This window comes from Anabrus simplex, chromosome 3 (genome assembly GCF_040414725.1).
Source record: "Anabrus simplex isolate iqAnaSimp1 chromosome 3, ASM4041472v1, whole genome shotgun sequence".
Taxonomy (NCBI): domain Eukaryota; kingdom Metazoa; phylum Arthropoda; class Insecta; order Orthoptera; family Tettigoniidae; genus Anabrus; species Anabrus simplex.
The window spans coordinates 130,733,698-131,310,413 of NC_090267.1; the positions used below are offsets into that span (position 1 = coordinate 130,733,698).

The 576,716-nt window shown below is 41.6% G+C and overlaps 1 protein-coding gene across 1 annotated transcript; it reads right to left on the reverse strand.

The window, feature by feature from the left end:
• Positions 1–53,552: 53,552 nt before the first annotated feature.
• On the reverse strand, positions 53,553–475,876 carry LOC136867102 (uncharacterized). Its single transcript, XM_067144205.2, has 5 exons — positions 475,620–475,876; positions 204,866–205,076; positions 135,419–135,451; positions 64,444–64,603; positions 53,553–54,259 (listed from the first exon to the last, which is right to left on the reverse strand). Exons 1-5 carry the CDS (start codon positions 475,851–475,853, stop codon positions 54,199–54,201), a joined length of 699 nt encoding a protein of 232 aa, XP_067000306.1. The 5' UTR covers positions 475,854–475,876; the 3' UTR covers positions 53,553–54,198.
• Positions 475,877–576,716: the final 100,840 nt, after the last annotated feature.

Sequence of the window (576,716 nt, forward strand, 5' to 3'; positions counted from 1 at the left end):
TCCTCTAGAAGAGAAAGTTCACACTTCTTACTTCAAGCTAAACAAAAACACATCAATCCACGTGGTGACATCTTCTGAGAAAGTAGAGAATTAATAGAATAGATAAAGTTCAACCTTCCTCCAGAAGAGGAGTTTCAACTGGCGCAACTTTTAAATAAACGGTGTAGAGGTGTACCGCCCGGTACAGACCTCCCCCCCCAAAAGTTCCTCCAGGGGTGACACATGAAATCAGTTTGAAACAAAGTCCAAGTAATGATGTTGATACGAAGATAGATAGCAGAAGCATTTACAAGATTTCTTAATTCAGTTTCAAAATGTTGTTGTTGCAGGTGAATGAAAGTCTTTATGTTTGTAGAATTTGAATTTCTGAAGATAAACTTTTAATACTTAAAGGTGAAGAAAAATTTTGCAATGTCCACCAAATATTGTTGTTGAATTCCCAAGTGTAGTTATTGCTTATGGTGACTGTCCATGTAGTTGATGTAGATTGAGTCGGATGGCCAGACCGGCCGTTGCAGCTTGCGTCCAACGGAGGCCGCTCGGACCCCTCAAGTACCCTGAGATACCGCTCGCCCGCACTATGAGGGGAGCAGAGGTGTTGAAGTACGCCGCGCCCGCGGTGAACAGATACAGGCTGCGGGCATGTAGCAGGTCGTGCGCCGCACATCAGCCTTGGCCGGGAAGAGAGCTCCGGCTCGCCGTTCACATATCGTCCTCGCTGGAGAGGAGGGGGCCCATCCCCCTCCCCAGTCGCTGCACGGCGCTGCGCGGCTGCGGGGGCGCTGAAACATTAAAGCTAGGCGGCAGAATTGTGTTGGACTATCATCTTCTTTGAGGGTACAGGCTTGTGGAGAGGTTGAGGGGCCAGCGGCGTGTAGATATCCATGGCATTTACTATAATGAAGCCACAGTGTAAGGTGGAGCAGGAGACGGGAGCGTGGTAATGGCCGTGGCAAGAACAGGATGGCAGTTTAACGGGTCGGGGCAGGTTTTACACAAGGCTTACATCTAAAACCAAAATATTACAGAAGGGGCAGAATGCCTTAAAAGTGAAACTCAAAAAAATATAACCTTCATATCCTTTCAAAATAATATGAAGCAATTTAACACAGAAATTACACCGGTTTCACCTGGGACAGGTGAACTCTAAATATCCTCTCGGTGGCTGGATTACTTAGCAATAAGGTAACCGGCGTAAGAAAATCGAGAATGATACAAGGCCCATGAAATCTGGGGGCAAGCTTGCTCGCGGGAACAAAATTTTTGACCATAACCTGGTCACCTACCTTCAAAGTGGTGGGTCTCCGTCCACGATCATACCTTTCCCTAACCTTTTCATGAGACACTTTAAGATTGGCTTTAGCCTTCTTCCAAAGATCTTTAATGTTATCCGGATCTATTGTCTCGGGTAGAATGTCATTCAAAGACCAGAGGTTAGAGAGCGGCGAGTTGGGAACAAACTTGAACATCAAAGAAGCTGGAGTAAATTTGTGTGATTCATGGACCGCCGAATTCAAAGCAAAAGCTAACCAATGCAGGGACGTGTCCCACCTAGAATGATCTTCATGATGATAGGCAATAAGTGCGGACCTGAGATTACGGTTAACCCGTTCAGCCAGAGATGGTTGAGGGTAATAAGCGGAAGTAGTTACATGAGAGATGGACAAGTCAAAACAGAATTTACGAAATAAATTAGATGTAAAAGCCTTAGCATTATCAGATACAATGTATTGGCACGGATCAAAAGAAGCGAAAATAGAATTTAAGCAAGTAATGGTTGACTGAGCGGTAGCCAGCTTAGTCGGAAATAACCAGGAAAATCTTGTAAAACCATCTACACACACAAAGATGAACTTGTTGGCATTACCCTTTGACTGGGGGAAGGGTCCCACATAATCAATATACAGGCGTTCCATGGGGCGCGACGCTTGATGAGAAGACAAAAGGCCTACTTTAGTGGACATGGTGGGTTTACTGATCAAACAAGATTTACAAGCTTTTACAAGTTCCCGAATTTCACCGTCCATACCTTTCCAGATGAACATTTCACGAATCTTTTCACGAGTTTTAAAGATTCCAAGATGCCCCCCCAATGGGGTCTCATGATAGTATTTGAAGATCATAGGTACAAGAACCGCTGGAACAACAACTTTCATCAACTTATCATGCCTCGAAGGGCAACATAAAACACCATTCCTCAGAACATAAGGGACGACATGTTCCCCAGAAGAAAGGGTTTCCATTATCGGAGCCAGCGTAGGATCTTCACGTTGGTATTTCTCAATATCCCTAAAAAGCATGGGAGCATCTGTTAAGATGGCATTAACACCAGATAGTATGGACTCAGAAGGTGATGAACTGTCGACCGGTTCGTGGGTCTCTACGTCGTTATGAAACATACGGCTGAGTCCATCAGCAACAACATTTTCGGTACCTCTGATATGTCTAACATCAAACTGGAAGGCGGAAATACGAATAGCCCAGCGGGCTATACGACCAGTACGACGCGGCCTACCTAAGACCCAGCTTAAGGCTTGATTATCTGTCTCCAGGTCGAATTTAACGTGTTCCAGATAGAGACGGAACTTTTCTAAGGCAAATAAGACTGCCAAACCTTCGAGCTCATAGATGGAATACTTGGCTTCTTGAGCCGACAATGTCCTAGACGCATAGGCGATGGGTCGCCTCCCTAGTTCAGTCTCTTGAAGAAGGACTGCAGCTACAGCTGACGACGACGCATCCGTTTGGACGATGAATTTCTTCGAGAAATCAGGCATAGCAAGTACAGGGGCATTACAGAGAGCTAATTTAAGATCTTCGAAAGCGGCTTGTTGAGAAGGTCCCCACTCGAATTTGATGCCTTTCCTACGAAGAAGGTTTAAGGGCGCCGCTCTATTAGCGAAGTTAGGAATAAACTTCCTGAAGAAATTCACCATACCAATGAATCTAGCGATACCTTTGATGTCCTTAGGAGGTTTAAAATCACGGATGGCCTGTGTTCTAGAATGATCGACAGCTACCCCATCGGGTGACACAATATGCCCTAGGAATGACATAGAGGGCTTAGCAAAGGCAACCTTGGACAACTTGACAGTTAACCCAGCCTTACGAAGGCGATTCAGAACTTCTCGCAGATGATCTAGATGTTCTTCAAAAGTCTCGGAAAATACGACGACATCATCCAAGTAGTGATATAAGTACTCAAATTTGATGTCGGAAAAGACCCTATCTAGTAGCCTAGTGAGCACAGCTGCCCCCGTGGGGAGCCCGAAAGGCACGCGGTTGTATTCGTATAAATTCCAGTCCGTGGCAAACGCTGTAAGATGTTTAGACTCTTCGGCAAGGGGAATTTGGTTGTAGGCCTGATTCAAATCCAAGATCGTGAAGAACTTGGCCTTACGAAACCATGAAAAACAAGAATGAAGGTCGGGAAGGGGCACAGATTGTAACACCACCTTCCGATTGAGAGCCCTGTAATCAATGACAGGCCTGAAGCCTCCTTGGGGTTTCGGGACTAGAAAAATAGGCGAAGAATACGCTGACTTAGAGGGCCTAATAATACCATCCTTCAACATCTGATCGATGATTTCTTTCAGAGCCTTCATTTTAGGTGGAGATAGCCTATACGGTGTAAAACGGACAGGAATCGAATCCGTGACCTCAATTTTGTATTCAATAAGGTCAGTAACACCAAGAGTATCAGAGAACACCTCGGGAAACGACTGACACAGTTTCCGAATACTATCAGCCTGCTCCTCAGGTAGATGTCTAAGGTCTAACAACATCTCATCCTGGGTAGGCGAAATAGATGAACATGATACAGAATTACACTTTAACAAGGGAATTCTACAATTGGACGCAAATTTGAATGTGCACGACCTACTCTGGAGATCGAGCACCAGACCAGTGTGAGAAATGAAGTCCGCTCCCAATATGATGGGGCAAGACAAGTGCTTAGCCACAAACAGTTTGATTTTCCATGTAAATTTAAAAATACGAATTTTGACCAGTACGGAACCTAGAATTTCTAATGGCGATGAATTAGCCGAAACATATTGAATAAGAGCTGAGACATGGTCAGGTAGTTTACAAACAGATTTCAATTTAGAATACCATTCAGCCGAAATAATCGAACAAACACTGCCTGAATCTAAAAGAGCTGTTATAGGCTCGTTATTTAACTCAATCTTAAGAAAAGGAACAGGTGCGGGGGTATCCGCCGCAATCCTAAGACATTCTTTAGGGCATTCAAAAGATGAATTTGAAGGCTGATTGTTCTCTGCATTTACAACCTGTTTACTAGGGGCTGAGTCTCGGGAAGATGGATTAGTCGACTCAACCGATGCCACTAGTCACTTTTTATTATTGGCATAGGTGGAATTGGCACCAGAAGTTGAGCAGGAGGGGGTGCTATTTGAGTTTGGGCAATTTTTGGCGATATGTGAGAAGGCCCCACACTTAAAACAGCCTTGTGATGAACCAGCTCCATTATTTGCCCTACTAGACTTGATCAGAGGACACTTATTGCGCAGATGGTCAGGCGACCCGCAAGCATAACATTTACGAGGGGTGACTGATCGGCGAGGTGGAAGCCGAGTATTACTAAAAGAAGGCGGGGGTTCTTTTGCCACACGCAAGGAATCGGCATACCTAACTCCTTCCGCAGAGACGGCTAATGCTTCCAGTTCAGAGAAGGTTTGCGGGCACGCCGCGAAACACAAATATGACCTGTAGGGTGGTGAAATCCCTTCGATAATAGCTTGCACGATCTGATCCTCAGGGAAGTGGAGAGCAAACACCCTAGTATAAAACTTAATATCTTGGATGAAGTCTGCCAGGTTTTCATCCAAGCGCTGTACCCGATAATAGTATTTCTGAATAAGAGATGACCTCGCGCGGGCAGGAATAAAATTTGCAAGCAGATGTGCATGGAAATCTTCGATAGATGACTGTTCAGCTATGGCTCTTACTATTTTATCTGAGAGAACCCCAATAGCATAAGGATAGATAATTTGCAAAATTTGACATGGGGAAAGAGAAAACACAAGGGCATGATCCTGAAATTCCACTAGAAATCTTAAAAATGAAATTACGTCACTGGTGGTATTAACGGAAAACTTGGATATACCTCTGAGCAACATTGCCAATGGATGAGGCAAGCTGCTAAACCCGGGCGACATAGTAGGTAAAGGTTTCAATGGCAAGGAAGTTAATTCAGCACGTACATTGTTCAACGATGTGCGGCGTTCAGACTCGTTGTCCAATGGGGCAGAGATAGTTTGAGCAGCAACGGTTATCCTATTGCCTTCTCCCTTAGCAGGTTCTTCCTCACTACTTACATTCACTATGGTGGGCTGATCAGATTTGGGAGGAACTTCCCCAGTTAACAATTGAGTGACTTTACTAGACAATTCAGAGATAGTTTCAAGAAGCGTATTAGCTTGCTTCCTCTGAACGTCATTCACCTTCAGAGACAACAGATCATTAACTCTATTTGAAAAGTGATATAATCTGCCTTGCACACGCTTAATTTGGTTAGGAGACGGATCATTTTCATCAAAAAAACTAACTACGGAAGCTAGCCCAGTAATATTCTCCGTGATCGTGGAAAGAGAGTCGTCAATTTCTTTCTCTCCCAAATTGGGGATGGAAATGGGCAAATCAAGGGACTCTCTAAGCTTGTTAGTGTCTATTGCAACCGTGCCTCCAGATTGAACGTTTCTGATAGTTAACTCGTATATCAACTCCTCTTTGCGCAAATAGTTAAGGAGGAGAACATCGCGAGGGCCGGACATGATGACAGAACAATTTTAAAAAAAACTCAAAAAATTCCAGCAACTGAGAAAATTGTTAGAGTTCGAATTAAAGCAATGTTTAGCCGTCAAAAGGGGCTAAATTGAGACCCATTCAACCACGCTCTGCTACCACTTGTTACGGAGATATCCGTGGTAGGTAGAGGTGAAAGAAGGTGCGGGTGTGAATGGGTTTCAAGCTACGAATTTAACGTGCAATGTAAAATTAATTTAAAATTTAACTAGGTTATATTTTCTTTTCAAAAACAAGAGATAACAATCATAACAGGTACAGAGTAGCAAAAATGTAGGTACAATATTACTGGATTCGGGCTCAGTGCCCTTACTTCATAACTCTTGGGCCATCAGCCCCGCCTTACTCCAAAAAAATTTTAGCCAAGGGGCAGAAAGCCCCATTCATGCCCAGGAGCACTGGCTCCAAACATTACACATAAAGCCTGCACGAGGCATACAGAAACAAATTTCAAAGAGCGATCCGCTCTCAAAATTGTAAGCCTATCACAAGGCCACACCAAACTCTACCTTCAAGCTGTCCTCTAAGGACGTATTCACAGGGGTAAAATACCCAACCTACTGAGGTCTATTACATGAAAAGAAGGTTGATTACATGACCTCTAAAATAACAATTTGAGAGGAGGCGAACTTGCACTCCTAATACACTTTGTTTTTAAAACCTAATCTGGCTCTGGGCCACTAACGCAAGGGCTAATCCCATACTACAGAGGTGACTTAGAGAAGAACACTTTACATTACATAAACGAAGAATAGTTTGAGAAAATAAGTTCACCTCAAAACAAATGTGAGTGGGAGCTCGAGAGGGTAGCACTCTCTATCCCAATATGTAGCTTTACAAGAAAAAGATGAAAAGAGTAATTACATTTAAGGAAAAGGTTACATGATGGAAATGCTTCGAACCCGCCGCGAGTGTCAAACTGCCAACCTAGCAAGAAAAGAAGTTATTAATAGGCCATTACCTGGTGTTGAACGGCTGAAGAAGAAAGAGGCGCTTCCCGCCTCCTGCTATGTACTTAATACACTGAAAGATGGAACAGAAGTGGCCCGGAGACCCTAAAATCAGCAGTTTATATACTCTCGCGGAAGTTTCTAGGCGTTAGGGGAATGAAAACACCCGCCCACAATGTTTTTATTGGATAGGACCCCGCAATCGATTCAAGTTGGGGGAAGATACATCTGATTGGATAGAAATTAATTTAAGAAATTCGGGATTGGCTACATGCAAAACAAGGGGAAAGAGAGGGGTATACAGACAACTTAAACAATAACAGAAAGAAATTTAGCAAAGAACAAACATTTGAAATAAAAATTTCTTCAACAAAATAGTTCTTTGACTCCGCACTAGGTTGCACTATTGTTGATCTTCAGTAGTGTCCTCTAGAAGAGAAAGTTCACACTTCTTACTTCAAGCTAAACAAAAACACATCAAAAGTGACACAGTTCAAAAACTCAAAATTTTCCACGTGGTGACATCTTCTGAGAAAGTAGAGAATTAATAGAATAGATAAAGTTCAACCTTCCTCCAGAAGAGGAGTTTCAACTGGCGCAACTTTTAAATAAACAGAGTAGAGGTGTACCGCCCGGTACAATTATTATAATAATAATGAAGCCCAAAACCTGTAAATATTGTAACTCCCCTTGTTTTGCTACATTGTACCTGCCATGTCTGTTATTGCTTTGTTTTTGAAAAGAAAATATAACCTTGTTAAATTTTAAATTAATTTTACATGCACTATAATTTCGTAGCTTGAAACCCATTCACTCCCGCACCTTCTTTTACGCATAACTACCGCTAAAACACGGTAACAAGTGGTAGCAGAGCGTGGTTGAATGGGTCTCAATTTAGCCCCTTTTGACGGCTAAACATTGCTTTGATTCGAACTCTAACAATTGTCTCAGTTGCTGGAATTTTTTGAGTTTTTCAAAATTGTTCTGTCATCATGCCCGGCCCTCGCGATGTTCTCCTCCTTAACTATTTGCGCAAAGAGGAGTTGATATACGAGTTAACTATCAGAAATGTACAATCTGGAGGCACGGTTGCAATCGACACCAACAAGCTTAGAGAGTCCCTTGATTTGCCCATTTCCATCCCCAATTTGGGAGAGAAAGAAATTGATGATTCTCTTTCCACGATCGTCGAGAATATTACTGGGCTAGCATCTGTAGTCAGCTTTTTTGATGAAAACGATCCGTCTCCTAATCAAATTAAGCGTGTGCAAGGCAGGCTGTATCACTTTGCAAATAGAGTTAATGATCTGTTGTCTCTAAAGGTGAATGACGTTCAGAGGAAGGACGCTAATACGCTCCTTGAAACTATTTCTGAATTGTCTAATAAGGTTACTCAATTGCTAACCGGCGAAGTTCCTCCCAAAACTGATCAACCCGCCACAGTGAACGTAGGTAGTGATGAAGAGCCTCCTCAGGGAGAAGTCAATAGGATAACCGTTGCTGCTCAAACTATCTCTGCCCCATCGAACAACGAATCTGAACGCCGTGCGTCATTGGGTAACATCCGCTCTGAATTAACTTCTTTGCCATTGAAACCTTTAACGACTATGTCACCTGGGTTCAGTAGCTTGCCTCATCCATTGGCAATGTTGCTTAGAGGTATCTCTAAGTTTTCCGTCAACACCACCAGTGATGTAATTTCATTTTTAAGATTTCTAGTGGAATTTCAGGATCATGCTCTTGTTTTTTCTCTTTCGCCATGTCAAATTTTGCAAATTATCTATCCGTATGCTATTGGTATTCTCTCTGATAAAATCGTAAGAGCCATTGCCGAGCAATCATCTATTGAGGATTTCCATGCCCATTTGCTAGCTAACTTCATCCCGGCTATGGCCAGGTCCTCCCTGATTCAGAAGTACTATTACCGTGTACAGCGCTTGGATGAAAACTTGGCTGATTTCATACAAGATATCAAATTCTACACTAGGGTGTTTGCTCTGCACTTTCCTGAAGATCAGATTGTGCAGGCTATTGTAGAAGGTATTTCACCATCCTACAGGTCATATTTGTGTTTCGCGGCGTGTCCGCAAACCTTCTCTGAACTTGAAGCATTGGTCGTCTCAGCGGAAGGAGTTAGATACGCCGATTCTTTGCGTGTCGCGAAAGAACCCCCGCCTTCCTTTAGTAACACTCGGCCTCCACCTCGCCGACCAGTCAATCTCCGTAAATGTTATGCTTGCGGGTCGCCTGACCATCTGCGCAACAAGTGTCCACTGATCAAGCCAAGTGGGACTAGGAATGGAGCTGGTTCATCACAAGGCTGCTTTAAATGTGGGGCTTTCTCACATATCGCCAAGAATTGCCCAAACTCAAATAGCACCCCCTCCTGCTCTGGTGCAAATTCCACCCATGCCAATAATAAAAAGTGACTAGCGGCTTCGGCTGAGTCGACTAATTCTGCTTTCCAAGGCTCAGCCCCGGGCAAAAGGGTCGAGAATTCAGGGAATGAGCAATCTTCAAATTCCTTTTTTGAATGCCCCAGAGAGTGTCTTAGGATTGCGGCGGATACCCCCGCACCTGTTCCTTTTCTTAGGATTGAGTTGAATAACGAGCCTATAACAGTTCTCTTAGATTCAGGCAGCGTTTGTTCCATTATTTCGGCTGATTGGTATTCTAAATTGAAATCTGTTTGTAAACTCCCTGACTATGACTCATCTCCTGTTAAATATGTTTCGGCTAATTCATCTCCATTAGAAATTCTAGGTTCCTTACATGTCAAAATTCGTGTTTTTAAATTTACATGGAAAATCAAATTGTTTGTGGCCAAGCATTTGTCTTGCCCCATCATACTGGGAGCGGACTTCATGTCTCACACTGGTCTGGTGCTCGATCTTCAGAGTAAGTCGTGCACATTCAAATTTGCCTCTAATTGTAAAATCCCTCTATTAAAGTGTAATTCTGCATCATGTTCATCTATTTCGCCTACCCAGGATGAGATGTTGTTAGACCTTAGACATCTACCTGAGGAGCAGGCTGATAGTATTCGCAAATTGTGTCAGTCGTTTCCCGAGGTGTTCTCTGATACTCTTGGTGTTACTGACCTTATTGAATACAAAATTGAGGTCACGGATTCGATTCCTGTTCGCTTTCCACCGTATAGGCTATCTCCACCTAAAATGAAGGCTCTGAAAGAAATCATCGATCAGATGTTGAAGGACGGTATTATTAGGCCCTCTAAGTCAGCGTATTCTTCGCCTATTTTTCTAGTACCGAAACCTCAAGGAGGTTTCAGGCCTGTCATTGATTACAGGGCTCTCAATCGGAAGGTGGTGTTACAATCTGTGCCCCTTCCCGACCTTCATTCTTGTTTTTCATGGTTTCGTAAGGCCAAGTTCTTCACCATCTTGGACTTAAATCAGGCCTATAATCAAATTCCCCTTGCCGAAGAGTCTAAACACCTTACAGCGTTTGCCACGGACTGGAATTTATACGAATACAACCGCGTGCCTTTCGGGCTCCCCACGGGGGCAGCTGTGCTCACTAGGCTACTAGATAGGGTCTTTTCCGACATCAAATTTGAGTACTTATATCACTACTTAGATGATGTCGTCGTATTTTCAGAGACCTTTGAAGAACATCTAGATCATCTGCGAGAAGTTCTCGATCGCCTTCGTAAGGCTGGGTTAACTGTTAAGTTGTCCAAGGTTGCCTTTGCTAAGCCCTCTATGTCATTCCTAGGGCATATTGTGTCACCCGATGGAGTAGCAGTCGATCATTCTAGAACACAGGCCATCCGTGATTTTAAACCTCCCAAGGACATCAAAGGTATCGCCAGGTTCATTGGTATGGTGAATTTCTTCAGGAAGTTCATTCCTAACTTCGCTAATAGAGCGGCGCCCTTAAACCTTCTTCGTAGGAAAGGCATCAAATTCGAGTGGGGACCTTCTCAACAAGCCGCTTTCGAAGACCTTAAATTAGCTCTCTGTAATGCCCCTGTACTTGCTATGCCGGATTTCTCGAAGAAATTCATCGTCCAAACCGACGCGTCGTCGTCGGCGGTAGCTGCAGTCCTTCTTCAAGAGACTGAACTAGGGAGGCGCCCCATCGCCTATGCGTCTAGGACATTGTCAGCTCAAGAAGCAAAGTACTCCATATATGAGCTTGAAGGTTTGGCAGTCTTATTCGCCTTAGAAAAGTTCCGTCTCTATCTGGAACACGTCAAATTCGACTTGGAGACAGATAATCAAGCCTTAAGCTGGATCTTAGGTAGGCCGCGTCGTACTGGTCGTATAGCCCGTTGGGCCATCCGTATTTCTGCCTTCCAATTCGATGTACGGCATATCAGAGGTACTGAAAATGTTGTTGCCGATGGACTCAGCCGTATGTTTCATAACGACGTAGAGACCCACGAACCGGTCGACAGTTCATCACCTTCCGAGTCCATACTATCTGGTGTTAATGCCATCTTAACAGATGCTCCCATGCTTTTTAGGGATATTGAGAAATACCAACGTGAAGATCCGACGCTGGCTCCGATAATGGAAACCCTTTCTTCTGGGGAACATGCTGTCCCTTATATTCTGAGGAATGGTGTTCTATGTTGCCCTTCGAGGCATGATAAGTTGATGAAAGTTGTTGTTCCAGCGGTTCTTGTACCTATGATCTTCAAATACTGTCATGAGACCCCATTGGGGGGGCACCTGGGTATCTTTAAAACTCGTGAAAAGATTCGTGAAATGTTCATCTGGAAAGGTATGGACGGTGAAATTCGGGAACTTGTAAAAGCTTGTAAATCTTGTTTGATCAGTAAACCCACCATGTCCACTAAAGTAGGCCTTTTGTCTTCTCATCAAGCGTCGCGCCCCATGGAACGCCTGTATATTGATTATGTAGGACCCTTCCCCCAGTCAAAGGGAAATGCCAACAAATTCATCTTTGTATGTGTAGATGGTTTTACCAGATTTTCTTGGTTATTTCCGACTAAGCTAGCTACCGCTCAGACCACCATTATTGCCTAAATTCTATTTTCGCTTCTTTTGGTCCGTGCCAATACATTGTATCTGATAATGCTAAGGCTTTTACATCTAATTTATTTCGTAAATTCTGTTTTGACTTGTCCATCTCTCATGTAACTACTTCCGCTTATTACCCTCAACCATCTCTGGCTGAACGGGTTAACCGTAATCTCAGGTCCGCACTTATTGCCTATCATCATGAAGATCATTCTAGGTGGGACACGTCCCTGCATTGGTTAGCTTTTGCTTTGAATTCGGCGGTCCATGAATCACACAAATTTACTCCAGCTTCTTTGATGTTCAAGTTTGTTCCCAACTCGCCGCTCTCTAACCTCTGGTCTCTGAATGACATTATACCCGAGATAATAGATCCGGACAACATTAAAGATCTTTGGAAGAAGGCTAAAGCCAATCTTAAAGTGTCTCATGAAAAGGTTAGGGAAAGGTATGATCGTGGACGGAGACCCACCCCTTTGAAGGTAGGCGACCAGGTTATGGTCAAAAATTTTGTTCCCGCGGGCAAGCTTGCCCCCAGATTTCATGGGCCTTGTATCATTCTCGATTTTCTTACGCCGGTTACCTTATTGCTAAGTAATCCAGCCACCGAGAGGATATTTAGAGTTCACCTGTCCCAGGTGAAACCGGTGTAATTTCTGTGTTAACTTGCTTCATATTATTTTGAAAGGATATGAAGGTTATATTTTTTTGAGTTTCACTTTTAAGGCATTCTGCCCCTTCTGTAATATTTTGGTTTTAGATGTAAGCCTTGTGTAAAACCTGCCCCGACCCGTTAAACTGCCATCCTGTTCTTGCCACGGCCATTACCACGCTCCCGTCTCCTGCTCCACCTTACACTGTGGCTTCATAATAGTAAATGCCATGGATATCTACACGCCGCTGGCCCCTCAACCTCTCCACAAGCCTGTACCCTCAAAGAAGATGATAGTCCAACACAATTCTGCCGCCTAGCTTTAATGTTCCAGCGCCCCCGCAGCCGCGCAGCGCTGTGCAGCGACTGGGGAGGGGGATGGGCCCCCTCCTCTCCAGCGAGGACGACATGTGCACGGCGAGCCGGAGCTCTCCTCCCGGCCAAGGCTGATGTGCGGCGCACGACCTGCTACATGCCCGCAGCCTGTATCTGTTCACCGCGGGCGCGGCGTACTTCAACATCTCTGCTCCCCTCATAGTGCGGGCGAGCGGTATCTCAGGGTACTTGAGGGGTCCGAGCGGCCTCCGTTGGACGCAAGCTGCAACGGCCGGTCTGGCCATCCGACTCAATCTACATCAACTACATGGACAGTCACCATAAGTAATGATTACACTTGGGAATTCAACACCATATTTGGTGGACATTGCCAAATTTTTCATCACCTTCAAGTATTAAAAGTTTATCTTCAGAAATTCAACTTCTAAAAACAGAAAGACTTTACTTCACCTGCAACAACAAATTGTGAAACTGAATCACACAACATTCTGAAAATCTTGTAATCTATTTTCATATTCACTTTATAACTTGGAACTTGTTTCAAACTGATTTCATGTGTCACCCCTGGAGGAACTTTTGGGGGGGGAGGTCTGTACCGGGCGGTACACCTCTACTCTGTTTATTTAAAAGTTGCGCCAGTTGAAACTCCTCTTCTGGAGGAAGTCTGAACTTTATCTACACTATTAATCTACTAATTTCTCAGAAGATGTCACTACCTGGAAATTTTTGAGTTTGTGAACTGTGTCATTTTTGATGTGTTTTTGTTTCGCTTGAAGTAAGAAGTGTGAACTTTCTCTTCTAGAGGACACTACTGAAGATCAACAATAGTGCGACCTAGTGCGGAGTCAAAGAACTATTTTGTTGGAGAAATTTTTATTTCAAGAGTTTGTTCTTGGTTAAATTTCTTTTTGTCATTGTTTAAGTTGGCTGTATACCCCTCTTTTTCCCCTTATTTTGGATCTAGCCAATCCCGAATTTCTTTAATTAATTTTCCACCAATAATGTGTTTCTTCTTCCTCTATGTAGGGTTTTCTTTTCCCTAGCCAATAAAATTTTTGTGGGAGGGTGTTTTCTTTCCCCTAACGCCTAGAATCTTCCGTGAGAGGATATAAACTGCTGATTTTGGGGTCTCCGGGCCACTTCTGTTCCATCTTTCAGTGTATTAAGTACATAGCAGGAGGCGGGGAGCGCCTCTTTCCTCGGCGGCGGTCAACAATAAGGTAATGGCCGATTAATAAATTCTTTCTTTTCTTGCTCAGCAGTTTAACTTTCGGGGCGGGTTCTAAGCGTTCAACCATGTAACCTTTTCCTAAAATGTAAAAACAACCGGTATCTATTCTATTTTAAAACGACATATCGGGATAGAGAGTGCTTAACCCTCTCGAGCTCCCACTCACATCGTCTTAAGGTGAACTTATTTTCTCAACCAATTCTTCCGTAATGTAATGTAAATTGCTATTAAGTCACCTCTGTAGTATGGGATTAGCCCTTGTAATAACGGCCTAGTGCCAAAGTAGGTTTTAAAAAATCAAAGTGTATCAGGAGTGCGGTTAGCCTCCTCTCAAATTGTTATTTTAGAGGTCATGTAATCAACCTCCTTTTCATGTAATAGACCTCAGTAGGTTGGGTATTTTACCCCTGTGAATACGTCCTTAGAGGACAGCTTGAAGGTAGAGTTTGGTGTGGCCTTTGAGAGGCTTAAATTTTAAGAGCGGATCGCTCTTTTGAAAATGGAGTGTCATATGCCTCGTGGAGGCTTTTCTGTGTAATTCGGAGCCAGGGGCTCCTAGGGATGAATGGGGTTTTCTGCCCCTCTGTTAAAACTTGTGTTTGTGGTAAAACTGAGCTGATCGCTGAAGTCAGGGCGTGAAGCCCAAAACCTGTAAATATTGTAACTCCCCTTGTTTTGCTACATTGTACCTGCCATGTCTGTTATTGCTTTGTTTTTGAAAAGAAAATATAACCTTGTTAAATTTTAAATTAATTTTACATGCACTATAATTTCGTAGCTTGAAACCCATTCACTCCCGCACCTTCTTTTACGCATAACTACCGCTAAAACACGGTAACAATAATAATAATAATAATAATAATAATAATAATAATAATAATAATTGTTACGGAGATGCCCGTGGAGCAGAAGAGGTGAAAGAAGGTGCCGGCATGAATGGGTCTAGCTACAATGTCAAGAAAAGAATTTAAAACTTAAACTGAAGGTTATATTTTCTTAAATAACAAAATTTTCATAACAATGAAATGCCAGATACACTAACAAATTCTAGACAAGACAAGAAATCCAAAATTTAGTGACTGTTTAAAAAAAAAAACTGGGCTTCAAGCCCCTCGCTTTACATTCTCGAGCTCCTAGCACAAATTTACAAAAAACACAAATTTACTCAAGGGCAGAAATCCCTTAATACATGGAACACTTGCTCCCAATTTACAACATCAAGTCTGCCAGAGGCATTTTTACAGCACTTGAAAAGAGCTGACGTGTTCTCAGTTTTCCAAGCCTATTCAAGGCAATATCAGAAAATTACGATCACTCGCCACCAAGGCACAATTTACAAATTTGAAACAGGGGTATCTAGTACCCAACCTATTGGGCCGTTGCCTAAAAAATCAGGTTAAGTAAATGGCCCGAAACACAAATTGAATGGAGGCGTGTACTTGCACTCCTAGAATTGAATTATTAAACCCCAAAGGGCACGAGGCCGATGAAACAGGGGCTATTCCCAAACTATGGAGGTGACTCGTATAAGAATAAATTAAGACATTACAGAAAGGAAGAAAACCCGTTACAAAACGTAGTCACCTCAAATCAATATGAAGGGGAGCTCGAGAGGGTACATTACTCTCTATCCCCGATTTACAGTTAAAGATTTTATGAAGTTTTTACATTAGCCGGCAGAAAGTTACATTTTTAGAAAAGTAGTTTATATAGTTAATGAGTCGGAGCTTTCCCTCGGGTTAAACTGCGGAGCTAGCAAGGAAGTAAGATGTTAGGTGGCCATTACCTTGCCGAAGAACTGCTGCCTGATAAAAGAGGCGCCGCTCGCCTCCTGCTTGACACACACACTTAGTTAGATTACGATCAAATGGCTAAGAGAAGAGAAAATCCGCAGTTTATAAACCCTCGGGGAAAGTTCGAGATCATTAATGAATAATATAGACACACCCACAGAATTTTATTGGTTAAATTCAAAAATGACACTCAGAATCGAGGAAGAAGCCTGTGATAGGCGGAAAATTAATTACAGAAATTAGGGATTAGCTAGATTCAAAACTGGTGGAAAGAAAAGATAAATATTGCCAACCCAAAAATAAATTAACATCAATCAATAAAAAAACTTATGAATACAAAACTTCATTAAATCAAGCGTTCATTCACTTCGCACCAGGGTGCATGATCATAGTTTTTTGGTAGTGTCATCTATGAGAGAAAGTCCAAAATTCTTGATAAATGTCAAACAAAACAAGTAGAATTACAGTCAGTTCAGGAAACTTCACAATAACAAAATTATATCAGATTTTAGTGGTGACATCTTCAGAGTAAAGTTTTAAGTTCACGGTATCTCCAGTAGAAGAGTTCTTTTAGGATCTAGATTTAAATGCGCGGCGTTGGGGTGTACCTCCCGGTATAATAATAATAATAATAATAATAATAATAATAATAATAATAATAATAATAATAATAATAATAATAATAATAATTGTACCGGGCGGTACACCTCTACCTACCACGGATATCTCCGTAACAAGTGGTAGCAGAGCGTGGTTGAATGGGTCTCAATTTAGCCCCTTTTGACGGCTAAACATTGCTTTGATTCGAACTCTAACAATTTTCTCAGTTGCTGGAATTTTTTGAGTTTTTCAAAATTGTTCTGTCATCATGCCCGGCCCTCGCGATGTTCTCCATCTTAACTATTTGCGCAAGGAGGAGTTGATCTATGAGTTAACTATTAGAAATGTGCAATCTGGAGGCACGGTTGCGGTAGACACAAACAAGCTTAGAGAGTCCCTTGATTTGCCCATTTCCATCCCCACTTTGGGAGAGAAAGAAATTGACGACTCTCTTTCCACGATCATCGAGAATACTACTGGGCTAGCATCTGTAGTTAGTTTTTTTTGACGAAAATGATCCTTCTCCTAATCAAATTAAGCGTGTGCAAGCCAGGCTATTTCATTTTTCAAATAGAGTTAACGATCTGTTGTCTCTGATGTTGAATAACGTTCAGAGGAAGCAAGCTAATACGCTCCTTGAAACTATTTCTGAATTGTCTAATAAGGTCACTCAATTGCTAACCGGCGAAGCTCCTCCCAAAACTGATCAACCCGCCACGGTGAATGTAGGTAACGAGGAAGAGCCTCCTAAGGGAGAAGTCAATAGGATAACCGTTGCTGCTCAAACTATCTCTGCCCCATCGAACAACGAACCTGAACGCCGTGCGTCATTGAGTAACATACGTTCTGAACTAACTTCTTTGCCACTGAAACCTTTACCTACTATGTCACCTGGGTTCAGCAGCTTGCCTCATCCATTAGCAATGTTGCTCAGAGGTATCTCTAAGTTTTCTGTTAATACCAGCAGTGAAGTTATTTCATTCTTAAGGTTTTTAGTTGTATTTCAAGATCATGCCCTTGTTTTTTCTCTTTCTCCGTATCAAAATTTACAGATAATTTATCCTTATGCAATTGGTATTCTCTCAGATAAAATAGTAAGAGCCATTGCCGAACAGTCATCTATTGAAGATTTTCATGCACATCTGCTTGCAAATTTTATTCCTGCTCGCGCGAGGTCATCTCTGATTCAGAAGTACTATTATCGAGTACAGAGATTGGATGAAAATCTAGCTGATTTCATACAAGACATTAAGTTCTATACTAGGGTGTTTGCTCTTCACTTCCCTGAGGATCAGATTGTACAGGCTATTGTGGAAGGCATTTCACCATCTTATAGGTCATATTTGTGTTTCGCGGCGTGCCCGCAAACCTTCTCTGAACTTGAAGCATTGGCCGTCTCAGCGGAAGGAGTTAAATACGCCGATTCCTTGCGTGTCGCTAAAGAACCCCCTCCTTCGTTTAGTAATACTCGGCCTCCACCTCGCCGACCAGTCACACCCCGTAAATGTTATGCTTGAGGGTCGCCTGACCATCTTCGCAATAAATGTCCATTGGTCAAAACTAGTAGGGCAAATAATGGAGCTGGTTCATCACAAGGCTGTTTTAAATGTGGGGCTTTCTCACATATCGCCAAGAATTGCCCAAATTCAAATAGCACCCCCTCCTGCTCAACCTCTGGTGCAAATTCCACCAATGCCAATAATAAAAAGTGACTAGTGGCTTCGGCTGAGTCGACTAATCCATCTTTCCGAGGCTCAGCCCCTGGTAAACAGATCGAAAATTCAGGGAACGTTCAATCTGCAAATCCATCTTTTGAATGCCCCAAAGAGTGTCTTAGGATTGCGGCGGATACCCCCGCACCGGTCCCCTTTCTCAAAATTGAGTTAAATAATGAGCCTATAACAGCTCTATTAGATTCAGGCAGTGTTTGTTCTATTATTTCGGCTGATTGGTATTCTAAATTGAAATCTGTTTGTAAACTCCCTGACTATGTCTCTTCTCCTGTTCAATACGTTTCGGCTAAATCATCTCCATTAGAAATTCTAGGTTCCTTACTGGTCAAAATTCGTGTTTTTAAGTTTACATGGAAAGTTAAATTGTTTGTGGCCAAGCAATTGTCTTGCCCCATTATATTGGGAGCTGACTTTATTTCTCACACTGGTCTTGTGCTCGATCTCCGGTCTAGGTCGTGCACATTCAAATTTGCTTCTAGTTATAAAATCCCACTATTAAAGTGTAATTCTGTATCATGTTCATCTATTTCGCCTACCCAGGATGAGATGTTGTTAGACCTTAGACATCTACCTGAGGAGCAGGCTGATAGTATTCGCAAACTGTGTCAGTCGTTTCCCGAGGTGTTCTCTGATACTCTTGGTGTTACTGACCTTATTGAATACAAAATTGATGTTACGGATTCGATTCCTGTCCGTTTTCCACCGTATAGGCTATCTCCACCTAAAATGAAGGCTCTGAAAGAAATCATCGATCAGATGTTGAAGGATGGTATTATTAGGCCCTCTAAGTCGGCGTATTCTTCGCCTATTTTTCTAGTCCCGAAACCCCAAGGGGGCTTCAGGGCTGTCATTGATTATAGGGCTCTCAATCGGAAGGTGGTGTTACAATCTGTGCCCCTTCCTGACCTTCATTCTTGTTTTTCATGGTTTCGTAAGGCCAAGTTCTTTACTATCTTGGACTTGAATCAGGCCTATAATCAAATTCCCCTAGCGGAAGAGTCTAAATTTCTTACAGCGTTTGCCACGGATTGGAATTTGTATGAATACAACCGCGTGCCTTTCGTGCTCCCCACGGGAGCAGCTGTACTCACTAGGCTGCTAGATAGGGTCTTCTCCGACATCAAATTTGAGTACTTGTATCACTACCTGGATGATGTCGTCGTATTTTCGGAAACCTTTGAAGAACATCTAGATCATCTGCGAGAAGTTCTCAATCGCCTTCGTAAGGCTGGGTTAACTGTCAAGTTGTTCAGGGTTGCCTTTGCTAAGCCCTCTATGTCATTCCTAGGGCATATTGTGTCACCTGATGGTGTTGCCGTCGATCATTCTAGAACACAGGCCATCCGTGATTTTAAACCTCCTAAGGACATCAAAGGTATCGCTAGATTCATTGGTATGGTGAATTTCTTCAGGAAGTTTATTCCTAACTTCGCTAATAGAGCGGCGCCCTTAAACCTTCTTCGTAGGAAAGGCATCAAATTCGAGTGGGGACCTTCTCAACAAGCCGCTTTCGAAGATCTTAAATTAGCTCTCTGTAATGCCCCTGTACTTGCTATGCCTGATTTCTCGAAGAAATTCATCGTCCAAACGGACGCGTCGTCGTCAGCTGTAGCTGCAGTCCTTCTTCAAGAGACTGAACTAGGGAGGCGTCCCATCGCCTATGCATCTAGGACTCTATCGGTTCAAGAAGCCAAGTATTCCATCTATGAGCTCGAAGGGTTGGCAGTCTTATTCGCCTTAGAAAAGTTCCGTCTCTATCTGGAACATGTCAAATTCGACCTGGAGACAGATAATCAAGCCTTAAGCTGGGTCTTAGGTAGGCCGCGTCGTACTGGTCGTATAGCCCGTTGGGCCATCCGTATTTCTGCTTTCCAATTTGATGTACGACATATCAGAGGTACCGAAAATGTTGTTGCTGATGGACTCAGCCGTATGTTTCATAACGACGTCGAAACCCATGAACCGGTCGACAGTTCATCACCTTCCGAGTCCATACTATCCGAGGTTAATGCCATCCTAACCGATGCTCCCATGCTCTTTAGGGATATCGAGAAATACCAACGTGAAGATCCTACGCTGGCTCCGATAATGGAAACCCTTTCTTCTGGGGAACATGCTGTCCCTTATGTTCTGAGGAATGGTGTTCTATGTTGCCCTTCGAGGCATGATAAGTTGATGAAAGTTGTTGTTCCAGCGGTTCTTGTACCTATGATCTTCAAATACTATCATGAGACCCCATTGGGGGGGCATCTTGGAATCTTTAAAACTCGTGAAAAGATTCGTGAAAGGTTCATCTGGAAGGGGATGGACGGTGAAATCCGTGAACTAGTAAAGGCTTGTAAATCCTGTTTGCTTAGTAAACCAACCATGTCCACCAAGGTAGGCCTTTTGTCTTCTCATCAAGCGTCGCGCCCCATGGAACGCCTGTATATTGATTATGTAGGACCCTTCCCCCAGTCAAAGGGAAACGCCAACAAGTTCATCTTTGTATGTGTAGATGGTTTTACAAGATTTTCCTGGTTATTTCCGACTAAGCTGGCTACCGCTCAGTCCACCATTACTTGCCTAAATTCTGTTTTTGCTTCTTTTAGTCCGTGCCAATATATTGTGTCTGATAATGCTAAGGCGTTCACATCAAATCTTTTTCGTAAATTCTGTTTTGACTTGTCCATCTCTCATGTGACGACTTCTGCTTATTACCCTCAACCACCTCTGGCTGAACGAGTTAATCGTAATCTCAGGTCCGCGCTTATTGCCTATCATCATGAAGATCATTCTAGGTGGGACACGTCCCTGCATTGGATAGCTTTTGCTTTGAATTCGGCGGTTCATGAATCTCACAAGTTTACTCCAGCTTCCTTGATGTTCAAGTTTGTTCCCAACTCGCCGCTCTCTAACCTCTGGTCTTTGAATGACATTCTACCCGAGACAATAGATCCGGATAACATTAAAGATCTTTGGAAGAAGGCTAAAGCCAATCTTAAAGTGTCTCATGAAAAGGTTAGGGAAAGGTATGATCGTGGACGGAGACCCACCACTTTGAAGGTAGGTGACCAGGTTATGGTCAAAAATTTTGTTCCCGCGGGCAAGCTTGCCCCCAGATTTCATGGGCCTTGTATCATTCTCGATTTTCTTACGCCGGTTTCCTTATTGCTAAGTAATCCAGCCACCGAGAGGATATTTAGAGTTCACCTGTCCCAGGTGAAACCGGTGTAATTTCTGTGTTAACTTGCTTCATATTATTTTGAAAGGATATGAAGGTTATATTTTTTTTGAGTTTCACTTTTAAGGCATTCTGCCCCTTCTGTAATATTTTGGTTTTAGATGTAAGCCTTGTGTAAAACCTGCCCCGACCCGTCAAACTGCCATCCTGTTCTTGCCACGGCCATTACCACGCTCCTGCCTCCTGCTCCACCTTACACTGTGGCTTCATAATAGTAAATGCCATGGATATCTACACGCCGCTGGCCCCTCAACCTCTCCACAAGCCTGTACCCTCAAAGAAGATGATAGTCCAACACAATTCTGCCGCCTAGCTTTAATGTTTCAGCGCCCCCGCAGCCGCGCAGCACCGTGCAGCGACTGGGGAGGGGGATGGGCCCCCTCCTCTCCAGCGAGGACGACATGTGCACGGCGAGCCGGAGCTCTCCTCCCGGCCAAGGCTGATGTGCGGCGCACGACCTACTACATGCCCGCAGCCTGTATCTGTTCACCGCGGGCGCGGCGTACTTCAACACCTCTGCTCCCCTCATAGTGCGGGCGAGCGGTATCTCAGGGTACTTGAGGGGTCCGAGCGGCCTCCGTTGGACGCAAGCTGCAACGGCCGGTCTGGCCATCCGACTCAATCTACATCAACTACATGGACAGTCACCATAAGCAATAATTACACTTGGGAATTCAACAACAATATTTGGTGGACATTGCAAAACTTTTCTTCACTTTTAAGCATTAAAGGTTTATCTTCAGAAATTCAACTACTACAACAGAAAAACTTTACTGCACCTGCAACAACAAAATTTTGAAATTGCAACCAACCAAATTACTAAAATCTTATAAATGCTTCCGCAATTAATCTTAATATCAACATCAAAACTTGGACCTTATTTTGGAAACAAAGCTTATGTTCTTCTGTGTTACCCCTTGGAGGAACTTTTGGGGGGGGAGGTCTGTACCGGGCGGTACACCTCTACCTACCACGGATATCTCCGTAACAATAATAATAATAATAATAATAATAATAATAATAATAATAATAATAATAATTGCACCGGGCGGTACCCCTACGCCGCAGTTTTAAATCTTGCGCCTATAAATCCTCCTCTACAGGAGAAACCATGAACTTTAAAAACAGGATCAACTCATAAGTGTCTTAGAAGATGTCACTACCATAAATTTTGTGATTAGGAAGTTGTCAATACTGTGTGGATATCAACTTGTTTTGTTTTCCATTGATCAAGAAGTGTGGACATTCTCTTATAGATGTCTCTACAAAAAACCATGATCATGCACCCTGGTGCGAAGTGAAGGAAATTTTTTTGAAGAAATTTTGTATTCATTTTTCTTATTACTAAATTTCGTTCTTTTATTTGTGGGTTGGCAATATTAATCTTTTCTTTCTGCCAGCTTTGAAGTTAGCCAGTCAATTATTTCTGTAATTAATTTTTGACCAATCGTGTCTTTCTTCTTCGATTTTGATGTGTAACTTTTAGGTAGCCAATAAAAGCCTGTGGGTGTGACTGTTTTATTCATGAAAAGTCTCGAATTTTCCTAGAGGAAAAACTGCTGATTTTCTTGTCTCTTGGCCACATCATCAACATTTAATTTAGTGTATGGACGTGTAGCAGGAGGCGGGAAGCGCCTCTTTCTTCAGGCAGCAGTTCTTCAACAAGGTAATGGCAGCCTAACATCTTTATTTCTTGCTAGCTCAGCAGTTTAACCCGCGGGGAAGGTCCGACACCTTTACTATGTAACCTGTCTTCAACCATGTAATTTGCCGTCGCTTTTGTAAAACTTCATATATCTTTAATTGTAAATCGGGGATAGAGAGTGCTTTACCCTCTCGAGCTCCCCTTCATTTTTGATTTCAGGTGACTACGTTTTCGTAACCGATTTTCTACTCTTCTTTAATGTGTTAAATTGATTCTGTATACGAGTCGCCCACATAGTTTGGGAATAGCCCCTGTTCCATAGGCCTTGGGCCTCCTAGGTTTTAAGAAGTGTCAGTCAGGAATGCAAGTATACCCCTCCATTCATTTAGTATTTTGGGCCATTTACTTAACCTATTCTTTTCCTGCTAAGGCCGAGTAGATTGGGTACAAGATACACCCGTTTCTGTGGTGTAATTTGTGCCTTGATGGCAAGTGATTGTAAGGTATGTCTTTAATAGGCTGGGCAAACTGAGAGCGGGTCAGCTCTTTTATGTATTGGAGATGTGCCTCTAGGGGGCTTGACGTTGCTAGGTGGGAGCAACTACTCCATGTAATTAGGGGATTTCTGCCCTTTGGTAAAATGTGTTCGTGAGCTGAGAGCTCAGGAAATGTAAAACTTGGGGCTTGAAGCCCAGCTTGTTAAATTGTCTCTAAATCTTGGATTTTCTGGTCTTGTACCTGAGTGTCGGTTACTTGTTCACTTGTTGTTACTTCTTAAATTTTCAAATTCTATGTGAAAATTGTTAAGTTTTGCTATTTTCGAAAATATAACCTTTAGTGAAATTTTAATTCATATCTAGGCTTTATGGATAGACCCATTCCAGCCCGCACCTTCTTTCACCTCTGCATTCCAAGGGTATCCCCGTAATCAAAATAATAATAATAATAATAATAATAATAATAATAATAATAATAATAATAATAATAATAATAATAATAATAATAATAATAATAATAATAATAATAATAATAATCATAGTGCATGGCATCGGAGTAGGGTTGGTAGTGTCCTAATGAGGGTAAAATGAATGGCGAAGATGTCATAAATGCCCAGTCCCTAAGCCAGGGAAATTAACAGTATGAGGAGGTTGATTCTAAAAATTGATTCGGGACCATCAGACCAAAGGCAAGCATACAATCTATTTAGCCACGAACCTGGACTTTAATTTCCTAAGCCTTCGGCTACCATCTCCACTGATCAGGGGTTGAGCATTGGCAGCATCACAACACAGCAGGCTTCTCCGTTGGCTATTGGCTGTAGCTCAAAACGCTGAAGGCTTGACGTTCACTAAACCTACCATCGAAAAGGGTAACCTAAGTCTACTGGTAATCCATCCATCCATCCATCCATCCATCCATCCATCCATCCATCCATCCATCCATCCATCCATCCATCCATCCATCCATCCATCCATCCATCCATCCATCCATCCATCCATCCATCCATCCATCCATCCATCCATCCATCCATCCATCCATCCATCCATCCATCCATCCATCCATCCATCCATCCATCCATCCATCCATCCATCCATCCATCCATCCATCCATCCATCCATCCATCCATCCATCCATCCATCCATCCATCCATCCATCCATCCATCCATCCATCCATCCATCCATCCATCCATCCATCCATCCATCCATCCATCCATCCATCCATCCATCCATCCATCCATCCATCCATCCATCCATCCATCCATCCATCCATCCATCCATCCATCCATCCATCCATCCATCCATCCATCCATCCATCCATCCATCCATCCATCCATCCATCCATCCATCCATCCATCCATCCATCCATCCATCCATCCATCCATCCATCCATCCATCCATCCATCCATCCATCCATCCATCCATCCATCCATCCATCCATCCATCCATCCATCCATCCATCCATCCATCCATCCATCCATCCATCCATCCATCCATCCATCCATCCATCCATCCATCCATCCATCCATCCATCCATCCATCCATCCATCCATCCATCCATCCATCCATCCATCCATCCATCCATCCATCCATCCATCCATCCATCCATCCATCCATCCATCCATCCATCCATCCATCCATCCATCCATCCATCCATCCATCCATCCATCCATCCATCCATCCATCCATCCATCCATCCATCCATCCATCCATCCATCCATCCATCCATCCATCCATCCATCCATCCATCCATCCATCCATCCATCCATCCATCCATCCATCCATCCATCCATCCATCCATCCATCCATCCATCCATCCATCCATCCATCCATCCATCCATCCATCCATCCATCCATCCATCCATCCATCCATCCATCCATCCATCCATCCATCCATCCATCCATCCATCCATCCATCCATCCATCCATCCATCCATCCATCCATCCATCCATCCATCCATCCATCCATCCATCCATCCATCCATCCATCCATCCATCCATCCATCCATCCATCCATCCATCCATCCATCCATCCATCCATCCATCCATCCATCCATCCATCCATCCATCCATCCATCCATCCATCCATCCATCCATCCATCCATCCATCCATCCATCCATCCATCCATCCATCCATCCATCCATCCATCCATCCATCCATCCATCCATCCATCCATCCATCCATCCATCCATCCATCCATCCATCCATCCATCCATCCATCCATCCATCCATCCATCCATCCATCCATCCATCCATCCATCCATCCATCCATCCATCCATCCATCCATCCATCCATCCATCCATCCATCCATCCATCCATCCATCCATCCATCCATCCATCCATCCATCCATCCATCCATCCATCCATCCATCCATCCATCCATCCATCCATCCATCCATCCATCCATCCATCCATCCATCCATCCATCCATCCATCCATCCATCCATCCATCCATCCATCCATCCATCCATCCATCCATCCATCCATCCATCCATCCATCCATCCATCCATCCATCCATCCATCCATCCATCCATCCATCCATCCATCCATCCATCCATCCATCCATCCATCCATCCATCCATCCATCCATCCATCCATCCATCCATCCATCCATCCATCCATCCATCCATCCATCCATCCATCCATCCATCCATCCATCCATCCATCCATCCATCCATCCATCCATCCATCCATCCATCCATCCATCCATCCATCCATCCATCCATCCATCCATCCATCCATCCATCCATCCATCCATCCATCCATCCATCCATCCATCCATCCATCCATCCATCCATCCATCCATCCATCCATCCATCCATCCATCCATCCATCCATCCATCCATCCATCCATCCATCCATCCATCCATCCATCCATCCATCCATCCATCCATCCATCCATCCATCCATCCATCCATCCATCCATCCATCCATCCATCCATCCATCCATCCATCCATCCATCCATCCATCCATCCATCCATCCATCCATCCATCCATCCATCCATCCATCCATCCATCCATCCATCCATCCATCCATCCATCCATCCATCCATCCATCCATCCATCCATCCATCCATCCATCCATCCATCCATCCATCCATCCATCCATCCATCCATCCATCCATCCATCCATCCATCCATCCATCCATCCATCCATCCATCCATCCATCCATCCATCCATCCATCCATCCATCCATCCATCCATCCATCCATCCATCCATCCATCCATCCATCCATCCATCCATCCATCCATCCATCCATCCATCCATCCATCCATCCATCCATCCATCCATCCATCCATCCATCCATCCATCCATCCATCCATCCATCCATCCATCCATCCATCCATCCATCCATCCATCCATCCATCCATCCATCCATCCATCCATCCATCCATCCATCCATCCATCCATCCATCCATCCATCCATCCATCCATCCATCCATCCATCCATCCATCCATCCATCCATCCATCCATCCATCCATCCATCCATCCATCCATCCATCCATCCATCCATCCATCCATCCATCCATCCATCCATCCATCCATCCATCCATCCATCCATCCATCCATCCATCCATCCATCCATCCATCCATCCATCCATCCATCCATCCATCCATCCATCCATCCATCCATCCATCCATCCATCCATCCATCCATCCATCCATCCATCCATCCATCCATCCATCCATCCATCCATCCATCCATCCATCCATCCATCCATCCATCCATCCATCCATCCATCCATCCATCCATCCATCCATCCATCCATCCATCCATCCATCCATCCATCCATCCATCCATCCATCCATCCATCCATCCATCCATCCATCCATCCATCCATCCATCCATCCATCCATCCATCCATCCATCCATCCATCCATCCATCCATCCATCCATCCATCCATCCATCCATCCATCCATCCATCCATCCATCCATCCATCCATCCATCCATCCATCCATCCATCCATCCATCCATCCATCCATCCATCCATCCATCCATCCATCCATCCATCCATCCATCCATCCATCCATCCATCCATCCATCCATCCATCCATCCATCCATCCATCCATCCATCCATCCATCCATCCATCCATCCATCCATCCATCCATCCATCCATCCATCCATCCATCCATCCATCCATCCATCCATCCATCCATCCATCCATCCATCCATCCATCCATCCATCCATCCATCCATCCATCCATCCATCCATCCATCCATCCATCCATCCATCCATCCATCCATCCATCCATCCATCCATCCATCCATCCATCCATCCATCCATCCATCCATCCATCCATCCATCCATCCATCCATCCATCCATCCATCCATCCATCCATCCATCCATCCATCCATCCATCCATCCATCCATCCATCCATCCATCCATCCATCCATCCATCCATCCATCCATCCATCCATCCATCCATCCATCCATCCATCCATCCATCCATCCATCCATCCATCCATCCATCCATCCATCCATCCATCCATCCATCCATCCATCCATCCATCCATCCATCCATCCATCCATCCATCCATCCATCCATCCATCCATCCATCCATCCATCCATCCATCCATCCATCCATCCATCCATCCATCCATCCATCCATCCATCCATCCATCCATCCATCCATCCATCCATCCATCCATCCATCCATCCATCCATCCATCCATCCATCCATCCATCCATCCATCCATCCATCCATCCATCCATCCATCCATCCATCCATCCATCCATCCATCCATCCATCCATCCATCCATCCATCCATCCATCCATCCATCCATCCATCCAGGTGTCACATCCCCATGTCTTTTCTTAAATAATTGCAAATAATTTGGAGATCTATTGAACATCTCCCTTGGTAAATTTTTCCAGTCCCTAACACCTCTTCGTATAAACGAATATAAACGAATTTTTCCTCTTGAATTCCAACTTTATCTTTATACTTCTTTCCTACTTTTATTCGTCTGCTTATATCATTCGAGGCCATCTCTGTACTGACAGCTCGAAACATACCACATAGTCGAGCATCTCGTCTCCTTACCTCCAAGCATTCCCAGCCAAAGTTTGTAACAGGTTCGTAACACTACTCCTTTGTCGGAAAACACTCAGAACAAATCGTGCTGCTTTCCTTTGAATCATTTCCAGTTCTCGTATCAAGTAGTCCCGGTGAGGATCCCATACACTGGAGTCTTTCCAGAGACTTACACGCCCTCTCCTTATATCCTTACTACACCCCCTAAATACTCTCATAACTAGACCTTGGATTTTAGGCAAAAACCTGTTTTGTTCCTTAAGAGATAACTTTAAATTAAGTTGTATTTACATGTTTCATGTATTTATTAGGTTAGGAACGGTGGTCCTATAATGCCTAAAAATTCCTAAATTGGCTTTAGAACCTATATTTGCCTATATTCCTATAATTATAATTATATATTATAATTGTTATAAATTGACCCTAAATCGATTAAAACGCTTTTAATTTAATCGGAGAAACTTAAATATTTGCCGACACGTTTTCAGTATCTTGACTAGTAGTTTCTTGAAATTATTTTCAGACAAAATGTGAAGCTGTAAACCAATTGCCACTCCTGGGAAGTCCTTAAGAACCTCCCGCTGTGAATACTCCCTTCGTCCCTTAGTCTGTGTGTCACGAGGTGGGGGACAGTGTCCATTGACCTGCTGGAAACTGAACTCTTCATTCCATTCTGTGAGAAACTTTCAGTGCGTCCGTTTGCTCAGTGTGTGCATTATGCCGAAAGTGGCAGCTTCCAAGACATCCTTAATTAAACAGTGGTTGTAGGCGTTTCCCTATTTCACGTCGGATGGAAAAATTATATTCTGTGACGTTTGCAGCGAAGAGGTACGTGGAATTTTTTATAATATTTCACTCTGAAGTACGTACTTTGGTGTGAGAGTCGTACTTAATACGTAGGCGTTCTATCTCTCTGTTGTATTACGTTTTATACATTTTATACATCAATTCAGCGTACATACACTTAACGAAGTATAACAGTAAATATGAATTGGGGATTGTAGCACATCCCGAACCCTCAATTTTTTGTTTATAGAATCGTCAAAAACTGGCCATGTTTGTGTGGTACTGTAAGGTCTATTCATTTCGGAGGAAGGCAAATTTTCAAGCAGGTTTTAGAAGAGGAATAATAGTACCATCGTACTGAAAATTAAAAATATCATGCTGCCGTAGGGAACCTAAAAATACGAGGTGGAAATTGTAAGAAAATTAGATATGCACTTTTATCAATTATAGGAATTGTATGACAGATTATACACATTGTAAATATATACGGCAATGATTTTTTGATAAGCATACAGTAAATGTAGGGAGGAAAAAACACGGAATTCAGCCATGCGCGGGCATCGGTAACAAAAATGTTGGCCAACATAATCTAACCGAACATAACAAAACAGAAAAAGAAATTAATTAAATTCACCTCTACTGTGTTCGGCTCCTTGGTTGAATGGTCAGCATAGTCGCCTTCGGTTCAGAGGGCCCCGGGTTCGATCCCCGGCCGGATCGGATATTTAAACCTTAAATGGTTATTTCCCCTGGCTCGGGGACTGTGTTTGTCCTGTCCGAAACATTCCTGAAACTCACACGCAATACTATCGTCCACTACAAAGGCACGCAGTTTAATGTACACGGCAGATGCCGCCCACCCTCGTTGGAGGGTCTGTCTTACAAAGGCTGGACCAGGATAGGAATAGTCACATGGAATTATTACCTCTACTGCGTCCAGGATGCATGTCTACTGGAGGGATCGGGAAGCGCTACAAGGCCCAATGAATTTCAATAGTCTTCTGTGCATATTTTCATCTGCCCTATATACGTACGGTTTACACAATATTTGCGACTATTTATAGTTGTCGTTGTTTCTAGGTGTTCAGTGAAAGGCGATCACATCTTGGTCAACATGTCCAGGGAATTAAACATCATGAAAATCTGCAAAGAAAATCAAATCTTAAACAAACATTATTAACAACGGAATCGCTAAATAAGGGGAGCAAAGACGAATTCCATGCGGACTTATGCAGAGCTCTTGTGTCGGCAAATATTCCCTTCAACTCACTTGAAAATCCTTCCTTCAAAAGTTTTTTTACAAAAATATTGTCATCGGAACATTCCATCCGATTGAACTTTAAGAAAAAACTACCTGGACACTCTTTACGAAGACACAGTCAGACGGATAAGGGAAGATGTAGGAGACTCATACATCTGGATCTCTGTCGATGAGACTGCTGACACTCTAGGTCGTTATATTGTCCACTTGATAGTCGGAAAATTAGATCCCGACACGCCGTGTTCGCCATATTTGATCTGCAGCAGACAGTTAACTAAAACCAAGCAGGAGACAGTTGCACAGTTTGTAAATAAAGGTTTCAAGGTGCTTTTCCCCAACAACATGGACGAAAATAAGGTGCTTCTTACATTTACTGATGCAGCCGCCTACATGATTGCTGCTGTTAAGTTGCTGAAAGTATTTTACCCTGTTTTGATTCAAGTCACTTCTCTTGCTCATGCTATGAATCGCGTGGCTGAGCAGATACGTGCCGAATTTCCTCGAGTCAACAAGATGATCTCCTCCATTAAGAATTTTTTTGTAAAGGATCCCATACGAATCAAGTTGCTGGGCAATGAATTACCTGATCTTCCATTGCCACCAGAACCCATCCTTACGCGCTGGGAAACGTGGCTTCAGGCCGTTGTATACTACAGCGAGCATTTTGATGCAATCAGAAGTTTTGTTTTCGCTCTAAATGAAGATGCCATGTGCATCACTTCGGCCAAAAATGTTCTAAAAAATGTAACCATTTCTCGAGAAATTGCCTAAATCAGGTCCCATTATTTTTTGGTCGCTGTTATTTCTGCACTTGAGTCTTCCGGGAAACCTGCTTACGAACAATTGGATTTGTTAGAAGAACGTAAGGGTGTATTCTGCCCGAAGGCAGGTCCGAAATTCCGCAGAGGTATGCCTGAGCCGGAGTTTACGTACGGTAGGGTGGCCAGTTCCTTTCCGCTCCTCCATTCCCTTATCCCCCACCAACAGCGCGTGGCAACCCATCCAAATCTTGACCACGCCCAATGTTGCTTAACTTCGGAGATCCGGTGTTTCAACACGGCTACGGCCGTTGGCTGTTAAAAGAGGTGAAAGAAAAAAATCAGCTTAGCTCCAGGCCCCGCTGGGGATAGAATTCGGGGCAAGCTTTATAAAGTACTACAAAAGAACCCAGGACTGTCAACGCTTCGTGCTGTGGCTGATGTTTTGATTATCAAAACTAACGTTGAATGTGACATCTCCCCACGTTTTGTACCAACATTCAAATACAGCCCTGTAACCTCTGTTGACATTGAGCGTACTTTCTCAGCCTACAAGCTACTGTTGTCAGATAAGCGGTGTAGGTTCACAACAGAAAATCTAGAAAAAGTGCTAGTGATTTACTGTGCATGAAATTATGGGCAGCAACGTGCTTGTAATTCAATGTTTTAGTTATTTAGAGATAAAAACGCCGCCTCTGTGGTGTAGTGGTTAGTGTGATTAGCTGCCACCCCCCGAGGCCCGGGTTCGATTACCGGCTCTGCCACGAAATTTGAACAGTGGTACGAGGGCTGGAACGGGGTCCACTCAGCCTCGGGAGGTCAACTGAGTAGAGGAGGGTTCGATTCCCACTTCAGCCATCCTGGAAGTGGTTTTCTGTGGTTTACCACTTCTCCTCCAGGCAAATGCCGGGGTGGTACCTAACTCAAGGCCACGGCCGCTTCCTTCCCTCTTCCTTGTCTATCCCTTCCAATCTTCCCCCGCCCCCCGCAAGGTCCCTGTTCAGCATAGCAGGTGAGGCCGCCTGGGAGAGATACTGGTCATCCTCCCCAGTTGTATCCCCCGACCCAATGTCTGAAGCTCCAGGACACTGCCCTTGAGGCGGTAGAGGTGGGATCCCTCGCTGAGTCCGAGGGAAAAACCGACCCTGGAGGGTAAGCAGATTAAGAAGAAGAAGAAGAAGAAGAAGAGCTAAAAACTCAAAAAATGTGGTGAACCATTGTGTATGTGAAATATTGTATTAAAATGTTATTGTCTTATTACTTCTATGCATTTAGAGTTATTATCAATTGAGAAAAATAAAAATGATATTTTAATTGATAAGTGCTTATTAAAATAACGTAAAATTGAAGCTGCCTAAAACATATTTTTTGAACCTATTTTTACATATTTGAGAGCCTATTTTAGGCACCTAAAATACAAATTTCAACGCCCAAAAATCCGAGGTGTACTCATAACCATATGGAGAGATCTGTAACCTTTCGTGACAACCTCCTTAATATGATTTCCGCAATATTGCTCTGTACTATTCCTTAGTATCTAGTCAAACAATCAGCAGTAACAACGTTAATGTTACGGGGAATTACCTCCAGAAGACCAGAGATGAATGCTAGTCCAGATGTGATGCTCGCCATGTCAGTTATTTCTCTTCTACCAGACGTAAAGTTTGTAGGAGCTTTAATATACTTTAACTTGCCTTGTGGATGAGGGCAGTTGAATAACACCCATGATATCTCCTGCCTTTCGCAAAAGGCGACTAAAAGGGGTTCCATGGACTCGCAACTTGGGAGCGTAGGTTGGCGACCACGGGGTCTTTAGCTTAACCCTGGCATTGCTTGCGCCAGGCTCCTCACTTTCATCTGTCCTCCCCGACCTCAGTTGATCAACTCTTGTTCATATCAGACCCCCGACGGTATTAGGTCACGAGGCCTAGGGAGTCTTTCATTTTCATGCCCGTAGAGGACTTTGTCTTTCTTTGAGCGATACCTTCCACTTTCTAATTCTCGGATCCCTTCTACTCCCCCCCGCTTCACATTAGTGTTGTCGGAGGATGACTGCCCAGTTGTACGTTCTCTTAAAGCAACATTCACCACCACCGCGGTGACAACAATGGTGCGGCACCACATTCTCTATGCGGTCCGTACTTAATGTTATAAATTGCGGTTGCAATAATATCCTACTTTGAAGGAGGTATGGTAAGTAGCTCCTTTGGGAAGAGTTTTCGCGTTACTGGCCATCCGCATGGGTGTTTGCAAGACTACTTTTTATTTCTTTATTTTCTCTCGAGCGCGCGTCAAAATCTCTTTTTTATATTATTATCTTCTCCATTTTCTACCTTGAAAGCCTTGCAGGCGGCCATGTACCGGGGGTGACAGTGGCTCTTGAGCGACCGTGGTCTAGTGCCGGGGATGTCTTGGTACGATCGCGACAGGGTAACCACTGCTGAAAGGAGATATGGGATTGCCTGGTGGGTTTAGGGAGGTTTCTCATAACTTCTCCTTTACGGAGGGGTGGAAGTAGCTGGCAGAAGACTAGCCTTTGCACCTCAAGTTATTCTGTACTCTTGTACTAGGCTATGTTCCTGCGTTAGTACTCGCTTGTCGGTCATTTGTACAAACAGGTAGGTCACCATGGGCTGTGAGGCGGGACGGAGCCTCACGCCCTCCCCCCCCCCCCCCCCTCCGAAAAGACATGTGGGGAACATTACACTTACTGACTTGCCAGCTACAGTAAACACACCATTTGAATAGAACTGCTTATTTATTCTGTACGGAACTTTACATTGTCGTTTCCTACAATGCCGTTCATAGATAACAACATGTAGAAAGGCACTTGATGTATTTGTTTACTGTATCTTGTTTCAATAATGCTGCAATGGAAATCATAAAGAAGACGGGTAGTCTACACAATTTCACCGGCGTTACCTAGTATGACGAGGTCCAGCTGCTGCCCTCTAAGTTCCTGTGGCGGAGGGATGACGTAGTTTTGCCACACCAGCCCCCCACGGAGTCGACGTAGTCACAGCTGAAAGTAGTCCCTGAACCTAACTCTTCGGTCGGAGCGAGTTGTAGGTGCTAAGTCGCGGGATAGTGGAACACTTTTAGGTGCCGGTGATGCTGCGGCTGTGTCATTGTGGAGAGTGTTCTCAGGGCTGATGCAATGATCCTGAGTGGTATTTTGTCCAGGTAATGGTGTGTTATCAGCCAGGAGGAAAGCTGGTTTTATGCGATCAATGCTGACGCGGACAGGCTTGCCTCTTATCTGCACAGTCAGTGTCCTGTCACTTCGATCTAACATTCGATGTGGGCCAGTGTATGGCGGTTGTAGCGCGCCGCGGACCGTGTCATCACGTAGGTAGACATGAGTACAAGTGTTCAAGTCCCTGAAGATGAAGGTGGAATGTTGATCATGCCGTGATGCTGGCAAAGGACGTTGTCGACTCATTTGTTGGCGGAGTCTGACTACGAAGCTTGAAGTGTCTTAATGGTGGTTGTCTGTCGTGGCACAAAACATTTCTCCTGGAAGTCGAATAGGTTCTCCGTAGACTAGCTCCGAGCACTTTGGATACCAAGTAAGGCAATTGGTAGGGCTTGTAGCCAAGACATATCAGGATGGCACATGATGGCTGCCTTGAGTTGACGGTGGAAACGTTCAACTATTCCATTGGCACAAAGATGCCAGCTGGTTGTTCTGGAGCGTGAGGTTCCGGTGAGAATCCCCAGGTTTCGGAACATCTGAGATTCGAACTGTCTGCCTTGGTCGGTCTTGATACGGTGTGTTGATCCAAAGTGAGAGCAGACGCAGGGATAAAGTTGCCAATTGGAGCGTTGTTATCGCGTGTGACCTGCAAGAAACTCTCAGTAGTAGGCTGGCCATTCAGTTTGCTTCGGAGGCAGTTTCCTAGAGAAGAAGGCTAGAGGCTGCCAGGCATCGTCCACGTATTGCTGGAGGCTAGCTCCAATAGCGCTGTTGGATGCATCCGTGAACAATCCCAGTGGTGCCTGCGGATCGGGATGCGCTAGGAGGGTAGCTTGAGCGAGGCTTTCCTTACAAGCGGCAAAGATGCGTTCCATTTCTGGTGTCCAGGGTACCTGTTGACAGCCGCGTAAACTGGATACAGCTGCGTGGAGTGGAGCCTGGTACTGGGATGCCGAGGGAAGGAATCGGCGATAGAAAATGATTATTCCCAGGAAACGTCTGAGATCACGTGCAGTTTTCGGGAGAGGAAAATTCTGCAGAGCTGTGATGCGTTCCGGCAATGGTCGTGTCCCTGCGGCGGAGACTACGTATCCGAGAAAGGTGACTCTTGTGGAGATCCTAGGACACTCTTGGTACCATTGATGAGGATGCCATACTCAGAGAGGCGGTGGAAGAGAGCTCGCAGGTGGCACCTGTGTTCTTCAGAACTCTTAGAGAAGACCAAGATGTCGTCGACATACGCAATACTCAGAGAGGCGGTGGAAGAGAGCTCGCAGGTGGCACCTGTGTTCTTCAGAACTCTTAGAGAAGACCAAGATGTCGTCGACATACGCAAACGTGAAATCCAGACCTGATAGTACTTCGTCTATGAATCTTTGAAAGGTTTGACCAGCATTGTGTAGTCCGAAGGTCATGAAAGGAAACTCAAACAGTCCGAAGGACGTTATGATTGCGGTCTTTGGAATGCCACTTGGGTTCACGGGAATCTGGGCGTAGGTCTTCACTAGGTCGATAACGGAGAAAATAGTGCATCCGCGAAGCTGATGGCTGAAATCATGGAGATGGCGAGGTGGATATTTTTCAGGGACGGTCCGGCACGATAATCACCGCAGGGCTGCCAGCCTTCGTCCTTCTTCGGTACCAAATGGAACGGTGACGACCAAGGACCCTCATAGCGTCGTGCTGTACCTTCCAGGAGCATAGCATGAAACTCCTTAGCGATCTGGAGACGATCGTGAGCGAGACGACGAGCTCGGCAAGAGACAGGTGGTCATGGTGTAGTGCGGGTGAAATGTACCGTAGAATGGCGTACTTCTCGCGGGGGTCCAGATGGACGAGTGAGGTAAGGAAATTCTTTTAAAATTTCATGAAACGTAGTCGGTACGGTGAGAGCCTTCACACTGGGTTGTAGAGAGCAGTTTGGACGTTCACTGATACGCCTGTGATGCCGTTAAACAAGCGTTTGTTACGACAGTCTGGCAGAAGATGGTAATAGGCGAGGAAGTCTGATCGTATGATGGGAAGTGTGACGTCGGCAACAAAAAATTTCCATGAAAGTTCTCGTGGAGTCCGAGGTTCAGTTTCATGTGCATAGTCCCGTATGTGTGGATTGTGGAATTATTGGCAGTTGCGAGTTCATAACTGGTTTGATGGCGACGCCACTTCAGGAATTTATGCAGGAAGCAACACAAATCCGACCCAGTATCGATCAGAAATTGATGTTTACTGCTCTTGTCCGTAATAAAGAGGCGCTTTCCATCTGTTGGAAAACCATTTACTGCCGTCACTGGTTGCCGTTGGAGTTTGACGGGAAGCTACAAGGTGATTCGCACTTCTGTGCCTTTTCGCGGAAGCAGCGATGGTACCAGCAGATACGTCGTGCACCGGCTGTAGGAGAAGACCTGCGGCTGTTGCTAGGACGGCTTGGCCGATCCCGGGAATGAGAGCTTGCGCAGAAGGAAGTTTGCAGTGCTGCCATCTGGTGTGAAAGTTCATCTATCCTCTTCGCGAGCTGGCTCACCTCACTGACTGGTGCTGTACTCACGGCATAAACAGTGGTGGGAAGTGACACGGGTGAAACCTCAATAATTTTGTCGGCCAAGAAGGCAACCTTATCTAGCGGCATCTCACTCTGTGTTTGTAATATGGCCTGTACTTGTGACGACAGGCGCTGTATCCATAATTGTCTTAAGAAGTTATCTTGTACTTGTGTGCTGCCCGCGAGAGACCTAAGGTCTGTAGTAAGAACTGGGATGGCTTTCGGTCACCGAGCTCCTCCTCCATGAGCAGTTGACGAACGCGTTGCTTTTCTGATAGGGAAAGACGTCGAATGAGTTCGGTACGCAGATACGCGTATGCATTTTGCGCCGGAGGGTTGGTAATAATATCTTCAACTTCCGCGGCATAGCGACTGTCCAGCTGGGAAACAATGTACGCGTATTTTGTTGTGTTCTGCGTGATACCGGATACATTGAACTGCGCTTCTGCCTGAGCGAACCATAGCGCCGCTTGTCTGGCCAGAAAACAGGTAATTTAAGTCCAACACGACCAACTACAGTACTAACCTCTGAGGATGGTGATTGCGGCGTTTGCTGTTGAAGTTGCTGTTGTAGGAAGCAATTTTGCTCTTGTAATTGCTGTAGCTGCTGTTGTAATTGCTCCCATACCGACGGCGGTAACTAGCGTGTGAATAGCACTGACTTTATGTAGATAACTGTATCACACTATATTGATCACGTCGGGGTCACCAAATGTGGGGAACATTACACTACTGACTTGCCAGCTACAGTAAACACAACATTTGAATGGAACTGCTTATTTATTCTGTACATTGTCATTTCCTACAATGCTGCCCATAGATAATATGTAGAAAGGCACTTGATGTATTTGTTTACTGTAACTTGTTTCAATAATGCTACCATGGATATCATAAAGAAGACTGGGCAGTCTACACGATTGCACCGGCGTTGCCTAGCGTGACGAGGTCCAGCTGCTGCTCTCTAGGTTCCTGTGGTGGAGGGATGACGTAGTTTCGCCACAGACACATACTAACACAGCTCTATTCTCTTTATCTCATCTAGAAAAAGGCAAACCTTGTCGATCTGGGCTGAGCGATGTCTGTCTGACCAGGCTTCCAGTGATTTCCATCTCTTCGGATCGTTGATGAAGCACGAGGATGAACGTCATGACGTGGCTTCAGAAACTGGAAGCAGATTTCTGTCTTGCCAATAATAATAATAATAATAATAATAATAATAATAATAATAATAATAATAATAATAATAATAATAATAATAATAATAATAATAATAATAATAATAATAATAATAATAATAATAATAATACACTGACTGACAGAGCAAATGCAACACCAAGAAGGAGTGGTCAGAACTTTATGCCAATTGCAGGGTAGACTGACGTCACTGAGGTATGCTCATGATGTGAAATGCGCCGCTGTGCTGTGCACGTAGCGAACGATAAATGGGACACGGCGTTGGTGAATGGCCCACTTCGTACCGTGATTTCTCAGCCGACAGTCATTGTAGAACGTGTTGTCGTGTGCCACAGGACACGTGTATAGCTAAGAATGCCAGGCCGCCGTCAACGGAGGCATTTCCAGCAGACAGACGACTTTACGAGGGGTATGGTGATCGGGCTGAGAAGGGCAGGTTGGTCGCTTCGTCAAATCGTAGCCGATACCCATAGGGATGTGTCCACGGTGCAGCGCCTGTGGCGAAGATGGTTGGCGCAGGGACATGTGGCACGTACGAGGGGTCCAGGCGCAGCCCGAGTGACGTCAGCACGCGAGGATCGGCGCATCCGCCGCCAAGCGGTGGCAGCCCCGCACGCCACGTCAACCGCCATTCTTCAGCATGTGCAAGACACCCTGGCTGTTCCAATATCGACCAGAACAATTTCCCGTCGATTGGTTGAAGGAGGCCTGCACTCCCGGCGTTCGCTCAGAAGACTACCATTGACTCCACAGCATAGACGTGCACGCCTGGCATGGTGCCGGGCTAGAGCGACTTGGATGAGGGAATGGCGGAACGTCGTGTTCTCCGATGAGTCACGCTTCTGTTCTGTCAGTGATAGTCACCGCAGACGAGTGTGGCGTCGGCGTGGAGAAAGGTCAAATCCGGCAGTAACTGTGGAGCGCTCTACTGCTAGACAACGCGGCATCATGGTTTGGGGCGCTATTGCGTATGATTCCACGTCACCTCTAGTGCGTATTCAAGGCACGTTAAATGCCCACCGCTACGTGCAGCATGTGCTGCGGCCGGTGGCACTCCCGTACCTTCAGGGGCTACCCAATGCTCTGTTTCAGCAGGATAATGCCCGCCCACACACTGCTCGCATCTCCCAACAGGCTCTACGAGGTGTACAGATGCTTCCGTGGCCAGCGTACTCTCCGGATCTCTCACCAATCGAACACGTGTGGGATCTCATTGGACGCCGTTTGCAAACTTTGCCCCAGCCTCGTACGGACGACCAACTGTGGCAAATGGTTGACAGAGAATGGAGAACCATCCCTCAGGACACCATCCGCACTCTTATTGACTCTGTACCTCGACGTGTTTCTGCGTGCATCGCCGCTCGCGGTGGTCCTACATCCTACTGAGTCGATGCCGTGCGCATTATGTAACCTGCATATCGGTTTGAAATAAACATCAATTATTAGTCCGTGCCGTCTCTGTTTTTCCCCAACTTTCATCCCTTTCGAACCACTCCTCCTTGGTGTTGCATTGTCACTGTCAGTCAGTGTAATAATAATAATAATAATAATAATAATAATAATAATAATAATAATAATAATAGGTATACACCTTCCCTTCAGGTTTGTTTTGGGCGCCTTTCCTATCATGGACAACTCCGAAAGCTACTCAGAACTTTTGAACTATTGTCAAAGTTTTTCTGTCGGTCGTTAGATGGCTCTAACGTACATTTTGGACTGAACTCTGGAGTGACATGCCCAAACTAATTTGTGAGAAAGTTTTTATGTTGAAGTTGGTAAACCTATCGTTATGCTGATGTTACATTTTGTGTTTTCAAAGTTATCTACTATATCCCTGACACCTCCTCTAATTCTATCAGCCAATCACAAGCTAGAAAGATTAATTATTCATCAACCACGGACCTATTTTGTAACTTGCGATCGACCAAATATATCCTTGGATTTTAAAACTCCAGATGTTTCTCCCTTTCTCCCTTTATGAGGGGAGAGTTCTTCTCTACATGTGCGGCACTGTGTGCATTTTGAATAGGATAGGGAGCAGCTCCCTTTGGAGCCAAAGAGACGTGGGTCACGTCCTGAAGGAGGTCCAAACTAAACAGGTACGGCAGAATAAATTTAATTAAGTGATTGTTCCGGCGGGTGAAGTGCGGGGAAGACTTCAGCGGGTTTTTATGTAGAATGTGCTAGTTAGGCTTTCCGTTTCCTAGTAATGTAGAACCTCATGCACAGTTTTCGGACTTAAAACTGTATTCCCTACTGGGAAATTAATCAAATGTAAGGGAGCACGTGTTACCCTCGGAATCCTTCCCCTCTATTCAAATTGGTGAATAACATTTCTTAACTTCTAAATTTTGAAATTCGTTCTCAGCCTTAAATGTTTTACCTTTTAGTTACCCTGTAGCATGGGGTTATCCTCTGTTTCTTTGGGCCTTGAGCCCGCTTAGGTTTTTCTTCCTAGTATATTTGTCGCAGTGCTTGTTTTCCGTCTCCATTTTTTGTTTGAATCCGTCCTTTAGTAAACATTTCCTTTCTCGAATTTAGTGGCCGCGTAGTATGGGTCATATGACTCTGCACGTACTTGTCTGTTGAGGGTAACCATGGCTTTAAATAACTTGTGATATTTTCCTAGGTAAAATTTATATTGCCCATGGGCATACTTCGTTCGTATGTAGCACCGGGTGATGACTGTTCAATTAATGGTGTACCAAGAGATTGTATATCCTTTTTCTACTAACATTCCATTGAAATGATGGTTAACCTATTTCTAAATATGAATTGTATATTGTTGATTGTCCTGGTAAAGAGCTAAGAGGCTCCTCTAGTATGTTGTTAGAGAAGAGATAGGACTCCTTCCCTGATTGTTGTACATATTTGTAGCTATACGCTTATGATTGTATCTGTTTGAAACTATACGCTAATTATTTTACCTGTTCAAAGCTTACGGGCTCTTTTTCCTGTATTCAGAGCTAACAAGTTCCAGTTGCATTGTTAACTATAATTTTGTTGAGCACCTATGCTCTTTGTTTATTAATGTTTACAGTTAAAACATTTTAAAATCAATCAGAAAGGAAAGAAATAAAATTTATCGAGTCTTATTAGGATAACTTGTACTCTAATATGTGCACTGTCCAGCCATTCACGCCACACGCTCCCTTACCTCTGCTGACCCCGGATATCCCCGGAAGAATTATTACCGGTATTATTATTAGTATTATTATTATTAGGGCTCGAAAAATATTCTTCTGACCTAGACGCCAATTCTGAAAACAAGACACCTCAATAATAAACATACAGTGTGATGCACAGGCCCGCATTTTTTAGCCTTAACTTGTTTAGTTACTAGTTATAACAAGTAAAAACTTAATGTACAGGCTATTCCTCGAAAATTATAGAAAGTGAAGTTTTACAAAGCAGCAGCGTGTATTCTTTCCATGCACCTATCTTTGTCTGCAAGACTAACATGGTCCATTAAATCGAAATGGGTTAGTCTTTTCAGCTCGGAGTGAGGAGTATAACTCACCCTGTAGAGTAATTTGCTAAAAGAGCTCGCTCTTGGTCGTTACATACATAACTGGTGTCGCTTTGGAAAGAATCGTCTCCGCTTTAATTTCATTATCGGTTAGTAAACAACAATAATTTGATAAATCTTTGGTGCTACCAGATGTTTCTACAACTTCCAGAATATGGACGTGACCGGCAGAATCAAAATCTCGGCACATCGAGAAAGACAAAGACTAATGTTTATTATTTTGGCTTCTGGATATCGGAAGGCAACCATTGATTAAGGACGCATGTATGCGAGTGCTTGACATGCTAATAAACTCTGTTTGGTGAGTATCTATCTCTCGTAAATCAATATAGGAGTGAAGTTTGGCGTCGTAAATCCTTTCTATTAAACTTCGGATGACAAAATAAATTACAGTTGGCCTCCACTTCTTCCAGTCATTTACATTATACCCTTTATCCAGTAAGTTTATATGAGCTGACTGTATTACTTTAGGAACATGACTAAAATTAAGCACGGATTTCATAAGATGTGTAAGGTATTTTATCACTTTTAGGCGCCACAATACACTTTTCTTCTTCTTCTTCTTCTTTTCTCTGACGACTAAGCGGTAAGTTCCGAGCTGCCAGCCGTGTGATGGCGTGGAATGGCAGTAGACTAATAAACTTGAGCGGAGTTTTCAAAAGTAGGAAAGAACACAATATGAATGTAAAGTTTGAATTCAAGGGGATAAACTGGTGCAAATATTTGTTTTTAAGAGGAGGAAATAGAATAATTCACGTTGAAAGAACGATAAATTTCAAACTTCTCTGAAATCGTTTAAGAATAGACCTGGACGACAGCCCTAAATGCAGGTAATTCTCTCCACAAATAGGGATGTTTGGTTGACTTCAGCAGGCTGTGGTTGAAGGGCCACACTCCAACCATTCCGCAAGTGGTCACTGTCCTCGATACCGGGCGAGTTACCCGTACGGTTCAAGTGGGTTCGAGTCCCAATGTCGGCAGTCCTGAAGATGGTTTTCCGTGATTTCCCATTTTCACACCAGGTAAATACTGGGGCTGTGCCTTAATTAAGGCCACGGCCGCTTCCTTCCCACTCCCAGCCCTTTCTTATGCCATCTCCGCTATAAGACCTACCTGTGTCGGTGCGACGTAAAGCAAATTCTAAAAAAATTCTAAACAAAAGACCTGTCCTCGACAAGCTGTCCACGGCTCCTCAATGGATATCCATGACGCAACAGAAATTTGTTTTCTTCATTTCCTTCGTACATCATATAATAAACAAATAAATAGACATCTTAACACCGCCGAAGAAGTATGTACAACAATAATGACACCACACATTAATTTAATATAATTATATTTCAAAATACACATATTTACATAGAGGTACAAATTACAAGCAACTTCAACGTTACTTTGACACACGAACTTACAGTATAAATACATTGACCACAAGTTCTATACCTTATAATTATAAATAATATAAATAGATCACATACGGCCAAATATATGGTTGACATTCTGTCATTTGATGGTATAAGATTTGAGTCCTGTTGAACCGTGGATTAGTAGAATGAGAAAATAAGATTAATTTCTAGCGGATTCCTAATAAGTCGCTCGATTACCTTAAGATACTGGTAGTGATATTTTATATATTCTTTAATTTTGAAAATATTATACTTCCAGGTCACAGCATATTTTAGGATTCATTTTAGGAGCACGTTAGCATTGTCTATTGAATGTTGAACAGCTGGTTACTGTATAAGTTAATCATTATTGATTATGTTTTATAATCTGAAGCATATATAGTACATTCCTGAGTCAAGGATGAGTAATAATTACATTAAAAAACATCATGTGAAGTACATTTGAAGATTTTGTTCGAAAACAAGTCATCTTCAAAGTCTATTTATTTATTTATTTATTTACTTATGTATTTATTTATTTTTACGACAAAGTATTGTTATCATAACATAGTGATGACATCTTTAGTAATTAGGGATAATCTGATGTAAAAAATGAAAAAGCCCTGCATGTCGCATGGGTATTGAAATCATTAGTATTTGTATCTTCTGTAAAATTAGTTTCAATGGAGATGACTGATTTTCGAACTCATCGATTCATTTTTATATTAACATCTTAGTCGTGTTATTTGACTTCTATGGCTAACGAGTCACGAATTTAATAATATTGTTATTGGTTTGACGTACCACTAACGGCTTTCACTGTTTTCGGAGACGCCGAGATACCGGAATTTTGGCCAACAGTAGTTCTTTTACATGCCAGTAAATCTACCGACACGAAGCTGGCGGATGTGAACACCTTCAAATACCACCGGACTGACCCAGGATCAAACGTGCCAAGTTGGAATCAAGAAGGCCAGCTGTCTACTGTCTGAGTTACTCAGCCTGGCAGAATTAGAATATCTCTGTCAGAATGATATTGTCAAGCAGTGGTCACCATATTTTCAAATCAAGTCCGAAGGTACTTTGAAGTATTTTTCTTCTCTAAAATTAGCACACAGTTTTAAGCTTCATATTTTCTTTGTATGTAAACGTAGACTATATTTCGGATAATTTTCAATTTTACGTCATTTCCTCACAATTCTTTGAGATAAATTTATTATACTGTACAACTCTATCATATGACTTTCTATTAAACATATTAGATTACTGCAAACTTCCCCTATAATAATAATAATAATAATAATAATAATAATAATAATAATAATAATAATAATAATAATAATAATAATCTAGAAAACATTTTAAAAGAAGAAAGAAGAATCCTGAGGAAAATTCTCGGCCCCCCCCCCAAAACAGAAGATGGATATAGACTGAGGTCACGCAAATTGACACAAGAGCTTTCCAACATTGCAGCAGACATCCGCAAAAGACGTCTGAAATTTTATGGGCACGTTCGCAGACTGCCGGCAAGTAGACTGACACACAAGATTCTCACCTACATAGAACATCTAATAATATTCCATGGGTATTGGAAGTGAAGAAGGATCTGGAAAAAGCCCATATGGACTCAACTGACACCGCGGATAGAAACCTCTACAGGAAAAAAAAATTAATGGATGGAAAGTGCAACCAGAGAACGAAGTGAAAAAGAAGACTGGAGCAAAGTGGACAGAAGAACGAAAAAGGATCCACGGAGAAAGAATGAGAGCTGTTTGGCAACTCAGAAAACAGAATCGTTAGAGCTTTGCGTGATCCATTAGGTCCATACGCACATAATAATAATAATAATAATAATAATAATAATAATAATAATAATAATAATACATCAAATTATTATTTGTATATCAAACTTGGAACTTAAGGAAATTATATATAATCGTAATATACTACATTTAAACCAGATATTTGCAATTCGATAATCAATAATGATCTACTCATAATACAATAAGAACGTAATTACGAAGTTTGCAAGCGAATTAGTTGAAGAGTACAATCAATCAATCAATCAATCAATCAATCAATCAATCAATCAATCAATCAATCAATCAATCAATCAATCAATCAATCAATCAATCAATCAATCAATCAATCAATCAATCAATCAATCAATCAATCAATCAATCAATCAATCAATCAATCAATCAATCAATCAATCAATCAATCAATCAATCAATCAATCAATCAATCAATCAATCAATCAATCAATCAATCAATCAATCAATCAATCAATCAATCAATCAATCAATCAATCAATCAATCAATCAATCAATCAATCAATCAATCAATCAATCAATCAATCAATCAATCAATCAATCAATCAATCAATCAATCAATCAATCAATCAATCAATCAATCAATCAATCAATCAATCAATCAATCAATCAATCAATCAATCAATCAATCAATCAATCAATCAATCAATCAATCAATCAATCAATCAATCAATCAATCAATCAATCAATCATGATTGTTCTGCATTTGGGGCTGTCGCCCAGATGACAGATTCCCTAATATAAAATATCATACGTAGTATAATTCGTAACACGCCGCGCTAAGCCTCGCCTCGGTTTGTTCTTTCCCGTAAGAAGCTATAGCATGTTACCTACAGTACCTGTACGAGTGCGACACACAGGAGATGGCGCTTGCACCTTGGAGCACATTACCATGCTAACGTCGGAATAAACATTCATCGTACATAATAAACACAATATTTGTCTCTCTTATTTATTGCTGTCACGTACTTCACAGCGAAACAAAGGTACAGTACCTACGAGCGTATGTTCCAAAATAAGATTACGTCACCGCCACACCTACAGTACATGGAATACCTCAGTCAGAAGAAATACCAACTGATCTCACAGCATCAGCGCTTATACAACTTCGTTCACGAAATAATGATAACACCGTGAGCAGGCATTTTTATTTGGCGCCATTTTAGGCTGTCTCCGTGTGCATTTCGAAGATCCATTTTTCTCCACCAGATGACAGAGAAAGCAGAGGTTTAATTCATCTTAATTTTTAAATAATTTTTGCTCAGGCAAACACAGAACGTATAACCAAAGATCTTTCTTTCACACCGATATCGTATTCTACCCGAGGGTAGTTTTTCGTTGTTTCCTATGTTCACACCAGGAAAACGCCGGAGATATGCCTTCATTAAGGTCAATACCACTATCTTCAGGATCACTGAAAATCTGTCTGAGTCAGCACGACGTTAAAGTGGGTAAAAAAGAAAACTAGCGTTAAAATATTCATTTATAGATCTTATAGAATAGGTTTATGGCATGTAAACTATATTCAGACTAATTGTAGTATAGTTTATGTCACATGGGAAGCAGTTTCCGTTACGAAGCAGTGTTCGATATTACAGTAGGAGAAGAATTAACGAAAACTAAGAAAATAATGTGTATGCAGAAATGAATGGCACGCAGGTTTTAATTAGAATCATCTGTTTTATTATTAGTGGAATTAGAAGATCCTCAATAATACACAGTGTGTATTAGGGTATAAAGATAAAATTTTGAAAAGTTTTATTATTAGTGGAATTAGAAGATCCTCAATAATACACAATGTGTATTAGGGTATAAAGAGAAAATTTTGAAAAGTTTTATTATTAGTGGAATTAGAAGATCCTCAATAATACACAATGTGTATTAGGGTATAAAGAGAAAATTTTGAAAAGTTTCCAAGCACGGTAGTTTTTACTTAAGAGGCTACATGCTGTTTGCTTCCCATGTGACATGAACTATAGTAGTTTGTGTGTTTAATTTTCACAAACTACTATAGTTTCCGTTGCGGTCATTTCTATGAAGTAAAAATATTTGGGTCTGGCCTAAAGCCGAATTTACACGGGGACAATATGCAGGACAGGACAATATTCTACTGTCCTCTGTTCCGTGAACAGCTTACTTGCGCAAGACAAGACAAGACAAGACAAGACAATGCCCATATATCATCAAAACAGATGCAAGGAAACAAAAGATGACTTATCTTGTACGAAGCAGTGTTAGATATTATAGTAGGAGAAGAATTAGAAGATCCTCAATAATACACAATGTGTATTAGGGTATAAGGAGAAAAAAAAGAAGAGGCTACATGCTGTTTGCGCCAGCGCATGGCCAAATAAGAATCCTGTATTCTTGGTTACTTGTGTCAAGTACGTCGATATTAAGCTTTTGAACCCCTCTTCACTTCCTTTCAATGTAAATCTAATAGCAATGCCATCCGCATTCTTTCCGAACGTGTTGTTGCGACATTGTTTATTCCTATATTCTCCACAGGCACTCGTGTTGTCTACAAACACTAATGTACTTTGAATTTAAGTCGGAATCCTACTCTGATGAACACTCGTGTTCCTGATCCCGCGTTTATTTCCTTACTGGTTTGTCCCGAGCACGTTCACACCAGGACAGGGCAGTACGTAAGAGCGATGGTGGGGGTGAAGACATTTAGGCTGTTACTGTAATATAACAAGCATACGAAAAGTATATTCGCAATAACACCAGTTTTCTTGAGTAAACAAAGATCTCCACCGCAGAAAATCAACATTGTAAAGTTTTCTTTCAAATACATCGGCAATGCTTCCCCACCTTCTTTTACGTTGCACACAACCGTGACGTGTCATTGCCAGTTCCGTGAAATTCCATCAGTGTTAGTGATGAGTAATATAATTTCTTTAAATTTGACTGACACATCCATATGTGTCAGGTGTAGTACCGTATCAGTATCAATGGAGTAACCGCCCCGTGACAATTTGTGCCTTTGCCAAGGATATTTTGGCTGTTTCACGAACGTACTATGAGTAGCGTATGTGCGCGTTATGTACAAAAATGAATGACGAACAAAATATTGATCTGTTTCATAATTTTCTTGTTATTTGTGATTTATCGCAACCCAAGTATATGGACAGTAATTTCGAAACTGAAGTTTGGAATGCGATACGGAGAGGAATGTAAACAAATTGCCCTGCAACACACTTTGCTGGCTAGAGTGCAAAAGGAACAGATTTATCTTCACTACTTTGGTTTTGACAATACGATGTGAATTTTATCCATTTTATTTTGCCCTTTCGAGTCCTGAGGTAAAATTGCACACATGATAAGGTCTAACATTGAGTTTTAAGCATTACATTCAGTTTAACTGTGTAATAACTTGTTTATCCTCTTCGTCTCCTCAAAATGAATTAATTAGGGTAAACACACCTTCAACCGAAGCATTAGTCCCGACGAGACAAAGAACAAATTCAACTAGCCTACATACACTGACTGGCCAAAAGTCACGGGAAGGTGTGTCCCATTAGAAATTGTGCCGAGTAGGACCCCTGAGCGCTGGGGCTAGCTGCGGCGTAGCTGAGCAGTCTGTCACAGACACCAGTGTCGTGAAGATGGCAACACGTCGCGAGTTAACAAACTTTAAACGTGGGATGATGATCGGCGCACGGCGTATGGGTCGTAGCATTGCAGAGATTACACGCGAATTCGGGTTTCCGAGGTCAACAGTGTCGAGGGGGGATCTTCAGTAACGCAGAGAGAATGTTACCACCAGCGTAAACCGCCGCACGGGAAGACCACAGGTGTTTAACGAACGGACATCACGCCACCTCCGCAGGACCATACTGGGCGCTCGGCGGGCTACTGAGAGTCATATCACCTCCCAGTTGAATGTTGGGAGTCAGAAATCCATTTCTACCAGGACTGTAAGGAGGCAACTGCAACGCATAGGCTTCATCAGCCAACGACCAACTCGTGCCCCTTTGATGACACCACGACGCAGAGCTCAACGATGTGCATGGGCCCGCGAACATCGGCAATGGACCATGGAACAATGGTGGCGTGTGGTATGGTCCAATGAAATCTGGTTCCAGTCGTATCGAGCTGATGGGCGCGTGAGAGTGTGGCTATGCCCCATGAAGCTATGGATTCTGCGTGTCAACAAGGTTGTGTCCAGGCGGTAGGTGGCTCAGTTCTGGTCTGGGCGGCGTTCTCATGGTCGCAATTAGGCCCCATTGTCCATCTGCAGGGCGCGCTGAACTTTTTTTTGCTATTTGCTTTACGTCGCACCGACACTGATAGGTGTTATGGCGACGATGGGGTAGGGAAGGGCTAGGAGTGGGACGGAAGCGGCCGTACAGCCCCAGCATTTGCCTGGTGTAAAAATGAGAAACCACGGAAAACCATCTTCAGGGCTGCCGATAGTGGTGTTTTTGAACCCGCTATCTCCAGGATGCAAGCTCACGATGCGCACCCCTAACTGCACGGCCAACTCACCCGGTGGGGAGCGCTGACAGGCGCACGTAATGTGGATATTCTTTCAGACCATCTCCACCCCTTTCTAGTAATAATAATAATGTTATTGTTTTACGTCCCACTAACTACTTTTTTGGTTTTGGGAGACGCCAAGGTGCCGGAATTTTGTTCCTCGAGAGTTCTTTTACGTTCCAGTAAATCTACCGACACAAGGCCGACGTATTTGAGCACCTTCAAATACCACCGGACTGAGCCACGGTCGAACCTGCCAAGTTGGGGTCAGAAGGCCAGCGCCTCAACAGTCTGAGCCATTCAGCCTGGCTGCATCTCTTCCTCGCCCAAGAGTACCCTGATGGAGATGCCCTGTTTCAACAGGACAATGCGCCATGTCACCGCTCTGTGGTGACACGCAGGTGGTTGGAGGAGCACTCCAGTGAAGTTACGACCATGGATTGGCCCTCCAGATCCCCCGATCTTAATCCAATCGAGCATTTATGGGATGCTGTCGATGCTAGTGTACGCTTCATGAACCCCGCACCAACTACACAAGACAAATAGTGAGTAGCAGTCCAAGATGCGTGGGTCCAGATCCCTCCTGAACGATTCTAACACCTTGTAGAGTCGACGCTTCCCCATATTGCTGCCGTTTTGGGGGCTCGCGGAGGAGTAACTCGTTATTAACATCACATTCAGTGTCTTTTCAGTAATACATTTCATACAACAGCCATATGCATAAATGCATGGTAACTTTATTAACGATCCATTGCATGTAGCATAAACTGGTATTTATTTTCAATTTTTGTCGTACCGGGGACATTTACAGTATATGTTCCGAAAAGCACTCCCAAGGCACCGGGACATGTGACTAATCCGGTACTGTCCCGGAAAATTAGGGACGAATGGCAATAGCAGTCACTGAGATGCGACGGATGCCACTGAAACTAAACAAAACAGACGAACGCTGATTTTGTTCCCTTGGTTCCAGGTAGGTTTGGAGAGAGGAGATTAGTGCAAATGTGAGAAAGAAGGATAGTTTGAGTGAAGAAAAGAGTAGAGTGACGGAGAAGGGAAGTACACTACAGGAGCCACAACTTTCTGTGGAGATCTCTACATTTATTTCAAAGCACGTTTTGCTTGCTCTCTCAGCACTTGTTCCCCGCCTAGGGCTATTTAAAAAGCTTCTGGTGGTTCGCTCAGTAAAATGAACATCACTTATGTTCTAACAGAATAACCAGCAATATCCTCCGTGATTATACCGTTATGTATGTTCAGTCCTTAGCCCAAAGGCTGGTTGCATCCTCAACAGCTCCATCATTGGCTGTCATAGATGGCCTAGACATCACTGAAGAGGCGTATTAGAGAAATGAGGAATTACCTAGTTTCTTGTTGTTTTCATGACTGAGCCAGAAGTTGCTATTACATATCAGACTGCCAAGCCCACTGAAATGCATGCGCCAACCGACCATATGGCTAATATTTTCACACCATTCATAGGGGGGACTGGCTGCATAAGGAATGGCATTACACGTAATAGCATCGCTCAAACCTGTCACTTTCATATCGTCAAAGCCAAGGATAAGAGCGAGACAGATCAATGAAAGTAACAAACTTTCTCTAGCCCACACCAGAAGACATAGTACACTGTAATCACTAGATCTCGCTAGCAAAGGCATGAATATACCATTAGGAAAATAATAATCAAGAAAGTAAGTGGTGGGGGTTTCAGTGAGCCATTTAACCTAACGAGAAGCCGCGTCTGGGTATAAGTTATATTTAACATAAATAAAGTCGTACTTGAACATACCGTGCATACCGAAGTAAATTCTACTTAAATACTGTAGAATGTCTTGACATTGTGGCTTTCATTTCGCTTTGAAACTTTACGTAGTTTTGAAAGTTGTGGGATTATTTGAAGGGTAACTTTTCATACATTGCTATGTTGACAGATGAGGGAAGAGTGGTGCAGGATTGGGGGAAGGGGTAACGGCGAAGATAATGGAGATAATTCAACATTTTGATCTTGAAGACCGGTAGTTTTCAATAAACCTCTTTGGAAAATGTATTTTTTCAACTTACTCTAGCTAGTTCTAAACATTTGTTCCCTGCCTAGGGCTGTTTTAGAAGCCTCTGCTGCTTCACTCAGCAGAATGAACCACCCGGCTCGGCTAGAGCTCATTTATGCGGTAAGTGAAGAAAGCCAAATATCCACAAATATCTTCAGTGATTTTCTCCTTAGGAGAATAATAATCAGCAGCCACCCAGGCTCATTCTGGGGCTTGGAGTCGAATGCTCTTTCTGATACCAAGCAATTTTTCGGTAAAAATTCCACTTCAGGATTCATCATGATTCAAACTCAGCCGTCTGGGTGGAAACCTAGCATCTGATTTCTAAGATACTGCAGCAATCACACCCTTCACTGAAGCTAAAAATCGATAAAAAGGAATTTATTCTGTGTAAATGGAGAGACATTAGTGATAGACAGCAAACTCCAATAAGAGATTCGAATTAATAATATCAATTTCCCCCCCCCCCAAACTACCTTCGTACTTCTTAGTACTTCAGTTAGGAATACGCAGCTAAATGTTATTTTATATTACACTATCCATAATGGAATCTTCTCCAATTAATAGTATCGATTTCATATAAGGTAAACTTTCACAGACATTTGATAACGAAATTATAGGTACTGATATTATTTGTGAAGCACGTTCAATCGAGTGACATTTCAAAATATGATAGACCTTTAAGATCTCACCGGAATAAAATAATGATAACTGCGTACTTCTACGCATTCCTTTCAAGTTTGTCCGACTGATTTATTAACTGACCTCCACCAGGTTTCCAAAGCTATGTATTTATGTTGTGAGAGAATATTCAAATCTTTCTGTATTTTTTGATGATTACAATACAACATATTGAAACAGAGAAGTATACATTAGTTTTAGGAATGTCATTTGTTGTTAAAAATGTAGAGCTTCCGTGGCTCAGGCTGCAGCGCGTAGGCCACTCACCGCTTGGTTCCGTGGTTCAAATCCCGGTCACTCCATGTGAGATTTCATTCCAGCAACACTCTCCTATATCATTTCATCTGTCATTCATTAATCATTGCCCCAGAGGAGTGCGACAGGCTTCGGCAGCCGGCACAATTCCTATCCTCGCCGCTAGATAGGGCTTCATTCATTCCATTCCTGACCCAGTCGAATGACAGGAAACAAGATGTGGATTTTCATGTTTCATTTGTTGTTTAACATATTTTTTAAAGTGAAATTATTGTCGCTGAACTTGGTTAGACTAGAAGAGTTGATATTTTAGCTAACGGAGAGTAGTCTTGAAGCTAAAGGTTTATGAATCGTTTATTCTGCTAAGGTAAGGTCTATAAATGTCTTTAGTGGTGTATCATTGTGAAAACTAGCTTGAAGCTCACCTGCTCCTATGTATCAGTTGAAAATAGTGTCCGGCTCCATGGCTAAATGGTTAGCGTGCTGGCCTTTGGTCACAGGGGTCCCGCGTTCGATTCCCGGCAGGGTTGGGAATTTTAACCATCATTGGTTAATTTCGCTGGCACGGGGGCTGGGTGTACGTGTCGTCTTCATCATCATTTCATCCTCATCACGACGCGCAGGTCGCCTACGGGTGTCAAATCGAAAGACCTGCATCTGGCGAGCCGAACATGTCCTCGGACACTCCCGGCACTAAAATCAATCAATCAATACTGATCTGCATTTAGGGCAGTCGCCCAGGTGGCAGATTCCCTATCTGTTGCTTTCCTAGCCTTTTCCGAAATGATTTCAAAGAAATTGGAAATTTATTGAACATCTCCCTTGGTAAGTTATTCCAATCCCTAACTCCCCTTCCTATAAATGAATATTTGCCCCAGTTTGTCCTCTTGAATACGCCATTTCATTTCAGTTGAAAATAGTAATATTCAAAACTACATAATTTACTAAAATACTACCTATCGTTGAGTAGTCTGTTTTAATATAATGTCGCGAACTAATCTTGTTGCCATCGGTGAAAGAAAAGCTACATAAGTACTTTGTTAAAAATTTGTAAATTACCGTTACATTTCCAGGACGTTTGAAATTCTTAACTTCGCAATAATAACTCTCAAAAATATTTATAATTCAAGATCAATTTTCAGTTTTCAGAGTTGATTACATTGGTTTGGAAGACAGAAAGCTTGAAAGAAATGTATCGTTAAGAGAACATGGCTGATATTTGACATCCGTAATAGGAGCATAATTATACGAAGTCATTAAAATTGTTTAAGGAACTCATAGATGGGTATAAATACGAATGATGACTTAATTTGAAGTAGACGAGTAAGACTTCCATTTGCACTGGCAGACTTCTTGTGAAACATTTTACTCAAAGGGGCCATTTCAAACGTAAACGAAACGATTAAAGGAGATGCACATTTCTAAAGAAAAATATTTATATATCTTAGGATTATTTTTATCATTAGATTATCTACAACTGTCTTATATTTAATCGTAACACTTCTATATTATATCTATGTTGTGTTTTGAAGTCTTGCCGATGACAGATGTCATATTGTCTTTTCCTCTGAAAAATTTGTTTGCATATTCCGATGCATGTGGTTGTTTTCCATTAGTCTTGTAGAAACAATGTACATTCTTCTTCCATCACATTAACTTCCTCGTAGCGTGGTACGCGTATGCTCACGGAGGAACTCAGTCCTTCGCTGGTGGTTTCCGACTGACTTCGCAGTAGACTCCGCCCTTCTCACAAAAGCTGAAAAGAAAAGAAAAATAAAGCTATAAACTTCCAAAACAATACATTGAATGGAAGGGAAACACAGTAGGTCGTTGGATAATAATGAATGTGGAAGTTTTCGGGAGGATTTCGTCAGCAGGTCTGTGTACTTAGTGATTATAATATCTGTCTGATCTATTCTAATAAATGGATGACAAAGAGTAGCGAGGTAAAGGTAGTATTAAATATGAATTAATGAGCCACTTCTTGAAATTCTAGAAACTTAGTTACAGGGAACCTTACATCTCTAAGATACCTAGAAAAATAGAAAATTCTCAAAATTACCGGAGGGGATGGAGCTGAGGTGTTTTAAATTAGGGTTCAGAAATAAAATAACGCAAAAGAAAATATTTCTTTCACTCTGTGGGAAATGCTATTTTTAAAAAGCCAGTGCTCAGCAGTTTTCAGAACGTCCTAACTATTTTTAACAAAAAACCCTGAGAACGTGTTGAGGCACATTTTCGAAATACTAAGGAGGTTGAGCAGACATGTTGGAAGTGGAAGCATAATGATGTATAAAGGTAAGTATAAAATAAGTAGAAATGAATTATTAATGAGGCATTCTCAGACACTCTAGAAACTGAAAACTACGTACCAGGGAACCTGACACTCCTACGATCCTTAGAAAAATCGGAAATTCCCAAAACTCTCTGATGCGTGGGCTTGAAATCCGGCTCAAAAGCAAAACTGCATACTGTAAGAGTGAAATATAGCAGTACTTTCCACCCGATGGGACACTCCATTTCCAAAGCCAAGGCCTGTAAGTTATTGACTTCCAAATTATTTTTAACAACAAACCCTGAGAAAGTGTTGAGGATGATTTTCGATATATTAAAGAGGCAAGGAGACATGGTTACGCGTTTACTGAAAGTCCAAATTAATTTTTTCACCATACCGCGAAAAAGTGTTGATGTATTTTTAAAATATTGAAGAGGTCAGGATTTCTTGTTTATCAGTAAAGGAAGTTCCACTGAAGTAACTCCGTGGTTGGTAGTAGTCGAGGAGGCATGCCAAAAATAACAGTATGCAGAAAAAATTAATTCGAATTAACTGTACGTTGTAACCGTTTGGATAAATTCAAGTCAGGACTAATTTCAATAACTTAGGTACATGGCATAAGGTAAATTAAAATATGTTCTTAGGAACAAAACATGCAACTGATTCTTACAAAGTTAAATAAGGTATCTGTGCTAAATAATGCCCGGTTCCATATAAGGCCCACCCTACCATACCATACCCTACCATAAATGCAACTACAACGAAACTTCCCCGCGATTCCGTTAGCTCCTGACACCTTGTGAGAAGGGCAGGAACTACTTTCAAGACCCCTCGTCCGCCGGTCATTTCCTCGGCAGTTTTGTTATGTATTACAAGTTGTTTTACGTCGTCCCGACACAGATAGGTCTTACGGCGACGATGGAACAGGAGAGGACTAGGAGTGGGAAGGAAGCGGCCTTAACCTTAATTAAGGTACAGCCCCAGCATTTTGCTGGTGTGAAAATGGGAAACCACGGAAAACCATCTTCAGGGCTGCCGACAGTGGGGTTCGAACCCACTATCTCCCAGCAGTTTTGTAACAACCCTCAACAAAGGTGAGCGCTGTTCTTGTTTGCAAAGTGTATGTATATACTTCATAACACACTCTTTCAGTTAAATGGTGCCTTGTAATTATGTCTAGCAGTAGAGTAAGTTATGCCCTTTAGGACTGTGGAGTTAGTTATTGAAATAAGTTTTTATTTAAAATTTACCAAGAGTATATGTGTTGCAACTACACTCATACTTGGTGGCGCCCAATAAGGCCCACACCTAGTACTCCAAATAAGGCCCGGGTGGGCCTTATAATGTATATATAGTCTTTTCACGCATTAAACAATATTCTGATGTTTTAACTCACGCTATTAGAGTAAAAGGGAATAATCAACTAATTTTTTGGTCGGGGAGTAGTTTAGATTGGGGATTAAACAAAATTTGAAAACGGGTAATTTAGCATAATTTTTTAATCGTAAAATTTATTAAATAACCGTTACCATTTGAGAATTTGCACGTTCCTTCTTATTTCAGATTAATTCACTCAAGAAAATGCGTACATGTTTGAATGAAGATGATTTGAAGAGGGCTATGATGGCTGTTGCAGAAGGAATGTCTGTCAGGACAGCATCAAAGAATTTTGATATCCCCAGGCGAACATTACACAATCATGTTCATTCTGGAGATGCCGTTAAGAAACTAGGACAGAAAGCTTGTTTGGATGACGCACAGGAAAAATAACTTTGCCAGAGGATTTGTCGTCTTGCAGAAGTAGGTTATCCAGTTACAGCCGGAGTCCGTCTGTCGTCAACCTTCAACGCCGCAAAACCAGAATGAGAAGACTATCTCACTCCAGGAACTCAGGTAGAAATAACAGATAAGGATTAGGTCAACACTGCAACCTTTATAAAACGGCTGCGTCATGTTGCAAAGTAAAAGCCTGCAGGTAAATTGCTATTGATTTTCGATGGAACGTCATCGCATTTAGATCCAGATATTCGCGATGCTGGTCATGAACAGTACATCAAACTCTATTGCTTGCCCAGAAACACTACTCACCTATGGAAAAATCAGTGTTCAAACCATTTGACTCACACTGGAATGACGAAATTCATCTCTACTAGTCCAAAAATAGCAAAGCAGATGAAAATAAAGCAATCGGCAAGATATTCAGTAAAGTGTGGCCGAAAGCAACGTCCCCAGCAAATGTTATCTCCGGTTTCCGTGCAACAGGTATTTATCCATTTGACCCAAACATAATTCCTGAAAGTGCCTTCGCTCCAGTGCATCCTACGCAGGAGCGTGTTCAACCAGAAGCCTTACCAACTGAACCTCAGCCGGAAGAAAACTCGCGAAATCAAGAACCATCAGTTGCATCCAGCAAAAGGAGACGTCCTGCTGACAAGTGAAACGATTCCAGCTCAAGCGTTAGTGAGCAGTTTTTAGTTCTCGACAGTTCGAATGAGGATGAGGAGCAGGAGGAAGAGGAAGAACTCGAATCTTCTTTGCAAGATATTTCGGAAATGCCTGAATTTAAGAGGAAAACTCACACTTACAAGGCTCAAGTTGTCACAAAGGCGTTGTTTAGTGATAAAATCCTAAAGCGCCATGCAAATACCGGTGACAAAACAAGACATAATTCTGGAATTCTGGTGAAAGTGATCTTGAGATAAATTCTAAGAACATTAGTTCCAAGAATAAATTGACTACTTCTAGAAAAGGGAAAGGTCTGAAGAAAACTGAGCACCAGGGAGAACTTCGTAAGGCTGCACCTAACACCCATCAAGGAGAGTTTAGTCAGTTCAGGAATGGGGTGAATGGTTTTTACAAATGTATTGTGGAGACACAGTATCTGACAGAGTACCTGTAAAACCTGCAAAAAAATATGTTTATGAAGAATGGATGGGAATAGCAGGGAAGGGCACAATTCAAAATTTCATGTGTTTCTCGAGTGATAGCTGCGCGCCCCTAATAATAATAATAATAATAATAATAATAATAATAATAATAATTGCACCAGGGTACTGCACGCCCTCTCTAAGGCCATCTATGCTAGCAGACATGAACTTTTAAAAACTTTCAAAACTTTATTCTTCAATGGTTAGATGGCTCTACCATCTATTTGTTAGCGACATCTTATAGCTAGACACAAAAATTTCATGCTTATATTTAATGTCACAAACACCGGAGTATATTTTACTGCTTTATCAGAAATGTCGTCTCCCTTAGAAGAGGAGTAACATTTATTAATGTACCGAAGTTGTCAACACTTCAGCTGGTTCCTCCTCTATTTTAATCTACCTATCATATGCTTGTAATTACTGTATGTTCTCTAGCCAATCAAACACGGGGAGTGTTTATGGAAATTCAATCTACCAGCACATTGTATTTTAATTTAATCTCGAACTTTCCCCTACGGACCTATATAAGGAGGGCACTTTAGGGTCGTTTTGTCTGAATTGCTCCAGTTCTTGAGAGTGCGACTTGACGGAGGCCACAGTGGGGTAGGGAGGTAGGGGCGCGGTCGGCTGGAAGAAGATCCAGTGCTACAAGTTAAACGTGTGATCCTGCCTGCGGGTAGTTCGAGGGGAAGGTTTCAGCCGTTTTCTTAATGTAATTTTTGTCTTTTGGTAGAGACAGCTGAGAGTCACCACTCGTGCTCCTTTACATTAACTATTTCCCAGTAGGGAATATAAATCGAGTCCGAAGACTGCGCAGAAGGTCCTACATTATGTAGGAAATAGTTAATGTAAAGGAGCACGAGTGGTGACCCTCAGCTGTCTCCTCTTCAACTTTTCAGTTGGGTGACTAAAGTTTTCAACCTTTAAGTTTTGAAAATCTTGTGTCGGATTTAAATTTTCCACCTTTTGTCATCGTTTTTAGTATGGGATCAGCCTCTGTGTCATTGGGCGTTAAGCATACTTAGGTTCCCGCCTTTCCTGAAATTTCTCGAAGGAGTGCTGGTGTTTTGCCTCCTTGCCTTTTGTTAATGACCTGTTATGTGTAACCTGTTTATTCCTTAGGCCTGGTACGTGGTGTCAGGGAGGGCATCCGAAACGCCTGCCAAAACCCAGCATGAGTCAGGATGCCTCTAGTGATCACAGGAACAGTACTGATAAGCTGAGCAAGGTTTATTTGGAAGATATAATATCTCAGGTAACATAACATTAGAGCAAGTCGGATGGCCAAGAGTGAGATTTTTACGCAGTTCCCTGTTCACCTGTGTTTGCAGAGCATGTGTGTACGCCGTTCCGCACCAACAAATCAGTCTTAATTTTCATATTCAGAACACTGCAATGTCAAAGGAACAGTTCATCAAGATTCTTTAACAACAATTAAAATATTGCAGTTTTATGTTAACAGTAGATATCGTGATCTTAGCCGAAGGCACACCAAGTTTTGTAAGGAATGCGAACCACATGGAACGTGACGATTAATTTTAATAATCCCACATGTATTAATTGGGATTAAAACTACAAGATTAGCTTTTTTTAAACTTCCTCTCATATGCACAGTATGTTACTGGACGCGCGAAGTTGGTTTTGCGGGAAAATGGTGACAGAGGAGAGAGAACAGCGCCCCTCCATTTCCGCAGTACTGCCAACCAAAGAGAGTGATATAAATAGGAAAACTAGTTAATGGAGCTATCCGAACAGGAGCATAACACGTGTGATACGGGCCCGCATGCCAAAATAAAATTCAGGCCCGTCAAATACATGAAAAACCTATAAATAACTTAATATAATTACATAAGGTAGTAGTAATGCAATATATTGTCAAGTTATATGAACAAAGGGACTATTCGTTATTGTAAGATTATTAAAAATGATGTTTAAAAGGTTTTATTTGACTGCCTCGTGGTTTAATGACTAATCTGCTGAACTGCCAACCATGCACCACTTAGATGTTAATACTTAACTTTAATTGATTTCATTTTTCGGTAACTCAAGAAGTATATATGTAACAGATACCGAAATCTCAGCTAAAGTAATTTATTCGATTAAAATACAGAAAAATATACGAACAAAATTAAACGAAAAACTGTTAAGAAAATTAAAAAAAAATAAGTTCGTGCATGTGGTAAGACTATTATTAACTTCGCACAAAGAGAGCTTGATAACCGGCTATCAATTAAGTAATACCTGGTTGCCAGCCATTAAGAATTTACGTAGGTAGTTTCCTTCCCTGCCCCATCACTATCGTTATTCGTCTCGGTGTTTTTCCAAATTCGTACGTTCCTCGTCGCCAAATGTTTCATTCCAGGCTTATGTCTATGTCTTACACCTGTCATATGTTATGTGAACCCCTTAGTCTGATTCGGTCAGCTTCCGCTTCGAACGCTAGCGTTGTGCCACGTCCTGGAGTCCATCTGGTGGTGAATGAACGTACCATTTCCACTTCTACTTCTATTATAACGTTCCAAATTCAAAAGTGTCATTGTTTAAGAAGCCTTTCTCTTGGACAGTTGACAGTTTTCTACGAAACCTTAAGAATTTCAGCTTATTTTCTTGACACGGCAAAAGCCCAAAAGCCTATACAATATCATGTCTAACAGTAAAATATTCTGCAAAATTTGTGCATAATACTATCTCAGGTACATTTCACATCAATAAAGTGTCATATCCTAGCTAATATATAATATTTTGATATAAATTTCCATTGCTGTAATTATTTTTAAATAATTTGGCGCAGGTCTGTTCTGAGGAACTGTGTAGCGGTGTTACACTCAATGCAATAAACTGCTGCTAGATGCAACCAAGTGGCATTTCCTCTATGTAAAATTGTAAAAATAAAACAAATTACCATATTTTTACTGATTATACAAAACCGCCCAGACCATTTCCATTGCAAAGTGACATCAGACTAGGGTATATTTATTTATTTTTGTAAGAAGTCTGCGGGGCCTATTATTATTATTATTATTATTATTATTATTATTATTATTATTATTATTATTATTATTATTATTATTATTATTATTATTATTGTGCCGGCCCCGTGGTGTAGGGGTAGCGTGCCTGCCTCTTACCCAGAGGCCCCGGGTTCGATTCCCGGCCAGGTCAGGGATTTTTACCTAAACCTGAGGGCTGGTTCGAGGTCCACTCAGCCTACGTGATTAGAATTGAGGAGCTGTCTGACGGTGATATAGCGGCCCCGGTCTAGAAAGCCAAGAATAACGGCCGGGAGGATTCGTCGTGCTGACCACACGACACCTCGTAATCTGCAGGCCTTCGTGCTGAGCAGTGGTCGCTAGGTAGGCCAAGGCCCTCCAAGGGATGTAGTGCCATGGGGTATTATTATTATTATTATTTTTATTATTATTATTATTATTATTATTATTATTATTATTATTATTATTGTTTGCTTTATATCGCACCGACACAGATAGGTCTTATGGCGACGATGGGATACGAGAGGCCTAGGAGTGGGAAGGAAGCGGCCGTGGCTTTAATTAAGGTACAGCCTCAACATTTGCCTGGTGTGAAAGTAGGAAACCACGGAAAACCATCTTTATGGCTGCCGATAGTGGGGTTCGAACCCACTATCTCCCGGGTGCAAGCTCAAGGATGCGCGCCCCTAACCGCACGGCCAACTCGCCCGGTAACGGTGCCCCTTAAAGACCCGGGCATACCTGTATTGTAGGCCCTAACGTAACGCTCCTGTATTTGAACAATGTTTACATCAATGTATATAAACTTACATGTATAACTGAAAAATAGAAATTAAAACAAATAGAATTGAAAATTGAAAAAAATGCAGTGCTGAAAATATATATGTCTGTTTTGCATACACTTTGCTGTCCTGAGAAACATTTGCAGTAACGTACAAAAATGTACGTAAGCGTTCATAATTATGCGCCGTAATGTTTCGTTTCCATGTTAAATGTAAAGTCCTTATAATTTTTAACAAATCAAGATATTAGGTATAGACCTCTGCTAAATGATGTCATGTTAGATCCTATGTTAACGAAAACGACGCGTTTGTATCAACATGACAATCTCGCACCTGATGATGTCGCATCGGCTAGTGATTATCAATAGTAGTTCACTTAATCACTTCAAAAGAACTACCAAAAGCATCACTAAAATATACCGCACTAGCATAGCAAGCCGGTAAGCTTTGTAGTAAAACCATGAGGTGTCGGAACAGTCAAGCCACATTCTACATTAGTGTTGCAAGCTCCGCATATCAAAGTGACCGAAACCTTCCCAGTGAGAGGACTAGTGAGCCAAGCATTAAAAATAAAACTTGTGGGCATGGTATTCTGACGCTCTGAGCCTGCTCCGTATACTAGCCCGCTAAACACTCGCTCAGCGCTCACGCGAGATGGTCGAGAGCTGCACGTTCTTTGACTAGGACTTTCTTTCTTAATCTGCTTACCCTCCAGGGTTGGTTTTTCCGTCGGACTCAGCGAGGGATCCCACCTCTACCGCCTCAAGGCAGTGTCCTGAAACGTGAGACAATGGGTCAGGGGATACAACTGGGGAGGATGACCAGTACTTCGCCCAGGCGGCCTCACCTGCTATGCTGAACAGGGGCCTTGGTGGGGGATGGGGAGATTGGAAGGGATAGACTAGGAAGAGGGAAGGAAGCGGCCGTGGCCTTAAGTTAGGTACCATCCCGGCATTTACCTGGAGGAGAAGCGGGAAACCACGGAAAACTACTTGGAGGATGGCTGAGGTGGGAATCGAACCCACCTCTACTCAGTTGACTTCCCGAGGCTGAGTGGACCTCGTTCCAGCCCTCGTACCACTTTTCAAACTTCGCGGCAGAAGCCGCGAATCGAACCCGGGCCTCCGGGGGGTGGCAGCTAATCACGCTAACCAATACACCACAGAGGTAGACTTTGACTAGGACTGCTGCTAGAAAATGTACTGTTGAATTATTTCAGAAAGTATAGTGCACAACATATTGACTGATGGATCTTACTTGGCAACTGTGACATGGTTTTGATTAACATTTTCTGAGACCAGGGTTAAAAAAACTTGATGAAGTAGTTGGAAATTAATTAATTAGTTAAGCAAATCATCCACGTTATTGGTTTTACGTCCCACAATCTACCTACTTCTATGGTTTCCGGAGACGTTGCGGTGCCAGAGTTTAGTCCAGTAGTTCTTTTACTTGTCAGCAAATCTACCGAAACGAGGCTGACATATTTGAGCACTTTCCAATACCATAGGACTGAGCCAGTATTGAGCTCAGAGGTACAGCGATCTACCGCCTGACCTATTCAGCACAGCAGGATGGAGATGATCAGAAAAATACTTACGCAGAGAGAAGTCATAATAATTAGAGGCGATCTGGACGTCGGCGATTCAACGAAACAAATGCTGTGTGTTTTGGTAAAATGTTCTTTCTCAACGGAAAAGCACATGTCGTACACGAACGAGATGCGCGTCGTGCAGCTGTTAAGCTTTCATTCAGGGGACAGTAATGCAGATTCGAACCATAAGTACACTGAAAATGGTTTTCATGGTTTTCCATTTCCACACCAGGCAAATGCTGGGGCTGTACAACAGGCTTCTTCATAACTCTCTCAGTTTTAGCTCTTAACCCACCCAATGCCACCGAAAATATGAATGAATTAGTGCGACATTGGACCACTTCAAAACATAAACAATAGAAAATATTAGTATTCACCGTATGGTGCTGGATATTGGATTGACGCCTGCTCCTAATGGTCGAAATGATTGTTTTAAGGTGAAGTACAACTAGATAGGCATCTCCTCTTCACTCCAGTATGAGAAAAGGGGTGAAATAGTTTGAAGAAGGATGGTATCGGCAAAAGAAAGGGAAGGGCCACGAATGGCGCGAAAAAGAAAGCCATTAATTATCCATGTGTTACGATATTTTTCGAAAGAAATGCTCTTTTCGTAGTTCTACGCTCCACAATTTCCTTAAATATTCATCATTTGATTTACTACTGTCGTCGCAGATGACTTTGCTTCTTTGTTTTCCTTTGTATACTTGTAAGAACTAAGACGAATCAAATGACACCTCACACGCCGGAGTCTAGAGCAACACGAACTGTTGGTCGCGCGATTTTGGTACCTCAAAATGGCGGCGCTTCTTTATCACCAGATGATGTCATACCGAAGTGAAACTCTTGCTGCTAAGTACAATGGTCCTTCCTATTTTCACTACGATACTCAAGCTGTCTTCACTCGTATTCCTTAGAAATTATTTCGATTTGTAAACTTTCATGCTTTTGTAACCTTAACTGGACGAAGTAGACTACGGTTTCGAAATTATAGACGTATTTTACGTCAAACTGTACACACAGTGTGAACGGGTTAATAAGTATTCACCGAGCTGGATAGCTGCAGTCGTTTAAGTGCGGCCAGTATCCAGTATTCGGGAGACAGTGGGTTCGAACCCCACTGTCGGCAGCCCTGAAGATGGTTTTCCGTGGTTTCCCATTATCACACCAGGCAAATGCTGAGGCTGTACCTTAATTAAGGCCACGGCTGCTTCCTTCCCATTCCTAGGCCTTTCCTAGCCATTCGTCGCCATAAGACCTATCTGTGTCGGTGCGACGTAAAGCAAAAAAAAAAAAAAAAAAAAAAAAATCAGAAATCCAGCTGGGTGGAGAAGGAGAAACATTCCTAGAGGACACGTATTAATATTATACTTACCACCTGTTGATGTTCTCGTTCTTGCTAAAACCAGCGAGTTCCTTGAATTGTTTCAAGGTAAGGACACACCCTCCCGTCATTGTGACCATCTGTGGTGCCTGGAAGACGTGCTGTGGGGCTGTCTTAGTCTGGAGAGATGGATCCCGACTAACTGTATCGTCTGAAACAGGTAATAACTCATTCACTTTCGAAGTTAATATCTCTTACAAGCATACTAAATGAAACCCTGCAAAAGAAACCAATAATTATATCATAATTTTAGATTTTCTCAATTTCTGTGTTTAATTCTCAACAGACTGAGAGTTAAGTAATTAATAGTGGTGGTGGTGGTGATTATTGTTTTAAGAGGAAGTACAACTAGGCAACCATCCTCTATATAACACTAATCAGAGAGAAAATATGGAAGGGGTCCGACATTTCGAAAAATGAAGATATCGGCCAAAGAAAGACAAGGGCCACGAAGGGCGTGAAAATGAAAGACTCCCTAGCCCTCGCAAACCTAATAGCATCGGTGTCGGAAAAGAACAAGAGTTGACCAAGAGAGGTCGGATAGGATAGATGAAAGTGAGGAGCCTGGCACAAGTAAGTGGAAGCAATGCCAGGACTCAGCTGAGGGCCCCGTGGTCGCCAACCCACGCTCCAAAGTTCAGAGCCCCTGAGGCCCCTTTTAGTCGCCTCTTACGACAGGCAGGGGATACCGTGGGTGTTATTCTACCGCCCCCACCCACAGGGGGATAAGTAATTAATAACTTAAGAATAATTAATTCCAACAGTAGATTCTTATAGCTATCGAAGCCCAGTTCGCAAATCTCTAAGAATGATCTGGAGACCTCCATGATCCTCTCAACTATGTTAGGACTCTGACCTTTCCTTATTATACAGCAGGGCCTCTCAAACGCCCAAAATCTCACGCGTGCAAACTGGTGCGCAGAGTTCCTGTGCACAGTTCATCGGTCCCGCTCAGCTCGGCTCGGACCAACGCTTCGTCTCTGGGCTACTCGGCTAAGCTCGGCTCAACTCGGCTCGGATTTGGAGCGCTACGGAGCAAATGAGGAAGAGGGAGACAGGGGGAGCGAGCGAGACAGGCATGGGGAAAGAGAGAGACAGCGCTATTGCTCCAAATCGAGGAGTGGGGGTCTGCACTCTGGTCAACCAAGCGAAGTCGTCTTTTGCACCGCGGACAGTCACTCTGAGAGGCCCTTCTCTACACCATGTATGGACAAAACCCCAAACCACTTGATAAGTGACCCGCAAAGCCAGCAAACACCACGTAGTTCGAAATTAACCGGTTGTGGAGAGACAAATGGACAATGAGTGCTGTAGTGGTTGCTGATTGTTAGATAAATACTTATTATAACGTTTTGTTTACTTTTTTTTGCTAGGGGCTTTACGTCGCACCGACACAGATAGGTCTTATGGCGACGATGGGATAGGAAAGGCCTAGGAGTTGGAAGGAAGCGGCCGTGGCCTTAATTAAGGTACAGCCCCAGCATTTGCCTGGTGTGAAAATGGGAAACTACGGAAAACCATTTTCAGGGCTGCCGATAGTGGGATTCGTACCTACTATCTCCCGGATGCAAGCTCACAGCCGCGCGCCTCTACACGCACGGCCAACTCGCCCGGTTTTGTTTACTTTAGGCTATACTAAAAAGAATCAGTTACAAGGTTTTACTTTTAATTACCGTTTTCATGCACAATTATCACTAAAATCAGAGTTTATTCCAGTTAAAAATATTTTCATCTATGTCAACAGATGCTCATCAGTCAACCAGGATCTATATTTGGACTTGTCATAGCTCATTTGTGGAAAGAGTTGTACTAAACTTAAACGCGTTGTTCTCAGTGTTTCCGCTAAAGTTGAAATAATAGAGGGATTGAGGAATGTGCTAGTCGGTCGTATTAGCTCGGGAATATGGAGTTGGAAATGCACGAATGTCGGACATTAAAAAAAACAATGATGCTATTACAAACTTTACGAGTGTACTTGACAGTAAAAATGGAAGCTTACCATCCAGTGAGGAAGATTTTCGCTGTCTTGAGACGTCTACGAAACGGTTACACAAGAAGAATGTGATATTTGTCTTTAAAATGTTTACGAGATACAGGAGCAAAGAACGACTCTCAGCTCTGAAGAAAAATAATATTTTGGACTTCTTTTCCAAAAACTGTAGACCTGCTTCAGTGTATTACTTTATATAAGGTCATTTGTAATACGCTTAATACAAAATATATACACTTTTGTGTTTAACATATTTTGTTTCGCAAATGATCGGTTATTCGAAAAAAAAATATCTAAACATCTCCAGTCCATAGTTGTTCCGGATAATCGATGCTCTACTGTATATCAAATTCTATTCTCCAACTGTCATTCACATATCTTCATCCAGCATATTTATTCCTCATTTTAGGTCAATATTTTCATTACAAATACCTTCTTCTTCTCCTGTTATGGGACGACAGTTTCTGATAACATTAAGGCCGCGTGCACACCGAGCGCGCTTCGCATAGTGTGTCGCGTGTAGCGTGAAATGCTATTCATAGCGCAAGGCGTGCTTGCAGTTCACACCGAAAACTCTACGCCGTGCTCTCAGCTTAGGTTGGTGCGAGGCATTTTAGGGTGGTCACAAACTAATGCCGTTATCCAAGTACACTAGAAACAGTTTACTGATGGATAACAGTTACCTAAAATTGAAAATTAGGAAAAAGAATCGAACGTGGGTTCATGAATTTAATGAAGAACGAATTACTTTCAGAGAATTCCATCGTTTGCACAGAGATGCAAGACTTTATCGCGATAAATTTTATGATTACTTAAGAATGACAAAAAATACCTTTGACCTTCCAAACCCTGCAACTGAAATGTGGCGTCAAGTAGCAGAGAAGTATTGGGAGAAATTCAATTTTCCGAATTATCTAGGAGCACCGTGCAGCAAACACGTGGAAATTAAATTTCCAACTAAATCACGCTCTTTATATAATGATTATAAATAGTATTTTGCAATATTGTTACAATTAGCATACACAATTAATCATCGTAACAAAAGTGGAGTAAATGTGTGACAAATACAATTAATAAACAGAAATATTTACTTCCAAGCCCACTACTAGCCTGCAGAGTGATATTCTTCATGTTACCACCCTCCATTGGCAAAATTATAAACCGGTATGACAGAGTCTGGGAGATTCTATGACTTTGTCACAAAGTGTCCGGCTACATGGCTAATGGTTACCGCACTGGCCTTTGGTCACAGAGTCCCGGGTTCGATTCCCGGCAGAGTCGGGAATTGTAATCATAATTAGTAAATTGCATTGGCACGGGAGCTGGGTGTATGTGTGTTTTTATAATCATTTCGTCCTCATCATGATTCAGGTCATCTACGGGCGTCAATTCAAAAGACCTGCACCTGGCAAGCCGAACTTCTCCTCGGACACTTCCGACACTAAAATCTATACCCAATGTCATCCTGTCACAATGTTAAGCCCAGTAAAGTGTGACAGTAGAAGTAATATTACTGAATATGTTTACTGTAGGAATGCGATACAATTGTTGTAGATACTTAAGTCCACTTATTTCGCAAAACAGTTACATTTTTATAGCTTTTGTGTCTTGGGTTCCATATTTCTTCTCTTTGAAACACTGCATGAATAATTTCTTCTTCCATAGATTCAGAACCAGCTAGGTAACGCTAAGCAATTAACCAACACTGCGCGTTGTCTGGCGCTTCGCTTAGCTGTAAGATAGGCGTTCAGTGCAGCAGAGCGCGGACGGTGTGAACACCTGGATTACGAACAAAGCACTGGTTATGCTTAGCGTGACGCGTAGCGTTGAGCAACACGCGACACACTATGCGAAGCGCGCTCGGTGTGCACGCGGCCTTACTCTGCTCTTACATTGCGTTTTGCAGGTAGGTCTGAACATGGAGTGATAAGGTTAATTTAATTTGATTTCCAAGCTCATTTATTTCTCACAAATTCATTAGAGGATAACGTACTCGAAACCTTCACTCGATTTATGTCATTGTATTCTGTATTATCAACGCAAGCAAGCAAGCAAGCAATCAAGCATTTCTGCTATAAGTGGCTTACAACCGGTGGCAGCATAAAATGCACAATACAAAAAAAGCACACAATAATCTGAAATGAATAAACAACACTATACTTATTCTGGATGTCAAACGAAGATAAAAGTAATAATGGTGATGTAATTTCCGTTAAAGATATTTCCAATAATACATATTCAAACGATAAATGAGAAAACTAACTATACCTATTAACTTAGTAAATTCAGAATTAATTTTGTTTGCTATGTGCTTTACGTCGCACCGACACAGATAGGTCTTATGGCGAAAATGGGATAGGGAAGGCCTAGGTGTGGGAAGGAAGCGGCCGTGGTCTTAATTAACGTACAGCCCCAGCATTTGCCTGGTGTGAAAATAGGAAACTACGGAAAACCATATTCAGGGCTGCCGACAGTGGGATTCGAACCCACTATCTCCCGTATGTATGCAAGCTCACAACTGCACGTCTCTAACCTCACGGCCAACTCGCCCGGTCAGAATTAAATTAAACCACCGTATTTCCGTAATAATAATAATAATAATAATAATAATAATAATAATAATAATAATAATAATAATAATAATAATAATAATAATAATAATAATAATAATAATAATAAATGCCTCAATATTAATAATAATAGTAATAATAATTTGATATCAATAAAATAACAATACTATTGTTGAGACAAAACTGTACACATTCGATCGAATATGTCAGTGGTGTGTCTAGAGTAGCAATGCATGTAACTCCATCGTCACATAATTAAAATATTATATAATATCATTTTATATCACGGCCTTTGTGTAATAGGAACAGGTGAAAAACAGTCAGACATTGACAAATGTGTAGGTAATCACAAATTCAGTGTCTGTTATTTACGAACTTTTACTTTTAACTAGCACTAATGATCTTGAACGTTTTGATACCGGAAGGAAATCTATTAACGACTGCTGCTGATAATTTATTCCAATCGCTTATGGTTCTGTTTACAAAGGAAAACTTCCCCACATTCGTATGCTGGTTTCTGTCCCTAATTTTATGCTTGTGATCATTTCTGGATAGGCACAAGGCATGTTCCAACCTATTCCTTGGGACGATGCACAGAATAAATACTTGAAATGATTTACCTATAACAGTTTGGTATCTCCTATATAGCACATACTACATAGTACATACATTTCTTAAGTCTCTCGTTCACATATACACTGACTGACAGTGACAATGCAACACCAAGGAGGAGTGGTTCGAAAGGGATGAAAGTTGGGGAAAAAACAGAGTCGGCACGGAAGAATAATTGATGTTTATTTCAAACCGATATGCAGGTTACACAATGCGCACGGCATCGACTCAGTAGGATGTAGGACCACCGCGAGCGGCGATGCACGCAGAAACACGTCGAGGTACAGAGTCAATAAGAGTGCGGATGGTGTCCTGAGGGATGGTTCTCCATTCTCTGTCAACCATTTGCCACAGTTGGTCGTCCGTACGAGGCTGGGGCAGAGTTTGCAAACGGCGTCCAATGAGATCCCACACGTGTTCGATTGGTGAGAGATCCGGAGAGTACGCTGGCCACGGAAGCATCTGTACACCTCGTAGAGCCTGTTGGGAGATGCGAGCAGTGGGTGGGCGGGCATTATCCTGCTGAAACAGAGCATTGGGCAGCCCCTGAAGGTACGGGAGTGCCACCGGCCGCAGCACATGCTGCACGTAGCGGTGGGCATTTAACGTGCCTTGAATACGCACTAGAGGTGACGTGGAATTATACGCAATAGCACCCCAAACCATGATGCCGCGTTGTCTAGCGGTAGGGCGCTCCACAGTTACTGCCGGATTTGACCTTTCTCCACGCCGACGCCACACTCGTCTGCGGTGACTATCACTGACAGAACAGAAGCGTGACTCATCGGAGAACACGACGTTCCGCCATTCCCTCATCCAAGTCGCTCTAGCCCGGCACCATGCCAGGCGTGCACGTCTATGCTGTGGAGTCAATGGTAGTCTTCTGAGCGGACGCCGGGAGTGCAGGCCTCCTTCAACCAATCGACGGGAAATTGTTCTGGTCGATATTGGAACAGCCAGGGTGACTTGCACATGCTGAAGAATGGCGGTTGACGTGGCGTGCGGGGCTGCCACCGCTTGGCGGCGGATGCGCCGATCCTCGCGTGCTGACGTCACTCGGGCTGCGCCTGGACCCCTCGCACGTGCCACATGTCCCTGCGCCAACCATCTTCGCCACAGGCGCTGCACCGTGGACACATCCCTATGGGTATCGGCTGCGATTTGACGAAGCGACCAACCTGCCCTTCTCAGCCCGATCACCATACCCCTCGTAAAGTCGTCTGTCTGCGGGAAATGCCTCCGTTGACGGCGGCCTGGCATTCTTAGCTATACACGTGTCCTGTGGCACACGACAACACGTTCTACAATGACTGTCGGCTGAGAAATCACGGGACGAAGTGGGCCATTCGCCAACGCCGTGTCCCATTTATCGTTCGCTACGTGCGCAGCACAGCGGCGCATTTCACATCATGAGCATACCTCAGTGACGTCAGTCTACCCTGCAATTGGCATAAAGTTCTGACCACTCCTTCTTGGTGTTGCATTTGCTCTGTCAGTCAGTGTAAAATTTTCGTCTATAAAGACTTGATTTTAGTAGCATTCTCCAAGATCGATCGATTGTACAGTATATACCAGGTGGCCCTCTAGCCCTGTAATTTCTACTTAAAAGTGTCTCACATGCACTAATGATGAATGGGATGCCTGATCGCTGGTTTACAAAGGAGCTCTACAACGTGCTGTATTTCGGATAAGAAACAAATAACAGTCATTTTCCCTACACACGTTCTGTAACAGGGTGCATTTGGAAATGCGCCAAAGGTGCGGAAAGTAATGTAAAATAACTGATTAAAATTATGCCTGTGTATTCGTCGTTGCTGAACACAGCAGCCATGCTCTATATGTTGACAGCAACTGCAGTGCTACTGTACCAAATAATAGTCTACTACTCTGCATTCGAAAACGAAGCTTACTGACGCAAGGGGGTGCATTACACGGGTAACGCTGAGGAACATGCAGCCAGCGGCCGTCCGGTTATCTCTTCATATTCTAACGTTATCCACCTGTAGGCAGTAGTATCCCTGTGAAAATCAGTTATTAGACAGCACAGGTTGCCCAGGTGTCTCCCCAGCCACGTACACTCTACTTATACAGTAGGTGCCCCGTACGCACCAATGATGAATGGGAAGCCTGATCGCTGGTTTACAAAGGAGCGCCACAAGGAGCTGCATTTCGGATGTGAGACGAATAGCAGTCATTTTACTACGCACTTTCTGTAACAGGGTGCATTTGTAAACATGGCAAAGATCCAGAAAATAAAGTTTTATAACTCATTAAATTTATACATGTGTAGGCATTCCACTTTACCAAAACGTTCCTTGCATGTGGTATGTGCCTTGAACGATCCATTAGCTCTTAATTGCAACATTGTTCGGCGAAATACATGTATAGAATGCAGGCGGCGATTTGGAACTCCTGCGCATACCGCCTGCGCCTTTCGGCTGCGTTCCGACCAGATTCCCTATAGATTAAAATTATATTCATTGACGAGCACACCAGCTATTGTCGATATGTTGTCAGCAACTGTAGTACCGTACCAAATACTAGTCTACTACTCAGCGCTCAAAAACGTGGATTCTTAACGCCAGGAGTGCATTTGACGGGTGGCGCTGAGGAACATACAGCGAGTGGCTGTCCGGTTGTTCTCTGTTCATATTCTGAAGTAAATAACCTGCAGGCTGTAATACCCCTGTAGAAATAAAATGTTAGACTTCCCATTCATTATTAGTACATGCGGGACACACTTTAAGTTGCGCTGGTGGGCCACTTGGTATATAAGACTGCAAGATTTCTTACTGTGTGTGCTATTGCAAATGAATCGTCAATATAATTTGAAAGGTGGGAGGGTTTCTTCTCGGACATTTCCACACTTGACAGATATTAACTACATTTCATGAAAGAATCGCTTATAAGGTAGTTTTGTCTGCGCACGCGCGCATAACTTTTTAAATTCTATGTCAAGGATACTTTACGTATATGTAAATTCTGTCGACGTTCTGCTACGACTTGATAGTATCAGCGCTACCCCATGCTATCAGTGGTCCATAAAGTACTCTATTGCTATCCAAGTATATTTCACAGACAACATTGCCTGAATCGATTCTGGATGTGAGTCGTGTAGTCGAAACTACATCGAGACTACATTCAGTATTACATTGCTTAAATATTTGATACCAAGGACACCAAGTTAAGAAAATTACTCCAGAATATTTTGCAGTGACTTAAATAGATCGAGCCATGAAATACTTTATTATTAGAGTTTATTAGATACTTCCTGTTGACGAGTTAGGTTTTGTAATTATAGCAGTAATGCCATCTCACGAAGCTAAGTGATTGTGCAGATGAGACGAAGCAGACCTCAACTAACAATAGTCAGTCATGTTATTGTTGATAAGTTTTAGGAGCTTAGAACTTCGTAGGCCGTCGTATTCTGTTTTCTTCCGGCTCGGTGATCACACTTTTCTTCTGATTTCGATAATCGTCTTTCATTATTATCCTGCTGATCATGCTGTTTTACCGTTTTCTAAAAAATAATCGCGCCGGGCTGAGTGGCTCAGACGGTTAAGGCGCTGGCCTTCTGACCCCAACTTGGCAGGTTCGATCCTGGCTCAGTCCGGTGGTATTTGAAGGTGCTCAAATACGTCAGCCTCGTGTCGGTAGATTTACTGGCACGTAAAAGAACTCTTGCGGGACTAAATTCCGGCACCTCGGCGTCTCCGAAAACCGTAAAAGAGTAGTTAGTGGGACGTAAAAACAAATAGCATTATTATTATTATTAAAAATAATCGCAAGAACATCCACCAATGCGAATTAGTTCGTTATCATAAGGACTGAACAACATTCCTACGTCTGCGAGGCTCACCGTTGATACGCTAAATTCTAAATTCTAAATTCTAAAATCTAAATTCGAGAATATCTCCATTACTGTAGCTTGTATGCGGTGACGGTTCCGGTATATGAGCCTAGACCCACCCAAAAATTTGAAATTTTTCAAGTACCGAAAACATGCAACTTTAGAAAAGATTAATGGATTAACGACTGTAGAAACCAGGAAAAAAAGACAAACACGACAAGAAAGTAACAATACAATTTCACATGTTTTCGAGATAAAAACGAAATATTCTGAAGAAAGAGCTAAGAACTTTCGCTAGAATATAGATAATTATCACAACGTTTCTGCTGCTGATCCTTCCTCATATTTATTCATGGTTTCATAAATCCTCTGTACCTTTGCTAAACTATGTAATCGAGGTGAGGAAGCTATTACTTGTATAAATAGTGCTCTCTCGTCAAAATGATGCAGATGCAAAAGGATTGTGACAGTGCACTTCAAATTTCCTCAAAAATTAACTAAATGGTGGTTCCAAGAAGATGAAATACACTTATGTTAAGAAAAACAGAATACCTTGAAAGACGAGAGATAGGAAGTTCATATTCACCGGACGTGTGCATTAGCTAGGGATGGGCTGCGAACGGAGTCGCGAAGAGTCTAAACTGCTACCTCTGGAACCGACACTCTCGACTCGAGTGTCGACTCCACTGATGCACTAACGCTATCTAACAACTATTGTCGTAACTGATTGGAATTATAGTTCCACGTTTCTCGTTTGGTAACTTGTGATACGATGAATAGAAGATGATTATTGGCCAGCAAACATTAAATATTGTTTCGAGATTTTATTATCGTTAGTGTTAATGTTGTAGGTCTATTTTGGCGACGATGATGATAATGATGACAATAATAGTAGTGGTAATAATAATCTGACAATATACTTCTACATAATCGCCAATATTAACTTCAATGAGTTCAGCCTCGCGGTGTAGGGGGCACACGCACACATCACACATCACACAACACGGCTGCTCTCCTCTGCTTCAACGCAACGCATAATTTTTTCTTCGGCCGGGTGACTGCTGACCTTTACTTATCACCCCGCCGAGACAACAAAGCATATAGGCTGGCACCACGTAGGAGGTCGGCCTTCCCACAATGCTCTACACCTGCCTTGCCCGCAACGTTCCCCTCGTCTTCTAAGACCAAGATGTCCTCACTGCTCTTCGTCCCGCGGGTGCCTATGGTGCCTGCCGGCTAGTCGACGACGGGGCTCAACCAATATCCGATGTACTTCTCTATTTATCCACTCCAGCTGACGTCTCTACCATCATCAAGAATGGCGCACGCATCCACAACCATCTCTATGCAGTTGAACATACTCCAGAAGATCTTTTGTCTGAGCTACCGGACACCGACGACCCTCCGCCTGGAACCATCGATCTGCCCGCTGCGACCACACCACCTTCCTACTGCTCACACCCGCCCCCTTTGTCCTTCACTCCTTTTACCTCTGTCACTGCTCTAACCACTGCTACCACCACCATTACCACCTCAGTTCACACCTCCTCTTCCCTTCCTATCACTACTACTATTACCACTCATCCTTCCCCTCTCATGACATTTCCTTTCCCTTACCTCCCTCCACTGACCCCACACACCCCCAGCGCTCATCACTTCAGTCATCTGAAGAGGGATATTCCCATCAAGATACTCCTGGCAACTTGGCACAGCCACCATTGGTCCATCCGCCTTCCACCAGCACTACCACCTTTAGCTGTGTCGCCTGCGGTGTGGAGCCCAGTCTTCCATCAGCATATATCATCCAGACAGGGATACCAGTGCGCCGAGCCTTTCGGATCTATAACTCCGCTGGACCCACCTTTCTCGTCCGACTTCATCTCCCGACTGCTGAAGACGTTGAACGCCTCATCGCCACCGGGATCCACCTCAACGGCCGTCATCATCGCATAGAACCATCTCGCTCACCTTTACAACCTTCATCTCATCCCTCCACACCTCGAAGTAGTCCCCGGCCGGCCCCACCTCCCCAACCACCTCATCCATCATTTCATCCTTACCTCTTCCCGCCCCCACCTCCCTCTTTTGATATCTTTCGCCTTCTTCTAACTTCTCTTGTTAGCTTCTCCTCCTTTTATAACACCCTTGCCCTTCATTTAATTCCCTCTCACCTTGTATAACCCCTCTCCTCTTTGCATCATTGTTCATAGCTCATTTTGACATAATCACAACTGTATTCTAATTTCAATAAAGAATAAATACTTAGGCATAGACACAATTCCCCTCCCATCTCCTACATATTCACATCCTTTACCCACCTCCTTCTTCCGTCACATCTCCCCAACCTGCCCGCATCTCTTGGCCAGAGCGAGGGCGTTACCCTCTAGGTGGCCCGCCCCACCCCTTCAGGGTGGGGAATGAAAGCATTGTTAGTAGTAGTAGTAGTAGGAGGCAACGCGTCCGCCTGTCACCCGGAGGCCCCGGGTTAGGCTCTTTTAATTGTACATGATTAATACCCCTGACCTGGGGCATAAAACAGAAAAAAAGAAGCGAGTGTTTAGAGTATGATTTTACAACAAACGTTGTGCATCATAATAGACGCCTCCGCAGTCTAGGGAGGCCCCGGGATCGATTCCGGCCAGGTCAGGGATTTTTACCTGTATCTCAGGTTTCGTGATGACGGTGAGGTAGAGACCGGATCTAGAAAGCCAAGAATAACGGTCGAGAGGATTCGTCGTGCTGAACACACGTCACCTCGTAATTTACTGGCCTTCGAGCTGGGCAGAGGTCACTTGGTAGACTAAGGGCTACCAGGGCTGTCGCGAAAAGGGCTTTTGTGTATAATAATAATAATAATAATAATAATAATAATAATAATAATAATAATAATAATAATAATAATAATAATAATAATAATAATAATGGACTATCCCCACTACTATTCAATTTAGTTTTGGAAAAAGTGATTCGTGAATGGAGAAAAGAAACTAAAGGTATAAACATTGGCAGACTTCTTAAAGACAAAATTCACCTTGACTGCTTAGCTTTCGCAGATGACCTTGCGATCCTTTCAAACAACAGACAAGAAGCAATCCAATCCATAGAAAAGTTGAATGAAATAGCCGCAAAAACCGGACTTCAAATTTCATTTGAAAAGACGCAGTTTATGGAAGGAACTAAAAAAGATTCGACAATCAACCATTAATCACCAACTGTGGAATAATTTCCCAAGTAGACAAATTCAAATATCTAGGTGAAATTATTCAGCCAGCAGGGTTAAATCAGGAAGCTAACAAAGAAAGAACTGCTAAACTGCAAAGGGCTTACAAAATCACATGGAACAGATACAACAAAAGATGTATATCAAAAAATGCAAAATTACGACACTACAATACAGTCATCAAACCAGAGGCACTTTATGCATCTGAAACACTGATCATTGGCGGCAGGTCACAAATGAAAAGCATTGAGAAACAAGAGAGGAAAATTCTCAGAAAAATCCTAGGACCAAAGTTCGAAAATGGAAATTGGATGAAAAAGAAACCACACGAAATTTTTCAATTCACAGAAAAAATCACAGATACCATCAGAAAGAGACGACTAAAATTCTACGGACACCTACACAGAATGGATAACAACAGGCTGACAAAGAAAATTCTAAATCTAGCTCTAACCCTGAAAATCCGCAACAATTGGTTAGCAGAAATTCATGAAGATCTACAAGAAATGGGTATTGAGGACGAAACCATTCAAGATAGAATGAAATTTAGAAGCTTAGTAAACAAACATAAATTTGCAGAGAAACCAACAAGAAAAAATACAGGCTGGACAGAAACACGCAGAAAGGAACACAGTGAAAAAATGAAGAAATATTGGGAAGAAAAGAAGAAGAAACATTGTGCAAAATAAGTTCAAACGCGCTCCACAGCTGGGCACAACGAATAAAAATAATAATAATAATAATAATAATAATAATAATAATAATAATAATAATAATAATAATAATAATAATAATAATAATAATAATAATAATAATATATTCTGACAGAACAATCTTCAACAATCGCCAACGCAAACTTGAAGTACATAGTACAAACACATTTCATGTACTAATGGAATATTACAACAAATGTCTCACCAATCGTTTATAATGTTAATAACGTCTTATGACAGAATCGTAAGTAATCGCCAATATTAAATTCAATTACATAATAACAAAACACCGGCGAGCATATAATATATGAAACAATTTCTTATCAGTTATTGCTTATAATAATAATAATAATAATAATAATAATAATAATAATAATAATAATAATAATAATAATAATAATAATAATAATAATAATAATAATAATACAAGACTTAACGTGGTTCTTGAATTATAATGAAAACCTACAACCTGTTTTCCAGTCAGTGATCGGGTCAGGAATGGAATGAATGAAGCCCCCATCCTACGGCGAGGATAGGAATTGTACCGGCTGCCAAGGCCTGTCGCACTCCTCTGGTGCAATGATGAATGACTGACAGATGAAATGAAATGATGTTGGAGTGTGTTGACAGAATGAAAGATGACAGGGAAAACCGGAGTACCCAGAGAAAAAATCTCACGTGGTTTGACCAGGATTTGAACCACGGAATCCAGCGGTGAGAGACTAACGGGCTGGCGCCTGAGCCACGGAGGCTTTTAATGGTTTAACGTTTCGAATTATGTTAGTGGATTTACCCATATTAGATTTGTTTTCATCGTCCATGTGCAATTCATAATGATTTACCATTGATATCTGTTTATCAATTTCCTGATCACGACAAATAAAGACGTAAAATTAAATGCCCATGGTCTGCTATGCCGATACTTTCTGACTTGACACGTTTAATTTTATTTCAACTACATCATTACGCTCGTTGTCTTCGTTAACGATACCGTACTTCACTCTACAATACTCTTAAAAAAACAATGGACAAATGAGAAGCAACATGCAAGATATTTCATGTTATTTTCCGCGCACCGAGCTCGATAGCTGCAGTCGCTTAAGTGCGGCCAGTATTCAGTATTCGGGAGATAGTAGGTTCGAACCCCGCTGTCGGCAGTCCTGAAAATGGTTTTCCGTGGTTTCCCATTTTCACACCTGGCAAATGTTGGGGCTGTACCTTAATTTAGACCACGGCCGCTTCCTTCCCAGTCCCAGATTTTCTCTGTCCCATCGTCGCCATAAGACCTATCTGTGTCGGCGCGACGTAAAGCAACTAGGAAAAATAAACTTTTCCGCGCCTCGACAAGCTAGCGGCCCCGCAACGAGAGTCAAGTTCGCTTGGAGTCGCGAGGCTTCATGCGAAGTGACTGTGCGGCCCCGCAATGGGCATCAGGTTACCTTGGAGTCTCAAGGCTTCATGCGAACCGAGACCGGTGTTAGGAGTCGAAGGAGTCGACGCTCTCGATTCCAGGCTTCAGTCGCGCCCATTCCTAGCATTAGCATGTTCTGAAGAAATGATAAGCATATGAACCATGTCGGCCCTCAGGTTCAAGGTCCACATCGATATATCGGCGCACCACCACCGACTGGTAAATGTACCTGCAGCTCTCGTCGCTATAAACCGAAGGTAATGGATCAGTGTGACATGAGCAGACGAGAAGGATGCCTCGCAGACGTTGCAAGAACCGTACCGTCAAATGAGTGAGTTTCAAAGAGGGCGCATTATTGGCACGAGAGAACGTGATCCATCCATCCGGAAACATGCTGCTTGCGTGGGACAGAGTGTGTCTGTAGTGCAACGGGTATGTACAGAATGGTTCACAGAAGACCGCGGAACACGATGAGATGAGTCGGGTTGCACCACCCAGACCACCCCCGAGAAGATCGACACCTCATCCGAATGACATTTCAGGACATATCTACGTCCTCCTCGGCTCTGGCGCAAGAGTGGAACAGTGTAACACAATTACACTATCAGGAGAGACAGTTTATTACGGTCTGGGTTACCGGCGCGTCGTCCACTTCTCAACCTACCTTTGACTAATGTGTATAAACATGCTAGACTGCAATGGTGTATGGAACGTCGTCACTGGTTCGTTTTCGAACGAATCCAGGTTCTGTTTGTTTGAAAATGATGGCTGCATTTTGGTTCGCTGCAGACAGGGGGAGAGACATCACACTGGCTGCATTCGCGCAAGACATACAGCGCCAACTCAAGACCTCATGGTGTGGGGTGCTATTGGGTACAATCACAAATCACATTTGGTGCGTGTCCAGGGCACTGTGCCCAGTTTGATTTACGTGAATGCCATCCTGCGACAAGCAGCCATACCCTTTCTGCACGGCAGCCCAGACCCAATATTTCAGCAGGCCAATAGGCGACCGCATGTTGCTGCAAGAACACGTGCCTTCCTGTTGTCACAGGACGTCAGACTGTTGCCCTGGACCGCCGGATCACCGGACTTGTTGCCATTCGCAACTGTGTGGGATATGGTGAAACGACGGGTGCGGCGCTGTGACCCACTGCCAACCACCAAAGATGAACTGTGGAACCAGGTGAATCCAGCATGGATGGCTAAACCCCAGGACGCCATTCGCACCTTATACGCGTCGATGCTATCAACGCATGGAACAAGTTACCAGTGCCCATAGAGGATACAGTGCCTACTAGACAACAAGACACATGCTGAACCTAGGTGACTGAAATGCTAACCGTTTCTGTAGAACATACTAATGAACATGTCCTGTGAATATGAACTTCTTATCTCTAATCCTTCAAGATGTTTGTTTTTTATGAACATGAGTGTATTCATTAACATTTCGTTAGTTGTTCCTGTGACTTCCATAATAGCAGAGTGTGGTTCTGATCAATGAAACTTATCAAAACATACCCGAAAACGACTATGACCGTGGAACGCCTCAGTAATCTGGCAGCAATTTCAACTGACAAAGAGAAATCATCATAGAAGAGTTCGCCTCAGAGAAAACAGACCGATTACAATTCACCAAATGACAAGAGGATGTGAGTAATATATGTATTGCATTCATATTTTGAATGTTTATAATACACGACGTGTTCATATTTTTATATATTTTCTAACACACATTAGACAGTGCATTGTTCAGAGACAGTGTGAATAATTTTGTTAAATATTCTGACAACGTGTACGCCAAAATTAAATTTTTATTATTATGCTCTTTTTAAATTTGAGGAAAATGAGCATGCAAGTAACAACACTAGTGTCCAAACGTTAAGCGTAATCACTAAAAGAGGCCATACCGCCTGATGGGAATGTCAGACGGATTGCTGAACAAACGGAAGCTGAATCACATACCATATATCACATAACTTGTCCAAAAAACAGTGCCAGAAACGTTCTGATAGCTAAGTCACACCTTTGACAACAACTAACTAAACTTGGCAATGTCTTCCACAACAGAATATGCTGTTAATAGGGAGTATGGTTACCGCTAACGGCCACACATGCTTCGCAGCGACGTGGCATGATCTCTATCAGATGGTCCAAGAGCTCTTGTGGCAGTCGATACCATTCCTCCGAAAGGGCAATGCGAAGGTCTTGAAGGGTCCTTGGTGGAGGCTGACGGGATGTAATTCCTCTCTCTAATGCATACCAGGTATTTTCTATAGGATTCAGATCCACAGACCTCGCTGGCCAGTCCATGCGATGAATGTCTTCCCCAGCCAGAAATTCATCCAGCAGAGCAGCGCGGTGCGGTCGGTCATTATCGTCTATTAAGAGGAAGTCTGACCAATCGTACCTCTCAAGAGTCAAACATGTGGTCTCAGTATCTCATCCCTGTATCTCCGAGCGTTAACAGTGTTCCTCGGACCACCCATGAAGATATCCAGGCCCGTATGGCCATTCAACATGATGCCGTTCCACACCATGACGCCACCACCACCATACTGGTCCCCCATTCCACTATGTTACTGTGATTGTATCGGCTACCCGGTTCTCTCCAGATTAATGTGCGACGGGAATCGTTCTGCAAACTGAAGCGGGATTTATCTGTGAAGAGCACATGCTTCCATTAATTCATGGTCCAGTTTCGATGTTGACGGCTTCACAGTAAACGGGCCCGTCTCTGTGCTGGAGTGAGCGGGACGCACACCGCTGGACATCGGGCAAACAACCCTGCTCTTCTGAGCCTCCCGTACACAGTTTGCCGGGAACGGCAACCCCTCATGCGACTGCAAGTTCCGCCGACAATTGTCTTGCAGGTGCACTCCGATTTTGTCGGGCGGTTAAGGCCAGATATCGGTCCTGCTGTGGGGTAGTTACCCTTGGTTGACCTGGTACTGGCCTGCGACTAACATCTCCTGTGTCTCGAAATTGTCTCCAAAGCCTGGAAATAACACTTTGTGGCACATTCAAGGATACGGCGACGTCGGCCTGTGTCTGGCCTGCTTCCAGGCGGCCAAGTATTCTACCCTGCAAAACGGGGTCCAAAATGGCGTCGTTGTGCCATTATGTTGTCACGTTTACCGCTTCACTCCGCTCACTATAACAGGGCAAACACGACTGAGGGAATATGGCGTGCAGACACTGGTTGTGTTTACCTTGCGGTTACGCCGCTAGTCAAAGCAGGGAACACTCCTTTCCTATACAGAGCGAACACATATGGTTGGTAGGTGCATACTGTATGTCGTGCGATTTGCGGTCTATTTCCTATTGCCCTGCTTACTAATACTTAACTTTTGGACACTCGTGTACATTTGAGCTCGCTCAAACAATTAATTCTAGAACAGCCACTGCTCGTATGGTAAAAAAAAAAAAAAAAAAAAAAACGGTTACATATAAATTATTTAAAATTACAGTTTCTTATGATTATATTCACTTCTTAGAAATAATATTATCGGAGAAATTTGAGTTTGTGAAAAATATATTAATCCAGAATATCTTCGTTATTATTTTTCTGGCAGTAAAACGCATGAAACAAAATAATAGAAATTTTAGTCTACACACCTTTTACTATATTCACTTTCTGATACAGCTTTTAAGGGAAGAAATACATCTGTTTTGGTCCCCTTAATATTGCTACGCCACTGTACAGTAATGAAATAATATACAGCCTAGAGCACACCCCGGCTATCCCTGAACCTAAATATCGTGTTTCGAGGAATTGTGATGAGCCGTTTTTCCGTGATGTCGGGACAAACAAACAAACAAACAAACAAACAAACAAACAAACACAAACAAACAAATGTGCAACCGAACCTACTTTCGACCTAGATAAATATGAAGTATGAAACAACAAACTGAAGCGCACAGAAAATATTTTAATGTTATTCATACAGATACACAAAATTATGTCAGTATTAAGTGAAGTTTCAAACGCATGTAGTCAACTCGTGGATGTATCTATAAAATGATAAGATTATATTTGATATTTGTACCTAATACGACAATTGATCGTTGGAATTATTTCGAGTTCCTTGGACTTAAATCCAAAATCTTTCAATTAACTTTCCCTCTCCGCTTAAATTTATCTCACTTATCAGTATCCTCTGCTGATTAGAGACCGTATGTTGTGTGACATTTTGGGGAGTATCAACACCACAAGCATTCTCCTACAACTTCACACCTTCTGTCGGCGTGGTTTCTGTAGATACAATAATAAGAAGACATGTCTGGGAGAAATCAAAACAAAGTGAGTGCTGATAGGCTAATTGGCAGGCAGAAAGTGCAAGCCTCGTCTAGCCTCCGTATTAAGTGACTATCAAAGCAATCAGCTGTGTCATGCACATTCGCCGCCAGATATATTTATGTCGCATTCTTTATGTTTCAGTTCTCTGAATCTCCATTCATAACTCTCAATAATGTAAACTGTAAAGAGAGTGACCTCTATACGACTCAATAGGCTGTATCGGAGAGACAGAAACTATGTATCTCGCAGTGGGATGTTAACCGATGCATCTCAAATGTCCCCTGGAAGGTTCAGTCGCGATCTTCCAATGTGTATCAAAATCCGATGATCTCTTGAGTTGTACTTCTGAGAGTCTATTGTATCGGCGCAAGGGCGCGCCGTAGTCGACAGCTACGCCATTTCGAGTTTTTTTCCTCTTTGTACCTTCTACACTCCCTCAGCATTGGTAGAATTTGATGCAAATAACTGTGCCGCACACAGAAACCTAAAAATCGTACTTCCCCACCAAGGGGCAAACTTTATAGACATCCCCAGTTAAGAAGGTCTTAGTTGCAATATTTCATTCTCATGACTGCGGACGCAGTCAACATGTCGTTAAACTTGTCCAATAAGAGAAGGGTTCTGACAGATGCGACCGTGACGAGAACTACTGCGAAAACAATGGCAAACTGCGTTGCGAGATATGCACGGTTGAATTGTCATTGATCTCCAAATGGCATTTCTGAATCAGTTTTTGTAAAAAAAACCCTCTGTTTTTTTGCTTCCCTAAGATACGAAGTTTACATATTTAATCAACCGAAAGCATGCATTCTTAAATATTGTTACCCGTACTGTAATGATACTGCCATAAAATACAATTATAGGCAGGGGCGTAACGAATGTTATAGGGTCCGCCTGCAAAAATTAAAATTCGGGCCCCCTAAAATCAAATGTAAAACCTATGAATAGTACCAAACTCCACGTCGCAACAGCTCGAAAGGGCCATGGCCTACCAAGCGACCGCAAACCTATGAATAACTAATACAAATTCAATCACAGCAGGAAGAATTACTGTAAGACGGGTCTTATAAGTGCATGCGAGCTTAGAGTTGATGCCATCCTCGTTTGAATATCCAAATGTTGTCATCAACACATCAATAACATCACAGGGAAATTAAATTAAAATTACCAGTTGCCATTCCCTGACAGGCTTACAAGACGTGTGTGCGCGGGACGATCGGTCTCAGATAAGCCTTCCAAATTTAACATGAACTCATGCTCCGCATGTGTGAGATAGTTATCACTTAAAGGGCGTTATTACACAGGGCAACCTGGCTTGAGCCGAGCGACTGGTGGAGCAGCCAGACAGTTCCATGTTGCTCTGCAGTGATGAAGACACGAGTGTTCGTGAGTTCGATTATTGAGTTACTTTATTAATTGACTAGTTGAGATGAGTGATTAGTATATGCTTCTCCTTGCACTATTGATGAAGAAGAGGAGGAGAAGGAAAAGAAAGATGCATGTGCATCCTATTCTATCTTTAAGACAATCTAAAGGGTCGTACTATACTATTTTTGATGAGCTTTGTGCAGACGACAACACTTGCCGTCAATAAAACAGTGCACAGTAGCACGTGGCTATACATAACTAAACTGCGGCTGCCTGTCTCTGGCTCCCTTGTGTAATAAGCCCCATATACTGTATTTCAACGCCCGGCCACCACCAGTGGTCGCCAGATTGGTTGCCGGGTAGGGAAACCTCAAGGTCAACAAAGTGTGGTCGCGCGACTGGCTGCCCTCGTGTAATAATATCCATAACAGTCCATGCCCGATGAGTGGCTGCGCGACCTGGCTGCCCTGTGTAATAAGAGCCTAGGAAATGCATAGATTATTAGTATATTGCATCACGCGCCCACGCGATTACGCGAAGCGCAATGCTAGTGTATACTTGACTCATCTAATTCATCAAATCATAAATTAAAATGCACCAACATTATATATTATTTTATGTAATTTATACATAATTTATTTTTTGCAAGGAGTCCGCGGGGCCCCTAAAAGGCCCGGGCCCGCCTGCATTGCAGGCCCTAATGTTACACCCCTGATTATAGGAGGGCGCATAATATAAACAAAAACAACTCCATCTGTCATAACTGCATAACGCATGAAGAAAACAGGCACTCAGCAAAGCAATTATAATGAAGCAATAACATTCCTGCAATACATACAAGCTATAATAGATATGTAGGCCTCTGCATGGACTGACGCTGTAAATAATCACATGTATTAGCCTAGGTAATTCTAAGGGCCGTTTTCCCCAAATGAGTTTAAACTAAGTTTATTTTAATCTGGTTTAAGTCGGAGTTTAAACTAACATTCATTTTCCCCATATCGGTTTAAACTTTGTTTGAAGTTTAAACTTGGTTCAAAGTTAAACCTTCTATATTGTAGGTTTAAACTGCTGTTTATGTTCAACCTTCTTGACATTTTATTAACGTATCTGTGATTTTCCTAGTAGAAGGGTTAGTTTTGACTACCAGTATTGCAACACTTTAATAGAAAACGTACTAAAATTAGAACATAGTATTAGCATTAGAAAAGTGGAAGAATTTATTGAAGTCTTTGGTTAAATAGGAAATAGGAAATAATTCTGATATTCAAGTGAGGTTAAGAAGCCGCATTCCATCAAAAGTCTACCATCTTGGAAAATCAGATGTAACGGAGTATTTTCATGGATTTATAATTCATAAGCGAACAGCAAGGATTGTCTAGTATCAAAGAAGGATTCATTTAAAACGTCAACTGCACGAAATAATGCTATTTCGCTAGAAGCAAGTGTCAGAAATTGGTGGAGAAAATGGACGCAAGTATAAACTAGGTTCTAAAGTTAAAGTTAAACGTGTTTAATTTATACCAAGTTTAACTCGATTTGGAGAAAATGGCCCTAAGCGAATGAATCACGTGGAAATGCGCGGGTAAATAACAGCTGGCTGAGGGATCGCAGCGCTTAGATGTCAGAACCCTTCTCTTACTGCCCAGGTTTCAGTATGGTACACCTATCTCGAGAGGTAGGTGTTAGTGTTGTGCCGATACCGGTGTCTCTTCGAGACTCCTCTGTCGGCCTTTAATGTTAATTTTGCAGTTGTGTGAAAGCTCGTATGTTTGATTTATTTGGTGTGTGTTAAGTTTCAGTAAATTGGTATTATTAATGTATGTAGGTAGTAACGTGTTTTGTTAAATGTATGTGTGAGTATACATGCTGTGGACACCCATCCAGTGGGTGACCATTCCCTATGTTGCTTAACTGTTTGTGCAAGTAGTGTTTATGTGTGTTGGTACCTAAGGAAAATCTACATTCAGTAATCATGGCTAGCACAGCTGTTTTTGTGGACGATGTGGCTCACCCTGTTGGAGCAGGGTTTGCCTAGCATATGTTACGTTTGGAAGTCTGTAACGCTTCATCGTGTCAACAGTTCGCAACTTACACTTTTACTTTAAAAGTGCAAGTATCTGCGGATGTTAAGTAATAATTTTACAGCATCTATTGGTGTTAAGTTGGAAAGTACAGCATTGTTAATTAGCAGCATTTAAGTAGTGCTCCCGCCTCGGATTCCGTGAGTTCCAGTGCTTTAAGGAAGTGAGGAGTGAGGTCTTTGCTTGTTACTGGGCGGGGGCGGTATTCAGGGCGGGATTTAATTTAATTGAGGATCAGTTGCTTGGCAGGCATGGGAAGTAGAGGCTGATCCGGAGTTGATATTAACTTGGTAAGAAGACTGATCAGGGCATGGGAAGCTTGGCAGGGCTGGGTCGTATGGGCGTTGGTAGAAGGTCCTGGGTTCAGGTTGCTGGGTTGATGGATGTAGGGTCCAGGGTTCGAGTGAGGTAGGGTATAGGTGGCTGTGTGTGCTGTAGGTTTAGTGGTTGAGTGTAAGTGTTTGGCGTGTTTATAGTGTTCCTTCACCGCCTTCTTGATAAAGGGGCAACCAGGGAATGAGGCGGCATGACTGCCTTGGCAGTTTGCACACCTCGGCTGGTCCCGCGGTACCGTACAATCAGTGTGGCGGTGTGAGCCGCCACATCTGTTGCAGCGGGTAGCTGCAGAGCAAGTAGCTGCAGAGTGATGTAGTAGAAGGCAGTTGAAGCATTGTGTAACAAGGGAGGGGCGGGTTGGGTCATGGGTTCGAGTCTCTGTTTTGGTGGGTGTATGTGTTGGCTGTCTGGCAGGCCTAGGGGCGGGTTTTTTACGTCCGCGCCTGGTCTGCGTGTATTTGTTTGCTGTGTCCGTGCCCGGTTGTGAGACTAATGAGATCTCAGTCCCGGGCTCGGTTACTGGTGGGGGGAAGGGGGGAGGTGAGAGGTGCATCATCTACAGTGTCATCTGTTTGTGTTTCTGTGTGCTGAATGTCAGGTTCTGTTTGTGCGGATGTTTCCATGCCTGTGGTGAGTTGTGAGCAGACTCTGTATTGGATGTTCACAGTTCTTAGGTGTGCAAAGATTGCATTGTGACTTAGTTCTCTGTCAAGAGAGAAAATGATGATACATCCATTACAGAGCTCTTGTGCCATTTGTACATGTTGGATGACGGGTTTTATGGCTGTATATGTGTTTTTACGGTGATGGTACAACTGTTTTGGTGAGATATCCCTGTATGGGTCATATGGAACAGGGAAGATGAAGGGATAGGAGCTGGAATAGCGTTCCTTGGTTCTGATTACAAATGGTTCGTTGAAGTTGGGTGGATCCATGGTTTGTAGTGGGAAGGTCGGTGTCTCGGCTACTCAATCCACCGAGGTGGTCCCGACAGGGCTAGGTTAGGGCTGGGGAGACTTGGGTGTTTATTATAAAACACTGGAACGGTCAAACTCAAATAAGAGGACCGGCGCGCTGTTAGGTGCTCGCTCAGTGGGCACGGTCGGAACAAGTGTAGTTTTACCGTGTCGCAACGGGACGAGTTCCGAACCAGTGACCACACTGAGGGCTCTGACAAATTGCTCTGTACTGGGTAGCTTGGTTCTGCCTATTCTTGACTGGCAGTTGGTGATTGTTGGTTCGAACAGGCTGTATGGCAGGTGGCCTGTTCTCAGCGAGCTAGGGGCTCTCTGGTGGCTGGGCTTCGTAGCTTGGTTGGTACTGGGTACCGTAGTTATCGCAGTAAATGGGAGAGGGCTAGCTTTCAGGGTGCTAGTCTCTCTGGAGCTTGGTGCTGGGAGCGTCTGCACAGTGCGAGCGCTGGACTGCGAATGTGTGTGTTGTGTTGTTGTGTTGTGTGTTGCCTTCTCTTACTGGACAACTGTTGAAGCAAGGGGTGCGGTTAAGCTCGCTCGAGGACATGACACATATCTGACATCCTCACTGGTCAGGGAAGAAACAAGTGACAAAAGAAAGTGCAGCAAAGTGAAGCACGGATCATAACAGGCCGTTCTTAGCACTCTGCTCGTTAATGATGTTATATATAATGTCGACGTTACGAATTTATTGTGGTAGCAGCTCCGATGACGACATTGTGTTCTACTGACGTTCTCTGCCATCTATTGGATTATTTATGAACAATATTTTGGTTAGATGCTTGCTACATTATTCTCCTTGGATAGCAACGACCTAATTTCTTTTTAAACTGTTTCTTCGTCAATGGAACCGTCCATTCGCGCCGACCGTCATGTTCAATCATGTTGTTATTATTGAAGGGCAGTGCGTATTTTACTTCATATATTCTTGCTATGCTTTAGCCCCGATAAGTATGGAGACGAAACAACAGGTGTATGTAGAAGTACACAAAACATTGCACAGGAAGGAACAACGTATCAGTGTCTGTTCAGAGAGGTCGCTGCAAGCGGACATGTGTGCAATTGCAGTCCAATGTCCACAGTCACTTAGTGCATCCCTAATCATCCAATTTTCTTTTTTACATGGTCTGTTCTGTCATCATCTTTGAATTTTCTTTTCCATAAGAGTTAAACCAGCTCTTAACAATGCCCTTTGCAGCTGCACTCGTTGCATTGTACGACAAAATGCGGTAAACGTTATGTTACTTTTACCTGAATCCCATTCCATCAGCAAAATAATTTTTTTTACATACATACAGTATGTCTTTTGGCTGCGGGTCATCCGCAAATTTGTGTAACGTCACGCGACAAAATGTGTGACGGAAGTGTAATCATAGTAACCGTGCTTCACTTTGCTGCACTTTCTTTTGTCACTTGTTTCTTTCCAGTGAGGATGTCAGATATGTGTCAAGCCCTCGAGAGAGCTAAACCGCACCCCTTGCTTCAACAGTTGTCCAGTAAGAGAAGGGTTCTGACATCTAAGCGCTGCGATCGCTCAGCCAGCTGTTATTTACCCGCGCATTTCCACGTGATTCAGTCGCTTAGAATTACCTAGGCTAATACATGTGATTATTTACAGCGTCAGTCCATGCAGAGGCCTACATCTATTATAGCTTGTATGTATCGCAGGAATGTTATTGCTTCATCCAATCCTCGCTCACAAGTTGAAAGCCGCTAGTGGTCTCCAATGTTTGACGGAGTGATCAAGTATAGGGGGCCTAGTTGTAAAAAAAAAAAAAAAAAAAAAAAGCGACGAAGAAGTCCATTATTAAAAATTGTTTTTATTTTAGAGAGTGACCATAAAAGTTTCTTTCAGGGATGAATGGCCTAATGACAAACTACAGGCAATGATTTAAATCCTGGCTCGGACAGGTACGAATACCGACATTCACACCAGTTATTCTACATTGACAGACAGGCCAGGATTCAAATACATTTACTAGCCTTCGTGTAGTGCCACATTTCGCCATCACAATCTAAACAAAATTAGTTATGTTATTTTCTTTACGTCCCACTAACTACTTTTACGGTCTTCGGAGACGCCGAGGTGCCGGAATTTAGTCTCGCAAGAGTTCTTTTACGTGCCAGTAAATCTACCAACACGAGGCTGATGAACACCTCCAAATACCACCGGACTGAGCCAGAATGGAACCTGCCAAGTTGGGGTCAGAAGGCCAGCAAATTAACCGTCTGAGCCACTCAGCCCGGCTAAACAAAATTAATGTAAAACGTAGCAGATTAGGATCAAAAGTGGGAGGTTCACTCTTTTAAAAATACCACTTCTGCTAGAAAGAAAAACGAAAAGGAAACCACGCAGAATTCTCGCTACTGCCCAGTATAGGAAAACCTTGTAGGAAATGCGACTGTATCTAACAAACACAGCAAAAAATAACCGTGCAGGCTATGTCTTGAAATTAGCAGCCGTTGATGGATGGCCATGACCTGGGGACATATTTGTGATCACTTGCAAAACGAAATTGGTTTCTTTTCTAATTCTCTCCTACCAGTCTATGTTTACCAGATCAAAAATGACCCACAGTATGAAAATGACATACACTAGACCACAGATTCATTCCGAAATGGCCTTTATTTTCACATCAAAGTAGCAAATATCAGAACGGTATCGCATGAGATTACTGAGATTATTATTATTATTATTATTATTATTATTATTATTATTATTATTATTATTATTATTATTATTATTATTATGGGAATATACTGGTTGTAGGGGTTGTGAGCTGTACTCTGACGAAAGACGACTAATTCTATGTCCAGTTCCTCAATCGGTGAGCCAATGACGAATTCTTCCTGCCAGTATGTTAATGCATTTCCAGGGTTGCAGACACGACACAGAGATATCTCACAAGGCAATAGGGAGGGTCGTGGGTCACAGTGCCATCCAATTACTATGTATCGAAGAGGAGCTACCGCCTTGCCAAGGCCCGATAGATAAATCAGCCTGTTAACTTGTTAACACCCGCTGCATACCGCACACTCAGCAGGCCATGGCTCTCTGGATCGCTCTGGACAGCTTCTGGCACACTTCACACTTCTTTTTTGCCTCAAACTTAATGGTAATCGTCCATCAACATCAATTAAATAACGCATGGTCTTTCGGCATTCTTTTCGTCACTTTCACATTACAAATAGTGGCGATGAAAATTAGACAAGTTTGCTGGACGTAAAAACAGAAAATGTTATCTCTAGGAATTACACTGCAGATCGTACAGTATCTGAACATCAGGAAGGAACCATGCAAGCCTCTGAGTTACATAAGACAGCTTTACCGATGAAGTGATTAGCACTGTGTTGCTCTTGCCGCTGCTCTTGCTGTAGTGCCTCTAGGCCCTGACAATGTTTTGTGGGTGAAAATGACTTAAATATGAAGCGTTTGTGCGTCAAACTGGCAGTGCTAGTTTACCAGGGGCTTGCTGAAGCTCTTAGGATACTTTGTTAACGCACATTTGAATGTAACTTGCGTGAATCATCAACTAGCATATTCTACATTTAATGGTAATAATCACCTCCCTGTAAAATCAAAGGTAGTATAATAATTAATTGCTGTAAAATAGTTGGGCGGCTTGGAGGAATTAGCTGATGATAACGTAGGATGACATGGCGTAGGAACTGTAGAAAATATACGCCTCTCTCTATTTCTTTAACTTGATGATACCGAGCTCGATAGCTGCAGTCGCTTAAGTGCGGCCAGTATCCAGTAATCGGGAGATAGTGGGTTCGAGTCCCACTGTCGGCAGCCCTGAAGATGGTTTTCCGTGGTTTCCCATTTTCACACCAGGCAAATGCCGGGGCTGTACCTTAATCAAGGCCACGGCTGCTTCCTTCTACTTCCTAGGCCTTTTCTATCCCATCGTCGCCATAAGACATATCTGTGTCGGTGCGACGTAAAACAACTAGCAAACAAATAACTTGATGATGATGATGCTTGTTGTTTAAAGGAGCCTAACATCTAGGTCATCAGCCCTAAATGTACGATATAAAATTAAATGTAATACTAAGCAAAATTTAAAAGTTACCCACTGACTAGGTTTTAAAAGATGTTGATGAAGAAAATGATTATGAATTTAAAATAATCAGTGGATCCAATTCGCAATTTCGTATAAAATGATCTAAACATACCGGTAGATTACAATGTAATAAGACATTGCCTTTGAAACGAAAACCATAATTTCATTACAATTAAAAGTGTAAAAACACATTAAAGTACACAAAGACAGACTAAAACAGAACTAATAGAATCAAAAAGCAGTTAACAAACATATAAAAATTAGAAAATTGACTTTTAAACACGATTAAACAGGCAACTAACCCTCATAAAACGGATGACAAGGTCTACTGGCTGTTCCTCATCTCGTAGAATGAGGGAGATAGTACTCGGAAGTTTTAGACTGCGGCGCAGATCGGCCAGGTCCGAGCACTCCGTAAAGGCGCGTACACACTTGCGAGCATCTTGTGAGCCGCTCACACTACCATGCTCGCAAGCGTAAAGCGAGCATCTTGCGAGCCGAGCGGCTCATGAGCTCGCAAGTGTGTACGGGGTACTGAGCGTAAAGCGAGCATGTTGTGAGCCGCTCGCTGCGAGCCGACTGGAGTCGGTTTTCTAGGCGAGCACGAAGGGATGCTCGCGCTCAGTGTGGACGGCCAACGAACGTGCTAGCAAGTGTGTACGGCTACAGTGAGCATCCCGCGAGCATGGCGGCCTGGTCGGATGAAGCTGTGCTTTCGCTAATAGACACTTATCGGACACATTCTGTTTTATGGGACCCGAAAAATGGCGGTCACTTGACAAAGAATGTGAAAGAGGATGTATGGCGGGATATTGGTACAAGAATTGGACGACCCGCGGATGAATGTAAGAAGAAAATCATTTCTTTGTTGGGATCACACCGGAGGGAAAGGAGCAAAGAGAACAGCAGTCGCACTACTGGAAAAGGTAAGTTCTCGTGTTTAAATAAAATGAAGCTTCAACTTCCTTTTTGTATCTGATGTATTCATTTATTATCTTTTTAAAGCAACACTTGTTGTAAACAAGTAATGATATAATAACCAATAAATATCAAAAGTGAACACATGTTGCAATTCAATAGGTAGTACTTATACAATACCGTATTCAATCATACATATTTTGCACGATTTTTGTTTTTTTAAGGAGGTACGGAAATTTACAAAAGCCGATGGTTTGCGTATGAAGCTGTGGTTCCTCAATGAAAGATATAAACCAAGATAGACGCAAAACACAGGGAGTATTTTTCCTTTTCTTTATCTTTTTCAAGCGTACGTATTTTGCCATGGCAGAGCTACATCTTCCGTGCAATAGTCAGCTATTTTATCTCTAATTTTGTTTCCGTAAGAAGATCTCCATTGTCATAAGGCAGCAGGAATAGATGAAATTAGACCTGAAATGGTGAAGTACAGTGGGAAGGCAGGGATGAAATGGCTTCATAGAGTAGTAAAATTAGCATGGAGTGTTGGTAAGGTACCTTCAGATTGGACAAAAGCAGTAATTGCCCCTATCTATAAGCAAGGGAACAGGAAGGATTGCAACAACTATCGAGGTATCTCATTGATTAGTATACCAGGCAAAGTATTCACTGGCATCCTGGAAGGGAGGGTGCGATCAGTTGTTGAGAGAAAGTTGGATGAAAACCAGTGTGGTTTCAGACCACAGAGAGGCTGTCAGGATCAGATTTTCAGTATGCGCCAGGTAATTGAAAAATGCTACGAGAAGAATAGGCAGTTGTGTTTATGTTTCGTAGATCTAGAGAAAGCATATGACAGCGTACCGAGGGAAAATATGTTCGCCATACTGGGGGACTATGGAATTAAAGGGAGATTATTAGAATCAATCAAAGGCATTTATGTTGACAATTGGGCTTCAGTGAGAATTGATGGTAGAATGAGTTCTTGGTTCAGGGTACTTACAGGAGTTAGACAAGGCTGTAATCTTTCACCTTTGCTGTTCGTAGTTTACATGGATCATCTGCTGAAAGGTATAAAATGGCAGGGAGGGATTCAGTTACGTGGAAATGTAGTAAGCAGTTTGGCCTATGCTGACGACTTGGTCTTAATGGCAGACTGTGCCGAAAGTCTGCAGTCTAATATCTTGAAACTTGAAAATAGGTGCAATGAGTATGGTATGAAAATTAGCCTCTCGAAGACTAAATTGATGTCAGTAGGTAAGAAATTCAACAGAATTGAATGTCAGATTGGTAATACAAACTAGAACAGGTCGATAATTTCAAGTATTTAGGTTGTGTGTTCTCCCAGGATGGTAATATAGTAAGTGAGATAGAATCAAGGTGTAGTAAAGCTAATGCAGTGAGCTCGCAGTTGCGATCAGCAGTATTCTGTAAGAAGGAAGTCAGCTCCCAGACGAAACTATCTTTACATCGGTCTGTTTTCAGACCAACTTTGCTTTACGGGAGCGAAAGCTGGGTGGACTCAGGATATCTTATTCATAAGTTAGAAGTAACAGACATGAAAGTAGCGAGAATGATTGCTGGTACAAACAGGTGGGAACAATGGCAGGATGGTACTCGGAATGAGGAGATAAAGGCTAATTTAGGAATGAACTCGATGGATGAAGCTGTGCGCATAAACCGGCTTCGGTTGTGGGGTCATGTGAGGCGAATGGGGGAGGATAGGTTACCTAGGAGAATAATGGACTCTGTTATGGAGGGTAAGAGAAGTAGAGGGAGACCAAGACGACGATGGTTAGACTCGGTTTCTAACGATTTAAAGATAAGAGGTATAGAACTAAATGAGGCCACAACACTAGTTGCAAATCGAGGATTGTGGCGACGTTTAGTAAATTCTCAGAGGCTTGCAGACTGAACGCTGAAAGGTATAACAGTCTATAATGATAATGTATGTATGTATGTATGTATGTATGTATGTATGTATGTATGTATGTATGTATGTATGCAAGAAAATCTCCTAGGAACATTTCGTAGGTGTCTCATGGAAGTCATCTCTTCATTGCATCTCCATATTCCGTCAATAATCTCTCCGTTCGCTTCATGGTCTTGTGATCCGGGTGTTGTGTATAAGTTAGGGGAATGAATCCTCAGGTAATTATGCAAAACTACTACAGACATAACAATAATTTCGGCTTTAGGGGGCTCCAAAAGCATTCGTTTTCTTAAAACTCGAAACACTGAACTTGATATACAAAGGCTATTTTCCACTACTCGTCGAGCTCTGCTCAATCGATAGTTGAAGATTCTCTTGTAAGTTCCAGAGGCATGATCTCCCGGGTATGGCTTCATAACATTTTCGCTGAATGCAAATGCACTGTCACCTACGAAAAAGTATGGCAACTTCATTTGACGACCCGGAAGTTCTTCTGGTAATGGCAGACATCTTTGCATGGAATTCACAGACTGATGCTGCGAGGAAATGGCGAGCAAATGGCTCAAGAAGTGCTCGCGAGCCGCTCGGACATTTAATGTTTAATGATGCTCGCTAGTGTGTACGCGCCTTAAGGATGTTTACTACCGTCAGATGACAACCAACCGAAAGTACACGCCACGGGGAGGGGGGGCAGGAGTCTCCCTCCGGTAAGTAGGAGTGCGTTGCTATACTATGGCCGATTCGAAGACGACATAATACCACTGTTTATTTTCGAGAAACCCGAACGGAAGTCTTCCACACCTTCATAGTTCCTGTAATCACTCTTAGTTCATTTGAAAGAGGGGTAGCCTGTATAACGTGTTCCTATTTTTTCTACTATTCTACGTGATTCTACGTCTGCTACGGCTCGACATGCTGCTACTAACCTCTGTGTGTGTGCTCTCTTCGCCCGTCCAGCTGGTACTGTTCGCACTGCTGCCCTCCCTCCTTTCCTCCCCTATCACCTCGCTGCGCAATGTGTACCTTCTGCTCTTGTCTTTTCTGGACGTTTCCATCGTAATATAAATAAGGCCTGCTCTGGTCTCTATCGGCGAGTTGGATGAAGAAGACGACTTGTGTGGAGGGGGGACTTTCTTTTATTTGCGCTAGCGGCTGGTCCGTGTGCAATGTTTTTAAAATGGTGTTTGTTGTTCATGATTGAAGCTCAAGGACTGCTGGACGGGTGAGCGAACTTTAAATCTATATTCTCTTCCCATACTTAATTTTCTCTTTAAAGCTGTATTCCCCTATTTCATCATGCCGAACTGGCTGCTAAAGACTGTTCACGCTACCAAATATCACTAGTCTGAGCTGTGGATATTGGTGTTTGTCATGGAACTACACTACGGTTTTTTCCAAATTTCGCTTTCTACAACGTGTAAATCACAGTGATATGAACCATTGGATACTAAAAGACTTGGTGAACAAACGCAAGAATAGGACTAACTGTATTGATATTAACGCCCAGCTTCTGTTCGAGTTTCAGGATTATATTAAAACTTGTAGGTTCTATCTTACCTAATCCCTGTTGCCAGCCCTAGGTACTGTTCTCTTCCTCGTCCTTCTTTTTTTCCCACGTTCCTGTCCCGGGGTTCTCTTTTCTTTTTCTTTTGCGATTGTACAGTGGCCTATATGCCTGTTCAAAATTCTTTTAAAATTTTGTATTAATGGGTAATATCTGTTTAGCATTTGTAGGATACTCCTAATGAAAACTATTGTAAAATTCATCTCTTGTTTTGATTCTAGCTGTTTTGGATAGAAAATTGTGTTATTTAATGGTCGTCCCATTTATTTTAAAAATCCGAAGTATCTAATTTTGAAAATATTGTTGCTCTCTTTATTCATCTTTTCACTTTCTTTGGCATGTAAAAATCGTTTTTGGTATTTGTTGTAATACATTATTATTATGAAAAAGCAGTTTCTTCTCTTTCCCTGATTTCTGTCACACGTATTTTCATGCCCTTTATTATCTGTACTTACCTCGGGTCCCTTTGGAAAATGGACATAGTAAAATGCTTCCTTGTGCGCTCTGCAAAAACGGTTCACTTTGAAACTGAAATCTGAGTACTTGTATACGCATAGATTTTGTGGAGAGCTGCAATCCTTCGTGGCATGCCATACTTTGGTGGGCTGCTGTTTGTTTATGTTACCACGTTAGTCGGACTAGTGTCCAAGTTCATAACTTGGTTGTGTTCTCTAATGATCCGTGATTATTTGTGAATGCACTATAATTTCATTATTGGTATATTCTTTTGCCATTTCCGTACTGCTATATTTCGATTATTCTGAGTGTACATGATTACCCAGACACGACACCACACCCAAAGTATAACGTTTCAAATGGTAGAAGACTATCCCTTTTTTCTCTCATTATTACATTTCTTGTAGTAATTTTTCTATTATGGCATGCTTTTCAGATAATTTCCCTTTGGGTGAAGATAATTCTTCTCCACCTCCTACTTATCATAATCTTTCTTTTTCTAACCCTCCCGTGAGTGACTTTTCTTTTTCTACCTCTACTCCTCCGAGTTCCTTTTCTTATCCTTCTACTCCTACATCCCATAACCAGTTTTCTGATCGCAAATATTTCCCATTTTTTCACCACCACAACATGGCTCCGGATCTAGGCCCCCATTCTTCTCCATCCATACCCCAACTTAATGTTGTTGACAGTTCTCTGAATGTTCATATTGTGAAACAATCTTTACTTCAGGTTCCCCAGTTACTAGCTACTGATCCCCGTAACCTTACTATGTGGCTTTTCTCTGTTCGTAAATTTCTGAATCTCAATTTAGCCTCCTTTCCTCAAATGCTTGGTTTGTTATCCGCTAAGACTACGGGTTTTTCCTAAATTTTACTCTCCCCCATCAATCATTTTCCCCTTATGGGTTTGTTTTTCTTTATGGGACACCATGTTTATAATTAGATCTCTTGTCAATGTAAATTCATTTATTTATTTAAATTTCCTAGTTATGTTTAATCTTTTTCAAGGCCACTTATATTTTATAATCATTGTAATTTATATTGTAATTTTTTTTGTATTTCCTCCCCTCTTTTTCTTCCTCTTATACCCCTTTTTGATCCGGATCGTTCTTCCTACTCTATCCCCCCCTCTGTATTTTTTCTCCTCTTTCTTGTAACTTATGCCTGTTCTTGCTTTTTGTTTTCGCCTTCTCGACGACGACTCTCTCCATGTTCCTGAGTTTGGCGCCCCTCTGGAGCATCGATGGACTTTCATCGCCTCAACACCCCCATCCTTCGGATTTCTCCGGCTGCTGGGAGTATATAACGTGCTCCTATTTTTTCTACTATTCTACGTGATTCTACGTCTGCTACGGCTCGACATGCTGCTACTAACCTCTGTGTGTGTGCTCTCTTCGCCCGTCCAGCTGGTACTGTTCGCACTGCTGCCCTCCCTCCTTTCCTCCCCTATCACCTCGCTGCGCAATGTGTACCTTCTGCTCTTGTCTTTTCTGGACGTTTCCATCGTAATATAAATAAGGCCTGCTCTGGGCTCTATCGGCGAGTTGGATGAAGAAGACGACTTGTGTGGAGGGAGGACTTTCTTTTATTTGCGCTAGCGGCTGGTCCGTGTGCAATGTTTTTAAAATGGTGTTTGTTGTTCATGATTGAAGCTCAAGGACTGCTGGACGGGTGAGCGAACTTTAAATCTATATTCTCTTCCCATACTTAATTTTCTCTTTAAAGCTGTATTCCCCTATTTCATCATGCCGAACTGGCTGCTAAAGACTGTTCACGCTACCAAATATCACTAGTCTGAGCTGTGGACATTGGTGTTTGTCATGGAACTACACTACGGTTTTTTTTTCCAAATTTCGCTTTCTACAACGTGTAAATCACAGTGATATGAACCATTGGATACTAAAAGACTTGGTGAACAAACGCAAGAATAGGACTAACTGTATTGATATTAACGCCCAGCTTCTGTTCGAGTTTCAGGATTATATTAAAACTTGTAGGTTCTATCTTACCTAATCCCTGTTGCCAGCCCTAGGTACTGTTCTCTTCCTCGTCCTTCTTTTTTTCCCCACGTTCCTGTCCCGGGGTTCTCTTTTATTTTTCTTTTGCGATTGTACAGTGGCCTATATGCCTGTTCAAAATTCTTTTAAAATTTTGTATTAATGGGTAATATCTGTTTAGCATTTGTAGGATACTCCTAATGAAAACTATTGTAAAATTCATCTCTTGTTTTGATTCTAGCTGTTTTGGATAGAAAATTGTGTTATTTAATGGTCGTCCCATTTATTTTAAAAATCCGAAGTATCTAATTTTGAAAATATTGTTGCTCTCTTTATTCATCTTTTCACTTTCTTTGGCATGTAAAAATCGTTTTTGGTATTTGTTGTAATACATTATTATTGTGAAAAAGCAGTTTCTTCTCTTTCCCTGATTTCTGTCACACGTATTTCCATGCCCTTTATTATCTGTACTTACCTCGGGTCCCTTTGGAAAATGGACACAGTGAAATGCTTCCTTGTGCGCTCTGCAAAAACGGTTCACTTTGAAACTGAAATCTGAGTACTTGTATACGCATAGATTTTGTGGAGAGCTGCAATCCTTCGTGGCATGCCATACTTTGGTGGGCTGCTGTTTGTTTATGTTACCACGTTAGTCGGACTAGTGTCCAAGTTCATAACTTGGTTGTGTTCTCTAATGATCCGTGATTATTTGTGAATGCACTATAATTTCATTATTGGTATATTCTTTTGCCATTTCCGTAGTGCTATATTTCGATTATTCTGAGTGTACATGATTACCCAGACACGACACCACACCCAAAGTATGACGTTTCACCTGTCACTTCATCTCCCAATGAGACATCACCAAATGGCTCATCTGAGAACGAATATCGATAGCTGGAACCTAGTAAGGCAACGGGGGCAATGTGACCGGCTCCTTGGTAGCCTTATCAGCTAATTCGTTTCCCGCTACACCCATGGGACTCGGGAACCACTAAAACGTGATTCTGGTGCTTTCCCTCTAGCTATCATCTTACACAGTGGCGGGGTCGTCTTTACTGTAGAAATATACTGATTGTTTTATTTAAAGTTACATCAGTTCAGTTTTTACCTAACTGAGATTTTGACAACACGAGCTGAATTTCATGCTCTACAAACCTACGTTACTAACACGCATAATTTTATGAATATCAAATATTAGTGTTTATATGGTTCTGAATCCTTATAATGGAGGGTAAAATGATATGCTGTGTGAAATGTTGATCATCTACGTATAAACGTGCATGCAATTAATATAAACTTTTATTAGCACAAGAGCCTGGCTGAGTAGCTCGGACGGTTGAGGCACTGGCCTTCTGACCCCAGCTTGGCAGGTTCGATCCTGTCTCAGTCCGGTGGAATTTGAAGGTGCTCAAATACGTCAGCCTCGTGTCGGTAGATGTACTGGTACGTAAAAGAATTCCTGTGGGACTAAATTCCGGCACCTCGGCGTCTCCGAAAACCGTAGAAGTAGTTAGTGGGAGATAGAGCAAATGACATTATTATTACACAAGACAGGAAATGGCCGATTCCAGTTCAGAATCATTCATTCCTATGTAACAACGACAGGAATGCAGCGATGTTCAGATATGGACAGATGAATTACCATGCAACAACAGAGGAGAAAACACTTTCTTTGCAAGTGGTTTAACGTCGCACTAACACGTAGAATTCGGCGACGCAAGGATGGGAAAGTAGCGGCCTTGGCCTTAATTAAGGTACAGCCCCGGCACTTGCCTGGTGTGAAAATGAAAAACCTCGGAAAACCATCTTGAACGCTGCCGACGGTGGGATTCGAACCCACCATCTCCCGAATGCAAGCTCACAGCTACGGGACCCAAAAAGCACGGCCAGCTCGCTCGGTAGGAAAAACACTAAGTAGCAATAATTCAACCCAACATACCAATAAGGCCCTGATTTACCAGCTATAAATTGGCTAGAAGACATCTAAATGTAACAATATGAACGAGGCTCGGTCATCTACATCGAATTCGAGTAATATGCTCTAGCGAGTGTCCATCAGATGCACATAACAGCAGATTTGAATCTATATAAATAAAATCGTAACCACCGTGTGTCTGTGCATTGGCTATTTTTGGCGAATTTTTCGTACAGCTATCCGTTTAAGTTGTAATAATGACCATCTGTATTTTTTTAGCTACAGTATACTTACCTAAAAGTCCTAAATTTTACTCCTCTCGCCCAAAATCAAGATTGCGGCACAATCTGCTAGACGAGCTAGAAAATTGAAATTAGGCAAAATTATACGTTTTAGCCTGTAACCGACGGAAAAGTTCCAAGATCTTTAAATTTTTAACTTTTTATCCCCGAAGAATATCGAAATATGGAGGCAAATTTAATAACGGTGCAGACCTTCGATTCGAGGCATTTCGCAGCTAAACGGTAAGTCGTATCACAAAACGGGTAGCACAATCTCAGTTTAATTTGGAGTGATCTACAACTTTGGTCCTATGACTTTTTGTCGTCTCTCTCTCCCTTATACGTAAGATTTGGCTGTATTTCTCGATTGTTTGTAAATTTTTCTCTTTGCACACGTATAATTCGTAGTTAGAATCACTTATACGAAGGTTAGAATCATCTAATTCTACACGAATAATGGCCCACCCAGTATCCATACGTGTCATATGCTTTTAGCTGTCATATTAGTACCCAAAAGTAATACACTGTGAGAAATCCTTACCCAAATTTCACCCAATTACCCAAATTTCACCCAATTCAACGTTTCTAACTCAATTTTACCCATAAATAGAAAAGACAGGAGAAAATATCTTAAGACCAGCCATTTAGACTGCTAAATGAGACGTCTTATGGTACAATCCGTTTGTCGATATGATGTATCGTTTAGCAACAGTTAATCTGTAAATGAAGGTTTGCAATATTGTAAACATGCATATACTTCGTATGTCGATATATATGTATTCATTGAAGTCGATTTGTAGCGATGTAGAAAGGGTGTGTTTGCCATTATAATTAATATTTTACATCGGTAGTGACTCTCAGTAGGAGGGCGTCTGCTATTGTAATCATTACTCTCCACGTCGACTTTGACTGGCAGTAGGAATGGGATTCATCTCATCTCCAACTCCTCTGTAACTAGCATTGATAAGGAGGGACTCCCATTGCATTTAATAATTCCCTTCTAGATTTTACTGGCAGAAGTCAAGGGAGCATGCAATTTTGTTCAAAACTCCCCTAACCGATTGTGTTTGGGAGTAGGCAAGTGTGCTCGCCATTATAAACAAATTTACCCATCTAAAATGTGACTGGCATTAGGTATAGTGGCCTTGCGATTATAATGGAATCTCACCAACTCGGTGTGACTGTCATTAACATAAGGGGCCTGTCATTATATTGATAACAGCACAACTCAATTTTGACTAGCAGTAGGGAAGATGCCAGCTATTATAATAACTCTCCTCAACTGTAATCTGTCCGGAAGTAGGAAAGGGCGCCTGCCATTGTAACGAAAACTTCCCAAAATCGATTGTAACCACGCAGTAGGTAATGGGGCCTCCCATTATAATGAAAACTTACCTACACGATAGTGAATGATAGTAGGCAAGTGAGCCTGACGTTATCATCACAACTCCGCAACTCACACTTTACATTGAAAGCAAAGTATGGGAACCTCCCCTTGCTGTTTCTGGATGACGCTAAGAGACATGCAATTTAAACAAATCTTATTCACTGCATGTACAGTAATTTGCTTCGATATCCGTAAACAATGTAGAATACCGCAGCGAAGCACGGGTACACTTGCTAGTCATTTAATATTTTAATATTTCAGATACCAACAACAGCAGCTTTCACTCTACAGATTGCTGCAGGAACTCTCCACACCTTTTCCCGTGCATATAATCGGTATTTAATAAGAAAAACACACACTTTATTCCACCCTTATTTAGTCCCAATGCGATGCAAATATTAAGATATCATTTTTTGCTGTGTTTGTTAGATACAGTCGTATTTCCTACAAGGTTTTCCTATACTGGGCAGTAGCGAGAATTCTGCGTGGTTTCCTTTTCGTTTTTCTTTCTAACAGCAGTGGTATTTTTAAAAGAGTGAACCTCTCACTTTTGATCCTAATCTGCTACGTTTTTCATTAATTTTGTTTAGCCGGGCTGAGTGGCTCAGACGGTTAATGTGCTGGCCTTCTGACCCCAACTTGGCAGGTTCCATTCTGGCTCAGCCCGGTGGTATTTGGAGGTGTTCATCAGCCTCGTGTTGGTAGATTTACTGGCACGTAAAAGAACTCTTGCGAGACTAAATTCCGGCACCTCGGCGTCTCCGAAGACCGTAAAAGTAGTTAGTGGGACGTAAAGAAAATAACATAACTAATTTTGTTTAGATTGTGATGGCGAAATGTGGCACTACACGAAGGCTAGTAAATGTATTTGAATCCTGGCCTGTCTGTCTATTTGGAATAACTGGTGTGAATGTCGGTATTCGTACCTGTCCGAGCCAGGATTTAAATAATCAATCAATCAATCAATCAATCAATCAATCAATCAATCAATCAATCAATCAATCAATCAATCAATCAATCAATCAATCAATCAATCAATCAATCAATCAATCAATCAATCAATCAATCAATCAATCAATCAATCAATACTGATCTGCATTTAGGGCAGTCGCCCAGGTGGCAGATTCCCTATCTGTTGCTTTCCTAGCTTTTTCCTAAATGATTTCAAAGAAATTGGAAATTTATTGAACATCTCCCTTGGTAAGTTATTACAATCCCTAACTCCCCTTCCTATAAATGAATATTTGCCCCAGTTTGTCCTTTTGAATTCCAACTTTATCTTCATATTGTGATCTTTCCTACTTTTATAAACGCCATTTAAACTTATTCGTCTACTAATGTCATTCCACGCCATCTCTCCGCTGACAGCTCGGAACATACCACTTAGTCGAGCAGCTCTTCTTCTTTCTCTCAGTCCTTACCAACCCAAACATTGCAACATTTTTGTAACGCTACTCTGTTGTCGGAAATCACTCAGAACAAATCGAGCTGCTTTTCTTTGGATTTTTTCCAGTTCTTGAATCAGGTAATCCTGGTGAGGGTCCCATACACTGGAACCATACTCTAGTTGGGGTCTTACCAGAGACTTATATGCACTCTCCTTTACATCCTTACTACAACCCCTAAACACCCTCATAACCATGTGCAGAGATCTGTACCCTTTATTTACAATCCCATTTATGTGATTACCCCAATGAAGATCTTTCCTTATATTAACACCTAGATACTTACAATGATCCCCAAAAGGAACTTTCACCCCATCAACGCAGTAATTAAAACTGAGAGGACTTTTCCTATTTGTGAAACTCACAACCTGACTTTTAACCCAGTTTATCAACATACCATTGCCTGCTGTCCATCTCACAACATTTTCGAGGTCACGTTGCAGTTGCTCACAATCTTGTAACTTATCACTCTATAGAGAATAACATCATCCGCAAAAAGCCTTACCTCCGATTCCACTCCTTTACTCATATCATTTATATATATAAGAAAACATAAAGTTCCGATAACACTGCCCTGAGGAACTCCCCTCTCAACTATTACAGGGTCAGACAAAGCTCCACCCACTCTAACTCTCTGAGATCTATTTTCTAGAAATATAGCAACCCATTCAGTCACTCTTTTGTCTAGTCAAATTGCACTCATTTTTGCCAGTAGTCGCCCATGATCTACCCTATCAAATGCTTTAGACAGGTCAATCGCGATACAGTCCATTTGACCTCCAGAATCCAAGATATCTGCTATATCTTGCTGGAATCCTACAAGTTGAGCTTCAGTGGAATAACCTTTCCTAAAACCGAATTGCCTTCTATCGAACCAGTTATTAATTTCACAAACATGTCTAATATAATCAGAAAGAATGCCTTCCCAAAGCTTACATACAATGCATGTCAAACTTACTGGCCTGTAATTTTCAGCTTTATGTCTATCACTCTTTTACTTTATACACAGGGGCTACTATAGCAACTTTCCATTCATCTGGTATAGCTCCTCCGACCAAACAATAATCAAATAAGTACTTCAGATATGGTACTATATCCCGACCCATTTTCTTTAGTATATCCCCAGAAATCTGATCAATTCCAGCCGCTTTTCTAGTTTTCAACTTTTGTATCTTATTGTAAATGTCATTGTTATCATACGTAAATTTTATAACTTCTTTGGCCTTAGTCTCCTCCTCTACCTGGACATTATCTTAGTAACCAACAATCTTTACATACTGCTGACTGAATAATTCTGCCTTTTGAAGATCCTCACATACACACTCCCCTTGTTCATTAATTATTCCTGGAATGTCCTTCTTGGGACCTGTTTCTGCCTTAAAATACCTATACATACCCTTCCATTTTTCACTAAAATTTGTATGAATGCCAGTTATGCTTGCCATCATGTTATCCTTAGCTGCCTTCTTTGCTGGATTCAGTTTTCTAGTAAGTTCCTTCAATTTCTCCTTACTTCCACAGCCATTTCTAACTCTATTTCTTTCCAGTCCACACCTCCGTCTTAGTCTCTTTATTTCTCTATTATAATAAGGTGGGTCTTTACCATTCCTTATCACCCTTAAAGGTACAAACCTGTTTTCGCATTCCTCAACAATTTCTTTAAACGCATTCCAGAGTCTGTTTACATTTGTATTTACCGTTTTCCACCGACCATAGTTACATTTTAGAAACTGCCTCATGCCTGCTTTATCAGCCATATGGTACTGCCGATTAGTCCTACTTTTAAGACCTTCCTTTCTATCACATTTATTTTTAACTACCACAAAAACAGCTTCATGATCACTAATACCATCTACTACTACAGTTTCCCTATAGAGCTCATCTGGTTTTATCAGCACGACATCCAGGATATTTTTCCCTCTGGTTGGTTCCATCACTTTCTGAATCAGCTGTAGTTTGTCATTGGGCCATTCAACCCTGAAAGAAACTTTTATGGTCACCCTCTAAAATAAAAACAATTTTTAATAATGGACTTCTTCGTCGCTTTTTAATTTTTTTTTTACAACTAGGCCCCCTATACTTGATCACTCCGTCAATCATTGGAGACCACTAGCGGCTTTCAACTTGTGAGCGAGGATTGGTGTTTATGGAGGTATTTAGCTCAGCCAAGTATTATTTTCCTTTTCGACCTTTCTTGGTCAAATTTAGTTCCCTTTCTGCACCGAAAATATTTTCTTGAGGTCTACGATATCTTTTATATTCATGACTTATATGTCCTCCTCCCTTTTATCTGATACGAACATTATATTCATCCCTCCTATAAGTGTTAAGAGATGATAATTATTACATTTTCCCCTTCAAGACAGTAACCCCCCACCATACTCATAAGATAGGAGGTTATGGGGGAAACATAAATGAAAAAAAAAAAGGTGTGTCTACGGCCGAGCGTTGTCAGTGCCTAGAAACGGAGATCTAGCGCTATTTCTGTTTCCAAATTGTACCGCGAGGTACACGCGCTCCGTTCATTCAAATGAAGCGCCTTAAAGAATGCCCGTCTGATATATGAAGGTTACAGCAACTAGTGCATAAAGTTTAGACTTTTCTCTACAGATGCATCTACAAAAAACTGATATTATGCCCTCTAGTGTGAAGAAGAATTATTAAAATTGTTTGAGGTTTCCTAAACTGGACTGATTATGCTTTGTTTTTGGTGTATTACAGTTTGCAACAGTTCTATCTCTGTCCGCCAACTTCAAATATCGACCAATAGAAATTGTATATTTATTGTTTAGCCAATAGGATCCGTCTTATAACATTTTGATTATCCAATAAAATTTGGTAGTGTGTCGGGTCTTAGCCCAGAGCTCTCTAGAACCTTCCTCTCGGGTATAAAAGCTGGTACCTTTTCGAGCCACCATGTCTTATTGATCGTCGGTCTACTGAGTGTGTGTTAATAGAGGAGGCGGGGGCGTCTCGCCCTTCATCGAGTATTCGAGCATATTAAGGTAATGGCAGCCATTTAATGACAATGTGATAGCCTCCGAAAGCTAGCTCGAGGGGAAAGTTTTCTATCTTTAATAATGCAACCTTAAATTTCCAATCTTCTAAAATGTAAATTTCTATTTCTAATGTAAATTTCAAACAAGCCGAAAAGCACTTAGCTAAAAATTCGGGAATAGAGAGTGTGACACCCTCTCGAGTTCCTTATCAAACTTGATTTCGAGATGACTATGACTTTATACTGTCTGTAGCTTTTGTAACTTAAATTTTCTCCATCTAGACACCTCTGTAGCATAGAATTAGTCTCCGTAACGCCGGACCATGAGCCCAATTAGGGTTTCAAGCTTCTAAGTGTAAATTTCAAGGAGTGCAATTGTCCGCCTCCGCATAATTTTGATTTTTGGGCCAGTAACTCTAACCTGTGTTTCGTTTCCCTCAAAGGCCCGGTAGAATGAGTATTCCATATCCCAGTAAAATTCAATTTTCATTCTTTTATGTTAAGAGGTTAGACTGTTGAGTGTCTAAGACGGTGAATACTGTTTGAATTGTAAGATGTAGGTTGTGCCTTTTGATAGGCCTGGACCTTTCTAGAACTAGATTTCCTTGTGATGGTTAAATAGTGCCTTTTGGAAGGCAGTAACGTCGTGGGCTTGGAAGATTGTACATTGCAAATACTCTATAAAAGAAATTGGGAAATCTGTCCCCTTGACTATTGAGTGGATGGAGCAATAGTGCTCAAGTGACATTTGTAAAATTGGGAGCTTTAAGCTCTTATTGTTAACTAACTGTAGTACCCGGCGTTGCCCGGATAGTTTCTGAATATTTACCTTTAAGATTTGCATTACCAGTTAGTTATGTGTGATGTGAATTTTTATAGAATTCCTTTTTGACTTGCAGATTGATATGTTATGATCTATTATGTAGTTTTAAAATTATTTATATGTGTTTGATTTCAAGTTTTAGATTATTTAATTTTCGAGTAAAACTTCGTCCTTATGGAAGCTCGAATCGACTGGGAAGTATTTGATCCTGTCAAAAATTAATAAGTGATAACTATAAGTATTTAGCCGTCGCACTATAGATACGATGTACAGGATTTCAACTGTCAATGAGACTGCCCCCTCCCGCCCTCCGCCACTAAGAGATATAAAATCTGGATTGTCACCATTAATCTCAGTGACCCAGAAAACTGTAGATTCGACACTGTTTTCGATTATTTTTATATCTCACTCCCTTGCACCCACACCCCAAAGGGGGCTGAACATGAATTTAAAAAAATTCGGAGTGTCACTAATTATTTCAGCTACCACGAAAACTATGGATTCGATAATATTCTAGATTATTTTTATACCACCCCCCTCGCCCCCTGCCCATAAGGGTGCTAGGGGTGTCTTACCCTCACGCGGTTTGTCTCCTGTTACTAATTGATAAGTGTACCAAGTTTGGTGAAATTGCTCCAGTGGTTTAGGAGGAGATTTGTCATTTACACACCCACACCCACACCCACACCCACACACCCACGCACACACATACATCAATTTTTACATATAGTAAGAAGAAGAAGATAATATTTTTATATGTAGTTTTTCGATTAATTTTATATCTCACCCCCCTTCGCTCCCCTCTTGGACTTGCAAAAAATCCGGAGTAATACTATTCATCTCAGAGACCCTGAAATCTATGGATTCGAAACTGTTTTTAATTATTTCTATATCTCCCCCCCCCTTTGCTCCCCACCTAAAAGGGGGCTGGACTTTAAAAAATTCTAGAGTATTACTTTTCAACTCAGCGACCCCGAAAACTATGAATTCAACACTATTCTCGATTATTATTGTAACTACCCCCCTGACCCTCTCCCTTAAGTGCGCTAGGGATGGCTTACCCCCCACAGTACTCGTCTCCCGATAGTAAGTAATACGTGTACCAAGTTTGGTTGAAATTGCTCCAGTGGTTTAGGAGGAGATGTGTCATTTACACACACACTTCCATTTCTATATATAGTAAGATTTGTATACTCGTACTTCACCCCCTTTCCATCCCCGCCCAAAGGAGTCCTATGAGTGCCTTACACAACAGTATATTTTTTCCATATATTAAGTCTTATTTGTACCAATTTTGGTTGGCAGCTATGCCCAAACGTACATACATAATCTCACTGCTCTAGAATCCTGGAGCTGACGTTGCCATGGTTATGGCAGTTCATTTCTTTATCCGATTCCTAGAGCAGGGGTAGTGTGGTGCCAATATCTCCGTAACGGTTGGTTTTAGGGCCCGAGTTTTGTTCTTTGCGTCAAGAGGATTAAATTGAGCTTTGTCTCGTCCTTATACGACAAATTCGATATTTTGCCTATAAGAGTATAAGAGAAAAACGTTTTTCCTATAAAACCCCCGTCTTTTCAAAGATTTTAAAATGATATACATATCGAAACCTTCCCCGGGGTGAGTATACTCTAAATATGAAGTTTGGTTGGGATATATCCAGCCGTTTCGACGTGATGGTGGAACAAACAAACAGACAGACACGAACAACTTTATAAGATTGACAATTTTGTTGATTTTCTGATTTCTCCCAGCTTTTATCTAAGCTAACGAGCTAGTTATGTACCTGAAATCTTGTTCCGTCGCTGAGCGACTTGTTTAGTTAAAATTTAGCATAAAAAGGATAAAAAGTAAATATAACTCTAATTTAAAGCTTTTAAATACTCTGATTGTAGTAGATAGATCCATTCATGCCCGCACCTACTTTCACCTCTGTCCACCACGGTATCCCCGTAACACAAATGATTCTACGATTGAGTCACGGTCACTAGATGTTGGAGAAGCAAATGCACAGATCGGGACACATTATCGTACCGTGCTACAACCGTAGCGCGGCAGTAAGTTGGCAGTGTCACGGCTCGTCCCTCTAGAACACAACATACTTTTCAGCAGCTCGTCTGTGTTGCTGTAGTGTGCGCACTGGCGTAGACATGTTGGAAGGATATGCCAGTCTTCATTAACAATTTGACGCGGTCAGTTGTCGAAAAAATGTTCAGCTATTTACTCTAAAGAGTGAGTTGGGAGTTATGGCAAGCGCATTAGAGGAAAAAGACGAGAATTAAAGACGACATGCAAGATGGATGATGACACATTCTTTTTTGACAGTTTGCTTTACGTCGCACCGACACAGATATGTCTTTCGGCGACGATGGGATAGGAAAGGACTATACTGCTAATAATAAGAGTTGGTGTGTGACATTTCTTAGAGGGAGGTCCGTTTACTGCCTGCCGAGGTGGTATAAAGGGAGTGGCTGTGTGGTTGCCATGGAAACGAGGGTGGGGTGACTGCGGTTGCCATGGAGATAAAACTTCAGGGCAGCTCGTCTTGCTGGGAGATGCCAAACCTGTCACTGTCACTGATAAGAACCTGATTGTTTGTATAAGAGTGATCGCAAATGGGACGACATCGCCTGGCCAGGTAGTCTACAACAGATCACAGCGGTCAGAATGAAGGAGGGAACAAGTGAACCGGAAGCGAAGGGTAAGAGCATGTAGAAAGGAATGCTGGTATGTGGCAACATCGTGAAATGGCACGTGCAGTGCTCCTCCCTCCAACCTTACCTGTCAGACGCCAACTTTAGTTAAGTCTAGTATAGAGTTTGTCACCCTAGGTGAGGATGCAGTGATGTTTGAACTACTGTATTGCATAACATCATGCAATTCTTCTGTCAGGTGATGGCCGACACTGTTCAAATAGTCACATTTACAAAAAATATCAACATATTTGTGCATCAAAATTCTTAACATTACCAGTTCTCTCAAAATGAGTATCTTCTATACGAAGTGCAGGTTTTAAATGAAGTCCGGCTCGCTGGTTCAATGGCTAGTATAGTGGTCACCGGTTCAGCCGTGCCCGGTTGATTCCTCTGAATACGGAGCTGGGTGTTCGGTATTTGTCTTTATACATCATTTTCATCCAAACACCATACTACCAACAACCATAAGAAAACGCTGAAGTGAATACGTTCCTCTACATAGGATTGGCGTCAGCAAAGGCATCCGCCAGTAAAACTCGGCTTAGCCCACTTGTGACTTCCCAGAAAAATATAGTAACGTATTTATTTGGATGTAAACCAGTAACATTATATTATTATTATTATTATTATTATTATTATTATTAGTACTAGTATTACACAAGAACCTCGTTTATCCGGCCCTCATTAATCCAGATCTCCGATTTATCCGGATCGAAAATTATAAAAATGTAATGTTACTTTACAGTACAGTATTTCTTTTACGGGGTCGACTCTTATTGAATGTCTTCTCCGCCAAGGATAGTTAAGGGCAGGAATTGGAAGTAATTCGGCCACGGCCTATCAAAGGTACCGTCCCGGCATTCGCCTGAAATTGAGAATGAGAAACCTTGGAAAACCATTCCCAGGACGGCCGATGTGGGATTCGAACCCACGCTCTTCTGAATGCAACGCACTACTAATTCACTGATGGTGAATTCGAAAATGAAACCAGCGCTCCATCAGAAGAAACAATGACTCATGGAGAGGCAACAATGCAGCTGGACAAACTGATGGCCTATTTAGAATGCTAGACTGAAACCATACCCGCAGAACTGTTGTTAGTAAAACGTCTTCGTGATCGTGCTGCGCACAAACGCTATACATATGTAAAAAAGAATAAAAAACTCGCACATTATTTTAGTGCATAAAACAGAGTCGTGAATGTAAGAAAAGTGTTCTTATATTTTCTTTACAATTGGAAAAAGGGTATTACTGTACAACTTATGTTAGTAGGTTATATAACATGTTCTGTATTTGTTTTTAGTTTTTCCGGTTTATCCGAATTTTCGATCATCCGGATCAGTTCCGGTCCCACTTAATCCGGATAAAGGAGGTTCTTGTGTATTATTATTATAACAACGCTTTGTTTCCGATTTTAGGCACTGACAGCGCTCGGCCATGGACACACCATTTTTTTCATTTATGATTCCCGAATAACCTCCTATCATATGAGTATGATGGGGGTTACTCTCTTAACACTTATCATATGAGGGAGGAAGATAATGTTTGTATTAGCTAAAAGGGAGGAGTACATAAAAGTAATGAATATAAAAGATATCCTAGACCTCACGAAAATATCGTCGGTGCAGGAAGGGAACGAAATTTGACCAAGAAAGGTCGAACAGGAAACTAATACTTGACTGAGCTAAATATACTCTATACACCAAGTTGAAAGTCGCTAGTGGTCTCCAATGAGTGGCGGAGTGATCAAGTATAGGGGCCGAGTTGTAAAAACTTTCCAAAAACAAGCCCATTATTATTTTTTTTTAGAGAGTTTTATAAACGCTTCTTTCAGGAATGAATAATAATAATGAATATTATAATGACCCCATTGAAATCTATGCACTTTCGATGAAGTGCTTTACGGCTCGCTGGACAGAATTGTACTTTCTGTAATACATTCTCGAATTGAATGGGTGCTCGCAAAAACGGGCTAACCAACATTTTATCAGAACAGAGATAAATCAACTTTTGCAAATGTCAAAAAACAAAAATTATACCATAAAAATAATATTTGTTTCATTATTTTATCTTGATGTAGTACCTTTAAATGGTCAATACCATATATTGGAACTGTATTAAAAATGAAAAGTGCTTGAAAAAATATGAATATAAGAAATGGAAGAAAATTGACTTCTGCGTTGACCTAGCTATAGTTAATAGTTTACCTTAGATTCGTTACCCAAGTTTATTTTATGATCATACGATACAAAAAAGGTGTTTTACACAGCAAACTAGACATAAAGATGCCAGCCCCCGTGGTGTAGGGGTAGCATGCCTGCCTCTCGCCCGGAGGCCCCGGGTTCGATTTCCGGCCAGGTCAGGGATTTTTCTCTCGACCTGAGGGCTGATTCGAGGTCCACTCAGCCTAGGTGATTAGAATTTAGGAGCTATCTGACGGTGATATGGGGGCCCCGGTCTCGAAAACCCAGAATAACGGCCGAGAGGATGCGTCGTGCTGACCACACGACCCCTCGTAATCTGCAGGCCTTCGGGCTGAGTAGCGGTCGGTGGGCAGGCCAGAGCCCTTCCAAGGGCATAAATGCCATGGTTTTTTTAGACATAAAGATGCTTCAGACTTATTTTGAAATTTGACATAACTTTCCCTCATGGGACAATCATCAGTCATATGGGTCATATTCTAATGCATTGGAAAATGATTCCTCAGTTATCTCTTGGCCATTGCCAGCTGTCAATTCTCTGTAATACTGGTGATATATTGCAGGGACATATTCAAGTAGCTCAAGCAAGTTCTTAGGTTTGATGGCTTTATTGGCCTTGTAACACTATACTTTGGTGACAGCTGAACACTAGCAAGTGATGGCCGACCACCATTACTGTTCTTTTTGTAAAGGTCAACAAAATCATATTCCTCAACCAATACTATATAAATATTTTTAAAATACTTAAATGGTACATCTTTCATAAATAGTATGCCTGAAACTTTACTAACTAGTACTCTTTGCTTATTTACAGACACCATTCTCTTGGTTAACTTTTCTAGCAAAGGTTGAGTGCTCACAAACTTATCACTTATCATTTTTACTACTTGAAATGGCTTTCTTACTCTAGCTCTTTTTACTAAATCCTTCAATTAATCTGGCACAAAAACACAAACACCCTTAGCCTCTAGTAAACATGGGGATAAGGTTTGCTAACCTACATATACAGCAACGCCATCTTTACGGCCTCCTCCGTAAACGCCTGTTAGCCCGATTTTGCAATAACAAAATTGGCCTAAATAAAATGGCATAAAATTCAACGCGTTGTATCTCATCACACAGGATTGCCTCATGTTAGCCCAACTCACAGAAGATACTTTGAACCTTCCGCAATTGATGGCAGCACATAACTCATTTTTTCCAAATTTGTTGGTTAGCCCGTTTTTGCGAGCACCCATTCAATTGCTCGAACTTGCAACTGCCAGAGAAGGATTCTGTAACACTGTAACTGTTCCACCTCGTCATAACCACTTGAGGAGATGAAAGTTATTATCTTGGGACACATGAATATTAAATAAACTATTTGTGGCTTGCCCGCAAATTGCCACGCAAATAGAAACAATCAACATTCCATGGTTCCCCATTTCTCTATGTAATGTTTGGGCGCCATGGTTACAGTTTTAAATAAAACTGTAAACCAAAATTTATATTTACTAGCATAGAGACTTATACTTAAATCACAGGGGTAGGATTTTAAATAATTAACCATTAAGTATCGCTTAAGAAAGAAAATTAACGCAATATAAGATACAAATGAATTTATTATACAAAAAAAATGAGATGAATCGGAAAAGTTTCCTTAAAGCGTGGAGGAATTTAGAATTTAATTTACTGAATTTACTTATTGCTTGCTTTATCTAATTGAAGCTCACCAATTGCAGCTTCCGTTGAAGTCATCTGGTTTCCGTGGTTACTCGTTCTCTTCTTCTCGATGTAGAATTTGTTCCATGGACATCCTTCCTTCCTTCCTTCCTTCTCTGATATGGTACGGGCTATCTGGACTAGCACTCCCTGCTTGCCTAGTCCTTAAATTAGACATTGGCCCTATACTTGTAAAAACTGATCAGCGTTGATCGTATGAGGAGAAAATTCAGAGATATGAATTTTTCCATATTAGTAGAAATCTCAATCCAACGGTACAGAATTGTACCAAAATTCCGTAGACTTGAACTAAACATAGTTCTTCGTCCACAATATTTACTGAAAATAACACAAGCCGTAAGCTTGTTTCGTTTCACGTAGATCCGATAACATTACCGCAGCTGAGTATATTATCGAAGCGATAACACATTGTACAAAAATAGCTATGTCGCAGAGCGACCACACACTGTTTCAAAAATCAAATCACGTCGTTCAAAGTAGATGTTCACAGTAGAAGTAGTAGTGATGGAGTATCCGTAGTTAGGTTGTAAGGTTTTAAGGTCGTCAGGTCGTAAGGTTGGAAGGTCCCGTTCTCGTGTTGAGAATCAGTATATATCCGGGCTCACCCCCACTCTTGGTAACAGTTCAATCTCAAAACTGATATACAACGAGGTATCTGATTCGATGGATCGAAGCATCAACTCCCCTTTTCTTCTTCCTCGACAAGTCCAGAAGGCGTGGCGATGATATAGCTGACCAGCTGGCAAGCCTCGCGCACGGGTCGCTGTTTACTAGCCTTGGTCATAAAATAAACCCATGACTCACGCAAAATCCCAAGCTTCAAGAATAACCCTCCGTATACACAAATATGAGATGAAATGAAAACAACTATGTCTCAACATATTGACCGTATTTACAACATAATGAATTCTTATCCTACATAATATAATAATTTAAATAATAAAACGATGTTATCATATATACAATATGATTCCAAAAAGCCTTGATTACAAATGATTGACGTTGAATAAATATGTTATTACAAATAATTGCCGATGGCGGATAAACTTGATATCAAATGATATCGCGTAAAATGATATTATATTAAATTAGTAGGGCTGGAGTAGCCTGGACGGTTACAACACTGCTTCTGGTTTATATTATGAATCCTAATTTCTAGAAAGAATATAGATAATTCTGTATCGATTTGTGCATATTTTATATGTTTTTAAATATGTGCAAGGTATTTTAAGTATCTTAGAGTTTCTAGCATGGCAAGTTTATTAAAATCCGCATACATATTATCACTTATAAGAATACATTATCTAGTATATCCTTCATAACTTTGTTTGAGTGTTTGCTTTAAAGAGATTAATGAATATAAACGAAAATGAAAGGCACATGCTTCCAATTATGATCTGTTCGATTACCTGTTGATTAAAAAAATTATAATTATATGGTATCCACATTAATATTGAACCCTTTGGTCCACTATGAAGGATAACTACCTTCCTTACCTATCAGCAATTTTCATGGTATCTGTCTCGGGTCGTTTCGGGTTCTTCGTCACTTGCTGAGGTAAAGGTAGGGTTCAGTAATCCTAATCTATCTACTCAAATGAAAGGTCTATTCATAAAATATTTGTATTTTATTTTGGGAAAATTTACTGAAGAAACTAATAATTTGTAATCCATGTATAATTCGGACTCTATCTTGTCCACTTAACACCACAACCATTTTACACAGAGGGGCTGAACGCTGGTTTGAATCTTTGACTTAACTGCCTGATGGGCATCCTTCTAGAAACCATTGTCTCAATTATTAAATGTATGTATGTATGTATGTATGTATGTATGTATGTATGTATGTATGTATGTATGTATTGAACCCTTTAGGTCCATATTGAGGGATACCTACCTTCCTTACCAATCAGCAAAGTTCATGAGATCTGTCTCTTGGATCGTATCGGGTTCTTCGTCACTTGCTGAGGTAAAGGTAGGGTTCAGTAATTCTAATCTATCTACTGGAATGAAAGGTCTATTTAAAAGATTCCTATTTATTCAGGAAAATTATGAAGCAATCTGATATGTCAATGGTATCATAGAAGTCAACTGTGTCCACTGGACACCACAATCATTTTAACATAATGGTCAGAACACTGGTGTGAGACTTTAACGTAACTGCCTGATGGGCATTCTTACTAGAAACCATTGTCTCAATTATTAATCATTTAAGAAAGGAAGGTCTGGAAATCCTTAAATTCGGCTTCCATGTGAGACCACATGTACCATCATAGTGATTCGTTATGGTCCAGCCCTCGTAACACGAACTCTGGACTCTGGGTATAATTAAGGCCGTCCAATCGGTGTGTGCCACACAGTGGTTCTACGGCATGGACCCTTAATTGAATCGATGTGACCTGCGTCTATGTCATGAACCGACATCTAATCTTCTAAGTTACTTTAAAGTCATTGTGGATGATGACCGCAAGGAAATGATGCTACAACGGCATATGGCCCTAATCTAAGTCACTGAGGTTGATGACCCCCTGACCATCCAAGTTTCTAGGCTGAAGGCTAAACACAATTAAGTTACATCGGTTGATGACCAAAGTTCCACTTTACTATCCCCAGCACATTCACTGCTCAATCAATCAAAGTTCAATAATTACAACAATAGCAATGCTCACAAACTTTGTGGCAGTAAAATCCATTTCCTTCGGATATGTCCCTTTAATCGTTACTTTATTTTTTAATATTCCACAGAAAACAAACTAAAATTTCCAGAATGCATCTCCAAGTTATTCGCTTGATTAAAGTTATTTCAAAATGCGGTTTCACTGAATTTAATACTTAAATAAATTTAAATGATTTGACGAAATGTTAACGAACAACAAATTTTATCTCCGCGGACTCTGGTTTCTTCACAAATTCCTACGCAGCTGTGATGTGAATTCAATCTTGTGATATTTATCTGGCTGGAAAAGAATTGTTACATAATTCATGTCCAGTTATATATCTTGTCTCATGATTTCACACTTTAAAATCTAATCTAGTCCTAACCGTTATTAACACTTGGATATCCTATGAATCTACGTACAAACCAAACAACTCGCCATATAATTACGATGTCATCTCTCGTCATACCATTATGAATTTTGCACACCCCTCACAGACAAACCGATCATCAAAACCATCGCTCTATGTTTTGGACAACCCTGAATTTGGTTACTCTGTTCCTTATACTCGAAGTTCGTGATTTCAAATGTTCATTACGTCCCCAATTATAGTATTTCACAATACTCAGATCATTACCGGCTATGAATTTCAACTAAATCCAGCATTTTAACGTTTTCCCCGGCCGAGAATACAGTACAATCTCAATTCCACGCCTGTCCTGTTATCACAGCTGAGGCCTCTCATCCCCCAAGTTCGCTTGGCAGTAACGTGAAACACCTGGTTTATTCACAGTTGACTGGCTTCTCAAAATGCTCTCTTTAAACTCTGCCGACAAAATTAAACAAATACGATATTCTAACCAACAAAATGCACAGATTATGCTTCAAGATGTCCACACTAATTATACGCGTCGCCAATTAATACCGCTATGGATTTCTATGAATTTCTTTCCATTCCCAACATTATAAAATATACCTCGGGCTATCGTGTCGCGGCTTCAATGACAGGACTCTAACCTGATTCGCACATCTCATCTCAACTCATATAAAACATTCCTCGGGCTTCCATGTCCCGGCTTCAATGGCAGGTCCAACCTGATTCACAAATCTCATAACAACAAAACTAACCCCTGTTTCCCAGCTCCACAATTATCATCGACAAAGAACTGGAATAAAATCCTTACTAGAAATCTCGACGTCTAATATGGCACAATGCATTACTCATGAATAACTTCGCATAAATGAGATCGTATTTAATAACTTGATTTTTACGAACAAAATGACTGAAACATTCTACTAGATCTTTTTATTGTCAGTCAGACACAGTTTAAAATGAGCCTAGAAAATCGTTTCTCTCCGTGACCAAATTCATCACCCTAGGTTCTCACCCGACAGCGCGCTTCCACTCGATTGAAAATGAGTAACCATGGATTATTATTATTAACGTCAAATTGCAGACAGAAAATTTTTACGTCGAATGAACATCTTAATTTGGCATCACAAAATATAGGCAGTGCACTCACACGGATGACGGTCTACATTGGACGTGATATCACTTCGAAACCCTATTCAATAACTTTTTACAACATTATACGGCACTCGCAAGACTTCAAAAATTTATCCAAGTGGGAAATAAAACAAATGACTCTTTAGTCGTACTCTCACATTTACAAAACTTAGTAAGGGTGACCACTGCGTCGTATATCCCCATTCAAATACACTTTTAGAGATCATGAGACAAGATATAAGAGGTAGTAAGATGGAAAGTCACCTACCTCATGTAGTCACGCCAGTGTTCGTCATAGGGCTCACCTGCGGCCCTGGCATTTTATTTAGCCATTTTTACATTCATGGCTTTACAAACCATTATGTTTCTTCAGGTTTCCTGGAATAAAGCATAAAAAAACAGAAAATACCCTTCACTTGTTTGCTGAGCCCACACGATGGACAATAATTATTTCCGCACACGGATTACTTAATCACATTAGAATTTATTCAGTACTTTGACCGTCCTATCTGATACAATTATTTCACTCAAGAAAACTATCTCCTCATGGAGACAAGACCCAGCCACACTGGCTGAAATCTGCAGTTGAACTCAGTCTACTTTCGTTGTTTGATTTCGCAGAGCAGCTCAACAATTTTTCGTCCGCTTTGTATCACAAATGCCGGAGAAGGAGACTTCGTCATGGCGTCCCTTCATATTTATAGCATCCCTCTCTTCGGATATCTCCCTTTGCCGCCAAGAAAATTTCTATAAATTTTCTGACTTACCTAAACTGTAATTTCAAGAGTTTTGAAAGTGACTACATGCTTGCTACATTTCTGGCGGTAGTGTTCATGGACATTTAAAACTTTTACGGGTTCGATTTGTGAGATGATTGAACCCCTTTGATAGGCACTATATTTTTTTGACTTGGCTTGGTTCACGCCATGTACACGCGCTTTGAAATAGTTCACAAAAATGACTTGAGATTCTTCCGCCGTTGACACGTGTGGCTGACGTCACGTACCCCAGAGCGTGGGACCGAAGGTAATCACACCCTCGTCACGTGTCAAATCCATGATATCAAGAATCCAACTTTTAAATGATTGTCGATTTATGCATAATGTTCTTAGGGCACAAAGGTCATGGGTTCAGTATGTATGTATGTTTAGTCCTCAGCCCGACGGCTGGTTGGATCCTCAACAGCTCCGCCATCAGCTGTCATAGATGGCCTAGGCATCACTGAAGAGGCGTACTAGGGAAATGCGGAGTGAGGTAGTTTCCCGTTGCTTTCCTCACCGAGCCAGAAGTTGCTATTACATATCAGTCTGCCAAGCCCACTGAAATGCATGCACCAACCGACCCTATGAGCAATATTTTCACACCATTCATAGCAGGAACTGGCTGTAGAAGGAATGGCATTACTAGCATCGCTCATACCTCAGTCACTTTCATTTTGTCAAAGCCAAGAATAAAGCTGAGACAGATCAATGAAAGTAACAAGATTGCTCTAGCCCATACCAGAAGACATAGTGTACTGTAAACACTAGGTCCCACCAGCAAAGGCATAAATTATTAAATAAAGAAAGGAAAGTCAGGAAATCCTTAAATTCGGCTTCCATGTGAGACTACATGTACCATCATAATGATTCTTGATGGTCCAGCCCTCGTAACATGAATTCTGGACTCTGGGTATAATTAAGGCAGTCCAATCGGTGTGTGCGAGTGGTTATACGGCAGGGACCCTTAATTAAATCGATGTGACCTGCGACTATGTCATGGACCGACCTCTAAACTTCTAAGTTACTTCTAAGTTACTAAGTCATTGTGGATGATGACCGCAAGGAAAATGATGCTAATCTAAGGTCCTGAGGTTGATGACCCCATGACCATACAAGTTCTAAGCTGAAGGCTAAACACAATCAAGTTACATCGGTTGATGACCAAAGTTTCCACTTTACTAACCCCAGCACATTTACTGCTCAATCAATCAAAGTCAAATAATACAACAACAACGCTCACAATACTTTGTGGCAGTAAAATCCATTACCTTCGGATATGTCCCCTTAATCGTTACGTTAACATTTAAATATTCCCAGAAAAATAAACTAAGATTTCCAGAATGCATCTTCAAGTTATTCGCTTGGTTTGAAGTTATTTCATAAATACGGTTTCTACTGAATTTAATCATTAAATAAATTTAAATGATTTAATGAAATCTTAATGAACAACAAATTCTACCTCCGCGGACGAGTGGTTTCTTTCACAAGTCCCTACACAAATTCTGACGCAGTTATTTTCAGTTCATGTTTAATGTTTATCTATTGTTATCGTGCAGCTGGAAAAAACCTACATCATTTATTTCCAGTATTATATCTTGTTCCATGACATCACACTTTAATATAATCTAATACTAACCGTTATTAATACTTGGATAACCCTAATAATTAAGTACAAAACGATAAATAACTCGCCGTACAATGTAAGCCGATTACGGTGTCATATCTTGTCATAACATTCCATAAAGCTTTGTGCACCCCTGAAACACAAACAATCATCACTACCACCACTCTATATTTTTGACAACCCTGAAATTGGCTAACCTCGCTCATTATACTCTAACTTCGTGGCTTCAAATATACATTACGATCTCAATTAAACAAATTCACAGTATCTAATAACCCACACGTTATTTCCGGATGATATTTTCAACTAGTTCTCGCAAGATCTCCGTTGCCAAGAATGCAGTTTCATTTTTAACACGTAGTAAGCGCACATCCCCGTTACCTTCGAGCGGCGAACTCCGATCAGCTGTCGGCATTGGACACAAACGACCCTCGCTCTGTTAGTTTTAATATGAAACACATGTCTATCGTCATACATGACTGACCTATAAGAATGAACCCCTCTGACTTCGCAAAATAAAACAAAATACGATATTCTGACCAAACAAATATGCACATGGATTTTACTTTTAAATGTCCTCCAATAATTGTACTCGTCGCAAATTAATACCGGCGTGGATTCTCGCACTCTACTTTCCATCCCAAGCATTATACAATCTTCCTCGGGCTCCCACAAAAGTCCCGGGTTCACTACAGGCTTCCAATCACCTGATTCACAAATCCTATCTCAACTCATACGGCAAATCTAACTCTTGCCTTCAACTCGACGACTCTCACTGACAAAAGAACTGGAATAAAAATCCTTACTAGAATCCACGCACCAGAATAACGCACAATACTTTAATAATGAACAACTTCGCATAAAATTATCTCGTATTTTAAAACTTGGATTTTCACAAAAAATGACTGACAAATTTACTGTTATTTATTGTCACATAGACCCACTTTAAACGGACATAAATAACGTTACACTTCGTTACAAAATTCAGCGATCTACATTACTCAACACTACATACAGCGCTTCCACCCGATTGAAAATGGGTAACAACGGATCCTTTTTGCACCAATTCAATCAAAATTCTAACAGAAAATTTTACGTCGAATAAAAATCTTAATTTGACATCACAAAATATAGGCAATAAATGCACGGAAATGACGATCTACTTTGGACGTGATATCATTTCGAAACCCTCATTAATAACTTTATACATCATTACACGGTGCTCGCAATACTTTAAAAAATTATCCAAGCAGAAAATAAAACAAATGACCTTTCGCCATATTTCTAACATTTGCAAAAAACAAATGGGTGACCAACTGCGTCATAAATACCCATTTCAAATACATATAAGTTGACATCATAAAACAAGATATTGTAGGCGGTAAGATGGCATGTCACCTACCTTATTTTACGTAAGCGTCCATCTTTGGGCTCACCTCTGACCCTCTGTCATTTATTTAACCTTTTTTACATTTCTGGCTGTGCATAGAATTTTCTTCATGTTTCCTGGAAATAAAGCATAAAAAAAGAAATGCCCTTTCACTCGGCGTCTTCGTTGATCGCACTCGATAATTGTATTTATTACCCGCACACGAATTACTTTCTTTACAACACAAAACAACTTTATAAATACTTCTTCGGTATCTTGACCGTCTTAAAAAAATATAAATTACTTATGCTCAAAAGCTATCTCCACATGGAGTCTAGACCCAGCAACATCGGCAGAATCTAGGTTTATAGTACCTAGTTTTCTTTTGACGAACGATTTACTTGCACAGTTCAACCCTCTCTCTTACGCTTCGATGATACAAATGCAGGGTTTTCAGCATGGCGTCCCTTCTTAGTTATAGACACTACCCCCTCTCTCCAGGCATTTTGCCTTTGCCGCCAAGAGAATTTGCGTAACTTTTCCGACTTTAATGAACTGTATTTAAAAGAGTTTTTGATGTACCCACATACTTGCTACATTGCTAGCTGTAGTGTTCATGAACATTTGCAATTTATTCTCATTAAATTTACCGGATAAATGACCTCATTAGATAGGCGCTATTTTCTGTCGACTTAGCGTGGGTAAGCTAGGCACGCGCATCCTTCTGAAATAATCCACTGAAATAGCTTAGCAGTCTCAAATCCGTCTTACTATCCCTCATTATACTGCATTCCCCACTAATGCTTCTATTTAAATATATTAATTCAACCTAAACTTTCTTCTGTGTCCTTCCACATTCGACAAGTGCGGATGACGTCACATCTCATAGCGTGGGACTGAAGGTAGCCACCCCTCTTTGCCACGTGTCGCCTCGTACATATATATAAAATTTCGAGCTTCCTATTACAATGGTCATGGGCCTCCTGTACTATTTTTAATAATTAAAATTCTTAGGGAACAAAGGTCATGGGTTCAATATAAATGAACGACTGGTTTGCTGTACAGTGCTCAAAAATAGTTTGCATATTCTGGTTTAGTGCTCTTTTCATTTAGCTACATGTATGTACGAACATTATGCATTACGAAGTGTATATATAAAGGAACACAACATGCAGTCCGATATTCAAAAGCAACATAAACGCTATAAAGGATGGTAAAGTAGGGCCTTTGACGTGCTGAAAAAACGAATACCGCTCCTCCCTGCGAGTTGTTTTGCGTGGGCGTCCGGTGTTCATCAGCGATAGTGTTGTCTCTCCCTGAATGTCACAATTCGAATGTGGTCAGTAGCAGAAATGGGTAATTTTGCCAAGTTTACCTCAGCCTTATAAGTGCTTTATATAAACCACTGTCCTTACACGAGATGATGTTAAACTGACCGACGCTACAAATGCCTCTTATCAGACAACTATGGAACCAGTTTAGTGTCACAATGTGTCACAGACATTGCATAATGTAAAAATGTTTGAGTCCGCCTCTGTGGTGTAGTGGTTAGTGTGATTAGCTGCCACCCCCGGAGGCCCGGGTTCGATTCCCAGCTCTGCCACGAAATTTGAAAAGTGGTACGAGGGCTGGAACGGGGTCCACTCAGCCTCGGGAGGTCAACTGAGTAGAGGTGGGTTCGATTCGCACCTCAGCCATCCTGGAAGTGGTTTTCCGTGGTTTCCCACTTCTCCTCCAGGCAAATGCCGGGATGGTACCTAACTTAAGGCCGCGGCCGCTTTCTTCCCTTTTCCTGGTCTATCCTTTCCAATCTTCCCATCCCCCACTAAGGCCCCTGTTCAGCATAGCAGGTAAGGCCGCCTGGACGAGGTACTGGTCATCCTTCCCAGTTGTATCCCCGACCCAGAGTCTGAAGCTCCAGGGCACTGCCCTTGAGGCGGTAGAGGTGGGATCCCTCGCTGAGTCCGAAGGAAAAACCAATCCTGGAGGGTAAGCAGATAAAGAAAGAAAGAAAGAAAGAAAGAAAGAAATAAAGAAATAAAGAAAGAAAGAAAGAAAGAAAGAAAGAAAGAAAGAAAGAAAGAAAGAAAGAAACATGTCTGAGCTATCGTAACAGATACCGTTTGGCTATTACTAGCCTGGTGCACTCTTTGTAAGGCAAACTCGCCGGAGAGGGTGGGTGGCATCTAAAGTTGATGGGAAACTCAGTGTTATTGTAGTGAAGGATAGTGTTGTGTGTGGTGTATGGGTTGCTTTTATTATAAGTTCCGAAATCTTTTCAGCGTTGTTACAAAAAATGTGAGCCGCCCCCTTCCATTTTTGGTTTCCAGCAACAATAGAAGGTTTAAGATAAAAGAACTGTTTTATTTTAATAATCTGACAAAAATTTGCCATTTAAGGTTAAAATCTCCGACCTGACCGGGAATGGAACCCGGGGCCCTCTGAACCGAAGACGACTACGCCGACCATTCAGCCAAGGAGCCGGACATACACCGTGTGAAATCTCAATATGCAAAACTTCTTTCAACGCTGTGTTATAGGTATGTACACTTACAAGACTGTAAAGAATCAGGTTTTGATCATACAGTAATAGGGAAATCTTGGATACGAGTATATGACAGTAAAATATCATCACTCAGAAGTAGGTAATAAACCAAACCAAACCAAACCTCATGACGCAACAGCCCCGAAGGGCCATGGCCTACCAGGCGATCGCTGCTCAGTCCGAAGACCTGCAGAATACGATGGGTCGTGTGGTCAGCACGACGAATCCTCTCGGGCGTTATTCTTGGCTTTCTTGACCGGGACATGTATGTAATACGAAGGGTTAAATGTGCTTCGTTGCTTTCCGGTTCTTTAAAGAACTTTTGAGAGATAAATGTACAATCTCTGGCACTTTTTCAAATCTATACCAATGGATATGTTGCGGGAGAGTAAAATCACGATTTTGGTCTTCCTGTAAGCGAATTGAAAGTCATTATTTAATTAAATTATTGTTTTATTTCCTAACTGTCCGGCTCAGTGGCTAAATGGTTAGTGCGCTGACATTTGGTCCAATGGGTCCCGGGTTCAATTGTCGGACGGGTCGGGGAGTTAAACCTCCTTTGGCGAATTCCGATGTTTCGGGGACTCTCTCTGTGTGTGTGTGTGTGTGTGTGCGCGCGCCGTTTTCAACATTAGAATTCATCATAGGAAGGGCCTCATTCTCACAGACAAGCACGTCGCCAATCAGACGTCAACTCGAAAGACCTGCACTAGGCCTCTCCGGAGGCCACACGCCGTTCGTTCACTTCCTAACTTATAGTTGAGCTTGAAACGGTAGATCGTTGGCTTTCTGAGTCCAAGTTGGCGATTTCGATCCCACTTTAGTTCTGTAGTTCAAAGACGAATCCGCCTCTGTGGTGTAGTGGTTAGTGTGATTAGCTGCCATCCCCGGAGGCCCAGCTCTGCCACGAAATTTGAAAAGTGGTACGAGGGCTGGAACGGGGTCCACTCAGTTTCGGGAGGTCAACTGAGTAGAGGTGGGTTCGATTCCCACCTCAGCCATCCTGGAAGTGGTTTTTCGTGGTTTCCCACTTCTCCTCCAGACAAATGCCGGAATGGTACCTAACTTAAGGCCACGGCCGCTTCCTTCCCTCTTCCTTGTCTATCCCTTCCAATCTTCCCATCCCCCCGCAAGGCCCCTGTTCAGCATAGCAGGTGAGGCCGCCTGGGCGAGGTACTGGTCATCCTCCCCAGTTGTATCCCCGACTCAGAGTCTAAAGCTCCAGGACACTGCCCTTGAAGCGGTAGAGGTGGGGTCCCTCGCTGAGTCCGAGGGAAAAACCAACCCTGGAGGGTAAGCAGATTAAGAAAGAAAGAAAGTTCAAAGACGTCAGCTTCGTGACAGGAGATTTACCCGCACATTAAAGAACTCCCGCGGGACAAAATACCAGCACATCGGTGTCTCCGAAAACCGTAAAAGTAGTTGGTGGAATATTAAACAAATAACATTAACTACCTCTCGAGGTCGAGCCCGCGTGCCTGCCTCTTACCTGGAGGCCCCGGGTTCGATTCCCGGCCAAGTCAGGTATTTTTACCTGGATCCGAGGGCTGGTTCGAGGTACTCTCACCTACATGATTACAATTGAGGAGCTATCTGAAGGCGACATGGCGGTCCCGGTCTAGAAAGCCAAGAGAGGATTCGTCGTGCTGACCAGACGACACCTTATGATCTGCAGGTCTTCGGACTGAGCAGCGGTCGCTTGGTAGACCAATGGCCCTTCGGGGCTGTTGCGCCATGGGATTCCGTTTGGTAACTACCTGTCGAGGAAATTTCAAACTTCTGTGCAAATATGATGAGGTGAGCTAATTTTCGGAACCACCTGGTGACGTACAAGAGTTCATCAATAGAGTAACGGTATTATTAGAATAGTCATTATAGGTCGAGGTTCACTTCTCATGAAACAGAGTAAGATCGTCGCGGAACTTAAAATTTCGCTACATTTTGTCTAGTTTCACACAGCATAAATCCAAAAGAGCATGACCATTATTGTTATCTGTCAAGCTGTGAAGTACGCAAGGATAAATTGATTTGGAACTGGTATGTTTTGCCTGATCCACTTTAAATTTGAGGTAATCAGTTATTCTCCCAATACACCGCACTCTTCTTCCTGGTCTTATCCCAATTACTTGGGGTCGGCAGCACGTGCTGACTAAGCTCAGTTTCATGGCCAGACGACTTTCCTGCTGCCAACCCTACGTCTAGGGAACTATTCGCTATTGCGTCTTTCTGTGATGGTTGGTAGTGTGTTAAGTTGTGTTGTATTGTATGTGAATTAGGACGTATATTAAGATGATCGCAAATAACTAGCCCTCGAGCTAGAGGAATTAACCAGACGTGGTTAAAATCCTCGGCTCACTCGGGAATCGAACCCGCACTCTTCTGAGCAGAAAGCCAGAGCCGGACTCTTTCATGCATCTTACTGTAAAATTCGAATTATTTCTTTGCACAGCGTCGCGAATGATAAAACCTTCTGGTCGGTTTCCTGAGCAAATACAACACCACATGATTAGTACATACATTAACCAAGTATTCTAAATCTTTCAAACTAGGTAAGATTAATTAGTGAAACTTTCTTGGATATACTACATTCGCTTAAAATATCGAGGTGCCTATAAGTCAGCAAATAAAAGAAAATATACCGTAGTTCCCTTTGTTTGAAAACAGATTTCTTACTTTTCGTATAATTAACGATATTCAAACTAACTCCTCATCAGCATAGTTCTTTGCTGCTAAAGAATAATTGCAAATTTAATCTCCGCAGTAATATTTTCAATTAATCACAAATAAGCTATTTTAAATGTATTTTTTGCTCAGGTAAATTATAATCGTTTAGGTGTGTATTTAGATTTCTTTCTTTCTTTCTTTCTTTCTTTCTTTCTTTCATTCGTTCTCGTTCTTTCTTTCTTCTTTCTTTCTTAATTCGTTTACCCTCCAGGGTTGGTCTTTCCCTCGGACTCAGCAAGGGATCCAACCTCTACCGCCTCACGGGCATTGTCCTGGAGCGTCAGACTTTTGGGTCGGGGTGATACAACAGGGAAGGAGGACCAGTAGCTCGTTCAGATGCCCTCATATACTATGCTGAACAGGAGCCTTGTGAGGGGATGCGAAGATCGTAAAGGATAGACAAGGAACAGGGAAGGAAGCGGCTGTGGCCTTAAGTTAGCTACCATCCCGGCACATGCCTGGAGGAGAAGTGGGAAACCACGGAAAACTACTTCGACGATGGCTGAGGTAGGAATCGACCCCTTTCCCCTCCCATCTCAACTTAGTTGACCTCCCGAGGCTGAGTGGATCCTGTTCCAGCCCTAGTAACACTTTTTGTTGCAGAGCCTGGAATCGAACCCGGGCCTCCGGGGATGGTAGCTAATCACACTAACCACTACATCACAAAGGTTGCCATTTAGAATTCTAATTGTTATATTAATGTTCTTGTATTAAGGGGACTCTATATTTATCTTCATTTTACCATTGCTAATTTAGTCCGATTACCAAATTTGATAAGATTGTTAATATAGTATCAATAAATAAAAATTTGGTTTATAGTGAGCAATTAGTAATGGAATTAAAGCTCTTTTCTTCGAAAAAGTAGTCGCTTTACAAAATGCTCTATATGCATGCATATTTTGTTTTCTGGTTTTAAATTTGGTTGTTAAGCTAAAGGAGGCCAGATAATTAATTTGTAGTATTATATTTCTCATTAATTAAAAGTTTAAATTTTTACCGACATTTCTGTTTATTCACTTCTTAAAATAGCTGTGATTTTCCATGTGTTAACTAAAGGTATTTCTGAAATTGTTCAGCTATTTAAAGACGGATAATACATATTATGAGCAACGTATGGGTGCAAGTACGGTCTGTGCGAAGTTTGAAGCTAATACGGCTAGAACTGATTTGCCTGGAGAATTCTAGGGGGGAAAAATGTTGTTATGAGGAAAAGCGAAGTTGGAGTGGGTGTGCCGTGTTAAAGAGATGCGTTAATGTTATTAAAATGTCGCCATAGGACCTTTAAAAGTGACCGCACATGTGATAAAAAATAAAGAAAGGGGAGTGTAACACCATGTGCCCCAAACTCTGGAGTGTCCACTAGTACCACAATCTTATATTTGTTGTTTGGCTATTTTTGGTCCAAATCTCGGTAGGGTCTTACTTCACTTAGTGATGATTACACATATTTTCAGGAATACTGGAAAAGGGTATATGTATCAACTTGAGACAGAGGACCCCGTTTTAGAAGCGTCTTAGCCACACCTTACACACCAAAGCCGTTTATCGTAGATTACAGATTCGTCACTGAATGTGGGTGCAACCAAATGGGTTCCCGCCCACTTTTCTCATTATCACCTTAATCAGACGTTCCTGACAAGTGGATACTAAGAGGAAATTCTCTTGCGTGGACACCTCGTTCGCCTGATTTCACCCTACTGGATTTATTCTTGTAGGGTCATGTGAAAAGTCTTGTGTAGAGACACTGAAATGGAGCTGTTAGCAAGAATCCTTTTTCCCTGTGACGTCGTTAGAACGGCGCCGAAGTTGTTCGATCCGATACACCAGAACTTACTCCGACGTTGTCATGTTTATATCGAAGCTTGGGTGGCCATTTTGAACAGCCGTTATAAATGGCTTCGTAGCGTGAGCATGTAGTATAGGTAAATAATTTATTACATCTTCAGACAAATATTTCCCACGTTCATAAGTATCCCAAAACAAATTTGGCTTATACCCCGGTGACTAAGCCATTTCTGGACCGGGACTCCCTATCTCAAATTGATACACGTGTCTTTCTCCACCATGCCTGAAAGTCTGCATCACCATGGGCAGACTTCGTGTTAAGTTTCTCTTTCACTTTGCTTTGAATTAGTTGTACATTGTATTCAATTCAGACGCTGCATAAAGGGGCTAACTAGCATTAGTGGCAAATTGTTACAAATAAATTGAATTCAATTTAATAATAATCTTCTATATATATAAAATGAAGTGTTTGTCTGTCTGTGCGCGATGCCCAGCAAAATCTACAGCACGTAGAGATCTGAAATTTTGAACATAGGTAGATGGAAAGGGGTCCGAATGCACCTCGAAGCCGGAATTTTCATTTTCGCTTTCGTTGGTGAGTTATGAACGGAAAACCATCGGAAAACGTGCATTGGAATATGACAATCCAGCGTGCTGTCACCAAGATTAAATGCATAGTTTCGCTGTCGCTGGGCAACGTACATAAGATAGGCAGAGAACACAATATTCACAAGGAGCCATTTTAAGTCCAGGGCGTAGGAAACCGGTTTTGGTCTTACATAGTGTGAGGGCATATGACGGTGTTGATGATTCGTCCGTCGGACCGGTACGTTAAGTCTTGAGCTATTCGAGAGGAGTGGCATATGTGCCGGCCGGGTTTCATCCTCTTCATTCTTGCTATCATATATCATGTCATTCATTTCTTTCAACAAGCAACTTTTACAAGAATTACCCGATGTTCTACACAGTTACAAGTCTATCGACCACACGGCAGAGCTTCGAAAGACTTGGAGTCACCTGGAGAACCCTAGAACATCTTAGAGCGGACGATTGTGGCACCAATGATCCTTCTTAAGAATAAGAATCCTGCCCGCTGCAATGAACACGACTCTGAAACTGATGACTAATATTATTGAAGCCATTCTTATGATTGGGCATGCCGCGAGCGAAGTAATATTCATTCCTCGGATTCGAATAATTTCTTCGGATATACAGTTTAAGTTTAGATCTCTGCAGTGTTCAAAATAAAATTTCTCTATGTAATAATAAAGCAAGCATAATCTTCTTCTTCTTACTATATATAAAAATGGATGTATGCATGTATGTGTGTATGTAAATGACACATCTCCTCCTAAACCACTGGAGCAATTTCATCCAAACTTGGTACACTTATGACTTACTATCTGGAGACGAGCACTGTGGGGGTAAGCCATCCGTAGCTCCTTTAGGGGTGGGGGATCAGGGGGGTCAAGGTATAAAAATAATCGAAAAAAGTGCCGAATCCACAGTTTTTGGGGTCGCTGAGATGAACAGTGACACTCCCCATTTTTCAAATGTCAAAGTTCAGCTCTCTTTTGCATGGGGGCGAGGGGGTAGTGATATATAAAATTAAACGAAAATAATGTCGAATACATAGTTTTCGGGGGTCGCCGAAGTGAATTGTATACTCTGGATTTTTAGTATCAGGAGACAAACAACGTGACGGTAAGAAAGCCCAGAAAACCTTAGGGGCGGGGGGGGGTGCAAGGGGGTCAGATAAACAAATTAACAAAAATACTGTCGAATACATACTTTTTGGGATCGCTGAGATGAATAGTGACACTCCGGATTTTTAAAAAAGTTGAAGTTGAGCCCCCTTTGGGGTGGGGGAGGGGGAGTGAAATATAAAATTAAACGAAAATAGTGTCGAATACATAGTTTTCGGGGTCGCCGAGGTGAATTGTACACTCCGGATTTTTAGTATCAGGAGACAAACAACGTGGGGGTAAGAAAGCCCAGAAACCCTTAGGGGGGGGGGCGAGGGTGTCAGATAAACAAATTAACGAAAATAGTGTCGAATACATACTTTTTGGGATCGCTGAGATGAATAGTGACACTCCGGATTTTTTTAAAAGTTGAAGTTGAACCCCCTTTGGGGTGGGGGGAGGGGGAGTGATATATAAAATTAAACGAAAATAGTGTCGAATACATAGTTTTCGGGGTCGCCGAGGTAAATTGTACACTCCGGATTTTTAGTATCAGGAGACAAACCCCGTGGGCGTAAGACAGCCCAGGAACCCTTAGGGGCAGGAGGGGGCGAGGGGGCTGAGATATAAAAAATCAAAAATAGTGTCGAGTCCGTACTTTCGGGGTCGCTGAGATGAACAGTGACACTCCGGAATTTTTTAAAGTCCAAATTCAGCCCCCTTCGTGGTGGGGGGGCGATGGGAGAGTGATATATAGAAATAATAATGATATATAGAAATAACAGTGTCGAATACATAGTCGCTGAGGTGAATAGTGACACTCCGAATTTTATAGTATCAGGAGACAAACCACATGGGGGTAAAACACCCCAGGAACCCATAGGGGCGGGAGGGGGGGCAAGGGGACTGAGATATACAAATCATCGAAAGTAGTGTCGAATCCATACTTTTCGGGGTCGCTGAGATGAATAGTAACATTCCGATCTTTTAAAACTCAAAGTTTAGCCCCCTTTAGGGTGGGGGAAGGGGGAGTGAGATATAATAGTAATCTAATATACTGCCGAATCCATAGTTTTCCGGGTCGCTGAAATGAATAGTAACATTCTGGATGTTTAAAGTCTAACTTCAGCCCCCTTTTGCATAGGGGATGAGAAAGGGTGAAAAAATAAATGGTCACAAATGACCGAGATAATGGACGTGTGTATGTTCCAGTATAACTTTCAAGTATGACTTACTACCTGGAAAACGTACTGTGGGAGTAAGACGCCCCTAGAACCACTAGGGAAGCAGGTAAAATATTATCCACACTAATAAATGGAAGTCTGTTTGGCGCGATCTATATATACTGTACTATATATATATAAATTAAGGCATACAATGAAAACAGACGCAAATTAGTGAGACCATTCTAGGCATCTTAGAAATTTAAAACTTGGTACCAGACAACGTGATGACTTCAGGATCCCTAGAAAAATCTCAAATTTTCATAATTCTCTGAGGGGTACATGCTGGGAGTTTCAAACCTGCATAAGAACACAGTCGGTGATATTTATCCAGAACCTACAGGTTTTATGGGCTTAAAAGTTTCCTTAAAGTCCTGATTTTAAACCCACTCCCCCATATCAAGATCGGAGCACAAGCTCCCAGACAAGTTAGAAAATTGAAATTTTGCAAATTTATAGCTTTTAGCATGTAACCGACGGAAAATTTACGAGATGTTTAAAAATTTTATTTTTTTACCCCCGAAAAATATCGAAATATGGAGGCAATTTTAATGACGGTGCAGTCCTTCCTTTCGATGTATTTCGTGGCTAAACGGTAAGTCGTATCACTAAACGGATGGCACAATCTCCGTTCAATTTGGAGTGATCTACAACTTCGGTCCTATGACCTTTTGTCGTATCTCTATCCCTTATACATTAAATTTTTCTCTATTTCTGGATTTACCTCAATTTTGCACTTTGTACACGTACAATTGATGGTTTGATTCACTTATAGGAACGATGGGATCATCAAATTCTACACGAATATTGGCCCACCCAGTAGCCATATGTGAGCTAAATTCTATGTTTGAAGCTGTCGCATAAGTATCTGAAACGTAATGCAGTGTGCGAAAATCTTACACAAATTTCACCCCATTCAACGTTTCTAAAACATAATGAATTGTGGTAGACAAGTGCACCTGTCGTTATCATCACAACTCCCAACTCCACAACTCGCACTTAACATTGGAAACATCGTCTGCGGACCTCCCTATGCTTTTTCTCGGATAACGCCAATTTACATGCAATTTAAAAATTATTATTAACTTCATGTACAGTAATTTACTTCGATATCCGTATACAATCTGGAATACCGTAGCGAAGCACGGGTACAATTGCTAGTGTATTATAATAATTGCTTACACTTTCTGCAGTTTGTGATATCCATAGCAATGAGGGAGAGTATTCAAATCTAAGCACTTTTATACATTGGTTATTAAGTCATCGTGTTCTATTCAATTTTAAAATAGATAGCACAAGCATTGTGATATGTTTTGTGACTGAATATGTTAAAATGGTTCATCCATTTTACTCAGCGGTGAAGTGTTAATTTTCAGTTACACATTCATGCCTTCTGGTCAAAATATTTATAAAGGAGTGTGCTAATACGCATCTATATGTAATTAACAGCTACATTCTTGCTGGATATAGAACAAGTTTCCTCTTATGGATGAATATTCATGAGCTTGTTCTATTATGTGTGCTATAATTTCATAAGCACGATCAAAGTGACAAGAACCATAAACTACACCTCAACATATAACTTGTCAGGAGTTAAACTAAGATAATTTATTACCTCAGCTCCGGGCCATTGACTGACTAATTATATCAGTAGACCAGGGGCGTCAACAACTGACAAAAAGTCGATTAGCTCATTAAAATGCAAAATGCTTAGTTCACTTCTTCTCATGCGATACAGAAAGCGTACACGATTTCTAAAATATAGGCTGAATCGAATGGGAGATATAATAACTAATATGAGATCAGAAATTTAAATCTGCATTTCAATGAAGTCGACCATTTCGCTGTCGCTATCATGTCACTTCCACGCAGGTCATTAATTATTTCATCATTCAACAACGGGATTTTTAATTTCATCTTCTACCTACAAGTGCATAAATTAATTTACTGCACGCCTTTCAAAAAGTTTCTTTGAGGAAAATAAACAGTCATTAAAACCGCATGTCTACAAAAGGCAAGGATGGTTTATATTAAACGCGTAAGTCGATCAATGTACAAACTTAGGTGTGAAAATGCACATGCATTTCATGCGTCCTAGAAACTTATTACTTGGAACTAGGGAACCAGATACCTCCACCATCCCTAGAAAATTAGAACTGTCCCACGCGGTTCAACAAAGTTCAGAAGCAAAATAATAGACGTACACAAACTTAAGCAGTTTTTGGCCACTGGGAATCATTTTTTTTTCCCGAAGAGCTCATCTATAGTTTTCGTGGAATTTTAACTTCCATAAAAGGCCAAATTCATTTTCAACGGTAAATACAGAGAAAGTGTTGAGGGAAATTTTCGAGATATTAAGGAAGGTGACAAATTCTACTCATCAATGGAAGTTGTGTGTGTAGCATTGTATAAAGGTAGCTGTAAGAGTGAAAATAGACGTGAATTAATGAAGGTACCCTAGAAACTTAACAAAAATTGTACTGGGCGAGTTGGCCGTGTGGTTAGGTGGGTTCGAATCCCACTGTCGGCAGCCGTGTAGATGGTTTTCCGTGGTTTCCCATTTTCACACCAGGCAAATGCTGGGGCTGTACCTTAATTAAGGCCACGGCCGCTTCCTTCCTATTCCTAGGGCTTTCCTGTCCCATCGTCGCCGTAAGACCTATCTGTGTTGGTGCGACGTAAAGCAAATAGAAACAAAAATTAAAAAAATTGGAACAGTGAAGCTGTTAACACCAATATCCCCAGAAAAATCCCAAAACTCCCTGAGAGGGATGGGGATGGGGAGGCGAAATGAAGTTTCGATACTGGGGCTCCCCCCGCCGCAAAACAGCATAAATACGCAAGCGTACGCATCTTTCCAACAAGTGGATATCTGATGGATATTTGCAATGCATGTAACCCTGAGCATTCCACCAAGCACAGAGTATAAACATATTTTGATGCAGTGATAGTTTTTTGGTTGTTTTAGATCCGATTCATAGTGGGTTAACCAATTATGGTCGCATTGAGAAATATCGCACAGAACCCACTTTCCATCAAGCAATAAAACCATCTCTGTTTGCGGAAGGATCCCTCGCATGGCGAGACAGCAAATAAACTTTTACTAATATCGTTTTCTGGGCTCCAGTCATCAAATGTGGGTCCCGTGGTCCCAAGCTGACGGAGGTGTTGGCTTTTTTACATTATGAAAATCCGAAACATCTTTAGTTATCGCATTCGTATAAAATATATCATATATTTTTGATGCAGGTATACTCACATATTGAGGATGTTCGGTCCACCCAGTCAATTTCTGTAACAAAAGAAAATATATCGTTAGAGTTTATTAATCAAGAGTTCTGGGAGCATGTAAAGTGATTTATCTAGGGTGACACACTACAAAACACCAACTGACAAGAACTTAAGCAACGCTATGACGCTATGCCGCTACAAAGCAAGAGAAAGTACGTAGTGTGTCACGTGCCGAGTCGCATTTCGACATTCTGACACCCGGGGTAGTAGTTAGTTTGAGGCCCCCGTTCCTTATGCAATGCAGATACTAAGAAATATGGTTTCGGGAGGAAAGAAAATGTCACTGTCATTAAGAGTGCCCTTCACTGTAGTTGTATATTTTGAATCGAAAATATTATCACTTGGGCTAATAACAACATGGTTTTGCTGCTTACAAAAAAGACGTGGTAGCCTGTACCAGGCACAGCGTACAGCAGCTAGAGCCACTTACATAAAACGTATTATCCGCACACTTTATCTTGGTGCATTTGTGTACGGGGATGAGGAGTAAGGAAGGAGCTGTCCCGGTATCGACAGTGCTGCCAACTGAATGAAAATGAAATCTGAATTGAATCGAGAATATGATCGATAGATATGAAATTTCTAAACCGTTATCATCTTAAGCCAACAACTATGTCACATACACATTATATAACATTATAAAACATTTCTCGATGCGAATCTTGTTCCTAGCATTAATTCTATACTTTAGCTTTATTGTGTAAACAACAACAGTACTAGTACGTAAAGTGTACGCCAGATGTCGCACAAGGATGCTTAAGCGATTCATAGTTTGTGTTTCAAAGGTTGCCAGTACGACTCTCGAAGATAGCCGAGGTCGACTGATTCAGCACTAGGGTGTAAATGCACCAAGATAAAGTGTGCGGATAAAATATATAGATTGCAGGATAATGTGCACATTATCAGCGAATGTCCAAAAAAGAAAGTGCAGTGGCGATATCAGTGACTTTGCTCATGCGCTTCCAGAGACAGTTAGCTATATAAATAACCTGGATATAAATATATAGTTTGTTCTTCAAATTCATTGTGTGTTGTATCTGTAAAGCCATACGCTAAAAATAAGTAAATAAATAAATTAATAACTGTAATTAGAAATAAAAAGCAAGGTAACATTTTTTTCAACATGATTTATTTATTCGTTTTAATTTGGATACTACTAGGTAAACAACTGATAGGAAATCTCCCACCTGGGTGTCAGCCCTAACTACAGAATTTTGAATATGTTTGAATGATTGACTGATTTATTTATTTATTTATTTATTTATTTATTTATTTATTTATTTATTTATTTATTTATTTATTTATTTATTTATTGGTACATAAATATATATTTATGGAAGATTTATAGGATATGGAAAAAACACAACCATCTATGAAGAGGCCATGAGGCTCCGCAGAAGTGGAGGTTCTTATTTCTATATTAGAGGACCTGTCGAAAATGAATCCCGTGAACCGAGCACTACGACTAGGTAGCTCACACGGGGTATACATTTTAAATATCCTTTGTAAGGGGCTGCTTAGTCGAGGTGGTACAGGCGAACTCTGTTCACCCAGAAGGACGTGGGTTCAATTCGCCGTCAGGGAGACTAAGATTAAGAAACGAGATTTCAACATTTCGAGTGGCACATGGCCCTGAGGTTCACTCAGCCTGCTGACAAAGTGAGTGTCAGGTTAATTTATGGGGGCAAAGGGGGATAGGCATAGAGTTTACCAATCACTTTTTCAAGGACCTTCATTGTCTGTAAGGAGATGGTTTTGCTAATATCCGTTATAATTAACCTGAGGATATCTCCTGAAGTGACTATTTGTACCTGTAACTGCTAAAATACAGAAAAAATATTAAAAATACGTTTAGGATCCAATTACGACGAAGAAAATGCATTTGTTGGTGCCCATGAGTGTCTATTTTCACCGTTACGGATCTACGTTTTCGTTAAATGTCTATTTGAACACCTAACACTTTATTTTTCAATTTTTTGCTTTAGTAGACCTACATATCGTTGGTCGACGGAGAGTAACAGGCAACGTGTGATTGATGGAACATACAGCAGGCTGGCTGATAAAAACTGGCCTGGATAGAATTCCAGGTGATACATGCAAAGCCTAGGGCCAACTTTAGGAAGATACCGCAATAAAAAAAAAATCCTGGTTGAGAAAGAGTAAGCAAAGCAAAGTCATCTCCGTACAGGCCATGAAGGCCCCAGGAGGAGTGGAAGGTAAAGGCTTCCACTATCCATAACCTCGGCACTTGATGGGGTAGAGTGGTTAGCTCTACGCCCGGCCGCCTTTGCCCCCAGGAATTAACCTGGTACTCATTTTTGGTGTAAGCTGAGTGAATCTCAGGGCCATATACACCTCCGGAAGTGGAAATCTCATTTCTTAAATTTTACGATTTCCTGACGGGGATTCGAACCCACGTCCTTCAGGGCGAACCGAGCACGCCTTTACCGCCTCGGCCAGGCAGCCCCTGGTTGAGAAAGGGTAATAAAAATAAATTATGCCTTCCACGACGTAAAGCAAATATATAAAAAGAAGACATATCCTAACTGAAACGAGGCATAAATTTACACCATAAAACCTTGAAAGGTACACAGATATTATCTGTAATGTAGCTGGAGAGTAATTTGTTTCACTAGTTTCAGTACAGTTTCACAAATGAAGATCAATGACAAGGGGCTCTCTCATATACAGCAAAACCCCTATTTAACATTGTTCACGAGACAAGTGATATTTTAAATATTTAATACAAGTGTTTATAATGCCTATTTAGGCAGCATAAACAGAATTTTATACCTAAATGTTATCAGCTTAATTATTACATTTTAATTTGTTTCGAATATCAGTTTTTGAATAAGTCGTAAAAGGAACATGGGAAAGGAACAAAATGACCAGTCAGTGCAGACAGAGGGAACAATGGACTAGGACAGTCTCCACATCTCCATACACTGCCCTCAACAAACAGATAGGCTCTCCCCTCGTCAATCCCAGTTCTTCAACACAGTAGCGTACCCAGGGGTGGGGGGTGGGGGGGTATAGTTTTACAAAATGGTGATAGAACACAATAAAGGTGCTCAGATTGCAGTACACTACAAAATTTTAAACTAAAATACAGAACAAGAACAATATGATCAAAGTGAATAGTTTTACGGCGAATTGTATGTTCAGATTACAATCTAAAATCCAACTTTCGGGGCTTCTTTGAAAATAGTTTCAGAAATCTGTTGGTTTTTTTAATTATGTCTCTGTAAATGTTTAAAAGAATCAACCCCTTGAATCGACTTTCACGTGTTTATTGTCAGTTCCTGTTTATTTTAATTTGTAAAAATTCCATTGGGGAGGGGGGCGTTATAACGCCCAGTAATCCTCCTCCCCCTCTGGCTACGCCCCTGCTTCAGCATCTATTTCTTCTCAACCCCCGACGAACTCTTTTCTCCTTCCCAACCTCAACAGGACGGCGAGCATCAACACTCACTGAGAAGGCCATCTTATTATATCTTCATGCTTGACGCGGGATGTGTAGGATAAGAGGAAAGGTAGATGAATACAGGAAGTGGGAAGAAACATAAGAAAGATGAATACAGGTGGTAAAATATTAGGAACACCGGGTAATATATATTTTTTTGGAATTAAGTGTAACTCACTACATGTAACGGTAAGAGGGGTATTCTTTCCTCTCTATCAATACTTAGCAGGTTCGATCCCACAGGTAGGTGAATAAACTGCATGTGTCCCAGCTGTGCCTGGTGTTGCCGGCAATACCCTATAATACGTGCAGCCGCAGGATGGAAGCAGTAGAATGTTTTCGCGGAAATGCAGCACAATGCTAGACAAAAAACAGGCAGACATCTACAATCTACACCAACAATTCCTAGTAACCTGAATGCCTGCATTATTTATATACCGATTTTCTTTATACTAGTTATTGAGATACCCTTCGTGTTCACACTGTCTCGAGGAAAATGGTGCTTTTTAGTGTTCTCACTTTGTTTTTAACATAAATGGTTTTAAATTATATCAGACAGTCATGCAGTTCAGATTCGAAGGAAATTTCATAAGGATGATAATATCAAATGCGCTTTCAGGACTAATCACCAAAGTAGCAGCACTGTTCGTCCCAAACATAAATGTTATCAGTGGATATTTGGGTGGATTTTTGGAGAATGATTCGGGCATTTTAAAATGTCATTCTAGAATGCATGACTGTATATGATACAATTTAAAACTAATCCAATGATGATAGAGACAATGAGGGAAGACACAAATATAGCATCCCCCTAAAGACAGAGCATGGCCAGAGTATATCTCAAGAACTAGGAACTCATTTAAGCGTTTTTATTCTTCAAATCAAGACAGCAGCGCATCATCATAAAAAGTGCTAAGAATATTACAGAATATTGTCAGCGTAGAGAGAATATTTTCCATTCGACCGATAGAAAAACAACGAAACGAAATTTATTACAGTAAAAAAACCGTTGCTACATTAATACGTGTCAAGTAGGATATGTGTGACCAAAATAAATGATGCTCTCACTATCCTGTTACAGAAAATACGTTAAAATTGCTCAGTGATAACACGTACATTAAGGTAAGGATAAACGGACAACGATCCATCTTCAGGCAGAAGTAGAGGAGACTGACGACTTTGATAATAATAATGGCGTGTGGCCTCCGAAGAGGCCTGGTGCAGATCTTTTGAATTGACGCCTGATAGGCGACCTACGTGAATATGAGGATGGGGCCGTATCTAATGTTGAAGACAGCACATATATCCAGCTCCCGAGCCATCAGAATTAACCAGTGAACGTTAAAATCCCGACCCGACGGGAATCGAACCCGGGACCCTCTGGATCAAACGCCAGCACGCTACCCATTTAGTAGCCATGGAGATGGACACGATGATTTTCAATAAATAATTTTTTAAATGTGATTGTAAACAATAAATATAGGTATTTCGCAACTCATATGACTAATATTCATGATTTTTAAATATTGTATAATAATAATAATAATAATAATAATAATAATAATAATAATAATATAATTATTATAAAACAACTTTAGTACCGATCTCAGTACAGACAGACCATCATACAGAGGGTCTTCCCACTGCCCCTCACAAATAAAAAGGGTACAGGCACACAGCCATAAAATGAAAGCATACTGGGCCAAAAAACAAACAAACAGAATACATTAGCTAAGTGTTAAGACAAGCCCCATGGTCCCTCGTAGGCCAAAACGAACCAAAAAATCTTCAGTACATTGAAGGAGGGATACTTTTACTGTACGAGTGATTTTCCGAGGTTTTGAAACGGAGTTTCCTTTTCTATGACCATGAAACACTTTCATCATTATAGCTGAGCTGCGTCAAGTAGGCCTATGTGTGTGTTAATACTACGTTATTTGGTTAGAGATGGGATACATCAGCGAAAGAATTGAGTCGTAATGTTCAGAGTAATCGGAAAATAATGTCTCAGAGTAATCGGAAAATAATGTCTGCAGATGGCCTAATATTAACCACTACAACAGGAAATAATTCGATTTAATGCTGAATGCTACGCTAAAAAAATCATAAAGAAGCACGTAATCCATGAATGGAATAACTTCTTCCACTAGAGGCCAAGTCACCAGAGAAATATTCTTCCCTGCCGCCTGCAAAGTAACGTGTTGGTACCAAGCTTTGAAATTACTCGGTTTTTGACTGGTCATGGCAAATTTGGTTATTATTTTCATCGATTTGCAATCAATCGTCCTGATGGCTACGTATTGCACCCATAAGCGAATGTGCATAATTAATGCATAAATTAAATGTTTAATAATTCGCATATGGGAATACAGCAGTAGGCTGGGAAAAGATTGCTGTCTCACAAAGCAACAGCCAGGCGCCGTTCAGACTGAAAATATATCCACAGAATACGTCTTAAGGCACGAACAGGAAGTAGCTAGCCTGAGTGGCACGTCCAATTATGTTTTATGATGCCGACGAGAAATGGAAACTTTCTATCCAGTTCCCACGTGAATCCGCACGTCCGAATTTGCCCTGCCTAAGAAGTGCGAGAGAGACACGAATAATACCCGTCATCCCTTGGCAGAAAGTGGAAGAATCCAAACTACTAAGAGCGCGAACGTCTCAGCCAATCACAAAATTGCAAATTTTAATGTCTTGTCATAGCGGGAATCTACAGCTAGTATTTCGCGATTTGGTGCCCGAAGTAGCTGTGAAAATATTGCGTCCTGACTTCCAAACAATATTTGAGGATTTATCAGTGCAAAAGTGTGGTTAATCAGTGGTTAAATAAGAAATTTTCAATTTTACATGGAAGAGTGGTATCGCCCAGGAAATGAACAGTCATGGCGGGAAGGCGCCATATTCTCATAGAAAATAGAGCCAGTGACGCGCGCCGTTGTATAAATCAACCTGTGGTCGTTTCTCATAACGCAATGTAACACGTAAATCGGACCAGAATTAGGAAGGTTTTGAACACATTTTCTAAAATTCTAACCTACGGACGTATGATAAATCGGTCCCAAGTGCAGAATTATTACGCCACATCCCTTCCACAGAACTATTTTCGAAGTGGGGTGGGGGGAGGACTGTTTACAAAAAGGAAGACACCAGTGTGGTGAACTTCAGTCTCGTAGGAAATCTCAGTCTCGAATGAAATCTTCAGTCTCGTCAGAATTCTCAGTCTTGGAGAATTTCAGTCTCGTACAGTTGTTGGCATCCGAGCGAGTAATGTATTTATTTGTGTGAGTAATATCTTAGCCGAAATGAACACTTTGACAAACTTTTATTCAACTTTAGTTTATGCAGAGATAATCAGGCAATTAAATTAACAAATGACAATGGTAGTTATATTCTCAACACTTGCCATGAATGAACTTAAAGTGCTAGGACCGAGATGAACAATGAATTTCTTCGTAACACGTAGCAGCATAGCATTTTCCCTAGTTCACGTGTAGCTTGTATTTTTCGTGGAAAGGTCATATGTTGGAGGACGATTATTATAAAATTCTCCACATCATTGGGAACATTACATTTAAATTTTTCCACACTCTCATAGAACTATTATTGCAATTGAGATATTTGGGGCCAGAATTAGTCAAGCCAGTTACAGGGAGAAAAACTTTGTTTCGCTTGTGGAATGTTGCCGCACTAAGACCTTGAGTCCAGTGTTATGGTCAGAAAAGGTGAATAACCAATAATCCTTTACACAAACAAACTGAGAGGGCTGAGAGAGAGACGACAGCAGGCAGGTAGCGGAGTCCAGACTTTCGACTTCACGTCAGGTGCTCAGTGCAGTGCCATTGAATATTTTTCGTAGGAGTGTTAAAAATGCGAGTGCTAATATAAATATGGACGTGTGCAACGCTATTGTAAAAATGCATCAAGTTTGCGTGTGTGACCTCTTGGATAACCCCATCAGCTTGAAGATGAAGTGCTAAATCCATCATGACGGGGTCCGGAGGATGATCTGACCTGCCTCCAGCACAAATAAGGTAAATGAGCAACATGTAAATATGTAGGGCTATGAATAGTCGATGATCAAAAATGTAGTTTAGAATTTTAGATAGGATTGTAAATAATTCACGGATCGGATGGTAATTATAAAAATTAGGATCATAATAATAATACTACTACTAATAATAATGATAATAATACATAAGTGTTAGCGAGTGTTATTTGCGCAGTTTCCTTAAGTTAATGTTTTCATATTATTTCTGGATCATTTTGAAATAAGTCATTTGACATATGAGAATCCTATTTTACTAATAGAAATTTACATACGGTGTAGTGCAGATTTTAAAGTGATGATAATAATAATAATCGTGGTAATGAGCGGTATTTTTGTTGACGTTTTGATTTGTAAATGCTGCCATGTTAGTTTAAATGTTTATTTTGCTATTAGCGCATTCAGTTTATTATGTTATTTTATGTTATATTATGTAATCATTATTCAGGTGACCGTTTCCGGTAGCTCTCATATTTTGTATTTCGAGACGATATGGTTGATACGCAAGATTTAATTTCTTTATGTAACGTGGTTACACATTTCGATAGCCGTGTTTTTGAGAGGCAATCTCGTTATTTCAGTTATGTAATTAGTGACAGGAAGCCATTGATAAGTTAGCTCTGATATTTCATAATATGTGAAACGGTGGATGATCAAAATAACGAGTAAAGTAATAGTAATATCCCTGATGTTCTGCGTTGAGAAATGGAAAATGTGACATTTGGACCATGTCATGAATAATGTCGTAAAATGGATGTGTGAACGACACTGTTATTTCGCCCGTCGGATATGAGCGAGGCCGTACTATGAGTTACTACGTCGAGAATATTGATGAATAAATAGAATTGAGAGATGAATAATTTAACCGAGAGTGTTAAATATGCGACGACATGTGTTATGGTTGTAGGCGGAAAGCCTGTATTGTTTTAAATAGTTTCCAGGGAAAATGAAAGCTCGGAAAATATGCAGTTGAGAGTCCGAGATAAATTGTGAACAGAGCGACTGATCAATGTGTGTTTCGACAGTCAAGTATAATCATTGATGACATGTAATACCAATAATTATTGTACATAAAGATTGAATAAGGTCATGTCAAGACATTTTCGTCTGAGGTTAGAAGATTGCCATCAAATTCACGTAATTTTGCTACTTGGATCAGGGTAATATTTTTTACTGCGATATTGTGCATTTTAATTTTAATTTTATTAGGCAGCGATTTTTGGGGTCTAGATTTTTATTATGATATTATTTCTTTGTATATATTTTGTCACCGTATTATTTTAAAATCTGATACGTGAATTGTGTTTGATTTAATGTCTGTAGATAAAATAAAATAGGTGTAGTCAGGTTATTTTAATTTCAGTATTTCTTGGGAGCAGTGTTTCTCCATTGACATGTTCATTTATGTAAATAAGATTTCATGTGTTAGGGTAAGAGATCATCAATTAGTTCATAGTCAAAACCATAGTAGTAGTATGCTCATACCAAAAGACAGTCAGTAATCACCAAGTCTTAGAAATCCACTACGTTTCAGTTAGGCAAATGAAGCGATCTTTAGTAAGCAGTTGTATCACAAGTGCCGCAGATGACTTACATAAATACGATGAAATCTGCCTCCATCTAGAGTTGGTACCACAAAATTATGCATTCGCAATGAAAATGCAGGTAGCGGCAAACTAGGTAAAGTTAACGATGTAAAGGGATCGCTTTCATTTGAGATGTAAACTTGAGGCACTTGGCCTAATTAATTTAAGTATTTTAAGCGTCCAGATTATCACAGTTGAGTAAATAAGGTTTAACAAAATAAATGAGTGGTGGTAGCACTCGGGTTTTTGGTTCAATAATTTTCTTGTTTTCAGCCACGAGTAGTTTAAATATGTGGCAAAGGTTATATAACGGATAAAGTACCATGTTCATGGTTGTTTTTTTATTGTTAGGGTATTCTCCTATTATTTTAGAATTAGGTGCTTCCCAAATGAATTTGAATATGAGTTAAATAGTTGATAGACACCTCAAGTCAAAGTCAATTGGATGAATTAATAAATTAATTAATTAATAACTGAATTTATTTGGAGAGGATATTTTTCCAAGGTATTGTAAATCGTTTATTCAAATGAGGCTGTATTTCTGACCAGTGTTTAAATGTGGTCACGTCATCGTCATGGAGACAGTGGTTCGATGTAATCCAGAACACTAAAATTTAATCGACATTCAGTCGAAATTTTATTAAGGCAGATAGTTAATTTATTGTAATGCAGATCTTTAATTGTTTAAAATTTTAATTTCATTTCACATTATTTTATTTTACACCATTTTACTTTCGTTTTACACTTTACAAATTTTGTTAAATAAACCATTTTATTTATTTAAATTTTAATTCAGTCTTTGGGTACCGTCATTTAATAGTTTAGTTTACCCCATCTTTCATTTCCTCACCCCCCGATCGACGTGTGGCCCATCAACCCGAGGGATCCACGGACGCATCACGCCTGAGGAGAAGAGTCTACATGAGGCGGTAGGTATTTTTAAATGCCATTATTTGCAGGAGCAGCCGGCGCACATCTCAAGAAAGAAGACCACCGCATCTGGTACCTTTAAAAGGGCACAGTATGTATCTGTGGATCCTCACAAACAGCGGACCACCTACTGTTTGAATGTGCTGCATTTGAAAGAAGGCATGACTTGATCTCTCATTTGCATTATTGCGACATTGCATTATCAAAACCCCTGTATCATTTGTTTAAGAAGCCATGCTGTTACAAATATTTCATTAACTTCATTCACTTCATTTTCCGCCGATTAGACACATGAATTCATTTTCATTTTAAAACTGAATATGTATTTTAACTATAACCCTAGTATACTATGTAAAAATAGGTTTCCAAACTTCTTTGGATATTCAATAATAATAAGAAGTAGGAAGAAAACAAAACCATAAATATACAGGTTGAAAAATAACGAGAAAAGGGGTACTTTTCAAACACGCTCACCATTTCGCTTATATAAGAGCGGAATTAGCTCTCATGGAGGAGAGGATGAGGAGATAAGAAGAATAAGCAGCGCGTGGATTGGAGGAAAAAGAACCGTCGCTACCATGTATGATTCAAAGATCACCTGTAAATTGTACACCACTTGTGTCAATCTTCGCCTCCATTAAGCCGTTACTAGAGTTGAAGAGAAGAAAATGAAGGTAGCAGAAAACATTTTAAGAAGTATGATCAGAAAGAAGATAACAAAGAGTCAGAATTGGGTTACCGGATGCTTTTAGTGGAATGTAGGATTTAATGTTCGAAAAATGTAGGACAGCGGGAAATAATACACTGAAAGCGGAAAATATGGAAATGAACAATAGTTAATGCATGTTATTCTCAAATGAAATATACTAAGAACAAAGTCAGTTCTACTTCTCCAGTAATAGATCATTTATATGTAAGAGACATAATGATTTGTTGTAAAACATTTAAGCCGTTTAAAACAACCATAAAACTCACAGCAGTTGAACTGTTTGATGTTTTTTTTTTTTTTGCTAGGGGCTTTACGTCGCACCGACACAGATAGGTCTTATGGCGACGATGGGATGGGAAAGGCCTAGGAGTTGGAAGGAAGCGGCCGTGGCCTTAATTAAGGTACAGCCCCAGCATTTGCCTGGTGTGAAAATGGGAAACCACGGAAAACCATCTTCAGGGCTGCCGATAGTGGGATTCGAACCTACTATCTCCCGGATGCAAGCTCACAGCCGCGCGCCTCTACGCGCACGACCAACTCGCCCGGTGTGTTTGATGTTATATTTAACTAAAGATATAGGGCATACACTTCACAGAGTCTATCTCATCTGTCCATTGAACGGCAATTAATGGGAAACAATCTATCTACCAATTTCATTACGTCCAGGAATAGCCGAAAACAAACTACTCTTCAATTATGAACAACTCAGAATGACCAGTTTCATACTTATGAACTCTAAACATCTCACTCATTTATCATTAGATTATTTCTAAGACTGAATCGTTTGGTTCAAGAAATTTGTTTAAGTCACAGTTGGTCATACAATGATGAGCTATTGAGTTAGAGATACCTTGTTAGTAGAGTGCAGTGTCTCCGTTCGCCCTGATGACAGCGGTGATTCTGCATAATATGGACTCCGCAAGACACCGGAGCTCCCTATAATGCACGAAGATTGGTCGAATATGGTCCAGGAAGCGCACAGCCTTCTCAACAGCATCCCAAATGTGCTCGATAGGATTGAGTTCGGGTGATCTTGGGGGCCAGACAAGTATACTAATATCCATGGATTGTACGTCGAACCAATCTACTTTAACTCGCAAGTGATTGGCCGTTGCATTGACTTCAGGTCTTCTGATGGGTACTGGAGGCGAACAAATGGCTGGATATTATCTGACAGCCTGTATTGTTTGCCGGTGAGGGATGTTGACAGATTTACTAGTGGCCCCATTTCATTCCACATGAACAGTCCCTCTGCGAAGATAACACCACCACCACTGGCATGAATTGTACTCAAGGGGAATTGATTGCCGCATCTGCTTGACGACGAACTCGTACCCTGCCATCGACGTGTACCACCTTATACCTCGACTCAGCTATTCAGGCGACCTTCTTCCATGATTCGATGGTCCAAGAGCAGTGTTCGCTTGCTTATACCGGTCTTTATGTCTTGTGACTTGCCGTGAGCAGAGGTACTGAGTAGAGATGAGAAAAATGCAAGAATGAGGAATGTGGCCTGCAAGCACGAACTTCCTGTTCTGCCCAGACAGATCGGCTTTTATCTGCTACACGAAAACATTAACTCACACTTTGCAGTTTGCTGGATTACAACTGACAAGAGCGAAGAGTTGCCAGTAGAAGATAATATAAAGTCGCCTGGGTAGTAGCGGAGTTGCTATGGTAACCATTGCGTCACTGGCTCTGCTGGTGAAAACCCTTTCGCCCCGTCCCTCACCGGGAATGTGCATTCTTCTGATCTCACAACAATAATACCGTAGCGGGACGGTGGCTTCTCTACCGCATTACGAGGAGGTAAATCTAGAATGTTATAACTGGTCACACTTCGTTGTTGTCCAACACCGAATTCACGTATGATCTGCTGAACTCTGGCCCATCTGTCAGCTCTTACCATTCGAGTTATCCTACGGCCGTCAACACGTTGTTCATCACGACAGTTGACCCGGCGATAGTGTCTTTGCCTGAATCTCCGTACTCACGATACACTCTTCACACGGTTACCAGTGAAAAGCCCTGTGCCAGCACGACTTCGGAGATGGAATGGCCCATACGTCCGGCACCGACAAACTGGCCACGATATCATGCACTGAGACATCATGTCTTACTGAACCTACGCCCAACACGTGGTCAGTGTGAAGTCTGACTACATCGTGGTAATTTGTCCCATCGTATTTTTTACATTCACCGGATTGACCATAGCACCATTTCGGCACAATGCATCTGTCTCTAATTTAATTGCTCGTCAGTGTAACTTTAGTAACTGCAACCACAATAACAATCTGGTAAAATACAGCTTTTAAACAATTGAATGATATGAATTTCAGAAAGAAAAGGAGTATGTTTAGGAATATTGTAAGAAATTCCTCCAAGATGCCGGTCAGAAGGTTGAACTGTAGGGCATGTCTTCTAGGATTTCCGGACATCTGGTAACCCTAGATCAGACTGAATGGTTCAAGTAGTTGGTTCAAAACAATTAAAAATGTAAGTAAGCATTTGACAACGTTTAGACTGTAGTTTAAATAGATCAAAAACGATTTCCATTGAGTGGAGCAGAGAAGAAGAAGAAGAAAAAAGAAACGAGCGGAAAACTTAAAACTAGATGGGAAAATGTGCTCATCAGATGTCTGGGTCCGATCAAAGTCCCAAAAGAACAGATGGTGTTTGCAATGAACAGGAGACCAAGGTGGTGATGACGGCGATAAGTACATCTAGGCATCGGAACCCTGATCCTACAAAACGTGGGCTAATAATAATGATGATGAAACAGGAAAAAAGTGGCCTTAAAGCAATGGAAATGTGGATGTGACGCAAAATCCATTATTCTGTATTTATTTTTGTGTAGCCGTGCTCAGTCTCCTTTTATGCCGTCTATTTATTTTTAAAAACAGCTTATCTTAGATGAATAATATATTTAGTAAAAGGGTAAGGAAAGGTCGAATTCGTTATCGTTCATTGTTCTGTTGAATTATCGTTATTTATGTCTTCTTGTTCTTATTTGTCCCAGAAGTTTGCCATTCTATCACAGCAGGCAATATTATTTTACTATTTCGTCTACTACATTTATTCGAATAAAAACTCTCGGTTCTAAACACCAGCTGCAAATGTTTACACGTAATAAATAATTATGTCAAGTGCAGCATGCGTACCAGCGTCCTTCATGTCCAGGAGGCCTGGAGTCATAGGACCCTTGTCACTCAGATATGGTATAGTTCAGGTCAGGTACTCATACCTTAGTTTAAAAAAAATGCTGAATGAATACCAGAAGTTTCCATACATGTTGGAAAGTGGTAGTACGCTCCAATACTCACGAACATCCTATTGATAAATACCTGGACCTTTCTCAGTTACTGGTTCAGATTTTTGTCTTTACAGTCCCGGACAATTCTGTCACTTTATAATTTCCTCGTAAGTAGTATTCGGTTCGTTAATAATACCCAATTGTGCAGAAATCTGGTAGCCGATTTGGAAGTGAGACTGCGGACAACACTGTCATCTCATAGAAATCTGAATTCTAACAATTTAAAGAAAGACAGCTATGATATTCTTACTAATCACTTAAGTGTGCTGTATCTTTCTGAATGGCCAGAAACCTCTTGTGAATTGTATGGAGAGGAAAGTGTCAGGTATTTGTGTGACCAACTTAACATTCAAGATTTAAGTAAAATAACTAGCTGATGTACCCGTGTTTCGCTACGGGATTCTCAGAAAGACTGACTTGTTGGTTTTCCTAATTAAATTCAACAAAGGTCATTGCAAAAACGTCAGAAGAAATGTAGCGATTGAAAGTAATGTTATCATATAAAATACTCGATCAAATGAAAAATCGCACACTTACTCACTTTCAACGAACAGTCCTACGGTGCCGATCTAACAGTCCAAAGTTCCAGAGCTGGAATAACCAGGTCGCAGACTGCCGTGATCACTCCTCTGTCATTATTCCGTTAAATATGCACACTACACATTCCAATCAGTGCCTCAGAGTAGGGATTGAGTAGCTCGAATGCTATGATGAACCAGTGTGTCACGTACCGGTAATATCAGAAAATGTTTGAACCAGAGAAATGTCATGCTAAAGAAGAAAGTTATCTAACTCCCCAGCTACTTCCCACCAATATACAGGCAGGCTGTTACACTCGGTACGACCAGGCGAGTTGGCCGTGTGGTTAGAGGCGCGCAGCTGTGAGCTTGCATCCGGGAGATAGTGGATTCGAACCCCACTGCCGGCATCCCTGAAGATGGTATTCCGTGGTTTCCCATTTCACACCAGTCACACCAGTCACACCAGGCTGTACATTAATTGAAGCCTAGGCCGTTTCCTTCACACCCCTATTCCTTTCCTATCCCATCATCGCCATAAGACCTACCTGTGTAGGTGCGACGTAAGGCAAATTTTAAAAAACCGCGGTACGCTGCAGTAATTCTATCTATCGGGGATGAGTGGAAACAGAAGACAAAAAACACATCACAACAAACAATGGTCAATGTAATGTTATTGTTGATAAAGTTTATGAGCTTTCTATATTACAGGGCTTCACATTAGTTTTCTTTCGACTCTGTAATATTAGGGCGTCTTACAAAATTATTTATATCGTAGACTGTAGTTCCTTATTCTCAGACTTTACATACCTATTTTAACAAAATTCTGTTTACCCATCTTCTCGTGACTCGGCGCTGATATGGACTTATTAATAAAAATTCAAATTCACGAATATCTCTGTAATAATATGCGGTACGGTAACAATGTATAAGACTCAAGTGATCGGAAATTTAATAACTTCTTACATAACTAATACTAACTTAAGACATAACTAAAGTTATGTTAGTTAAGTAGCATTTATCGATACGACCACAAATAACATAAATAATTTATTTGAGAATTACATTTCAGGCCTTCCCCTAAATTACCATTTCACTCAGTGTTAATAAAATAATTTATAGCCTCGATTGTAGTGGTTCATCACCCGACTTTACATTCCGATTTTCATTAAATTCTCTTCAGCCGTTTTCTCGTGATGTGTGTACATATATACAGACAGATAGACAGACAGACAGAAATTACGGAACAGTAAAAAATGCATTTCCTTGTTACTGTGGAGATGACCGATACAAAAATACCATTTTCAAATTCTTAGCAATGTACAGACAAAACTCTTATATATATTGATTACATTTCAAGCCTTCCCCTAAACTACCGTTTCACTCAGTGTGAATAAAATTATTGATGGCCTAGATTATAGCAACTTATTCCCTGACTTTGCGTACCAATTTTCGTGAAGATATGACCACTAATATAATAAATATTTGAGAATTAAATTTTAGGCCTTCCCCATAACTACCATTTTTCTCAGCGTGAATACAATTATGTATAGCCTATACCGTATTGTAGCGACTTATTTCCCATCTTTGTCTACTGATCTCCATTAAGATACAACGACTAATAAAATAAATATTTGAAAATTAAATTTTAGGCATTCCCCTAAACTGCCATTTCACTCAGCGCGAATACAATTATTTATGGCCTATATTATATCGACCTATTATCCTGACTTTGCATACCGATTTTCATTAAGACACGATCACTAATAACATAAATATTTGAGAATTAAATTTCAGGCCTTCCCCTAAACTACCATTTCACTCAGCGTGATTAAAATAATTTATAGCCTAGATTGTAGCGGTTCATCACCCGACTTTACATTCCGATTTTTATTAAATTCTCTTCATCCGTTTTCTCGTGATGCGTGTACATACAGACAGACAGACAGACAGACAGACAGACAGACAGCCAGACAGACAGACAGACAGACAGACAGACAGACAGACAGACATTACGGAAAAGTAAAAAATGCATTTTCTTGTTACTGTGGACATGACCGATACAGAAATACCATTCTTTTCAAATTCTGAGCAATGTACAGACAAAACTCTTATTTTATATATATATATATATATATTGCACCCATAAGCGAATTTGCCTAATTTAAGTCACAATTAAATTGAATATTTCGCATATGAGATACCACAGTGAGGCTGTGAATCTAGCAGTCACAAAGGAACTTTCTGGCGCCAGCCTGACGGCAAGTAAAATCCATGAAACTCTTCTCTAAGCACGACCAACTTGTAAACCATCCTTCCAATAAATTTTATGACACCGCATAGGAGCGGCGACTTGCTGTCCGTTCTCACGAGAAAAGCACGCGTTGAAGCCTGACCTACTTGGCTCGGACAATAGAGGACAACGACCATAACCGCCAATTCTTGGGAGGAAGCGGATGCACCCACGTTTGGAAGGGCGCGAAAGTCTCAGCCAATCAGAAAATTCTAAATTTGAATGAGCTGTCATGCCGGGAAATCTACAGTCAGTATCTCGCGATCTGAAGCCCGGTGTGGTAGTGAAAAACAGTGTCCTGACTTCTTTATAATATTTGGTGAATTATCTGTGCCAATCTGTGGTTAATTAGTGCCTAATTGATAAAATTTAACTTCACACGGAGGGGTAATAGGACTCAGAAGATGGAGCTATCATGGCGGAATGAGGCCATCCACCGGAAGAAAATAACACCAGTGACGCGCGACGTCGTGTGGATTATCCTGTGATCATTTCCCGCGGCGCAATATCACATGTGAGTCAGACAAAATTTAGGAAGTTTTGCACATAAATTTTGAAAACTATAACCTACGGATGTACGAGAAAGCGCTCCCGAGGACCAGATCATTACGCCACATCCCTTCCACGGAACTATTTTCCAGGTGGTGGGAGAACTCTTTACAAAAACCCAGCGACCAGAGGGTTGAATTCTCAGTCATTCCAAATTCTCAGTGTCTCAGTGTCTTCAGAGTTCTCAGTTGTTTTGTTGAGTCTTGGCAGTGATTCTGTAAGTCTCAGTGTTTTGAGTATTCTCAGAGTTTCTTGAGTTTTCGCAGTGATTCAGTAATAATCTCAGTGTATCTACGTTTGACAAAGTGACAGAGTGTGTCAGCAAATGCATTCAGTCAGCTTTATTTTGGCTGGTAAGAAAGCGATTAGACACTTGTAGGCATTTTAGAAAGCCTTGTATTATTTACTTGGGAGAATAGCATTTCAGAAAATGAACACTTTCACAGACTTTTACTGTAAATTCAGGGAGAGTAGGCAAGAGCTACACTTTCAACTTAAATGAACTCACATTGCTAGTCGAGGGAAACAAGTCCATGTTTTCAGCATATTTACATACAAACATTTCTAACCAGCGGGGAGTGTTACATGTGAGATCAGTATAAAATTTTCTCCACAACATAAACTGTGTTTTAGCTTGTTTCTACCATTCTATAAACTGTTTTGGCAAGCGAGATGTTTATGGGCAGAAACTAGTAAAGACAGACAGGAAGGAGATTGACTTTCTTCAATGAAGGCCGCAGTAGCAAACCTTGAGGAAACAGTTATGTCCCAGTAGGGTTAATGTACTGTAAGCTGTAGTGTAAACAAAGCTGAGGGATCGGCGAGCAGGCCAGCAGGTGTTTCCAGGTAAATAGCGAGGCGATCGTCCATCTACACAACAGGCAGGAGTCTGCAGTGGCATCTTCTAACTTTCACTGGAGTGAAAGAAAAATGCGAGTGTTTTATGCTAAAGTAAACGTGTGTCACGGCATGGCAAGAATGTGTCAAATTTGCGTGTGTAAAAATCTGGAATACCACATCAGCTTGAAGATGGCATTCTAATTTCCACCATGACCGGGGCCGGTGGGTGAACTGACCTGCCTCCATCACCACAGGTATGAGCATCATTAAAATATGTAAATAAAAATGTAGGACCGTGGCAAAATCGATGATCAATGTAGTTTAGAGTACTAGGTAGGGTGGTAAATAATTCACAGTTTTATTATACTGATTATAAATATAATAATAATAATAATAATTATAATAATAATAATATAATAATAATGTTTATGTTGCACTCTCAGCTAGGATCATTTGTGCATTTTGTTAGATAGATGTTTGTTTGCGTGTTGTTTTATGGTTGATTTTCTGTAGCATGTCATTTTGACAGTTAGGCAGCTTTGATTTTGATCTACGAGTGTAATGCCGTTTTATTATTATTTTTCATCATGTTCTTTAGATCGATGGTTTTTGAGTCATATTTTTGTTGGAGTTATGATGTTGTAGACGCCACCGCGATGATTTCAATGTTTATTTCACTATTTTGCGCATTTCAGCTTGTTTTATGTTGCGGAATCATCTTTCAGATGACCGGTTTTGATTGTACCGATCCCGCGTGTGTTTTGCGACGATTTTTGGTAGACGCGTATATTTATTCTGCGTAGTTGCGGTTACACATGTTTCAACATCTGTGTTTTGAGAGGCAATCTCGTCATTTTTATTATTTTAGAAACAGTGAGCGCCATTGACGAGTCAGCTCTGAGATTTTTGTGATATGTTCAGCAGTGAATGATCGAGAGATCGAGATAGATGATTAATATCCCTGATGATCTACGTTGATGATGGAAATATGATTTGGACCATGTCATGGTATTGTCGTAAGAAGCCGTAATGTGCACGACAGATATTTTTGCCCGCCGGATACGAGCGAGGCTGTATTGTGAGAATAATGAATAATAATGACGTCGAGAATTAATGAGTAAATAGAGTTCTGAAATGAAGAATTTAGCCACGAGGGTTAAATGTGTTACGACATGGGTTATGATACTACAGGCAGGAGCCTGTGTTTGTTTAAGTAATTCCAGGGAGAGTAGATGCTCGAAAGATAATGCTAGCCAGTGTACAATGTGAACAGAGCGACGAGTCAATGTGTTTGAATAATTATGTAGAGTCACGGATGACGTGAAGTAACAGTAATTTGTCCATCAAGGTTAAATTATATCATGTCCAGACATTTACCGTCTGAAATTTGAGATTGCCGTCAAATTCGCAATATTTTGCTACTCGCAGCGGGGTATATACTTTCTGGAGACTCCGAGTTTGTTTTGCGCATTCTATCCTTATTAATTTCCAGTAGGCCGAGATGGTGGGATCCAGTTTTGCTTATTTGTCCTTCTTTCTGTTTGTACCTTTTACCGTGTTATTTGTAGGACGTATGCGTATGTGAATTATTTATATTTGTTGTTGTTGTAAATAGATAGGCAGATAGGCTAGTTCTTTTGATTTCTGTATTCTCTTTGTCGGAGCAGTGTTTCTCCGTTAATTAATGTAATGATGTAAATAGGATTTCAGATGTTAGGTTTATGGATCGTCGATTATGTCACAGTCGAAATAGTAGTGGTATGCTCATACCAGGCATTTAAGTAATTACCAAACTTTCTTTTAAAATCCACTACATTTTATTTTGAAATGAAGCGATCTTTAAATAAACCAATTGTATAAAACTGCCGCAATGAATGGTAAATAAGATGGCATCTGCCTCCATCTAGTGGTAGTACCACAAAATCTATGAATTGATAATGAAATGCAGTTAGCGGCAAAGTCAATAGAAATTTTAATGTACAAGGATCACTATCATTCGATAATGTTAACATCAGGCACTTGGCCTAAATTTTGGTTTATTCTTAAGAAGTCCAGTCTATCACAGACATGCAAATGAAGTTTAACATTTAGATGAGTGGTTGGATGCACTCAGAGTGATGTTTCAATAATTTATTTTGTTTAATCAGGAGGTATTTGAATAAGACAACAGTTATGTAGGAATGAAGTGTGATGTTCATGGTTGTTCTGTTTTTCTTCGAATTATTCCTTAAGTGATACACTTGCTTCGTACAGTTCATGATTATTTAAATTTGGGTACTTTACCAAATGAACTACATGTGCTTAAACATTTAATAACTCTTATAAGTCAGTGGATTGATTGACGTAACAGAATTTAATTTACTTTATTGTGAGTCAACTGTTTTAAATTTATTTTGAGAGATAGTTTCTCCGTAATATATATTCTGTAATCCAAGAAGGTGGTCTTTCTGACCAGAGTCTTAAACTGAGTCATTTTATTAACTTGAGGCCAATGTCAAGAGAGTCTGGTATATTTTAATTAAGGTGTTTTGACCTTCGGTCAGTTTATTAGGCAGATTATGATTGTTTTGTAAAGCAGATCTTCAATCTTTTATGTATTTTATTAGTCACATTTATTTCATTTGTTTACATTTCTCACTAGTTCAGTTTACGTTCATTTTTTTAGCATTTTTTTTGCATTTTATTTTAATAAATTAGTCTTTTATTTTAAATTTTAATTCAGTCTTGGGTACCGTCATTTTTTTAAAGTTAGTTTACCCCCTTCTTTTCATTCCCTCACTCCTTGATCAGCGGGTGGCCTCTCCGGGGATAACGGACGGGCACGACTGAGGAACAAGAGTCTACATGCAGCGGTGAGTATGATTTATATGTCATTTATTACAGGAGCAGCCGGCGCACAGAAGATAGAAGAGATCACCGCAGTTGTTGCCTTTAAAAGGGCACAATATATATATAGATTACATTTCAGGCCTTCCCCTAAACTACCATTTCACTCAGTGCGAATAAAATTATTGATAGCCTAGATTATAGCGACTTATTCCCCGACTTTGCATACCAACTTTCGTGAAGATATGACCACTAATAAAATATTTGACAATTACATTTTAGGCCTTCCCCTAAACTACCATTTTTCTCGGCGTGTATCGCCTATATTGTAGCGAATTATTTCCCATCCTTGTCTAGCGATTTTCATTAAGACACGACCACTAATAACATAAATATTTGAGAATTAAATTTCAGGCCTTCCCCTAAACTACCATTTCACTCAGCGTGATTAAAATAATTTATAGCCTAGATTGTAGCGATTCATCACCCGACTTTACATTCCGATTTTCATTAAATTCTCTTCAGCCGTTTTCTCGTGATGCGTGTACATACATACATACAGACAGACAGACAGATAGACAGACAGACAGACAGAAATTACGGAAAAGTAAAAAATGCATTTTCTTGTTACTGTGGACATGACCGATACAGAAATACCATTCTTTTCAAATTCTGAGCAATGTACAGACAAAACTCTTATTTTATATATATATATATATATATATATATATATATATATATATATATATATATAGATTAGAGCTTACCGACAGTACAAAGAGGGCGAGAACGAATAGAAAAAGAAAACATATTGTCTCCTCTTTTGTCAGCAGTTAAAAATATTGCAGAATCCACGAACCTTCAGTTCAATGAACGACATTATGACACATTCGAAGGGCTTCTTTAGTGAAACACATAGCAGATGGGACCTAAATTCCAGGAGTTTGATATACCACCTAACGTGAAGACTTAGTTTTCATCTAGAAGACGTGCTTCAGATGACTCCCAACCTACCGGAGAAGAACAAGTACAACAAAACGTCACCCCTGTGAATGTATGAGGAAACGTTAGTCGAATACCGGTAGTCCTTACTTTCCGACTAAAGCCCTGGTATAAATGCCACTTTATTCGTCTGCAATTGGTTCTGGATGTGTTAGTAGCTTTCGGTCTAGCTTTAAAATAGTAAATCAGCCTTTGACAGGCGCTCGTAAATGGGTAAGGTAGGGATACAATAATAATACTAGAATTACTTGACATAAAATTAATCACGGTTGTCTGAAATACGCCTGGAGCCATCAAAGTTTCTTGCAACTTTAAGATGTCTGGAGCTAAATAAAAACTTGTAACAGAGTTTGAGAATGTTAGCAATTCAAGTTTTTTTAACAAACGAACATAAAATATATTACAACATTATACTGAAGTTACTTTCAACGTTATTATCTTCGTGTTTTAACACTTAACTTGTCTTTTATAGCACCAGAGCAGCTGCCGACATTGTCTCATAACTCATGAGCACTGGACCAGGTGCTTCTACTCAGGGCCCCCTTCTGGAAAATAAAATTTCTTGCATCCGCGTTTACTCTTAATTACTTCACACTAAATATACTCTGCATACAAAACTGACTTCCAGTATTTTCGATGGCTAGTTTCTATTTACTACTACTACAACAACAACAACAACTACTACTACTACTACCACTAGTAATAATAAAGTAAGTACTCCTCATTATAGACTGCAATGACTTTCAGCATTCAGTATTCAAGTCTCTGTGAATTAACTATGCGCTCCACAATAATCTATTTGGAACTAACTCTATGGCCTCTTTTACAGTAGTCCCATACCTCTTATCCTTAAATCATTAAAAATCTACACTAATCAACATCGTCTTGGTCTCCCTCTGCTTATGTTACCCTCCATGACCGAAACCATTATTATCCTTAGGCAGCCTATCCTCCTCCATTCGCCTAATATGATTTCACCGCCGAAGTTTGTTAATACACAGAGCTTCATCCAGCGAGTTCATTCCTAAATGTAACATTTATCTTCGCATTCCGAGTACGCTTCTACCATTGTTCCCACCTGTTTGTACCAGCAATCATTCTCGCTACCTTCATGTCTGTTACTTCAGACTTATGAATAAGATATCCAGAGTCCATCCAGCTTTCACTCCCGTACATCAAAGACTGTCTGGAAACTGATCGGTGCGAACATAATTTCATCCGAAAGCTGAATTCTTTCTTGCAGAATGCCGTGAATCCCTGCTGGGAGTTTTGCAATACGCAAAAACGGTTGGCTGGATACCCCTGTTATGCTGAGGGATGAAAAGATGGGGTGAAAACCAGTCTAGAAGACAGCAAGGCGCGACCTTCGCACCAGTTGTTACCAAGCAGTGGGATTGAAAGCAAATTAAGATGTCAGTGTGGTCTAAAGGTGAATATCGCGCAATTATCCGCTACAATTTTGCTCGTGGATTAACTGTTGACTAGTGCCTGGAGGAAATGACTCCTGTGCTTGGGGAAATACTGTCCACACCGGACAACAATAATCCGCTGATACAAAGAGTTCCAGAGGGGAATTTTTTGGGTTGAAGACGATCCTCTTTCTGGGCGACCGTCTGAATCAGTGACTGAGGAAAACATTGGAGCTGCGAGGAAAATGTTGCAGCAAGAGAGGCGGTTGACATATCGGCAGGTAGAAGAGACCCTCCACATCCCTGCACCAGCTATTCACTCAATTCTCCACGACCATCTTCATGTTAGAAAGGTTTGTTCCCTTTGGATGTCCCATTCACTTTCAGAGGAACAAAGGGCAACATCGAGTGAAATGGTGCCGAAAAATGCTAAAACAGTTTGAAAATGGGACTTTGTGTAACGTCAATAGCATCGTGTCCGACTCGTTGGCTGAATGGTCAGCGTACTGGCCTTCGGTTCAGAGGGTCCTAGGTTCGATTCCCGGCCGGGCCGGGGATTTTAACCTTCATTGGTTAATTCCAATGGCCCGGGGGCTGGGTGTTTGTGCTGTCCCCAACATCCCTGCAACTCACAAACCACACCTAACATCCACCACAATAACACGCAGTTACCTACACACGGCAGATGCCGTCCACCCACATCGGAGGGTCTGCCTTACAAGGGCTGCACTCGGCTAGAAATAGCCACACGAAATTAATTAATTATTAGCATCGTTACAGGTGACGAAACCTGGCTTTATTCTTACGATGACCGAACAAAATTCCAGAACAAGGTGTGGCTGTTTGAAGATGAGGGTACTCCTGTGACTGTGCGAAAGTCAAGGTCAGTAAAGAAAAGGATGATTGTAGTATTCTTCACTAAACGGTGCATCCTGACTCGGGTTGTGCTAGAAACACAAAGGACAGTTACTGCGAAGTGGTACAGAGAGACTTGTCTGCCTCAGGTCATCCAGGCTCTCAAGCAGCTCCGTCCAAGGTCACGGCTCAACACTTGGCTCTTACATCACGCCAATTCTCCAGCACATCGTGCTAATGTAACAATGGATTTTCTTGCCAGGTCAGGGTTGACTGTGCTTGATCACCCTCCATACAGTCCTGATCTTGCCCCATGTACTTCGCACTCTTCCCACAAGTGAAGATGAAGCTGAAAGGGCGGCGTTTTGCATCCGACGAGGAGCTTCTGGCAGCATGGGATCAAGAGTGTGAAAATGTAACCGAAGAAAAGTGGCAGAGTGTGTTCAGTGACTGCTTTCGACGTATGGAGAAGTGTATTGAGTGTAGCGGAAATTATTTTGAAAACGTTTAAAGGGGCCCATAGACGTGCAATATTATTGCGCAAAATGGATTGTACAATATATTGTTAGCTGCCTATAGACCTACAATATTATTGCACAAAAATCGAGTTTGTACAATAAATAGAATCGTGTGGAGATAATATTGATAGTTGTGCAATATATTGTGCAAAGCGGTCATAGACGTACAATATGCGTTGCAATATATAGTCAGTCTATGCCTGTATTTTATTTGGTGATTATACTGAGTGACACTGATCTTTGCTGCGTTTTTATCGCCGTGGGCGTAAGTGCCAAAAAGAAGCAGAAACGGAAAAGAAGCACAAGGGCCAAACAGTGGTTTCTAGACAGAGAAAAATACACTCATGAAAATTTACTCAATGAACTGAGAAAATGGGAACCAAATGATTTTCGAAACTTTCTGCGCATGAATGGTGAATTGTATGATGAATTCCTCGCTTTGCTCTTGACGTCCCACAGAGCCGGAAGGCCATGGTACACTTCGATAAACTCCAAAATAAACTTTTCTTCTCCTTTTTGCCTGCCATCACGATACCTTCTCCAACGCTTGTTGATACCAACTGGCGGGAGGACGGGATATTGCACAACCCTTCAATAGTAAATACACAGTATCAATTTTATTGCACAAACCCCGATATTGTGCAATAATATTGCACGTCTATGGGCCCCTTAAAGCGTTCACTCACTTTGCAAAGCTTTGTTAGTGCCCTTTGTAAATGGACGTGTTTTGAAGAATTAAGAGATATCTACATTTTCTCAATTTGCTTGACGTCGCACAGTCACAGATAGGTCTTATTGCGACTATGGGATAGGAAAAGCCTAGGTAAACCATCTTCAGGGCTGCTAACAGTGGGGTTCGAACCCACTATCTCCCGAATGCAAGCTGATATCTACGTGACTTAAACCACGCGGCCACTTGGTAGATATCAACTTATTTGGACGAAACACGCAATTAATAATTCTTGTTCTGTTTTTGTATCTTAGGTAGTGGTTCCTGCGGCTTCGCCCGGTTGAAATAGGAATTAGATTTGAACGCTGTTGGCAACAATAGTTAACACTCCAGTAAGTTACCTCTGGTTATCTCTCTGCCACGTTTCATCTCTCTCCTGTCAAGACTTGTAGTTTTAACAGAATAGGGAGTGCGTTCTCTTTGAAGGGTCCCGGATTACAATTCCTCCTTTGGCTTGGTCCACATTTTCTTTCACTGCCCCAGTCTTCCGCCTTAAGCAATCATTCTCATAGAAAAAGGGTATAACGACTATTCGATCTCCATCACTCGTCTTCTCCCTGGCCTTTCCTCAATTTACTCGGGTTGGCAAGTAATGAGCATTTGACCCAGTTTTACGGGCGGATGCCTTTCCTGACGCCAACTCTTTATTGAGGAATGTATTCACTATTGCGTGTTTCTGTGGCGTTTTTTATTTTGGTATGATGTGTGTAGATTAAGAGAAGCGAATTAAGACAAACACGAGTACCCAGAACCGAAGTCAGAGGAATTAACGATACGCAGTTAAAATCCCCTGTTCTGCGCACGCTGACCATTCAACCAAGGAGCCAGACCAAGACTTCCCCAGCCATACAGGCTCATTTTGGTTTTGGCGGGGTTTTAAGATCAGATGGCTTTCATGGCACTATGTGTTTATTTCAGAGGAATTGACCTGAATTCGAACTTAGGCCGTCCGAGAGGAAAGCTACCAGCTGAGACACTGCACTAATCATCGCCCCCATCCTCGGACCTGCACCACTAATGGATATACATTATGATTTTCACCCTTAACAACTCGATGTGCAAGCGCCCTGGACCGAATGCTTGAAACGCTCATTCAAGATGTACAATTTTCAGACAAACTGTTAGAATTATGAAGAAAATGATGATGCATCTTTTTATAGAAAATTTAATGATAATAATAATAATAATAATAATAATAATAATAATAATAATAATAATAATAATAATAATAATAATAATAATAATAATAATAATAATGGCTTTACGGTTTTCGGAGAAGTCGAGGTGCAGGAATCTTGTCCCGCAGGAGTTATTTTACGTGCCAGTAAATCTACCAACACGAGGCTGACGTATTTGAGCATCTTCATATACCACCGGACTGAGCCAGGATCGAACCTGCCAAGCTGGGGTCAGAAGGCCAGCGCCTCAATCGTCTGAGCCACTCAGTCCGGCTATAGCAAATTTAATTCTAAATCCTGCATGTAAACTCCGTTTTTTATAAGACTAACAATTTACAGGTTATTTTGGTTTTATAAATAAAGCATGCGCTAAAACAGAAAAGCATTGTTCCTGGAAAACTTAGAATTATGAAGAAAATGCATATACGTTTTTTATAAAAAATGAATTCTAAATACATCTTATGACTTTCAATTTAATAGGAATAATAGTTCACACAACGTGATCACTTTTAAGGATCCCAGATGAACAATTTTTCCGACTTGCTGTACTTTTCAAAAAAAACCTGCTTCCTTGATAAGCTACTGTAGAGTCATTATACACGATCTATAGTAAGATGTACAATATTATAGGGAAGGATCCACCTTTCAATACTCCGTAGTAAAAAGTAGTTACAACCTGTTTAATGGGACCGGTTTCAACACATTTAGAGTGTCATCATCAGCCAATTAGCGAAGATCTTAACAATAACTAACATATTAAACATAGGCAAAATATTAACATTGTATCACATCGTGGCAATTCAGTTAATGTTCAAAACACAATAATCACAGTCAAGAGAGTAAACAGAACATCACTATCTTGCGCCGAAAACAAATATATTTGAAGTTCATAAGCAGATCAAGTATGCACTTATGTAAAGTCGTTGCTAGGCAGGTCTTGTAGGCATTTGTTTTCCGGCCGAAGGGTAAAAGGTGACGTGAATGAAGTCTTAGGGAAACAGTGTAGGATTTAATTTCGTCAAAATCAAAGTGGATATATAGGTTTTAAAATAATTTAAAACGTTAAAAAAGAATAAAGCCAAATAAAAATATATTAAAAATGGGAAGAAATAATGAAAGAAATACGAGGTTCAACTCGAAACAACTTGCCGTAGTAATTGATAAAGAAATGATAAATAGAGAAAGGGGGTGGGGGACGTTTATTAGAGGGTGGTGATGGTGGTTATTGTTATTAGAGGAAAACAAATGCCTACAAGACCTGCCTAGCAACGACTTTACATAAGTGCATACTTGATCTGCTTATGAACTTCAAATATATTTGTTTTCGGCGCAAGATAGTGATGTTCTGTTTACTCTCTTGACTGTGATTATTGTGTTTTGAACATTAACTGAATTGCCACGATGTGATACAATGTTAATATTTTGCCTATGTTTAATATGTTAGTTATTGTTAAGATCTTCGCTAATTGGCTGATGATGACACTCTAAATGTGTTGAAACCGGTCCCATTAAACAGGTTGTAACTACTTTTTACTACGGAGTATTGAAAGGTGGATCCTTCCCTATAATATTGTACATCTTATTTTCTCTATTCAATACGGAACAATCATGAAGTTTTTAACTTTAAACGATCTATAGTAATTTGGAAGCTTTCTAATGGTGAAGGAAGTACTGAAATCCGTTGAGTGGTTGCCGAGATTACCTTCCACATACAACTTATCTCTTTATAGATTTGTGTTCATACACTCTGTATTCGACCGACTAAGAATTCTCACATTCTCAAAGTTAGCACGAGAACACTGCAAAAGTAAACGGCTTTTATCCTATAAACACACCGGGGAATGAAAGTGCAAGAAAAGAGAGGAAAGTTATAGTCCTTCTCCCTGAGTCCTAAAACTAGAGTTGAAAGGAAAGAAATATTGGAAGAAATCTGGTAGAAGCAAGTTGAAGCAATGCTGGACTCAGCTATGAGCCTCAAGATTTTTTTTTGCTGGTGGCTTTACGTCGCACCGATACAGGCAGGTCTTATGGCGACGATGGGATAGGAAAGGGTTAGGAGTGGGAAGGAAGCGGCCGTGGCCGTAATTGGTACAGACCCATCATTTGCCTGGTGTGAAAATGGGAAACCACGGAAAACCATGTTCAGGGCTGCTGACAGTGCGATTCGAAGCCACTATCTCCCGGATGTAAGCTCACAGCTGCGCGGCCCTAACCGCACGGCCAACTCTCCCGGTAAGGCACGTTTTTACAAGGTGTAATGGACATTTAACAGGCAGTAACGTAAGGCTCTTTGACCTCTTAAACAGAGACATCCAGTGCGGTAGGTTGTGATCACATACAGTAGTATTAGTTATGTTCAATGCGAGAGGTGTATACGCCACTTCTTTCATCTCAAATGGATGTTTACATTCGCCTCGGAAGTGCCAAGTCAGCTATAAGCCTATCATTTTTACGGTGATTCCCGTTTATAGACTAGGTAAGGAAACTGCAACTTGTGGGGCAATGGAAAATAGACAAGTAGGAAGTAACAGATTAAGAAATCTGTGGTACCGGTAAGCCAAACTCCACTGTAGGTCTAAGAAGTTGTACAATCAAGAGCTCCATTCTTCGAAGCTAGATGTAGTCATTGACGATTCCGTAAATGGTTTCTACCAAGCCTTTTCACAAATCCATTTCTACAGGGTGTATATAAATTCCTACTGCACACTTTGAGGGCTTGTATGGGCGACCGAGTAGATTTTGAATAGGAACCATGTACGGAAACGTATCGTTTCCTTGCAACAAGCAACTAGTTGCGCCACTGGTCGCCCTCGGCTAATAGCACCCTTATGTACGTTGTCTAGCGACAGTTAATCTATACATTGACAGCACGCTGGATTGTCATATTACAATACCAGTTTTCCGCCGGATTTTCGTTCATAACTCACCAACGGACGCAAAAAAGAAAAATCCGGCATCGAGGTGCATTTGGACCGCCTTTCACCCACCTATGTTAAAAAATTCAGATCTCTGCGCGCCGTAGATTTGACTGGCATCTGTCTCTCTCACTTTGTCGGTGTGGCGTAAAGCAACTTGTAAAAAGAGTTAAATAAATGACAATGAGTATTTTTTCATAAAGCCAAACGTTCACATTCTCCTCTGATACTAGTTACAGCTCTTCGAAAGTAGCACTATATGCACTATTGCAAAATTTTATATCAATATGCGCATATTTACAAACATTTGAGAAATATTCATGAATTAAGGAACAGTTTATGTCCAAAATTTCTGTAGTTATATTCACACTCTACACGAAATTTAGTAACTCTGAGACGTTTTACTAAAAAGACATTTACATTTTTATTAAGAAGCTGGTATTCAGAATTTTAAGGTGCCTGGGTATGAGAAGTAATTAAAAAATAAGCTTTCTTTTTAATTTATTTGTGTTTATTTAATTTATTTATTATTTTCTGGATCCAAAAATATATAATATATATTCCAATAACAAAAGCATATTTTAAATTGTTATTTAAATATAGTGGCACGTTACATTTACGAAAGTCACATAATGTTTAGATACACTTTCTTCAGAAACCATAGAAACTAGGGCAATAAAACGCAGTACAATTTTTTAATTGCCTAGAAGATACAAGAAAGACTTGTAAAATGCACAAAGGCGCTTCAAAGGTTAAGTTAAAAAGAGCTCTTACGGAGAACTTTATTTTTCAGTCAGGTCTAAAGATAGACAGTACTTGAGCACGGATACGCGTTACTATATTGACTCCGGCCGTGAAAGCCTTCATACTTTTGTTATTTAAGATTCATCATTCTTGTTCAAGCACTTGTTCCAACGCCATCGATGGCGACGTGGAAGAAATTTGCGTCAGACCATGAAGCCATGTCATGACAGCGTGCTGGACGGTCGTATCGTCTTTGAATCGCTGACCATTTAGGTGCTTCTTCAAGGGTGTGAAGGGATGGAATTCAGTGGACGCCAGGTTGGGGCTGGTTTCTTTTTTTTTCTTTTTTTTGCTAGTGGTTTAACGTCGCACTAACACATTGAAGGTTTTTGGCGACGCAAGGATGAGAAAGGGCTAGGATTGGGAAGAAAGTGGCCGTGGCCTCAAATTAAGGTACAGCCCCGGCGTTTGCCTGGTGTGAAAATGGAAAACCACTGAAAGCCATCTTCAGGACAGCTGTCGGTGGGAATCGAACCCACCATCTCTCGAAAGCAATCTCACAGATGGTCAGGGCTGTAGAGTGGATGGCCCATATGTTTGATTTCTTCACACACACTGGAGAGTTTTACGGGTACCAGTTCTCAGAAAACGTTCTCTCAATAGGCGTCGTGTTTCTGTACAACACCAGACCACGCGTAGCCAACAGAATATGTCACGATGCTTCGCGGGGAAGGTGCTGGACCATCCTCCCTATAGCCTCGACATAACGCCCAGCGATTTCCACCTCCTCGGACCGGGGTGCGATATCAGAAAGAAATGTGGGGGGGGGGAGAAGGAACATAGGGCTTAACTACTAGTGTTTATTTCAGGTAGTATCCGGCGGGGAGGGGGGATTAAAATTCCCCTGTAATTAAATTACCCCTCCCCACAAAAATGTACTTTTTTAGTTTTTTTTTGTTTGAATTTTGTTGTTATAACGAGAATGATAAATATTACAAAGTTTTTCCAATCAGCTGAAAAGTTTGAGAGACTGTCGCTTTCTTAAGAAAGGCCAGACGAGGCGCGATTTGTCCTGATTTACTGCTTTATTAGCGGAAAGTTCCTCAACAGGGCTAAGTACTGACTGAACAAATTTGTCTGGTTGTACACTGCTTAAGTGAATATTGTCCTATTGGCTACCTATCGGAAACACACCCTCTCCTTGAAGCACAGGAGTGGTGTAAGCTCGAGCTACTTAGCGCAATGACAAGGGAGGAGAGCTACAAGTAAGTTATATTTTTGCCCGGGTTTCAGATGGACTTGCCAGAGTGAAACATGAACAATAGGCTGCAGGTCTGGATTGCCACTGCTGCGTTGTTTTATTACTCAAAGTCTGGCAGTCATTTGAAATATTGCTGATTTTTCTACGAAAATATGCACAGTAAAGAAATCAATAATTTCAGTAATAAATTATGTGTGTTCTACATTTTCCTCGTTATTTTATAATGAAAGAATTCCCCCGGGGAATTTTAGTGGGTGGGGAGAGGCCTTTGAGATAAAATCGTCGGTGGGGGTGGGGGGATGGGAGAAATCCCTCCCTTCTCCCCTGCGATTTTGCACCTTGCCTCGGACCGTCGAAGAACCACCTCGGTGCTAAGTGATTCAAATAGGATACGGCCCAGGGACGTAACGAACGTGATACAGGCGCGCCTGCCAAACAGAAAAAATGCGGGCCCCCTCAAAATATTAAACCTATGAATCTATATATATAAAATAAGAGTTTTGTCTGTACATTGCTTAGAATTAGAAAAGAATGATATTTCTATATCGGTCATGTCCATAGTAACAAGGAAATTCACTTTTTACTTTTCCGTAATTTCTGTCTGTCTGTCTACCTGTCGTCTGTATGTATGTATGTATGTATGTACACGCATCACGAAAATACGGCTGAAGAGAATTTAATGAAAATAGGTATGTGAAGTCGGGGAATGAGTCACTACAATCTAGGCTGTAAATAATTTTAATCACGCTGAGTGAAATGGTAGTTTAGGGGAAGGTCTAAAATTTAATTCTCAAATATTTATATTATTAGTGGTCCTATCGATAAATACTACATAACGAAAGTTATATAGAATTAAATTTCCGATCATTTATGTCTGTTACCGTACAGGCTTTGATAACACAGATATTCATGAATTTGTATTTTTGTTGCCAAGTCCATATCAACACCAAGCTACCAGAAAATGGGTTAACAGAATTTAATGAAAGTCGGTATATAGAGTCGGGCAAGAAGAAACTACAGTCTAAGTTATAAACAATTTTATTCACCCTGAATGAAATTGTAGATTAGAGGAAGGCGCCTAAATTTTAATTTTTAAATACCTATGTTATTAGTCCTATAGAAATGTAGTACATAACAAAAGTTGTAGAGAATACATTTTCCGACCACTTATATTTTATTCAGTTTTGCAGTACCGACTATGATAAGAGTGGTATTTGAGAGTCGGAAGAAAACTAAATGTGAAGACCTACACTACAATATTGAAAGCTGGTAACATTGATCAATAATAACATTACAATGTCCATTGTTTGTTTTGATGTTCTTTGTCTCTTATGCTGCCGCTCAATTCAGATAGATGAGATTATTGCTGCGTACCGGGTGGAACAACCTGACTGAATATTGGCGGGAAATAGCTGGAGGGTTAGAAAACTTTCTTCTCTAGCATGCCATTCCTCTGATTCATACATTTTCTGATACTGCCGGTACGTAACAGACTGGTTCATCATAGTATTCCAGCTATTCGATCCCTACTCTGACATGCTGTTTTGAATGAGCAGTGTGCACATTTAAGGCAGAGGCTCACTTAATAGTAGTAGTAGTAGTATGACCTGGTCTAGAATTACAATTTAGACCTATTCCAAATTATAGCACCCCAATTCACTAAATAACTCAAAATTCAACCCTGAGAAGAGCCGTTTCTTAAGAAAAGCTTCTTCCTCTTCACTTTTATTAAATTCTACATTCATTTTACTCCAAATTAGCAGTGAAGAAGGGGTTTCTCCTCTGGCTTGGAGGAAAAATTTGCCTCCAAGTCAGATAGATTTTTCCGCCGCCTGTGTTGTGAACTGAGATTTTCAGACTCATCGGGTACTCCTAGGAAGCAGATTAGTAAAATGGCATAGTTTTTGCACTGGGAGTCTCCACTATTAGACACACCACCCACCCGGCTGAAGTAAGACGAGGAGTGTTCACAGATCATGGTTGTCTGCGGCTTGGTCATTCCAGCTCTGGAACTTTGGACTGTTAGATCGGCAGCGTTACAAGTGAGAAAATGTGTGGTTTTTCATTTGTTCGAGTATTTCATCTGAAAGCATTGCTTTAAATCGCGCCATTCCTACTGACATCATTGCAATGACCTATGTTAATTTCAGTTGGGAAAACTACTAAGTCTTTCTGAGGATGTAAAAAGGCAAGTGGAGAGTGAGTGTCTGTCATTATAATGAAAGCTCCCTAACCTGTTTGTGACTGATGGTAGGCAAGAGGGCCCACCATTACAATGAAAATTCCCTAACACAGTCTTCATATGATAAAAGACGTTTGGTGACTTCCCTGTCGCGTTTCTAGGGTAATGTTAAGTGCTATGCAATCTATGTAAATAAAGTTGTAGGGGGTCCGCTGTCTGTAATTTCTTTTGTTTTTCAGATATTTATCCGTTTTAGGTCAACTGAAGACCGAGTCGGTGGTTTTTATTTTTCGTGTCTGTTCCACCATCACGGCGAAACGGCGAGATAGATCTCAACTAAACTTCATATTTAGAGTATACTCATCCCGAGGAAGGTTTCGATATGCACGTCATTTTTAAATCTTTGAACAGACGGGGATTTATAGGAAAACCAGAATGGTTTCTCTTATACTATTTGATAAGAATATACAAAATTGGTCATGACACTTGCAGGATGTCCTTAAGTTTGCAGAAATTCTATCATTTTCCCCTCAATAACATATGATGTAGAGCCATGATCACTATAAAAATACATTATTTCAATGCTGTACTTTGCTCAATGAGGGATCTCCGAACGCATGAATACTTATACGACACTGTGGACTGTGCTTTAAATATTTACTCTTCAGGTTTCCCAGTGAAATTTCTTAGGGTCAAAGGACATTACGGAATTTTTGGCATTGAAAATGCTGATGTACTCTCCAAACGTCGAGCATCTGCTGGCATGTTTACAGTGTTGCAACTCGCATGGATGGACTTTACCTCAACATCCAACAAAAAATTGTTGCAAGTGGTCTACGGAATGGGAAACTTCTCTGCTTCACAAACATAGAGCTTATGTTATGGTAAAATCCAACATCCTTTCCAAACCATGGTTTTCCAGGCTTCATCGATCAAAAGTCTGTTTCACTCATTTGAATGAGGTTACATTATTGTTCATTCCCTTTACATCTTCATCTTATAGGAGTTTTGGATTCATTCTTTTTCTGAATTGAAACATACTAGTGTTACAAGGACAAAACAATTCAGTACTTATAGACATGATGCTGTATAGGCTTTTGGGCTTATGCCGTGTCAAGAAAATAAGGTGAATTTTCTTTACGTTTCGCAGAGAACTGTGCTCTGCGTCATCAAAAGAAAATCTCGACTGTCCATGAGAAAGGCTTCTTAAACAATGACTTTTTGAAATTTAGAACTTTATAATAGAAGTGAAAATGGTACGTTCATTCGTCACAAGATGGCTCACTGGACGTAGCACAGCGCTAGCGTTCGAAGCGGAAGCTGACCGAACAATCAGAATGTCTAAGAAGGTCACATAACATGTGTACGTAACATATGACATAGACAGGCGTATGTCACCCTGTCCCTTCACTATTGTTATTTCGTGTCGGTCTTTTCCAAATTCGTACATTCCTCATCGCCAGATGTTTCATTCCAGGCTTGTGTCAATGTCATACACCTATTGTTCAAAGAAAGGTCAATAACAAATTTAAAAAAGTACTTTCTAAAATTAAAATAAAAGTAACTTAAAGGCTCTTCAGTTTATCGAACACACAAAATAAATATAAATATTACACTATAACATACCTGTAAAAACAGATTCGTACCTGTAAAAGACACATTATATTTACAGGTTTGCTATATTTAACTTGTGTATTCGACAGAATGAAACGCTTTTAAGTTAGTTTTAACTGAGTCGACAGTGGAAAGTACGGTTTCCGTCTTAACAAATTAAAATAATTAACATTGGTGGCAACACAGTGGACAGCCTGTTTGATTTGAAGAGGAATGACCCTGTAAGAATTGTGCTAACTGAAATGAAGACATCGATAGTCATTAGAACCTGTACTGTAGTTATCCGATACCTGGCAAGTAACCTATGTAAGACGAACAATTTATCGAACCTCATACAGAAACAAAATTATACGTAATTACGCAAAAAAAGTTGAAAAGAAAATTAAATATGAGTGAATTAAGCATGAATAGTTACTAGTACCAATATCTGGTAGCCTTAGGCTAACGTGTTGGAGTTGCTCCAATTACCACCACTTTAATGGTGCACTTGAGGTGAAAATTATATGTAATGGTAAAATAATATACATCAATACAACACCACACCGCCTGAAGCAACTGGTGCGGTTTCTCCAACACCTGTCTACTCCGTTTTGAGCCGCGTAGTGATGAAGAATCGAGGGACAATATATCATAAATATTTCTGGGAGTAAAAAAAAAAAAAAAAAAAAAAAAAAAATCCATTCTTCAGCCTACTTTATGCCTATGTATTACTTAAACAGTCCGCCTCTGTGGTGTAGTGGTTAGCGTGATTAGCTGCCACCCCCGGAGGCCCGGGTTCGATTCCCGGCTCTGCCACGAAATTTGAAAAGTGGTATGAGGGCTGGAACGGGGTCCACTCAGCCTCGGGAGGTCAACTGAGTAGAGGTGGGTTCGATTCCCACCTCAGCCATCCTGGAAGTGGTTTTCCGTGGTTTCCCACTTCTCCTCCAGGCGAATGCCGGGATGGTACCTAACATAAGGCCACGGCCGCTTCCTTCCCTCTTCCTTGCCTATCCCTTCCAATCTTCCCATCCCTCCACAAGGCCCCTGTTCAGCATAGCAGGTGAGGCCGCCTGGGCGAGGTACTGGTCATTCTCCCCAGTTGTATCCCCGACCAAGAGTCTGAAGCTCCAGGACACTGCCCTTGAGGTGGTAGAGGTGGGATCCCTCGCTGTGTCCGAGGGAAAAGCCGACCCTGGAGGGTAAACAGCTGATGATGATGATGATTACTTAAACAGCGTGTTTCAAGACGCATACTACTGTGTACACAGAATAATCGAAATCGGTCGAGCAAACTCACCATGATGCAAAGCGACAAACCAGCTTGCAGTTTATGTGACTGCTAATTTCATGACCTCAACCGCGGTAGGCCTACCATCAGTTTTATACAGAATCAAAAATTTCACAGGCATTGGCGTGGGCTCAAACTGTGGTCGCTTTGAGAAAAGCCGATCACTCCCCTCACAATGGAGAAGACTGCATCAAAGTGAGCATAATCAGCGTGAGGAACACATGGGTCTCCGTTAGCTGTGAGTAGTTCATTACCTGTGATTAGTACCACTATGTGAGAACCACGACGGACCTAGCCGGCGCCCGTGATTAGTCCCAGTAAGTGAGGAACACCGTGGGTCTGCATCGCTTGTGAGTCGTACCCTTATGTGTGGAACACCATGGTCTCTGTTACCTATGAGTGGTGTCATTATGTGTGACATATCACGGGTCTACATTACCTGTGATTAGTACCGCAATGCGAGGAACACCGTGGTTCTGCCTTACCAGTGATTAGTACTGTTATGAGGGGCCATTGACCTGGATTTTGGACTCCCTTTGGACAACAAGCATCATCTCAGAAAATACGGCATCGTGAATTATATCCACTGATTTTTTTGGATTCATGGTCATTTTTTCATCATCATTCGTTTTAGTTTCTAGTCAGTAGATACATTTTGAAGTTTTAATATCGTTTAATTTCGTTGCAGCTCGTAACATTAGGGACCGATGACCTAGCTGTTAGGCCCCTTTAAACAACAAATATCACCATATTATGCATTTTCAGTGTTTAAAAACTACTTGCACATTGCACATTTTCATAAAAGCTCCATATCTACTCCCCACTTCCCTCTGGATATCTTGCTCATTCATCTCTTTATTACCGGACAAGTTGGCCATGCGGTTAGGGGCGCGCAGCTGTGAGCTTGCATCCGGGAGATAGTGGGTTCGAACCCCACTCTCGGCAGCCCTGAAAATGGTTTTCCGTGGTTTCCCATTTTTCACACCAGGCTGTACCTTAATTAAGGCCACGGCCGGTTCCTTCCCACTCCTACCCTTTTCCTATTCCATCGTCGCCATAAGACCTATCTGTATCGGTGCAACGTAAAGCAACTAGCATCTCTTTATTTCTAGCAATGGGGAATTCACGTCGACACTCCATTTGGACGAGGAGGAAAGTGTTTGGGATAGCGTGCAGTTTACCGTTTTTTTCGTATCTACAGATTTGATGCACGCAATTGTGTCTTGGTAAGTTTGCTCAGTTGACTCCAATAATCTTACATGTATGAATATGCGCGTTTATGTGATTTTATTGTGTGTCATACCAGCACTTATTGGTTTTTAGCAATGATGATATAGGAAAGAGCAGGAAGTGGTAAAGAGGTAGCCGTGACCTTATGGTACAGCTTAAGCAATTGCCGATGTGAACATGGGAAACCTCGGAAAACCATCCTCAGGGTTTGCCGATGGTGTGATTCGAACCCAGTATTTCCCGAGTGCAATGTATATATTAGGTCGGTGGAGAAACAAGTCTTAATTTTGCGCCTAGATCAGGGTTTGTTACGGCCGTATGCCCTCCTTCCACCAAGTTTAACATAGGAAACTCTTGCTTGTTGCTTGTTGTTTTAAGGGGCCTAACATCGAAGGTCATCGGCCCCATAGGAAACTCTACTCGGATTGGTGCCTAGGTAGCTAGATCACTGTGCCACCGCCTGAACCTTCCCCCCTCCTCCAATGGTATACAAAATGGACAACTTTCTTTAAAAAATCCATTTAATCACGGATCGTAAACACAATGTCTTGCATTTAAGTAGGTAATCGTCTTACGTGAAATGAAGTTCAGAGCTTTCATATTCAATGATGTGGTCTGTCTGTCTCTGTCTCTCGGCTCATTGTTCTTGTGTTGTTAGTTGTGCAACATCCGCAGAGTGACACGTATAAGACTGTCATTCATACATAAGCATTTGTCAACAGCTTGCAGGTAATCCAGATGCAATCCTCGTCCCCAGCCGGGAGATTAAATATGCTCTTAAGCTTGACACGTCTCGCCATTTAGTATCGGGAACTTTTAAGCGGGATTCTGCAAAGCCACTTTAGAAACCCACTTCCATTAAAAACGGTTTTCCTTTTGCATCGCATGAAATCACAAAGGGTTGTCGCATGTTTCCATGGTAAAATGTACGTGATCCGCTGGACTATGTCTTGTAGACTACAGTAGTTCAGAGTCGTGACATCCGTGTTAAAACATCAACCGTTAATGGGCATAGGGATTAAGAAAACGGACAGATATGTGTCTGGGGCAAAACACTTTTTCAGTCACGAATCGAGTTGCAATGTGGTTTGCATTCGGGGGATAGCATGTTCAATTCCCTCTTTAGGCTGCTCTGAAGGTGGTTTTCCATGGTTTCCAATATTGACAACAGACAAATGCCGGGGCTGTACATTAATTAAGGCCATGGTCGCTTCTTTCACACTCCTGGCGCCTTCCTATCCCATCGGCCCCATAAGACGTACCTGTACCGGTGCGACGAAAAGCAAATAGTGAGGAAAAAAAAAAAACACCACCTCAATATACAGAAAAGAACAGCACGTGGGCTTAAACAGCGAAACAGTGTACGGACAAATGTAATTGAAAGAAAGATCAAACGTTCCATCTAAGGCTCAACGAGGAGTTGTATGAAAATATAAAAGAGGCTCGTGTAAGCAGTACGCGTGTGTTATTCTATGTAGGGTAAACAAAGAGTCAAACTGAACCGCATTTTCCACACTGTTTTCTGGTGTATTTTAGCAAACGATCTCTGGTAATTTACGCCCCAAAATATCCATTATTCCAGATAACATCGTAAAAGCTATTCAGCGAATATCAGACACTAGACCATATATCTCATGTTCGTCAAACCGCTCAGTTTTCAGACTTCTACTAGGGTATGGCCTTATATGACAGATTCAAATACCACATTAGCAGCGTGTAATACAATTGTACAGTCGACTTAATGACACGGAAAAGAGGCCACATTGTTGGCATGCGAGAGTGTAATGCGTCGTTCCAGGAAATTGGAGGATTGATAGGGTGCAGTGTCCTGTTGTGCAAAGATTATGCAGAGAGTGGTTTGAATAAGGATGTATCATATGGAAATGTATGTTCCGGACGTATTAGCAAATAAAAGCATGTTATACAGTGTTTTCTACAACGATTCGTCGCCGTCGCTGCCGTAGGCTAATAATAATAATTATATAATAATAATAATAATAATAATAATAATAATAATAATAATAATAATATGAAAAAAATGAAAACCTACAACCTGTTTTCCATTCATTGACCGGGTCAGGGATGGAATGAATGAAGCAGATATAGGCTATTAGTACGATGGGGTCGCCACTCCCAAAGTTATTTATTAATGACTGATAGATGCTATGAAATGAGAATGGAGAGTGTTGCTGGAATGAAAGATGACAGGGAAAACCGGAGTACCCGGAGAAAAACCTGCCCCGCCTCCGCTTTGTCCAGCACAAATCTCCCATGGAACGACCGGGATTTGAACCACGGTATCCAGCGGTGAGAGGCCGACGCGTTGCCGTCTGATTCACGGAGGCCCTAATAATAATAATAATAATAATAATAATAATAATAATAATAATAATAATAATAATAATAATAATAATAATATATCTTATTATTTATCTGTATTATTAAATTATTATTATTATTATTATTATTATTATTATTATTATTATTATTATTATTATTATTATAAATGCTGGGGCTGTACATTAATTAAGGCCATGGTCGCTTCCTTCACACTCATAGCGCCTTCCTACCCCATCGTCTCCATGAAACGTAATAATAATAATAATAATAATAATAATAATAATAATAATAATAATAATAATAATAATTCCGTGGCTCACAGAGGAATAGGAAGCACCTGAGTTGAATGGCTGGGCAGGGGATCACTTACAGTAAAATTTACTTAAACAAAAATGGGAAATTTTATTTCCTTCCTTTTTTAAAATTCGGCTAGAGAAATTTAATCATGATAACAAGAAACAGTTGACATATTACTTGGGGTTGTTCATATTAACGAGTTCGTCAGCTCCAACAATACATTGGATTTAGAAGTCCTTATTCAGGTACAAGATTAATTGGGAGGAACTCCCAGTCGTTAACTTACATATGAGAGAGCATAATTGCTGCTGAGAGGTACAATATTATAGAGTCTGTGCTCCAATATACGCCTACATTGAGACTAGTCTTAGACAAGCAATCAGTTGCTATTTACAATCTCCCCACTTCACTTCTTCCCCACTTCATACACAGGTTGCCCCATGGTGGGCTTATCTATTACAACGTTTCACAATCAGGATAAGTACTGTTCCTTACGGGAATCTAAACGTAGACACGGTTACCTGAAGATCCACACAGAAAATACAGGGGCATAATTAACATACTACAAGACCTTAAGAAGGAAAAGAAAAGGTTACATAAAACAAGCCAGTAACAAAAGGCAAGGGGGCAAAACACCAGCACTCCTTAACGAACATTCAAGAAAAGACAAGAACCTACGTGGGATTAAGGTCCAATGGCACATATGCTAATCCCATACAAAAAAAGGGTGACTAAAGGGAGAAATTTAAATGCTGAGACAAGATTTCCAAAATTTAGAGATTATAAACTTTAGTCACCCAGCTCAAAAGTAGAACGGGGGAGTTCTGAGGGTGACCACTCGTGCTCTCTTAAATTAAAATTTTCCCAGTAGGGATTATAAATAGAATCCGAAGACTGCGTAGAAGGTCCTCCATTTCAGCCCCCAAAATATTCCTTTTACAATTTACTTTACGTCGCGCCGACAGGTCTTATGGCAACGCGGGGATGGGCACGGCCTAGGAGTGGTAAGGAAGCAGCCGTGACCTTAATTAAGGTACAGCCCCAGCATTTGCCTGATGTGAAAATGGGAAACCACAGGAAACCATCTTCAGGGCTGCCGACAGCGGGGTTCGAACCCGCTATCTCCCGGATGCAAGCTCACAGCTGCGCGACCCTAACCGCACGGTCAACTCACCCGGTGCAAGAAAAAAGGAAATATTACATATTAGATTTTAAGAAAACTGCTGAAATCTTCCCCTCGAAGACAAACGCCGGCACAGTCACATTTTAAGGTAAATTCTGCCAGTACCTTTTAGCGCTGGATCTTCTTCAAGCCGGCCCCACCCTGCCTCCTGGCCCTTTCTAACCTCCGTCAAGTCGCACTCTTAGGGTACGAACATACCGAAGATGCATCGCAGCTGGCGGTCGTGGTCGAGGTTTATGTCGCGGTTTACGTCGCGGTCGATGGAGGGTGAACATACCGGGGAGGTTTACCTTTCAGTGTTCTGAGATGTGTTTACAGTGAGTGGACGTAATGTTTAGATCTCCACGTTCAAGTTAAAGATAATTTATCCTCTATTGCTGAGCTTTTACAAGTATAGAGTATGTATTCAAGTGACAGTGGAGATAGTGATTCATTGTGCATAAGCACACGATGGTGGTTACTTTCAAATCAGTCAGCCCGCCAGTGGAATGCTCATCCTATAAATCAAAGAAGGCAGGCGCTGGGGGAATATCACAACTTATTTGAAGAACTGAAACACCACGCGGACAGATTTCATTCATACATGGGAATGTTCCTTGAGACGTTCCAATACATATACAACAATGTGGAATCAAAAATTGACACTGTGAAGTACAATAACTACCACACGAATACACACGCGGGCTCTGTGAACACCTGGATAAAGGGCACAGTAGATCGGGGGGATATATCACGTGATCTCAATCCGGACAAGCCAATCAGGAGCAAGCTACATCGATGCCTCCCGTTCTACAGCGATGGGAACACAAACTTTCTTGTCATCGCGTTAGACCTCCTGGTAAATCGCGATGCTAAATGGTAGCGAGCATCTTTGACATGAACTGTTCCATTTAAAACTGTGTGTTTGTGTTACCAGGAGGTGACATCGAGGCATCGACCGCGATGTAAACCGCGACCGCGAGCTGCGATGCATCTTCGGTATGTTCGTACCCTTAGTAACCGGAGAAAATCAGACTAGACGACCCTAAAGTGTTTTCCTTAAATAGCACCGGAGGGGAAAGCTCCAGATTAAATTAAATCCCAGAGAGCTGATAGGCTAAATTTCCATACACTCCCCCGGGTTTGATTGGGTAGAGGAATTAGTTACAGGCATTTGATAGGCAGGTTACCTTAGAGGAGGAAGCAGGTGAAGTACTGACAACTTAGGTACATAAAAATCATAAAAAAAAGGTTTACCAACTATAACAAATTAAGTTTCTCTGGCGCTTCACTGGGACTTAGCCCACCAGTGATCGCAGGAAATAGATGCTACAGCCATCTAACCGATGGGGAAGAAAGTTTTAGAAATTTTTCAAGTTCATGTTCACTAACATACATGGCCATAGAGAAGGCGCGGAATTTAAATAGCCGAAAAGGTGTTTTTTTTTCGATTTGCTTTACGTCGCACCAACACAGATAGGTTTTATGGCGACGATGGGATAAGAAAGGCCTAGGAATGGAAAGGAAGCGGCCGTGGCCTTAATTAAGGTACAGCCCCAGGATTTGTCTGGTGTGAAAATGGGGAAACCACGGAAAACCATCTTCAGGGCTGCCGACAGTGGTGTTCGACCCCACTATCTCCCGGATGCAAGCTCATAGCTGCGCGCACCTAACCGCACGGCCAACTCGCCCGGTAAAGGGAAGGTGTACCGCTTGTACAATAATAATTGTATGACCTAAGTTACCGTGTGCAAACATATAAATCTGATGTCATCTGGCTACCTGGTTGTCAATTTCAACGTTCCGTTTTACTCTAGGCATACTTGGGCGACTGTAGCTGACCATCTGAGCTTATATGAACTTTGTCGCGTTAACACCAAATGTGTCATCAGAGGTCTTTTACATGCCGACATTCTACGGCATGGAGTATCGAAGGGATCTTTCTTCCACCCTTTGAATATCCGACTACATCTGTCGGGTTTGAACCCGCGATCTTGTAATCCAGAGGCCGACACTCTACCACTGATCTGCAGCGGCAGCTACGGCTACTGTTGAGGAACGATCACAAAACTACTAGGCTGCAGTGGAACACCGAACGGTGTGACTGAAGGAGAGAATGGCAAAATAATGTGTTTTGCAATGAATCATGATTCTCTTCAGATTAACGTGATCTCCGTGCACCCTTCTCAAACTATGAACTCGTGAGTAGCGTCATCAAGGCAGAGAAAAACAATCTAGTCTTGGATACTATAGGATATAACAGTGAGAATCCGTACCAGCTTTAAGGAGTGCCCATAAATTCAGTGACTTGTCGCCAGTAGGGTGGCCGTTGCTGAAGGCTATGAGGTCAAACTTTAAGAAGACAATGCCAGACCGCATGTAGCAGTGATCACGCGTGCATGTACAGCGGTATACCTCTGCACTTCAGTGTACGCACATGTGCAATATAAAGAAAGTTCAATAATAATTTCATGCTGATTATTGTACAACTAGGCAACCATCCTCCATTACCACTAATCGAAGATAAAATATGGAAGAGGTCCGACACATCGAAAAATAAAGGTATCGGCCAAAGAAAGACAAAGGCCATGAAAGGTGTGAAAATGAAAGACTCCCTAGCACTCGGAACCTAATAGAGGCGGGGTTGGAAAAGAACAAGAATTGACCAAGGAAGATCGGATAGGATAGATGAAAGTGAGAAGCCTGGCACAAGTAAGCCTGCGTTCCCAAGTTGAAAGCTCCTGGGTCCCCTTTCAGTTGCCTCTTACGACAGGTATGGGATACCGTGGGTGTTATTCTATCACCCCCCCCACTCACAGGGGGAATTCATCTAATGGCCCAAGGAGACGTCAAGAGGGGTTTACGTTCCGTCTTAGATCCAACAAGGAGTTTTACCGTGTGATTTTGCCGCCCCTTCCAGTGTAGTTTTATGCAACCCGCAAATATTAATTCCGACCTGAAAACATCTGCCCGGCCGGTATTCTCAGGCAACACAATCGGATATCTTGGTTTTTACCGCCTCACCATGATAGGATACCGTAATATTATACTCGTATTAAACACTGGAAGGCATGCGAGTGCCTTCTAGATCATATGAACTTGACACGCCGGCGAAACACTAAATTGATATTGTGACCGCAGTAACCATAACACATATTATAAGCTGCACAGCGTGCCCAACGGAACTGTAGCGTAGTTGGTAAAGACGCGGGGGAGAGGGCTTACGTAGAAGGTGGGAGGTTCGAGTCCGGGGCGAAGATTCCATATTCTTGAAATATTTGTTTAATACGTGCCGCACGTAATGTAAGTTAAATACCCGCTTTTGTGCAAATTGTGTGTGAATGAATGTGTTTGTGGCCCTAAGAAGGGCCGATTAGTTAACAGACTGGGCACATACGGACCGGAAATAATGGGAACACAAGTGCCCTAACAATGTTTTATCGCAGCAAATGTTCGATGTGATGACTGTTTTGGTTTACGCACGTTCGTGCCCGGTGACCAACATATCGTCTTGCGCGCTGAAGCATTCCAGGTCGTCCGTGATCAGTTGTCCGAGCTGGTCGGGGTTTTCCGGAGCTTCATTGTAAACGATGTTCTTCAAATGCCCCCGCAAGAAGAAATCTAATGGCGTTAAATCTGGGTGGGCCAAGAAACAGGACCTCCTCATCCTCTGGCAGTTCCTCGTTCAGATGGTTACGAACGGGTAAAGTCAAATGTGGCGGGACTCCACCCTCTTGCAATCACATCTTCCAGCAGCAGTGGGAGTTCCTGGCGCAGAAAGTGCAGGTAGCGTGGGCCCGTCCAATGATCCTCAGAGAAATAAGGTCCAATCACACCAAACATTCACTTCCATCGTACTTGATGGGCCACCTGTCGCACCCAGTGAGGATTGTCCGGACTGCAATAGTGCATGTTGTGGCGATTGACGTTCCCATTATTGTGGAAGCGCAATTCGTCCGAGAATAAGATGTGCGATACGAATGCTGCATAGTCGCCCAGCGTGCCTAATAGCCACCGACAGAACTCCATTGGAGCTTCGAAATCCCGCCCTGGAGCTCTTGGTGTAGCTCAAGATGGTAAGGGTACAATTTATGTTCATGCAGTATTCGCCAGACGGACGGCTGACTGGTGTTCACCTGTTGTGCAGTCGCCCTTGTACTGATGTGTGGATTATTACCAGGTTCCTCTAGAACGGCCTCTCCTGCTTCACCTGGTGTAACGGGCCTATCGCGGACGGGTGGATGGTTGGATATGACGCCTGTGGTCCTTAGGCGCCTTTCAATACGGTAGCCGGGTGTCGCCTATCGGGATACCGTTCCTGGTACAGACGTAGTGCCTCGCACGCGTTTTGTCTTGCTTCGCCATAAATGAGGAACATGGCAACGTATTCCTCTGTGGCAAACATGTCGAATGACAGCAGAGGTTACATTTAGTCCCTAACCAGCGGAGTATGCGCAGAACACAAGATGAATAACCGCGTAGTTCTGCTGTTTGAATGTGGCCAACGTAGGCCTATGTTTACGTATTCAAACATCATACCGATGCAAACATATTTGAACGATGCAGGATTCGAACCGCCGGTGGAACATTCCGTCGATTGCTAGGCTAACGCCTAACCACATCCGCTACGCTACACTGCTGGGAACATGCTGGTAGTACGACAAGAGTAAAGTACATACGCCATCTCGTTCGGTATTTACGACATTAATTACTGCACTATTACCTAGTTTTATGCATTGATTCCCTTCTTCGTTACACCCGGGCACGAGGAATGACACATTAACATAGTTATATGGTCAAAGGACGTCGCTAGATTATTTCAAGGCGTCATGTTTTGCGAGTCGACGATGTAACCTGTTGGTTGGGTTCAGAATCGTTTGCAAAATGCGCTCACTGGATGTCAGTACCATACAGTACGCCTGCAGGGGATTAACCATCTTTTAACCATGTCGAACGTTAGTTGGGTTGCATAAAACTACATTGGAAGGGGCGGCTTAATCACATGGTACAGTATATGAAAAAAAATAACCGAGCAGGGTGGCCGCGCGTGTTGACACGCTACGGTTATGGAGTCAAGCCCTGCATTCGGGAAATGCGTGGGTTCGAACCTTACAGTCGGCTGTCCTGAGAATGTATTTTTGTAGTTTCCCATTTTCACTTCCGTGCAAATATCGGGACAGTACCTATTCATAGACCACAGCTGATTCGTTCTATCTCCTTAGCCCAATTCCATTCCACTTAACGGAGGTTGGCGTCAGGAAGGTTATCCGGCCGTAAAAATCATGTCATATAATTTCATCTCACTTCATTACCGACGCCGCATCAAGAAGAGGAAAGGCCATTAAAGGGGTAGGCATACATTCTTCAGTTCTCGTGTTCTTATTCCCATGAACGTTTGTAAGCTATATTTCGCTCTATCTCTTTCTCTACTAGATGGTATCTCCAGTCAGCGGAAAGGACATCTGAGGCTACCCAGTAATCACATTTGAGCAGTAAAATCAGCCTGGAGACTGAGCATTGTGGAGACATGCTCTACGACTGTACTTTCTTGGGCGCAAATGAAGAAGCATATGATGGAGACTTTCTTTCTTTCTTTTTCTTTTTCTTTCCTAAGCTGTTTATCCTCCAGGGTTGTTTTTTCTTCGGACTCAGAGAGGGATCCCCCCTCTACCGCCTCAAGGGTAGTGTCTTGGAACGTGGGAATTTGGTTCGGGGGACACAACTGGGGTAGAGGACTGGTACCTCGCCCCGGAGGCCGTACCTACTATGCCGAGCGGGGGCCTTTTGGGGTATGGGAGGATCGGAAGGGATAGGCAAGGAAGAGGGAAGCAAGCGGCCGTGGCCTTAAGTTAGGTACCATCCAGCCATTTGGCTGGAGGAGAAGTAGGATACCACGGGAAACCACTTTGAGGATGGTTGAGGTGGGAATCGAAACCCCCCCTCTCCACTCACTTGACATCCCGAGGCTGAGTAGACCCCGTTGCGCCATCGTACAACTTTTCAAATTTCGTGGCAGAGCCGGGAATCGCACCCGGGCCTTTAGGGGTGGCAGGTAATCACACTTAACAATGGAGATAATTAATACAATAGTTTTCTATAGCTTCTCTTATCGGGTTACCAGCATGTCGGTCTACCAAGCTCGCTGAGATGTTACATTAAACGTCCTTACCAGCGACACACCATTAATAACAAGGACTGGACGATTTAGGAATGGTGTTACCAGAGGCGATCATATTTCTTCTACTTTCATATTGCCTCAGCGAGCTGCAGATATTAAAATGATCAACTCATTTGAGAAATTATGCTGGAGAAGAATGCTTCTCATTGCTTCCAACCGAGCTCGATAGCTGCATTCGCTTAAGTGCGGCCAGTATCCAGTAATCGGGATATAGTGGGTTCGAGCCCCACTGTCGGTAGCCCTGAAGATGGTTTTTCGTGGTTTCGCATTTTCACACCAGGCAAATGCTGGGGCTGTACCTTAATTAAGGCCATGTCCGCTTGCTTTCAATTCTTAGGCCTTTCCTATCCCATCGTCGCCATAAGACCTATCTGTGTCGGCGCGACGTAAAGCAAATAGCACACACACATTGCTTCCCATTCCTTGGGCAGCACTTCGTACCAATGAGTCTATTCTGAAGGAGCTGAGCATTATCAGGTTTTCATCAGTGTGCCAGCAAAGACTTCTCCAATTCTTTGGTCACATCATCTGACGCAGACAAGGGAGCCTTGAAAAACACATCATTTTAGGAAATGTGCCTCGAAAGAGTGAGCGTGGCCGAGCTCCTACACGCTGGACAGATTGCATAAAATATGCCACCAAGACATCCATCATACTGTACAAGCAACCAGTTTGGCAGAAGATCACGAAGGGTGGAAATGAGTACAAAGAAATATCTTCAAAAATCGCGATCCTCAGGATCGAGGGAACGATAATAATAATAATAATAATAATAATAATAATAATAATAATAATAATAATAATAATAATAAGACAGACGGACAGATCAAAGCAAGTTCGTAGCTTATTAACGTGACTGAATGAGTTGACTAAGCGGTTCGGGTCATGTAGCTCTGAGCTTGGATTCGGTAGAGGATGGGTTCGAACCCCACCATCGGCAGCCCTGAGGTTAGTTCTCCATGGTTTCCCATTTTCACACCAGGCAAATGCTAGGGGATTTACCTTTGTTAAGGTCACAGCAGGTACCGCCCCAATCCTAGCACTCTCCCAATCTTGCGTCGCCAGAAACCTGGAATGTCTTAATGCGACGTTAAAGAACTAGGAAGAAAACCCAACAAGGTTTTACGTGACTGTCAATTTCGTGATCATAGCCATGGGGGGTCCAGTTTTGTGGAGAATCCGTACCTTAAGGACGCGACGTTGCACTTCAAAAATCCCACATGCACCGGCCTATATTTGAACCACGGCCGGCTTGATGAGAAATCAGTGACCACAAAAGAAACCAAGCCAGTGACCCGAGGTGATGCAGCTCACCAACAGTGGAGGTACTCCCTGTGGGGGAGGGCGGTATAATACAGCCACGGTGTCCCTGCCCATCGTAAAAAGCGACTGAAAGGGGGTGGGGACCAGGGGCTCTGAACTTTGGAGTGTCGGTTGGCGACCACGGTTCCCCTAGCTGAGTCTGGCATTGCTTCTCCTCACTTGTGCCAGGCTCCTCGCTTTCATCTTTCCTATCCGACCTCCCTTATTCAGCTCTTGTTCTTTTCCGACCCCGACAGTATTAAGGTTTCTGAGGCCTCGGGAGTCTCATATTCTCGCCCTTCGAGGCCCTGGTCTTCCTCTTTCCGATACTTCCATTTTGCCAAGCGTCGGACCCCTTTCATTTTGTCCCTTCTGATTAATTTTAATAGAGGATGGTTGCCCAGTTGTGCTTCCTGTTAAAGCAATAATCACCACCCCCAGAGGAGATGAGCTACATGTAGCTTCCATAACTACATAACAGCTCTCTCGTCAATCTTAAATTTTGGCAGTACTAGTAATCGAACCCGAGTGTCGGAGGATGGCAGCAAATAGCGCTAATCCTTACACTAAGGAGGCGGACTAGAGACGATGTCACGTGACGATATTCGGGTCCGAAGCAGACATTCCACCAATGAATCACAGAAGTAGCTATACACTGTAATTACTTCCAACTATAGCCGAAATTTGCAATTATTAGTCCTTAGAAATGTTTGCGAAATATGACTACCAATTCCCGCCGGACTGAGAGGCTCGGAGCTGGCTTTGAGCTCAAGATGGCAGGTTCGATACCGGCTCAGTCTAGTGGTGTTTAGAGGTGTTCAAGTACGCCAGCCAGGCAAGTAAAAGAAATCATGCGAGTCAACATTTCGGGGACCGCGACATCTCCGAAAACAGTTCAGTAGTTAGTGAGGCGAAAGACCAATGCCATTATTATTTCCTTCTTTTCCTACTTAAAATAATAATTACTGCAGAACAACCCTCACAAGAGTGGTCAGCTCTCTTCCTGGCCACCTTTACCCCCCAGAAATTCATCTTGAACTCATGTCTTTTGAAGACTGAATGAACCGCAGTGAGCAGCTAATAACATCAAAATAAATGAAATATATTACCTACATGTTGTTGATAAGCCTGTCTTGTAGTAAGCTGGGCTGACATGAGCTTGGAAAGGCCATGCTGTCCAACACGCATATTAAAGCCTCCTCCATATTCATGATATTTCAGAATGTTAACGTACTGCTTATTATAATGTGTTTGTCCGCCCTTTCACATCGCAGTATGGACTGAGAAATTGTGTCACCATTAGCATTCTTCAGGATAATGACAGGTTCGAGAAACAAAAGCTGCGAGACTTTCCAAGTGCTGCGAGCGGTGTGATGAAACTGTCACACGACGGCAGGGTTTGATTTCATGAACCGGAACGCCTATTCCGTCTCTACACAGAACGATATGCAGCATAATAGGCTTAATGCTTATTTTCTCTATAGAGCTAAAATAAAAGTAGTTATATACCTTTACGTTTGATGCAGAATACGTCTATTGTTTCGTTTTGGTACTGGGTCCCTCGCTAATAAGAATAATCGTATGGCCTCAGCTACCGTGTGCAGACATTTCTCAGTTTGACTCTATCCGGCCGTCCACTCGTCAATTTCGACGTTTCGTTTTACTCTAAGCCCATTAGATGGCATTATATACCGAATCTCTCGTGGACGTCTGTACTGACTTTAAATTAATTTTGTCGGGTAAACACCAAATGACCCGGCGAATAGCCGTACAGTTAGGGACGTGCAGCTGTGAGCTTACATCCGGGAGATAGTGGGTTCGAAGCTACTGTCGGCAGCCCTGAAGATGGTTTTCCGTGGATTCCTATTTACACACCAGTTAAATGCTGGGGATGAACCTAATTAAGTCTACGGCCGATTCCTTCCCACTGCTAGGCCTTTCCTCTCGCATCGCCGCCATAAGACTTATTTGTGTCGATACGACCGACAACAAATTGTTAAACACCAAATGTGTGACCAAATATATTTTACATGCCGACATAGTACGACATGGAGTGTGGAATGGATTTTTTTCTGTCCTTCAAAAATCAGACTACCTCTGCCGGATATGAACCTGTTATCTTGGGATCCGGAGACCGACACTGCCATTGATCTACAGAGGTAAAAATCAGTATGTCCTAAAAAGTTTAAGGATACCAGTCTTTCTAAAATAGACTCCGAGCTATAAAACCTAGCAAAAATACAATAACTGACTTGAAAATAGGAAGGTGCAAAGAGTCTCCTCAAATAGCTTTCAAGGTAAGATGGTGCAATAGCGAACGGGGCGTGCATCCACCAGTTTGAGGTGAAATCGGAGCTTGTAATAAAATTAGCAGATCTCCGGACCGAGAACTGGGAAAGTTCCAAAGGAAAGCAGGGCGATTTGTTCAGGGTGATTTACGGCCCCAAAAAAGGTAGTGTTACGAAAATATTGCAAACTTTGGGCTGGGAAGACTTGGGGACGAACAGCTCCACTAAGCGATGTGTTTCGAGCTGTCAGTGGAGAAGTGGCATTGAATGACAATAGTAGACGAATAAGTTTGATGGGATAGGTCATAACAATCAAGTTACCTTTGGCGTTCAAGAGGGCGGACTGAGTGGCTCAGACGGTTCAGGCGCTGGCCTTTTCACCCCAACTTGGCAGGTTCGATCCTGGCTCAGACCGGTGGTATTTGAAGATGCTCGAATACGGCAGCCTCGTGTCGGTAGATTTATTGGCACGTTAAAGAACTCCCGCGGGACTAATTTCCGGCACCTCGACGACTCCGAAAACCGTAAAAATAGTAGTTAGAGGGACGTAAAGCCAATAATATTAAATTAGTATTGTTAATTCAAGAAGATAACTTGAGGCAAATATTCATTTATAGGAAGAGGAATTAGGGAATGCAATAATTTATCAAGGGAAATGTTCAGTAAATTTCCAAGTTTTTTGAAATCTTTTTCAAAAGGCTAGGTAAACAACTGATAGGGAATCTGCCACCTGGTCGACATCAGGGATAATTGGTTGACGATGATGATTGATTGACCACGACATGATAACACGTACTACAGGTATTGTTCGTTTTGTTTGCTTTTATCGGTATCTGTAATAATATTAATGAGAAAACTAGACTATGTGCTTGAAAAATTGTGAAATACTTGATTATTTTTTTAACAAATTCCGAAATGTCTGATTATCTTAATTTAAAGAAGGCTCATGCTTACTACAATTCATAATAAGTAGAAAAAATGAGTTAAAGAGAATCAAACAAGTACTACATGTCCGAGACTGGGCATAAGAGAGCTTACGTTGAACGTAAGAAAGTCGAGACACCGAGCGTCACGAACCACAATCCAGTAGGTCTTAACTTATGCTTCCGTGTGGCCTATGGAGATTGATAAGCCCCAAAACAGCCAGAAAATGTAATAGAGTCTATGGGGATTGGAAATACTGTGATGAGAGCCCCGTCAGAACAAAAACATTTCTGTAAACTTTAATTCATCGAGCTCGATAGCTGCGGTCGCTTAAGTGCGGCCAGTATCCAGTATTCGGGAGATAGTACAGGTTTGAACCCCACTGTCGGCAGCACTGAAGATGGTTTTCCGTGGTTTCCCATTTTCACACCAGGCAAATGCTGGAGCTGTACCTTACTTAAGGCCACGGCCGCTTCCTTCCCACTCCTAGCCCTTTCCTGTCCCATCGTCGCCGCAAGACCTATCTGTGTCGGTGCGACCTGAAGCAACTTGCAAAAAAAAAAAAAAACAAAAAAAAAAAACCACTTTAATTCTGCGAGTTCACTTATTTCTGACGCCCGCCCAACACGCACGCAACGTATTCTGTATCCAAAACATGGCCGTGATTTCGACAGTGCCTACGCACATAATAATCTTTTGCTAAGATATTGAGAATTCTGTTTCTGTCAACTAGATCAAAGTCTTTCTTAAATTCGACAAATGATATGTCAGTTTTCAAGTTGAATTTCCTGCATCGTAATATTGTAAAAAAAATTACCATACTTTGCGTATCAAATCGCATTATGTCAAAAATGTTTTTTTTTTCGTTCATTGTAAAATCCAATTCTGAAATGATTTAATTTTCTGCGGTTCCTAGCTCGATACGCAACGCAGAACAACTACACTTTGCAACAATATTTCTCATATATTGTTATAATAAACAGTATTTATGACCAGACTAGGTTTTTATGAAGTAAACGCTGGTGTTGAAATGTACTCAGATCCAACATTTATAGTGTTTTACGTTGCAGCTTGGCTAATGGCCAGAAGTGGCGACTGGGAATTACAAGTGAGGGGCACGGAAACGTATAGGAAACAAAATAGTACGGGGGGACTGGGGAGTATTGTGGGAGGCGGGGGGGGGGGGGTTGACAACAAAATGAAATTGAAACAGAATCGCTACAAAACGGTAAGTTTTTGGTGCTTTCTGAGCGAATTTCGACAGCCCAGCTTAACTGCGGTAATAGTAGATATTACCGGGCGAGTTGGCCGTGCGCGTAGAGGCGCGCGGCTGTGAGCTTGCATCCGGGAGATAGTAGGTTCGAATCCCACTATCGGCAGCCCTGAAGATGGTTTTCCGTGGTTTCCCATTTTCACACCAGGCAAATGCTGGGGCTGTACCTCAATTAAGGCCACGGCCGCTTCCTTCCAACTCCTAGGCCTTTCCTATCCCATCGTCGCCATAAGACCTATCTGTGTCGGTGCGACTTAAAGCCCCTAGCAAAAAAAAAATAGTAGATATTTGAAATTTTGATTCAATACTAAACAATAAAACCTTTAACAAACGAACAATTACACATGTGTGCAACTAAGGTTTTGTGCCATCAAATACTAATCGCGCTTCTGCACGCTGCTGCGCGAGTCTCCACTACTTGTTGTGGCGGTGAGAAGTCTGTTAGCTGTCTAGAAAGACATTTTGTGAGTATTTAGACTAAATTCTTTTAATCTTTAAAGAAATTAATTGAAAGATTAGGTAATAGGTAGCATAACTAATTCCATGGCACTACAGCCCTTAAGGGCCTTGGAGTACCAAGCAACCGTTGCTCAGCCCGAAGGCCTGCAGATTACGAGGTGTCGTGTGGTCAAGACGATGAGTCCTCTCGGCCGTTATTCTTGGCTTTCTAGACGAAGGCGGCTATCTCAGCGTCATACAGCTCCTCATTTCTAATGACGTAGGCTGAGTTGACCTCGAACCAGCTCTCAGATCCAGGTAAAATTCCCTGGCCTGGCCGGGAATTAAACCCGGGGCTTCCGGGTAAGAGGCAGGCACACGGCTCCTACACCACGGGGCCGGCAATATATAACATGGTTTGGATTAATTGTTCTTTTTTAAATAATTCCTAGCTTTAGGTCGCCAAAGAGGTCGCTCTCTGCAGAAAAAAGCAGCAAAAGCCCAGTGCTACGTGCTCCTCTCACTACACATGTTCACCTGAAATGCACAAGAACTGCTTCTGAGTGCGCTTCATTGTTGAGCGCACAAGGGAGCTCGAATACTTCACAAAGGTAATGTAAACTCATATTAACATGGATATGGTTTTTGGACTGGGAATCTGTGTGGAATTAGCGTCATCAATAATAATAATAATTTCGTGTGGCTATTTCTAGCCGAGTGCAGCCCTTGTAAGGCAGACCCTCCGGTGAGGGTGGGCGGCATCTGCCATGTGTAGGGAACTGCGTGTTATTGTGGTGGAGGATAGTGTTATGTGTGGTGTGTGAGTTGCAGGGATGTTGGGAACAGCACAAACACCCAGCCCCCGAGCCATTGGAATTAACCAATGAAGGTTAAAATCCCCGACCCGGCCGGGAATCGAACCCGGGACCCTCTGAACCGAAGGCCAGTACGCTGACCGTTCAGCCAACGAGTCGGACGTCATCAATAATAATATACGAACATACAGTATCGATAATGGAAGGTTGCTATGGTCCTGAAGTTAACTTGTTGGCCAGGGTTTGGTACCCACTCTTCCACGAATTTAATAAGTTATATGTTTGAAGGAATGGAACAGGGTTTATTTAGACTAGGGTGACCAGATGTCTGGAATTGTTCCTGACAGATTATTTTTCACATGGTGCGTCTGGGAGTCCGGTTGACATACAATCCAGATGCATAATAGTCCAGACTTTTTGCATACTACTATAAAAACATACCTTTTGATATTTTAAAATACAAGTATGAAGCTATTCTTACGACAGTGAGTTTCTCTCATCAGTTGGCCGGCAGGCGCGCTCAACCTCCCGTTGACTCATCACTGCCCGCTACGCGGCATAGCAACAAGGGCAGCATTTCGCTCACTTCATCCGGCATGGCATGAGATGAAAATTAAAATTAAGAAAATAGGAATGTGAAAATTAGTAATTAAGCTCGTATCTTTTGACAGGAGATGATGGAAATGTTCTCCTCCTGCATCCACACATTTCTGGCATCGTCTCAGGAAACTCCGATTCACACGCATAAGTTCGTCTTCCGTAACTGAGGCTATTTCTTTCCGGATATGTTCTTTCAGTTCGTTTGAATTTAAACATTTTAACATTCTGAGCTCTTCGAAATCCCGGCTTCTTGTTCAAGTCGTCTTAAGGATTTTGTAGACGAATGTTTCTTTCTGTGATTTTATTTACTTTCCTCGTTAAGTACACGTTTTTTAACACTTCACCTCTTATCGAGTAAAGAACCAGTTCCTCTCAATTAGTTTACGAGTTTCCGCACGGTCTCTCTATTTGGAGGGCGTACACTTGGAAATTGTGTTACAAATCGCAAGACTCTGTTTTCATATAATTATCGTACATAAATACCCTTTGCTCTAAAGTGTAGACATGTGGAGGCATTGTGAGAATTATATCCTGAAGTAACACTGCACAACTCGAGAACAGTTGGAGCGACAGAACAACACTTAATACACGTTCTAAGCATGGACTTGAACTGCGTAGTGCTGTCCATACGCTGTCTAACGGGAAGCGATGAGTCAACGGGAGGCAGATACGCTGGCGGCCAACCGATGAGAGAAACCCACTGTGTTTCATTTCTCCATAATCTTCTTCTTATTCTTATTTGCGTAATTTACGTCTAGATTTAAAAATAAATTCCATGTATGACTTGAAAAATGAGACTTGCTCATTGTTGGCGCGTAGAGTTGGACATAACTGCACCGAACATAATAACTTCTTTCTTTTTACAATTTGTTTTACGTCGCACCGACACAGATAGGTCTTATGGCGACGATGGGATAGGAAAGGCCTAGAACTGGGAAGGAACCGGCCGTGGCCTTAATTAAGGTACAGCCTCAGCATTTGCCTGGTGTGAATATGGGAAACTACAGAAAACCATCTTCAGGGCTGCCGACAGTGGTGTTCGAACGCACTATCCTCCGGATGCAAGCTCACAGCTGCACGCCCTTAACCGCACGGTCAACTCGCCCGGTAACTTCTTTCTTATCCTGCTCTTTGTGGGACATACTGCGATATGATAAACAATTAAAATTATGGATGAATAGATACAGAAAATTTAATTAAGTAACATGTTATGATATTGTCAGTGTCCGTTCAGTTCTCAATAATACTTTCTAATTGCGAACGCCACATACAATATAGGCCTACAGGTCGTAGTGAGTACATTTCCGATGTAAGTACTTTTGAATGATTTCGTATTCATTTTAAATACGTATGTCCTATAGTATACAAGTTTTTATCACCTCAGAAATTACATCAAGATAACTTCCAGTCCATTAAAATGTCAATATTCTGTTTTCATATTCTTAACCTTTAAAAATATACTGTACTCAATAAAAGTATTACGGGGCTCGTAAAACATTAAGCTTCGTTATTTCCATCTGATTATCAATAAAGGAGATATGGACACAAACTTTGTTTTTAAAGTAAAAACTATGAATATTTCTTCAGATAGCATAAAAGTTTAAACTGTTAGAAATTCAGACATGTAATTTATTTATACATCGGGCAATATACTTTTGAAGTATTAACTTCAACTTGAGGCTTTTGAGGCGGAGAGTAAGCGCTAGTCTTGTTGTATCAGACAGATCGAAGGTCTTATTGACACAGAAGCTGCTTCCTCTTTTTGTGACCTGAGTCACTAACTGGTGATGTACAATCAACCGCAGAAAAATGGACGGGCAAAGAAATATTTAATTTAATACATTCTGGAAACGCAAAGAAAATCGTAAAATATGGATAGCCGGTGACCGAACAGATGATACTTGGAATCGTACCACCTGTACAATATGCTCATCCTATTCCAAACAAGAGGGTTTTGAAAGAGTCATCTCCTGCGACGCCTATGTTTTGTGCAGTTGGGTGTACCTAATTGATGTACAGTACAAGCATATAAATACACAGTTCAAAAAATTAGGGGAGCATGTTTTGAACGTATGTCATGCTCCACAAAACAATACCCCACACCCAGGTATATTACCAACTAAACCTTTATTCTTTACTGTTGAAGTATACAAAAGAACATCGATGGATTCGCGTTCATTTTCAGAACAAAACGAAAATATCCAAATAGCAGCAAAAACAGAGTGATAACAGTCCTCCAGGGTGGATTTTTATCACAGTTGGAGAGCTTCAGTATGGTGTATGTCCTCCATGAGCATTTATCACAGCTTGGAACATACGCGGCATACTCCGAATACGTCGACGGAGGTCACGTTCAATTATCAGGTCCCGTTCTTCAATGAGAGCCAGTTCGAGGTCTTGGACAGTCTGTGGTGGAACAGAACACCAATGAACACTTCTTCCAAGCCTATCCCACACATGCTCGATGGGATTAAGGTCTGGACTCACTACTGGCCATTCCATCTCTTGAATGTCCAGTTCTCCCCAGACAGCTCTGGTGATGCGCGCTACATGAACCCTGGCATTGTCGTACATGAGTACGAATTCAGGGCCAACACCGAATGAAGCAACCAACACATACTGTAGCAGTATCTGCTCGATGTACCCCGCAGCGATAAGATTACCACGGACGACGACAAGATCCGTACGGCCATCAATACTGATGCCACCCCACACTATCACAGATCCTTATCCGAATCGGTTGCCTTTCTCGACATTAGGCATGTTCTGCTCACCACGGCGTCTCCATACACGTTTTCGTCCATCACGCTGTGTCAGGGGAAATCTGGACTCGTCTGTGAACAACACAAGTCTCCACTGGCAAAGTTGCCAGTTGACGTGGGTACGGGCAAACAGAAGGCGAGCTGCGTGATGTTGCTGCGTTAAACCGGGCACTCGAACAGGACGTCTGGGTAAGGACACTTCTCTTAACTTGTTCCTTACTGTGTGGTCAGACACCGTGACTCCAGTGACCTTCCTGAGGTCTTGTTGCAGTTCTCTGGCAGTTGCTAAACGACGCCGCAACGCACTGATGGTGGTCAGATATCGGTCATCCTGTGGCGTTGACCTTGTCCAACCCTCCTTGTGAACTGGCCTGTCTCATTGTAGCGATTCCACAAGCGTTGAATAACTGACGGAGAGACATTGAGATCCACGGCAACACGACGAGAAGTCCATCCTTCCTGGATCAAAGTGACGGCTCTTGAGTCTTGAACCTCGTTAAGATGTCTCATGGGATGTGCTGTGTACCTCACAACAACTCACGGACGCGTCCCTATTCACTTTGTTTTGAGGGGTCACCTGACATTTTAATGCATGGCTACGCCTACAGATGGAGTATAATTTCGATTTGACATACCCTGAGTAGCTAAGGTCTCAAGGTACCCCATGTACCAAATCAACGTTCACATACCAGACGTTACAAAACATGTCCCCCTAATTGTTTTGAATTGTGTACAATGTTATATATTCCTTGGGTCTGCAACATTTTTATGACATGCGAACTAAAGACTGGAAATGGAACTTTATGTCTTTAAAATAAAATAATAGTGTTCGTTATAGAGAATGCAGCTAATTATTATCTCTGTTTTGAGATTACAGTGGGCCTACATGTGAGAATGATAAATTAGAATGCACCGCTGGGCATTTCCCTTACCAGTCACGTCAGGGTGGGCATGCCCCTGACGGTACGGCCACGTCCATCGTGCAGCATCTGGTACAGTTGCCAACGCAATCCTCCATTTCGACGCCGAAGGCCAAAGCCCCAGGAGATGACTGAAACAATGCTGGAAAGATACAATAATTCACCGAACGAGTTGGCCGTGCAGTAAGGGGCGCGCAGCTGTGAGCTTTGAATCCCGCTATCGGCAGCTCTCAAGATTGTAATCCGTAGTTTCCCATTTTCACACCAGGAAAATGCTGGGGCTGTACTTTAATCAAGGCCACGGCCACATCCTTCTCACTCCTAGCCCTTTCCTATCCCATCATCACGATAAGACCTATCTGTGTCGATGGGACGTAAAGCAACTTGTAACAACAACAAAAGAAATAAAATAAAAAATGCAATAATTTAAGACATACTGACCATCGATATGAAGCCCAAAGACGCATAATACAGCACACAATTGAGTTCATTGACCGCATGATCCGACCCTTCAGCAGCGGGACAACGCTAGGAGGAGAAGAAGAAGAAGTAGAAGAAGAAGAAGAAGAAGAAGAAGAAGAAGAAGAAGAAGAAGAAGAGCGGGGAATTGAGCCATGGTTGACTGGACGGGAATCCAACAGCTGGATCATGTAAGCATGTTTATTCCGACGGAAAGATCACTATCATGGTCGTTGGAACGTACAGCTGTCATTGACCATGCGTCTCGTCAATCTTGAAGATAAGCCTCTTTCGATATGTGGCCGGGTTGTATAATGTGAAGTGCTACTAAAGGATTAGGACATTCAGACGCAGCTTTATCGTGTTTTAAAATCTGATTCATAAGTTATGTGCTACCGCAAAGAATCTATGAGCCTTCTTTCATGCAGGTTTGTCCGTGATCGGTTTACGGGAAAGTTATATCTTCTCAGTATGAGATCTTCGCGTTGTCAGTTTGTAAGTCAACTTGCACATACTGAATGCAAATGCAGGCGCCACGAAGATCATCCGGAAATTGTAGACAAGCCCGCAGAACCCTATACTGCACACACATTCAGGCTTCGGTTGTTCCCAAACAGAACGCTCGTTCCCCGTCATACGGGTAAGGACAGATTAAACAAAACTATGAAATAAAGTAGTGAGTTAGTAGTGAGTTAGTACTTTCTTTCAATTATCAGGACACACATCCAAATCTCCTAAATAATTACACTAACACGCAGTACTGTATTACAGACCCAACAAGAATACATGTTATATGAGAAGTTCTCGTGTCGGGATGAGTGCTCAGACAGTAGAGCTGGGTCCAAACTGGCGGGGTAGATCTCGGCTTAGTTGCGTGGTACTTACGCTACATTCGCTGACAAGACCCTCGTGTCGGTAGGTTTATTAGCAATTAAAACAACTCCTACAGGATAAAATAGGGCCTTGGCGCCTCAGAAAACTGTAAAAGGAGTTTATTTTTTTACAATTTGCTTTACGTCGCACCGACACAGATAGGTCTTCTGGCGACGATGGGATAGAAAAGGCCTAGGAGCGGAAAGGAAGCGGCCGAAGTCTTAATTAAGGCACAGCCCCGGCATTTTCCTGGTGTGAAAATGAGAAACCATGAAAAACCATCTTCAGGGCTGCCGACAGTGGGCTTCGAACTCCACCTTAATTAAGGCCACGGCCGCTTCCTTCCCATTCCTAGGTCTTTCCCATCCCATCGTCGCCATAAGACCTATCTGTGTCCGTGCGACGTAAAACAAATAGCAAAAAAACCCTGGTTGTTTTGAATTTCTTTTTTAAGCGTGTCGCTTTTGGATGTCCTTGTATGTGACCCCATTTCCTTCAAATCTTTTTCAACTTCAGCGAATCAGGCCGCCTTGATTTTCTTGTCCTGAAAGAACGTTAAACGTCTTATTGGTCAGTCGTGCTGGTCTCATTCGTGCCACATGTCTTTAAAAGTCAGTACTTCTTTTCCGAACTATATCACTAATACTATACACGCACGTGTGTGTATAGTTCGCGTTTGTTTCGTCTTAGACATTCACCATTACCGATCAATAGACCTAAAAAATTGTCTCAAAATCGTTCTTTCTTTAGCCTCTAGATTTTCGGTCAGACGTTTCATGATCATAGCGAGACATTCCACAATAATTATTGATGAAAATGAAAACCTAAACCTGTTTTCCAGTCAGTGAGCGGGTCAGGGATGGAATGAAAATGAAGACCTAAACCTGTTTTCCAGTCAGTGAGCGGGTCAGGGATGGAATGAAAATGAAAACCTAAACCTGTTTTCCAGTCAGTGAGCGGGTCAGGGATGGAATGAAAATGAAAACCTAAACCTGTTTTCCAGTCAGTGAGCGGGTCAGGGATGGAGTGAAAATGAAAACCTAAACCTGTTTTCCAATCTTTGACCGGGTAGGGATGGAATGAATGAAGCCCCCATCTTGCGGCGAGGATAGGAATTGTGTCGGCTGCCGAGCCCTGTTGCACACCCCTGGGGCAATGATTAATGACTGACAGATGAAATGAAATGATATTGGAGAGTGTTCCTGCAATGAAAGATGACTGGGGAAAACCGGAGTACCCGGAGAAAAACCTGCCCCGCCTCCGCTTTGTCCAACACAAATCTCACATGGAGCGACCGGGATTTGAACCACGGAACCCAGCGGTGAGAAGCCGGCGCGCTGCCGCCTGAACCACGGAGGCTCAATCTCCGGCACTAAATATTATTATTAGTATAGGCCTATATCTTTTATTAACGATCTATGTTCAAAAGCAGAACGAGAGATGTCGTTGATTTATGGCATTATTGAGAAGCAAAACCTCTTAAACTGTACTGTAGCAGTATGTTCGTAGAGCATCTTAGAACAGCTAACGTATCGATACGGGCGTAGTAATCAGAAGATTAGGATGGGCTTCTGGCATTTCCTCATTCTTCAACTTCTTCGAAATTCCTTAGGCTGCCAGAGAACCTGCTCGGTAGTTCTCTAATAATGTCATTAATGTGTTGATATGCATATAAAGTGGGCAGTGAGCTGTACGTAAGTGGAGTCATTTGGTTAATTCACATTCAGGGCTCATACTGATGGACACGGTCAATGCTGCGGCCCACCCGCAGGGTCTCAGGTCCTTCATCGGGACCTCTCGATGATTTATTCCAGAGAAGTTGTAGTTTAAGTTTGGTCATAGCCATGTCATAGGTGAGTATATTGCTATTGAAGAGGTGGATTCCTTCTTTTTTTTTTTTTGCTATTTTGTTTTACATCGCACTGACACAGATAGGTCTTATGGCGCAGATGGGAGAGGAAAGGCCTAGGAAGTGGAAGGAAGCGGCCGTGGCCTTAATTAAGGTACAGCCCCGGCATTTGCCTGGTGTGAAAATGGGAAACCACGGAAAACCATTTTCAGGGCTGCCGACAGTGGGGCTCGAACCCACTATCTCCCGATTACTGGATACTGGCCGCACTTAAGCGACTGCAGCTATGGTGGATTCCAAATGTAACTGAGGAACCTTCACGATATCGGAAATATGGTCACGCATGACATCACTCCGAAGAGACCGAAGCCGAAGCTTCCTTTACTTTCGGCCAATTAATCTCAACAAGGAAGCAACGCGGGTAGGACTGAGTTTTTATTTTTCTCTTAACTGGTTCATTTGATCAAATCTGAAGATATTCACTGAAAGGAAGCCAGGAAGAGCTCATTTCATGTAAACGAGCTCTATGGGTCGTCAATAATAGCCTGGTACCGTAACGTACCGAAAGAGCAAGGTTTTTTTTTTTGCTATTTTGCTTTACGTCGCACTGACACAGATAGGTCTTATGGCGACGATGGGAGAGGAAAGGCCTAGGAAGTGGAAGGAAGCGGCCGTGGCCTTAATTAAGGTACAGCCCCGGCATTTGCCTGGTGTGAAAATGGGAAACCACGGAAAACCATCTTCAGGGCTGCCGACAGTGGGTCTCGAACCCACTATCTCCCGATTACTGGATACTGGCCGCACTTAAGCGACTGCAGCTATCGAGCTCGGTACAGCAAGTTTTGCGAAGTTCGGTAGGCTAATACACTTAAGTTACATGATTATTGAAGTGGTATTTTATCTGGATAAAAAATAACTTGGAAATATATTTACAGAAAAATATAGGTACATATAATTTAAAAAAGAAAGTGTTTTTTTGATTAGTATTATGTACAACTGTTCATAACATTGGGCTGCATTTGGTTTACTGTTATTACGAGGAACCAAGCAGAAGATTGTTTCAACACATTACACAGGTCTGTTCTGTAGAATTAACTTCAACAACTCATTTCTTGTTCCATTCATGGGATTTTACTCTTTGTCAAAGACGCACTATAATATTTCATTCAGTTCCTGACTTATCCCGCAATTAGGAGTAGTCCGTACCGGGAAACTGTAAGGATTTAGTGTGGAGATCATCCTGGGTCCATGATGAGAGAACTAGGGGCATTCTTTTAGGCCTTTCATTTGGCAAGAAATCCTCTTCAAGGCGAAGATCGTATTGTTTATCACGTTCGTGGCTGAAGATTATTTCGGTTAGTGTGCGTAATTGCCGTCCTGCTTGTGGTGGTGGTGATAATTATTTTAAGAGGAAGCACGTCTAGGCAACCATCCTCTATATTACACTAATCAGAAAGAAAAGAATGGAAGGGATCCGGCACTTCGAAAAATGAAGGTATCGGCCAAAGAAAGAGAAGGACCACAAGGGAGTGAACATGAAAGACTCCTTAGGCTTCAAATGCTCTAATACTGTCGCGGTCGGAACAGAACAAGAGTTGACCACGGGAGGTCGGATAGGATAGATGAAAGTGAGGATCCTGGCACAAGTAAGTGGAAGCAATGCCAGGAATCAGCTAAGGGCCCCTTGGTCACCAACCCACGCTTCAAAGTTCCGAGACCCTGAGGCCCCTTTTAGTCACCTATTATGAGAGACAGGAGATACCGCGGGTGTTATTCTACCGCCCCTACTCACAGGGAAGAAATCGATTGTACTACGCGCTGGTACCGTAAGGTATCGTAAGCCCTTGACGGGTTTAGGAACTCTGATCTGACGTACGTGACTTTTCTTAGGCTGCCGTTAATTAAGAAATATTAACATGCAGATTTCAGCATGAAATTTTCTCGTTCCGACACGAACTCTGCTTGAAAAACAATAGCAAAATGTATAGAATCAAAGTACGTGTTGGTTCCCTCTCCCACTCGGTTCCTTTCGCACTAACTACTCATTGGACCAGCCACCTATGACGCCGTCTGAGCCAATAATAATAATAATAATAATAATAATAATAATAATAATAATAATAATAATAATAATAATAATAATAATAATCTATGACCTCAGCCCATATCCTCGGCTGAATGGTCAGCGTGGTGGCGTCAGGGAAGGCACCAGGCGCCTGGGCTTAATCCACAGATAGAGCGACCCCACCAAGAAGATGCAGAACAATAAGAATTAGGAGTACCATCTCATCCACTGTGTAGAGGAATTTTGATTCGATGCCATTTATGTTGCCTGCATGTCACTTCGGACATTCCGTTTTACTGCACCGGAAACTAAAACTCTAATGGACGACGAATGACTGAATTTTGTTACTTTTGTCGAGTTACGGCCAAATAAGTCACCAGAGATCGTTTTCATGCCGAGATCGTACGATATGGTGTGCCGAATGGACTTTTCTCAGCCCTTCGAGAATCTGAATATTTTTGCGGGCTTTGAACCCAAGATCTTGGGGGTACCGAACAGACACTGTACAACTGACCCACAGAGCGAACTCATGACTGCGCTGAGACACGGACGTACAAATTTCAGCACAGAAGACGAGCGCTACTCCGGCAGTTGGCATTCTTTGTAACTCAGCCCCCCAAAGAGTACAACGCTGGCCACCCCTGTCGTAAATGCATGATCTCATTGCACTACCTTTCTTACTTTTTTAAATATGGCCAATGAAGGTGAGCTGACCTTCTCTTGGTGCAGTTGGCCTTCAGCCCATCAACTTCCGGTGTTTCCAGAGGGCAATGCATCTTCAGCGACGAGCCATTGTTTTTAGAGTTTCATTGCCATTTCAGTTTATTTACTGTCAGTATGACATCATACTCCCTCGCAGCCAGCCCGCCCTTCTTAAACAAAGACACAGACAAGCGGCGGGCTTGCCCATAATGTTCTGCACCGCAGTCATTCAACTTTTCATTTTTTACTAGCATTCTCTTTGGCAACCCTTTTCCTAACTCATATAAGCAAAATATTTTTGCTGCTGATATTTCAAATGGGGCTGCCTAGCCGAAGCAGCAAAGCCGTGTTCGGTCAATCGGGAACGATATGGGTTCGATTCCCTGTCAGGAAGTCAAAAAATTCAGAAACGAGGTGTCCACTTCCTCGGAGAGAATCATGGTCCTAAGGGTAACTCAGCCTACACCAAAAATGAGTAACAGGTTAATTCCTGGTGGCAAAGACGATAAGGAATGGAATTAACCACTCTGTCCCACCAAGTGGAGAGTGGAAGCTCCTCCAAGAGACCTTAGGCCTGTGTAGACATGGCTTGACTTGCTTTGCTGATATTATACACTGACTGACAGAGCAAATGCAACACCAAGAAGGAGTGGTTGGAAAGGGATGAAAGTTGGGGGAAAAAAAAAGACGGCACGGACGAATAATTGATGTTTATTTCAAACCGATATGCAGGTTACACAATGCGATCGGCATCGACTCAATAGGATGTAGGACCACCGCGAGCGGCGATGCACGCAGAAACACGTCGAGGTACAGAGTCAATAAGGGTGCGGATGGTGTCCTGAGGGATGGTTCTCCATTCTCTGTCAACCATTTGCCACAGTTGGTCGTCCGTACGAGGCTGGGGCAGAGTTTGCAAACGGCGTCCAATGAGATCCCACACGTGTTCTATTGGTGAGAGATCCGGAGAGTACGCTGACCACGGAAGCACCTGTACACCTCGTAGAGCCTGTTGGGAGATGCGAGCAGTGTGTGGACGGGCATTATCCTGCTGAAACAGAGCATTGGGTAGCCCTTGAAGGTACGGGAGTGCCACCGGCCGCAGCACATGCTGCACGTAGCGGTGGGCATTTAACGTGCCTTGAATACGCACTAGAGGTGACGTCGAATCATACGCAATAGCGCCCCAAACCATGATGCCGCGCTGTCTAGCGGTAGGGCGCTCCACAGTTACTGCCGGAATTGACCTTTCTCCACGCCGACGCCACACTCGTCTGCGGTGACTATCACTGACAGAACAGAAGCGTGACTCATCGGAGAACACGACGTTCCGCCATTCCCTCATCCAAGTCGCTCTAGCCCGGCACCATGCCAGGCGTGCACGTCTATGCTGTGGAGTCAATGGTAGTCTTCTGAGCGGACGCCGGGAGTGCAGGCCTCCTTCAACCAATCGACGGGAAATTGTTCTGGTCGATATTGGAACAGCCAGGGTGTCTTGCACATGCTGAAGAATGGCGGTTGACGTGGCGTGCGGGGCTGCCACCGCTTGGCGGCGGATGCGCCGATCCTCGCGTGCTGACGTCACTCGGGCTGCGCCTGGACCCCTCGCACGTGCCACATGTCCCTGCGCCAACCATCTTCGCCACAGGCGCTGCACCGTGGACACATCCCTATGGGTATCGGTTGCGATTTGACGAAGCGACCAACCTGCCCTTCTCAGCCCGATCACCATACCCCTCGTAAAGTCGTCTGTCTGCTGGAAATGCCTCCGTTGACGGCGGCCTGGCATTCTTAGCTATACACGTGTCCTGTGGCACACGACAACACGTTCTACAATGACTGTCGGCTGAGAAATCACGGTACGAAGTGGGCCATTCGCCAAAGCCGTGTCCCATTTATCGTTCGCTACGTGCGCAGCACAGCGGCGCATTTCACATCATGAGCATACCTCAGTGACGTCAGTCTACCCTGCAATTGGCATAAAGTTCTGACCACTCCTTCTTGGTGTTGCATTTGCTCTGTCAGTCAGTGTATATGAATATGTTTAAAAATAAAACTATACCCTAGGGCTACCAGCCCCGGTGGGTTTTTGGCCTACCAAGCGACTGCTGCTCAGCCCGAAGACCTGAAGATTATGACGTGACCCCTGGTCGGTACGTCGAAACGTCTTGTGTGTTTTCTTGGCTATCTAGGCCAAGGCCATCATTTCACCGTCAGATAGCTCCTAAATTGTAATCACGTAGCCTTATCGCAAATAATAATAATAATAATAATAATAATAATAATAATAATAATAATAATAATACTAATAATAATAATAATAATCATAATAGTGCCGGGCTGAGCGACTCGGACGGATGAAGCGTTGACTTTTCTAAGACCATTTTGGCGGGCTCGATCCCGGCTTCGTCCGGTGTTCGAAGGTGTATTGGTAGATTTACCAGCACATGAACAAAATTCAGGCTAAAATTCCGTCAACGACTCGGCATCTCCACGAACTGTAAAAGTAGTTAGTGAGCTGTGATCTCGCATCCGGAAGATAGTAGGTTCGAATCCCACTGTCGGCAGTCCCTGAAGATGGTTTTCCGTGGTTTCCCATTTTCACACCAGGCAAATGCTGGCGCTGGACCTTAATTAAGGTCACGGCCGCTTCCTTCCCATTCCTAGGCCTTTCCTGTCCCATCGTCGCCATAAGACCTATAGTATATGTGTCGGTGCGACGTAAAGCAAATAGCAAAAAAAAAAAAAAAATGCAGATCAGCAGTGATTGATTGAACTTACAATCGGGCGAGATGGCCGTGCGGTTATGGGCGCGCAGCTGTGATCTTGCATCCGAGAGATAGTGGGTTTGAACCCCACTATCGGCAGCCCTGAGGATGGTTTTCCGTGGTTTACCATTTTCACACCAGGCGAATGTTGGGGCTGCACCTTACTTAAGGCGACGGCTGCTTCCTTCTCGCTCCTACCCCTTTCCTACCCCATCGACGCCATAAGAGCCTATCTGTGTCGGTGCGACGTAAAGCAAATTGTAAAAAACGAGTAACTTACAAATAATATTCCCCACTTTGAAACTCCACTATGCATGGCATATTTTAGGCTATATTACTTTTGCCAGTCATCATTACTATAATTACTTCAATAGCGATTACTCATAAAATCATGTTACGTCTTTAGATTAAAATCCATGGATTCTTTTTACACTTGTTAGACAGTCAACAAGGGTGCTGAGATAATGCGTGTGGTTATTATTATTCTTTATTCAAATAGTTATTTAATTCCTGCCCGGTAAGGGGCAGGCGGGCCACCAGCTAAACATGTTGCTCTTTGGCCGGTGAGTGAGTACATAAAAGTAGAATTTTGGAACACATACATAGAAGTATGTCTCGTACACACTGAAAACAAAACATAATCAAATACAGATTGAAACAGAGAAAATGTAAAACATACGCAAGTATATAACAAGGAAATATTATGTGATTTCTTCCATGTCAGTCTATTTTTCATTGATTTCGGTTGGCACACAAAGTATAAACGCACTACACATCGTACTGAGAGAGAAATGTCTTCAGTTCAACTTGACGTACGATACGAAAAACACTATGGTGGAAGCAGAAAGAAATGGACGAACACTAGTGAAACAATGAGGACGCGAAAAACACAGAATGATGGAAAATGAACACGGATAGAGATGACACTGGTAGTGTCGTAAAGCACTCAGACACAGATATTGGAGGCCGGTACCACTGCCGCGAGGAGCATCATAATATCCAGTAAAAGAAAAGTTAGAATAAAAAGGCAGTGGGACAGAGGGGAAAGTTACGTGATAGGGGTGGGGAAAAGGTAAGAGATAGCAGGAGAGCGGTCATTATTAAGGATAGCGGTGGCAAGAGGAGAAAGGTTGAGGGCTTCTTTAATCGCAGAATGATTGATGGCGAGGGCAGAGCGTGTGGTTAGAGTCAGACTAGACACATCGGATGTCCGTTGTGAACAACAAAAGCGCGCGAATAAAACAATTAGCACTTTTTCGATGATAAAGAAATTAATTTGTGTATTTTTCCAAATATTATTTTAAAATAAATTAAATGATTTTAATGCCTGTTGGGAAAATTTCACTTTAAAAAAGTCGTCGGCTATTCATTCCACACAAAACACAAATAAAGAATTACAGTGCTGGATCGGACCTACCTATGGGTGGAGGAGCTGGTTCAGCACATGTCCGCACACATCCGTTGTGGCAGCACATTTTCTTGGGCCCTGTACCCTGGCAGTCACTGTCTGAGGTGCAGACCGGAGCCCCGCAGTTGCTGCCGACCGCCGCTGGGGGCGGGCATCGTGGTTCGTACTCCTCAGAGGGGTCGTAGCGTGGAGCCCATGGAGAGTGCAGCACAATGTCCGCCTGTCAAATAATAATAATAATAATAATAATAATAATAATAATAATAATAATAATAATAATAATAATAATAATAATAATGAAATTGTGAGAAGGGAAATATAGTTTAATTTCACCGATTGTGAATAACTAATATACAAGCTCTGTAGGCTTTTCAATCGTGAAATTACCAGTGTATCATCCCAGTGTAACATCGGGATTATCAGTTGCATTATAACGCCTCTTCAAAATGATGGCGACTAATACGCCGTTGTAACAGCATTCCGAACCTCATTTAAAGCACATGCAGTGACAGTGCGCTAGGGGAGATTATTGAAGTATTAGCAACCGGCTGTATGGTGGGTCTGCGTGATGCTGGATGGTGGCGCAGGAGAGATATCTTCCCTAGTGTTTTTTCCTTAAATCAGCTTTATGTCGCACCGTCACAAATAGGTCTTATAATGACGATGGGATAGGATGGGAAGGAAGCCGCCGTAGCCTTAATTAAGGTACAGCCCCAGCATTTGCCTCGTGTGAAAATGATAAGCCACGAAAACACATCTTCAAGACTGCCGACAGTGGGGTTCGAAGCCACTATCCCCCGAATCGAAGCTCACAGTTGCGCGCCCCTAACCGCAGGCCAACTCGCTCTGTCTTCCTGGCACTTCGTCATATGTCCGCCTCCGTAGGGTAACGGTTAGTGCTATCACTCTCCCGTCCTCGGGGGGCCGGGGTCGATTCCCCGTACTGCCAGAAATTTAAGAATGGCAGCAGGGCTGGTATGTGGTTAAAATGGCACATGCAGCTCACCTCCAACTGGGGTGTGCCTGAAAAGAACTGCACCACCTCAGGACTAGGACACGAGTTTACTATACTTTATACTTTTTTGTGCGAAAAAAAATGTGTCATGCTCATTATCTGTTTGCTAAATTGCAACCTTACCTTGTTTTCTTTTAAACATATTTCACATTTCAGTCTGTTCGTAATATTCGTTCTTTTTTTACTCTAAAGCAGTGGTCCTTAAAGTGGTGGTGGTGGTGGTGGTGGTGGTGGTGGTGGTGGTGGTGGTGGTGGTTGCGCCCCCGACAAGGGGGTGCCGAGAATAATGCAAGTGGACGCGGCTATGATTTGATTCTTAATTCACATTAAAATGTTGTTAATTAATGTATTTTATATTGCATATGCCCGTTCGTGTTTTGACAACTTTATTAACATTCATAAGCTTTCAGATGATTAAAAAAACATCCTAATTGAACTAAGCAACATAGATGTGAACTAGTGCAGAACTAATTAGTGACAAAGTCTTTGAAGCGTAGTGAACAATTTTTTCATCCCCAGATTATTGTGCACCAAGCTCCATAGCTGCAGTCACTTAAGTGCGGCCAGTATCTAGTATTCGGGAGATAATGGGTTCGAACTCCACTGTCGGCAGCCATGAAGATGGTTTTCCGTGGTTTCCCCATTTTCACACCAGGCAAATGCTAGGGCTGTACCTTAATTAAGGCCACGGCCGCTTCCTTTCCATTCCTAGCCCTTTCTTGTCCCATCGTCGCCATAAGACCTATCTGTGTCGGTGCGACGTAAAGCAACTTGCAAAATAATAATAATAATAATAATAATAATAATAATTATGCATGCAACTGACAATTTTCGAGTTATCTCTAGAGTCAGCCGGGGAGAGAAGGCGGGGATTTTTTAATGATCGTGCAGCAAGTCTTCGCCAAGATTTCGTGTTGTAAACAAGGTTGGGTTTACAAAAACACAACTTCTTTATTTACTTCACATGTAAAATTACAATATTTATACTAACAAAACTGAAAGTTATGTCGAAGCAAATTGAACTATGAATTTGGAGAAAAGAGTCTGTCTTTGTACACTGTATACATGTTGGAGTATTCACGTTCACTACTATTTCGGAAAAATAGTCCTTGTGACATGAAAAGTTCTTGATAGTCGAAAACTATCAGAAGCACTGACGTAAATATCTCAGAGAGTCCTTCCTTGTTGAAGTGTCTGAGTTCATTAACGTAAGTTGAATGACTGAAGAGTTCCTACTTAGCGAAACTAAGTCGATAATGGGAGCTTGCATTAGCTAGGGAATGATAGTGGCATATAATGGTAAGACTGGGCATGGACAGCGGTGACCCGAGGTGAGACCTCTTACTGCCAGAAATTCAGTCCACCTGGCCGAAGCACATTTTCAAGAGGAGTAGCCTCCGTGCTCGACGTAGGGTGTATTCTGGAGCTGGACACCGGGGTCAGTGGGCGTCTGGACAGACTAGGAGCTCCTTTTTATAGCACACACGACGTTCCAGGCACGCGCACTGAGAGCTGCGCGTCGAGGCTCGAAGAATAACACACTGGCACGCGTGTAGCTGGCTGGCGGATCGAGAAGGGAGCGACGGACATACAACATTATGCTAAACGTCACTGTTTGTATCTCTCTTCACTGCCTTATGAAGGAAATGGTCTTAATGTAAGCAGATTACTGATTTGATTGAAGGTGTGTCACTTGCGCCATCTGCCCCTAGTTTTCGGCTGAGATGATTTTATGTGCTTGATTTGCTAAGGAGGGCTGTAATTTTGAAGTAAACTATGATAACAGCTATAACAGATTTATTTACCTTATTTACATTCACTTGTCTGTAATACATTGGTCATTAATGAAACAATTTTTATTAACCTAGAAAATTCACCCCTCAGTCATTTTTGGATATATTCTGCCTTACTCTCTCTCTCGTCCACAATCATTACATATATTCTTATGGATACAATACGATCCATGCAGCCACTTGCTGCAGTCGGTGCACTTAATCCAATCGTCCTTTGTGTGTGCGTGTGCGCGCGCGTGTGTGTGTGTCAAATAATAGTTCTCCCAACACTACACACACTTGTTGCACATTATTTTGCCCATCTTGAATCATTTTAGCGGCTTCTTTTCATGAGGTTTTCCTTCCTTCCTGCTCTTTCCCGTTGTGACAGTGGTTGCAACTTTTCATTGCACTTTGTTCTTTTTGCTCATTGAGATTTATCTTTTGTTGGAAATATTCTTAAGTTTAGTTATATTGTATAAAAGGCATTTACCACAAACTTCGGTTAGGCTATAGCAGCTGTCTCTTCTCTATAATTAGTATAATTTGTCATAGAATTAAACAAAATACATATAGGCTATTTATATATTATTAACAAACTGATCAGAGAATTAAAACACATTTAAGTCACAAATGGTAATTCAAAGAATACCGCGCCATCTCTTCCAGAAATGTAGCGCGCTATCTCACCCGATGTTTGGGGAGAGATGGCGCACTCCTGCTCCAGAAACTGTGTTGGTATAACATGATGCATATCACACCAGCATAGTCGTTGGCTAACCTAGTCACCCGTCTGTGGCAATGCAAAATTAATTTAGCTTGAACAACCCAGTCAGCGGGCTTTTATATCAAGCATGGGCGCCCGCAAGGGGGGGGGGGGCAAAGGGGGGCGCTTGCCCCCCCCTGGAATTCTAAAAAGTTGATGTTCAATTGTTTAATATCATACCAGATTATTTCATAAACTGAACTTACTGACAGTCATCTAGCATCTGTTATATTCGCAAATTTCTGTAAACAATTTAATGTTGCTGACGTTATATTGGTATTTATGTTCAAGAAAATTGTTAATGTGCCCCCCCTTGGAAAAGATCCTGCGGGCGCCCATGATATCAAGTATATGCAAAACTTTGAAGTTAGAGAAGACGTACGCATCAGAAATATCCACGTTTTCAAGCGAAATCACTGCACTATGTGACATCCAACAAATGGCTTTAATTCGTACGTACGCATTGTACACACGGGACCAGTGGTTTTCATTGAATCAATCAATCAATACTGATCTGCATTTAGGGCAGTCGCCCAGGTAGCAGATTCCTTATCTGTTGTTTTCCTAGCCTTTCTTAAATGATTTCAAAGAAATTGGATATTTATTGAACATCTCCTTGGTAAGTTATTCCAATCCCCTTCCTATAAATGAATATTGGCCCAATTTGTCCTCTTGAATTCAAACTTTTTCTTTTTTTGCTATTTTGTTTTACGTCGCACAGACACAGATAGGTCTTATGGCGACGATGGAATAGGAAATGCCTAGGAATGGGAAGGAAGCGGCCGTGGCCTTAATTAAGGTACAGCCCCAGCATTTGCCTGGTGTGAAAACGGGAAACCACGGAAAACCATCTTCAGGGCTGCCGACAGTGGGCTTCAAACCCACTATCTCCCGGATGCGATCTCACAGCTGCGCGCCCCTAACCGCACTACCAACTCGCCCTGTAATTCCAATTTTATCTTCATATTGTGATCTTTCCTACTTTTAAAGACGCCACCTCGGCACTTTGTGGTATAGAGTGGTTAACTCTATGCTCGGCCACCCCAGAAATGAACCTGGTAATCATTTTTGATGGAGGCTGAGTGAACCTCAGGTCCATGTGCACCTCCCGACTGGAAATCTCATTTCTTAAATCTTGCGACTTCCTGTCGGGAATCGAAGCCACGTGCTTCCGGGTGAACCGAGCACGACTTTACCGCCTCGGCCAGGCAGCCCTCACACTTCAAATATTTTGAAAACGAAACAAAATATAAAACATCTAGTTGCACAGAAACATACCAATGTCAGGGGCTCACACAATGGGAAATAAGCACAATCCAGAAAATTAAACAAATAACTTTTAACACAAAGTTACATTTTAAAACTTGAACATGTTTTTGTCTAGCGAACTGAAAACTATAGAACTATAGGTACAATTAGTGATGACAGCCTCGGTTTTACTTTCCAAAACATAATAACTAGTGCCCTATATCCCAGAGCCAACGGCCGTAGCCGTGTTGAAACACCGGATCCCGTGAGATCTCCGAAGTTAAGCAACATTGGGCGTGGTCAAGTGTTGGATGGGTTGCCACGCGCTGTTGGTGGGGGGTAAAGGAATGGAGGAGCGAAAAGGCCACCCTACCGCATGTAAACTCCGGCTCAGGAACACCTCTGCGGAGGTTCGGACCTGCCTTCGGGCAGAATAACCCTTACCTACCTATATCCCTGAAACTTCATGTTTCTACACTACAGTGGAACCTCGATATATCGAATGCCCTCGGGAGCTAAATTTTATTTCGATTTATCGAAATTTCGAGATAAAGAGAACACCGTTTTTGAGCATGTGTAGCACATAATTGAATAATATGTATATACGGGCTTATACTGAGCACATTATTTTGAACAGTATTCAAAAGTTCGATTTTACGGCGTCACTTTAATTATAACCCTTATTATAGTAACTTTTAAGGGTACAGCACTTACAGTTGTGAAACAAGAAACATTCGTCGGTTAACACCTTTGGAAAAAATCCGTTAATCTCTCCTATTTGTTACTGTTAACCTTTCCTCCCTTCACGAATACTTTGTAACTCTCTGTATAATTGTATCTATTCCGATTTGCGCGCCCGATATCCATCAATATGTCAATAAATTTCTCGTCCCTCTTCCCATGGTGTTTGTGGGGGTTTGCCTGCGCGGGGTGCTTTGCGGGTCTTCCCTGGGTCCCGGCTTCTTGTGATGGTGCCCTTACGCCAGATTCATTCACTATTTTCCCCCTCTGGTGTGTACGACACCCCCCCCCCCAACAATTTATCTTCTTCACTCATTATTTCCTCTAAACGGCCGAAGAGCTCCTTTGTTGAGCTGATGGCCCGCCCCTCCTCGTTTGAGGAGAGGAATGAAATAACTTGTTTTCGCTTCGCTTTCGCTTCGCTTTCGCTTCGCTTCCTCCCTTCACGTTGAAACTTGTCGTCAATACCACGCAGCCGAGTTTCGTAAATGGAGCTTGTCATCCGCGACGTCGGGGATTGCTTTCGTACATGACCGGTAATTAATTGACACCCGAGAAACAGCGAGGTTCGCCAATTTTCCGATCATTAGAAGTTTTAGTTTTTCGGTTCCCGTCATATTAGTTCCCAGCATCACTGTAAATCTTTCTTTACTTGTTAACTGTTCCTCGCAAATCACAAATGTCGTATTGCACAGCTGATGTTGCACAAAATTCGAGTTACAGAGTATTTTTTGCTTTAAGGGAGGAAATATACGCGAAGAATAGACAAACGGTCGGGAAATTTAAGTTACTTCGAGATACTGAAAATTTGAGTAATGGAGGTTCGACTGTATATCTAGCACGGAAAACGCACTCACAAATAACCTGTAACGTCTTATCTGATGGCGAACGGCCGTAGCCGTGTTGAAACACCGTGAGATCTCCGAAGTTAAGCAACATTGGACGTGGCCAACATTTGGATGGATTGCCACGCGCTGTTGGTGGGGAGGAGCGGAAAGGAACTGGCCATCCTACCGTACGTGTACTCCGGCTCAGGCATACCTATGCGGAGGTTCGGACCTGCCTTCGGGCAGAATACACCCTTACCTTACCTATCTTATCTGATGAAACTGTGTCACTTCAGCTGATGTTCAAAGTGATCAGACTGATCAAGAGAGCGTTGCACAGATTGTGGTGTGTCTGCAGGTATTGCCGCGCTTGCCGCAATAATACGTTGTTTCATGTTCTCTAGTGTTGTTTGGGGGGTTCCGATACACACTGTCTTTCACTGCGCCCTACAGAAAGGAGTCCTAAAGGCGTCAGGTCAGGTCGAGGTAACTATCTCATACGAGCACCCCACCCTATCCACCGATTTCGAAACTTTGCATCCGCAATTTCCCTGAAAACATGTGCGAAGTGTGCGGGGCCCCCCATCATGCTGGAACCACATTGATAGAAGAGTTTCCAATCCCACGTCCTCCATGAGAAGTGTTAGAATGTCTTGAAGAAATGATGCGTATCGCTGTCCTTTTAATGTTCCCTGGTAGAAGTTCGATTCGGTTGCCAACGACACCGCACCAAACATCAATACTCCACTGTCATTGATGAGTAACAGCGAGAAATAAGTGGGGATTTTACACCGACCAGCTGTACGTTCACCACAGCTCCCAACCAAACTTGGTATACATATGACTTACTGAAAATGAAAACCTACCACCTATTTTCCAGTCATTGACCGGGTCAGGGATGTAATGAATGAAGTAGATATAGACTGTTAGTACGATGGGTGTCGCCACTCCCAAAGTGATTTATTAATGAATGATAGATGCTATGAAATAAGAATGGAGAGTGTTGCTGGAATGAAAGATGACAGGGAAAACCGGAGTACCCGGAGAAAAACCTGTCCCGCCTCCGCTTTGTCCAGCACAAATCTCACATGGATTGACCGGGATTTGAACCACGGTATCCAGCGGTGAGAGGCCGACGCGCTGCCGTCTGAGCCACGGAGGCTACATATGACTTACTATCTGAAAAAAATAAAGTGCGGTTGGGCGTAAGACGCCAGTAGCACTCCTAGGGGAGGGAGTGACGTGAACAAATTAATCAAAACGGTTGATATTAGTGTCGAGTCCATAGTTTTTGGGGTCACTAATATGTGAAGGAAAACGAACATTAAATCCTGTAGGAGTGCGTAAGTGCATCATACAAACATACATTCATACAGCGCGGTACGGAAAGATTCAATTTCCTTTACGGGCAACCATAGGAAAATGAACACAATGAACGTTGTTCTTTTTTTTTTTGCTAGGGGCGTTACGTCGCACCGACACAGATAGGTCTTATGGCGACGATGGGATGGGAAAGGCCTAGGAGTTGGAAGGAAGCGGCCGTGGCCTTAATTAAGGTACAGCCCCAGCATTTGCCTGGTGTGAAAATGGGAAACCACGGAAAACCATCTTCAGGGCTGCCGATAGTGGGATTCGAACCTACTATCTCCCGGATGCAAGCTCACAGCCGCGCGCCTCTACACGCACGGCTAACTCGCCCTTGTTCTGATGGACTACATATCATATGTGGCTGGAAGGCGTGACCAGTCTTAAAGAGATTATGGATTGGAAGAGCATTGGGATATAGGGGTTTTTGCTGTAACAACGACGATATCTATAGCACTACGCGTAAATCATAGTTATAACTAGAGCCCGGATTTCCATGCAAATGCGTATTTTTAAATAACCTGGTTACACTTCTCAAACTTTGCAAATATTCGTTTCATGACTTAACGATTCCAAATAACCGTTCTTTTTCCGTGCATGTTTGCATGTTTTGGTCTTTTTAGGAGAAAAGTCATGCATAATGCATATTTTGAAGATTTTGGATATAATAGCCAATATTTGGACGTTTATATTGCACAATACGGCTTTTCTTCTGACTTTGGCGCATATATAATGTTAAGTTACTTGATAGTATCTTTTATTAATGCAGATTTACAAAATTTGGGACCGTTTTTTTCAACGTTACATGTCTATTATTGAGATACGAAGTGAAATAGAATGTAATCATGACATCCTACCTGACAACCGAAGTTAGTACATGCCTTACAGGTCCTATAATCCAATTTACCATCAATGAACTTAATACCACTGATTAGGTGTAATATCACTTAGTTGAACTTTTTTTTTTCGGTTTCAGGTCATAGACAGTTTTCCAGTAGATGCGCAAGTGGAATCCAGCAAAAGGAATGAGCAGCAAGACTTAATGTATATAAAATAAAATTTTGGGAAATTGCCTGCTGCGATAACAAAGTTGGAAGCTACAGGTCTACCCCTTGTCGAATATTTAGCTGTTATTGAAGACATTCAAACGTGTCTGCAATCATCGCACGGAGAAGTAGCTGCGTCAGCTTAACAAAGTGATTCGTCAAATTCAGATTTGGATTTCACCAGGCTTAAAAACACATTTTGTGTGGTGAAAATGCAAAAGATGTACAATTTGACCTCACATTGTCCCAAATGTCTCCATTTAAGTATGCACTTGTGACGCAGAAAGATAATTTTTTCTGTGTTTGAGAATGTACTGACAGATACACAGATGAGCTTAAGTCAAGACAATTTGGAAAAATGAGTTGTTGTACAATGTTTTCAAGAGGAACTGAAAATGTAAGCATGTTGAACTGAATTTTGATAGTGTATATTTTCTACGTTATTGTGCATGTTTTGCTGTATGATAGTGCATGAATGCATGCATATTTCGAGTTTTGATAGTGTATGGAAGTCTGGGCTCTAGTTATAACTTACTTTTAATCGAAAGGAGCAACTACTTCCCGGACAATATGGGTCAATGCGAAACTAAATAATCTCGCACTTTAACTTAAAATTGAACACATAACAATAACTGTATGTCTAGGCCTACAATAAAAGAATTCGTTAACCATCAATCAACGTCACAATAAAAAATATTAAAAAATCATTTCAAACAGTTAATACAAATCCTAAAAGCATTCATAAAAGTACCCGAGCAGAGCCGGGAACTACAGCTAGTCCGTATTGTATGTTGGGTATTCAGCCCGAAGGCTGGTTTGATCCTCTGCAGCTCCGCCAACAGCTGTCATAAATAGCCTAGGCGTCACTGAAGAGGCGTACTATGGAAATGAGGAGTGAGGTAGTTTCCCGTTGCTTTCCTCACCGAGCCAGCCGTTGCTATTACATATCAGTCTGCCAAGCCCACTGAAATGTATGCACCAACCGACCCTATGAGCGATATTTTCACACCATCCATAACAGGGACTGGCTGCATAAGGAATGGTATTACTAGCATCACTCATACCTCAGTCACTTTCATACTGTCAAAGCCAAGGATGAGACTGAGACAAGTCAATCTTTCTTCTTTCTTTCTTTATTCGTGTCAGAAGTATCAACTTATAGATATTTAACAAAAAGCAACATCTACATTTCTACTATACAAATATACAAGTCTATTATACAATCACAGATAGAGCAACAATATTCAAGAGCTAGATGATGCTTGCCCAGTATTGGGCGACGTCAATAGCGTTGGGGGAGGCTGCAATCAAGTCTTTCATAGTGCACATTGAAGGACATAAGACACACTGACATAGATGTTGGATCGTCTGCTGTTCTCCGCAATCACAAAGTGATGAATCACTTGAGAAGCCCCACTTCCGCAAGTTTACTTTGGTTCTGCCGACTTCTGTACGGAGTCTGTTAAGGGCTTTCCATACTGTCCACTTCTCCTGGTGTCCACATGGAAGACTTTCCTTTGGCTCTATCCAGTTGGAAAGGTGGTGGATTCTTTCTTTCCACATTGTGACTCTAGCATTCTCTGCTTTCCCCTCAAGGTTGACTGATGTGCGGAGAAAACTTTTCCTAGATTTTAGCCTCTGTGTGGCTGGTTGGTATCCATAGAGAGGATGTGCTTCTGAAGAAGATGCCTGGAGCCTTTCTTTGTTAGCTGCTACCTCCCTACGAATCTCACCGGGAGCAATACCAGCTAAAAGTTGGACCTTCTCAATGGGTGTAGGTTTCAAACATCCAGTGATGATCCTGCAGCTTTCGTTTAAAGCTATGTCAACCTGCTTCGTATGAGCTGACCTGTACCAAACTGGGGAGGCATATTCTCCTGCAGAATAGCATAGAGCTAGAGCTGATGTTCTAATTGTTTGTGGTTGTGTTCCCCAACTTGTTCCTGATAACTTTCGTAGAATGTTGTTTCTGGCAGCTATCTTTTGTTTCAGGTTTTGGCAATGTTTCTTATATGTTAATGTGCGATCCAGCATAACTCCCAGGTACTTTGGCGTAAAGCAGTGTTCCAGTAAGTTCCCCTTCCATAGTACTTTGAGTTTCTGAGAGGCCTGCGCATGCCGCAGATGGAACGCACAGATTTGAGTCTTAGCTGGATTTGGTTTGAGTTGGTTTTTCTCATAATAGTTACCTAGCTCTTCTAATGCAGCAGTTAAAGAGATCTCTGCTTCATCAAAGGTATCAGTTTGAGTAGTAAGTGCAAGGTCATCGGCATAGATAAAGCTTTTAGTATTTTCTGGTAATGGCTGGTCATTAGTGTAGATGTTGAAAAGAACAGGAGCCAGTACACTGCCTTGAGGTAGTCCATTCCTTTGATTCCTCCATCTGCTTCGGCGTCCTTGGAATTCGACAAAAAAGCGACGATTTTCCAGGAGAGTAGCTATCATCTTGGTTACCTTGATGTCTGTAATCATTCTATAAAGTTTGTGTAATAATATCCTGTGATTTACTGTATCGTAGGCGGCCTAGAGGTCCACAAAAGCCACACCAGTAATCTTCTTCATTTCAAACCCGTCCTCGATATGCTGGGTTAGATGTAAAACCTGTGCTGTGCAACTCTTTCCTGGGCGGAAGCCACATTGCTGAGGGATTAGGACTTGGTCTACTACTCCCATTAAGCGATTGAGCAACATTCTTTCCATTATTTTGTATAGGTGGCAGAGTAAGGAGATTGGTCTGAAATTTTTAGGGTTCGAAGGTTCCTTTCCAGGTTTCAGAAATGCGATCACCTTGGATTTTCTCCATATTTTTGGAATTTTTAGGGAAGTAAAGCAGTTGTTGAAGAATTTTAAAAGCCATGCCTGTGTGGTTGAACTGAAGTGTTTTATTTGTTCTATTGTGATATCATCTAATCCTGCCGCTTTTCCATTTTTGGCGCATTGAATCGCTTTCTGTAATTCCGTTATTTCAAATGGCCGGGATAGGTTACTGGACTTCATTGCCTCGCTTTTTAGGATATTATGTTCCATCTTCCTTATTGGGTGATTTGTTTTCCCATTGATGGCAAGCTGATTTGCGATTTGGTTTGCCGTAACATTTGCATGGACTGGTCCCTTTGTTGGATCGTTGCTAAGTCGTTTGAGAAGCTTCCAAGCCTTTCGGCTATCCCTTGACATGTCAGTTTCCTCCATAAGTTTGATCCAAGCATCTTTCTTTGCCTCTGCAATTGAGGAAAGCAGTTTCCTTCCAGCTGAGATAGTGTCTTCACTTAGTGGATCTTCCTGAAACAGTGAAATATATGTGTTCATTTGGGCAGCTGTGTCTGAAGTTAGACCTTGTATATAGTTAACTCTGCATCCTCGTGGTATGGAAGCGCGGGAAGCTTTCTTCACAGCTTCAACAAACTGATCATAAAACTCTGGTGTTGGGTGGATATCTGATATTATTTTATCAAGGGTTGAGCTGAACTTCTCCCAGTCTGCTTTTTTGAAATTATATCTCCTTCGAAACGGAACCTTTATTGGTTGAATTGCAGAGAAAAGTTGACACATTACGGGCCGATGCTGGGTATTTGGAATAGGATTGCACATTGATTTCACACATTGCTGTGCCACGTGTTCACTCACAAATATCAGGTCTGGGTTGAAGCCTCGTCGCCATCTACTGCTGTTAAAGGATGGAGGTAGTTTGGGGTCATGAATAAGTTGTAATTGGTAATCATCAGCCCATTCTAATACAGCTTCTCCATTATTATCATCATCTGTATATCCCCATGCACTGTTATGGCTGTTGAAGTCTCCAACCACAAAGTTTGTCTTTTGCTTGAAGTAGTTATCTGGAATTTTAAAGGAGAAATCTACATTTGGTGGTTTGTAGATGCCCGAAACGGTGCAGTTACTGAGTTCCACAGTTATTATCTCGATTTGATTTTCATTGGTGGTTGCAACAGACAAAATTTGTAAATTTGGTTTGGCAAAAACAGCGCTGCCATACTGTCTGTGGGGAATCTCGGCCACAAGTCTCATTCCCGCTATTTTTGGTCGCCGTAGTTGCTCATCCCTGTGAGTTTCCTGAAGGCATAATATATCACATTTGTAAGTTTGACAAAGCTGGTGTAATATTCCTTCTTTAGATGGAGATAAACCTTCAATATTTACAGATATAATGGTTAGTGTTGGTCTTGATAAAGACCGTTCTGAATATAGCGATTGGGTCATATTGACTGGTAGATACTTCTGGAATGCTGACGTTCAGTTCAGTACTGGAATTTTAATCCAGGTACCTATGCAGGGGCACCACGAGCAGGAATCAGCTTCACCCCCGACAAGTCAATGAAAGTAACAAATTTGATACAGCCCATGCCGGAAGACATAGTGCACTGTAAACACTACATCTTGCCAGCAAAGGCATAGTCCGTATTATGAAAATGAAAATCCACAGTCTGTTTCCAGTTTCAACCGGGCGAGGATAGGATTCTATCGGCGAGGATAGGAACTGTGTCGGCTGCCGAAGACTGTCGCACTCCTCTGGGGCAATGATTAATGACTGACAGATGAAATTATATTGGAGAGTGTTGCTGGAATGAAAGATGACAGGGGAAAAAACCGGAATACCCGGAGAAAGCCCTGTCTTGCCTCCGCTTTGTCCAGCACAAATCTCACACGGAATTTGAACCACGGAACCCACCGGTGAGAGACCGACGCGCTACACCCTGAGTCACGGATGCTCTTAGTTCCGTATATAATTCCTTAATTGGTAGGCAGTCCACACCGATGGTTGAAGAATCGGGAAGGGCACCACGCTGCCGAAGAACCAAGATGCCTTGAGAGTTCGGAAGGAGTAAACGAAGAGAAGAACCGAGCCTGACAATGACCTTGTCACTGTTCCTTTTTGTGATGTCGCTGTCTCGCAGAAAGAATGAACGCATTCACACTGTTGACGAGTAGGCGTCCTATCAAAACAAGAGAAGACAGTTGCTAGGCGAGCCCCTTATTAGGATGCTAAGTACAGTCTGGACGTATCATATTTGTGAGGCATTACGTCAACAGCGATGGTAATAGATTCACACAGGAGATGATCGGCACCTCCCTCCTTTCTTTCCGAGCTTACAGCTCGTCAGACTTGTTTTGATGATCACGACACAAGCGCTCAGTCTGGGATTACGTCGACTTACATGTACCGGCTTTTCTCTTTCATCTGTCCTGTCAACTTCTTTTGGTCATACTGAGCAATGAGAAAGAAACCCGTGGCTCTCTCCTGGATAATTAAAATAAAACAATTATTTTACCCAACCATGATATCTTATTTTTTCCTTGTGTGTAGAGGCGGTAGAATAACATCCACGGTATACCCTGGCTGTAGTAAGAGGCGACTAAAAGGGGCTGTTAACTAAGGAGCGTGGGTTGGCAATCGTGCGGCCCTTACCTGATTCCTGGCACTTACCGACCCCGACGGCATTAGAACATTCGAGGCCTAGGGAATCGTTCTTTCTCACGCCCTTCGTGGCCCGTGTCTTTCTTTGGCCGATATCTTCATTTTTCGAAGTGTCGGGTTCCTTCCATTTCCCCCCCTCTTATTATGGTAGAGGATGATTTCCAAGTTCTACTTCCTCTTAAAACAACAATCACAACCTCTACAAACAACACTTCGTCTTTATTCTTGAACAGCATCTTGATATTCCTTATGGAAGTGCTATGATTTTTTTGTTTTTTTGTTTGTTGTTTTTTTTGGCTAGGGGCTTTACGTCGCACCGACACAGATAGGTCTTATGGCGACGATGGGATAGGAAAGGCCTAGGAGTTAGAAGGAAGCGGCCGTGGCCTTAATTAAGGCACAGCCCCAGCATTAGCCTGGTGTGAAAATGGGAAACCACGGAAAACCATTTTCAGGGCTGCCGATAGTGGGATTCGAACCTACTATCTCCCGGATGCAAGCTCACAGCCGCGCGCCTCTACACGCACGGCCAACTCGCCCGGTCTATGTTGTTCTCTCAACTTATTATTATTATTATTATTATTATTATTATTTGCTAGTTGTTTTACGTCGCACCGACACAGATAGGTCTTATGGCGACGATGGGACAGGAAAGGGCTAGGAGTGGGAAGGAAGCGGCCGTGGCCTTAATTAATGTACAGCCCCAGCATTTGCCTGGTGTGAAAATGGGGAAACCACGGAAAACCATTTTCAGGGCTGCCGACAGTGGGGTTCGAACCTACTATCTCCCGAATACTGGATACTGGCCGCACTTAAACGACTGCAGCTATCGAGCTCGGTATTATTATTATTATTATTATTATTATTATTATTATTATTATTATTATTATTATTATTATTAATGTAGTAGGAGTAACTGCTATTGCTGTTTAGTTCCTCTGCGGAATGATCAGCGTAATTACTTCCAGTTTCCAATTCATAAGACCCGGCTGGACCGCGGATTTGAGGCGCATGTAGCTGATTACCCTGGCTAATTCACATACAGCACATTGAAGTGTCTACGGCCCCAGAGACACAGAAAAGTGAATTATCCCTCGATATAGGCTTGGCGTCAAGAAATTATGGTCATAAAGTAAGTTATTATTATTATTATTATTATTATTATTATTATTATTATTATTATTATTATTATTAACAGACACGTTTTAAGGAATATCTGTGTGTCCAAATCTTTTGCCGTTTCTCTACGGGGTCTGGAATGAATTGAGATGAACCTTCGTAGCGAGTTTTTACGATCGGATGCCCTTCCTGATATCCACCTCATGAGAGGATTTAATGAAATGAAACGAATGAATGACGTGATAATGATAGTAAGAAGGAAGAGGGACAAATCGAGGGTCGGCATACAGATTTCTCCGGTCTGCTCGAGTCTTAACGTCCCCATCAGACGGACGAATCACCAAGCGTCGTATGCCCTCAATCCATATGGCCACTGCAGACAGTAGCGGCGATTGGGAATTAGAAGTGGGGTGGGGGGAGGGGCACAGAAATGTATAGAAAACAAACATGTACAGGGGGCCTGGGGGTAGAAAACTAAATTCAAACAAGGTAGCTACAAAATAGTACGTTTTTTATGAGGTCCGATCGAATTTCGACGGAACAGTAAATGTTGACAGTTTACCAACTTAAGTTTGGCAGTAATCGTTTTTGAGATATTTATTCAGTACTAAAATATACAACTTTCACCAAAGGAACAAATTGAGGAGTGTGTGTGTTCAAAATTTGCTCTTTCCACTTCCAGAAAATAAATCAGTATTTCGTCCAGATTCATTACAGTGGTTGTACACTATCGAATGCCATGATCAATCCAGACCAGGGAGATGTAATTCCTTAAAACTAGTACCATACCGGATCATAGGTACGTTCCATGTGCCTTTTATTTTACGTTTCATGCGCTCTTCGCACAACTTTCTTAAGGTGGAAATGGCATATTTTGAATAGACACTCTTCAATTACTCATGTGCGCAACTAAGATTTTGTGCCATCAGATACTAGTCGCGCTGCTGCGAGAGTCTCCACTACTTGCTGTGGCGCTGAAAAATCGGTTAGCTGCGTCGAATGATATTTTGTGCGAATTGCCGCTAAGTATTCTTTTAATTTTTAAAGACATTAAAGGAACGAATTAGGTAGTAAATAACGTTTGTATAAATTGTTGTCCGCCTCTGTGGTGTCGTGATTAGCTGCCACCCCCGGAGGCCCGGGTTCGATTCCCGGCTCTGGCACGAAATTTGAAAAGTGGTACGAGGGCTGAAACGGGGTCCACTCAGCCTCGGGAGGTCAACTGAGTAGAGGTGGGTTCGATTCCCACCTCAGCCATCCTGGAAGTGGTTTTCCGTGGTTTCCCACTTCTCCTCCAGGCGAATGCCGGGATGGTACCTAACTTAAGGCCACGGCCGCTTCCTTCCCTCTTTCTTGCCTATCCCTTCCAATCTTCCCATCCCTCCACAAGGCCCCTGTTCAGCATAGCAGGTGAGGCCGCCTGGGCGAGGTACTGGTCATACTCCCCAGTTGTATCCCCCGACCAAGAGTCTGAAGCTCCAGGACACTGCCCTTGAGGCGGTAGAGGTGGGATCCCTCGCTAAGTCCGAGGGAAAAACCGAACCTAGAGGGTAAACAGATGATGATGATGATGATGATGATAAATTGTTCATTTTTTAATAATTCCTAGATTTAGGTGGCTAAAATGGAATAAATATTTATTTTTTCTCCACAAAGCGGGGGGGGGACTGCCTCCCCTCGCCGTCCCCCTCTTAATCGTCGCTACTGAGTCTGCAGAGGGGCTTGAAATTGAATCGAGACATTTGCTGGTGTGAAAACGGGAAAACATGGAAAATCATATTCAGGGCTGCCAACAGCGGGGTTCGAACCCACTATCTCCCGAATACAACCTCACCGGCCGGCCATCATTCTGATAGTGGAATTATTTTTCTCCATCCTCAAACCAGCTAACTACGGTGTCAGACCATAGAGATATAGCACCTTAACGATCATGACTACCAGGCAATCATCTTCTTCCTCTTCATTTTTTTTGGATACATTGGTATAGCAAGACAACTGTTGCCCAGTCAGCTTGCCTACAAAATTGAAGTGTCTTGCGATCAGAGTGATGACCGAATTCTCTGCTTCTCATATCAGTTTTTCAGTTTAACGCGAGAGACCGCATAAACCACATTCCAACTCTCAGCCCAAGCTTAATTCGTAAGCCTGTTGGACACCATCAATTTTTCTTTCAATTCAATACTTAACAAGAAAAATATTCAAATCTTGTCCAAGATTGTTCAACATTCCTGAAGGTTTGGCAAGGTTTGTTAGCATTTTGTTTTAACATGGAAGAATGGCAAACAGCAGTTGTGGTTCTTGAACTAGCAGTGGGATATATTCTTAGAGAGAAGAGAAACGCGCAATAAACCATAATTTATGTGGGGAAAAAATATAATGTTGAGGATAACCTAATTTTTAAAATATGCTGTATGCACTGCGATAACATCATTTGAAGAGATTATGCTATATTGCTTTTACTCACGTTAACTGATTAAAAAAATAATTGCATTGCAACGGAAATTCATATTGTATTACACGAAAACATGTTAGGAATTCAATAATAATAATAATAATAATAATAATAATAATAATAATAATAATAATAATAATAATAATAATAATAATAATAATAATAATAATCGTTCCATCAGGAAGGCCTTCCGCTAGTGGTAGGCAACACCTTAAACGCCTGAGGGCGGTGAAAGCTCGCGGAAATATGCTGAACTTTCTGAAGTGCATTTGATTTTTCGAGTTTATTAACAGATGTCACTACTTTGGGTTTGGAGGGTCACCTAGGGGCTTGGTATGAACATTCTTTAGTAAAGAATTGTAACTGTTGGGGGGTTGGCACTCGACAGCTTATTTAATCTGTTTTTAAGTGGCCATTGCTGTGATTTCAAATTAAATCAACCTATCAACACCCAAATCACCGCTATAAATAGGAGCAATCTTAGACCTTAGATATCTATCTTGATCAGTGTTACGGACGGTAAGGTTCTCCTCATACAAGGCTACATACTAGCTGGGACAGCTTCTAAGACATCCGGCTAAATAATTCACTCTATCAGGTGAAATTATTTGCGTGTGGCGACGGGAAGATATCAGCGTTCCCCTCTAGCATGTAACGGTTAGGGTCGAGCCGTGTTTACGTAATATAAATTTAGGTTTTCTCTTAATTTAACTTACCTGTAAAATGTAGATTTCTAGGCCTTCTTGCTACGAAGTATAACCACCCGAGCCGATGCTATGTATGAAGAATGTACGAAGGTGGACCCTCGTTTTCATAACCCACTTTTGTATTTTTGTGACTAAGCTTTACAAAATTTAAACTCCTTCCTTCTCGCTTTTTGGATCTTTAATTTTCTTTTTCCGTCTTAGTCACAAATGTAGTACGGCTTATCCTCTGTGTCACCGGTCCTTCTACCCCATTTCGTTTTATCGTCATATCTCGGAATTGCTTGAGTGGGTTCAGTATTCCATTCTATTTTTTGTTTTCGTCCTTTTCTATTAACCTTATTTTTACGCCATTCCTTGACCGTGTAGTATGAGCTACTGCTCCTGTTTCTTTTGGATCACTCTGATCCGTATGTTGTGTTGTTGCTTCCATCTGAACTGAGGGCAGCGAGTGTCAAACAGGTGTAAAAGCTGATACGCTTTTAAGTGTACTAAAAGGTACCTTCATGTGAGATCTATGTCCGTTCGGCCATTGATAGTGAAGTTTGGGAGTTCGATCTCCCTTTGGATTGTAAGACTTATCTATTGGACACAGGTCGATCTTACGGCGACATTGAGGCAGGAAAGGGCTATGAGTGGGAAGGAAGCTTCCGTGGCCTTAATTAAGGTACATCTCCAGCGATTGCCTTGTGTGAAAATGGAAAACCATGGAGAAGCATCTTCAGGGCTGCCGACAGTGCGGTTCGAACCCGCTATCTCTCGAATTCTGGATACTGGCCGCACTTAAGCGGCTGCATCTACCGACCTCGGCATAGTAAATCTATCGACATGAGACTAAAGTATTTGAGCATCTTCAAATACCACCGGATTGAGCCAGGATCGAATCTGCCAGAGTTGGGGTCAGAATGCCAGTACCTCAACCGTCTGAGCCACTCAGCCTGGCTTTTATACATTTGGATTTGTGTTCAACAGAGGGAAGTACTTACAGGTTATTTTAAAACTAAATAGTCAGTCAAAATATGGACTTCCATTTTTCACTCACTAAAGCTGTTTTTACGACCAGTTGCCTCTCCTTACGTCAACCACATCAGAGGAGTTAACCAGATGAAATGAATAATGTGCTATATGATAGTAGGAAGGGAGAGGGTGAGAACGAGTGCCGGCACATAGCCTACTACTATCGAATAGACCCAAGGGAGATCTTCTCGAGATTTAACGTCCCCATCCGACGGACGAATCACCTCATCAACAGCGTCATATTCCATCATTCCATATGAACACTGCGAGAGGTTTGGAATTGAACCCATGCTTTTGGCGCGCTATCTAGTGATTAGAAATTGTACACTACCACCTTTCTCACTCCGCCGACCGACATTCTGATGCGCCTTTCCTTTTCGAACCGGCTGACCACGGAGTCAGACCTTATAGACTTGACGCCTTAATGACCACTGCCACCAAAAAAAAAAAAAAAAAAAAGCAAAGTCACCCCCGTACAGGCCATTAAGGCCCTTGGAGGAGTGGAAGGTAAAGGCTTCAACTATTGTTAACCTCGGCACGTGATGGAGTAGAGTGGTTAGCTCTACGCCCGGCCGCCTTTGCCCCCAGAAATTAACCTGGTACTCATTTTTGGTGAAGGCTGAGTGAACCTCAGGGCCATATGCACCTCCGGAAGTGGAAATATCGTTTCTTAAATTTTACGACTTCCTGACGGGCATTCGAACCCACGTCCTTCCGGGCGAACCGAGCACGCCTTTACCGCATCGGCCAGGCAGCCCCTACCACTGCCGCCAAGCGGACTAAATATTATTATTATTATTATTATTATTATTATTATAATTATTATTATTATTATTATATGGCCTCATCTTCCGCGTGCAAGCATTTCGATTTGACGCCATTAAGGTTGCCTGCGTGTCAATTTCGACGTTCCTCTTTACTCCACAAGATGGCAGGAAAAGGAATCTCTGTGGGCGAATTATTGCGTAGCTTTATTTAATTTAATTGTTGCGTAAACACCAAAACACCAGAAAAATTATACTTGTAGACATTGTATGACACCGAGTGCGGAATGGACTTCATTCTGCCTTTGAAATATCCAAACCGGGCGAGTTGGCCGTGCGGTTAGCGGCGCGCAGCTGTGAACTTGCATCCGGGAGACAGTGGATTCGAACCCCACTGTTGGCAGCCCTGAAGATGGTTTTCCGTGGTTTTCCATTTTCACACCAGGCAAATGCTGTGGCTGTACCTTAATGAAGGCAACGGACGCTTCTCTTCCACTCCTAGGCCTTTCCTATCCCATCGTCGCCATAAGGCCTATCTGTGTCGGTGCGACGTTAAGCAAATAGCAAAAAAAAAAAAAAAAAAAAAAAAAGTCCAACTATCTCTGCTGGATTTCAATCTGCGATGTTGCGATCAGGAGACTGGCACTCTTCCATAAATCCGCAGAATGAGCTGAAATTTCGCTTGAAGCTATATTTTTCTATGGCCTATGCCCAGGGACAGACATAAAAATAATGCATCTATCAAGAAATAACCACAGGGACCATCTGGCAGGAGTAAGTGGAAGTTATGTCGGACACTTTCGGTTTACGTGCCCCTAAACGTATGGATTGTTATGAACTTATGAATGAGTCAGATTCGCAACAGATAAACAAGGTTTTGTTATAAGATATATTTACTTGTATGATTTATGCTAGACTTGATGTATGACGTGTGGATTTTCCTCTACTAGCCGTTAGCTGGTATGTGTTGATACACTCCAAGATCAGCTGCTGCGAAGGTCGAGTTTTTCTTGGCGACATTAGCAGCTGTGTGGGCGTGCCTGCTGGTGGCTCGACGGGGAATTTATGGAGCAGAGTCCAAACGGGACTACACCCTTGTTACAAGGAGAGCGTACAATGAGCTGTTAAAAGCACTCTTCAAGTTCGGAGCACACAGTTGTCCTTCTAATGGGGCAACAGATCGTGCAAACCTTTTAGATATTAATTTTGTTCCGTTGACACGACATACAGTGACATTACATTGTAATGCAGGATGTCCGAACCAACGCATAATCCTTCGAGGCTCGAAGTAAGGAAGTGCAGTAGATTTCAGAGTTCTTTTTAGCTAGCGATTTACCAAACGATTAGGGGTGCGCGCTATGAGCTTGCATTCGGGAGGCAGTGGGTTCGAACCCCATTGTCGGCAGCCCTTAAATGCTTTTCCGTGGCTTTCCATTTTAACACCATGCAAATACTGGGGCTGTAAAGGTCATGACCGCTCCTATCAACTCCTAGACCATCGTACTCCATCATCGCCATAAGACCTATCTGTGTCGGTGCGACGAAGAGAATATTGACAAAAGCTATCGTTTTAACGTCTGATTTCGAAGACACTGGTATGGTAAAGGACCAAGCTACGAAGGCAGTGCCAGCGGCCGTAATTAAGGTACTTGCCCCATGCAAAAATGGTAAAACAACGGGAAACCATGTTCAGGGCTTCAGGCAGTGTAGTTCGAACCTACCATCCTTCGAATGCAAACTTCAGCAATACGATTGCGCCATGTAGGGAATTCGCTCGGAGACGGCCGATTAACCGAAATTCACGGGACCAGAGTAGGGGCGGAATACAAAACTGTATAACTGAGAACGGTTTTTATTGAAAAAAAAAAGAAACACTGGTAAAAACATGACACACTGTATTCGTTTTTTGTACCCCTCGAATGAGAAGTTTAAAAAATATTAGTATTTGCCTAATTATTAAGTTAGTTTTAAGTGATTGAAATTAAATGGCGTATGGCTTTTAGTGCCGGGAGATCCCAGGACGGGTTTGGCTCACCAGGTGCAGGTCTTTTGATTTGACTCCCGTAAGCGACCTTCGCGTCGTGATGAGGATGAAATGATGATGAAGACAACACATACACCCAGCCCCCGTGCCAGGGTAATTAACCAATGAAAGTTAAAATTCCCGACCCTGCCGGGAATCGAACCCGGGACCCCTGTAACCAAAGGCCAGCACGTTAACCATTTAGCCATTGAGCTGAAAGCCGTTATTTTAAATACGCGCCATAAATAAGAAAAGATCGTGAAATGAAATGCAAATTTTATAACACATGACAAGAAATTTAAGAGTTTGTGTCTGTATAAAGTATTATGCAATGATGATAAAATAACTCAGCATTTCCTGTTTGAAGAAAATTTTCACAAAACACTAGATATTATCTTCAATATCAAAGTATCGGTAATAAATAAAAATGGATTATTTTCCATCTTATTGCTAGAATTCAGAGAAACGGACTATCAATATTTCAGTAAGATGGGTGTGTTTGCATGGCGTGACACATTTCTCTGATGTGTGGTAGTTCGGTGAAATTTTCAAGCGAGGTATGGCTCCAATCGTAGCTGTCTTTGGCACGATACTTATATTTAGGTACACCGTGCTTAGAAAAACCGCTCTTGCATAGGTATGTTATTTAAAAATCGGACCATAAACTTGATGGCACAGTTAGCTATATGACGATATTTTGAAGTGAATATATTTAACTTTCATCGTATTTCTTTCCAAAAATTGAAAATTCCCGTGAAGGCTGCTCGTGTACACCACCAAAAGTCTCAGGCGAACCCTAACGCAAGTGCGATAACAGGTATAACTTGAAAACAACGTTCTCTCCCCCATGGGTAACTAATGCAGATATCGAGCTCGTATTATTATTATTATTATTATTATTATTATTATTATTATTATTATTATTATTATTATTATTATTATTATTATTATTATTATTACTTGTATGTATGGCTGTGAAGTGTTACATCCATTTAGTATCAGTATTATTATTATTATTTACGTAGTCGAATGATCGTATTGTGTGTGAGGTTATGTCATGAAACATGTGGTGTACATAGATATTGATATCAGTTCAGTTAATGCAAACACCTGCAAATTAATATTATAATCCATTCTTACCTGTATATATAAATTGTAATCCATAATTGTGAATACACTGTAGCTTCCAGAATGGTAACAGGCACGAGAACGATTGAGAATATTCTTTACATTATAACCGATGTATTAGACACTCTAGAATTTTCACGAAGATGTGTTTTGTAATGCAACTTTCTAGAAGGCTGGTCAGGCACATGTATATAAGGAGACGATGTTGACGGGGAAAAAATGTTAGTTTTTGGGAAGAGTTTTGGTTACGACGAGTTATTGTTTGACGAGGTGTTGTTCAGTAGTGACATGCCGTAGTTGCAGTGTCCACATTGAAGTGACATGCTTGATGCAGTCATCTGTCTTCAACTGTGCTTCAAAGTTGTAATCTCCACGTGCAGCGATTGGTAGTTGTTTTTAATAAAGGTGGCTTTGTTGATAATCTCGAAGTGAAGTGTTTTGTTGTGATACTGTGATTAAGGTTATGAGAGTGTTAATTTGTGAATATATGTCAATAAAATTATTTATACACGCGCGCACAGAAATGGTGTCCCTACATAAACCATCAACACTGCCCCACTCTAGAACTGAAAAGGAGGGAAAGGAGTGAAGGGGTAGTGTTGAAGTCCACTCCAGCACCGAAAAAGAGGGGAAGGGATTGAAGGGGTAGTGCTGAAGGCGCAGTGTGTGTATTGCTGTACATCGCCACTGTGCCTATTTCAATCATAACAAAGTCTTGTAGCGAGCTGTTTAGCTGCAGCACTGCGTTAAGGAAGGTGATGGGGGGATGCCATGCTTTGTTTATATCGGGACACCATTTGTGTGCACGCGTGTACCAACTGACAGCATCTCGTGTGCGTCTATGTGGATACGTTAACCCTAGGGGTACGAATACCATACCATACCACTCTTCTACAGTACACAGGATGGTCGGAAGCAACGCGAACAGGGTCTATGGGCGTTGAAGTGTTAGTCATACAGATAAATAATTTGAAAAAAATAATTCCATATCACTTGGTGTTCGTCATCTTATCAGCTGCCGAAATTAGCTAATCAAATCGCTTCGCGGGCAAACTCAAGCGGGCTTTGCGAACCGGTGTTGTTAAACCTGCACGTAGCTTAAGACTGACTTGAGAGCCACGCCGAGATATCAGCATCAAATACAAACACGCCGTGGGTTTCAGCCGGTGTACTTGCTATGGCGCACACACCTCCACTAGCGAAAGTTTTCTTCTTCGATTGGTGATCCCAAAGCTGGCCTTAAACCACGTGCGTATTTAGCAACACCGCCTCGCAAAGCTTAGAATTCATCCTCTAAGTGATCAGAAGCTCATAAAATGTCAACGCCGCGAAATATCAAATTATTTATCGGTATGAGCAACCCTCTTACGGTCAAATACCCGGTTCACATTGTTTCCGACCACCCTGTATAGGGGTGCCTAATCGAGGCAGTAAAGGCGTACTCGGTCCACCCGAAATAACACGGGTTGCATTCCCCGACAGGAAGTTGAAAAGTTTAGAAACGCGATTTCCACTTCTGAAAGGGCACATGGCCCCAAGGTTTCCCAGGGCTACACCAAAAATAAGTAAACAGTTAACTCCTAGGGACAAAAGGAACGTGCCACAGAGTTAATCACTCTTTCACGATAATGATGTATAGTGGACTTCATCGCTTGTACGGAGATGACTTTGGCTCTTTCTCATCAACAAGGGTTGTCAATTGACTGTTGTCTAGAAACTTACACAATATGTTTTGGACACCATACACTATATCAAAAACACAGCATACTGATAATAGTTTGACAGAGTCTGAAGTTACTCACCTCCGTCATGCAGGCACCTGTATCAAAGTTGAACACATTTCTACAATGAGGGACTTTGGTTACTGGTTGAATAAATTTTCCACAGCAGCAGATCGATAGTGGAACGCTTACCCTTCAGGGCTTTCTTCAGCAGATCAAAGACGTGACCTTCGCAAGGGCATTTTCCCCCTACTTAGCGGAGACGTGTTTCAGACTGACTCCCCGTATGTTCTGAGCTTGCTACAAACACAATGTTTTCATTGAACAATCGCTATAATATACAGTACTATCTACTGTACTTATTTATATCATTCTTTGACTTCCTATGACTGCTGGCAAGCCAGATGACCTACAGATTTTACAGCTACGACATCTTCAACTGTAGTGACTGGTTTTCACGACCAGACTCACTGCTTCTCATACGAGACACTAGTTCAGTTGGTCCGACGACAGAACGCTGTCCTTCTGAACACAATATGGAGGGTTCGATCCTGTCTCAGTCCGGCGGTATTTGAAGGTGCTCAAAAACATCAGCCTCGGGTCAATAGAATTTTTGACAAGTAAAAATACGCCTTAGGGATAAAATTCCGGCATCGGAGTGTCCTAAAACTATTAAAAGTAATTAGCGGGACGTAAAACTATTATTATAACTATATTATTATTATTATTATTATTATTATTATTATTATTATTATTATTATTATTATTATTATTATTATTATTATTATTACCTCACAAGACTGAGTAAACTGATATATTTGGTAAAACCGGGGCTTCCGTATAAGAGACAGGCATGCGACTCCTACACCACGAGCCTGGCTTAAAAAATGATTTTGTTTATGTATTTATTAATTAATGCATGTATGGATAACATAATGGTGAAACCAGATCAGAAGTTTAACCCAGGGAAAGGGGGTATTTACAACTGAACTAAAATGGAAACGCTCTTTTTAAGTGTCGTTTACAAATGAATACTCTACATAGCTCTCATGATAACACAATTAAAGCAGGTCTTATTTCAATTAAAGACTGATAATAAAGAAACATACTTCAGATGTATGTAAATCAGGATTAGAGACCAATTCCTAAATTGAAAGCGAAAAAATATCTGGTATAAACCGATGAACAAATATTTAAAGGGGTACTATTAACACCATTCCCAGTATTCCTAAGTAGTATTTTATAGCACTCTATTAAACAAGCCTTATTTTATATTGAGGAAATGTACTGATCAATAATTCCTTTATTTATACACGAGAAAAGAATGGTTCTTTCGAAACTGATTTCTTAATAAGCTTAAAATATTAAAATAAGCAAAATTATACAAATAAAAGTGCGCCATTCATCACCGATCATAGCAAGCAGTTATAGAATAGACATAACCAGTGGCACAGTTCGTTCCAAAATAGCAGGTTTGATCCCTGGCTTAGGTCGGTCGCATTTGCGGGGATTTAAATGCAGCATCTCACTGACATCCGTCCAGTTAAAAATCTCCTATAGGATTAAGTAACAAAATCCTGGGTTTTCTATGGGGCTTGAAACACGTAGTAGTAGTAGTAGTTTAAGTGTAAAGGCTCCTTTACTAATAATTACAATTCATGTGTCTATGACCTAAAGACTATGGAAGTATCCATGAACTTATGCCCTACAAGGTACCAAAACATGACATTAAATTTGATAATATGACGCAAAACAACTAAAACATTGTCCAAAAATGGCTATGAGAGATTTTTCATTCATCATTCTAAAAATAAATTAAGAAAGCTAATACTACTCTTATTGGCCACAAGAGACTCCCTTAAAAATAGACAATTGATTTTTGCTCGAGAAATCAAGAAAATGTGTAACTGAACACACAATTCATTGTAAAAAGGACAAGATAATTCGGAGAAGAAAAGTGGGGGAAATGTTGAACTTCTGTACTCCGCATAACTAATATTTCACAGCTATGTTAACAGAGCCACTGACTACTCAAAATTACTATCCGACAACAGAGGAATTTGAACCACTTAACAGGGAATGTTTTGGAGGAGTGAAGGGGATATGGACGAGGAAGACCTGCAGCAAGCTGGTAACATTTTAAACAGAATTTTGTCTTTTCTATTTTGACAAATTACTTTTCGTGTAACCCGTTGCCTTCAAACTTCTTTTAATCATAAACTATTTCTAAGGAAAAGAAATGCATAATAACCGAACATAAACAAAATGATTTGGAATTATCGGCACAAAACCTGTGAATATGCATTCGCTTGACCCATAAAACCCGCGTTATCATATTCGCAAAAGCAATAAATGTGTTCAGTTTGTAAAAGGAGGCCAGAATAATAATATTAAATTTTATTGGAATCCGAATCATATAAATAACGAATAGAATAACACGAACGACAGAACTAATTCTGATGCTGAACGCTGATGAGAATATCATGGTAAAACATTATTACAGTTCGAATGAAACATAGGTTTGCAGATAAATACAGAAATAGAGGGAAACGAAGTGAATGGCATTGCCACGTCAGATAGGCCGATCCACTTGTCAGCAGAACTATTCAAGCTGTATCCGTAAAAGGGTGCCCTACAAAAGGGCCAAGTAAGATTGATCATGGCCACCTTGGCCAGAAGCCACAACAGTAGTCGTGTGGGCCGCCCACCTTTCATGGCCACCTGAGTCACCGTCCGCATTGTCCTGTCTGTCGAGCCGCTAGACTCGGTCTGCGGTGACAGACCAGCTACGCATGCTAATGACCCACAAACCACTTCATCACTGCCACTGTGGGTGCGTGGAACGTGAATTGCCTCGGCAGAGCTGCAGTGAAGTACTTCATCGAAATTAGGACGAAAACATGGATGTCGATTTTGGCAAAATGGTGCACATAATGTACTAGTTGTCGGCATCTGTTCCTAGTAAAAATGAAATGGCGTATGGCTTTCAGTGCCGGGAGTGTTCGAGGACATATTCGGCTCGCCAGGTGCAGGTCTTTCGATTTGACGCCCGTAGGCGACCTTCGCGTCGTGATGAGGATGACATGATGATGAAGACGACAAAAACACCCAGCCCCATTGCCAGCGGAACTAACCAATGGTGGTTAAAATTCCCGGCTCTGCCGGGAATCGAACCCGGGACTCCTGTGACCAAAGGCCAGCACGCTAACCATTTAGCCATGGAGCCGGACATCTGTTCCTAGTTCATGAGTACGACAGGAATTCCACTTAGTAATAGGTTCTAATTGAAAGGAGTAAAAAGCGCCAGAACATCACATCAATTCGGAAAAATTAATTTCTTCGAAAAATGTTGAATACTAACTCTTCTCGACCACAGAAGACTTTTCTCCCTTTAAAAAATAAACTGCATTTTTCTTGCGAAACCAAGAAAATGTATTTAAGTGAATTAGGCCCACACACTTCACTCTAGAGAAGACAGAATTCTTATCCTCTCTACGATTGTGTAAGGAAAGTTGCCTTAATCGTACGTGTTGTTAACAGGTCCTATCACAAAGATCTAACTAAACGTCAAATTAAAACTTTGTGAATGGCGAATTTCCTCCAGATAGCGCGTTTTTATTGTTTTTACATCTGTTTCTAGTAAATGAAATGTAAATCTTAACTTTCCCCAGTCACCTGTTCCTAATACTTGAAATACACAGACTTTGTGATCGGCAAATTTGATGAAGATGACGCGTATTCTTGATTTGCACCATCCAACTGCTCCTAGTACATGGCATATATGATCGAGACGGTGAGTTTTACTGATTTTTTACAGTTATCTGTCCTTAATAAACGACATATAAATTAAATATTGTTGCATTCTTCGTCATCTACATCCGACTCCCAGTCCACAGGTTCCACAAGTGCGGTGAAGTGCTGTGCTGTACGTTCCGCTGCGCGGACGCCTTCAATTTCTTGCGCTGACGGTATTCCTTAGCTCGTTCTACTGCAGACTTCTTCGGTTTACTCGGTTCCTCACTTTTCCCTCTATTTACCTTAACGCGTTTACAACAGTTTTTCATCCATTTAGAGCGACGATGTTTAAATATTTTGCAAAGTTAGCTCAATTTTCAAGTGATCTGGTCACAAAGTTACGGAGATTAATATGACCAATGGTAGGCAATATGATAAGATTTCTACGAGAAGAAACAGCAACGATAACGCAAGACTCTCGCCATGACGTTACCAATTATTGAAACCGATTTCAAAGATATTTCAACCTTTTATTCTTCTTCTTATTTATCTTTTTACCCTCCAGGGTCGTTTTTTCCCTCGGACTCAGCGAGGGATCCCACCTCTAGCGCCTCAAGGGCAGTGTCCTGGAGCTTCAGACTCTGGGTCGGGGTATACAACTGGGGGGATGACCAGTACCTCGCCCAGGCGGCCTCACCTGCTATGCTGAACAGTGGCCTTGCGGGGGATGGGAGGATTGGAAGGGGGAAGAGGGAAGGAAGCGTCCGTTAGGTACCATCCCGGCATTTGCCTGGAGGAAAAGTGGAAAACCCACGGAAAACCACTTCCAGGATGGCCGAGGTGGGAATCGAACCCACCTCTACTCAGTTGACCTCCCGAAGCTGAGTGGACCCCGTTCCAGCCCTCGTACCACTTTTCAAATTTCGTGGCAGAGTCAGGAATCGAACCCGGGCCTCCGGGGGTGGCAGCTAATCACACTAACCATTACACCACGGAGGCGGACAACCGTATATTCAATAGTTAGATATAATTTGTAGTTGCAAGGTTATGAAGCCGAACATACTATACATTTCCGTATGACGCGCGAAATTCTACGCATGTGAATTTCAAAAAAGACGTGTATTATTGATTTGTTCCGGTCAGCTTTTTCTAGTACATGAAAATTAAATATCACAATTAATGTAGCCGTGTTAGCTACCAGACTAACTGAAGATCGCCGATCGTGTAGTGTTGTGATAGAGGTAACTATTTTGCCCCAAAGCATCAATTTAATAAATGCTCAACGTTTCATTATCCTCTGATGTCGAAGTAATCAACGTTATTGCAGAGCACCCGATATCTTTTAAGAGCCTCGTGTATAGGCAACACACGTTACGTGCAAGCACAACGGACAAAAGGTTTTATTGGAAAGAACGAATGTAATGTCCCCCAATGAAGAGAAGGTCCGTTGAGTACGGCCTCCTGGTACTAAAGAGCGCCTGTGTGCATGTTCCAGTCATTGTATTCTCTATAAATAAACGTTCAGTCAACGCAAGTGGGGCTGTTAGTACGACAAAAGTTGATGAAAAGTTCGCAAATTAACCGTTCAAGATTTATGAAATCTTCATCCCTCCACATAGGGTTGACATCAGGGAGAGCATCCACTCATAAAATTGGGCCTAACCACATCACGTACCGATCACAATAAATAGGAAATTGGTTAAAAGGTCCGGCATATGATTCGTAAGAATTGTGCAATAGCCTGCTATAAGTAAATTAATGTAAATCAAAACAAGAAACACTGAGGGCTTTGACATACGAAGCGAGCGATGTTCAGCCCAAACGCCTGCAGATTACGAGCTGGCGCATGGTGAGTGCGACCAATCCTCTCAGCAGTTATTATTGTTTTTATACACCGGGATCGGCATCTCACCATCACATGGCACCTCGATTGTAATCATGTAGGTCCAGGTAAAAATTCCTGACCTGGCCGGAAATCGAACCCGGGGCCTCCGGGTGAGAGGCAGGCACGCTACCCGTCGACCGTGAATTAATGTAAAGTATGTGCATTTAATACGTAAGCTACAGTATGTTCAGCTGAAAACACTCTGGTATGCCTATTGCGAACACAGTCCGGCAGTTTTAAGTCATGACGACATGAAAACAAGACAAATGATATAAATGTATAGAAAAATTACGTTCTGCTTTCTCTCAGATCCATTTTTTGCTTGCGAACGACTCTAGGAGTGAATAATAATAATAATAATAATAATAATAATAATAATAATAATAATAATAATAATAATAATAATAATAATAATAATAATTCCCACTAACATCATCTACAGTTTTTGGAGATGTCGAGGTGTCGGACCCTCATGAAATCATTTACATGCCAGTAAATCTATCGACACGATGCTGATTCATTTTAGTACCTTCAAATACCACCGGGCTGATCCAGGATCGAAACAGCCAACCTGAGCTCAAAACATCAGCGCTTTACCGTCTGAGGTACTCAGCCCTGCTATAGGATAGAACAAAATCTTGTAGTCGTGCAAAAATGACAACCGTTATCTGATGGATCTTGATGTTTCAGGTCCGTTAGGCACCGAAGAGGTGGGTTTCACATTTCTGTGATTTAAGGCTTCGCTGGGCTCCTGTTGACACGCATTTCAAGGGGTAGCCGATTTTTTTCTGTTGGGTACTGTACTTTCATTAAAGTGTATTTCCTAGTCCGCCTCTGTGCTGTAGTGGTTAGTATGATTAGATGCCACCCCCGGAGGCTCGAGTTCGATTCCCGTCTCTGCCACGAAATTTGGAAACCGATACGAGGACTGGAACGGGGTCGACACAGCGTCGGTAACTGACTAGAGGGGCGTCGATTCCCACCTCAGTAATCCTCGAAGCGATGTTCTGTACTTCGCCCCCCCCCCCACTTCTTCTTCAGGCGAATACTGGGATTGTACCGCAAGGGCCCCTGTTCATCATAGCAGGTGAGGCCACCTGGCGAGCTACTGGTCCTCCCTACGAGTTGTATCCCAGACCAAGTGACTCAGCTCTTGGACACTGCCCTTGAGGCGGTAGAGGTGGAGTCCCTGGCTGAGTCCTAGAGAGAAATCAACCCTGGGCGATAAACGGGCTACGTAAGAAAGAAAGAAAGAAAGAAAGAAAGAAAGAAAGAAAGAAAGAAAGAAAGAAATAACTATTTCCAAAATATTTGTTGATTTTCTGTAATCTTTTGCACTGGATGGTAATATTTCCGTAATTTCCTTCGAATATTTTAGTGCGTATAATTTTTCTTATAATTACTCTATTTCAAGCTTTATATTTATTAGGGTGACTTGTGTTCACAACTGTACGAGTTTCCATCAAGCATTTCTTGAGATAATTGTACGTGAATTATAAAAAAAATGTGAAATTCAGAAAATGAAGGGTAACATTTTCATAATATTTTCTCTCCTGACCGTCTTTAACCGCACCTCTCTTCTTTGTTAACATTATCTGATGCTCTCTGTCTCCTCTTGTCAGCAAGGAAGGAATATATGGCCTTCTATAAATCATTGCCGGTAGTTCCACTGACAGAACTGTGTAAAAATGCATTTCAATACGATGAAGGCTAAATAATGGGCGTGGAATACTGCAATGCACGATTACTTAATTTTTAAATGTCTTTTGTAGTTGGAATTTCAATGCAAAATTTTGGGATTATGTCCTTCTTATATATTTGGTGAAATTTGACCAGAAGAAGTGATAGAATGATAGGATATATCTTAAGACACCCAAGACCTACTCAGTTAGTTGTTGAGGGAAGTGTAGGCGGTAAATACGGCTGGGGTAGACCAAGGTATGAATACGACAAACAGATTGGAGTTGATGTAGGACGTAGTAGTTACATAGAAATTAAAACTTTAGCACAGGATAGGGTGACATGGATGGCTGCATCAAAAAGTCTATGGACTGATGACCTAATCAACACATACCTTCAAGAAAACCAATAAAAAGAAATTGCGATTTTTAATGCTTTCTGCCTACGTCTCCCCTTAAATTAAAAACTATTTCCATTGCTTTACTGAACTCTTTCCTCTCAGGAAGCTTTTCAAATTTGAAAACTGATCAGGTAGAAGAGATTCCTGAATAATAATACAACCCTTTCAGCATTTAAATGCTGCCTATGAGATGAGTTAGATAACCATGGCTCGCTGTTGGTAATTACACTGACTTTGCCTGCAGTGTTTTGATTGGCTAACGTTCCTCCTTTAGCTCTACTGTGTATTTCTTTCATGCTAATTTCTTGTTCTTATTCTTCTTTCCTGGCTGTATACGTACCCATAAAACGGCCACTCCCGAGCTCACCCAGGTCGGCTCGTCCGACTCGGAGAAAGTATATCCGACGTTCTTGTAGCAGATCTAATGGCACTTCGCTTTTCCTTAAAGCAGCCTCAGCAGTTTGTTTCCATGTTGCCTTAGAACACCCTCTTCCTCTCTACGGCTCTTCGATGGCAAGAGCTTTCTGTACTGAATGGTGTTCCTTTCTTCTTCTGACGTGTCCATACCAGCGGAGCTATTTCTCCTCCATCTTGTCGCTGACGGCCACAACTTTAAAGGACCCTCGCACATGTTCATTCTTTTATGTTAATTAGTTCTTAGTTAATATATTTGGGTAAGAAAAGAGTATCGAAGTGAACCATATTGTAAAAAGAGAGCACAAAAGTGGACACTCCAATAAAGAGTGCATGTTCTCTTGAAAGAGTACATCTCCAAGTTTTCCGCATAAAATGAGTTGACTAAGGAAAGACTCAGAAGCAGTCTGTGATTGATCCACACGTGAGCTCTTCGAGGGTGCTAAGTGAAGAAGAGGAAAGCATATATAAAGCAGCTACGAATTAGCCAGGAGTCTCGCTTAGTTTATCCAGCTGTTATCAGTTGCAGCTAGGAATTACCCAGGAGTCTCGCTTAGTTTATCCAGCTGTTATCAGTTGCAGCTAGGAATTACCCAGGAGTCTCGCTTAGTTTATCCAGCTGTTATCAGTTGCAGCTAGGAATTACCCAGGAGTCTCGCTTAGTTTATCCAGCTGTTATCAGTTGCAGTTAGGAATTAGCCAGGAGTATCGCTTAGTTTATCCAGCTGTTATCAGTTGCAGCTAGGAATTACCCAGGAGTCTCGCTTAGTTTATCCAGCTGTTATCAGTTGCAGCTAGGAATTACCCAGGAGTCTCGCTTAGTTTATCCAGCTGTTATCAGTTGCAGCTAGGAATTACCCAGGAGTCTCGCTTAGTTTATCCAGCTGTTATCAGTTGCAGTTAGGAATTAGCCAGGAGTATCGCTTAGTTTATCCAGCTGTTATCAGTTGCAGCTAGGAATTACCCAGGAGTATCGCTTAGTTTATCCAGCTGTTATCAGTTGCAGCTAGGAATTACCCAGGAGTATCGCTTAGTTTATCCAGCTGTTATCAGTTGCAGCTAGGAATTACCCAGGAGTCTCGCTTAGTTTATCCAGCTGTTATCAGTTGCAGCTAGGAATTAGCCAGGAGTCTCGCTTAGTTTATCCAGCTGTTATCAGTTGCAGCTAGGAATTAGCCAGGAGTCTCGCTTAGTTTATCCAGCTGATATCAGTTGCAGCTAGGAATTAGCCAGGAGTCTCGCTTAGTTTATCCAGCTGTTATCAGTTGCAGCTAGGAATTAGCCAGGAGTCTCGCTTAGTTTATCCAGCTGTTATCAGTTGCAGCTAGGAATTAGCCAGGAGTCTCGCTTAGTTTATCCATCTGTTATCAGTTGCAGCTAGGAATTAGCCAGGAGTCTCGCTTAGTTTATCCAGCTGTTATCAGTTGCAGCTAGGAATTACCCAGGAGTATCGCTTAGTTTATCCAGCTGTTATCAGTTGCAGCTAGGAATTAGCCAGGAGTCTTGCTTAGTTTATCCAGCTGTTATCAGTTGCAGCTAGGAATTAGCCAGGAGTCTCGCTTAGTTTATCCAGCTGTTATCAGTTGCAGCTAGGAATTAGCCAGGAGTCTCGCTTAGTTTATCCAGCTGTTATCAGTTGCAGCTAGGAATTAGCCAGGAGTCTCGCTTAGTTTATCCATCTGTTATCAGTTGCAGCTAGGAATTAGCCAGGAGTCTCGCTTAGTTTATCCAGCTGTTATCAGTTGCAGCTAGGAATTAGCCAGGAGTCTCGCTTAGTTTATCCAGCTGTTATCAGTTGCAGCTAGGAATTAGCCAGGAGTCTCGCTTAGTTTATCCAGCTGTTATCAGTTGCAGCTAGGAATTACCCAGGAGTATCGCTTAGTTTATCCAGCTGTTATCAGTTGCAGCTAGGAATTAGCCAGGAGTCTCGCTTTATCCATCTGTTATCAGTTGCAGCTAGGAATTAGCCAGGAGTCTCGCTTAGTTTATCCATCTGTTATCAGTTGCAGCTAGGAATTAGCCAGGAGTATCGCTTAGTTTATCCAGCTGTTATCAGTTGCTTTAGGTTATGGACCAGCAGCTGCTAAGTGTGGAACTGTTCGTCACTGCCTGGACCTGCGCCGCTGCAGAGCGAGCTTGTGATCGCTCACGACTACCAACAGCACGAGTAGCTAATTATCGTCCCACTGCTCCATTTCTGACACATTCTTGGCGTCTCGTTACATCATTCCCTCGTCATGCACCTGTTGCGTTCACAAGGGCCTTGTTCTTCACTTCGCTGTGCCAGATGCATATACGCTGCTGGTCTCTAGGTTCGCCAATACCCTCCCGTAATCGAATTCAGTCTCCCGAAAGAAATATTCGATTGTTAAATTAGTATTTTCAATAATAATAATAATAATAATAATAATAATAATAATAATAATAATAATAATAATAATAATAATAATAATAATAATAATAATAATAATAATAATAATAATAATAATTTCGTGTGGCTATTTCTAGCCGGGTGCAGCTTTTGTAAGTCAGACCCTCCGATGAGGGTGGGCGGCATCAGCCATGTATAGGTAACTGCGTGTTATTGTGGTGGAGGATAGTGTAATGTGTGGTGTGTGAGTTGCGGAGATGTTGGGGACAGCAAAAACGCCCAGCCCCCGAGCCATTGGAATTAACCAACGAAGGTTAAAACCCTGACCCGGCCGAGAATCGAACCTGGGAACCTCTGAACCGAAGGCCAGTACGCTTACCATTCAGCCAACGAATATAATGAATATAAATTTTCGTTCAATTCTTTAAGGGTGGTTCCGACACGTAGCACAGGAGAAATCAAAATTCCTTCTGAAATAGTTGCAGAGGTCTACAGTAGTTCTGAGCTAAATGATTCACAGTACTTCACTGCTTGCTTCCTGCTCGCCATCCTCAACAGGTAGTAAATTCCGATCCAAGAACATGCGTCACGTTAACTGCCAAGGGCGGTGTGCTGCAAGCTGGAGGTCACGCATTCGATTCCGTGACTAGCCATGCGCGATGTTTATCAACATTGGTTCTCAATGACTGTACGTGGGATGGGAATAACCGGGTCTTTGTGTTGCAGTGACTCACGAGGGAGATAACTGCAGCTAGAGGACTGAAGCAGATCTACAGCATCTCGGACAAGGGCTGGAGAAAATAGGCTGAATGAGATGCACTTGGCTAATGTCGTATTAACTCACACAGATATTCGGCGACAAGGACATAGGACATAGGATGTCGTGGCATGACTAATTACGGTACAACCCCGGTACTCTGAGAATGGTAAACCTCGGAAATTGATATTTTGGGTTGTGGACGGTGGGAATCAAACCCACAATCTCCGGAATGCAAGGTTACAGATACACGACACGTACCATGAACTCAAATCCCTTGATCTTAAAACCTCAAATTAATAGTATCGTTTCATTATAATTTTGAACGTGCGGGTGCCACGTTCATGTTATTAGTAATTGAACAATATAAACTGTCCGTGTTTTAAAACATAAGTAGGGCAATTGCATAGCCTCAACTTTGCCACAACAACCCATTTAAGGCCAAATTATTTTAGTATATATTTAAGTTTTATCTCAATACAACAATTTAATCTATTGTCCGGCTCCATGGCTAAATGGTTAGCGTGCTGGCCTTTGGTCACAGGGTACCGGGTTTGATTCCCGGCAGCGTCTGGAATTTTAACCATAATTGGTTAATTCTCCTGGCATAGGGACAGGGTGTATGTGCCGTCTATATCACCATTTCACCCTCATCACGACACGCAGGTTGTCTACGGGAGTCAAATCAAAAGACCTGCACCAGGCCTCTCCGGAGGCCACAGGCCATTTCATTTCAATTTAATCTATTTTGTTAAGTGAAATAATTAGTTACGTAGGGGAGGAGGATATGGGCCGTCCCCAAATTAGACTCAACCTCAAAAGGTTAACATAGAAAACTGCAATTTCTACCAATAAGAGAACGTATCTTTTGAGGACATTATTATTCAAGTTAGGAGGAAAAACATTGTATTCATGAAACTATTTATACTATAACTTAAAAGGGAAACTAAAAAGTGTGTGTGAAAACATCATCTGAATTTGTGTAACTGAAAGTTCGGAAGATGTAGCAACATACTGTAAAGGCACTAACCTGTTGATGAGTAGACGAATACATTATGGAATCCATCCATTTTTCTTTTTGAAAAGCACTTTTTTAGCCAAAATATGACCAAAACATCTTTCTTCAAACCATTCAACAATAAACTTGCTAATCAATCCGGTGATATTCGAAGGCTCCAGTAGGAGGCAGGACTAAACAAACGAAGGAAGAAAGGTCCTGTAAGGTCCTGTAAACACTGGTTGCAAATCCAGTATCTTCGGAGTTATGGTCCGCTATCACTAGCATGTCTTCGACCTACTCTTCACAAAATGTGCTCGATATAACCGTCATCCATCGCAATGCAGCCTTACCCCCCTACGTCGCATGGAAACACGCATTCATTACCGAGCTCGATAGCTGCAGTCGCTTAAGTGCGGCCAGTATCCAGTATTCGGAAGATAGTGGGTTCGAGCTCCACTCTCGGCAGCCCTGAAGATGGTTTTCCGTGGTTTCCCATTTTCACACCAGGAAAATGCTGGGGCTGTACTTTAAATAAGACCACTACCGCTTTCTTCCCACTTCTAGCCCTTTCCTGTCCCATCGTCGCCGTAAGACCTATCTGTGTCGGTGCGACGCGTAAAGCAACTTGCGAAAAAAAACCCGCATTCATTAGAACACTTCTGGCTGTTGCCGGATTGTATCACAGGCATTGAATACGCTTTCCCGTAATGTATCCATATCATTTAAGGGTCTGGCCTTTACATGTCCCCAAAGTCAAAAATCTAAAATGTTAAGTTCGGGCGAACGGGCAGGCCAAGGTATTGGTCCTACCCGACCAGTCCATCGTTCATGGAAGACCCGCGTTAGCTGTTGTGTAACACAACGATGGCACTGGGCCGGTGCTCCATCATTCATGTACCACATTTGAGTCGTTTATGACTAATGATGAGGTAGGAACGTATTACCGTCTTTTGTTGCATACGATTATCCGTAAATTATTGAAACATCCTGATCATTGATGGTAGTGGTAGCGAACCACAACTCCGAAGATACTGGGTCTGAGACCAATGTTTACAGGACCTATTTCCTTCGTTTGTTGCGTGCTGCCTCCTGTGTAAATATTGGAATCTGTTTCGAGGACAACTTGTATACATAATTCTATTCATAGAATAAGCTATTTTATTTCTGTTGACATTTCATTTTATTTCACATTTCTTTGAAGAGATAAAAGAATGGATGAGTAAGGCAGGTACAAGGAATGTGGGTGTGAGTGGGAGCTAACATGATGAAGGAAGAGATAGCGAGTTTGAGGATGATATTTAGACTTGTAATCGATGACCGTAATCAATATAGGTCTCCCTCAATCAGTTTACTGGATACAGTAGGTCGGTAAGAGGGAAAGGAAGGGGAGTTGTGGAAGACAGGTGGGCTAATATTTTAAAGTCAAGGAAAACTAGGGCTAAGGGTTTTTCCCAGGAAGTGGGCCCAGGGGAGGTATCGGTGAAGAATCTGTATGAGTCACTGCAGGCAGAGAGAAGGTGGAGATCAGGAACATAACAGAGGAGGGGCGAGGCAAGAGGAAGGGGACCAGTAGGAAAGACAACTGTAGAGTAGAAGACAGGAAGTGGGAGGTGAGACAGGGTAGTGAGAGGGAGAAAATGGAGGAGGAAATGGGTTCTGCAGGCGTCAGGGAAACCAGGAGAGGAGGGTGGAGTTAAGTCTCTGGACATGGGCGATTCAGTTGTCAGGCATGTGGAGAAAATGTGTGGAGGCAAGGGAACCAGGGTAGGGTGTTATCAAGGAATTAGGTTAAAGCAGATGTTGAAGAAAATGGAAGGGAGGGAGGAGAGTAAGGAGAAGAAGGTAATTTTCCACGTTTGTACCAATAACGTATGGCAAACAGGAATAGATACTAACATACTCTAACTGGGGATGTGTAGGAACTGTTTACGGGAGCACGGAAGCAGATTAAGGAAGCAGAGGTTAATGGGATAATGTTTAGGAGAGATACTGAATGGAGAGTAATTGGAGTTTTTAAATGAGAGTATGGAATGGGTATCTGGGAAACCGGGAGCGAGATTTGTAGATCCTAACGGATGGGTAGGAGATAGGGATCTACGCTCAGGTGGCCTTCACTTGAACCACAATCGTACATATAAGTTAGGGGGTTCTTCAGAAGAATTATTGGGTGGTACATTCAAGGAAACGGGGTGGACTAGGGAGCGGTGATGACAGTATAGGAAGCATGAAGTCAAGTAAGGATGACATAAAATTGTTAGTATTAAATTGTAGAAGTACTATAAATAAAAGTACAGAATTAAATAATTTGATATACTTTATATTTACCAAATATTGTAATAGGAATTGAGTCATAGCTGAAAAGTGATGTTATTGATGCGGAAATTTTCTCAGGGAACTGGAGTGTTTATCGTAGAGACAGGTTAGGATCGATTGGAGGGGAAGTATTCATACTGGGGAAAGAAGAATTTGTAAGCTACGAAAACGTTAAGGTTGAGGAACATTAAATTGTAGGTGTAAGACTTATCTGTAAAAACAATAGGCACGTTGATGTTTTTGGGGTATAAACGTAGCAATGATAGCGCTGACGCTGAAGCGGAAATACTTGACAAGATAATCAGCTATGTGGGGAAGGACACAGAAAGGAACGTTATTATAACGGATGATCTGAACTTACCAAATGTTAACGGGGAAGGGAATGCGAATGGCATAAAAATGACTAACAAGTGGTGAATAAGTTAGTATGGGAAGTACAGTTGAATCAGAAAGTGAACCAGCTAGAGGGAAAAGCATTTTAGACGTGGTGCTGATAAAACCAGGTAAGATCTATAGAGTAACTGAGGTAACAGATGGTATACTGTAAGTGGTAATGAAATGATTTTTGTCTTAGTTAAAAATAAGTGCGGTAGAATGGCTTGTCGTAAAAGTAGGACTATTAGGCAATACCATATGGTTGATAGAGCAGCAATGGAAATGTAAAAAGAAAAGCGATTATGATCAATGTAAAATGGTAAATAAAAATGTAAACAGCCTATGGGATGTGCTTAAAGCAATTGTTGAGGATTGTGAAAACATACGCGCCTTTAATAGTGGTAGGAAATGATTAGGAACCATTATATTACAGCAGGGAAATAAGAGAGAGTAAGGAGGTGCAGGTTAGAAAGAAAGAGTTAGGAATGTTTACGGGAGTAGGGAGAGATTGTAGGTACTTACTAGGAAATTGTAGTGAAAAATTCAGCTCAGGATAATATGATTGCAAACATCATTGGCAGCCATGTGAATTTTAGGGAGCAGTGGAAGGATATGTATAGATAATTTAAGGTAGGAACAGATTCCAGGAAGGACATTCCAGGAATCATTAGGGAACAAGCGGATGTATATGTGGACTTACAGATGGCAGAAGTATTCAGTCAGCAGTATGTAAATGTAGTTGGATATGATGTTCAGATAGAAGAGGCGACTAATACTGGCGAAGTACTGAAATTTACCTATGATAATATAGACATTGCTGGGGCTGTACCTTAATTAAGGCCACGGCCGCTTCCTTCCCAGTCCTAGCCCTTTTCTATCCCATCGTCGCCATCAGACCTATCTGTGTCGGTGCGACGTAAAGCCAATAGCAAAAAAAAATATAGACATTAAAAAAAAGCTGAAAGCTAGAAAGGCAGCTGGGATTAATAATATTTCCGAGGGTATTATTAAAGGCTATGGATTGGGATATAGTGCCATATCTGAAATAGCCTACTTATATGCTTACTGTTTGCATGAAGGAGTGATACCAAATGAATGGAGAGATGCAATGGCAACCCTAGTGAACAAGGGGAAGGGGAAGGGTGATAATTACAGGCCAGTCAGCTTAACATGTTTAGTTTGCAAGCTCTGGGAAAGCATTCTTTATGATTATATTAGACACGTTTGCGAAATTACTAACTGGTTTGTATGAAGGCAGTTCGTGTTTAGGAAAGGTTATTGCAGTGAAGATCAACTTAAAGGATTCCAGCAAGATATAGGATACATTTTAGATTCAGGAGGTCAGATGGACTGTATCGCTGTTGACCAATCCAACGCTTTTGATAGGGCAGATCATGGGAGATAACTGAAGAAAATGAGGTCTATTGGGCTAGACAAAATAGTGGTTGAATGGGTGAAATAGAACTCAGAGATTTAGAGTAGGTGAAATGTTATCTGATTCTGTAATAATTAAGAGAGGGATCCCGTAGGGCATATTTTTGGACCTTTATGTTTTCTTATATACATAAATGATATGCGACCGAGCTCGATAGCTGCAGTCGCTCAAGTGCGGCCAGTATCCTGTATTCGGGAGATAGTAGGTTCGAACCCCACTGTCGGCAGCCCTGAGAATGGTTTTCCGTGGTTTCCCATTTTCACACCAGGCAAATGCTGGGGCTGTACCTTAATTAACGCCACGGCCGCCTCCTACCCACTCCTAGCCCTTCCCTATCCCATCGTCGCCATAAGACCTATCTGTGTCGGTGCGACGTAAAGCAACTAGCAAAAAAAAAAAAAAAAAAATGATATGCGTAAAGAACTGAAATTACAGATAAGGATATTTGCGGATGTTGTTATGCTGTCTTCTTCTTCTTTTACCGCATTTTCCCACACCTGTGGAGTAGCGGGTGCGAACTGCGTCACACACACACATACACACATATATGTATGTATGTATGTATGTATGTATGTATGTATGTATGGATGGATGGATGGATGGATGGATGGATGGATGGATGGGATTTGGCCCTGTTTTACGGCCGGATGCCCTTCCTGACGCAAATCCTATATGGAGGGATGTAAACACTATTGCGTGTTTCTGTGGTGGTTGTCAGTGTAATATGTTGTCTGAATATGATAAGGAGAGTGTTGGGACGGACACATACACCAGTCCCCGAGCCAGAAGAATTAATCAGAAGCGATTAAAATCCCAGACCCGGGCGGAAATCGAACCCGTGACCCTCTGAACCGAAGACCAATACGCTGACCATTCAGCCAGGATGTTGTTATGCTGTATAGAGTAGTAAATGAGTTGCACGCTTGTGAACGACTGCATGGGGACTTGGACAATGTTGTGAGGTGGACAGCAGACCATGGCATGAATGTAAAGGGGATGAAAAGTCAAGTTGTATGTTTCACCAAGAGGTACAGTCCTCTCAGTGTTAGTACCTCATGGGGAACACTGTAAGTGGCTATGTGTTAAGATAAGGAATTATCCTCATTGGGGTAATGATATAAACGAGGGTGTTAATAAAGGTTACCGATCTTTTCACATGGTTACGAGAGTATTTATGGGATGTAGTAAGGATGAAAAGGGGGTGGGGGTGTATAAGTCTCTGGTAAGACCCCAATTTGAGTATGGTTCTAGTGTATGGGAAACACACCATGACTATTTGATACGAAGATCCAAAGGAAAGCAGCATGATTTATTCTGGCTGACTTCTGACAAAATAGTAGCGTGACGAAAATGTTGCAAAGTTCGGGCTGGGAAGACTTGGGAGAAAGGAGACGAGCTGTTCGACTATGTGTTATGTTTCGAGCTGTCAGTGAAGAGATAGCGTGGACTGACCTTAGAAGACGAATACACTTGAGTAGTGTCTTTAAAAGTAGGAAAGATCATAATATGAAGAAAAAAGTTGGAATTCAAGAGGAAAAACTGGGGCAAATATTAATTTATAGCACAAGGAGTTTTCCAACTTATTTGAAAACCTATAAGGAAAAGCTAGGTAGACAATTGATAGGGAATCTGCCACCTGGGCGATAGCCCTAAATGCAGATGATTGATTGATTGATTGATTGATTGATTGATTGATTGATTGATTGATTGATTGATACGCCAGGCGTCCGCCTCTGTGGTGTAGTGGTTAGTGTGATTATCTGCTACCCCCGGAGGTCCGGGTTCGATTCCCGGCTCTGCCACGAAAATTTGAAAAGTGGTACGAGGGCTGGAACGGGGTCCACTCAACCTCGGGAGGTCAACTGAGTAGAGGTGGGTTCGATTCCCACCTCAGCCATCCTCGAAGTGGTTTTCCGTGGTTTCCCACTTCTCCTCCAGGCGAATGCCGGGATGGTACCTAACTTAAGGCCACGGCCGCTTCCTTCCCTCTTCCTTGTCTATCCCTTCCAATCTTCCCATCCCTCCACAAGGCCCCTGTTCAGCATAGCAGGTGAGGCCGCCTGGGCGAGGTACTGGTCATTCTCCCCAGTTGTATCCCCCGACCAAGAGTCTGAAGCTCCAGGACACTGCCCTTGAGGCGGTAGAGGTGGGATCCCTCACTAAGTCCGAGGGAAAAGCCGAACCTGGAGGGTAAACAGATGATGATGATACGCCAGGCTCGTGTCGATAGATTTTCCGCATGTAACGGAACTCCTGCAAGACCAAATTCCAGCACCTTGGCGTCTCAGAAAATTGTGAAAGCATTTAATGGAACATTAAATCGGTAACGTTATTATTAATGCACTAAATGAGAACTTGATTCTTTTTCTTCTTGTGCTGCTGTTTCCAAACTCTGATGGGGTCGCGAACTGTGTTCGCACATATGGTCTGTTTTTGGATGGATGCCCTTCCTGACGCCAATTCTACGTGGAGGGATATATTCACTGTTACGTGGTTGGTAGTGCCGTGTGTACAGGGGTGTGCTGGAACAATCACAAATTCCCAGCTTCCGAGTCAGAGGAATTAACCAGACGCAATTAGATCCCTTACCCAACCGGGAATCAAAATCGGACCCTCTAAACTGAAGAGGGATTTTGGAAGACTTATGTGATACCATCACCGGGCGAGTTGGCCGTGCGGTTAGGAGTGCGCAGCTGTGAGCTCGCATCCGGGAGATAGTGGGTTCGAACCCCACTGTCGGCAGCCCTGAAGATGGTTTTCCGTGTTTTCCCATATTCACACCAGGCAAATGCTGGGGCTGTACCTTAATTAAGGCCACGGCCGCTACCGTCCCATTCCATGGTCTTTCCTATCCCATCGTCGCCACAAGACCTATCTGTATCGGTGCGACGTAAAGCAACTAGCAAAACAAAAAAATGTGATAACATCTTCTCGCACAGCGGGAAAAGCGACAAACAACCTCTCTCCTCATTTGCTAAGAACTCCTCTTCAGCGACTCCCAGTTCATATGACAGCTGATGGTTTAGACTGTGGGGGTTCCAACCAGCTTTCGTGCTGAAGACTAAATATGCATATTTTAATATGATGTGAGTTGACAAATCTGAAGATGTCCACTTCATTGGACGGAACATTCATTCATCTGAGTAGGAACGTTCTAATTTCAGCCTTTATGTCTTAACTTTTCGAATGTGGTCGAGTATAAGTGAATATTTCTTTCATAGTGTTGCTGTTAACAGACATTGAAAAGCATGACTTTAACAAATCATACCGACTAGGAAATTCAATGTAAAATTGTGATAATCGGATCAAAATCTCCGTTGTTTGATGAGGACTAATTATTAATAACGTTTGTACACTTGTGCTGTTCCAGTGAAGGGACCTCACACCGATGTTCTCCCTTGCTGGAAGATCTCCCCTGTGCTTTCTGTAAACACAGTTACTATAAACACCTGCCTGAAGGAAACGTCTACGTTTGTATTTATTTGTTGGTCTTGTAGCGGGCTTCCTGAGAAGACCCAGCACCCCGTTTCCAAAAATAGACAGACATTTGGGGATGTGATCAAAAAAGATTGGTTGCTTGATAATCTGGTGGAAGAGATACGGTACAGGGCGACTCTATAAATAAAACTTGTTAATTGCTGATGTCGATCTGATCGGAAGTCTGCCAGAAGTCTCCACGGTGTGTCGCAAGAATGAAGAGGCAGGATAAGTGGAGGAGTCGGCCACTGAATGGGGGAGCGATCTAATGGCTAGAAACGTACATTATTGTTTAATAATAATAATAATAATAATAATAATAATAATAATAATAATAATAATAATAATAAGAAGAAGAAGAAGAAGAAGAATAGGCGGAAAGTTTGGTGCAAATACTGCAACGTCAGCAGTATGAGCCTAAGTTGAGGAGTTCGGCCCCACCTCCAAGTCCAGTGGTATTTTGGTTCAAAACCGACAGCTTCATGTCACTACCATTATCGGTGGGCAAAATAATTCCTGCATGGAAAAAGTATCCGGTATATCGGTGTCTTCGAAAACCGTAAATGTACCGGTAGTTTGTGGGACGTAAAACTATTCTTCTTCTTATTATTATTATTATTATGAACGAAAAGCAGACGAATAGGAGATGGGTAACGAGTCAATATATCAGACGGGCATTAGAAGTAGAAAAAATGGTAGAAGAAAGAAAAATGATGGGGATATGGTATTGTACATAAATGTTGAAATGAGAAAACTTGTGGCCTGCTGTAGGTATTTCGAGTTGAACGTCTATGGGCGACCTGTGTCTATATGAGGATGGGGTCAACTTAAGATGGAATCTAATGTTGAATACTAACTCGCAGTTCACGAGTTAGAGCAAAATAACCAATAACAGTTAAAATCCTCGACCCAACAGGAAATAGAACCTACATCTCCTTGGGCGAAAGACCAGCAGCCCAACGAGTTAACCACGGAGCCGGTCATGATGAAAGGATGTCGCTTGATCTTCTACGACAAAAACTATTTTATTATGCGAGGAGGAGATCAGATATACTAGCACGTCTTGAAGGCCAAGGAAAAACTTTCTAGGACCAACTTCGAGCCCCTCGGGGAGTTTTAGGATTTTTCTAGCGATCTTGGGGTTATAAGGTTCTCTGCTGACAAGTTTTAATTTTTTAAGGTGCCTCCAAGTTCCTCATTAATTCTTATCCATTTTCCATTTGATACCATTATAGATCGCTGTGGAAAAGAGAAAAAGAGAAGCCAAGTGAACATAAACGGAGAACGTTTAGAGAATGTAGAACAGTTTACATATCTGGGTAGCATTGCTAATGGAAGAAATGAAATCAACCCTGAAATTAATAACGGACTAAGTAAAGGTGCAACATTTTATAATCAAGTCAGAGAGCTTTAATGGGATGACAAAGTACCCAAGAGAACGAAATTAACATTATATAAACAGTATTTCATACCAATTGTAACATATGGACTTGAAACGCTGGTAACTAATAAGAGACAAGATAGTAAGATCCAAGCAGTAGAAATGAAATTTTTAAGAAAATCGGTTAAAAGTACAAGAAGAGATGGACTTCAAAATATTAAAATAAGAGAAGAGCTAAACATAGAACCGTTAGTACAGAAGATACAGAAAGCAAGACTGAGATGGTTCGGACATGTAAAAAGAATGGAAAAGGAACGGGTAGCAAGTAGGAAATTGGAAAGAGAAGTTAAGGGAAGGAAGCCAGTTGGAAGACCGAGAAGAAGGTGGATGGATCAGATTTGAAAGGACATTACAGAAACTAGATTGGATGCGGCGGATGTAATGGAACAGGTAAAGTGGAAGGACAGAAAGGAGTGGAGGAGGCTTGTTAACCACAACCGGGGCGATTGGAGTGGGACATTGATAATGATTATGATGATGATGATGATGATGATGATAGATCGCTAACTTCACGACTACCATTTATTAATATAGATTACCTCTTTAATATCTGGAAAATTTCCCTCACACTTTCTCTGGTTTTGACATTTAAAATAATTTTGATTTTTAGATTTATTTAACCCTATGGCATTGTAAGTCATCGCTCTGGTGGGGAAATTGTTTCTCACTGGCTGAAAAAGTACTTCCGGACTTACGGTGTTCCACATCTAAGGTTTAATTTCTAACCCCTCCAGCTCTCTAAAGTGGTTTTGGGATTTTTCTAGGGATCTTATGGGTATCACGTCCTGTGGTATTAATTTTTAACTTTCTAAGTTACATGGAAGTGCCTCATTAAACTTCATAGGCCCATAAAGCTAGACATCGCCTTCCATTTATTAGTATTTAGGCAGTAATAGGTTAGAATGCAAAATAATGTGACTAGTGTAAGTGTCGTTACATAACTTCCAGGGGTTTTAATAGGCCGGTCCCCTAATGTTTATGCAAGTCCCATAGCAGACCTGTTATCCGGGCTAGGCTATACTTGTTATTCACTGAATTAAGTTCGCATTATAATCTAATCTAATATATAAATGCCTAAACATCCGGGCTCTATTATTAGTATTGTTCATTCCATCTTACAAGATGACATTCAGTAGCCCACGGCACCTCAACTACAAAGGTGCAGCAGAGCCTGGCAGCATCCTGTCTGCTCGTCAGAAACACCTCGCAACTCAACACGAAATGTCGAGGTAATAACTCTTGTTTTTCACACTTGTGATTTAGTTAGGAGTGTTCATGGTTGCGAATGAGTTTTACGACAGGACGTAGGCTCCGGAAACAACCTCCTCCTTTCCGCGAACGGCTTCTTCAAAGCCACATAACCTTGAAGTGGAGTATCTGACAAATACCGTCGTAACCAAGTGAGGAGTTGGATACAACTCACTCTGGGCGTGCTAGCAGATGGCTACTTCATCGCTAAGCCATTGCGATATTTAAATCCTCCTCCTTATTATTATTATTATTATTATTATTATTATTATTATTATTATTGGTCTGCCCCTTAGCTCAAGGTGTCAGGTTTGGTTCCCGGCCAGGTCAGCTATTTTTATCTGCATCTGAGGGCTGGTTCGAGATCCACACGGTATAAGTGATTATAATAGTTGAGGAGCTATCTTTGGTCACGGTGAGATAGCATCCTCGGTCTAGAAAGTCGAGAATAGCGACCGAGAGGATTCATCGCACTGACCACACAGAAATTGTACTTTCCTTATTCGATTTTGAGGTTAATGCACCAGAGAGACATACATTACTCAGTAAAGGACGACAGTACCACCCTCCCCCCATCATGGTTACTGCACGACGATTGAACTGTCAAGTGCTGAGAATATATTGAACGACTTTCTCTTCATCTCGACATCTTTATGACAGCCACGCAACTAGCATGCGGGTTTCAATGACAGCTTACCTCAATGGGAATGTTTTCTCTACTTTTATTGAACTCACGTTAGGATATTTCATAATTTTATGCAGAAAAACATGTACGTAAACCATGACTTTAACGACTTTGTATGAATCACAATCATTCCATAATAACTTTTATATATTATGGTATAAAATACTTCTTGTTCTTCTTGACGTATTTAAGCCATGCACACCTTCTATCATACTAAACCCAGGTTGACAAATACTAACATGAAATTTATTTATCTTACAGTTACATTATATCTGCTAAGGACAAGTCTGTTCGCATTGTAATCCATACTACAAGAATGTTCAGCCTGGGGAGGCCACAACCCGCTGTACAGCAGTGATAACACAGGTGTCCTTGCCCTGGACTGGCCAGGAATTAACCCGGCAGCTTGTCTGTCCGTACCGTTAAATGGCTATGCATACCTTCCAGCCGTTTGAAATGGCGATACGAATGGAAATTTGAGACGGTAGAGCGCTGGCCTTCTGAGCCCAAATTAGCAGTCCGGTGGCAATTGAAGGTGCTCAAGCACGTCAGCCTCGTGTCGGTAGATTTATTGGCACTTAAAAGAAATCCTACAGAGACAAAATTTCGGCACCTTGGCGTCTCCGAAAATCCGTAAAAGTAGTTAATTGGATATAAAAACAATATTTCTTTCTTGCCATTAGGGTCTACTATCGACCACGTTAAGCATAATTCATTTCTTCTTCTTCTGCTACTGCTTTTCCCACACCTGTGGGGTTACGGGAGCGAACTGTGGCGCATATGTGGATTTGGCCCTGTTTTACAGCCGGATGCCCTTCCTGATACCAACCCTGTGTGGAGATACGTAATCACTATTATGTGTTTATCTGGTAGTTGGTAGTGTGGTGTGTTGTTTCAGTATGAAGAGGACAGTGTTGGAACAAACACTAACAGGAAGTTCCCGAGACAGAAGAATTAATCAGACGCGATTAAAATCGCTGACCCGCCCGGGAATCGTACCCGGAACCCTCTGAACCGAAGGCCTCAACGGTGACCATTCATTCCAGGAGGGCTTAATAATAATAATAATAATAATAATAATAATAATAATAATAATAATAATAATAATAATAATTTACATGCATCATTTACTAAAAGTGACAGGAAGGTATTCAGTTAGTAAGCAGTTTGGCCTATGGCGACGAGTTGATCTTTATGGCAGATTGTGCAGAAAGCCTACATACAGTCTAATATGTTGGCACTTGAAAATAGGTGCGTGTGTATGATATAAAAAACAGCTTTAAGAAGTCTAAAATGATGTCAGCTGATAAGAAACCTAAGATAATTGAATGTCAGGTTGGGAATACAAAGCTGGAGCAGGTATATCACTTGAAGTATTTAGGATATGTGTTCTCACAGGGTGGTAGTATAGTAAGTTAGATTAAATCAAGGTGCACAAAAGCTAATGCAGTGAGGTCGCAGTTGCGATCAACAGTATTCTGTAAGAACGAAGTCAGCTGCCGGTCGAAACTAATTTTACAACAGTCTGTTAAACTTTGCTTTACGGAAGTGAAAGCTGAGTGTTCTCACAATATCTTATTCTTAACTTAGAAGTAACAGACATGAAGAAAGCGAAAATGATCGTCGGTACAAAGAGGTGGGAACAATGGCAGGCCGATCGAGGAGATAAAGGCTAAGTTAGGAATGAACTCAATGGATGAAGGGTTACGCACAAAGCAACCTGGTGGTGTATCGTATGAGGCGTATGAAGGAGGACACGTTACCCAGGGGAGCAATGAACTCAGTCATGGAGGGTAAGAGAAGTAGAGGGAGACTTTTTTTACAAGTTGCTTTAGGTCGCACCGACATACAGAGGTCCTATGGCGACGATGGGATAGGAAAGGGCTAGTTGGACGGACGTGGCCTTAATTAAGGTACAGCCCCAGCATTTGCCTGGTATGAAAATGGGAAGCCACGGAAAATCATTTTCAGGTCTGCCGACAGTGGGGTTCGAACCCACTATCTCCCGAATACTGGATACTGGCCGCACTTAAGCGACTGCAGCTATCGAACTCGGTACTAGAGTGAGATGAAGACGACGATGCTTATACTCAGTTTCTGATGATTCAAAGACAAGGGTTATCGAACTAAACGAGGCCACAGAGCTAGTTGCAAATAGTCCGACTCGTTGGCTGAATGGTCAGCGTACTGGCTTTCAGTTCTGAGGGTCCCGGGTTCGATTCCCGGCCGGGTCGGGGATTTTAACCTTCATTGGTTAATTCCAATGGCTCGGGGCTGGGTCTTTGTGCTGTCCCCAACATCTCTGCAACTCACACACCACATATAACACTATCCCCCACCACAATAACAGGCAGTTACCTCCGCATGGCAGATGCCGCCGACCCTCATCGGAGGGTCTGCCTTACAAGGGCTGCACTCGTCTTGAAATAGCCACATGAAATTAAAGTTAAAAAGAGAGAATTGCGGAGCCGTTTAGTAAATTCTTAGAGTTTTGCTGACTGAGTGATGAAAGGCACACAGTAGTCTATATTGAAAACATTTTTGCTACTGGTCTACGCAACCCTAACCGCACGGCAAACTCACTCAGTTAATAAAGACGATGTATCTATGTAGATAAAGTTGTAGGGAGTCCGCTGTTTGTAAGTTCGCTTATTTTGAATTTTTTAAAAGATATTTATCCGATTTAGGTCAACTCAAGACCGTATCAGTGGTTTTCAACTTTAGTGTCTATTTGTCTGTTTGTCCGTCTGTTCCACCATCACGGCGAAACGGCTGGATATATCTCAACTAAACTTTATATATAAGCGTATACTCATCCACGGGAAGGTTGGTTTAGGTATGCATATGATTTGAAAACCAATGAATACAATAGGTGTTTATAGGGAAACCACAACAGTTTACTTCCATTTTCTCATATACTATTGATTTTCTGTAAAGCCCATGCACTATATGTGAAATGGCGCTTCACATTAAACAACTTTTGTCATGTAAATTTCGCTTGGTCACTGGACACTCTTTCATTTGAGAGAAATTTCCAGCTGTTCAAATGTATTACTTTTAGACCCGGAAAATATAGATATATAAAGGCAATTTCAATGATTTTCAGTCCTTCGTTTGGTGGTAACTACTTTCTAAGCGGTAAGCGATTTCACAAAGCAGATTGCACAACGTTGCTCAATTTGGAGAGATCTTCAACTTTGGTCCTATGCCTTACTGTCGTACTTCCATTCTTTATGCTTTAATAGCGCAGCATTTCTCGATTATAATCAAAACCCTCCAGACCGATTGTGACTGGCATTAGGAAATGGGGCCTGCATTTTCATCAAAATTTCCCCAACGTGCAATTTACATCGGAAATAACGTTTGTGGTTCTCCCCGTTTAGTTTCTCGGATAGCGCAAAGAGACATGCAGTTTAATATAATCTTACTCACTCACGAACAGTAACTTATATAAGGTAGAATACCGGAGCGAAGCACGGGTACATTTGCTAGTATATAATAAACTCGAAAAACGGAACATTTCAGGGTCTATGTTTACAGGACATTTTTTTCATTCTATTGGTGTAAGGAACCCCCACCGTTTGTGCAAGTATTTCTGTTACACCCTGTATACATTAATCAAAAGAGCACACGGAAAAATCTTCGATAATACATTTGACCACAGACCGCACAATCAACAGGACGTAACTGTGTTATTCTGACGACGCCGCCAACAGACATATTGGGAGACTGCGGCTCAAAATGCGAATATAGAACAGTAGACTATACTTCCCTGCTCAAAGTTTTGGTCTCTGTACTGGCCACGAATGGGCTAGAGATTTTATATTTATGCACTTGTATTATCATTAGTCATTTAATGTTATATGTTTCACTAAATGGGCAAAATGAATACAGCTGGAGCTTCAGATTCTCTCTGGATAAATTCAAGAATTCTTGTTATATGACTAAAAATGCTCCTCACTGTCGGACTACTTGTACTCGGGGATTTAAAAAGAACTGAGAACTTTTGCGTAAAAACGCTTATCAATTAATTAATTTCCAATCCAGATTAGTTGAAATTAACACTTAGTTCCACAATAACGTTTCAAGCCATACGGCATAGGAGTATCGTTTCTACCCATTTCCCGATTGTGAACAAGCGTGGTAGAATAACTACGGAATCTCCTGCCTGTCGTAAGAGGAGATAAAAAGGGAAACCCCAGGGGCTCTCAACTTGAGAGCGTTGGTTGGTAACCACGGTGTCCCGAGCTGAGTCGGGAAATGCATCCACTTGTGTTAGGCTTCTCACTTTCATCTTTTCTATCCGCTCTAGCATGATCAACTCCTGTTCTCTTCCGACCGTGGACCTCTTCCGTTTTTTCCTCTGATTAATGTTAAGAGAGGATGGATGCCCAGTTGTAGGAGCTACTTCCTTTTAAAGCAATGAACACTATAACCACCACCATCTGACTATTTTCGGAGGTTCCGGGCTCAATTTCTGGCTCGTTCAAGGGTTTTAATTCATGATTTAGTGTCGTAAAACGAACAGAAGAATGATCTCATATGAGAGGCAATGATCGCAGTCAACAAAGCTGAGCAATACGATTAAGCAATACTCCTACCAGGATTACTTGATTCAAGAACGGGAAAACAATATCCAAAGAAAAGCAGCTCGATTTGTTCTGGATGATTTCCGACAAAAGAGTAGCGTTACAAAAGTTTGCACCGGCCAAGTTGGCCGTGCGGTTAGGGGCGCGCGGCTGTGAGCTTGCATCCGGGAGATGGTGAGTTCGAATCCCACTGTCGGCACCCCTGAAGATGGTTTTCCGCGGTTTCCCATTTTCACACCAGGAAAATGCTGGGGCTGTACCTTAATTAAGGCCATGGCCGCTTCTTTCCAACTCCTAGGCATTCCCTATCGCATCGTTGCCATAATTCCTATCTGTGTCGGTGCGACGCATTTTCTTTTTTTTTTGTTTTACGCCAAACCGACACAGATAGGTCTTATGGCGATGTTGGGATACGAGAGGGCTAGGATAGGGAAGGTAACGGCCGTGGCCTTAATTAAGGGACAACCACACATTTGCCCGATGTGAAAATGAGAAACCACGGAACACATTCTTCAGGGCTGCCGACAGTGGGGTTCGAACCCACTATCTTCCGGATGCAAGCTCACAGCTGCGCGCCCCTAACCGCACGGCCAACTCGCTAGGTCTCGAAAGCGTGTTAATTTGATTGCCGAAGCTCTATGTGGGTCGAATAAGTATGTCGATATAATCATCTCAATTGACAGACTAACATATTTCAATCGGAGCCGGGATAGTTCTCAATTGATGCAAAATAAGCAATTCGCATATGGCCTATTTTTAATACTTAAATGTTATTCGTAAAAACTGGAGGTAAAATTTTTGCTCGAAAACAATTAGATTGTACAGATAGATAACGAATACTGGTTGCCAGGTTACCACGGTGCGTGTTTTCTGTCCACGCAGAATTATCTACTCTAAACTAATGACACCACCTCCAGATAGACTCTAACCCCAAAACATATCCACCGAGTTCGATAGCTGCAGTCGCTTAATTGCGGCCAGTATCCAGTATTTGGGAGATAATGGGTTCCAACCCAACTGTCAGCTGCCCTGAAGATGGTTTTCGGTGGTTTCCCATTTTCACAACAGGCAAATGCTAGGGCTTGACCTTAATAAAGGCCATGGTCACTTCCTTCCCACTCCTAGGCCTTTCCTCTCCCATCGTCGCCTTAACGACCTATCTTCGTCGGTGCGACGTATACCAACTCACTTGTAAAAACATAACTATGTTATCCCTTTCAGACCGAGTACGCACAATTGTGCGGGTTCGTATTTTAGTTATCCCTGACCGTATTTGATGTTTTTTCGGCGCTACACCGGACTGCAGTGATTGTGCAGGACACGTGGCGTGTATTTCAATTGATTTTAGTATGCGCTTGACCGCCAGGGCGAAGGAAGAAGAGTTTAAAAAGCACAGTTGATCGGCGAGATGGCAGGAAGCAGTAGTGCCGAAAGTAAGTATTTATTTACTGCGTTTATATTAATCTAGAAGCTTTACTGAATACCGGAATATATTCAATGAATTGTGTACATTGGTTAGTGAACGTAAATTTTGAAGCTACACCATCGTACGTGATACAACGAGATTTTGAATTTTGATACGCACAATTGTGTGGGTCCTGCTTTCCGGATGTTAGTTTTTATTTTGTAAAATAAACTATTAATATGTGTATTGAGGAGCATTTTAGTCAGTTCTTGACGTACAAACAAAAATTCACACCTCCAGTTTTCTTTCAGGTCTGAAAGGGTTAAAAACGTGGTAGTCTGTACTAAGTACAGCCACTCCAGTTATGTACGTTAAATATCACTTGTGTATTGCAATTAGAAATTATATCATCATCAGTGTTCTCTGTTCTCAGCTTCTCGTTTCGTTTCATAGTAGGAGCCATAATGATGATTCCTGAAAGAATGTTCTCCTCGATCATGCTCGGGCTTTCTTCCCCGTGATTTTCCATGTCAGAAGATTTGTAAGAAAGGTATTATGTCGCAAGATGTGGCCTGTGAATCAGAAATTAGAATTGACAAACAACTTGAAATTCTCACATCGCTTTATTCATTCATTATATTTTCATGTCCACGATTTTTAGAAATTATCAAAATTTTATTCAACAATGATTAATGCGAGAAGTATAATATGTATTATTTACAATATCGTTTGATTTCTTATCTGTGTTTGGAGGCCACCACTGCAGGCAAAGTTTTATTAACCGCAAGACCCTCTGAATGAAAACCATTTTGGAAATGTTGTTGAAGACTCCCTCGTTCCAGAAATTAAGACACATGTAGACATCTAACCAAAGAAATAACAGCCGAACAGCAAACATATCGGGATATTTCTAGACTCCAGAACTCGCCACGTGCTTCTTTGTGAATTCCAAGGTACTTGCGACTACTGGAACGCGTTCAAAGAAAACAACTCAACATATCTCCCAAATGAGGCGGGCTTGAGCAGGCAAACACCAAAACAGTTGTAATTCAAACGAGTACAATAAGATTTAACTGAAATATTATGAACTAATTTATCACATTCCGTATATACACTCCAGTGACCAAGCATTCAGATATACAATAGTGATGGGACATTCGATTCATTTTACTGAATCGATTCATTTGATTCCGTTCACGTTACTGAATCGATACAGTGATCCGATTCACGGCACATTAGTCACCGCTCCTACTGCATGTGTGTAGTATGTACTGATGAGACAGCAGCAACAGCATTCAGTGCTCGCAGCTGCCATCTGGTCCTCATACTATGAACTCCTATCTTAGAAAAAAATGCTAGTCACTCTAATACATCGAAGGTTTCCGGCGACGCAGGATGGGAAAGGTCTAGGATTAGGAAGGTAGCAGCCATGGCCTTAATTAAGGTACAGTCCCAGCATTTCCTTGTGTGACAATGGGGGAACTGCCGAAAACCATCTTAACGGTTGCCGACGGTGGGATTCGAACCCACCATCCCCCGAATGCAAGCGCATAGCTACGCGATACTAACCGCACGTCCAACTCGCTCAGTCATTTTTGAAAATATGTATTTTGCTATCAGCTGAGGATTTTTTTAAGTCGCCATATTTTGTATAGGCTACCCGAGATGTACAGTAGCCCACTGGTTTTCTGATTCAACATACTGGTGGTTAAGTTATTGCGACAGTCGGCTCACTTACTGTCCGCATATGATTGAAGTCTTGTGCAACGATGTGACATATGAACTGAGAGAATACTGAGCCGTTCTTCCCAATATAAAACCGGCCCTTTTGAGTGGTCATGAGGGCAGGCTAGAGTTGAGTTCAATTGTCAAATGTCAACTAAGTTATCATACTAAGATTCATTAAACTAGTAAATAGTATAACCTAATAGCCTACCTACTTACTAGCTACTTCAAAATTACGTTTCGACTACCTTTCTAACACTGCAAATAAATCCATGTATTATTTAAACCTCCCTGCAGTAAGAGGACAGTGAATGCAAGTGGGTATTATTTTCAAATGAGCTGAACTCGAGAGTCCATTATAGCATACAATTCTTCAGTGTACATGGCTCTGTCTGTATTGTTTCAGAGGAAGTTCGGCTCCCCACCAATGTCCAGTGTACCGATAATGAACCGTGTGTGTGTCTCACTGATCCGCGACTGCGTACGATTCTTTCGGTGTGCCATGGCTCACTGTATGTCTCGCTGCAGCGGAAGCTCGGCTCTCTGCCAGTGTCCAGTTGTGCCGATAAGGAGCCGTGTGTATCTTGTGTCTCACTGAGCCGTGCTCGTTCACGATTCTTTTGATGTGCCATGATTCACTGTCTCGCTGCAACGGAAGCTCGGATCGCCGTCAAGGTCCAGTGGGTGCGCCACTCAGCACTGTCCGCTGCGAGTAAGCTGAATCGTGTGCCGTGAGCTCGCCGTTCCTATGAATCAATTCACTCGGACACTTGAATGAATCGATACACTGCTTCGAATCATGCATTCAGTAGCCAACACTACTATACAGGGGGCACGGTGAGAGCGTTCGCCACACATCGCCATAGACAGATACAGTGACAGAGCACCATTAGTAGATAAAGGAGGCAACCTTGTGGAGTTCCTTAACTCATCAGTTCGAAGACTTCCTATGCATAAGTTGTGCATAAACGTGGGTTGTATTATTATTATTATTATTATTATTATTATTATACATCGGTACAAACCTTGCAAAGGCACTCACTTTGAAGCCCTCCAAGGAAGTTACCTTATTAACAGGCTGCGGGAAAGATGAGTTAGTTTTTTATTCTCTGGACAACGACAACAACAACAACAACAACAACTACTACTACTACTACTACTACTACTACTACTACTACTACTACTACTACTACTACTACTACTACTACTACTACTACTACTCCTAAACACGTTTTCATTCCCCTCCTGAAGGGGGAGGCGGGCCTCTTAGACGGTAACGCCGTCTCTTAGGCCAGGAGATTTGTTACGGAGAAGGAGATGCGCGGAGAAGGCGAGGAGGTCGGCGGCCGTGGCCTGTACTAGGGACTGTCACAGCATTCGCCTTAGTGCAGGAGAATGGGAAACCACGGAAAACCATTCTCAGGACAGCCGACGGTTAGGGCCAGCCGTGAGGTCCAGCCCTTTCTCACGTCCCAAATGCATAGGCGTAGAGCCACGGTAGTGTCCATCCCTCCTCTGTTCGGTTGGCCGGTCAGAATGCAGAGCTGTTGGAGCACGGATCAGACGTGGCCACTTGTGGGCTGAGAATCACTCTGCATCTACCGACGTCTCTAGCAAATTATCAGTTCGAATTTAAACGTTTGCACTTCGCAATTACGATAAATGTCACAAGGAGAGACATTGAAGATTGCAGGTGTACTATAAATTTTCGATCGAGTTGCTTAAACACATGAGCATGTATATGTCACCTGTTCCCATTCCAGTAGCTCCTCTTAATTTATTCCCGATATCATGGTAGAACAAACAACTTTGTCTACCAGGAAGCGTTGAGTTTAGATGACTTGAAGTATACGTACTGTACAGAAGTTATGTCGATTATCCTTCACAACAAAGTTGCACAGCTTTTTCTTGTTTTTTAATCAGGGCCAGGATTTTAATTACCTACAATGTTTAAAAATATTCTACAAAATGAGAAGCAAAAATTCAGGTCGACATTTATATTCTAGACATTATAATAAGCTTTTACCGCGTCAAGGAAACAATTCTTCACGTTTTGCAGAGAACTGTACTCCATGTCTTCAGAAGAAAATCTCGACTGTTCACGAGGAAGACTTCTCCAATTGGAGGTGTCTCTCCTGAGTAAGTGGTGAACAAGGTTTCTTTAGTCCCCAGATTGACAAAGCGTTGTGAAGATTGTCAAGTCTCCGTAGTCATCTTCACTTAAATAATATCAAATACGACACGCATAAATGCTTCAACATCCTCAAACTTGCAAGAAAATTACTCTAAAAGTATAAACTAGCTTAATAAATTCCACAAAATGACCAAATGAGGACATGTTCGGCTCGCCCGATGCAGGTCTTTTGATTTGACCCCAGTAGGCGCCCTGCGCGCCATCATGAGGATGAAATGATGATGAAGACGACACACACACCCAGCCCCCGTGTCAGCGAAAATAACCAATTGTGGTTAAAATTACCGACCCCACTGGGAATTGAACCCAGGAATCCTGTGACCAAAGGCCAGCACGCTACTATTTAGCCATGGAGCCGGATAATGACCAAATAATGAGGTATAATTATAGAAAGTTACCTATAAGTACAAAATGACAAAAATGACCTAATAAATTAGCATTTCTACAATGTATGAAGTATGATCAGGTTTTCTGTACAAGTTAGCAATGGGTACGTACGTACAACTAGTAACAAATACATACTAAATCTGCAGCCACTAGTCCTTTGCGAAGCCACACGGGGTAGAAGGAAACGAATTAGCTGATAAGGCTGCCAAGGAGGCAGTTACACTGACCCCGTTGCCTTACAAAGTTCCACCCAGAGATATTCGTTCTCAGCTGAGCCATTTGGTCATACCCCATTGGGAGATGGAGTGGCAGGCCACACCTCTCTCAAATAACCTGAGAGCGATAAAAGGAACTACGAAAGTATGGAAGACATAGCTTCGGGCTTCTCGGAGGGAAGCAGTGGTATTATGTCGTCTTCGAATCGGTCATGGAATAGCAACGCACTCCTACTTGCTGAAGGGCGAAACCCCTCCCACCGGTGTGTTCTTGCGGCGGTCATCTTACCATACAGTAGTACACATCCTTACGGAGTGCGCGGACCTGGCCGATCTGCGCTGTACTCTAAAACTTTCCAGTACCATCTCCCTCATCCTACGAGATGACGAGCAGGCACCAAACCTTGTCATCCGTTTTATGAGGGATAGTGGCCTGTTTTATCGTGTATAAAAGTATATTTTCTGTTAACTACGCTTTTATTCCATTGACAATTTTATTTTGTGTTTGTGTATTTTAATGTGTTATTTTAATTTCTAATTATATGTATATCACTGTAGTTCAATGCAATGCCTTATTCCATTGTAATATACATTTTCTATCATTTTATCAGAAAATAAGGAATTGCGAATTAGATCCACTGATTATATTAATTTCATATTCATTCTTCATCGGGGCCGATGACCTTCGATGTTAGCCCCTTAAAACAACAAGCATCATCATCATCATTCTTCACCTTCTTCCTTTTTAAATTCTAGTCAGTGGATACATTTTAAAATTTTAATTATCACGCCATTTCGTTCCATCTCGTACCATTAGTCATTTGCGGCTTGGAGAGAAAAGTACTATATTCTATTCTAAGAGTAATTAAAGGGAAGTTTGAATATATGGAGTGCGGACTGTGTCGCACATGTGTTACTTGGCCCTATTTCACGGCCGGATGCTCTTCCCGTCGCCAACCTTGCTATATGTACGGAATTCACTATTGCATGTTTGTGTGGTGGTGGTTGTTGGTAATGCGGTGTGTTGTGTATACCAGTATATGAAGAGGTGTGTATTGGAACAAACACTGCGTCCTCGAGCCAGAGGAATCAACCACCTGGCCGGGAATCGTACTTGCGTCCCTCCGAACTGAAGCCCTGGACGCTGATCATTCAGCCAAGGAATCAAACTGTCGTGGGATTTTAATGAGTTCGTCAAATGATATTTTCCCAGGAGTGTGAAGAAATTCATGCAAATCTATTCACTTTGTGTGTTGTTGTGTGTTTAGTCATCAGCCCGAAGGCTGGTTGGATCCTCAACAGCTTCGCAATCAGCTGTAATAGATGAAGAGGAGTACCAGGGAAATGAGGAGTGAGGTAGTTTCCCGTTGCTTTCCTCACCGACCCAGAAGTTGCTATTACATATCAGTCTGCCAAGCCCACTGAAATGCATACACCAACCGACCCTATGAGCAACAGTTTCACACCATTCATAGCAGGGACTGGCTACATAAGGAATGGCATTACTAGCATCGCTCATACCTCAGTCACTTTCATATTGTCAAAGCCAAGAAAGAAACGAAATTGCTCTAGCCCATACCAGGAGACATAGTGCACTGTAAACACTAGGTCCCACTAGCAAAGGCACCTAATCAGTAAAAAATTTCACCGTAACTCAAAGTCGACCAAAACCCCCACAAGATGCATATCTTACCGCATACAGCAGCTCGCACATTTCCTGATCAGTGCTTGAACTCATTACCTCCAGCTGCCGGAGGCCAACAAGTAGACACTCTGACACCTGCTGGCTGATCAAAGATACCGCTAGAACGAGCTAAACGAAGCGGGACAGAGTGCAATGTCGAGATGTCAAGTTCATATTGCAGTTTGCGTCATTCAGTAACTCAACCATTCAGGAGCTCTTTTCTAGCACTACAATTATAAGAGGTTATTTCGAAAATAATCTCTTCTAATGAAGTCTGATGGTCTGGAATTAACTTAAAAGGAGATCAAACACAATCAGTGGATTCCAGTTCTTGAAAATTTCATACTTCTGTCGGAACCTTAACTTGATGGTAATAATAATAATAATAATAATAATAATAATAATAATAATAATAATAATAATAATAATAATAATAATAATAATAATAATAATACAGACTTGGGAGCAACTTAGAAATATACATCCATATTGAAAATATATCTAGCGTAATCCGGAAAAGAAGGACACATTTTTACGCTCAGCTCTTCATATGCCAGCTAAAAGAATCTGTAAACGTTTCTTATCCTACTTCAGAAGTCTCAAAACGATTCCTCCTTGATTGGTGGGGATCGATAAAGATCTTTTAAAGTATGGAATCTCAGAAACAGACATTCAACTCAGAGAACCACTCAAACACGAACTTCATCAAGAAGTCTCAACTCGACTGAAGCATGTCCATTCTGATGCGTGGAAGAAAGCACACACCGAAAGGATGCAAACCTGGTGGGCCCGCAAGAAGACAAAGAGTTCAGATCTCGTGGTCCTTATTGACCCTAACGATAATAATAATAATAATAATAATAATAATAATAATAATAATAATAATAATAATAATAATACAAAATTAATTTTACGTTCCACTGACTACTTTCACGATTTTCAGAGTCGCTCAGATACCGGAATTTTCTCCTGCGGGATTTCTTTAACGTGCCAGGAAATCTATCGGCAAGAAGCTGGCGTATTGATCACCACCAGTTTCAGAACCAAACTGAAAATTGAAATTTGCTGTTAATGCTAGGGATCAGCCTTAGGGATAAGATCCGTTCAGAGGACATCAGGAGAAGAACCAATGCGAAAGACATCCTAGAGAGAGTAGCAAGACTAAAATGGCAATGGGTAGGACACGTAGCTCGACAAGACTACAACAGGTGAACCTCTAGGATTGTTCACTGGAGACCATGGGAACACAAAAGAGGCATTGGAAGACCCCAGAAGAGATGGCTCGACGACATAAAGCTGTTGGCTGGAACACGCTGGTTCTAAGTGGCTCAAGACCGAGGACGATGGAAGCACATGGAAGATGCCTATATCCAGCAGTGGATTGAAATAGGCTAGAAAATAATAATAATAATAATAATAATAATAATAATAATAATAATAATAATAATAATAATAATAATAACAATAACAATAATAAGCTATTTTAGGTAAAACATGTGAACATAGTAGATAATTATGTATATAATTTCGAATTCTAGTAGGGTATTCGTGAAATTAAATAATCCCAATTTACCGGGCGAGTTGGCCGTGCGGTTAGGGGCGCTCAGCTGTGAGCTTGAATCCGGGAAATAGTGGGTTCGAATCCCACTGTCGGCAGCCCTGAAGAAGGTTTTCTGTGGTTTCCCATTTTCACACCAGGCAAATGCTTTTTTGCTATTGGCTTTACGTCGCACCGACACAGATAGATCTTATGGCGACGATGGGACAGGAAAGAGCTAGGACTGGGAAGGAAGCGGCCGTGGCCTTAGTTAAGGTACATTTGCCTGGTGTGAAAATGGGAAACCACGGAAAACCATTTTCAGGGCTGCCGGCAGTGGGGTTCGAACACACTATCTCCCGAATACTGCATACTGGCCGTACTTAAGCGACTGCAGCTATTGAGCTCGGTCCAGGCAAATGCTGAAGCTGTACTTTAATTATGGCCACGGCCGCTTCCTTCCAACTCCTAGGCCTTTCCTATCCCATCGTCGCCATAAGACCTATCTGTGTCGGTGCGACGTCAAGCCACTAGCAAAAAATAAAAATAATCCCAGTTTATCATTTTAAATGTTTAAGGAAAATGTCGGTTGCCTGGTAGTAGACATGTGCAAGTAAGTGCAAAACGTTTGAGAGAAGGGTTGGTATAGGAACCCTGGAAGTACGAACAAAGCATTTTACTGGAGTACAGGTGAAAAGAGTAATTTCACACCTCACCGGTTGTGAACTCCTGCGAGTATTTTTCGTACACAAGAATATTAAGATACGCAATGAGGCCAGATAAGCCAGAATTTCATCATCATCATCATCATCATCATCATCATCATCATCATCATCATCATCTTCATCATCATCATCATCATCATCATCTGTTTACCCTCCAGGTTCGGTTTTTCCCTCGGACTCAGCGAGGGATACCACCTCTACCGCCTCAAGGGCAGTGTCCTGGAGCTTCAGACTCTTGGTCGGGGGATACAACTGGGGAGAATGACCAGTACCTCGCCCAGGCGGCCTCACCTGCTATGCTGAACAGGAGCCTTGCGGGGGATGGGGAAGATTGGAAGGGATAGACAAGGAAGAGGGAAGGAAGCGGCCGTGGCCTTAAGTTAGGTACCATCCCGGCATTTGCCTGGAGAAGAAGTGGGAAACCACGGAAAACCACTTCCAGGATGGCAGAGCCGGGAATCGAACCCGGACCTCCGGGGGTGGCAGCTAATCACGCTAACCACTACACCACAGAGGCGGCCGAGCCAGAATTTCAGATTAATGGAATTGATATGAACGGGGTTTCACTGTACTTCGTATCTTAAATAAATGGCGTACAACGAAGTGGCGCACCTTCGACTGCTGCCAATAAAGGAGACGCGGCAGTCTTGAGACAGAAGCTAGCTAATGCGAGAAGCAGATGTGCCTTCCTACAGAGAGCGGTAACCATCTGAAGGAGATGATTAAACTGTAAAGGTATTTAGCCACATTTCTTGCCGGCACTCGCTGTTCTTCCTCAAAATAAAAGAAAGTGAGACACTATGATTGTTACAGGCTCCCAGCTGAGTAGAATATCGTCTCCATTTCGTTGAGTTAAACCCTATTTGCTAGGCCTTCTCAACGCCCATTCGTGCAACAATGATTGTATTAATTAGATTCTCAGAGGTCAAGTCCTAATTCCTCGAGAACTCGTGGTCCATTCTCTAGCTCGTCCAAACTCTTCCTTTCTGCAAGAATTTTTTACGCCCATTTTTCCAACAATGATGGTATTGATTAGGTCCTCAGCGATCTAAAAATAATAATAACAATAATAGCTTTACGTCGCACTAACTACTGTTTAATATTTTCGGAGACGCCGAGGTGTCGGAATGTAGTCCCGCAGAAGTTCTTTTACGAGCCAGTAAATCTACCGAAACGAGGGTGTCGTATTTGATCACCTTCAAATACCACCGCACTGAGCCAGGTTCGAACTTGCAAAGTTGGGGTCAGAAGGCCAGCGTCTCAACCGTCTGAGCCACTCAGCCCGGCTCTCAATGGCCTACCGGAAGTCCTAATTCCTCGAAAACTCGGGATCCATCCTCTCGCTTGAACAAACTCTTCCTTTCTGTGAGACCACTTCAAAACCCTCTCTTGCAACAATGACTGTATTAATCAGCTTCTCAGGTGTCTCCCCGAGGTCCTTTTTGTTAGTAGTTTAACGCCGCACTAACAAATGGAAGGTTTTCGGCGAGCAAAGGTGAGAAAAGGCTAGGATTCGGAATGTAGCGGCCGTGGCCTTAATGAAGGTACAGCACCAGCATTTGCTTGATGTGAAAATGGGAAATTAGAAAATCATCTTCAGGGTTACCGATGGCGGATTTCGAATCCGCCATCTCCCGAATGCAATTTCACAACTACACGGCTCATACAGCTCTGCCAACTCGCTCGATCAGGAAAGGAGACAATAATGAAATAATAGAGAATGGACGCTCGTAGAATGGCATGTACAGTCACTCAAAGAATGAGCGGCATGGTAGCCTACAGCTTCCTCGCAGGTGAACGTTTCTTAGAAACAATTGAACCTATAATGTTTATTGTTATTACCTGCAGAGTTTGTATCCTACATAGGAGGGGAATTATGTTTTGATCATTGAAATGTGTGACTCCATGACCAAATGGTTAGCATGCTGGCCTTGGTCCTAGGAGTCCAGGGTTCGATTCCTGGTTGGGTTGGGGATTTTAACTTTCATTAGCTAATTCCTATGGCTCCATACTCACGGACGCTCAGGTAGACTATAGGGCCTCAACTCGAAAGACCTGCGCCAGGATTCTCCGGAAGCCATCTATTATTATTATTATTATTATTATTATTATTATTATTATTATTATTATTATTATTATGAATCTGATAAAATATTAAATGCTAAGAACATGCAATACCACGCGCGCGTCGACTATGCAAAGGCTTACCGACTGAACGCTGAAAGGCATGACTCTATAATGAATATGTTGTTGGCTTTACTTTGCGCCAACACAGCGACGACTGGACAGGAAAGGCCTAGGAGTGGGAAGGAAGGAGTCGTAGTCTTAATTAAGGTACAACCGTCAGTACATATTTGCGTGGTGTGAAAATAGGAAACCACGGAAAACCATCTTCAGGGTTGCCGACAGTGGGATCCGAACCCAACGTATGTGAGCGTTAGAGGGTTGGCCATCCTGATAAAACATTTGAAAAATTATTTGATATCTCGGGTCGTTTTCATTCTATCACCTGCTGAAGTCAGCCCATCAGATCTCGTCGCGGGCGAATTTAAAAGGGCTTTGCGAGGCAGCGTTGCCAAATTTCCACATGGCTTATGGTTGAGAACAGCAATCTAAGAAAACAACTTCGCCACGGGAGGGATTTGAACACGGACCTCGCTACGGTGACATCGGTTGAAACTTACGATGCGCTTGTGTTCGATGCTGATTTCTCGGTACTCAGGCCGGTCATAAACCACGAGCAGATTTAGCAACAACGCCCCTCAAAGCCTATTTGAATTCGACCCCGAAGTTCAACAACTGACAAATGACACCGGCGCGAGATATCGAAACTTTTTAAAAAATACATTTTCACGATTAACTGAAGCTTTGGGACAAGTACATTTACCGAAGGAAAATACAATTTATGTCATAATTTCGTATGGCTATTTCTAGCCGAGTGCAGCCCTTGTAAGGCAGACCCTCCGATGAGGGTGGGCGGCATCTGCCATTTGTAGGTAACTGCGTGTTTCTGTGGTGGCGGATAGTGTTATGTGTGAGTTGCAGGGATGTTGGGGACAGCACAAACACCCAGCCCCCGAGCCATTGGAATTAACCAATGAAGGTTAAAATCCCCGACCCGGCCGGGAATCGAACCCGGGACCCTCTGAACCGAAGGCCAGTACGCTAACCATTCAGCCAACGAGTCGGTCACAATTTATGTGATTTGTATATATTCTTTGTACTCTCATTAACACACATTTCAAAATTTGTATGGCGTTTATGATTATGACAACAAATGAAACACACGAACTGGTGTACTCCTTCACGGGTCCTTTGGGCTCGTTTAGATAGTATTGTATCAATGTTTGGTACTATCGTTTGCGTACTGGCAAGTCGCAAAACACATTTCAAGTTTTCATCGGTGAGCCTACTTCTGTGTCTAGATTTACAAATCTTCATTAATGAAAACATATGTTCACATAAATAAGTTGATCCGAATATACTTACAATATGAGCATTAAATGTGTTCACTCTATGAAATCTCTCCCATGAAAAACGAACATAAAATTCAGTCATATTGTTTGTGTTTGCAAACCTATCTTTCATTTCAGTATCGCACTGTAAGTCAATCTGTTTTAGCTGCAGTTCTGGTCTAACAGTTTTCACATCCACTGAGAAGGGCGTAGCGAGCGACTGCAGATCCTTTTATAATGCCTGAATGTCCTGAAACCTACTCTCATGGTGATATTAAACCTCTTTATATTCTTCTAATGTTTTTAAATGCAATTCCATATTTTATTACATATTACACATTTTTCTGTGTTATTTTCTTGAAGTATTTAATACTCTTCTTATCAAGAAGGTTTGAAACATGTTGGCGTCGATGGCCTACACTGTGCTGAAATCTCTTCCATAGTAAATCCAACATTAACCGAATAGATTTGAACGTCGTGTGGTGTGAGGATAAAGTCGGAAAGAGACTAGTGTCACCGCTCATGAGTTCACGCGTATCGTGTCGCAATCTAACCTCTCCAGAAAAATTTGCCATACTTTTGCATCACTGGCCTGCAGTACGTTATACGTCATGCACTTCCCCTACGTGCTCGCTAAGCTGCTCTCGTTCCTCGAGAGCGGGGAGCAAACCGGCTCCGAAGGCATTTCGCTCTCGATTGACGATGCCTGCCCTAAACTAGCCTAGAATGTCAAACAGCGGAAATACAATTATTTATAGCCTAGATTGTAGTTCCTTATTCCTCGACTTTATATACCGACTTTCATTGCATTCTGATCAGGAATTTTCTCGTGATGCGTGGACATACAGTACATGACGGATAATTAAAATTGCATTGTCTTCTTATTGAGGACACGGCCGATGCAGAAATCTCATTAATTTTTAATTCTGAGCAATGCACAGACAATGTGTAAATATACACAAACTATTTACAGGCAACAACTACTGTTGATTCATCAGGTGCAGTCATACAGTGGGTGTTACATTTCCAAGAAATTCCATACAATGTGACAGGTGGCTAATATGATTGCCTTACAGCTGAAGAGATGCAGATGGAGAATTGTTGGACTATTATTTAAAAGCCTTAGAATTATATATTGAACCCTTTGGTCCAATACATATTTAGAATTTTGCTTTACGTCGCACCGACACAGATAGCTCTTATGGCGACGATGGCATAGAAAAGGGTTGGGAGTGGGAAGGAAGCGGTCGTGGCCTTAATTAAGGTACAACCCCAGCATTTGCCTGGTGTGAAAATGAGAAACCACGGAACATGATCTTCAAGGCTGCCGACAGTGTGGCCCGAATCCACTATCTCCCGGATGCAAGATCACAGCCCCGCGCCCCTAACCGCACGGCCAACTCGCCCTAAATCCTTTGAATAAGACCATTGGATGGTATGATTGCTAGCTCTATGATGCCGTCATTCTTCTTCTTCTTTTATTATTATTATTATTATTATTATTATTATTATTCACATTCCTAGGGTGGATAAACTAAACGTGTGTTGGAATAATCGATTGTTATCCATTGTATTTAAAGTTCAGCTATAAAACGTCAGTCACAGCCACTACGAAGTGAACACCAAGCTATCAAGGTCTCCTGAGAGGCCAAATATCAGGTGAGAATTCAAAGCCGGTAGCGAATTTTAATCTTTGTTCAATGACACCGTCCTTACTTGGCACCAGTCCCAAATCAAGATCCGGCACGTGTCAACTTTGAGCTAAAAAGGAGAGAGTCATATTCTTAGTCGAATATATAACCTGACTTGAAATGAATATTGGACACAGCCTTCCTGTTAACACAAGGTTTTTGAATGTGTCTGATTTCTGATAATTGACTGCAGCGCTGTAGTTCCAAAATTCTCTAAGACAGGCATGACAAATTCCGAATGCAAGACAACCCTGGCATTTCAAATTAGTGGGTTACAACTAGTTACAACAAACTTCCCTCAGTTTGGCATAAATCAGGCATTTAGATGATATTTTACGATGAAAAAGAAGAAATTCATATTTGAATGCACTAATTTGAAAACCTCAATTTTCTCACGCAGTAGTTTTCTACTGGAACTACTTCCAGCTATTTATTAAAAATCAATCCAAGATGCCCCTTTTAATTTGCGATCACACTTTCCACTGGAACAAGTCTTTGAATTGGTGTAAAGTATGTTACAGTACCGTGGGTTTGTAGCCACGTCTTCATAAATTTCTCGGACTTAAATCGGTCAACTGGTGAGGCATTTGAATGTATACACATAAGGCTGGAGACGTAAGCAACAAACAGTGGTTACCTTAAATAAGTGATGGCTGACAATGTTATTCATCAAGCTGAACTTTGAATGTTCATGATTACGAGCGTGACTGACAGAATGGCGAAATTAAAAAGAAAAGCCAATGTACAAGGCATACGCAAGAAATCAGGAGGCATACTCTAATGAGTGGAGTTAACCAGAGGGCATATGGCGTATACCCGCGTAGACCTATACCCTCGACTACAGGCCTGCTTGATTGTAATACTGTCCGCACAGTAAATTAGCTCTCGGAATATCTCCGTTCACGACCTTCGATATGAGAAAATGACAACCATTGAGAGGATTATTATTATTATTATTATTATTATTATTATTATTATTATTATTATTATTATTATTATTACCGAGCTCGATAGCTACAGTCGCTTAATTGTGGCCAGTATCCAGTATTCGGGAGATAGTGGGTTCGAACCCCATTGTCGGCAGTCCTGAAGATGGTTTTCCGTGGTTTTCCATTTTCACACCAGACAAATGCTGGGGCTGTAGCTTAAATAAGGCCTCGTACGCTTCCTTTCCACTCCTAGCCCTTTCCTGTCCGTCGTAGTGTCGGTGCGACGTAAAACAACTTCTAAAAAGTATTATTATTATTATTATTATTATTATTATTATTATTATTATTATTATTATTATTATTATTATTATTATTATTATTATTATTAAGTTTTACGTCCCACTAACTACTTTTACGATTTTCACAGACGCCTAGGTGCCAGGCATTTTCCAGCAGAAGTACTTTTACGAGCCAACAAATCTACTTACACGAGGCTGGCGAATATGACGATCTTCATTACCACCGAAATGAGGTGACTTGAGCTCAGAAGGCTGAGCCACTGAGTGTCAGCGACAAACTTTGTTGAATGAAATTTAACAGGATCAAAGAGGTGACACTTTTTGGTGAAAATGGTTAAAAGGGCACAATTATAAACACTGAATGGCAGAGATAAATAATTTCGTGCCGGTACTGCCAGTCTGGATCAGCCCTTGTAAGGCAAACCTTCCAGCGAAGGTCTGCGGTATCTGCAGTGTATGAGAAACTTCAAGTTAGTGTGGTAGAAGATAGTGTTGTGTGAGGTGTATGAGTTGCGGGAATGTTGGTGACAACATGAACTGCTCCTCCGTTATACTGACTGGTTTAGCTGTCAAATACTTTGTCATAAGGAGAGCGTCTTCTTTATGGAATTTTAAGAGACTAATTTCTTATTTCTTTCTCGTGTTCGGTCTTGAACTTATCTCATTTGGCATAGTAATACCAGTAGGTATTCGTTCATTATCTTAAGACTTTTCTTTATTGATACACGTAGTTTTACACTTTTCTGAAAAGGTACACATAAAACACAAGTTCTGTGTTTGACTTCAAATTCTGTGAAGCCTAATAACTTTATGTTTACTCCTACTCTTGTCTACCTTTTCTGTTAAACTATTTTGTAACTCTTCGTTCGAATTTATCTTTTTCCCCCTTTCAATGTGTTTGCAAATTTTAATCAAACTTTGTTAGGCGTGTCCCGATGGGCTTCTTATTTGATGTATCCCTTTTTTTCTCTTTGAATTAATATTTTTCAAATTTACGTTCGCTGTATTGCACCGATTTATTGTTATCTTTATACCCAATTTTCACTGGTCGCATTAAATAAATTAAATAAATAAATAAATAAATAAATAAATAAATAAATAAATAAATAAATAAATAAATAAATAAATAAATAAATAAATAAATACTGGAAGAAAAGGAAAGAACAACTAAGGAGGAAGAATTAAAATTGTAACGTGGTCCTTAGAAGCCCGGAACGCAAGAAGAATAAATAAATAAATAAATAAATAAATAAATAAATAAATAAATAAATAAATAAATAAATAAATAAATTGGCTAGCTGTTTAACGGTCGCACCAACATATAGGTATTCGGTGACGTAAGGATGGGAAAGGTCTAGGAGTGGGAAGGAAGCGGCTATGGCCTTAATTAAGGTACAGACCGGCAGTTGCCTGGTGAGAAAAAGGGAAATCACGGAAACCATATTTAGAGCTACCGACAGTGGGATTCGAACCCAGTATCTCCCGAATGCAAGCTTATAGCTGCGTGACCTTTACCGCACGACCAACTCCCTCGGTGTTCAATATATTTATAAATATGTCAGACCCTTTGGAGTTTCTTTCAGCCTACCAAGTTCGATCCCATTGGCCCCCCTAATAATCAAATGTGAGCTTATTTTGATGGGATGGTGATTCCTCTTTCTTAGGTCTAAAATTATATGCTCAGAGGATTCAACTTTAGGAGTATGAATTGTACGGTTGACCACTGAACTAATACGTATCGACGGCTTTCTTTTAAAGCCTCGCATGTCTCAACGCTCTTCCTTAACATTATATTCCTAAGACTGGTCACGCCTCCTAACCACGATGCTTCATCTTCTTCTTTATCTCTTTACCCTCCAGGGTCGGTTTTTCCCTCGGACTCGGCGAGGGATCCCACCTCTACCGCCTCAAGGGCGGTGCCCTGGAGCTTCAGATTCTGGGTCGGGGATACAACTGGGGAGGATGATCACTACCTCGCCCAGGCGGCCTCACCTGCTATGCTGAACAGGGGCCTTGCGGGGGGATGGAAAGATTGGATGGGATAGACAAGGAAGAGGGAAGGAAGCAGCCGTGGCCTTAAGTTAGGTACTGTGACCGTTGACAACGTCACCTATGGTATGTCATGATATCCAGGAGATGGAATATGCCGTTTTCCGCGTCATTCTACGATAAAAACTGCCCAAGTTAGAATTTTTCTGCCCGCTCCAGGACTCGATTTGCAGTATCCAGAGTCGCGCGACCCAGCTCTAGTTGCTGGTAAATAGCAGCAAGGCGGTGCAAGAGCGCTTGTGCTCGAAGTTTTCTCACTCCAACTGCAAGCGAGATGAAAAGAGACGCGTTATCACGTGACATAGAATCTAGGTCACTAGCTGAGCCCAGAGAGTATATCCAACGTGAAAACTAACATTATACCCTGTTTTCCTCGCTCATTCACCACTGCCAACTTATCGCATTCAGCTGTTTTATTTCTGTTAATTTTTATAAATCGCAAAATACCCAATGGATAATTAAGCGCAAACATTCATTTGAATCAGGGAATTTTACGCATAATTATGAGACCGAGAAGTGCTCTACTTAACTGACAGAGCGGTAACTACGCTGTAAACAAGGGCGCGTCTTAATGACTAACAGATGTTGGACCCTAACCGTGACAGCGAACACAAGGAATCCCCTGTGCTCGTCATCATTCACCGCCAGAGACAAAAGGACGCTTTTGAGATTGCTTGAGAATCTACGAAGCTATTTCAAAAACATTCACTCAGTGGAAATGAGAATGCAAGAGCTACAATTTGATATTTTGTTCGTCACTATACGTTGCGTATTAACGGACCAACGTGTGAGAAAGGGTTGCATTTTTCCCCCACCCACAGCATTCGGGTCTCTAGCGTAGCTCGCCTATATATTCAAGAGCTGAGAGGGAGACACTATCCAGTGCATTTCAGTGCAACGCCAGTACGGTAGTATTTCGTCGTGGTTTGTGTGTGAGTCGTTTGTGAAGAAATAATCTTGTAATTTGAGCAGTGTAATGCAGTGATTTATTAAAGTCTGTGAATATATGTGGAAATAATCACCCTCTGAGTGAGATGTTAGCGTGTACAGTGTGCCGCTAATTAATAAAATAGGAACGGTGCGAAACCGCAATAACCGATGTCCGTGTGTAGAAGAGGTCGTACATCGAGCCTCCTATGTATCTAAGCTAATACGGCTCAGTTAACATATATAGGGACGTACTTAGCGAAGTGGGTGGAGCGAGCGGGCTTGATATAAATGTGAATTACCAAGAAAGTCAGTGAACGGCTCATTGTCGACCCAATTGAGGACAGTGCCACGTTAAAGTAATCCGTAGTGCAGTTGAGAGCTCGACTTACGGCTAAGTGCAATAGAACAGGCCTGAACTAGTATCATGAAATACGAGAATGCTAATACATTAGTGGCCTAACCACTGTCGTTTCTAGGGAAACTAGTGAAATTTCTGGGCCTATAATAGCTGCCTACAAGAAGATTAGATAAATGAGAAGGGATTAATGTCGGGTTTCTGGGACATTACCGACATCGTGTTGGAATGCTCGTGCTAATGAGTATATCCAACCATATATTCAAATTGTGATGTGTAATAAACTAACGCATTCCATGAGATAACTTCCCCTCATTTACATGTCTGTGAGAACGTCGACATCCAGCTGAATGCCAGAGTTTTGCCTGTGTACCGGAGAGAACGAGACATCTAGCTGCGTGCCGGAATTTCGCCTGGTAGCCGAGAACGTCTGGAACGTCGCTGTCATGTGTGTGACCTGCCAGGAAGTCATCATGGGTCTTCGCATCGCTGATGACGTGATGGAAGTCGAGTAAACCATGGTTGCCTCCCTGTAAAGCTGTGAACGTGGTATCCAGAAGGCTGAGTACATTTCCAAGTATTTATATCTTTGAAGGTCGTGTCCCATTGTAAATATGATTTTCCACTTAGATGTAACGTAGACTGCAAGCACGCCATTTCAGAGGGATAATAATAATAATTTCATTTTTATTTGGGTCTTTTATAGAATACTTTCATCATGGTTTTGGGACGACCATATTTTACTTCCATCCTTGTATAAGGGTTCGATAATACATGACGTAATTATAAGGACCTCGGTTTAATTAAGTGTGAAGCGTTGTCAAGTAGAGAGGGCTTAAATATTCTGTAAAAGTGACTCCAGTTATCATCTTTCCATAGCATATACGAGTCATCAAGATTTTTCAGTAATTCATTTTTTTGTGCGCTTCACCTGGTAAAGATCCCTCCTAATTAGTAACTAAGGCACCTGGAACAAGGCATCGAGACAGTGGGTATCTTACATCGTTAATTAATTAGTTCGCGAATGCGCAAGTTAATTTGGACCCTGGTGGCAGGAGATCATCATTAAATCTGCATCGTGGTCAATGTACCGAGAGGAAATGAAATGGCTGAACAGGCTGTAGCCATAATATATAGTGTGAAATGAAAATGTGAAGTTCCGTTGGAATCTGTCATTAAGATACGCGAGGTGCATATCGCGATGTGAATATGTTGAGTACGCCCGGATATAGGGCCGAGATTTGTTGTGATGCCATTGTGGGCAGTATTGAAAGAAGTGAATAGATTATTTGCCGTGAAATAACTGTCTGGGAAGTGCTTGGCAGGCCGCCCCTTGAAAGTGTGTCACGGGCAGCTAACAGCTGGAGTTTTATGAGCCCCTTTAAACGGGGGAGTGAAGGCGTTTTCTTCAGTGAAATAGAACAGATACAAGTGGCGAGTTTCTTTCCTTTCGGCACAGAGATTACGTGTGTTAATTTAAATAGAGCCAACGTCGCAGAGATCCAACATGAGCATTAAAGGAAGGATCCCTCCAATTTATTTTCTTAATTATAGCGTACAGGGAATTCCAGATTTGATATACCCCGTCTCAGAAGATCTCGGGTTCGTTCCAGGAGACAGTGAAAGTTTATGTTCACTGTTACCAACAGCGGGTGGCTTGTACCATCTGTGACTCATTGTGTGTGTGTGAAATGTATATATTCTTGTCCATTTATTTGTTTATGATGTCTGGTATTGAAGCCGCTAAGTGCTTGTCCATAGGTAGCAACGTTGTGTAAATAATGTCCTGATATATGTGTTGATAAAAATCCTAATGAAATGAGCGTGTTTATTATACTGCATATTTGGCAACGTTTAACTTAAGGAAGTGTTGTAACGCGACTTTCAAAGGATTGGGAGTGTAAATTGCCTATTTCAGTTCATCCGATTCTAGCAAACTTATATCATAATTTGATGCAAATTGAATATATTAATTCTTGGCTAGTAAACAGGTTTACAGCGGGGTGTGCCCATACTGATTAAATATGTGTGTGATTTAATGTAAGTGTAGAGTGAAATAATTCGAGAGGAAGCGCCCCTCTAAATCTGAGATAGTGTAAATAACCCAAGAGGGAACGCCTTCTTAAGTTTGAATATTTAAACGTATAATGAAGTGTAGAAAAAGACTACTGAACATTTAAACGTCAAGATCACCCAAATTACTGTATGTAAGGTGTTTGTATGGCATAACCATGTAAATAACGTGTTTCACTAGTATAAGTAAAAATTTGTTATACAAGATATAGTTTCTTCTCATTAGTAATGAAATAGTATTCCTCTCATAATTAACTTTTCCCCTACTATAGAGACTATTACTAAAGAACTTACCGCCCCATTGGACATTCCACAGACCCGAAAATGCGATATCGACTCGGCTAGCGAATTATTCTAGTAGGGGAGGGTGAGGCTTCGACAACCGGGCTGAGTTCGAGGCTCACCGATGGTGCTCCATTCTAACGTCATATTTGTGAACAGTGGTAACTGGTTCATGTACTGATGCCTTGGAACGGTACAGTACCATCCCGGCATTTTCCTGGAAGAGAAGTGGGAAACCACGGGAAACTACTTCCAGGATGGCTGAAGTGGGAATGGAACCCACTTCTACTCAGTTGACCTCCCGGGGATGAGTGGACACCGTTCCAGCCCTCGTACGACTTTTCAAATTTCGTGGCAGAGCCGGGAATCGAACCCGGGCCTCTGGGGGTGGCAGCTAATCACACTAACCACTACACCACAGGGGCAGACGTATTTATATGCAGTCCTCAGAATAATTTTCGTTGTGTTCATTTTCCTATGTTAATGTGTAAGTGAAAATTGATCTTATCAAACCGTATTGTAGGGATGTTGATTGCATACTCTTACAGTATAATGTATTTAAGGTTACTTTTCCTTGACACATTAGCATAGGAAAGTTAACACAATGAAAATTATTCTGATGGACTGCATATAAGTATGTGGCTGGGAGGCGTGGCCAGTCTCAAGGTATATAATGGGTAGGATGAGCATTGGGACATACGAGGTATTAAAGGAAAGCCGTCGATATATAATTAGTTTAAAAATGAATCTCTCTCTTTTGCCTTCGACTCTTGTTACTTTCCCCCTTCCCTTTGTTTACCATTACTCAAAGTTCTTCTCTGATGTTGCACGCTATTACTGACTGCCTGACATTGCCTGCTATCTTATTGCGTAATGTAATAAACTACAGTATACTGTGGCAGTGCCTTGAAAATTTGACTCCAAGTAAAATTCTTCTGTGTCGCCCAGCGAACGGCGCAACTCTGCTTAAACTGTATACGTCGTGTGGATGTTGGGTATTTATCCTCAGCCAAAATCTTGAGTAAGATTATCCTATCTGGGTTGTGATTGACCAACCACTTGTAATCTTCAAATGAAGTGGGTCGCTACGATCCCCAATTATTGGGTCTTAACCTCCCTTCTACTTGTAATCGTGCGCATATAAACAACAAAGCCTTGGCACAACTTAGTGGCAGTATATTTAAAGACTACTGCCTGCTGACTTAAAATTTCATGCCCTGTTCTAGATCAAGTCTGCACCCTCCAGGAAGAAAGAAAGAAAAAGGAAGAAAGGGTATCTATTAACCAAACGCCAGTCACGTGGAACCCAGAGCTCACCATTTACGAGCACTGCTGAGAGACATTCATCTTCTGTACTCATCAGGAGTAATTGGTTTCCTCTGTTAACGCCGCTAGGCCCTTTTGGGCTACTAATGTACTACAGCACAGGAATGGAAGGAGTCAAGAGTATTTTGTAAATCGTGTTTCACAAATCTGCTGGCTCATGAGGATAAATCATTTGAGGTCACGCCGGTGGTCCTGACCACATTCTTTATGAAGGTACTGTGGATCCTAAAGGCCTCCCTCAGCTATTCATACTTCCCTGCTACAGTAGGTGCCAGCAAAAACGTTTCCTCAAGATCGATTAGGGGAGCTATCAATGAAAAAATAGTGATGTCTGGATTCCCTGAATGCATACATAAAACAAAGTTATTATCCAGCGTTATTAATAAATTTAATTTTCAATTTAATTTAATTTGTTATCATGTCATTTAGTTGAAGACGTTAAATGTCCTCTTTCGTTGTTACCTTGATGACAACCTCACCTCTATACTGGATGGTTCTTGCGAGGTGTTTTTACACTGTCGCCAGCAGCAGCACAATAGTATATCCCACCCTGTTTTGGTAATTCTACGTGCTAAAACCCGTCTTTTGCCAATTCTTGATGGATTCGATACTTTTGCATGTGCCTCTTGGCACAGGCCACAGAAAAATGTAGCTTCCACAGAAGTTTATGGCTGTGACAGTACGAAAGCTGCAGAAGTATGAGTGGTGTTGTGATTTGTCATTCGTAACACGAATTTCTTTTCTGATCCGCCTCCCAACTCTCTAACACTATTAATAAAAGACAAGAGCTTGGTATAGCATCAAGTGAAAGTATATCTCAGAGGGGTGTAAACAATATCTTAAGAAAAAGTTGATATGGTAGTAATTATACTGCCACCCGGACCCACGACAACTTGGCTATGAACATGGAATTCTCATGGTTTTCGATTTGGACAGTTATTAGTAGACTGTGTACCTGATACTATTACTCACTTGTTATGTTTGTTATATTTTATTATGAAAGTTTACATATGTTAATTAGTATGGTGATAGTACAAGTGAAATGCGTCCATTATAGCTGTACCTTGTGCTTTGTAAATAAATAAATAAATAAATAAATAAATAAATAAATAAATAAATAAATAAATAAATAAATAAATGTGATCCTCAAAGGGCTGATCGAGCTGCAATACCACTTTCTGGTCGTGTGAGGAAAGCAATGGCAAACTTCCTTACTCCTCATCCTGCCTAGTACGCCTCATTTTGGCACCACCATCGGTTTTTACGACTTCCCTATAACCAAATAACCTCTGGTGGTGCTGTCTGATGAAGCAACCAGTTCCTGGGCTGATGACCTAACAGATAAACCTATAACAATTTGCTTTACGTCGCACCGACACAGATAGGTCTTTTGTTTTCTTTGCTAGTTGTTTTACGTCGCACCGACACAGATAGTTCTTACGGCGACGATGGGACAGGAAAGGGCTAGGAGTGGGAAGGAAGCTATTTTTTTGCTAGTTGCTTTACGTCGCACCGACACAGATATGTCTTATGGCGACGATGGGATGGGAAAGGCCTAGGAGTTGGAAGGAAGCGGCCGTGGCCTTAAGGTACAGCCCCAGCATTTGCCTGGTGTGAAAATGGGAAACCACGGAAAACCATTTTCAGGGCTGCCGACAGTGGGGTTCGAACCTACTATCTCCCGAATACTGGATACTGGCCGCACTTAAGCGACTGCAGCTATCGAGCTCGGTAAAGGTCTTATTGCGACGATGGGATAGAAAAGGGCTAGGTGTGAGAAAAAAGTTTCCGTGCTCTTAAGGTACAGCCCCAGTATTTGCCTGCTGTGAAAATGGAAAACCATGGAAAAGCATTTTCAGGACTCTCGGCAGTGGGGTTCGAACCCACTATCTCCCGAATGCAAGCTCACAGCTGTGAGCCGAACCGTGCAGCCACTCGATCGGGAAGCGTATAACAAATGTCTTCTCAAGAATTTTAATTGGAACACATTTTCTGCTTATATTTCTATTTAAAAAATCTAAAAAGTTCCTAAAGGAACCTGTGCCTATTTCACAATGATAGCTTCAGATTTAGTTATTTTAGATCTAAGATTTCTGGCAGTCCTTACACGAACAAACATTTTTGTCAATTTGTAAGGAATATGCCGAAGCATTTGCTTCGGAAGGACCTACGTATTTTATATTTTAACATAATATAATTTTTTTTCAAGATATCGTTTGTTTGTTCAAGCCTTGTCCCGTTTCCCTACGAGGTCGGTCTTGAGGTGAGATGAACCTGTCGTGGCGAGTTTTTATGACCGTATGCCCTTCCTGACGTCAATCTCATCAGAAGAGTTAATGAGACTAAATGAATGACGTAATATATGATAGTACGAAGGGAGAGGGTGAAACACGGTGCCGGCACATAGCCTACTCCTGTCGAATAGCACAAGGGGTTTGCTCAAGACTTAACGTCCTCATCCGAAGGACGAATGCCCTCAGTCCATATGAGCACTGTGGAGAGGTTTCGAATTTAATCCAGGCTTTTGGCACGCAATCTAGTGATTATAAATTGTATACCACCACCTCCCCTACCCTGCCGCCCAACATTCTGATGGGACTCGAACTGGCTAACCTCGGTGTCAGACCGTTTAGACTTCAACGCCTTAACGATCATGGCCACGAGGCGGGCTTTGTTCAAGATATTGTGCTTACTATAAATTACACCAGTGTCTTATGCATAAGTAGACTACCGTTTGTGACAAAGAATGTCCCTTCCGATTTCCATGACGGTTTCGTGTTCTGCGTTAGTATTTCTTTTCGCTGTGGCAAAATTATCGATAAAAGTCAACGAATTCTGTACATCACATCACAGTCCTAACAGATTTTTGAAAATGTTCTTTAGACGAGCGGACCCCTTTTGCACAGGACACCTCTTAAACGTTCGTTGTCTTGATGACTAATGCAAGCTGTAAGTCAGGGATGAACACAACTTTTATTGAATAATTCTGTGAACATTGTATTGTTATTTATTTATTTATTTATTTATTTATTAATTTATCTATTTATTTCCTTGTTATGATTAGCGTAGTTAAGGCTATAAAACCTTCTCTTACACTAAACCAAGGTTAACTACATAATAATAATAATAATAATAATAATAATAATCGTATGGCCTCAGCTACCGTGTGCAGACATTTCAATTTGACGCCATCTGGCTGTCTGCTCGTCAATTTCGACGTCCCGTTTTACTCTAGGCCCCCACTAGATGGCAGGCCGAGTAAACCGAAAACTCTCTTTGGCGTCTATGGCTGAGATTTAATTAATTTTGTCGGGTAAACACCAAATGTGTCACCAGAGATCTTTTACATGCCGACATCGTACGACATGGAGTGTCGAATGGACTTTTTTCCGCCCTTAAAAAATCCGACTACCTCTGCCGGGTTTGAACCCACTATCTTGGGATCCGGAGGCCGACACTCTACCGCTGATCTACAGAGGCAGCTAACTACTACATGAAACTTATACAATTAAAGTAACTAGGAAATAATGTGAGAATGAGAACTAACCTATAACATAGAGGTACTGTAACTATATTACGAATTTGATGATCATAACAGAGGTATATCATAATTCACAGTAATAATAGTCACAATTAAATGGGGAGTAAATATTTTGTATACCGGCTTGTGAATGACGATCCCGACGACAGGCTCTGTAGCTCGTCTGCTATGGAGTTCCAGACCTGCGCAGCACCTACTGTGGAGGAATGGAAGTACCGCTTGATGGTGTGTGAGAGGATCGACAAGATGTTCCTGTTGTGGGAGCGGGTGTTGAATTTATGAGTCTCCGAGACCTTGGTAAACCTGAATACTAGGTACTGAGGTGCAGTTGTACTTAAAGAGTGTTGTGTCATAGCCACTGGGAATGAAGTTACCTTCCTGTTTGCAGGTTTAGCATCGGTAGTTTCATAAGGTATGTTGACGCAGTTTCACACTGAAGGTGATAGTGAAATACAGTATAAATGGTTTCTTCCGTACTGAGTAATAAACATATCTACTAAAACTCAGACGGCTAGCTCAACTGCGACGGTGTATTTTGTAACATCCAAATACAAACCAAGAATTGATTATCCCATAGGAACTCACAACTTGTGAAATGGGTTATGGCGAGTCCGAGACCCCAGGTAAGACTATTTACATTTGCTATTTTCTCTCCTTTATCTTTTATATCCGAACTCTTTTGGTCAAGTCTTATTATTTTCCGACGTAGATAGTATTAGGTTTACCGAGCAAGTTAGCCGTGCGGTTAGGGGCGCGCAGGTGTGAGCTTGCATTCGGGCGATTGGGTTCGAACCCCACTGTCCACTGACCTGAAGATGGTTTTCCGTGGTTTTCCAATTTCACACCAGGCAAATGTACCTTAATTAAGCCCACGGCCTCTTCCTCCAATCCTAACCCTTTCCTATCCCATCGTCGCCATAAGACCTATCTGTGTCGGTGCGACGTAAAGCAGATTGTAAGAAAATAATAATAAGAAATAGGTTTGCAATCTCTAGGGAGTTTTCATCTCCATGGCCTTTAGGTTCTGAAACAATTATTTTTCCTGGGACCAGATCTTTCGTCTATGATTAATATTAGCAAGGGTCGATGGTCGTCGTTCATCCTTGAATAATAATAATAATAATAATAATAATAATAATAATAATAATAATAATAATAATAATAATAATAATAATAATAATTAATAATCCACCCGTCGCATTGAGACGGCAACCAGGCTTTCGGATTCTGGGGAGTGTGGACGACCACGAAAACACGGGAGAGATGCGGAGCTCCCTGGTAAACTGTCCCACAAAACCCCCACATACATTCGTACATTCAATATCAACACTTTGATTCAACCAGGAAAATGACTAAATTTAGTCACAGAACTTGATCGGCGAAAAATTCTTATCCTTGTCCTGCAGAAAACTCGATTTACTGATTATGCCACAATGGATTATGGAAATTACCGTATATTCAAAAGTAAAACAGACCGAAAGATTCTAAATAGACCCTTTTATTTGGTATGAGCTTCGTAGTATATAAAATTATACTGAACTCGATCCAAGAAGTTAATTCTATCAACAATCGCCTAATGACCATGAGGATTCAGTGCGCCAATAAAAAATATCTATACTAATATTATAAAGAGGAAAAATTTGTTTGTTTGTAACGAATAGACTCAAAAACTATTGAACCGATTTTAACAATTTCTTCACCTATAGAAAGCTACATTGCGAGTGAGTAACATGGGCTGTATTTTATTTTCAAAACAATTCGAAGTGGGGGGCACCGGGGGGGGGGAGATATAAAAATAATAGGCTAATATAGGCAAAATATCGAATTTGTCGTATAAGGACGAGACAAAGTTCAATTTAATCCACTTGACGCAAAGAACAAAACTCGGTACGCCCTACGGGCCCGAAAACCATGTTTTAAGGCCCTAAAACCAACCGTTACGGAGATATTGGCACCACTCTACCCCTGCTATAGGAATCGGATAAAGTAATGAACTGCCGTAACCATGGCAACGTTCTACTCCAGGATTCTACACCAGCGAAATTATCTTATAAATAAAGTTTTAGGGGGTCCGCTGTCTGTAATTCCTTTTGTTTTGCCAAATTTTCAAATATTTATCCGTTTTAGGTCAACTCAAGACCGAATCGGTGGTTTTAGTTTTCGTGTCTGTTTTCTTGCCTGTTTGTCTGTTCCACCATCACGTCGAAACGGCTGGATAGATCTCAACCAAACTTCATATTTAGAGTATACTCATCCCGGGGAAGGTTTCGATATGCATATCATTTTAAAATCTTTGAAAAGACGGGGGTTTTATAGGAAAACCACAACGGTTTTCCTCCATTTTCTCTTATACTATTGATTTTCTGTAAACTCTGTGGACCGTATGTGAAAGGTCTCTTCATTATAAACAACTTTCGTTATGTTCATAATTTACCTTACTCTTCAAATGACGGAGAAATTTACTATTTTCTTCCGATACCATGCTCTGCATTGAGTGACCGACGAATATATGGGTTACCATGGCAACGTCTCTGACTGCTTGCCAGCAGGGAAGTAACGTATTGCCATTTTCCTCATCATTCCTTTAAATTCGTGGTTGTTCCTTGGGTAGAAAGCAAGAGAGTCGTCAATCGGCCATTCTGCGGGATATTGGCGGAATATCATTGGAGGTTATAATCGTCCTCGAATAGCTTAAGTAATAACACAAATATTCATCTTCTTATCTGATTACCTAAGAATCCCTGCGCCTAAATTTCTCTCCGATTACCGCTTTCTTATATCCATAACTCACACCGGCATAATTTATTGAGGAGCGTTTGATTTTCCAATACATTCACTTGGTATTTACATATTTGTCGTCATCCGGATGTCCTCTGTTATAATCCATTTTCTATTAATTTCAACTTATTAAACTGCATTATTTTCTTCCTTAATTACCACGTATGTATGCGAGTGCTAATCCCGAATACTGGACACTCTTTTCTTTGAGGAAATATTCTAAGCTATGCAAATGTATAACTTTTTGCCCAGGAAAATTCCGAAATATGGATGAAATTTTAACGACGGTGCAGACCTTCGTTTCGGGGTAACTGGTGGCTAATCAGTAAGTCGTATCACAAGTCAGAAAGCAAATGGCGTTTCATTTTGGAGAGATCTACAACTTTTGTCCTATAACTTTTCGTCGTATTTCTATCCCTAATACGTTAAATACAGCTGTATTTCTCGATTTCAAGTTGATTTTGTACTTTTACACGTATATGTTATCATTTGGCACACTTATAGGAAAGGTAGAATCATGACATTCGGCACGCACATTGAAATGACCATTGGCCATGTTATACCCAAATTTTATGATTCTAGCTGTCACATGAGTATCAAAAATATAAAGTAGTATGTGAAAACTGTACAAAATTTCACCCCATTCAATGACTCTAACTCAATCTAACCCATAAATATAGAAGATACGAGAAGATGTCATAGGACCAACCATGTAGAGCACTGAAAGGGGCGTCTGATGGTGAAGTACGTTTGTAGATACGTCGTACAGTTTCAAAGCGGTAACTATCGAAATAAAGGTCTGCACTTCTAGAGTGTGTCTGTACATTGACAATTTTGGCGAAATTTCCGTACAGTTATCCGTTTCAGGTGTAATAATGACCATCTGCATATATTCAGTTTTGGTGTCTGTTTGTTTGTCTGTTTGTCTATAACTTGGAAACTACCGGATATATTTCCACCAAACTTGATATTTAGAATCCACCTGCCTTTGGTAGGTTTTAGGGCAAATATTGAAAGTCCTGAATTGACTGGGGGATTATACGAAACTGAAACCGTGATTTTGCATTCCCACAAAATATACACAACCAAACTTAATGTAAATTTACCTGCCTTAATAGAAATTAATTTCTAAGCCTTTTTCCTCATGTGCATCATTTCAATACGAGGATTAATAAGGGAGATATCATTAACGGACCGTTTTCCGGTACAAGTCCCACCAGACTTAACTCAAGAGCGGGTGCGTGTAAAGCGTATTTTTTACAACTTGAAAACTACTGAAGATATTTGAGTCAAACTTTACATTAACAACCACCTGTCCAACGGTAGGTGTTAATCGTCAATAACATTTCATGTTCCCGGAATGGACTGGCGGTTTATACGGAACCGAAATGGTGATTTTCCTCTTACACAATATATACAGTACAAGATCAACCTGACTGGAAATCGACCAAACGTGATGGAATTTCATCTCTAAAACTTTTTTCATGTGCATTTTTTCGACAGGAGGATTAATAAGGGAGATATCATAAACGGTCCCTTTTTCAGGTTAAGTCCAGCAGATATAGCCCAAAAGGTGTTGTACGTGGAGCAGGTTCCTTATCTATCTATGTAAATAAAATCGTAACGACTATGTGCCTGTACATTGACTATTTTGGCGAAATTTTCGTATAGCTATACCTTTAAGGGGTAATAATGACCATCTGCATATTTTTGGTTTAGTTTCTTGAAGGTCCTAATTTTTACACACCTCACCGAAAACCCAGATTGCGGCATAATCTGCCAGTCGAAGAAGGATATTGAAATTTGGCAAAATTATAAGTTTTAGCCTGTAACCGACGGAAAACTTCCAGGATCTTTAAATTTTTCCCTTTTCATCCCGAAGAATATCGAAATATGAAGGCAATTTTAATGATGGTGCAGACCTTCGGGAAGTATTATCACATAACGGACGGCACAATCCCCGTTCAATTTGGAGTGATCTACAACCTTGGTCTTACGACTTTTTGTCGTATTTCTATCCCTTTTACGTTTGATTTTTCTCTATTTCTCGATGTTAAGTAAATTTGGACTTCTCACATAAATGATTCATACCTTCCATCATTTATAGGAAAGATAGAATCATCAAACTCTACACGAAAATTGGTCCACTCAGTAATAATAATAATAATAATAATAATAATAATAATAATAATAATAATAATAATAATAATAATAATAATAATAATAATCGTATGGCCTCAGCTACCGTTTTGCAGACATTTCGATTTGACGCCACCTGGCTGTCTGCTCGTCAATTTAGACGTTCCGTTTTCCTCTAGGTCCGCTAGATGACAGAGAGAATAAACCGGATCTCTCTTGGGCGTCTATGGCTGAGATTTAATTAATTTTGTCGGGTAAATACCAAATGTATCACCAGCGATCTTTTACATGCCGACATCGTACGACATGGAGTGTCGAATGGACTTTTTTCCGCCCTTCAAAAATCCGACTACCTCTGCCGGGTTTGAACCCGCTATCTTGGGATCCGGAGACCGACACTCTACCATGCATCCACACAGGCAGCTTGGTCCACCCAGTAGCCATATATGAGCCAAATGCTATGTATGTGGCTGTCACTTAATTATCCGAAAAGCAATGCAATGTGAGATAATCTTACACAAATTTTACCCTATTCCACGTTTCTAACTCAATCTGACCCATGAATAGATGAGATATCATAAGACTAGCAATTTAGGCCTTTAGATCTGGCGTCTTATGGTACAATCCTTTGTCGATATGATGTACCGTTTAGCAGCAGTTAATCTGTAAATGAAGGTCTGCAATATTGTAAACAAGCACAAACTTTCGTATGTCGAACTATATATATTCATTGATGTCAGTTTTGTAGCGATCGAGAAAGGGTGTGTCTGCTATTGTAATCAGTACTCCCCACACCGACTTTGACTGGCAGTAGGAATGGGGTCCTTCTCCAATTCCTGTGTAATTGCCATTAATAAGGCAGGCCTACAATTGTAATGAATAATTCACTTCTCTTGCAGAAGGCAAGGGAGCATGCAGTTTTGTTCAAAACTCCCCTTACTCGATTGTGTTTGGCTGTAGGCAAGCGTTCCCGCAGTTATAAACAGATGTACCCATCTAAAATGTAACTGGCATTAGGTATACTGGCCTGCTATTTTGATGGAAACTCACCAACTTGGTGTGACTGGCAGTAAGCTGGCTGGCAATTGGAAAAGGGGCATGCCATTATAATGATAACTGCACAACTCAATTTTGACTGGTTGTAGGGAAGTTTCCTGCCATTATAATAAAAACTCCTCAATTTGTAATATGTCTGGAAGTAGGAAAGGGGCGCTGCCATTGTAACGGAAACTCCCCAAATCGATTGTGACCGCGCAGTAGGCAATGGGGCCTGCAATTATAATGTAAACTTCCCAACTCGACTGTGAATGATGGCAGTAGGCAAGTGAGCCTGTCGTTATCATCACAAATCCGTAACAAGCACTTTATATTGGAAACAACGTATGGGGACCTGTCCATGCTGTTTCTCGGATAACGCTAAGAGACATGCTATTTTAAAACAATCTTATTTACTGCATGTACAGTATTTACTTCAATATTCGTATACAATGCAGAATACCGTAGCGAAGCACGGGTACATTTGCTAGTACATTAATAAATGCACAAGGCCCTACAAATATAGACAACAAAAAGAACCCCCGAAACGTGGACAAATTTTGGAACAAATTTGAAAAGGTAATGTCAAAAATTCCAAAGGATGACGTCAAAATCCTCTTAGGCGATTTCAATGTACAAATCGGCCGAGAAAAAGAACACAGGAAAACCGTCGGACTCTACTCGGTGCACAAATTTAACAACAAAAACGGTTCAAGACTCATTGAACTATGTCAACAGTGCAACCTTAAAATCATGTCCACATCCCTCAGCAAGCATCCCAAGAAACAAAAAACCTGGAGGTCCTCCATTGAATCCATTGACGAATTTCAGATTGATCATGTTGCTATCTCATATCCGCTTCAGAAAGAGGTACACGATGTACAAGTGAGAAGAGGAGCAAACATCGACTCTGATCACTATCTGACAAGAGTTAAAGTGAAATTTACTCCAGGAAAATACCACCCCAAGAAAATCCAACAACAGAAATTTGACATAAAAAGGATTCCTGTTACGGATCTAAAAGAAGCATGGGAAAAATCAACCAGCGAAAACATGGGAAGAATTCCACACCAAAAGCATACAGAAGGCACGAGAAATGGTACCCTTAAAAAGGAATAAAAAACACCTCTGGTGCAACTCAACATGCGACCAAGCCCTAGAGATAAGAAAATCTGCATTTCAGAAATACAACAGTAGAAAATCCCTAGGCGCCGTGGTGGGGAGGGGAGGACATATCAAAATAATCGCAAACGATCAATATTAATGTCGAATCCATAGTTTCCGGGGTCGCTAGGATGAATAGTGACACTCCGGTTGCCGTATAAATGCTGAGAAGGGGTGAAAATAAAATGTCCAAAATGACCTAGATTAGTGCTGAATCCACAATTTTCGGGTCGGTAGGCTAATTGGTGACAGTCCCTATGACAGCTGGAATCGTGTACATCATATCTATTGCGCAACGTGTAAACATATCGTTATCACTTACATGTATTATTTATTTCTACTTGCTACCGAGTGAGTTGCTGTGCGGTTAGAGTCGCGTAGCTGTAGCGTGCATTCGGGAGGTGATGGGTTCGAATCCCACCGTCGGCAGGCTTGAAGACAGTTTTCCGTCGTTTCTCAATTTCACGTTGTTGTTATTATTATTATTATTATTATTATTATTATTAATAGGTGGAAATGTAGTAAGCAGTTTGGCCTATGCTGACGAATTGGTCTTAATGGCAGACTGTGCCGAAAGCCTGCAGTGTAATATCTTGGAACTTGAAAATAGGTGCAATGAGTATGGTATGAAAATTAGCCTCTCGAAGACTAAATTGATTTCAGTAGGTAAGAAATTCAACAGAATTGAATGTCAGATTGGTGATACAAAGCTAGAACAGGTCGATAATTTCAAGTATTTAGGTTGTGTGTTCTCCCAGGATGGTAATATAGTAAGTGAGATTGAATCAAGGTGTAGTAAAGCTAATGCAGTGAGCTCGCAGTTGGGATCTACAGTATTCTGTACGAAGGAAGTCAACTCCCAGACGAAACTATCTTTACATCGGTCTGTTTTCAGACCAACTTTGCTTTACGGGAGCGAAAGCTGGGTGGACTCAAGGATATCTTATTCATTAGTTAGAAGTAACAGATATGAAAGTAGCAAGAATGATTACTGGTACAAACAGGTGGGAACAATGGCAGGAGGGTACTCGGAATGAGAAAATAAAGGCTAATTTAGGAATGAACTCGATGGATGAAGCTGTACGCATAAACCAGCTTCGGTGGCGGGGTCATGTGGGGCGAATGGAGGAGGATAGGTTACCTAGGAGAATAATGGACTCTGCTATGGAGGGTAAGAGAAGTAGAGGGAGACCAAGACGACTATGGTTAGACTCGGTCTCTAACGATTTAAAGATAAGAGGTATAGAACTAAATGAGGCCACGACACAAGTTGCAAATCGAGGATTGTGGCGACGTTTAGTAAATTCTCAGAGGCTTGCAGACTGAACGCTGAAAGGCATAACAGTCTATAATGATAATGTATGTATTGTACCAGTAAAAGAGCCCGACTTTAAGATTTATTTTCAACGCAAGCATGGAATAGTTCTCAGGGCTAAACTGGACGAATAATAGCTAGGGCTTGGTACAGGAGGCAGGGTCCTATCTACAAGAAAATTTTGAATCTGATTTGATGAGAGTTTATTCATATAATGCATGTTAAATTGCACATCACCTCATGCTAGATAGGGGTTGTCTTCCACATTGTCCTTTAAATGGCCCGGGTCTCCAGCTCACCAGGCCGCACCGGCTGGTACACGTTCCAGAAGATGCCCAAGTACTCCATCAAGATGCGGACGGACCATCCAGGTTGGTTGCATGGAATACGCCTCAAGTTCCCGATGCTCGTGGTGACCTCCGCTGGTTCCTGACGATGTTGAGGGTAATCACATTACCCAAGTACAATGAGGTTGGTAGAATCAATGCAAACTCTGAAAATGTGCTCTTCATCACTCACAGAATAAATCAAAGTTCATGAAAACCTTGAGTAATGAGTTTTCTCACCACTAGTAAAATCACGAGACAAAGTTCATGAAGACTTTCAAGAATCCACCTTTTAACACTCATGGAAGTGACAAGTCCGTGGTCATGAAGACTTTCAATGATGTTATAGTTCATCAATGAAAGAAATTACAAGTCTTTAAGTAATCACTGGCAAAGATCGCAAGTCGATGCTCATGGAAACTTCGAATAAATTTAGAGTTCATCACTCGTGAATATTACAAGTCTTTGAATAATCACTGGCGAAAAGTTAAAGTCCAACACTGGTAAATATTACAAGTCTTACTGGCGAAAAATTAGAGTCCACAACACTCGTAAATATTGCAAGTCCCATTTATAAAGACTTAGAAGAATTCAGAGTTCCTCAGTGAGACTATAACCACACGAAGATAGCTTCCGACGATACTGGTAGCGAGTAGGGCCACGTTAACTACTCGACTGTCACTGACTGACTGAGATATCAGGCTATATTGAGCCCTCCTTATATTTGGTTTGGGGACATTACGTCACATATGCCGTGAAGCTGGTTATATCCTGAATCCCTCGACGGATTTTCTTGAAATTCAAGCATTGCGACGTTTATGTAATTCCCTTTAAAATGACATGTTGATCAAGTCGCTACCTCAAGTATTATAGGAGTTTTAAATTTTTTCTCATTCGAATGTTCCGGAAGGTGTGACGCTTGAATCTGGAACATACGAGTTCAGGCTAGCTGCACGTGGCATGACAGGCGGGTGATCTAACTAGCCCCTGCGGCTACGTCACGCATACAGCTGTTCTCAGCTTGCCTGCTCGTCCTGCTGGATGTAAACAAACCAGGCTTGCACGGAGTAATACGCGTGGTGATAAAATACGATCAACTCTCAAAAAGTATGCATGTACAGGTCGTAACCGGTACAGTATATGTATATTATTATTACTATTGTTATTATTTATTGTCTTGTTTTATATGGCGGGACTCAGTCTATGAAGCCTGCTATTCTGTCCGACCATACATACACCTACATGAAGAGTTAAATATACACTAAATAAGTTATCTACAATTTAATATCTTAAGGTATCACTTAAATGTTTTAATTAAGCGAATTTTTTTTGCTATTGGTTTTACGTCGCACCGACACAGACAGGTCTTTTGGCGACGATGGGACAGGAACGGGCTAGGACTGGGAAGAAAGTGGCCGTGGCCTTAATTAAGGTACAACCCCAGCATTTGCCTGGTGTGAAAATGGGAAACCACGAAAACCATCTTCAGGGCTGCCGACAGTGGGGTTCGAACCCTGATCTCCCGAATACTGGATACTGATCACTGCAGCTATCGAGCTCTAACCTAATAATTTGTTTATGATCTAATCCTACGTATGTTATGAATAATTATTATTTATTAACCAGGTTTGACAGAGTTTATTAGAGCGGAGGTGGTTTGACACGCTCCTGATTTCAGCAGGTAGAGAATTCCAAATTCGACTGGCGGCGACTACAAATGATCTCCTGTAATGCTTAGTACTGAGGTGGATGATGATCTCAATTAAATATGCCCTTAATTAAAGCAACAGTCGGTCCTTCCCAGTCGTAGCCCTTTGCAATCATTGTGACGCATCGCCGAAAACTTTCAATGTGTTAGTGCAACGTTAAACCACTATCAAAAGGAAAAAGAAAAGCAAAGAAAATCAGACTTCCCAGACAATCTGGGCTGCCACAAGGACAAAATATAGAGCTAAACAAAACAATTTAAAACTAAACATAAAATACCAATCAGCGTCACAATAAAGACATCTACAAAAATTCACTTCAGACACAATTAAGAGGTAATACAAATTGTAAGCCTCCGTGGCACAAACGGCAACGCGTCGGCCTCTCGCCGCTGGATAGCATGGTTCAAATTCCGGTCACTCCATGTGAGATTTGTGCTGGACAACGCGGAGGCAGGACAGGTTTTTCTCCGGGTACTCCGGTTTTCCCTGTCATCTTTCATTCCACCAACACTCTCCATTCTCATTTCATAACATATATCACCCACCTGTTGCCATTTCTTGATGGATGCAGTACTTTTGTATCCGTCTCTTGGCAAAGGCCAGAGTAAAGTGTAGCTTCCACCGAAGTCCCAGTCTCATCCATGGCTGTGACAATATGGAAGCTGCTGGGGTATGGGTAGTGCTGAGTAATGACATTTGGAGCACAACTAGTGTCTGAGTTATGAAAGGTGTTGCTCATAGGATCAGTCGTGCTGCAGTGGCACCTTCTGGTCCAGTGAAGAAAGCAATGGCAAACTACCTCACTCCTCATCTTGCCTAGTACGCCTCATTTGGGCTCTGTCATTGGTTTTTGTTTTCCTATAACTGCATAGCCTTTGGTGGTGCTATTTGAGGAACCAACCAGTCTCTGGGTTGATGACATAACAGACAGACAACATTTATCAGTGGAGCCTCCGTGGCACAGACGGCAGCGCGTCGGCATGTCACCGCTGGATACCATGGTTCTAATCCCGGTCACTCCATGTGAGATTTGTGCTGGACAAAGCGGAGGCGGGACAGGTTTTTCTTCCGGTACTCCGGTTTTCCCTGTCATCTTTCATTCCAGCAACACTCTCCATTATCATTTCATAGCATTTATCAGTCATTAATAAATCACCTTGGGAGTGGCGACCCCATTGTTATAACAGCCTATATATGTTTCATTGATTACATCCCTGACCCGGCCAAAGACTGGAAAACAGGTTGTAGGTTTTCATTCACAAATTCTCAAAGTAAATATTTAAAAAAGTACGCAGGTATCGTCTAATACAAAAGGTAGTAAATACATAAATACGAGTTCATACAACATGCATACACTAATAGCGCTATTCAGAAAGGGAAATGGAACGAAACGGTCGTCCGCCGCCAGGTAGGGTCCTTGACACAATTCTCCGACCAAAAGTGCGTATTCCCTCCGAGATAAGACGAACTCACATTTACGAAATATCTATTCCTACTTCATTCGTCATATCCTTAAAAGCCTCATGTCTCTGGAAAGATAAACTGAACCTTTCTCATACCGATCACTTGAGGGTCACCTTCCCAGGTATTTTGCTCTTCAACCTGAAGGGAAAGGGTTATCATTATACAGAGGAAGCATCTTTCTCCGAATGCATATCTTAATTAAATACATTCTTCTAGTTCTAACAATGACATTTTATTTCTATATTTTGACCAACATTCGATTATCGGTGTCAGCCCGGAGGTGTAGATGTAGCGGGTCTGTCTTTTACCCAGAGGGAACGGGTTCAATTCTCGGCCAGTCCAGCGATTTTAATTCTAGACTTAGGGCTGGAACGTGGTTCCAATCGGCCTCGTGAGACCAAACTGAGGAATTGTCGGAAATAAGAGGCAGCGTACGTGCTCGCGAAAGCCAAGCGATAGGTTGAGGATATCGTTACTCTGACCACGTGGCACTCCAGTATCTGTAGGCCATCTGGCAGAACTGCAATCGTCTTGGCAGAACTGTTAATGACCTGTTGCACCATAGGATTTATTTTATTTGTTTAACGTGCTTTCATCCGTTCAATACTTCAAAATTTGCCCAGAACCGCAATTTTGTTTCACGCGAGTTTTTTCAAGTACCACGAACAGACAACATGAATCTGTTCTGTTGAACACCCTCAAATGTTGTCGACCTCAGCCTAGATCGAATTCGCTATATGGAAACATTTGGTATAATGAAAGCAATGTGTGTACGAGCGTATAATTATAATTTCATACCAAATTTTTCATTCAGTTTGCAAACATGAATTTTCAGAAGAAAGCATTGCTTGTAATTAATCACAAGCCACGATATAGGCTATACAATTTAATGAGGAATCCGAACCACATCGGTGTGACTTTCTATTTCAAATACTGTAAATACGACTGTCTCGGTAGGAGACTGAAATTTTTAAAAATCGACATGTCGTGACACTTTGCGAAAGAAGCAATGATTCACACTTCTGCAGAGCATAGTTTTCTCAGATGTTCACAATTTGAATTGTATTTGTCATATACTCGTGGAAAACACTGGACGAATCAAGTGTTACAATGCTGGAATCGAGAACTACACTTATTCTCAGCAGTGCGGCTTAGTGATTTTAGTACCACCACAAGATGACAGCGTTATTGCATCACCCAACGATGTCAGACTCTTGTTACGAGGTACAATGGTGCTTGCACTGTACAATAAGAAATTGAACACTGTTCTCACATTTGTAGCCTTGAACTTATTTCAATTTTAAAACTATCATATTTTTGTAACGCTTACCGGCCCAAATGCGGTTCCGAAACTATAGATGTATTTTATATCAAAAATAAAATAAAATGGGAATTTAACTCACGGACAGATGATAGTTTTCTTCGTCCATTTGTCGTCCAGATCTTAGACTCACCTAAAAATAGAAGAGAGAAACAAAACATTAACATAACATTTATTATTGCTTCTTTTGACAATAATCTGTACATTTCATTTGCTCTATTCATTCTATTCTACCGCACGACCAGTATCCTAAGCTCTGCCGTTTCTTTCCTTTTACTACCTTTGTGCTCTTAATAATTATTATTATTGTTCCGGGGTTACCCGTGGATCAGCAGAGGTGAAAGGAGGTGCCGGGGTGAACGGGTCTAACTACAAAGTCAAGAATGGAATTTAAAACTTTAACAAAGGTTATATTTTCTTTTCTTTTTTAGAATTTCAAAAAATCAACGAATAACAATATAACAGGTCCCATAGGCAAGTTAGAAATGAGTCGAGTAAAATACAAGGTAGTGAATTCTACAAGTCCTGGGCTTCAAGCCCCTCGCTTACATTTCCTGAGCTACACGCTCAAATTTACAAAGATAACAAGTTTACTTAAGGGCAGAAATCCCCTAATACATTGAGCCCTTGCTCCAGCCATTACAATATCAGGCTTCCCAGAGGCACTTTTACAACACTAGAAAAGAGCTGACACGCTCTCAGTTTTTCAAGTCTATGCAAGGCAATATCAGACTTTGCAATTACTTGCCATCAAGGCACAACTTATCCAAATGAAACGGGGGTATCTCGTACCCAACTTACTGGGCCTTAGCAGAAAAAGAACAGGTTAAGTAAATGGCCCGAAACACCAAGATGAATGGAGGCGTGTACTTTCACTCCTAAACATGCTTTCTTAAAACCTAAAAGGTACTAGGCCGATGAAACAGGGGCTATTCCCAAACTATGGAGGTGACTCGTATAAGAATAATTGAAGACATTACAGAAAGGAAGAAAACCAGTTACAAAACGTAGTCACCTCAAACCAATATGAAGGGGAGCTCGAGAGGGTGCATCACTTTCTATCCCCGAATTACGGTTACAGATTTTATGAAGTTTTTACATAAGCCGGCAGAAATTTACATTTTTGTAAAAGTAGGTGACATGGTAAAAGTTTCGGACCTTTCCCGGGGGGGGGTTAAACTGCTGAGCTAGCAAGAAATAAAGATGTTAAACGGCCATTACCTTGCTGAAGAATTGCTGCCTGATGAATGAGGCACCACCCGCCTCCTGCTTCACACACACACACACACACACACACACACACACACACACACACACACACACACTTAGTTAGATGTTGACCAAGTGGCCAAGAGACGTGAAAATCCGCAGTTTATAAAGCCTCGGGGAAAGTTCGAGACCTTTCATGAATAATCAAGCCACACACCTTCTTACTTTTATTGGCTAGCGTAAAGTTACACACCAAATCGAAGAAGAAGCCTGTGACAGGCCAAAAATTAATTATAGAAATTAGGGATTGGCTGAATTCAAAACTGGCGGAAAGAAAAGATCAATATTGCCAACCCAAAAATGAATGACCATAATTTAGTAAAGAACTAACTTATGATTACAAAATGTCTTCAAATAAAGTTCCTTCACTTCGCACCAGGGTGCATGATCATAGTTTTTGTAGTGGCATCTGTTGCAGAAAGTCCAAACTTCCTGATAAATGGTAAACAAAACACGTAGACTTTCATACAGTACTGGAAACTTCACAATAACAAAATTAAGGAGGTGACATCTTCTGAGGAAACGTTTAAGTAGATCTAGTTCCAAGTTCTGTGTTTCTCCTGTAGAGGAGTTCTAATTGGCGCAAGATTTAAATGTGCGGCGTAGAGGTGTACCTCCCGGTACAATTATTATTATTATTATTATTATTATTATTATTATTATTATTATTATTATTATTATTATTATTATTACATCACGTATGATGAAGACGGAATAGGAGCTGTCAATGGACAGATGGCGTGGAATGACATAAGTAGATGAACAAGCATGACTGGAGCTTTTTAAGTTCGGAAAGATCTTAATTCAAGGGAACTAATTGGGACAAATACTAATTTATACGAAGAGGAATTACAGAATTGATTTATTTACTTTTTACCATTTTTTTACGTTGCAAGACACAGATATGGCGGCGAGATCGGAAAGGGCTAGGTGTGAGAAAATGGAAAACCATAGAAAACCATCTTCAGGGCTGTTGACAGTGGGGTTCGAACCCACTATCTACCAAATGCAAGCTCCACAGCTACGGGACTCAAACCGCGTAGCCATTCACTTATTATTATTATTATTATTATTATTATTATTATTATTATTATTATTATTATTATTATTATTTTTATTATTAATGCTATTTGCTTTACGTCGCACCGACACACACATGTCTTATGGCGACGATGGGATAGGAAAGGCCTAGGAATTGGAAGGAATCGGCCGTGGTCTTAATTAAGGTACAGCCCTGGCATTTGCCTGATGTGAAAATGGAAAACCACGGAAAACCATCTTCAGGGCTGCCGACAGTGGGGCTCGAACCCACTATCTCCCGATTACTGGACACTGGCCGCACTTAAGCGACTGAAGCTATCGAGCTCGGTATTATTATTATTATTATTATTATTATTATTATTATTATTATTATTATTATTATTATTATTATTATTATTATTATACGAACATCGCAGAAAGAATCAGTCCGATTCCTCGGCTGAATGCTTAGCGTTGGGGCCTTCGTTTCAGAGAGTCCCGGGTTCGATTCCCGGCCAGGTCAGGGATTTTAACCTTCATTGGTTAATTCCCATGATCCGAGGGCAGTTTGTTTGTACTGTCCCAACACCCCTGCAACTCACACACTACACATAACACTATCCTCCACCACAATAACACTCAGTTACTTATACATGGCAGATGCTGCCCACCCTCATCGGATAGGCTGCCGCACAAGGGGCTGCATTCGGCTAGAAATAGCCACACGATATTATTATTATTATTATTATTATTATTATTATTATTATTATTATTATTATTATTATTATTCTGAGTCGGGGACCGGGTGTTTGTGTTTGACTCAACACTGTCCTCTTCATATTCAGACAATACACACCACACTATCAACCAGGACAGAAACCCGTAATAGTGATTTCATCCGTCCACATAGGATTGGAGTCAGAAAGGGCATCCGGTCATAAAACAGGTCCAGACCCATAAGTCCGATACAGTTCGTACCCACGACATCAAAGGTGCTGGAAAAGCGGAAGAAGCAGAAGAAGATCGTGAAGGAATCAATGCAGGAACCGCCATTATTGATACTATTGACGTGGGGAGGGTGAGATGGCAGCGAACACAATTAAATGCCTGAGAAATTATAACACTCGACCCCTTAGAAAAGGAGATGGAGAGGTACGCTACGAAAAACTGGCACGACGGGGTTGACAATGCCAGATCACAAAGACATCTAACATTTACCCAACTAAAAACCATTTTGCGTTAATTTCTTTCTTTTAAAATGCATTTTTGGGATGTAGTTTAAATTTACTGACATACATGTTCTGGAAAGTTATTAGCACAATTGTGCTGGTTAGATGTTTACTGAACAAGTTTTCCCTTTATTTCACACAAGTGGTGGTGATGGTGGTGGTGGTTGTTGTTTCTTTTGTTTATTGTTTTTTGCTAGGGGCTTTACGTCGCACCGACACAGATAGGTCTTATGGCGACGATGGGATGGGAAAGGCCTAGGAGTTGGAAGGAAGCGGCCGTGGCCTTAATTAAGGTACAGCCCCAGCGTTTGCCTGGTGTGAAAATGGGAAACCACGGAAAACCATCTTCAGGGCTGCCGATAGTGGGATTCGAACCTACTATCTCCCGGATGCAAACTCACAGCCGCGCGCCTCTACACGCACGGCCAACTCGCCCGGTGGTTGTTGTTTTAAGAGTAAGTACAAGTGGGCAACCGTCCTCTATTAACACTACTTGAGGGGAAAATGGAAGGGATCCGACACTTCGATAAATGAAGGTATCAGCCGAAGTAAGACGGTGGCCACGACGGGCCTGACAATGAAAGACTCCCTAGGCCTCAACACTTAAGCTAGCATAATGATACATAGCCTACCATAACCGTGAAGCAATAAGCTTCTTATTGGTGAAAAACTTACTCAAAACATTTCAGTTGTTCCCGAGATTACCCTCCACACGCACAGAATCTCGCGAACATTTTCCCTATAATACTAGTATGGATACGGAATTAAGGGAAATAGTTTACGACTAAAAGGTGTTGGAACTTGGCATCACGCTATATAGTGTATCAACTTCAACAGGTTCAAGGCGTCATGCTTAAAATCATACTAGGATTAGGTAGGGACGGAGAAACACGATTTTGCTATACCGGTATATGTGTTCACTGAGACTTGTCCATCGTAAGATGTATGATGTATTTGTATAAAAGGAAACGTGACACTTCTCGGAATATGTCAGATTGATATTTTACTGTTTTCTATGTTCGCATTCCAGCGGGAACCCCTTTGATTCTTAAGTTACATTCTGGACGACTCCCAGGAACAGGCAAGTTCCTAGAAGACGCCGAGAATTGTGGATGTCACATCTCTATCGAGAGACTGTCTGTCATGTACAGGCCTGGATTTATGGCCCCTTCTCCTTTTAGTAGTACTGTCAGGGAACAGTCAGAACATTGTTGTATTCCGTGTAGTGGTTTCTTAAAACTCATTTATGTCTTTCGAAACATTCCACAAGAGAAGCGTGTTCATGAAACTAGGACTTAAAATGATGATTCTACCGAGTGAGTTGGCCGTGCGGTTAGAGGCATGCAGCTGTGAGCTTGCATTCGGGAGATACTGGGTTCGAACCCCACTGTCGGCAGCTCTGAAGATGGTGTTCAGTTGTTTCACATTTTCACGGTCGCTTCCTTCCCACTCCTAGCCCTTTCCTACCCCATAGTCCCTATAAGACCTGTCTGTGTCGGTGCGACGTAAAGCTAATTTAAAATGAAGATCTCTAATCAGAGAAACAGCTCGTGTATTAATTATGGGTATAAACCTCCAATTTTTTCGCGATTAACCTCTCAAGGTTATTAACTTCATTCTCTTTACATAATTTTCAGATGCGCATCTCTGATCGATGATCTTGAATGCATAAAGAATAAGATACGATTAGGTCCGAGCTCAGATTTTCGTAATTTAAATATAACCCACGAAATGTACCTAGCTGGTCACCGTTCATAAAGATCACGGACCAAGTTGATCTGTACTGCTAAATGTAAGTCAGATGGTGCTTATTAAAGAAATTGAGAAGCAAATTCCGTTACAGAAATGAAGAAATTCTCATGAACCTTAGTTCACTATAGAGCAAATTTCGCCTTATTAGTGAACAGCGACCATAATGTAGAAATATACCAGGAGAGGGGGAAATGTAAATTTTTCTTGTTAAAGTTCTGTCGATAAAAATAAGATTTAACTTAAAAGCTTTTCAGTATTTAAAACACACAAGTAGATATTAATAATAATAAATAATGTTATTTGTTTTACGTCCCACTAACTACTCTTTTACGGTTTTCGGAGACGCTGAGGTGCCGGAATTTAGTCCCGCAGGAGTTCTTCTACGTGCCAGTAAATCTACCGACACGAGGCTGGCGTATTTGAGCACCTTCAAATACCACCGGACTGAGCCAGGATCGAACCTGCCAAGTTGGGGTCAGAAGGCCAGCGCCTTAACCGTCTGAGCCACTCAGCCCGGCAACTAGATATTATCGGCCTAATGGTTGGTGCTCGTGGCACAATACCTGCCTTGTTCATAGTATTCTGAAAGAAGTTCGAGCTGCCTATGAACATCATTGACCGGGCGAGTTGGCCGTGCGGTTAGGGGGGCGCAGCTGTGAGCTTGCATCCGAAAGATGGTATTCCGTGGTTTCCCATTTTCATACCAGGCAAATGTTGGGGCTGTACCTTAATTAAGGCCACGGCCGCTTCCTTCCCATTCCTAGGCCTTTCCTACCCCATAGTCGCCATAAGACCTGTCTGTGTCGGTGCGACGTAAAGCAAATAACAGAAAGAAAAATAAACACCATTGAAAGAATAGTTACCTCCACCATGCGTGGATCTGTACTCATCCTGAGATGCCATTTGTTCGGACCTCCATAATTTAAAGAACAACAACTTTATTACCGCCATATTCTAAATGCTAAAACATTCTGTATCCTAATACGGTTTACTTTGTCCTTTGTCCAGCAACATTTCCCCCCAAGTTTAAAAAAACCAGAACTGCGATTTATTGACAGAGAAATTTAATATAAATATTCCAGCAGATGGCACTGTGGTCACGAATTGAATTTTCCGTTTTCATTCTCGCAATTTGATATCATGATTACATTGTTCATAGGCTTCATAGGTTGGTAACGCAGCCGGTAAAACGAAGTTTTTCACTTTCCGATTGTTTCCAGTGTCAGACTATCAATTCTATATACACCCTGCAGTATTCAGGTGTTCACGAGAATTTTGAATAAATCTACTGTAGTCCTGAGTTAAACCAGCGAAATCATTGTTCAGAATGAGTAGTTAATTTATGTCAGTGAACAATTATATATATTTTTGTTTTTTACAATTTGCTTTACGTCGCACCGATACAGATAGATTTTATAGCGGCGGTGGGATAGGTAAATCTAGGGATGGGAGGTAAGCTACCGCGACCTTAATTAAGCTACAGCCCCAGCATGTGTCTAATGTGAAATGAAATGGCGTACGGCTTTAGTGCCGGGAGCGTCCGAGGACAAGTGCGGCTCGCCAGATGCAGGTCTTTTGATTTGACACCCATAGGCGACCTGCGCATCGTGATGAGGATGAAATGATGATGACACATACACCCAGCCCCAGTGCCAGCCAAATTAAACCAATTAAGTCGTGTTACGTACATGTAGTACGTGTTGAAGAGATGTTAAGTACAGAACAAAAATGGCCAGCCGGACACCAGTGGGATCCGAACCCACAACCTCCCGATTTCGCGTCGGTTGCTCTACCAATTGAGGTATGGTGGCCTAGGCAATCGTTGTTCTGTTTTAAAGGATCTGAGCTACAGGTCTGGAACTGCTGCTAGCACACTGTAGAGTGCGTTTAAGTCGCCCGTTGTGGGGCATGTCAATGAATATTGAATTTTCACGACCGCATTGTAATCGAAACAGACTTTCAGCGTATTAGGTCGTGTTACGTACATGTAGTACGTGTTGAAGAGATGTTAAGTACAGAACAAAAATGGCCAGCCGGACACCAGTGGGATCCGAACCCACAACCTAATACGTTGAAAGTCTGTTTCGATTACAATGCGGTCGTGAAAATCCAACATTCATTAAACCAATTAAGGTTAAAATTCCCGGCCCTGCCGGAAATCGAACCCGGGACCCCTGTGGCCAAAGGCCAGCATGCTAACCATTTAGCCATGGAGCCGGACAGTGTGAAAATATGATACTATGGAAAACCATCTTCAGGGTTACCGGACAGTAGGGTTCGAACCCAGTATCTCCCGAATGTAAGCTGATAGCTACGTGTTCCCAACTGCGCAGCCTTGCTCGGTATGAGTAAAATAAGGAAGGCTGAAAAAGTGGATATTGTGAAATCTATTCCGGATCGTCGGACACTTTCATTAAAAAATGCAAAAAATTAAAAAAAGTATTCTGCGAGAGAAAGGGGTGGATGGTGGCGACGAGGATTTATCGGGTCTTATTCGAAGTGTGAAAGTTGCTGTAATAGTACCTAGATGGTGAGTACCAGCACTTTTTCTCCCAGAAAAAAGAGAAGATATCTTAATCCTAGATAGAACATACCTGTAAACTTTACACACTATACACTTACTGTATACGGTACAGGGTGGTCGAGAACAACGTGAACCGGATATATGAACGTTAGAGAGTTGGTCGTGCTGATAAATAATTTGAAAGAAATAATTCGATACCTCGCACCGTTCTCATTTCATCAGCTGCTCAAGTTAACCAATCAGATCGCTTCCCGGGCGAATTTAAATGGGCTTTGCGCGGCGATTTCTAACTCTGTACGTTACATAAGAATGGCTTGAGAGTCATGCCGAGAAATCACCATTAAACACAAACACACCATTGGTTTCAACCAGCCGTGGATTTGTTTGAGATTCCCGACCGATTGGGTCCTTAATCTCAATTTGACGCGTGGCTCTTAAGAGCGTTGACTGGTGGGTTTGTTTGGTAGTCTTACCAGTATTTCAGGGAAATAATGGAGCGGCGAAGGTGGAGGTATTGAAATGTGGTGGTGGCAGTTCTTTGCCATTGTTTGGGGATTAGGAATATGTGACTTATTTACATTTTGGAAGGTGCTGCCATCAGTTGGGCTCGTTGAGAGGTTTAGAAGGGATGTATTTAGGGATGCGTTGTCGGTTGTTGGGGCATGCAATGTTTCCGGGTGGGAAAGGTCTTGGGTTGGGATGCGTGGGTTATGTATTGCTGGTTAGTAGAGACAGGAGATTTTTAAGAAGTTCTATGGTGGGGATGGTTTGTGGTGTGCGGCCCAGATAGTGCGTGGGAGGGGGGTTGAGTTTGAGGTTTAGTAGGGACGGAATTTGTTGGTTGTGGTTGGCGGAGGTATTTGTTTGCGATGTGGTGAGCTTTTATTGCTTTTTTGAGGAACGGGCAGCCTGCATATGAAGCGCCATGTTTGCCTTTGCAGTTAGTGCACTTGGCCTGGTCTCGTGGGACTGGGCAGACGGTGTGATGGTGATGATCACCACATCTGTTGCAGCGGGTCTGATTTGTGCAGCTTGCGGCGGAGTGGTTTAACTGTAGACAGTTACAGCACATGAAGATTAGCGTGGATTGTGGGCGATGCTTATTTCGGTTTGTGCGGGTTCGATTCTGGGTAGGTGTTGGTTGGCAGGTAGATGAGGGGGATGTTTGTGGTTGTGACGGAGGTAGTGATTGTTGAGAGGTATGAGGAGGGCTTTTTAGTTGTGAGGAATTAGTTTGGGTGGGTTTTGGGGCTGCAGGTTGTGTGTTTATTGGATCAGTTTGGATATCCTGTTCTATGGTTAAAGAAGAGGTCTGGGTGCTGATGTCCGTTAGGGATGGTGGTGTAGTGGTTTGGGAGCCGCATTCACAAAATGTAGGACCATCCTCCGATGTTTCTTCATAATTATACTGTATCTTCAATGTCTTCGTATTCGTCATCATCTGCTTCAGGTGCTTCTTCTGATTCTTGATGAGGGCAGGCGTCTGAGGGGCGGAAAACCATGGGTCTTGGGACTTCTTTGAGTGCTATTATCCATGTGTGAAATTATCGGCCAAGGTTGTTTTCGAGAGGAGTAATCATTAATATGTTGTTATGCATCTCTTCTATTACAGCTACGTGGGTTTGGATGAGATTACTGATGGCGCTGAGTATTGGGCACCTATTCAGGGGCACAGGTCCTACAAGCCTGAGAGGAATTATAAGTACATTGCAATTTGGTGAAATTGGGAAAATTGAATTATTTCGTTTATATATAAATGGGTACTCAAAATTGTGGTTCTCTATGTCTGAGTTGAGGTAAGAAGCGGTGTCGGAGTTTTGGGAAAGTGCTAGCGACGAAGTTGGACTGGAGTTTTGAGAAATGGGTTTTAGGGTAGGAGATACCTGAGTTTCTTTCGTGGAGTTTTCATTAAGGGGTGTGTAGCTTCTGGTTGGTCATTTCTTGAATTTTGGGGCATTGTGGGATTTTTATTGGCGGGAATTTGTTAGGTAGGGGTTGGGAGAAGAAGGATGAAATACTGGTCAAACGCAATTGCGAACCGAGTTATGGGTATTTAAACTCATTGCCGGAGTCGTGTCAGGCTAGTTTTGTACGTGGATTACGGCACGGGCAAGGCACGAACTCAGGACACGAAGTTGACTTGACAAATGCTCTGGGGCCATCAGGGTAGCTGGTAGCTGCAGTAGGCTCCTTGGTTGTGCGGGGCTAGCAGATATTAGCGGCGATTGGCTGCCACTTACAGATTCAGCAGCACAGCCTCATAAAGCCAGTTGAATTCGCCCGCGAAGCGATTTGATTGGCTAACTCCAGCATCTGATAAAATTACAACGGTGAAAGATATTGAATTATTTCTTTAACATTATTTATCAGCATGACCAACCCTACAACGTCCATACACCCGGTTCACATCGTTTCAGACCACCCGTATAAAAAGAAAACATGATACTTCTCGAAATAGATCAGGTTAAGTAGTTTTGCAACCATAATTTATCAGGTGGAAATCTCCGCGGTCGTATGTTATAGTGTTACATAATATATTTGAACTTGTGTGTTCAACAGACTGAAAAGCTAATATTTATCTGAGTTGACACTGGAAAGTACGGCTTCCTTCTTAAGAAACGATAAAAGTAAGATGCAGCTTACAATAGAACTTAAGTGAGGAATGCATAAACATGCTTTTAAGAGTAGAAGTGACAAGATTTTCATGAATTCCCATTCATAACGGACCAAAATTCGTTTTTTCTACCGAACTATAGGGCATATTGCAGAGAAATGTCAGTAGAGAGGTAAACCAAAAAATGTCTTTATTGAAGTTCTGTTGGATACCATTTAAGTATGCAAAGTATGAACATGCTTTAAAAAAAATATTGCTTCCACAATCAAGGACAGGTAAGAGCAAAAGGCAATAAATATTCTCCACGTCCTACGCACTGCGGTTTAGGTGTGAGTAATACTTGTAGCAGACGGGTATGGAACATTCTTCATTGATGTATGTGACAACTACCTGGAAGAAACATCGTAAGAAAAGATGTTTTATGGAAACAAACTGCATAACCAACTGTCTGCTTCTTATAATGTGTGCCTGTACTGACAATTTTATATGTAGATTATGATGATGATTTTAACTTCTTGTAGTTTGCAGAGATTTCCGGAACATAAGCTTATGGTGGGACGACACAAGAACAAATATATAAAGTGTAGAGAAAGTTCCGTCCAATAATCGCTGGCCGTTAAAAGGGGATCAGGGCAATAACACGAGGATGAGAATCAACCCCCTAATACACAATTTTCATTCATAGTCAACTGGAGAAAGTAAGATTAAGTAATTTTGCAACCATTATTTATCAGGTGAAAGCCTCAGTGGCTCAGGTGGCAGCGCGCAGCCCTCTCACCGCTGGGTTCCATGGTTTAAATCCCAGTCACTCCATGTGAGATTTGTGCTGGAAAAAGCGGAGGTGGGACAGGTTTTTCTCAGGGTACTCATGTTTTCCCTGTTCTGTTTCAACAACACTTCCAATGTCTGTCAGTCATTAATCATTGCCCCACAGGAGTGCGACAGGTTTCGACCACCGACACAATTCCTATCCGCACTGCTAGATGGAGACTTCGTTCATTCCATTCCTGACCCCGTCGAAGAAATGGAAACAGTTTATCAGGTGGAAATCTCCGAGGTCGTTCTCTTTGGACGCCGCTCGAAAAAATAATAAATCGAACGACAGTGTAAATGAAGGGAGTATTGTATTCGTGCAAAATTTTAACGTCCAGTCTTAATGGATCTTGATTAGACAAATGGGCTTCACAACATAATTGTGATTTAAGACGTTCATTTCGAGACAGCAGGGCTGCAGATCTGGTCTAAAATGACATCGCATTACTTGCTTCATTTGACTCTGGAGTTAGCCGGGCAGAGTGGCTCAGACGGTTAAGACGTTGGCTTTGAGCCCAAATTGGCACGTTCCACATTCTGACTCAGTCCGGTGGTATTTGAAGGTGCTCCCAAATACGTCAGCCTCGTGTCGGTAGATTTAGAGGCACGTAAAAGATCTTCCGCGGGACAAAATTCCAGCACCTCGACGTCTCCATAATTTGTAAAAGCAATTAGTGGGATGTAAAACCAGTAACATTATCGACTCTGAAGCTAGGAGGCTGGTTCCTATCCTCATTTTAATTGTCCAAATCCCTTTTTTTTTCACGGTCGGTTGTTATCGGACGCCATTTTTCGTATATCCCACATATAGGAGCGAGAGTTGATAACAAATCAAAACTAAATTAAACTGAACTGAGCATTCGTCGTTAAATATTTAGAGTAAATAGCATTTCCAGGAAACAAAATACACTACTGTATAATTCGTAAGATCTTTCCACTGGTAACCAAACGCCGTGGCCCATCAGGCCCAAAGGGCTGTGGCCTACTAAGCGTCCGCCGCTCAACTGGAAGGCCAGCAGATTACGAGGTGTCGTGTGGTCGCTTCGATGAACCGTCTCGGCTGTTATTCTTGGCTTTCTAGACCAACTTTCCACTGATACTCCGGGCAAATACGAGTTACATATAAAGAAAAAAGTAATTTGAACACGACACATGCACAGGTATACGGCTACTGGGAATTGTGTAATAAGTAGCTAGAAGTAATGGAGAACAACACTAGAACACAAACTTTGAATACTGTGTGCTGTTGTTGTTCGAGTCAATATTCCATAGACTGGTTTGATGCAGCTTCCACACCACCCTATATTGTGCTAAACTTTTCATTTCTACGTAACTACTGCATCCTACATCTGCTCTAATATGCTTGTCATATTCATATCTTGGTCTACCCCTACCGTTCTTACGGCATACACTTCCTTCAAAAACTGAACAAGTCTTCGGTGTCCTAACATGATGTGTCCTATCGTTCTATCCCTTTTTCTTAGTTCAGATAAATGAGTATAATTCTTATTGAACAAATCAGAGAGGAATTCAGCTTATCCCAAATGAGTTGTTTCATTAAATTCTGTATTATTTGAGGAACTTTTTTACGAAAAGAAATGGCGTATGATTTTTAGTGCTGGGAGTGTCCGAGGATATGTTAGGTTCGCCAGGTGCAGATCTTTTTGATTTGACTCCCGTAGGCAACATGCGCGTCGTGAAGAGGATGAGATGATGATGAAGACGACACATACACTCAGCCCTCGAGCCAGCTAAATTAACCAATGATGGTTAAAATTCCAGACCCTGCCGGGAATCGAGCCCAGAACCCCTGTGACCAAAGACCAGCACGCTAACCATTTAGCAAAGACTTTTCTACTAATACATGCTTCATATATGTAAGTGTATTTGCTCTAGGTTTTTCGTTGCACTGGTTTAGACAGGTCTTACGGCGACAAAAGGAGTAGTACAGGGGGAAGGAAGCAACCGTGGCCTTAATAAAGGCACAGAACTCAGCAGTTTCCTGATTTGAAAATAGGAAAAATACGGAAAAGCATCTTCAGGCCTGCCCGAACGCACCATCTCGGGAATGCAAGTTAACAGCTGCATGAACAGAACCGTGCAGTGGTCACTCTACGTTTGGCACATGGTATGCTGTCAGTGTTAATCGCTGAACTGTTGACAATGTGAAATAGCAGCTGGGGAATGTGCCTATCTCAGCGCGATCACTGCTCCCGGTGGACTAGGGTCAGGGGAACAGTGGCTGTCTTTAACTGCAAGTGTCAAGATGTTGTAATGTTTGAATTTATTTTTATGCTAATGGTTTAACGTCACACTAACACATCGAATATTTTCGGCGACGCAAGTTTGGGAAAGGGCTGGGAATGGGAAGATAGGGGTTGTAGCCTTAATTAAGGTGCAGCCCCAGTATTTGCATGATGTGACCATGGGAAACCACGGAAAACAATCATTCAAAGTTGCCGACGGTGGGATTCGAACCCACCATCTCCCGAATGTAAGTTCACAGCTACGCGATCCTAATCGCACGGCCATCTTGCTCGATGAATTTATTTGAAGTGACGTGTAATTACTGACTTTGTAAAAATGAAGTACAAATGTTTACTAAATTAAAAAGTCTGAAAAGTAGGACTAGAGTTGAAAATAGTAGGATAAGATCATCACAGGAGCTTCGAAAAACAGAATAGAAGCTTATGTGATAAAAGTCCTTGTTAACAACATCGGGAAAAGATTTAACTTTAGTTACGATTGCCTCAGTAATTTGACAATGAAGCCTATACCGGTAATTTAACAGACTGGGCGAGTTGGCCGTGCGGTTAGGGGCGCGCGGCTGTGAGCTTGCATTCGGGAGATAGTGGGTTCGAATCGCAGTGTCGGCAGCCCTGAAAATGATTTTCCGTGGTTTCCCACTTTCACACCAGGCAAATGCTGGGGCTGTACCTTAATTAAAGCCAGGGCCGCTTCTTTCCAACTCCTAGGCCTTTCCTATCCCATCGTCGCCATAAGACCTATCTGTGTCAGTGCGACGTAAAGCCACTAGCAAGAAATAATTTAACAGTGCCTTTTTGCCGATTCGATTTTCACTTGTTGAGAGTATAACGAAATTCTGTAGACAGATTAATTCCACAAAATTGGATCTTCTAGTCACCTTAGGATTCAATGTACAATCTGTTACTCTTCTTAGGGATTAATAAATGAAACCCCCCTCTTCATTAGGTTATATGAAGTTACTATGCTAACTTACGGAGATCACTGCATCATGGACTATTAAGGAACTGTTAACATTGATGCTTTCACGGCCCGTACTTGTAGACATGATATCAGCTTTTGGGTTCACACCGGTGTCAAGGTGAAATTCTTTACGTTTCGCAGAGAACTTTGCTCTGGGTTTTCAGAAGAAAATCTCGACTGTTCACGACGAAGACTTCTAAATTAATGAAGGTTTGAATTTAGACGTTAGCAATAGAAGTGTAGGTGGTGCGTTCATTCGTCACCAGATGGCTCACCGTACGCGCTACAGCGCTAGCATTCGAAGCGGAAGCTGACGGCACCATCAGAATCAGCCTGGGAGAGGGATTGGGGTATAATTGGTGTACACACATATGAATGACTCTGACACAAGCTTAGAATGAAACATCTGGTGATGAGGAACGTACCAATTTTCTTCTCAAGACGTGGAGCAAGGTTTTCTGCGAAACGTAGAGTTTCACTTTGTTTTCTTGACACGGCATGAGCCCAAAAGCCCATATCATGTCTATTAAGGAACTGTTCATCTTCTGACTATACTGAAGCATGTTTTCTTAGATTGGCAAACTGATAGAAGTATTTATGACCGTCAGTGTCGATATCGTTTTTCTCTACGTACGAATGTCTGATCGTGCACCTAGTCACTGTGGACTTACAGTACAGTAGGAATGAGACGTTCATAGAACCTATCTAAGTGGGTGGAATACCAAAAGGAAAGTGAAGCACGTCACACATGAATGAAAACGAGGTGTGGGAGTTGGAGGGATTAGGAATCAAGATAAATGCGTAGCAAATGAAGTTGCAATCGCGAGAGTCGTTTTCACCACGTCTGCACTCCAGCACGATGTTAATTTTGCTTCAGCAGCTTGCACTATATTTTTGAACTTCGTATCTGTCTCAGATAATAACATCCATACGGGGCATCCTTGGACGTTATTATGCGCTGATGACGTTATTCTTGCTAACGAGACACACAAGGGCTTCCGACAGCAAGAACACAAGTAGACGATGCGTCTCGAAACATTTGGGGTGAAATTAAATCTGAAGAAGACGGAGTACCTGTAATGCGGTGACCAAAATGAAATATGCAGGAATCCACTTAATAAAGTTACCCCAATTCAAATACTTGCGGTCATGCATCACCGCGCACTGCAGTACCATTCCCAATATCAAGACGAGAGTCAGTGCTGCATGGATGAAATGGCGCCAAGGTTTTCGAGTCTTGTGCGATAAGAAAATTATATCCATAACATCTAAAATTTACAGTCTGCACAGTGGTTGCCATTTACGGACCTGAATGTTGGCCTACAACATCTAAGTATGAACAGAACCCGCATGCAATGGAAATGAAGATATTGTGATGGTCCAATGGCTTGACTCGACTAGACCTTATCAGGAACGATGATCTGCGGAAGAAATTCAATGTTGCCCCAATTAGAGAAAATGCATGAATCACGCATGGGCATGTACTCCGTAGCTGTGAAACCCAGTTTCAAAGACTGCCCTTCAACTGAACGTGGAGGTTCGCCGACCTTGAGGGTGACCTGAATCACGCTCGCTAGACCAGGTGAGAGATAACATGGGGCTCACAAAACTCAGCACCTGGGACCGTATGGATCGACTGAAGTGGAGGAAACATTGCAAGAAGGCAAACCCCACGTGAATTGAGAAATGCAAAGACGAGTGTATGTATCTTTCCCAGCAAACTATTCCGTTGAATGTATAGATAGTGGACGAGGAAAACTGTCCAGAACAGGACTCGAACACAAAACAGGACTGTATAAAATAAAACAGTTAAGGGACACATAAGAGCCTCCGTGGCTCAGGTAGGTGGCAGCGTGCCGGCCTCTCACCGCTGGGTTCCGTGGTTCAAGTCCCGGTCACTCAATGTGAGATTCGTGCTGGACAAAGCGGAGGCGGGACAGGTTTTTCTCCGGGTACTCCGGTTTTCCCTGTCATATTTAATTCCAGCAACACTCTCCAATATCATTTCATTTCATCTGTCATTCATTAATCATTGCCCCAGAGGAGTGCAACAGGCTTCGGCAGCCGTCAGAATTCCAATCCTCGCCGCTAGATGGGGGCTTCATTCATTCCATTCCCGACCAGGTAGAATGACTGGAAATAGGCTGTGGATTTTTTTAAAGAGACATATGTATTGGATTCCTAAGAGAAATCACCTATGAGGTTTAGTGATTTCCATTTCACCAAACTATAATATGCTTTGGGTACTATAATAATGATGCGGTAAATTTGTGATTTTTGCACTTTAAACTACATTATAATTATGTTTGTGTGTTTTTTACACATTTATATTCCATTCCTCCGATTGCAACTGAAAATTACACAGTTCACAGTTAGTTTTTAGTACCCTGTGGGTAACAATGTCTACCTTACATTTGAGTACACTATTTCAATCTCCAGATATCGATCGTGTGATTTTTGGGAGATTTTAGGCACATGTACCAAAAGTTGTCGCAGAAATCTAATAGAACTGATTATAATCCTCGTGACGTTAGCAACAAAACTTCAAGAAGTCCCGACAGGACTTCGACAATTCAAACTTTAGGCATTACAATGCATGATGTCTGAGAAAAGTCATCTCTAAATCTGTTCCCTGTTTCTTTTTCGCGGTGACCGTGGGAAAATGGAAGAAACAATGGAAAAGCTCGTCAAAGCTGCCAATTGTAGGATTAAAATCAACCATCTCGCACGTCAGGCTGAGTGATTCAAACAGTTCCTTCTGAGCCAAAGTTTGTTGGGTTCGACCTCAGTTCGGTTGTATTGTAATTTGGTCAAATATGGCTGGACTTCAGCATATCCGAAAACCGTTAAACTAGATAATGCGACGTAAAATGAATGCCATTATTGTTTATTAATCACTCACTTCTAAATGCCAGCTTATAACTACTCACCCGCGTAATTAACTCACTCTGTATAGAACGGTAAGTGTACCCAAGCCATGAAGAAGAGTAGGCAGTCTCACTAACATTACAAGATGTTAACTTAAAATAAGTATGAGATCAGTGAGTCCATGTACAACAAGGTCAAAATTCGTTCAATGAATCAACGAGGCTGGAGGCCGAGGTCCAGCTGAAAGTCCTCACTGTGTTTGGGAATAATGAGGTCTCGCAGTCCATTGGGTAAAGCACATCGGCTCGGTTGTTTCTGAGATGACTTGGGAAGCGCTGGGATGGTCCAAGTGTTAGCTTCCAATCCTACTGTCACGAGTTCGATCACAGACACTGGTACGAATTTAAGGGTGCTGAAAATTTCTGAAATGAGGGACACACAGCCTAGTGGGGGAGCTGGGATACGGCAAACCTGGACGTTGGCCTCAGATAGGCCAGAGGCCACTGCTCCAACACCCTGAGTCGGAGTTTACTTGCAATAATGTGGCCAGTTCCTTTCCACACCTCCTGTAGTGAACAGCATATGTAATGACATATCAAGTGGCGACCACTCCCAATGTTGCTTAACTTCAGAGATGTTTCGACGTGGCAGCTTCAATATAGTAATTCATAAGGGTATAAGTTATGGTCATTTCGTGTTCAAAGTCCGTGACAGAAATGTTGAGTTTCTCACGAAATCCTTTGTGTCCACGATATTTCCCTTAGGAGTAAGCAAGCTATCATCTAGTAATTTTACGTCACAGTTGATACCACAATCACAGTCATGGCACCTCTTGATTTGCATAGCAACTGAACCGCAAGGGCGAACATTTCACTTTAAAAATCCTACATTCATTAACCGTGATTCAAGCTGGGTCAGATTTCTGAGAAGCATGTGACGATGCAATTCGGCTTTTACGCCCCCATCGATTGGCTACTTTGGTATAAGAACAAATACATGGAAATCACTAATGACAATTTTCAACTAACCGGCTCCTTCGCTGAATGGTCAGCACTGAGTTCTTCTGTTGAGAGAGTTCCGGATTCGATTCCCGGTCGGGTTAGGAATTTTAACCTCGTTTGATTTGATTAATATTGTCTTAATTCACCCACAACACATCACACAACCAACCATACATAGTGAACACATCCCTCTACATGAAGTTGGCGTCAGGATGGGTACCCGGCCGTAAAACTGGGTCAGATCCACCATCTGCGACTCATTTCGCATTTGCAAATCCACCAGATAGTCAGAAAAAGTTAAAGAAAGGGAAGACCTATTCGCAGCTACTGCACGTGAACAGGAGAGCTCAGCTGGCAGAGCTCAACTTGGCAGGTTTGATCCTGGTTTAGCCTGGTTGTATTTGAAGATGCGCAAATACTTCGGTAGATTTACTGGCACCTAAAAGAACTATTTCTGGACAAAATTCCGGCAACTCGGAGTTTCCGAAAACCGTAAAAGTAATTAATGAAACGTTCAGAATTCAGAATCTATAACGTAAGAAAATATGTGTGACCATATTTTGACTTCACCACTTGCGTAATTTAGCTTCATCCTCGGCACTGTCTGAAATACACGCCTACGAAATATATGGCCTGCTATTCCATACCTGTAGCTAAAACCGTATGACTCCGCTGCGCCTGACTTTTTCTGTGGTTAGGCAACCCAACACATGTCACTGGCGGTCTGATGGTCGATTTCCTTTCCCGTACACCAAACAACAGTCGCCCTTAACCACTTACTGCACCATCACCTTTCCAAAAACATGTATGCGACAGGTATTTACACAGTTCATCAAACTTGTCACACGGTTATGTAAAAAGTACGTGCCAATTAGAAGCTTTCAGTAGGGTATGAAATGAACGCTAAAAGAGATGACATACTGACAGAAAACGTGTGCGCATCTTGGAGGCGGAATTGGTTGTCCACATAGTATGCTTTCCTGTAAACTGCTAGCTGGAGTCGCCGTGATGTCATAGATTAAATGGGGTGCTACTAATTCAACTACGGTTAGAAGATGGGTCCTAATCTCACTTCAGCCTGATAATTTTATTCGCATTTTGTAGTTCGAGAATCATCCACAAAGCCAATGTATCCAAACACCCTCACGTCATGGGTTATTTGGGTCCGAACCTTACTTGAGCCTGATAAGTTTATTCACATTTTGTAGTTCCAGAATCATCCACAAAGCCAATGTATGCGAATACCCTCACGTGGCGGGTTATTTATTTACTTATTTGCTGTCGTCTGTGTGGAAAACTTTCGAGGTATAGGTGCTGTGCACCCTGTACGATCTCTCTTGCTTCACCGTAGATGAAGAGCATGTCAACATATTCATCTGTTGAATACAGAGCGAAGAAATGATCAGCACTGCTAGGCTACACCAAGTGTCAGGCCAATACACATTGAACATGCATGCTAGGGGTTGAATGTTGCAGGAATGGCTTTGTATTTGAACCTCAAAGCTTAAAGTGTGAATAAAAGTATTTAGCACTCGTGCGATTCGAACCCACTTACCATTGGCACCTGTGTCAGCACGTCTGTACTTAGTCTCTGGTACCGCGATGCCATTGCCTCGAGATTATCAGAAAACGTACTTGGTGTAAAACTTACTCTCCGCTTGACAAACTCACACACGTTTCCTATCAGTATGCCATTCACTTTAGCGTTAATTTCACATCCAGACGAAAGCTTATATTGGCATGTACTTTTTATATGACCGCATGACAGTTTGATATTGTGTAAATACCTGTCGCATACATGTTTTTCCAAAAGTCTTGCTGTGATGACGAAATAAGTGCTTTGAATGCGACTATACATTTGTATAGGCAAAGGAGAATCGACCATCACACCACTGACGGCTGTTGGGATGCCTAACAACATAAAAAGTCAGGCGAAACGGACTCGCCAGGTATATATTGAACGTATATAACACCTTCAGACTTTCACATATCTCAAGTATCAACTGCCAAAGGATTATGCTTGGAGGTTACTGTGTTCACAATCTACGTAATGTAGGGTGTTCGTGAAAACACCGTTAGAGATATATCAATATTAGCGCTCAAGGGATCAGTTCAAATCTTTCACAATCCATTTTAACAGCTGATGTTCATTCTGATCATTCTCATTTAAAACTGTTTTAGTACACTTCGTCGGTCCACCTCTGTGGTGTAGTGGTTAGCATGATTAACTGCCATAACCGGAGGCCCGGGTTCGATTCCCGGCTCTGCCACGAAATTTGAAAGTTTTACGAGGGCTGGAACGCGGTCTACTCAGCCTCGGGATGTCAACTGAGTAGAGGTGGGTTCGACTCCCACCTCAGTCATCCTCGAAATGGTTTTTCGTGGTTTCCCACTTCTCCTCCAGGCAACTGCCGGAATGGTACCTAACTTAAGGCCAGGGCCGCTTCCTCCCCTCTTCCTTGTCTATCCCTTCCAATCTTCCCTTCCCCTCGCAAAGCCCCTGTTCAGCCAGCCCTGGAGGGTAAGCAGATTTCTTGATCTGATAACCCTCCAAAGTCGGCTTTTCCCTCGGACTCAGTGAGGGATCCAACCTCTACCACCTCAAGGGTAGTGTCCTGGAGCGTAAGACTTTGGGTCTGGGGATACAACTGGGGAGGAGGATCAGTGCATCGCCCAGGCGGCCTCATCTGCTGGGAAGATTGGAAGGGATAGGCAAGGAAGAGGGAAAGAAGCGGCCGTGGCAACAAGTTCGCTGCCGCCGGTAGATGTTCACAGGAGCTTCATATATTTTAGCATTCAATAGAGATTGGTGGAAAGCCTGGTTGATAATGGGAAATGTAAATAGTATGGATTCGCCTTAAACCTTAGTACACCAACAGAAGAACATTTCAACGGATTGATACAAGAACAAAACAAGGGACTGTACAATATGGAAGTGATAGGCTATTTAACAATTTTAAAATAGTGAATAAGTAAGGTTCCGGTAAGGAACTTTTATCTTATATCACGAAAATTGTGTCTAATGACAAGCTCATGTAATATAATATTTTTACAGGGTACCGGTAACCAAATTTTTAAAGGTCATATATTTAAATTATTTTAGGAAACATGTAGGGCCTAATAGCATGAAAGGTTTTGATATGATAAGAGTATTTTGTAACAAGGCTGATGAAGTGTTTAGAATAGAATCCCGAAACATGTAATGAACTAAATAAAACAAATAAGTATTGACTAGGCGGACCAAAAATAGATTATCGTAAAGCATTCTGAGGAAAGCTTTTGGCCTGTAGAGTAGCAGAGTGTCATTAAAAGCATAAAAACTTTGTGCCGTATATTTTTAAACTTTTTCTTCTTTATCAGTTTACCCTATAGGTTCGGTTTTTCCCTCGGACTCAGCGAGGGATCCCACCTCTACCGCCGCAAGGGCAGTGTCCTGGATCTTCAGACTCTGGATCTGGATACAACTGGGAGGATGACCAGTACCTCGCTTAGGCGGCCTCACCTGCTATGCTGAAATAGGGCCTTGCGGGGGGGGGGGTGAATGCGAAGATTGGAAGGGATTCACAAGGAAGAGGGAAGGAAGCGGCCGTGGCCTGAAGATAGGTACTATCCCGGCATTTGCCTGAAGGAGAAGTGGGAAACCATGGAAAACGACTTACAGGATGGCTGAGGTGGGAATGGAACCCACTTCTACTCAGTTGACCTCCTGAGGCTGAGTGGACCCCGTTCTAGCCCTCGTACCACTTTTCAAATTTCGTGGCAGAGCCGGGACTCGAACCCGGGACTGAGGGGGTGGCAGCTAATCAAATTAAACACTACACCACAGAGGCGGTATTTTTAAACTATTAAAGAAAATGTAGCATTCCTATTGGCCAAAGCGCTCGCCACCCGCTGGCCCACTGCTGGCCATGTGTGTGACGACAATTCTAAAGGGCGCACACGCATGTGCTAACGCATGCACCGTCAGGTACGACGTCTCCTCACTGTGGTCTACATAACTTAGCGGTCAGTCATGTCCTCGCGGTTTGTCGAGAGTATTTCACGTTGACTACAAAAACATTCATCATGATCATTTTCCAGCTCCAGTTTCCCGGATGTGGTTTATAGGCGCTCACCACTTGTTTCTGTCAGAGTAGAGTTTCTGTTCCTCTACATCTTTCCATTTCATATCTTGGCCTTCCTACTGGTATTTTCCCCTCTCACTTCTCTTCTGTCACAAACACTGTCCACTCAATTTACTGTCATGGAAACATCAAAGATTGTATAATAATAATAATAATAATAATAATAATAATAATAATAATAATAATAATAATAATAATAATAATAATAATAATAATAATAACAATAATAATAATAATAATAATAATAATAATAATAATAATAATAATAATAATAATAATAAATTATTAATTATTAATTATTATTATTAATAATAATAATAATAATTATTATTAATAATAATATATTATTATTATTATTATTATTATTATTATTATTATTATTATTATTATTATTATTTACACACAACTTACACTACTAACCACCACAGGAGCACGCAAAAGTTTACTAAGAACAGCTTGGTCCGGTCTGTCCGACCGTTATAATGAACCGGATTTCTCTCCGGAATTTCTCGCTGGTGAATCATCAAACACTTACAGGTCTCTAATTTTAGTCAACTTTGAGTTATCCTGAAATTAAGTCACTAAATGGCCACTCCAATAATTTCTGGCGAGGGATTGCCGTAGCCCGCAATACATTCTGGTACTTAGCGGGTTTCATAGATTTAAGGAGTAACATCTTTACGTTAAGAAATCGGCGAAGCTAAACGATTAAAAATGACAGGGGTCTGTACGCAAACCTGCAATTTCAACCAAACTTGGAAAACTAGCTGGAGAAAAGTACTGTGGGAGCAAGACATCCCCAGCGCCCTACGGTTGAGGTTGGGAAGGAGTGACATGTAAAAATCATCCAAAATATATTAATGTCTAATCTACACTTCTTGGGAATGCTGAGATGAATTGTGACACTCTGGATGCCGACCAAGTTCAGCCTCAACCGGCATGGGAGTCAGAAAGGTTGAAAAGGAAAATGTCCAAAATGACCTAGATCAGTGCTGAAGGCGTAAATTCATACACTTATCAATTATTTTTATTAAATATTTGAAGGGACTGGGTATTTCCCCGATAATAAGGGATTCAACAAGGAAAAATTTACACGCGAAACAAAATAATCTGAAATTAAAACTTTTAATTAAACACACAACAATAAGACGACAAAATATTTCGTAAAATACCAATCAACGTCAAAATAAAGAAATCTATAAAAAATCACTTGACACAAGATTAAAGGGTAATATACATCCTAAACATAAACATTCAATAAAGTACCCGCACAACACATAGAGTAATTTAATATCAAGACACGATATTTCACCAATTCATAACGAGTGCTGTGGAATAGCACGGGTCCTCTAATTTATGATTATATCTGTTAAAATACTTATGAACTTCAAATCTCTAATTTAAGTTAATTTAAGTCCTCTTTTGTCTCCAATCAAGCATTTATATGTATTTTAAGAGAAATGGACGTAAACTTCCCTATAGCGTTTAAAATGCTCATACAGATTAATGAAATAGGTTTATTTTTCACTCTGAAGTGACACTGGGGTAACCATGACCACGACAGGGTATGCACATGGGTTATACAGCTGTTTGACGACTGCTACAAGTTTTCATTCCGTCCCTGAAGGTGACAACGGGTCTCCTAGACGATAACGCTGTCTTCTCTCAGGCAACAGAAATTTGATTCGGTGAAGGAGATGGAAGCAGAATGGAAAACCCCTGCAAACAATGCTCAAGACGACGATGTGGACCAGCCCCGCTCCGTCTCCTGAATACGGAACTGGAGGGCCACGTCCAGCTGTGGCCACCGGTACGGTCAAAATGACTCTGGACCCACCGACCTGGTGAAAACCGTGGCCATCGGTACGGCCAAAGTGACTCTGCATCCACGGACCTGTTTATAGCCGTGGCCATCGGTACGGCCAAAGCGACTGAGCACCCACCGACTTGTTGATAACCGTGGCCATCGGTACGGCCAAAGCAACTCGGCACCCACCGACCTGTTGATAACCGTGGCCATCGGTACGGCCAAAGCGACTGAGCACCCACCGACTTGTTGATAACCGTGGCCATCGGTACGGCCAAAGCAACTCGGCACCCACCGACCTGTTGATAACCGTGGCCATCGGTACGGCCAAAGCGACTGAGCACCCACCGACTTGTTGATAACCGTGGCCATCGGTACGGCCAAAGCAACTCGGCACCCACCGACCTGTTGATAACCGTGGTCACCGGTACGATCAGAATGACTGAGCACCCACCGACTTGTTGATAACCGTGGCCACCGGTACGATCAAAATGACTGAGCACCCACCGACTTGTTGATAACCGTGGCCACCGGTACGATCAAAATGACTGAGCACCCACCGACTTGTTGATAACCGTGGCCACCGGTACGATCAAAATGACTGAGCACCCACCGACTTGTTGATAACCGTGGCCACCGGTACGATCAAAATGACTGAGCACCCACCGACTTGTTGATAACCGTGGCCACCGGTACGGCCAAAGCAACTCGGCACCCACCGACCTGTTGATAACCGTGGTCACCGGTACGATCAAAATGACTGAGCACCCACCGACTTGTTGATAACCGTGGCCACCGGTACGATCAAAATGACTGAGCACCCACCGACTTGTTGATAACCGTGGCCATCGGTACGGCCAAAGCAACTCGGCACCCACCGACCTGTTGATAACCGTGGCCACCGGTACGATCAAAATGACTGAGCACCCACCGACTTGTTGATAACCGTGGCCATCGGTACGGCCAAGGCGACTCGGCACCCACTGACCTGTTGATAACCGTGGCCATCGGTACGGCCAAAGTGACTCTGCATCCACGGACCTGTTTATAGCCGTGGCCATCGGTACGGCCAAAGCAACTCGGCACCCACCGACCTGTTGATAACCGTGGCCATCGGTACGGCCAAAGCGACTGAGCACCCACCGACTTGTTGATAACCGTGGCCATCGGTACGGCCAAAGCAACTCGGCACCCACCGACCTGTTGATAACCGTGGCCATCGGTACGGCCAAAGCGACTGAGCACCCACCGACTTGTTGATAACCGTGGCCATCGGTACGGCCAAAGCAACTCGGCACCCACCGACCTGTTGATAACCGTGGTCACCGGTACGATCAAAATGACTGAGCACCCACCGACCTGTTGATAACCGTGGTCACCGGTACGATCAAAATGACTGAGCACCCACCGACTTGTTGATAACCGTGGTCACCGGTACGATCAAAATGACTGAGCACCCACCGACTTGTTGATAACCGTGGCCACCGGTACGATCAAAATGACTGAGCACCCACCGACTTGTTGATAACCGTGGCCACCGGTACGATCAAAATGACTGAGCACCCACCGACTTGTTGATAACCGTGGCCATCGGTACGGCCAAAGCAACTCGGCACCCACCGACCTGTTGATAACCGTGGCCACCGGTACGATCAAAATGACTGAGCACCCACCGACTTGTTGATAACCGTGGCCATCGGTACGGCCAAGGCGACTCGGCACCCACTGACCTGTTGATAACCGTGGCCATCGGTACGGCCAAAGTGACTCGGCACCCACTGACCTGTTGATAACACTGTCTGTACGTTGCCTTTGGCTAAGAACATGCTCCGTAAAAAATTAACAATTAAGCGCAATCTATTTCAATTTCATTTACACTATATAAGTAGACAGTCTCAAGCTACAAAGAAACAATACGTTTCTACTCTACTAATAACTTAAATATTACTGACGGAAGGGATTTCTAAGAAAAGAAGATCGAACGAAAAAAAACCAGACGAGACAAAGAAAGTAGTTCACTTACATAGAATACAAGAGAGACTCGAGGGATAAGAAAAAATATGTTGGTCGCCAGCTCAAGTGCAGCATGTGTTCTCCGCTCTCAGACATAATATGACAGAAGACCCGCGTCTCTTTCACACCAGCGACTAAGTGGTTGAAGAGAAAACAAACAGTTACTAGACTGGCATCCCAGATCATAGAACACTAGGTCATCACTCTAACCCACATTCAGAGCATCTTGCAAAGGAATTTTCAAGTCTTCCAAGATATTAGTGTACTTAGTGTACTAGATATCGTTGTTCCTGGTTACACAGGCGGGTATCAGAGAGGTTGATATACGAAATTTAATGTGCAACGGTCAACAGATAGATACACTACATTCATATTCATGAACATTGTGACATTCTTTATAAATATACTACGAATATTATGTTGTAAAGTCTGACCATTGCTTTCTTTTCCGCGAACAGGCTAACACGTAAGAAAACTGTTATCGACAGGTACAACTTGTCACCTGGAAACTATCGTATATGGTATAACCCACCAGCAATGGAATCTATCACTCAATAAATAGGAGTGGAACTATTGGCAGATTATGTCCATTTATTAGAGGAAGCACTAGTCGAAGTGATATTATACAATGTAAACAAATAAAGAAAAAAATATCGGAGGAGGACTTAATTATGGAGGAAGTCATAAAATCGTTCATGATTACTCATCATTATTGTCCGATGAATACATTAACAGGGACTTTGGAGATGACACCACTACATATGACGAACAACAATCGCCAAGTCACGAAAGCAGTAGTTCCCCATATGCACCATCACCAAAGAGGGCGCAAATCAATTTCCATATGAATACTGGGCGGATGCGTACAGGTACAGTGTGTACACATCATTTTCTATTTTCATGTTTGATTTCCCATCTATTGCACCTAAAGTTTGTGATTTAAATTCTTCCTTGCATATTTTCAAATGATGCCTCAGACATCATGCTCTTTGAGACAGTGGTTGGTACAGGTCCCTTGTAAGGCTACCATCGTCCCGAATTATTCGGGGCCGTCCCAATTTCAATGAAGTTCTCCCATATCCCAAAAAAAATTCCGTTGGGTCAGGTACTTGACCCGAAAGTTATTTAGGTTGTTTATCTTGTTATGACAGCATTTTAGAAACATGGATATATCGCGCCTGTGCTATAAAACAACACACCTTAAGAAACACACCCTTAAGTAAAGCTCACAAAAGGACACGCTGGATTTTGTTAAAAAATTGTGCCAGAAAGGAAAGATACTACAGTAGGCATTCCTATGGTTTATTTTAAAAAAGAAACTATTTGACTCGAGAATTCTTCTTGATGAATTCTGTATTACGGAGGAAACTATTGATGTTCTTGAGAACGGATGGGAAGAGAAAATGACGATAGAAAAGAAAAGTGGGTTATCAATAAGAAATCAAATTGTTACTTGAAGTGTTCCCCTCGTGTGTTGAATTGTAATTTTGTAATTTTTTCTTACAATTTACTCTAAGTCACACCGACACAGATAGGTCTTATGGCGACGATGGGATAGGGATGGGCTAGGAGTGGGAAGGAATCAGCTGTGACCTTGACTAAGGTACAGCTCCAGCAATTTTCTGGTGTGTAAATGGGAAATCACGGTAAACCATATTCAGGACTGCCAGCAGTAGGGTTCGAACCCACTATCTCTCGAATGTCAGCAGAATTAGTTTCATAAACGAGGTCGAATGCTAGAATTGAAGGGCTATATTCAAACATGATTCAGTATTGCTCTTTATAAACGGGTGTCACGTCAGTGTCAACTGCCTTAAGTGCAGTGGGTGTGAAGTTCAATGTGAATTATTCTTACATGGAAATGCAGGATAAATTTCATCTAAATAAACAGTTGCTGAAAAAACATCCAAACCAATGAAAATGTTTCTAAAAGATCGATATATTGTAATATTACACAGCATTGATCATTACAAGTAGTATGTTAAAATTGTTAAACTGTGGGATTATAATACTAAACATAGTCTACATTTAATTTAACTGACAGATATTTAGCCTGTGGCAGAAACTATAAAGTATATTGTTTATACGACAACTAGTTCCATGTTACGTGTTGTAATATTGAAAAATCGAGGTAGGGTTAATTAAGTCAAACGTACAACTTTCATAAGGAAAGAATGCCAGAAATTACGAATCGACTTAGCGGTTCAGGCGGCTCTGATCGCCAAGTGAGTATCAGTGATAGAGATGATTATTTCCATGGCGAAATACAATATGTTACTACTTACTTACATCACAAGGACCGAAAGTGATCTTTTACGTACGAGTTGAGCTGTTTCGGAATTTTGAAACGGAATCGGGAGATAGTGGGCTCGAGCCCCACTGTCGGCCGCCCTGAAGATGGTTTTCCGTGGTTTCCCATTTTCACACCAGGCAAATGCCGGGGCTTACCTTAATTAAGGCCACGGACACTTCCTTCCAATTGTTAGGCCTTTCCTATCCCATCGTCGGCATAAGACCTATCTGTGTCGGTGCGACGAAAAGCAAATAACAAAAATAGTAGAGTTTCGAAACCGCTCGTATAATGTACAAGATCATATTTCATTTTATGTTGCATTTCTTATTTGTTATTTAAATATTATTACGATGAACACATTATTCTATGTTCAGGGCCCACCATTCAAACAGCCGATACCATTCATGAGAGGATCGATAGCATTCAAGAGTCAGCCGATGGATAAACCTATATCGATTTACTGACCCGCCCATAAGACGCAGTGTAGACATCTGGTAAATACCGAAGTAACTGTTTTACATGCATTGGAAATACGTATCGTCGAGCGGAGGTGGGGAAACTCTTTCCAGGCTCCACGGCTGACTGGTCAGCGCAGTGGACTCTGGATCAGAGGGTCCCGGGTTCGATTCCCGACTGGATCAGGGATCTTAAACTTCAATTGTAAATTCCCTTGGACGAGGGACTGGGTGTTTCTGCTGTCCCCAGAAACTCGCACACCACACACACCACTATCCTCCATCACAATATCACGCAGTTTCTATACACAGCAGATGCCACCCACCCTCATCGGAGGGTCTGTCTTACAACGGCTGCACCAGGCTAACAATAGCAACACGAAATTATTAGTATTTTTATTTATTTATTATTTATTTATTTATTTATTTATTTATTTATTTATTTATTTACACTGACTGACAGAGCAAATGCAACACCAAGGAGGAGTGGTTCGAAAGGGATGAAAGTTGGGGAAAAAACAGAGACGGCACGGACGAATAATTGATGTTTATTTCAAACCGATATGCAGGTTACACAATGCGCACGGCATCGACTCAGTAGGATGTAGGACCACCGCGAGCGGCGATGCACGCAGAAACACGTCGAGGTACAGAGTCAATAAGAGTGCGGATGGTGTCCTGAGGGATGGTTCTCCATTCTCTGTCAACCATTTGCCACAGTTGGTCGTCCGTACGAGGCTGGGGCAGAGTTTGCAAACGGCGTCCAATGAGATCCCACACGTGTTCGATTGGTGAGTGATCCGGAGAGTACGCTGGCCACGGAATCATCTGTACACCTCGTAGAGCCTGTTGGGAGATGCGAGCAGTGTGTGGGCGGGCATTATCCTGCTGAAACAGAGCATTGGGCAGCCCCTGAAGGTACGGGAGTGCCACCGGCCGCAGCACATGCTGCACGTAGCGGTGGGCATTTAACGTGCCTTGAATACGCACTAGAGGTGACGTGGAATCATACGCAATAGCGCCCCAAACCATGATGCCGCGTTGTCTAGCGGTAGGGCGCTCCACAGTTACTGCCGGATTTGACCTTTCTCCACGCCGACGCCACACTCGTCTGCGGTGACTATCACTGACAGAACAGAAGCGTGACTCATCGGAGAACACGACGTTCCGCCATTCCCTCATCCAAGTCGCTCTAGCCCGGCACCATGCCAGGCGTGCACGTCTATGCTGTGGAGTCAATGGTAGTCTTCTGAGCGTACGCCGGGAGTGCAGGCCTCCTTCAACCAATCGACGGGAAATTGTTCTGGTCGATATTGGAACAGCCAGGGTGTCTTGCACATGCTGAAGAATGGCAGTTGACGTGGCGTGCGGGGCTGCCACCGCTTGGCGGCGGATGCGCCGATCCTCGCGTGCTGACGTCACTCGGGCTGCGCCTGGACCCCTCGCACGTGCCACATGTCCCTGCGCCAACCATCTTCGCCACAGGCGCTGCACTGTGGGCACATCCCTATGGGTATCGGCTGCGATTTGACGAAGCGACCAACCTGCCCTTCTCAGCCCGATCACCATACCCCTCGTAAAGTCGTCTGGCTGCTGGAAATGCCTCCGTTGACGGCGGCCTGGCATTCTTAGCTATACACGTGTCCTGTGGCACACGACAACACGTTCTACAATGACTGTCGGCTGAGAAATCACGGTACGAAGTGGGCCATTCGCCAACGCCGTGTCCCATTTATCGTTCGCTACGTGCGCAGCACAGCGGCGCATTTCACATCATGAGCATACCTCAGTGACGTCAGTCTACCCTGCAATTGGCATAAAGTTCTGACCACTCCTTCTTGGTGTTGCATTTGCTCTGTCAGTCAGTGTATTTATTTATTTTTTCTTTCTTTCTTTCCTTCTTTCTTTCTTAATTTGTTTACCTTCCAGGGTAGGTTTTCCCTCGGACTCAGCGAGGGATTCTACCTCTACCGCCTCAAGAGCAGAGTCCTGGAGCGTGAGATTTTTTGGTCGAAGGGATACAGCTGTGGAGGAGGACCAGTGCATTGCCCAGGCGGTCTCACCTGCTATGCTGAACGGGGGCCTTGTGGGGGATGGGGAGATTAGAAGAGATAGACAAGGAAGAGGGTAGAAAGCGGCCGTGACCTGAAGTTAGGTACCATCCCGGCATTTGCCTGGAGGAGAAATGGGAAACCACGGAAAACCACTTACAGGATGACTGAGTTGGGAATCGAACCCAACTCTACTCAGTTGACCTCCCGAGTCTGAGTAGACCCCGTTCCAGCCCTCATAACACTTTTCAAATTTCGTGGCAGAGTCGGGAATCAAACTCAGGCCTCTGGGGGGTGGCAGTTAATCATGCTAACCACTACACCACAGAGGCTGACCATTATTATTATTATTATTATTATTAATATTATTATTATTATTATTATTCATTTAGCCTTACAAAATGTTCATAGTCAAAACTAATATTTGATATGATAAGTTGTTGACATAAGTACTAGAGGTGGTGATTATTGTTTAAAGAGGAAGTACTACTGGGAACCAGTTGCCTTTGTGGATCAGTAGTCGAGTTTTGGCCACCGGATCCTGAGATAGTGGGTTCAAACTCGGCAGAGGTAGTTGGCGTCAAATTAAAAATGTCTGCACGCGGTAGCTGAGACCATACGATTATTATTATTATTATTATTATATTATTATTATTATTATTATTATTATTATTGTTGTTGTTGTTACGGGGTTACCCGTAGAATGTAGAGGTGAAAGAGGGTGCGGGCTGGAATGGGTCTAGCTACAAATTAATTAAAATTAAAATTAATTATTAAAATTAATTATTAAAATTATTAAAATTAATTAAAATTTCAATAAAGATTATATTTTCACAAATAGAAAACTTAACAAATTCCACATAGAATTTCAACAAATAACAACAACTCAACCACTATCCACTAATCAGGATCAAGGTATAATTTTACAAACGGAAGCCCGAGTTTCGGGGTCTTTACAAGTTCTGGGCTTCGAGCCCCAATTACACAACCTTGAGCTACTAGCCCAACTTTACCAAGGTACACTCATTTGTTCAAAGGGCAGAAAACCCCTTCATTCAAGGAGCACTTGCTCCCAACTTTTAACCTCAAGCATCCCAGAGGCACTTTTCAAACACAAGAACGAGCTGACCCGCTCTCAATTTTTCAAGCCTATTAGAGGCAATACTAAATTACCATCAAGGCACCGCTTACATCAAATGAAACGGGGGTTATCCCGTACCCAACCTACTGGGCCTCAGTGAAAAAGAACAGATTAAGTAAATGGCCCAAAATACCAAGATGAATGGAGGCGTTGCTTGCACTCCTACATGAAATCTTTTAAAACCTAAGGGGCACTAGGCCGAATAAACAGGGGTTAATCCCAAACTATGGAGGTGACTCGTATGAGAAAACTTTATAACATTACAGAAGGGAAGAAACAGTTACAAAACGTAGTCACCCCAAACCAAAAATGAAGGGGAGCTCAAGAGGGTAAATCACTCTCTATCCCCGTTTTACCTTTAAAGATATGTGAAGTTTTACAAAAGCGACGGCAAATTACATGTTTCAAGATAGGTTCCATAGTAAAGGTTTCGGATCTTCCCCGCGATTTAGACTGCTGAGCTAGCGAGAAATAAAGATGTTAAATGGCCATTACCTTATAGAATAGCTGCTGCCGGATGAAAGAGGAGCTTCCCGCCTCCTGCTACACTTCCATACACTAGGCTAGATGTTGTTCGAGTGGCCAGGAGCCGTGAAAATCAGCAGTTTTTATACACTCAGGGAAGATTCGAGACCTTTCATAAATAATTAAGACACACCCACTCAACTTTATTGGCTGGCTAAAAGTTACACATCAAAATTGAAGAAGAACGACACAATTGGTGAAAAATTAACTACAGAAATTCTGGATTGGCTAAGTTCAAAACTGGCGGACAGAGAAGATTTATATTGCCAACCCACAAATGAAAGAACGAAATTTAGTTATAGGAAAACTTATGAGTACAAACTATCTTCAAGAAAAGTTCCTTCACTTCGCACCAGGGTGCATGACCATAGTTTTTTAGTAGAGACATCTATAAGAGAATGTCCACACTTCTTGATTAATGGAAAACAAAACAAGTTGAACTCCACACACTATTGACAACTTTGTAATCACAAAATTTATGGTAGTGCCATCTTCTGAGAAAACTTATAAGTTGATACAGTTCTTAAAGTTCAGAGTTTCTCCTGTAGAGGAGTACTTAACGGCGGAAAATTCAAATGTGCGGCGTATAGGTGTACCAGCCGGTACAATTATTATTATTATTATTATTATTATTATTATTATTATTATTATTATTATTATTATTATTATTATTATTATTATTATTATTACGGGAATATCGTGGAACGCAGAGGTGTAAGAAGGTAGGGCGTGAATGGGTGGACAGAGAAAAGATGAGAGCATAATGTAAAACAATAAACTTTGGAATTGTATTTCTTTCCATTCCTTTTTCTGATTTTAAAATGTGATAGATAATGTAAATAAGTGACAACAAATAACGGTTTACGAGCTTGTCAGATCGTATAACAGGATGGGACTAAAAGTCCACAATCAGGTACAATAGGGGAAATTACTGGCACAACAATTTACAAGGAATGAGCTCTAAAGGTGCACTATTTCAAAGAGCATAATTGCTCCACGCAGTTACACTTTAGGAGACTACAGTCCAGCCTCTCAAGGCACAAGTTTCTTATCCGAACTTTACACGGTGTTTACTGTAATTTCTGCTCGACAGCCTGATCCACACTTGTCTATAAATAACTAGATTTAAACAGGGGCAATAAGGGCCCATTCGAAAAGGCCTAAATGTTCAAAGAAAAAGGTTTAACAGAATCGACCATGAACAACATGCTAGGAGGTGCAACACTTACACTCATTTTGAAGAACACTTAAAATCCTACATGGGCTTATGGCCCGAAGTTACAGAGGGTGACTAGATGGCGAAATATTAAGTTTCAAAATGGTTTGGAGAATTTAGAGTATTAGAACATCACAGTCACCCCCATACCAAGTTGAATGGGAATTAATAGAGGGTGAACGCTCTTTATTGCCTAAGTTACATATCTCCCAGCAGGGATTGAATAGAGTCCTTAGTTGCCTAAACATTTACAATTACAAGGTGATATTAAACTTTAGAAATTTACATTAAGAAAGAATTTTGAAACCTTCCCCTCAAGTTAACTTTCTGCCATTATTAAAATATATATATAAAAAATAAGAGTTTTGTCTGTACATTGCTCAGAATTTGAAAAGAATGGTATTTCTGTATCGGTCATGTTCACAGTAACAAGAAAATGCATTTTTTACTTTTCCGTAATTTCTGTCTGTCTGTCTGTCTGTCTGTCTGTCTGTCTGTCTGTCTGTCTGTCTGTCTGTCTGTATGTATGTATGTATGTATGTATGTATGTATGTATGTATGTATGTACACACATCACGAGGAAACGGCTGAAGAGAATTTAATGAAAATCGGAATGTAAAGTCGGGTGATGAACCGCTACAATCTAGGCTATAAATTATTTTAATCACGCTGAGTGAAATGGTAGTTTAGGGGAAGGCCTAAAATTGAATTCTCAAATATTTATATTATTAGCGGTCCTATCGATAAATATTACATAACAAATTATGCAGAATTAAATTTCCGACCACTTACTTCATACATTGTTACTGTACCGGCTTTGATAACACAGATATTCATGAATTTGTATTTTTTTTGCCAAGTCCATATCAATGCCGAGCCACGAGAAAATGGGTTAACAGAATTTAATGAAAGTCAGTATATAGAGTCGGGGAATAAGAAACTACAGTCTAAGTTATAAACAATTTTATTCGCCCTGTATGAAATTGTAGTTTAGGGGAAGGCGCCAATTTTAAATACCTATGTTATTGGTCCTATCGAAAAGTACTACATAACAAAAGTTATAGAGAATACAATTTCCGAGCATTTATGTTTTGTTCAATTTTACCGTACCGACTATGATAAGAGTGGTATTTTAGAGTCGGAAGAAAACTAAATATGAAGGCCTACAATATTGAAAGCGCTTAACATCGATCAACAATAACATTATATTGACCATTGTTTGTGGTGATGTTCTTTGTCTCTTATGCTGCCGCTCAACTCCGATAGATGGGATTACTGCTGCGTATTGAGTATAACAGCCTGACTGAATATTGTCGGGAAATAGCTGGGGAGTTAGAAAACTTTCTTCTTTAGCAAGTAATTTCTCTGGTTCATACATTTTCTGATACCGTACTGCTGGTACGTAACTCACTGGTTCATCATAATATTCCAGCTATTCGATCCTTACTCCGACGCGCTGTTTTGAATGAGCAGTGTGCACTCTTAAGGCAGAGCTCAGTAGTAGTAGTAGTAGTAGTAGTATGACCTGGTCTAGAATTACAATTTAAGCATATTCCAAATTATAGCACCACAATTCACTAAATAACTTAAAATTCAACCCTGAAAGGAGCCGTTTATTAAAAAGAGCTTCTTCCTCTTCACTTTTATTAAATTCTACATTAATTGTATTCAAAATTAGCAGTGAAGAAGGGGTTTCTCCTCTGGCTTGGAGGAAAAAATTGCCTCCAAGTCAGATAGATTCTTCCGCCGCCAGTGTAGTGAATTGAGATTTTCCGACACATCGGGTACTCCTAGGAAACTGATTAGCAAAAGGACATAGTTTTTGCCCTGGGACTCTCCACTATTCGACCCCACCCTTTCCGGAAAAAGACTAATAGTGTTCACGGATCACGATTGTCTGCAGCCTGGTCATTCTAACTCTGGAACTTTGGACTGTTAGATCGGCAGCGTAGTACTGTTCATTAAAAGTGAGAAACTGTGTGGTTTTTCATTTGATTATTTCATGTGAAATCATTGCTTTTACTCGCGCCATTCCTACTGACGTCATTGTAATGACCTATGTTCATTTCAGTTGGGAAAACCACTAAGACAGTCTTTCTGAGGATGTAAAACGGCAGGTTGAGAGTGACTGTCTGCCATTATAATGCAATTTCCCAACCTGATTGTGACAGATGGTAGGCAAGCGGGCCTACCATTACAATGAAAATTCCCTAACGCAGTCTTCATTTATGAGAAAAAAGACGTTTGGTGATTTCTCCGTCGTGTTTCCAGGCTAATGTTAAGAGCTATGCAATTTAATACAGTCTTGCTCACAACTTGTACACTACCTAACCTAGAATTTTGTATACAATGTAGAATTCCGTAGCGAAGCACGGGTACATCAGCTAGTATTTAAAATATGTCTGCCATTACCTTGAGCTGGTGGGTCTTCCGACGCCTACCCCTGCCCCTACTATGCCGTACACACTCTTAGACTGGAGCAATGAAGGTGACAAAATGGCCCAAAAGCGCCCAGCTTATATAGCAACTCAGGGGGAAGGTTCTTGAACTTACTTGGCCTAGGCAGAATGCCTGTACACCCCCCCCAATTTTACTTGGCTACAAAAATATCAATCAATCAATCAATCAATCAATCAATCAATCAATCAATCAATCAATCAATCAATCAATCAATCAATCAATCAATCAATCAATCAATCAATCAATCAATCAATCAATCAATCAATCAATCAATCAATCAATCAATCAATCAATCAATCAATCAATCAATCAATCAAATCACCACTGATCTGCATTTTGGATAGACGCCCATATGGCAGATTCACTGTCAGTTCCTTACGTAGTATTTTCATAAACGATTTCGAAGAGCTTGAAAATGTATGCAATATCTCCCTTGGTAAATTATTCCAATCTCCAGCTCCTCTTCCTATAAATTAACATTTTCCACAATATGTTCTCTTGAATTCCTACTTTATATTTATATTCTGATCTAGCCTACTTTTAGAAAACCATCCAACCTTATTCGTTTACTAACGTCATTCCAGTCATCGCTCTACTAACTGCTCGGAACATACCGCTTCGTCGAGCAGCTCGCCTCTTTACTCCCAAGTATTCCCAGGCCAAAGTGTGCAACATTTCCGTAACGCTACTCTTTTGTCCGAAATCACGCAGAACAAATCGTGCTGCTTGCCTTTCGATCTCCTACAATTCTCGTATCAAGTAATTCTTGTGAGTGTCCCATACACTAAAACTATAATCTAAACATTGTCTTACCAGTGACTTATATGCCCTCACGTTTACATCCTTACTACAGCCCCTAAAGACCCTCATAACCATATGAAGAGACCTGTACCCTTTATTTGAAATCCCGTTTATGTGATTACCCCAATGAAGATCTTTCATTATATGAAACTTACAGGATTTTCCCTCTTAGTGAAATTCACAACCTGACTTTCCACCCCGTTTACTATCATACCATTCTGTCTGCTGTCCATCTCACAACATTGTCTAGACGCTCACAATCCTCTAATTTATTTATTTATTTATTTATTTATTTATTTATTTATTTATTTATTTATCTATTAGTCATAAGTCTGTACAGAGTTCTCCTCCATTTTCACGGACACTATATATATGTGAATATAATTGCCTGAATGAGCTTTTTTTAATGAATGGTTCCATGACCGAATTAAATTGTCATGCAGGCATGAATAAATGAATGAACGCTTATCTCCCAGTCACGGATAGCCACCAACTGAGGAGAGAGCATTCGGTTCGCAGAATAAATGCATGGATGGGATTATGCATAACTACTACCCGGTCGTATTATCCACCACTGGTGAGAAAAGGAGCCACCTTCCCAAGGATAACACGCCCGGCCTTGTCTCTTGAGGCCCAAACGGAAGACCCCACCTGATCTAATGGCTGTCAAACACTAATTTCTCACCATTCCCTAATTTCTGTGAGGCATACGTAAGCGGAAATCCCGCTCCCCATGTGCCCCACTCCCTTTCTTCTTTCTCTGTTGCATTTGGGTCACATTACATATTCGATTGGGATAGGCCCGTCCTATCCCGTCCTACTTCGGTTATATCCTTACATAAGTGCATGAATTAATGAATGGATGAATTAATTAATTAGCTATGATTCCCTGCCTAAATTAGTGCCTCCTTGCAGAGGCGGATCACCATTCCACTTGCAAGGGCCACGCCTACGATTTTATCTACATGAATGTATGAATAAATGAATGAATTAATTAATTAATTAATTACTGATTCCCTAACTGTATTGAAGAAACACTCTAACTTATTTATTACTCTATACCACAAACTTTTTGGTTCGCATACCCTCAAAATTCAACTGTTTTACCTTTGTACCCCCAAAGTACGCGAATATTGCGAATATAAGAAATGATTGTTGCTGGATACCAAATAATATTAACTATAATAATAATCATCATCATCATCATCCCCAGCTCAGGGTGCCTGCTCGCACTAAGTCATGAAAGAGTTGTGGTCGGGGATTTAAGGTCGCGTCCCCTTCCTGACACTAGGACATTTTCAACAGAAAAATCCACCTCACCAACACCAGGAATCAAACCACGGTCACCGGGATGCCAGGCAAGCCACTACATCATCCTGTTCCCCAATAATAACAATAATAATTTCGTGTGGTTTTTTCTAGCCGGGTGCAGCTCTTGTAAGGAAGACCCTCCGATGAGGGTGTTGGTGGTGATTATTGTTTTAAGTGGAAGTCCAACTATGCGACCATCCTCTATATAACACTAATCAGAGAGAAAAAATGGAAGGGGTCCGACACTTCCAAAAATTAAGTTATCGGCCAAAGGAAGACAAGGGCCACGAAAGACTCCTTAGGCCTCCTTACGTAATACCTCGCGGTCTGAAAAGAACAAGAGTTGACCAAGGGAGGTCGGATAGTGTAGATGAAAGTGAGGAGCCTGGCACAAGTAAGTGGAATCAATGCCAGGACTCAGCGGAGGACCCCGTGGTCGCCAACCCACGCTCCAAAGTACAGAGCCCCTGAGTCCCCTTTTAGTCGTCCCTTACGACAGGAAGGGGATACCGTGGGTGTTATTCTACCGCCCCCACCCACAGGGGGTCGATGAGGGTGGGCGGCATCTGCCATGTGTAGGTAAGTGCGTGTTATTGTGGTAAAGGATAGCGTTGTGTGTGGTGTGTGAGTGGCAGGGATGTTGGGGACAGCACAAACACCTAGCCCCCGAGCCACTCGAATTAACTAATGAAGGTTAAAATCCCCGATCCGGCCAGGAATCGAACCCGGGACTATCAGAACCGAAGGCCAGTACGCTGACCATTCAGCCAACGAGTCGGACAATAATAACAATAATGTATTGCGTATAGACTATATATTGTCGCTGGACAAAGGAAAACTCGTAATTCCTCGTAAGTTTACAGAAGAAACCCAAAACTGAGCCGTCAGCATTGGCCGGAGAACTGTTCCTGGGATTTTCATTGCTTAACGTTAGCCCAATTATTGGACCATTGGAGTCTTCTGTTCCCTTGTCAGGCAATGCGGCAAGCGTTCACAAGACAAATGGTTTTCTCGTGAGTAGAATTACAAGCCGTCTAGCAACGATGCTACAATTACTATTCTACTACATACACTGCTACTGAATAAAATGGAAGAGAATGAGTGGATTTATAAACAAAATTTGAAAATGAGCAATGCACCATTAGCAAGCATTTTAAAATACCTAGTCAGTGGGAGCTACAAACTGATACATATTTTAAAATGGATAGTTTGAAAAGGGGACTGACTCATAGGCTGAATGGTCAGCGTTGAGGCCTTCGGTTTAGAGGGTCCCGGGTTCGATTCCTGGACGGGTCGGGGATTTTAATCGCCTCTGATTAATTCTTCTCGCCTGGGGACTGGGTGTTTGTGTTTGTCCCAACATTTCCTTCTTCATATTCACACAACACACCACACTACAACTAGCACAGAAACACGCAATAGTGATTACATCCTTCCACATAGGGTTGGCATTAGGCAGGGCATCCGGCCGTAAAACAGGGCCAAATCCACATGTGCGACACAGTTCGCACCCGCAACCCCACAGTTGTGGGAAAAGCGGTAGAAAAAGAAGAAAAGGAGAAGTTTGGAAAGGAGACTCTATGTAGCGGCAGACAAAAATACCAAATAAAAACAAGATTTTATTAAAAATGAGCAGGCTCAACTCTTTCGTCAACTGCCCATAGAAATCCGTTAGAAGCTACGATACATTTGCGTGCTCCTAGCGGTACGCATGCCGCACTTTGCAAACCACTGCTCTATACAATATACTGTAACATCATCCGAAAAACTGGGCTTCATATTTTAAGCGTTATTCGGGGGGGGGGGGGGGGGTTTATGATTTGTGTGCCTTATGTGTTGTATAATGTAAATAAGAACACAGAGCAAGTCTGTCAGAGAGAAATGTAATTTCTCAGCAAAACCCGTCGTTCTTTGAGTAAAAACTGGCCCATACATCCACATCGAGTGTACGATCTGTAAGCTGTAGGCAGTAAAAAAAAAAAAAAAAAAAAAAAAAGGGTTTGCGTTAGAAGCTCAGTGTTTTAAATGTGTTGTACTCCATCAAGCTCGCGTACAGTCCACGTCTCTCCTGCGCGGGTGGCCTGCTTCATCAGGCTATCCAGACGATAAATGGCACAGGAAATGAGATGCCTACAGCTAGACACTGAAAAAGATTTCGTGTTTCAACCATGTTTAGTTAGAAACAACATTACACGCGCAAGCTGAATAATTCATGAAGTATGCCTGCATTTATATAACATTAAAACTTTTAAAAATAACTTCAAATTTTAACAAAATACACCGGTAAGATACAAAAAAAATCAATGTATACCAAGCCGTACCGAGTGGTTCAGACGGTTAAGGCGCTGGCTTTCTGAGCCGAAGTTGGCATGCTCACTCCTGGATCAGTCCGGTGGTACTTGAAAGTGGTTGGTTATATATGCCAGTCCCGTGTCGGTAGGTTCACAGGTACGAAGAAAACCACCTGCGGGACAAAATTCCGGCACCTCGGCGTCTCCGAAAACCGTAAAAGTCGTTAGTGGGACGTAAAACCAAGAACAATATATTACTTCACACAGACACAGGCAGGCGACAATGGGATAGGAAAGGGCTAGGACTAGCAAGGAAGTAACCGTGGCCTTAATTGAGCATCAGCCCCAGCATTTGCCTGGCATGGTTTATACACATATAGGGCAGGTTGACGCGTGTGTAACTGATTAATATAACTTGAAACCAATATCATTTAACCATGGGTAAATAATGTAAATATCGAGCTCATATTATTATTATTATTATTATTATTATTATTATTATTATTATTATTATTATTATTATTATTATTATTGCTTGTGAAGTATGGCTATGAAGTGTTTACATCCATTTTATTTTTATTATTATTATTATTTACGTAGTCATGTACGGACGATCGCATTATTTGTGAGGTTATGTCATGAAACATTACATGCTGTATATATATTAATATGAGTTTAGTTAATGTAAGAACACGTAATTAATAGTACATAATTTATTATTACCTGTATATATGATGTATGACCCACTACAGTATTGTGCAACACACCGCAATATTCAGAACAACGCTATGCACGACGAGAACTATGTAGAACCTTCCTTACATTGTACATTGTAACTATGCTATTGGGCACTCTACAATTTACACGAGAAGATAAAGCCTTTGCTGGCGAGATGTAGTGTTTACAGTGCACTATGTCTTCTGGTATGGGCTATATCGAATTTGTTACTTTCATTGACCTGTCTCAGTCTCATGCTTGACTTTGACAATATGAAAGTGACTGAGGTATGAGTGATGCTATTAATACCATTCCTTATGCAGCCAGTCCCTGTTATGAATGGTGTGAAAATATCGCTCATAGGGTCGGTTGGTGCATGCATTTCAGTGGGCTTGGCAGACTGATATGTAATAGCAACGGCTGGCTCGGTGAGGAAAGCAACGGGAAACGATCTCATTCCTCATTTCCCTAGTACGCCTCTTCAGTGACGCCTAGGCTATTTATGACAGCTGTTGGCGGAGCTGCAGAGGATCAAACCAGCCTTTGGGCTGAATACCCAACATACACATACATGTTGTGTCATATTTTCCTACGAGCCTGGCGATGTCTTGATGGTGGAGTTGAGTTATTGATAAGTCGGAGTTGTTTTGATGAGAATTGTGTGGAAGTCGTGGTAGCTGAGCGTTTGAAGTCGAGTATGCGAATTGGTTTTGTTGGGTTGGTAGCTGACATTCAACTGTTGCAGTCTCTTCTTATTCCTCGTGATAGGCAGCTGTTCAAAATGGTGGTTTATTGATGTGTGTGTGATTAATGTATCGTCGCTGCCGGGACAAAACCTCCTAAGTGAAATAATTTTAGCTTAGAACTTTGGCTGGTAAGGTTCTGTCATCTAAGGTGCAATATCGTGTGCAAATTGTCAAGGCATTCTCGCTCTTCACAATGTAGGTGCTGCGGGTCAGTATATCTCCAAAACATATTATCACATAGGAGGTTTTGTCCCGGCAACGACGGTATGCTGTTTGTAAATAAAATTAGTGTACACAACTGAGAGCATTTTGTGTGCGTCTTTGTGGATACATCAAGGTCTACAGCCTTGCTGATACTAGTGTCTCCCGCGTCAGAATGGAAAAAGCATCCGGTCCCTTCGCGCTTGATAGAGGAAAACTGTGTTGGCAGGGCGCCTTGGTACCAGCATGTCTGCGGATTGTGGGCTGCTCTCGTGTCGCTGTTGTGAGCAAGTATTAAAAGTGGTGCAACGATGGTTAAAACAACGACTCTTCGTCCAGTCGTGTGTTGACAGCGGCACATTGATGGCAGAGCCCAGCGCAGGCTGTCGCGCATTGTTCGGAGCGATCGCGGGGCCACAGTTTGAGAAATCGCCAACAGGTACAGGAAGATGCGCAGGCCAATGTTTCCCTGTACACCGTTGACCGAATATTGGTGTGCATGGGACTGCGGAGTCACGACCAAGCCGTACCCCAATGCCGACTGCATTGCATCGAAAGCAGTGCATATGGAGGGCACAAAATCAATGACCACTGGATTGTGGTTGATTGGAGAAAGGTCGTTTGGTCCGATGAATCCAGGTTCTGGCTCATCACGTCGACGGCAGAGAGCGTGCATGCCGATTTCCAATGGAGGCTATGGCACGTGTTTGCACGGTCGAGCAGAGCCAAGCAGGTGGAGGAGGTCTAATGATCTGGGCGATGTTTTCATGGGAGACACACTGAGGCCCATTATTCCAGTACACCAATCCCTGACAGTTATCCCGTATCTGGAAGTTATTGGGAACCAGGTCTATCCGTTTATATAAAGAATGTTCTCTAGTGGTGAATGCGCCATGCTACACTACCGGGATTGTTTCGTGGATCAAGGTAGTGAATTTGCTTTAATGCTGTGGGCCCCCAGATAGCTCAGATATGAACCCCATTGAACATATTTGTGGTTCGACTTTGAGAAGCGGATTCGTGCTACATTATCACCGCCCAGTAGTGTACACCAACTGACTTGCTTTTGCGCTTGTGGTACCAGGTATCCCAGGATACCTTCCGGCACGTCGTTCTCGTTGAATCGATACCTCGCGGAGTGGCCGCGGTTCTGCGGACAAAAGGTAGTTATACTGTAATGGCTTATCGGTGTATTATGATTGGCACATAGAATAATTAAGTTATTCGTCTAAAGTGTTCATATTAATTAAGTTCCAAGCCTTGAAAGTTATCGAGATACTGTTTTCACTTTCACATTTTAGCTGGCTCCTCTTCTTATTCTTATTCTTCTTCAATTTATTTGGGTCGGCATTTAGCGGCGATTTAACCCAGTTTTACCGTCGGATGCCCTTCCTGACGCTATCTCTGTGTGAAGGGATGTATTTAATATTGGGAAGTAGAGGGGTAGGCTGCTTACCCGAGGCGATAAAGGCTTGCAAGGATGTGGGTTAGAATCCCGGTTAAGAAGTCAGGAAATTTAGAAACGAGACTTCCGCTACTGGAGAGTCATCTAGCCCTGGAGGTTCATGAAGTCTACACTACAAATGGTCATTAGGTTACTTCCTGGAGGTAAAGCCTGCCAGGTATACAAAAAAACAAAACCATTCCATCCTATTTAGTGCTGAATTACGAATTGTGGAATCTTATGTGTTCGGAGAATGTCTTGCTTTTTATATTACAAGCGTGGCTAAAATAGTTTGGGTATTCCAAGAGAGTGAACAAGGAAAGGAATAGTTAAGAGTGCGGCCGAAGAGAGATCTAGAAAGAAATTGGTCAGCAGAAATGAACTTAGCGAGAAGGGAGATTGGATGGCGCCAAACAGAAGAGGAAATATTATAACCGAAGTAACAGAGAGCTTTCATATATAACACCTGAATAAATCAGAACAGTATGATGATCGCCCAGATAATTACGATGACGACGTATTGTCGTATTCCCCGCAAAAGGTAAGACGCCGAGCGCTGAGTGGACTCACCTGATGGCTAACATCAGTACTAAAACGAAAGGAATTGAAGGCAATTATAGGTAAGTTGGTTGTTAAGATTTGAAACTCATATAATTTCGTATAGATGCATTTATTAAACAGATGATGTACAAAGAATATACACGTACAATTGAAGTCGGTCACTTAGTGTGACGTACTGGAACTAGCGTTCCTCAGAACGGTTACTCCAAATAAAAGCAAGTGGACTCTAAAACATTAGAGTATCACTGAATTGCTAAAGCGATGGTATAAACAGAGCATCGTGGAATCTCACAGAGATCCCTCAAACTCTAAGTTGCCAACTACGATAAACCTACGTCGAGAATCAAAGTATGGATGATGAACACCGAATACTAGCAACACCCTTCAAACTTGATCTACTACGAATTATTCTAAGTAGCAGCACCACTTCTGCACCGATCGCGGCTCCCTGACGTGAGCTGAAGATAAAGCTCCCAAGGCGAAGACTAATACAATAAGACACCTGTTCCCTTGTTTGCATTCGTATTTAAAGAAACTAGCAATTAATATGAGTATATCCCCTACACTTGTCTAAGGGTTTTCTGCCTCTCTATTGGCTATCACCTCCCCATGTATCGTTACTCCCACCCTTGGTAGGTGCACTTCCCTTCTTGCACACATAGCGATTCTCATTTCCTTAAGCATGGCTCCCCGTCTCGTAATACTTGATTGGGGTGGCCCAATAATTTTAAGTTATAGGACACTTCAAACTACTTCTTCGCTTGCTATTTCCAATTGGAACGTGACTATTTAGATTGCCTGTATCAACTTACTCGTAGGACCTTGTGACCTCACAAACTTCTGTTTTTACTTCTTAGTTCTTCCAACCCAACACATGGCTGCTTAGTTAGCACAGGCCTGTGGATTGAGTTCCAGAAATAATCACTCTGTATTATTTACTACTGATATTATGTAATGTTACTTAAAGAGGGTTCGTGTCGCTAGACATGACAGTATGGCATTCGAGGTGGTCCGATGCAGGTCTTTCGATTTGACGCCTGAGTGTAAGCTGGACATCTGTGAGGATGGCACCCCAACCTAGGATGAAAATATAATGCTGAACACTGCACAAAAGCACAGGTGCCGAGCTAGAGGAATAAATCAATGAATTTTCGCCAACATGGTGGGGAATCGAAGCCGGAACTCCTTGGACCCGAAGTAAACGGGCTAATTAGTTAACCAATAGCCACGTAGATTATTATTATTATTATTATTATTATTATTATTATTATTATTATTATTATTATTATTATTATTGCCCCCCTCTCTCTGGGCAGGGAATACATTCACAATATCTCCGGCTTTTCAATTGTGTCAGCCTCCACGCTATAATTTTCCCACCCGACCTTCCTTTGTCAACTCTTGTTCTCTTCGATCCGGATGGTATTGGGTTTGTGAGGGCTAGGGAGTCTCGTTTCCACGCCCTTCGCAACTCTTCTGTTTCATCTTCGAAGGGTCGGAACTCTGCCGTTTTGCCCTGATTAGTGTTAAGAGCCACTGCCTAGTTGCACTTCCCCTTGGAACAATCATCACTAACCTCACCCGACACCACTAACCTGAACGACGCTACTAGCAGGACGTCTGGAAGAAAATACTAAAAATGTTTCAAAATTTTTTTTCTGTCACAAACTTGAATAAATTTGTTCTATTTTCAGCATGTTTTATCGCCTTACTTTTAAAAATAAGTTTCAAAGAACCAGAAATTATTTATATACATGCACTGCCTATTTGATTCTGAACTCCCTCACGTTATTACAACCGTAATCAAGAAAATTATAAGAAAATCTGATATAAAATATACTGATATTGATGCTGATGATGCTTGTTGTTTAAAGGGGTCTAACATCGAAGGTCATCGGCCCCATATACTGATATTTTGCTCCAGGCTGAAACCAGTATATTTCGCATGAGTTGTGATTATAACTATGAACAAAACTCTCCGATCACAGCATTCAACAGCACATTATGCATTTCAACTTGCAAATGTGACACTGTTATACCGGACGCCAGAAAATGTTCTCCGCAGTGCCTACCTGCTGCTGCGTGAGGGAACATCAGCAGTTTAGTTGGCAGCACGGTGTCATATCTGTCACCCTCGCTCGCCGAGAGGCCAAGGTCAACAGGATAGCAGTACAGAGAAGGCCACCACAGCTGTGGGCTGTCGAAATCGTCAGTGTGTATTGCATTAAACGAGCATTCAAATAGATTATTTGAATAGTGCAACAGGATACAAGCGGTAATGTTTACTACTGAGGAGAGAGCTTTTTTCGTGGAATACGCTTTCCGCGAAGGCGATCGGTTTACAGAAAATGTAAAACTAAAATTTCAGGCGCGGTTTCCTAATTCAAAGTGTCCAAACCGGGATACCATTCGGGATTTGATGAGTGAATTTCGTGTGACCGCCTCAGTTCACGATGTACCGGGAACAGGCAGGCCTACGGTTTTAACAGACGGAAAAGGATTGATGAATTTAAAGTGAATATCATTAATTATGTGCAGTCCATTACGCTAGACACTTTAGTGAAAGTCTTCGACAATATGTGTCGACGTGTTGGCGTCTGTCTTCCAAGACAAGGACAACACTGCCAGCATCTGTTATGAATTGATGTGGTGAGTACAAAGTTTACTGTTTGTTGTTTGTTTGTTTGTTTGTTATGTTTAGACACAAGCGGCAGCAGCACGTAGGCGCTGCGGAGAACATTTCCTGGCGCCCGATATATACGAAAATTAAAGCGCGGCAGAGTGATGTAAACGATACGGTCACATTGAAGTCTTCGGTTCGGAGGGACTTGGGTTCGATTCTCGTACTAGTCTGGTAAATTCTTCTGGCTCAGGAACCAGGTGTTTGTGTTCGTCGTACACAAATATTTAATGTTTATTCACACTCAGTACACAGCAAAGAAACGTAATAGTGAATATATCCTTCCACGAAGGTTTTCGGGAAAAGTGTGTTAAGGGGGCGGGGGAGGGAAACGTAGAGTGTAAAAACAAAGGACTCCTTTGGCCTCTGCAAACGTAAATCCGTCATGGTCGGAAGAGAACAAGAGCTTACCGAGAGAGGTCGGATAGGACAGATGAACGCAAGGAGCCTTACACAAAAAAGAGAAAACAATAACAAACTCAGCTAGGAGCCCCGCGGTTGCTAACCCACGCTCCCAAATTGAGAGCCCCTGGGTCACCTCTGAGACGCCTTTCATGGCAGGCAGGATGTATTCTACCGTTCTTACTAACAGGATGATTTATATAACGGATCCCTGCTGTCTGACTATTCGGACCTGAGACGGTAATCACGATGTGCCCTATAGATATTGCACTGTCTACCATAGCTTCTCCGCCTACTCTGAAAGAGGTAGGAGATTTCTAAAGTAAGTGGATGACCAGATTAATCTTTAACTGACGTATATGTCTGTTGCTTTGGATTTAAGGTTTGAATAGTAACTATGGATTTAATACAAGGTGTATTTGGCTGTTTCCATGGTTTCAACATAAGTAGTATTTAGCTATTTCTACAAATTTAACATCGGATGTATTCGGCTGATTTCATAAATACCGGGCGAGTTAGACGTGCGGTTAGGGGCGTTCAGCTGTGAGCTCGCATCCGGGAGATAGTGGGTTCGAATCCCACCGTTGGTAGACCCGAAGATGGTTTTCCGTGGTTTTCCATTTTCACACCAGGAAAATGCTGGGGCTGTACCTTAATATTAAGGCCACGGCTGCTTCATTTCCACTCCTAGCCCTTTCGTGTCCCATCGTTGCCATAAGACCTATCTGTGTCGGTGCGACGTAATGCAAATAGCAAAATAAATAAAACATAAAAAGAGTATGAATTTAACCTAAAGAGTGTCTAGCAGTTTCCATTGACTTAACCTGAGTATTATGTGGCTGTCTCTGTTCGGCTCCTTGGCTGAATGGTCAACGTCACGGGGGTCGCGGGATCGATTCCCGGTCGGGTTGCGAATTTTAGTCTCATCTGGTTAATTCTTCTGGCTGGGGGACTGGATGATTCTGTTCGTCTAAATACACACCTGTTCATAAATACACAACACACCGAGAGGATGGCTGCCCAGTTGTACCTCCTTTCAAAACAGTATCGCCATCTTCATCATCATACTACCAAGCGCTGCAGAAACACGCAAAAGGAATTCATCCCTCCACATTGGGTCAGGAAGTGTACATCTAGTGTTGATCCCGAGCAATTAGAAAGCGACCAGAGGAATTAATCACACGTAGCTGAATTCCACGGCCCAATCGGGAATCGAACCCGGGACCCTCTGAAATGAAGGATGCTGCGCTACCATGCAGTCAAGGAGCCTGACGATGGGCCGCTCTCCTGTAACTTACTTGAACAGATGGTTTAGTCGGTAATAGGTGGTCTAGAACTAAGAAGGAAGAGAGAGGGCGGTCTATGCGTGGTTCTTCGTCGTCAGTCGATTTACCGAGCGGTCTGGGTCGCTTAGCTGTGAGTTTGTATCCTGAGCTTGTGGGCTTGAACCCAACTGTCGGCAGCCCTGACGATGTTTTATTTTAATTTTTTAATTTTTTGCTATTTGCTTTACGTCGCACCGACACAGATAGGTCTTATGGCGACGATGGCCTTAATTAAAGTACAGTCCCGGCATTTGCCTGGTGTGAAAATGGGAAACCACGGAAAACCATCTTCAGGGCTGCCGACAGTCGAGCTCGAACCCACTATCTCCCGATTACTGCATACTGGCCGCACTTAAGCGACTGCAGCTATCGAGCTCGGTCCCTGACGATGGGTTTCCGTGCTTTCCCACTTTCATACCAGGTTCTACCTTAATTAAGATCACGGTCACATCCTTCCCATTCCTAGCCTTGCCCTATTCCATCGTCACCATAACACCTGCCTGTGTCTGGGCGACGAAAAACAGATAATAAATACATAAATAAGTAAATAAATAAATAAATAAATACATAAATAAATTAATTAATTAATTAAATAAGGTTCAGCGTCGTCGATAAAATAGGCCTAGCAACGTTTTTGATTTTAAAAGACTTTTTATTTCTTGGTTATAGCAAATGAACTTCCAATTTATGCGAAATGTAAACTAAAAGGTCGTGATGCTTTACTTAAAAATCCCATGTGCAAAGGCCGGGATTTGAACTGCGTCCGTCTTGGTGAAAATCCAGTGAGACGATGACGTTGGCTATCACATTATCCTTAAAATAAGAATTTTAAGATCATCATCATCATCATCATCATCATCATCATCATAGTTCATTCCTCTCATGATTCTTGGAGGGTTTTTTGATAATATGTCAACACTCTATGAAGCTGTTAAATATTACACTCGCAGTGTCAGCAGTTTTTACTGCCCCGGTCGACTCTTAATTTATTACCACTCTTTATGTTATCGCGTTACTCGCAGGCATCTTTATGACTACGTCTACACGTTCCCATGTGCACAAGAATCAGCCTGTGCTGCCGCATTCTACAACACATCAAGAGTGCGAAGAATGATACTCAACACCGATGGCTCCTGCCTCTGTGTCGTACGTGTGGATTTAGCCTGTTTTACGGCCAGGTGCCCTTCCCTCATGCCAACCCTATATGACGGTTGCTAGCGTGATGTGTGTATATGAAAATATGTATGTTAAGACAAACTCATATACCAAATCTTTTAGCCAGGGGAATTAGATGCTATTAAAAACCCCGACTGGTAGGGAATCGAACCCATGACCCGCTGATCTAAAGCCCAGAACGCTGACTTTTCAGCCAAGAAGACGGAATGAAGAATAATTCACACAAATTCAATGCTACTATGTATACATTCTCAGCTTATCCCAGTTATGTCTGGAGTCGCTGGAGCCACCCATGTATTTTGGTTTTGACCGGGGGTTTAAGACCTGACACCAGATGATTTTTGAGATGAAATTCTCAACCCAGGATTGACCGGATTCGAATCTCAGCCTCTCGTGTGCTAAGTTGGCACCTAAGCTATTGAGCAAACCACGCCCCCCTTCAATGTTACTATGGATGCTGCCTTTGGAATTATGAATTACCTTCTGTCTGGCCTCTTTCTTACCAATATCTAGCCGTTATGTATCCATCGTGGACGAATTAACTTTTGTAAATGTAACAGTAATGTCTTCTGGTGGAGAGGAGTGGCAGTAGAAGAGATAGAGCATACCTTAACTAACAATAGCCAGGTAGTGTATTGTTGGCAAGTTATAGGTGCTTAGGTCATTGTACAGTGCCCGCGTTATAACTCCTCCGCTGTGTAATGTCACGGCTTTTCGGAAGAGACTGGAGAGAGAATGATATCCCACTAGTCTCTACAAATAAAGTTTCTCAAATTTTTAGCACGAGTGTGAAGAAAGTCCTGCTTGCAGGGTCGATCTACTGTACTCCCGAGTATCATCTTCACAAGAAATGTCATTCGAGTTGGAATAGTAGACCACAGTGGTCTTTCTAAGAATTCAAAGAGTCGAGCGCATCGACGGAACTGGGCCGTTAATAATCAACGTTGGTCCATTCAAGAATGGAGGATATGATGTTAGGTGATGGGGACCATAATTGGTTTGAGACCTAACACCACAAGTAGGAGAGTATGGGACGGAAACATCAATACGGCCACTTTGAGGATATCCATCCATTTGCAGGAGGAAGTGTCTTGTTGTAAAGTAAAGCAGTGGTCGGGCCACTGGCTGCTTTCATTCCCGTCCCTTGGCACTCGAGTGGAACTCCATATGCTCAAGATCTTCTATACATCCTTCGATACAGCTTCACAGAGTGTTGACATGCTCGAAAAAATCATGAGTGAAATGAACACGGACTGATCAGACCCAGTCTTAATATTTTAATGAAATGGCGTATGGCTTTTAGTGCCGGGAGTGTCCGAGGACAAGTTCGGCTCGCCAGAGGCAGGTCTTTTGATTTCACTCCCGTAGGCAACCTGCGCGTCGTCATGAGGATGAAATGATGATGAAGACGACACAGACACCCAGCCCCAGTGCCAGCGAAATTAACCAATTAATGTTAAAATTTCTGACCCTGCCGGGAATCGAACCCAGGACTCATGTGACCAACGGCCAGCACGCTAATCATTTAGCCATGGAGCCGGACAAAATTTTAATGATCATTGATGACGATGACGATTCTAGTTTTAAGGAGGATATGATGGCCAACAACATCGTCTTACCCGATTTTCACCAAGGCGAACGCGTTTCGAATCCCGGCCTTTTACATACGGGATTTCTGAAGTAAAACATCACGACTTTTTGGTTTAGATTTCACATAAATTTCTCTTAAAACAATAATCACCACCACCACCTTTCGCATAAACTGGAAGTCCATTTGCTATAATCAAGAAATTCAAAGTCGTTTAAAATCAAAAACTTTGTTACTTTATACACGAGGCTGAAAGTGAATAATGTGCAACTTCGGTTATTTTTAGAATAATACGCAAACAGAAGTGTGCCCGACGAATCTATATTGCTCAAAAACTGTGTAATATTCGTGATAAACTGAAGCACAGCAACTGTTTGAGGTGGAAACAAACTACAATATTTAAAAATAAAAATAGTAGTTATAACAACACTAAACTAATTTTAAAGGTTTCACAAAGCTAACATATAACATCAAATATTAATAAGAGATATTTTCAGTTCTATCATATTTTTTTTACCGAAGCTCTAACTGCTTGATTTTATTATATTCCAGTTCGGTACAGCGCTGCTGATTGTGCAGTCGCTGACCGAGTTCTTTTCGTTACATCCAAGGTTAATAGAGAATAGTTCCACACATCCTCGAAGTCCTCAGACATGAATGAAATCGAATATGCATGGGACTTGCTGGAAGTGGCAGTTTCGTGCAGTCCAATCCCATCCATTACACTTCGGGATCTCATCAATGCTATAATAGAGGAGTGGGACAGTTTACTTCGAAAACAACTTCATCAGGGGTCCTAAACCCTTTTTCTGTCACGAACCCCCTTTGAAAATTTGATAAAAACAATTGACCCCCTCTCTAGAAACATAAACACAACCTGCAGGCAATGAAACTTGTATTGAACACGGATTGCCTCATACAGTGTACGGAATACACAAAGTATAAGTAAAGTAAACAAAAATCTTTATCACGGAGGTATTAATGGCCGCTCCAATCAAAAATGAAATCCAGTCATCAAGTATAAACTGAACAAAGACAAAACATTTTTTTAAAATTCAGCTTTAAAGTTAATTTCAATGAAGGCTCTTTTGAAGTTAAAGTTTCATTTAAAAATTAAACTGCTGAATGGTCTTTGACAAGGCAACGTGCATGTCATCTATATATATATAAAACTAGCAAGATACCCGTGCTTCGCTACGGTATTATACTGAAATTTAGAATTGAATGCTTATTGTTTTATATATAATCCGCCGAAATTCACGATCTGTCCCGATTTCTGAGAGAATCAGCCAAAATTCGCGATCTGACTCGTTTGCTAATAGATTACGGCAAGTTTCCTCCCATTTCTCCATCTTTCTTTCCAGCAATCGATTTCGTACTTCCCCGGCGAGGTCCAGGTATTCCACCCAGTCAGTTGGGTCACTAAATCTTTGCCATATTTTCCTGTAAGCATTTTTAATATTGATCAAATCCTTCAGAAGATCCGGAGTGGTGTCCTCTTGGGTGCCTTGGCGGTACTGAACCCGCGGCCGGACTGCATTCTTAGTCATTACCCATCCAGGAACCGTTTCCAGCGCGGTCCGTACATTTGACGACGGTCCAGAATATTTTTATTATTATTATTATTATTATTATTATTATTATTATTATTATTATTATTATTATTATTATTATTATTATTATTATTATTATTATTATAGATGTTCTGGACCCAACAGCAAGATGCAAGACCGCTACTTGGCGGTAAATTACATCTGCTGCCATTGTCATTGTTGAGAATGTGACTAGCACCATTGTCGCGCGTAGGCAAGTATGGGGGATTTCTGGCCATACGAATGACATACTTCCGTGCATTATTGACCTTATTATAGAGGTGAAAAATTGGACGGTCAATCTCATTCCTATCGTTTATTTCAAATGTGTTTAAATTTTTATTTATATGCCAGGATAATCTACTGTAATAACGTTCTCCGAAGGAAAAGATGGCTCTTGAAAACGAACCCAGGAAAGATTAAAAACGATCGGTTTATGATCAGAATAAGTACATCGAACATCTACAGCCTGTTTCCAGTCATTCGACAGGGTCAGGAATGGAATGAATAAAGCCCCCATCTAGCGGCGACAATAGGAATTGTGCCGGCAGCCGAAACCTGTCGCACTCCTCTGGGGCAATGATTAATGAATGACAAATGAAATGAAATTATATAGGGCAGTGTTGCTAAAAAGAATGAATGGTGACAGGGAAAACCGGAGTATCCGGAGAAAAAACCTGTCCCACCTCCGTTTTGTCCAGCACGAATGTCACATGGAGAGACCGGGATTTGAACCACGGAACCCAGCTGTGAGAGGCCGGTGCGCTGCCACCTGAGGAACGGAGGCTCCTTATACATACATTATGAACAGTAAAATCAACTGGTCTCACCTCCTTTTACACCCCACCGCCGTTAAGTTTATTTACCTCCACCCCCTCCCCACCCAAAAAACTAAAAGAAGGCGTGTTTCTTTATGTTTGAAGGAGATTCCAAACACCATTGTTTACGTCTATTACCTTCAGTTTTGAAATTAAAATAATTCACTTCTTTTCACTTTCACACTCCTCCCCCCCCCCCCCAAGTGAATTTTCCGGCAAAAATACTTGTTTCTTTAATAGCAAAGGATCTTCTAAGTACCAATTATCACGACTGTAACTTCTTCAGTTTTTGATTTATGTGTCCTCATGAAAGGAATTCAACTCCTTTTCACTCCCGCCCCCAAGATAATTCCCCCCAAACTGGCTTTTCTTTGTTGTTAAAGGAGATCCTAATACCAATTTTCACGTCTGTAGGCCCTAACAACCTTTGTTTTTATTAGATGTAAGTATTATCATACAATTAAGTCAATTTTTCAATTCCTTCACCTCCCCCCCCCCCCAATTCATTGGATTTTCCGAGAATTCGTGTTTCTTTACTTTTAAAGCAGATTCCAAGTATCAAATTTCACGTCTGTAACATCTTCATTTTTGAGATAACAGTCGCCTAATTAAAATAATTCAACACCATTTTCAGTCACTTTTACCCCACCCCAACTCCACCCAAGTGGTATTTCCGAAAACTAAAAGTACACGTTTACTTATTTTTAATAGAGATAAAAATAACATTTTTCACTTCTGCAACATGTTAAGTTTTTGAGATATACTGTATAAATTCTCATTTTAAAATTTAACCCCCCTTTTAGTTCCCCTTAAGAGGAGTTTCCAAAAACAAATCGCCTATGTTTCTTTACATTTACAGGAGATTCCAAATATCACTTTTTACGTCTGTAACATTCCACGTTTCTCAGATATTCTGTAAATATTGTCTTTCAAAAAATTCACCCCAATATGTCACTCCCGTTTAACCGCCATTAATTGGATTTTCCAAAAACAAAAAATGCGTGTTTCTTTATTTTTAAAGGAGATCCCATATACAAATTTTCATTTCTGTAATATCTTCAGTTTCTGAGATATATGTAACCTCAATAAAGGCATTCCACCGATTATTCACCCTTTTACACCCCCCCTATTGGGATTTTCCGAACACAAAAAAAACATGTTTCTTTATTTTTAAAGGAGATTCAAAATACCAATTTTCACATCTGTAAACTTTTAAAATTTTAACATGTAGATACACTCATTTTAAAAATTCACCCCCCTTTTCACCCCCCATTATTTGGATTTTCCGAAAACGAAAAATACCTGTTTCTTCATTATTTTTAAAGTAGATCCCAAATACCAATTTTCAGGTCTGTAATATCTTCAGGTTCTGAAATATAATTAGCATCATTAAAGGCATTCAAAAAATGTTCACCCTTTTCCACCCTTCCTATTGGGATTTTCCGAAAACAAAAAAATACATGTTTATTTTTAAAGGATATTCTAAATACTAATTTTTACATCTATACACTTTAAAAGTTTTGTGATATAGATACACTCATTTTAAAAATTCACCCTCTTTTCACCACCCATTAATTGGATTTTCCAAAAACAAAAAGATACGTGTTTCTTTATTTTTAAAGGAGATCCAAAACACCAATTTTCAGGTCTGTAATATCTTCAGTTCCTGAGATATAAGTATCCTCAAGATAGGAACACTTTTCACCCCTTTCCACCTTTACTATTGGGATTTTCTGAAAACAAAAAAATACGTGTTACCTTATTTTTAAAGAAGATTCTAAATACCAATTTTTACATGTGTAAACTTTCAAGTTTTGACATATAGATACACTTATTTTAAAAATTCACCCCCCTTTTCGCCCCCTTAGCGACGGAATATCCAAACATCCTCTCTTAGCGAGCACCTACATCTTAATATGAATGTATCCCCAAAATTTCATTTCATTATGTCCAGTAGTTTTGGCTCGGCGATGATGAATCAGTCAGTCAGTCAGTCAGTCAGTCAGTCAGTCAGTCAGTCAGTCAGTCAGTCAGTCAGTCAGTCAGTCAGTCAGTCAGTCAGTCAGTCAGTCAGGACAAGCTATTGTATATATGTAGATAAGAGTTTTGTCTGTACATTGCTCAGAATTTTAGAAGGATGGTATTTCTCTATCGGTTGTGTCCACAGTAACTAAGAAATACACTTTTTAATTTTCCGTAATTTCTGTCTGTCTGTCTGTCTGTCTGTATGTATGTATGTATGTATGTATGTATGTATTGAAACCGTACAGTGTCCTGTACAGCTCATGGGAATGATATGGGCTTTTATACTCCATTAAAATTACTCCTAAAGGTCGCGTCATTGGTAGCAGTATGGGCGAAGGGGATCGAGCGGCGTCATGCCAGAATGGAACCCGCGAAAGGAGCACTTGCCCAACAAAGGAAAGACAAAGCAACAGCCAAGCCCCCGCGGAATTACGCTCTCAACTTGCAGAGAGAGATAGAAGGGGACGCGATGCTGGAGTAGTCAGATACGCCCCGAGGTGTGGCCTAGCTTCCCAGAGTTCCAAACGAACATAAGGAACTTCCTGTTTTTTATGCACGTGTCACGGGTACCAACGTCGGACTTTGGCGCGTAAACAATGGAATGATATTTTAATCCAGACATAGGAAAATTATGTGAGACACACCATTGAATAGAGCGGAATTTTCTGCGTTCCCCAGACTAAAAATATGTAATAACTTATGCAGGGGAAGAAATGAGGTCACCAGCTGTCAAGATGTAACATATCGCTAACACATGTGGATACAGCGGCGTCACCCAAGCCAAGAGTCGCGCTCAAAGTTAACTCCGCCTCCCGAGGGACGCTAATGAATTAATCAAAGGCGGGAAGCAAATTACATAAAAACTGCTGATCGTAGGTCCAGCACGCCTGGCTCAAATGAAAGAGGAGACAGAGGGCTACAAGATGCAATATTTAGATATCGTCAATTCTTGGTACGAAAGGAGCTCTTGTTCTTAATGAACCGTGAACGTTGACGCCCCCAAGCTTCCGGCGGGCAAGATGATATAGGCCGAGCAGGCCATTGGAGAGACGGTTGTTCTTTCACGGGTCGTGAGACGGACACTGCGTCCCGCGGTGCTCCAGTTACAGTCAGAAACCCTTGTACAAAAGCCTTTGTGTAGTGAACGGGAGGCCAAACGAGCCTAGGTGAATTGTTTCTGTGCTGCGTGTCAAACTAATAAAAACCGCGAGCATAATTTACCAACAAGTAGCAGAATACGGCTGAGAAACTGCCGGTTTAATGAGTCAGTGAAATTCATAATTAGGTATCACCCAAAGTGTTACTTTGAATCAGGGGCTCGAGTCTCGTGAGCCACCCGATTCTTACTGTGAACGCGCCGCCGTGGTTTGAAAGACCGTCTTATTCGTGGGTGTAAACTCTGAAATAGAGGACGTGTGACGAGTGTAAAAGTGTTACCCACCTGGATTACTGTAAGATTTCAGCTGTGACGAGTCCCCCAGGATGTCGGACTTGTATGAACCAGGGATGAAGGACTGCACGCCCGCCACCTACCGAGTGGTCATGGAGTACTAAGAACTTCACCATGGGTCTCCCGTGGAAGGATAAACAACGGCCACCAAACAGATGAGTGATGTCCAAATTTAATTTCTAAGCATGACATAACCCGGGGATAGGATTAGCGTTCTTTGTAAATATCAAAATGTTGTAAGTTAATGCATGTCCTAGATGGAAATTTTATTGATTTTTATAATGTTGAAGTAAAATTCAAGGAAGCTAAATTCCCGGACGACTCATATTTCTTTCTTAATGATTAGCTTATCGTGAGGGTTATATTTTTAGTAATATGTAGAATGTCCTAGCAAGGATGGGAACAAGGTTAGGAGAATATTTGAGTTTCCCGTAGGGGTGGTTGGAAAAATAGTGCTGGCAAGCAGGGAAACATGTCGAAATATTGGTAGTCACTGTCCCACGAGGTTGTCAAATATGCCAGGGAAACTCATGGGTCAGTCAGACAATGCATGCCTAGCTTACAGATATAATCAGTGCATGGACTGCAAGAAAGAAGAAAATCCCGACCGGGAGAGGTACATATTGTGTGATTTAGATAAGTGTGAGGGACCATGTGCAAGTCTCCCGTGATTTTTGATTAATTGGCCATAATGGGTTGGAGTGTTTTCTTTTAATCTATAGCCGGGGTAAGGCCCAGAGGCGGGAGTCCCTAATCTTTGGTCAGAAGGTTTAAATATAAGTGTATTGATGTGGTATGAACGAGGAGCCATGAGAGCCAGAGGCCCAAGGGAAGAAGATACGCGATATGAGACGTAGTGAGAAGGCCGAATAGGAATTTACGATGAGATGATTGAGAAGTGATCGTGCCCCAGTCTCAGTGATAATAATGAGAAGGGAGTGAATAAAAAGAGTATTTTATGGGAATTCCACGATAATATAAATAAGCAAATGAAATGGGCCAAGGATGTGTCCCCGAGACGAGAGGGTGAACGTTTGAGGGAGAGAAGAATCTGAATGGCCGGGCGAAGTGAATGGCCGGCCTTCCTTGTTGTGAATGTCTAGCTCTCGCCCTCGTGACAATAGGGTCCCGTATCCCATTGTGTTAGGGCTTGGAGCCCGGGTCTGCCCGCGTTCTTTTGTTTGGGTTAAATGGCTTAGCTAAGAATACTTGTATAATGATAATATCACGGTAACTTCTTTTAAAGGTATTTAATACATGAGTAGGGATCCCCCCGATATCCGGCGATATGAGAGTAACTATTCTAGGGATCTACAGAAACCCACAGTACCTCTCGGTCGGGAGTCTGCCAGTTCGACTCCGGATTATGGTGGAGCCTTGGGCGAGCTGCTCCAAGCTTGCGCTGTGGGCCGGAGACAGTGATAACCATGCTGTTTCTTTTCTAGGAATGGTTCTCCTGTGTGCATGAATTGTATATATCCATATATTTTGTGTATGTTTCGTAATTATGTGCACATATTTTTGAGTTCAAACAGAACCTATGTGCACGTTGTGTGGTCTTGGTGATAGATGAGTAGTCCGGGGTTGAGCAAAAATGGTATTTGTGTTTGTTTGTGCATTATGCAAATGTGTCTTTTAATATGATATTATGTAGTGTAGGCCCCGGTTATGTTCGTGCTTAGAACAGCTAGTAATATTTGTGTATAGGAACATCAGATCATCCCACGGTGTGACCGACAGAATAATGTACAAAATTTCATGAACGGTATGAATTAATGAGGACAAATGAACGATAGCAAGTCGCAAAACCTCAATCATGCCGTTATGCAGGCGACGCCCATGGGCGATTCGTATTTTTTTTAAAGTGATTATTATTTTCTTTTCCTCCCATATGTGGAGAGTCATTGTATAGAGCGGTGTCAACTTTTTTTTTGTTGTCATTTTGAATAAATTTGTATTCGTAACCCCTATTTTATGATTCTTGTCATTTGTAGCAGTGTTAAGCAGTATCCAATAGGCATTTGAACCCAGAGATCCTACTTTCATATTATAGACATAAGGCTCCATCTTAAGTATTTGTTGTTTTTGTTTTCTTTCGAACGTACCACTTCCCCAAGTGCTCAGGCTGCCGGGCCGGCACAGAAAGTAGGAAGGGGAGCGGTTCGAGGCTCGTTAAGCAATTCGACCCGCTCTTCAATCCAATCTCATCCGTGGGTGTTTACCCCATTACGTGGAGGCATTCTTATGCGTGGGTCATCCATTCGAAGCCCGGTAGGGTGTATACTTGGCGCCCAGCGTGGCCGGGCATTGTTTATAGTGTACGCTGGAGCATTTTGAGTAATAGATAGGCCACCCACAGGGAGGATAGTGTGCTATGATGGAGTCAAATTGCCAGGTCGTGCCACAATCTGATTACATTTGGTATCGAACGGGTTGGCAGTTATTTGAAATGGAGTACCCGCCACGTAACCGAACGGATGGAGACGTTAAGCACATGTCCGAAGTGCTAAGATTCATAATTATAGATTGGATACTGCAAGGGTTGGTCTGATTGTGTGATACTCAGCAGGACTGTCATGGTCATTGTACGGGTGTGCGTAAGTCACAACTCGTGATGATAACTCACACAAGATCAGCCATGAAAGGGAGCGACGTGAATAATAAATAGGATAGGAAAATGACAAGAACAGAAAAATCATGTGTCCAGTTTAAGTGGAAATCCGCATGAGTGTCGCTCATAAATTAAAATGGATACCCGGGACAGACTATGAAGCTGTCATTTCTTTGGGAGACAACGTTATGGTTCTCTCAGTGTGAGGTTAAAACGGCCGGCAAAATTCTTCAAATTTCGCCAGTTACGGGTATCGGCCAAAGATTGTGCGCTGAAGTAACAACATTTGGCAGATATAAATGTGTTTTTCGAGAGGGCTGTAGACGCCGCGGATAGAGCAGGGTACCTCAACCCAGGCTCTAATTTTTGCGCAGTGACAGAGGCGATGTTGCCAGTTTGAGACGGGTAATTGTCTGCTAACGTCATCTTACCAATCTCAAGGTGATAACATCCATTAGTGACTGGGGTATGCCATGTTTCCGGCATACGTAAAATCGAGCCCACGGTAGGCCGCGCGCGTGACCGGAAAACTTATTCCAGGATAAAAGGGCTAACGTAGAATCAGTATTATTATTGTTATTATTATTGTCAAATGATATGACGAAATTTCCTATACAATGAATTATGACATTAATATGGTAGGGGGCGTGACACAAGCCGTTTGTAGGCCCAGTTTGGATTGATTTGTTGGAATTTCGAGTAAAGTTAGGTCACGCTGAAATTTGTATTAAATATTTAAATGTATCTATGCTTTCTGTCGATCACCGGTGGTCAATTTTCTGCCCACGGGAGATCCGCTTTCTCCAAGATTGAATTTAATATGGACATGGAGGTCATGAGGGATATGATGCGCCAATTATTGGCAGAACGCGAAGAAAAGGCAAAGGAAGACAGGGAACTTTTAAGGGAACACTTAAATCAGCTAGGCAAGCAGGCAGCGGACTTTAAGGCGCAGTTCGAGAAGCAGGGAGAAATTTTAAAAGAACATTTCGAAGAACAATTAGGCAAGCAGGCAGCAGGCTTTAAGGCGCAGTTTGACACGCAGGCAGAGCTTTGCCAGGCTCAGGCGGCTACGAATAAGGCTTCGTTAAACGAGCTCGCAGAGGATATGAGACTAGGTCGTGAACGTAGCGACGAGAACGCCGCGAGATTGGAGGCAAAGATGACCGAGGCGTTAGAGGGGAAGTTAGAAGACGTCATCCAGCGAATAAAGCAAGTGGAGATTAGGGTGACAAAGAAGATCGACCTGACGGACACCAGGATAAGCGCGTGCGAGGGAGAGATGGAGAAGGTGAGCACCCGCGTAGAGGATGTTGCAAGAGACGTGAAGGATACCAAGGCGGAAGTCCGAGAATTAAGGATGCAGACGACGGAGTCCCTCGACAAGATGGCGAATGAACTCAGGGACAGCATCGCCCAAGTGCAGGACACTGCGACAACCAAATTTAAGGAGGTCCAGACGCAGATGTATGATGAGGTCGAGAAGCTACGGAAGGAGATGACCGAAGAAATGGGAGTCGGGCGAATTTGTAAAGTTTCAACAGAACAGATAGTGAAAGGAGATAGGAATAACGGATTAGAGAAGGTGGCCACTAAAAGGGATACCGAAATAGACGCATCCGAAACCCAAGGTGACGTCAAGATAGATGAAACTGACATACGGCGACCACCAGGCTTGGAGATGAGTGACACGCCTGGCGGAGTGTACTCAAGAGTGGAAGAGATAATGGAGATAAAAGATGACGTCGCGATAAGCCATCTGGAGGCGAGAGGAGAAGTAGAAACTGAATTGGTAAGAGCAGGAACAGCGAGAATGGCTAAGGACATAGAAGCGTCAGTTGGAGATACTAGGGAGTCGAACTCAGGACTAGAAGATATGGAGTCACGCGTACATCAGGCAGAGATCGAACCCAAACCAGAGGACTTAGTGGAAAGAGATGCGACCCCAGATGTCGAAAGGAAGTGCGAGATGGAAAGGTCAAAGAATGGAGCCAGTGAGTGTGGCTCGCTAATGGACGTAGCAGTAGCCGTGGAACAGAGGGACACGAACTGCTGGGAGCAGGTAGTGAACTCCGAAGAAGAAAGGAAGACATTGGGTCATCGGGGAGCAGAGCTGAAAGAAGGGTGCGAGCTGTTTTTAGGTACCCAGGCCATTGTGAGCGGACAAGAGGCGACAGGCGTATCCCTAGCATATAATGAAAGAAAGGTCGCCAATGTAAATGTAATGGAAGAAGTAAGTACGAGCGCTAATTCTCATACGGAGCTAAGTGAACAGGTGATGGAGAACAAACAGTTTCAACCAGCTGGAGAATCGAACTGGGTATCTCAGCCCATGAGAAGGAAGAAGAAGGTATTAGGTCGACGTAAAAGACGATACCGCTACAAGTACGGATGGTTCACTAGACGGAGGAAATTGCTGTCGGGAAGAGAGGCGCGACGCTACGGAAGGACCATAAGATCGCGACCCGTGCAGCGTACCTTACGTAATAACAGAGCTCGGAAGAAGGAGGACCGGTGCAGCTACGGGAGCGTTAGCGCAGGAAAGAAGGAAGAAGGGAAGAATTGTGAACCTCATCCTAAGGAAGGCAGAGGCAGGGGCATCCAATTAGACCCCCGCGTCTCAGATTACGATCCCGGAGGGCGAAGAGAGGATCTACAGGATTGATAGCGAATTGTGGTCGCATGAGAAACTGTATATTATGTAAATAAATTTCACCATAGATGTGGGCAATTTTTTTTTCGCCACATATTTTTAAGGGGGCACGAATATATTATTGATTATGCATCAGATGAGACCAAGTTGGAATCAGCGGGAGCCCAGGAGGAGTAAAACTGAACTTGGGTGAAGACAACGGTGCAAGATGTCCAGGCATAGGCCGAGAAGAGTCTGAGAGCGAGGAATTATTCCCATAGTTTACGGAACCCTACATCGGAACCTAGAGACTAACACTTATGAAGTACAGCCAATGGACGGAAGAACAGAGACCACTTACAACGCTGCGGATAACCAAATTTTACCATGCCCCAGGACAACACCCTGAAGAAAGTCCGGAGGAAGAAGAACCAGGAGAAGCCGAGGATGACGAGGACAACCCGGATCCAATGGAAGAAATGGAAGCCGATGAAGAAGATGATGCCGTGAATCACATTGTTTTGGAAGAAGGGAGCGAGTCCGAGGCATCGACCTGTGAAGATTGTCCAGAATGTTCTGAGAGGACCGGTCTTAGGAACGCTTTAATTAAGCTATGCTACCAGATACAACTGGAGAACACAGAGTTGACCGAGAAGGTCCACAAGTTACGCGACCATCACCAGTGACTATTTTCCGAGACAGTTTAAAGGGAAAGAAAAATCCCGAGTTCGTGATTTTTCTTTGATGAAGCAGGAGGAGAATGAAACCGTACAGTGTCCTGTACAGCTCATGGGAATGATATGGGCTTTTATACTCCATTAAAATTACTCCTAAAGGTCGCGTCATTGGTAGCAGTATGGGCGAAGGGGATCGAGCGGCGTCATGCCAGAATGGAACCCGCGAAAGGAGCACTTGCCCAACAAAGGAAAGACAAAGCAACAGCCAAGCCCCCGCGGAATTACGCTCTCAACTTGCAGAGAGAGATAGAAGGGGACGCGATGCTGGAGTAGTCAGATACGCCCCGAGGTGTGGCCTAGCTTCCCAGAGTTCCAAACGAACATAAGGAACTTCCTGTTTTTTATGCACGTGTCACGGGTGCCAACGTCGGACTTTGGCGCGTAAACAATGGAATGATATTTTAATCCAGACATAGGAAAATTATGTGAGACACACCATTGAATAGAGCGGAATTTTCTGCGTTCCCCAGACTAAAAATATGTAATAACTTATGCAGGGGAAGAAATGAGGTCACCAGCTGTCAAGATGTAACATATCGCTAACACATGTGGATACAGCGGCGTCACCCAAGCCAAGAGTCGCGCTCAAAGTTAACTCCGCCTCCCGAGGGACGCTAATGAATTAATCAAAGGCGGGAAGCAAATTACATAAAAACTGCTGATCGTAGGTCCAGCACGCCTGGCTCAAATGAAAGAGGAGACAGAGGGCTACAAGATGCAATATTTAGATATCGTCAATTCTTGGTACGAAAGGAGCTCTTGTTCTTAATGAACCGTGAACGTTGACGCCCCCAAGCTTCCGGCGGGCAAGATGATATAGGCCGAGCAGGCCATTGGAGAGACGGTTGTTCTTTCACGGGTCGTGAGACGGACACTGCGTCCCGCGGTGCTCCAGTTACAGTCAGAAACCCTTGTACAAAAGCCTTTGTGTAGTGAACGGGAGGCCAAACGAGCCTAGGTGAATTGTTTCTGTGCTGCGTGTCAAACTAATAAAAACCGCGAGCATAATTTACCAACAAGTAGCAGAATACGGCTGAGAAACTGCCGGTTTAATGAGTCAGTGAAATTCATAATTAGGTATCACCCAAAGTGTTACTTTGAATCAGGGGCTCGAGTCTCGTGAGCCACCCGATTCTTACTGTGAACGCGCCGCCGTGGTTTGAAAGACCGTCTTATTCGTGGGTGTAAACTCTGAAATAGAGGACGTGTGACGAGTGTAAAAGTGTTACCCACCTGGATTACTGTAAGATTTCAGCTGTGACGAGTCCCCCAGGATGTCGGACTTGTATGAACCAGGGATGAAGGACTGCACGCCCGCCACCTACCGAGTGGTCATGGAGTACTAAGAACTTCACCATGGGTCTCCCGTGGAAGGATAAACAACGGCCACCAAACAGATGAGTGATGTCCAAATTTAATTTCTAAGCATGACATAACCCGGGGATAGGATTAGCGTTCTTTGTAAATATCAAAATGTTGTAAGTTAATGCATGTCCTAGATGGAAATTTTATTGATTTTTATAATGTTGAAGTAAAATTCAAGGAAGCTAAATTCCCGGACGACTCATATTTCTTTCTTAATGATTAGCTTATCGTGAGGGTTATATTTTTAGTAATATGTAGAATGTCCTAGCAAGGATGGGAACAAGGTTAGGAGAATATTTGAGTTTCCCGTAGGGGCGGTTGGAAAAATAGTGCTGGCAAGCAGGGAAACATGTCGAAATATTGGTAGTCACTGTCCCACGAGGTTGTCAAATATGCCAGGGAAACTCATGGGTCAGTCAGACAATGCATGCCTAGCTTACAGATATAATTAGTGCATGGACTGCAAGAAAGAAGAAAATCCCGACCGGGAGAGGTACATATTGTGTGATTTAGATAAGTGTGAGGGACCATGTGCAAGTCTCCCGTGATTTTTGATTAATTGGCCATAATGGTTTGGAGTGTTTTCTTTTAATCTATAGCCGGGGTAAGGCCCAGAGGCGGGAGTCCCTAATCTTTGGTCAGAAGGTTTAAATATAAGTGTATTGATGTGGTATGAACGAGGAGCCATGAGAGCCAGAGGCCCAAGGGAAGAAGATACGCGATATGAGACGTAGTGAGAAGGCCGAATAGGAATTTACGATGAGATGATTGAGAAGTGATCGTGCCCCAGTCTCAGTGATAATAATGAGAAGGGAGTGAATAAAAAGAGTATTTTATGGGAATTCCACGATAATATAAATAAGCAAATGAAATGGGCCAAGGATGTGTCCCCGAGACGAGAGGGTGAACGTTTGAGGGAGAGAAGAATCTGAATGGCCGGGCGAAGTGAATGGCCGGCCTTCCTTGTTGTGAATGTCTAGCTCTCGCCCTCGTGACAATAGGGTCCCGTATCCCATTGTGTTAGGGCTTGGAGCCCGGGTCTGCCCGCGTTCTTTTGTTTGGGTTAAATGGCTTAGCTAAGAATACTTGTATAATGATAATATCACGGTAACTTCTTTTAAAGGTATTTAATACATGAGTAGGGATCCCCCCGATATCCGGCGATATGAGAGTAACTATTCTAGAGATCTACAGAAACCCACAGTACCTCTCGGTCGGGAGTCTGCCAGTTCGACTCCGGATTATGGTGGAGCCTTGGGCGAGCTGCTCCAAGCTTGCGCTGTGGGCCGGAGACAGTGATAACCATGCTGTTTCTTTTCTAGGAATGGTTCTCCTGTGTGCATGAATTGTATATATCCATATATTTTGTGTATGTTTCGTAATTATGTGCACATATTTTTGAGTTCAAACAGAACCTATGTGCACGTTGTGTGGTCTTGGTGATAGGTGAGTAGTCTGGGGTTGAGCAAAAATGGTATTTGTGTTTGTTTGTGCATTATGCAAATGTGTCTTTTAATATGATATTATGTAGTGTAGGCCCCGGTTATGTTCGTGCTTAGAACAGCTAGTAATATTTGTGTATAGGGACATCAGATCATCCCACGGTGTGACCGACAGAATAATGTACAAAATTTCATGAACGGTATGAATTAATGAGGACAAATGAACGATAGCAAGTCGCAAAACCTCAATCATGCCGTTATGCAGGCGACGCCCATGGGCGATTCGTATTTTTTTTAAAGTGATTATTATTTTCTTTTCCTCCCATATGTGGAGAGTCATTGTATAGAGCGGTGTCAACTTTTTTTTTGTTGTCATTTTGAATAAATTTGTATTCGTAACCCCTATTTTATGATTCTTGTCATTTGTAGCAGTGTTAAGCAGTATCCAATAGGCATTTGAACCCAGAGATCCTACTTTCATATTATAGACATAAGGCTCCATCTTAAGTATTTGTTGTTTTTGTTTTCTTTCGAACGTACCACTTCCCCAAGTGCTCAGGCTGCCGGGCCGGCACAGAAAGTAGGAAGGGGAGCGGTTCGAGGCTCGTTAAGCAATTCGACCCGCTCTTCAATCCAATCTCATCCGTGGGTGTTTACCCCGTTACGTGGAGGCATTCTTATGCGTGGGTCATCCATTCGAAGCCCGGTAGGGTGTAGTATGTATGGATGTATGTATGTATGTATTATGTATGTATGTACACGTATCACGAGAAAACGGCTGAATTTATTGAAAATCGGTATGTAAAGTCCAGGAATAAGCCGCTACAATCTAGGTCAAAAATAATCTTATTCACGCTGAGAGAAATTGTAGTTTAGGGGAAAGCCTAACATTTAATTCTCAAATATTTATGTTTTTACTGGTCCTATCTTAATGAAAATCGGTATGCAACGTCGGGGAATAAGTTCCTACAATCAAGGTCATAAATAATCTTATTCACACGGAGAGAAATTGTATTTTATGGGAAGGCCTAACTATTTTTCTAAAATATTTGTTATTAGTGTTCCTATCTTGATGAAAATCGGGGAATAAGTCGATACAATCTAGGCTATGAGTAATTTTATTCACGCTGAGTGAAATGGTAGTTTATGGAAAGGTCTAAAATTTAATTCTCAAATATTTGTGTTATTAGAGGTCCTATCGACAAATACTACATAAATAAAGCTATACAGTATTAAATTACATATATATTTCCGATCATTTAGGTCTTATACATTTTAACCTTACCGGTTATGATAACAGAGATATTCATGAATTTGGATTTTTGTTGCTACGTCCATATCAGCGCCAAATCACGAGAAAATGGGTAAATAGAATTTAATGAAAATTGGTATGTAAAGTCGGGGAATAAGGAACTACAGTCTACGCTATAAATAATTTTGTAAGACGCCCTAATTTCAGAGAGTCGAAAGAAAACTAAATGAGAAGGCCTACAATACAGAAAGCTCATAACATTGATCAAAAATAACATTACATTGACCATTGTTTGATGTGATCTGCTTTGTGTCTCTGTTGCCGCTCATCTTCGATAGATGGGATTACTGCTGTATACTGCACCCGCTCACCTCCTGAGTCTCATACTAGCCTTAATCTCAGGGGTGATCAATTCGTAGAATATAAAAAAATTATAAAAAAATCAAAATATATATCGGCGCACCAAATGAACACAGGGATGAACGGAGCATGCAAATTAAGGTAACGGGGGACAGCTCATTCATGGATACAAATTTTTAGACTCAACAATAGGACTGGGAAGTGACAACTTAAATTCCCTGGGCATGCTGGACTAACTACAATAAAAATATAATTATGGAAACTGTTTCCTATTGAAATTGCAATGAGGAGCAATTTATTCACTTATTTTGCAAACTACACATGATGACAATTATTACATTGGGACACTTCCATCCTGAAAAATAAACGACATACTACTTGGATTCACCTCACTACTCTGGTAGTGTAAAACATTTGGTGAATTCGCCCCATTGGTTACTGGGGGTCGAATTCACATCCGTATGAGTGGACCGTTCACCGCTGGAGATCTTCTTTCGGAGACGAAGGCATGACAGTAACTATTTACTGTCATCTCCTCGTTCCGTTTGGACATGAGACACTTCCGGTATGTACATTCTGGTGAGCCGGACACCCACCGTGGAAATGTTATCGTATCGAAAACGGGAATTTATACGGACAAACTCTAGCCTATTATTTCCAGATTCACAAACACGCCAGGTAGAGCTCATTAACTCAAAGCCTATTTCAATATTTACACTTGTCAATACGACAAGACGTACGGAAAGGTTCATTACTACGCTCTGACAACGAAGACTTGTGCCGCCCGTGGATTATTTCGCATCTACCGCTGACAATCTCCCACGTGGAAACCCAACATCTGGTTCATGACCAGTTCGACACATGACGACTGTCCCTATCATATCTTCCTATGATTATTAAATAATTATCATTATCATTCTTTATCTGATCATTATCATATTCTGTGATTACCATCAAATATTTTATTATCATCATTAATTTCAATTATAATCCTATATTTGACTATTATCAGTTGTCATCCGGGATGATGTAATTTATCCCCACAATTTAATGATCAGTTTCCTAATAAATTATTATTATTATTATTATTATTATATAATTATTATATTTATATTCGTAACAATGAATCATCGCCCCTTAAATATCTTAATTTCCTTTCATCATAATTATTATTCTCAAATTACTATCGAAAGTTCTTCTTCTTCTTCTTCTTATTCTTCAACTTTTCATTATTATTATTATTATTATTATTATTATTATTATTATTATTATTATTATTATTATTATTTCCATCAGTGGAGATTATCATTATCGCATCACTTATTCATCATGGGTTTAATATTTTACATTGACCTCACCATAATTATTCTCAAATTAATCGCATAAATTCTTCCTATTACTCCCTTACATATTATTATTCTTATTATTATAGTAACTTAATTTCACGTGTTACGCTACCGTTAGCGATATTTATGGTTAATGCATAACCTTCTACAATTTCGGTCTACTTTGGCACTAAGCAATTGACTTAAGACAAGATTCACTTGGATTATTATTATTATTAAAATGGGAAGTTTTATATTTTAATCTCCACTCTTTAGAATTCAGTCACATATGTTAAATCCCGTTATGAACCACCAAGATCTGCTTTATATCGTCGGGACAACACGGTATTCGGTACCGCAACCTTCAGTTTCGTACTGCCGTTAATTTTATGGGGACACATGTCGTCCCAAGACACAGTTCAGAACCTATGGCACGTCGCGGCTGGGCAAATACCTCCAATGCCGGCGATTGCTAACTATTCCTTCCTACTCATTTGAAATCCAACTTTTTCTTATTGGAACTCTTCAAACATTTAATTCATAAATTACTCCTCGGTGCGTGGATTCTGCCACTCATAACACCGGAATATTCATTTTATATCATCTTAGGCCTTGAGATTCATCTATTTCATCATTACAAACAGTACGGCTCAATTTTATTTCATACCGGATTCTCGCCCATCATGACTTCCAACTCTAAATATAGGCTCAAACTACTCTGGGCTTTTAACATATCGTGACCATTCTAATTCACGTGCCTCTATCGCTTTTAAACAAATTGTAATGGTTAAGATAAAGTCCAAAAACGCGAAATCAACAATTTACGTACAAATCAAACTTACTGCCTGAATTAAAGTCTTTAACGCTACAGGTTATCTCAACATTGATTATTATTTCCGCTAGCAAACTCACAAAGCTTTATCATGACTATGATACTATAACTTGAAAGCGCACAAAATCTTCTTCTTCTTCTTCGTGTTATTATTATTCATTTATTTTCCTTTGCCAACTCGCAAACATTATTATTATTTCTCACTCGCAAACACACCGAGCAGTATTATTATTATATAGAACTTGCGAACGCCCAAAGCAGATACAACAGTATCATTATTATTTTTATGACCTTCCGTACGCAACACAAATTTTACATACTCTGGCACTTTCATAATCTGGCTGTCTGGTAGCAAATATTCCTAACTAACATACAAATAATCACCGCAGTGATTGAAAATCAAATAAATGGGTTAGCACAAAAATAAATTTAACACTTGAAATGAACTTAAATGAAAGTATTACAAACAGCATGCATTAATTGAAAGAAATATATCCCATATTTACATTATATACAACAAATAAATACTCAATTAATTAATCTAACCCATAATTACGTTACTATAAATTAGTTCGTCCGTCCATCTTAAAAATCATGGATTCGTGAGGCGAACCATGTGAAGTAACCATGATTAATCTACACTGAACCCCGTTTAGTCGCGATAACATCCACAAATATTACATTTGTGTACTCATTCCTATGTAGAATTCCATTGTCTCGTAGCGGATGAGAAGCCTCATGGCCCCATGGTGATTTATTCGGACATCATGTCGCACAATATAAAATTAACACAGCAAATCACTTCTGGGCGATTACCCATGATTAACACCTTATTAAATAATTTACAGTGATTTATACAAGAATAATAATAAAAAACATTTATAGGTGCGTCTAGACCCATGACACTCGCACAATATATTCTTCATATGAGCCCAAAACACACGTCGTGACACATTACGACGAAGTGTCGTTTCATTCGAACCGGCGCATATCGCGTCTTCAACTGGCACTTCCTGGTTTATTTCTAAGCCGTCTTGATAATCGCCTAGCTCCTACAGTTCCCTGCTCGGATAGTTATTCACCGTCTATCCTGAGCTATTTACTTCAGGCTCCGCACACTGCCTTCCAAAAGTACTATCGGCGTTCCGTTAGTTATTTATATTTATTCACATGACATGTATTAAATTCAACATACAGTTGTACTGATTATTTACACTCGGTACTATGGATAATCTCACTGTTCGTCTTCATTCTCATGACAACTCACGTACTTTCAGCTATAACTGACTTCGAATGCGTCCCGAGGTACTGACTTACCGAGTCAACGTGTCAGAATCTCAACTACTTCATACGACTGACACGACTGGTGACCGATAACAACTGGTGACTGGTAACAACTGGTGATGTGAGGTCCCACTGCTAGTTATTTATGGACGATATTGTTTCCCGCCGGGGTCATCCGTGGTCATCTCATAGGGAGGGGGGCTGGTTATCCTAAATCGGCATATGCAGGTGGATTTGGATCTCTTAATTTATCCCACTTAATAAACCGGTGACACACATCCACGTGTCGTATTCTGAATTCATATCGCTCGGTGATCACGGAGATATCACTTGATTCCTGTCCTCCACTTTTCGCGCGCTAAGTCGGCGTCCCTGATGGCGTGCTCATCTTGACTAATGGCGAGATAGCGTGGGTCATTTCCAAGAATTCATTACTTTAATTTATTACAATTACAATTAATCAACATGGGAATATCACAAAAATCCCCTCTATTCAATTCTGTGGTTGGAATAATTTAATCATTCTTATCGGAGCAGCTAACTGGAGTTCACTCTGAGTTTCTCTTACGTTGGTTCATCTGCGTGCCTCTGATAAATTTTGCCATTGGTCAACACCGCAGCGATCAGTTTAAAATATCTTCCTTGCAACTTGACAACACAAATGCGACGAGGCGTTGGAAAGTCTAGTTCGTCATTTTCTCCGTATCGGTGATTCACCTGGCCTCGCCCTTGTTCAGAAATAAATGCTCTTTCACTTCCTTATAGTCATTACTTCTGTTGTTGTAAGCTCTAGCTTTAATCCTCTTAACTTTTGACCAAGAAATATTCTCCCCATAATGACAGGCTTAACTGTGGCGACGGATTGTCGTGACCACGTCTGGCTATGTCGAAATTCTTCTTACCACACCAAACTGACACTGTACATAATTTAATATTCCCATATATCTGCATTTATCTTATAAAAATCAAATCATGAAAACTACGGCCCCTCTCATCCGGGTACAATACCGAGTATTTTTTGTTTTGAATTTGCTTTACGTCGCACCGACACAGATAGGTATTATGGCGACGATGGGATAAGAAAAGGTTAGGAGTGGAAAAGGAGCGACCCTGGCCTTAATTACGGTACAGCCCCAGCATTTTTCTGGTGTAAAAATAGGAGACCACGGAAAACCATATTCAGGGCTGTCCACAGTGGAGTTCAAACCCACTACCTCCCGAATGCAAGCTCACAGCAGCGCGCCCCTAACCGCACGGCCAACTCGCCTGGTCGTACCGAGTAAAACATCCTGCCTGAATATTGGCGAGAAGTAGCTGGGGAGTTAGAAGATAACTTTCTTCTTTAGCACGCCATTCCTCTGGTTCATAAATTGTCTGATATTAGTGGTACGTAACAAAATGATTCATCATAGCATTCGAGCTATTCAATCCCCACTCTGAGGCACGGATTGGAATGAGCAGTGTGCATATTTAACGGAATAATGGCAGAGGAGTGTTCACGGCTGTTTGCGGCCTGGTCATTCCAGGACTAGAACTTTGGACTGTTAGTTCAGCAACGTAGTACTGTTCGTTAAAAGTGAAAAAAATGTGCGGTTTATAATTTGATTGAATATTTTATATGATAACATTGCTTTTAATCGCTATATTCCTACTGGAGTTTTTGTAATGGCCTGAGTTGACTTAAGTTAGAAAAAACACAAAGGCAGTCTTTCTGAGAATCCCGCAGCGAAGCACGGGTGCATCTGCTAGTTTTTAATATAAAATTGGTTCAGATTTTTCAATGGAAACACGTGCTGAAACGTCATTAGGCCTCTTTCAACCCGCAACAAAATACTCCAAAGTTCTGCCAGTTTCACGTTTCAAGCTTCACGCATTTATGAACAGCGATCAGCTGGGTACGAATGAGAGTATTTAAAGCGCCCATACAATTCAAAACAGACAAATATATAAACAAAACATGGTTTACCCCCACCTCGACGCTTAACGCATTGCTACAAGCAATGAGAGGCTTGCAGTTTATTCACATAAAGTTTCATTTTACAATTGTGCTGGTTACAGTGAAGTTGTTTCCATAGATCCTCCTTGATGGACAGCGACCCAGCCATGGAAACACGATCCCTCGTGTGCAGCAAACAAACCATGGAACCACGATCCCTTGTAGACAGTAATGGGTCATCGTTGATTCTTTAAAGTCCCGCGCGGTAACCACTCACTGATTCAGTTTAAAGAATTTGGAACTCTCTCTGTACCCAGCTCCAGATCTACACTCAGTGTGCCCTGTGATTAAGATATCATATCTTATCTATCTATATCATATCTAGTCGTGCCTTATAATCAAATAATGTCCAGGTACGATACTTTAAACAACGGCGAATACGACATCAAAATCCGTTTGGTGGCTTTTGAGACAGGAAGTCAACAATTTATTCATGAAGGAAGGCGTCAGCCCTCAACGTACAACACAATAGTTCTAGGAGGAAGCAAGCTCTTAGTCACCTGCAGAAAACAAGTAGCTACATTTCAAGCGGCCAGACGCCTGGTGATAAATATGTCAGATGGTAATGGGGGGTCTGAGTGATATTAGTGAGAGTGATAATAGCAGTACATCTGTCATCAGTCATAGAGAACGACAGCTGTCAGACCGCCAGGGCATTGCTCCTGCCATCAGCGAGGTGCCTGCAGCCTACTCCTACACACGGCTTCGTCCCCTTTCCTGGGAAGCATTAGTTCGTCTTGTGCAATATTATTTTTTAAATGAAGTGGTGGTTATTGTTGCTCTAATGTACCAACAAGCCTGATTCACAGAACTTTAATAGGGCACCGTACAGAATTTTGTATTGCGTGTTTCTGTGGTTATCTTGTGTCAGAAAAATTGAATAATTAAGATGAACAAAAAGCCTTATCCCCGACTCAGAAGAATCTACCATATACGTAAAAAAACACGATACAGGCGGGAATCGAACCCAGAACCCTCTGAATCGGAGGCCTCAACGCTGACCATTCAGTCAAAGAGCAGATTGTCCTACTGAATTTTCTATTTTTGTTTATTTTTAGCCTGATTTATACTAAATTTGGTAAGGAAGTTAACGTAAGATGTGGTTTAAATTGAGAGTTTAGTTTTGGAATTATAGCTATATTTTTCTTCGAAAAAGTATTCTCAAAATGCTCCACATGACATAATTTTGTTTTCTATTTTGAAACTGGGTATTAATCTTTGGACGGACAGAAAAATAATTTGTAGTAATATGTTTGTTATTAATTACTAGCTTATTCTTTAACAATTCTTTAGTTAACAAGTGGCATCACACCTTAAAAGAACCGGGCGAGTTGACCATGCGGTTAGGGTCGCGCAGATGTGAACTTGTGTTCGGGTGATAGTGGGTTTGAACCCCACTGTCGGTAGCCCTGAAGATTGTTTTCCATGGTTTGACGTTTTCACACCAAGCTGCTTGGGCCTGTACCTTAATTAAGGACAGGGACGCTTCCTTCCCTCTCCTAGCTCTTTCCTATCCCGCTGTCGTCATAAATAAGACCTATCTGTGTCGGTGCGACGTAAAGCCCCTAGCAAAAAAAAAACAAAAAAAAACCCAGAAAGTGTAAGCAACGTCAGACTCAACTGGAGGTCAAGTTGAAGCAACCCAAGCAAAGACTTACTTATCTAGACTCACAGAGCGCGCTGATCAGGGAAGGACACTGGAGGACGTCATTAACAATAGAACATATCTCAATAAGACAAAATGGGGCCGATGACCTTCGATGTTAGGCTCCTTAAAACAACAAGCATGCACAAGCATCAATAAGACAGAATGGAAGGGGCTCGCCAACAGTACCTGGGAACTGGAACTGTAATATGATTATGATTATTTCAGGTAAATAGGCATCTTTTTCATTTTTGGGTCATTTTCTTCTTCATTTTAAGTCATTTTTTGAAGATTTTTAGGTAACTTTTTAGGTCAGTTTTTGGCATTTAACAAGTTATCAAAATCCGGGCCATCACTATCAATATTGTTTTGTACGCTTAAACTTAATATTTAAGAAGTCAATCAATAAAACAAAACACTCAAATATTTCTTTATTTATAATATACTACATTATTCTGCCTAATGACCTTACAATGATCCCATTTGTAACATGTTATTGTTTAAGATTTATTTCCTAGCAAGTGTTTTTAAGAAGTGAACACTGTCATAGAGAACAAAGATTGCATGTACCAATTCATTATGTTTTGTTTGTTTTCGGAGACTGTTCTCTTAATTGAAAACGTGTTAGTGGAGATTGTTCAGTAACAATGCAAAATGTGTTCAGTTTTTATGTGTGCACGGTAGTTGGGAATGGCTAAGTTTCCCCGAGGCTTTAATGAGACATTGTCGGACATCCAGAAACAATGTGAAAGAACACAGATTTTCACACTTCACGGCCCAGTTTTACCACTTCAGGCCTCGGATTACTTTCCTGTACACAACTTCTGCGTGGAATGTGATATAGAATTAGCAATACACTGTTTTTTGGTTTGCGAACTGATGATCTTCTGTTTCATATTGCTGTCTCTTTAAAAAAAAAATTTTCTATGTATCTAATTAACATTCGTGGTTACCATATTATCCCGTGTCAGAAATAATAATAACATGGACAGGTTTTTCCATGCGTGTGTTAATGTAAGTTAATGCATATATTCCGCACTACGATCTCCTCGGCGGGGTCAGGAGTGCCCTCAACATGGCGGTACGCGCATGGACATCTCTTCCCCAGTCACACTCTACTGCGCAGCCGGCGGTGTAGGACCTTGAACAAAGCTCCCGAGTAGAGAGTCCCTGCGGAGTGACCCATTTTAGTTGCCTCATATGACAATCTAAGCGTACCATGGTTATATTCGACGCCCTTACCCATTGGGAAATTTAGAAAAATCGGATATGAAGGATGAAAGAAAGGAACCTGGCACAAGTAAACGTATGTAAGCAGTTCCTGACTTACCTACTTCCTTCGATTGCAAAATCAAATCTCACAAGCTATGGAATTCTGAGAAAAGCGAGGTATGTGCGTTTCACTGTTGAGATGTCTATACGGACATTTTCTTCAGATATTTGTTTTACCTCATTGACTTTTCATCCTCACCAAGAGAGTTTAAGTTCGTGTTGGCAGCGTATGTATCTCCAAAAGGTGTAGTGAGAAGGAGACCCTGGCGAGCTAAACAATTCATTAAGGTTGAGCATAAATTTCTTATTTGACAGCTCGGTCAGTGAGACAGGTGTTTTGGCGTGACCTAACTGGCTCTCAACAAAGCGACACCTACGTAATTCGCTACACCACACACTGGCCGTGGGTGAACGCAGAGGCCGTTTAATTCCGATCTCATAACTCGAGGCGGCATTGTCGATGAAGAGAAAACACAAGAGTTCGAATTACCGGTCCGGCCGAAGAGGAGGCATCCTTCTGCTCTCGTTCGTACACTTCAGAGTAATGGTTGTTAAAACTTCGACACCGAGCTCAATAGCTGCATTCGCGTTATGTGCGGTCCGTATCCAGTATTCGGGAGATGAAATGAAATGGCGTATGGCTTTTGGTACCGGGAGTGTCCGAGGACAAGTTGGGCTCGCTAAATGCAGGTCTTTGGATTTGACGCCCGTAGGCGACCTTCGCGTCATGATGAGGATGAAATGATGATGAAGACGTCACATACACCCAGCCCCCGTGCTAGCGGAATTAACCAATTATGGTTAAAATTCCCGACCCTGCCGGGAATCGAACCCGGGACCCCTGTGATCAAACGCCAGCACGCCAACCATTTAGCCATGAAGCCGGACATTCGGGAGATAGTGCGTTCGAACCGCACTGTCGGCAGCCCTGAAAATGGTTTTCCGTGGTTTCTCATTTTCACACCAGGCAAACGCTGGGGCTATACTTTAATTAAGACCACGGCCACTTCCTTCACACGCCTAGCCCTTTCCTGTCCCATCGTCGCCGCAAGACCTATCTCTGTCGGTGCTACGTAAAGCACATGTGAAACAAAAATGGCCATAGCCTTAAGTGACTGTTTCAATATTTTCTAAAAGCATGGGTGTGTTTTTGTGCTGGGGGTCTCTCTGGAATCCCCCTGTGGGTGGGGGCGATAGAATAACACCCACGGTATCCCCTGCCTGTCATAAGAGGCGACTAAAAGGGGCCTCAGGGGCTCCTAATTTGGAAGCGTGGGTTGGCAAGGGGCCCCTCAGCTGAGTCCTGGCATTGCTTCCACTTACTTATGCCAGACTCCTCACTTTTATCTATGCTATCCGACATCCCTTGGTCAACTCTTGTTCTTTTCCTACCCCGACAGTATTAGAGCACTCGAGGCCTAGGGAGTCTTTCATTTTCACGCTCTTCGTGGCCCTTCTTTCTTTGGCCGGTACCTTCATTTTTCGAAGTGTCGGATCCCTTCCATTGTTTCTCTCTGATTAGTGTTATATAGAGGATGGTTACCTAGTTGTACTTCCTCTTAAAACAATAATCACCACCACCACTCTCTCTGGAATTAGTCATCAACTCCCGACACCATTGTAACCATGGCAACCATTGTTCGTCATCTCTGTATACTAGTAGCGTCATCTGTACATTGCTCTAAGAACATAAGCGCTTAGGTACATAGCATAGCTCGTTCTTTCTCTTTACAGAGCAAGTAGCTGCTTGGCTAGCGTCATGTAGCTGTCAGCTTGCATTCGGGAGATAGTGGGTTGAACCCCACTGTCGGCAACCCTGAAGATGGTTTTCTGTGCTTTCCCATTTTCAACCCAAGCAAATGGTGGAGCTGTACTTTAATTAAGGCCACGGTACCCCACTGTTGCCATAAGACCTACCTGTGTCGATGCGACGTAAAGCAAAACGTAAAGAAAAAAGTCTCTAACCCCAAAAATATAAGCATGATTTTATGCTTTTTCGTGCAGCGGAGAAAAATGGTGCGAGTGAGATTTTTTCTTTTAAAATACACTTTCCTCTTCAATTGGGGACAAGAGGGATGTTTAACAGAATAATGTTGCACAATCAATATTTTTACGAATTTGCTTTTCCTATTTCTGTTAGCGCTATGTTGGTAGAGTACGGAAATAGTCAGCATGTAGTGAGTACGAAGCTTTGAAAATGACAGTCACTAAAATAAACGTTCCATATGATCAAGAACATGTTTGCCATAAAAAGCATTTCTACACCTTGCAGCTCAGAAAGTCATTTACCAAAAGGAAGACGTCCAACGCTGAACATGAGAAAAACAAGACGCCGAGGAACAACGCAGAGGAACGTAAAACCAAAAGATCGTAATCGAACTAGGGAAGAAGCCTCCGAACGAATTAAGTGTATGAATAGTGCACATCCATGTACACTATATGCAATATGAGAAATAAAATTTAAATTTGTTATAGCGACGATGGGATAGGAAAGTAGCAGTCGAAAGGAAGCGGCCGTGGTCTTAATTAACGTACAGTCCCAGCGTTTGCCTGGTGTGAAAAATGGGAAACCATCTTCATGGCTGCCAACGGTGCGGTTCGAACCCAGTACCTCCCGAATGCAAGTTTACAGCTGCGCGATCTTAACCGCACGGCCATTTGCTCGGTTTATTTTTCATTAGTTAATTTAAAAGACGGAGGGTCGGCGCCTTGGCGCAATGCTCAACTTACTGGTCTCCTATTCAGAGGGGCTTCTCCTTCCTTCCCAGGCCGGAAGTTTTAACTGCGTATGGTTGTTTCCTATAGCTCGGTGACTGGGTGTTTCTCTTCATGTTCACACAACACACCAAAATACTTCAGTGGAACGTAAAACCACCATCATCATCATCATCATCATCATCATCATACCACAATACCAACCACCACAGGAAATATGCAATAGTGAACAGATCCCTCCACACAGGGCTGGCGTCAGGAAGGCCGATCCATATGTGTGACAGTTCACACCCGCGACCTCTGAAATTATTTATGTGTATTTTGCGTGTAAATACTAAATTATACAATGTCCGGCCCCACGGTGTAGGGGTTCGATTCCCGGCCGGGTCAGGGGTTGTTAATTGTACATGATTAATATCCCTGGCCTGGAGACTGGGTGTTTGTGTCGTCCTTAATGTTCCTTTCCTCACATTCAACACTTTACACTACCTCAATTTCCAAATACACGAGGTTCATAACATAAGGTGCAAAGTAGGGGCAAAAGATCTTCTTTAGGTCGATGCCGCGAAAAAACAGCATTTAAAAAAATATACAGTTCATACTGTATCCTGTAAAGTAAATCAAAAAGATAAAGCAACGTTACATTGGAAAGATATTAAATTATCTCCACTACTACACAATATATACAGTATTTCGAAACTGTGTCTGTATGTTACTTGCTATGTCCCGGTCTGACATATTTGTCTCTCCTTTCCCGTAACTTACATTTCCATACTACTACTACTACTACTACAAAAGCGGTAACGCCGTCTCTCACGCCAGGGATATTTGGAAAAAAATGAAAATGAAAACCTACAACCTGTTTTCCAGTCATTGACGGGTCAGGGATGTAATGAATGAATCAGATATAGGCTATTATTACGATGGGGTCGCCACTCACAAAGTGATATATTAATGAATGACAGATGCTACGAAATGAGAATGGAGAGTGTTGCTGGAATGAAGGATGACAGGGAAAATCGGAGTACCCGGAGAAAAACCTGTCCCGCCTCCGCTTTGTCCAGCACAAATCTCACATGGAATGACCGGGATTTGAACCACGGTATCCAGCGGTGAGAGGCCGACGCGCTGCCGTCTGAGCCACGGAGGCTAGGGATATTTGGAATGGTAATAATTTCGTGTGGCTATTTCTAGCCGAGTCAGGGCAGACCCTCCGATGAGGGTGGGCGGCATCTGCCATGTGTAGGTATCTGCGTGTTATTGTGCTGGAGGATAGTGTTATGTGTGGTGTGTGAGTTGCAGAGATGTTGGGGACAGCACAAACACCCAGCCGCCGGGCCATTGGAATCAACCAATGAAGGTTAAAATCCCCGTCCTGGCCGGGAATCGAACCCGGGACCCTTTGAACCAAAGGCCAGTACGCTGACCATTCAGCCAACGAGTCGGACATCTTGAACGGTGAAAGTAATGTACGAAGAAAGTGAGGGGGTTGGCGGCCGTGGCCTGTACTAAGAACTGTCCTGACATTCACCTTAGTGCAGGAGAATGGAAAACTGCGGAAAACCATTCTCAGGACAGCCGACAGTGGGGACCAGTCCCTCTCCGTCTCACGAACTGAGAGGCAGTAGAGCCGTGGTTCTTATAGCTCCTCCTCTGCTTGATTGGCCGGTCGGTCGATCACAGTGCAGGGCTGTGGGATCACGGACCAGCCATGGCCACATGTAGGACGGAACTTACTCTACAACCGTCGTCATCAAAAACTATCGAAGATATATGTACAAGGTGAAATGGTTGAGCACTTTATATATATAAACAAAGTGTTCTAGACTCTGTTTTTTTGACAAAGGACTTGGAAAAATAATATTAATATCGCAAAAAATTGGGAGAATGTGGCACGACAGACAGCAGTTAAGAAACAAAATACTTACTGAAGGAAAACCTTGAAGATTCTAGAGTAAGTTGTTGTTGTTATATAACAGAAGATGTTAGATAAGTGGGGAATGTAGACTGAAGCAATGTAATTGACGTTCCCTCTACCAATAGAGCCAGGCACAAATTACCGTATACAGCAAAACAAATGACACAGAAATTATTGCTCCTCTACTATAATAATGCCAACGGCCGTAGCCGTGTTGAAACACCGGATCCCGTGAGATCTCCGAAGTTAAGCAACATTGGGCGTGGTCAGAAGTTGGATGGGTTGCCACGCGCTGTTGGTGGGGGGTAAGGGAATGGAGGAGCGGAAAGGAACTGGCCACCCTACCGCACGTAAACTCCGGCTCAGGAATACCTCTGCGGAGGTTCGGACCTACCTTCGGGCAGAATAACCCTTACCTTACCTACTATAATAATAATAATAATGTTATTGATTTTACGTCCGACTAATTTGTTTGGTTTTTGGAGACACCGCGGTGCCGGAATTTAGTCCCGCAGGAGTTCTCTTACGTGCCAGTATGTATATCGACACGAGGCTGGCGTATTTGAGCACCTTCAAATACCACCGGACTGAGCCGGGATTGAACCTGCCAAGATGGAGTCAGAAGGCCAGCGCCTCAACTGTCTGAGCCACTCAGCCCTGCGCGCCTCTACTACCCACGTTTCCCTAGCAACGAAGAATTTATCTATACTGTATGTAAAATAGATGTGTGCGGGTGTGTATGTGTTCCAGCATAAGTCTGGAACGCATGGAGCCATTTCAACCAAATTTGGTCCAGATATGACTTACTATCTCGAAAAACATACTGCGGAGTTTTCGCCGAGATGAATAGTGACACTCTGGATGCCGTTCACCCCTAGGGGCGTTGGTGGGGAGGAGATGACGTACAAAACTAATAGAAAATTTTCAATATTGGTGTCGAATCCAGAGTTTTCAGAGTGGTGGTGGTGATTATTGTTTTAAGAGGAAGTACTAGGCAACCATCCTCCATATAAAACTAGTCAGAGAGAAAAAATGGAAAGGGTCCGACACTTCGAAAATTGAAGGTATCGACTAAAGAAAGACAACGGCCACGAAGAGGGCGCGAAAATAAAAGACTCCCTACGCCTCGCAACCTAATATCGTTGGGGTCGGAAAAGAACAGGAGTTGACCAAAGGAGGGCGGATAAGATAGATGAAAGTGAGGAGCCTGGAACATTAAGTGGAAGCAATACAAGGACTCAGTTAAGGGCCCCATGATCGCCAACCCAGGTTATGAGCCACTGGGACCCCTTTTAGTCGCCCTTACGAAAGGCTGCCGTTTAGCCTAAATTCAGCATCCATCGGCATGGGAGGGGGGAGGGATGAAAAAAGGAGATTATGGATGTATGTATGTTGCAGCATAGCCCCCAAACAAATGTTGTACACTTACTATGTGGAAAAAAGGCACCCCTAGGACACCGCGGGAAGGGGTGACTTAACAATAATCGAAGACGATCGATATTAGCGTCGATCTATAGTTTTCGGGGTCACAGAGATGCATTATGGCACTCTGGTTGATATTTAAGTCCAAGCTCAGCCTTCATCGGCATCGGGAGTGAATAGCGGTAAAAAAGAAAGCGTTCAAAAGTAACTAGATTAATGTTGACTCCACAGTTCTCGGGGTCGCCAGGCTGATTGGTGTCAGTTCCAAAGACCAATAATCAGCCATTACTGATCTGCATTTAGGGCAGTGGCCCAGGTGGCAGATTCCCTATCTGTTGTTTTCCTAGTCTTTTCTTAAATGATATAAAAAATAGGAAATTTATCGAACATCTCCCTTGATAAGTTATTCCAATCTCTAACACCCCTTCCTACAAACGAATATTTGCCCCAATTTATCGTCTTCACGTCCAATTTTATCTTCATATTGTGATCTTTCCTACTTTTAAAGACACCACTCAGACCTAATTCAGGAGCTGCCAGGCCGAGGCGGTAAAGGTGTGCTCGGTTCGCCCGGAAGGACGTGGGTTCGAGTCCCCGTCAGGAAGTCGTAAAATTTAAGAAAGTAGATTTCCACTTCCGGAGGTGCACATGCCCCTGAGGTTCACTCAGCCTACACCAAAATTGAGTACCAGGTTAATTCCTGGGTGCAAAGGTGGCCGGGCCTGGAGCTAACCACTCCACCCCACCAAGTGCCGAGGTTACGGATAGTGGAAGCCTTTACCTTCCACCCCTCGGAGGGCCTTCACGGCCTGTACGGAGATGACTTTGCTTTTTGCTTTACGGAGCTCGATAGCTGCAGTCGCTTAAGTGCGGCCAGTATCCAGTATTCGGGAGGTAGTAGGTTGGAACCCCACTGTCGGCAGCCCTGAAGATGGTTTTCCGTGGTTCCCCATTTTCACACCATGCAAATGCTGGGACTGTACCATAATTAAGGCCACCGCCGCTTCCTTCCCACTCCCAGCCATTCCCTGGCCCATCGTCGCCATAAGACCTATCTGTGTCGATGCGACGTAAAGCAACTAGCTTTTTGCTTTTTATTCGAACTTATTCGTCTACTGATGTCATTCCACGCCATTTCTCCGCTGACAGCTCGGAACATACCACTTAGTAGAGCAGCTCGTCTGATTTCTCCCAAGTCTTCCTACCCCAAACGTGCAACGTTTTTGTAACGCTACTCTTTTGTCGGAAATCACCCAGAACAAATCGAACTGTTTTTATTTGGATTTTTCCAGTTCATGAATCAAGTAATCTTGGCGAGGGTCCAATACACTGGACCCATACCCTAGTTTAGGTGTTACCAGAAACTTATATGCCCTCTCCTTTACATCCATACTACAACCACTAAATATCCTCATAAGCATGTACAGATATCTGGACCCTTTATTTACAATCCCATTTATGTGATGACCCCAATGAAAATCTTTCGTTATAATATAATTTCGTGTGACTATTTCTAACCGGGTGCAGCCCTTGTAAGGCAGACCCTCCGATTAGAGTAGGCGGCATCTGCCATGTGTAGGTAACTGAGTGTTATTGTGGTGGAGGATAGTGTCATGTGTAGTGTGTGAGTTGCAGGGATGTTGGGGAGAGCACAAACACCCAGCCCCGAGCCACTGGAATTAACCAATGAAGGTTAAAATCCCCGACCCGGCCGGGGATCGAACCCGGGACCCTCTGAACTGAAGGCCAGTACGCTGACAATTCAGAAAACGAGTCGTACTTTCCTTACAATAACACCTACGTACTTATAATGATCCCTAAAAAGAACTTCCACCCCATTAACGCAGAAATTAAAACCGAGAGGACTTTTCCTATTTGTGAAACTCACAACCTAACTTTTAACCCCGTCTATCATAATACCATTGCCTACTCCCATTCTCTGAGTTCTATTTACTAGAAATATAGCAACCCATTCAGTCACTCTTTTGTCTGTCCACTTCCGTAGTGTAACGGTTAGTGTTATTAGCTGCCGTCCTCGGGGGCCCGGGTTCAATTCCCGGTACTGCCAGGAATTTAAAACTGGCAGGAGGGCTGGTATGTGATTGAAATGGTACATGCAGCTCACCTCCAATGGGGGTGTGCCTGAAAAGAGCTGCACCACCTCAGGATGAGGACACGAGTTTACTTACTCTTTTGTCTAGTCCAATAGTACTCATTTTTGCCTACCCTATCAAATGCGTTAGATAGGTCAATCGCCATACAGTCCATTTGACCTCCTGAATCCAGGGTATCTGCTATATCTTGCTGGAATCCTTCAAGCTGAGCTTCAGTGGAATAACCTTTCTTAAACCCGAACTGCCTTCTATTGAACCAGTTATTCATTTTGCACACATGTCTAATATAATAAGAAAGAATGCTTTTCCCAAAGTTTACATTCAATGCATTTCAAACTGACTGGTCTGTAATTTTCAGCTTTAATGTCTATCGCCCTTTCCTTTATAAACAGGGGCTAATATAGCAACTCTCCATTCATTTGGTAAAGCTCCTTCATGCAAACAATAATCGAATAAGTACTTCAGATATGGTACTATATCCCAACCCATTGTCTTTAGTACATCTCCCGAAATCTTATCAATTCCAGCTGTTTATCTAGTGTTCAACCTTTTTATCTTATTGTAAATGTTGTTGTTGAAAGAAAACCCACAGCCTGTTTCCAGTCATTTCACCAGGTCAGGAATGGAATGAATGAAGCCCCCTTCTAGCGGCGAGGATAGGAACTGTGCCGGCTGCCGGAGCTTGTCGCACTGCTCTAGGGCAATGATATGAATGACAGATGATATGACATTATATTGGAGGTTGTTGCTGGAATTAAATATGACAGGCAAAACCGGAGTACCCGGAGAAAAATCTGTCTCGCCTCCGCTTTGTCCAGCACAAATCTCACATGGAGTGACCGGGATTTAAACCACGGAACCCAGCTGTGAGAAGCGGCCTGAGCCACTGAGGTTTGCTGTAAATGTCATTGTTATCATTGGTAAATTTTAATACTTCTTTAGTATTAGTATTAGTATTAGTATTAGTATTAGTATTAGTATTAGTCACGGTCCCTATCTGGACATTATCCTTGTAACTAACAATTTTAACATACTGCTGACTGAATACTTCTGCCTTTTGAAGATCCTCGCATATACACTCTCCTTGTCATCAATGATTGCTGGAATGCCCTCCTTGGAACCAGTTTCTGCTTTAAAGTACCTATACATACTCTTCCATTTTTTCACTAAAATGTGTATTACTGCCAATTATGCTTGCCATCATGTTATCCTTAGCTGACTTCTTTGTTAAACTAAATTTCCTAGTAAGTTCCTTAATTTCTCCTTACTTCCACAGCCGTTCCTAACTCTGTTTCTTTCCATCCTGCACCTCCTTCTTATTCTCTTTACTTCTCTGTTGCCATTCGTTACAACGCTGAAAGATTCAAACCTGTTTTCACATTCCTCAACAATTGCTTTAATCCCATCCCAGCTGCAATCATATCTACAGCATAAATACATAGGCTTATAGTTATCACTTATTATTTATTTTAAAATATCAGCCACTTTCCAGACAATCTGGGCTGCCACAAGAACAAAATTTAACGAGAAAATTTTTTATACAAAACTAAAAATTAAACAAATAACAATAACACAAACTACAAATTAGTTCGTAAAAAGTCAATCAATGTCACAAAAAATAAATCTACAAACTTTCATTTCACACATAATTAACAGGTAATACAAATTCTCAAAGTAAGCGCCGGGTAGTATTGGATATAATAGTTTGACATATTGTGAATTCAATGTGTTGATTTCTGCAATTGTGGCTCGGACAACAGAGGAGTTGATCGCAGAACATTATTTCTGGTCATACGGAGTGGAGCGTCAGAATGGGCCTAGTTTTCTTCACATTAAAGAACACTACGAGAAGCGAGGCACCAAATAACGGAACTTGTTGACAAGTTCCATCATACCGGATCGGTGTTATATCAACAGAAGGGGAGACCGTCACACAAACGAGAATCATGCCAGCATGTGTTACAGTCCCCAAAACGTAGTCTGTGACGAACATTCCTGAAACTCGGTTTGAGCAATAGGTGTGTAAGGTGGATGTTTAAAGAGCTGAGTAGATTTGCATACCTCATTCAAGTTCCTCATCGTCTAATAACGAGGGATGAGCGAGTCAGGTTACTGTAATGCGGCCTTGTGTTGTCCAGACGTACGAGGATTCATATTCTGTAACATAACATGGTTTTCAGGTGAAAGCCATATTCATGTTGATGGCTGCATTAACAAACAGATTTTTTTTCGATTTGAATGGCCTGATTTCATATAAAAACCTATACACCGTGCGCAGGTTACGATTTGGTGTGCTGTGTCCATTGGGCCCTTATTTCGTCGAGAATGCTGCACAGATTTCAAAAAACAACATAAGTCTAGGTTATTACCTCATTCGTACAGGTTTTGCGCTGTTTTTGTCGCACCAGAAACTTACCCCTCGAACTACAATGGATACAGCACGATGGAGCTACTAACCACACTACGGGGCAGTCACTTACCCTCCGGCAACGACACTTTGGAGAGTGTCTAATTTCTCGGTGAACTCCATTCTCGTACCCTTCCTGTTTCCCGGGGATATCACGGCCCCAGATACCTACGTATGTGGCATGTTGAAAGAATCAGCTTTGAAGATACATGACCGATCGCTGGGCTGAGTGGCTCAAACGATTGAGGCGCTGACCTTCTGACCCCAACTTGGCGGGTTCGATCCTTGGCTCAGTCTGGTGGTATTTGAAGGTGCTCAAATACATTAGCCTCGTATCGGTCGATTAACTGACACGTAAAAGAACTCCCGCAGGACTAAATTCCGGCACCTCGGTGTCTCAGAAAACTGTAAAACTAGTTAGTGGTTCATAAAGCAAATAATATATTATTAGATGACCCACCTACAAATATTCACGTATTCACGAATTACGCGAGAAGATAATGCCATTTTTGTGCCGTTAAAACAAACTTTGCTCACCAAAATGTACAATAATTAATTTAACTGTAAAATCTTTACAGCCTTTAGAAGACATTCATTATAACTAGAGTCCGGATGTTTATGCAGTAACAGGTTAGAATGCAAACCAACTTGCCTGGTAGGAACTGTCGTCCACCCGCTCTTCCGTAGTGTAAGGAGAGTAACATAAGTTGTAGGGGTTCTGATGGCACCCTGCTGTGTATGCATATCTTATAGCAGAACTGTTGTCCGGGTAGAGAATAATTGTTATTTGCTTTAGTAAGTTTGCATTCTAACCTATTACTGCATAAACATCCGAGCTATAATTATAGCGTACATAACACTATAAGAGAGCCTCCGTGGCTTCTCACCACCGAGCTCCGTGGTTCAAATCCTGGTCTCTCCATGTGAGATTTGTGCTGGACAAAGCGGAGGCGGGACACGGTTTTCTCCTGTTACGCTCCTTGCCTTGTCATCTTTCATTCCAGAAACACTCTCCAGTATCATTCACTTTCATCTGTTAGTCATCAATCATTGCCCCCAGAGAAGTGCGACAGGCTTCGGCAGCCGGCACAATTCCTATCCTCACCGCTAGATAGGAGCTTCATTCATTCCCTTCCTGACCCGGTCGAATAACTGGAAACAGGCTGTGGATTTTCAACACTATAACATATATGTAAAAGTACACCCTATTACACAAAGAACGACATATTTCATTCTACAAGGACATCCTCAGATTGTATCAAACCACTTTAAATCATGCGTATATATGTACAATATTGTTTACGTCACGTCAAATTTTCAATGATTGAGAGTAGGTGATATTATGAAGAAGTAGGCCTAGTGACAAATAATTATTACAGTAGTCTTCAACTGCCACCTTATTAAACACATTAAATATGTCTATACTGTACCAACGTCACTAATAATAATAATAATACTTCATTGCTGTTTGTTTTATCGCACACGGTATAAGGGCATAACCATTACTTTTTATCCAGCCTACGTACAACGTCACTTATCTATGAAGTTGTTCTCTGGGATTGCAAGTAAATTGGTCGTGGTATTAAGACACTGTTGTAGACAGAGACATTGGACGGTTAGTTCTCACGTGTGTACATGCGTGAGATTGAAATACCGAAGCAAGTTTATGGTGATGTAAATGCTGAGTTATGTTGCTGGCACGAACTCCATCAAGGCTAGGTAAAAACTAGTTAGCGCCTGAGATAATATAAACTGTCTCGTCAAGTGGGCCTGATACAGCTCCGCTACTAAGTCCATATCTTTTACATTTTATTTCACAATTAAATTAGCATATTGCTGATCTTCACGAACAACATTCCTGAGGAACATGCGGATACTTGCTTAGGAATGGAGAAAATATTAGAGAGGAGATAATAATAATAATAATAATAATAATAATAATAATAATAATAATAATAATAATAATAATAATAATAATACTGAGATACTATACGCGAGTGAAACACTGGATCTCTACAGGAAAACAGTACTCGAAGACATCCTGAAAGAGGAACGTAATATCATCAGAAAAATTCTCGGCCCAAAACTGACTGACGAAGGATGCAATCTCATACCGAAACCGAGGAGCTCTCAAACCTTGCGGCCGACATCAGAAAAAGACGCCTGAAATTTTACGGACACATCAAACGCCTTCAAGAAAACAGACTGACAAGAATCTTACTTGAGGCAACAGAAAACATCAAAACAAATAGGTGGACAATGGAAATCCGCCCAAGACCTGGAAAAATCAGGAATCAAAGTGGCCGACATCGCTGACGGAACCTGCTACAGAACGAAAATCAACAAGTGGGAAGTAGAGTCAGAGAGAAACCACAAAAAGAAGACAGGAGCTACTGTAAGTGGACAGAAGAACAAAGAACCACGATGAGAGAAAAATTGAAGGCTGCCTGGCAAAGAAGGAAATGCACAACTTCTAAGTGAGCTTTGGGTGATCGGTTTCCTGGTCTTTTTCGCATCCAATAATAATAATAATAATAATAATAATAATAATAATAATAATAATAATAATAATAATAATAATAATAATAATAATAATATATAGGCTATAAAGTGCATATAGACTCACTTGGATCAGATATAACAAAAATCCATATGGCGAAATGAAAAATTGAGACATTACAACACTGTAATCAAACCTGAAGATATGCTTCTGAAACACTGATCATTGGGGACAGATCATTGATTAAGGATGTAGAAAGCAAGAAATAAAATTCTTAATGAAATTTTTTGGTCCAGTCTGTAAAGGGAAACTCTGGATGATAAGGAAATTTCATGAGCTGTACCAACACTCAGAGAAATTCTCAGACACATTTAGGAAAAGACGTTTGACATTTTACGGACATATTCTCACGTCAGAAATGAGTAATCAGAGACTGACCAAATGAATTCTGAACCTCGCCCTATCAATGAAGGTAAAAAGCAATTGGCTGCTCGAAGTTGGAAAAGATCTTCAGGATATAGGCATCACTGATGACATTGTAATAGACAGATCAAACAAAAAGTTAGCCGACAATCACCATTTTACACACAATCCAAGCACTACAACCAACAAAACGAGGTCAGAAGATTGCAAGAAAAGTCACAGCGAGAATATGAAGAGATTTTGGAAGAAGAAAAAGGCAGCAAAATCAGCTAAATAAGTTCAATCACGCTCCATAGTCGGGCATAACAAAGATAATAATAATAATAATAATAATAATAATAATAATAATAATAATAATAATAATAATAATAATAATCACAGAGTAATGTAGTTACGTGTTCACCTTCTGTGCTGAAGGCAGTGATGCAGCTTTTATGTAACTACTGCATCTTACATCTAACATTCATTTCGAATTTTCCTCAATTATTTGGGGTTGGCACTATTATGTGAATTTGGCTCATTTTTACGGCCGGATGCCGTTCCTGACGCCAACCCTACTATATGGGAGGATGTATTCACTACTGCTTGTCTCTGAGGGGGCTGATCGTGTGATGCGTTCAAGTGTGTGTGAAAAGGTTTATGTTAAGACGAACACAAACACCCAGCATCCAAGCCAGGAAAATGAACAAGATGTGGCTAAAATCGAACAAGAAACCCTCTGAACCGAAGGCCGCTACTTAACCATTCAGCCAAAGGGCTGGATCCTACGTCTGTTTTAATCTGTTTGTCATAGTGTCCGAGCAAGTGGCTGTGCGCTTGCATTCGGAATATAGTGAGCAGTCCTGAAGATGTTTTTCCGTGGTTTCCCATTTTTACACCAGGCAAAAGCTGGGACTGTACCACGGGCTAGGACTGGGAAGGAATCGGCCGTGGCCTTAATTAAGGTGGGGTTCGAACCAACTATCTCCCGAATACTGGATACTGGCCGCATTTAAGCGACTGCAGCTATCGAGCTCGGTAGTTATCTTATTATTTTTAACTTCATTTTTTACCGTAGTCAACCATTGTGGCCATAGTCACCCCAGTTTCACTTCTTTCTTTCGAGTGTCAGACTTCTTCCTCTTCCTATAATCTCGACAATTGCCTTCACCACTAGGCTACATAACGTATAGGGAGAACAGTGTTGGCGCGATGGCATTTCGCTTCACACGTCCTTGAAAGGACTGTAAATTATAGCGATATTAATAGGAGCAGTGCCATTTATCGTGGGTTCAAAGTCTCGACACTCAATGGGTTCCTTGTACGTTGTTGAAATACTACTGATCTCATTACATCGAGTCTCCATTTGCTTGTCACCGACAGCTGGAAACATGTGATACAGTGCTAGAGAACGAGTTCAAGCCGATAGCTACTGGTAACTCGTAACTCACTCCCATGTGTTAAAGGTGATATAAACAGTAGCAAAATCCCTGAGAGGCTACTGATACTTCAAACATGTGGAGATAGTGCTGTTGACTGTGGCTTTAAGAAGAAAATCTCCTAAATTATTTGCCTCTCGCAACATTCATCCATGGTGGAACAGAATGGGTTCTGGCTCTCGGAATAAGAAAAAAACCCACGGCACTTAACGCCCTTCAAAGGGCCTTGGTCTGCCCATCGACCGCTGCTCAGCCCGAAGGCCTGCAGATTACGAGGTGTCGTGTGGTCAGCACGACACATCCTCTCGGCCGTTATTCTGGGCTTTCGAGACCGGGGCCGCCATCTCAACGTCAGATAGCTCCTCAATTCTAATCACGTAGGCCGAGTGGACCACGAACCAGCCCTCAGGTCGAGAGAAAAATCCCTGACCTGGCTGGGAATCGAACCCGAGGCCTCCGGGCGAGAGGCAGGCACGCTACACTTACACCACGGGGCCGGCTCTCGCAATATGGGGTGAAACCCCGGAACTCTGAACTTGAAAAGAATGGGCTGGTGATGGCTGTTCCGTCGAGGTTACTTGTAGAGTTTACCCCAAACTCAAGTTCCATGGGGTTACAGCCCTAATGGGCCTTAATCAAGCAAGTGACCGCTGCTCAAACGGACGACCTGCATATTATGACGAGGCAATGCGATAAGTCCTCTCGGCCATTATTCTTGCCTTCCTAGACCAGGGACGTAATCTCACCGTCAGATAGCTCCTCAAGTGATCTGAGCGGACCTCGAATTAGCCTTCAGAACCAGGTAAAAATCCTTGACCTGGTCGGAAATCGGACGCAGAGCCTGTGGGTAAGAAATGGGATCGCTATCACTAGACTGCAGGACTGACATAACTTCATATTTATATTTTCTTTATTACGGATACCATTTTGCTAATGTTCGCACCTGTTTGCAAGCAGAAATTGTTCTGACTTCTTTCATGCTTCCTACCTCAACATATAAGCAAGATACCCAGGGTCTACCCTGGATATGGTTACTGGAAACAAAGCGAGTCCGCCTCTGTGGTGTAGTGGTTAGTGTGATTAGCTGCCACCCCTGGTGGCCCGGGTTCGATTCCCGGCTCTGCCACGAAATTTGAAAAGTGGTACGAGGGCTGGAAAGGGGTCCACTCAGCCTCGGGAGGTCAACTGAGTAGAGGTGGGTTCGATTCCCACCTCAGCCGTCCTCGAAGTGGTTTTCCGTGGTTTCCCACTTCTCCAGGCAAATGCCGGGATGGTACCTAACTTAAGGCCACGGCCGCTTCCTTCCCACTTCCTTCTCTATCCCTTCCAATCTTCCCATCCCCCCACAAGGCCCCTGTTCAGCATAGCAGGTGAGGCCACCTGGACGAGGTACTGGTCATCCTCCCCAGCTGTATCCCCCGACCCAGAGTCTGAAGCTCCAGGACACTGCCCTTGAGGCGGTAGAGGGCGATACCTCGCTGAGTCCGAGGGAAAAACCGAACCTGGAGGGTAAACAGATTAAAAAGAAGAAGAAACAAAGGGATATAATAATAATAATAATAATAATAATAATAATAATAATAATAATAATAATAATAATGAAATCAACACGGCTAACCAACCGCATTTTCACTTTCCTCCAAGAAAAAAAGGCAAAGGGGGCATGGTTCAATGAGGTACAGAAAGATCTGCAGGAGATTGGTATCTCATTTGAAGATATCTAGGAGCGTGATCCACTTAAGAAAAAACTCCAAGAACATCAGAGTTTCCAACCAAAGCCGAAGCTGAAAACTGGAAAGGCATGGACGAAAGAGCGAAAGGAGCAACACCGTATACGAATGAAGGAATACTGGACCAACATTACAGCTCAAAGGAAACAGTTGAAATGACGTGGTCCTTAGTTGGCCGAAAAAGGTAATAATAATAATAATAATAATAATAATAATAATAATAATAATAATAATAATAATAATAATAATAATAATAATAATAATAATAATAATATTAATAATAATAATAATAATAATAATAATAATAATAATAATAATAATAATAATAATAATAATCATAATGTATGTTTAGTCCTCAGCCCGAAGGCTGGTTGGATCCTCAACACCTCTGCCATCAGCTGTCATAGATGGCCTAGGCATCACTGAAGAGGCGTACTAGGGAAATGAGGAGTGAGGTAGTTTCCCGTTGCTTTCCTCACCGAGCCAGAAGTTGCTATTACATATCAGTATGCCAAGCCCACTGAAATGCAAGCACCAACCAACCCTATGAGCAATATTTTCACATCATTCATAGCAGGGACTGGCTGCAGAAGGAATGGCATTACTAGTATCACTCATACCTCAGTCACTTTCATTTTGTCAAAGCCCAGGATAAAGCTGAGACAGATCAATAAAAGTAACAAAATTGCTCTAGCCCATACCAGAAGACATAGTGCACTGCAAACACTAGGTCCACCAGCAAAGGCATATAATAATAATAATAATAATAATAATAATAATAATAATAATAATAATAATAATAATAATAATAATAATAATAATAATAATAATAATAATGGTTTTATGCCCCACTAACTACTTCTGTTTGCGGAGATCCTGAGGCGTAGGAATTTTGTACCGAGGTGCCGGGATGGAACTCGTGAACTTGTGCTCAAAAGGCCATCGCTCTGCCACCTGATCTACTCAACACGCCAAAAGGTGATTTTTTGATTTATGGTATATATCAGTTAAGAATTTGTATACATGTTATGCAGTGCGAGTCTCTTCTCCATGGCAAATACAGGGGTGATTGGGGCGAAGATAAGGAGAGTAAGCCAAGAAGTATGGCCCAATAAACTACTGCCGTTAATAACAATTTATTAAGTTGGAGGAGAATGCGCATTGCAATGCGTTGCCTCTAGCGTGCCGATGAAATCACTTCAAACAATATTTCGTCGTTGCGCCGCGAAACACCGCTGGAGACGACAATGTTGAGGGGAGGAATACTGACCCGCAGCACGTGTGTCAGTTAGAACGAAAATTCATTGATACAGTTCATGCAATACTGAACCTTAGATGACAGAACTTTCCTGGTCAGAGTTCTAAGATGAAATATTATCACATAGCGGTTTTTCTAGGGGCAACGACAATTTGCCGTGACGTTATTTCTCACCGGGCCCAGGTAGACTCTACTCGAGGTTCATACATTACAGCCTGCCCGCAGATTAAAACAAGAAGTTCCCGAACACACCCACTACTGTATTTACACTTACGCTTAACCCTTTATAGGGCAAAACTCTAGGGAGATTTTTTTTTAGGTATTTCATTAAATATAATGTCACTGGGAGTTATTCTTTTGGTTTTCATCAAAATCTGAGTTAGTGCACTGTTTGTTTGTGAGATATGGGGTGGTGATTATTTTTATCACTCCAGAGAGCGCTTAGGACTTTTTCGCCTTAAGTATACACTAGGTCCGCCTCTGTGGTGTAGTGGTTAATCTGATTATCTGCCACCACCGGAAGCCCGGGTTCGATTCCCGGCTCTGCCACGAAATTTGAAAAGTGGTACGCGGGCTGGAACGGGGTCCACTCAGCCTCGGGAGGTCAACTGAGTAGGGGTGGGTTCGATTCCCACCTCAGCCATCCTGGAAGTGGTTTTCCGTGGTTTCCCACTTCTCCTCCAGGCAAAATGCCGGGATGGTACCTAACTTAAGGCCACGGCCACTTCATTCTCTCTTTCTTGCCTATCCCTTCCAATCTTCCCATCCCCCGCAAGGCCCCTGTTCAGCATAGCAGGTGAGGCCGCCTGGGCGAGGTACTGGTCATCCTTCCCAGTTGTACCACCCGACCCAGAGTCTGAAGTTCCAGGACACTGCCCTTGAGGCGGTAGAGGTGGGATCCCTCGTTGAGTCCGAGGGAAAAGCCAACCCAGGAGGGTAAGCAGATTAAGAAGAAGAAGAAGAAGAAGTATACACTGGTAGGCCTAAATATATTTACCACTTTGCATACAAGATAACTTTCCACAGTGTATAACACGAGTAAGGTAGTGACTCTCTCTGGTAAACAAGTGTATCACATTCGGAAGAGTAACGATTCAAGTGGCCGTGAAGCACGATTTTTCAATAAAATTGTATACATTCTTACCAGAGAGCGTTACTACACAAGGAAACAGGCAGTTAAGGCCACTTAGGGTAGGTTATAACTTTCTGAATATTTTTACCCAATAGCCCAAATGGCAAATGTATTTACCAGTAACCTATAAAGGGTTAAATTGAGTATGTTATGAGGGTTACTAAGGACTAACAGCTAAAAATTAAAAAAATGATTTTGCGCTCCAAGGAGCTACGCAAATAATAATAATAATAATAATAATAATAATAATAATAATAATAATAATGGCGTGTGGCCTCCGGAGAGATCTAGTGCAGGTCTTTTGATTTGACACCCATAGGTGACTTGCGCGTCGTGATGAGGATGAAATGATGGTGAAGACGAAAACGTACACCCAGTCCCCGTGCCAGGGGAAGTAATCAATGATGGTTAAAATTCCCGACCCTGCCGGGAATCGAACCCGGTACCCGACGCTAACCATTTAGTCATGAAGCCGGACAGGAGCTATGCAGCTGACAACTCACAACTTTATACATATGCACAATAACAGACATAACAAAACACTGACATACACACAAACGAATGCAATACGATCGGAAGAAACAAATCGTGAGCCACTGATCAAATTAAAAGTCTTCTTTCAAAAATAGTCTTTGCAACGTTCTGAAAACATTCAAGAAAAATTCTTTACAAAATTGATTTACAAACGTAAATTAATGCACAATCGTATAAAATTACACACTATAACAGTACAATACTGAGCAAAATTGATTGTACAAGTGAAAATAAGACTGTCTTAGGAAAGAAGCAATGGCATTATAAACCTGAAGGCTGTTTGAGGAAAGTAAACACTGAATGTTAACTGGGAACTACTGTACAACCAATCTGTTAAACAACTATTGCCATTGATCTTCACAGAGGTCACACGCAGAGAAAATTTAAGTTTTGAGTTGACGGATTTTCGCATGAACAATAGAGTCAATAACTCCAATGGGACATAAATGGCTTCTTAAGCTTCCACGATTGAGTCGCATACGTATGACAGATGTTATGTACGAGTATCTTTAGTCGGCGTTCCACTTGGAGAACCAAGGTGCTACAGTAAATTAAAATTCAAGGTCCACCTATTCAATACAATAACATTTTATTGTGATTCAATCACATGTCAGATGATACTAGTTTCGGCATCAATGTGGCAATGTTGGCGTGTCTGGTTGATGCGAAACATAACACTGAAGGACTTATAGTTGTTCTAGAGTTATGAGATAAAGGCCTGGATGCGCAATTGTTACCTTAGCAGCGTAAAATTTTAATACAGAAACGGTATTTGCTTTGTTATCTTCCTTTTTACCTCCCGAATCACCTCCTTGACTTTTGCCGTAGAGGTGAGACTCACCCTGAATAAACTGAATTTGCTAAAACATCAAGTTAACAATCAGGCAGAAAAGGTGAAATTATCTATAGTTTCTAAATCCTGAGTAGCAGTTTATAACTATTAAATGTAATTCAGATTTTTTAAAAATTCGAACGAGTCTGCGTCACGGTCAAAGCTGCAAGTTTTCGCGTAGAATACGTACCACGTAGGAGGTATTGTTGAAATAAATATCTAGTCAGTATGGGCTTTAAATTTTGTTGCTGACATTTCATTTCTTATGTGCAATCTTCAGGGCAAAGTTGATGTACATGAGTCAGTAATATGAAAAATAACATGCGTATGGAAAGAGAGATATGTCATTATCACGGTCGAAATTTGGATCTATATTTGTAGCTCATAGAGTCGTGGTAGCTTCGATGGGCCGAACGGAGTTGCTTTATCATTACCAGTGTGATCACGGATCAGTATCCACATATATGGGTTCCAAATCATTTTCCAACGCTGGAGCAGTAAATGTGCTCGGCTAGGACTCCAGTAGCGCGGAATTCGTCCCTTCACGGTCAACAGTCTCAAATTTCATACATTCCGGATAGGTGTTTTGAAGCTCGGCATTGGTTAGTTTGGGATGTATGTAAACCTGACAAGCCTCTTTATCTTCTCAAATGTGTTTTCTATCATTGAAAATATGATGATGATGCATATGATGATGATTATGTTTGTTGTTTAAATGGGACTAACCGCTAGGTCATCGGCCCGTAATGGTAGAAGGTGTAACGAAATGAAAATTAAAACTTCGAAATGTATTCACTGACTAGAATGACTAGGAAATGATCGCAAAACAGGAACAATCATTGGATCCAATTCACAATGTCTTAATTACTGGGATGATGCTTATTATCTAAAGGGGTCCAAAATCGTGGTCATCGGCCCCTCACAATGGTAGTAATCACTGGTAAAACAGAACCCTGGTGTTCCTCCTACAGTGGTACCAATAACAGGTTACGTAGACTCATGATGTTTCTTGCATGGTGGTACTAATCACAGGAAATGTAAACCCATGGTATGTCACACACAATGGCACCACTCACAAGCAACGCAGACCCATGGTGCTCTTCACCTAGGTGTACTAATCACGAGCGCCGGAATTCCCGTGGTGTTCCTCACTTGGTGGAACTAATCAGGGCCACTCACATGGTGGTACTAATCATAGGCAATGCAGACCCACGGCGCATCATCACACATACTGGAAACACCCCCAGGCAATACAATCCCATGTGTTCCTCACAGATTAACTCTTCTCTCTCGCAACGCAGAGCAGTGGTTTGCCTCAAATAGTGGTACTAATCACGGGCGCTGCTAGTCCCGTGGAGTTTCTCATATAGTAGTACTTACTCGCATCTGGAAAGACACCTCCATCACTTCCAAGACAAAGCTCACCCTCATGCGAACTCTGATCTTCCCTATCGCGACCTATGCAGCAGAAACTTGGACGATGAAGACGGCGGATCGCCGCAGGATTGATGCTCTAGAAATGTGGTGCTATAGGAGATTACTGCGAATACCATGGACAGCACACCGTACTAATGAATCGATCCTGCAACAGCTCGGCATCAGAACAAGACTGTCGACCCTTATCAACCAAAAACAACTCGGATATTTTGGTCATATTGCCAGAAGACAGGAGCCAATGGAAATACTTATCATAGAGGGAAAAGTCGAAGGTCGAAGACCTAGAGGACGTGCGCCGTTACGATGGATGGACCAGATCAAGAATTTAACCAGGATGAGCTTACAACAAGCAAGTCACCATGCCCAAAGCAGAGCCTCCTGGAGGAAGATCACTAAAAGGATTGTCGTTTGATGCCACTACACCCTTACGAAGGGTTGGACTAAGAGAGAGAGAGTACTAACCGCAGACAACGTAGACCCAGAGTATTGCACATAAAGTGGTATTACTGATAGGTAACGCAGACCATACTGAACACAGTGGAATACAACACTCAGATCCGTGATGTACCGCACAGAATGGTACTGCTTCTATATAACGTAGACCCTTGCAAGGTGGTACTAGTCGCAAGTAACGTCGACCCATGGGGTTCCGCACGTAATGGCACTAATCACAAGTAATCTCATGGTTCTAATATCATCCCTTGGTCGCCCCTTTTAGACGTCTCTTATACCGTGGTTTTAGTCTACGTCTGCGTCTCCCACCCACAGGGGCTAGAGAGGGACGGGAAAGGGAAGAAGAAGGGATTCAACACTTCGAAAAATGAAGTACCGGACAAAGAAAGACAAGGGCCACGAAGGCTGTGAAAATGAAAGACTCCCTAGACCTCGAATGCTCTAATATCGTCGGGGCCGGAGAAGAACAACAGTTGACCAAGGGAGGTCAGAGAGGATATATGAAAGTGAGGAGCCTGGCACAAGTAAGTGGAAGCAATGCCAGGACTGGGATAAAGGCCCCGTGGTGGCCAACCCACGCTCCCAAGTTGAGGCCCATTTAATAGCCTCTTAAGACAGGCAGGGGATACCTTGGATGTATTGTTCATCTGCGTCTCCCACCCACAGGGGGTTCATTGAAAAGAAATTTATTGCCCATTTGGCGGGACATTTTGCGAAAAGGAGGAGTTTTTCGCACTTCATCGCGCCACAACATTCTCAGAAGTTATCTATTTGATTTATTTGCCACATACTTGTAGAACTCACGGAGACAAATCAAACTGTTCCACTCCGGAATAACTGTTAGCCGAGTGGCACAAGCAATTTAGTACCTCAAGATGGCGACGTTATTGCATCACCGATGACGTTTTACCAAGGCCAGACTCTTTTTTGCCGAGTACATTGGTCTTTCTTCTTTGCAATGAGATATTGAATATTCTCTCTTCCGTGTTATCTAGAAATTATTTTGAATTTTGTAACGGCCACCGACCCAAGTACGGTTCCAAAATAGCCGTAATCTGCGTCGAAATCTTTGTCAGTTCTTAACAATGTTAGCTAGTTATTAGCGAATATTCGCACGAGGACAGGATAATTTGCTAACCACAAAGGAGACGTTCTCGTGAGATGATTTTTAGTGCCTCATATAAGCTACGTCATAATGCTCGTTCTGAGAATCGCATTAAATACGAATGCCGCAGAACATATAAAGGAACGTGTTCGGTTTCTTAAGTCAGCCACGAAGAGAAAGCCATGATATCATTCTGAAGACGACGTAATTGATTTATTGATGTTTCAGTTTAAGAAACTGCACCTAATATGTTGCTAGAGAAGAATTGAGAGCTCTTAAAGCAGAGGCTCACCAGGGCATTTGCAAATTTGCAGTATGTTTCTATTCCTATCCCAGTGAGTTATGTTGTGTTAAGTGGATTTTACCGTGATTGTTATAGTCCAGCTGCTTGGCCGAATGGTCAGCGTCGAGAGCTTGCGTTCAAAGAGTTCGATTCCGGGTCGGGTCGGGGATTATAGCGGTCGATGTCGTTTCCCTTGCCTTTCCAAATGGGCACAGTGCGACACGTTGACGAAACCTGTAATAACTCTTTCTCTGTGGTAAATTTGTTGAAGATTGGAGCGAGAAGCTCAGCGCCCTGTCATCCAAGCATTTTCCAGGCTTCAGCCGTTGTATCATCAGGACCAGTGACTATGCCACGTCTAAAGCCGTGGTTAGCGGGACCCGTCACGGGATGGACAGCGGACTGCAGATTGATGGATGAATTTCTATCTAAATATTAAAAATAATTTCAATCAGAAAGCTCTGTTTTTTTCTCCCATTGTTGGTACTAATTTAAACTAATAATACTAATAATACTAATAATAATAATACTAATAATAATTTGCCGATGATATTGTTATTTTATCTGAGACTGCAGAAGATCTCGAGAAGTTGCTGAATGGTATGGATGAAGTCTTGGGTAAGGAGTACAAGATGAAAAAGTCCAAAACAAAAGTAATGGAGTGCAGTCGAACGAAGGCAGGTGATGCAGGAAATATTAGATTAGGAGGACATAAAATGCAGACTAGCACAAGCAAGGAAGAGCTTTCTTAAGAAAAGAAATTTGCTCACTTCAAACATTGATATCGGAATTAGAAAGATGTTTTTGAAGACTTTCGTGTGGAGCGTGGCATTGTATGGAAGTGAAACATGGACGATAACTGGCTCAGAAAGAAAGAGAATAGAAGCTTTTGAAATGTGGTGTTACAGAAGAATGCTGAAGGTGAGATGGATAGATCGAATCATGAATGAAGAGATACTGAATCGAATTGGTGAGAGGAGATCAATTTGGCTAAATTTGACGAGAAGAAGAGTTAGAATGATAGGACACATCTTAAGACACCCAGGACTTGTTCAGTTGGTTTTTGAAGGAAGTGTAGGGGGTAAGAACGGTAGGGGTAGACCAAGGTATGAATATGACAAGCACATTAGAGCAGATGTAGGATGCAATAGTTACGTAGAAATGAAAAGGTTAGCACAGGATAGGGTGGCATGGAGAGCTGCATCAAACCAGTCTATGGACTGATGACTCAAACAACAACAACAACAATACTAATTATAGTAAATTCCAATTTAAATCGAATTTTTTTGCTTTTTGTAAACGCTGATGACAGTTTAAAAAGAGAAATTGATGTTATTCGCCGAAATAGCAAATTAAGTCGGTGTTTATTCCAAACACATTGAAGCTACTCTGTTTCAATTTCATTTAAATATATCTAATATAATATAAAAATATTTATACCTTTATGCCAAATATTTTTGCAATGGAAATTCCGATCGACACTCTAAAATATTACTAAGTCGTTCTGAGAAATACTGGAAGAAGATAAGCGGCGATAAGAAGAAAAATGCACAAGAAACTTCCCAAGAGATCAAAGATTGTTTTCCCAGACAAGCTTACTGCTAACGTAATATATGCAGGGATGCGGTAGAAGATTTAACTGTAAAGCTAGCAAAATATAATTGTATAAAATATAAGGAGAGGATGTAACGTTCCTTTTTTTTTTCATAAGAAGATAATCTCTTGAAAACGTTCATCCAAACTGAGACGCTGAAAGGAAATTATCACAGTTCTTCTGGCATATAAACAAAAAAAGAGGAAAAGATCTCTTCATTCATCACGTTTTTATTATTTTGCTGTTTTGCGCGTGTAGCTGATTCATGTTCTCCTTGGTCGTTCCATCATGTGCAGCACAGACTATGAGCCGTGACAAAATGAGTCACTTTCAGCACGTGGCTGTTGCACTATACACTTGAGGCGAATAGTTGACAACGCTGCCCATGTGTTGTATACTAAAGAGAATCTCGTAGTTAGTTCATGCTACGGGGATCCGGACATAAAAAAAAACAAATTGTCATTTATTTCAATGTTACCACCAATGTGTAGAGGTAATTTTCCTGAATTAGGATATATACATTTTATACTAGTATTTCTTCTCTGAAGTCCAATTACATACCATTAAATCAACGACTGATGAGTAGCCCGAGGATTTCCATGCAGTAATTATACTCAAAATATACATGCAACTACATACTAAAAAGCTCTCAAACATACACCCACCAAACAGAAGTTCTAAGGCATTCTGTACAATGTTAAATTGGTACTTCAAAAGTAATGCATCTTCCAGTTTATTGACAACCAACACCAAAACAAATGACAATAAGCTAACAGAAACACAAAATTTTTCTTCAGGTAAGCCTACTGTGTAGCACCTTATTCAATAGAGAGTAACATGTCCCCTTGCATGATACAAACCTGCGCCCTACGAGACATGCTGCCCACGAATTCATTTAACGACTATCGGTCTAATTTATCCCATTCTTCAGTGGCAGTCCTCTGTAACTCCCGTAGATTTCGTGGTAGGGCAGGACATGCACGCATAACTGTTTTCAATCGATCCCAAGCATGTTGCATGGGATTCATATAAGAGGAATATGGAGGCCAATCCAGTCGGGCAATACCGCAAGGATTGATGAAATCATTGACGATGCCTGCACAATGGACTCGGAAGTTATCATTCATAAACTTGAATTATTCCCCGAAATGCTGGTGAAACGGTTCAGCGATGGTTTGGAGAATGTTATCCCTGCATTGGGGAGCGATGATTGTGCTCTGGATGCACACCAATGGCGTCCGACTCCCCCAAATGATGCCATCCAAGAACATCAGTGTTCCACCCCCTTACTGTATTTGATGACTGGATGTCTCTGGCATGCAGCATTACCAAATGCCCTCCACACACGTTGTCGACGGTCTCGGATATCAGACACGTGTGGCATTCATCTGTGAAGAGAACTTTGCGCCAATTTTCTGTAGTCCATTCTTGGTGATTTTGTGCCCAATTGTATCGTTTGGCATTGTGTCTGAGTTTAAGAGCTGGGCCTCTCCATGGCCGTCTAGAATACAGCGAGGCGTTGCAGAGTGTTTCGTACAGGCTGGTTGGACACGTGCCTTCCAGTGGCCCCCATAAAGTCATTGTTAATCATGGTGGCAGTGTGGTCGAAGTTCCTGCGGGCTAGAAATCACATATACCGGTCATCTACCACTGTTGTTGTATTAGGGCGACCAGTACGGGGCAAGTCATGAGCACTGCCGGAGGTTTGAAAACTATCCCAGGTTGTACCACATCACTCTGGCTTACTACTACTCGCCTCGCAACGTCTCCTGTTGACCGTCCTTGCTAAATCCGCGTGCGATCAAACGTTGATATCCGTCATCTTGCCATCACAGAGCGGCCATACATTAATGACAAAAGCCCTACACCGTTGTATGAACGAAGTTACACATGTAATTGCCTCACAAACGTTCAAGGAAATGTTATGCTTGCGATAGATGGGACTATACGCAAGTTCGTTTACATGTTTAGGCAGTTCAAAGAACGCGGTGTGCTTTGCATCATGTCGACGTAGGTCGAGGAGGAATGTGTTTATAGCATACACAGGTGATGCATACATTTCTTTATGTGTGTACATATATGAACTAAAGACTACAAAAATATGGCACTTACACATGCATTAAAATGAAAAGTAGGCTAAGTTATTTATTAAGCTTTTAGTACAATTTCAAGCGAATACAATTAATTGCTGTATAATAGAAGTTTAGGAAACGGACGTGTGATATTCAAATTATTCTAAACTTTTACTGAGAAAAAGTACTTTTGTTTAATCGTGAATTCATAATAACATTTTAAAGAATTTTTGCAAGTGTTCGAAAGACAGTAAACAAAAATTCCAAATTTTCGACTGTGAAGGAACTGCTTTTTATTGAATACAAGCATTTATAATGAAAGTGAACTCTCAAAATCAGAGCTTTAATTTGGACTTAACCTTAAAAGAGGAATTCTTTAAATTTCCCCAATATTTAATCCAGAGTCCATCTTCCGCTTCAGTACATATGCCACTTTTTGGATTATATCAGCCTTAAATTTTTCTGGCACACCGCTCTGAACTTTTCACAAAAGATTTCGGTGAGCGTTGCGTTTAGCTTTATTTTTATATCTGTCACCACTGCCATGGAATCAAAGAGAGGCAGACCCTAGTCTCCGCCTCTCAATGGCCTGCGGCACGAACGAGTAATGTGCTGCTATGAACACCAGACACTCCTGCAGACCAGGCTTCTGGAGTATTTCTTGGCTCCTTCTTATATAAAGTACATCCTATGGGCAGAAGGATATTACAACCTAGGAAAATCATATTTGAAAAACATTTCTAGTCTGTAGAAGTATAAATTTGCTAAGACCGAGCTTAAGAATACGCATTACAAGAAAAACGTGACAAGTAAATTTCCCACTTGAGTGCCTGAGTAAGAGAAGGGGATAACCCACAAAAACAAAGTTTCAAGATAAATAAGGTTTTATTAGATTAAACAAAACATATAACAAAATTGAAAATATAAATGTATAGTCTTTGAATTGATTACATAGCAGTGTAACTCATAAAACTAAGAGTAGAATAACAAGTGTTGGTTTCCCAAATAAATAAATAAATAAATAAATAAATAAATAAATAAATAAATAAATAAATAAATAAATAAATAAATAAAATCGTTAATGAAACTATATTAGTTTTAAATTGATACTGTATGCAAGGAAGTTAATATTGTAACATAGGACTTTTCCCCCTTCTTCGTTTTCAGTGTCAAGATCTTCATTCACTTTCTTAGTAGTTGGTTTGAGGCTTAAATATACTCCGTGATGCACTTTGGAATGTATGGCAGTATACGCAGTAAATCTCTGTGTTTAAAGTGATTAATATCCCTTCCTGATGGGTACAGGGTAGTCAGGTTTTCCAGTGCTTGATTCAACAATTCGTTTGTAAGCAACACGTTCATCTTTTTGTTCTTTATTGGCCTCAAAGGTTGTTTTCGCAAAATATGAACTTTCGTCCATAACTCTGTGTATGAGACCTTAAGGAAAAGGAAACCTGACTTGTCTTTTGTTTCTTTTATTTTTGTTATTTCTCTACTCAGTACTTTTCTACCCTCAGCATGTAGTTTGTCCTTCACTACAGTGATCAAGAGTTTTTTTTAATCCTTGAAATCTGCACATTCCATGTCCACTACTGTAAATACTTTTTTGACCAGGACGCTTTTAACAATGTTTTTCCATTGTTCGGCAGTGATACAAAAGTTGAAAACTAGAAAAGCAGCTGGAATTGATAAGATTTCTGGGGATATACTAAAACAATGGGTTGGGATATTGTACCATATTGTTTGGTTGAAGGAGCTATACAAAATGAATGGATAGTTGCTATAGTAGCCCCTGTGAATAAAGGAAATGGTGATAGACATAAAGCTGAAAATTACAGGCCAGTAAGCTTGACATGCGTTGCATGTAAGCTTTGGGAAGGCATTCTTTCTGATTATATTAGACATGTTTACGAAATTAATAACTGGTTCGATAGAAGGCAGTTCGGTTTTAGGAAAGGTTATTCCACTGAAGCTCAACTTGTAGGATTCCAGCAAGATATAGCAGATATCTTAGATTCAGGAGGTCAAATGGACTGTATCGCGATTGACCTGTCTAAAGCATTTGATAGGGTGGATCATGGGAGACTACAGGCAAAAATGAGTGCAATTGGACTAGACGAAAAGTGACTGAATGGATTGCTATATTTCTAGAAAATAGATCTCAGAGAATTAGAGTAGGCGAAGCTTTATCTGACCCTGTAATAATTAAGAGGGGAATTCCTCAAGGCAGTATTATTGGACCTTTGTGTTTTCTAATATATATAAATGATATGAGTAAAGAAGTGGAATCAGAGATAAGGCTTTTTGCAGATGACGTTATTCTGTACAGAGTAACAAATAAGTTACAAGATTGAGAGCAACTGCAACGTGACCTCGATAATGTGAAATGGACAGCAGGCAATGGTATGTTGATAAACGGGGTTAAAAGTCAGGTTATGAGTTTCACAAATAGGAAAAGTCCTCTCGGTTTTAATTACTGCGTTGATGGGGGTGAAAGTTCCTTTTGGGGATCATTGTAAGCATCTAGGTGTTAATATAAGGGAAGATCTTCATTGGGGTGATCACACAAATGGGATTTTAAATAAAGGGCACAGATCTCTGCACATGGTTATGAGGGTGTTTAGGGCTTGTAGTAAGGATGTAAAGAAGAAGGGCACATGCGTCTCTGGTGAGACCCCAACTAGAGTATGGTTCTAGTGTATGGGACCCTCATCAGTATTCCCTGATTCAAGAACTGGAAAAAATCCAAAGAAAAGCAGCTCGATTTGTTCTGGGTGATTTCCGACAAAAGAGTAGCGTTACAAAAATGTTGCAATGTTTGGGTTGGGAAGAATTGAAAGAAGAAGAGCTGCTCGACTAAGTGGTATGTTCCGAGCTGTCAGCGGAGAGATGGCGTGGAATGACATTAGTAGACGAATAGGTTTGAATGGCGTCTATAAAAGTAGGAAAGATCACAATATGAAGATAAAGTTGGAATTCAAGAGGACAAACTGGGGCAAATATTCATTTATAGGAAGGGGAGTTAGGGATTGGAATAACTTACCAAGGGAGATGTTCAATAAATTTCCAATTTCTTTGAAATCATTTAAGAAAAGGCTAGGAAAACAACAGATAGGGAATCTGCCACCTGGGCGAGTGCCCTAAATGCAGATCAGGATTGATTGATTGATTTATTGATTGATTGGTTGATTGATTGATGGACTGATGGATTGATTAATTGATTGACTGATTGATTGATGGATTGATTGATTGATTGATTGATTGATTGATCGATTGATCGATCGATCGATTGATCGATTGATTGATTGATTGATTGATTGATTGATTGATTGATTGATTGATTGATTGATTGATTGATTGATTGATTGATTGATTGATTGATTGATTGATTGATTGATTGATTGATTGATTGATTGTAAACATAATCAACTTGTCGAGACTTTTTCTCTATCATTCCGAAGTCTTGGCAAAAATGTGTGGCCAGGCATCAGAAACGGATGTTTTATTTCATCAAATTTCCCAGTATGTACTAAAATGTAATACAGAATAAAGAAAACCATATTCTTACTTTGGCCGCTAGAAGAATCTGAGAACAAACAGAGTTTAGTTTAGTTTAGTTTAGTTTAGTTTAGTTTAGTTTAGTTTAGTTTAGTTTAGTTTAGTTTAGTTTAGTTTAGTTTAGTTTAGTTTAGTTTAGTTTAGTGTTAACTGGTTGTCAGCCAAAATATTTAGTAGGCATGAACCTTTGACAGGATCCCCGAGAAGCAATGTTTTCTGTTCACATACCCATGATACCAGATTCGTCATTGTAGGCATGAACATCTAAGTTATACATCTACAGTTTCTTGAGACAGAACGCTTTTTCCGTAGGTATTTTGGGTGAAGGTAAAGCTTGCTGTAAGTCGTAAGTGTTCATAAGTAGGATCTTTAGAGTCTTTTCTGGCATCAGTAAGAGTTTTGTATCCTTGTTTTATTTTAATTGATGAAGCTTAACTGCATACGGGACATCATCCTCATCCGTAGCCCTCCACTCATCGCACACTGCGCAGGTGTCACTTATCTAATATTAATGTTTTCATTAAAAACATGTATTTCTCATATGAAAGGGGAGGGCCTACGTCACTCTGAAGTACTTGCATCACTATCACTAAAATCATCGTCAGCTCTTCTACATGATTCTTCTTTCATCCACGTCTAGCAACTGATTTTTTGCAATCTGCTTTACGTCGCACCGACACAGATAGGTCTTATGGTGACGATGGGATAGGAAAGGGCTAGGAGTGAGAAGGAAGCGGTCATGGCCTTAATTAAGATACAGTCCCAACATTTGCCTGGTGTGAAACTGGGAACCACGAAAAACCATTTTCAGGGCTGCTGACAGTGGGGTTCGAACCCACTATCTGCCGGATGCAAGCTCACAGCTGTGCGATCCTAACCGCACAGCCAACTCGCCCGTTTCTAGAAACAGAAATACGCTTTCTAGATACAGAAAAGTGCCACAAAAAGCTTGTAAACACATTCTAACATCTTCACCGCTTTCATATTTTAGGTAATATTAGTATGTCACCTTTCTCTTAGGCTCACTTTCATTTTTTGCATAGGCTCTCTTACATGACTGCTGATTAAACAGTCCGACCAAGAGAGCATTCTGTAAGTTGTAATTTGCAAGTTTGTAAAATCCTACAAAACAGTTTTCTTTTTTCAAGATCAGACAGTTTTTAATACTCATACCACTAAATACAGTAGAGAAATACGTGACACTTCCGGATTTAGCCTTGTTAAAATGGGACACAATTCGCAAGAGGCGCTCCTAGTGGCGTGACCTGGAAATTCGCGCTAAATTCAAATATCAATGGAAAAGCATATACGGAAATGGATAAATAAATTATGTCTAGAAAGAAAGTGTCATTAAGATATTAACTTCAAAGTTGGCAAAACAATTCTGGATAAACCAATAAAGAATTATTTTTAAATATTAACCCTTTGTTGCATTGTGTAACATATATGCAACATCGAATAACAAACTGTTTTGCACGCCTTTGGTGGGCACTTCATGAACCAATGCATATTCCACATGTGTTCCAAGATGTATATATAAGACCTTTGATCTTAGTTACTCATAAGTTGGCTGTACTGTGGCTTTAGAGTAGCGTATGTTATGAGATGGGAGAGCCTAGACCCCTCTGTTGCATGATGTAGCATATATGCAAAATAGATTCAAACATTGATTTTCACGCCTCTGATGGACATTTAATGAACCAGTGCATGTTACAAATGAGTTCCAAGTTGTTTATAGAATATCTTTGACCTTAGTTACCCATTTGTGTATATTTTATGTAGGAACTAGTTGAATGGCAACCGTATCAAAGAGAATGTTTATTCATGATGCATCATATATGCAGCATTATTGATATTTTTTTCTATTTTTCCCGTTCTATTAACCTTATGGAAAGTCCAAAAATATCTTTTAAACGTGAAAATAAAAAATCATGCATTAAAGGGTTAATTATTTAAAGACTGAAATTAGACATATAATCACGCTGTGAAATGGACTGCTGTGAAAGGACTTGGTCTTTCATTTATGCATTACTTTTTTAGCTTTAGCAATCCTGACTGAACTTTTACGGCTAGGTTTGTATTTTTCTCTAAAAAAAACATTGTATCTTCGCATTAAGACACTCGTCAATGAAAATATAGGCACATTCCTTACACACGATTCAATGAATAAACATTTAAGACCTGGACAATTTTCCCCTTAACTTGAAGCCTACTAACAGAAAGAAAATCTATAAGTTTAGCCCCAAAAACATTCAAAATTTCCCTATAAGCAATACTTGCCATTACATTAGGATAAAGCAAATTTGCATCATAATTTTGTTTCAACAAAATATGTACATTTCTTAAGTCATCCATATTTTATTCAGTGCTTGACAACGTATTACGGCATTTCAAATGGGAATACCATTTTCGAAACACAAGCAGCCACATACATATGCACATGCATTTTCCTGAATTAAATCAAAACCCACAGACCGCACCTATAACAAAACATCGATATTGAAGGTTAACCGCTGCCATATACAATAAAATAAGCTTATTATATTTTAAGCCAATTAAAATATGGGTCGCGCAGGTGAGAAGTTTAGGAAGTACTATAAAAGTCTCGTGTCACTTGAAGAATATGTATGCAAACACAATATTTACTTACATTTTCTTGTCACAAGGGAAACGGAAGAAAGACCGCGAATCCTTATGCACTTCATACTTATTGCAGCCAAACACAGCACATATCTTTCCACTCATGTTGATAGGACATATAAAGGAATGACACACGCTTCTATGTACTTATGTTAACTTACTGCAAACGCATAAATATCGCCAAAAACTTCACAAACAAATTCACGTGCTCTTATGACAGAATCATTAACTCCAGGTCACTCCGCTAGACAGAGCTCTCACGCAGAGTGTCGCGTATTTTCTCTACTGTGTTTGATTCCACTTCACATTAGCCTTCTTATTCTTCACTTGCACACTTACATCCTTCACCCATCTTCTTAGCTGGCACAAGTTTTTTTAGATTTATCACTTACATAAGCTTCACCACTATTTCTCAATCTCTTAGCTACGGACCTCTTCCAGTTGTCTTTGTTTTGTTTACGATTTTTACATTTACTCACATTAAAACCACAGTTTGTTCCTCCACAAGACATTTTCTGGCTAGAAAAGTAAGTATATGTCACTCTTTCCCCTCCGCTCCAGTTGAGTGTACTAACTGTACATCTGACTCCCAAGGTCCTCAGATTTCTGTGTGTATTTGGACAGACAAATACTATCCCACAACCACAAGTAGAGCACAGGATTGTTAAGAAATACCAGCACTATGCAAAAACACGATAAAACGAATTTCTGATTTTTTGTGGATTAGCCCCTTCTCTTACTCAGGCACTCAATTATCTACATTCTGTTTAGATTCAAATTTATCTTAAATTTAAACATCCAGAATTCAGATTTGTTGTAATACCGAAAATTGAATACAAATGGAGTAATGTAATAAAAGTGGAAACTTTATGCGAGTCTTCTTCAACAATTGTACTGTTGTTTGGATTAAAATCATTGATTAATCAAGGGGTCAGTCATAGAAGGGGATAAACTCCAAGACCGTGAAATAGAAAATGAATTTCCTAAATTGATAATTTATATGAAAAATATGAAAAATGGAAAATGGACAATTGCATGTAAATTAAATGAATATATGCATTTTTCTCCAAATCTCTTAAAATATGCTAAATAACATTGTTCTCTCGGAACGCGAAGATAAGATATATACATATTTCTTTAATATGATGTTTCTATAAAACATGCATTTATATGCAAATTTTCGGATTACTGATGAGTCAGTACTATCATAAATTTCCTCTTTACTTTCCTGTAGGTATAGACATCTTGCTAAAGTACACTACCTCGTAAAGTATTCCTGGTAAAGTAATACAATTTTCCAGCAATGTAGATATTGACATTTTATATAGTCTGAACAAAATTAATTTAGTCGATATTTTATTACATCTTTAATTTTTTAATCAATAATTTTAGGATATACGATATTTTTATGATTTTTCCATAATTTGTAGTCCTAATTCAACGAAAATGGTATCGTGGAAATGACATGAATATGATAGTATAAATTATGAAATGTGGCATGCCTTCATGAAATACTTCCTGAGTAATATGTAGGCTTGCCTTAAAGAGCTATAATAATTAGAATTTTTGAAACGTCGCTCATATATTTTATCTAAACATGCACCGTCAATAGTATGTTTTAAAAGTATGTTAACAGATTTTGCAACAATTGTGCCAAATTTCGTGACAATTAAGTAGAAACCACTTGGAAAAATCCATTTCAAAATAAAGTTTCAGTAGTTTCCTACGTTCAGGGCCCCGTAAGTATAGCCTACAACCACGTATGGAAATATGGGATGTAGCTCTGCTTAAACTTTCTATTTTATATTGAAGCTCCGAATTATAGTCAGCGTCAACTAACTTTGGCCCCTAAGAGACAAACCTTACTATCGCCCATTTTTACTGAATCTAGTGACTTTACTGTTGGGTTGCATTCTGCATTGCCACTCACGAAGACACATTGGTTGTTAACACATCATTGATTGTTGCGGTATTAATGATGAGTCTTAGTTAGGTCTGTTGTATTTGCTTTTTAGTCGGATTTTTCTTTCATTACAGAGCTTAGAGAGGCCTCAATTTGTATTTGCGAGAACGTTGATGAAACATATTTTAACATTTACTGTGGTTGAACAGCACAAAATGTAGTGAACTTATATATACGACCAACACAAGCACCCAGTCCCGGAGCCAGAGGAATTAACAAGACTTGGTTAAAAAGGAACGGTGGTGGTGATGGTGGTGATTATTGTTTTAAGAGGAAGTACAAGTAGGCAACCATCCTCTACATAACACTAATCAGAGAGAAAAATGGAAGCTGTCCGACAATGAAAGACAAGGGCTACGAGGGCGTGAAAATGAAAGACTCCCTAGGCCTCGAATGCTTTAATACCGTCGAGGTGGAAAAAGAACAAGAGTTGACCAAGGGAGGTCGGATAGGGTAGATGAAAGTGAGGAACCTGGCACAAGTAAGTGGAAGCAATACCAGGACTCAGATAAAGGTTAAAAATACAAGGACCGACCTCGATAGCTGCAGTCGCTTAAGTGCGGCCAGTATCCAGTATTCGGGAGATAGTAGGTTCGAACCCCACTGTCGGCAGCCCTGAAAATGGTTTTCCGTGGTTTCCCATTTTCACACCAGGCAAATGCTGGAACTGTACCTTAATTAAGGCCACGGCCGCTTCCCACTCCTAGCCCTTTCCTGCCCCATCGTCGCCATAAGACCCATCTGTGTCGGAGCGACGTAAATAAACTAGCAAAAAGATAAAAATAAATAAAAATACAAGGAACGGAAAGCAGCCTATTTCAATTACATCTTTCGAAATGACAAATGCAGGCTGATACAACTTATCACAGAAGGCAAGGTAAAAGCGAAACTTTCGCTGAAAAGATCATCCTGGCCACGGAACTTCCAGCAGTGGTTCAGCATCTACGATATGGCAACACTGATTGGAAAAACATAAAATCAGAAAAAAGTACTCCTTCGTGGTCGCCAACGTTCTATGCTGAGTTTTTTCATCCAAGATTATATGTTGTGTGAATGCGGTCTTAATACTTGAGACTGTTTTGATGGCTACGATAATGTAAGTTTTTTCTGCAATGCAGTCATAAATATGCAGGAAAGTTGAGAACAATAAAAGTAATGCTTAGAAACGTGATTGCCTATGAAGGAATGTTGCTACTGTGCTCTGTCAATATCCTCGCTGAGAGGCCAGCCATAAGAAAAATTAGCATTTCAATTCAGAGAAACTACTACTTAGGGTGTCAGGAAGGACTATGATAGATTAACTTCGTAACGATCTTAGAATGTTGTGAAATTATTGTGCTGAATTGAAGTCGTGAGAGGTAATCATTAAAAAGCACTCAGAGCAACATTACAAGACGCACCTTATCGCGAATATTTAGGATGGCAAACAAATGGCGAACACGAAACTCTAGGTGCGTATTCCATGTACGTACAGTAGACGTATTTCCGTAAGTACTGTAGTCTGATGTACATGGTGTACGAAAACTGGCGTCCAATAATCACAAGTGCTCATCATCATCATCATCAGCACCAGCAGCAGCATCATCGGCTCATCACTACAACAAGCCGTGTGTGATTATGCATGAGCCTCTTCCAGTTTTTTCTGTTCGTCCACAGTCGTTTGTCCATTACTTCGGAACTGTTGTTCACACATCACTTTACAATGGTTTTGGAAATGTGCTTCTCTCAAACGTCACGAAGTTTTCCTCTAAGGCTTTTCCCTGTGACAGTCTATTCAAAGTACGCTCTTGGTGTAATATTTGCCACCAATTTCGACATATAACCATACTACTGCAGTCTCTTCATCTGTTGTAGTGTTTCGACCAGACTCATTTCCAATCCAAGTTGCTGTCGTGTACGTTAATTTCTTATTTTATCCTTTCTTTTATTTTGTAGACAAGAACAGAGAAATTTAATTTCATTTGTGTGAAGACGATTGTCGGTTGTTCTGACCAATATTGCTGCTCTTAGTCTATAAGACAAGATTAGTACATGACGCAGAATGAATATATAAATTTATTCGGAGAATGAACACTTCCCCCATGAGGAAGGTGTTCATGAGTAGCCTACAAAGTATACGAATACATTAATGACTGCATAAATGATGCCTCATTATTGTTAGCGAACCTTGCAAGGCTTTGAGGACCACATCCTTCGTCAATGATACTCGTAGGTTGCAAGGGAGTCCATGCCCGGGGGCAAGGGGGGGGACGCTCCCCCCCCCCTAGCTCTGAGGAAAAGGCAAAAATCTAATGTAGTCAGGTGTTTTTCTTTCAAGAAAATGATTTTAAAGTCAGTATTACATAGAGTGGTAGTACCAACCCCCACCAACAGGCAGGGGATACCTTGGGCGTTATTCTAGGCCTACTGCGGAATACAAGTCGCCGTTCATCTTCCAAAATATTAAAAATACTACATACCCCCAGGCCTAGCTCCCACTCCCCCTACATACTGTCATATGGGCGCCCATGGTAAGTTGAATCTTGAACAGAATTCTTCAAAAGAACATAGGTATTGTTGTATTGTTCCTCTTGTACCAATCATGAGGCATATCACCTTGATGTTACCTAGTCCACATTCACGTCGGTATGAGGGGGGTAGTTTGCTCGTAAATGCTCTTCTTTTCCTCGTGTATAGGTTGATATTGGCAATGGAAATATTACAAATCATTTGACTTAAGACTAGGAAGAGTTTCCTCGGAACATCTAAAGAACCAAAAGTCCAAACTGAAAAGGTTAGACGACAGCGGTGAAATTCAAACTTCCCCTTTCTTTCAGGATCGAAGATAGAAGGTTGAAACCTTATCACCTGGTCATGATGAGAGTCTGATAGTTTGAGAATCTCTGAACAGGCTTAGATCAGGAGTGGATATGTTCAACGTCAGTTTGGTGACATCATCAATGTGAATGCGGGAAAATCAAACCTTCAAAGCACATGCTCCAGTGCTCACTATGTTCATCTCCTGATGTGCTTCGAGCCAGGCAAGATGCACTGGATGTGGCTGAGTTTTGATTAAGATTTTTGCAATATTGTGTTTGTTTTTGACACAAGAACAATATAATTTGAGGAACGGAGTGGAAGAATTGGGAAGCTGCTTGTAGGCCTATGCCGTTCCCGATTTCATGTTTTATGGAACAAGAGGAAACAAGGCTACCTAAAATTAAAAGTTGTTGACAGTACATATTCCATCACTTCCAAATATCAAAGAGACTGTTTCAGAATTCCTACTCATCACCAAGCCATCTGCCTTGGTTCTGCTCAGGACAACTAAAATGAACCAACTGCAAGTTTTCATCCAGAGTCAACTGGGAAAATTTAGGTAATGCTGTTTTATAATCATTGTCGTTGTGCTTGATCTTAGTTCTATTGTTTACGGCTTTTTAGTGCCGATATCTTCCGAAGAATACCCTCCGTCGCTCAGCCGGCAGCACACCGGCCTCTCACCGCTGGGTTCTGTGGTTCAAATGCCGGTCACTCCATGTGAAATTTGTTCTGGACAAATTGGAGGCAGGACAGACTTTCTCCGGGTATTCTGGTTTTCGCTGTCATGTAGCAAGCTTCATTCATTCCATTTCTGACCCGGTCGAATAACTGGAAACAGGCCGAGAATTTTCATTTTTCACTGTCCGAGGACATGTACGTCTCCTTAGATGAACGGTCATCGTTTGAGCCTTCGGCTCAGAGGGTCTCGGGTTCGATTCCTGGTGGGGTCAGGAGTTTTAATTCCGTCTGGTTGATTCGTCTGACATGGGGACTGGGTGTTTGTATTTATCCCAACACACTCACACACCGCACTACCAACCGTCACATAAACGCGCAATAGTGAACACGTCCCTCCACCTAGGGTTGGCGTCAGGAAGAGTATCTGGCCGTAAAACAAGACAAAATACACATTGCGGTCCAGTTCGCCCTGTGACCTCACCAGGATATGGAAAAAGCTGTGTCCGAGGACATGTTCTGCTCGCCAGTTCTGTAGCTGCCTTTCCCGGTTCACACCATGATAATGTGTGACGGGGTTGACTGTGGGTGTAGATCACAGGTGCTCATGCTGGGGTTTTTGTGCCGTAGGAACACGGCCATGAGCTTGCATCCAGGAGGTAGTGGGTTAGAACTCCACTGTCGGCAGTCCTGAAGATGGTTTTCCGTGGTTTCCCATTTTCACGCCAGGCAAATGTTGGGGCTGTACCTTAATTAAGGCCACGACCGCTTCCTTCCCACTCCTAGGTCTTTTCCATCCCATCGTCGCCATAAGACAGTCTGTGTCTGCGTGATGTAAAGCAAATTGTAAAACAAAAATGGAAGATAATTCGTTCGTCAGATGGAGACGTTAATAACCCTTGGTGCTATTCGATAGGAGTAGGATATATGCCAGCACCGGGTTTCACTCCCTTCTTACGATCATATATCACGTCATTCATTTCATCCCATTAACTCCTCTGTTGAGGTCGACGTCAAGAAGGGCATCCGATCGTAATAACTCACTAGGAAGTTTCAATTCACTCCATACCCGGCCCCGTAGAAAAATGGGACGTAGGTTAGACAACAAGTTTTATTTCCTTTATTTCTAATGGACAGAAATCAAAGTAATTTTCAGTTCGACTTACGTACAGAGACTGGATACAATAAAGTGTTTAACGGTACCTCAAAATACTTTTGTAATCTACGCAATGAATTAGAATTTTCACTATTATATTTTAGGAAAGGTATGCTTTATAAACTTTACTAATATAATAAGGAGTAAAGAGAATAATCTGTGGCCGTTATTGCTTGAGTTTAAATGATCTGATAAACTGATCAACAATCCAATCATGTTTACAGGGAATAATATTAGTTAGATTATTTATTTGATGACATATTGTGCAACTATTTGTTATTGCATTTACAGTGTTGTTCTTGGATAGTAAATATTGTGCCTGTGTCTTCCCTACTGTACAGATGAAACTCACTTGCTATTTAGAGGATAGCTATTATCAATGGACATCTGACATAAGCTTTAAATATTATTAAATATTAAATATTATTTTCAGAAACTAAATGAACAGGAAAAGGCACATAGCATTAAAACGTTGTGCAAAATCAAACATTGAAATGAAATGTCGTATGGCTTTTAGTGCCGGGATATCCCAGAACGGGTTCGGCCCGCCAGGTGCAGGTCTTTCTATTTGACTCCCGTTGGCGACCTGCGCGTCATGATGAGGATGAAATGATGATAAAGACAACAAATACACCCAGCCCCCGTGCCGTAGGATTTAACCAATTAAGGTTAAAATCCCCGACCCGGCCGGGAATCGAACCCGGGACCCTCTGAACCGAAGGCCAGTACGCTGACCGTTCAGCCAACGAGTCGGACAATCAAGCATTAAACTTCTTGAACTATGTAAATATATTACGTTTTAATAATTGGATAACAGGAAATATATTCGCTTCAAACCCATATATTTGTACACTGTAACACAAAACTTGTAACGTGTCAGTTTTCTTTGAATGTATAAATAGGAAATATTGGAAAATAAAACTACCGTACGTCTAATAATATCGAGTGCAATATACAATACCATACTTTTAAAAGGACGGGTTTTCTTGCGATTATTGTGTCTTTTTCATGCCGTTCTCCAATTAACATTTCGTTGAATGGGGCGAGGAGGGTTTCGTTGCTCCTGTTCTGTCCTGTTCCGAGTGTGTTCTCTCTCTCACTTGACTGCGATACACGCCTGGTACGTAGGCTGCCCGCATTTCAGACAAGCGCGCCCGGCCGCATTGGTCTAGCCTCAACGGGCGCCCAGCTGAGCAACTCTGGTGTTGATGTAATTGCACTGACTAGGAATAGGAAGGAATCGGCCGTGATCTTGAGAAAGGTCCATCCCGGCATTTGCCAGGAGTTGAAGGGAAAAACCGCGGAAAACCATTCCGAGGATGGCTGAAAGGGCATTCGAACCCACCTATCTCTCGAATACAGAACTAGCAGTCTTAACTGCCTGTGCGGCAATACAATGAGATAACCTGTTCGGTGACGATAGTAGTGAATGAAGTATTCTGTTCCTAGAAAAAAAAATCTACCTCGGATTTCTGATAGATGTTTACGATTCAAGACCGCTAGACACAGAAAAAGTGGGTTTCGCAACATAATTCTCCGTGATATCGTAGACAGAACAAATAAGCAAACAAGGAAATAGAGGGACAACAATTCAACCTTACCTACTTTCAACTTTCGTACAGCTAATCCGATCGAGCCTGTGGCTGCGCGGTTTGGGACACGTGGCTGTCAGTTTGCATTCGGGAGATAATGGGTTCGCACCCCACTGTCGGTAGCCATGAAGATGGTTTCTCGCGGTTTCCCATTTTCAGACCAGGCAAATACTGGAGCCGTACCCTAATCAAGGCCACTGTCGATTCCTTCCCACTCCTAACCCTGTCTTACCCTATTGACGTCATAAGATCTATCTGTGTCGGTGCGACGTAAAGCAAATCATAAAATAATGATTTATAAAGAAGATAATCCGAGATATAAACGAAGTACGGCGCAACAATTTTAAGAAAAAACGACAAAATTATATAATTTTATTTATACAGACTTAAGGACTCTTTGCCAACGGCCGTAGCCGTGTTGAAACACCGGATCCCGTGAGATCTCCGAAGTTAAGCAACATTGGGCGTGGTCAGGAGTTGGATGGGTTGCCACGCGCTGTTGGTGGGGGGTAAGGGAATGGAGGAGCGGAAAGAAACTGGCCACCCTACCGCACGTAAACTCCGGCTCAGGACACCTCTGCGGAGGTTCGGACCTGCCTTCGGGCAGAATAACCCTTACCTAAGGACTCTTTAATGCCATTTGACCGAGATCGATAGCTGCAGTCGCTTAAGTGCGGCCAGTGTCCAGTATTCGGGAGATAGTTGGTTCGAACCCCACTGTCGGCAGCCCTGAAGATGGTTTTGCATGGTTTCCCATTTTCACACCAGGCAAATGCTGGGGCTGTACCTTAATTAATGCCACGGCCGCTTCCTTCCCACTCCTAGCCCTTTACTGTCGCATCGTCGCCATAAGACCTATATGTGTCGGTGCGACGTAAAGCAACTTGCAAAAAAAAAAAGAAACAGCCATTTGATTAGAATTCTATCACTCAACCCTCAGCGCGTGAAGCAAGCGCTCAATGAGCCATTCTGGAAGACTAGAATTATGGTCGGGCTAGTGCATAGTGCATCTGAGTACTAAGAGCAACCCCACCTTACATACAGGTCTGTTCATTACAAGAAAAAGGCGTAGACATGATACCTGTAAAATCTGAGATAACGATTCAACATCCTGGAAGTAAATAATTTTCCACAAGATATCGGCCGTGAAAACCAACAATACAAGTGTAGTGTCGCACACTTATATATTTATATTTATCCTCTCACTTAAGAGTGACCCTGAGATATTGCGCAGTTCCGAAGATTTGAAGAACCTTCGAACGTTAAGACTAAGTCCAGTATATTACGTTACAGGAGTGATAACATCGCATAGTACGTTTCTTTTTCGTGGAAACTAATGGGTGTTCTTCCAGCATTTTTTCTGGTAAATTCGACAAAGTAATTTGTTTTTCTGTTTCAGGCGGAAGGCGGGGAGGAAGGGGTGGCGGGAAATTGTTGCATAAAGGGGTTGAGAGTACCCGGATAGTAGGGCGAAAGGAAAACATTATATAAAAAGAAAATGGCCTTCTTGTGCTTCACTTACTCCTGGAGAAAAGAATGTTATAGAAGAATCGCTTGTTGATTACCAAAAAGATGATGATGATGATGATGATGATGATGATGATGATGATGATGATGATGATGATTGTTGTTGTTAAAGGGGCCTAACATCTAGGTCATCGATCCCAACTGGTACGAGGTGAGACGAAATGTAATGAAAATATTCCAAAATTCATCCACTGGCCAGAACTAAAAACATGATGATGATGAATGAATGAATATGAATTTAAAATAATCAGCGGATTCAATTCACAGCATTGAAAGTTAAAATAATTCTAAAATCCAAAAAAGGACGACTATAAACAATGATTCTGAACTTAAGATAATCACTGGATTCGATCCCCTCCTTCACTTAAAACAATGGTATAAACTGAACAAGGGACTACTTCCAAAGCAAAATCCTAAATCTATGATGCTTGTTGTCCAAAGGGGTCCAAAATCCAGGTCACTGCCCCCTAATAATGGTACTAATCGCTGGTAAAGTAGAACCATGGTGTTCCTCATGTAGCGGTACTAATTACAAGTCACGTAGACTCACAGTGCTCCACACATAGTGGTACTAATCATAGGAAATGCACCACTCATAGGCAACGCTGACCCATGGTCTTCCTCACATCGTGGTACTAATCACAGGAGCCACCGAGAACCGCGATGTTCCTCACATAGTGGCACTAATACTAGGCAACGTAAACCGAAGGTACTAATCACGGGTACTGTAAACTCACAGTGATCCACCTACGATGATGCTAATCATAGACCCATTGTGTTCCCCGCGTGATGGTACTAATCTCATGGTTCCAAAAACATCCCTTAGTCGCTCCTTTTAGTAGCATTACTACAGGCAGGGGATACCATATCATGCATTTCGTACACAAAATGTCAGGTTTAATCAATGTTTCTGCAAAGCTAATGAGGAAAGATGAATGATGATATCAGTGCCCGAAGAGAAAATTTCCTCGTATGATAGAAAAGTTTAAAGAATGTGTTTTCACGGCCACTTAAGTGCGGAAATTAATAACTGATGCAAATTGCGGGTACATGCTCAATGGAGTTGAGAATAGGGTACGAATTTCAATCGAAAACGTTTGGGGAACAAATTGCTAAACATGTGCAAATGGTTAATGGGCTGTTATCAGGTTGTCACGACATCGCATGCAACATGTCGCGGAGCCACTTTGGGTGTTTCAAATCGAGCAGAATATATTATTGATAAAACTTGAGACGAAACACGTCACAGGGTACACACAAAAGAAACCACGATGCATGGCGTTCCTGTATTGTCATAAGTTACAGTATTTTTTCAGGTTTGCTTTCTTGAGTTTGTCGAGTATCTCCATTTTCTATGTACGTACTATTCAATACTTAAGAATTATGACGGTAGGTTTAATTCACATTGCTATTTAGTACTTTGTACTCGAAACTCATTGAAGAGCCGAGATTTCCACAATAGCATCAACATTTGACACTTCCACCCAAATTTATATATGTACCATTAGGGACACGTTAGTATAAAACTGTCGAATTGCCGAATTTTTATTAGCGCATTTATCACAGAATAAGGCTGATAGAAACAAATGGTTTCCACCATAATTATCAGTGTCACCAATAGTATGATAATCAAACCAATTTTCTGATGAAAATTCGAAAATTTGTAACGTAATACAGCCGCATCTTCAGGGAAGAATACCAAACATTGAACTACATACTTCGAAACTATAGTACGAAAAACGTACGGGTACATAATCAAAGTTAAAATTTCGTTGTTTATCAACTCTTTGTATTATCTATTTGCAACTCGTCGGTAAAAACAAGTTTAGGGGCCAATGGTTGAGTGTCGGCTGTGGTCATTGTTAAATTCGTCTTCCCCAGGATGAGCGCGGTGTTCTGTAGAATGGCATACGCCCAGTAAACCTGCAGACACACAGAGAGATGGTGTACAAATAAGGAACTCCTGTAGGGCAGGTCCTCATATATTACTGTGCCTTCCATAAAGCTGAATGAACAACTAGACACACCCTGTTTGTTCCTTAAACAAGCAGACAATAACAAAGCTCACATTAAACCTGTGGTGGGCAGAAGACGATGGAAATAAAGAAGAAAAGAATCAGAAGGAATTACGAGGAGGAAGAGACACAATCAACTCCGACACTCATGCCCAGGAAGGTTAGGTGAAACAAATGAATTCCCTTCGCCCGACCGTCTCTTTGAAGTTAAATTCAGTTTTGACTCTCCTTTACAAATTTTCCAGTGAGTTACAACAATTGTAGAGACTACTACTACAATTACTACTTTTATAAATTCATTCTAATTCAGTAAAGTACGGAGTGAAAGGCATAGAATCATCAATGTTTAGGGAATATAATATAATATAATATAATATAATATAATATAATATAATATAATATAATATAATATAATATAATATATAATGTGTTGCCTCCTGTTATAAAGAACTCTAAATTGGTTATATGTTTTAAGAAAAAACTGAAGGAATATTACTCTTTTACAAATATCTTAATATAATCTCTATATAACTTGCTTTAATTAATACAATAATATATATATTGTCCATATTTAGTATATTACAGCCATGCAATATCTGAATATACTTCTGAAAAACTATGATCCTAACATGTAAAAAAAATGTACTTGTCACTTTACAGAAAAGCCATTGTATATGAAATGTAATTATTGTGTTACCTTAAAAAAGTATGTACTGTATTGTCCCTATCACGAGCCAGAATCTCATGGGACCTTTTGTCACCAATAAATAAATAAATAAATAAATAAATAAATAAATATGTGAGGAACCTGCGTGTATTTTGTAAATGGTGGAAGTGTAAAGTGTTGAATGGGAGGAAAGGAACGTTAAGGACGACGCAAACACCCAGTCTCCAGGCAAGAGATATTAATCATTTACAATTAAAAGCCCCTCGAACCCGGGGCTGCCGGGTGACAGGCGGACGCGTTGCCCCCTGCACCACGGGGCTGGATACTACGACTACTACATTATTTTTGTTCGTTTTGGTCTACTAGACACCACGGGCACGTCCTAACTATTAGCTTGGTCTTCTGCTGTCTCTTAGCCCAGTTCGCTTTCATTTTCTCATCGTGTGCCATGATCCTTCCACTACACAAGAAGGGAAGTAAAACAGACCTCACCAACTACGGAGGCACCTACCTGTTTCTCGTTTCTGCTAACTATTTCACCGAACAGCTGGACTCCCAGCGAGGTGAATACCAGGCTGGTTTCTGGGTCAGTAGTCCTCACATATAGGAGCCGAGGGGGACACATTAGGGTGGATTTCTAAAAGGCATACGATTCAACAGACTCTACTCTACTCTGCGACACCTAGCCCTAGATGAGGAGACCACCAGACTGGTACAAGCTACCTTGACGAACGCCACCTCCAAATCAAGTTCAGGGGTGAGCTCTCTGAGAGCTTTCCCATCCAGACAGGAGTCAGACAGGGAGATGGTCTCTCTTGCATCCTCTTCAACAGTGTACTAAAGAAGATCATCAGGGAATGGTCTGCCACATGGTCATCAGAAGCAGGACTGAAGCTTGGGTACAAGAAAGAAAGCCTCAGTGTACCCTGTCCAGTCTTTGCTGATGATCTCACCCCACTGGCCAACAGCATGGAGGAGGCTAAACTACAGAACCTCCACAGTATTGCAGCAAAAACCGGCTTGAGAGTTAGCCTACAGAAGACTGAGTTTATCACTATTAGTAGTAGTAGTAGTAGTAGTAGTAGTAGTAGTAGTAGTAGTAGTAGTATTCCTGGCCTTTTCGTCACTACATGGGGTCAGCGCTAATGTGAATTAAGCCCACTTTTACAACCGGATTTCTTTCCTAATGTCAACACTATGTAGAGGGAAATATCCACTATTGCGAGTATTTTGTGTTGTATGTATTTGAAGACATGTATGAAGACGAACACAAACATCCAGCCCCCAAACTGGAGGAATTAACAAAACACTGTTAAAGTCCATGGTCCAGACGGGAATCGAATCCTGGGACCTCTGAACCAAAGGCCAGTACACTGACCATTCAGCCAAGGAGTCGGACAAGTACGGCAATTACTGGACGGTGATTGGTAGTGATAATTATCTGAAGAGCAAGTACAACTCAGCAACCATCCTCTCTTGGTATTAATCAGAGGAAGAATTTAAGAAACCCCTTCGAAGATTGAAGGTATAGGCAAAATATAGAGAGAGCCCCGAATGGCGTGGAAGTGAAAGACTTCCTAGGCCTCGAAAAATAATACCTTGGAGACGGGAGAGACAGACTTGACCAAGGGAGTTCTGATAGGAAAGTTGCAAAGTGAGGAAGAGAATAAGAATCGACCAAGGGAGGTCGGATGGGAAACTGCACAAATAAGCGGAAGAAATGCCGAACTCAGCTGAGCCCCGTGCTCATCACTCAATTCTTCCAAGTTGAGCCCTGAGGGTTACCCATTTTAGTCACCTCATACGACAGGTCGAGAGTATTCTACGCCACCACCTCCAGTGGCGAAGGAACACTGAAGTAAAAAGACTGTTTCAATAGTAAGAGAGAAGAGGAAATATAATTATTGTATAGATATTAGCAGAGGCGTTAAATAATAGAGTAGAGGAGACAGAGGAAATGTTAATAGAGTTAACAACGCAAGGAAAGTGAAGCGTGCCAACAAATGACACCCACAATGAAGGTCGTTTTGCCTGATGGATATGCTTTTTTTTGCTAGGGGCTTTACGTCGCACCGACACAGATAGGTCTTATGGCGACGATGGGATAGGAAAGGCCTAGGAGTTGGAAGGAAGCGGCCGTGGCCTTAATTAAGGTACAGCCCCAGCATTTGCCTGGTGTGAAAATGGGAAACCACGGGAAACCATCTTCAGGGCTGCCGATAGTGGGATTCGAACCTACTATCTCCCGGATGCAAGCTCACAGCCGCGCGCCTCTACGCGCACGGCCAACTCACCCGGTCTGATGGATATGAGCAAGACTACAATACAGGGCATTGCAATTAGTATCACCCACTTCGACAATTGTAGATTTCTTATATATCGTAAATATAGCAAATCGTTTGAATAGCTTTCTAGAAATACTCATGCTAAAAGTGTTTCAAAAGGCGAAATGTGAGCTGTACCAAACGAGCTAGTGGTGAGGTCGAACCCTTAAGATTGTTTTCCGTGGTTTTCTTATTTTCACACCAAGCAAATGGTCGGGCTGTACTTTAATTAAAGCCACGGTTGCTTCCTTCCTACCGTATCCCATCGTCGCCATACGACATAAATCTGTGTCGGTGCGAACTTAAAACAAATAGCAAAAAGGAAAGCAACTAAGATGTTGATGAACAAATTGTTCAAACATAAAAACATTGCGATAAGATAACTGTATCTGCTCAGCTACTTTAATTGCCATTTGTGACGTTTCTACTACGTTCGGAATTTGCGTTTCTAAATTATCTTCTGTAGAAAACCTCCATTATTTTACACACATCCCTGGGGATTCATCATTTACAAGAGCTGATATGGCAACGAGGAGAGTCTAAACGGGTCATTTTTGTTAGATGTTTAACATTCCTTCGATTTATATATATTTTACGAGGTGCTGGAAGATGTTGGAATTTTGTCCCGCAAAAGTTCTTCAACGTGCTAGAAGTCAACGACATTAAGTTGTCACATTTATGAAATGAAAGTCCACAGCCTGTTTCCAGTCATTCGACCGGGTCAGGGATGGAATGATGAAGCTCCCCTCTAGGGGCGAGGATAGGAATTGTGCCGGCTGCCGAAGCCTGTCGCACTCCTCTGGGGTAATGATAATGAATGACAGATGAAATGAAATGATATTGGAGAGTGTTGCTGGAATAAAATATGACAGAGAAAACCGGAGTACCCGGGATCTGAACCACGGAACCCAGCGGTGAGAGGCCGGCGCGCTGCCGCCTGAGCCACGGAGGCTCTTATGTTGTCACATTTATACGCCTTCAGATATCACCAAACTGAGAGTGGGATCTAAAAGTCAGGACTCTACATCTGATCCACTCAGCCCGTCTGGTTGCTGAAGAAATATCGAGGAACAAGACTAGGACAACGCAAGCCGCCAATTCCCAAGTTTCACATGGTTATGACTCACCCTTGGGTTGGAAAAAAATGTGTGATGTATATTTATTTTTAAAATATATACATAAATGCATCTTCGTTGTAGACCGCTATGCCTTTTAGCGTTCAATCTGCAAGTCTCTCTCTCTACCTCTCTAACTTTAGTGGTTTAACGTGGTACTAACACTTTGAAGGTTTTCGTCGGCGATAGTACAGAAATGGGCTAGAACTGGGAAGGAAGCAGCCGTGGCCTTAATTATTGTACAGCCCCAACATTTGCCTGGTGTGAAAATGAGAAACTACGGAAAAACATTGTCAGGCCTGCCGACGATGGAATTAGAGCGCACTATTTCCCGAATGCACGCTCACAGTTACGTGACCCTAACCGCACAGCCAACTCGCTCTGGATCAAGTATGCGCCTTCACGATCCTGCATTTGCAACTAGCTCCATGATCTCGTTTATGTCCACACCTCTTATCATTAAATCCTCCTGTGGGTGTGGGCAGTACAATAACACCCATGGTATCCCCTGCCTGTCGTAAGAGGCGACTAATAGGGGCCCCAGGGGCTTTGAACTTTGAAGCTTGGGCTGGCGAGCATGGGGCCCTTAGCTGAGCCCTGGAATTACTTCCATTTACTTGTGCTAGGCTCCTCTCTTTCATCTATCCTATCTGACCTTCCTTGGTCAACTCTTATTCTTTTCTGACCCCGACGCTATTAGGTTTCTGAGGGCTATGGAGTCTTTCATTTTCACGTCCTTCGAGGCGCTTGTCTTTCTTTGGCCGATAACTTCATTTTTCGAAGTGTTGGCTCCCTTCTTTTCTTCGTCTCTGATTAGTATTAATTGGAGGATGGTTGCCTGGTTGTACTTCCTCTCAAAACAATAATCACCACCAATCATCTTATCATTACATCAGCAAACCTCGTTAAGGCGTCAAGTCTTTATGGTCTGATACCGTGGTTAGTCGGTTCGAAATAATCCCCATCAGAATGTTGGCCGGCAGGGTAGGAGAGAAGGTTGGTATATAACTTCTAATTACTAGGCTGCGTACTAAAAGCCTGAGTTCAATTCAAAAACTCTCCACGGTGTTTATACGGAGTGAGGGCATATGACGCTGTTGATGGAGAGTCGTTCGTCACATGGGGACGTTAAGCCCTAATCAGTCTTCTCTGTGTTATTCGACAGAAGCAGGCTATGTGCTGACACCGTCCTTCACGCTCTCCCGGAATCATCATCATCATCATCATATCCGGATGAGAAGGTCGCCAATTAGCGTCACCGTGAAAGATCCATTGTCAGTTTGATCTACCCCTGCTTCTCTTACCTCTTACCCAGTATTCTCCTAGGTTACCTATCCTACTCCATTCGTCTCATATGAAGCCACAACTAAAGCCGGTTAATGCGTACATCGAGGCAATTCCTTTATCTCCTCATTCCGAGCACGCTCCTCCCATTGTTCCCAAATGTTTGTATCTGCAACCATTCTCGTTACCTCCACATTATGAATACCATGTCCCGAAACCACCCATCTTTCATTCCAGAACAGCACAATCTTTCTGGAAACAGACCTGTGTAAGGATAATTTCGACAGAGAACTCGCTTCTTTCTTACAGAATAGCGTTGATCGTAAACTGCGAGCTGATGTCATTACACCTTTATTCCATTTCAATTGCTCCACCTTCATCCAGGTAGAATACACATCACCGAGCAAGTGGCCGTGCGGTTAGCGGCGCGCAGCTGTAAGCTTGCAATCGGGAGAATGTGCATTCGAGCCCCACTGTAAGCAGCCCTGAAGATGGTTTTCCGTTCTTTCGCATTTGAACACCTTAATTAAGGGCACGGCTGCTTCCTTGCCATTACTAGCCCTTTCTTATCCCATCGTCGCCATAAGACCTATCTGTGACGGCGCGACGTAAAGCAAATTGTAAAAAAAAATGACTAACCGAACGCGGCTAAAATCCTCGGCCGGGCCAGGGATCGACCCCGGAGTCCTATGAATCGAAGGTCACTTTGCAGTCCATTTAGGCAAGAAACCGAAGTGGATGTCAAATTCTGCTATCCAAAATATTAGTTGAGGATGAAATATTGGTTTTGTGTTGTCGAACAAGGGGCGGTATGTGGTGGTAGCCATTACATTGTAGTTGATATTATGGTTCCAGATATCAGTCATAATGTTTAACTGGACATCTATTTTCTGAACATGACAAGTATTTTGGATGCTTGCTGTGATGAAGCGGAGTTCCGTAGATGTTGACTGAGAGGTCCCGGAGGTGATGGTGGTAAGAGTCAATACGATATATTCACCCCCTCTGAATGCTATGTATAGGAGAAAACCGAAGCGGTCCGTCGTCACCCAGGAAAAAAAAAAGAAATCGAAGAACCTGGCGCAGATAAGTGGAAGTAATGTCAGCCTCGGTTATGGATCCCTTGAACACTATCCCAAGCCCCCATGTTGAGAATCCCGTGCATCAATATGAACTATCAGCAGCAGTCATGGTAAGAAGATATCCAGTTTAAAAAATGGCAGTTCCTTGTTCAAGATAGTGTTAGAAGTGAAAACACCATTATTCTGTTTTGGTCATGATGCCAGTCTTAATTTTCTGTAAAATTCACCCAAACCTGACAGATCATTTGTCAGAGTTTCTTCTGTGACTGCATTAGGCTTATTCTGACAGGCTAAGAATCAGCCATCAGCATGCCAAAATTGCCTGCTGGTGTCTGATGGCGTGGGCAGTATAAAATGAAAATAAGAGTAAGACCAGATCCTTGTAGTGTAGGGTCTACTTTTCTACTTGTTTACTTTGATAACATATATGTACAAATTCTTTCAGATTTCTCAGTTGAATATCTCCATAATCATCGTCTCCAGATGGGCGGGGGTTGTACTGTTAAAAACAATAATTAGCCTCTAGACCCCAGTTACAAAACAAAACGATTATAGTGAAGTCGACTTTCACGACTGGTACCAAGTGACAAGTTGAGGAAAAACCAATAAGTTTCAGGTATAAAGATGAATCCTTTGCTCATTATCTCCATTCCTTGCGGATGGTAACTTTAAAATATGCTCTCAAAGTGGCAATCTAATGCTCTAAGTGCAAGAGTTTCTTCAAAAGAGCCTAGCACCAACTACGCATAAAATAAACTATGATTCTGATTATTTCAGCACAGTAACCGAAACTCTCCCTGCAGTTTCGAATGTATCGCAAGTATTAATAATAAACTCTTTCGGTTTTTCTTCCTTTTGTAAAAGGATATCAAGATAGATTTTTGGTCTGTTTCTTTTATTTAAGAATGCCTTTAAAATAAATATAACTAATTCAATATGTTCAGTGAATGTCGAATTTCAATCCGTATAAGACTATGGGTAAAATTTAAGTCTAAACATTCAGCGTACATAAAGCACAACATTTAAAATTAATAGTTGCATTTTCAAATCATCACTTGTTATCTGAGATTAATGTTTCAGTATTATGAACTCGTCTTACACATAGCCGTGTGCTGCTCTCTGGTCATGGCTCATGTTTGTTACAAGACGCGAATGAACTTTTAGGTATTTTCAAACATCAGCTTTGCATACAATTACTCGGGATTCTATTAACTTATTACATTGTAACAAACGCAGTTATTAATGTTTTCTCCTGCATTCAAATACGCTTATGATAATAGGGACTTTACATTGAAAGATACGTAAGTTCGTGTTGAAAAAAAATACTATGTACTTTTTAAAATATTAATTACATCCTTCCTACTCCTAGCTCTAACCTAGGCTTTTCCTATCCCATCGTCACCATAAGACCTATCTGTGCCGGTGCTACATATAATAATTTGTAAAAAAAAAACAGAAAGGGTTTCAAAAATTCGATACCTAAGGAGATGGAACGGAAGGGGGGTTGTAAAACTTAAAAAAGAAATATTTATTCCTCCGAAACCAATGACCGGACAAAGTTGAAATTCCACTCAATGATTGCTTCTTTATATGCTAGATGTTAAATAAGATAAGTTTAGAGAAACGTTCAGGTCTTAATTATTAAATGGGGATTAATACCGGAAAACAAAAAAATATCCATTTCTCTGAAACCGTTTGATATACGAGGGTTCCGTGGTACTAACACTTTGAAGGTTTTCGTCGGCGATGGTACAGGAAAGGGCTAGAAATGGGAAGGAAGCAGCCGTGGCCTTAATTATTGTACAGCCCCAGCATTTGCCTGGTGTAAAAATGGGAAACTACGCAAAACCATTGTCAGGGCTGCCGACGATGGAATTAGAATATTGTCCTGTGAAGAGATTCTTTAAATCTTCAGCAAATCGCTTATCTTTCTGTGATCGCTAGAGCCACCTTATGCTTCATTCTGGGTTTTGATGGTTTAACGCCGCACTAACTCAGGTTTTTGGCGGCGACGGGATATAAAAGGCCTTGGACAGGGAAGGAAGCGACCATAGCCTTAATTAAGGTACAACCCCAGTTATTTGCCTGGCGAGGAAAGAGGAAACCACGGAAATCCATATCTACGGTAGGGTTCGAACCCACCATCTTCCGAAAGCAAGTTAATTGCTACGCGGCCCGTAACGCCCAGCGAACTCGCTCGGTATTTTGGGTTTTGACAAATGTTTAACGCCAGGTGTCCTTCCTGATGCTATGTGGTTTTTTTAAATGCTCAAGTAAAATCCATCAGAAATCGAACCTGGGTCGTAGGGGTAGAGAGCCAACAGCTAAGCCACTGCCGTAATTTCACAAATTTAGGGATGAAGGCGGTGTGTGTGTGTGTTTGTTTTTTGTTTGTTTGTTTGTTTATTTTTGCAGTAAATCTACAAACGTTGGTCTCTTAATTACATAGAGTAAAGGGATGTATGTTCCTGATACAGGTAAGTTCGTGATAAAGTGTCTGCTAGAGCTCGATGACGACTAATGCAAGTTGCATGCGGGCAAAAAGCAGTTTTAATTTTAGCCTAAGCTTCATAACAAGCCCAATTTTTTACGGCTATGATTACTCAGTAATGAGAAAATGTCTCACAAAATTTACAACAACGTTTTCACAAATATCAGATGAAATATAGACTTGGTACACAGATTAACAATAAGTTACTCTAAGACGTACCGGTATTAAAATTTGGTAACGATCAAATCAATACTTTTAAATTTATGGATTTTTAAAGTGAGCGCTCCGTTGGAAATGGAAAAAATACCACCACTTTTTGTTCAACCTGCCTTCAAATTTTAACTGGCTACGATAAAAATGTCTACCCCACATAATTAAACATAGATTAAAATAAGCTAAATGTTGGTGAAGCTTGTTTCTATGTGCGACAAAGGATAAACTTTTTATTAACGAATTAACTTGGATGTTTATACTTTTTTCACGACAGTAGGCATCTAAAGAACTCAGGGAACTAGTAGTAAAGTTGAAATTCTTAGTCTACAATAGGGAAGTTCATTATACTTATTCAAAAACTTATCCACGAACGTACATGTATTACGAATATACCTCCCTTTACCCTACTCCTAGGGGCGTAGCAAAGGGGGGAGGGGTTACTGGAGGACACACACACACACACACACACACACACACACACACACACACACACCCATCCCCGCCCCCTGGGAATTTTACAGAATAAAATAAACAGAAACTGACAATAAAGAAGTGAAAATCGACTCAATGGGCTGGTTCTTTTGAACATTCACAGAGACATAATTGTAAAACCAACGGATCTCTTGCATCTATTTTCTCAGAAGCCTCAAAAGTTGCAGTTTAGATTGTAAAACTATTCACCTTGATCATATCGTTCTTGTTCTGTATTTTAATGTAAGATTTTGCCCTGTACTGCAATCAGAATATCAACATAATTCACTTGTACCAGTGTCCTTATAATCTAACCAAATACGCTCCTGGGGAGAGATTTTCTGCTTCAAAGCCACCTTACACTTTCAAGACGTTCAGCTGCTGGAGGTCTGGTGACGGAAGTTGTTCTTATCAAGCACGTATTAACTCATATGTCACAGATAAGTTCTGCTCCAGCGCGGCACCACCGTCTTATCGCATGAGGGTCTGTAATCTCGAGCTCACAATCCCAGACAATACCAAGATCCAGTCCGCACTATTGTGTCTGCGCGTCTTCCAGCTTTCTCCGCAGAACTTTTGTTTGAAATTGCTTCCAATGTTGCCATTTTAGTTGTTTTCCACTAAATCTGATGGTTTTGGATGTCAGGCTGACGAGGAAGTTTTATATCTAGTGGCTAGTGGGAACTGTGGTGGATTTCCATCTATTTTGGAGGTTATCTGGTGCATGTACAGTTGTTTCTTAAAATCACTTAATACATTTACTAGAACAGTTAGCCTAATAGGATAACTACTTCTTTTTTCTAGTGGTTTAATGTCGCACCAACACATTAAAGACTTTCGTTGAGAGAAGGATGGGAAAGGAATAGGATTGTGAAGGAAGCGGCCGTGGCCTTAATTAAGGTACAGTCTGATGAAAATCTTGCCTGGTGTGAAAATGGAAAACCGCGGAATACAATCTTCACGGCTTCCGGCGGTGGGATTCGAACCGATAACATCTAATAAAAGCAGTTCTAATTAATATGACTGTTAAAGGTGCTCTGATCTCAAACCGTATCTTGCATATGAATTCAAGAAAAAGTTGAAGATTTGAGATCTCAGTTACAACCAGAACAACAAAATGTCCTTTATCAGAGATATACGCAATTTGTCAATAAAACAAGCCAGTTACTGCACAGGTTTCCGGACAACAACATTTTGAGGAAAATGTCTCTTCTCTCAGTATGAATGTTTTTCTAGAATTGTTAATTTCACTTCTTGAATCATGTACCATTGACGGCTGTACAGTCAAAAGTATAATTATCAGCGGCAACATGTGACTTTTAACGGTCTCAAACTATGGACACCCCTAATTACCAGTGTAAACGGTGAAATATTGCGATGCAATTAACGCCCATGCTTTTTAAGAACTGACCACATTTGCACTGTCACTCAAATGCTTTAGTACAGAGAATTTTTATCCAGTTGACCATTATCAAAACTGACGGCAGAAAGCGAATGAAACCCGAAATGAAAAACTCGGTATTATAAAGATTTGGGTAGGACAGAGAAGAAACAAATAAAGCGGTTACAATATTGACCTACTAGAGGAAGTATTACAATAAACAAAAATTGGGAAAACCATAGTGATAAACATATAAAGCATCTGTTACTACTCCCGCCTCTTCCTCTGCACTTTCCATCGAAATGTTTAATGTTTGAACCTGGACTACTTAATTTCTCACTGGACTGTTAATTATAATTTTTAACTACAGGGATAACTTAATTTTTGCGTTGATGTGGTATTCTCGTTACTCAACATAGTTCAGGTTGTAGTGGAGTGAGGACTAGTATTTTCTGGTGGTGCTCAAGCAGCCATTTAGTGGGTACTTACGTTTCACTGTTGGCAACACTGGTCGCTTCATTTCAGGGGCTAGGTGATGAAAAAAAAAAACAAAGCCATCCACGTTATGGTGCGTTCACACCAACTTTGTTAATGAACACGGTTAACCAACAATGTTCATGACTGTTAGTAAACAAAATAGCGTGTTCGTAAACTTTTCATGAATGTTGATAAACAAAATATTTTTAACCTTCGTGAATGAAATTTTTCATTAACTTTTCGTGTTTTCGTTAACATTTTGGTTCGCACATGCGCAAGAACGGAACTAGAGCACGCAGATTCGTAGTGCAGAATACGATGCTTTCTAATTTCTTCCAAAAATTGACTATCATATCACAAGCGAAAGTTCTAATATATAATATTTTTATTTTTGTATGATACTGCGCCCACCCGGTGGCTATGATCGTTAAGGCGTTGAAGTCTAAACGGTCTGACACCGTTGTTAGTCGGTTCGAGTCCCGTTGGTCGGAAAAATTTGTCACCATTACAATGTTGGTCGGCAGGGTAGGGGAGGTGGTGATATACAATTTCCAATCACTAGATTGCGTGCCAAAATTCTGGATTAAATTCTAAACTCTCCGCAGTGCTCATATGGAGTGAAGGCATATGACGCTGTTGATGGAGATTCGTTTGTCGGATGCGGATGTGAAGCCTCGAGCAGACCCCTTGCTGCTCTTCGACAGGAGTAGGCTATGTGCCGGCTCCGGGTTTCTCCCTCTCCCTTCCTACTATCATATATCACGTCATTCATTTCATATCATTAACTCCTCTGATGAGGTTAACATCAGGAAGGGCATCCGGTCATAAACAAAAACCCGCCAAGACAGATTCATCTCACCTCATACCTGACCTCTGTAGATAAACGGGACAAGGGTTGGGCAAACAAAAAATTCTGTACGATATTCTTTTAGCTTTGTTCTAATGTAGTTTCATTTCCAGCTTCGCTCTTCGCTGAATAATCTACCCTTCCATAATTACATGCATATCATCAAAATAATACTATCCTAACTAGGTAAAATGCAGATTTTTCATTACTTCGTACCTTTACAAATTCCTTGAGACAAAATAACCGATATTGCTTGTTTTGATACTATCGTGAAATGCACGAGTCACCAGTTGCTAGGAATCTTAAAGTTATACCTAGCCTGTCATTATTGGAGCCGACTATCCGATAATCTGCATCAGTTCTTGCAATTTCAGGCTCAAACTGTCAACAAGAACTGAAAGTCATTTGGGGGCATTCTCAATAAAACCTTGAAAGCTTGCTGCATCATGAATTAAAACTTCCGACATAAGTATTCTCCCCAAACTTAATTCTAAACGCCTTTCCAATATTTTTCTTTGCCTCACTGCGTCTTTTTCCTGACCTTATGCATCGTAACCTCACAAATAGCTTTTTGGTGTGGAGATAATGTTGAAGAAGTTTGTTAACAAACGTTTATTAACTATGTTGAGAAAAGTTTTATTAACTTTGTTTTGTTAACATTGTTTATTAACTTTGGTGTGGACAAGCCGTTAGGCCTCCGGAGGAGTGAAAGGTAATGGTTTTTCTCCTCGCCACTAAACGAGATAGACTGGCTAGTCTCCTCCTCATGGCATAAAACACACGAGGAAAAGCTTCAATCTCTCGAAGAATGAGCATATTGGACTGAGTTAAACTGTTAGCTGAGGAAGAAGTAATTCGCTAACCTAATAAAACAGTTTCAAGGACTTCCAGCTTGGTCTCACAGCCTTCTCTCTTAAGACAAATTGCTCACTTAACAGCATATAGTCTCTTCGGTCTCGGTGTGAATCTTCTCTTAGTAGGACCTTCACTTCACAACAACTCAACCTCGAGCAATTTCGCACTATCAAATATAAGAGGGACTTCATTTAATGATGAATAAACTTTATTCTGTTAATGCAAGACGCATTCTGTGGTAGATACCTTGTTATTATCCTGACGGCACATTTCTGACATTATCTCTCTCAGCCTATGGTTTTCAATTCGTTCTACCGACTGAAGTGTTAATTGAAGGCCACAGATGTGAGTTGGATGGAGTGATTTTTCATTCACTACTGAAATAATCCTTAAAACTGCATCGAATTGAAGGCAAATTAATTAGGGTTTCCTTAAATTCTAAACAACGGTATTAGAGAATAATGTATGCGCAGCTGTTCAAGTCTCCGAGAAAAGCAGGAGAAAGGCGAAATGCGGGAACCGGACCAACAGCACTAATTCATACTTCTAATGCATTTTTTTTTTTTTTACATGCGCGTATAAGCAATTTTGCCAAGTTGTTTCGGAGAATATGTGATCACTGATAATGTGCTATAGTACCAGCCACTGGTGAGATTTTACGTAATTTTGCATTATATCTGAATAAGGTTACTAAATATCACTGCCGGGCTGAGTAGGTCAGACGGTAGAGCGTTGGCCTTCTGAGCCCAACTTGGCAAGTTCGATCTTGGGTCAGTTCGGTGGTACTTGAAGATGCTTACATACGCCTATCTCGAGTCAGCAGATTTACTGCCACGTAAAATTAGTCTTGGGGGATAAAATTCCGGCACGTCAAAAACCGAGAAAGTAGTTATTGGGACGTAAAAATTTCCATTATTACTAGGTATCACTCCTCTTATACACGAAGACCGTTGTGCATGCGACCAAGTGGTGAATCAATCATCATTAATCATCAATGATCTGTATTTAGGGCGGCTGTTTACCTCATATTCACATTCTTTACCTCGCTTTTTCTTAGATATTTTCAACGAACTTGGAAATTTATGGAACATTTCCTTTGATAATTTATTCCAATCCCTTACCCCTCGTCCTATAAATGAATATTTGCCCTAATCTGTCCTCTTGAATTACAACTTTATCTTCATACTATGATATTTCCTACTTTTAAAAGCTCCACTCAAGCGTATTCTTCTACTTATGTCATTCCACGCCAACTCACCACTGACATCTCGACACATACCACATAGCCGAGCGTCTCTTCTCCTTACTCCAGACCAAAGTTTGCAACATTTTAGTAACACTACTCCTTTGTCGGAAATCACTCAAAACAAATCGTGCTGCTTTCCTTTCCATTTTTCCAGTTCTCGTTTCAAGTAGTCCTGGTGAGGGTCCCACACACTGGAGCCATACTCTAATTGCGGTCTTATCAAAGACTTATATGTTCTACAATCCCGAAATACTCTCACAAATATGTGCAGAGATCTGCAACCTTTCTTAACTACCTCGTCAATATGATTACCCCAATGAAGATCATTCCTTATATTAACACCTGGGTACTTACGTTGTTCCCCATGAGGTACTTTCACTCCATCAACACTGTAATTAAAACTGAGAGGCCTTTGCCTCTTGGTGAAACTCACAACCTGACTTTTCATCCCATTTATTATCATACCATTGTCCGCTGTCCATCTCACTACATTGTTTAAGTCCCCCTGCAGTTGCTCACAATACTGCAACAGTAGAACATCATTTGCAAATATCCATATCTGTGATTCCAGATCTTTACGCATATCATTTACATCATCGGTATACAAAAAAAATCCAAAATGTAAGTTTGTGGTGGTGATTATTGTTTTGAGACGAAGTACAAGTAGACAACCATCTCTTCAAAAGTGGAAAAGGTAGAGGTCTGACCCTTCTAAGAATGAAGATCTCGGCAAAAGCAAGAAGTGTCATGAAGGGAGAGAAAATTATTCTCTAGGCTTCAAACTTAATACCGTCGGGTTCGGAAGAGAACAACAGCTGACGAAGGGATGTCGGATAGGAGAGATGAAATTGAGGAAGCCGGCACGAGTAAGTGGAAGCTAAGGGCCATGTGGTCGATAACCCCCAATCCTAAGTTGAGAAATAGAAACGGAGTATGGCTTTTAGTGCCGGAAGTGTCCGAGGACGTGTTCGGCTCGCCAGGAGCAGGACTGTTTATTGATTCCCGTAGGCGACCTGCGCGTCGTGATGAAGATGAAATGATGATGAAGACAACATATACACCCAGCCCCCGTGCCAGAGCAATTAACCAAAGGTGGTTAAAATTCTAGACCCTGTCGGGAATCGACCCCGGGACCCCTGTGACCAAAGACCAACACGCTAAGCATTTAGCCACGGAGTCGGACCCTAAGTCAAGAATCTCTAAGGTTACCCATTCCACTCCCCCCCCCCTTCCGACAGGTAGGGGATACTGTGGAAGTATTCTACCGCTTCCACCCACTCTTCTTGAAGTGGAATGTTCGCAACCAGACGTTGGCAATAATGTTGTCTATGTTACCCTACTGATGGCTGATCTGAAGAGGGAAGGCCAAACAACTCACGTAGGTTTCCCACCTACAAAATCCTTCTTCTCTTCGGACCGCGTCTTCCCCATTTCCTTGGAGGATGAGATAGAGCAGGTCATACTTCTGATATGGCCGAAGTAGGCGAGTTTCCGTGTCTTTCTCATTCATGTCAAAATGTCATATTTTCGTACCCGATCTATCCACTGATCCGCAGTATACGGCGATATCATCACATCTCCGATGCCTCAAGTTCTGTTAGAGGAGCTTCTGTCAGTGTCCATGATTCTACTCCGCAAGGGAGGAACGAAGAAACGTAGCAACGGAGAAGACATATTCTGAGGTCCAGGTTGAGACTGCGACCTTTGAGGACTTTCTGGGGCTTGATTAACGCGGCACTTCACTTCTAGAGAATGGACCCAGTCCTCACTGACTTTGAAGACCCAAGGTAAGTCATCTTTGCAAATCTCTCGAGAGATTTTCTGCCACCGACATGCTTCGATCTCTCATTGGCAGCTTTGCCGCGATCATGTATTTGGTCTTTATTACATTCAGTCTCAATATGAACTTTTCATAGGCAGTCACAGCGCGCCTTACTGGCTATTAGCGATCAATACAGTGCCATACGCATACCGTTCCACACACTAAAGGTACCAGGGAGGTCGGCAAGGTAGCAAGGAAGGCGGAGAGGAGGGAGTTCCACCATCACCTAACTCGACTCCAGTATTCTCTGACCGCAACTCACCTTCACCTCTTTTCAGACATTTTCTACACTTCTCTCAGTGTATAGCCTACTTCATATTCTACATTACAACATAAAAATGTTAACGGAAATGGTTTCATTTAGAGCCGCAATTCGTATTGCAAAATGTAAAAAAGAAAAAAAATGATAATGTAAAATAGTAATTATCTCCATATCATCCGTAAGAAGAATATGCATAAAACATCGTAAGTTACTTTTACTACCAATTTTATTAAGTACTTTCCATTGATCAAATATGAATGGAGATATCTGATAAATCACTTCTTCTAAATTTCCACGCTGCTCTGTTCGGATTATACTAACTCATAAACCACCTCCTATTTTCTCAAGCCCGATAATGCTCTAAAACTAATCTTCCACAGCTTTATACGACGCTGTATCAAACAGAGAAACCTATGGAAAGAACCCAATTGAACCTATTTTCTACTGATGTTTGCCTAACTTAAGAGAAAAGCGAACTATAGGAGTTGTTTGGGGAAATTATTCCAGCGAACCTCACCGATGAACGTTACAGGGAACTACTGTCAGGCCATGTCCGCCCATTTGTTCACCTCCGGCACAAGACGTGTACCTACAGGAAGAAAATGCAACTTCCAAATTAAAGCCGAATGGTTTGACGAACACGCCATGGACATGTGGATATTTGCCTGGCCCGCAAGGTCGCTCGACCTTACTCTTATTAAGCACACCCAGTATGCTTATGAGCAGGATATGAGAGCCCTGGACTCTACTCCGGCCAATATCTGTACATTACAGGAAGCTGCACAGACGTACGGCTCCCCAACTCTTCCAGCCATGCCACTCCGCATCACCCCCGCCATACCAACTAATTAAATTACTCATCAGAGTATATATAATCAATGCATATAGGGTAAGGAGAAAATATTAACTAAAAGGAAAATTGAGGAGGGGAGATTTTATGGCTAATGGGAGTGCATAAAAGTAAAGCCATGATGTAAGAAAAAAAAAAGGAAAGTGAATAGGCTACAAAAAAGATATGGAATTGGCACATTTACTAAAAGAGTGGAAAGAAACAGGAACCAAGTAAGCCATGTGGGTGAAAAAGACATAATATATGTGCTAAACGGATAATGGAAGGAACCAGGGAGAACAAAAATCTTTGTAATTAAGATTATTAATGATACATCCAGAAAGGATTTCCGGAATATTTACAGGTTTAATCGGTTAAGATGTCCACTTTAAATACCTTGTCAACTGTTCAAGATTTTGTTTTCACTTTTGCTAATAGTATCAAGGGATTCGTAATTGAACTTTCATATCAATCACCACTAGTTGCATTTAGGGCTGACGTCCAGGAGGCAGATTCCCCATCGACTGTTTACCTATATTTTCTTAAACGATTTCAAAGAACTTTGGAATTAATGGAACATTTCCCCGATTAATTTCTCCAGTCCCCAATTTCTCTTCCTATTAAATTAATATTTACCCCAATTCTTCCTCCTGAATTCCAACTTTATTTTCATATTATGAACTTTCTTATCTTTAATAATAATAATAATAATAATAATAATAACAACAACAACAACAACAACAACAACAAAAATCTAACTACTTTTTTAAGCTTTTAGGAGACGCCGAGGTGCAGGAATCTTGTCCTGCAAGAGTTCTTTTACGTGCTAGTAAATCTACCAACACGAGGCTGACGTATTTGAGCACCTTCAAATACCACCGGACTGAGCCAGGATCGAACCTGCCAAGCTGGGGTCAGAAGGCCAGCGCTTCAATTGTCTGAGCACTCAGTCCGGCTTTCCTATTTTTAAAAGGCCCACTCAAGCTTATTCGTCAACAAATGTCATTCCACGCCATCTGTCCACAGACAGCTCGGAACATACCGCGTAGTCGAGCCCAAAGTTTACAATCACCTAGAACAAATCGTGCTGCCTTCCTTTCGATCTTTTCCTGTTCTCGTATCAAGTAGTCCTGATGTGGGTCCCATGCACTGGAACCATACTCTAATTGGTACCTCACCAGAAACTTCTACGCCCTCCCTTTACATCATTAGAACAATCCCTAAATACCCTTACAACCATCTTTATTTACTACCTCGTTAATGTGATTAGTCCATTCGCTTGTGTTCTCGAGCTTCCTGTATGGATCGAAACTTGGACCATAAAAGCTAAAGATAGGACCCGAATCAACGCATTTGAAATGTGGTGTTGGAGAAGGATGTTGCGAATACCGTGGACAGTCAGGCGAACAAATGATTCTGTCATCCGGGAAATTGGAATACAAGAAAGTCTATACTGAGTTGTGTACCAGAGAATCCTTTAATTCTTATGAGAAGAGAGGATGACAACCTGGAAAAATTAATTGTCCAAGGAAAAGTTTCTGTCACAAGGACACGAGGACGGGTCGCAAAAGGATGGGTTGATCAAGTAAGAGAGATCATGGACTTACCATGGAGAGTTACTGTCCGGAAAACACAAGTACGTACAGAATGGTATCAGCTTATAAAAGAAACAACAAAGTCCTTGGGTCACGATACTCTTGTCATGAGCGGAACGACTGGAGTGAGAGAGAATGTGATCACTCCAAGGAAGATCTTTCCTTACATTAACTACAGTACTTTCCAGGGTGTCAATATCTGTTGATATGGCATTGTTTTTTAAATGAACTACCCTATCGCCCAGCCATAAACTTACGGTCATTACAGTCATCGCTATGATAACGCCGAGATAGCATTTAAACGTAATTTCTGCCTACATTTCATCAAAATGCACTTTCAGGTTGCCTAACTACTAGTAGTTCAAAGTTTTCCTTTCAATAACTCAACAAAGAAAGAGCTCCGAAGCAAACCACTTTAAATATGGTACATTTACCTCAATGCATGTATTACTAGGTTTCAAAAAATCGGTCGCGGGGAAGTAGCGGGATTCCTTATGAGAAAGAGATTACTACAGACGCTCGGAACACATTCAAAGGGATATTCAAAACAACATTACAAGTAACAAGCGCTTGACCTCTGACCTTACAAAGTGTAAACTGACACATGACCCAACTAAACACATTCAGCTGGCTGATACTCCTTATCACGATTGTTATGTTGTGCGATATTTGCAATAGACACAAAACAAATACACACACATTGTATTTCTAGCAGATAATAACGTAGGAACCAGCAACTACTTCCATCCGCAGCTATTCGTTTATTTCAAGCTAGTTGCCATACCACTCATCGAGGAAAAGGGAAGAATTTTCAGAGTTCAGATGAAAAGGATATACTCCACGAATGATGACGAACACCTTGGCATGTGAGCAGCTGCAGGCAGACCGTAGTGTTGTCATGCCAACCAACAGACTCAGCACTGACCTGTGGGAGAGCAAGTAAGAGGACGTAAACCCTCAGAGAAAACATTAATTTGCTCTCGTATTAAAAAAAAAAAAAGTACAGTAGACAAATATTGCGAAAAATAAGCCGACTTTCTAAAATAATTTATAGGTTTTGCAGAATATCAACTGTAATATGCGAAAACATTGGTGTTCCAGCAAAACTAAGAAATCGCCCCTATCTTAAAATCTGTTCCTAGATGGGTAGATGCGAAATATGAAATCTGATTGAAATATTTATTTATTTATTTATTTATTTATTTATTTATTTATTTATTTATTTATTTATTTATTTATTTATTTATTTATTTATTTATTTATTTATTTATTTATTGACTTTAGCAGTGACGAAGTTAGGGCTCGTGGCCCTCTCTTACACTTAACCACATAATTGTCCGACTCGTTGGCTGAACGGTCAGCGTACTGGCCTTCGGTTCAGAGGGTCCCGGGTTCGATTCCCGGCCGGGTCGGGGGATTTTAACCTTAATTGGTTAATTCTAATGGCACGGGGGCTGGGTGTATGTGCTGTCTTCATCATCATTTTCATCCTCATCACGACGCGCAGGTCACCTACGGGTGTCGAATAGAAAGACCTGCACCTGGCGAGCCGAACTTGTCTTCGGACACTCCCGGCACTAAAAGCCATACGCCATTTCATTTCATACCACATAATTCATCTACAGGCAATACATATATAAAAGAAATGTACTATTCCATTATAAAATCAAAGATAAGCTAAACATTACAGATTTGGACAACATATAATGAAGAAAGAAAGCAAAGTTCAACAAATAAAATAGAATAAAATTCGGAGCGTATAGATAATGAGAAAGAGACAAAGTCATAATGAAAAGGTAAGATACAAACTGGAAAAAAATAAGCAATGCATAAAGAGAACACAATAAGTAATAAAGTAAATGGAAATATAAGTATGGCCATAAAAGTGATCTATGTACATGAGTAAGAAGCTAAATAATAATAATAATAATAATAATAATAATAATAATAATAATAATAATAATAATAATAATCACACAACCTATCATATGTCATCATACACACGAAACAATCAGCGGTATTCAACAGGTAATCTCTACATGCAGTCTTAAATTTCGATATTGAATTTGAGTTCCTGACAGCAGCTGGGAGTGATACAGCCTTATGCTCGAGATGATGGATCAAAAAACAAATAAACAAACAAAACAAACACGAAAGCTATAAACCTCTGATTTGGTCTTAAATTGACCTGAAATGGATAAATACCCCAGGAACTCGCAAAAGAAACGAATATACAATTAGCGGAGGACGTCATTTACGGTAAATGAGAATTTGTAATTGTAATCCGTCTAGCAGGGGCAACAAGGGCTTGCTTGGATCACCCGTAAGAAGAAAATACATCTATGAAAAGGCACACGGATCAACCCTACAATGTTGTTGATATAGTTAAAAACGCCACACGACGTCTGGTTCGTAAGAACAATATTAGCTATTAATGGAAAATTCTACCCATGGGAGAATGCTAGAAAGTTTACTTTTTGTGGTGTGAATAGCATCTGCATATGAATAGGAAGAAAATGTATTGGAGACAGGAGTTACATTATTTCACAACGTCGCCATTGTCAGAATTCAAAAAATGATCAAAGAAAACTTAAGAGGGAAGATATTGGGTAAGTTTAAGGATCAAATACTGCTCTTTCCAATTATTTTTTCTTCATACCGGGTAATTCAAAACGTTGCTCAGAAACTTTTTTTGCTACTAGTTTAACGTCGTACGCGTACATCGAACGTTTTCGGTGACAAGGATAGGACGATGTGATGCCGAGTGTTCTTCCGAGAGACCTGCAAATAAAATAGTGGCAACGTAGTCCAGACACTCGCAGGGGATCGGGCATGCGCAAATAGGATGTGCGAGCGGTCAGATGGCGCTGTTATCGATGAGTAGTATGCATTTGACGGGCATCCAGTCGGGAGTGTTGTTGCTGTGTGGCGTTGAAGTGAAGAGTGTCGATTTCATCGCTCTAAAGCATGTTTTCAGAAAATGATCAGCGTTCGTGGATTAAAATCGAGGTTGCCTGTGGCAAAAGTGCATCGGCCGTCCATTCGTCAAGGTCAGATTGACATCGTGAGTGGTCTCGTTTCCGTAGACCATTGAGGGACTGTCCGGGAATTATCCCTAAGCCATCTGTACTTCGCGCGGTAGAGCACACCGCCGCTGTCATCAACATAGAACTGCGGGTGACTAAATTGAAGGAATGTATTACAATAAATTGTAGCCTAATTTGTTAATTCGTTAAATATTGCGTTGTATCAATATTATCAAGTACTGGGGAGCTTAGGGAATGCCTAATGGTCATAGAAAGGGAAAATCCTGACATTCCCCTCCCCGTGGTAGAGAGGGGGCAACGTTTGCTGGAGCAGCAAGCAGCTAATGGATGCAGGGACCGAGGATCTCCCGGGATAAGGAGATCTCCTTTTACCAAGAATCAACAACCTCCTCAGAGGATGGATGAGCGGTAAAAGGAAGGGCACTTTCTTGCCCGTGGGACGAGGAATTATCACGAAAGGTGGATGAGCTACAGGTTGGCCAACGGCATGAGGATGCAGAAAGCAACGAGAAACTACTGCATTAAAGATCTTCGGGTAAAGTCTAGTAACACATCATGGCTGTGTTCAAAACAAATGTTTCCGGAGATAGTCCCCCATTCGGACCTCCGGGGGGGGGGGGAGATGCAGTTTTGAACAAACGTGTGGTTGAGAAGATTTCTTTCAATTAGAGTATTAAGATATGTACATGGGATGTACGGACACTGGCACAAGCAGGAAAAGTTAACACCTGCAAGAAATCCTGCAAGGAAATATACCTGGAAAGAGAGGTGTTGGCAAGAGACGAATCTCCTGGCTAAAAAACATTAGAGAGTGGACTCTCAAGACATCGGCAGAGTTACTCCAAGCAGCTCACAAGAGAGAAGACACAGCCAAGATGGTTGCCGACATCCGGAACGGATAGGGACTAGAAGAAGAAGAAGAACCGATATTGCCACTACTTTATTTACAGTCCTAGTAGTTGATGCCCATGGCTAAATTAGCGTATAGGTGGGAAGATGTCTGTAATAATAATAATAATAATAATAATAATAATAATAATAATAATAATAATAATAATAATAATAATAATAATAATAATATATAAAAATGATGATGATGATGATGATGATGATGATGATGATGCTTGTTGTTTAAAGGGGCCTAATATCGAGGTCATTGACCCGATATATAAAGAGAAACGCAGTGTCGGTACATAGCCTACTCATGTTGAATAATACCAAAGGATCTGCTCAAGGCTTACCGTATCCCATCTGACGGACGAATCACCATCAACAGCGTCATATGCCCTCGCTCGAGATGAACGCGTCGACGAGGTTCGGAATTAAGGCAATGCTTTTGGCACAGAACCTAGCGCTTAGACATTGTATATCACCACCTCTGGCCCTGCCGGTTAACATTCTGATGGTGATATTTTTCCACCAACGGAACTCGAACCAGTTAACCGTGGTGTCAGATCATAAAGAGTGGACGCCTTAACAACCATGGCCAAAATAACTAGGATTGGGAATTTAAGCAGCCGTAGCGTTAACATAGTCCCAGTATTTGCTGATGTGCAAGTGGGAAACCATGCAAAATGATTTTCAGGTATGCCGACGGTGGAATTTTAACCCACCATCTCCCGAATGTAACGTCATGTCTGCGAGACGTGATCCAGTCAGCCAACACGCTCGATATGCAAAAACTGAACTAAGACTTCTAGTAATGCAACCTTATTAGCCTGTCTTGTGTGTTTGAACTGTGACTGTATTCGCAAATTCGTCCTTCTACTTTGTGACAAAAGATTGGAACTCGGTCATGTACAGAATGTAACAAGGTACGGCCAAACTTCCAGGACGCATTCTTCACGCGTAGAAGAAGAAAATATGTTAGTTGGACATGGCTCTGGAAACGCCATGTTAGAGCTCATATTCTACAACTCTACATAGTACATTAATCATGGGAAACACACGAGAACATAACGTACCAGCTTACCACATGAAATGTCCAAAATGCCCTCCGTTAGCATTAATACTCCAGGGATACATCAGCGTATTCGGGATTCAATGTGATGGCGGGCTGATGCTCGTACCAATGCTAATACAGGGCATTTTCAACATTTGCTGTAAGATAGTTTCGTGCGATATGTTGGTACGTTCTGTTTTCATGTGTTTTCCATTATTAATGTACTATGAAAAATTACAGAAAATGAGTTCTTACATGGCGTTTCCGAACCCATGTCCACATAATTTTCTTCTGCGTGTAAGGAATGGGCCCTGAAAGTTTGTTACGCTCTACAGGGACAAGGTTCTGGCCAACTATGAAGAACTTTGAGACTATATTTTTCATTATTTAATTCATGTTTCCATAGCCATAGACTTTATAGCACGTGAAACAAGACAAACTATTTAGAAATGAGAAGCGTGATAGGCGGACGACTTTTTCATTGGCTTCTGAAGTGGCGGCGGCGGTTGTAGTAGTGGTGATTATTGTTTTAACAGGTAGGACAACTGAGACGTCTTCTTCTTCTTCTTCTTCTTCTTCTTCTTGGCCCCTTTTGCAAGTTATTGGGGTCGCCACTTGTTACGGATTTGGCTAAGATTTTCTTTCCTTTCTTTTTTTACTGGCTTTACGTCGCACCGACACAGATAAGTCTTATGGCCACAATGAGATAGGAAAGGGCTAGGAGTTGGAAGGAAGCGGCCGTGGCCTTAATTAGGTACAGCTCCAGCATTTGCCTGGTGTAAAATGGGAAACCACTGAAAACCATCTTTAGGGCTGTCGAAAGTGGGCTCCGAACCCACTATCTCTCGGTTGCAAGCTCACCGCACGCGCCCCTAACCGCACGGCCAACTCGTCCGGTAAGTTTTTTTTAACGGCCGGGTGCCCGCTCTGACGCCAACCTTATATGGAGGGATGTATTCACAAACACAAGACAAACACAATCAAGATCCCGAGTTAGAGAAATCAATCAATCAATCAATCAATCAATCAATCAATCAATCAATCAATCAATCAATCAATCAATCACTACTGATATGCATTTAGTGCAGTCGCCCAGGTGGCAGATTCCCTGTTTCTTAAATGATTGCAAAGAAATTGCAAATTTATTGAACATCTCCCTTGCTAAGTTATTCCAATCCTTAACTCCCCTTCCTAAAAACCTTACGCAGTTATAATCCTCGCTACGGCCGGGAATTTAACCGAAGAGCAGTGCGCTGACCACTTAGCCAAGGTTATACACTCTTAACACTAATTAGAAAATGGTCCGTCCCTTCGAAGGATGGGGATATTATCGAAAAGAAACGTAAGGGCCTCGAATCGCGTCAAAATGAACAGTACACTAGGCCTCGCAATCCTAATACCGCTGGGATCGGAAGTGAAGAAAACTTGACCACGGGAGGTCGAATAGGAAAGATGATAGTGAGGAGCGTAACACAAGTAACTAGAAACAAATCCAGACTCAGCTACGTGCCCGTGGTCACCATCCACGTTCTCAAGTTGAAATATCCTGGGAGAATACCGGTTTAAGTTGCGTGTTATAACAGGCAGGGGATACCGTGGGTGTATTTAGACTCCGGTGGTATTGTTTAGAGGCCTACAATTTTCTGTGTTAATGGGTGTCTCCTTTCTTTATCCGATACTTTTGTTTTTTGGAGTGTCGGACCTCTCCCCTTCGGAAAGTCAGAAAGTGCCGTTGTAGCAAGACTGGCTGTGTTCCACATATCATCATTCAGCAACACTCTTACCTCAGAGGCTTTTAATAGTAATGTTATGATTTTCGTAGACGCCAAGGGTCCGGAATTTTGTCCCGCAAGAGTTCTTTTAAGTGCCGGTATATCTACCAATAAGGGGCTGATGTACAGTAGTTGAGTACCTTCAAATATAACTACTTACAGCGTGCGGTTTTCAGAGACACAGAAGTATCGTAATTTTGTTCCACAAGAGCATTCTTACTTACCAGTAAATTTGTCGACAGTAGGTTGACGTATTTGAGCACCACCGCGACTGAGGAAGAATCAAACCGCCAACTTGAGCTCAGAAGGCCTACGCTCTACTATCTGAGCTATTCAGCCCGGCAAGGGATGTTCATTAAATTTTCTAACATGAGTCTTTAACGTTTAAGAACTCCTAAATGTCGACGGATTTTTCCGGGTTTCGATCCGAGAACCTCGAGCATAGTATGTAACTAACACAGGGGTCAGTCGGATAGGAAGCATTAAAGAGAGGAACTTCACACAAGCACGGGACGCATGGTACCACTGATCATGATCTATTAAACCGACTAAATGTGACGCAAAGCGGTAACGCCAGCAACAACAATCATGAATGACAATTTTATCAGTCCGTAGAAAGGAGAACTATTGATTGTTATCAAAAGCAGATAGGTAGCCAACGTGGGACATGTATTATCCGCACACTTTATCTTGGTGCATTTACACACTAGTGCTGAATCGGTCGGCCTCGGCGATCTTCGAGATTCGTACTGGCAACCTTTGAAACACAAACTATGAATCGCTTAAGCATCGTTCTGCGACATCTGGCGTATACTTTACTTACTAGTACTGTTGTTGTTTACACAACAAAGCCAAAGTATAGAATTCATGCTAGGAACAAGATTCGCATCGAGAAATGTTATATAATGTGTATGTGACATAGTTGTTGGCTTAAGATGATAACGGTTTAGAAATTTCATATCGATCGATCATATTCTCGATTCAATTCAGATTTCATTTTCATTCAGTTGGCAGCACCAGGCAGCAGTATCGATACCGGGACAGCTCCCTCCTAACTCCTCACCCCGTACACAAATGAACCAAGATAAAGTGTGCGGATAGTACTTGGTGGTGAAAAAGTACAAGGTTCTGCAGCTCACTTTGAAGGGTAAAACTGAAGGGCAAAGGGAAAGTGGGAGAAGATGAAACTTTGCAAAATCAAAGACTAGACGGGTAATGCAGAGCACCGAGAAGCTTTACCTGTTGTGATCACAAACGTCCGGGAGACTGCGCACGGCAAATAGAAAAAAGTACATGTAGAAATCTGCTGTACGGATTATTCCGGGGCAGAACCCAAGACGATAGCATCTGTCACAGATGCGTCAGGGAGAAAGAAACACTGGCACACGTCCTGGGTTCATGTCTCTGTCGTGAAGTACTGAGGAACTTGCGTCACTCTAAAACATTTGACTGCAGAAGAGCTCCGAAACAAAACTTCATTCGGCTTATCCCAGTTTTTCCTGGGGTCGCTGGAGCCAACTGGGCTCATTTTGGTTTTGGCCGTCGGTTTAAGAACGGATGCCTTTCCTGATGCCACATGATTCTTGATACGATCCAGGATCGACTGGGATTCGAACCTTCAGGGTACGAAGCCAGCAGCTAAGTCACTCAGCTAATCACGCCCTTCGCAGAAGAGATCCGCAAGAAAAATTTGAATGCACATAAAGTTCGTGGTATACCTTCGACTGGCAGTACACGAAGAATCGCATGATAGCCGACGGAAATAACTAAGAAGGATTAATAATCGATCCCACTATGTGATTAGAGCTAGTGATGGGACATTCGATTCATTTGATTCCGTTCACGTTACTGAATCGATACAGTGATTCGATTCACGGCACATTAGAGTCACCGCTTCTACTGCATCTGTGTAGTATGTACTGGTAAGACAGCAGCAACAGCATTCAGTGCTCACTGCCGCCACCTGGTCTTCATACTATGAACTTCTTTCTTAGAAAAAGTGCTGGTCACTCTAATACATGGGAGGTTTCCGGCGACGCAGGATGGGAAAGGTCTGGGATTAGGAAGGTAGCAGCCATGGCCTTAATTAAGGTACAGTCCCAGCATTTCCTGGTGTGAAAATGGTGGAACTACGGAAAACCATCTTAACGGCTGTCGACGGTGGTATTTGAACCCACCATCCCCCAAATGCAAGCGCATAACTACGCGATACTAACTGCACGTCCAACTCGCTAAGTCATTTTTGAAAATATGTATTTTTTTTCTATCAGCAGAGGATTTTTTTAAATCGTCATATTTTGTATAGGCTACCCGAGATGTACAGTAGGCCACTGGTTTTCTGATTCAACATACTGTTGGTTAACTTATTGCGTCAGTCGGATCACTTACTGTCCACATATGATTGAAGTCTTGTGCAACGATGTGACATACGAACTGAGAGAATACTGAGCCGTTCTTCCCAAAATAAAAGAGGTACTTCTGAGTGGTCATGAGCATGACTCATAGTCATAGGGCAGGCTAGAGTCGAGTTTAATTAATTGTCAAATGTCAACTAAATATAATATTTAGATTCATTAAACTAATAAATAGTATAACCTAATAGCCTACCTACTTACTAACTACTTCAGAATTATGTTTTGACTACCTTTTTAACACTGCAAATAAATCCATCTACTATTTAAACCTCCCTGTAAGAAGAGGACAGTGAATGCAAGGGGGTATTATTTTCAAATGAGCTGAGCTCGAGAGTCCATTATACCATAAGATTCTTTCAGTGTACCATGGCTCTGTATGTATTGCTTCAGAAGAAGTTCGGTTCCCCGCCAATGTCCAGTGTACCGATAATGAACCGTGTGTATGTTGTGTCTCACTGATCTGTGACTGCGTACGATTCTTTCGGTGTGCCATGGCTCATTGTATTTCTCGCTGCGGCGGAAGCTCGGCTCTCCGCCAGTGTCCAGTATGCCGATAAGAAGCCGTGTGTATCTTGTGTTTCACAGAGCCGTGCTTGCGCACGATTCTTCCAGTGTGCCGTGATTCACTGTCTCGCTGCAGCGGAAGCTCGGCTCCCCACCAACGTCCAGTGTCCCTCTAGTGAGCCATGAGTGCGTCACTCAGCACTGTCCGCTGGGAGTAAGCTGAATCGTGTGCCGTGAGCTCGGCGTTCCTGTGAATCGATTCACTCGAACACTTGAATGAATCGATACACTGCTTCGAATCATGCATTCAGTAGCCAACACTAATTAGAGCACCATACAAGACATCCGCAGGAAGTACATTTCGAGAAACAAAACAGCTATGAGCCGACAGTATATTTCTACAAGCAGAAGTACCAGTTTGACAATATCAAAGGTTACCGCAATGATGGTTGGAGCACGTGGTAATCCGCACTTCCTTATACGTTTCTGGAAAGAGTCTTAATTGCCTATGAAAAACATCGATTAAGTTGTCACTGCTGCGATTTGAAGAGCTATGAACATATTCTGATCTGATTTCTACAAACCTGCTTGATATAAACGATATACCTCTCTATATGTGTGACGTATTACTTTGTTAGTTTGATAACCAGTTCAATAAATTATTATTATTATTATTATTATTATTATTATTATTATTATTATTATTATTATTATTATTATTATTATTATTATTATTATTATTGTTGTTGTTCCGTGGTATTTCGTGGATCGCAGAGGTGAAAGAAGGTGCCGGGGTGAATGGGTCTAACTACAATGTCAAGAATTGAATTTAAAACACAAACTGAAGGTTATATTTTCAAACACAAAATTTAACTGTTTTACAGGTACAAGTAGCAACCATTAAACAGGATTGTGAAAAATCCAGGATTCAGAACCTTAACTCTTTGGGCTTTAAGCCCCTAGCTTTATGTTTCCTGAGCTGCAAGCTCAAATTTACAAAGAGCACAAATTTACACAAGGGCAGAAATCCCCTAATACATGGAGCACTTGCTCCCTAAATTGCATTATCAGGCCTCCCAGAGGCATTTTTACAAAAAAAAAAGAGCTAAACGTTCTCACAGTTTCCCAAGCCTACTCAAGGCAACATAACATGAAACTCTAATAATCTTTGGCCTTACAAGCACTATTTACACATAGAAATCTTATTACACAGAGGTATCTAGTACCCAACCTAAAGGGCCTTAGTGAAAAAGAACGGGTTAAATAAACGGCCCAAGTACAATTTGAATGGAGTCGAAGACTGAGCTCCAAAAACAAAATTTAAGACCTATAGTGCGCTTGGCCGACGAAACAGGGGCTATTCCCAAACTACTGAGGTTGCTCGCATGGAAATAACTTTACCACATTGCAGAAACGAAAGGTTACAAAACGCGGCACCTCAAACCAAGATGAAGGGGAGCTCGAGAGGGTACTTCACTCTCTATCCCCGATTTACAGTTAAAGTTTTTATGAAGTTATTACATTAGCCAGCAGAATGTTACATTTTTAGGAAAACTAGGTTACATAGTTAATGATTCGGACATTTCCCTCCGGTTAAATTGCGGAGCTAGCAAGAAATAAAGATGTTATGTGGCCATTACCTTGCTGAAGTTATAGCAGCTGACGAAGAGGCCGCCCGCCTCCTGCTTTGACACACACACTCAGTAAGATGACAATCAATTGGCCAAGAAACGTGAAAATCCGCAGTTTATAAACCCTTGGGGAAAGTTCCAGACCATTCAAAATTAAACTAGCCACACCCTCTCATTTTTGTTGGTCAGTTTAAAAGTTACACTCAAAATCGAAGAAGAAGAAGAAGAAGAAGAAGAAGGCTGTAATAGGTTGAAAATTAATTACAGAAATTTTGGAATGGCTAGATTCAAAACTGGCGGAAGGAAAAGATAAATATTGCCAACCCAAAAATAAATGAACATCAATCAGTAAAAAAAACACTTATGAATACAAAACTTCTTTAAATCAAAAGTTCTTTCACTTCGCACCAGGGTGCATGATCATAGTTTTTAGTAGTGACACCTGTGAAAGAATGTCCAAACTTCTTGATGAATGGTAAACAAAACAAGTGGAAATACAGTCAGTTCAGGAAACTTCACAATAACAAAATCACATCAGATTTTAGTGGTGACATCTTCTGAGTAAAGTTCTAACTTGGTGTAGTTTCAGTTTCACTGTTTCACTAATAGATTAGTTCATTTAGGCGCCAGATTTAAATGCGCGGCGTTGGGTTTTACCTCCCGGTACAATTATTATTATTATTATTATTATTATTATTATTATTATTATTATTATTATTATTATTATTATTATTATTATTATTATTATTATTATTATTATTATGATTACAGTCGAAACAGTTTATAACAACTCCGAAGGGGCCACCAATTAATGGTCGTTATAGGAGATAGTGACGCAAAACGGTATTTTTTATTGATAAAAATGTCATACCCGTATGTTTCGGCTGCACACTCACATGGTTAATTAACAGAATAAAGTTAAAACTAAAAATAAAAAAAAAGCGTAAGTGAAATAAGCACTATATTTGTAATACAGTATTTGTGGAGCTGGACTGAGAGGAAATTTTCTTCTAATGTTTACACAGTACATGCAGCAATAAAATGCCAGCAAAATATGAAATGATAAGTAAGGAAAGAAGTAGCAATAATGTAAATGGATCGATAATGTCACACACGGTCTTGTTAATAAATGGGATGTTCCCTCTGTCCTTCCAAATCGTAGAAATCGTTGAGTATGATACAGTCAAATACTTCGCGATACTGACGTTTGTCTCCCCATATAACGTGTGACTTTTCTTCAATATTAAACACTTTCTCTAGTCCGACTCGTTGGCTGAACGGTCGGTTCAGAGGGACCCGGGTTCGACTCCCGGCCGGGTCGGGGATTTTAGCCATAATTGGTTAATTCCAATGGCACGGGGACTGGGTGTATGTGTTGTCTTCATCATCATTTCATCCTCATTACGACGCGCAGGTCGCCTACGGGAGTCAAATAGAAAGACCTGCACCTGGCGAGCCGAACCCGTCCTGGGATATCCCGGCACTAAAAACCATACGACATTTATTTTATTTACACTTTCTCTTCCTTTTGCGACATCTCACAGCGATGCTTGCCTTGACTATTTCACAGACTGACTGATTTGAAATCTACTGAAAAGAAGAGTTTGAAAATAAGCTTTATATTGTTGTCAGCATTCCGAAAACGCGTAAGAAACGAACATCAATATTGGACGTTATAGTCGGTACATTTTTTTTTCCGAAAATATGATAGAAATACGCCGTTTTACACGATATGCCGTACTAAGCGATTTTTAAAAAAATATGGTGTTTGTACAGGATTTATACGGGGACGATATATTCAATAAACGATGTCGCTGTAAACGTTTTCGACTTTATTATTTCACACGAATTTGGTAAACTGTAGGCCGTGAAGTTGTCAAGTCCTATGAAACGGACTAGTTTCTGAGGAGACACATAGATGTGTTCGCATATATTTTTTCAGATACAGATGGAGATTAAAATGTCTCGCTAATCTCCATAAGGCTGTAACGTCAACTTACTCGACAATCTTTCTAGTGGCGCTCTCCCCTTGGTCGTCACATAAAAAAACTTGAAATTTAAATTCTCAGAGTGTTCGATGGAAGAGGAGTAGTTGCAGCATAGAACAGGTAACCACAGGCGATATATCTCAACGTCTCGTGGTTGTCATTAAGGATTTAACATGAGAAATGCATGCCTGTACAGCTAGGAGAAGCTGTCTAGCTGCTGTTAAGTGATAAATGGTTTTGTTTATTATTATTCCTCTGGACTGGCCATTTGCCCAGTCAGCTGTGTGCGTGTCAAGTGTACAATACGAGACGAGAGAAGCGAGCCCTTGGTCTCTGGTTTGTTTACACTCTTAACCCGAGACAGAGAGCAAGAAACTCCTTTGCAGAGAAGAGTATTTTGACATTACGAACCTTCCCAGCAAGACCGAAACTAACAAGACCCAACAAGAAAATGTTGAAAAGAGACACGTAACTATTAAGTACACTAACGAGCGAGTGGATGCGCGGTTTAGATCACGTAGCTGTCAGCTTACATTCGGCAGATAGTGGGTTCGAATCCCATCGTATCTTATTTAATGCCCGGGCTGTATCTTAATTAAGGCCACGGCCACCTTCTTCCTAATTCTTCTTCTTCTTCTTCCTTTCTTCTTCTTCTTCTTCTTCTTCTTCTTCTATACTTAGCCCTTTCCTGTCCTATTGTCGCCAGCAGATTTAACTGTGTCGGTGCAACATCAAGTAAATTGTAAAAAAATCTAAGTTCTACAAAGTAGTAGTGCGTGGTTTGTATTCGTTATATCCACGCACTTGTCCTGTAGTTTGAACTCTGTTCTGGATCGATCAAAATTTTCTGTTGATGGGCCATTCATGTTAATAAATATTGAAGTATAAGGCTGCCCGATCCCGGAGAAAAACCTGCCCCATCTCCACAATGTCCAGCACAAATCTCACATGAAGTGACTGGGATTTGAACCACGGAACTCAGCGGTGAGAGGCCGGCGCACTGCCGCCTGATCTACGGTGGCAAGCTTGAAACTATTAACATTATTTATTTAGTGGCATTACAAAAATGTTGCAAAATTTGGCCTGGGAATACTTGGAAGAAAGGAGACGAGCTGCTCGACTAAGTGGTATGTTCCGAGCTGTCAATGGAGAGATGGCGTGGAATAACAGTAGACGAATAAGTTTGAATGGTGTCTTTAAAAGTAGGAAAGATCACAATATGAAGATAAAATTCAAGGGGACAAATTGGGGGCAAATATTCGTTTATAGGAAGGGGAGTTAGGAATTGGAATAACTTACTAAGAGAGATGTTCAATAAATTTCCAATTTCTTTGAAATCATTTAAGGAAAGATTAGGAAAATAACAGATAGGGAATCTGCCACCGGTTTTCATTGTCATATTTCATTCCAGCAGCACTCTCCAATATCATTTCATTTCATCTATCATGCATTGCCCCAGAGGAATGCGACAGGCTTCGGCAGCCGGAACAATTCCTATCCTCGCCGCTAAATGGGGCTTCATTCACTCGATTCCTGACCCGGTTGAATGGCTGAGTTGAGTGTCTTTGTTGACCACACGCTAGAAGAACAATGTTTCATAAAAAGTTATATATAGTGGGTTCGAACCCCACTGTCGGCAGCCCTGAAGATGGTTTTCCGTGGTTTCCCATTTTCACACCAGGCAAATGCTGGGGCTGTCCCTTAATTAAGGCCACGGCCACTTTCTTCCCACTTATAGCCTTTTCCTGTCCCATCGTCGCCATAAGACCTGCCTGTGTCGGGTCGACGTAAAGCCACTAGCAAAAAATAAAATTTATATGACTGTAAGGAGTACACTGTATGATCATCTGGAGATCCTGAATTTTCTTCGCGTTTATGTTGATCATGTCTCCGTAAGTATGTCCTTGTGGCAATGTAGGTATTGTACGGGAATGACTTGGCTGGAAGTTGAACATTTACTCGCCATCAAAAATGTTCCTTGTGTGCATAACAACTGGATACATCCTCAGACGTTAGGAACTGCTCTTCAGTTCGTGTTGGCTTCTTTTCCAAGGAAGTTTCAGCTTTACGTTCACTGGTGAGCTACGCAAATTTCCTCATTCCCATCCCTCCATTTTGTCACCACACAACAGAAACAACTGACTGCACAAAATAGCTAACATTTGGATCATTGTGATCAGTGATCCTGGAAACTCCCTATGTCCCCGACATAAGGTGTTTCCAAAGGGATTCTCAGACGTTGCACTTTTTAAACACCGCGTTAATGTTCTCTGAATATACAGCGTTTCTGGATACATGAAAGAATGTCTTTCTAACTACACATCGGTGTACACGCATTTCTCCCAAAAAGTGGGCATACGATGTTTTCAATATGATCTATCCCAAAACCACATCCCATGGCGCAACAGTCCGTGAAGCGCCTTGGCCTACCAAGCGACCGCTGCTCAGCCCGAAGGCCTGCGGGTTACGAGGTAACGTGTGGTCAGCATGATGAATTCTTGGCACTCTAGACCGGGATATGATCGATTCATTTGTTCTTTTACTTTTCTCCAACTCTGATGGGTTCTATTATCAAAAGTCAAAAAATCCTTGAATACGTAAACCTAATTCAGAAGTTGCGACGTGAAACAACACATTAGAAGAAAACACAACCGAGCGGGTTGGACATGAGTTAGTGTCGCGTAGTTGTGAGCTTAAATTCGGAATATGGTGGGTTAGAATCCCACCGCCGGCAGCCCTGAATATGAGTTCCCGTGGTTTTCCATTTTCACACCAGGATGTGCCTTAATTAAATCCACCGGGGGAGTTTGCCATCCGGTTAGGGGCGCGCAAATGTGAGCTTGCATCCGGGAGATAGTGGGTTCCAGCCCCACTGTCGGTAGCCCTGAAGATGGCTTTCCGTGGTTTCATATTTTCACACCAGGCAAATGCTGGGGCCACGGCCAATTCCTTCCTACTCCACAGGCCTCTCCTGTTCCGTCGTCACCGTAAGACCTGTCTGTGTCGGTGTGACGTAAAGCAAGTTGTAAAAAGAGTCACGGCCGCTACCTTCACAACCCTAGCCCTTTCTCGTCCTTGCGTCGCCGAAAACCTCGTGTTAGTGTGACCTTAAACCACTAGGAAAGAAAATAATATTAAGTTTCCCTTTGGAAAAATCAAATGATCGTTATAATATGTCTTTCAATAAAATGTGTGACGTAATGTTACTTAGGAACCGTGCAGGCTCTGATGTGAAGTATTGATGGATGGCCGTGATATACGTATCCTTGACCTGTGCAGCTCTTAAGGTACTGTTGCTAGGTAACATCGCGTCACACATTTTGTTACATGACACTATTTTGTTACACGAGGGGCTGCCTGGCCGAGGCGGTAAAGGCGTGCTCGGTTCGCCTGGAGGACGTGGGTTCGAATCCCCGTCAGGAAGTCGCAAAATTTAAGAAACGAGATTTCCACTCCCGGAGCTGCATATGGCCCTGAGGTTCACTCAGCCTACACCAAAAATGAATACCAGGTTAATTCCTGGGGGCAAAAGCGGCCGAGCGTGGAGCTAACCACTCTACCCCATCAAGTGCCAAGGTTACGGATAGTGGAAGCCTTTATCTTCCACCCCTCCAAGGGCCTTCATGGCCTGTATGGAGATGACCTTGCTTTTTGCTTTCATTTTGTTACACGAATGTTTATGTCAAAAAGAAAATACATAGAGAACTGTGTATAGCGGCTCAAAAAAAGGAATGATTGCATGGTATTGTACGTTCCTCGCGTTTAATATATTATCAGTCTTAATTTTAATTATTACTGAATCATTTCGATTATTCTATGTTAAGAAAATAGTATTGCTCTTATTGACCTACAGCGAGCGAACATACCCCCTCTAGACACCCATAATTCCTTGTGATTAAGGAATATTATAATGCACTTTGCATGGTATTATGAAAGAAAGGAAGGAAGAAAAAGGATGCGGCATTTTTTTTACCCTTGAGTTAATAAAGTAACTACTTATCATTCTATATTTCGTAAATACATTCGCAGGGAGGAAGAACAATGCCGGGAACAGCCATCGCTTTTTTTGCCTTCCTTAATTTTCCTTCTGAGCTGCTCTGGTACATGCAAAGCTTTATACAGTTACGTTATGAATCGCTGGCGGATTATCCTGTTGAAGAGAAGTCATCTATTTATTTGTGTGTGTGTTCTACTATACTTGTACTGTACAGCAGTTGTTACTAAAGATTTTTATGCTGTGCTGTGCAGCACACTTGTACTGATACAGAAATTCGCTATGATTTGTATCTGTTCTTTGTTTTGTTATTTAGCTGTTTTTTTCTTAAGCAAATTTTACTTTTTTCACCTGTACCACTTTTTTGACAAGGCCACTTCATTTTTACCATTCTTTTCGTGAGGCGATACGACGGCGCAGTAGTACCCGTGGTTCCCTGGACCAATTTATTGAACGTGATTAACTGAATCCCTCACCCCCGAGCCTATAAATATTGTGTTTTGTTATCCCCCGCCCAATTCCCCTTGAATTTAAATACTGAGTTTTGTATCTGCAGTAGTTTCCTGTTGTTGCTTTAAAAATCTGAATAAGGACGGCCTCCCCTCTAAAACTCCTAGACTTTGATTTCATAAAAGTAATCTTCAGAATCAAATACTGAGTTTGACAAACTTATCTTCCTATGTTTTCCTGTGATGCTGTTTAGCAGAGCTGTTGGATTATGGCAACCTTGTTGCCATAAGAGCAATACTGTTTTCTTAACATGGAATGATCTACTTGGTCCGGAAATTACACATTCTATTCCTTTACTTGTAGAGAGCTGAAAATGAAAAATGTCGACGAACTGTAGTTCTGATATGGTAATATCCGAGTTTCATTTTACATATTTATACATATTCTCACTAATATTATAAATTGCATGTATTATGCGAAGAATGTAACATTTTTGTACACATAAACAATATTAACTTTATTTAACAGGCCTAACGTTTACTTTATTCATTTTCAGGGCATGAGGGAAACAGGAAATTAACTACAACAATACATTGTTTAAAATACTCTGTGATTATCGTATATCACGTCATTCATTTCATCTCCGTAACTCCTCAGATGAGTTTGACGTCAGGGAGGGCATCCGGTCGTAAAAATCGCTACGAAGATTAATCACACTTCATACCCGACCCCGTGAAGAAATGGGGCAAGTGCTGGACATAGTCTCTGCGATTTACAGTGCATAACATTCTTTTTATACATCTGAGGTATTTTGATTATCCCCTTAATTTGAATATTTACTAAGTAACTACACTTACTTTTAACATTAGAAAACAGTAGGCTTTAAGTCATAATAAAAGGGAAACACGAACATTTTTCTAAATGTAATGCATTTAATGCAATAATCATTTATTGTGCTCCAATATGATTTGGTACATGCATATAGAACTTTAAACATTTACAATGGAACTTATTCACTATTTCAATATATTTCTAGACTAATTTTTTTTCAGATTATTTATTAATTTTGTCCTAGACGTAAACCTCGTTGTATAGTCTTTAAGACATGCATGTATCTTACCCTGCCTAAGTTGTGTTAGAGCTTAAATTGTCTGCCTGTTTGAATCAATTGAAAACTGGAAGAATGTCTGAGTGCCTATAATAAATTCACATGTCGTTTAATAGTTAACTTGAGAAAAAATGAATAGCGACCCTACAATTCTACAATTGGGGCCGATGGCCTAGATGTTAAGCCCCTTTAAACAACAAGCATCATCATCATCATCATCATCATCATCATCATCATCATCATCATCATCACAATACAACAATGTATCTATTGCTACATTTAATAATATCTTTACGCCTGCACGTACGTATAATTATTTATCTTCTCCTTCCTTATTTTCTCTTATTTCGTCTTTTAATTTCTTTTCCCACATTCCTCTTATGATTTTACAAAGTGTTGCTGTTTTTCTTGGTACTTTCCATTCTCTATTAATTTAGCAATGGTGTAAAATTCATGTTTATTATCGATTTTACTTTTATCCTTTCCATCTGCATATTTCTCTCTTACCTGTCTTATTTCTTTACAGTCTTTTAGTAAGTGAGCAACTTCCATGTCCTTATTGCATAAAATGTAGAGACTTTCCTCATTTCCCTTTTTTGTTAACATTTCAGTCCTTACTGTCATATTTTCACTTATTTTACAAAATTCAACCAGTGTTCTCTTGCTGTTACAGTCTGCCCTTATTGTTTGTCTTTCAGTGTCTTTCACTCTTTGAACCACCGTTTTACAAAATCCCTTGTCATTTCTTGACAAATTCCTTTCCCAGTAGTAACCCATTCCTATATCATCCAGTAGATTCTTCACTCCATCCACCCAGTAACCCTCATTTTGGTGTTTCATTTGGTGCTGGTATGCTATCCTAAGAATTTCACCCCCTGCCCCCGTCTTTAGCCTCCACGAAAATTTAATTATTCGTTTAACAATATCCGCCTGTTTACTCATTCCTTCACACATCTTTCTCACTCCACTATTTGCGGTGCACCTTGGCAGTCCCATTATTATTATTTTGGCACATTTATAGTACGCGCACCTTTTAGCGATACATGGACCCCCTAGTGCTGAATCGGTCGACCTCATCTTCGAGATTCTGAATCGGTCGACCACGGGTATCTTCGAGATTCTGAATCGGTCGACCTCCGGTATCTTCGAGATTCTGAATCGGTCGACCTCGGGTGTCTTCGAGATTCGTATTGGCAACCTTTGAAACAAACTATGAATCGCTTATGTATCGCTGTGCGACATCTGGCGTGCACTTTACATACTAGTACTGTTGTTGTTTACACAGCAAAGCCAAACTATAGAATTCATGCTATAATAGGAACAAGATTCGCATCGCGAAATGTTATATAATGTGTGTATGACACAGCTGTTGGCTTAAGATAATAAAAGTTTAGAAAATTAATATTGATCGATCATATTATCGATTCAATTCGGATTTCATTTCCATTCAGTTGGCAGTATTACCGGAACCGGAAGAGCTCCCTCCTTACTCCTCACCCCCGTACAAAGAAATATCGCTAAAAGGTGCGCGGACTATACTTACAACTACTTAATGCATTTATACTACTACATACTTCAATAATATTACATATTTCACAGGATTTACTACATGTTTATGTACATATTTCTCACTTTAATACATAAAAATCAGGGTCCTACTAATAACATATTAAATACAGTACAAAGAAAAAAGTCCATGCGCTCCTCATTTTTGAATGACCGCACATGTTGATGGTCACTGGGTCTTAATAGATTGCTTAGTGTGTATGTGGAAAAACTACGGAATACAATTTTCAGGGCTGTCGACGATGTGGATTTGAATCTACCATCTCCTAAATGCAAGCTTATAGCTATTAAATCCGTACGATTAGGCTCCGAGAAGTTTCAAAGGTGCATTGTCATTTGCATTACAATTGAAGAATAATACATTAATGTCCAACCGATAACTTGCCGTGAAGAAAGAAGTCAAGATATTTGTCGCTGCCGAAAAAATTCCTGGCGATTTTGGCGAGCTGTGACATGCTAATTGAAGATCTCCAGCCGCTATATAGCAGAGACCGAGTACAGTCCACAGTTAGGGTCACTGTGGACATTAATCACACAATTCAGGTCAAATGGACACCTATAAATCACAATTTAAAAGCTGAATAGATGCCAGACAACCGCATAGTCCCGTGCTCCGTTGTAGAAGAGATTCAAGCACGCGGAGATTGCCTCGAGTTCTTTATTCCTTTCAAACCCGACTAAGCCTACACTTTCCAGAATCGTATTTACACCACACGTCATAGCAACAGTCAAAAGAGGAAACACATTAATCATCACTACAGCAGGAGAATCAGATCAAGCTGTTTAGGCAGTTCAAATGTCCACCTCAAATACAGTAATGTCTAAACTAAAAACATACATTCTGTTTTTCCCAGTTTTGGTAATTACAATATTCACCCCAAATTACGTCTAAACTGAAAAGAGTAATACATTATCTTTTTCCTCTGGTTTAGCTGGGCCGGGCTGAGTGGCTCAGACGGTTAAGGCGCTGGCCTTCTAACCGCAACTTGGCAGGTTCGATCCTGGCTCAGTCCGGTGGTATTTGAAGGTGCTCAAATACGACAGCCCCGTGTCGGTAGATTTACTGGCACGTAAAAGAACTCCTGCGGGACTAAATTCCGGCACCTCGGCGTCTCCGAAGACCTTGAAAAGTAGTTAGTGGGACGTAAAGCAAATAACATTATTATTATTATTATTATTATTATTATTATTATTATTATTATTATTATTATTATTATTATTATTATTATTATTATTGGTTTAGCTGGTTAAGATGTTCTCCCCAAATAACGTCTAAACTGAAAACATAATCTTTCTGCTTTCTCTAGTTTAGCCAGTAAAAACATTCGCCCCAAATAATGTCTAAACTGAAAACATATATTATCTGTTTTCCCGGTTTAGCTACTTAAAATAGTCACCCCATATAACGTCCAGACGAAAAACATATATTATCTGTTTCCCCCGGATAACATCTAGACTGAAAACATACACTATCTGATTTCACTTTCAATAAAAGTAGCAACAGGCTCTCAATATACGATGCAGTATTTTTCCGAGTGGTGGTGATTATTCTCTTAACAGGAGGTACAACTGAGCAACCATCCTCTTGACACTAATCAGAGGAAGTATGGAAGAGGCCCAACACTTCGAAAAATGAAGGTGTCGGCAAAACAAAGGCAAGAGCCAGGATGGACGTAAAAAAAGGACTTCCTAGGCATCACAAACCTAATACCGGAAAGGACTAGAGGTGACCAAGTGAGGTCGATGGAAAGCTGCCACAATTAAGTGGAAGCAATACCAGGCTTAGGTAAGGCCCCGGTGGTCACTAATACCCACTCTCAAGTCCACAGGCCCTAGAGTCCCTCTTTTAATCACCTCTTACGACAGGCAGTGGATACCGTGAATGTATTCTACCGTCCGTAACCAGAGGATCCTTTTTCAGGATGTAGGGACATCATAACGAAGTGGCATTGTTATTGGTTTCTCACCAAAACGGCCGCGTTTCGATCCCGACATATGCTTGTGGGATTTTTTAAATTTAAAGACACGTCCCCGTCGTTTCGATTTCACTTACAGAACTGGAGGTGGTGGTGGTGGTGATTATTGTTTTAAGAGGAAGTACAACTAGGCAACCACTAATCAGAGGGAAAAATAGAAGGTATCCGACACTTCGAAAAATGAGGATATCGGTCAAAGAAAGGCAAGGGCCACAAAGGGCGTGAAAATGAAAGACTCCCTAGCCCTCGCAAACCTAATAGCGTCGGGGTCAGAAAAGAACAAGGGTTGACCAAGGGAGGTCGGATAGGATAGATGAAAGTGAGGAGCCTGGCTCAAGTAAGTGGAAGCAATGCCAGGACTCAGCTGAGGGCCCCGTGATCGCCAACCCACGCTCCAAAGTTCAGAGCCCCTGATGCCCCTTTTAGTCGCCTCTTACGACAGGCAGGGGATACCGTGGGTGTTATTCTACCACCTCCACCCACAGGGGGACAGAACTGGAGGTCCCCTAACTATGATCGAGGTAGTCACGTAAAACTACAAGCTTCATTCCTTGCTTTTTTTCTTTTTCTTTTTTTTTTCGAGAAGTCAAGAACTTTTCTTTTTCCCAGTTTATGGGGGTTGGCACTGAATGAGAGTTTGGCCCAAGTTCACGGTCGGATGCCTTTTATAACACCGTTCCTATGTAGTGAGATATATTCAATAGTGTGTGTTTCTGTAGTGGTTGGAAAAATGGTGTGCTGTATGTAGATGAAGAGATGTGTATTAACACAAACATCCAGTCCCTAAGCCTGAGAAATGAACCGTACGCAGTTGAAATCTTCGGCTTGGTCGGGAATCGAATTTGGGACTCTCTGAACTGAAGGGCAGTACGCTGGCAATTTAGCCAAAGAGCCGGACTGTTACTTTCCCTAGTGGTTTAAAGTGACACTAAGATAGGTTTTTCGGAGAAGATGACACAAAAAATGTGTTCGGTATGGAAAGGAAGCGATCGTGGTTTTTGCATTTTCCTCAGCACGTGCCTGGCGAGAACATAGGAAAACCATCTTCAGGGCTCAGCACTGTAACTAACTGTAACTGCTCTGTACCTGCCAACTCTTCTTTTCTCTCAACCCCGACGATATTAAATTAGCGAGCGTAGGGAGTTTTCCGCTTTCACGATGGTAGTGTTACACAGATAGACGGTGGGATAGGAAAGGGCTATGAATAGGAAGGAAGCAACCATGGCCTCCATTTAGGTACAGCCCCAGCATTGGAGTGGTGTGAGAATGGGAAACCAATGAAAACCATCTTCAGGGCTGCCGACAGTGGGGTTCCAACCCATTACCTGCCAATGCAAGCTCACATGTGCGCGCAACTTGCTCGTTGTTCTGTTATGTACCAGTAAATCTACCAACACGAGGCTTTAAGTACCACCAAGCTTAGCTGTGATCGAACACTCCACTAAGTTGGTCTCAGAAAGCAGCGCTCCGGCATATGAGCCACTCAACGGGGCGATAGTTCTTTCAAGGGCCAGTGCAACTAGAATAATAATTCTTCATTAGCTCACATGTAAAAGTCTGTCTATTGAAGAACCGAAGTATCAGGAAAAAAGTGAAGGCCCAATAAGGACGTGAAAATGAATTCTCTAAGGCTAGTGATGGGATAATCGAATACTTTTAATGATTGAATGGTCCTGCTCCATGGCTAAATGGTTAGCGTGCTGGCCTTTGGTAACAGGGGTCCCGGGTTCGATTCCCGACCTTAGTTAATTCCTATGACTCAGAGGCTGGGTATTGTTGACATCTACATTATTAGATTTCAATCTTAGACAGGGCCTCATCCTCACAGATGTGCAGGTTGTCTATAAGGTGTCAAATCAAAAGACCTGCACCAGGCTTCACCGGAGGCCACACGACATTATTATTACCAACTAATTACCCCAGGTTGAAAGTTGCTGGGGGATACCGTGGGTGAATTCTACGCCCCACCAACGCGAGATTCGCTGTCACGGATTTCGTGTCCCTCTCCTTTCGTTTGCCCTTACTATCCTGCTTCGAAGGCTCAAACCTCTTCCTTCTTCGACTTCAGATACGACGATCATCTCATTCTTTCCTCTTAAAACGATAATCACGGCAATCACCTCTTAGAAATCAGTGGCAATTGAAAACGCCTAAAACATACAATACACAATTAAGTAAAGCCTGTGTAAAACACGATGGCTGTAGTATGGAGGAGAGGTCATAGCCTACACCACCAATTTTGGACTGTAAGGTCAAGACAGCTGAACTGGCAAGGTCACTATCTTTCACGACTAGCCCAAACAGCCATGCGTTGGACCGAAAACAACTTGCCCACGTTGACTTGAATTAGTGTCGCCTTAAAAACTACGGACCGAGCTCGATAGCTGCAGTCGCTTAAGTGCGGCCAGTATCCAGTATTCGGCAGATAGTGGGTTCGAGCCCCACTGTCGGCAGCCCTGAAGATGGTTTTCCGTGGTTTCCCATTTTATCACCAGGCAAATGCTGGGGCTGTACCTTAACTAAGGCCACGGCCGCTTCCTTCCCATTCCTAGGCCTTTCCTCTCCCATCGTCGCGCAAAAAAGAAAAAAAACTACGGAGTTGCGCTGCCCACTTTAGTTAACAACAAACTTCTGTTATAAACTAAATTTCAGCTAGGAAAACAGGGGGACCTAATATCTCATATTTGCTCCTTCACATTGCGAAATCATGTTCCTGGTGACAGAATATTAAATAGTTCACGACGTAACGAACGTTTTATTTCCACTAGGAATGAGAGGTTTATTATACTGTACTGTACTCAGATTCAAAAGATTAATAAGAAGCTGAAGAAGAAGTCAACATTCCCAATACACTTGGAAATTGATATTAAAACAATAACAGCAAATTCCCTCACCCCTACCCGTGGATCAGCAGCCCATTACGGCTTGCTCTGATGAAACAGTTGCTCCCCAGCCTGTAAGATACAGAAGTTCCACGTGATCAGTGCCACGGCATCCTCAGCCACATTACTTGGCTTCCTTGACCGATCTCATTGCCTCTCAAATCAAACAGCCTCCCAATTGGTCTCAGAAACTTTAGTGAACCCCGTTCCAGCCTCAGTCTAGAATTAAATTTCCAAGAATGGCTGGATATCAAACCCAGATCGTGCGGGTAAGATGCTATCCCTATACCATGTTACTGGCTAATACTGTAACAAAATACTCAGTAAAAATCCGGCGGAACACTGATGGCTACTTAGCCTAGAGTTTGGGATGGTACATTCCCGTGGTACAGAAGGCTGGTGGTTGTCCGTCTTTTCCCCAAGGTATCGCATTCGATTCCAAGTGAAGTTACTGGCATTTGAGGGTGTTAAAACGGGACAACTCGCAGAACGTAATTCCGGCACCCTGGCGTCTCTTAAAATCTACAGCAACTGAAGGGATGGTATACTGAGCTACAGATTCAGTTCCCTACCCTGCTTTTAATTTATACTGGGGCACAGGTTGGGGTTCCTACCCTGCTACGTATATTAAAGGTGGTTTATTTTTTTTACAAGTTGCTTTACGTCGCACCGACACAGATAGGTCTTACGGAGAAAAGATGATTTGAGGTAGTGGTTATGGTGAATGATTATTGTTTTAAGAGAAAAGACAGGTTGCCTATAGGTGTCAATTCGAAAAATCTGCACCAGGTCTATACGCTATTTTTATTTTTATTTTATTTTTCTATTTGCTTTACGTCGCACCGACACAGATAGGTCTTATGGCGACGATGGGATAGGAAAGGCCTAGGAAGTGGAAGGAAGCGGCCGTGGCCTTAATTAAGGAACAGCCCCGGCATTTGCCTGGTGTGAAAATGGGAAACCACGGAAAACCATCTTCAGGGCTGCCGACAGCGGGGCTCGAACCCACTATCTCCCGATTACTGGATACTGGCCGCACTTAAGCGACTGCAGCTATCGAGCTCGGTGTTTATTATTATTATTATTATTATTATTATTAGTAAATATCAAAATTAAGATGAGCCCGCCTGGTGGCGATGATCGTTAAGGCGTCAAGTCTATACTGACACCGTGGTTAGCCGGTTCGAGCCCCGTTGGTGAAAAAATCACCGTTAGAATGTTGGCCGGCAGGGTGGGAGAGGTGGTGGTATACAATTTATAACTACTTTGCGTGCCAAAAGCGTAGATTCAATTCCAAACCTCTCTCCAGTGCTCACAAGGAGTGTAGAGTGGGGGAATATGATGCTGCTGCTGACGGTAATTCGTCCGTAGGATGGGGACGTAAAGCCTTAACCAGACCCCTTGGTGCTATACGACAGGAGTAGGCTATGTGCCGGCTCTGGGTTTCACCCTATTCCTTCCTACTATCATATATCACGTTATTAATTTCGTCCGATTAACTCCTCTGATGGAAGCCTCAGTGGCTCAGAGGGCAGCGCGTCGGCCTTTCACCGCTGGCTACCGTGGTTCAAATCCCGGTCACTCCATGTGAGATTTGTGCTAGTCAAAGCGGAGGCGGGGTAGGTTTTTCTCCGGGTACTCCGGTTTTCCCTGTCACCTTTCATTCCAGCAACACTCTCCATTATCACTTCATAGCATGTATCAGTCATTAATAAATCACTTTGGCAGTGGCGACCCCATCGTACTAATAGCCTATATCTGCTTCATTCATTACATCCCTGACCCGCTCAATGACTGGAAAGCAGATTTTCAACTCCTATGATGAGGCTGATGACGTAAATGTCGTTCCGAAGATCCATCTCACTTAATGCCCGACCCCACAGAGAAACGGGACAAGGAGTGGAAATACATACAATATGTGATACATGCACACCCTAGTGCTGAATCGGTCGACCTCGGTTATCTTCGAGATTCGTATTGGCAACCTTTGAAACATAAACTATGAATCGCCTATGCATCGCTGTGCGACATCTGGCCAACACTTTACGTACTAGTACTGTTGTCGTTTACACAGCAAAGCCAAACTATGCTAGGAACAAGGTTCGCATCGAGTAATGTCATATAATGTTAAATAATGCATGTGACACAGTTGTTGGCGTAGGATAATAAATGCTTAGAAAATTCATATCGATCGATCATATTATCGATTCAATTCAGATTTCATTTCTATTCAGTTGGCAGTATAACCGGAACCGGGAGAGCTCCCTCCTTACTCCTCACCCCCGTACAAAGTAATATCGCTAAAAGGTGCGCGGACTATACATACCTGCATACATGCATACATAATCGAAATAAAGCGGACCCTTTTCAATGAAGTGTTCGACGCACAATGCAGCGTAACATCGAGGACATTTGGCAACAACCACATGACTGTACGTACCATTTTCAACGCAGCGAACAAACGTCATACGATAATGTGACAAACACAAACTCGTTTGATCAAATGCGCAATGTTACACGGAAAGGAACGCTCCAGCCGTTTTCGGCGACCTTAATTGAAGTTTCATAACAATTCGCATGTAGTTCGGTGCGTTCGAACAAAAATATTTCTCTCTTTGGACGCAGTGTCCCATTGTTTCCCCATTTCTTGGTAGCTACGTGCGTGGACCTACAGACTAATCTTAGTCTCAGTTAATTACACACACCAATACAGAAAGCACATCGGCATAGGCTATCAGTCATTACACGCATAAGTAGACGGGATTGCGATGAGTCTTATTTGAAGCAGCAACAGTGACAACATATCAACAAAACTCGTCAATATTCAGCAAACACACAACAGAAACGCACCGAGCGAGTTGGCTTCGCGGTAGCTGTAAGCTTGCACAGATGGTGTGTTCGAACCACATTATCGGTGGCTTTTCGTGGTGTATTATTTTCACGACTGGTGCTGTAGCTTAATTAAGGCTATGGTTGCTTGCTTCCCAGCTCCACCCCATCATCGCCGAAACATATCTGAGTTGGTCCGGTTAAGCTACTACTACTACAAAAAAAAGTGAAGTGTACTGACTAATAAATTAATCTATCTACGCGAGGTGGTTACAGGCGAGCTTAGTTCATCTAGCAGAAAGTCGAGAAATTTAGAACCGACATTTCTTACTTCCATTTAGCCTACAACAAATAATATATAGCTTTTACGTCCCACTAACTAATCTTTTACAGTTTTCGGAGACGCCGAGGTGCCAGAATTGTATGCTGCATGAACATTGTGTACTGTGCTTTAGCACCTTCATATAGGCTACAATCGGACTGAGCCAGAATGGAAACCACGACGGTTAGCGTTCAACCGTCTGAGCAACTCGGCCCGGCCCTACAATAGAAATAAGAACAATAGAGCTGTTTTTTTCTCAGTGGAAGCTTTTAGATCCATTACCATAATGGCCTCTATGGCCTGTAAGAGAGAGAGCTTTGTTTGTTGCAAATTTTAATTCAATTTCATGAATCATTTGATTGTTATATTTTTAATTTACAAAGTTGATTAATGAATTGTCCGCCTCTGTGCTGTAGTGGTTAGTGTGATTAGCCGCCACCTTCCGAGGCGCGGGTTCGATTCGCGGCTCTGCCACGAAATTTGAGAAGTGGTACGAGGGCTGGAACGGGGTCCACTCAGCCGCGGGAGGTCAAACGAGTAGAGGTGGCTTCGATTCCCACCTCAGTCATCCTCAAAGTGGTTTTCCGTAGTTTTCCACTTCTCCTCCAGGCAAATGCCGGGATTGTACCTAACTTAAGGTCACGGCGCTTCCTTCCCTCTTCCTTGTCTATCCCTTTCGATCTTCCCATACCCCCGCAAGGCCCCTGTTCAGCATAGCAGGTGACGCCGCCTGGTCGAGGTATTGGCCATTCTTCCCAGTTGTATCCCCCAACCCAATGTCTCACGCTCCAGGATACTGCCCTTGAGGCGCTAGAGGTGGGATCCCTCGCTGAGACCGAGGTAAAAACCAACCCTGGAGGGTAAACAGATTAAGAAGAAGAAGATTAATGAATTAGTCCAGGTGTTGATAAACTGGGATCCACGGATCTCTTGGGGGTCCATGGATGGGTTTCAGTGCGATCCGTGAAAGTCAAACAAAAATGAGCAGTAGCATTTTATATTGTCCATACTTCGAACGTGTACCGCAGAAGATTAGTGCCTATCGCTGAAAAATTGTAAATAATAATAATAATAATAATAATAATAATAATAATAATAATAATAATAATAATATACCGGGCGAGTTGGCCGTGCGGTTAGGGGCGCGTGACTGTGAGCTTACATCCGGGAGATAGTGGGTTCGAATCTCACTGTCGGCAGCCCTGAAGGTGGTTTCCGTGGTTTAATTAAAGCCACGGCCGCTTCCTTCCAACTCCTAGGCCTTTCCTATCCCATCGTCGCCATAAGACCTATCTGTGTCGGTGCGACGTAAAGCCACTAGCAAATAATAATAATAATAATAATAATAATAATAATAATAATAATGGCTTTACGTCCCACTAACTACTTTTACGGCTTGCGGAGACACCGAGATGCCGGAATTTAATCCCGCGGGAGTTCTGTTACGTGCCAGTAAATCTACAGACACGCGGCTGACGTATTTGAGCACATGCAAATACCACCGGACTGAGCCAGGATCGAACCTGCCAAGTTGCAGCCAGAAAGCCAGCACCTCAGCTGTCTGAGCCACTCAGCTTGGCTGAGAAATTTTAATTTTAGCAATGCATAGTGACTATTTATTATGAACCATCCCAGTTAGACAGCAAACCATTTGTGCCTGTTTTTACTGCAAATTTTTAGTAGACTTATGCGTAACAGGCTGAGCGCTGTTTATAAATGCATGAAAACCGGACTGAGAGTCTCAGACGGTTGAGGCGCTGGCCTTCTGACTCCAAAATGGCAGGTTCGATCCTGGCTCGGTCCGGTGGTATTTGAAGGTGCTCAAATGCGTCAACGTCGTGTCGGTAGATTTACTGGCACTTAAAAGAACTCCTGCGGGACTAAATTCCGGCACCTCGGCGTCTCCGAAAACTGTAAAAGTAGTTAGTGGGACGTAAATCCATTATTATTATTATTATTATCATTATTATTATTATTATTATTATTATTATTATTATGAAATGCATGAAAAATGAATCTGGCAACGTGGGATGTTTGCCGCAAAAAAGGGACGAATTTGATTGTATGTCAGAGACGGCACGCGTGTTGCTTTGTCGGAGGTCATTTTACAATTTAGGGGCTGCCTGGTCGAGGCGGTAAAGGCGTGCTCGGTACACCCGGAAAGACGTGGGTTCGAACCCCATCAGGAAGTCGTAAAATTTAAGAATTGAGATTTCCACTTCCGGAGGTGTACATGGCCCTGAGGTTCACTCAGCCTACACTAAAAATGAGTACCAGGTTAATTCCTGGGGGCAAAGGCGGCCGGGCGTAGAGCTAACCACTCTACCGCACCAAGTGCCGAGGTTACGGATAGTGGAAGCCCTTACCTTCCACCCCTCCAAGGGCCTTCAATGGCCTGTACGTTGATGACTTTGATTTTACAATTTCATTTCATTAATTATATTCATGACAAATAACGACGGCGTTATCTGTGAAATGAAATGTAATGCTGAATTAGGGACTGCATTTTATTTGTTTTGTTTTTTGCAGTTCGCACTTGATTGCGTTTCTACGGAGCAGCCATTAAATTTTGCATGATAAAGACTGAAATAATTTCGGGTTAAAATAGTTTATTCATACATTGTGTATGTCATACATTGTATGAAGCAATGTTTGCTCTAAATAAAGCTGCAAAGTTGTATTGATGTTTATTTTTATAGGGAAGGGATCCATAGGTTCCACTGATTTTCAAAAGGGCCCATGATACTAAAAAATGTTAAGAGCCCATGCATTAGATGGTTTCTTAGAACAATATTCTGTAAATGTGCAATGCATAAGTGTTTTATGTACACATACGGTATATATGTAAAAATCAGCATTGCTTAATTTCTTGGTCCGTAAGACATTTTAATATGACCTCGGGATGGAAGGCATGGAGAAATGTTGGGCCGAACCAAGCTTGGCTTCCAAACAAAATTTTGTGCGCAGAGTGATGGACTGTACAACTTCGGCATAGAAACTGCCAGTTTAGTGGTATAGTCAAGCGAAAAGTGAGAGGATTCTGGTAGCGTTTGTATCATGGCTCAGGACGGTTATATTTAGCACGTTTCTTGATTTCAATATTGCAAGATACTTCTTTAGTTACCGAGCGAGTGGGCCACACAGTACGACCGGAGTAGAGTTACGGTTCGGACACCATCCCCTTGCAATCATCAGCAACGGTGCCGAACTTAGTGGCTAAGCACTGAGTTTCAGAGCCCAGGGTGGTGGTTTCGATTCCGGTTCAGTCGTATGGTATTTCTCGAGGTCCAGGTCGCTTAATAATACTGTAATATTAATAATTTGTTTAGCGTACCTTCAATCGACATAGATTTTAAGAAAGGGGAGTGATAGGTGTTTTTTTCTTTTTTGCTAGTTGCTTTACGTCGCACCGACACAGATAGGTCTTATGGCGACGATGGGACAGGAAAGGGCTAGGAGTGGGAAGGAAGCGGCCGTGGCCTTAATTAAGGTACAGCCCCAGCATTTGCCTGGTGTGAAAATGGGAAACCACAGAAAACCATTTTCAGGGCTGCCGACAGTGTGATTCGAACCTACTATCTCCCGAATACTGGATACTGGCCGCACTTAAGCGACTGCAGCTATCGAGCTCGGTAGTGATAGGTGTGTGGCATTTCATGTGACTTCTCATAAAGATCACCAGGGTTTGAATTCCGATCAATGTGTATGTGTGATTTTTGAAATCAAAATTAACGACCCTATGTTTTGTATTTCATGTAAAACTTTACTTCTCTTGGCGATGATCAAGGTATCAACAGGCACGTAGGGGGTAGTTACCGACTGCAGTTGCGCCTTCCCTAAAATTAATAAACACCACCTCACAACCGCCTCAAAACGTAATACAAACTTACTTTTTTAATTGTAAGAAGCGAAGAATTTTTTCTCGAGTTGTTGTTTATCGTGCCGGAAGTCAAAAAAAAAACTGCAGTTGTCACAGTTTTAACACCTCCAAATGCCTCCGACTCAGTATACTGTAGATCACATATGATATCCTGGGGAACACGCCAATGACTAACCTACTACGCCACTATGGACGGGCCCTGTAATCTGTGTCAAATGGGAAGCTTTTTGACTTGACATGCTACTCAGAATTGTCCAACCAAGTGGCTGGTTGCGTTGTCGCGTTATCCCATCCACTGGACGCATGAGTCAGCCCAAAATATTTTTACTTCTTAAGAACGACTGCATTGGAAATAACTTCCCATTTGGCACAGTTTATAGTAGTTTGTTTAAACTTTCTACCTCCGATTCGTGACAATACGCACAATGTAACAGATCTTGCATTTACCAGAACTCATCATAAGAATTCATAATGGCTGGCTGAGTATGCTGCTAAGTGACTACTTAAATGCGAGTGACCCATGGCAGTAGATTTACAAAGAACTTAAGAAATTCTCTGAAGACCGACAATAGTAAAAGCGATGTTAAAGACACTTTTATAATATTACATTCACGTTCTTTTTTTTTTTCTTTCTTTGCTCAAATCTTCATTAAGAGGAACATTCTAGTACCTTCGTACATCTTCAGAATAATTGCAGTTAAAAGGACGGCAAGTGCCCATTATTATTATTATTATTATTATTATTATTATTATTATTATTATTATTATTATTATTATTATTATTATTATTATTATTATTATATAAAATAAGAGTTTTGTCTGTACATTGCTCAGAATTTGAAAATAATAGTATTTCTGTATCGGCCATGTCCACAGCAACAAGGAAATGCACTTTTTACTTTTCCGTAATGTCTGTCTGCCTGTCTGTATGTATGTATGTATGTACACGCATCACGAGAAAACAGCTGAAGAGAATTTCATGAAAATCGATATATAAAGTCGCGGGATGAGCCACTACAATCTAGGCTATTTTATTCACGCTGAGTGAAATGGTAGTTTAGGGGAAAGCCTAAAATTCAATACTCAAATATTTATATTATTAGTGGTCCTATCGATAAATACTACATAAGTGAAGTTACATAGAATTACATTTTCGATCATTTATGCCTTATACATTTTTACCGTACCGGCTATGATAACACAGATATTCATGAAATTCGATTTTTGTTGCGAAGTCCACATCAACGCCGAGCCACGAGAAAATGGGTGAACAGAATTTAATGAAAATCTGTATATAGAGAAGAAACTATAGTCTAAGCTATAAACAATTTTACTAACCCTGGATGAAATGGTAGTTTAGGGGTAGGCGCCTAAAATTTAATTTTTAAATACTTATGTTATTGGTCTTATAGAAAAGTACTACTTAACAAAAGTTATAGAGAGTACAATTTCCGATCATTTATGTTTTAATCAGTTTTACCGTACCGACTATGATAAGAGTAGTATTTCAGAGTCGGAAGAAAACTAAATGTGAAGGCCTGTAATATCGAAAGCGCATAACATTGATCAACAATAACATTACATTTACCATTGTTTGTTGTGATGTTCTTTGCCTCTTATGATGCCCTCAACTCCGATAGATGGGATTACTGTTGCGTACCGAGTATAGCAGCCTGACTGAATATTAGCGGGAAATAGCTGGGGAGTTAGAAAACTGTTTTCTTTAGCATGCCATCCCTCTGGTCCATACATTGTCTGATACTGCTGGTGCGTAACCCTCTGGTTCATCATAGTATTCCAGCTATTCGATCCCTACTCTGACGCGCTGTTTTGAATGAGCGGTGTGGACATTTGGCAGCGGCTCACTTAGTAATAGTAATATGACCTGGTCTAGAATTACAATTTAGGCCTATTCCAAATTATAGCACCACAATTCACCAAATAATTCAAAAATCAACCCTGAAAAGAGCCGTTTCTTAAGAAAAGCGTCTTTCTCTTCACTTTTATTAAATTTTGTATTCATTTTATTCCAAATTAGCAGTGAATAGGGGTTTTCCCCTCTGGCTTGAAGGGAAAAAACGCCTCCAAGTCAGATAGATGTTTCCGCCGCCAGTGTAGTGAAATGAGATTTTGCGACTCAGCGGGTACTCCTAAGAAACAGATTAGTGAAAAGGGTATAGATTTGCCCTCGGACTCTCCACTACTCGACGCCCCCACCCCCACCCCGAAAAAGTCAAAGAATGTTCGCGGATCACGGCTCTCTGCGGCTTGGTCATTCCAGCTATGGAACTTTGGACGGTTTGATCGACAGCGTAGTACTGTTCGTTAAAATTGAGAAAATGCGTAGTTTTTCATTTGATCGAGTATTTCATATTGCTTTTAGTCGCGTCATTCCTACCGACGTTCATTGTAATGACCTACGTTCATTTCACTTGGGAAACCATTAAGACAGTCTATTTGAGGTTGTAAAAAAGCAGATGGAGAGTGAGTGTCTGCCATTATAATGAAAACTCCCCAACCTGATTGTGACTGATGGTAAACAAGCGGGCCTACGATTCCAATGAAAATTCCTTAACTCAGTCTTCATACGAAAAAAGACGTTTGGTGACTTCCCCGTCACGTTTCTAGGGTAACGTTAAGAGCGATTCAGTTTAATATAATCTTGCTCAGAACGTGTACCTAGAATTCTGTATACAATGTAGAATTCCGTAGCGAAGCACGGGTAGCCTACATCAGCTAGTTTACCTATATAATGTTTTGGCTTCACGTGCGACAAACTACATTTCTGGTTTTCAGAGACACCCGAGGAGCTGGAATTTTGTCCTGCGGAGTTCTTCTGCGTGCTGGTAAATTGTACCGCAACGAGGCTGGCGGCACCTTCAAATACCACCGGACCGAACTGGGATCGAACTCACCAACTTGGACTCAGAAGACCAGTAGTTCTCTAGCATCGGAGCAACTCCGCACCTATTATTATTATTATTATTATTATTATTAGTAGTAGTAGTAGTAGTAGTAGTAGTAGTATTTATTCTAGCAACTACTCGACATTGGAGAATATTAGATCGTCAACAACTGCTCCTAAAAATGTATATGAGCCAGTTGGCCATGCGGTTAGGGTCGCACAGCTGCGAGCTTGCATTCGGGAAATAATGGGTTCGAATCCCACCGTCGTCAGCTCTGAAGATGATTTTCCGTGGTTTCCCATTTTCACACCGGACAAATCCTGGGGCTGTACCTTAATTAAGGCCACGGCCAGTAACCCTTTTCCACCCCTCCGTCACCGAAAACCTTCGATGTGTTAGTGCGACGTTGAGCAGGTAATAATAATAATAATAATAATAATAATAATAATAATAATAATAATAATAATAATAATAATAATAATAATAATAATAACAATAAGAATTACTAGGGGACCCGTGCGAGAAATCTCGCATGTTCATAAATTATGTGGTGCAGTAGCCCCCTGGTGAACTACTGGTGAACTAAGGAATACATAAATCAGTACAACATTGGACAGCCTTACTTACCACTTAATGTAATCTTTGAATTTTAACATTCATGGTATCCACTTGAACGGAAGCAAATCCAAGTGCATCATTATACTGACGGATGTTCCGGAAGTAATTTTCGGTTTTGCTATCATTCTTTTCTTAACTGATAATTACAGCATATTATGACATATAAGAGGCGTCTCAGCGGCCAAAATGTGAAGTGGACAACAATGATGGCGCGTAATTTCCTACAGCAACAGTTTTTGCAAATCGCACACTTCGTAGAAGTTTTTAAACTCATTTGTTAAATAAATTATCGATATTTATGGAATGAGAAATCAATTCGTCACTGCTAATGTATATTCTCTTTCTTTTGAATGCTCATTTGTCACGATCGGTTACTTGTGAGTGCCGCAAAAGGGATCTCTTGTTTTCTATTTTACCGGGCGAGTTGGCCGTGAGCGTAGAGGCGCGCGGCTGTGAGCTTGCATCCGGGAGATAGTAGGTTCGAAACCCACTATCGGCAGCCCTGAAAATGGTTTTCCGTGGTTTACCATTTTCACACCAGGCAAATGCTGGGGCTGTACCTTAATTAAGGTCACGGCCGCTTCCTTCCAACTCGTAGGCCTTTCCTATCCCATCGTCGCCATAAGACCTATCTGTGTCGGTGCGACGTAAAGCCCATAGCAAAACAATTTTTTTTCTATTTTCTTTACGTCGCATCGACACAGATAGGTCTTATGGCGACGATGGAATAGGAAAGGCCTAGGAAGTGGAATGAAGCGGCTGTGGCCTTAATTAAGGAATAGCCCCGGCATTTGCCTGGTGTAAAAATGGGAAACCACGGAAAACCATCTTCAGAGCTGCCGACGGTGGGGCTCGAATCCACTATCTCCCGATTACTGGATACTGGCCGTACTTAACGACTGTAGCTATTGAGCTCGGTCAAAAGGGATCTATACTACTGAAATAATATATATGATGATAATAATAATAATAATAATAATAATAATAATAATAATAATAATAATAATAATGATTAATAATAATAAATATAAATAATAAATGATTTATTGTTATTTAGAATTTTTCGGTCTTACACGGGTGATATTCATACTCAAATGTTAGGTATTTATTTGGCAAGTAAACTTATAGTTTTACGGTAACGTTGGTGATGTGATTACAGTGGAATTTATACCACAGATATATGACTTAATATTTCAAAAGTTACCACGCGCTTTATTGAGAAGTCAGCGGCTATACCGCTCAGCTATTACATCCCCAGTTTATTTGGAAAATGAGTATGTCTATAGGAAAAGTACTTTCGAAAAACATTAACGTCATGTTGACCTATTTTAGATTATTTTCAGAGGTTATATTCTGAAACATGGGGGCCAGGTTAAAACAACCAAGAATCCGCGAGAGGGGTCAAATATTGGCCTACCTCTTGTACTCGGTCATATTCATCTTCTTCCTCATCCTCATACTGGTCGTCCCTGCCGATGTAAATAGGTCTCGGCTCATCGTCATCGGCGCTGTCCTGGACAGGCGCGTCGTTCTCCAGGAGCAAGTAGTCGTCCTCTCGGCCATCCAAGATGAAGCGGTCATACAGGTGGTCGCCACTGCCGAATGCCACTCCGATCGCGGCTGCTAGCACACAGGACACCAGCAGCTTCATGCTGCCCTCGCCTCGCGCGCGTACTTCACTGACTGCCAGCGCACAGCTAGGCCCAGGCCGCCCCACTACCGGCACTATACAGCGCCGCTAGCGGCCGAGCGTTCGGGCTTAAGGGGATCTGGACGTCAAAAGGCATCAAAAATTCGAATTCTTCTTTGAATAGAGTAAGCTTTTCTGAATACAAAAATATACATAATATGTGTATGTTCCTGCAATAAACATGTATTTTAAATGGTAACACTACCGGGCGAGTTGGCCGTGCGCGTAGAGGCGCGTGGCTGTGAGCTTGCATCCGGGAGATAGTAGGTTCGAATCCCACTATCGGCAGCCCCGAAGATGGTTTTCCGTGGTTTCCCATTTTCACACCAGGCAAATGCTGGGGCTGTGCCTTAATTAAGGCCACGGCCGCTTCCTTCCAACTCCTAGGCCTTTCCTATCCTATCGTCGCCATACGACCTATCTGTGTCAGTGCGACGTAAAGCCCTTAGCAAAAAAATGGTAACACTGGCCCAGTGTCTGCGTCTCATCCGAAGGCTCCGGGTTCGATTCCCGACTACATCAGGGACTTACAGCTGGATCTGAAATTGATATTCACTCAGCCGATGCAATTACAATTAAAGAACTATCTGACGGTTGAAATAGCAGCCCTAATCTAGAAAGCCAAAATGTGGTGGTGATGATTACTGTTTTACGAGTAAGTACAAATGGGCAACCATACTCCATTAACACTAATCGTAGGGAAAATGGAAGAGGTCCGGCACTTCGAAAAATGAAGTATCGGCAAAAGAAAGGCAAGGGCTACGAAGGGCGTAAACATGAAAATTATCTAGGCCGTGAGAGTCGGAAAAGAACAAGAGTTGTCCAAGGGAGATAAGATAGGATAGACGAAAGTAGGAAGCCTGGCACTAGTAAGTGGAAGCGGTGCCAGGACTCAGTTAAGGGCCCGTTGGACGGTCGCAAGTCGTTGTTATTGTTGTTATTTTTGTTTTGAAATTTGTTTTAGATAGGTCTTACGGCGACGGTGGGATAGGAAAGGGCTTAGAAATGGGAAGGATGCGACCGTGTTCTTGATTAAAGTACGGCCCCAGCATTTTCTTGGTGTGAAAATGGGAAACCACAGAAAACCATCATCAGATCTGCCGACAGTGGGCTTCGAACCCACAACCTCCCGAATGCAAGCTGGCAGTTACGTGACTCAAACCGGCTCCCAAGTTAAGAGCCAGTGAGGCCCCGTTTTCAGTCGTCTCTTACGATAGGCAAGGGATACCGTGGATGCCATTTTACTGTCACCATTCACAGTAGGGAAGAAAGCAACGAACGAGAGTACTCGTCGTGCTGACCACGTGTCCTTTCGTAATCTGCAGGCCTTCGGGCTGAGCAGCGGTCACTTGGTAGACCAAGGCCCATCAAGGCCGTAGCACCAAGGGATTTGTTTTGTTTGTTTTTACTTAAATATGGTGGCCCCACTACCTCTCCTCCCTCAGCTGTCAGATAACATGTTATGTTACACACTACACTTTTCTCAGGAGCTATAAGATCAAACTCAGCACAATTCATTAATTACCTAAAAGTTAGACTTTCAAAAAGTGTATTTTTTTTTTCTCCAGTAAAAGTCCGATTGCATTCGACCATCTGAGGAACTACAGCTTGTTTATGTCCGGTGATCTGTCGCCAGGCTCAGTAGTGCGCTAGAGCTATGTCTGCTTAGTTCGTTAGTCGGTCAGTCCTTAGTGATACATTGGTTCCTTTCACTCCAAAGTTCTTTTCTCAGTGTTGATCAAAAGTCTGCTACCGGGCGAGTTGGCCGTGCGCGTAGAGGCGCGCGGCTGTGAGCTTGCATCCGGGAGATAGTAGGTTCGAATCCCACTATCGGCAGCCCTGAAGATGGTTTTCCGTGGTTTCCCATTTTCACACCAGGCAAATGCTGGGGCTGTACCTTAATTAAGGCCACGGCCGCTTCCTTCCAACTCCTAAGCCTTTCCTATCCCATCGTCGCCATAAGACCTATCTGTGTCGGTGCGACGTAAAGCCCCTAGCAAAAAAAAAAGTCTGCTGGCCTCTGAACACACATTCCATTCTGAATTAGCCCTATTACATTTTGCATTATTTATTTATTTATTTATTTATTTATTTATTTATTTATTTATTTATTTATTTATTTATTTATTTATTTATTTATTTATTTATTTATTTATTTATTTATTTATTTATTTGCTAGTGGCTTTACGTCGCTCCGACACAGATAGGTCTTATGGTGACGATGGGATAGGAAAGGCCTAGGAGTTGGAAGGAAGCGGTCGTGGCCTTAATTAAGGTACAGCCTGGTGTGAAAATAGGAAACCACGGAAAACTATCTTCAGGGCTGCCGACAGTGGGATTCGAACCCACTATCTCCCGGATGCAAGCTCACAGCCGCGCGCCCCTAACCGCACGCCCAACTCGCACGGTTTTTGCATTAAAAACACTCACAAATGATTCTCTCAAATTCATCTTGTCCTGTCGTTAACGCGCAACTCATATGATAACTGAATTGCGTCCAATGACGTGCTTGCTGCTCGCACCGCTGCCGCCTATTAACTGTGATAAACAAACACTAGTGCAATCGTATTTTGAATACGTAATACTATCCACCTCCTTCTTTAAAAGCACTCTTTAATAGGGAAAATGACCGAGCTCGATAGCTGCAGTCGCTTAAGTGCGGCCAGTATCCATTAATCGGGAGGTAGTAGGTTCGAACCCCACTGTCGGCAGCCCTGAAGATGGTTTTCCGTGGTTTCCCATTTTCACACTAGGCAAATGCTGGGGCTGTACCTTAATTAAGGCCACGGCCGCTTCCTTCCCACTCCTAGCCCCTTCCTGTCCCATCGTCGTCATAAGACCTATCTGTGTCAGTGCGACGTAAAGCAATTAGCAAAAAAAAAAAAAAAAGGGAAAATGGTACTTTTTAGATACACTTGTAAGTATTGTTCCTAGGCAGGTACTAGTGTTATTAATTTACACAAAACTAGGTTTGAGTTCGCCAAAACTTGTACCTACATTTGTGGTAGAAATTCGAATTTCTAAATAGGTTTTGTTGCTATTTGTATCCTTGTTAATAAACTAACTACGCATGCATTTTGCACTAGTTGATATTAAAAGGTGAGCAAAGTTTGGTAGTCTTGGAACAAATATTTTCTTAGCTATAAACCTACAAAATAGGTCTAAAACATGCAGGTTTCACCTCCAGGTGCCGTTAACTGTACAAAGCTAATGGTGTGGCCATCATGAACAGATGAAAGGTAGTTCTACATTTAGATGAAGTTGTCTTATTCCTCATTTTCCTCCTGGTCATTTCCTAATTATATGAATCGGCAACACAAATGTATATGGCCTAGTCTTACGATCGGATTTCCTTCCTTACAGCAACCCAATTTGGAGGGATTTATTCATTATTAGAGTCTCTGTTGTAGTTTTTGTGTCATGTGTATATGATGTGGTATATATCAAGACGAACATAGTCCCTGGGACAGGGGAATTAACCAGACATATCTAAAAACATCCCGATCGGCAATCGAAACCGAGACCCTCTGAACAGAAGGCCATTGCACTGACCATGCAGCTAATCTGCTTTTTCAATTAGTTTAACGTCGGGTTTTTGGCGACGCAGGTGCAAGGAAAGGGCTAGGAATGGGAAGTAAGTGGCCGTGACTTTAAATAAAATTCAGCCTGAGCATATATGCCTTGTGTGAAAACAGAAAACCACGCAAAAACCACCTTCAAGCCTGCCGACGATCGGATTCGAACCCACCTTCTCCTGAATGCAAGCTTACAGCTACACAATCCTAGCTGCACGGCCAATTCACTCGGTCATTCAGCCAAGGAGTCGGTCAAGTTTAAGGTACGTTTTTAGTGGCGATTACTGTTTTAAGGAGAAGTAACTGAGCAACCACACTTTCCTAACTTTAATCAGAAGTTAAAAAAAAAAAAAAAAGTGTGATCCTTCTGCGGTTGAAGGTATTGGCGAAAGAAAGGGAAGGGCCGTGAAATTGACAGGCTGTCGAGGTGTCGTAAGTCTGATACCGTCGCGTCAGTGTCGGGAGAGGACAAAAGTTGACCAAGGGAGGTCAGCTATGAGGATCGTGCTCACCGACGCTCGTAAGTTAAGAGCACGCACTGTTTACGCCTTTTCTTCGTCACCTCTTAGGGCAGGCAGAACGTACCGTGGATGGATGCATGTGGGATTTTAAAAATGTTCGTTAACATTCCTGTGGTTTGGATTCCACTTAAAGCTGGATGTCCCGTAGCTATGATCACTACATCAACAGTAACGAAAATTAACAGCTTACTTGCTTTGGACGTATTCTACGCCTCCACCCACAAAGGGTATCGACTATTGAAAACATGCAAATGAAAGACTCCCTGTATATTATAGCTGACATGATCTTCTGCACACACTCATAATCACGTAATATACATATCTGGGAGCGATACTTCTCTCTCTCTCTCTCTCTCTCTAACACACACACACACACATACTGTCTTTCTCCCCACACTCCCCACCATTATAGTACCGTAGCCAGTAGTCCTTCCCCCTATGAGTGGGGCTGTAGAATAACGTCCATGATATCCCCTGCCTGTCGTAAAAAGGCGACTAAAAGGGCCCTACGGGCGCGGTTTGGTGAACACGGGGCACGTAGCTGAGTCCTGGTATTGCTTCCACTTCTTATTTTCCCAAGATGCTTTACGTCGCACCGACACAGATAGGTCTTATGGCGACGATGGGGCAGGACAGGGCTAGGAGTGGTAAGGAAGCAGCCGTGATCTTAATTAAGAAAACCACGGAAAACCATCTTCAGAGCTGCCGACAGTGGGGTTCGAACCCACTATCTTCCGAATACTGGATACTGGCCGCACTTAAGCGACTGCAGCTATCGAGCTCGGTTCATTTATTTCTGCCAGTTTCCTCACTTTCGTCCATCATATCCGACCTCTCTTGCTCAACTCTTGCTATTTTTTTTACCCCGACGGTATTAGAGCATTCGAGGCTTAGGGAGTCTTTCATTTTCACGCCCTTCGTGGCTCTTGCGATTCTTTGGTCGATACATTCATTTTTCGAAGTGTCGAACCCCTTCCACATTTTCTCTCTGATTAGTGCTGACAGAGGATGATCGCCTAGTTGTACTTCCTCTTAAAATAATAATCACCACCACCACCACCACCACCACCACCACCACCGGTAGTCCTTAGTGCATGTGCTGTGTGGGTTTGCACACTGTGGAATGTTTGGCAGACTCTGATATATACCGAGGATGCTTGTTTAAGACAGGTTGGCAAAATGGCTGAACAACATAGTCACTAGCTTCTCGCCAAGTTAACCGTAGTTCGACTCCCGCTCACTATGAGACCAAGAAATTGTCATGAAAGTCATAGGTAGGAAAGTGGTCCATCCTACAGAGGAGCGGTTGTTAACTCAATTCCTGTCTTAGCAGGTCGAAAATACTATTAGGAAGGAAAGTGAGAATTTCAAAATGTGAAGGCCATGCAGTTCAGTTTGCACGTAAAATGCAGGTCCCGTGACATATGAACACTAATTACGTAAAAAAAAGTTCAGGTTTACAGCCAAGGTAAAAAGCATCAACCGACCAAGTGGCTACGCGGTTTTTGTCACGCATCTGTCAACTTGCAATCGAGAGATCACAGATTCGAGCCCCACTGTCGGCAGCCCTGAAGATGTTTTCCGTTAGTTTCCCATTTTCACACAAGGCTGAACCTTGATTAAGGCCACGACCGGTACCTTCCTACCCCAGCCCTTTCCTCTCCGAATACCGCCATAAGACCTATCTGTGTCGGTCCGAGGTCAAGCAAATTGTAAAAAATAAACCAAAAATTAAACAAAATGTATCAGTTTAAGGCTTTTAAGTCTCACAATATAATGTTTACGAGGAATATTACTTTCCAGTTCGAATATCTCACATAAAATTGACATGTATTCAAACATGCTTTGTCAGAAGTAAGTAGCCTACAATAACAACTAACCATGTCTACAGAGTACAGTATATATAAGCTTAACCTACAAGTTTAGGGATCACGCAGATAACTCCATTCTAGATCATATACGTTAAGGTTCATGTCCACGCTGGGCTTTCATTTCGTTGTTATGATGCACACTCTTAACAGGTCGATACCATTTTTTGGTAGAAATAATGGCATAGAAAAATATTTTGGAGAAAAACCAGGGATATGAGACAGAGTAAGAAGCAAAATTACTGGACCGAAATTCCGTTGCATTGACTGACATTTAAGCGTGTTGATGGGAGAGATCTGGTCAGTAGATTTACAGTCAAGAAAACCTCCTCGGGTAAATGTTCGGCACTCTATCATCTCATAAAATTTATACCAACTGAAGTTCGGTTCCTTGGCCGAATGGTCAGCGTAGTCGCCTTCTGTTTAGAGTTCCCCGAGTTCCATTCCCGGCCGGTTGCGAGGTTTTATGGCTGGGTGTTTGCACTGTTCCCAACGTCCGTGAAAAATATAATAATAATAAATTATTATTATCATCATTATTGTGATACTTGAGAATGAAAATGAGGGACTTGCCAATAATAATTCTACCCCAAGAGGAAGTGATTATGCAGTATCACGATAGATACATTAAAATATAAAATAATAAGCGTATTTTGTGTTTTATCAATGTTTAACATTTAATTTTAAACATAGCTTGAAATTCTGTAAAGACTTCTGGAATGATAATTAAATAGAGCTGAAATGGACAAAATTGCCAATAACAAGGTTAAACATGATGCATGAACTCAATCATTCATATCAAAGAAATACGAGAACGGAATAGAAAAGATCAATATGGCAGTGCCTAAGACAAAGAAGGATACAGAAGTGTTATGACACTGTAATATTGAAAGTTGATAATTGAATGATCAGTCTCAAAAAAAAAACGGACATGTTAATCTGAATAGGCTAAATATACACATATATTCTCAAAAGCTGCAAGAGATTCATCATAAGAAGAATATTTACAAGATGTACATCATTTAAAGAACGCGTAATTTCAAAAGCCATAATAAAATCAGCGAATTACGAAAGGAATTATAAAGAAATTAATACATTCGATTATCGTCACAGCGGAGGATATGCATTGGCACAATTACAAGGAAAACATTTCGAGATTAAATAGAACGAGTTAAATCAATTCATAAAATCACAACTACATTATATATATCTGATACAAGGGAAGACATACTGGTAATCTGAAAACGCTAGCAAGATTAAAGTCAAGACGAAAGAATTGCCATTTGAAATTAAGATGTTAGGAGGCTATGGATTGAACATTATGAAGCAACTAACTTCATATATGTATATTTATATTTTATTTGCGCAAGATCTGGCTGCCATGCTTTTCTAAGAAGGCGATGGTGAGATGTCCGGAGGAGGCTGAGCTGAGATGACGGCAGAGGAGGCTTACGTTCCCCAGAGCATTCCGATGACCAACGACAGGATGTGATTGCCGACCCCAAGCCGCAGATGTCGAGGAGAAACTAATTCAATCCCGGAGCAGCGGAAGAAAAAAGATAAGGTTTTCTTAGTACTGTAGGATACATAAATGTTGCAAAATCTAATATAATTATTCATATTTGTTGGTGAATAGATGGTTAACCGATGTAGTCTTCGATATATCTCAAATATGTTAGATTCTCGCGTATTAACGTTACAGTTGTGTCAAAATACATGTATATAGGTAGTCATCTGAAAGACATAACCAATCCTTGCTTACGGAATGTCAAGTGATTCATACGCCAGTGCCATTGCTATGATATTTAAGCGTATTGAGAGGTTATCATATATGAATTGTGATATGTATCGGTAGAATATTTAAGGTTATATGTGAGTGAAGGTTACTATCTTGGAGTATTAAGGTTAAACAGTGCCACATGAAGTCATAGTAGGTTAATATGTGGATATGAGAATAATTTGAAGTGGTAATGAGATTAATTGAGAAGATATTGGATTAATCAAGTGAATAATTGGAAGTTAAAGGATTCCAAGCGTCAAGTTGAGGTACAGTTGAGAATCATTTGGAAGAAAAGGAAGAGACATGATATGATATATGAGAGGAAAGTGATATTGAGATGTTAAATGAATGTAAGGAAGGATATATGGAGTATGTGTTGCTACACCCGTAAAGAAGAAAATGATGAATTATGAATAAAAAGAGAAGAGTATTGACGCAATCCAAGGTCATTAATATTCATGACACCATGATGATCAATCGTTGACAAGTAATCCATATCCTACGTTGGTGAAAACATATTGTGCTGTTTATAATAAGTTATGGCATAGACAGATCATTGAAATGAATCATTTTAGTGAATGTTGAGTAGTATGTTGATTAATATTAACCTAGATCTCTGCCAGAATGTTGAATATTCATTGAAGATGAACATGGCACACATCGATTCATATGCATAGGCATTGGTATTTATTTATAAATAATTCCAGGAAGTTGGATAATAATTAGACTTTTCATAAATGATATCCTTTACCTATTTTAGTAAATGACACTTGGTAATGTGTTGAAATTCAGATAATTAAGTGAGAATATTTTTCATCAGACACATTTTTATGATTATTTGGAATTGAAGATTAATGAGATGAATGATACATTTGTGTTGACAGGTGATATTAGGCATTAATGTAAATATTATCACATTTGATGGCTAACTTGATACTTATTTATTCTTAAATTCTTCTATTTAAATAATAATCTTCCAACGAAGAAAACCTAATGCTCATCCTAAGTAATTACGAGAAAAGGAATAAGATATGGTGCTGAAATATGGTACTTTCCAAGACGATTTGTAAATAATTTCATAGACTTTAATTTTGATTTACGAATATTTTTCTTTTGTGATTGATGATGTGAAGGTGACATGTGAGTTCATTTCAAAGAATTTTAAATAACTTCAAATAATTTCAAATTTAAATATTTTTAAATTCTACATAACTTCATAACTACATACATTTCAATCAAGGATCCTTGTTACCATAACGAAACTGAAGTGAATAATTTTGAAATGAGATGATAATTTACTTTCAATTACATTTTCTTTGCTTAATTTTTCTTAGAATTTGAATAAATAATTAAGATATATTGGAATTAATATTCGTCATCTAGTTTAAGCATTTCATATTAATTTTAGAATTACGGTAAAATAGGAATTATCTCCTGATGAAAATAACGATTCGTAGGTTGGAGACGTCCATCACTAATATCGGCAGATGAATTATCTGTTATAAAGGTTTCCGCGTCTCTCCCGGAATCCACGTTACAAAAAAAAAAAAAAAAACCTTCGACAGTCAACTTACCCTGAGTATGCTAGTCTGGATTTCTTCGCGACGCGCCCTGAATGCAGGAAAGGCGCAATATTTTCCTCAATTCTCTCTCTCTTTCAACCCCGAGAGTATTCGGTTTACCAGGATAAATGATTTCTTTTCTTGTCTTTCATTCCCCTACACTTTCTGCATATGATGGTGGTATTCATGCTTTAGGAGAAAGTAGAACTACTGTAGATAACCATCTCTTCCTTAACTCTAACAGAAGAAGGAGATCCAACCCTTCGAAAAATGAAGGTATTGGTAAAAGAAAGAGAAAAGCGAAGGGCGTGAAAATAAACGGTTTCGCATGCCTTGCAAACATAATACCATAGGGGTTGGAAGGGGGACAAGAGTTGACCTAGGGAAGTTAGACAGGAAAGGTAAAAGTGAAAATCCTAGTACAAGTAAATGGACTTACCCAGAGGCCCTGTGATCACTGCGCATTCTCGCAAGAGCAGAAATTCTATAGTTGTCGTCATCCCTCCCTCCCTCCCCCCCTCACAGACGGCCTGAGTGGTTCAGACGGTCGAAGCGCTGGCATTTGACCCCAACCTGGCAGGTTCGATCCTGGCTCAGTCCGGTGGTATTTTAAGGTGCTCAAATACGTCAGCCTTTGGTCGGTAGATTTACTGGCATGTAAATGAACTCCTGCGGGACAAAATTCCGCCACCTCGGAGTCCCTGAAACCAGTAAAAGTAGTAACTTTTTTTTTCCTTTTAAGAATTTGTTTTACGTCGCACTGACACAGATAGATCTTATGGCGACGATGGGATAGGAAAGGCCTAGGACTGGGAAGGAAGTGGCCGCAGCCTTAATTAAGGTACAGCCCCACCGTTTGCTTGGTGTGAAAATGGGAAACCACGGAAAGCCATCTTCATGGCTGCCGACAATGGAGTTCGAACCTACTATCTCCCGGATTCAAGCTCACAGTTGCGCGCCCCTAACCGCACGGCCAACTTTGCCAGGTAAAGCCAATAACATTATTATTATTATTATTATTATTATTATTATTATTATTATTATTATTATTATTATTATTATTATTATTATTATTATTATTATTGAGTTCCCTTTTTAATTACCTCTTACGACAAGATGCGAATATGTGGATGTATTCTAATCCCCCTATCTCATCGTATTGTTTGGCTTACATAACCGGGTCCGTAGCGTTTCATATGAGGGAGATCTTCAGTTCGTCTCCAGTGTTGAGTGAACCCTTTACCAGTACTCCATCATGATTGAAATCCTTCAGTGAGTCGGGACCCACAGACCCCAACACCAGAGACTGGCACCCTGAAAGAGATTTTTCGCTGGTATGTGTTCAGACGGCACATAACTCAACAGCTACTACCTAGTGAAAACTCAGTGAGATTACTAAATGTTCGCTGCTACCGAATTACAATAACGCTGCTTAGTTAACTCACTGTTCGCTTTGCTCAGGCAGTAAAGTTTTACGAGCGGGCTACTTTTCTCGTAACTCGCTCGATAACCACTGGCTAGCCAAATAGCTGAGTGAGTTGGGAAGTCGCCGAAAACAATAAATGTCAAGAGAAGTAGCTCATGTACAAACTGTCGTTGGTTGTCCTATTACGTTAGGAGTCGAACAAAATAAAGCCTGAACAAACAAACAAACCAACTCCATGGCGCTACAATATATATTTTTTCTTTTTCGAATTTGTTTTTACGTTGCAACGACACAGATAGGTCTTATGGCGACAATGAGATAGTAAAGGGCTAGGAGTGGGAGGAAAGCGGGGCCGGAGCCTTAATTAAGTTATACTCCCTAGCATTTGCCTGCTGAGAAAGTGGGGAAACTACGGAAAACTATCCTCAGGGCTGCCGACACTGGGGTTCGAACCTACTATATCCTGCATGCAAGCTCACAGCTACGCGCCCCTAACCGCACGGCCAACTCGTCCAGTGGCGAGCCTTTCCTACCAAGCGACCGCTACTCAGCCCGAAGGCCTGCAGAATAAGAGAAAAAGCTGGGTTAGCACGACGAATCTTCTCGGCCGTTATACCTACATGGCATTCTAGACTAGGGCCGCTATCTTACCGTCAGGTAGCTCTTCAATTCTAATCACGTAGGCTAAGGTGCAAAGTGCCAAAATTACGTAGTTAAGTTCTACATGCTCAGGAGAACTACATTAGAACCACGCGAGGTCCTCTGAGGTTGGTTTGTACTACTACTAAAATGTTTTCATTCCTCCCCTGAAGGGGAAGGCGGGTCTCTTAGACGGTGACGCCGTCTCCCAGGCCAGGAGATTTGTTACCGTGAAGGAGATGCTCGGAGAAGTTGAGAGGGTTGGCGGCCGTGGCCTATAATAGGAACTGTCCCGGCATTCGCCTTAGGTGCAGTAGATTGGAAAACCACGGAAAACCATTCTCAGCACAGCCGACGGTTGGGGCCAGCCGTGAGGTCCAGTTCTGTCCCGTCTCCCGAATGCAGAGGCGTAGAGCCACGGTAAAGCCGTGGCCAACCCTCCTATGCTCGGTTGGCCGGTCAAAGTGAAGAGCTATTGGACCGTTGGACATTGGACGAGCCGTGGCCACATGAAGGCTGAAACCCACTCTGCATCTCCCGACCTTTTGTCTATGCGGGAAACACAACGTATTCCAGTTGTGATTGAGGAAAGGAAACTAGTATCAAAATTTGCCTTTCCCAGTGATTTGTTTAAAACTGTTCCTCTTTAAGAATAACTCCAGAGGCAATTAAACCTCTTCTTTAGGGTTAAATATGAAACAAAATACTGCCAAAAAGAATCGACAACCAAGAGGATGATTCGGGAAAGCTCGCTTTCTGACTGACACGCCAGAAAGGACAGCAATTGAAGAACAAAAGTTGAAGAGTAATATTAAGAACACTAATGAATGAACATCAGCATTAATAAGGAAGCAACACAAAATGTGTTTGAATGTAAAACTGGTTCAGATTTAGATAAAGTCAAATTAGGTATTATAAGAAATTTTGGAATTGCATAATGCACCGAAAGAACTACAGTCCTCATGATATGGGAAGAACATTGTATGTTCCGAGCTGACAGGAGAGTTGGCGTAGAATGACATTAATAGACGAATAAGTTTGAATGGATAGTTTGAAAGTCGGAAAGGTAGTAATATGAAGATAAATTTGGAATTCAGGAGGACAAATTGGGACAAATGCTCGTTTATAGGAAGATAAATTGGGGACTGGAATAATTTACCAAGGGAGATGTTTGATAAGTTCCCAATTTATCGTTATATCGTTTAAGACGGGACTAGAAAAACAACTGATAGGCAATCTGTCACCTGGCTGACGGCCCTAAATTGATGATAACTGGAACGTTCGAAATCCAATAAAAGTAATTCCAATGGTTGTGTCACATTTCTTCAACCCCCAAGGAGTTGCTGATCAGGTGATTACAATTAAGTTAACTAACTAACCCCATGGTACTACAGCCCTGAAGGGCATTGACCTACTAAGCGACCGCTGCTCAGCCTGAAGGCCTGCAGAGTACGAGGTGTCGTGTGGTCAGCACGACGAATCCTCTCGGCCGTTATTCTTGGTTTTCTACACCGGGCTCCTATATCACCGTCAGATAGCGCCTCAGTTCTAATCACGTAGGCTGAGTGGAACTCAAACCAGCCCTCAGATCCAGGTAAAAATCCCTGAAATAGCCGAGAATCGAACCCTGGGCCAAGAGGCCAAACCGATTGACCTAGCACATTCGAACTGAAACAGTCCAGTGACATATATCTTCACAGATAGTGTCACATAAGCGGGTCTAAACAAAGAGCAATTCTATATACCTGTGTTATTAATACATACATCGCGTCGACGTGCTGTTGTTTACCAATAACATAAACATGAACCCAAGCTGTGTAAATTTGTTCTTATAGTTTTTCATTATCCTCAATGTTTAATTTTAGCACTTTGCATTTGTTTACCTTAAGGTGTCCAATTGTTCTCGCGTATGCGGTGGTGGTGCTGGTGATTATTTTTTCAAGTTGCTTTACCTCGCACCGGCACAGGTAGGACTTACGGTGACTATGGGATAGCAAAGAGCTAGTAGTGGAAAGGAAGCGGCCGTGGCCTTAATTAAGGTACAGCCTCAGCCAGCATTTGCCTGGTGTGAAAATGGTAAACCACGGAAAACCATCTTCAGGGTTGCCGACAGTGGGGTTCGAACGCACTATCTCCCGAATTTAAGCTCATAGCTGCGAGTCCCTAACCGCGCAGCCAGTTCACTCTGTGATTGTTATTTTAAGAGGAGGTACGTCCGGGTAACCATCCTCTATTAACATTTATCAGAAGGGAAAGAGGAAGAGATCCGACACTTCGAAGAATGAAGATACCGGTAAAAGAAAGGGACGGGCCACGAAAGGCGTCAAAATGAAAGACTCCGTAGGCCTCGTAAACCTAATACCTTCGGGATCGTAAGGGAACAAGAGTTGACCAAGGAAAGTCAGATAGGAAATATTAGTGCGAGGAGCCTGACACCAGTAAGTGGAAGCAATACCGGGAGCCCCGTGGTCGTCAACCCACGCTCAAGCCACTGATCCCCACTTTCAGTCGCCTCTTTCGACATGCAGGGGATACCGTGATTGTATTTTACTGCCCCTAATCACCGGGGGACACGTAGTGAACCTCGAACCCGCCCTTAGATCCAGACAAAAAGGTGGTGGTGGTGATCATTGTTTTAAGAGGAAGTACAACTAGGCAACCAACCTCTATATAACACTAATCAGAGGGAAAAATGGAAGGGATCCGACACTTCGAAAAATGAAGATATCGGTCAAAGAAAGACAAGGGCCACGAAGGGCGTGAAAATGAAAGACTCCCTAGCCCTCGCAAACCTAATAGCGTTGGGGTCGGAAAATAACAAGAGTTGACCAAGAGAGTTCAGACTGGATAGATGAAAGTGAGGAGCCTGGCACAAGTAAGTGGAAGCAATGCCAGGACTCGGCTGAGGGCCCCGTGGTCGCCAACCCACGCTCCAAAGTTCAGAGCCCTTGGGGCCCCTTTTAGTCGCCTCTTACGACAGGCAGGGGATACCGTGGATGTTATTCTACCGCCTCCACCCACAGGGGGATCCAGGCAAAAACCCCGAGGCCTCTTATATAACAGGAAGTTTCAGTACCCCTAGACAACGGGGCCGGTACAGCATGTACAACACTTCCTGAAAATTACCCGGACGAGTAAACTCGTGTAAGTTTGTTCGAATATTTCTATCTTCTATCTCAATATTTCTATCTTAACACAACTTTTTTTGATCCTTTCCTTTTACCATTTTTTCGTCAATAAACGTCCATTTCCTTAAACGCATCCTTCATTTTCAAGTTGGTCCTTCAGTCTATCTTTTCTAAACTTGCATCTTTTTTACATACCATAGTGCGGGAGATGTGCATTTCTCTTTCTTTATTTAAATTCAACGATACAGTTATAGTTCCACATCATTTCTAAAGATAGCAAAGCTAATAAACGATCACTGATATATAATATAACGCATGAATGCATACACATAACCAGCCAAGACCACTCCTATGGAATGACTTCACGAGTTTTACTAGTTTTGTGTTATCAGCACCCATTGAGCCAGTCGGAACACGTTCTTACTTATTCACGACTTTCCTAGCCACGGAGTAATCAGTAATCTTATATACTGCACTCAAAACGTTGTAGGTTATTCTTCGTTTTACGACAATTTTGAAGTTGAAACCATAGATCTTTCAGATAGGGGTTGATATGCCTTTGCTGGGGAGACCTAGTGTTTACAGTAGACTATATCTTCTGGTATAGACTAGATTTTATTTATTTTTTTACTTTCAATGACCTGTCTCAGTCTCCTCCTTGGCCTTGACAATATGAAAGTGACGAAGATCGGAGGTGTGTGCGATGCCAGTAATGTCATCTCTTATACAGCCAGTCCTTGTCATGAATAGTATGAAAATGTTGCTCATAGGGCCGGTTGGTGCATCCATTTTAGTGGGTTTGACAGACTGATACATCTGCCTCAGTGAGGAAAGCAATGGGACACTAACTCACTCCTCATTTCCCTTGTACACCTCATTAGTAACGTCTAGGTCATCTATGACAGCTGATGGCGGAGCTGTTGAGGGTCTGACCAGCCTTCGGGCTGACTACTCAACATACAGGGGTTGATGTTTAATAATCCTAATGGTTTTACGTCCCCAGTAACAACTTGTACGGTTTTCGGGGATGCCAAGGCCTCCATATATAATGAACATTCACTGTAACATACCGAAATACATTGACATTTCGGAGCGTGCTTTTAATATCTACTCTTCAGGTTGCTCCGTAGCATTTCTTTAGGTCAAAGGACATAGTGGAATTTTTGGCAATGAAAAGGCTGACGTACGGAGTGGAAAACATCTGAACTTCACAAAGGTAGAGCTTATGCTCTCGTACAACCCAACATCCTTCCTAAGCCATGGTATTATCAGTTTCATCGGTCACGAGGTCTAACGGTTTCAGTAATCTGAATGAGGGTAAATCAGGGTTCATTCCCTTCACATCTACATCGCATAGAAGTTTTGGATTCACCATGCTGTCGATGTCAGTGTGCGTAGGATGTAGGAAAGATCACAATATGAAGATAAAGTTGGAATTCAAGAGGACAAACTGGGGCAAATATTCATTTATAGGAAGGGGAGTTAGGGATTGGAATAACTTACCAAGGGTGATGTTCAATAAATTTCCAATTTCTTTGAAATCATTTCGGAAAAGGCTAGGAAAGCAACAGATAGGGAATCTGCCACCTGGGCGACTGCCCTAAATGCAGATCAGTATTGATTGATTGATTGAGGATAGGAATTGTGCCGGCTGCCGAAGCCTGTCACACTCCTCTGGGGCAATGACTAATGGCTGACAAATGTAATGAATTGGAAAGTGTTGCTGGAATGAACGATGACTGGGAAAATCAAAGTGTCCAGAGAAAAACCGTCCCTCCCCCGCTTTGTCTAGCACAAACCTCACATGGAGTGACCGGAATTTAAACCACGGAACCCAGCGGTGAGAGACCGGCGTGCTGCCGTTTGAGCCACGGAGGCTCACAGAATAATATTTAGTATACTGTAACATGTAAGTTATAAACGAAGATCTCTGGTGACACATTTGGTGTTTACCAAATAAAAGTAAACGAAGATGAGAATCTGAGAAGACGGTAGACTGGAATGCGATGACAGGCAAAGAAGAGAAGGTAATGCAGCAGGAGAATACGAGCTTGGCCAAAGGAATGAAGGAGGAAGTCGGCTGGTAGAATTCTACACCGTCCTTTTCAACCCTTGGTTGAAGAACCACAAACGACGGGTGAATACGTGAATAAGACCTGGAGACGCACGAACATATCAAATAGACTTAATTATGGTTAGACAGAGATTCAGAAACGAAGTTCTGGGTTGAAAGACCTTCCCCGGAACAGACGTGGACTATGACCACAACTTGGGGTCATGAAATGCCGTCTGAACTTGAGGAAGGAATGCAAAGAAATGAGATGTGAGATAGAGATAGTGAGGGAAGGTTTCAAGAAATATACTGTCTTGGGGCAAAATAAAAATGCTTAAAGAAATACAATAGACGAAGAATGGACGCTCCTGAAGAATGAGATCGGTGGGGCTGCTGAAGAAAAGTAAGAGCAACCAGGAATCAGTGGATTAGTCCACAGATACTAGACCTGGTTTATGAACGGCGGTAGCAAAAAATATTGAGGCGAGCAGAAAATAATACAGGCGACTAAAGAATGAAGTGGATTGAAACTGCAAGACAGCTAAGGAAGAATGATTGAAAGAGAAGGGCAAAGATGTTGAAGGTTGTAGGAAATTAGGCGCAGCGTATAGGAGAATCAAGAAAACTTTTCGGGAAAGGAAAACGAGGGGTATGAATATTAAAGAGCTCAGATGGAAAACCACTTCTAGGGAAAGAAGACAAAGCAGAAGGAGATAGGAAGATATTCAACCATTGTATCAAGAGAAAGTAGATGATAAAATCCTGCGAAAAGAAGAGGTTGTTGCTGATGATGAAATGGGAGACCCAGTTTTGAGGTCAGAATTCGACAGGGGATTGAAGAGACCGAAATAGGAACCAGGCACCTGGAATTGATATGTCCTCAGAATTACTGACTGCCTTAGGAGAAACCGGTATGACGAGATAATTCCATTTAGTGTGTATGATGCATCATACAGGAGAAGTGTCATGATTTTATAAACAATGTTGTTATACCTACTCCAAGGAAGTTGGCATTGATAAGTGTAAAAACTACCGCACCATTACTTTAGTATCTAGCGTTTGTATAATGTTAACACGTATTATTGTGGTGTTGTGGTTAGTGTGATTGGCTGCCACCCCCGGAGGCTCAGGTTCGATTCCTGGCTCTGCCACGAAATTTGAAAAGTGGTACTAGGGCTGGAACGGGGTCCACTCAGTCTCGGGAGGTCAACTGAGTAGAGGTGGGTTCGATTCCCACCTCAGCCATTATGGAAGTGGTTTCCCGTGGTTTCCCACTTCTCCTCCAGGCAAATACCGGGATGGTACCTACCTTAAGCCCACGGCCGCTTCCTTCCCTCTTCCTTGTCTATCCCTTCCAATCTTCCCATACCCCCGCAAGGCCCCTGTTCAGCATAGCGGGTGAGGCAGCCTGAGCGAGGTACTGGTCACCCTCCCCAGTTGTATCCCCGACCCAGAGTCTGAAGCTCCAGGGCACTGCCCTTGAGGCGGTAGAGGTGGGATCCCTCGCCGAGTCCGAGGGAAAAACCGACCCTGGAGGGTAAACAGATAAAGAAGAAGATTATTTACGGAATAATGGAGCTGTAAAACGATCAGTTTGGATTGAGAAGAAATGCAGGAACACGCGAAGCAATAGTGTCCCTACGTCTGATCTTAGAGGGCTGAATTAAGGACAAGCCCACGTACATGGCATTCGTAGATCAAGAAAATGTATTTGATAACGTTGACTGGATCAAGGTATTTCAGATTCTGATGATAATCGGGATCAGATACCGAGAAAGAATAATTATCTACAATTTGTACAAATATGTCTACAGTGATAAGAATTGAGGGCTATGAAAAAGAAGCAGCAATCCAGGAAGGAATGAGACAGGGTTGCAGTTTTTTCCTTCTCCTTTGCAATGTTTAAATAGAACAGACGGTAAAGGTAGACAAGAATTTGGAAAAGGAATCGCAATCAAAGGAGAGGAAATCAGAACTCTGAGTACTGCTGATGATATTGTTATTTTATCTGAGTCTACAGATGGTCTGGAGAAAGAGCTGAGTGATATGGACACAGTCATAGAGAAACCATACAAGATGAAAATAAATACATACAAAACACAAGCAATGGAAAGCACGTGAACGAGTTCGAGTGATGCAGGAAATATTAGATTAGTTAGTGAAGTCTTGGAGGAAGTAGATAAATACTGTTACTTACCCCTAGATAGCAAGGTAGTTAGAGTAAGAGGTAGGGATCACGCGCAGGTCTCCCCATCACGCTTGGCCGTCGATGACGTCAACGTGAACCCTCAGCGCCTTGTCTTCTGTATGAGGTAGGCTAATACACAGCTGTGAGTTATTCTGTTTTAGCAACAAGTTAGAGATAAGAGGACTTCATTGATATTTTAACATCACCTCACAAAAGGCATTCCACTCCACTCTTACAATAAAGTAATAGTAGGAGATCAAATACAGTGTGAATCCAGCAGCGTTCCTGAAGTATTTCGATCTGTATAAAAGATTGTAGCAATGCTAAGACTGTGATCGCAGTGGAATAACCATTCCATATGTTCATGTTCTCAACATCTATGATAGCAATAAAGGGGGCCTCTATTGTTACAGACGCGAACATTAAAGCTTGATGACTACAAGAAATATATCCGTTGTTACAAGCAATATTGGGAAAGCAATATACTGGACACTGTCAACAACACAAACAGCAAATGTTAGGAAACTGTCCACAAAACAGTACAGTAAATATTCTCCTCCAGGTGCCAAGAACTGACAAATCATGAAGGTCGTGAAGGGCCTTGAAGGAGTGGAAGGTAAAGGCTTCCACCATTGTTAACCTCAGCACGTGATGGGGTAGAGTGGTTAGCTCTACGCCCGGTCGCCTTTGCCCCCAGGAATTAACTCATTTTTGGTGTAGGCTGAGTGAACCTCAGGGCCATATGCACCTCCGGAAGTAGAAATCTCGTTTCTTAAATTTTACGACTTCCTGACGAGGATTCGAACCCACGTCCTTCCGGGCTAACCGAGCACGCCTTTGCTGCCTCGGCCAGGCAGCCCCTTAACATTAGATAGGCCATATAAACTAATTCATATACAACATAATAAATTGCCTTTCATAAAAAAATAACTGGTATGTTATGCACAAAGTATAATGTTGATATTAAAAAAAGAATATCAAGCGCACTTATCCCTAGCATCAGTGGAATTCTTTTGCTTTTATTCTTTCTTTATCGATATTGTATTAACTGAAACTCGGTCTCTTGAATCTCTTACTTTTGTTTAAAGCCTCCATTCGAATAAAAGAACGGCTTCTCATGAAGCAACTTGCAAGCTCATAAATTTCGGGGACTTTCTTCTTCAGGATATCCGTAAGGTTTGTGATGATGTTAGAACCCTCTTTCAGTTCTTTACCATCGTAAAATGTCCGACTCGTTGGCTGAATGGTTCAGAGGGTCCCGGGTTCGATTCCCGGCCGGGTCGGGGATTTTAACCTTCATTGGTTAATTCCAATGGCCCGGGGGCTGGGTGTTTGTGCTGTCCCCAACATACCTGCAACTCACACACCACACATAACACTATCCTCCACCACAATAACACGCAGTTACATATACATGGCTGATGCCGCCCACCCTCATCGGAGGATCTGCTTTACAATGGCTGCACTCGGCTAGTAATAGCCACACGAAATTAAAAATTAAAACCGTGGTAAAATTGAAACTACCAAGCTCGATAGCTGCAGTCGCTTAAGAGCGGCCAGTATCCAGTATTCGGGAGATAGTGGGTTCGAACCTCACTGTCGGCAGCCCTGAAGATGGTTTTCCGTTGTTTCCCATTTTCACACCAAGCAAATGCCGAGGCTGTGCCTTAATTAAGGCCACGGACGCTTCCTTCCCACTCCTAGCCCTTTCCTATCCCATCGTCACTATAAGACCTATCTGTGTCGGCGCGACGTAAAGCAAATAGAAAAAAAACTCTTTTTGAAATCTAATTTCCACCCCTTGTAGTTTGACCTGTTTTCTCTCCGTAATTACTTTCTCGATGTTCTTCTTCTTTACCCTAAAAGCTACAATATAGCCTGTGAAGTTTTCAAGCAACTCATCACGATCCTTGGTTTCGCGACTGTCCTCGAGCTGTTTTACTAGCTCTTCAAGGGCTTTAACGAACCCTTGCTCATCTTCCGGTAAAGAATAGGATGTTGTGCGCTCAACGCTGGCCTTAGACTGGCACACGATATCCGAGTTTTGATCGAGTTCATCAGTACCATGTAACATATTTGGGCGTAATGTTTCATAATCTTCCGGAGAACAAATGGAATTTCTTATCGCCTTGGAAGCATTGAGGCTAAAAGAAGCAATGACCTCACCTTTCGCGTCACAGCTGTCGGAAGAGGATGGTCATAAAGCCTTCCGAACCCTCGAAGCTGAGAAAGATAGCTTTCGATAATGTCTTGATTACTTCTGTCACCATTTATTTAGGTCAGTGGCTTTAGGGAATACGTGAAAGTGTATGTTTCTTCCTTCGCGTGCCTGTTATGATTTGTGCAGCCTGCAATGGCATGACAAAGCATACTGAAAAGTGTACACTATTACTACTTTTTACGTTTTATCACAAAAAATAAACACACACGGTTTCTTATAAACCACAGATATGTTACTATCGTGTATTATTAGCACCTAGCTTCTGCGTGTACAGCGATTCTTATTCGAACTACCTCTACTTCAGTCAGAGCAGATTCAACGCGAGGGTCCTGCGTTACGTCACAGCTCTACTTTGCTCTGCACACCTCTCTCGTGATCCCTACCTTGTATTCTACGTGCCTTCCTTAGATAGTAGAACAGTTAACGACGGTAGAAGTAAGGAGGACATCAAATGCAAACTACCTCAAGCTAGGAAGGCCTTTCTTATGAAAAAAAAAATTCTCACTTAAAATATTGATATATGAATAAGAATGATGTTTTTGAAGACTTTTGTCTGGAGCGTGGCACTGTATGGAAGTTAAACATAGACAATAACTATCTCAGAAAGAAAGCTAATAGAAGCTCTTGAAATGTGGTATTACGGAAGAATGATGATGATGATGATGATGATGATGATGCTTGTTGTTTAAAACGGCCTAACATCTAGGTCATCGGCCCCTAATGGTACGAAATGAGACGAAATATTATGACAACTTAAAAATCCATAATCCTCCACTGACCAGAATTCGAAACGTGAAGACGAAGAATGAATGCATATGAAGTTAAAACAATCAGTGAATCCGACCCGCAATGCCCCACATTCCCAGAAACTAGCGTTAAACAATAGTTGACCATGGGACAGCTTCTAAAGCACAATGCTGAATCGATGATGCTTGTAGTTGAAACGGGTCCAAAATTCAGGTCATCGGCCCCTCAAAATGGTACTTATCACTAGGAGAATAGAACCATGCTATTTGTCATGTTGCGGTACTAATCAAAAGTAGCGTAGACTCGCGGTATTCCACACATTATGGTACTACTCACAGGTACTGAAAATCGCACATGTAACACAGACCTATGGTGTTTCGCACATTGCGGCGCCATTTACAGGCAACGTAAACCTATGGCGTTCCTCACATAAGTGGACTAACAACAGGGACCCGCACTACACCGTAATGTTCCTCACGGAGTGGGTACTAATCATAGGCAAGGCAGAACCCTGGTGTCGCTCATATAGGGTTACGAATCACACGTACTGTAAAATACATCCTGAGCCACACACTGTCGCTACTATTTTGTACCTAACATAGTGGTACTACGCGCAAGTAAAAGCGACCCATGGTGTTCCCGGCGTGATGGTACTAATTACAAGTAGTCTCATGGTTCTAATTTGATCATCCCTTGGTCGCCCCTTTTAGTCGACTCTTACGACAGGCAGCGGGTACCATGGGTGTATTCTTTGTCTCCGTCTCCCACCAACAGGGGGTACTGGACATTTGATGAAAACAACAAAATGATAACACCAGTTCAAGAAAAAATTGTGCCGGTACGCACTAGATTGCGACTGCTTTTTCACTGGTTCGCCCTGACTTGTCTGCATTCTATTTGACAGCCGCAGTCCGCGACGGCCTGCGGTCATTTCGTCCGCGCGGACAGTACGCTTCCTGTTTGACAGAGCCTTAAGAGATGGTAGATTTTCGCAATCGCGATAAATGCGAAATGTGACCTGTGGCCAAATGATGATAAATGTATTTCACATTTAAAAGAAAATTAAGTGTACCTCTGAGTTCCTTTAATCCACGATAATGTGCAAGTTTGAGTGCAAAATGCGAAGTGTAGGTGTTTCCGCGAAATAAGAGCGAAACCACATTTTTACGAGATATTCTCCTTATGAGAAGAACATAACCATGGTGAGTGTAGTGTGTCTTTCACTCACTTATATGCCAAGGGAGACTTGAGTGGAATTTGTGATGGTATGAAGAAAGACCAAGAAAAACTAGCACATCATAGCGCAAAAGATGAGAATAGCCCCCAGCATTTGCCTAGCATGAAAATGGTAAACGATGTAAAACCATCGTCAGGGCTGTAGACAGCACGGTTCGAACCCACCATCTCGGGCACGCAAGTTCAAGCTGCACGACCCTAACCGCACGGCGAACTCAATCGGTTTCTCCAGCTGTTAATGAGCTCTTCAATCCAGCGATGTCTGGTCAGATTAGTTGTGTAGATGTTAGAACCGTGCTAGCTTGTAAGACAAGTATTCCGTATTTTAACAATGAACATCCATATGTTTTTGTGTGTGCGAGAGAGAGGGAGTACTTTCACGAACAGTTATCAGCTCTATTAGAGCTAATTGAGAGACTGACGGCCTGCAGTATTTATGAGCAACACAATTAAAATGTTCACTCTTTGTTCTAGCAATCATTAAGTTCATCTGGTCTTTCTTTCTTTCTTTCTTTCTTTCTTTCTTTCTTTCTTTCTTTCTTTCACCGAGCTCGATAGCTGCAGTCGCTTAAGTGCGGCCAGTATCCAGTATTCGGGAGACAGTAGGTTCGAACCCCACTGTCGGCAGCCCTGAAGGTGGTTTTCCGTGGTTTCCCATTTTCACACCAGGCAAATGCTGGGGCTATACCTTAATTAAGGCCACGGCCGCTTCCTTCCCACTCCTAGACCTTTCCTGTCCCATCGTCGCCATAAGACCCATCTGTGTCGGTGCGACGTAAAGCAACTAGCAAAAAAAAATATATATATATATATAGCCTATATATATTTCTTTATCTTAATCCCTTTACCCTCCAGGGTTGGTTTTTTCCACGGACTCAGGGAGGGATCCCACCTCTACCGCCTCAAGGGCAGTGTCTTGGAGCGTGAGACTTTGGGTCAGGGGAATACAACTCGGAAGGAGGACCAGTACCTCGCCCAGGCTGTCTCACTGCTATGCTGAACAGGGGCCTTGCGGGGGAATGGGAAGATCGGAGGAGATAGACAGTGAAGAGGGAAGGGAACGGCCGCGACCTTAAGTTAGGTACCATCTATAAAAGTGGGAAACCACGAAAAAGCACTTCGAGGGTGGCTGAAGTGAAACGTAACCTCCCTCTGCTCAGCCTTGGGAGGTCAACTGAGCATGACAAGAGTGTCTGGATAGTGTGAAAGATATTTCTCATAGGGCTAGTTGTGCTGCAATAGCACTTTCTGGCTAAACGAGGAAAGCAATGGTGAACTATCTCACAGAACGCCTCATTATGGCATCGCTATCGCTTTTATTGGTTTTCTTATAATTGCATAACCTTCGGGGGTAATATCTGAGGATCCAACCAGCCTTCAGGCTGACGACTTGACTTGATAGACACAGTTTAGGTCAAATTCTTACCGAGTTTGCAGCGCACTTCTGTATGGTATCAGTTTTCCTTAAACATGACTAGAAATTATATTTAAGGGTATTTTCATAGAAGACGCTCTAGTTAAGAAACTAGAAGGCATACTTTTATTTTAATTATTTGCTAATGTTTAAGGTCCACTAACACATCAAAGGTGTTCCGCGACGCAAGGATGGGAAAGGGTTAGGGATTGGGAAAGTAGAGGCCGTGGCTTTAATTAAGGTTCAGCCTGGTGTGAAAATGGAAACCCACGGAAAACCATTTTCAGGGCTGTCAGCAGTGAGATTCGAACTCACCATCTCCCGAATACAAGCGCACAGCTAAGCGACCCTAACCACACGGCCAACTCGCCCGGAATACTTGCTTCTATTTTTCAATTTGTATTGGAGCCGGCAGGCGTAGCTCAGGAACTGATTGTGATTGGTGTGTCTAATGCCGGTTCGAGTTGGTCTCGAACATAAGTGTTTATTTCTCTTTAGTTATAGTTCATTTCAGCATGTATACTTTACGAACACAAGAACCTCGTTTATCCGGATTAAGTGGGACCGGAACTGATCCGGATTATCGAAAATCCGGATAATCCGCAAAAACTAAAGTAACAAATACAATACATGTTATATAATCTATTAACATAAGTTGTACAGTAATACCTTTTTACAATTGTACAAAAAAATATAAGAACACTTTTCGTACAATTACGACTTGTTTTATGCAGTAAAATAATGTGCGAGTTTTTTCTAATTTACATTTGTATAGCGTTTGCGCGCAGCACGATCACGAAAACGTTTCACTAACAGCAGTTCTGCCGGTGTGGTTTCAGTCAAGGATTCTAAATACTGTACAAGTAGAAATATGTTTTATAATTTTCGATCCGGATAAACTGGAGATCCGGATTAATGAGGGTCGGATAAACGAGGTTCTTGTGTATTTAGACTTCAGGGCCGTAAACAGACCGCACGGTAACATGTCCTAGGCCAGAGATGGTAAACCTTTTCCAACTAGCGTGTCAATTAAGGTCTTGTTTTTTACTTTTAACTGTCTAGTGTGCCACCGGTCATTTTTATTTAAAAATCGTCATGAAATCCCCTTATTTCACTTCGTTTAGGTATTAGATTGCATTACATTTAAATCCATTGAGTGAATGTTTCAAGATTTTATTTCGCAAACATCACTGAAAATTACAATATATTGATTCAGCTTGGATGCTTGCGTCATTGTTGGGAGAGTGTCTGAGGCTGCTTCAAGGCTTCGTATTCATAAGCTAGAAGTAACAGACATAAAAGTAGCGAGAATGATTGCTGGTATGAACAGGTGGGAACAATGGCAGGAGGGCAATCGGAATGAGTAAATAAGGGCTAAGTTAGGAATGAACACGATGGATGAAGCTGTACGCATAAACCGGCTTCGGTGGTGGGATCATGTGAGGCGAATGGAGGAGGATAGGTTAGGCTACCTAGGAAAATAATGGACTCCGTTATAAAGGGTGAGAAGAGTATAGGGAGACCAAGACGACGATGGTTAGACTCAGTTTCCAAAGTTTTAAAGATAAGAGGTTAACAACTAAATGAGGCCATAGAACTAGTTAAAAATAGAGGATTGTGGCGGCGTTTAGTAAGTTCTCAGAGGCTGGCAGACTGAACACTGAAATACAATACAGTCTATAATAAAGATATATGTATGTAAAAAAAACAGGTAAATTTTATGAATAAGACATGAATAAGACCTAATAAATTTGTGAAAAATGTGGCAATATTTGTGACATACTTCATTAAAGCGCAGTGTTCATAATAGATTTTGCAGCAAGCCTATAATGGCAATAATTAAGACACGAGTATGTTTATAAAACGAGCGAAGCTAGTTTTCTAATTTCCATACGAGTGTCTTAATTACCATTATAGGCGAGTTGAATACGACTGTTTATGGTCGACGATAAACTCTATTTTTAAATATTCATAAATTTCTGTCGAGATGTTGTTTGACAGTTGAGTTTACTGAACAGAGCGCATGCGTTGGGTTATTGATTTTCCGTGAGTGGATCAGAGACCTTGACAATGTCATATGTTTTCAAAGCTTTGATAGAAGGTTATAATAACCTAGATTTATTTCAAATACAAATTGTTTATTATACAGTTGGTGAAGTGAATTTGCGGTTGTGGAATATTGGAAGTAGAAGGTGCATTGATGTTAATGTGTATGATTTTGGAAACAAGTGCGAAGCTAGTGCTTTGAGCGCAGGTGCGATGCTATCTTTACCTGATTGGTCAAGCAGTTGTATCATAATGAAAATCTGAACTGCGATTGGTGGAGAACCTTTAGCATGATGAAAATCTGAACTCTGATTGGTGGAGAACCTGTATCATAATGAAACTTGAACTATAATGAGCCTCATTAAGATTCAGATTTCTGGCATATAATATTTATATTTAGGCATCGTCGAGCATAAAATATGCTACAATGGTAGATTTCCGACCTACTGTATTTATTACATGCTAAAAACATTAAAATTTGTTAGTGCGACGTGTCACAGAAATCGTGTTCGCGTGTCACCTAGTGGCACGCGTGTCATAGGTTCGCCATCTATGTCCTAGGCTAACGTGGTTCCCTCCTGCGCCTGTCCAGTCTCTTTAAATCCATATCAACATTGGCAACATAACTTAATTCCATATTAGTGTGAAAATCCTCGAAGCATGCCATCTCGGTGATTCCACTTTCTTGTATATTCAGTCAGGATATAACCTACATTCTGATGCGTTATCATTTACAATTGAAAGTCGAAGAAGATGCGGGTTGGTGGTTGATGGAGATATTCCATGTTTCACCCTCTCCCTTCTTCCTATCATTTATCACGTCATTCGTTTCATCTCATAAATAAATAACTGTGGTGGTGGTGGTGGTGGTGGTGGTTGGCCTCGCAACCTAATACCGTCAGGGTCGGAAAAGAACAAGAGTTGACCAAGGGAGGTCAGATAGGATAGATGAACATGAGCAGCCTGGCAAAAGTAATTGGAAGCAATGCTGGGACTCAGCTCAGGGCCCCGTGGTCGCCAAACCACTCTCCCAGTTGAGAGCCCATGGGGGGCCTTTTAGTCGCCTCTTACGACAGGCAGGGGATACCGTGGGTGTTATTCTACCTCTCCCACCCACAGAGGACCTCATTAACTCCTCTGATGTGTTTGACGTCAGGAAGGGTATCCATCGTAAAAACTCTCTACAAAGATTCATCCCTCACGACGCCGCAAAGAAACGGAGCAAAGGTTAGACATATAAACTGCAGAAGCCTCTATATCAGGTATCGTACTCGATCATTAAAACGATCACTGCCTTCTTGATCAGATGATACAATTCCTTGTTCGTACCGTGTATCTTATGCAACATAGTGCCTTGTGGTGATGACTTTGTCCATTTTCCAGGTCTCTCATCCATAAAATGAATTTGACATTTGAATGAAATATTCTGAGCTTTGTTTCTCTGTGAATGTGAGGGGAACTTGATATTGGTTGTAACTGTGCAACTGTTGCTTTATTAACGAGACTCATCACATCCCTAAAAGCGCCAACATCCTCAATGACGATGCTTACTAGATAACAAAATCCCTATACCCATTCTGTAGGAGCCCTATCAGTTCCATCAGGAGTCAAGCTAGAATTATTTCGTAGGTTAATGTGCATTTCCTTGGTCATTTTACAATTTACTTTTAAGCCTACTTGTTTAGTTACTGTTTTCAAGTAATTTAGTTTGATGTCCATGTCTCGTAAGTTTTCTGGAAGAAGGTACAGATGATCTGCAGTCAACATCTCTCTTACTGTTACAGACTTGAAATTACTCTCTCTGGGACAGATGATAAGTACTTAACGTCCCAGTAGCTGTTTTCCTAAGCGACGTTCAGTAAAATTTAAATATAATGTGGTAGATGGAAGAGACTCTGAGAAACTTGGCCAGGAACCGGTCGACTTCCTCGAGGGCAATGTAGCATAAATCTGGAACCATGAAGCTATTACAGGATACACCTCGTAATATGCAAACAAAATTTGTCGTGCGCGTGATTGAGCAACACGAACCCACTCCCATATGCTGTAGATATCGTCTGTCTGCATAAATTTTGGGATAACTTGTGGGGCTCCCCATGGGGCCGTGGCTTGAGTCAGTTGTAATCATAGGTCATGGAGTTTGTCATGGCCTCCATTAATATTATAAATTGAGTTTGGCGTGGGGTCACGTGCATGTGAACTCACAGTCGCCTTTGATTTCCAATAGTAAAGAATAATTTGAATAATATTACAGTATTTCCATTAGCAGAATGTACACAGTTTCTATCCTCAGGCAAGTCTACGAAGGTTAATATTATTATAAGGGAGTCAAGACGATAATTATTATTAATCGTATGGCATTACTTCACTTTACAAATCAATAAATAAACAATTACGAGCTACACAATGAAATACTTACAAGTTTATAGACATGTAATTGATATAATCGTCTTTGGTGCAACAACCTGAAAGTCTGTGAGGTCACCAGGGTAGGAGTTCGGAGAACACTCTTCAACAATGCATTTGACCGTCTGACTTTGGAATCCGCACTTATATTCTGTTGACGGGATTTCTCCCCATTTGAAGAGTAGATGACCGCACCTCCCATGATTGGACGTATTCTATTAAGTGTTGACCCCGTCTTGCGAGGAAGAAGTAATTCCCGAGGCTTGTGTATAGCACAGAGAAAACGATGAAGCTGCGGAAGTACACTGTTGCACCAATTGACCAAATACGAACCAGAAGGAAAATCAAGTAACAAACCGTCCGTTAAATCTTCAGCTGAGGTTGGTTGGATCCTCAAACAACATCGCCAAAGGTGATGCGTCTACTGACAAACCGATAAAACCTAATTCAGTATCCTAATGAGGCGAACAAGAAGGCTTGAGGAAGAGAGACGTAGTTTGCCATTGCTTTCCTTTCTGGGTCATAAAGTTCTATTGCAGCATGGCTGTTCCTTTGAGTATCACCTTTAATAACATCTAGGCGCAGTAGTTGTGCTCCGTAAGTCATTACCCTGCACCACCAAAACATCAGCAACTTCCATACTCCACAGCCATAAATGAGACTGAGATTTCGGCAGAAACTACATTTTTCTCTGGGCCGCCCCAAGGAAACAGAAGCAAAAACACTACATCCATCCAGAGAAACTAAAAAGCAGAAAGTTGTAGGCATACCTTACAAATTCCAACCTTCCCACAAAATATTGGGAATGGTAGTGTTTGCGACAATTGTTTTAGACTGTTGTCTTTCGTCGTTCTTTCCCAACTGTTCTAGGCCATCTCTCCATTTCTTCTCAACCGGACGATGTTTGTTTCGGTTTTTGAACCTTACAGATCTTTTTATTTCAAATCCTATCTTTACATTATACACTGACTGACAGAGCAAATGCAACACCAAGAAGGAGTGGTCAGAACTTTATGCCAATTGCAGGGTAGACTGACGTCACTGAGGTATGCTCATGATGTGAAATGCGCCGCTGTGCTGCGCACGTAGCGAACGATAAATGGGACACGGCGTTGGCGAATGGCCCACTTCGTACCGTGATTTCTCAGCCGACAGTCATTGTAGAACGTGTTGTCGTGTGCCACAGGACACGTGTATAGCTAAGAATGCCAGGCCGCCATCAACGGAGGCATTTCCAGCAGACAGACGACTTTACGACGGGTATGGTGATCGGGCTGAGAAGGGCAGGTTGGTCGCTTCGTCAAATCGCAGCCGATACCCATAGGGATGTGTCCACGGTGCAGCGCCTGTGGCGAAGATGGTTGGCGCAGGGACATGTGGCACGTGCGAGGGGTCCAGGCGCAGCCCGAGTTACGTCAGCACGCGAGGATCGGCGCATCCGCCGCCAAGCGGTGGCAGCCCCGCACGCCACGTCAACCGCCATTCTTAAGCATGTGCAAGACACCCTGGCTGTTCCAATATCGACCAGAACAATTTCCCGTCGATTGGTTGAAGGAGGCCTGCACTCCCGGCGTCCGCTCAGAAGACTACCATTGACTCCACAGCATAGACATGCACGCCTGGCATGGTGCCGGGCTAGAGCGACTTGGATGAGGGAATGGCGGAATGGCGGAATGGCGGAACGTCGTGTTCTCCGATGAGTCACGCTTCTGTTCTGTCAGTGATAGTCACCGCAGACGAGTGTGGCGTCGGCGTGGAGAAAGGTCAAATCCGGCAGTAACTGTGGAGCGCCCTACCGCTAGACAACGCGGCATCATGGTTTGGGGCGCTATTGCGTATGATTCCACGTCACCTCTAGTGCGTATTCAAGGCACGTTAAATGCCCACCGCTACGTGCAGCATGTGCTGCGGCCGGTGGCACTCCCGTACCTTCAGGGGCTGCCCAATGCTCTGTTTCAGCAGGATAATGCCCGCCCACACACGCCTCGCATCTCCCAACAGGCTCTACGAGGTGTACAGATGCTTCCGTGGCCAGCGTACTCTCCGGATCTCTCACCAATCGAACACGTGTGGGATCTCATTGGACGCCGTTTGCAAACTCTGCCCCAGCCTCATACGGACGACCAACTGTGGCATATGGTTGACAGAGAATGGAGAACCATCCCTCAGGACACCATCCGCACTCTTATTGACTCTGTACCTCGACGTGTTTCTGCGTGCATCGCCGCTCGCGGTGGTCCTACATCCTACTGAGTCGATGCCGTGCGCATTGTGTAACCTGCATATCGGTCTGAAATAAACATCAATTATTCGTCAGTGCCGTCTCTGTTTTTTCCCCAACTTTCATCCCTTTCGAACCACTCCTTCTTGGTGTTGCATTTGCTCTGTCAGTCAGTGTACGTTCACTCCTCGTGAAACGTAATTACTTTTTCTTCTTATTTAAGTGCTGTTAACAAAAACTGATGATGTCATGAATTTTCTTGTAATATATTCAGTAGGTTAGGTGTTCAGTACTCTTCCACTTCCTGAAATCGCACTCTCCAGCATTCGTACGCTACCGCGCAGACTACGTTTAAACACGTGCGAGAATGATATAGACTTTTGGGCTTGTGCCGTGTCTAGAAAATAAGGTGAAATTCTTTCCGTTTCGCGGAGAACTTTGCTCTGCGTCATCAGAAGAAAATCTCGACTGTTCACGGGGAAGACTTCTACAATAATGAACGATTATCATCACGATCCAGCACAAAATCAGGACATTCTCACGACTCGCCAAGAGGCCATCAAATATCCAGGAGGAGATGAACACACTCAAAGTCACGTTCGAGGGTAATGGTTACAGCGATGTGCAGATTCATAGAGCCCTGCATCCCAGAGGGACGACTAAGCAAGGCTCACAGAAAGAAGAAGTGAACTGCCTACCTGCCTTACATTTACAATACCACAGATCGAATTCAAAAGGTCCTAAGCAAACACAATATTAAAACCATGTTTGGCACCGTCACTAAAATTGCTCACAGTTTAGGTAAAACTAATGACAAATTGTCCCCACTATTCCACCCTGGGGTGTACAAAATTCCCTGCATACCAGCGGCAAGGTATACATTGGCCGAACATGCTGATCCATTGGTACTAGTATCAAGGAACATGAACTGAATACTCGTCTCAACCAGCCAGAAAATTAGCAATAGTTAAGCACGCCCTATCGTCTGGTCACGATGTTCGAGTTCTTACCCACACTAAACACTACAAGTCTAGGATTGTACGGGAAGCTGTTGAAATACGTAGAAATCCTAACAATTTCAACAGGGACACTGGCTATCAATTACGTAAAATGTGGTTGCCAGCCATTAAGGATTTACGTAGGTAGTTCTCTTCCCCCGCCTCTGTGTTGTAGTGGTTAGCGTGATTAGCTGCCACCCCCGGAGGTCCGGGTTCGATTCCCAGCTCTGCCACGAAATTTGAAAAGTGGTACGAGGGCTGGAACTGGGTCCACTCAGCCTCGGGAGGTCAACTGAGTAGAGGTGGGTTCGATTCCCACCTCATCCATCCTGGAAGTGGTTTCCGTGGTTTCCCACTTCCCCTCCATGCAAATGCCGGGATGGTACCTAACTTAAGGCCACGGAAGCTTCCTTCCCTCTTCCTTGCCTGTCCCGTTCAATCTTCCCACCCCTCCACAAGGCCCCTGTTCAGCATAGCAGGTGAGGCCGCCTGGGTGAGGTACTGGTCATTCTCCCCAGTTGTATCCCCGACCCAAAGTCTGAATCTCCAGGACACTGCCCTTGAGGTGGTAGAGGTGGGATCCCTCGCTGAGTCCGAGGGAAAAACCGAACCTGGAGAGTAACCAGATTACGAACGAAGTTCTCTTCCCTGTCCTTTCACTATTGCTATTTCGTTTCGGTGTTTCCCAAATTCGTACGTTCTCCATCACCAGATTTTCCATTCCAGGCCATAATGTATGTACACCTCTTATGCCCCCCTCCCAGATCAACTCTAGATGGCAATAGCGGCGATTGGCAGTTAAAAGTGGGGGGGGAGGGGGCAAAAATGCACAGACAACAAAAAGTAGCCGAGTTTGTGGGATATAGTGATCCGGGGGAAGTAGGGGGTGTATGCACATCGAAACTGGAAAAAGCTACAAAGTGGTAAGTTTTTTGTGCTCTCTGAACGAATTTCGACAGAGAGGTAAAGGTTGACAGTCTATCAACTTAAGTGCGGCAATAATAGCTTTTTGAGATTATAATTCAATACTGTACAATGCAATTTTCACCAAAGTAACAATATTACACATCTCTTACAATTAAATAGAAGTGCGGTGTGATTATGCAATTAAACATTTTATATCTGACTACACACTAAGAAACTAACAGACACTAAAGAGACTGCCATACTGACGAATGTCCGCGCCAAGCGGGTGAATCATACGGTACCTGTGTCCATGACCTTGGTAAGAACATAAACCTCTGCTACCCTTCCTCACAGCATATGCAAAGTTTCCACTACTTACTGTGGCGCTATACAAATTGGTTAGCTGTAACGAACGACATTTTGTGCGTATTTCCGCTAAGGCTTGTACAAATTGCTTTCTTTTCTAATAATTCCTATAATCCCTACATTCAGCCGGTTAAAATAGAATAAAAATGTAATGTTTTGTCCACAAAGTGGGGAGGCAATTGCCCTCCCCGCCCCCTCTAATCACCGCTACTGCTAGATGGTGCCGTCAGCTGCCAGTTGGAATGCTAGTGCTGTGCCAGCATACGGTGAGCCATCTGGTGACGAATAAACGTATCACTTCCGACTACTAACGGCTGAATTCACACCTTCATTATTGTAGAAGACTTCCTCGTGAACAGTCGAGATTTTATTCTGAAGACTCGGAGCAATTTTGTTCTGCGAAACGTAAAGAATTTCACCTTATTTTCTTGACACGGCATGAGCCCAATAAGCCTATATCATGTCTGCAATTACGGACCGTGAAAGCATCATTGGTAACACTAGCTAGATGTTGATTACACTTTCGAAATAACGTTCTCAGAAACGTAGTTGATGCAACAGATGTTACTCAAATCTCAGAATGTGTTCGTAATAAAAATGCAGTGAAAGGTTCACCGAGCGAGTGGCTCCACGGTTTGGGTCACGCAGCTGTCAGCTTGCATTCGAGAGATGGATGGTTTGAACCCCACTGTCGGCATCTCTAAAGATGGTTTTCCATGATTATCTGGTCAGTGAAACGAACACTAGCCGGCAAAGACGCAAACATTTCCGGGAGTGCCGCGTTCGATTACCGGAAGTGCACACAGCATCACCTGATGCGATATCGACGTATCTTATCGCTGGTTCCTTGGTTCGGAAGAAGAACGAAGATTGCATAGCGAATGTGCTGGTTGCATTAGGCACCAAAGTGTTCAAATATCTTTGAGATGTATTTATTGTTAGGTTAATATGTGTGTGTCAAGCAAGTGCATTAGATAAATTCATCTCCTTGTTGTGAATGCCAGCAACATATTGCTTGAGGCGGATGGGGGCTTCAGTCCTTCGCCCGTCCAGTACGCCGAGGAATCTGAGATGAGTACCATAATAATATAATTATGTAGTCTTGCCTTAACAGAGGGGATACATTTTCATAACAATGTTGACTTGAGTGTAGTATACGAGCCACTTTCCGGCTAAATGATTTAGCTTTAAATGAGACTAGGGACGCATTAAAATGTAAATATTGGGTTGAAGCATTAACTGAAGTTTGTTTTCTTGTATATATTTTGCTTTGCGTTTGTTAGTTTCTTTATTTATTGTGTTTCGGTTATTGCATTCATACCATTTGAAGAATGAAATCTAGACTGAGCTGTGTACTGATAGTATCACGCGTAGTACCGGTATTTGATCGGATTTATAGTTTGTATTGTTATTGTTTTATTAAGTACAGAGGTATGAAAATGTCAGTGAATTTAAATTTGTCGTGCATGCGGAAGGTTGCTCTTTTTAAAAAGTAATAAATGTGTAACGTGCCGAGGTTAATATGAATAAAACGTAAATACTGTAACGTGCAGTTAATGAAAATAAAAACACTTAGACGTGACAGGGAATAAAGGAACACAGTAACTTGGCCAGTTATAATAGGTTATACATAAAAAGTGACAAGTGGTGAACAGAACGTGTTACCCAGTACCACTTTCAGGTGAGGTAAATAATAGCACGCACAGTACACTTACACCCACAACATAAATTTCACAAGGGTGTCACACACCCCAAGTCAAATTAAAACAGAAAATATTAAACCAACATGCAAGAACAACCAAGGGGTAAATGAGTGGAGAGCAAGCTTAGAGTGGATCATGCAAGGGTGATCTCCGTATCAGAATCTACCTACTAAATTTAGAGTTTAATTCCAGACGGTTGTCATGAAAGGATAACACCAGTTCTAGGAAAGATAAAATTTAATAAAGGTGTATGAGGATTACAGAAGGATGAATGGTCAGTTTTGGTATTAGGATTAATTGGCAAGAAAAAGGAATAACTTATTAATTAAATAAACAGAAAATAATAATAATAAGAAGAAGAAGAAGAAGACAGAAATGAAATCAATATCTTAGTACGGTGAAAATAAATAAATGTTCCCCGGGACCAGAAATCAGGAAGGGAATGGCCTCCCAAATATAACTCACAGAAAATCACCGCACAAGGAGAGCAAAGGGATCAACCCCCAAATAATTAAGTTAAGGGAAGTTTAAAACGAGGTCAGTAAAATTCACCACTGACACATCAAGCCCAATGAAACACAAGGATAAACACTCCTTAATCCAATAATATACATTAATTGATTACTGGTGAAACTCAAGGGTTGACAGAGTAAGTCAACCATGAAGTCGTGAAAACAAATATGAGAACAGTAATTATTACCACTAAATTTTCTAGTCCAGGGGCGAATGCTGGTCATGAAAGTCAGGCTTGCTCTTCCATTCGTGAAAGTTGGTGGGGTGGGACATGCATAGTTCTGAATGAATAAAATTCATAAACCCAAAAATCGCTAAATCACATAAACATTTTAATCATGCATTCAAATTGGTTACGTCACACCTTCAAGAATGGCCAAAAGAATAACAATCATACAAATTTTATAATTATTAACAAATCATGACAAGCCAGTGATTATATAATTTAAAGAAGTAAACGACAAACTATGTACACAGAAAAACTGCATCTATTTATTAGTTCTTCCTACTTGAAAACAAACTCTACTCTGCGGCTTCTCTTTACAAAACCATCAATAACTTCATCATAGAAAGAGGACTGTAATCTAATTTTTGCAAGCAATTCTTTTTCAATCGACAACATAGCTGATATACAGAGAACGAACGTACATATTCTCTGTTTTTCTCCCTGTGCTGTGTCTTTAAATCTAGCAGCGCCGGACAGGGCCTACCATTCTTATTAATGTCTGTTTTCTCTTGGATAGTCCTCCGAGAAAATAGATTTGATAACAAGCTGTCAATAATGCACGGTTCGGAGCCCATTGCAGCACGTCAAATCATTCAGAATAGATGATTAGGAACTTACAGTGCACTACTCACTGACACCACACACTAGATCTGTAGCTCTCAGACCAGAGCTTCCAACTACACATTACAAACGTGATAGCTTGCAACCGGCCTTGGAGAGAAGAATCCTGCGCGCGCATGCATTTCTCGCTGTGTCGGCAGCTCCGTTGAAGCTCCTAAGATACGAGCAAGCCTCGCTGGACTCGCCAAGATAAATGCAACATGCGATTTGTATAATGCAGATCTATTACAGATACGGTACATATTGTAATTTTTTTAACTCGCCTGCTTTAGAAAAATATTGCGCTTGCGCAGCAAGCGTAGCATGCTCGGAGAAATCGCCCCTGTTCTAGTCCAATGTTAACTCAAAGGAGAGAACACTCCTTAATTCAATAGTAGTTAATCAAACGTAACAGAATAGAATAAGTGATGATATCGGCGATCATCAAACAAGCCTTGGATTAAATGAATAATCAGTAAAATATCAGCACAGACTAAACTAGCCTGAGCTCAAGCGAAATCAACTCCAACGTGTCACCGATCGCAATCAAATCCGACACCAGATATCATTCGCAAAAACAAAACATCTCACAATAGTCACCAAGACGACGAAAAAATAATGACATCCGATCAAAACATGTGACAAATCACCGCAATAATAGGTGTGGTTTCATTTTTCTCATTACATACTTCATTACAATTAATGATTACCACCACAAGGTGAATTACGTTAAAGGTTAGCTTTCAGAACATAAGGGTATAATAAGCGAAAGCCCAACGGTAGGCTATTAAACATCAAGGTGAAATAATACAGCCTAAGAAAACGGCCGAAAATGTCCCAAAAAGATAATACTATATCAATAGTATCTGACATTAGAAGAATTAAATAAGCTAAAATAAAGGAGACGTTGGAGGATAACCAACGGATACAAATTTACACGTGGTTAAGTAGGCTAAAAGATTGAAAGCCTTCATGAGAAGGACAGAATCAAAATTACTGACCACCCAAATATACATATTAAAATCACAAACTGGAAGAATAATAGGATTTTGAAAAGGGTCAGTAAATAATGTTAACAGAAACAGTAGTAACATGAAATATACTAACGAGATTGGCGATAAGCCTAAACCATGGAAGGTTGGAGTGGAAATGCAAATCGAAACAATTAGTTCAAAGATATACATACCAATCAGTTCAATAGAAGAAAGGTAAATAATAGGGCCTTTACAAAATTCCCACCCGAAAAGGGGTGTGAAAACTGGGGTAAACCCCGGAAATACAACGCAGCCTACATGTCTGTCTCGTAGAAATAACAGAGATCAACTGCAAAATGGCTACCCCCAACACTCACCAAGGCCATCCGCACACTCGGTAGTAATACCAAGAAGGGGAGGAGATAGACCAATCACGTGCAGAGCACAATACAGGACTACACGGAAAATGATCCGTCCAGTTCTGCTTACATGATTAAAGAAATTCTAATGTTAAAATATCCTTACAAATGTAACGTAGGCCTAGATGCCGAGATTTTTCCGGTGGCTGTCAACAGTGTCAAACGTCGGGAATTAAATATGAAATCAAAATGTAAACAGTGCTAAATGGTAGATATTAAGTGTGTAAATGTATTGGAATGCTGTCATTTTCTCATAAAAATAAATAATATCATACATGTACATCTTGTGTTAGTTGTAAGAAATCTGCATTAAGGTTATGTGTTGGTAACTCAGGTGTATTATTCCTTGAAGAAATTGAGTCAATTTGTCTACCTTGTTTTTTTATTCTTTGAACTTCCAGCTTTGTGTGATTTGTAGTTGTGGGCAACAGTTCGCAATAAAATATATGTGTGATGAAGCTGGTGTTTTTTGTCGTAAAATTTGTTTGCCTGAATCGGTGTTATGAGCTAAAAATGAAGAGGTGTCAACAGGTTATGGGTCCAGAACGCCGTAGTACATTTCGGGCAATATAAGATGAAAGGGAGTAACGAGAATTAAGAGACGATGTGAATTATGATATTATTAACGGAAAAAATGGCGACCTCGTAGACCGGGAAAGAAACACTGAATAGGAATGTGGCTAAGCTTACAGTGGAGAACTATTTTTCGTAGGCATTGTAGGTGAAACAAGAACTGTTGTTGAAAGATATGTGGGAATCGGTTATAGGGGATGAGGATACGCCAAGTTGTCAATTGCCTCAGACAGAGACGAGACGACGAGCGTGAAACAATGTGATCGCGTTAGCGGTTATTTTCAAATATGTGGGAGACAATTATTTTGAAAGTGACATTGCAGATAGTGAATCAGCGAAAAAGGCATGGGAGAAACTGGACGAGTTTTACAATGACGGATGGCTAGTGAATGGTGCTATGACCTTGAAACAGTTAACTCATTTTGTGAAGCCCAAGGACATGAATGTACAAGAATACTTCGCACAAAATAAATCAACTGTGGAGGAGAACGAGTAAAGCCGAATACGATTTCACAGATCAACAAGTTGCAGGAACGATCATCGGAAATCTTACAGAAGAATATTCAGGTTGTATACCTTCCTTGGAAGCTGATTTGGCGAAACTGACAATCTCGAAGGTGAAGGCGAGATTACTCACTGAGGAAACCAGAATGAAACTTCAGAAAAATGGAGGAAAGGTTTATGACACTGAAAAACATGAGAGGATGAAGCTCAAGACATGGCCGTGCAACAGAAACGGTATATCAAGAAAGAAGACGTGGGACGAGGAAAACAGTATAGTTGCAACAATTGTGGTAAACAGGGACATGTACTGTATCTAAAAATTGTCGCAGTACCCAAAAGTGCTTCAATTGCGGTAAGTTGGGACATTATTCTAAAGTATGTCAAACAACAACGAGTGACGAATCATCTCAGGAGAGTAAATCATTGAATGCGAGTGGAAAAGTGGTAAGCTCGTAAATTATGCATCTAGTAGATAAAGCAAAGAGCATGAACGTTTCTGTAGGAACTGAGAAAATTAGAGGTTGGCTGTTCGGTTCATGTGCGTCCCGTCATATGTGTCCAACAGAGGAGATGTTTATAGACATGTCAGCAAATGTGACTGGGAATGTAGAAATAGGAGATAACAGTAAGCTGGATATTAGAGGTATAGGTAAGGTGAAAGTAAAAATGTCAACAGGATGGACAATTACATGTACAGATGTGTTGTATGTGCCAAACTCGGGTGCAAATCTAATATCCGTTGGTAAGTTAACCAGCAAAGATTTCAAAGTTGTATTTGCAGGTGAGAAATCAGCAGTTAAGAATGTAATAATAATGTAGATTTAAATGTGTTGGGCAGGTTAGGTTGTGGCCTGAGAAATATGGACATGTACATTCTGAAGCTTTGTTTAAATTGCCTATGTTAGAATCGAAAAGAAGTAATTATATTAATACTTGTTCTGAATGCATTCAGGGGAAACTAAGTAACAAGGGAGTGCCTGTCCGACTCGTTGGCCGAATGGTCAGCGTATTGGCCTTCGGTTCAGAGGGTCCAGGGTTCGATTTCCGGCCGGGTCGGGTATTTTAACCTTCATTGGTTAATTCGAATGGCTCGGGGGCTGGGTGTTTGTGCTGTTCCCAACATCCCTGCAACTCACACACCACACATAACTCTATCCTCCACCACAATAACACGCAGTTACCTACACATGGCAGATGCAAACCACCCTCATCCGAGGGTCTGCCTTACAAGGGCTGCACGCGGCTAGAAATAGACACACGAAATTATTTTAAGAGAGTACCTAAGTCTTGTGAGCGTAAGGGAGAAAAACCACTTGATGCTGTGCACACTGATATAGTTGGAAAAATTAGTCCACCATCACTTAGGAAAGCTCAATATGTTGTAACTATGATTGATGAATACTCCAGATATAATGTGGCTGTGTGTGTGAAAAATAAGGATGAAGTGTTGGTGGTGTTTTATAGGTATCAGGCAAAGGTAGAAAAGTTACATGGTGTGGGAATTAATGTAGTACAATCCGACAGTGGAACAGAGTACAGATGTAGTGGGTTTCAAGCACAATTGCAAAAATGGGCTATTACTCATAGGAGGTCTGTACCGTACACTCCACAACAAAAGGGATTATCAGAGAGGCAGAATAGAACGATGTTTGATACTGTTAGATGTATATTGATCCAGTCTGGGTTACCAAAGGAATTGTGGGAAGAAGTGGTAATGACTGCAGTGTATTTAAGAAATAGGTGCCCATCCTCAGCAATAAATTTTCAGATATCATATGAACTGTGGTTCAGTAGGAAGTTGGATGGGGAAGAAATAGGTAGATTTAAAGTATTTGGATGTCAGGCGTGGGCTATGAGAGTAGACAGCAGAAGGTTAGATCCCAGAGCAGAGTCATGCTTAATGATAGGGTACGAAGCAGGTACTAAAGATGGATATAGGTTATGGAGTCTTGAAATACAAAAGTAACAGTGAGGAGAAGTGTGGTATTTGAGGAGCAGACATTTCCCTTTAAGGCGAAAGGTCCTGGAATCGATATATAGGAAAGAAAACTGAACCAAAGGCAGAGGGTAGTGAAACATACTTTGACATATTGTGCATTGAAGATCCAGACATAAAATTAGGGACTGAATTAGACACAGAGGAGGACGGAGAGGAAAATTAGCTGTTGAGTCAACGACCGTGGAGGAACAACTAGAGGTTGAGTCTATAGCAATACAAGAGCCAGGGAATCTCAGAAGTTCAATAAGACAGAGGAAAGGAAAGACTTGTGCAGATTGTAAGGCAGTGATGGAAGTTAGACATGGGAGTGTAGTGGAACCTAGAACAGTTGAGGAGGCTATGTCAAGATAACTGGACGGAAGGCATGAAAGTGGAGATCAATGGGATGAGAAAGAAGGATGTTTGGTAAATAGTAAAAAGACCGGATAATATCAAGGTAATTAGTTCTAAGTGGGTGTTTTCATTGAAATATGACAGTGAGGGTAGCATTCAGAAATATAAGGCCAGATTGGTTGCCCAAGGTTTTAAGAGACAGATGAACCTTAGTTATGATGAAACATTTAGTCCTGTTATAAAGAGAAAAACAATGAAACTGTTGATAGGCGTTGCAGTACGTAAAGATTGGACAGTAGAACATCTAGATGTAACTAGTGCTTACTTAAATGGTGAAATCAGTTGTACAGTATACATGGAACAACCAGAATTGCGTAGGAAGGGATGTCCAAAACTAGGTACACAAGAACCTCGTTTATCCGGATTAAGTGGGACCGGAACTGATCCGGATTATCGAAAATCCGGGTAATCCAGAAAAATTAAAAAACCAAATACAGTACATGTTATATAATCTATTAACGTAAGTTATAGAGTAATACCTTTCTTCAATTGTACAAAATATGTAAGAACACTTTTCGTACATTTACGACTCTGTTTTATGCATGAAAATAATGTGTGAGTTCTTTCTGTTTTACATTTGTATAGCGTTTGCGCGCAGCACGGTCACTAAGACGTTTTACTAACAACAGTTCTGCCGGTGTGGTTTCAGTCAAGGATTCTAAATAGGCCATCAGTTTGTCCAGCTGCATTGTTGCCTCTCCATGAGTCATTGTTTCTTCTGATGGAACACCGGTTTCATTTTCGAATTAATAGTGCGTTGCATTCAGAAGAGCGTGGGTTCAAATCCCACCTCGGCCGTCCTGGGAATGGTTTTCCACGGTTTCCCATTCTCAATTTCAGGCGAACGCCGGAACGGTACCTTTCATAGACCGTGGCCGAATTACTTCCAATTCATGTCCTTAACTATCCTTGGCGGAAAAAACATTCGAGAAGACTCGACGCCGTAAAAGAAATACTGTAGGCCTACGAGTAAAATAAATCTTTATTCTTTTCGATCCGGATAAACCGGAGATCCGGATTAATGAGGTTCTTCTGTATGTAAACTGAAGAAAAGTATCTATGGACTACCGAATTCGAGTAAAAACTGGAATAGTTGTGTTGATGCTGTAATAAGAAGGCTAGATTTTAAGTAATAATAATAATAATAATAATAATAATAATAATAATAATAATAATAATAATAATAATAATAATAATAATAATAATAATAATGTCATTTGCTTTACGTCCCACAACTACATTTATGGTTTTCGGAGACGCCAAGGTGCCGGAATTTTGTCCCGCAGAAGTTATTTTACGTGCCAGTAAATCTACTGACTCGAGGCTGACGTATTTGAGCACCTTCAAATACCACCGGACTGAGCTAGGATCGAACCTGCCAAGTTGGGGTCAGAAGGCCAGCGCCTCAACCGTCTGAGCCACTCAGCCCTGCTAGATTTTAAGAGATGTGTCAAAGAACCATGTGTGTATGAAGGAGACTTGTATCATTGGTGTGTATGTTGACGATATAATTGTAATAGGTAACAAAGAGGATGATAAGGTGGTAAAAATAAGGTTGACAGATGAGTCAGAGATCAAAGATCTAGGGAAAGCGACAAACTTACTGTCAATAAAAACAGAACAGGCAAAAGTAGGGGTTATGTTGTGTCAAAGTCTGTACATAGACAAATTACTTGCTGATTTTTTCATGAGTGACTGTAAACCGAGTAAGACTATTTTACCAAGCAGGTATACAGCAGCTAAAAACGATGAGCAGAAATTTGATTGTTCCATCTATCGCAGTGCAGTAGGAAGTTTGCTGTATTTATCAAGTAATACTAGGTCTGACATTGCGTTTGAGATAAGTATAGTTGCCAAAATTGTCAAAAACCTAAGATTAGAGATTGGAAAGAGGTGAAGCATATCATGAGATATCTATGTGGTACTAGAGATTTAAAGTTATGTTTTAAAAATTGTGAAGAGTTCGTACAAGTATTCTGTGATGCGGATTGGGGAGGAGATACGGAATCAAGAAGATCAGTGTGTGGGTATGTAACCACAGTGGCAGGGGGAGCAGTGTCTTGGTATAGTAAGAAACAGAGTTGTATTGCTAGACCTACCATGGATGCTGAATACATGGCAATGGCAGAGGTATCTCGAGAAGTAACTTGGGTGAAAGATATGTTATCAGAGCTAGAACTGGAAAGGTTTATGGATACACTTTGTAAAGTTTTTGCTGACAATGCAGCAGCAATTAAATTAATCAAAAACGATATGTGAAAGGTCAAAATATATTGACATCATGTATCATGTATGTAGAGAACTAGTAGAAAAAGGGTTCATTGAGTTTGTACATGTAGCTTCAGAGAGAAATGCTGCAGAGTTGTTCACAAATAATTTATCAAGCAACAAGCTTAAGAGTTTCTGTAGGATTATAGGAAGAGATAATTGATAGAAGTGTAGTCCTTCTTTTTATTTTTATGAGAAAAAGTGGGTGTTGTAATGCCGTGATTTTCTCACAAAAATAAATAATATCATACATATATATCTTGTGTTAGTTGTAAGAAATCTGTATTAAGGTTATGTGTTGGTAACTCAGGTGTATAGGGGCAAAAGATCTTCATAGGTCGACGCCCTGAACAAATAACATTTAAAAATCTCAGGTGTATTATTCCTTGACGAAACTGAATCGATTTGTATACCTTGTTTTTTTATTCTTTGAACTGCCAGCTGTGTGTGATTTGTAGTTGTGGGCAAACAGTTCGCAATAAAAGATGTGTGTGATGAAGCGGTATTTGTCGTAAAATTTGTTTGCCTGAACTGGTGTTATGCGCTAAAAATGAAGAGATGTCAACAAAACGTATGCTATGCTCAGTTCATGAGCCCGTTCCCGAAATTTTGTCTGAATGAGAAATCATGATGACTAAATGTCTCAGCACGCTGCCACCAGATGCGAGCGAGTTCTAAATGTGATATAATTCTTTTGTTTAAATTGTGGTTTGAGACCACGGAATAAAAAGCATATGTTCGCGATCAATAAACTTTTGTGGGGAATAGAAAATCATACCATATGATCAGTCGCGGAGATTAACCTCAGAGAAACAAGTCAAGGGGTGTATGGGATCAACTGAATACTATGCAATTTGATAAATATTTAGACTGTACTATTGTCGTCGAGGGAATAGAATCAGTCTTGAAATCTATGAATAACAATTGAGGAAACTGTTGCTTTGATGTAAGTGAGAAAAGGACCCCTGCATCATGAAGATTAATAAAGAAGAAACAAGAAAAATAAGGAATCTACGAGATAAATAATGAATAAGCCTACATAAGAGTCCAGGTGATTGGAAATATTGAATTATCGCCCGCGGGACGCACGTAAATTAAGACTCATTTACAGAGTGTGCATGGAACCGCACCCCGCTATGGTAGAACGAACAAGGACAAGCTGCATGTATGGTTGTTTCGAAGTACCACGACCCGAGAGATCAAAGAGATTAATCTTCCGCATGAGTGGTAAGTGGTGTATGCTAATTATTACAAAGTAAAGGAAGTTAAACGGGCTTAATATAATAATAATAATAATAATAATAATAATAATAATAATAATAATAATAATAATAATAATAATAATAATAATAATAATAATAATAATAATAATAATAGTTTTTGCCGTGAGTCATGCTGTTTATATGACAAGTTCGGCTTCTCTTGGGAGCCGAGGTTCATAAAGCCTTGTGATTAAGACCACGGCTGGTGAATGTCATAATGATGTGAGGCTTCAAAGACACCTTCCTAGGATTGTGTGTGCTGATGATGATGCTTCAGGCGATCTGATACTGGCATTCTCGTAAATATGGGCGCTTGTTTATTATCTCGTAGCTTCTTTATTGATCTTCATGATGCGGGGATCCTTCTCCCAATCTTATATCAAAGCAACATTTTCCTCAATTATTATTAATAGATTATTTCTTAAGTAGGATTTCAGGTTGTATTTGTAAATATCTCTGGAGGTAGCTCAACTCAGGGAACGTGGAGGCGACTTCAAGGTCTCTTTGCACTCGCGCTCACGGCCCCTAAATGATCATTGGTTTGACCCATACGGGTCAGTGGTTCGAACAGATACGGGTCGTTTGTCATAGTACACGGGTCGCTGCTCGACCCTAGTTAGTCATTTTTCCAACCATCACAGTGGTCTGATGGATATTATATAGCTTTTTAGTTCAATTTCAGGTTTGTTTACAAATGTAATATGTCAGCTGAACACAGTAATTAACCTTGCATTAACAAACTTGAATAAATTGCTCCTTCGTGCATTTCAGAAGGAAACAGTTCCATTATTTTCTTGTGCTGCCCATGGTGAGCGATCATGTTATCTTTCCACTCCTAGTGTGGAGTCTCCCATATCATCCCCCTTTGATTTAACATGGATGAGCCCTTACATCTGTAAATTTTGCATGCCCCGTTCACCCCTGCAGTCTTGCTTGAGAGCTTTATGAGAATATATACTTAGTTTGATTTTAGTTTTTAGAGATGAACTGAACACCCCTGAGACAAATGCCAGTCTGGGACTTAGGTGTGATCAGGTACAATATGTCACCAGAGATCTTTTACAAGCCGACATTGTAAGACATGGGATGCTGGGATTCTGAGGCCAAAACTCTACCACTGATTTATTAAAGAGGGTGCTTTCATAATAACAAGAAGAAGAATACGGAGCGAGTTGGCTGTGCACTTAAGATGGCGTATCTGTGAGCTTGAATTCGGGAGATGGAGCGTCGAATCCCACCGTCGGCAGCCCTGAAAAAGTTGTCCCGTGGTTTAACATTTTCATACCAGGCAAACAGGGCTGTACCTTAATTAAAGCTAGGAACGCTACCTTCCCAACCCGTCCTTGCATCGCGTCGCCGAAAACCTTGGGATGGTGTGAATATGATTAATAATAATAATAATAATAATAATAATAATAATAATAATAATAATAATAATAATAATAATAATAGTCTCCATCAAAACTAAAATCAGGCATTACAACGTAGTAATTAAACCAGAATGTCTCTATGCTATAGAGTGTATGCTTTCCATGAAAACAGAGCTAGAGAAAAAAGAGCTAGAGAAAAAGGAAAGAGAGATTCTAAAATATCTGAGGCCCATTAAAGCCTGAAAAAGGGAAATTCAGACACAGGAAAAATGCAGACCTCTACAAAAAATTAAAAAAAACTGAAAGAATGTCTGACACGAACAGGAAGAGAGTTAAGTTCTTTGGGGACATGATGAGAATGGATAAAAACTCATAAAACACATTTTTAATCATGTTTATCAGAGTAAGAATGGCAATAAGTGGATGTAAAGTACAAAGAGAGATATGGCAGAGATGGGAATAACAGCAGATATAATACAGGATGGAACAACTTTTGGGAGATCTATACAATATTTCAAGGGTTTCCAAGAGAAAGAAAACAAGGAACGGATTAACATCTGGACAGAAAAGAGGAGGAAGAAACACAGTGAAATAATGATGAACCATTGGAAAGCAAGAAAGGAAGCAAGAAGCGAACCGAAAGGAATGCACTGGGTCATTTTACGTGGTCCTAAAATGGCCAAAATCGATAAAAGAATAGTAATAATAATTTAGGCCTCTGCGCGTTAATTTCAACGTCCTGTTTTATTCTACCCTATAGCAGAAAGGCAACTCTCTGTTGCACGATCTATGGCTGAGTTTTAAATAATTTAGTAGGGTAAACACCAAAAAAGTCACTAGAGATCTATTTCATGCCATTATCGCACGTGATGTAGAGTCGAACTTTTATCTCCCGTTCAAAAATCCAACAAATTCTATCGGATTTTATGCCGTGATATTGACATCCGGAGACGAACCCTCTACCATTGATCCACAGTGGAAGTTATATCCATGTGAACAACCTAGGATATCTCGGGAGGTCACTCTCCGTGCTTTCCTCTTAGTGATGCAAGAAATTATGACTTTTGATAGGATGTACGAGATTGAGCGACACACCGTGTTGCCCTACTCGTATGCCCTCCTTTCTCTTCACAATGACCATCGGATTATCCCTGAGAGCTGGCAATAAAATATGGATATACAAGGTTATACTCCCACATAAAATGCGTTCAAGGTGAACCCAATATCAGTTTAAGTGACGGTTCAAAAGAACCTCCATTCAGTACAGGTCATGGACTCAACTCCTGGTGCTGTAATATTGACATTGTAAACAGTGCTTCCTTTTAAGGAAAGGCGTAGTTACTCAGCGCGTCCACCGTTTCCCACTGTCGGGTCTCTCTAGTAGCTAATCTCTCTCTCTCTCTCTCTCTCTCTCTCTCTCTCAGAGATGTAACGTTAGGACCTGCAATGCAGAGATTACGGGAGCACGCAGATTTCAACGCAAAAGTAAATAAAATTAATAATTTTACTCAATGCCGCTCTGCACGAAAAAGTTGACATTACGAAGTAATTTTGAGAGAAGTTATTGAGAAAGTGTTTTAGATATCCTCTTCTTTTTCAGCATTTAGGCGCAGTTTTAATTTCCGTCTCGCGTAGTAGGAAATCTTATATTCATAATAGCAGGTCGGAAAGAAATAGTTAGAAATGGTTGTGAAAGGAAGGACATATTGAAGAAACTTACTAGGAAATTTAATCTAGTGAAAAAGTCAGCTAAGGATAACATGATGGCAAGCATAATTGGCAGTCACAAATATGTTAGTGAAAAAATGGAAAGGTATGTTAGGCACTTTAAGGCAGAAATAGGTTTTAAGTGCGACATTCCAGGAATTAATGGAAAACGGAAGTGTGTATGTGAGGATCTACAGAAGACAGAAGTATTCAGTCAGCAGTATGTAAACTTGTATCTTGCCAGCAAGATATAACAGATACCTTAGGTTCAGGAGGTCAAATAGACTGTATCACGATTGATCTATCTCAGGCATTTGATAGGGTAGATCATGGGAGACTACTCGCAAAAATGAATGCAACTGGACTAGACAAAAGAGTGACTGAATGTGTGTAGAATCAGAGAATTTGAGTAGGTGAAGTATTAAATGATCCCCTAATCATTCCTCAAAGTAGTATTATTAGACCTTTATATTTTCTTAAATATATATGATGTGAGTAAAGAAGTGGAATCAGAGATAAGGCTTTTTGCAGATGATGTTATTCTGTATAGAATAATAAATAAGTTGCAAAGTTGTGAGCAACTACAAAAAGACCTCGACAACGTTGTGAGATGGACAACAGGCAATGGTATGATTACAAACGGACCGAGCTCGATAGCTGCAGTCGCTTAATTGCGGCCAGTATCCAGTATTAGGGAGATAGTAGGTTCGAACCCCACTGTCGGCAGCCCTAAAAATGGTTTTCCGTGGTTTCCCATTTTCACACCAGGCAAATGCTGGGGCTGTACCTTAATTAAGGCCACGGCCGCTTCCTTCCCAATCCTAGCCCTTCCCTGTCCCATCGTCGCCGTAAGACCTATCTGTGTCGGTGCGACGTAAAGCAACTAGCAAAAAAAGATTACAAACGGGGTTAAAATTCAGGTTGTGAGTTTCACTAATTGGAAAAGTTCTCTCAATTTTAATTACTGCATTGATGGGGTGAAAGTTCCTTATGAGGATCACTCTAAGTACCTAGGCGTTAATATAAGGAAAGGTCTTCATTGGGGTAATCACATAAACGGGATTCTAAATAAAGGGTACAGATCTTTGCATATGGTTATGAGGGTATGTAGGAGTTGTAGTAAGGATGTAAAGGAGATGCCATACAAGTCTCTGGTAAGACCCCAACTAGAGTATGGTTCCAGTGTATGGGGCCCTCAGCAGGATTACTTGATTTGAGAACTGGAAAAATCCAAAGAAAAGTAGCTCGATTTGTTCTGGGTGATTTCCGACAAACGAGTAGCGTTACGAAGTTGCAAAGTTTGGACTGGGAAGACTTGGGAGAAAGTAGACGAGCTACTGGACTAAGTGGTATGTTCCGAGCTGTCAGTGGAGAGATGGCGTGGAATAACATTAGTAGACGAATATGTGTGGCGCTTAAAAGTAGGATTAAGTTGGAATTCAAGAGGACAATTAGGGGCAAATTTTCGTTTATATGAAGGGGAGTTAAGGATTGGAATAATATACCAAGGGAGATGTTCAATAAATTTCCAAATTCTGTGTAATTATTTAAGAAATGTCTAGGTAAAGACCAGATTCGGAATCTGCCAACTGGGCGACTGCCCTGAATTCAGATCAGTGATGATTGATTGACAGAGTTATCCAACCTTTTATTAGCATTAGTGCAATCCAATACTTCCAACACTATTGCACTGTTAGACTGAATATGTGTGGAACACTCTGTTCACGTATCAAATTCAATCTCCCAGCGGTAATAATCTGTCTAAGCATTTAGTTTTAACTACATTTCTATTATTTCCGTTAACTTATTGAAATTAAGACACTCTCAAGTGCAGTTTAGAATTGTAGTATAGTTACTTTACCAGATACGAGAGTATCTTGCTTGTATTGTTGTGTACTCTTTACGATATTCAGTAATGAACGGTAGTTCTTCATTTATTTCATTCATTTTATCTACGTAAACCAAACCACGCAGTAAATTGGTCGGTATTATTATTATTATTATTATTATTATTATTATTATTATTATTATTATTATTATTATTATTATTATTATTATTATTATTATTATTATTATTATTATTATTATTGTACCGGGCGGTACACCTCCACGCCGCTAATTCAAACATTGCGCCAGTTGAAACTCCTCTACTGGAGAAAGCCTGAACTTTAACAACCACATTAATTCTAAAGTTTCTCAGAAGATGTCTTTACTGTAAATTTTGAAGTGTTCTGAACTATGTCGGTTTCGATTTGTTTTTGTTTTCTCTGTAGTAAGAAGTGTGAACATTCTCTCCTAGATGGCACTACTTAATAACTACAATTGTGCACCCTAGTGCGAAGTGAAGGAACTTTTCTTTTGAAGAAATTTGGTATTCATAAGTTTGTTCTTTGTTAAATTTCCTTCAGTCATTGTTTGGGTTGGCAGTATAACCCTTCTCTTTCCGCCAGTTTTGAATTTGACCAATAAGGAATTTCTGTAATTAATTTTCCACCAATAAGGTGTTTCTTCTTCGTCTGGTGTATTAGTTTTTGCCATTATCCAATAAAATTTTGTGGGCGGGTTGTAATCATTCATGAAACGTCTCGAATTTTCCACGAGGGTATATAAACTGCTGATTTTCTGGTCTCCTGGCCACTTCAGTAACATCTTTCCTAGTGTGATTATGTAGCAGGGGGCGGGAAGCGCCTCTTTCGTCGGGCAGCAGTTCATCCACAAGGTAATGGCCGTTTAATTTCTTGCTAGCTCAGCAGTTTAACCCTCGGGGCAGGTTCGAAACTTTTCTCATGTAACCTATCCTTAAAATGTAATAGACACTTGGTAAAAACTTCGGCTCTTTAAATATAAATTGGGATAGAGAGTGCTAACTCTCTCGAGCTCCCACTCCTATTGTTTTGAGGTGACTTTGTTTTCACAACCGTTTCTTTTTTTTTTTTTTTTTTTTTTTGAAATGTAATAAAGTCTTCTTATACAAATCACCTCATTAGTATGGGATTAGCCCTTGTGTATGCGGCCTAGTGCCAAGTAGGTTTTAAAAAAAGGTATTAGGAGTGCAAGTTACGCCTCCATTCAATTCAGAATTTTGGGGCCATGTAATTGACCTGTTTCTTTACTGAATAGGCCTCAGTAGGTTGGGTATCATTACCCCCGTTCTTGTGTGCCCGGAGGGCAGCTTAAAGGTGGAGTTTGGTGTGGCCTTTGAATAGGCTTGAACTTTGAGAGCGGGTTGCTCTTTCTTAAATTTGGTTTCTGTGTGCCTCGAGCAAGCTTAACTGGGTAATTGGGAGCTAGTGCTCCTTGGCATGATTGGGGTTTTTTGCCCCTTTGTTGAACTTTGTACATAGGTAAAGTTGGGCTTATTGCTCAAGGATTGCGTGTCTGGGCTCGAAGCCCAAATCCATTAACAAATTGCAATTGTACATTCTTAATTTGTTGATATGCTACTGAGTACCTGTTATACTTGTTATTTCTTGATCTTGAAAAGAAAATATAACCTTTGTTAAATTTTAAATTAACTTTAATTTCGTAGATGAGTCCTGTTCCCGACCGCACCTTCTTTCACCTCTAACTACCACGGATATTTCCGTAACAATTATTATTATTATTATTATTATTATTATTATTATTATTATTATTATTATTATTATTATTATTATTATTATTATTATTATTATTATAGGTCAGGTTAGCTCAATGTGTTGTGGCTAGCTATGTGCTACGGAGAGAGATGGGTTCGAATACCTCGTCGGCCATCCTCAAAATTGTTTATCATGGTTTCCAATTAAAAATCCAGGCAAATAACGGGATGGTACCTTTCTCAAGACCACTGCAGCTTCCTTCCCTCTACTAACCCGTGCATCACACATACATCACATCACACAGCGGTACATATAGTTCGCACTCATTAGGTGTTCATTATTAGCAAAGCAGGGGCGCGTACCGGATAATCACGGATCTTACATTTTGCACACACGTTAAATGAGCCAAGAATAACACAACGGTCGAAACATTTCTTTCTGAAATTAACTTATGCGACCTAGAGACAGCGTTAAAGTTGGCGCGATTAGCTACACACGACTGCGCCGCGGGCTGCGTTCACTCGTTGAGGAAGCGCGCTATGATCATTTTTTAATTCTGTTAGTAATTGCGCAGCACGTCCCGAAAATGATATAGCGGCATGAGGAGAAACAATTTAATTCCTGCATTGATTATGGGTCAATAAAGGCAATAGAATAAGAATGTTAGGTGAAAACAAATGTTGACCAGTATAACAAAGGACTTTGTACTAACATATCTGAAGTACTTATTTTATTATTGTTTGCTTGAAGGAGCTACACCAAATGAACGGACAGTTCCTATACACTGACTGAGCAAATGTCATGGGATAGCGGAGCACTGATGCGCAGGTGTGTTGTCTGCGCACCACACGCCCCCTGTGCCAGCGGCTGTTGTATAGGAGACCTTGCGAGCAGTGGCTGTGCATGTGACAGGTGACATAGAACGTCGTCGTGAGCTGACACCGTTCGAACGGGGTATGGTGGTCGGTGCCCGACGGATGGGAAGTGCAATTTCGGAAGTGGTGCGGAAATTCGGCTTCACACGATCAACCGTGTCCAGGGTGTATCATGAATGGTTGAATGCGAGTGTCACCGTCCACAACAAACGAACGACCGGCCGTCCAGCCACCCTCGATGACCGTGACCGGCGACATCTGAAACGGATTGTCAATAGTGACAGACGGGCAACCGCGCAACAAATCACGGCTTAATTCAACACAGGCCGTGCTAGACACGTCTCCCAGAGGACAATCCGTAGAAACATGGGTTCTATGGGGTATGGGAGCCGGCGTGGCACTCGGGTGCCACTGTTAACCCAACCTCATCGGGCACAACGACGCTCATTTGTCGCCAGTCACTAGGGATGGACACTGGAACAATGGCGTAACGTGATATGGTCGGACGAATCACGATTTTAACTGCACCATGCCGATCGGAGGCACCGTGTATGGCGGAGACCACATGAAGCGATGGATCCCGCCTGCCTCGAAGGTGTGGTCCAGGGCGCTGGTGTCTCTGTTATGGTGTGGGGTGCATTTTTCTGATATGGAATGGGCCCCGTAGTTGTTCTGGAAGAGACTTTGAATGGTACACGGTATGTTGAGCTGCTCGGAGACCATCTCCATCCATTTTTGGCCTTCCAGCGCTCAGACGGTTCTGCGGTGTTTCAAGATGATAACGCGCCGCCACATAGCTCCCAAGTCGCCCGAGAATGGTTCCAGGAACATGCAGCGGAGGTCCAACGACTGCCATTCCCACCCAGGAGCCCCGATATGAACCCTATCGAGCATATCTGGGATGTTCTGGAACGCAGGCTCCGTGCCATGGATCCTGCACCCACGAACAGACCAGCATTGGCGGCCGCTCTGCAAACGATTTGGTGTCAGCTGCGTCCAGAGGACTACTAGGGACTTGTCGACTCACTTCCACGGCGTCTCACTGCAGTTCGCAGGGCCAGAGGAGGCCCCACACGCTATTAGGTGACTATCCCATGACATTTGCTAAGTCAGTGTAGTAACCCCTGTGTACAAAGGAACATGTGATAGACATAAAGCTGAAAATCACAGGCCAGCCAGTTTGACATGCATTGCATGTAAGCTTTGGAAAAGCATTCTTTCTGATTATATTAGACATGTTTGTGAAATTAATAACTGGTTCGATAGAAGGCAGTTCGGGTTTAGGAAAGGTTATTCCACTGAAGCTCATCTTGTAGGATTCCAGCAAGATATAGCAGATATACTGGATTCAGGAGGTTAAATGGACTGCACCGCGATTGTCCTGTCTAAGGCATTTAATAGGGTGGATCATGGGAACCTACTGGCAAAATGAGTGCAATTGGACTTGACAAAAGAGTGACTGATTTTAGATTTAGATTTAGATTTATTATTTTTCTTTAGATCTACAGTAATAATACCCATTTGATCCGTTATAAAGAAAAATAGCAATGTCCAGCCTAAGCCAAATTTCATACAACTAACTTGGTGGACCCCCACACAGGCGGAATACCAGACAACCATGCAAGGTTCCACCCCTAGCTAAATCTGTTAAGCTGCCTCTAACATGGACGGATGACCAGCTCACATGCTAGGGCACCCCCTACATCTAAATTAAGCCTATAACTAATTACTTACAACATTAAATCTATACTAATTCTATCCTAGTACCTCTTATCATTAACTAATAAATCATCACCAATACTATCTCAATACACATAAATACACCTTCACTTGAATAAATACCCTCTAAACTTCGCTATCTCTCTTAATATCCATCCATCGAACTCAACAATCATTCCATACTTAACACTTCAATTCCAGTAGATACCATCCAACCTCCTTTATATCTCCAAACTCGTAACAATTACACTACACATATAGGCATCATTACTTGAGTAAGTACCATCTAAACTTCGCTACCTCTCTTATCATCCATCCATCTAAACTCTGATCCAACTTCTAAACATCAATACATATCTACCTCTTATCATTCTTCACTTGAATAAATACCCTCTAAGCTTCACTACCTCTCTTATCATCCATCCATCGCACTCCACAATCATTCTCTTCAATTCCATACCACATATCCTTACGTATATACCTCTTATAATTAACTAATAAATCACTCACCAATACGATCTCAATACACTTAAAGACACCTTCACTTGAATGAATACCCTCTAAACCTCGCTACCTCTCTTGTCATCCATCCATTGAACTCCACCATCATTCACTTCAACTTTGACACAACAATCACTTATACTTAACACCGCCCCTTACAGACATCTATTTCATAACACAGGCAAACCATGTTACTTACTACTGTTACTTGTCTTTTTACTTCTCGTAATTACTCCTTCTTCCATTTTCCCCTTTTTACCCCATAGCTCCTTCAAACTCAAGCTTCTCCCTTTAACCACGGCACTTCTTACTTCTGCTTCCTCCCTCAAACCATTATTCTCGCTCCGATTCTGTCCACTTGTCTTTCCCTGTGATTCTTCTTCCATCCTCTCTTCCTGCATCCTGCTTTCTTCACTCGCGCTGACCTCCGACACTAGTTCGTTCATTAATTTCCTGACTACTTCCATCCTCCTTGCATTTCCTTTTTCTTCAGCTCTTTTTACGATCGCTTCCCAGGAACCCCATCTACTCAGTGTTCCTCCCTTTACAGTATGTACATCAGCCCTGGTAGTTTCTTCTTGCCTCGAACTCTCAGCCCTGCTTTTTTCTTTTTGCCTCAAACTCTCATCCATTGATTTGTTTCGACACTGTCCACTTCCAGGTCCAATTCCTGTCGCTTACCACAAGTATCTGACCACTAATATACGCTCTCAGCCCCTGGATTTTCGCTTTCACTAAGTGTTTCTTTAGAATTTTGAAATTTCTACTCTCTTCTCTTCCGAAATCCCTCTTAACTCCAATTTTCTCACTCTGCAGATTACCAGCGTTCCTTATCACTATATCTGCCATCAATGAAGATAGCAGCGACACTTTTATGGGCCTGTACCCTCCCACCTTGCCAACTCTCTCCACATTGTCTATATCGACCTCACTGAAATTAATTTTCATTTTATTTTGTATGAGATCTACCACTTTGTAAATAATGTCCACTTTAGATTCTGACTTTTCTTCCTCCACCCCGTAAATAAATATGGATTTCTTCTTACGCTCCTGTCTGCAAACTGCTATTTCTTTCTTCAGGTTTACCACCTCCTCTTCCATATTTTTTATTTTCTCCCTTAGTGACACCGGATCTTTCTCGCTGTCTTTCATTATTGCCTTCGTATTTTTCATGTAATCCTGGATCCACTGTCTCGTCTTTTCGTACTCCTGGACTTGCTCCTGAAGCATCTTTTTTAATTGCTCGAACGGGCATAACTCCTGTATTACCTCTTTTACGACTTTTCTCATAACTTCTACGTCTACCCAGCTCATCCTATCCATCTCTTTGCCGTCCACTTGGCCCGACCGCTTCCCCACTCCTACTCCACTCCACTCCACAGGCGCACGTCACACGACACGTCTGTTCTCCTTACTGGCTTCCGCTAGACTGAAAAGAGTGACTGAATGGGTTGCTATATTTCTAGAAAATATATCTCAGAGAACTAAAGTAAGTGAAGCTTTATCTGACCCTGAAATAATTAAGTTTACGTTTTCCTATATATGTATAAATTATATGAGTAAAATAAGTGGAATTAGAAATAAGGCATTTTGCGGATGATGTTATTCTGTATAGAGTATAGAAATTAAATGTCTGGCTTTTGCTGATTATCTTGCTCCCTTAGCTCAAAACAGAGAGGATGCTCACAGGATGATGGAGCTCCTTCATGACATTGCGAAGAAAACAAGTCTCAAAGTCTCCTACGAAAAGACGAAGTACATGGAGTACCGACATCAGGGAGAGAAAAGCATGGAAGCGTAGTACGGAAAGATTAGAAGAGTAGAAAAGTTTAAGTATTTGGGAGAACTGATACAACCCAATGGACTAGACAAGGAGGCAAACAAGAAAAGAGCTAGAAAATTGGAACTGGCCTACAGACTGACACAGAACAGGTACAATAAACGGGCAATATCCTACAAAGCCAAAATTAAACTCTACAACGTTGTAAAACCAGAGGGGCTGTACGGTTCCTAAATAAAAAAGAGGAACTGAAAGAAATCGAGAAGAAGGAAAGGAAAATTCTGAGGAAAATTCTTGGACCTTAGAAAACGACGGATGGGACATGGAGGAAAAGGAGAGATGAGGATCTCTACAAGTATTCCGAAAAGATCACGGACGCAATGCGAAAACGAAGACTGAAATTTTACGGACATCTCGTCAGAATGAATGACAACCGCCTGACTAAAAGAATATTTAAATATATAATTCGACTGAGGAGGACAACAAAATGGGTGGAGGAGATTAAGAAGGACGCAGAAGAAATTAACACGAGAATTGATCCTCAACAGAAAGAAGTTCAGAACTCGAGTAGATGACCACAAATTGTATGAAGAGCAGCGGAAGAACAGGCCCAAATTTGTAATATCAGAGGAGCAGAGAAAAATAAGGAGTGAACGAATGAAGAAGTTCTGGGAAGAGAAAAGAAGAAGACTGGCCATAAAGCATTAAGTTTCACGCTGTCCACAGTTGGCCAAATCGGAAGTAATAAATAAGTTACAAGATTGTGAGCAACTGCAAAATGACCTCGATAAAGTTGTGAGATGGACACCAGGCAATGGTATGGTAATAAACGGAGTTAAAAGTCAGGTTTTAAGTTTCACAAATAGGGAAAGTCCTCTCAGTTTTAATTACTGCGTTAATGGGGTGAAAGTTCCTTGTGGGGATCACTGTAAGTACCTAGTAGGTGTTAATATAAGGAAAGATCTTCATTGGACTAATCACATAAATGGGATTTTAAATAAAGGGCGCAGATATCTGCACATGGTTGTGAGAGTGTTTAGGGACTGTAGTAACAATGTAAAGGAGAGGACATAAAAGTCTTTTGTAAGACCCCAACTAGAGTAGGGTTCCAGTGCATGGGACCCTCACCAGGATTACTTGTTTCATGAACTGGAAAAATCCAAAGAAAAGCAGCTCGATTTTTTCTGGGCGATATACGACAAAAGAGTAGGGTAACGAAAATGTTGCAAAGTTTGGACTGGAAAGACTTGGGAGAAAGAAGACGAGCTGCTCGACTAAGTGGTATGTTCCGAGCTGTCAGTGGAGAGATGGCTTGAAATGACGTTAGTAGATGAATAATTTGAGTGGTGTCTCTAAAAGTAGGAAAGATCACAATATGAAGATTATTTATTTAGAGTATGGCTAACACATCACATTACATATAAATACCGTAGTAATAATATTTACAGTTTGAAGTATTTACAGGTTCAAATTATTTACATAATCAACACACAAGGGTGAGAACAGAAAAAAAATCTCCTGGGTTTCTGGTAGGCAGTGAGAGGACACTGCTCCACAATGTGCCGAACTGTTTGCTTCATGGCACCACAACTGCACGCCGCCGAAGTCAGGGAGTCAGCACATCTGCTATGGCCAGTGCGAATCCTATTGATAGTTGTCCAGGTCTTCCGTGGAAGATCAAAATCCTCGGGTTTGTTTTTCAGCCGTGGTAGATTGTGATGTTCTGATGGAGCACTGGATATCCATACTTGTTTCCAGGCCTGAAGCAGCGTCTGCTAGGTTTCTGGCTGTTCCAACAGGTGGGTGTCTAGACTTTAGCCTGTAAATAAGAGCATCATTCATGTCACCATGAATTGGCAACTGACTGTTGTTAGTTATTTTCTTATAATCTCATAGGAGAGCATTTTCTCGACGGAGGTGAGGTGGTGGAGTATGGGATAGAACAGGTAGCCAGAAAGTGGGAGTAGATCTAATTGTCCCTGATATCATACGCATAGTGTGATTCAGCTGAGTGTCAAATAATTTGGTGTGACTGCTGTTCAGCTATATTGATGAGCAGTATTCTGCAGCAGAGTACACAAGACCAAGAGCTGAAGACCGTAGGGTAGATGCTAATGATCCCCAGGTGGTTCCACACAGCTTCTGCAAGATGTTGTTCCTTGATCGTAACTTAGCACCCTTATTCTGAAGATGTTTCTTGAAGGACAGAGTTATGTCAAGAGTAATCCCTAGATATTGTGCATATCTGTTGTGGGCAAGACCAGTGTTCTCAAGCTGAACCTTCAGTTCACGATTGGCCATTTTGTTGCTAAGGTGAAAACATGTAACTTCACTTTTAATGGATTCGGTTGTAATCTCCATTTGCGGAAGTACTGTCCCAAGATGGTAAGATTATCTGTCAGTATTTCTTCAGTGTTTTCCATGAATTTATCTTGTACTGCCGGAACCCAATCATCAGCATATCCGAATTTCCTAGAGCTAGTTTCAGGAATATCAGCTATGTACAGGTTGAAAAGCAGAGGAGCCAACACAGAACCTTGGGGAAGACCATTGTTTAGAGTTTTCTCACTGCTAGTGCCATTTCTCAGTATTACACGAAACTTCCTCTTGGTGAGCATGCTATCAATAAGTCGTGCAATCTTCTTGCATGGCAACACGCGTAGTAGTTTGCAGATAAGTCCTTGTTTCCACACAGTATCATAAGCTGCAGTCAAATCAACAAATGCCACAGAGGTTGGAATTTAAGAGATCAAATTGGGGCAAATATTCGTTTATAGGAAGACGACTTAGGGATTGGAATAACTTACCAAGGGAGATGTTCAATAAATTTCCAATTTCTTTGCAATCAATTAATAAAAGTCTAGGAAGACAACAGATAGGGAATATGCCACCTGGGCGACTGCCCTGAATGCAGATCAGTAGTAATTGTTTGATTGTCACACACGAAAGCAAATTACTCCTTATAGCTTCTGCAACAATGATACTCGTGGTAGAAATGTGCAAAGCACAAAGCAGTTCTACACCAACCACACCTAACGAAGTGAGGATAAAGGCAAGTAGAACCTTTTTAGTCACAGCTGTCAAAACAGTAATGCACAGGATGCTCAAAGGCTCTCGAGTTTTGGGACAAGTACTGGCTTCGGTACCAGGCGTATTGCCACATGGGGCGAAAACGAGGGGACGATAGTTGTTGTATGTCAGAGACTGAAGTTTCAAGATGGTGTTTCTCTGTGCCAAAGCGATATCCAAATTCAATAACCGAACACTGTCATATAATCTACGTACAAAGCCTTTCCATACGCTAAATCGGTATACATGTAGTGGTTAACAGTAAGCGGTGGCACCAGGAGGGGTCATCATTAGCTGTATGGTATCTTCATTTTGTATAGATTTATGTCCAGAAAAATAACCCATAATACCGAGGGAGTTGGCCGTGCGGTTAGGGGCACGCAGCTGTGAAATTGCATTCGCGAGATAATAGGTTCGAACCCCACTGTCGGCAGCCCTGAATATGGTTTTCCATGGTTTCCCATTTTCACACCAGGCAAATGCTGTGGCTGTACGGCCGCTTCCTTCCCACTTCTAGGCGTTTCCTATCCCATCGTCGTCATAAGACCTTTATGTGTCGGTGCGACGTAAAGCCAATTGTAAATAAAAATCCAGAATGAGCGCAACTTTGCTGGAAGTTGTATTTTGCTTGAATACGCCATTAAACCATTCATATTTTCATGCGAAAACATGCTTTCTCACTCTTCGACTCCCATAAAGTGATGCATAAGGGCCCCCATAAGTTTGCCACTTGGGAGAACTGGCGGCATTATTGTGTAACTGTGTGAGGTGGACACAACAGATACCGTATCACTGCGGCGGTAACTTGTTTTTCCCCTCTTAAAGTTGATGTCCTTCCCGGACACATCTCCAGGCTGAACCCACTCTGGTCACTGTTACTGACATTTTCGGGGCCGTAGGACTATATAGCAGATTCAACTTCTACGAATATTTCTGCTGCTGCCATGGTTTCTACTTCTTTTTCGTCGTTACAGATGTTATTTTCTGCGACACAATGCCATTGCGCTTCTTAAAGTTACGTACCCTCGTGTGTCATGCTTTAAACCAGGCTCTCTCAGGGTGCATGCACTGTGCACGATGCAAAAGACGAGTTCGCATGGTTGACCAGAGTGCAGACCCCCACTCCTCGATTTGGAGCAATAGCGCTGTCTCTCTCTTTCCCCACACCTGTCTCCCTCACTCCCTCTGTCTCCCTCTTCCTCATTTGCTCCGTAGCGCTTCAAATCCGACCCGAGTTGAGCCGATCTTAGCCGAGTAGCCCAGAGACGAAGCGTTGGTCCGAGTCGAGCGGGACCGAGCTCTTGCGCATGTGATATTAAGCCTCTCAACGTTCAAGAACATGATGTGCTGGACGCTATTGATGATATGTTGATGGGTCTGTTTATTTGTTGGTTTGCATGTGATTCAAACCCTGTGTTTTTTTGCTATTTGTTTTACGTCGCACCGACACAGATAGGTCTTATGGCGACGATGGGATAAGAAAGGCCTAGGAAGTGGAAGGAAGCGGCCGTGGCCTTAATTAAGGTACAGCCCCGGCATTTGCCTGGTGTGAAAATGGGAAACCGTGGAAAACCATCTTCAGGGCTGCCGGAAGTGGGGTTCGAAACCACTATCTCCCGATTACTGGATACTGGCCGCACTTAAGCGACTACAGCTATCGAGCTCGGTAAACTTTATACGTATTGATATGTACAGGTGTCACCAGAAGCTGCCTAGAAAATTATGACGTTTACTTAGACAACATGTCGTGTCTCACTTTTGCCTCGAATGATATGTTACGTGATCCTGAAGGAGACGATTTCGATGACGAGTACTTCGTAGAAGGTGATCTAGGGCCCGGATGTTTATGCAGTAATAGGTTAGAATGCAAACTTACTGAAGCGAGTAATAAGTAGAGTCTACCCGAACGGCGGTAATGCTATGAGGTTTGCATAAACATTAGGGGTTCGGCCCATTAGAACCCCTAGAATTTATGTTACTCCCACTACATTACGTTAGATCGAGCTAGTCGACATTTCCTACTAAGTAATTTTGTTACTAATTTACCCGCAATTCGCATTGTCTAACAGCTGGTTTGAGCCCACGCTGACATACGCTTATAGTCGTGTGGGACTAGTTGTTATTTGTATAATGGTAATCAGCATAGGCAAAGTTATTTTTGCGTTGAAAGGAAAATATGAAACATGTGATATTAAGCCTCTCAACGTTCAAGAACATGATGTTCATTATTGGAATAATAAGCGGAGCCGGCTTTCCTATTCGTTCGTGAAACAAAAGTTCCATCGTGAGTAAAGCGTGTAAAGAACAGAGGGACGCGCAGCGACAAACTGAGGGCAATAGCACATACTCTGAAAAAATACATAAATAATTTTGGCCATGTTTCAGAGAGTTCGCACTGTCTGTCACTATTACAAGTGTACTGAAAGGTATAAAAATCACCAGACAACACATATGAAAACATGTGCACTGGGGCCAATAAAAAATATCGGAAGTATTATTGCAGATCACACTCTTTCTAAAACAAATGTTAGAAGATTTTTTTTTATTTTGGAGCAGTGAGTTATTAAGCATTATTTCCTCGCCACACTCTTACACAGTGAACTGGAGGTTACACTCAACCATATATGACTGGGAGGAACGACTTTGGCCGCCATTTTGAAGTCGACTTTGAGCAACAGTCCTCCAACTGAGGAACCATTTTTATGCTTATTAATACATTTGATTAACTCGGGTTATAGCTGTCGCCACAGTTGCGTGATTACGGGAAAAGTCGACTTCGACTTGCACGCGTGAGATTTTGGGCGTAAGTAACTTGCATAGCCCACAGTTGGATGGTCACATGTTTCATATTTTTCTTCCAACGCAAGAATAACTTTGCTTATGCTGATTACCATTATACAAATAGTGAACCCAGCACGCGGTGAGTACTGCATAGCCGAGCGCGCTAATTCAAACATACGAACTTCAACGCTTTCTGTAGATCGCACGAGTTAATATCCGAAAGAAATATTTTGGCCATTGTGTTATTCTTGACTCATTTCACGTGTGTGCGAAACTAACGTACGCTTGGCGACTCCCCTGCACTCTACCTTCCCGTTTAATTATCAAATCCATCGAATTAGTACTTACAGCATAATTTATTACTATATGACTCTCACGAGTTATTAGAACACCACAAAATATGAACAATATTAAAATTATTTTTTTAACATTACGCCACAGCCTTCTGTTACAATTCTAATGACAAGCTATAGTCTGTTTCCTTTCTGCAGCCAACTTAGTTCATACAAAATATATTTTTGTAACACGGCGTATCGGGAAAAGCAGCTATACTATAGAACTCGCGAACCGAACACGTCCTCGGACACTCCCGGTACGAAAAGAGTCATACTACCGGTTATTATTATTATTATTATTATTATTATTATTATTATTATTATTATTATTATTATTATTATTATTATTATTATTATTATTATTATTTATAGATTCTATCACTGGACTCTCAAACTATCTCACAAAAGACAGTTCTGTCCTGGGTGAGGTCGGTGGCAATTAAGGGTTTTCAAATGAGTTGACTGCAGATCTTCGCCTTCAAGCACATTTCGCTCATGTAGCCTTTCGGCTTCGATGTTCTCCAGTTTGGTTGTAATAACTTCTGTCATTTTTAACCTCCTTTCACTCTCTATCCGTGAGGATTAATGGCTCAGATAACAGAGCGCTAACCAATGCTGGCGGATTAGATCCCTGCTCAGTCCGGTGGTATTTGAAAGTACTTAAGTACTTCAGTCACGTTTCGGTAGATTTACTGGCACGTAAAATAACTCCTGCGGGACGTAAAAGCGGGACTGTCTGTCCATTAGAGTGCAACCATAACTTCGTAGTCAAAAACTCATTTTCATTGCCGTTCAGCGTCACCGCCTGTTTTAGGGCTCTCTAAAGACTAGGTATGCTCGCCCGCCATTATGGTTCATTCCTGCACTACGTTGGTAAGGCAGTTGATCGCCCCAGTCTTGTATATCCCTCATTTTTACTGTTCTCCAACATACAGAGTAATGCTAACCTCACATAATGTAAAAATACTCATTATCAGTATTACTCAAACGGTTACTCAACATACTGTAAATGTTATTGTTATTAGGCTATATTTCGTACATTATTGTGTAATTTTTATTCGAGACAGTGATTGTAATAGCAAGGTCGTTGATAATTTGCCTTTTAAGAAATAAACTAGGCATATATCCTCGCTGGAGAAATAATAGAAAAATAGCTTACTAATAAATCGGTTTATTATTATTATTATTATTATTATTATTATTATTATTATTATTATTATTATTATTATTATTATTATTATTATTATTATATTGATAAGTAGAATAGTTTGTTCGTAAGCTATGCCCCGCGGTACCGTCAAATGAAATGAGGGACTCCGTGGTGCTGGTGTAGGCTACTGTCATTCTTAAATCGTGAAATTTGACGTGGTAATCGGTCAGTGTCGAAGATATATAAATTGTGATAGAAGATTTTGATACCATATGATCTCAGTCGGTATTTCATACTTGCGTGGAATTGATTCAGCTTTATTTTCAATGTTATCGAAATCATAAGAAAAATATTCTTCGAACAAAAACAACGCTGAAATGTGATGTACGAAGGCGAACACACCCAAGTAACTGGGAATTTTTAAGCTTATTACTTTCTTCTAAAATTTTGTCCCTTTCTTAATTTACCAGTATTTAAGAAAGAGATTCTATGTGCAAAATAAACTTAATTTTTGGTGAGTGTTATAAATCTCATCAGCTTATGCAGTTGTAATGAACAGAGGATTTTAGTTTGTTCAACCGAACATTCATGAAACAAATGTTATTGTAAATTACATTCAGGAAGAAAATAGGAATAGAGTAACTACTTCTATAGCTCAATCTTCTCTCCCAATCTGAAGTATTGCACTGATAATCAGTTACCAATGACTTGTAAGGGGAGTGACCCACAAGCTGTGGTGAATATTGAATTTTTTTCTTTGAAGTTAACAGTACATTTTTCACAGAGATTCCTCTGGTTTGAGAAGAAGTAGTATGATTTCTCAGCACGACTCACCTTATAAAACTTCAAAGGGTCGCAACATTGGTTAACTTGCACACGCAGCACATTTAAAGAAAATATGAAATGCAAGTAATATTTTACAAATATACTGTCTCCTTTTATTACAGTATTTACGAAACAATGAAATTCCATTCCTTGTTTACATTATTATCTTCTTTTCCGGAGCAGTCCCATACATTTCACCTCGTTTCCATGCATTCTTGTTAAAGTCCACAACAGCATAGGATCGAATTTTGAAGAAGTGTCTATGTTTTTCTTTTAAATTACAGCACGTTGGAAAACATGTACTGGACATTTATCATTCGAAATTTTCTCCATTACAAGATTTCCACCATTTTGCAAGATATAATGATTATAGTTCCTATAGAAGACCTCACGGCTACGAATTAATATTTCATAACTTCATAACCTCGAAGTTGATGTTGGTTTTCACCTATCACGTCTACAGTTTTGAAGCCAGATTGCTCTCCTAGAATTTTCAAAAGGGAATCTTCACAACCTGTATTGCGCAGTAGAGACATTACTACAATTATGTGCAGAACAACCCACCATTTTGTAATAAGTATCCACACAAATATAGCACAATTCTGTCATGCACATGGTGATTCAAGCAGTACGTTCAATGCGATGAAGCGAGCGTTCGTAGGAGAAACTAGAGTTTGATCACATGGCCCATTGCGCATGTATGAACCAAAATGGCGGTTAAGCATATCCATCTTATAGAGCCTTAGCCTGTTTTTCCACATTTCCGACCCATATCGTTTTTTAATGCTTTGTTACAATTTGCTTTATGTCACACCGACACAGATAGGTCTTATGGTGACGATGGGGTAGGAAAGAGCTAGGAGTTGGAAGGAAGCGGCCGTGGCCTTATTAGTGTACAACCCCAGCATTTTCCTCATATTAAAATGGAAAACCATGGAAAACCATCTTCAAGGCTGTCCACAGTTGGGTTGGAACCAACTATTTCCCTTATGCAAGTTCACAGCAGCGTGACCCTAACCGCACGGCCAACTCGTTTGATGTACCATATCATGTGATGCTCTCTACTTGAGGACGTGATTGTCTTACTTGAACTTGCTAAGTTGGCCGGCCTCGTGTCGGTAGATCTAGCGGGTCATGAAATAACTCCTACGGGAAATAAAGTCTGGCAACTCGGCATTTCCAAAAACCGTACAAAGTAGGCAGTAGGTCTTTAAAAGCATTAACATTATTATTACTTCCTGCACTGTGTAATACTTGTATGTAAATGATTCACGTGGTTTTACTGCTGCTATTGCAGGCGTAAATTATCTGTTGATCACCACAACTATGGCAGTTTAGAACGTAAGGACCTTGTAGGCTCATAATCTATTTTAATTAAAACAATGATTTGTCAAGGATATGACTACAGCACAGGGTCAACTTGAAGGTCGTTTCCGCCCCACTACGGTGTGTTGTAGTAAAGACGTAAACACCAGTTCAACAACCATTAATCACGAGGCGACACAAAGTACAGCCCTAGCACTCGCTAAGTGTACGGCTGACAGTTGAAATTATAAACCTGAAGGCACTAATCCAGTTGAATTACAGTAATGCTCTATTGCAGTGTTCAATCTGTCATTCCGTAAGCCGTATGGCGTTCAGATCAAAAACACTGGAGCCAAGGGGACAGCAGTAAGATCATAGATAAATCTTTCGAACTTAACGAGCCGTTAATAACAACTAATAAATTATTTTCTCACATTTTCTCATTAGTTTACTGTATTGGACAAATTGGCGTGACACGATCCCAAGCAATTCTCGTATATTAGTCAATGGTGGTGATCATTGTTTTAAGGGTAAGTACAACTAGATACCCATCCTCTCTTAGCACTGATCAGAAGAAATCTTTGCCTCTAATGCTGAGGATTGCATTTCAGTTAACTTTTAAGATCAAAATCAAATATTAAGTCCGCAAGAGGTGACTATGATGTAGTAGCCAGGGTAACTGAAAGCTCACTCCCACACATGGTTGAAATGCTGGATATTAAAATTCCGAATTTTATATTCTTCAATATTTACAGTTACTTAAAAATGAGAAACCATTGTCAGAAGGTTATGTTCAAAAAATACTTTCTTGAAAAAAGTTCTGGTAATCGTCTCTCGAAACCGATATTACGAGAACTGAGTGTGAAATTAACGTAACTACAAAAGTTGATATTTTTAGGTTTTTACATCAATTGAGAGCAAATCCGTGGTATATTTAATGTGAAAGAAACATATGTACTCAGTATCACAATTTTTAAATGTCATTTAAAACAAAATCGAACAGATAACAAAGAAGATATGAGTAATGATAACAGTGAAGAAAACCTTGTATTTCTTTGTTAAGACAAACAAAACCTAAAGTAACGTCATATGTTTTTTGCATCGACTGATATGGTGGTATAAAGACGTAACTCAATAATTAGGATAGTTAAAGACCTTGCTCACGTTTGAAGAACATTCTAAAAGTGTTTTATGAATATAATATTTATTTTATACGTGGTGCTTTTGTTCTTAAGGAAAAAATAAAATTGCTTTCGTTCATCTGTAAACATTGACGGTTTTGTATTTTAAAATGTTTTGCTTCATCTGAAAAATGTAATTTTTCTAGTTGCGTTACTTTCACACTAAACCTTCTATTAGTTGAATAGACTGTTAACACATACGCACCATTATTACATAATTATCAAATTACTACCACAATCGCCAATCAAAAATCAACGAAAGGGTAGGAGAAGTCGTAGTCACGGTCGCTGTTGGTGTGATGGAACATTATACTAAGGTGGAGGTGAGTGTGGACATTTGATTTTTGCAAACATAGGAAGTTAATGATTGAAATTGGGGTGTTTTAAGCCGTAAAGAGAGAGAAGCCTTTTATAACGATGTAACTGACATAAAAGTAGCGAGAATAATACATGGTACAAACAGTTGGGAACAACGACAGGAAGGTACTCACAATGTGGAGGATGGGTTATCTAGGAGAATAAAGGACTTGTCTATAGAGCGTAGGAGAAGCAGGGGAGACGAAGATGACAGTGGTTAGACCTAGTTTTTAATCCTTTAGGGGATCATTGTAAGTATATAGGTGTTAATATAAGGAAAGATCTTCATTGGGGTAATCACATAAATGGGATTGTAAATAAAGGGTACAGATCTCTGCACATGGTTATGAGGGTGTTTAGGGGTTGTAGTAAGGATGTAAAGGAGAGTGCATATAAGTCTCTGGTAAGACCCCAACTAGAGTATGGTTTCAGTGTATGGGACCCTCACCAGGATTACCTGATTCAAGAACTGGAAAAAATCCAAAGAAAAACAGCTCGATTTGTTCTGGGTGATTTCCTACAAAAGAGTAGCGTTACAAAAATGTTGCAATGTTTGGGTTGGAAAGAACTGAGAGAAAGAAGAAGAGCTGCTCGACTAAGTGGCATGTTCCGAGCTGTCAGCGGAGAGTTGGCGTGGAATGACATTAGTAGACGAATAAGTTTGAATGGCGTTTATAAAAGTAGGAAAGATCACAATATGAAGATAAAGTTGGAATTCAAGAGGACAAATTGGGGCAAATATTCATTTATAGGAAGGGGAGTTATGGATTGGAATAACTTACCAAGGGAGACGTTCGATAAATTTCCAATTTCTCTGAAATCATTTAGGAAAAGGCTAGGAAAGCAACAGATAGGGAATCTGCCACCTGGGCGACTGCCTTAAATGCAGATCAATGTTGATTGATTGATTGATTGATTGATTGATTGATTGATTGATTGATTGATTGATTGATTGATTGATTGATTGATTGATTGATTGATTGATTGATTGATTGATTGATTGATTGATTGATTGATTGATTGATTGATTGATTGATTGATTGATTGATTGATTGATTGATTGATTGATTGATTGATTGATTGATTGATTGATTGATTGATTGATTGATTGATTGATTGATTGATTGAAGTCAATGGATGGAGTTGTGCGTATACTGTATAGGGGACTTTGGAATCGTGTGAGGCGAATGAAGGAGGATGGGTTATCTAGGAGAATAATGGACTTGTCTATAGAGCGTAGGAGAAGCAGGGGAGACGAAGATGACAGTGGTTAGACCTAGTTTTTAATCATTTAAAAGTAGGAGACGTGTACTCTATCTGAACGAGTTCACAGAACTAGTTACAAATAAAAGGATTATGGAGGCAAGTAGTCCATTCACAAAGACTTGCAGACTAGATGCTGAAATTGAGATGCTTTTTTTCAACTGATTCCGATTCGGTCGAATGAAATTGAATGATGATCCGAAACAGGAGGGAAACAGGCCAAGGTGCGTTACTGTCCAAGATGGATAACATAATTTGAAAGAAAGTTCGTGAAATTACTCTGATGGCAAACAATTCAACGAGCACTGTTCACGAAATAATCTTAGAAACAAGAAAAATATACCGCAAAGAAAAAATTAAACTTCTGAATGGCTGGACGAACATCTTAATGCCTGTCGTGACTACACTGAAAAGTAGTGGTACGTATGAGGTTATTTGTAACTGTTCCAAAGTTCGTGAAATATATATTTGTATGTCGATCAAATATATTTCGATCAGTGCCTTAATTTCAGGACTGTTTTCGTAGAACATAAGGTCTGAAGAGCAAGTAAACGTATTAACTCCAGGACTGACTCGAAGATTGGCAGGCTGAATAGTAGACTCCTTTTGATATCTAAACTGTTGCAAAACATGCAGTCACTCACATTTCAAGAGGGAATCTGTATACTGCAGCAAAAGCCATCGTATGCTGGCCATCCACTTCAATCATACACGGTACAGGAGAAGAAAGAATTTTGCAATAAGTAATTCTTAAAGTGATCCGTTTAATAATAAATAAAAAGAATACCATTAACAAACTCTCTGAAGCTATAATAATGATGGTGTTGGAAATAATAATAATAATTGTACCGGTTGGTACACCCCGACCCCGCAAGTTTAAATTGTGCGCCTAAAATTATCCCCTACAGGAGAAACTCCGAACTTTAAAATCTGTATTAAATCAATGGTTCCTTGGAAGATATCACTACGGTAAATTTTGAAGTGTTCTGAACTGTGTCTATTTCGATTCGTGTTTGTTTGCTCTGTAGCAAGAGGTGTGGACATTCTCTTCCTGATGTCACTACCAAAAAAAACTATGACTGTGCACCCTGGTGCGAAGTGAACGAACTGTTTTGAAGAAATTTTGTATCCCTAAGTTTGTTCTTTGTTAAATTTCTTTCATTTTTTGGGTTGGCAATATTGATCTCTTCTTCCGCCAGTTTTAAATTCTACCAATCACTAATTTTCTAAAATAATTTTCAGCCAATCATGTATATCTTCTCCAATGTTGTATGTAACTATTGCGTCCACCAATAAACAGAGTGGGTGTGGCGTTTTTCTTTCATGAAAGGTCTCGAAGTTTCCTTGTGGGTATAAAACTGCTGATTGTCATGGCTCGGCGCCACTTCATCGACATCTTGCTTAGTGTGTGATTATGTAGCAGGGGACGGGAAGCGCCTCTTTCTTCGGGCAGCAGTTCATCAACAAGGTAATGGCCGTTTAATAACTTTTTCTTGCTAGCTCAGCAGTTTAGCCCACGGGGCGGGTTCGAAACTTTTCTCATGTAACCTACCTTGTAAAATGTAATATCTTTGTAAAACTCTATATCTTTAACCGCAAATTGGGATAGGGAGTGCTTAACCCTCTCGAGCTCCCACTCATATTGTTTTGAGGTGACTACGTTTTCATAACCAATTTTCTTCTCTTCTTAAGGTAATAAAAGTTTTTCTTCTACGAGTCACCTCTCTAGTATGGGATTAGCCCCTGTGTAACCGGCCGAGTGCCACCTAGGTTTTAAGAAGTTTCATGTAGGAGTGCAAGCTACGCCTCCAGCCAATTTGGTATTTTAGGGCCATGTAATTAACCTGTTCTTTTCTGATAAGGCCCAGTAGATTGGGTACATGATACCCCTGTATAAATTTGTAAGTTGTGCCCGAGGGCAAGTGATGGTGAAAGTTGAGGTTGCCTTAAATAGGCGTGAGTAACTGAGAGCCTGTTAATTCTCTCCGAATTGCCTCTAGAAGGCCTGAATGAGGTTTGTTGGGAGCAAGTTCTCCTTGTATGAAGGGGTTTTCTACCCCATGAATTAAGTGTATGTAGGTAAAGCGGAGCTTGGAGCTCAGGATGTATGCCCGAGAGCTTTGTAAAATGTAGCGCTGATAGCCCAAGAGGGTAAAAAACCCCTAAAATTTGGATACCTCTAGTCTTGCTGTTTACTTGTAATTGTACCTGATTTTTGGCTTTAATCATTTCTTGTTGAACTTGTTGATATTCCAAATTATATGTAAATCTTGTTCTGTTTGAAAAATATAACCTTTGTTGAAGTTTTAAATTAACTTTAAATTTCGTAGTTAGACCCATTCGCCGCCCGCACCTTCTTTCCACATCTGCTAAACCATCAAAACACGATAATAATAATAATAATAATAATAATAATAATAATAATAATAATAATAATAATAATAATAATAATAAATACTGAGAGAGTTGGCCGTGCGGTTAGGATCGCGACGCTGTGAGCTTGAATTCGAAAGACAGTGGGTTCGAATCCCACTGTTGACATCCCTGAAGAGGGTTTACTCGTCGTTTCCCCATTTTCACGCCAGAAAAATGCTGGGGCTGTGCCTTGCGGCTACGGTGGCTACCTTCACAATCCTAAATCTTTCCCATCCTTGCACTGCCGAAAACCTTCGATGTGTTATTGCGACGTTAAACCAATAATAATAATAATAATAATAATAATAATAATAATAATAATAATAATAATAATAAAAGATAGTGCATGGAAGGTTATTTATTTCATTTTATATTGTTTTCTGGCAACAACACATCGATAGAAATATTTTAGCTTCGTATACACTCTTTTATACAGAGATCCATTGCCATGAACTTCTTGGTACGATTTCAGTGGTGGTTTCCCGTTGCCTTCCACTGAATGTATAAGATTTGCTATTGAACGTATAAGATTTGCTGATGACATGGCAGTGATACCTGAAAATGTGAACGACCTCTGCAAAATGCTGAGAGAATTAAACAAAAGGTGTGAAAAGTATGGAATGAGCATAAACAAAAAGAAAACCAAATTCATGATACTTGGAGGTAAAGATGAAAAAGCGACAATCAAGGTAGGGGGTGAAATTATTGAACAGGTGAATAGGTTTAAGTATCTTGGAAGTATTGTGACTGAAGACCTTCACTCTATAACAGACATAAAAGCTCGAATTGCCTTAGCCAAGGAAAGCTTCAACAAGAAAAAAAAACGGCTTTGTGGCCCGCTAGAGAAAGATCTGAGGAAGAGACTTGCAAGGTGTTACATATGGAGCATAGCTCTATATGGCGCCGAAATATGGACATTAAGGAAGGAAGAACGGAGAAGAATAGAGGCATTTGAGATGTGGATTTGGCGAAGAATTGAAGGTGTAAAGTAGGAAGATAAAATATCAAATGAGGAAGTTCTGAAGAGAGTGGGAGAAGTGAGGAGCATGATGACCGTAATCCAAAATAGGAAGAAAAACTCGATAGGGCATAATCTAAGACACAACACCTTACTACGAGTAGCAATTGAAGGGATGATAAAAGGAAAACGAGGAAGAGGAAGGAGACGATATCAATTATTAGACAGTATTAGAAAAAGAAAGGAAGATTATGCAGAAGTGAAGAAAAGGTCACAAGATCGAGAGATATGGAGGTCACAGCCATGATTGGACCTATCGAATGGCAGAACAACCTATGATGATGACGTATACACTTTGTTAATATGAATACACAAATAAAATTGGTCAGCTGACAGGTTACTGGCAGACTAACATCTTCAGGAAAGTGTTGAAATGTTTATACCGTTAGACGTATTTATATTTCTCATTATTTTTGTGAACATGGAACTGTCTCCTAAATCAGCGCACTGTACGGGAAGGAAGTGGTGCTGATACACGGTACTGGAGTGACACGGCTGCAATGGACTGGACTTCAAACGTTCATGGAGCGTAGTCTTGTTATGTTCGTGGAAAGTGGATGATTGTGGACAGTGCTTGCGCATTAAGTATTGTAGCACTTGTGGCGGCCTAGCATTATATGCTGGTGAAAGCTATCTCAGACTTTCCATAAATTTATATGTTGAGGATCGACAGACGTGTGTATATATCTTTACAACAAGTGTTAAAATATGTGAACACAGTAGTACAAGGTACAGTATCTGTGTGATGTGATAACTGCCGATTATGAGAATCGGTAAGTCGAATTGATATAGAGACAGTGAAGGGTATTTATCTTCATACATGTACGTTGTTCATCGGACTATCTACAAATGGTAGCTTAGTTCTCGCTTTCGTTTTCCCACGATTTTCATTATTGTTGTTGTTGTTGTAAATATGGAGTCTTCCAGCAATATTTTATGTGTGTATTATATGTATAATGTTGTATGTTGATGAGGTGCTCATGCACGGAATTTGTTAAGAATATAGTTAGCTATTTTAGAATCAGTGTTATTGATGAACCTAGGTGCAGTTCCTACCTAATTAGTCGTTTTCAGGAGGTTAGGTAAGGCCTGCAGCAGATGTACCAGTACGCAGCATTATGTACACGCCCTGGGATATAAAGTTTATCATGCTCTTATCTAAATTCGAGAGATCCATTCTGGTGAACTCTGGCGCCCATACTACGGACATTTCGGTTAATTATGCTTATTAATTTTATTAAGTTTTTGAGTAATTTTATTTATATATTTTTATTCATGATTTTATTTATTATTATCATCAAAATGTTACAATATTGATAGGTAGGGCTATCTTGTAACATAAATGTTGTATGCTAAATCAACTGCAATATTGCTGTATATAGATTGTAATGCTACATATTTTTACGATTTTTGCCTGTGGAGTGCAGCCTTTGTCCGAGAAGACTGGAAGAGGAGGGGGGAGAGTTATTAAAAAGAAGGCTTCATCTGGCTCCTGTAACGGCTATATGGGATGCAAACGAAGACGACCAATGATTTCGATGGAAAATGAAGAGTATAATCTCAACGGTGGCGGAGAGGGCGGAACAGGTCTTCCTTACGTTGAATGTAAAATCCAGACACATCTGCTGGAATGGAGTAACCGTAAGGCTTACAGTCTTGGTGGTATTTCGAATTGACCTCGGTTGGCACTCCCAACAAATCCTAATAACGCGCATTATGGACACATTTATTTCAGAAACTACTCCAGGTGGTAGTCTGAAAAGGAAATCCACTATTGCTATGATCAGTTCATTTCGGCCATCGAATTCTGGAGAGCCGAAACCAGCATGCATAGAGGAGTCGGAGCCTCTACGAAACCCGTGATATCACACATCCAGTCTGAATACCCAAAAATGAATGCCTAAACGAAAACATTCTTTCGGCACACTAAACATAAATTCGCTCTTAAAACCAGGAAATCTCAAACAGCTCACAGACGTAATCGACCAACAAAAAATCCGAACCATAGCACTTCAGGAAACTAGATACATGGACGATATTGCGATGGGATCAAACAACTACAGATTCGTGAAAGGTTGACACAAAGATCATGAAATAGCAATAGTGAAAGGACAGGGAAGAGAACTTCGTTCGTAATCTGGTTACCCTCCAGGGTCGGTTTTTCCCTCGGACTCAGCGAGGGATCCCACCTCTACCGCCTCAAGGGCAGTGTCCTGGAGATTCAGACTTTGGGTCGTGGATACAACTGGGGAGAATGACCTGTACCTCGCCCAGGCGGCCTCACCTGAACAGGGGCCTTGCGGGGGAATGGGAAGATTGGATGGGACAGGCAAGGAAGCGGCCGTGGCCTTAAGTTGAGTACCATCCCGGCATTTTCCTGGAGGAGAAGTGGGAAACCACGGAAAACCACTTCTAGGATGGCTGAGGTGGGAATCGAACCCACCTCTACTCAGTTGACCTCCCGAGGCTGAGTGGACCCCGTTCCAGCCCTCGTACCACTTTTCAAATTTCGTGACAGAGCCGGGAATCGAACTCGGACCTCTGGGGGTGGCAGCTAATCACACTAACCACTACACCACAGAGGCGGACTGCTTCAACGTCACGAAAGAAAATCATTTCTGTATCGAATTGTGATTGTGACTAGTGGCGAAAAATGGTTTTATTTTGAAAACCCGAAGAGGAGAAAATCGTGGCTGTCATCTGGCGAAGTCGGTCTTTCAACACCAAGGCTAAATCGCTTAGGCAAGAACACCATGCTTTGTGTCTGGTCCGACCCGAGCGGTATTGCGTATCATGAACTCTTGAATCCCGGCGAAACCGTTAATGCACAACGCGATCTACAACAAATGATGAATTTAAATCACGCATTATTCGAAAGATGACCGGAATGGGCCAAAAGACATGGTAAAGTAATTTTGTTACACGACAATGCGCCGTCTCATACAGCAAAACAAAAAACAGGGAAGGCGTATGGCTTTTAGTGCCGGGAGTGTCCGAGGAAAAGTTCGGTTCGCCAGATGCAGGTATTTTGATTTGACTCCCGTGGGCGAACTGCGCGTCGTTATAAGGATGAAATGATGACGAATATGACACATACACCCAGCCCCCGTGCCAGCGAAATTAACCAATTATGGTTAAAATTCCCAACCTTGCCGGGAATCGAACCCGAGATCCCTATGACCAAAGGCCAGCACGCTAACCATTTAGCCATGGAGCCGGACACACACAGCAAAACTAGTGAAAGACACCTTGAAATCGCTTGGATGGGACATCCTTCCGCACCCGTCCCGACCTGGCACCGTCTGACTATCACCTCTTCACATCAATGGGGGGACGCACTCGCAGAGCAGTACTTCAGCAATTTCGAGGAAGTTGGAAAATGGCCCGACGAATGGTTTGCCGCAAAAGCGATCGAAACAGTGATTTTACCTTCCCACACAATATACACGCCCAGCCATAATGGAAATCTACCACCTTGATGGAAATCAATTTCTAAAATATTTATCATGTGTATCTTTTCGATAACAGGATTAATAAGGAAGATATCATTAAAACGGACGGTTTTACAAGCTGTCACTTCAAGGTCGGTCAACGGGAATAATTAAAGAGCCATTTTATCTTTTCGATAGGACAGATAATAAGGGAGATTATCGTCCACTATTGGTTTCATGAGTCTTCAGTCACAGCGCCACTCCAGGTTTCTGATAAACAACAATATGTATCAATCAATCAATCAATCAATCAATCAATCAATCAATCAATCAATCAATCAATCAATCAATCAATCAATCAATCAATCAATCAATCAATCAATCAATCAATCAATCAGACACACCCACATCCATTTAGTAAACCAACGTGTCTATCAACAGAGTTGGGAAATAACTGAGTAAAAGTAATCGATTTACTTATAACGACTACATCCTTAGTAATTTTTACCGGTATTCTTCTTCTTCTTCTTCTTCTTCATCAGTTTACCCTCCAGGGTCGGTTTTTCCCTCGGACTCAGCTAGGGATCCCACCTCTACCGCCTGAACGGCAGTGTCCTGGAGCTTCAGACTCTGGGTCGGGGATACAACTGGGGAGGATGACCAGTACCTCGCCTAGGCGGCCTCACCTGCTATGCTGAACAGGGGCCTTGCGGGGGGATAGGAAGATTGGAAGGGATAGACAAGGAAGAGGGAAGGAAGTGGCCGTGGCCTTAAGTTAGGTACCATTCCGGCATTTGCCTGGAGGAGAAGTGGGAAACCACAGAAATCCACTTCCAGGATGGCTGAGGTGGGAATCGAACCCACCTCTACTCAGTTGACCTCCCGAGGCTGAGTGGACCCCGTTCCAGCCCTAGTACCACTTTTCAAATTTCGTGGCAGAGCCGGGAATCGAACCCGGGCCTCCGGGGGTGACAGCTAATCACACTAACCACTACACAACAAAGGCGGCTGGTAATCTTTACATTTTTCAAAATGTAAATTTTACTTGTAATTTACTTATTGAAATAACATTGTAATATTAACATTTTATTAATTGATATACATCGCACGGTAAGAGAAACGGGTTAGAAATTTTGATGAACATGACTTTTCTTCAGCTCCACTATAGCAGAACTAGAACCAATAACCGCACCAGGTCCGGTTGTTTGTACCAAAATTTACTAAGTATCGTTACTCCTTTAATTTTGATGCCGGAAGATTTTTAACTGAGATTTTTGGTCTCAAATTGTTTGATTGTTATGAATCTGTTCTTAACAGACAGTCCTTTATTTTTGGGTTTGGGAGAGATTTATTAGAGGTCCGTAGATTAGTCTGTGTGGATGTTATCAGTGTCGGCGTTACGAAGTCCTAAAGTATAAAGATATATTTAGGTCTACGTTTCGTCATATTTCGTCTGTCAGGTTGGTACTTTTCTAGCTTTAAGATTAAAGTGTGATGTAGGCTACATGTGGAAGCACCCACATAGGCCTAGCCAAATAAATACGTTTTACACTCGAGATGATGCAGTAGCAGAAATCTTTGTATGCTGTTATTGGCTTGAAATACTATAGTTGCTGTGTCACAGCTATACCTACAATAAACTACAGGAAAATATTTTTGACAGTGCTTCTTTTCACCTGTGATAGCTCTTTGCGGGAGATACCTTACTTAATCTCGCAACTCGATTCTTATAGACTAGATCATGCCTTCAAATCGAGGTGTACTTCCCTCAGCAGCATTTTATTAAACACTTCTAACTTGCTCGACTAACAAAACGGTTTGAGTAAAATGCCTAAGTTGGCAAGACCCTTTTAGTGTAGCAGGACAATAGTCATGTAGGAATCCTAACCTACATTTCAATGCCTCTAGTTACAGGTTTACCCGTACCAAGTAAAATAGGTTTCCAGATATTATTCATACGAGACTGTGATTAAGATAACCCTTACGAATAAATGAAACTACTAGAACAGACGGTAAATTACATCCAGTGTGTACATTTTGATAAGGTTACGTGTGCGACCGTGTAGCCTCCGGCCTCTCACCGCTGGGTTCCGTGGTTCAAATCCCGGTCACTCCATGTGAGATTTGTGCTGGACAAAGCGGAGGCGGGACAGTTTTTTCTCCGGGTACTCTGGTTTTCCCTGTCATAATTCATTCCAGCAACAGTCTCCAACATCATTTCATTTCATCTCTCATTCATTGATCATTGCCCCCAGAGGAGTGCGACAGGCTTTGGCAGCCGGTACAATTCCTATCCTCGCCGCTAGATGGGGCTTCATTCATTCCATACCTGATCCGCTCGAATGACTGGAAACACGCTATGGATTTTTATTTCATACGTGCGCGACCGACTCCATTTTTTTTCTAGTGGCTTTACGTCGCACCGACACAGATGGGCGACAATGGAATAGGAAATGCCTAGGAGTTAGAAGGAAGCGGCCGTAACCTTAATTAAGGTACAGTCCCAGCATCTGCTTGGTGTGAAAATGGGAAACCACGGGAAACCATCTTCAGGGCTGCCGACAGTGGGATTCGAACCCACTACCTCCCGGACGCAAGCTCACAGCCACGCGCCCCTAACTGCACGGCTAACTCGTCCGGTACTCCCTTATTTCAAACAGCTAAAGCGTGCATAATCCTATGCGCTCGACTATGACTGTTTAGACATAAGAATGTATTGTTTAGCAACGGAAGGCAATCAAAATGTTATCTGTTAGATGATATACGTAATAGCCGAGATGCACCGCACGTGTCTCGTTTCTTTCCGCTTGCAACTCAAAGTAGTAGTAACCGTAGATCTCTTCAGCTTTTTTTTTTTTGTTTTTTTGTTTCGAAACACCGTGAATACAATTTTAATACTCTTTTGTTAGTGGGCTGACAACCGCCTGCATCATTGAAACCTCCTATTCTGCTATCGTGAGAAGAAGGCGCTAAGTCACTGAAAGCATTCGTGGAGAAAGAATTTAATTGTCTCTCTCTTCCGCTGTAGGGGTTATTACTGAACTCTCCACCTTACTACTACAGAAGGCTGTGAAAGCGAGCGTGCTTTGCCTGGAGCAGACTCCGTGACAAGCAGCAAGCATCTGGGTGATGAGTGCTACAACATTATCATTCGCCAAGCCCACCTTCTCGCCTTCATTTCACTGCAATTTGTTGCACGTATCATGTTTAGTGTTCACGATGGACGGGTAATATTCATGAGGAACAAGCGAAGAATGGTTTATTGACAATTGTTTTCCTTAGGAATTCAAGAAATGCAGTGAACAATATAAACAATTCGTTGATATAGGCTTCATGATATGGAGCGTATTAATATATACGAGTCGAGTTTGTGAAACTGTGGCGAAATGCAACTTCAAAATAAAGGTGGTGATGGTGATGATGGTTATTGTGAATCAACTCCGCGCACACATACCGTCGAGCCGTCGGCCGGAACACCGGGGGTCTGTCCGACGAACACGCCTTGCGACGCGGACGAACAGGCTACACACCCAGGCCTTAGACCGACACCCAACGGGTCGCGACGTCCAACGAGTGGAGAAGTGCGGCCCACCGACCTCCCCACCACTACCCGGCCGAGTAGAAACCCGTTACCACCCTGACGCCGGATTGCTCCGTGCAGGGGGACGGACCCATCTGGCCAAGGCAGGGGAAGAGGCGCAGTTGAGGTATTTTGGGGTTTCTCACGTTTACCCCCGAACGGTTTCACGTACTCTTGAACTCTCTCTTCAAAGTTCTTTTCAACTTTCCCTCACGGTACTTGTTCGCTATCGGTCTCGTGGTCATATTTAGCCTTAGATGGAGTTTACCACCCACCTAGGGCTCCACTCTCAAGCAACCCGACTCTAAGGAGAGATCCTCCCGGAAGCCGCAGCGGTCTCTACGGGCGTGGCACCCTCTGCGGAGCGTGGCCCCATTCAAGAAGGACTTGAACTCGCCGCAGGTTCCCGGGATAAGTGGACCCTCCCAAACACCACATTTCTCGGCAGGGTAAACCTGCGAGATTCGGTGCTGGGCTCTTCCCTCTTCGCTCGCCGCTACTAAGGGAATCCTTGTTAGTTTTTTTTCCTCCGATTAATAATATGCTTGAATTCTGCGGGTAGTCTCGCATGCTCTGAGGTCGTGTTTGGTTTGTGCGTGTCGCACAAAATGTTCGGTCGCTGCACACACAGCACACACTTTCGAGCTTGGTCGCGGAGCAAGGGCGGCGAACCGGCGCCAGCAGACATAAAGACGCTGCGCGGACCAGTCCTCCCGTGGTGGTGTCGACCGGTCCAGCTCCACCGGGGTGAAGCTCAGAGTACCGTACGTATAACTAGGAAACCATATCTCCTATTACCTGTAATCAGAATTTAAAATGGAAGAGGACCGACAACAAAAAGAGAAGGACCAAGAAGAGAATGACTCCCAAGGCCTCGTAAACCTAAGAAAAAAAGGAGTTGGCCGCGGAAGGACGGATGGGAAAGAACAACGTGAGGGGCCGGGGAAAAAATAAGTCGAAGTATTACCTATTAACAATCTCTTTTTTTTTCTTGTCATTGTTACTTTTTACGAAATGTAATTTTTATTCATAATTTCCTTCTTGAGATAAAATCGTAATCGTTACAGCCTGTGTTTGAATCACCAGTCCATATACTGCTTTTATGCAGCACTCCATGCCACCCTATTCTGTGCTAAACTTTTCATTTCTACGTAACTATTGAATCCTACATCTGCTCTAATCTGCTTGTAATATCCAAACTTTGATCTATCTCTACCGTTCTTGCCGCCTACACTTACTTCAGAAACCAACTGAAAAAAGTCCTGGGTGTCTTAAGATGTGTCCTAGAATTCTATCTCTTCTTCTCGTCAAATTTAGCCAACACGATCTCCTCTCACCAATTCGATTCAGTATCTCTTCATTCGTGATTCGATCTATCCATCTCAGCTTCAGCATTCTTCTGTAACACCACATTTCAAAAGCTTCTATTCTCTTTCTTTTTGAGCTAATTATCGTCCATGTTTCACTTCCATACAAGCCACGCTCCACACGAAAGTCTTCAAAAACATCTTTCTAATTCCGATATCAATGTTTGAAGTGAGCAAATTTCTTTCCTTAAGAAAGCTCTTCCTTGCTCGTGCTAGTCTGCATTTTATCTCCTCCTAACTTCTGCCATCGTTAGTTATTTTACTACCTAAGTAACAATGTTCATCTACTTCCTTTAATACTTCATTTCCTGATCTAATATTTCTGCATTACCTGCCTTCGTGCAACTGCACTCCATTACTTTTGTTTTGGACTTATTTATTTTTATCTTGTACTCCTTACCCAAGACTTCGTCCATACCATTCAGCAACTTCTCGAGATCTTCTGCAGTCTCAGATAAAATAACAATATCATCGGCATATCTCAAGGTTTTGATTTCCTCTCCTTGGATTGTGATTCCCTTTCCAAATTCCTCTTTGATTTCCTTTACTGCCTGTTCTATGTAAACACTGAAAAGGAGGAGAGACAAATTGCAGCCTTGCCCCAGTCCTTTCTGGATTGCTGCTTCTTTTTCAAAGCCCTCGATTATTATCACTGCAGACTGATTTTTAAACAGATTGTAGATAATTCTTCGTTCTCGGTATCTGATCCCAATCACCTTCAGAATCTTAAATAGGTTGGTCCAATCAACATTATGGAATGCTTTTTCTAGATATATGAACGCTATGTTCGTGGGCTTGTCCTTCTTAATTCGATACTCTAAGATCTGGATTTCTTCACGCGTTGCAGTCTAGTAATTGATATACATCGCATGGAAGCAGAAATTGAGGGAAAATAAGAATTATAGCTTGTCAGTTCTACTACTACAGCAGAACAAGTAGCTTCACCATTCTTACAGATGCCCAAAATGTTCTACATAGACTACAACACCCTCAATGGGCAGTAAAATGTAATCACTAGCATTTTGACACTTTACAAATGGCACACAAAGCTAAAATCATCGGCATCAACATGAATTTCCTTTAGCTGAAAGGACACGCTGGCAGAGAGCATAACGAAATAGCTGATCAACTAGCAAATCAGAGCATCCTAGATGGAACATATAACGCTATGGCGATTCCATGTACGGACTTCATACCATTACTGCGCAGCAAACCTCACAATGACTGGTGGAATAACTGAAACATAATGCAGGAGATTAAAGGACGACACTAAGCTGCTCATGAGCCTCACATCCCAACACGGCCCTGGTTTGACAAATTACGTCTTAGTAGGCGCCATCTAACGTCCATCATACACAACCGTCTCGGCCATGGCTGCTATCCAACTCATCTGCATCGAATTAAAGTAGTGGTTCTCCTACGTGCGACAAGAACCAAGAGGGCATTGCCGATCATAACCACATCATTCTCGGTTGCAGTAATTATCGACAGGCACAACGTATTTTATATGCAAAATTGGTGCTTATTCATGACCCTTTTCCTACCGGTGTAATATGCTTACTAATAAGATCTGATACCAACATTTACCTAGCACTTGCCCCATAATTATTATTTATCGTATGGTTTACAATCGCATCACAATAAAAGTATTTTAAAACTGTTTACACGTCTGAACACATTAAGTCACAATGTCAGATTGGTGTCTCTTATATAATTAACACCAGTTAGAGTAGCCATCAGGAACTCGGCTGGATCTACTAAGAAGGCTGTTAGAGGGCATTCTTGGATAATATGCTGAACAGTTTGTCTTTCAGCACCACAACTACACTCGGGAGGGCCGGGCTGAGTGGCTCAGATGGTTAAGGCACTGGCCTTCTAACCCCCAACTTGGCAGGTTCGATCCTGGCTCAGTCCGGTGGTATTGGAAGGTGCTCAAATATGACAGCCCCGTGTCGGTAAATTTACTGGCACGTTAAAGAACTCCTGCGGGACTAAATTACGGCACCTCGGCGTCTCCGAAGACCTTAAAAAGTAGTTAGTGGGACGTAAAGCAAATAACATTATTATTATTTACACTCGGGAGATGTAATTTTCTTCCATTTATAAAGGGAGTGTGTACATCTGCCACAATTAGTTCTGATTCGGTTGTGTGTGTGTGTGTGTGTGTGTGTGTGTGTGTGTGTGTGTGTGTGTGTGTGTGTGTGTGTGTGTGTGTGTGTGTGTGTGTGCATTCGATCCATACATAACACTACAAAGAGAAACCCTTGGTATATAGGTTTACATTCTTTGCCTTAAGTGTCAGCCATTTTGATTGACTTGTCACCAACACCACGGTAGTCATGGAGAAGATAGACGCTATGTATGGCCTCCCCGATGTTCTTAAGACTCAGAGTCTACACTTCTGATTGCGGGGACAACGTTGCTCAGCGTCCGTAGGTGTTACCTGAAATTTCCCTACACGTATCCTCCGGGTTGTGCTAACTGAGGTACAACACTGGTTGCCAGATAATCCTGGCATAAATCACATCATGCAATCACTTGCCCCATTTTTACATATTACTGATCTGAAGATCTAGATATTAAAAAAATTATGAAAACTAAAGTCAGTCAGTCCGCCCATTCTATCCGGTCGATTTCCTTTTTAAACTGAAAGGTATTCATGCACAGATTTGTCATCAGGTACTATAAATCACTTAACTTCCGCCTTTCTCAAAAATTTTTTTCAATTTTTTGTCTCTTTGAAGAAATCATATCTTTGGTTCTAATTGAGGTACGGAGTTCGTTTTAGCCTAAGAACACTCAGTGGATCAAGCGCTTTCTTTTGATGTAATAACTAATTAAATTGGTAAATTCTGAGAAAAGTTATGAGTACATTTGTCTCCATGAAGAACTTTGAAGGACTTTTTAACCGTTCGGCGCGTAGTGTTGTTCCAAGGAACGTTTAATTCAATTTCTTTGTGTGATGTATTTTCAAGTGTTTTGTTGACATAATATTACATTCTATTACCATAGCAGATCATGTGCTTTATTTCATTAACTCGAAACTTTGCAAATGCATCCGTGAGGATAGTAACAAACAACAACATACATTGCGGGCGGAGCCAGCGGGAAACTGCTAGTCTACATTTATCGCCGCAGGTTCTTTTGCGTGAGCTGTAAAGTGAATAAAATGCGTTGCAATAGACGAAGTACGGAAACAAATCACCGACTCAAAGAATGGTAAAGCATGCGGACCAGATGATATTTTTTACAAACATCTAAAAGAAACAGCACCTGGACTCGCGAAAACATGGACAGAGCTCTCGCATGAATGTCTGCGACAAGGAAAAATCCCGGATAAATGGAGGATATCTACATTGAAGGTATTATATGAAGGAAAAGAGGATTCCAGGGACCCGAACTCCTACAGAGGGATAGCTTTGGAATGCTCTCCACTGAAAATTCTGACAGGCCTCCTGGCCAAATCAGTTAGCAAAATGACATCTCACGCAATCCCTGAACAACAATTTGGTTTCACCAAACAGAAATCCATAATCCAAGCAGTAAGTTGCTTGCAGAAAGGCATAGAAATAGCGTTGGAACTCCCAAGAGGGAAACTTCATGCAGTACTTCACAAAAGCCTCTGACTTGTTAAATAGAAAATTTATAATGGATAAATTAGAAAAAATCGTCGGAAAGAACCAAGTAACAAGATTGATACAAATGATCCTGTCAAACAATCAAATAGTAATAGAAAATAGAGTATCCACAACAGACCCTATAAGCCAAACAAATGGAGTGCTGCAAGGCGATCCATTGAATCCTCTACGTTTCATAATAGCCACCGCAGAAGTACCTAGAGAAATAGACACAGAAAATGTGAGAATCTACGCTTACGCAGACGACTTGGTCATTGTATCACACAACTTGGAAAACATTCGAACGGCCTTTACCAAACTTACAACAACGTCATGTATTGACAAGATTTGCCGTACACGGTTTCCATCATCGGATTTGCCCAACGGATAAATTCCATGACCCGGACGATAACTGCAAGTGTAAATTATGCGGAGCCTACTGTGACCGGTATCATCTGATACTGTGCAACAAAAGACAACACTCTTTGACAAGTTAATGTAAGAACTAAATTCACATTGTGCGAAATTTATCATATTATTATTAAAATGCGTTGTATTTCTTTTGTGTTGAGATATTTCATCTGTTGCTTGTATTTATAGATATAGTATTATTTTATATATGGTATGTATTGTTTCTTGTATTGTTAGATATAATGTTCTTTTATATATGGTATATATTTTATCTATTTGTACGCGATTTTTTTTTGCTGTTTGCATTAAGTCGCACCGACACAGATAGGTTTATGGCGACGGTGGGGCAGGAAAGGCCTAGAAGTGGGGAGGAAGTGGCCGTGGCCTTAATTAAGGTACAGCCCCAGCATTTGCCTGGTGTGAAAATGGGAAACCACAGAAAACCATCTTCAGGGCTGCCGACACTAGGGTTCGAACCCACTATCTTCCGGATGCAAGCTTACAGATGCGTGACCCTAACCGCACGGCCATCTCACCCGGTACATGATTTTTTTGCTGGCTGCATGGCTACTTGCCGAATGCCAAATATAGATATATTGTAACTGTTTGTGAATACTAATAAATAATAATAAAATATCATAAATAAAAATATGTAAATAAATAAACTTACTCAAAAATTTAATAAAAAAACTTTAAATAAATTAAATTAATAAAGATAATTAATCGAAATGTCCGTAGTATGGACGCCAGAGTTCATCAGAATGGATCCCTCGAATTTAGATAGAGCATGATAATTCGTTATCTCCCAGGGCGTGTACATAAAAGCTGCGTACTGGTACATCTGCTTCAGGCCTTACCTAACCTTCTGAAAACGACTAAATAGGTAGGAACTGCACCTAGGTTCATCAATAACTCCACTGATTCTAAAATATCTAACTATATTCTTAATAAAATCCGTGCATGAGCACCTCATCAACACACCAAAATACACTTATAATACGCAAACAAAATATTACTGGAAGACTCCATATTTACAACAACAACAACAACAAAGAAAACAGTGCGAAAACGAAAGCGAGAACTAAGCCACTATGTGTAGTTAGTTCGTTGAACAATGTACATATACCAGGTGGCTCTCGAACGCCGTACTTTCTACTTATAAACGCCCCGCATGCACAAATGATGAATGGGATATCTACCAACTGATTTTCACAGGGGAACTACTGCCAGCGGGCAGGCTATGTCAGAATATGAAGAGATAAGAAACGGAGTATCGCTTGCAGCATGTTACTCAGCGTTACCGGCGTAATGCACCTCTTGCATTAGTAAACATCGTTTTCGACCGCATTGTTATAGGCTGGTGTATGGTACAGCCGCACTCTATTTGCTGTCTGCATATCGGCAATGGCTAGTGTGAACAGAAGCGACGAATACACAGACATTATTTTAATCTGGACAATCTGGTCGGAATGCAACAAAAGCTCCAAACAGGCGTATGCCTTCTACACACGTACTTCACCGAACAGTATTAGTTTTTGTTTCATAGAAGCAACTCTTCCATCGAGTGGAATGTCTACACGTGTATAAATTAGTAAGTTATTAGATTTCCTTTTTCTGCATCCTTGGCGTGTCTACAAACAGTAGCGGCGATTAGGGGGTGGGGCGAGGAGGGACAGTCTCCCCACCCCCCCACTTTGTGGAGTAAATATTACATTTTTATTCCACTTAAGCCAGCTGGAACTAGGAATTATTTTTTTTAAAGCACTTTGTACAAATCTGGTTACCTTATCTGCAAATTCCTTCGTTTATTTTATTTAATTATTAACACCGAGCTCGATAGCTGCAGTCGCTTAGGTGCGGCCATTATCCAGTAATCGGGAGATAGTGGGTCGAGCCCCACTGTCAGCAGCCCTGAAGATGGCTTTCCGTGGTTTCCCATTTTCATACCAGGCAAATGCCGGGGCTGTACCTTAATTAAGGCCACGGCCGCTTCCCTCCACTTCCTAGGCCTTTCCTATCCCATCGTCGCCAAAAGACATATCTCTGTCGGTGCGACGTAAAACAAATAGCAGAAAAATTATAACATAATTATTGACGGAAATACGCACAAAATGCTGTTCGTCGTGGCTAACCAATTTGTATAGCACTACGGCTAGTAGTGGAGACTTTGCATGTGCTGTGAGGAAGGGTGGTAGTAGGGGTACATATTTTTTTGCCGAGGTCGTGGCCACTGAGTTATAATTCACCCACTTGCCGCGCGCATTCATCAGTCTGGCAGTCTCATTAGTGTCTATTAGTTTCTTAGTGAGTATTCAAATACTAAATTATTTTAATTGCATGATAATGCCGTATTTCTATTTAATTATACCGGGCGAGGTGGCCGTGGGGTTACGGGCGCGCAGCTATGAGCTCGGGAGACAGTAGTTTCGAATCCCACTGTCAGCAGCCCTGAAGGTGGTTTTTCGTGGTTTCCCGTTTTCACACCAGGCAAGTGCTGGGGTTGTACCCTATTTAAGGCCACGGTCGCTTCCTTTCCACGCGTAGCCCTTTCCTGTCTCATTGTCGCCATAAATCCTATCTATGTCGGTGCAACGTAAAGCCAATGGTAAAAGAAAATATTCAGTTGTAATTGTATTTCAACGGGAGATGATACCAACGTTCCTTTCATTGTGCTAAATTATTTCTTTGTGTTATGTTATTTATTAAGTAAATACATTTAACCTGAGCCGTAATATGTTTGTGAGTCCTGGTGAAAATTTTATTATACAGCATTGAATCAAAATCTCAAAATAACTATTATTACAAATCATCCACGGGGCAACTTACCTATAAAAAAACATAATACAAACGAAAGAATTTAGTCCGGTGAAAGTAAAGTTGGTATTTTCTCGCGTTGAAATTAAAATTACAATTAAATATATAGTTTTTACAAATGACTTTACGTCGCACCGACACAGATAGAACTTATGGAAAATGGGAAACCACGGAAAACCATCTCCAGGGCTGCCGACAGTGGGATTCGAAACCAATAGCTCCCGAATGCAAGCTCACAGCTGCGCGCCCGTAACCCCACGGCCAACTCGCCCGGTACAATTACATAGATGTACGGCATGATTATGCAATTAAAAATTATTTAGTATTTGAATACACACTAAGAAACTGACACACAATAATGGGACTGCCAGACTGACGAATGAGCGCGCAAGCGGGTGAATTCTAACTCAGTGTTCACGACCTCGGCAAAAAATATGTACACGTACTACCCTTCCTTGCAGCACATGCAAAGTCTCCACTACTTGACGTAGCGCTATACAAATCGGTCAGCCGCGACAAACGGCGTTTCGTGCGTATTTCCGCCAATCATTATGTTAAAGAAAATAAATGAAAGATTTAGCATATAAGACAACAAGGCTTGTAAAAAATAGCTTTTTAAAAATAATTCCTAGTTACAGCTGGCTAAAGTGGAATAAAATGTAATGTTTACTCTACAAAGTGGGGGTGGGAGCGACTACTGTCCCGCCTCACCCAACACCCTAACCGCCGCCACTGTTTGTAGACACGCCAAAGATGCCGTAGATGAAATCTAATAACTTATTAATTTATACACGTGTAGACATTCAACTCGATAAAAGAGTTGACTGTGTGAAATAAAAGCTAATACTGTTCGGCGAAATGTGTGTGTAGAAGGCGTACGTCTGTTTGGAGCTTCTGTTGCATTCCGACCAGGTTGTCCAGTTTAAAATAATGTCTGCTGATCACATTAGCCATTGCCGATATGCAGACAGCAAATATAGTGCGGCTGTACCATACACCAGCCTAGAACTATGCGGTCGAAAGCGATGTTTACTAATGCAGGAGGTGTATCAGACCGGTAACGCTGAGTAACTTGCCGCGAGCAACTCTCCGTTTCTTAGCTCTTCATATTCTGACGTAACCTGCCCGCTGGCAGTAGTTCCCCTGTGAAAGTCAGTTGGTAGACATTTCATTCATCATTTGTGCATGCGGGACATTTATAAGTAGAAAGTACGGTGTTCGGGAGCCACCTGGTATGTAGATAAGAATCCTTCACTGTCTCTGTATCAATACGACTTGCCGATTCTCATAATCGGCACTTATAACATCACACAGATACTGTACCTCGTAATACTGTGTTCACAGACTTTAACACTTGTTGTAAATATATATACATTTGAGCAACACACGCTTGTCGATCCTAAACATAAATTATGGGAAGTCTGAGATAGCTTTCAGCAACATATAAGGCCAGGCCGCCACAAGTCCTACAATACTTAGCCTAGTTGTATGTCAGTCACTTTTCACAAACATAAAAAGACTACGTTCCACAAACGTTTGAAGTCTAGTCCATTGTAGCAGTGTCACTCCAGTACCGTATATCCAGTTTCACTCCCGTATCGTGTGTTAGCACCACTTCCTACCCGTACAGTGTGTGTCTTTCCGCCGTTTGATCACATGCTAAATAGACATCAGCATTCCCCTTCCTCTCACATGATACGCCAAGATTGATCCTGGCCAGCCAATCGTGGTAGATCCTCTTGTCAAGACCAGCCGTGAACTTCTTCCTGGCCCCAAGATAATAACAGACTCTGGGATGTTTCACATGAGTCATAGAACTTTTAGAGTACAACAACAAGCCCATCTCGTAAAACACTGGGATGTCCGCATGAGTCATACAAATTACCAGAGTTATTAAAGCAATGTTTTCCCAGCCGTTGTACAAAACAAATTACTCATACCACATATGGAGATCTCCCAGCTTACAAATATAAATGACAAAATATACAAATGAAATACTGATAATAATAATAATAATAATAATAATAATAATAATAATGACAATAATATCTCTCACTTCTAAATAAGGTGCGAGGATGTGATATATGTACTATCACAATATATATATATATATATATTGCACCCGCTCCCCCATCCATTGGTTCTCCTGCGATAAATCTACAGAGTCGTTAACTGGGTATAAATCAAGCGGGCACTGAAAATATATAAGAATAACTTAGAGGCATATAGGGTAGGAGAATACGGGTGTAACTACAAACGAATGAGAACACTATCTTAAAATATTAACATCATAGGGTTTATAATCTTCCTCATGATTGTGGAATCTGATGCAAAATGACCATCTTGAATATACATGAATAATTACAAGTTTTGCAGCTGACATGTTGAAGATTGTTTCAATTTGTTTTGAGGACGAGGCTAAGTACCATAGAAATGCAATTTGATCGTGACCTCGCATATCCGGAGTATTAAACAAATAAATCTTTTAAACTATTCCCATTAACACTGGGGTATATTTACATAACTTACACACAAGTCTGAATGAAACCTAACCTAGACCTAACTTGTACAAAAAATTAAGACACCGATGTATAATAACACGTACTAAATACACAAGATATTTCAACACGAAATACTCTGGTTCGGAATCGAACCCAGCACATAAACACACACACACACACAAGCAACCCCAGGACTGGAGCCTGTGTTGACACATACAAATAAAATACACTCACCACAATGAAACAAAACATAATACAATAGATACAAATGAACACAGATCTCCATAGTGTGAGGTTCGAAAAAATGATCACTGGAATACGTAGATAGCCACTGAAAACTCCATCACATTCAATCAAAAATGGCTGCATTACAGTAGCTAATTGAGTCTATCTCTGATCAAAGTATTTAAAAGGAAAGGTTACCTTCTGAATGAGTCACATAACACATAAATCACATGTCTTGGAAACGGGACCCAACTGTCTAAATCCTTGGCTATGTTTCGCCTCACAAAAATTATCGCTCAGTCTTACTTCTGCAGGGAACCCCTTGCGGGCGTGTCCCTGTCACACTAATGTATGACTGCTCAAGTCGGTCAGCCGATACACCTCTAAAAATCTCTCAATTAACAATTTGGGGGCATAACATCACGCTGATCTGCCTTCACGGCTTTCATATTATCGTTGCTTATAAACTCATACTTAACAAGTTAATACACTAGTTCACAGAGGCATTTCATCTCGTATCCAATTCATAGCGGGTGTTCAATCTTTCCAACTCAGTGTCCCAGGTTCCAATCTCTGCTGTATCCCTATGTTACATTTCTCCATGTGCATTGACACAAAAACTCACTACGAAAAATTGGCAATTAAAAATACTTCCATCAAAGATTCTACTAAATTCTTAGGATGCCATTACTACCTTCTCAACTCAAAGCCATTAATTTAATTTATGAACGAATTTACAATCTCCGTCTCTCTCCTAGCTACATGGGGGACATGGTTCGAACCTCACGACGGCTCACTCCGGCGATCCTTCCATCCGGCGACTAAACTACATCAAAATACTACTCGCATGCATGACGATACAATTTGTTGAGTATCAGTCAAAATAAGAAAACATTCCAGTAGACACTACTGGCACTAACCATTTTACTCTAGGTCAAACTATGTCAGAAAACAACCCGAGAAATTTCCAAATGAAAAATGAAGAATAAAAGAAAATAAAAACAAAATATACCGTATTTAAAAAATTAATTCACTCAGACTTGTTACTAATTGAACACTGTGCCCTTAATTAGCACATTGACATATTAAAAGAAAGAAACCGTATCAATTATCATTTACACATTAATGAACTTTAAATGGATATTCCGTTGTAATATGAGTCATGCCAGTAAAATAAGGGTGCTTAGCCTCTTCTTTTCGACACCTCGTGTAGCTACGAGGCGCCCATCGTAATGATTTACTCCTCATAGCTTCCATGTCGACTGCTTTGATGACGAGGTCCGAGCTAGAAATCCTAGGATGAAACTCCATAATCCCTGGCAATGGAATCTCCTTGGTCCACGGCACAGAACACACACAGTTAGGCCCGTTACGTACGTCTGTTTTAAATGCGCACTTGACGGAACGATTTTCGATCCAAGGTCCCGGGATCAAAATACAAATACAGGGTTATTAATTAAAGACTCACATTTATTTTAGTAGTAACGTCTTAGCGTCACACCATGTGTCTCTTCTCACAATAACTGTTATTATAAGGGTTGCAATCATCCCTTCTTTGTTTTGAGTGATGCCGGTGACGATGATGATGATAATAATAATAATAATAATAATAATAATAATAATAATAATAATAATAATAATAACAATTCAAGTCCGTGCTCAGAATTACGACCAAATAACCCGAACGCGCACTCTCATATATCACTGATATCACTTCTCATACGCCAATTGTTTAAGATATTATAACTATTACTCTTTAAAAAAGTTCACATTCAAAACAAACTGTTGCTCCGTCGCCATAAGACCTGTCTGTGTCGGTGCGACGTAAAGCTACTTGCAAAAAAAAAACTGTTACTCGAAACGGTCACACGTCTGTTTCTCACGAGACATAAACACAGACTGCCTAGGAATGTTACTCGTAAATAGTTTATTTTGCGTAAAAATCAAGAGTTCTTTGAACCGAATAATTCAATTCTAATTTATCTTTAATAGTTTCCCAAGTTTGAAATTCCTCTGGAATTGTGAGAAAACTTAGCACAGATTTTGCAGCTCCAGTCATATGGGCTAACACAAATGTTAAGAAAGTTGAGCGATCCCTGGATTTAGAATACTATATGCATTTTATACGTTATCAATAAATTCCTGTAATTCATTTGGATTTCCACTGAAGGTGGTTTTCAATAACTTAATCGCCCTATCGACTGACACTATTCTATACTGAATTGCTTGTTCATCTGCTCTGAAAGCTGAACTTCCTAATAAATTAGCAGGCATATTAATGCTATTACTATTTGCTGCTCCTTAACAAGTTATTACTTCTAATACAATGCCAGATACAACAATGCTGAGGACTCACATGGAAAGATGTAAGGGAGAAGTTCACTCCTCGGAGCTGCCACTGAAGACGAATACCACCGCGAGGAAGGATAGCTGCAGGCTTGCTGGGTTGCGTAGTGTCCCCTCGAGGACCCCAACTGGTACTCGATCAGAAGTTCGGACCTTCTCGACGCCAGAAAACGGAAGGGTTGCGTCGGCCTCCTGTAAGAGGAAGAAAAGATGTCCCGGTCTCTCAGGTGGAAAGGACCAGTGCAGTGATGACGACCAGACACCTCGATGTAGATCGTCGAAAATTGTTGAAAGTTGTGACTACTTATTTAAACGAATTCCTTTTTTTGTAGAAATCTTCTTTGATCCAAGCCACTGCCACCAAATAATTATGTCGCGCAGCTAGCCGTGACTCGTTTATCAATTTTGATACTGTTTCCGAAAATGGTTACTTGGGTTCGGACCTGAGCCGAGTCCAAAGAAGATGATAAATTTGAAGTCTTACAGAAGATAGATTATTTAAGCTGCCAATTGTAGCTTACCAAACGTAGTAGCAGTTCTTAAGACACATGGAGAAGCTTTAAATAAGAAGTCGTTGAGGTGAAGTTTCAAAGTAGATAGAATTATTAAAGATGTGAAGAAACGTCCTCCAGCACACATCTATAAGTATATAGCATATGTTATGATGGTGCATTGACAAATCATATACATTTCCTCGGGTTTAAATACTCTTTCAAAGGAGAATTGTTGGCCTCCTACCCACCCATTAGGATCCAGAAATCTCACTCCCAATTTCCCACATACTCACTCCATAGTCTCATTTAAATCCCCAATTACCTTCCAGTCAGTATCCCTCCTACACAGTAGTACACTCATAACTATCTCCGCTCACTTGAACTTCACCTGTGCTGTATTCACCAGATCCCACACATCCCAACAATGTTGGTACTTACACCTGCTTGCCTTACGTTATTGGTACCAACGTGAAACACTACCACCTTCTCATTCCCCTCCTCCTTCTCTTCTACTTTCCTCGACATCTGCCTTAACCTAATTCCTGGATAACACTCTACCCTGGTTTCCTTTCCTGCACAAACTTTCCCCACGTGTCAAACAATACAATCGCCCATGACCAGAGTCTCAACCTTACCCATCTCATTTGATCCCCTCCCCTTCTGGTTAACCCAATCTTTCCTCACTACTGCAGAAGCTATTCCCTCCTCCCTTTACTCCCTCCCGTGACTCTGTTCCACCTGTCTCCTTCTATCCTCTGTTCTTCATTACCCTTTCCTACCTTTTCCTTTCCTCTTACTTCCACAGTTCTCAGCAACAGTTCCCTGTTCCTCATTTTCACTCTGTTGTTCTACCTGCAGTGACTCGTACCGATTTCTCACAGACACCTGTTCTGAATTCTGATCCTGAATAGAGCCCTTAGACCATCTGTCTCCTACAATTTCCCCCGTTCCTTCCCATCCCTCTTTTACATCTACTGTATCCTGTATATTGTTTGAGGTAGGCCTACTTTTCTTTCTCTTCTCTGAGAGAATCCTAATGATCTCCCTCAAACTCTCCAACTCCTGCCTCATACTCCTTAATGCCTGGCCATTTCCACAGTTCCTACACTTGCATTTCTTAGCCATCCTTTTGGTGGAATAACGAAAAGAAAAGGAGAAATAAAATAACTTATTCTGTGCAAAATAAAAATGAAAGGAAAGAAATATTGTTTAAGAGAGTACACAAAAATCACACGACAATAAGGTAATTAATATAGGCTACTACTACACTACAATACTACTTAGTTGTAATACATTTTTATCCTACAACACTCGAACAGGATGAAAACTGCTGGTAATTACTGAAAACCGAAAGGGATACACAATAATTACACAATTCTAAACTGCAGTTAAGTCTACCCTAATTGCTACCACAGAATTCTAGTAAGTTGCTACAAATACATCTACTATACTACACAAATATTTCACAGTAATAGAATGAGCACACTAATTTCTAATAAGATACTACAATGCAATACAATAAATTTAAACTACGTTCAGACGTATCCTAATTACAACAGGTTATTACTAAGGACAATCAGGAATGGAAATTACAGTTAAAGTTTGAAATTCGCAATAACTATTCAAATATTACTAACAAAGCTAAATGCGTACACAGATTATAATTAGTACTATTTTATCATACGATGCTTTAATATAAATGAAAACTGCCGTTTGGTTAAATGCTGAAGGAGCGAGAGGGCTACCGTACACAAAGATACACACGAATATGTCAGGCAAGATACTATCTAATTACCGTATCTACACCACAGTTCTTAACTGAAATGCGGTTATGTTATTTTTACAGCTGGTGGATTACTATTATTTTCCCTACTACGCGGGACAGAGAAATAAACGTGTCCTTAAATGCTGAAACTAAGAGGTTGACTACAATAATTTCTCTAAAAATATTTTGTTGAGTCTATGCATGGGACTTGAATTGCTGATTCTTGTATTATTGTTTACTCAGCTACCCGCTACTCTTTGATCTCATCGGAATGTTGCAAACAATCATCAACAATCCGAGGACTGTTGAGTAATTCAACCATGAAATATCATGTATTCTCTTTAATTTTTTCCTTAAATCGAAGTTCACGGGCGTGTCGTGTTACTTCAGTGAATAAATTATTACCTTCGTGATAGTTTGAACGGATATTTATACGAAATACCGTGTCTGTTGTCTGCTCGAATATAAAAGCTGCAGAAGTTAGAACTCCTTATGATAATCTGTCTTTATAAGTATTATACTATCGAACCTACAGATATTTATATTTTTAAAAAGGTCAATATTATTACCTAAATTATTTCCTAAACGTAAATTCGAAACAAAGTATACCTAGCTAGCCTGCTTAATCTACAAAACGTAGTCTACTGAACACCAACTGAACTACTCGATATAAAATTCAAATAAATATCACTATTCCCAATTTCTACCAACAAGCACTAAACAACAATAGCACTAAATGAATCGCACGCACACACACACAAAATTAAACTATTTCAATAGGTTTTTAACTACTTTAACTACTCTCAACAGCCGACCATTCACAAGCGCATCCATCTGAGAGAGTGGGCTGTAACAGATTTTCGTGGGAAAAAGTAGTTAGTGGGACTGAAAACAAATAACATTATTATTATTATTATTATTATTATTATTATTATTAGAATTGCGTGGGACTGTATTTCAATGAAAATCCGTATTTTATAAAGAGTTCTTACTCTGAGTGCACTCGTTCTCATCTACATCTACATCACTCTGCATCGTGCTCGTGCTAGAACTTAGTCACCATTACTTAAGGAAAGACAACTTGAAGAATTTTCATCATCGTTATTTGAGTGGTATTAAGTCTTGTAACCTGTTTATACCTTAGTTTTGAAGACACTTCTTTTTCTTCCTTTCGGTATCTATTTTACATCTTACGATGACGATGGGATAGGATAAGGTAAGGAATAGGAAGAAAGCGACCATGGCCTTAATTAAGGTAGACTCCCAGCATTTGCCTGATGAGAAAATGGGAAAGCACGAAAAAACATTTTGAGGGCTGTCAACAGAGGGGTTCGAACGCATACTCATATTATAAAGAGAGGAAGTTCGTGAGTTCGTATACGGAGAATAGAGAAATCTCGGGAAATACTCAAAACTCATATTCTGCTTTCCTAGCTATTTCCTCAGCTGAGTCGGCACTAATATGGATTAAGCCTTGTTTTTCGAACGGATACTCTTTCTGACACCAATCCTATGAAGAGGGTGTATTTTTATGGTGGCTTGGAGTGTGATATGTTGTCCTTATGAGAAGATGGTATTCACAAACACTAGAGGAATAAACCGAAGGTGGTATAAATCTTCGGTCCGTTTGGGAATCGATTCCAGGGCCCTGTGAACCGAGGACAACTACGCTGACCATTCGTCCCAGGAGGCAGACCTCAAGACCTACTCATCCGATTTCTGTAATTCTTTCACTATTAAAAAGATTATTTCTTCCAGATTATTAAAGGCTATGTGTTATACTAGTTAGATGGGGAGCAAACAATTAAATAAAAAGTGGAACAATTTTATAAAACTGTGTATTTAGAAAATGAAAAGTGAATAAGCTGCCAAAATCATTATAGGTACATCAAAATAATATGGGTGGTTTTGTAAATCTTAATGAAATCTACGAAAGAAGTCACAAGAACTCATGTTTATCTTCAACGGACAATTTGCAATAAGCGATTGTATTACTGATTATTTAATGTTTCATTAAACACCGAAGTGTACGGACCTTCAAGATCTTAAGAAAGTGAACCAGACAATAAACAAAATAATTTAATAGCGATCGATAATATGTGCTGCAGTAGGTATTTTCCATCAGTAGTATCTATTCATAATATCTCGTTGCCATAAAACCTATCTGTGTTGGTGCGGCGTAAAGCAACTTTTATGTTTGAAAAAGCATCCTAAACGCACTCCGCCGCCTATACTCGTACAAGCAAGCTTTGCATAGCTCTCGTACGGAGCGCTGATGTTCTGCAATTGCCTGACGGAATACCAGGCGCGAGATACTGTTGGATCGCTATTTCTGGCCAACTGCTTCGCCACGTCACGTCATTGCGCTTATCGATCGGAAAGATCCTTTCTTAAGTCTATACTTATGATCAGGATCTACCTATTTCGTATATTATTTGATTTGGATTCTGTTGTACACTTAAAGCTCACTGAGGTTATCACCCATTCCATTTTTTAATTTTTTAGTGGATTAGGAACGACCTCGATGTTGGCGCACAGCTGGTAATTTTGTATTCTGTTGCAGATAGTTACTAACAGTGAATAGGTGTTCAATGAACGTTTCTGTGGTTGTTCTATGGTGGCGACAATCTTGATCTGAATGCTCCTTTCCTCTAATTCATTTTATGCATTTTTGTTTGTAAGTGTTGTCTACGCTGTGATGAAGCTCATCGCAGTTACATTATTAATAAGTTGTTAATGGGTTGTCATTCATAAGCTTCTTTCGGTACTAATCGTTGTTATCGGTATCGATGCCCTGCCGAAATAAGATCCCTATTACCCGAAAATACCGTAATTTCCCATAACTATAGTCCAGGCATGCAACTATGGTCCATACCGACGAGCTAGAGTAACATACAGGGGCTGTATGCCTGACATCAGCGCTTCTAACGGTGGCAAGTTCATCAAGGGCAGCTGTTATGTGAGATCAGTTAGTGTAACCTCTTTGAATCTTGTTACTCCTTAGATTTGTTTTCGAGGGCTTTGAAATAAGCAAAGAAACGTACTTCGAGAGTAGATTGGGATCTTTCTTTCGTTTTTTTTTTTAAACTACGAGTCATTGTACGCTGCTAAATCAAAATAAATACATATTGATATTGTATTAAAGAGTGTTTAGTAGCGAGAATATTGGTCGCTTTTCCCACATTTGGTGACCGTGACAGGACAAGGCTTAAAATTGCAATGGATAAGGTAATGAAAGTTCGTGCGGTTCATCGACGTGCAAATACGCGAATTTACAATAAGGTAGTCAACAACTTAGAGAGTGAAGAAAGAGATCCTGTTGTCATTGACGCGAATTTTAACGTACTGCGGCTCGGCTGAAACAACTTTTGGACTTTTTAAGACCTCAGGTCGAAAGTGAACAGAGAATTTCTATGGCAACGGCTGGTTTCGGTCTCAGGGATGCGGATAAATCTAGAGCGAAAGTCACAAAGCCTACAACAAAAGGTGTAGTGAGGCAATCCACATTTGTTTCCAATGATATTCCCACTGCTGCAGGGCTGCTCACCGCCTCTAAAGAGGAGAGGAAATGCCTATTTTGTTCTTCTGGTCACGGTTCTCAAGATTGTATTAAAGCTCAGTACTTGTCTTTATTAGAAAGACGACAAGTGGTGGATAAAAATAGGGCAAGTTTATGCTGTCTGCGAGTTGGGCACCCAGCCAAGAGATGTAAAAATCGTCCCAAGTGCGTCATTTGTGGAAAGGTGCATTTTGCATTATTGTGTGGACAGATTCAGAAAGAGCGATGCAGCAAAGGGGATGACGTTGCTCGGCCAGTGATCCAAAATAATAATAATGTCATTAAAGTCGATGCCCTCGAAGCTGAAGCAAATCATTGCAATATTCTAATGAAAAGACTTGTAGTTTATGTCAGAGGTAATGATCGAATGCGTAAGGCGAGATTTTTGATCGACTCAGCATCTCATTGCTCATGTATATTGGCCATCACTGCTGCTGAAATGGGGTATGTTCTACGCTCTCAGGAATTAATTCAGCATTCACTTTTTGGAGGAGCTACCACGGAAGTGGTGCAACACAATGTTTTCACACTTTACCTTTGTAAATCGGACAAATCATACCAAGGCCATTTTAACGTGCTTGGACAACGGAAGATCTGCAGACGAATTGCTCCTGTTATCGATGGCCCTTGGATACAGAAACTTGCTTAGCAAAATATAGAGTTAAGTGATGTTGGCTCTTCAGCAGAAATTGAGATTTTAGTTGGAGCTGATTTTGCTGGCCAACTTTGGACTGGTAGACGCGTACAACAGAGTTCAGGACTAGTAGCAATGGAGACAATTCTTGGCTTGACATTGACAGGGAAAATTCGTGATATCACACCCAGTAATGAGAACCTAGCCATGGTGGTATCAAACATGTTCACCAAAGAAGCCACCATCACAGATTTGTGACTCTAGATACTTTAGGGATTAGTGATCCATCGGAGAAACTGAGCAGGTCTGAGATTGAGTCTACTACACAGCAGCATTTCCTTGATACAGTATCAATCAATGAAGAAGAGCGTTTTGAAGTTAACCTCCCACGGGTTGAGAACCATCCTCCACTGCCTGATAATTACCAATTATCACTGAAGAGACTGCAGTTTACTGTTAAGAGATTGAAGACTGAAGGTTACTATGATGCTTATCAGGAAGTACTAGATGATTAGGTGAGGGAAGGGGTGATAGAAGAAGTGCCTCCTCAGGAAATGGGTGTTCATTGCCACACTTTGCCTCATCGTCTTGTTGTGAAACCTGGATCAACAACACCAGTACGCCTCGTGTTCGATGCTTCGTCTAAAGAAAATAAACAGCCCAGCCCCAATCAGTGTCCTGAGAAAGGCCCTAATTTAATCGAGAAGATACCTTCTGTGTTGGCACGTTTCCGACTGAAGAAGGTGGGAGTTGTTGGAGATATAAGAAGAGCTTTTCTCCAGATCAACATTAGCGACAGAGACAGGAATTTTTTGAGATTCTTATGGTTAGACAGAAATGGAAATCTCAAGACATACAGACATTGTCGTGTTGTTTTTGGAGTCTCTCCAAGTCCTTTTCTATTAGAATCATGCATCAATCTTCACCTTGAAAATACATTAGGAGGAAGGGAGGTCACCATGGCCGAAGTCATCTGTGGAGCTTCTTACCCACAGCTTCTATGTTGATAATTGCCTTGCCAGTTTGGACGACGAAGAACAAGCTAAACAGTTTGTTGATGTAGCCTCAGGTGTCATGAGGGAACGGCAATTTTGTCTTCGAGGGTGGGAGTTGACCGGAAATAATGACGTTTCCGGTCCTACCAATGTGTTAGGACTCTTATGGAACAAGTTAGACGATTCCCTATCAATCAACATGGGTAACCTTCTTTCCATTAGCTTCGAGAAAATAACAAAGAAAGTTATTTTGAGTGCTGCCCGTATAATTTTTGATCCGATGAGTGTCACATGTAGTGTAGCATAAATACAAAAATTGTTGCTACAACAAACTTGGAGGGAGTGTTTGACATGGGATGAAGAAGTCAATGAAGAGATCAAAATGAAACTCTTGAGTTGGCTTGAAGCCCTTCTAGCTCAAGCTAAGATTCCTCGTTGGGTGTCTAACTGCAACAGCCCAGGTGACTCATGGACACTTCACATTTTTTCAGATGCCTGTCAGACATCATAAGCAGCGGCTGTATTCCTGCGTGTCGAGCAAAATGGTGGTGTGCACTTGGTGGCTGCCAAGTCAAGAGTTGCACCAACTGCAAAATTAAGCAAGGGATTGACCATTCCCGATGTGTTGTTGTGTTTGAGTCATCAGTCCATAGACTGGTTTGATGCAGCTCTCCATGCCACCCTATCCTGTGCTAACCTTTTCATTTCTACGTAGCTATTGCATTCTACATCTGCTCTAATCTGTTTGTCATATTCATACCTTGGTCTACCCCTACCGTTCTTGCCACCTACACTTCCTTCAAAAACCAACTGAACAAGTCCTGGGTGTCTTAAGATGTGTCCTATCATTCTATCTCTTCTTCTCGTCAAATTTAGCCAAATCGATCTCCTCTCACCAATTCGATTCAGTATTTCTTCATTCGTGATTCGATCTATCCATCTCACCTTCAGCATTCTTCTGTAACACCACATTTCAAAAGCTTCTATTCTCTTTCTTTCTGAGCTAGTTATCGTCCATGTTTCACTTCCATACAATGCCACGCTCCACACAAAAGTCTTCAAAAACATCTTTCTAATTCCGATATCAATGTTTGAAGTGAGCAAATTTCTTTTCTTAAGAA

Coding starts and splice junctions, on each gene's coding strand:
- LOC136867102 (XM_067144205.2), bottom strand. CDS start 475,853: ATGAAGCTGCTGGTGTCCTGTGTGCTAGCAGCCGCGATCGGAGTGGCA. Junction 205,077..475,619: donor AATATGACCGAGTACAAGAG/GTAGGCCAATAT, acceptor ATTATTTGACAG/GCGGACATTGTGCTGCACTC. Junction 54,260..64,443: donor AACGAGAACATCAACAGGTG/GTAAGTATAATA, acceptor TTTTCTTTTCAG/CTTTTGTGAGAAGGGCGGAG.